Source organism: Schistocerca cancellata, chromosome 5 (genome assembly GCF_023864275.1).
Source record: "Schistocerca cancellata isolate TAMUIC-IGC-003103 chromosome 5, iqSchCanc2.1, whole genome shotgun sequence".
NCBI lineage: Eukaryota > Metazoa > Arthropoda > Insecta > Orthoptera > Acrididae > Schistocerca > Schistocerca cancellata.
In genome coordinates this window covers 301,766,154-302,342,869 of record NC_064630.1, presented here as the reverse complement: position 1 = coordinate 302,342,869, position 576,716 = coordinate 301,766,154, and the positions used below count along the sequence as shown (strand labels likewise).

General features: G+C 42.9%; 2 protein-coding genes across 2 annotated transcripts; both read right to left on the bottom strand.

Annotated features, from left to right (window-relative positions):
- Nucleotides 1–22,441: 22,441 nt before the first annotated feature.
- On the bottom strand, nucleotides 22,442–65,198 carry LOC126188075 (uncharacterized). The gene is made up of 4 exons (XM_049929524.1): nucleotides 65,089–65,198; nucleotides 55,757–55,934; nucleotides 32,113–32,752; nucleotides 22,442–22,577 (listed from the first exon to the last, which is right to left on the bottom strand). Exons 1-3 carry the CDS (start codon nucleotides 65,183–65,185, stop codon nucleotides 32,116–32,118), a joined length of 912 nt encoding a protein of 303 aa, XP_049785481.1. The 5' UTR covers nucleotides 65,186–65,198; the 3' UTR covers nucleotides 22,442–22,577; nucleotides 32,113–32,115.
- Nucleotides 65,199–216,753: 151,555 nt separating this feature from the next.
- LOC126188074 (uncharacterized) lies at nucleotides 216,754–476,863 on the bottom strand. Its single transcript, XM_049929523.1, has 7 exons — nucleotides 476,730–476,863; nucleotides 279,479–279,558; nucleotides 266,781–267,120; nucleotides 254,057–254,215; nucleotides 242,174–242,842; nucleotides 234,383–234,590; nucleotides 216,754–217,998 (listed from the first exon to the last, which is right to left on the bottom strand). The coding sequence occupies exons 1-7, from the start codon at nucleotides 476,817–476,819 to the stop codon at nucleotides 217,643–217,645; spliced, it is 1,902 nt and encodes a 633-aa protein (XP_049785480.1). The 5' UTR covers nucleotides 476,820–476,863; the 3' UTR covers nucleotides 216,754–217,642.
- Nucleotides 476,864–576,716: the final 99,853 nt, after the last annotated feature.

Here is a 576,716-nt window from a genome sequence, read left to right as displayed (position 1 = left end):
AGAGAGTGTACAGAAAGGTCTCTGCAATTCGGTTGCGCTACAACCGAGGCTTTATGGATTGCCCAAAATTCATAAAGAAAATGAGCCGTTAAGACCGCTGCTAAGTGCCATTGGTTCGCCCACCTACTCGTTAGCCAGTTTTTGACTACGCTGTTCGGACTCTCATATAAAGAATTCGACACATTTCATCAGCAGATTGAATGGCATAGTGGTCCAGCCGGAGGACATATTGGTCAGCTTCGATGTGGTATCGCTGTTTACCATGGTTCCACTTAATGATGTATTGGAACAGCTGGATCGAATTTTTCCTGCCGACATTTCAGAACTGTTTAAGTGTTGTTTGACGACCACGCATTTCAAGTGGAATGAACAGTTTTATGAGCAAACAGATGGCGTGGCTATGGGAAGCCCCCTAAGTCCCGTAATTGCAAACTTCTTTATGGAGAAATTCGAAGAACAGGCCTTAGGTACTGCCAACAAAAAATCAAATGTTTGGTTCCGATACGTGTATGACACGTTTGTGCTATGGAGACATGGTAGGGAGGAACTAAGCCGGTTCCACGAACATCTGAACAGTATAAACACGAGAATTCAGTTTACAATGGAGGAGGAGGTAGACGGCAAATTACATTTCCTCGATGTGCTTGTTTTTAGAAACGAAAATGGTAGTTTGGGCCACTCAGTATACCGCAAACCCACGCACACGGACCGTTATTTGCACCGGGATTCGAACCACCACCCACAACAGAAGCGGGGTGTTATCAAGACGTTAGCGGACAGAGCTAGAAACATTTGTGAACCTGAGTTGCTCGACGCTGAGATGGAACATCTCCACAATGCACTAATGAAGAACGGATATTCGTCCGCCGAAATAAAACGTGCGTTGAGGCAGCCACGCAGAAATCATACTAACGTACAGGCTACTGCAGAATCTAAGGTTTTCCTGCCGTTTGTTAAAAATGTAACGGAAAGAATAGGGAGGATCTTGACGAAGTGGAATATTACCGTAATTTACACGCCCACCAGGAAGATACAGGAATACCTTAAGCCTGCCAAGGACGCTCGCAAACCATTGGAAAAAGCTGGAGTGTATAGGTTCCCATGCACCTGTGGTGATGTTTATGTGGGTACCACTAAAAGAACGGTTTCTAAACGTTTGGAAGAGCACAAGGGAAATTGTAGAAGAGGAGAAACGGAACGATCAGCTGTTGCGGAGCATGCTTTCCAGCCAGGGAACCACAATATTCGTTTCGAGGAGACGCAAGTACTAGCGGCCACAAGCGGACATTACGAAAGGCTCTACAGGGAGGCAATCGCAATCGCTAAACACCCAAACAATTTCAACCGAAAGGAGGAGGGCGTGAAATTAAACGGTATATGGATGCCGGTGTTAAAGAAGATGTGTACCACCCGTCCACTACTGGGTGATGGCAATGGCGATCGACGGCGACGGACAGCGGCCAATTGCACTGACGTTTTCAAAACACGTGACGTCACGCCGCGGCGTGGGAGCGCGCGGACGCGGAATTTAGCGGCAGTCAGTAGCGAGCCAGTGGGTGCGTTGGACCTTCCATCGAGCTACGGACCCCCTTGAAGATGTCTCCCGCAGTCGGAGACGAAACGTTGGGAATCGACACAGAATTCATCAACCGACCACGGCATAACAGCCTGGGTAATTATAATGGACATGATATTTCCTGCCGTAAAAGTCTACATTTTAATATCCAGACACCGTGATACGTTTCCGGTTGTTGAATACGCTGTGTTCTTTTCCTGCCACGGACCTAGCGTTGATATCAAAGTAATTTTCCTTTTACTACGCTACTGTACACTGTGCAATAATGTGTTTTTATATGACGCTCTGTGTGTGTGTGTGTGTGTGTGTGTGTGTGTGTGTGTGTGTCGTTTAGATGCATCAAATCGAGTAGAGCACTATATCAAATTCCTTAAAAGCTGTACTGTGACCTATTATTAAGAGTCTGCTCCTTACTTCCTCAAAGAAGTTGGTGCCTGATTTCCAGTCCAATGTCATTTATGATTGATTTTTGTAAAACGAAACCAAATGCTTTTGTGTCGTTATTTCTTACTATCATTGAGGCTTTGATCAAACACTTAACGATAGAAACGAAACATCAACCACAGCAATGCGTGGAAGCCAGTGATCCTTCATCAAAAAGGTGCAGGCGGTTTCATCTGTCGGAAAGGTTGTGGTCTTTTTTCTGTGAGCTACAAATTGGAATCTTCTTCTTTATTCATTGATTAATGGCAACCTTATAAAGTTTCAATACTGAGCACTCTTCAATACTAAATACACCATAAGCATACTTTGGATTAAAATAGGATTTCGAAAGAAAAAGAAAAACATTTCAACTCGGAGAATGCAGTTCCTATGAAAACTTACACCGTAAAACTGAATATACACTACTGGCCATTAAAATTGCTACACCAAGAAGAAATGCAGATGATAAACGGGTATTCATTGGACAAACATATTATACTAGAACTGACATGTGATTACATTTTCACGCAATTTGAGTGCATAGATCTTGAGAAATCAGTACCCAGAACAACCACCTCTGGCCGTAATAACGGCCTTGATACGCCTCGGCATTGAGTCAAACAGAGCTTGGATGGCGTGTACAGGTACAGCTGCCCATGCAGCTTCAACACGATACCACAGTTCATCAAGAGTAGTGACTGGCGTATTGTGACGAGCAAGTTGCTCGGCCACCATTGACCAGACGTTTTCAATTGAAGAGAGATCTGGAGAATGTGCTGGCCAGGGCAGCAGTCGAACATTTTCTGTATCCAGAAAGGCCCATACACGACCTGCAACATGCGGTCGTGCGTTATCCTCTTGAAATGTTGGGTTTCGCGGGGATCGAATGAAGGGTAGAGCCACGGGTCGTAACACATCTGCAATGTAACGTCCACTGTCCAAAGTGCCGTCAATGTGAACAAGAGGTGACCGAGACGTGTAACCAATAGCACCCCATACCATCACGCCGGTTGATACGCCAGTATGGCGATGACGAATACACACTTCCAATGTGTGTTCACCGCGATGTCACAGATCACGGATGCGACCATCATGATGCTGTAAACAGAACCTGGATTCATCCGAAAAAATGAAGTTTTGCCATTCGTGCACCCATGTTCGTCGTTGAGTACACCATCGCAGGCGCTCCTGCCTGTGATACAGCGTCAAGGGTAACCACAGCCGCTGCTCGAGTAACCGTTGTTAGTTGAGATGCGGTCATGTATCAAATAGTTTTATCTTGTGACTTCGGTTTTACATATTTTATGGACAAGAATGACCATGAGAGCAGTTGTTTTTTGATTTTTTGTGACAATGATTTTATATCAGCTGGTCTGTCTCGTGTATCGTTATTTACAAATGGTTTGCAAATGTTAATCTACATTCAGATCCGTTGATGGCACCTTTAGTGTGTTGAAACCGGTTATCCAGTAAACAGTGTTTAAGCGATCTTGGCTTCTGAATTATTTCTACAACAGAGTGATCGCCCCACTACGCACTATGTTTTCACTGCAAGACTGATAGAGCCTCAGATGGAGAAGAGCAGATAACATTAAGAGTAAATGATACATTGTTCAAAGGATGTGTGCAGTCTTCCAAAACTGTGTAACAAGTATTTCATCACAGTCACTGGAAAGATGTGATTATCGTCTTCAGTAGATGTTGTCATGGAAGATCTCGGACCAGTCATTCCAAGTATCTTCAGTGATACGAATACGACTCTCACTGCACCAGCAGTTTTACATCTTCGTGATAACTCTGCTATTCACAATACAGTACCTGGGAAAGGGTTCAATGAACCACCTTCAAGCTGTCTCTCTACCGTTCCACTCTCGAACGGCACGCGGGAAAAACGAGCACTTAAATTTTTCTGTGCCATTCCTGATTTCTCTTATTTTATCGTGATGATCGTTTCTCCGTATGTAGGTGGGTGCCAACAGAATGTTTTCGCAATCGGAGGAGAAAACTGGTGATTGAAATTTCATGAGAAGATTCCGTCGCAATGAAAAACGCCTTTGTTTTAATGATTGCCACTCCAATTCACGTATCATGTCTGTCACACTATCTCCCCTAGTTCGCGATAATACAAAACGAGCTGCCCTTCTTTGTACTTTTTTTGATGTCATTCGTCAATCCCACCTGATGCGGATCCCACACCGCACAGCAATATTCCAGAATAGGGCGGACAACCGTGGTGTAAGCAGTCTCTTTAGTACAGCTGTTGCGCCATCTAAGTGTTCTGCCAGTGAATCGCAGTCTTTGGTTTGCTCTACCCACAATATTATCTATGTGATCGTTCCAGTTTAGGTTATTTGTAATTGTAATCCCTAAGTATTTAGTTGAATTTACAGCCTTCAGATTTGTGTGACTTATCACGTAATCGAAATTTAGCGGATTTCTTTTAGTAATCATGTGAGTAACTTCACAATATTCCTTATTCAGGGTCAACTGCCACTTTTCGCACCGTACAGATATCTTATCTAAATCATTTTGCAAGTTGTTTTGATCATCTGATGACTATACAAGACGGTAAATGACAGCACCATCTGCAAACAATCTAAGACGGCTACTCAGATTGTCTCCTATGTCACTAATATAGATCAGGAACAATAGAGGGCCTGTAACACTTCCTTGGGGAACGCCGAATATCACTTCTGTTTTGCTCGATGACTTTCCGTCTATTACTACGATCTGTGACCTTTCTGAGAGGAAATCGCGAATCCAATCGCACAACTGAGGCGATATCCCAAAGAAACGCAGTTTGGTTAGAAGACGCTTGTGAGGAACGGTGTCGAAAGCCTTCTGGAAATCTAAAAGTATGGAATCAGTTTGACATCCCCTGTCGATAGCACTCCAGTCTTTAGGTACGGATATTTCTGTGAGCGAGTAGTTGTATGTAATTGCTAAATATAGAGCTATTTTATCAGAATACTCTGAGAGAAACCTGACTGGTATACACTCTGGACCGGAGGCCTTGCCTTTATTAAGTGATTTAAGCTGCTTCGTTACTCCGAGAATATCTACTTCTATGTTTCTCATCTTGGCAGTTGTTGTTGATTGGGATTCAGGAATATTTACTTCGTCTTCTTTGGTGAAGGAGTTTCGGAAAACAGTGTTAATATCTCTGCTTTAGTGGCACTGTCATCAGTGACTTCACCGTTGTTACCGCGCAGTGAAGGTATTGATTGCGTCTTGCCACTGGTGTGCTTTATGTATGACCAGAATCTCTTTGGGTTTTCTGCCAGATTTCGAGACAGAATTTCGTTGTGAAAATTATTGAAACCATCTCGCATTGAAGTACGCGTCATATTTCGAACTTCTGTAAAACTGCCAGTCTTGGGGATTTTGCGTTCTTTTAAATTTGGCTTGATTTTTTCGTTACTTCTACAACAACGATCTGACCCGTTTTGTGTACCATGGGGGATCAGTACCATCACTTATTAATTAATGTGGTATGTATCTTCTAACTGCAGTCGATTCTATCTCTTTGAAAACATTCCACGACTTTTCTACACTTACATGGTCAGATCGGAAAGAGTGAAGACTGTCTCTTAAAAAGGCGTTAAGAGCATTTTTATCAGCTTTTTTAAATAGATATATTTTGCGTTTCTGTTTGAGGGTTGTACGTGTTACGGTATTCAGCCTAGCAGAAACTGGCTTGTGGTCGCTAATCCCTGTATTCGTCACAATACTCACTATTTGTCCAGGATTATTTGTTGCCAAAAGGTCAAGTATGCTTTCGCAACCATTTACGCTTCGTGTGGGCTCATGAACTTGTGTATATCTATCAACTTTCTTCGGTAACATTACCAGATGCAAAGTTTGTTTTGTTTTCAGATGATACAAATATTGCAATTGCAAAAGAAATACAGTCTCAGAGAAATATTCATGTCCATTAATAAACGGTTCCTAGACAGTCCTCTGTCACTAAACTTTGAAAAACACACCGTATGCAGTTCAGAACTTGTAAGAGGTTTCCCGCCACTGTATGTCCAAAGTATGACAAGCAGATGCAAGAAGTTGACAATGTTAAATTTTTCAAATCATAGCTTGATAATAAATTCAACTTGCAGGATGCACCTAAACAAATCTATATTTGTAATGCAAATGTTGTCAAACATGGGTGATGTAAAAATAAAAACGCTATCATAGTTTTCTTACATTCATTCCTTGATGTCATACGAGATAATTTTTTGGGGTAACTCATTAAGTCAAGCTTAAGTTTTTCTAGTAGAAAAACGTGTAATGAGAATCAGTTGTGTAGGCTAACTAATACTTCCCAATTTTTTTGTTCCTCAATTAAACTTGTTATCAAAAATATACCAGTTTTTTTTTTTTCAAACCAACATTTGAGTTCATGGTATCAACACTAGAAACAAGAGTAATCTTCACAATGATTTGAAGTCCCTTACCTTGGTCTGGAAAAGTGTCCATTACTCAGGAACACATATTTTCAGTAGCTTGCCAGCAGCCATAAAAGTGTTACTACTAATAAAGTTCGGTTTAAGAAGAAACTAGAAGATTTGTTGATGGACAATTCCTACAACTCCAGTAATGAATTTCTTAGCAGGGTCGACTGATGTTGTTGGTAATATCAAATAATGCGAGTGTTGCGAAGAATCCGACTTTCGTACAAATTTTTTTGCAGTAATGAGATAATTGTAACAATTGCTATGAAATGACTTTTCTGTATAATCATGCATGGGTACAGTAGCCTAAGTACCCGGAAGCGCCAAAGAAACTGGTACAGACATGTGTAAACTGGCAGAATATGGCTCTGCGGTCGGCACGCTTATATAAGACAAGTGTCTGGTGCTGTTCTTAGACTGGTTACTGCTGCTACAATGGCAGGTCATCCAGATTTAAGTGAGTTTGAACGTAGTGTTACAGTTGCCGCACGACCGATGGGACACACCACAGCAAGTCATAGGGATTATCCCGTACGATTATTTCACGAGTGTACCGTGAATATCAGGAATCTGGTAAAACCTCAAATCTCCGACATCGCTGCGGCTGGACACAGATCCTGCAAGAACAGGACAACGATGACTGAAGAGAATCGTTCAGCGTGACCTAAGTGCAACCCTTCGGCAAATCTCTGCAGATTTCAGTGTTGGCTTATCAACAAATGTCAGCGTCCGAACCATTCAATGAAACATTATCGATATGAGCTTTTCGAGCCGAAGTCCCACTCGTGTACCCTTAATAACTGCACGACACAAAGATATATGCCTCGCCTGGGCCCATAAACACCGACATTGGACTGTTGATGACTGGAAACATGTTGCCTGGTCGGACGAGTCTCGATTCAAATTGTAACTGTATGGAGACAGCCTCATGATTCCATGAAAGCTGCAGGATAGCAGGGGACTGTTCAAGCTGGTAGAGGCTATGCAATGGTGTGGGGCGTGTGCAGTTGGAGTGATATGGGATCCCTGATTCGTCTATATACAACTCTGGCTGTTGACACGTACGTAAGGATCCTGTATGATCGCCTGCATTCACTTATGTCCATTGTGCGTTCCGATGGACTTCGGCGATTCTAGTGGGGCAATGCGACACCCCACACGTCCATAATTGCTACAGAGTGGTTGCAGGCACACTCTTCTGAGTTTAAACACTTCCGCTGGCCACCAAACTCCCCTGATATGAATATTATTGAACATATACGGGATGCCTTGCAACGTGCTCTTTAGAAGAGATCTCAATCCCGTCGTACTCTTACGGATTTTTGAACAGCCCTGCAAGATTCATGGTGTCAGTTTCCTCCAGTACTACTTCAGACATTAGTCGAGTTCATGCCACATCGTGTTGCGGTATTCCTGCGTGCTCGCGGGGGCTCTACACGATATTACGCAGGCGTACCAGTTTCTTTGGCTCTTCAGTGTACTGTCAAATGAAACCTGGTGTACTAGATATTTACATGTTTGTGTCAAGTTTGTTATTATCTTTTAATTGATAAAATTTTCAACCTTTTTGACTGATTACAAATTTAAGAGGACCATTTCAGTTGGGATCTGAAAAAAGTACGTTGTCATCTATCGTTTTCTTTGAAATATTTATTCTGTATTCTTATTTTTGACACATTTTACATCCTGGATGATCTCCTCACTATGGATTTACTGGAACAAATACTACATCTAATCTAATCTAATCTCATCGCATTTTTGACGGTTTCATTTCCTTTAATAACACTCTACGCGTTTCGAATGACAGAATGATGTTAAGAACGGTAAGGTAGGTTTTTGTATTGTACCCAACGTTGTTTTACCGAGGGACGTTGGACAGTAGTAAGACGCTTGACTCACATTCCAGAGGACTGCCGTTCAAATCTCTGTGTGGCCACGCAGACTTAGGTTTTATGCAATTTCCTTAAATCGCTTAAGCCAAATGGTAGAATGGACCCTTTGAAACGGAATGGCAGATTTAATTCCCCATGAATCCCCTGTCTGATTTCGTGCCCTGTCGATAATAATCTCGTCATTGTCGGACGTTAATGTTCCCCCCGTCCTTCCATTGCTTTTAATGTGTGCATAGAACAAGCAGTGTAGTCAGTGACAAAAGCTTTCGAAGAAAACAAAAAGTGTAAGTGAGCAAATAGCAATGTTAGTGTTCTTTTGCGCCGCAAACTATTATAACTGAGCAGCCAAGTAAAAGTTAAGATGTCTTCACCGGTAACGCGAGAAGGCACGGAAGGGAGAAGTGTTGAGGAATGACCATGTCCAGGACACTGAACCATGTGGTGACAATGCAGCAAAACAACGTCATATGAAAAGAGGTTCCGTGAGAGGTTCCATCAGTTTGATAACGGTACACAACTGATCAAGAATATATAAGATGGACATAATGTAACTATTCAGTACACCTGCCAGAGCGGCTGAAACGTTTAGTTGGGAAATCGCGAAGCCTTCAGCAAAGTTCACTATATGGGAAAAGCTGGCCAGGTGATGTCAATATTGTCTTACGGGCCAGGCTCGTATAAATATTGCTCGTTTCCAGCGGATATATCTCAGTCAGCTGCCAATCACCCCAAATTGAGAACCTTTGTCGGTCTGCCATTTGCTCATCTAGTTGTCTACAAGCTTCTGCGAAACGGCAAGTACCACCGTGGAGACTTCAACAATGTTAGCCACAGTGCTGTCATCTTTCCTGAGTTTGATGAGAAGAACTTAGGGCCCTTTGACCACCAGGCCGCTGGAGGGCTCCGCTACCACAGCTGCTGCCTTCAATCCTAAGGATCTCTAATTCTCGTACAGGTTTGTGCAGCTGTTCTTCTATTAACATGAGGGGCCAGCCTTCATGGCTACCTGATACCTGCTCCTGAAGGCAGACTCTGCTGCCGGCTGGTGTTTTCCCTGTGTGCAGTCTCCAGCGTGGCCCTGCCCTTCAAACCTGCTAGCCGCATTGGACAGTGCAGACAATAGTGAGATCTAGCTGCGAAGGGTCAATGGCCTTACGACATCCCAGGAGCTGTCCCACTGATGTACCTGTGAGCTATCCCTCGATCAGCACGTACCGGACGGATTCCTCCTTCAAGTCAGCCCATCGACGCATGTTACATAGGATGTCAATACTTCAAGCTGTGTATTTCATGAACAATTAATTCTTGGTGTTTATTACTGTTTTACTGGCATCCATGGGTGTTAGACCAGAGACTAGTTTGATACGCATCTCCATACTAGTCTGTCCGTTGCAAACCTCTTTAACTCTGCGTAACTACGACAAGATTTATATTCAATGTTGGCAAATTATCTTCTTCAAAAACGTCGTTTTTCCTACTGCCACTCTGCATCTTAAATCATCTCTTCTTGGGCCATAGTGATATATTTTGCTACCCAAATAGAAAAGTACCACTTTGAGGGTCTCATTTTCTGATTCCATCATTATCTGAGTTATTTCTACAACTATCCATATTTCGCTGATATTGATCTTATAATCTCGTTTCAACACATTATCCATTTCAAGTGGTTCTTCCAAGCCCTTTGTTGTCTGTGAGAGAATTTCAATGTCATCGGCAAACCTCCAGATCTTTATTTCTTCCGCCTGACATTTGATTCGTTCCCAGTGATTTTTTTTTATTCTTTAGTTCGTTTGAATACTTCTTAAAGGAGAAACTAAATAACATAGGAGATAGGTTACACTACAGCACTGCATCCCTTTCACGTCCTTCGGCTCTTACGACTTAGTCTGGTTTCTGTAAAAGTCGTAAATATCATTGTAAGGATACAGTACCGTTAAATGTACCGATTGTCGTAAGGGATGCGAGTGCAACATACGCTATAATATAAAATTCATCTCTGACGACAACAACATCTTTAATAAGGTGCAGCAAAGAAGCCATATATGCCACATCTCTGCGAACCACAGCCTGGTTACGACGTAAATTTTCAGTAACTTATCACACTTTGATAATTTCAGTCGTCCAATTGTGGCACGTAACAGGTAATAGCCAAGATATATAAATGACGTATAAAGCTGCACTCTTTATTAATAAACAGGGTGTCATTTGAATTTGTACTTTATCAACTACACCTAGTCAATGTCGGATTCAAAAGCAGATCACTAAAAAATGTAAAGAGGGCATCACTCATAGTCACTATAGAAGGTTTAAGTACAAGAGGAGGAGGTGCTCTTATAACATTTCGCTGCCTGTATTTTATATCTGCTGCCTTCAGATTTCCAGATATTCCAGTAAACAGTGTCAAAAGCTCTCTCTAAACCTAGAGATGCTATAAAAGCAGGTCTACCTTTCTGCAGCCTACCTTCCACGATCAGTCGTAGAGTCAGTTCTATCTCATATATTCCTACATTTCTTTAAAACCCAAACTTTTTCCCGAGTTTCAGCTTCAGCTAGTTTTATCCCAAGTTTTATTGACGGGTAAACCACGAAACAAAGAGTTGTAACAATTAGTAGACAAGGAATGATGCTCGAAGGAGCGCCAGTGAGCAAAATACTGTAACAGTAACCAACATTGAAGACACACCGCAGGAAAAAAGAATTAAAGCATACGGAATGAAGTTTCTTTTGATCCGATGGCAGCATATGCCGCCCGGTGGATTTTGATCCGATGGCAGCATATGCCGCCTGGTGAATAGTAGGTGTACTTGCAATGGTTTCAACGTCATCCTCCAACAGATAGTACAATGGCACAGCTACTAGAGCGCCATCTGTGTCTACCCTTTAGTAGGGAATGCTCACTGCCAGAAGGCTCAGTGTGCTGCGAACGAGTGAAGCAACAAGGCAACCATGTCACGGAGATACATACATGCTTCCTGCAACCAACTGTTGCGAGTTTGAAAGGGGTCAAACTATGGCCTTCCCAGCAGCGGGATGGTCTTTTCGGAGAATTGCCACACAAGTTGGACTTGCTTTTGATTGATTTTGGTGACAGTTGTCACTTGAACATTCTCACACCCATGGACGAGGTTTTGAACGTCCCCTCAGAACAGACTCCCTCCAGGATCATCATATTGTAAGGGCACCAGTGGCAGATGGTGCATCGACCACAACCCAGGTGAGAGGGTTTGTGAACCGAGACTGTCAGCACTAACCGTTGTGAACTGGTTAGCACCTGTGGGCAGCAGTATCCCTGGCCAGCACGATCTTCGAACTTGTCTCCACCCGAGCACGTGTGGGATATGATGGGGTGAGAAGTGACTCGTGCGACTCGTCAGCCAACAGCTCCTACAGAACTACGTGAAGAAGTCGAGCAGGCTTAGCGTAACATACCGCAGGACAGTATTCGCCATCTGTATGATCGACTTGACGCCAGAGTCAGCGCTTGGTTTGTCGCCTGTGGAGGCTACACCTCATACTAAATTGGGTGTTTCAGCAAGGGTCGATACTGCTACCTCATAATTTCATGTACTCCGTATGCCCTGTTCCATCAAGGAATCTTGAGTAAATTCGAAACTTCTAAAAGGGTGTACTTGCTTTTTAGTTTTTAGCGTAGGTACGAGGACGTGCTAAAAACAAAAACATATTATGAAGGATGTTGGTCGCAGTAGATACCAAAGAAATTAAACGGTTACCAAAAGACAGTAGATGGCGCAATAGCCGCATGAAAGTTGATACGTTGCCTGGTGCCTAGTCCATGTTTCCAGTGCCTTTACGAAGACCTGGCCAAGGGTATGACCACAGTTAATATCCACCAGCGTTGATTAGTGACTCTCGAGCGCTGCACCTCTTCAGAGGCTGTAAGCAGCAACCGTGGCCGGTGCCGGTGTCTCCAGCCGTCATGCCTGTACCGTACTGGGCAGCCGCCGCCACCGCAGCAGACGTCGCTGTGTGGCGGCCGAGGAACTCGCGGACCGCTGTCGCCGGCGGACCGTGAAATTGGAGCCGCGCACGCAGATACGGCCACGCAGAGTCCCGACGTGAGCAAATAGCTGCCGCGCTCTCCTAAAAGAACAGCGCAAACCCCAAACCGTCTGCTTCTTTTTCTCTGAAACCACCAGGAGTATATCACAGTAAGAAGAAACATACAAAACATACGTCGGTGTATTTTTGAGCGTGCCATTTCATTTATTTAATGAACAGTACTGACATGTCCTCTTTGTTTTGCAAGTTACGTCTCAGTTCCTAATGGATGACGCGTAATCGCCTACTGGTCATCGATGGTAGGAAATCCCAGCTGTGAGTTGATCTTTCATGCTGCGGTAACACATATAATGTAGAAGAAGGGTATACGTGGTTGACAGTTAGATAACATGTGATCTTGCCACGAGACACCAGTAAGCCGCACGCCCACGTTGATACCCTGCAGATATACAGGGTGAGTCACTAACTATTGACACCTATAATAACTCCGAAAGTGCGATAGTAGTTGAAAAGTTTGTGGGACAGAAGTTGCATGGGTCAACGGGGGTCATAATATGACGCTGGTTTTTTGTTGCTAGGTGGGGGTGCTTCAGAGATGGTGGTCAAGTGCGGGATGTAAGGAATGGACATCAACACTTTTTATATATGGGCAGACATGTTATGTGGTTGTAAATGGTCACAATTCATTGTCATCAAGAGGAACTAGCATTCAGGAACAGTACTGTGAGCCCAAACTTATCATATGGAGCGACGATAAAGATGAGCCATTTGCTATACCTGGTAGACGAATAATGCCTTACATCGCACCAACGCAAACACATCCGAGTAATTTCCATCCAGTTTCATCTTTAGCTTGCAAAATGGTTCAAATGGCTCTGAGCACTATGGGACTTAACTGCTGACGTCATCAGTCCCCTAGAACTTAGAACTACTTAAACCTAACTAACCTAAGGACATCACACACATCCATGCCCGAGACAGGATTCGAACCTGCGACCGTAGCGGTCGCGCGGTTCCAGAGTGAAGCGCCTAGAACCGCTCGGCCTATCGAGACGAATCCAATGATGTGTAACAGTAAGGTCAAAAGCCGGCCGATGTGGCCGAGCGGTTCTAGGCGGTTCAGTCTGGAACCGCGCGACCGCTACGGTCGCAGGTTAGAATCTTGCCTCGGGCATGGATGTGTGTGATGTCCTTAGGTTAGTTAAGTTTAAGTAGTTCTAAGTTCTAGGTTAGTTAGGTTTAAGTATTTCTAAGTTCTAGGGGACGGATGACCTCATATGTTAAGTCCCATAATGCTCAGAGCCAATTGAACTTTGAAGGTCAAAAGGTGGCATGAACGTCCGTTTACAAAAGTGTTCGAAGTGATGACCATTGGTATCAACGCAGTGCCGCAATCTTCTTATCATGGACTGAGTGGTATTCCTTATCACTTCAGCGCTTATCGAAGCACTTACGGTCGGCTGGGGTTTGGCTGTTTTGGTAGAACCTCGCATAGCGTGATGGCTTGCTTTAGGCTACTACAATGTTTCCAGAATGAGATTTTCACTCTGCAGCGGAGTGTGCGCTGATATGAAACTTCCTGGCAGTTTAAAACTGTGTGCCGGACAGAAACTCGAACTCGGGACCTTTGCCTTATGCGGGCGAGTGCTCTACCAACTGAGCTACCCAAGCACGACTCACGCCCCGTCCTCACAGCTTTACTCACAGGTAGGAGACGAGATACTGACAGAAGTAAAGCTGTGAGGAGGGGGCGTGAGTCGTGCTTGGGCAGCTCAGTTGGTAGAGCACTTGCCCGCGAAAGGCTAAGGTCCCGAGTCCGAGTCTCAGTCCGGCACACAGTTTTAATCTGCCACGAAGTTTCATACCACAATATTATTGCACCCGCGACTGAGACCTCTTTGGTCGTGATTTTAATTGTGATATTACACGAGGACACGCTAAATCAATTGATAATGTAAGCACATCTGTCTTGGAATCATTCACAATCCGATGCGTTTTCAGTAGTCTCTACTGGTTTATTGTAACATCACCTCGTTTTTCCGATAACACCGTCGGTAGTCAACTGCAACAATATTAAGGTCGGGTAGTGCGTTCGAGCCATTTTGGATGCTCACTGTATATAAATTTCGTGTGACTAGGGCCTCCCGTCGGGTATACTGTTCGCCGGGTGCAGTTCTTTCGATTTGACGGCACTTCTGCGACTTGCGCGTCGATGGGGATGAAATTATGATGATTAGGACAACACAACACCCAGTCCCTGAGCGGAGAAAATCTCCGGCCCAGCCGGGAATCGAACTCGGACCCTGAGGATTGACATTCTGTCGCGCTGACCACTCAGCTACCGGGAGGGAGGGGGGGGGGGGGGTAGGTGGACGATGATGCTCACCGTGTCCGTACTGTTGATGTTTACTTTGCGGATCGAGCCTTCATCTACTGGGGCGTTGCGACTATATCTGCCTGTGGCTTGACGAGCATCGAGCACTAGCATTTTTTTTTTTTTTTGTGGTGTTGGTCTGGATTCGCCTACGTGTGCTATCACATTTGAGTATCAGTTGTTGTTTTGACATCAAACTGATTACGATTGTACTACAGGCCATGTTTGGCCGATGCCATTATGTATCAGCATCCTGGCCACAATAATCTGGCTCAGACAAATGCTCATTTAACTGTAAGAGGGTATCGGTTGCAGGAGGCGTATGTCTTTCCTAAATTAAGGTTTTAGTGTCTGTTACCTCCTGTATTTAAGTGCCTTTTAATATTTATTTTCTTATCTGATACTACCAAACCAAGTGGAGTCAGTTGTATGTCCTCATGTTTATGTTGTATAACACAGCAAGAATTTCTACACTGTGTGTGTGTTTTGAGTAGAAGGTCGGCCAAAATCGAGTCGTTGCTGTATTTGCCTAATTTGTATGCTCCAGCCGCTTCGCTTGTCTGAGAATTCGTAGCTCAAAAAAGTGCTTGGTAAACCGCACAGCCTGCTTTACGGTCGCGTGAATATTAAATTATCTGCTTTCTATGATCAGACATATTCATGATATAGGCTGATTCATAATCGTGTGTATGAAGTTATAAATTTTTTGTCGGCGTCAGTTTTTTAAAGTCTGTCTTTCATGTAACTGATTTTTATTGATGGAACAGTCTGTCTTCACAAACATGTAAATTAACTCAAATTTCTGCTTTCCCGGATTTTCCGAACTAGTGCTTGGATTATAGCCGTGCATGTAAACCTTTTTTAGTTTTTGGTATTTACTGATGTTTCTATATATTCTGTATTCCTACTTCACAAACGTGTATATATACAGCGCGATTCAGGTGGATCTCCCTGTATATTATTTCCTGTGTCACCTGTTTGCCGATGCGTATTTTAGAATCTCTTTGAGTAAACTATGATAAATGTTTAGGGATTTCTCAGAATCTAACGATTCGTTCCCAAACTTGGTCTCTGGGACAGATCGATAGATAATTTTACTACTGATGCAAGGTGGCAGATTTAAGAACCTTACGTGACATCAAATCAGAAAGTAAATGACAAATACCACACCGACGGGTATAGCCATTAGGCAGAATAATACTAATAGTAAAACCAAGGTTTATACCGGCAAAGATTTTGAGAACTTTGCCTGTTATCATTGGGAAGTTAGTTTGCACTGACACAGGAAAGAGCTGTCTTGAGCTGTAGAACAAGCGAGGTGGCGGGCGGTTGGCCGGAGCTTCATACAGCGGCTTCTTTATTGGCAGAGTGTCACCAGTGGTCGCGGGGGCACCGGGCGAGCCTGAGACCAGACAGGTGTAAGGAGAGAGAGAGAGAACGTACATGCTACACAGACTGCTTCTTGCCGCTGCGGCTATATAACGGTAGGAACGGGACACAAATACTGCGTGTCCATGAAAGGTGGGAGAAATGCGAGGAAATTTCAAAGTCTTGCTTGGCCGAAAACGCGTAGGGATACATGTGAGAGGAACTGGAAAGTTTGGCGGCAACGAGTGGTATGAGACGAGGCTTTTTCTGGTGTGGTGCTGGGTACACACGTAGTGTCTCGTCCGCGAGTGGAGGCCTAGATGTAGTTAGGTTTGGAGATATTGTTGGCACTGCGACTTGTGATCCCTCTCCAATTCTTCAAAGTTAGTGCATACATCTCCACAAAGGCAGAATCATCTGTTGTTCTGAGAAGAAAGATTTGTACTCGATTCTGCCGATCGAATGCAACAGTCTACCAACTACTCCTGGCATTTGTGTAAGTAGATTGTCTATTGACTCGTGACGAACTCCGCAATCGAACAACTTACAGTCAGGAGTTTGCGGACGGAAATTACGTCCACGTTTTTAGATAAAGTCTAGATTTTACAGGGGAAAGACGACATCACGCCGGTGTCTGGGACGACCATCGTGATCTTCACACTGAATTACGTTATATTAGCGCAAACAGCTGGCAAAATAGGGCACTGTAATTGTAAATGCGTACGTGTTTCACTAGCTCTTTGCTTGAGCTCTCTTATTCTGTGTCCGTGTAGCTGAAGATTCAGTAGAACAACTACTTGCGTGACCAGTAGCAACCAACATAAGTTATGGAAAGGGGCGCGATAAGGAAGAGAGTTTCCGTTGTGCGAATGGTAGCGCAGTTAGTTAAAGAAGTTTATTTGATTGGTATTGTAATGTCTTAGGTTAGTAACATTGCTCAGCCTGTTTTCAACTAATAAATTTGTGATTTGATTACATACCATACTTAAATTTATTATCATTTCCGTAGGTAGTAAACCACTTATTGAGAATAAGAGTTTCTGTTATTCAAAATTGATGCAAACTGTATTGGGGGTATTATTCGCGCAGTTAAACAGAGCCCAATTCGGATAGCACTAAGTAAGTAAGGATGTTTTTTTATACATTATATCCCCATACGTTGCGCTGACATTTTATTTTTCCTTGGCTCCTTACTACTCCCAGATCGTAAATCACTATCAGTTCCGGAAACATCAGTTTTTCGACATGTTTCTTAGCGTTATGCGTGTTACATATCGTCGAATTTTCCTGCAATTAGTTCCTATGATTAAGTGTTACTCTTCAAACACGGAGACTGACCATAAAACCTGTATCCCAGATAATGACAATGACATGCAACAAGGAAGAGTATTCACCTGCTGTAACTTTCTGGAAGCCGCCAAGAGATGAGCCTCGTGGATGACGAGGAAGGATTTCCTGACATCGTGACGGCCATCTACGAATCTCACCTTGGCAGCTCAGCGGTACAGCCCCTCTGAATACTGAGTAGCCCCTCAATGTTCCAGGCTCTAAGGCTCCAGACAAATAAGTCATCTAGTTTCGTTCACTTACCAAGTACAGTAGTAGTAGAGTGTAGTGCAGAGATTGGTTGTGCATCATACTGTAGTCTAGAATTATAAATTAGAAAATAACATTGTAGCATAGTAAAGCAGAACAGCAGCATGTGTCTTCTGGATTCCAGTCGAACATATTATACCTGTGAATCAAACAGACAAAGGGTAGTATGTAGATTTTCAGAATTATTTATATTTTAAGTATATATTTTGTGTACTTTTTTTCTTAAACAGTATAATGCTTAGTTATACTAACTCATCCGAAATTATATCAAAATGTTATATGTTATATTCTTGTATACCTACTAACTCGTGCAGTATATGATCCGCTCTTGCATCTAGATAAAGGACTAAAAGAAAATCGTAAATAAATAAATGAATACATAAGTAAATCATAAAGAATCGTAGACCTGCATTTGACTTAGGTCATGCACGAAGTGAGCCCAGTTGTAAATGTGACTTTCCCACATTCCCACTTTCCGTTCTGAGGGAAAAATTCAAACTCAGAAACATAGAGAAAAGCCAGGAATGTCTTAGATGTCTTGTCTTTGTTGTCATCTTTGGCCCTAAAGACTGGCGTGATACAGCTCTTCGCGCTGCTCTATCCTGCACATGCCTCATAATCTCCAGATAACTAGTGCAGCCTGTATTCATTTGATTCTGCCTCTGTATTCACCCCTTGGTCTCGCTCTATAACTGTCAAGCGCCACATTACCCTCCACTACCACTGACGATGTCTTCAAGCCTCATGATGTTTTCTGTGAACCTATCCTTTGTTTCAGTTAAGTTGGGCCATAATTTTTCCTCAGTAGTTAATCAATCTACCCATCAATCTTCAACAATATTCCGTTGCAACCCATTTCATTACCTATTCTCTCCTTGTCTGAGCCGTTTATTGCCCACGTTTCACTTCCGAACAAGACTATACTCTACACAAATGCTTCAGTTATTTTGCTGCCCAAAATAGCAAAATTCATCTACTTTCATTTCTAATTTCTTCAGCATTACCTGATCTAATTCCACTGCTTTCGATCGTCATTGTTTTACTTTCGTTGGTGTTCATCTTATAACTTCTTTTCAATGCACTACTTATTCCATTCAACTGCTGTTCCAAGTCGTTCGCTGACGAAATTAAAATGTCATCGGCAAAACTCAGAATTTCTATTTCTTGCCATTGATTTTTAATTACGTCTCAAAACTATTTCTTAGTTTCCTTTATTGCTTGATAATGTACGAATAGAATAAGATAGGGGTCAGCTACAGTGTAGGTCAGTGAAAGTTAGGTATGTACCCACATTCAGTGTTTATGTCACATGCCTTGTTTGAATTGGACTAATGCAACAGTCAAGGAGATGCGCAAGGAACATTAACGACAAACCCGGTTAAAACAACGAATTAAATCAGCTGTAACGAAGCATTGTCTACAATACAATCATACAATAAAATAAGTAAGATTAGTATCGTGACGCAAATTCCAAGTTTCTGGGACTGTGTAATTAAAGAAGTCGAAAAACCTAATAAACTGTGATGGCTGTTTCACTTTAACCAAGCCTTGGCGTCCGGAACTCAATTTATTAAATATTCGCCGGACATCTCTTCTACCAGGACTGGAAACGCAAATGGAGCGGATTCTGACAAAAAAATAAAGAGCTTCAGAGGGCGTAGCGGGTGCTGGTCGTCGAGCTCGGCTGTACACAGAGGCGCGACGTCAACAACACATCACAGTGTGCCTGACGCCCAGGCAGCGATTACACGTAATAACGTAACTCGCGGCACCTGAGGAAGACGACTGGGTCGGTCGTCGAAATAGCGTGGATTTTAAAGTAATCGCCAACTCAAATCAATACACGAAAGTACACAAATAATCTAGAAAATCGTTCACCACGTTTTATAGACATGGAAAGAAGTATTTGTTTTCCAGAGACTACCGAAAATACTAGCGAAGTATTGTGTAATTTGCGTGTCTGAAGTATTATACTAGATTTATCAAAGTACAGGTTGTTTTACTTTACGTTAAACGCAATTATAATTTCCCACTTAACAGTTCAGATGTATCGATTTCCTGAAATATGTCAGCCAACGAATTTTAATGTAAAACAACAACGAGTCATTGTGGTACACATTGCATATTGATACAAAACCTCCCCAGATGTGTACATCAAGTGAGATAGTGCAGTGGTTACAGAACCATGAGAATCGACATTACCAGCAGCGGTAGACGTTCCAGATGTTTTCCTTTGGACTATAACTACGGTATCCTCATGTATGAGTTGGAAGATGCAGTTTGGTTAGTCCTAGTTGTCGGTGTTGAATACAGCTTCTTAAGGAGCAGTATCATATCTTACCTTTCTTCTTCAGTTACGATCAAAAGACATGTTGCCACGCTCCTGTGCTATCAGCACTATCGCAGGAAGTAGCACAGCAAGAAAATCAAATGTCAGTTATTCAGCCTATAATTAAGACATCCGAGATTGAATATGGCTATTTGTAATTCAGCAGTACTACTGTAAAACATGACTGAGATCCATTATCGTGTTAAACAACCAGAACGACTTCTGATAGAAATAACGACTTGAAAAATTTAAAAAGTCCGTATATTGAAGTAATCCAGTCACGGAGATTTAGGTTTCCTGTGGGTTACATTTATTACTTCAGGCAATTGCGGGCTAGTTCCTCTAACAAGGCCATCAGCAAATGTCTTTATACCAGTTCTGGATAGTTACGTTTTACGTAACGTCAAAAATGCCTCCAGTTATTGCTTCCCTAGACCGCCCTCTTCCTTTAAATTTATACTCTACCTTTAATTACCCAACATTTCCGTTTTTTCCCCCTTGCGGGACTCCAGTCATTAACAGCTATATTAAGTAAATGCAAAGGCGCCACAATTGCTAACTTTTGCTGTTGGTAATTGTCAAGTGAACAGCTTACCTTACCTAGCGAACGCCATTTACATTATTAGCGAAGTATTGTGTAATTTGCGTGTCTGAAGTATTATACTAGATTTATCAAAGTACAGGTTGTTTTACTTTACGTTAAACGCAATTATAATTTCCCACTTAACAGTTCAGATGTATCGATTTCCTGAAATATGTCAGCCAACGAATTTTAATGTAAAACAACAAATTCTACGAAGCTTGGATTCCTCTTGTGGCAAAAATCTGTTTCCGTATGGTCTTGTAAATAGTACGTACAACTACTCGTCAACTTTAGTCTTCTAATTCTCCTGCAGCTCTTCTTTATTCTGAAAAATTTTCGTCTTTCTAGAGGGCATACATTTTTGAGTTTGATTCTTTTCAGTCAGATGTTTTGGCGTGGATGGAAGATTGTCTGTCTGCTCTCTGTATTTAACTCTTATAGTTTCCAGTAAATGAATAGTGGTTTGTATCAGTTTGGGTGTTGACTGACCATTGTACATTGATTTATTGGGTCCTTTGTACTACACTGTATGTCGGCAAAATTTCAGATGCCTTTTCTGTTCCGTTCCTTTAAGGAATTCAACTCAGCTTTTGCTTACCCATGCTTCGTACCTTGGACTCAAATATTTTTCACATCTGCCGTTTTATTACGATGGCACTGACATTGATTATTATTGGTGGTATCTGTACTGCCTAGAGTGCGCCTGGTAGAACAGCTGTCTCGTAGCGGCAAAGTTTGGCTTTGGTGTCAAGGAATTTATTGTTGTAGATATTCCCGGTTAAACCTTGAGTGCACAACGTAATTGTCTGCTCGATTTCTCTCTCTCTCTCTCTCTCTCTGACATTCACAGTAATTTCATCTCAATAATTTGTTTAGTCAATGCAGTATCGCCCCATCTCGTCATGAAGCATCCTAGGTCTTCCTGCTGAGAGTTCATATAAGTTTGTTTCTCCTGAGAGATTTGGAGGCACGTCTCGATAGCGATCTCATGACTCTTGTCTATGGCGTGTCTGGAAAGATCATCAACAAAACAACAGCATTTGATATTAATTAGTTTACTTTTTCCCCATATTGTTCCAGGTGTTTCTTTCTGCCACGTTCGATGATCTTGTCTAGTACGGTATTGAAATTTAGTGGAGATAGTTCATCACACTGACTTACGTTTCTCTATACTTAGAAAGATTCGTAGATGTTGCACATTAATATTAGCTTAAAATGTTATCTTTTATCAAAATCTGTTGGAACAAACCTGTTGTTGTGTTATACACACCACTTTGATGTAGTTACTACGGTGTAGTACGCTAAAGAAGATGGTTCGGTCATTCGAAATGTAAGCTTTTTTCAAATGTACAAAAGAGACCGCCGTGCGAATCGACTGGCTGTGCTGTATATAACAATGTAATGAGGTTCTAGATGCGTTCTGCAGTACTATCGGATACCAGACTGGTTCTGTCCTACCTTCCGCTCTGTCTGTTGTTATGTTCTGAAAAGCGAAGCACACGAGGACACGTTGTGATTTAAAATGCCTCCAAAACTGTTTGGGTATAACGTATAATTTTTTACCTGAACTAACATTCCGTCTAAATAACTAATGATTTTACTTGGTTTGGCAGTGAATGTTTTAAGACGAGAGAGAACAGCAAAGCTATATAAAACTGTACTTTTACATGAACTTGAATTATCTTGTACCCGATTTCGCAGGATAAACTTGAGATTGCGTAGCCTTAAGTAAACACATACATTGTACATGTCAAGTGTGTGTTTGGCATACTGTACAACTTCACATTTTAGTGTAGGAATTAGGTTCATTTCTGCGTGTAGAAGAATATCAATTATTTTTGTATGAAATAACATAAATATTTATTATACAGAAAAATAAGTGGTATAAATAATAAATATTGTCCATAGACATCATGGTGCTGCCAATCGGATCGCCTTTCTTCTGCTGACCTGCATAGCGGCATCAACCTGTAACGAAAGTATTTATTCACTTAACGAAACAGATTTTACATTAAATGCTGTGTGATGCACAGTGCGCTGCGATGCCACAATGATATACAACTACCTGCTAGTATCTGTCGCTAGTTCTTCTGACAAAAGTTCTGTTCGGTTCACTGATCGAAGTTGCATAGTGCTATTTCTAAAATAGTGTGTAAATTGTAGAAAATTTTACCAATAAATTGCACACCAGGTGAAGCCAGTCATTTCACGTCTTTTCATTCTGTTCGCTTCTGAAGATATACTAGAACAATTAGAAACGTGTAGCATTCTTTTCGCATTTATTGCGCAAGGTAAATTCAGAAATTGACGACAGTCATCATGTACCATTCGTTGAGACTTTTACGGAATCTTTGTAACATAAACGAAAAATACATATATTTCTGTATTAAGTAAAAGCTATGCTGCATAACGTCGTCTCGTACCAGAATATTTATATTCCACCTCTTGATAACACTCTGGTGAATAAGACAAAGCCTAGAACAGCTTTTAGTCAGTATTGGCTGAAGGATAATTAAATCAGTTTTCCTGGAAGTGTGACTGGATTTAAGTTGACAATAACAGTGAAGATCTATAAGCCGCATTTGGTATAGCAATCTGATCCACCATTTTAAAAACAATAAAAAAGGAGAATTATACCTTCTCTTAAGAATGCACCCATATTGCTTGGGTTACGTACAATAGATCTGACGAGGACAACAATGAAAATGCTAAAGATCACTCATTGGTCTTTGCATGTCGTGGTCTGAACGCAGCAGAAAAGCAATGGAGATTGCGTAAGTCGAACAACACACTCATAGCCGGATGCCGCAGGAAACGCGCTTCACAGGCACATACCGGTTTCAGAAGGCCAGGAGAATGGTTCGGTCGCGGACAGCATAAGGAACTTCAACAGAGCCATGATAGTGCTAGGATCGAACCTATCGTGCGCCTTGAGATGTCCGCTACCTCAGAAGAGAGCCGCAACGGGCGCGAACCGAAGATGGAGCGCCTATAGACTGATACCACCGCCAGGAATGGCCACAGAGGGCGCGGACGGCATAGGGAGCGCCACACACCGCCCAGGCATAAATGTGGGACAAGGTCAGTTCGCCAACCAGTCTCAGGGAACACCTGATGAAGACGCCGAGTTACGACGTCGAAATACCGTGTTGGGAAGACGTGGACCACCGGCAGTAGACCCGATTCTACGAGATGACAATAAATCGCCGGGAAAGTCTTAGAAATTATACAACACGCAAATTATTGACAAAGGGAGATCGGTCTTGTTATACGTTACAGGTCAAAATATATCATATACTTATGGCAGTATTATCTTATACTCTTAGGAAGCTGCATTTTGAGGCAGCGCAATGGGCCGTATTGTGAGTTACTTTACCGTTGGCGCGTCTAGCATTGCCCAGCCTCGGTATGGTAGGAGTCTACTGTTCGACTTCTTTCCATACTACAAAACTTAGATGTATAATTAAATAAAACAGCTTTTTGATGCAATAGCTATTCTTTAGTGACAAATTTAAATAAATTTCCTAGTTTTAGTCTCTTCAGTTCAACGAAAAAGTATCCTCCATGTGTTACAGCATCTTACATAAATTACTTGTCTAGAGACAATACGAGCACATATTTTGGGCTAAAGATCCTTCACAGTTTCCAAGTATTTAAAGGAAGGACACATAACCCCGAAGAAACTGCAGTGTGGCTATTTATTTACAGGTGGATTCTACTGTACTACTGTCGTCTGGTTGACGTAATGTATTCATTATGGCTTGCTAGAGGGAGCCGTCGCGATCATATTCCATGAAACGTTGTTGCCTAGCAACGAGTGCTATTGAACTGTGCTCGAGTACGCGGCATGCCCCACCACCCCAATATGAGAGTGCTGCACACAGCGTCTTAGTGTCAATGCGTATTTCTCACTTATTGTCTTTCAATCTAGTGAGCCACAAAACTGTTACCAACTGTGACTCAGGTGCTTTATTGGAGAGTGAGCAATGTATTTCTAAGTGTTCTATGTAAAGCCTGATATCATTGTCTGTCTTCTGTCAAATTAACTCACACAAGTTCAATGCATCCACCTTCTGTCCCTTTGGAGAAGACACACGCGGTGTGCTGCATCTGAGGAGACCTCAGCCTGAACATGCTGTAGTCTGAAGGCTCGGGCAACTGGCTTTCGAACGGCAGCTTTCCGAAAACTGTCAGTAGTTCTCTGCTTCGTTCACTGCACTGTGTGTGGAGCACTGCAGAAAAAATTTAATCTGGCGAGAACAATTTCGATATCCAACTATTTCAGTTTTCGTGTCTATCGCACTAGAGTCACTTGCGTATCTCTGTGGATTGTTGTTGCAAGACTGAACCTAGTTGACTTTCTATTTCCCCACATTTATTTAATCTTTCAGTGTCTTACTGTGCTATTTTCGGCATTACAGTGGCTATAGTTTATCTGTCAGAATGTAAAAAGTAAAGTGTGTTAAGTTGTAACTGGTTTCGTGGGGATTAGGAGCATAAGTTATTATAACGTATTATTTGTGTCACTGCTTACTGCCAATGGGTTGAAAAAGTGTTTCTATATAAAGGGTGAATCTTCGAAAACTCGCACCGCAGATCTTGCGGAAATGGAAATTGCTATTGATGTATGGTTTTCACTGAGTGGGGTGGTAGTCAGGGGCTCGTATTGTCAGTGGGTTGAAAAAGTGTTTCTATATACACGGTGAATCTCCGAAAACTTGCACCGCAGATATTACGAAAATGGAGAGTGCTATTGATGTATGGTTTTCACTGAGTGGGTTGGTAGTCAGGGGCTCGTATTGTTAGCCGATCAATATATTGCAATAATACGTAGAAAGATTTTTTGCGCAAACATGCGTCCTGAAATGGAACAATGCCTACTGGCATTAAAAAACTTAAAGTAAGCTATATTAGAATGTCTGTGGTGTCTGTTTCAGGATTCTCGTGCGAGACGTTACCAAATATCGTAGTTTGAAAAGTTCCCATACCGACGCTTCTACAGTACCTGTGCTAGCACACACTAAAGAATAACTCAAGTTCATCGACTGCTTATGTGAATTCTGACCAGTAATGAGGTAGTTGACCATCACAGCTTGCGTTCAAAATTACCACCGGCAGCTCCAGTACACACCTCCAGTCTGGTGGAACGACTGCTTCACACGTGCTAGCATGTCCGAGCAGGCTGCAGTAATATGTCGTTGAATATATCATCGGGTGTAGTTCGTTGGTCTTTGTAGACGCCGTCATTCAGCTTTCCCATAGAGAAAAAATTCCACAGGCGTCAAATACGGGGAATGGGTCAGCCAAGTTACAGGTCCTATGCTACAAATCCAACGATTTGCAAACAATACCTGAAGACACGCTGTAGTACTTCTTGCACCGTGGGCTGGGCAGACATCATGTTGGTACCACAGATTCCTCCTAGCCTGTAGAGGAACGTCTTCTAGCATCCACGGAAAACTGTCTTTTAGAAGACTGCAATTGAAATACTTGTGCGCGTTCAGTGTGCCGTCTACGAAAAACGAGCCTATGAGCTGATGGTTTACTATTCCATACCGCACCTTTACATTCCCTGGACTCTGACGTTCCATCTGACGAAGTCAACGGCGACAGTCAACAAACCGATAGTGCATCTTTCAGAGGTTTACCTTGCCGTGACGTAAATGGGGCTTCATCACTAAGCTAGATAAGTGATACATCTGAAGTATCCTGTCTTAGTGCCCACGTAGAGGACTTACCACAGTTCTCATAATCATTTTCATGTAGCTCTCGATGGAGAGAGATGGGACACGAATGGAACCTATGTCGAAGAAAAATGCATAGGGAACTTGCCTGACACTGCGCTGGAGCTAACGTGTGGATCAACTATAACAGCAGCAAGAACTACTGACAGTTTACGGACAGCTGCCGTTCGAAAGCCAGTTGCCCGAGCCTTCAGACTACAGCATGTTCAGGCTGAGGTCTCCTCAGATGCAGCAAACCGCGTGTGTCTTCTCCAAAGGGACAGAAGGTGGATGCATTGAACTTGTGTGAGTTAATTTCACAGAAGACAGACAATGATATTAGGCTTTACATAGAACACATAGAAATACATTGCTCACTCTCCAATAAAGCACCTGAGTCACAGTTGGTAACAGTTTTGTGGCTCACTAGATTGAAAGACAATAAGTGAGAAATACGCATTGACACTAAGACGCTGTGTGCAGCACTCTCATATTGGGGTGGTGGGGCATGCCGCGTACTCGAGCACAGTTCAATAGCACTCGTTGCTAGGCAACAACGTTTCATGGAATATGATCGCGACGGCTCCCTCTAGCAAGCCATAATGAATACATTACGTCAACCAGACGACAGTAGTACAGTAGAATCCACCTGTAAATAAATAGCCACACTGCAGTTTCTTCGGGGTTATGTGTCCTTCCTTTAAATACTTGGAAACTGTGAAGGATCTTTAGCACAAAATATGTGCTCGTATTGTCTCTAGACAAGTAATTTATGTAAGATGCTGTAACACATGGAGGACAAATGGTTCAAATGGCTCTGAGCACTATGGGGCTCAACTTCTGAGGTCATCAGTCCCCTAGAACTTAGAACTACTTAAACCTAACTAACCTAAGGACATCACACACATCCATGTCGGAGGCAGGATTCGAACCTGCGACCGTATCGGCCGCGCGACATGGAGGACACTTTTTCGTTGAACTGAAGAGACTAAAACTAGGAAATTTATTTAAATTTGTCACTAAAGAATAGCTATTGCATCAAAAAGCTGTTTTATTTAATTATACATCTAAGTTTTGTAGTATGGAAAGAAGTCGAACAGTAGACTCCTACCATACCGAGGCTGGGCAATGCTAGACGCGCCAACGGTAAAGTAACTCACAATACGGCCCATTGCGCTGCCTCAAAATGCAGCTTCCTAAGAGTATAAGATAATACTGCCATAAGTATATGATCTATTTTGACCTGTAACGTATAACAAGACTGATCTCCCTTTGTCAATAATTTGCGTGTTGTATAATTTCTAAGACTTTCCCGGCGATTTATTGTCATCTCGTAGAATCGGGTCTACTGCCGGTGGTCCGCGTCTTTCCAACACGATATGTCGACGTCGTAACTCGGCGTCTTCATCAGGTGTTCCCTGAGACTGGTTGACGAACGGATCTTGTCCCACATTTATGCCTGGGCGGTGTGTGGCGCTCCCTATGCCGTCCGCGCCCTCTTCTGTCGTCACTTGTATCCTTCCCTTGAGTTGTCTAAGTGTTACACTACCACTTTCACGTAAATGGTTGAGGAGGTTAATAAATAACTGCCTACGTGGTTGAAGTGTTTTGGGATATCTTGTCGCATACACCGTATCAGGAATAACTTCATTTTTGCTACATTCGCCATACACTATGGGCATGTCGGCTTTTCTGCATTGGTAAATCCCACCGTCCACTCACGACCTGCTGTTTGGACTTTCACGCCTTAGCTGACTAGCAAGTCAATATACTCACGGAATGCACAAACACTCTGTAAGCGAACATAACATCATACCTAGCAACTAAGCAGGTTTCAACCACGAATGAGCGTCGGTGTGGATTCTTCGCACAATACGATATCTCGTAAACGACTCGCACTAGAATTCTGCAACAAAAACCACTGGCATTCTAGTTTAACCTACTTTTAGTTTGTTGATGTTAATAGGCATTGTTACATTTAAAAAGACTGCGTTTGCACAAAATCCACTAAGTATTATTACAGTCTGTCTGTTGACTAATGGTACGATCCCCGGCCTATCAATCCATTCTGTGCAAACCACACATCAACACCACATCATTTCCTAAACATATTCGGTGGAAGTGCTAGGTGATTAACCCTGTATATACCCATATACATGAACGAATGTGTTTTTGATGTCGGCATTAATTATAGCCAGTGATTCTAATTCTTATATACAAGGTGATTATAATTAAAGTTCTAATTTCAGAAATCTGTTAAAAAGAGGTGCGCTGCTCAGAATGAAATCAAATATGAGTGGAATATTATCGAATAAGGGAGAAGCGTTGTGTTCTTGTGGTCTTCAGTCCTGAGACTGGTTTGATGCAGCTCTCCATGCTACTCTATCCTGTGCACGCTTCTTCATCTCCCAGTACCTACTGCAGCCTACATCCTTCTGAATCTGCTTAGGAAATAAAAAAAACAACAAAACAGAATACGGCTGAAAGGCGGGTTACACGACTGTTCCTCAGTTTATGTCTTAGATGCTCAGCATGACTGTCTCAATACAGGGTAGCACGCTGCTGGTAAAGCTCTTTGTAATTGTGTGCCAGTAGCTCAGCAGAATTTCTAGACAATCAGGGGTATGAAAAACGGAGTTAGTCCAAAGTCTGCCAAGGGCCTGAAGAAAATGATTACGAATTCGAAAACGTACTTTCCTTTGAAGTGCAATGGGGCAGGGAGAGGAGAAAAACTGATCCCACATCAAGAGAACAGGTGGCGACAACATTTCAGGAGGGACCGAGTGGTGGTGTACCAATATTTAGTGCACAGGGAATTCAAACATTCGACATACCTGCGAGGACGGTGCATAAAATTATACGAAACATCGTACATTGCTATCCACACAAAACTACCCATGGTTAGGAGCTGCCCTTGCTGACCTATCAGTAAGTCAAACGTTTGCTCTAGACGTTCTGGCTCGCAATTACAATGGATAGCCTTAGAACATTCTGTGGACATGCGAAGCCGATTTCCATCTCCAATGAGATTTCAATACACTAAATGCAGAATAAGGTCACCGAGAAATCCGCTCGTACATCAAGCTGTACCGCTTCATTCTGCAATGCGGGCTGTGGGCATCGATTATCGTAGAGTCATACTTTTTCTAGGAGATGGGTCCTGTGGGTCCTGTTACTTGCAGCGTCACTAGTATACGCTATGACAGTGTTTTGCAAAGGAACGTCATTCCAACCATTCAACAGCGTGTTTGAGTAGGTAGGTTCGTTTTTATGCAAAATGGAGCTCCTTCGCATATTACGCAGCCAGTGAAACAGCTGCTACAGAGATGATTCGGAAATGTTGGCATTATCAGTTGTCTCTTCGCTGCAGCATGGTTGTCCAGCTCACGCAGTCGGTGTGACTGCTGGGTGTGGGATCATCTGATAGATGCTGTGTTCAGATCTCCGATTACAAACATAGGTGTACTGAGGGCGCACATTGTGCAAAGCATTCTGAATACGACCGGCGATACAGTCCGGTCTGTTGTGGAACATGATGTTTCTCAGTTTCAACTTGTGGAAGAAGTCGGTGGAGAGCATATTGAACAAACCTTGCGCCCATCTAACGGCAGTTGAAACCTGTTTTATTGTTTCCTTTTGTGCGATTTTTGACCTCAGGACAATTAAAAAAGGATTTTACCCATGCGTTGTATGATCTGGCCAGGGTTGATGGGCTTACCTAAGCAACAGAGCTACAACTGTTGAACGGCAACGGTTATTTTAATGTGGAAATCACACCATAGCCGTCGTATTGCGATTCATACGTCATTTGTAGCCGAATCTATTGACGTTATTCTGCTTACAGGGCAATTTAGTGGGAAGATTTTCTTTAATTTGTTTTCCAGAACGTTTCCCTCTTCTTCTATAATGTTCTGTACAAATATGACGACATTCTGAGCAGTGGTTCCTTCTCTACTGGGTTGTGAAATCGGAACCTTTCCTGATACAGAGGCCAACCCGTCCTCCAGATCTCTCAAACATAGTAAACGTTTACTTATGGGTCACGGAAATATGGGACGCCAACACTTGCCAGCCACTATGGTTGATAAACTCTGACGTAGAAGCAGCACGGAATGACGCTCTCCTATCTGTCATACAGTACCGAGCCAAGCTAGAGTTACTGTTCTTACCGAGTGTAGTAAATTCTGCACCGTGTGTATCACCAGATCAACTGGAATTTCACCACTTATTCTTCCCGCTATACTGGGTATGCACAATATGTAGTTATTTGTACCATGGGATGACACAAATCATGGAATACCTCCTAGTGTCGTGTCGGACATTCTGTTGCACTACGTAGTGCAGCAACTCGGCGTGGCATGGACTCAGCATATCATTGGAAGTTCTCCGCAGAAATATTGAGCTACGTTGGCTCTGTAGCCGTCCACAATTGCGGAAGCGTTGCCTCTGCCGGAATTTGTGCAGTTACTGTCCTCTCTATCATGTCCCATAAATGTTCGGTGGCGTTCATGTCGAACGGTCTGAGTGGCCAAATGATTCCCTCGACCTGTCGAGGATGTTATTCAAACCAGTCGCAAACAATTATTGCCCGGTGACACGCCGCATTTTCACCCATAAAAATTCCATCGATGTTTGGTTGAAAATTGTCTCAAAGTAGCAGAACATAACTGATGATCGATTCAGTGCAGCCAAAGGACCCAGTCTATTCCATGTAAACACAGCCCACACAATTTCGGAGCCACCACAAGCTTGAACACTTCCTTGTTAAAAGTTTGGGCCCATAGCCTCGGGGGGTTTGCGCCACACTCGAATTATACCATCAGCTCTTACCAAATGAAATCGGGACTCATCTTACCAGGCCACAGTTTTCGGTCGTTCAGGGTACAAGCAATATGGTCACGAGCCCAGGAGAGCCACTACAGGCAATTTCGTGCTGTTAGCAAAGGCACTCACGTCGGTCATTTTCTGCCACAGCTCATTAACGACAAATTTCGCCACACTGTCCTAACGGGGTCGTTGTCGTACGTCCCACATTGATTTCTGTGGTTATTTTTCGCAGTGTCGCTTGCCTGTTACTGCTGACAACTCTACGAAAACGCAGCTGAGTCGGTCGTTAAGTGAAGGCTGTCTGTGGTGAGAGATAATACCTGAAATCTGTTATTCTCGGCACACTCCTGACGCTGTGGATATCAGAATATTGAGTTCCCCTTCGATTATCGAAATGGAATGTCCAGTGCGTCTAGCTTTAACTACCATTCTGCGGTCAAAGTCTGTTAATTCCTGTCTTGCGACCATAATCAAATCGCAACCCTGTTCACATTAAATCATCCGAGCACAACTAACAGCTCCACCAAAGCACTATCCTTTTATGACTTGTATACGCGATACTATCGCCATCTGTGTATGTGCATATCGCTTTAATTTCCCCTGGTGTTGCAACATGACCAGCAACATGACCAGCGGTTTAGGTATTTGCTGAAAGCCTTTCCGTAAATAACTGCGAGTTGAAGTCTCTTCCTGTACCTAAGAGAAAATGATCGAATGATTGCTGGAAAGCCGGCCATTGTGGCCGAGCGGTTCTAGGCGCTTGAGTCTGGAACCGTGCGGCCGCTAGGGTGCCAGGTTCGAATCCTGTCTCGGGCATGGATGTGTGTGATGTCCTTAGGTTAGTTAGGTTTAAGTAGTTCTAAGTTCTAGGGGACTGATGACCTCAGATGTCAAGTCCCATAGTGCTCAGAGGAATTTGAACCACTTTTGAATGCTGGAGATGCGAAACCTACCTTTTAACCGTAGAACGGCCCGGGCATCGGGCGACCATAAGCGGGCCGTTGGCCGTAGACACCTCGCCCGTAGCCGTAGGCTGGGCGCCGGCGGCCGTAGGTAGGGGACCGACGGCCCCCGGAGGCGGCGGAGGCGGCGGCTGCAGAAGCCGAGGAGCCCCAGGGGCCGGATGAAGCGGAGGCGGCGGCCGCCGCGGCGGACGAGGACGCGCCGCGTCGGCCCAGCCGAGACACCTGCCGGCGGTGCCTGGAATGAGTGCCCGGCGAGTCCTTCGTGTTCTGCGCGTCCAGTTCATCTTCTGCCGATACGGGCTCGTCCGCCTGCTGGTCACCGACCTCACCTCCTTGGTGCTGCATAACGAGCTGGGCCGCTTCCCCGAGACGCGGCGGCAGAGATGTCGTATATCTGGAGGCAGACGCATCGCTTTCAGGGATGGCCGTTTCGTCCCTGGTGGGATTGTGAGTTGGCGGACGTTCTTGAGGCTGCTCCTGGGCAGACCTGCACGCCGTCCCAACTGGAACGCTCACAGCTGCATCCCCTGGACGAACTTCCCACCTGCATCTGTAGCCCATCCTGAGGTCGATAGGAGCTCTCTGAGTCGGAATTTCTCTTCTTTTGACGGCCGGTTTCCAGTTTGTCCTGCCAAAGTAAACATCAGTTATCCCGATGGATGAGAAATCGTGAATTAATCGTCATGTGCATTAGTCATGGACAATCACGTGAATGAACTAGTAACAACACATTAACGCGATTGCATTAGGCATAAGTTCGTAACGTTTTTGCCTTTTTCGTGTTGGTATTCCGGTTGGTATTGGTTTATTTACCAATTGCCTTATATATCTGTAGTTCGCTGTTGCTATTCGAGTTTACAGACTGGCATTTTGTCATTTGGAATAATTAGCGTGACTGTGGACTCTAGAAAATTGATTGCCAAAAGGAGAAATCGGAACATTTCCGCCATATTCTTCTGTTTGAGTTCAAAAGAGGGGTGACAGCAGCGAAGACAGCCTGAAACATTTTTACCGTTAGCAGGGATAATGCCGCTCGACAGATCACGGCAAGAATTTTTTTTTTTCGTTTCGAGGACGTTCGTTTGACATCAGGAAGACCTTCAGTGTTTGAAGAAGATCGTTTAGACGCAGTAATCCACGATGGGCCACGTCGATGTACTGGAGAAGCACCGCCATCGTGCGACATTCGCATGCATTGTGCAACGTTAAAAAATCGGGTATATGGGTACTATACTCCAAAATTACCAACATCAGTGGCAGTCTCTGCTACTTGTCATGAATTGGTTCGTGAACAACACTGACCATTCCTAGCCTGCTACACCAACCGTCTAGCACTTGCCGACGCCATGGACATGAGGCACATGAGTGCTCAGGGTGTCGATGGGTGTCATCTATCGTAACGGTATATCCGTTTATTGACCCTACTCCAGATATTTTATAGAATCTGTCCCTCCCTAATTAATGCGTAATGTACTTTAGGTATAAATGTTGCTAAGCAGAAATCAATCATGTGGCTACGAAGTCTTTCGTGACGTATTTCCTGAGTAAAAATTTCTCGGTGTACATGCCGCTTCAGATCAGGATAAATCTCCAAGCTTTCGACCACTACCTCCATGGTCGTCGTCAGGGCTAAAACTGACGGTCGTGAACTACTTTTTTTTTTTTTCCTTTATTGTGTTTCAATTCCCCATCGGGGCGGGCTGGCAGCAGCATAGGCGCTGCTCTTCAGCCGAAAGACAGTACAAAACAATAGAAGACATTAAAAAACAGCAAAGGAGAGAATAAGGTGAACATAGATATAAAAAAGGGGGAACAGCATGGAAGACAAAACAAAACAAAACGGGGTGACTGTAAAATGGAGATAACAAAAAACTGTTTAAAAGTAGCACATATAAAAAGCCACACATGGCGACGGTTGGAAGAACACAAGGCACAGTATGACTGGAGCATAAAAGTAGCGACGGATGGCATAGCACATAATGTAACACTGACGGCGAACCTCAAGGCAGGACACAATTAAAATCACATTTCTTGACGCACACGAGTAACAGCACTAAACACAACACTGATGTGGCACACTGATGATGAGCAATACAGAGGATCTGCCAGGCGCTAGGAGATAAGGGAGACCTGAAGAAGGGAGGGGGTGGAAGAGATGGGGGAGGTGAGCAGGGGGCGCACGGGAGAGGGCCAGGTAGGGTGGGAAGGAGAGAGGCAGGTATGGGGTGCAGGGTCTCAGGGGAGGGGGGACGGAGGGAAATCCGCTCTGGGAGAAGAAGGAAAGAGGAAAGGGGGCCCTGGGGAGGTGGGGGGGAACAAGGCCAGGTTATAGTTGGAAGGAAGGGTAGATGTCACGGCGAAGTTCGTCATCCGGGAGGGGGAGGCGTTGGAAATTGCCCTGATGAAGGAGATGGAGGGTGTGGAGGTGGAGAGAGGGAGGGATACAGCGATAGAGGCGCGGCAACGGGCGGGGGGTGGAGAGGAAGGAGGAAACCAGAGGGTGGGGGGGATCAAGTCTGCGGACAATGTACAGGATGCGGAGATGTTGGAGGAACAGTAGGAGGTGGGGGAAGGGGATCAGTTCATACAGGAGCCGTGTGGGGGAAGGAAGGCGGATACGGAAGGCAAGGCGGAGCGCATGGCGTTCAAGGATTTGGAGGGCCGTGTAAAAGCGGGTGGGGGCGGAAATCCAGGCAACGCTGGCATAACAGAGGATAGGACGGATGAGGGATTTGTAGGTGTGGAGGATGGTAGAAGGATGCAATCCCCAGGTCCGGCCAGACTGGAGTTTCAGAAGGCGGAGGCGGGAATGGGCTTTCTGCTGGATGGTCAGGAGATGAGGGGTCCAGGTGAGGTGTCGGTCAAGGGTGAGGCCAAGGTATTTCAGGGTGGGGGTGAGTTGGATAGGACGACCATAAAGGGTGAGGTACAAATCATGGAGGCGAAAGGAGCGAGTGGTGCGGCCTATGATGATTGCCTGGGTTTTGGAGGGGTTGAGACGGAGGAACCACTGCTTACACCAAGTGGTGAACTGGTTAAGGTGGGTTTGGAGGGTACGTTGAGACCGTTGAAGGGTAGGATAGAGAGCAAGGAAGGCGGTGTCATCAGCATACTGGAGAAGGTGGACTGGTGGGGGTGGCTTGGGCATATCAGCTGTATACAAGAGATAAAGGAGAGGGGAGAGGACTGAACCCTGGGGGACGCCAGCCGTGGGATAAAAGATACGGGAATTGGTGTAGTGGAGGGTGACATAGGAAGGATGGTGCGAGAGGAAGGAAGCGACCAGACGGACAAAATTGATAGGCAGGGCGTAGGTTTGGAGTTTAAAGAGGAGACTGGGATGCCATACACGGTCATAGGCAATTTGGAGGTCAAGGGAAACAAAAATGGCGGAGCGGCGGGAGTTGAGCTGGAGGGACAGAAGGTGAACAAGGTTGAGGAGTTGGTCGTCAGCAGAGAAGGAGGGTCGGAAGCCACACTGGGTAAGGGGGAGGAGGTGGTGTTGAGAAAGGTGCTGATGGATACGGCGGGAGAGGATGGATTCAAGGACCTTACTGAAGACGGAGGTGAGGCAGATGGGACGATATGCCGTGAACTAGCGGGGTTCCCACTTTTATATGCAAATGACGGCTTCTTATTGGCTGGAATACGTCAGCGATATGGCGCGTAGCGAAGTGGTGCCCTCTACTTCCATAGATGTAGTTGCTATCCCGCGTTGCTTGCAGCGCCATCCCTTAAATCAGGAGGTAAAGTGCGAGAAGTTTTTCTCTGCGATTTTTCTTTATCCAGTGCACTCTTCCAAGTGTTGCTAAGTGCATAGCCGTTGTCTCTATTAAAGTTATTATCGCTAAGTCTAATTTCGACTGCTTCCCGGATCACAGAGTCCCAGTAATTCGATGTGTGGGCTATTATTCTGGTTTCTTCAAATAAAATCTTATGCTTGTTAAGCAGGCTATGTTCAGCCACCGCTGATTTTTCCAAATACCTGTATTTCAGGTGGCGTTGGTGCTCGATGCAGCGGTCGGCAACGGTTCTTACAGACTGGCCCACGTAATTCTTGCCGCATTCGCAAGGAATAGTATAAATTCCCGGCACTCTTAAGCCGAGACTATCTTCGACTGGTCTCAACATTTCCTTAATTTTCTTAGGTGGTCGGAAAACTGATTTTATTCCTTGCCTCTTCAGGACTCTGGCTATCTTGCTCGTTGTAGCACCGCAAAAAGGAAGCCGCGCTATGTGTTGGTCCTCTTCTTGTATGTGGCCGGCATCGTGTCTTACTTTCTTGAACAATACTGATTTAATTTCACCGGCAGAATAACCATTCCTCTTGAAAACAGTCGTCAAATGGTTGATCTCGGGACCGAGGTGGTCCTTGTCGGAAATAGTCCTGGCTCTGTGTACTAAAGTATTCAGCATAGCTCTCTTCTGAGACGGATGATGGAAGCTATGGCTATGCAGATATAAGTCTGTATGGGTTGGCTTCCTGTACACAGAATGGCCCAGTCGTCCATCCGGCTTTCGCTCTACCAACACATCTAAAAAAGGTAACTTCCCTTCCTTCTCTAACTCCAATGTAAATTTTATGTTTGGATGTACACCATTCAGATGTTCGACGAACTGCTGCAGCGTGTCGCTGCCGTGTGGCCAGATTAAAAAAGTATCGTCGACGTATCTGTAGAAGCATGATGGGCGGAGGTGAGCACTGCTCAGGGCTCGTTCTTCAAAGTCCTCCATGAAAAAATTCGCTATTGCTGGTGACAGTGGCGAACCCATGGCTGTTCCATCCGTCATTTCATAATAATTTCCACTGTATAAAAAATAAGTGGTCGTCAAGGTATGCCGGAACAACTTCAAAATTTCTGAGGAGAAATGAGCAGACAACAATTGTAATGTGTCATCCACAGGTACTTTGGTGAACAGAGAAACCACGTCGAGGCTGACCATGATATCACTTGGGCCTATCTTCATCTGTTTTATGATATCAACAAACATTTTTGAATTTTTAATATGATGTGGGCAGTGACCACCTATAGGCGCCAACAATTTAGTTAAGTGCTTTGCAAGCTTGTACGTAGGAGAGCCAATAGCGCTAACAATCGGTCTCAACGGGACGTTCTCCTTATGAACCTTTGGCAAACCGTACAGTCTTGGTGGCCTAGGTGCTCTCGGCCGTAAGTTCTTCACCAGTTCGTCGGAGAGGCCAGAGTTTTTTAGTAGCTCCCTTGTCTTCCTGCTGAGCGCCGATGAGGGATCCCGTCTGAGAACCCGGTATGTGCTGTCCTCCAGTAATAATCCAACTTTCTTATGGTAATCTGTAGCATTGAGGATTACCGTGGCGTTCCCCTTGTCAGCAGGTAAAACTACTAGATCTTCATCCTTCTGCAACAATTTCAGTCCTTATCTCTCCTCTCTGCTGATGTTTGACGTAGGTGGCTTGGATGTCGCTAAAATCCGGCTAGTAGCAAGCCTTACGTCATCCGCTGCTTCTTGAGGAAGATGACGAACTGCTTGTTCCACTCCACTAATGATCTCAACCACCGGTAACTTACTTGGAGCTGGGGCAAAGTTCAATCCTTTACTGAGAGCCGAGATGGTAGCTTCATCAAGTTCCTTGTCAGAGAAGTTGATAACAGTGCGGTGAATGCCGTTGGACCCAGTAGTTCCTTGATCACGGTTAAGCCGCTCAAATTTATCGGCCTGTTTCGCCGTAGTCCTGCTTAAATTGGCTCTTTGGTGTGCCGCCAAAGTCATATCCACCCATTCCATGATGAGAGGACTTCGGCCAGAAATAAATGGCAACTAAATAACAGGCGAGCGTTCATGTCTAGTTCATACCTGGTATGACGTATCCTCTCCTTCACAATAGCATGGCTGGTCTTACGTAAAATTCTGTTTACTGCAGCGCTTCTGATGTGGTGTTTGACGACTGCAAACTTCGGTACTACCTCCTTGTCACGACAGCGTTGTAAAAAAGCCAGATTGCTCAGCAACTAAGACTGTTTCACGCGCAGCTTCTCCAGGTGACGAACGCTGCGCGCTGTGTCCTCCCCGTGGAGGAAACTAATGTGGCTACGAAGTCTTTCGCGACGTATTTCCTGAGTTCAGCGGTGGCTGAACATAGCCTGCTTAACAAGCATAAGATTTTATTTGAAGAAACCAGAGTAATAGCCCACACATCGAATTACTGGGACTCTGTGATCCGGGAAGCAGTCGAAATTAGACTTAGCGATAATAACTTTAATAGAGACAACGGCTATGCACTTAGAAAAATCGCAGAGAAAAACTTCTCGCACTTTACCTCCTGATTTAAGGGATGGCGCTGCAAGCAACGCGGGATAGCAACTACATCTATGGAAGTAGAGGGCACCACTTCGCTACGCGCCATATAGCTGACGTATTCCAGCCAATAAGAAGCCGTCATTTGCATATAAAAGTGGGAACCTCGCTAGTTCACGACAGTCAGTTTTAGCCCTGACGACGACCATGGAGGTAGTAGTCGAAAGCTTGGAGATTTATCCTGATTTGACGCGGCATGTACACCGAGAAATTTTTACTCAGGAAATACGTCGCGAAAGACTTCGTAGCCACATTAGTTTCCTCTACGGGGAGGACACAGCGCGCAGCGTTCGTCACCTGGAGAAGCTGCGCGTGAAACAGTCTCAGTTGCTGAGCAATCTGGCTTTTTTACAACGCTGTCGTGACAAGGAGGTAGTACCGAAGTTTGCAGTCGTCAAACACCACATAAAAAGCGCTGCAGTAAACAGAATTTTACGAAAGACCAGCCATGCTATTGTGAAGGAGAGGATACGTCATACCAGGTATGAACTAGACATGAACGCTCGCCTGTTATTTAGTTGCCATTTATTTCTGGCCGAAGTCCTCTCACCATTGGACTGGGAATGGGTGGATATGACTTTGGCGGCACACCAAAGAGCCAATTTAAGCAGGACTACGGCGAAACAGGCCGATAAATTTGAGCGGCTTAACCGTGATCAAGGAACTACTGGGTCCAACGGCATTCACCGCACTGTTATCAACTTCTCTGACAAGGAACTTGATGAAGCTACCATCTCGGCTCTCAGTAAAGGATTGAACTTTGCCCCAGCTCCAAGTAAGTTACCGGTGGTTGAGATCATTAGTGGAGTGGAACAAGCAGTTCGTCATCTTCCTCAAGAAGCAGCGGATGACGTAAGGCTTGCTACTAGCCGGATTTTAGCGACATCCAAGCCGCCTAAGTCAAACATCAGCAGAGAGGAGAGACAAGGACTGAAATTGTTGCAGAAGGATGAAGATCTAGTAGTTTTACCTGCTGACAAGGGGAACGCCACGGTAATCCTCAATGCTACAGATTACCATAAGAAAGTTGGATTATTACTGGAGGACAGCACATACCGGGTTCTCAGACGGGATCCCTCATCGGCGCTCAGCAGGAAGACAAGGGAGCTACTAAAAAACTCTGGCCTCTCCGACGAACTGGTGAAGAACTTACGGCCGAGAGCACCTAGGCTACCAAGACTGTACGGTTTGCCAAAGGTTCATAAGGAGAACGTCCCGTTGAGACCGATTGTTAGCGCTATTGGCTCTCCTACGTACAAGCTTGCAAAGCACTTAACTAAATTGTTGGCGCCTATAGTTGGTCACTGCCCACATCATATTAAAAATTCAAAAATGTTTGTTGATATCATAAAACAGATGAAGATAGGCCCAAGTGATATCATGGTCAGCCTCGACGTGGTTTCTCTGTTCACCAAAGTACCTGTGGATGACACATTACAATTGTTGTCTGCTCATTTCTCCTCAGAAATTTTGAAGTTGTTCCGGCATACCTTGACGACCACTTATTTTTTATACAGTGGAAATTATTATGAAATGACGGATGGAACAGCCATGGGTTCGCCACTGTCACCAGCAATAGCGAATTTTTTCATGGAGGACTTTGAAGAACGAGCCCTGAGCAGTGCTCACCTCCGCCCATCATGCTTCTACAGATACGTCGACGATACTTTTTTAATCTGGCCACACGGCAGCGACACGCTGCAGCAGTTCGTCGAACATCTGAATGGTGTACATCCAAACATAAAATTTACATTGGAGTTAGAGAAGGAAGGGAAGTTACCTTTTTTAGATGTGTTGGTAGAGCGAAAGCCGGATGGACGACTGGGCCATTCTGTGTACAGGAAGCCAACCCATACAGACTTATATCTGCATAGCCATAGCTTCCATCATCCGTCTCAGAAGAGAGCTATGCTGAATACTTTAGTACACAGAGCCAGGACTATTTCCGACAAGGACCACCTCGGTCCCGAGATCAACCATTTGACGACTGTTTTCAAGAGGAATGGTTATTCTGCCGGTGAAATTAAATCAGTATTGTCCAAGAAAGTAAGACACGATGCCGGCCACATACAAGAAGAGGACCAACACATAGCGCGGCTTCCTTTTTGCGGTGCTACAACGAGCAAGATAGCCAGAGTCCTGAAGAGGCAAGGAATAAAATCAGTTTTCCGACCACCTAAGAAAATTAAGGAAATGTTGAGACCAGTCAAAGATAGTCTCGGCTTAAGAGTGCCGGGAATTTATACTATTCCTTGCGAATGCGGCAAGAATTACGTGGGCCAGTCTGTAAGAACCGTTGCCGACCGCTGCATCGAGCACCAACGCCACCTGAAATACAGGTATTTGGAAAAATCAGCGGTGGCTGAACATAGCCTGCTTAACAAGCATAAGATTTTATTTGAAGAAACCAGAGTAATAGCCCACACATCGAATTACTGGGACTCTGTGATTCGGGAAGCAGTCGAAATTAGACTTAGCGATAATAACTTTAATAGAGACAACAGCTATGCACTTAGCAACACTTGGAAGAGTGCACTGGATAAAGAAAAATCGCAGAGAAAAACTTCTCGCACTTTACCTCCTGATTTAAGGGATGGCGCTGCAAGCAACGCGGGATAGCAACTACATCTATGGAAGTAGAGGGCACCACTTCGCTACGCGCCATGTCGCTGACGTATTCCAGCCAATAAGAAGCCGTCATTTGCATATAAAAGTGGGAACCTCGCTAGTTCACGACCTTTCCCCCCTTTTTTGTTTTCCCATCTCCTGTCCAGTTTCCCCCCACCTGCTCTCGACTGTGGTGTCACCTTTGCCGACTTTTTCGTGCTGTGTTCTAGTGACTATTCAGTGTTGTGTTGCGAACAGAAACCATGCTGTCGCTGGGTGTGAATTTTATATACTTTGCGAACAGAATCCAGACTGTCGCCGTGTTTTTTTTTTTTTAATTGTCTATTGTTTTCCCAGTCTGCTCCGTATGTATTTTTATTCGCTTCATCATCCCTCTGTTGCTTGTTTTAATTTCCCCGTTTTCTTTTCACCTTGTTACTCACTAAGTCCCCGATTTTATCGCCTGTTTTTTATTATTATTTATTCTCCTGTTCTTTGTCAGAAAATCTGTAGGCTGCAGAGCGGCGTCCTAAGCTGCTGCCAGCCCGCCCCTTTCGGGGGGAATTGAAATTCAATAAAGGAAAAAAAAAAGTAGTTCACGACAGTCAGTTTTAGCCCTGACGACGACCATGGAGGTAGTGGTCGAAAGCTTGGAGATTTATCCTGATTTGACGCGGCATGTACACCGAGAAATTTTTACTCAGAAATCAATCATGACGCAAAAAGCAGTTGAATCTATTTAGAGGTAGTCAGCAGGTCGTGATCTTGTGTAGAGCGTTCCTGAATCTCGGTCACGGGTTCGATTCTCGTCCGAGAGAGGGATTTTCTGCTCGGAACTGGATGTAAGTATCGTTTTAATTATCATCGACGTGCAAGTCGCCAAAGTTGCATCAAATAAAATTTGCTCCAGGCAGCCAACTCTCCAGTAACGAACTCCTAGTCAATAAAAGCTATACGCATGTCTTTCAGTTTGGCTAAAGGCTAAACAGATGGTCGAACTATCGGAGAAGAATGCCACGCTAGCCGGCCGCGGTGGTCTAGCAGTTCTGGCGCTGCAGTCCGGAACCGCGGGACTGCTACGGTCGCAGGTTCGAATCCTGCCTCGGGCATGGGTGTGTGTGATGTCCTTAGGTAGTTAGGTTTAAGTAGTTCTAAGTTCTAGGGGACTTATGACCTAAGATGTTGAGTCCCATAGTGCTCAGAGCCATTTTTGAAAGCCACGCTACAAAGGCAGGGGGAGATTTCATCAGCTGATAATGCGCGTAGGTAGGGTGAACTAGCTACGATAGTAGAGGCAAATGCTTCATTAATGTACCTGTTCCTCCTGTGGACTCATTTGAAGCTAGTATAGTGGTACCTTTTTCTTATAAAGAGATTGAGGATGTGTCAGCATTTATTGACAGTCTAGAAGCTACTGCTAGTCTGGATCGTTTGTTGAACGAAGTGACTTTGACACAACAAAGTTAAGATTGTGGGCGAAACGTCATGAATATTGTGCGGTTGGACAAGGTGCTCACATTTCAGTAACTCAAGAAAGGACTCTATCAGAGCTACTGCATGCAGATTAGTGTAAGATTCTTCAGGCAATAACTCAATGGGCTGTCTCAGAAACGAAAGGAGTCGGTCGAAACGTTATTAGATGTGATTAGGAAAATTAATATGAAAACGTATGAGTTAACACAGAATGAGGAGTCTCATAAAATTATTCAGCACGAGGTAAAGAACAGAGCGGTAGATGTATTTTTAAGAAAAATTCCGCCTCACGTGTCCGGGAAGGTATGAATGGAGACTCTAAAGGATCTGGCTGCTATTAGTGCGGTTGCTACGCAACTGTAGCAAGCGGACATGATGACTCGGTTGCCGGATAAACAGAGTATCTTTTCTGAGCATCGAAGTGCTATAGGTATGAATACGTGTGCCACATTCGGAAACAATATAGTCCACAACAATGCTGTGGGTATGGGGCAGTAGAACGTCGGGTGCAGGATGGGAAGCAGTGGGTGACGTCGGAGTAAGGGTCCGTTAAAAACCAACGGAAATTCCTCATCTGACAGACGGCGTTACCAGTAAGGCATAAGTCAGAGGTGGAGTGTTTCTCGGTGGGCATGGTGAAGGGAATGGGACATGAGTTTTTAGTGGACGTAGGGACTCAAATGTCTGTATTCATTCTGTACTTCGTGGATACGAAGAAACAAATTACGTGGAGTATACGACCATGATGTGGTATCATTGGAATCAAGATTGCTCTGTTTATGTATTGGAGCAAAGAATTTTCGGGAATATATGGAAGTATTTCCCCACGTAACTGAGCGCTACCGCGCAATTCTAGGGCTGGATTTTCTGAAAAAGCATCACGCAATACTCAGTCTTTCTCAGTACACTACCAAACTCAGTGCGGGAGCGTTACACCTGGGTACGACTGTCACAAATGACACTTCGTCGCAAGGTCCGTCGATCATGAAGGTGTAACTGAACGAACTGCGTACACCCACATAAAACTCAATTTGCGTGGTATGGAACTGAGAGGTAATGGGAAAATTACTCTCGTTCAGTATGCGTATTGGCCCACTGAACGATATGTAGTGTGTTATAGAGCCGTTGGAACGCACTGACGATTTGATGATTTGCATTCTTCTTACTAGAAAGTTCATAGAAGCGTCACACGCATGCAGGAAGTGAATGGAGAATACTTGGTTATAGAGAATGTGAACTGGACAAAGACGATGTGAAGTGGAGACCCTTCCCGCAGCCAACGCATCAATGCATCAGCAATACGTGGAAAAGTACAGTGCCTAACACGCAAAGATAGGACAGCTATTGAAACTCTTTTAGTATGATTCACTGATATGATCAGTCCTGGTGGTTCAATCTCAGAATAAAATCGGATATTCATACTGTCTACAAGAAACCACATAGAATACGTCGGCATTTTCAACCAATAATAGAGGAACTCAACAATCAACAGTCGATAGATAATATTTTGAAGAGAGCGATACTGCATGGGTAGCAGCCATACTCCAGAGATTAGTAAATGGAGTACTAAGGGCACTAAAACCTTCAGTCGCTCGCAGCTGCGTGTGGAGCTGGAGACTGCATTGTCTTCCCAGTATAAAGAAAAATTTCACTCTGTAAGTCTGGGAGAAGCAATCAAAGGAAAGCTTTCAAACTATTTCGTTTAATTGCCAACCTTTCTGCAACAAGTCCTTTAGTTTAAACGAGTCCTTCTTGTCTGCAACATGTAAAAATTTATTTCAGGAACAGTATAGCCCAGGATCGCTTATCAGCTCTTGGTTGTACTTCAATAGAAAAATCAGTACTGCGAATACTGGAAAGCCGAGACATATTGTACGAAGATGTCATCGAAAGATGTGGGAAGAAGAAGATCCGTCGAGTTAACTTGTTTTACAAGTAACAACGCTCACACACCCATCCTACCAGTTTGTTTGTATATAAAAGTGAGTATCAGTATTATTATTATTAGTAGTAATAGTACTCGTAGGAGTAGTAGTAATAGTAGTAGTAGTAGTAGTAGTAGTCGTCGTCTTAGTAGTAGTAGTAGTAATAGATGTTGTTGTTGTTGTAGTTGTTGTTGTTGATGATGATGATGATGATGATAATGATGATGATGATGTGGTGGTGGTGGTCGTCGTCGTCATCGTCATTATTTTTGAACGCTAGGTACGCATGCATTACAAGGGAAGGAAAGGGAATTTTCCAATATGTTTCCTGGTCTTCCCAGAGTTTAGGCCCATGATCCGCCACTGCAAATGCAAGAGACAGCAGAAGCGGTTGACTTCGGGCTGATCAGTTCAAAAATGGTTCAAATGGCTCTGATCACTATGGTACTTAACATCTGAGGTCATCAGTCCCCTAGAACTTAGAACTAATTGTACCTAACTAACCTAAGGACATCACACACATCCATGCCCGAGGCAGGATTCGAACCTGAGACCGTAGAGGTAACGCGGTTCCAGACCGAAGTGCCTAGAACCGCTCGGCCACAACGGCCGGCGCTGATCAGCTGAAGAGACATCAAGGACTACCTTACGATATGGAAAGTACTGCCAGAAGATGCCGAGCAGTTATCACATTGCCCACCACAACTGAGGGAGAAGGGGCATAACCGCATTGACGTAGCAGAAAGGCAGAGTGACTAGGGCGTTGGTGGTCTGATTGCTTCACCTCAAAGCTGTGATTACGATACGGCTTATTTGATTGATACTGATACTTCAGCAAAACAAGGACTGACCAAGCCTATATAAACATTCCTGTTTGATAGTAGTACTGCAGTCTGCCAGCCACCAATTCCTCGTAGCTATAATTATATGATGGCTTACGTGATAGAAACTGTGGTTTTCGCAAACCAAGGACTGGCCTAGCCCGTACAAACACTGATCGTTTCTAATAGTATTGTAGTCTGCAAGGCACCAACTCCGAGTGGGGACCTGCAATGGTGTATGTGTCTACGTAGGTCAACTAGTCTCCACCTCTGGATTCTACTGAATCTAGCTGGGGAGCTGCTGCTCGCGCTGAAACCAAAGCTGTGGGGCTGCTTCTCTCCAACCGACGGGCCACCTGGTGGCCTGCAGTCGGAACCTAGGTCAATGCAGCCCTTCAGCCACTTTCGCTTGTGCAGGCAAATCCTTCCTGCATGCTCCTTCCCATGTGAATTGATGCTACTGCTGCTGTTGCTGCTGCTGTGAGCTGTCTCAGCCACGCTGGGTCCACGGCGTGATTATGTGTGCCTCAGCGCGCCCCCTCCTATGTAGCTGGGAAGCCTCTAGTCAGCACTGCGCGCTGCTGTGGTCATCAGCCTCGGTGAGTCGCTGCCATCACCACTCCACCATCCAAACGACGCTACAACGCTGCACACCACTGGATCGCTCCTCCGAGTTATCTCCTTGATTGTGTAGTTGAACAAGAAGTGAATGTTGTAACGGTGATGTTTTCATGACGATATCTGTCGTAGCAGCAGGCATTACCGCTCAAGTTTAGAGGCAGCTGTCCTGTCTCTACAGCACCAAAAAAAGAAACTACACTCCTGGAAATTGAAATAAGAACGCCGTGAATTCATTGTCCCAGGAAGGGGAAACTTTATTGACACATTCCTGGGGTCAGATACATCACATGATCACACTGACAGAACCACAGGCACATAGACACAGGCAACAGAGCATGCACAATGTAGGCACTAGTACAGTGTATATCCACCTTTCGCAGCAATGCAGGCTGCTATTCTCCCATGGAGACGATCGTAGAGATGCTAGATGTAGTCCTGTGGAACGGCTTGCCATGCCATTTCCACCTGGCGCCTCAGTTGGACCAGCGCTCGTGCTGGACGTGCAGACCGCGTGAGACGACGCTTCATCCAGTCCCAAACATGCTCAATGGGGGACAGATCCGGAGATCTTGCTGGCCAGGGTAGTTGACTTACACCTTCTAGAGCACGTTGGGTGGCACGGGATACATGCAGACGTGCATTGTCCTGTTGGGACAGCAAGTTCCCTTGCCGGTCTAGGAATGGTAGAACGATGGGTTCGATGACGGTTTGGATGTACCGTGCACTATTCAGTGTCCCCTCGACGATCACCAGTGGTGTACGGCCAGTGTAGGAGATCGCTCCCCACACCATGATGCCGGGTGTTGGCCCTGTGTGCCTCGGTCGTATGCAGTCCTGATTGTGGCGCTCACCTGCACGGCGCCAAACACGCATACGACCATCATTGGCACCAAGGCAGAAGCGACTCTCATCGCTGAAGACGACACGTCTCCATTCGTCCCTCCATTCACGCCTGTCGCGACACCACTGGAGGCGGGCTGCACGATGTTGGGGCGTGAGCGGAAGATGGCCTAACGGTGTGCGGGACCGTAGCCCAGCTTCATGGAGACGGTTGCGAATGGTCCTCGCCGATACCCCAGGAGCAACAGTGTCCCTATTTCGCTGGGAAGTGGCGGTGCGGTCCCCTACGGCACTGCGTAGGATCCTACGGTCTTGGCGTGCATCCGTGCGTCGCCGCGGTCCGGTCCCAGGTCGACGGGCACGTGCACCTTCCGCCGACCACTGGCGACAACATCGATGTACTGTGGAGACCTCACGCCCCACGTGTCGAGCAATTCGGCGGTACGTCCACCCGGCCTCCCGCATGCCCACTATACGCCCTCGCTCAAAGTCCGTCAACTGCACATACGGTTCACGTCCACGCTGTCGCGGCATGCTACCAGTGTTCAAGACTGCGATGGAGCTCCGTATGCCACGGCAAACTGGCTGACATTGACGGCGGCGGTGCACAAATGCTGCGCATTTGACGGCCAACACCGCGGTTCCTGGTGTGTCCGCTGTGCCGTGCGTGTGATCATTGCTTGCCCTCTCGCAGTGTCCGGAGCAAATATGGTGGGTCTGACACACCGGTGTCAATGTGTTCTTTTTTCCATTTCCAGGAGTGTATATATATATATATATATATATATATAGGGGCTGGGGCAAGATTAGTTTCCACTGATAGCCTGCTGGTTCCACGATGGTGCACTTCTCATCTATGGTTATCTGAAAACTTCTGCTCGAGTTCAGGTTCCCCGCTGTCCTCTCTTCTGACATTATAAGGTGTTTCCTCGACCTTGTGTATTCAGAGCTCATTCGACGTGAATAAGATGTTGGCATGACACTGCTTACAATTTTAAATCACATTTGTAGAAGACTTATGTGGGCTACGAAGTACAAGCTTCTTCCAGGTTTCAACGAGTAATGTCGTCAGAGTGTTCATAGAAGTGTAGAATCACATGGCATTTATACAGGAGTACTTATTATGCTTGGAATATTGTCCCATTCGAATTTCTCTGATGGTTTCTTCTGTTTGATATGTATCGAGGTTATCCATGTCTCAAAATATACTTCAATAAATGTAATACATACTTTCACAGACCAGCAATACAGTTTCAGATCCCCCAACAACTCGGAAATAGAATCCATCAACCTGAAATAACTTATAAGATGCAGTAAGGCGAGATGCAGGGTAAAGCAAACGAAACAGCAAAGTTGTCAGAGCAATAGCTGGTAAGCAAAAGGAGTGTTCAAAGCAGATTGAGTTAGTTTCGAACTACTTCAATACTAAAGACTAAACGTCTGAACTACTGAAAACAATATCAAATACAGATAAAATTTATGCGTAACTCAGCCCGACCGCTACTACTGATTTTCGTTAGATAAAACCAGCTGTTACTGAGGAATGATGTCATTCAAAACCATACCCCGCTACATTTCTAACACTCGCAAGGAGACCAGAGTCTCATGTTGGCAAATAGAGACGACATACTTTGCGCGTTAAACCATCAAAAGTTGTCCCGGACGCTCTCTCTCCTAAACGACAAATACAGAACACGTGGTTCGCTCGTCGAAACTAGATCGTTCCTGGTTGCAAACCACTCACTTAAAAAAGCCTATCTCAACAGACATAGTCAGTTACTCAACATACTACATGAGTATACTGCAGAGACTTAACGGATTTGAATTGTAATGCCATATCAGAAGTAAGTGTTAATTCACTATTTTAGATATACACTGAAGCCCCAAATAAACTAGTATAGGCATGCATATTCAAATACAGAATACGTAAAGAGGCAGAATACGGCGCTGCGGTCGGCAGGGCCTGTATGAGACAACAAGAGTCTGGCGCAGTCGTTAGAGTGGTTTCTGCCGCTACAACGGCGGGTCATCAAGTTGCACGTGAGTTTGAACGTGATGTTATAGTCGGCATACGAGCGATGGGACACAGCACCTCTGAGGTAGCGATAAATCGAGGATTTTCCTGTACGACCATTTCACGAGTGTACAGTGAATACCAGGAATCCGGTAAAAAATAAAATGTCCGACGTCGCTGCGGCCGGAAAATGATCCTGCAAGCACAGGACCAACGACGACTGAAGAGAATCGTTCAGCGTGACAGAAGAGCAACCTTTCCACAAATTGCTACAGATTTCAGTGCTGGACAATCAACAAGTGTCAGCGTGGGCGAACCATTCAACAAAACATCATCGATATGGGCTTTCGAAGCCGAACGCTCACTGGTATACCCTTGATGACTGCATGGCACAAAGATTTATGCCTCGCCTGGGACCGTCAACACCGACATTAGAAAGTTGATGACTGGAAACGTATTGCCTAGTCGGACGAGTTTCGTTTCAAATTGTATCCGGCGTACGAACATGTAAGGGTATGGAGCAAAACTGATAAATCCATGGACGCGGTATGTTATCAAGAGACTATTCAAGCTGGTGGAGGCTCTATAATAGTGTGAGGTGGGTGCAGTTGGAGTGATATGGAACCCCTGATACGTCTAGATACTACTCTGACAGGTGACACGTACATAAACATCCTGTCTGATCACAAGCATCCATTTATGTCGATTGTGCATTCCCATGAACTTGGGCAATTCCAGCAGGACAATGCGATACCCTACATGTCCAGAATTGGGGCTCCAGGAGCACTCTTCTGAATTTAAACACTTCCGGTGGCCACCAAAGTCCCCAGACATGAACATTATTGAGCATATCTGGGATGCCCTGCAACGTGCTGTTGAAAAAACATCTCCACTTCCATCGCACTCTTACGGATTTATGGACAGCCCTGCAGGATTCACGGTGTAAGGTCCCTCCAGCACTACTTCAGACACCATTCGAGACAATGTCCCTTCGTGTTGTGGCACTTCTGCGTGCTCACAGGGACCCTACAACATATTAGGCAGGTGTACCAGTTTCTTTGGCTCATCATTGTATTTTAGATAGAACTGAAACACCATACTACAAATAGAATCACCTATGGCCCAAAATACTGATGTCTTCTTATATGCTGTTCGTATAGTTCTAACAGACAAGTGGAGCACAATACGTCCTTATTATTGTAAAAAAAAATTAAAAGAAAACTGCTTTTATAAATGATACATCAGTTGAGAATGACTGATATGACGTATAAATTGCATAAAAAATAAAGGACTACAAAACAATTAGCATTTTAATAAGAGGTTCCCTTTTGTGAAAGACACCAGATGTTGAAATCCTGGAAAGAACACCTTAGTATTCGAAGATACTGGATAGAGGAACACAGTGATCGGAAAGCAGCGATAGTAGATGTGCTTAGATCCCTGTCCAGTTGTGTTTCGTTAAAAGATACCACTCCTTTATTCGAGCTGCAATCCCACAAAAGACGATTTAATAGAAGAGCATTTAGCTCTGCCGATATGACTACAGAGGAAGCAATGATTTTAGATGCTACGACACTGGTACGCTAGCTGATACTGAATATCTAAATAAGTAAAATAATAAACGGAAGACAAGAAAGCAGAAAGTGTTGAAAACCTATTGGAATTCGTTAAACTCTGCCGAATTATTGTTGAATATAACACAGCGTGTCTACAGATCTTACAGTAATTACGTGGTAGCCGGCCGGGGTGGCCGAACGGTTCTAGGCGCTACAGTCACGCACCGCGCGACAGCTACGGTCTCAGGTTCGAATCCTGCCTCGGGCATGGATGTGTGTGTTGTCCTTAGGTTAGTTAGGTTTAAGTAGTTCTAAGTTCTAGGGACTGATGACCTCAGAAGTTAAGTCCCATAGTGCTCAGAGCCATTTAAACCAATTACGTGATAAATGTGGATTTAGGAAGCTACTATAGGTAAAGCATTGCTCTTTATAAATTGTAGTACGTTCTGTCAGCTATTAAAGAAAGAATTGAAACAGCAACTAAAAGTTAGGACAAAAACTTTGTCAACTAGAGAAATACGCAATTATGAGAATCTGTAACCAACATTGCTTGGAAGCTAAACCTGGCAGAATATGAGGTGTCATTTCATAGAATTCTAATGATCTGACAGTTAATTAAATGATGTAATGTTAAACACCAAAGGTAAGCAGGGGCGGTTGTATAACTAAAATTTCAGTGTCGTTCACTATGTAATTCGCTGAAAAATTATAGTTTCCAGGCCATTACGATTGCAGCTTACTCAATAAATAACGTAGAAGGATATCATAATAGAATGCTTTGGTAGAGCGCTGGAACGTTGGAAATATTTTGTCGATATCGGACAGCACAAATGCGGCGGAAACATTATCCCCCATGGCTACGGTCATCCGTTCCAGTAACGTTATACTTTCTATTTTTACGACCTTTCAAGGTCCAGTGATTAAAAACGACAGAATTGTAAAATGTATTTATATTCTGTGTTCACTGGGGTTTGACTCCATAAACGGACACATAAAACTCAACTGTTATTGACAGCAATTTTCAAATACAATGTCAGACCTTTCTGGAAGCAAATAATGCTAGTCAAATCAGATCTGCGTTGTGCATCCTTCGTTCCAAAACTGTGTAACGTAGACAGTGTAGTTAAATTAATACAATTATCGAAACATTGTAAACATCTGGACGAAGTTGAAGAGTAAGAGATGAATGATCGTTATCTGTTCGTACAAACAGAACTCGTTACGGAACCTGTGATTCATTCAAGGGGGTGTATGTTTATCCTGATATTGCACGCTGGTCCTAGGCTCGTCTGAAACAAGGCCTTGGTGCCCCTCATGTCTGCAGTACTGGTGTTGTTGGGTGCGCTACTGTTGTGATGCCTCCTTCTACAGCTACGTCAAGTGAAGCGGCAACTATTGTCTCCCTATTGCTCTCCGGTGCTCCTGTCGCGCTGTTCTTGTTGACACATGTCTTGCTACAAACAAACCAGTTTTGTGAGTCGACGCAACTGACGTGGCTGCGCTATCGTACACAGCCGATAGAGCAGTATGTCCCCTCGGGCGCTAGTTGTGTGGGGCTGTTAAGATCCCAAATGGTTCTTTAAGACCCGTCGATTATATTTTCTCATAAAGTCTTCGGGTTGCGATAAACGCAAGAAACAATATTGCGCAGCTATAAGCAGCAGCTACGATTGGGAACAATCATACTGTCGTCATATTCTGATAAGTGTTGACTGATGTCTCTCCTACTTACAAGAAACATAACATGATCTTCTTACAAACAATAAACATCCACATGTTATTTCTGAATCAGAGTGCGTTAATCCTACCTACGTTCTGCGGTTGCGCTGAAATATTAATAATTTGCATGTATAAGCATGTAGTACACTTCAAACCAATGTGATTTTTGTTGTTTTTATCCTTCAACGCGTTGCAGCTTTATGAGCGTGATGATGACTATTACTACACGTTTTGCCGCGCGGGCTTAGCCGAGCGGTCAAGGGCGCTGCAGTCATGGAGGTTAGAGTCCTCCCTCGGGCATGGGTGTGTGTGTTTGTCCTTAGGATAATTTAGGTTAAGTAATGTGTAAGCTAAGGGACTGATGACCTTAGCAGTTATGTCCCATAAGGTTTCACACACATTTGAACTACATATTTTGAAAGAAATAGCTGTTCCCTTCATGCAAGGATTTTCAGGGAAGAGATAAAGCATGGCTAGCCACGCAGTTTTACTCATAGGCCCTTACGTCCTCCTTCATTTATCCCTGCTGAATCTAAAGTTGACAGTATCGATATACAGAGATTTGACGGACTGGCAAGGGTTGTTCAATGCTCAGGCGATATCAGTCGCCACTTGAGGCGCGAGGAGGAGAGCGACTCCAGAGGTGCCACAGTTGAAAGGTTTTCGTGAAAGACGCGTAACAGTAGCGGCCGCTTGGGGAGTCAAGTTGAGAGAGGGTACAAATGGTTCAAATGGCTTTGAGCACTATGGGACTTAACTTCTGAGGTCATCAGTCCCCTAGAACTTAGAACTACTTAAACCTAAATAACCTAAGGACATCACACACATCCATGCCCGAGGCAGGATTCGAACCTGCGACCTAGCGGTCGCGCGGTTCCAGACTGTAGCGCCTAGAACCGCTCGACCACTCCGGCCGGCTGAGAGGCTGCCCACGTGTATACAGTGCATAACATGAACTAACGCGGGCAACAACCTGAGAGGGAAAAGTGGGGAGGGGGTGACACCACTCGTATGGAAAAGTTATCTACAGCTGGCCCCGTCAACTGGACATTTTCGATCATTGGCACAAGACTGAAGTGAAAAAATCGTTCTCAGCGACTTGCCCGCACATAGCACATTTATGGGCTAACAATTGGAGATCAACAATATCTAAGTCACCATTGTCAGTAAAACTTGATCCAACCGAGCACATAATAGGAAGCTCTGCGTCGGTTCCCACCTAGCGTTTATCGAGTAGAATGCTGACATAAGCGAGGAAAGCACATACCATACCTGAAAAGCGTACCCGGCCTATTTTCTACCTGAAATGTTATTTGATTTGATGCATTTTCATGGTTTTCTTGTATGTGTGCCAGACTGTAGCCCCAAGCATATATGTACATATAATGTTCAGAAAGTGAGTGTATTGTAACCACAACAGGCTGCGGTTTTTTGTTTTTGAGGGTTGGTAACACTGACTGGTAGAGGGAGTGGCGGGGGGGACCCTGGCCAGAGCTAGCATCGCAGCAACACGGTGGTACGAGTGTCTAGTTGCATGTAAGATGGTATGAAATCCCGCCAAGTGAGAGCCACTTGCTGAGATCCGGTTCCTTCTCGCGGAATGAATAAAACCTGAAGAAATTTTTTCGCGAATCAGAAAGATTTACGACTTAGGTGCTATGAAAAGAACTAATGTGTCTGAGTTGTGTAGGAAGTTTAGTGAAGGCAGAACAAACGATCAGGACGAATATAAGAGCAGAAGGCCTTCCATTTTGACTGTTGATGCAAAAAATTGAGGAAAGTGATCCTGAACATCGCCGATTGGAAGTGGATCAACCTCCTTTGATGTGTTCACGACACTGCCAAACTCTCTTATGGCAGACACTCACAAAAACACTGGCTTAACAGAAGCTGTGCGCAAGATTGATCCGAAAACAACTGACAGAGCAGCACAAGAAAAGTCGGGTCAACAGTACCCGCTAGTTTATTGAGCGACTTGAATTGGAAAGTAAAGATTTTCTAGGCTCTGTTGTGCCTGGAGATGCAACGTGGCGATTCGTTACACGCCTGAGACGAAAAGAGAGTCGTCACAGTGGCGTCACACCAATTCCCTTATCTACAAAAACAACTGAAAAAATTTCGTGCAAAAAATTATGACCTCGGTGTTTTTGCTTGAATTTCTGCCGCATGGGAAGATCACCAGTCAACAACGATATTGTGAGAACCTGAAGAAGATCAGAAGCAGCGTTAGAAACAAAAGGAGCGGAATGCTTACAAAAGGTGGGTGTTTGTTTCACAACCCCTCCCTCTCTCGGTCTTAGCCACCAAGGCGCTATTGGTCTCTTTTGCGTGGGATGTTCTAAACCACTCCCCGTATTCCTCTGACTTGGCGCCTGCAGATTATTATCTTTCCACTTCCGTGAAGACACACATGAGTGGATGTGGGGGAAGGAGCTGATGGGAGAGTTCTTCCAGGAGAGCACAAAGAATCTTGTTGGCACGGCTCGGGACATGCACTGAACGGGATGGCGATTTTTGGAAAAATAGTCAACAATTCTATCAACAGTATACTGTAATTTTTTCATACACACTGTTTCTAAAAAATATAAAAATCTAGTACACTTACTTTTTGATTAGGGTGTAAAAAAGCTGCTTGCAAAACTGTCACACGTTCTTCAGTAGAGATTCGTGAAGATTTAGACACTCTAAAACTTTACATACATAATTTTTTTACACCCTGTATACATACACATTTTCTTGATACTTTAAGCTCTACGCATATGCACTGCCTTAAGGATGGTCGTGCTATGTTATGAAACAATCAAGTTTCGAATGACAAATTGCTGACTACCATTTTTTACTTCCATTTATTTTTTCTTTGTTCTGGAAGAACAGAAGGAGGAAAGAAAAAAGGAAACAAAGAGTTAAGATTTGTCTATCGTTTCGGGTAGTAGGATTGACAATACAGATTATTGTTCTTTGTGTAAACCTAACGAGAAGGAAAGAAAAGCTACAGTTACCGCAAAATATAAACATTGGTTTACTTATTAAGGTGAGTAAATTGGTAACCCTTCTCAGTCAACAAGGTAGTTTAGTACTACGTCGAATGCTTGCAATAACAACTACAAATATTTTGAAACGAAATGGTATTATCCTCATGCCTCTAGAAAAGAGGCTGCCAAAGTGATTTACAATATGAGGAGTAATCTCTTATAATAAACCGTAGTTTCTCTTGTTCATTACAAACAGAATAAAACACACTGTAGAAGTAAGATAGCACACAAAAATTAATATAATAAGAATCTTAGTGAGATAAATTTGATTCTGCACCATAACCACTTCTCAAGAACAGGAAAAGATGAAACAAAGAGAGTCCCATTCGCTTCTGCAATATACCTATCAGGTACGATTACCATAAGCCCTGAGGTAGCGTCCGCTTGTGTCGCAACAGATAAAAAATTTTCATGATATTTATTAAAAGGAAAGTGTACTTCAAAGCTCAAGAAGTGGAAAAACTGTAATTCCTAATTAATCTCCTATAATTGTGAGGCATATAAGAGAAATTCGTCTATAACATAATATATCGTGAATTAATATTTAGAAGTACCTCAGCTGCTTGTTAGTATGGACGGAAAAAAGAAAAAAAGTAGTACCTTCCAAAACCAGGAAGATTCGCCGTAGCCCTGTAGTCGTACATTAATTTCCCACAATCCATTCCCCAGAACGGTCTTCATACGATACCTGAAAGTATTCGTTGACCGCCAGGGAGCTAGTTCTGCGCCGTTCCAGAGTCCGTTCAAAGGCCAGAAGCTATGCAGAGGTTCTCCAAAGCTGTCGTACATTGTGGTGTACACTCCATTCTGGAAAGTCCCAGCACCAGCGTACGCCAACGCCGGCATCTCCTCTCCAACTGCTACACCTGGAACACCAGGTCAGTCTTTCCCGTGACGAGTTCCAATATACTGAGCTTGACGATTTACTTACCTCACTTAAATATGCTGTAGAATTCCATTATAAGTAATTCTGAATAGCAGGTAAAAAATTAAAATCTGCTTGGTGAAGATATTTGCTTCCAGAAATTCCAGAAATAAAATATAACAGCGGAGCACTTCTGCATTCGTGGCTAGTAACTGAAGAGAGAATAATAAATATTCAGATATATTCATAGTACTTATGATTCTTCGTTCAGCCACACTACAGTAGAATGTGATACCTTGAAAATCCTGATACTATCACAAAGTTCAAAATCAGTCGAGTTATTTGCAACACCTACCAAAAGCTACTGAGAGTAACATACGTGGAAGAACATGAAAGACAAAATCGTATTGTGGAGAGTGTAGAGCATGTTTACAGATAATCTCAGGTAAGTTTGGACTGCATGTCGAAAAGGAGCGATGAAAGCGAAGAAATAATTCGTACGAGGAATAAAACTGCGTGGGTCATGGATAGTAATGCTAACGATAGCAGACGATATAGCACGAAAGTAAATGAGACTCAAAACACCTCTTTAAAGAATCGCATAGCTTACTCAGTACATTATGTGTAAAGAACAAGCAGTGATAACACGCTTGGAGCATAGGGACTGGCTTAACAGGACAGAAAAGACATAGCAATACAAAAAGTGTAGTAGGAATACTGTACAAATGGCATAAGAAAATTCGTACTACCGTTAAATGCAAGAAACAGCTCGACCACACTGCTGCCAACAACGATGGAAAATTGTGTTAGGAACATAACGCAGAAAGATGCACAACTATGAAACTACGAGCTGCTGAAGATCGGTATAGGTTTTAAGAGAAGAATCATCGATAAGAAACAAATCACAAAGGCGTGGATATGGTCACAGCTCAAAGTTCATTCCTCCACCAGTACCTTAACCAGATTAGCGCCATGAATACCAGCGTATATATAAAAAGCGGACGAATTTTGAAAAGACCAAGTAGAAGATGTTTCAGATGCTGACAGTGTTCTATTGCATGCAATCTATCGACCTTTTTCACAGGAAACTGTCCATCGGTATCGTATCAGTGCACTTGTCATATCGTGTAACAGGGTTATACAAACAACTGGGTATGTTACACGAAATATGCTTATACGCCCGATTGATCGATTTCCAGCGTCGACATGTGATGACAGGCACACTTTCTTGGAACTCTTCCTCTCCGGTCTAAGGAACGAAAGACGAAAGGTTAGTGGTTAGTTCCCGGTGGATGCTGACAGTATTAAATAATAACAGGCCTTCTCTCATTTGAGGAAGAGCGGGAGAGGAATATTGTGTATCAGGCTCTTCAAAGAAATCATTCTGCTTTTCCCCGAGGTGGCATGTTTAAACGGTGGGACTACGTAATGTTGAAATGCACACTGATTTCTCCGCATTAGAAAAAAAGAATAAAATAAAATAAGTAAACTGAAGAAAAAGTTAGATAAGAAAGAAATTTATCGCGACATCCTCGTATACAGTGATTCAGTTACAGTGGAAATTCGATGTTTTATTCTAATTTGATGCAGCAAGGTTACCGAGAACACTTTTTAGAAGGGGGGGTCAGAGTTTAGTATCCTCTAGATGCTGGAGTCATAAGAGCCGGGATTCTAGCTCCAGCCATTGACTTTTTGAAACATCCATCCCAGACTTTGCCTTGTGTGATTTACGTAAATCACAGAACATAAAATACGAATAATCAGGGGCGACTTCGGATCTCCTTCCTTCTGGATGTGATTGTCTAATTTATTTACAAACACGATACAGACTATGGAGTAAAATGGTCTCGTTATAATGGATGTTGCACTGTTTTGCTAATCAGAACTTAACGCAACATTATTTGTCTCCAATTTAACATGTGATCAATTTTAATTTCTCTCTGTAATTCCAAGAAGTCCACATTCTTGTTAAGGCTAATCCTTAGCAACACACACGTCACGGTGTCTTCTTCAGCAGGTTTCAGAAGAGACAAGGTACGACCTAAACGACTCATAATGATTCTTATGGTTGTGTTTTGTGGACCAGTTGTCATTAACTGGTTTGCATATCAAGCTCTTTTCGCTGCTCTACCGTATTTTACTTTATCGTAAATAATCCACAACATTGAAAGCTAACCTTCGAGATTATTTTAACAAATCAGTGAAATAACCACACCAGATTACGGTCCATATGCGCTACTGCTGCGAGTACCGACTGCAAAAGGCAGCGAAAGAGGAAAACATTTTACTACCGCACACACGCACGCTTGAATTCGAAGTAACGTTAGCTACATGCAACTCATTGTAATGAAATGTGAGAGCGACGCTGTTACCGATGGCACTGTTTTCTTTGATATCATTCTAGCGTTCCGGCTTTACAGTTCAGTGAAAGGCAGCCATAAACAGGAAACAGAAAATGTATGCTTCGGTTTCAAACGAGTGCCTTTGGTTACTCTTCAGTTTCTCTCTGCGTAATTAGTGACAAAATAATTCACTCGCACATAGCTGCCTCTACGGCTCCAAAGGGAGGCTTTCACCGATCAACCACGTTGACATAATCACGTCCGCTGTTGAACTGGCTCCCTATGGGCGATAACGCAGCTTTTACCTCTTTCCCCCATCCCTGTTGCTCGCCGCTTCGCCTGAGCTTCGAGTCTTATGACGCATTCCGGAGACATACGGGCAGTTACTTCGTCTACCGAGGAAGACAGTTCGTTGTTGTTATGTAGTAGCTCCTTCTTATGCGGTGTACCTCACTGAGATTGTAAGCGCAGTTGTTCAGCCGTTCCCCAACGCGCATCTCACCAGATTCGTTAATGACACAGTCCCAATAGGAGACTGTGCCTAAAATTTTGTACAGTTCTAATGCGTCCCGTGTTTTCAGGTAAGGTGCTCTGCGACAGTAAACTCGTTTTGCAGCATTAGTCGAGCGGTCACGGAAGCGACATTCAATTGTACGAATATTCTGCCGTATATTTTTAAATTCGTGTTGGCAAAGGATTTCATAGACGTAAGGTTTACACAGTCAGAGGTCTCCCTTGATACTAATTAGCAGATCTTGTGTTTCAGAAAGCGTCCTGTTTTCCTGGATAGTGCGCCGTCGAATGGGGTATCTACAGCCTTCTCCAGGTCTTGTTTACATCTGTGGTATTTTTTCAGTGAAGTGTGCAGTGTTCGCTGTTCTTACGGAAAAGAGCCTTCAAATAATTCACTTCTTCGGCGAGACTTTCCACATCAGGATGTGAACCCTGTATGGTGCTATAAAGCTATGTTTTGAGCATTTCATTCCTCTGCGAAGCAAGGTAATAACTGCCAGGGTGCAAACCTTGGGTTCCTATTGTCGCATACGCCCACGCTTGTCCCGATGTAATCATAGTTACACTTCGTTAAACATGTTACTGCCGCAAAAAAACACTGTCAAGGACAAGGTCATTTTATTAACAAGTGATGCGAGAAATTCAGACCAAATGAAACACACATATTTCAGTAAAGCGTGCCTTAACAGTCGTATCAGTACATCAGTACACAGACGAAGTTTCATATACCCAGTACAACCAACTGGAATCTCCACAAAATCATTATAGCAAGACGAATATCCAGGAGTCTTTATCAGAGGAGAACTATACCCCGAGGCTCCGACCTAGACTGGCGACTGCGGTAAACGGTAAACTGACGTAATACGGGCATGGCAAGGTGGGGTTACGCAAAACTTACAAGTGTGATTGTTGTGGAACACCAAAAGCGGAACACCTTCTAAGATGTCCATTAGTGGGGGCAACCAGAGTGTGCACTCAAGAGGACCAACTGAATTATACCGAGACGGCTGCAACCAACACCAAGCAAAATACATCTTATGCTTTGCATTTTACTTGTATGTTTTCATAGAAACATACCTATTTTGCATTTTAAATTATGTATTTGGATTTTTTAGTAGCTATTTATTTTATGATGTATTTCGTACACGAATAAATAAAAAATTTCAGATACGTATCACTTAGCGACAGATTGATAATCTTGTGGCCAGGGCAGCTACACATCACCAAGAGCATGTTGCGTCGCAGTAGCTATATGTGGACGTGCATTGCCCCGCTCAAAAGCACATCACCTCCTGCTGAAGAAAGAGTAACAACCCGTTCAAGGTAGAGGGCACAGGTTACTTTACCCTGCAGAAACACCAAATGCAACCGTGTGTTGTAACTGACGGCCTCCCGCATTAGAAAACTGGAATGGGGACTGTTGTCGTGGGGGAGAGCAGTCGCGAATAGGGATCACACCAGGTCTAGGACATACACGTGCATGTTCATCGCTCGCTTATAGGCAGAACCTACTCTCATCAGTTGAGAGATCAGAGTGCCTCTCCACTCTCCAGTTAACACCTCGACTACACCAGCGTAGCCACTCTTAGCTCTGTTACGTTGCCGATTGTTGCCTAACCAGAGACGTATGTGAACTTAATTCTCCTACAAGTATACGATTCCCAATAAGCCTTGATGACACAGCAGGTCCAAGATGTGCCCGGATTTCGTCCCTGGACGATGTTCGATGGGTCACCGTTGCTTGCACCATTCGTCGATTTTGACGTGTATCTGTGCTACGTCGACGTCCAGAATCTTGTCTACAGATGTGGGAATAATCCATAGACGACTGTTGAAAACAACGGCACAGAACCGATACACTATGACCATCATGTGTAGCAATCCGTCAACATGTCCACCCAGCTTCCGGTAAGCCAACAATGCGACACTGTTCAAATGACTGAAGCTGTTCAACAGTAGTATGTTCTTCTTGATGGAGCATGATTATTTGCAACCACTGTTCACCTCTTAACTCAGAAAGCTACTGATTGAGGAGCCAAATGAATGGTATATAGTCAGGCCTCCAGAGCAGCATCTGAACCACTTAAAGCCTAACGATAACTAAAAAGGTGTATAATTGTGAAATGAGTAACATGTGTTTCAAAGTGTTTAAGTTCTTGAGATATTCTGCAAGCGAGTCAACAGTAGTATAGAGGATTTATGAGCTATAAATGACTAACTAATGTGGCTTTTTACTAAATTATAGTACGAAATGATTAATTATTAAACAGTATTTTTGTGAAACCCATCCAACTGTTTTACGTGTCTTTTCTCATTGATAAAGGATTGCGCCCTTACAATTATATGTCGGTAATTGCGATCCAATTTGACAAAGTCGACGATTTTGAGTAAATTGTAAATATTAGTCTCACATGGATATTTCCTTTTATACCTTTATAATTTTATTTTAATTTTATGTGTGTTGTGAACGCAATTATGCCACCGAAGTGAAGATACGTAATTCATTGGAAAGGAAGATAAATAAAAGTAAATTAAAAGAATGACACCTTTATAAGCTTGTATCAGTAAGAAATATCATGCAAGGAGAAGACGGTTTAACAAATAAATGTAGTGCATATCTTTTTGTTACTTAATATCAAAGTCTAGAGCAAAATAGGAAAGGAGTAAAGGAAATAATTCCCCTGTCTAGGAAATTAAGTTTAACATTAGCAGATTGGCGTAGGCGAAAAAAGTTTTCTTCAGTGAAAAGGCTGTAATTGTACGAAATTTGGAGATGAAAATATACTTCATGAAGGTGTGCGTCTTCAGTGCACCATTGTACGAAAGTGAAACTTGGACCATTGGAGTTAAGGATATGGAGAAACTAAGTTTTTGAAATAAGGGGCTGTCGTAGAATTTTAGTAATTAAATGGATACATAGAGTACAAAATGAAGAAGTACCAAAAAGATTATGTGAGGAAACAAATCTATCCAAGACTTTACGAGAAGAAGAGGGACGTTGATGGTATATCTGAGTGTGACAAGTTGGTGGTACACCTGATATGGCGTACAAGAATGGTTAAGTTAGTGATGTCACAAGCAGTAAAACGTGTAAATAATAGGAACAAATAATACGAACAGGTGAAGAATATGCAAAACAAACAGTAGATTATAGAGGATTTTGAATATCGTAGTTACATGAAGATGAAAAGATTAGTGCAAGATGAAGCTCAGCTCGCTCTGTTTGTCCACGAGACAGAAAGCAGTCGTTAGCGACACTCAAGCTGAAGACTTGTTTGTTGACTTCCGGAAGCTGTTTCATCCAGTTCCTCACAGTCATCAATTAAACAACATAGGTGAGTGCGGAATAACAGACCAACTTTGTGACTGGACTGAACAATTCCTAGGAAGCAGAAAACGGTACGTCGTTGTCAACAGAAAGAAATCTTCCGATGCAACATTAACTTCGGGAGTACACCAAGGCACTGTTAAAGGACCAGGACTATTCACTGGTTGTTGCATCTAATGTGGTCGCAAGGCCATAAAGTTGTAACGAAATGCAAGGAGACTTGCAGAAGATCGATCTTCGGTGCACGGATTAGCAGTAGGCAGTGCAACAGGTTGCGTTTGAACAGGAGGAAAAACGCATTATTATATAATAACACGATTGTCAAAAAAGCGCTGCAAGCACTCACATATTCAAAATATCTAGGAATGGGCACATGTAATGTGTAAAGTGTAACGACCGCATAGAATTAATTACAGAGAGGACGCAAGACAGATTCACTGGAAGAATGCTCAGGAATTTATAACAACGTAATAGTATTTTTTTCCTGTGCCAATGAAATTATTTTTTCTCTAAATATAATGACCTAATTGTGCACTGTGCTACTGATGATTAAGACAAAAGTCTTATATGTAAAACAAGAATCCATAGTGTTTTAAAATTTAGAAGGATAAGTCGAAATTACGAAGTATTTTTGAAGCAACCTCTCTCATTTGTCTGATATTCATCTTTTTTTTACTAACTTCATTACCTTTGCTCCTCCCGTCCTTGGTCTGTATGATTGTAAACTCATGTAAGTGACAATATTTACTCATTTTTGTTCAAGTATTGACTTATGTCTTACTATTTAATACCAATAATCTCTTTAATATGTTATTATCAGCCGGCCGGAGTGGCCGAGCGGTTTAGGCCCTACAGTCTGGAACCGCACGACCGCTATGGTCGTAGGTTCGAGTCCAGCCTCGGGCATGGATGTGTATGATGTCCTTAGGTTAGTTAGGTTTAAGTATTTCTAAGTTCTAGGGGACTAATGACCTCAGAAGCTAAGTCCCGTAGTGCTCAGAGCCATTTGAACCATTTGATTTGTTATTGACAGTTTCTCAAGCGGAAATGTGGGTGAGTCGTATTGTATGGATGCGAATAACTAGCTTGGCCGATACTCGTTCAGCGGCCACTGCAACCATCTCACAGAGATAACTACAAATTGTAGTAATTGATTAGAATCTGCGCATCATTTAATTAAAAAATCCGACTGCCCAGTGCGAATCAAATCTGAGCCTGAAATATTCCAAACTTTCACGGTCACGAAAACACGAAGTCAATCCAGTTATTCCGAGAGAATGATGTTTTGGATCCAACAAAATATTAGTCTGTAGAATTTTTGAAAATACAACTTGCAACTCTCGTCCTACCGATACTTAAACACACATTTCGGCAAACTGGGACCTTAGATCCGATTGAGAGAGGAAATACCCACGCGATTCGTCTCAGTTTCTTTTAGTAATGGCAAAAGCATCAAGAAGATGTTCATCCTTCTGCAGTGTAGACGCTACGAGAGTAGTGTTCTCCAGCACTGCAAAACTTCAGAGAGCGTACGGTTCTAGACGAGTCAGCCAACACATTGCTTCCATCTACGTACACCTCGTGGAAAGACCATAAAGGTAAAATTTGAGAGATTCGAGCTCACATGAAGTCTTACCAAAAATTATTCTTGACTGTAACAGGGAAGCTGGGAAGTGACGGTGGTATATAAAGATCGCATCGCCAGGTGGCTTGCGAATTAGATTTAAATGTAAAACTACTGTGAAACTGTCGTATCGTATGAATGCGAATAACTAGCTTGGGCGATACCCGTTCAGCCGCCACTGCAACCATCTCACCGAGGTAACTACGAATTGTAGTAATTGCTTAGAACCTGTATATAATTTAATTAAAAAATCCGACTGCCCAGTGCGAATCTAACAAAATAGCGTCAAAAAAGATCAAGTGAAAGTCCAAGTTCATGTAGGCAAAGAACTGCTTGAACAAATTTACCTATCTGGGCAGTAATATTACCAGGGATGGAATGTGTAGTAATTCGTGGCCAAGGAATAGATGTGATATGCCGATGATATAGCTGTCCTAGGTGAAAGTGAAGAAGATCTTGTAGTCCTACTGAATAGAATGGATAAACTTATGGGGGAAGAATATAATATGAGAATTAATAAAGCACAAACAAAAGTAATCGCATGCGACAAAAAAGATTAAGTGAAAGTCCAAGTTCATGTAGGCAATGAACTGCTTGAACAAGTTGATAAATTTATTTATCTGGGCAGTAATATTACCAGGGATGGAAGGAGCAAGGCAGAAGTAGAATTGCTCAAGCAAAGGCTGCTTTTAACAAGAAGAAAAACACCTTAACATCTAAGAGCATCAGCCTTGAAATTAGGAAAAGATTTTTGAAATCATATGTGTGGAGTGTGGCATGCTATGGGTGTGAAACATGGACTCTCGGGACAGAGGAAGACCAGAAGCTAAATCCTTTTGAAATGTGGTGCTATAGACGCATGCTCAAAATAAAATGTATCGACAAGGTCACAAACGAAGCGGTTCTGGAAAGAGCAGGTGAGAAGAGAAGCTTCTGGAGTTTCATTGTTAGAAGAAGATTGCAATTTACAGGCCATCTATTAAGACATAAAGGACTCCAGAACACAACCACAGAGGGATATGTCGAGGGAAGAAGACCAAGAGGAAGACCACGGCTGAGGTACATGGATCAAATCGTGAAAGATGTGAGATGTAACACCTATAAAGAAATAAAGAGAAAAGCTGAAAGACGCACAGAATCGAGACAAGCTGCAATTGTAGCTGTTGCAAACCAATCCTTGGATTGACCACTACAGAAGAACTGTGAAACTGAGAAACCCTGTATAAAACCAATATCGTCTAAGATATTTAAAATTGTTTTTTTGAGCCACAAGAAGCCAGCGCAGAAACTAAAGCGTTCGTAGGCGCGTTCAGCGGTGGGGAATCGTATCCCTCCGGTGGAGGCTCACCAGTGCTGAGGTAGGCCGGCGCCGGCAGCCCCGAAGCCCCGCGCAGTGCAGATGCGGCGGCCGCTGCCAACAGTCTCAGCGTCCAGAGGCACCTCATGTCGCTCTGCCTGTCTGCTGGCTGACGCCCCCTGTCGTGGGCGGTCCCTTTATATTGTATCGGGAGGCGGGCGCACTATCTGCAGACAGCGGACTGCGGCACTTCCGGCGAGAGGGCCGGCGCTCAGGTGCACTTCCGGCGCTTACGCACCCCGGCGCTGACTCAGTCTGGCCGAGCACAAGACTGCACTCTCCGCCTTCAGGTGACTCCGCATGGGAAGCCCGCACTACACGTTGCTCCATACTGAGCTGTCTGCGAGGCACAGAAGGAGCCTACTGCGTCACTGTCAGTTACGCAGAAACAGTAGTGTGGTTAATCCTTCGATACTTCTGGTTTGCAGTCCTGAGTCTGACTAACAGAATCAATTGCTTGAACTACGCTTTTCATCTACACTTATCTTCCCATAAACGTCCTCCATATAGTCCATTAATCCACTTAACAGTTCCGTGGCAGGGTTAACAGTTCGTTACTACCTCGCTCCTCCTCCTCCCCAAAATAACCTTTAGTACCACTTTTAAAGTGTCACAAACGAATATCATTTTAAAAGTAATAAACTGAATTTAGTTCTGTTTGACTTTTTTTGCGAGTAGTGTACCAGTTCTATTGTATGAGTTACAGACTTGAACGACGATTGAAGCATCAGAGATGGTTACAGACTCGTCAGTCGGATAAATATAGTGAAATCAGAAATAAACCGGATGTCAAAAGCACACTTTAGAAAATAGAGCAGTATAGAGAAAATGAACACATTGTAAGGATATCAAATGAACGAATTCCTAAACTGATATATATACACTTCAATGGAAAGGAAATTTTGGGCGTCCTAAGAAGAAATGGAAAGAGGAGCTGCAGTCTACTTGAAATTGCAACAGGCAAACATGACTAAACAAAAATGAATATTACGACGATCAGTCTCTACTTGCAATGCCAGTCAATGCTCACGTTGGTGTTCAACATGCTCGTATAGCTTAACGCATAGCGAATTAGCTTGCGTGATGAGGAGGTGAGTCAGCACGAAACGAATCTGCACGGCGGATTAACGACCGTGGATGGTGTACCGGTCACCCTGTTCTGATTTTTAAACGTTTTTCCATTCCTTTGGGCAATGCTCTCAGGAAGTAATATAAAAAAATTTTATATACTTTCATTAACATTACGAAATTAACAAAATTCAGATACATAGGGAGCAATGGAGCTACTTCCCTCAGGTAACACGACGGCGGTGACAGGTAGGTCATCATGCGGCAATGTTAAAGACAGAAATCAAAAAAAGTTTTGCATCTCCTCTGTTCCGAGTGTTCCGGAGCTGTAATTGGAATAGAGAGCAACATAAACATCATTTCCGCCCTTTTTATTGCTCATTAAAACCACATATTGCTTGTTGAACCACCATACAGCGAGACTTTCAGAGGTGGTGGTCCAGACTGCTGTACACACCGGTAACTCTAATGCCCAGTAGCACGTCCTCTTGCATTGATGCATGCCTGTATTCGTCGTGGCATACTACCCACAAATTCAGCAAGGCACAGTTCGTCCAGATTGTCCCACTCCTCAACTGCGATGCGGCGTAGATCCCTCAGAGTGGTTGGTGGATTACGTTGTCCGTAAACAACCCTTTTCAATCTATCCCAGGCATGTTCGACAGGGCTCATGTCTGGAGAACATGCTGGCCACTCTAGTCAAGCGATGTCGTTGTCCTGAAGGGAGTCAATCACAAGATGTGCACGATGGGGGCGCGAATTGTCGTCCATGAAGGCGAATGCCTCGCCAATACGCTGCCGATACGGTTCCACTATTGATCGGAGGATGCATTCATGTATCGTACAGCCGTTACGGCGCCTTCTATGACCACTAGCGGCGTACGTCGGCCCCACATAATGCCACCCCAAAACAGCAGGGAACCTCCACCTTGCTGCACTCACTGGTCACTGTGTATAAGGTGTTCAGCCTGATCAGGTTGCTTCCAAACACGTCTCCGACGATTGTCTGGTTGAAGGCATATGCGACACTCATCGGTGAAGGGAACGTGATGCCAATCCTGAGCGGTCCATTCGGCGTGTTGCTGGGCTCATTTCTACCGCGCTCCACGTTGTCGTGGTTGTAAACACGGACCTCACCATGGACGTCAGGAGTGAAGTTGTGCATCATGCAGTCTACTGCGCACAGTTTGAGTCGTAACACGCCGTCCTGCGGCTGCACGAAAAGCATTATTCAACATGGTGGCGTTGCTGTCAGGGTTCCTCCAAGCCATAATCCGTAGGTAGCTGTTATCCACTTCGCTAGTAGCCCTTGGGCGGCCTGATCGAGGCATGTCATCGACAGTTCCGATCTCTCTGTATCTCCCCATGTCCGAACACAATCGCTGTGGTTCACTCCGAGACGCCTGGACACTTCCCATGTTGAGAGCCCTTCCTGGCACAAAGTAACAATGTGGAAGCTATCGAACCGTGGTATTGACCGTCTAGGCATGGCTGAGCTAAAGACAACACGAGCCGTGTACCTCCTTTCTGGTGGAATGACTGTAACTGATCGGTTGTCGGATCCCCTCAGTCTAATAGGCGCTGCATATGCATGGTTGTTTATATCTTTGGGCGGTTTTAGTGCCATCTCTGAACAGTCAAAGGCACTGTGTCTGTGATACAATATCCACAGTCAACGCCTATCTTCAGGAGTTCTGGGAACCGATGTAATGCAAAACTTATTTTGATGTGTGTATATTTGCCAAATCCTTGAATACGGCGACGCCCTTAGTTGTCGGGATTGGTGCTAACGAATACAAGAATAAAATTACTTTTATTATTCTCCGGCAGTGTGACCTGCCCTACACTGTACTATTGTACATGTCGGACGATGCGATGCTAACTTTACTCATATCTTAATACCGGGTGGCTGTCCAGTGTGGGACGTAATAATCGTATGGCAGCGAAGTTTGGTAGATACATAACGCTTTAATGCGGAATCACTTTACGCTGGAAAACAAATTAGTTCCAGCTGTGGCTACCAGCTGCAAATCTAGCATTGTGCACTTTTTGTTTGACGGTATGACATCCACATTGAACCGAGCGGGGTGGCGCAGTGGTTAGACACTGGACTCGCATTCGGGAGGACGACGGTTCAATCCCGCGTCCGGCCATCCTGATTTAGGTTTTCCGTGATTTCCCTAAATCACTCCAGGCAAATGCCGGGATGGTTCCTCTGAAAGGGCACGGCCGACTTCCTTCCCAATCTTTCCCTAATCCGATGAGACCGATGACCACGCTGTCTGGTCTCCTTCCCCAAACCAACCAACCAACCAACCATCCACACTGTCATTTGATAAGCCGTAAGAAGAGTCAACAGTACGGCTATCGAGAACAGATGCCGTGTGCTGTTAGTGGAAGGCAGCAATTGCAGTGCTGTACTGAGAGATTGTAGCCGAATGAAAGGTCTCCACAAAGGCCTGATGTTGTTAAATGGTTTCAAGACGATGACAACAAAATTCTGAAATAGGGGTGATGGTTCAAACGGCTCTGAGCACTATAGGACTTATCATCTGAGGTCATCAGTCCTCTAGATCTTAGAGCTACTTAAACCTAACTAACCTAAGGACATCACACACATCCATGCCCGAGGCAGGATTCGAGCCTCCGACCGTAGCAGCAGCGCGGTTCCATACTGAAGCGCCTAGAACCGCTCGGCCACAGCGGCCGGCACGTTTCCCGTGCAGTGCTAGTGCTCGTGTTGTGTCACGAGAATCGTCCAGCTCATGGGTAATACTACGGCAGTTTTGCCGCCTACTTTACACTGGTACCAGCACAAGGTCCAGACAACGCAGCAACTGAAATCTTATGATCCGCAGCAACGTTCTGAATTTGCTCTTTGGTTTCTCGTGCGGATCGAAGCTGATGGAATGTGTCTGGGCGATATTCTATGGTGTGAGGAGGCACATTGTAAGTTACAGAGTGCAATGAGTTCCCAGAACTGGCGAGTTTGGGGTACTATTAAAAAACGTTTTACGCACGAGGAGCCACTGAACTAGCCGTATTTGTCTGTGTGGTGTAGATTCAGAAACACCTTTATTCTCGATCCGTTTTTTGAAAATAGATCTAGAGAGTCTGTCAATTGTAGTGTGACGTCTGCACGTTATCGAGACCTCCTTGTGAAGCATGTGTATCCCCGTCGGAGGTTCGAGTCCTCCCTCTCGCTTCGCTATGTGTGTTATCCTTAGCGTAAGTAGGTTTAAGTTAGATTAAATAATGTGTAAGCCTAGGGACCGATGTACTCCGCAGTTTTATTCCATAGGAACTTACCACAAACTTCCAGTTTTGTAGCATGTGAATTCTGCTTTGCAATAGTACAGCTTTGTGGAACCCAGCGCTCTTATGCAACATAGGGCAATACCTCACGTCATTCGCCCAGTGAAACATCTGCTTAATGCAACCTTCCACGAACGAGCTATCTCCAGAGGTTTTCCAGAGGCGTGGCTTTACGGGTATCTAAAAGAACGAGTTTACCATCGACATGTTCGGTTTCTTCCTGATCTGAAGGCCACTGTTAGGGAATGCGTCGCTCAGATTCCATCGGAACTGCTGCGAGCAACAGTTTATCACGTCGTTTTATGGATGCAGCATCTCGTCGAGGTCTCTGGTCCATATTATGAGCTAACGGTCTAAGCGGTGGTTGATAATAAAATCAACATTTTGCCTTTCTCGCTTTTTTGACCTTTTCTGCCCACGTCCCGTTCGTAATTTACTATAAATGGAAATACGTCTATAAATCGTTCATGCATTCACGCCAGGTTTGCAGTTGGTGACCAAAATTTGAAGCTATTTTGTTTCGGGCGTAAACCGGTTCCGCATTAACGGATAGGAAATCTACCAAATTTAGTTGCCATATGATATTTACAGCCCACAGCTGATCTCTACGAGTAGCTGCGCTCTAATTACAACTACCCACTTAAAATTACTTCTGTTTTTTTCATATAGATATGTTTCTCAACATTTCAAGTTCAATTTTTTTGTGAATATATTCATTGTTAGGATTTATTGTTTACAAGATGCATGTTTTCCAGAATTGTATCTCATTTCTCCTCTCCTGACATATGTGAAGGTAGTTATTATGGACCAAATCGTTAGTTTTACAGCAGCTTGTGATCACCGACTGGAATTGAAGAAACAAATTCTGTACCTCTAGGTTCACTATCCTTATCAGTAATAAACTAATTAAAATGAAATTTATCAAACGTTTTACTATAATAATAATAATTTTCGACATCAGTGCTCAGTACAACGTCAGCCTAACTTCAAGAAACTGGAATTCACACAGATACATTTCTGAAGCATTCGACCAAAATATCCAAGTTGGTCCATTGTTTTCTTGTCAGGGCAATGTATTTAGCAGGTACACCAACAAAGAACTTGTGCAAGCGATCCAGATTCTTGCAACAGGTGTGAAGGAACAGTGTGTTACGCCCCATACTGCACCATGATAGCCATTACTTATCGTCAATCCATGAAAAACTCCATATCACACATAATATGAAATTATGTCCGGTTGTAATCAGGTGTAAGTCGCTAACCCAGAAAATCACTGAAATATTTTCCTTTCCCCCAGGTGTTACAATGGTGCTGTAAGTTGATCGATGTGGTGCCACTGTATACTCAATAATTTACTCCCTGGTTTAAATAATATTCTACGTGCAGCGCTGTCGACCAGTATCACACTTCAGCTAATTTATAAAGACCACACCGGATGTTTTGTATTTCCGACCGAACAGTCGTAAAAGTGACGATGCCGTTCACAGTGCATAGCACACTTCAGCGACACTCTCTCGCAGAGGGCACATCCATTCTACGGAAAACTTAACAATGCATGTCAGTGTTCACAAGTATAGCTGCGTGTAAGACTAGACTACTGATACACTGGAGCCAAACAGCTCCACGGTTTGACCTCCTACGTAGCGCTAATCCACGATCCGCCTGGTTCAAACATCATCGTCAAGTGCCAGTTCCGCAGTGTAATCTGTTTTCTGAGAATTGTGCGTCACCTCTCTTTTTGGCAGGCTACAAGTAATTTATTACTATTTTGTTGCATCACCAACACGCTTTCGTAACCGTCTGAATTTTACATATCAAGCAACACCAATACCCTCTATGTTCAACGATAATGAGAATGTGTGCTAAATTCTACACAAATTAATAAACTGTTTTTCGTTTCTTAAATCTTCCTCATAGCGAAAAGGACACAGTGAATCGGTTCAGTGATGAAATTGTATGTGAAGCAGCCCAAAAACGCCTTCTTGTCCATTCTGATTAACATTCTTGCATTATTTAGCTAAAATGCTTCAAACGAACTAATATTTGAAACTAATTTATGATTAGTTTTGCAGCACGTCCATGATCAACTTCTTGTTCGGTCCTGCTAGTCGCACTAATAGCTTCATGTCTGCATTAGGTGCTAAATCCTTATAAACAGAATAAAACTTTCTGTGGTAGCAAGGCACGCAAAACCACAAAAAGCTTAATTAGCGCCCCAGTCTAAAACTAAAAACAAAATGCTTCTGTTAAAAGGCGCAGCAGCATGTACAATGATCTGTGGCGAGTGCTTTATTATTCTTAGACCCTTGGCTGTCATGCTCAATCCGCATGAAAATACTCAAGGTCTTTCATGGAAGATTGCAGTGCATTACCTCCAGTTAAGGCTTTTTAAGCATGTATTCAGTATCCATACGCCTTGATAAGCTGTTTACAAAATTTCCGAGGTTCTTCAAAGAGACTGACAGTAAACTTCCAAGGAAACTGAGTTTAGTTCTGTTTATTTACATATTTATTTCCTTATTTACACCCAACATTTTCTCGAACACTGACTGTTGCAGGCACGTTTTTCCTAACAGAAAATTAGCATATTATTATAACTAAACACCGTATTAGTATCCTTAAAGGAAAACCGCGTATATTCAGAGCGTTGGACGTCAATCTCATTAAAACAGGTGCAGATTAGTGCGGCAAGCAAAATAAATGCGGATTTCTCATCGAACCATGAGATTCCGCTACGTAATAATCCAAACGATTTGAGGTGGAAGTAAGAGAACATACGGGGCACACCGCTTCCTTCAAGTGCACTCCATCAAATCGTGAGGAGTCCAATGCACTGACCAGAGAGTTCTGCTGAACTGTGTATTGTGTGGCTAAGAGTACAAAGGGAAATAATACTTTTGTGCAGTTTCATCTACCACGGCAAGAGAAAGTCCATTCTTTTTCTAACTACATTACAGAGATTCTTGCGCATAGTAAGACACAGTTCTGGCCAAAGGCCATTTTCTTATGTATTTTGCTTCCATTCCGTGGACTGTGCTTACACAAAACGAAAATTTGTGGCATTCGATTTCTATAAAATTACTGCAAGAGACGGAGGTGGAATGAAGTACACTCGTGTGAAATACTGTCTTCTCTCAAAATAATTTGGCTTCGGAGGTAGAGCAAAAGAAATTACATGCTCATAAGGCTCCTACTGACACTTTTCTACATAAAGTGTGATACCCTGAAGTGCGAGTACTAACATGGTCCCTGACGCCTTCGCCAAAATTATTGAGATATTTTTGTATTAATTATTGTTGAACATTGTTAATAATAATGTTAATGTTCACAGGGGACATTAAATTAAATATCATGATGAAAGTGTTCCTACTACATTAGTCGTTTACGTATGCTGCTGTGACCGTCAATCTAAAGACTGATTTGAGGCACGTCTCAACGCTGGTATATTTTGTGCAGTCCCCTTCGTCTCAGTATAACTGTTGCAACAGACAGGCATAAATATCAGGTACGCCAAGATCGGTTTTAAATCTTTTATTGATTACCAGTTTCCACAGATCTGTACTGTCATCATCGTATCTTCAAACATGACAGAAGTTCATGTCCTTTACGAATTTGCAATTCACATAATAATGCTGCTTCGCTACGTGACTTGCAAATTTGTGAATATTATGAATTCTGTTAATATGTTACAAGATCCGATGAAGACAGCACAGATTTATGGAAATCAGTATTCAATAAATGATTTACAAGCGATCTTGGCATACCTGATACTTCAGAATTATTGACTACAGAGTTGTTGACATAATGTCAAACATATAATCTTAAAACCCTCTTCGCTACGATATCTGTGTCGAGACGAAGGTACTGTGCAAAAGATCTGAGGACACCCGTCAGAAAAATGTAGAAGACGCAACTCGCGGATAGGCAAGAAAATAGTGCGTGCCTTTAAAATTTATTTCCGTACAAACATGAATTTGACATCAGTGGGAACAGTTTAAGAGCTAAGAGGCATTAAAGTAAGACGCAAATAAGAAAAATTAATTCGTTAATTCTAGCGATGCTTGCTAAAATCAGGCTGATTCGTGGACTTAAGCTTCTCAGTCTCATGGAAGTTTAATATACTCGAACTGAGAATATGCTCCAGAATTCTGGGGCAAACAGAAGATAGGGATATTGGTCAATAATTTTGCAGGTCCGTTCTTTTCCCATTCGCTTGGAACTGTGTGCTGGACGAGAGATTCACGATAAATGCAAGCGAGGTAAGGGACAACGCCGCAGAATACTCTTTGTAAAACCGAATTGGGATTCCAGCCGGATCTGGTGATTCACTTGCTCCAAATCTTTCAGTTGTTTCTCTACGCCACGGATGCTTATTACTATGTCGTCCATACGAGAGTCTGTCCGATTGTCAAATGGGGGTACGTTTGCGAGATTCTCCTGTGTGAACGATTTCTTGAAAGTGAAATTTACAACTTTCCCTTTCGTTTTGCTGCCTTCAACTGCCGCACCAGACAGTTCAATAAAAGACTGAATGGAAACCTTAGATCCGCTTAGCGATATTACATAGGACCAGAATTTTCTCGGGTTCTCTGCATCTCTTGCTAAGGCGTGACGGTAGTAGTCGTCGTATGCTTCGCAGCGTAGATCTTTTCATACACTACGTGATCAGAAGTAGCCGGACACCTGGCTGAAAATGACGTACAAGTTCGTGGCGCCCTCCATCGGTAATTCTGGAATTCAGTATGGTGTTGACTCATTTTTAGCGTTGATAACAGCTTCCACTCTCGCACGCATACGTTCAATCAGGTGCTGGATGGTTTCTTGGGGAATGGCAACCCATTCTTCACGGAGTGCTGCACTGAGGAGAGGTATCGATGTCGGTGGGTCCTTTCCAAAACATCCAAAAGGTGTTCTATAGGTTTCAGGTCAGGGCTTTGTGCAGGCCAGACCATTACAGGGATTTTATTGTCGTGTAATCACTCCTCCACAGGCCATGCATTATGAACAGGTACTCGATCGTGTTGAAAGTTGCAATCGCCATCCCCGAATTGCTCTTGAACAATGGAAAGCAAGAACGTTTTAATAGTGTTTTTTTTATTATTATTGTGTTTTGAAAGTATTTTATTTTATATTATTCTGGTTTTATAATGTTTGAACTTAAATACAAGTCTGAATCAAGAGAAATTACTTACTTGAAAAATCATGTAAAAATATTTCTTAAACATTGAAATTGGAATTTAATTACCACCATCACGGTCCATTGTTTTTGTAGCTAGGCTTCTCTACCGGGATTGACTGCTAGCGAATATAATTTTGGGACGTGATTTAGGCCTAAAAGCTATCGGACTTCGTTTTGTGAAAAGTGAAACTTTAAATGCAGGTTCTATTCTGAAAGCAAATCAAACGTACTGCACTGATTGGTGCCGTTAATACGCAATCATTCACTAACAGATATCCCCACACAAAGTAAGCCACATTTACTTATCAAATTAATGAAAAGAGCGTGGGAAAAAAAGTATGATCAGTCGTGATAACAAACACAATGAAATTAAATAGTTATTATTAGGCAAAATGAGCACAAACAACAAAATCTCTACGTAACATAAACCACGTAATATTTTTATGACCGTAACAGACAATGGCTGACCAGAAAAAGAGAGAACAAAGAGTTTCGGGCCCCTGTTAGCTTAAAATTACATAAATAATACAATTACAGATATATTAATTTCATTGTAATCACAGTATCTATCAAGCAGCGATAAAATCGTCTCAGTGCTACTGCTCGAAAACACATAGTCATCAAATCCGCTAACACTTGGGGGAATATTACACAGCCCCCTACACTTTTAAAAGTTTCTCAAGTCTTTGTACAAATTTTTAAAAATTTACATCGCTTCATTACGTTTTAGTCTTTAGAGTGTCCTTTTTTTACATCATTTTATTCGTTTGAGCTGGAGCCTCCTGGAGCCATGTAAATTATGAAATTCTGCTAGACATGCTCAAGTACTGTGGCATGAGTGGGACAGTGCACAAATGGTTTAATTCGTACCTAACTGGAAGAGTGCAGAAAGTTGAAATAAGTAGTTCCCATAATATGCAAAGATCAGCACATTCCTCAAACTGGGAAACTATCAAGAATGGGGTTCCACAAGGGTCAGTCTTGGGTCCTTTGCTGTTCTTAATATATATTAATGACTTGTCATTCTATATTCATGAAGAGGCAAAGTTAGTTCTCTTTGCTGATGATACAAGTATAGTAATCACACGTGACAAACAAGACTTAACTGATGAAATTGTCAATACTGTCTTTCAGAAAATTACTAAGTGGTTCCTTGTAAACGGACTCTCACTGAATTTTGATAAGACACAGTACATACAGTTCCGTACAGTGAATGGTATGACACCATTAATAAATATAGACCTTAATCAGAAGCATATAGCTAAGGTAGAATATTCCAAATTTTTAGGTGTGTCCATTGATGAGAGATTAAATTGGAAGAAACACATTGATGATCTGCTGAAACGTTTGAGTTCAGCTACTTATGCAATAAGGGTCATTGCAAATTTTGGTGATAAACATCTTAGTAAATTAGCTTACTACGCCTATTTTCACTCGTTGCTTTCATATGGCATCATATTTTGGGGTAATTCATCACTGAGGAATAAAGTATTTATTGCACAAAAGCGTGTAATCAGAATAATAGCTGGAGTCCACCCAAGATCATCCTGCAGACATTTATTTAAGGATCTAGGGATATTCACAGTAGCTTCTCAGTATATATACTCTCTTATGAAATTTGTTATTAACAACCAAACACAATTCAAAAGTAATAGCAGTGTGCATAACTACAATACTAGGAGAAAGGATGATCTTCACTATTCAAGATTAAATCTAACTTTGGCACAGAAAGGGGTGAATTATACTGGCACAAAAGTCTTTGGTCACTTACCAAATAGTATCAAAAGCCTGACAGATAACCAACAAGTATTTAAGAAGCAATTAAAAGAATTTCTGAATGACAACTCCTTCTACTCCATAGAGGAATTTTTAGATATAAATTTAAAAATATATTAATAAAAAAAATAAAAAATAAAAAAAAATAAAAATAAAAAACAAAAAATGAAAAAGTTGTTATATTAACTTAAGTATGTTGTCAAATTAACTTAATTATGTCTTGTATTGGAAAATTTGACTCGTTCCACATCATTACGAAATATCGTATTCATGATCCATGGAACTAGTATTAATCTAATCTAATCTAATCTAATCTTAGCTTTGCCAGGAATGTAATTTGCCTTCCCATTCGGGTGCGCTCCTGCCGGAACCTGGCGAAACTACAGGAAAGGCATAGGCATCCGGTTCCTTTTTTCGCTTGTATCAGATAGATTATATAATGGTAAGACAGAGATTTAGGAACCAGGTTTTAAATTGTAAGACATTTCCTGGGGCAGATGTAGATTCTGACCACAATCTATTGGTTATGAACTGCAGATTGAAACTGAAGAAACTGCAAAAAGGTGGGAATTTAAGGAGATGGGACCTGGATAAACTGAAAGAACCAGAGGTTGTAGAGAGTTTCAGGGAGAGCATTAGGGAACAATTGACAGGAATGGGGGAAAGAAATACAGTAGAAGAAGAATGGGTAGCTCTGAGGGATGAAGTGGTGAAGGCAGCAGACGATCAAGTAGGTAAAAAGACGCGGGCTAATAGAAATCCTTGGGTAACAGAAGAAATATTGAATTTAATTGATGAAAGGAGAAAATATAAAAATGCAGTAAATGAAGCAGGCAAAAAGGAATACAAACGTCTCAAAAATGAAATCGACAGGAAGTGCAAAATGGCCAAGCAGGGATGGCTAGAGGACAAATGTAAGGATGTAGAGGCTTGTCTCACTAGGGGTAAGATAGATACTGCCTACAGGAAAATTAAAGAGACCTTTGGAGAGAAGAGAACCACTTGTATGAACATCAAGAGCTCAGATGGCAACCCAGTTCTAAGCAAAGAAGGGAAAGCAGAAAGGTGGAAGGAGTATATAGAGGGTTTATACAAGGGCGATGTACTTGGGGACAATATTATGGAAATGGAAGAAGATGTAGATGAAGATGAAATGGGAGATAAGATACTGCGTGAAGAGTTTGACAGAGCACTGAAAGACCTGAGTCAAAACAAGGCCCCGGGAGTAGACAACATTCCATTAGAACTACTGATGGCCTCAGGAGAGCCAGTCATGACAAAACTCTACCATCTGCTGAGCACGATGTATGAGACAGGCGAAATACCCTCAGACTTTAAGAAGAATATAATAATTCCAATCCCAAAGAAAGCAGGTGTTGACAGATGTGAAAGTTACCGAACTATCAGTTTAATAAGTCACAGCTGCAAAATACTAACGCGAATTCTTTACAGACGAATGGAAAAACTGGTAGAAGCCGACCTCGGGGAAGATCAGTTTGGATTCCGTAGAAATGTTGGAACACGTGAGGCAATACTGACCTTACGACTTATCTTGGAAGAAAGATTAAGAAAAGGCAAACCTACGTTTCTAGCATTTGTAGACTTAGAGAAAGCTTTTGACAATGTTGACTGGAATACTCTCTTTCAAATTCTGAAGGTGGCAGGGGTAAAATACAGGGAGCGAAAGGCTATTTACAATTTGTACAGAAACCAGATGGCAGTTATAAGAGTCGAGGGGCATGAAAGGGAAGCAGTGATTGGGAAAGGAGTGAGACAGGGTTGTAGCCTCTCCCCGATGTTATTCAATCTGTATATTGAGCAAGCAGTAAAGGAAACAAAAGAAAAATTCGGAGTAGGTATTAAAATTCATGGAGAAGAAATAAAAACTTTGAGGTTCGCTGATGACATTGTAATTCTGTCAGAGACAGCAAAGGACTTGGAAGAGCAGTTGAACGGAATGGACAGTGTCTTGAAAGGAGGATATAAGATGAACATCAACAAAAGCAAAACGAGGATAATGGAATGTAGTCAAATTAAGTCGGGTGATGCTGAGGGAATTAGATTAGGAAATGAGACACTTAAAGTAGTAAAGGAGTTTTGCTATTTAGGGAGTAAAATAACCGATGATGGTCGAAGTAGAGAGGATATAAAATGTAGACTGGCAATGGCAAGGAAAGCGTTTCTCAAGAAGAGAAATTTGTTAACATCGAATATAGATTTAGGTGTCAGGAAGTCGTTTCTGAAAGTATTTGTATGGAGTGTAGCCATGTATGGAAGTGAGACATGGACGATAACTAGTTTGGACAAGAAGAGAATAGAAGCTTTCGAAATGTGGTGCTACAGAAGAATGCTGAAGATTAGATGGGTAGATCACGTAACTAATGAGGAGGTATTGAATAGGATTGGGGAGAAGAGAAGTTTGTGGCACAACTTGACTAGAAGAAGGGATCGGTTGGTAGGACATGTTCTGAGGCATCGAGGGATCACAAATTTAGCATTGGAGGGCAGCGTGGAGGGTAAAAATCGTAGAGGGAGACCAAGAGATCAATACACTAAGCAGATTCAGAAGGATGTAGGTTGCAGTAGGTACTGGGAGATGAAGAAGCTTGCACAGGATAGAGTAGCATGGAGAGCTGCATCAAACCAGTCTCAGGACTGAAGACCACAACAACAACTTTCTCATTACACATTGACAAAATCAGATCATTTAGTACACTTAACGAGGATAAACAAAGTACATCGTTAGAAAATAAAAACATTAAGGTAGGAAATTAGCTCTTTTGACAGTTATTTGTCCTTGTGATTTTAGTTTGAGTTTTGAAATATTCATATTAAACACTTAGGAATCAACGTATGGGTTTCGTTACATAAATACGTGTGATTTTTGAAACAGTTTACAATAAACACTCAGCTGAACATTGTTCATTCTTGCTCGACGGTTGTAAAAGCGACGCATTGCAGGCTAGGTCAGTCGTGCTGCAGCATTCGCCGTTGTTGTTGTGTAGAGCGGTCAGGGTGGCGTGCTCGCTATGTTGACAAATCTGTGTAAGCCAGGACGATCTGCGATGGAGCAAGAAGATTTCGGAGTTCTGGACCGGTTGTGCCCGACGGGATACAATCAGCTCAGGATACAGGGATTACATGAAACATTCGTAGATTGGGGCCAGTAACACGATTTTTAATACACGTTCCCTAAAAAGAATTTTGATTAGTAGGTAGTTGTAATCACTTGCAACAGTAATTTACATCAGTTTGTTTGGTGGTAGCTATGGGTTACATAGTGTACATGTTTGCGTTGTGATACAAAAAGGCCTAATGTATGGTTTTTGTTCATGCTCATTACTGTCAGTTGACATCAACACCGTTACTGCACAAATACGTTCATGTTATTTTCGATTTCCACACATTCATTAGTGTCCTCAGAATACCGTACATTACACATGTTTGCAAAATGTTTATCAAAGTTTTCATTTCTTAACCGCTTTGCTTCGCGTCGGCGTGTAATAGTCACACGTGACGTCACATTCATCAAGTTCCAGCACGACAGTTTGTTCCACAGTTTATGCACGATATGCACCATCTGAGTTTCAAGTAACAACACTTCACTGTGTTCCACTTCAGCGGATCATCACATCACGTAAGTGCTGTCGTCTGGGTGAGTACACAAATTAAGTTCACTTGCCACTAAGAGTACTCTCCATATTCGACATTAGTGCAAAGTGTTAGTATTTATTTCACCAGGCGAAATGGTATTATCACGCGTTTAACGTCTCTTGATAACACATATTTCTCGTTGCTCTTGTATAAAGAGTCCTCCTGCGAAATGCAAATTTTCGTGCACTACTTCACCTCTGACAGTTCTGTTTGCCATCGACAAACTTACGATTCAGTCTCTGTCAACTAATACATACTCCCTTTGATTTATTTCCAAACGCAGCAATGATCCTACAACTGTGTACCAGCAGCGTATATGGTGTCTGATGTTCACAAATCGTATTATAGAATTCTAAAGCGATACAATTTGTAGCCGTGCCCTGGTCAACAGTAACTGTGGTTGGTGTTCCACCTACTACTGCGTGAAATGCAAATTGGATTGTTTCCTTTTCGGTTAAGTTACATAAATGATTTTCTTCGCAAAGTTTATCACTCATTTTTGCCCTGATTATATCTTATGAAATATACGCTCTCACGACATTTGCTCCCTGTTTCTTCCGCGACCGTATTATGAGGGCTGTAGGAGGTCGCATTTAGTGTAACGCCTCTGAAGTGCTGGACGTAGTGTTGCCCACCACTTCTGTAATTCTTACTGGTGGCGGTTGCCTCCAGTTTTGTCCAGAACTATTGTGTTCAGCGGCACTGTTCTGTTCGGTGATACCTGTATTAAGAGGCCAATTACTCTTTGACTGCTGTGGTAGTGGTTGCCAGCGGTTTTGTTCATTATTATTATAACTATTGTAATTACTGTACCTTGGATGATATCTGTTGTCTTGCCTACGCCTCTTATTAAAAGTAGGAGAATTTCTTCCAACCCTTTGTCCTAGGTTATTATTACCATTGTAAGATTGAGGCGAACTATTCCTATTTTGCCGGCCGGAGTGGCCGAGCGGTTCTAGACGCTTCATCTGGAGCCGCAAGGCCGCTACGGTCCCAGGTTGGAATCCTGCCTCGGGCATTGATGTGTGTTTCATCCTTAGGTTAGTTAGGTTTAAGTAGTTCTAAGTTCTGGGGGACTGATGACCTCAGCTGTTGAGTCCCATAGTGCTCAGAGCCATTTCAACCATTTATTCCCATTTTTGTTACCATCACCGTTTTTATTGTGATATTGGAAATAGTTATTACTGTTGTTTGATACTTTAGCATTACTGCCCCATTCAGTTCCGCTTCTTCATGCAACAAGTCCATAGAATCAAGCGTTGACATGAAAAGTTCTACGCCTGAACCAAGTACATGAAGTAGTATTTCTTTTATTGAGACTGGTAATTTTGATTTTAAAAGCCATATGACTTCTTGTTTGAGCATTAGTTCATCCAAATATTTCGTGTTATTTATATACTTCTCAAAATATTTACGCGATGTACCTGCTTTACTATTGTACATCTCGGGATTATACACCTCACGCCTTAAACGTCCTTGTGTTTTTGCTGACCAATATCTATTTAGAAAAGCTTTCTCGAATTCCTCATAAGTATGGCAATAATCTATTACGTCACTTGCCCATAAGGCTCCATCACCTTGAATATGGGTAGTGACAAACTGTATTTTCTGTTTATCATTCCATGGTTTTGGTAGTATGCCACGGAAACTTTTGATAAAAATAACAGAGTGTGGTAGTTTGCGATCCAGTGTAAAACTTTGGAATTGTCTGTATTTTAGTAGACTCTCTTCCACAAGTATGTTAGAAAGAGCACTGGCCGCCCCCTGTTCACAAGCTACGTGAAGGGGTTGCGGACTGGGCATTGTCGGCAAACAGCTGATTGATGTCGTCGCCCGAGATGTCACAGTCTGCGTCTCTGGCAACTTATTGACACGTAAATCAGACTCATCTGCTGCGTTTTTTATCGCTTCCAGCTCCTATTTTAACGTGTCTACTTCTTGTGTAAGTGTCTGTTTCCATTCAGAAACCTGCTCGGTGTTTTCACCTAACAAGTTTGCTGCAGACAAAGCTTCGTGTGTCGCTCTCTTTACGGTTACAGGCCGTTCGTTCCGTAAACTTTCTTGAAATTGGTTATCTTTAATATTCAACCAGTTAACAAAGTCAAGAGTAAACTGATTGCCTTTCTCTACAAACTTCGGTTTTACGGATTTCTCTTGTTCGATAGCGAGTGCTTGTACCTGTGTAGCTATTTGCTGCACAGAATTCTCTGATGTACTTTGTGCTGCATTAACTTGCGTGACCTGTTTGGTTACATCATTGGCAGCTTCGGGCAAGTGCTTGTATATTTTTCGCGTTTCGTTAAATTCAGTACTAATATTTTTGAAGTTAATTTCAATTTTACTGAATTTTCTATCAAGGTCGTCACGAATTTGTGTGGCAACATTTTCTTGAATCTGATTGGCTAATGGCGTTCAAATTTACGTTTACTAATGTGGTTATATTGTTTTGAATTTCAGTGGCCGCAGTTTGAAATTTTCTATTTAAACTGTCAGTCTGATTTTGAAGTTTTGCGTCTAAAATGTCAATCACATTTTGTAGTTTTGCATCTAAGCTGTTACTTTTTTTTATGAACTTCTATAAAGTGCGCATTTTGTTCATGAACAGCACGATGCAAACCTTGCATCTGTTCTTTGAAAAATGTGAACAGTTCCGCGATATTAGTAGGAACTGATTCACCCTGAGTGGGTTCTTCAGTATGCTTGGCCGTAGGTGCATTTTCACCCACCGATAATTCCTTATTTTGAGTTTCGTGACTAGCCATATTTTGCTCGTCACTACGTCTGACTCTACTCCGGGAGGTGTAGCCATTTATATGTCTCTACCAACTTTTCCCATGAATTTAAAAACGTACACCTCTCTGAATTTAATAAAATTGATCGTTAATTCTCCTCAAGTTACACATGGCAAATGTTATTTAATAAGAATTACTGTTAATGTAAAGCGATTTATGATAAAACAATCTAGCAACGATTCTCAGTCGTTCTAGAAAGCGGCCATCTTGCCTGCATTACGTTTTGTAAAATTCATCAAAAAATTTGCAAGCTATTGTGAGAAACGAATTTTTTAATTTAACACTCCCTACATGACTTTTACACGCCAAGGCAAAGGAAAACGGTAATGTCCTTACCTCCTTTCTTACTGCGCTTCAGCAATGTCTTGAGTCAAGGTTTGTCCTTTTAAGGATCATGCTTCACATCTCGTATTACCCAGCGTGTTGAAATTGTCTCATATCTCGTTACAGTGCATTTTCATGTAACGGAAATATACAAATATTTTAGATACCAAAATCACAATAATACAGATACATACATATGTACATACATAAATAGGTCCTGTCATAGTCGCCATTTTTAATGGTAGCTCTTTTATTATTTATTGAGTTTTGCATTTTGAAATTATGTAATTTTATATTATTCTGGCTTGAATATGTTTGAACTCAAATGCAAGTCTGAATCAAGAAAAATTATGTACTTGAAAAATCATGTAAAATATTTTTTAAACATTGAAATTGGAATTTTATTACCATCATCGTGGTCCATATTTTTTAAGTAGGCTCCTCAACCGGGACTGACTGCTGGCGAATATAATTTTGAGTTATTATTTACGCCTAAAAGCTATCGGACTTCGTTTTGTGAAAAGTGAAACTTCAGATGCAGGTTCTATTCTGAAAGCAAACCAAACATATTGCACTGACTGGTACCGTTAATACCCGACCATTCACTAACAGACATTCCTACACAAAGTAAGCCAAATTTAACTATCACATACATGAAAAATCTGAAAGAAGGTAAGATTAGTCGTAATAAAAAACACAATGAAATTAAATAGATATTATTAAGCAAAATGAGAACAAATAACAAAATCTCTACGTAACATAAACCACGTAATATTTTCATGACCGTAACAGACAATGGCTGACCAGAAAAAGAGAGAACTAAGAGTTTCGGGCCATTGTTAGCTTAAAATTACATAGATAATACAATTACAGATATATTAATTTCATTGTAATCACAGTGTCTATCAAGCAACGATAAAATCGTCTCAGTGCTACTGCTCGGAAACAGTCATGAAATCCGCTAACACTTGGGGGAACATTAGAAGGTGCTGAAAACATCACTGTAGGTCTTGCTGCGATAGTGAAAAAAACAAAGGGGTACAAGCCCACTTCATGAAAAACACGTCCACACCATCAAACGACCCCTTCCGAATTTTACTGTAGGCACTACGCTGGCAGATGACATATTACGACCCTCTTCAACTGTCGGCGGTCTCTGTCAGTCAACAGACGAGGTCGGCCTGTACGCTCTTGTGCTGTACGTGTCCCTTCACGTTTCCACTTCACTGTCACATCGGAAACAATGGACCTAGGGATATTTAGGTGTGTGGAAATCTCACGTACAAATGTCTGACACAAGAGACACCCAATCACCTGACCACGTTCGAAGTTCGTGAGTTCCGTGGAGCGCCCCATTCTGCTCTCTCACGATGTATAATGACTACTGAGGTCGCTGCTATCGAGTACATGGCAGTTGGTGGCAGCGCAATGCACCTAATATGTTTTTGGAGGGTCTGGATACTTTTGATCACATAGTGTAGATGCACGAATCTACGCTTGTCGTCACTTGTGCTTTCTCTTTTGAACTGAGAGTGCACCAGCCTCTGCATCCTCAGCATCTTAGTAATGTCGGTATTAAATCATGGTGGATCTTTCCATTCTTTATTCACTTACTAGGCACATAGCTCTCCAGACCATCATTTACAATGTGCATAAACTTTGCCCATAATTCCTTTACATCCATCTCATTAGAACTAAGTTATGTCAATTCACTGTTTAAGTGAGATGCTAACAACTGCTTATCTGCTCTATCTAGCAAAAACACTCTGCTAGTCTTCTTGATTGACTTATTAACTTTCGTAATCACAGTTGTTATAATGACATCATGATCGCCGATTCCCGTGTCTATACGGACGCTATCGATAAACTGCAGCCTATTTGTAGCTACAAAGTCAGAGACATTTCCATTGCATGTGGGCTACCGAGCCAGCTGCACCCCCAGCAGTGAACCCATAGACATCTCAGTCTATACTCAACATGTTAAAGTCGCCTCCACCGGGTATTGCATGATCTAGATATTTAAGTGCTACTCACCATTGTATCCGCAGACTGTCCTTCAGTTACGCTAGAATGGTCAGAGCACAATTGGGTGGCTGGTAGAAACATCCAACAATTAACTTGGTTTCACCTGCACCTGTTGTATGCGGCCTGATATCTTCACTGTTACACTTAATTTTGACCTCAATACAGACAAAATTTTTCTCAGCTACAATGAATATTTCTGCTCCTATGGCCTCCAGTCTATCTTTCTGATATACGTTCAACGAGTTGCTAAACATCTCAGAGCTTATCACCTCGGGTTTCAACTAGCTCTCGGCCGCATGAATAATTTGAGGGCGAGAACTTTTCTGGGAGTGCAGTAAATTCGAGAACTTTATTACGAATACTTCGACAGTTTACTGATAAAACTTTGACAGCCGGAATGTCTTCATACTAAACGCCAACTGACTTCCCTTGCTGTGTATTGACTGCCGAGTGTTCGTTAGAGAACCTCAGACTACCGTCTAGCCTAAAAAGCCGTCAATTGCACTGAAATAGTAATCTACTACCAGAGTAGCTGCTTCTTTTGCGTAGTGCACCCCTGACTTATAAGGAGAGCCCTACAAATCTCCACACGATAATACAGGTCTAGAAATCTACAGCCAGGACCGTTACAGAATTAGCAAAGCCTTTGGTTGAGACCCTCCACTCGGCTCCGAACCAAAGGACCCTGATCAGTACTGGGAACAATGCTGCGAATCGCGGGCACTGCTTGCACCCCACGCGCGTGGCTAGCAGTCTTCACCACCTCCATCAGCCGCCTGTGTGGTGTGAGGATGCATCAGAACTCATGCGAAAGGCGTCGTTGGTGCTGACATGAGCCACAATGTGCAGACGACTGCACACTGCACGCACGACAGCCTCAAGCAAGGTCGTTCTCCCCATCTCGGATGAGTGCACATTGGCTTTCTTTCCATTCCTGAAAGCTATCTGCCTAAGGGTCTCCCTAACGTGGCTAACGATGGATCTCCCGATAACTAGTAAGCCCCTCCGCCCGTGTGTCTGCTTGGATCCTGCTGAAGAAGCAGCCACCTATCCACCCACATGATGAATGGGCGAGGACATGAGGCCAGTCTTGACATTGGCCCTCCGCTTCGAGCCACGCGAAAGCGTTTCCTAGTCACTCACCTTGCTGTGAGGACAGATGCAATGCGTCGAGTGCACTAGGAGGTGCCTCAGAAGCAGAGCACCTGGGCAAAGTAAGCGACACCTGAGGTTTCCCATGCGACGTGCCAGATTCTCACCAACGCTACACCCCGAGGTAACAGCCTGAAGGCGATGACCATAACCAAAAGCGCATTTAGTTATTCGCGAAGTGCTACCAGCACCTCCGGCATCAACACACAGCCTGCACACATCCTAACCATCCTAGCAAGACTAACTGAAGAAGTAATCTATAAAAGCAAACAGAATCCCAGATATGCAACTTGCTACCCTCCTGATATCTCACCAGTGGACGCTGATGCGTTTGCGCTGCCGAATGAATGAACTCACACCTACAAAATCTCGAGATTTAAAGTCTTAAATAGGAAAACGTGAAAGAGATTTAATTAATATAGTACGAGGAAAACAAATAAGACGAAGACAATTTGCCGCTCTGTAGACTTATATCAGTCGTGAGCTGGATCTGACTTGAGACGATTGCCAGTGACCATTAATGGCTCAGTCGTGATGAATTCTGGATTTTTGTATGCGATCCTGAGACAAAGCGCTGAAGTGAGGAGTGGCGCACTTAGACATCTCCTCGACTGAAGAAATCTCGAATGAGCAAATCAGAGCAAGATCGGCTTTTTTGACAGTATGGATATCATGCGTAAATAATTTGTTCCTCCAGAAAAAGCTGACCAACTGCTGCTCAGGAAAAGGGTGAGACCAGACATTGCAGACAAGTGGATGCTGCGTCATGACAACGCCCCATGTCACACGGCCTCATCAGTCATGGAATTTTTGATCTCAAAAGGCATTCCTCTTGTTCCGCAGCCCCCATATTCATCTGACATGAGTCCTTGTTACCTTTTTCTCTTTCTGAAATTGAAAAATGTCTTAAAATGACGTCATCTTCAGATTCTGGAGAACATTCAAAAGCATGTGACCTCTCAGTTTAAGCGTTTCTGCGCTGCTACAAAGACTGGGGACAACGACTCCGCCGGAGTATAGCTGTCGAAGTGAACAGTATTGTTGTCTGTAAAAGAAAACTTTGGTAAATAAAAGAGTCATTCTCATTACTTTTCGCACACAACTCGTACTCTCGAAGCAGAGAAGCTTGCCAGAAGATAAGTGTTAGTCCGGTAATGTCCCCAGGGACTGCTCACCGAATTTGGAAGTAATGGTTTCCTGACTTCAATCCCTTACGTGTAGCTGAAACGGTGTCTTAGACCTCAAGTGCCCACCTGAGATACGGCAAGTATCAGGTCACATGGGGATCAACGAGAACTCTGCCTCTGTATCATCGCAACAGAATTTCTGTGTGCTCGATCTGTGTATTGCTTGCCCTACTGGACACTGTGTATGCTACATAAACGAATAGTAAAAGACCATTCTTACTCGGTACCAACCTTCTTGTTTTTGTATATTTGTATACCATGTCAGGGATGTCCGCCCCTGGTAGCTGAATGGTAAGCGCTACGGAATGTCATACTTAACGGCCCGGGTTCGATTCCCGACTGGGTCGGAGATTTTCTCCGCTCAGGGACTAGGTGTTGTGCTGTCATCATCATTTCATCCCGATCGAGACGCAAGTCGCCGAAGTGGCGTCAACTCGAAAGACTTGCACCAGGCGAACGGTCTACCCTTCGGGGGGCCCTAGCCGCACGGCATTTCCATGTCAGGGATATTTTTGCAACTGTCCTCCCTATTTCATGCTTTGAGGCATGTTCACGTTCAGCACAATGGCTACAAGCGTGCTGTCTTCCCTTCAACATACGAGTTTTTTGTTTGTAGTTTGGATTGACAAAACAGAACATTGTATTCTTGTCATTCGCTTTCTGCCTGTCGTACTGGCTGTGCCTTTTTGGAGATTTGTCACTTTTTGCCAGTAGCGTGAGGTCTTAGTTTCACATTGCAGAGTCCCCTAGAACTTAGAACTACTCAAACCTAACTAACCTAAGGACATCACACACATCCATGCCCGAGGCAGTATTCGAACCTGCGACTGTAGCAGCAGCACGGTTCCAGACTGAAGAACCTAGAACCGCTCGGCCACAATGGCCCGCTGAAAATTCGAGTTCTGCAGATAAGGAACTCTGATTTTGTTTTACTTCCAGTCTTCCTAACGGCATAAATTAGAGTCCCATGTAACTAGTTTTAATTTTTCAAGTTAGCTTCTGCGTAAGAATAACTTTGCAGTAAGATTCATGTTGTGGGTTCTTTAAACTCAGATAAATGTTTGATAATTATGAAATCGACTTTCGGTTATTACCGTCTTTCCTATAACTTCTCTCATTACTACGCAATTCCTTTTTAACAAATATGATCAGAAATACAACAATTTTAGGATGATGCTCTTACCGTTGTGCGCAGTGCCCACATTATGATTGGAATGCTGCGTAATATGCAAAGCTGTTTACTTTAGTGATTGGTGGGTAGTGGTCGCGAGGCTTTATTTCAGTGTTCAGACCAGTTACTAATGCAGATTTGTTTCGTGGGGATCCTGCAGGGTACTTTGCTCTGATTCCCTCTGTGTCCTGCAGTCAGAACATTACACTGAGACACATATTAGGGTACAGAAATTGCAGCAACCGATTCTTATTCTTTGATTTGGTTGCGCATTTACCACGGCTGCCGCGGTCATTGCTATCACTGAGTAATAAGTGGTTTATTTCGCTTATTATATTTTCTTCATTTGTTTATTTTGTGGGAATAAGTTTTATATTTGGGCTATGTCTGAAATTTTATTTAGTGTTCGTCTTTCTTGATTAAAATTTTTTTACTGCAGTTACACTTCTCCATTATGTGTAATCGAGTTTTTCTACTTTTGCAATGGAAAGGACTACATTGTGAATTAACGGGAGACTGTGTCAGATTTTTCCTATGGAGAAGCGTCGATGTCCATCACATTGCCTTGCACCCGAGAAACAGCGATAATTTTGCAGCAAAGGAAGCTACTTTGGACTAAACAGATTATGGAAAGGGCAGAGCCAAGAGAGAGAAGACAGGAGCTCAGAGAGCAGGGACTTACAGAGAGGAAGGACAGGAGAAAAAGACAGAAAAACGTATTTAAGTAGAAAGAATACAGAGATTGAAAGAACGCAGTTAATGTTAGATATGGAAGGGCTGCAACAAAGCTTCGATTGAACGTTAAATGCATTCAATGAAAAAGTGGACGACGTGACCAAACCTGCTAAGAACATGTCTAGGCTGAATGTAATATTGACATACCGGAAGAGAACGCAGATAACCGTTCAGAGGTAACTGGAACAGTTCACTTCCCTGAATCCGAGGGGTTTGTTACGCTTCGACGAGTCACTGATGAACAACAACAGGAAAGCCAGGTACCACAAATTACGGTGCCAACAGTTTCGGATACAGGGTAAATATCATAGGGACGCAATGAGCAAACAGTTGATACAGTTTCGCCAGTCCGAGACAGGCCTATATTGAGATAGGCAGGTGTTGCATCAAAGTCGATGTCTATCGCTGGACAAGATTTCGACGACAATCACGTAGACTCTTCATGCAATACTCTCGCCTAAACAGTGGGCGAGTATCTGCACATAAATACGTCTGTCGGTACATTCAGAGATAGTTTACCGTATTCTTGAATGATTCAGAGTAATCTCGAATTAATAGCAGGCACGCGAGTGGCGAAGTGATCGTGTGGGCTCTGCCAGTAATCAGAGCCTCCAGAACGTTCGTGGACATTGTGAAATTTCCCAGGTCAACTGTGGAACGAAACAGGCCGCATATACAGGGTTATTACAAATGATTGAAGCGATTTCACAGCTCTACAATAACTTTATTATTTGAGATATTTTCAAAATGCTTTGCACACACATACAAAAACTCAAAAAGTTTTTTTAGGCATTCACAAATGTTCGATATGTGCCCCTTTAGTGATTCGGCAGACATCAAGCCGATAATCAAGTTCCTCCCACACTCGGCGCAGCATGTCCCCATCAATGAGTTCGAAAGCATCGTTGATGCGAGCTCGCAGTTCTGGCACGATTCTTGGTAGAGGAGGTTTAAACACTGAATCTTTCACATAACCCCACAGAAAGAAATCGCATGGGGTTAAGTCGGGAGAGCGTGGAGGCCATGACATGAATTGCTGATCATGATCTCCACCACGACCGATACATCGGTTTTCCAATCTCCTGTTTAAGAAATGCCGAACATCATGATGGAAGTGCGGTGGAGCAACATCCTGTTGAAAGATGAAGTCGGCGCTGTCGGTCTCCAGTTGTGGCATGAGCCAATTTTCCGCGGGCTACGCGTGAAACTTGCCCGCACGCGTTCAACCGTTTCTTCGCTCACTGCAGGCCGACCCGTTGATTTCCCCTTACAGAGGCATCCAGAAGCTTTAAACTGCGCATACCATCGCCGAATGGAGTTAGCAGTTGGTGGATCTTTGTTGAACTTCGTCCTGAAGTGTCGTTGCACTGTTATGACTGACTGACGTGAGTACATTTCAAGCAAGACATACGCTTTCTCGGCTCCTGTCGCCATTTTGTTTCACTGTGCTCTCGAGCGCTCTGACGACAGAAACCTGAAGTGCGCCTTCAGCCGAACAAAACTTTATGAGTTTTTCTACGTATCTGTAGTGTGTCGTGACCATATGTCAATGAATGGAGCTACAGTGAATTTATGAAATCGCTTCAATCATTTGTAATAGCCCTGTAGGTGTTATCAAAACGCTGCAACTGTCAACTAAATTCATAACGCACTTGGGGCACTTTGATGAGATTACAAGTGGAAATCAGAACCTATACATCGCAAAATACCATCTGCAAGCAAACCCCACAGGAAGAATTATACGTATTCACTACAATAAGCAGCAAAACACCTGGGATGTGTTTATTTAGGTCTTTGCGTTGGTACTGAATCAGCTTTAATAAATATAATCAGGACTACACTAAGATGTTATTTCAATGTGAAGGTGTTGCCATTACACACAGTGGCCAAATCATGAGTGGAATATTGCATAATTTTCAAAGTTGTTTATTGTAGTGATTAGTGGGTAGTGCTCACAGGGCTTTATTTAAGTGCTAAAAACCAGTTACTATATTTTAATGTTTTTTAATTTCATTATTAATTAGGTGAAGCGCTGGAAATTAAAATTTTTTGTGGTACCGCTGAAAGTTATTAGTTACGCAACCTACAACTGTTCAAAAAAATGGTTCAAATGGCTCTAAGCAGTATGGGACTTAGCATCTGAGGTCATCAGTCTCCTAGGCTTACAACTACTTAAACCTAACTGACCTAAGGACATCATACACATCCATACCCGAGGCAGGATTAGAACTTGCGACCGTAGCAGCAGCGCGGTTTCGGACTGAAGCTCCTAGAACCACTCGGTCACAGCGGCCGGCCCCTACAACTGTACTTGGCGGCCATGTTCCGAGTTAGCCGTTTAGTATTACATATATGTGTTATGTTCCATGTTGCAGAAATAAATTTACAACATTTCAAATTCAATTACATACATCATATCTGGGATTTTCAACTTCACGTGTTACATCTTCTTTCACTTAGGACATATACACATTAATCACATATTCTCTGCTAGCTAAATTTGACTAGATACGTCACATATTTTTATGTTATAATGATTTCCATAACAACATTGTTTGTAGATTTAATATATTGAAACACTTTACTAATATTTTTCATCTGAAATTTTCGTCGTTTCTTTTTCGTTTCTTTCCGTCGGGCGGCAAGGGCCACTCGTCCTTGAGGACTCTGGGCCAGTGCCCTCGTTGCCCCTACGTAGCTACACCGCTGTCTCCCACCTACTGCTTTAGGCACCAGCAGCGTTGAATGAGTTCCCTCTGAGCCCTTACTTCTACTGCTGCTCTTACAGTACCAGAAACGAAAGGATTATGATCTGAGTTGTTTTGGTTCAGAGCTTCCTGGAAGAATATCGAGGTATTATTCCTGTTCATTCAGCTGAGAAAGCAACAAGCTTTAGATGAGCTTATGTTCCAGACGAGAATGACTGGGACAAACGGAATCTTCTACAATGGCGACAAAATCAGTTTTTTCGTCTTATCACAAAACATATGTTTTCAAACTGTGCAAAATTCTGTACTTTATAATCAAAAACTTTCATCCTAAACGTAATTTGTAACAAGTAACTCAAGATTGTTTGAACATGCATGTGAAAGGTATATCGTTGTGAACTGTATTTCTTTAATTTAAATTCTGAAGTTCTACGCGTAAGTTACAATCCACCTAAAGTCTCTACGCCCTACCTTCATTTGTGCAGATGTTTTCAGTCTTGTGAAATCGGATGAATCTCTTCGTTTCATCACGTGTTATTTCTGGAATCCTGCTCTTAGTCACATAACAACCGTACATTTTTGTCTGTCGCTTGTCAAGTATCTTTGTGTTTTCTCGGCCTCACACGACTTCTCCAAATACATGCAAGAGACATGTCTGATATGTTAGGGAAGAAATCGAAGTAACATGTGGGAAGTTACATTTTATTAGAAATCTACATTCGAAGACGATTCCCCCGACAAGGAATAAGGATAGACAAGACAATACGAGGATTAACATTACAATGTTATATTTTGTATCTTAAGATTTCTGTCCAACGTTCTGAATAGCGATGTTACACAAAACTACCTATAATCAAATGACTTGAACAGTGTACCAATGATGTAAATCGTAGATGATGAGGTAGGGCGAGTGAAAGGTCCAATGTACACTGGTACATACGATCTGTGCGAAAAAAGTTATGAGATCAAAAAGTTTTTGATGTTGCCGAGCAACAGTCATACTATAATTTTTCTCACTCAGAGTTTCAGCCTCTACTGCCATCACGTGATTTTTTTTTGAGAGCGCCATAAGTAACTTTGTGTTTCCGTTGTGTGTTGCGAAAATAGAACAGCTGAACTTAGAGCAATGTTATGCAATCAGGTGTTGTGTTAAGCTAGGGAAATCCGCGAGTGAAGCTTTGAAAAGTTGAAAAAGTCTATTGGGAATCAAGAGAACAAGTTTTTCGCATTCACTAATCATTTTGGAAGGCCAAGAGCACGATGGAGATGAACTTCGCTCAGGGAGTTCTTCAACTTAAAAAAACCGCGAAAACGTCGAACGCTCACGTGTTCTTGCGAGATCAGACCGACGTCTAACAATAAGAATGATGTACGACCGTACATCATATTTTGATCAAAGATTTGCATATGCGAAAAGTTTGTGCCAAAATGGTGCCGAAACACTTTACAACTGAGGAGAAGGACAGTCGAAGAAACGTCTGCGGTGACCTTCAGAGGATTTCCAATGACCACTAATAATTCAGTTGTGTGATCACAGGTGAAGAATTCTGGATTTTTGAGTATGATCCTGAGACAAAGCGAAAATAGTGAGGAGTGGCACGCTGAGAGATCTCCTCGACTGAGCCACGCGGGATTAGCCGAGCTGTCTAGGCACTACAGTCATGGACTGTGCTGCTGGTCCCGGCGGAGGTTCGAGTCTTCCCTCGGGCATGGATGTGTGTGTGTGTGTGTTTGTCCTTAGGTAATTTAGGTTAAGTAGTGTGTAAGCTTAGGGACTAATGACCTTAGCAGGTAAGTCCCCTAAGATTTCACACACATTAGAACATTTTTGATCCTCGACTGAAAAAAGCTCGGATGACCAAATCAAAGATGAAAACAACGGAGATTAGCTTGTTTGACAGTAAGGTTATCGTGAATAAAGACTTTGTTCCTTCAGGACAAACTGCGCGAGTCAGGAAAAGGGTGAAACCAGATATCGCAGCCAAGTGGATGGTGCGTTATGAGAACGCCCATGTCACAGGACCACTTCCATCAAGGAATTTTGGACCCCAAAAGAAGTTCCTGTTGTTAGATAGCCACCGTATTTACTTGATCTGAGTTGTTGTGACATATTGTAACAAGTTCCTTTTCCCGAAATTGAAAAATGCCTTAAGAGGACGTCATTCTGGGACTGGAGAACATTCAAAAGAATGTGACTAACATGTTAAAGGCAGGACCAGTTGAAGCCTTTCGGCGTTGGTATCAACCTGGGACCAACATCTTCATCGCTGTATGGTTACCGAATGGAACTACTTTGGGCCGGCCGGTGTGGCCAAGCGGTTCTAGGCGCTTCAGTCCGGAACCGCGCGACTGTTACGGTCGCAGGTTCGAATCCTGCCCCCGGCATGGCTGTGTGTGATGTCCGTAGGTTAGTTAGGTATAAGTAGTTCTAAGTTCTAGGGAACTGATGACCCCAGATGTTAAGTCCCATAGTACTCAGAGCCATTTGAACCATTTGAATTACTTTCAAGGAGACGACATTGTCATCTGAAAAATATGAAAACTGTGATGGATAAAAAATAAGTCACAATAGTTTTCTCACACACCTCATATTTATTCAGCAGTAATATAATACATTATCAAAGTGGTTAGGCTATTCATACTCTCGCACTAAAAGGGAAGTATGATTTGTTCTTATAGACTATCCAGTCATATTATTCAGACCACCAGTCAAAAGCCCGAAGAACCAATTTTTGCAACACAGACTGCTACGGGACATGCTGGAAGAGTCTGTGTTCTGGAAGGTGCCGACAGGAATGTGGAGTCATGTGGACGCCAGTGCTGTGGCCAGCTGCGCTAGGTTTCTCGGTTGAGGATACATGGCACGAGCGTCTAGATCTAGGATGTCCCACAGATTGTCGACTGCATATATATTAGTAAACTGTGGTGGCCAGGAGAGTTCAAATGGCTCTGAGCACTATGGGACTTAACTTCTGAGGTCATCAGTCCCCTAGAACTTAGAACTACTTAAACCTAAGTAACCTAAGGACATCACACACACCCATGCCCGAGGCAGGATTCGAACCGGCGATCGTAGCGGTCGCGCGGTTCCAGACTGTAGCGCCTAGAACCGCTCGGTTACCCCGACTGGCTGGTGGCCAGGGAAGAACGGTAACTCAACCTGGTGCTCGTCGAACCACGCAAGTGCACTGTGAGCTGTGTGCCACGTTGCATTGTCCTACTGGTAGATGCCATCGTGCCGAGGAGGCACAGACTGCATGTAGGGGTGGACTTGGTCCTGAAGAATAGAGGCATATTTGTGTTGAATCATTGTATCTGCCATAATGACCATATCAATTAGGGAATGCTATGGAAACATTCCCAACACCGTAAGGTTCCCTCCTCCAGCCGGAACCCTTCTAGGATTGTCGGAGAGTGTTTGCTTTAAGACGTTCCAAGTCGATGAAGCATGAAACTTAATTTGTCTGAAAAGGCCACCCGTCAGCACTCAGTTAACGTCCAGTAGCGGTGCTGGTGCAAATTCCTGCCGATGAACGGCAGTCAGCGTGGGTGTATGACTAGGCACCCGCTGTGCGGGCCCAGAAGCTGCAACGTTCGCTGAACGGTCGTTGAGGAGACACTGTTGGTAGCCCTGTGATCTATTTGGGCCATCAGATGCTCAACAGTTGCCCGCCTATTCGTCGAAAAACATCTCCGCAGCTGTCGTTGACCCCTGTCATCTACAGCCCGTTGTGCGCTACAGTTGCCCCGGAGCCATTTTTCGATACCACCATTTTGTCTTGCACGGTATACTTTCATCACGGTGGCACGCGATCAGTTTACATAATTAGCTGTTTCGGAAATGCTTTCACCGTTGGCCTGGGAGTCAACTACCATGCTCTTTTGGACGTCAGATAAATCGCTCCGTTTCTACATTATGACAACGACTGCTCTGTTTTCAAGTTCTCCGGACATGCTTTATATACCCTTCACTGCTATAGCTGCCCCCTGCCGTCTATAAGCTGTTCCGAACGATGTTGTCGATTACAGGCGCGGGTCACATCAATGTGACCGGACCGTGTAAAATTGACATTTTTCTGCACAACACACGAGCTACTAGGGTGGCGGAAAACTAATTTTCAAAGTGTCGTTTGATAGCGCGAATGGAGTTGCTTTGTGGTCCTAAAGATAGTGGGATTTTGTTCCCCACAACCCCTACTCTCCTAATATTCTTTAGCTGGTAATATAAAGGTGTTCGATGGTGTGAGAACACGTTGTGCCTAAAAAGTACAAAAAATTTAATTATTTTGATGCCTACTCATTCACAGAGCATTTTACATTGGTACAAGAACAATGTTTAAAGGGATGTTTACAATGAACCTTATAATTGCTTTTTGTTATTACTTTTCCTGTGGTTTTAATACCGTCGCGCTGTGTTTGAGCAGTTGATCCCTTAAACAGATAGTATCATAGCTATGGGCTGAATTTGCATAAGAAGAACCTGTGCTCACCTCTTCTAACGGAAACTCAGATTGTACTCTTTATGTTCGGCATCTCCTCATTAGTTACTAATTGATTTTAAACATCCCTGGGAGGTTCATGAGCTTTTAGTACAAAGATAACAAGTGTTTTATCTGTAATTACTATATTGCTTTCATCCTGATAGTTTTCCCCATGCCTCTATTTGGTATGTCATTAACGTGTTTCAGGAACAATAATGATCCTACAGTCTTACCTTCAAGAACTCTTGTATTAATGTGTTTTGACTCAGATGACTATTTTACTAATAATCTGTACCCACTGCACCTTTTTTATAGATATGATCGAAGTTATTCCTTTACGTATCTCTTTGCAACAGTAATAAATAAAACCCCTGCTCTCATAATAGATGAGCTAACTCTCCGCGGAAGAATTAAAAAGAAAGTGTGCTTCTTAGAAGTTCAGAAAAATACAACCGTCAGTCTGATGTGCTGTGAGTAATAATGATAAACTACGTAGGGAATCTGCGAAAGAAAAAGTCTCAAACAAAGTTTGGAACCACGGAAATGAGACCAACGACTGGACGGAATCCATGAAGCAGAAAGGGTACTCTTTAAACGAAAACATTAAGCTCTGAACTTTTAGCTGACGCGGTAACTTCTCTCTCATTCTGCGCATTCGCTACTAAAGAACGTGCCGGCCACGAATACTTTTTTTTCGATTCAGTCCACACATAACAATGACTGCACTGTGCTCCTTACATTAAAGGGAAATGAAAAACTGAACAAGACACCGAAGCAGATCGGTGCCAAGATTGCACTAACAATAAAGCCTTCATTGCTCGTAGGCAAGCTTAACAGTTCACGACCTTGCTCGGAGATGGCGTTTATATCAACGCAAATGTTGCTCAATACATCAAGTGGCAGTTTTATCTGAAGGATAGTCTAGCTTGTCTAACTTTTTAAGGTATTTGTGTCTAGTGTGTTATGGCTGATAAATTGGAATATCGTGACGTAGAAAAATTCTGTAAGCTATCTTCATTCAAAGTTGCCTGAAAATTTTAAGTTTTCTATTTTTTAATGGAGGAAAATGTTATTCAGTAAGCCAACTGCCAGTTTTATCTGCAGAATAGTTTTGTTTATACAGGTTTTTCAAATAGTGTTGACGATGTTTCGGTTGATTAACTGGAATATCATGCTGTAGTAAAATTTCTACACCAAAGTTTATCGCCATCCCGAGTTGACGGAGGGATTTAAGATGCCTGCTCATTTATTAGTTGAAATAGAAGACGAACATGCTTCTGAATTCATCACTTTAAGGTCGTCCCGAACCTGCGGCCAGAGATGAAAACATCTAAAAGGTGCTTTAAATGCGATACATCGTAATGAAGATCAACGGTAGAAATATCAGAAGAAAGATTACATAAAATTTTACAAGAAAAATAAACTATGGGAAAAGTGTTGTGTAGGGTAGGTACTTCATTTGTTCTACGCTAATTATGAGCGAAAACTAAATTCTCAGAACTGGTTGGACGATTCGGAAAAAAATGTAATTAATTTTGTGTTTCATTTCCTTTCTTTTGATGATACGTAGGAGAAAACGAAACAGTTATCAAAGCTGTGGGTGGAAAGCATTCTCCCTGTACCAAAGCAGGTGAAAGTGATTCCACCTGCCGCAAAGTTTAGGTATGACCATTTCTGCGATGTAAATCGGAACCGTACTGACTGCTTAGCAAAGAATAAAATAATCTGCCCAAGAATTAGGGAGTAACATTGCAGCGTTTTGAACCAAATAAAGAGATGATGACATCGTAAATGGTCATTTTACAGGCGTATCATTGTGACGAAAGATTGAATCTGCTCACTGTAGAGCACAAATTGTACTACGGGGTTCGACCTAAAAGTTCATTATGTATTAAAATAAACACTGCTTTGACTAGGAAATACATTCTTTTATTGTCAGATTGGATTCCTTCACAGCAAATTCTCTGACTCACAAAATTAAGAACACTACAGAGCAGCAGATGTAGACAAAATAAGTGGAGCAGAAATATAACTGCCAAAATGTTACTATATGCGAATAATTATTAAAGCAAAACATATCAAGCAAATGTGGGAATCAGTGCCTAATAACAGAACGGTGATATTCACCCTGTGAAAACTTAATATTTAATTCATCATAGAAAAACTGGTCAATCTGAATAAAAAAATGTATATCTGATGTTGAAATATGAAGGAGTGTATCAGCTGTTAACACACTGTGCCAGAAACTGTGCAACTGTTAAATAATCCAACATACATCTATAACAACATCATGTACACTTGTCAGAGGAGTAATAGATTTTGACATGAGCTAAAGCTTAGTATAAGTAACGCGTAATTTTTGGTGTTTTATCGTTACACAACTGCCATTTGTATGACATCATGTAAGTGGCATTTTATACAGCTTCTTATGTTTTGCATAAAACGGTTGATAAGTTTACATGGCAAAATTTTCAGTGGTGCAAGTAAATAACTTTTACATTATTTTTACATTCAGTTCTGAAAACAGCATTGAGATCACAATCACAACAGTGACTTTGTAAGTTAGAACTGAACACTCTTGTGAATTAAACACGGAACCACAAGAATGTTCTTTTAGAACATATATTAATATCTCTTACAGCTCTGCTGTGTGATACTTTATGAATAAGAATTGACAATTTATGTGTTCAGTATTTCTACTAGGCACGCACAGTCCGTATCACAATTTTAGAAATCAACTGTGTCCATGTTGTTTATTCCTCTGCCACAGATCATGCACATAGTACTGCTGTTGAGAAAGGTTCACCAGCACTGATGGTCGAGAATTTAACGTCAGGTACATGTTCTAGGATTCCAGAGAATCAACACCGCCACTTCAGATATGGGGTTCATGTGTCCCTCGCTCACTGTTCGACGGTGTTGTCCCTTCTCTGATGCCGATAATCTTCCAGTTCACATTGTCTATGCTCAGAGGTTCCGTAACATGGAATCAGAAGAGTTCCTGCTTTCTTGTATTACAGCAAGTAATTGACAAGTAAAGAACATAGGCTCTACTTGTAGTATATAGTGTATACATGCCAAAAGAAGGAAGCATTCAAAATGAAGAAAGCGTTGAACAATGGCAACAGAAATGATGATGGCGACGGCATTGATGGTGCAGCAACAATGACAAGCTACTGGTAGTGAGTCTTCAGTTTGTATAACACACAACAATAGAGAGGCAACAAGTTCAAACAGACAAAAAATGCGAATGGTAAGGATTAGTCAGCAAGTCCTATGTTGTTGATGCAAGCTTCATTTTTCGGTTTCGCAAGAAACATGAGCTCAGAGGAAGGCAAGATTCGAGATGTAACCAAAGAAAATCAGTCTTGAATCTGGGTACTACATATCAAACAACAGGAAACAGATATACATATTCTTGGTAATCAGGTGTCTCTGTATATCTCTATGTTGCGACTGACCACAATTTCGAGCTAAAAAAAGCATTAAATAACTGCTCTTTAAGGCGCGCGTGATAATCCAAACAGGCGCGTCCCACATTCAGAAACAAACGTGAGCAGCCGCCAGCCATCTTTGAGACAAGATAAACATCCCTGTTTCTGAATCACACATTCTGCAGGTGTCTATTTAACTAATGGAATGTTTTCATTACACAGTTACAGCTGAGTCTTTTGCTTAATTTTTGACAACCATTGTAAGAGTCAAGCAATAATCAAAGCTCCTGTTGAGAGATATTTCATTATGATGCGCATTATTGCCCTCCGCTTTCGAAGATAGCAAGGAAACTAATCTCTCTACCAATCAATTTGAATTATTTTCAACTGCAAACGTCGACTACATTTTCGTTCTCTTTCCCCCTCTTGGTAACATAGGCAACAGACGAAATTGCATCGTACGTTGACATTGTTGCCACGTTACAGCAAAACCATGGGACATGCTCGAAATAAATGAAGACACCGTAACAGCTCTGAAGTACGTGAATGTTATTGCGTGGCACCTGCAACCCTTAATGTTTCTCGCAACCTGAAGTCGAAACAAACACACACACCCCAGCAGAATAACGGTTCATGACGCAAGACCAGTGTTGTAATAGTGATCGCACGTTGATGTCTTGGCCACCAAATTCGCCTGCTATTAACCCGATCGAACACATCTAGAATCTAGACCGCTATCGGACGCCATCTTAGCACCTACAAAAGCACAGATCCATAATTTCCGTCAACTGCGTGACCCGTGCTTAGAATTCTGGTGCCTTATACCTCTGTCAAACTACTAGGGACTTGTCGAATTCACACCTTGCAGAATTGCTGCTTTATTGCGTTTCAAAGTTGGACAACCTCATTATGATGCAAGTCATCATGATGTTTTGGCTCATCAGTGCAAGTAAAATGATTCTTATGAAAATCGATGCGTGATCTTGTGCTGGCGTAAGCTGTCGCCAGCACACCAGTCGGAAAAGATGAAGCGCGCCTATCACGAGAAAGGTCAGAGACACACCCACAAACAGCATGCCGCCAACACCCTCTCAACAGCACATTCGAGCATTTAGACCGCTGCCACTGACCGGAGGCCTCACTAAGTCATCCAGTTTGGCGTCTATACTTTACTAGCAGAGCGGGTTTAGTTCGTCACACGATACGACGGTGCAGATTACAAACTATAGCGGTACTAGTTACCTCAACCATAACTGTACTTTACATCAGTCTGCAAGAGGACTATTACTGAAGAGCCTGTACACCAAAACATGGACTCTATTCAAGTTAAGTAAATGTTTCCAGTTCTTGTAAATAAATAAACGTGTTAACCTACGTGTGCATTTGCGCTGCAGAAAGAGGATACCGGCCACCCATAACGACGTCCTCTCGCTTGCTTCCTTGCGGTACAAGACTCTACAGATTTGATGTTGTAGTCGAAGATGTTTGTCATTTTACATCATAACCATATTCCATCGCGTGAAAAAGGTGGTAAAGGAACGAAAAGCTTTCAGTCAGCAGCAGTTTATAAGATGTCAACTGAGTTCTTGCAAAAAGTCTTTAATTGATAAAAGAAAGGCGAATTATAAAGAATTAAATCACAGAGTGATGCAAGTGTGTGAACAAACGAATGTGTCATATGCAGCGACGAGAGGTTAGGAAAGCACACTGCTTGATCGGAGCATGGGATGAGGGTCATCTTACTCTAACGAACTGAACAGTAGGGGGTGGGAAAAACTTATCGGTATTTCAGTTTTCAATAATCAGAATTTTTCGGTTTTAATTTGGACTCGATTATGATGGAGTTTCTTTTGTAATAACTATGTAAAAATATCAATATGCGACAGCAGCTGAGCTCAAATCTTTGATTTAAACAAAACCTTTTTAAAAAAAACAGTGACGTTTATTTGTAAATTTTGTAACACTGGATAATAACAGAAACTGGGAAAACTGACAAGCACTATTTTAACAGCGATGACTACAGTTAGGAAGTGACAACAAGCGCATGACACAAGAATCGGTTCGACATTGCAGAGAGAATAACGTTCCTGTTGCCTTCTGACATATAGGGTTGCCAGGTCCAAAAACATAAAAGCTGGGCTGGGCGTTATATTTAGCCGGATTTTAACTTAAGCTCCGTCCGAAAAGACCACGGAAGGCTTAACGGTACTGACCGACCGCCGCGTCATCCTCACAGCCTATTGGCATCACTGGATTCGCATATGGAGGGGCATGTGGCCAGCTCGCCACTCTCCCGGTCGTTGTCAGCTGTTGTGATCGGAGCCGCTACTTCTCAGTCAAGTAGCTCCTCCATTTGCCTAACAAGGGCTGAGTGCACCCCGCTTGCCAACACCCTCAGCAGACCGGATGGTAAGCCATCCAAGTTATAGCCAAGCCAACCATCGCTTGACTTCGGTGAGCTGAGGGCTTCAGACAGGCGACAGGCGACATTAAATAGAAGTAATCAGTTGGACATTTTCCTTCGTTTATTATCATTGGGTACAGTCAGTTTTTTGCGACATCAGCCATAAACTTGCTTAAACTAAAAGACAATCATTAAACATCCGTATGATTTGCTACTTATGGTGGCAACTAAGTGGTCATTCTTCTTAACTGCTGGCTCCTTCCTTTAACGGCAAAATAAATCAAAAGCTCTTCACTGAATAAAGTGAATAAGTATACGTCCTTCTGGGACAGAAAGTGAAAAAAAAAATGCCCGCTGGTGTGGCCGAGCGGTTCTAGGCGCTTCAGTCCGGAGCCGCGCTGCTGCTACGGTCGCAGGTTCGAATCCTTCCTCGGGCATAGATGTGTGTGATGTCGTTAGGTTAGTTAGGTTTAAGTAGTTCTAAGTTCTAGGGGGCTGATGATCTCAGATGTTAAGTCCCATAGTGCTCAGAGCCATTTGAACCATTTTTTGAAAAAATATTCTGTAACTGTTATTTCAATTAGACTAGTAAACAAATAACAAAAAATTGTTCAAATGGCTCTAAGCACTATGGGACTTTACATCTGGGGTCATCATTCCCCTAGACTTATAACTACTTACGGGGATACGGAATCGGATTTTGGGCTAAAAAATCGATTTTAGTTTTATTGACTATTATATTCCGCCAAGTTTTCTCTTTAAAATGACGTATCATACATAGCTCTACTAGAATTAAAACTATTTTATTTTTATAGATTTGGGAGATCGGGTATTGCGCTTTAGTTGTACACGTTTCTCATGGCTGATCATAAACTTTTTGGCAGTACGTTTATGTGACATGAATTCAAATATCCCGCTTTCCAGCTTTCCCGCTTTCCAGCGACTCTTCATACACTATTTGTCTGAAAATGTTTCCGTCTGGTTTCCTCAAGTTACTCTTTGACTTTGTGACGGGATTGCTTGTAACATGTGTGCTATATGAAAGTTGTTGTTGTCGAGTTATTTCGTACTTAGTGCTTCATTTTTCGCAGGGAAAATGCCTAGAGCTAGAGAAAAAGTATTTAAAAAGTGTGTGAACTGGTAAAAAAAGAAGAAATAATGATTCATTAGCAAAGCAAAGTAGTTCTTCATCATCACTGTTGGAAAATGTGAGTCCACTTACTACTGATTTGCCGAACGAACATACACCAAATGAAAACAGTGCTTCTCATAAAAAACTAAGAAGTCTCGAAGAGAAATATAATTTACTTGTTAATAGGAAAGAACTTTTTGAACTCATTTATAAGAGTTTATTGTGCGAAGCTCTTGAAAACAGTGTGTCTGCAAAAAAAGTCTAGGAAACTTTTATCTGAAAGTAGAATCCCATGTTGGCCTGGCTGCCCCGTTTAATTTAATATGCAGTGTTTGTAAGTACAGCTGTAAGTTTCCAAGTTCTGTTTCAGTAACTGTAAATAATGGATACAAGAAAACTGCACTTTATAGTGTAAATATTAGGTTAGTTTATGGATTGCGAGCAATTGGTAAGGGCAAAGCAGCTGGTGATATGCTGTGTGGTGTTCTAAATCTTCCAAGTGTACCTTCAAAGTCTGATGCCTACAACTATGTACTAGGATCTGCAGTCGAAGATGTAGCACAGAAGTCAATGCAGGTAGCTGTGGAAGAAGCAGTGAACGAAAATGATGGCCGTCGTGACCTCACAGTAGCTTTTGATGGCACGTGGCAAAAAATGGGGCACACGAAGTTTCCGATGATCATGTCAGAATTAGTATACTTCAATATGCCGACGATCTGTGGCTTCTGATACTGATGATTTCTTGGAGAGTGTTAAAAATACCTTGAGCGAAACAATACCCATCTTCGGATACTGGCTACAGCTAAACGGATGTACGGTTCACCAACTAAGTTAGCAGTCAGCACATAATCGCTACACAGTTTCAGAACTGCTGTAAGACTAAGTGGTTTCCAGATTTTCTTTAAATGATTTTTGAAATAGCTAGGCCTCTAATAAGAAAATGATCTTCGGTGGTCGCGCCGTATAGTCCATATCGAAGCTAAATTTGAAAGTACTCTGAATATTCTTCGTACCACAACGGGAAACACATGAATTGTCGACCTCGTAATAGCTTATAGAAAAGAAACCTGTTTGATGAACAGTTTCTCTTTAGATAAGATAAAGGCCTCAAAGAGGCAGTTCTCCCGTTCCGTTTGCTAGTGGAAGGAAGAGCGCAGAAAAATGAAGACCCGTTCATAGGATTTGTTGGCCAGAAAAAATGTCCGACAATATAAAATAGTGTTGGCAGTTCCGAGAAAAACAGCGGTAAGCTATAACGAAAGACGGGTAATACGCAGTATGTACAAACAGGAAGCAAGAGATAAGAACAGCATTGGAAGACCAAGAACTAAGTATTCCGATTATAAACGGTGTAAAACAGGGGTGTAGTTTATCGGGAGAGAGGTAGCTCTGACGTAGCGATTGATCATAGAAGAGACAATGGAAAAAAATCAAGACAAGTTCGTAGAATTTGCTAACCTGGAAAAAGCGTTCGACAATGTCAAATGGTGCAAGATGTTCGAAAACCTGAGAAAAATACAGATAATCTATAGAGAAAAAGTGTAATACACCATCTGTACAAGAACCAAGTGGGAACAGCAAGAGTGGAAGACCAGGAAGGAAGTACTCGGATTAATTGGGTGTAAGACAGGAATATAGTTTTTGGCCCTACTCTTCAATCTGTAAATCAAAGAAGCAATGACCGATAGAAAAAGAAAGGCTCAAGAATGGAATTAAAATTCAAGGTGAAAGTATGTCAGTGATAAGATTCACTGATGACATGAAAGTGGACAACTACAACATCTGCTGAATGGAATGAACAGTCCAACGAATACAGAATATGGACTCAGAGAAAAACGGAGTGAGAAAACATCAGGCTTGGGGATCACGAAGTGTCGGCTGCCACGCGGCTCCTCTCAGCTTGTACAGCCATCGTCGCTCCTGTCATTTAAATTTTTTTAAAATTATATTGGACGTGAATGGTGGGGAGTGGCTACAGGGAATGTTCAACGTTACCATGTTATAAATAGCGTATATTGCCAGAGGATGCACCGATAAGTGGTGCGAAACCGGTCTCAGATTTAATGAAAATCATATTACAGCCAGTGTGGAATTTTCTTTGGAAAAATGAACACGAAGTAGATGACGTTAAGAAATTCTGCTTCCTTGACAGCAAAATAGCCCACGGCGGACGGGGCAAAAAAAAAGGAAAAAGTAGACTAGCTCTGGCAAAATGGGCATTCGTGGCCAAGAGAAGCACGCTAATATCAATCATAGGTCTCAATTTGAGGAAGAAATTTCTGGGAATGTACGTTTGGAGCACAGCATTGTATGGTAGTGAAACATGGACTGTGGAAAAACAGGAACAGAAAGAATGTAGTGCTACAGGAGAATGACGAATGTTAAGCGAACTGATGAGGTACGCAATGAAAAGGTTCTCTGCAGAACTGGAGAGGAAATGAATGTATGTAAAACAGTGTCAAGAATAAGGGGATATCTGTTAACACGTCAGAGAATAACCTTCATGGTACAGAGGAAGCTGTAGAGGGTAAAAGCTTGAGAGGAAAACAGAGATTGGAATATAAAATGGTTCAAATGGCTCTGAGAACTATGGGACTTAACGTCTAAGGTCATCAGTCCCCTAGAACTTAGAACTACTTAAACCTAACTAACCTAAGGACAACACACACATCCATGGCCGAGACAGGATTCGAACCTTCGACCGTAGCGGTTGCGCGGTTCCAGACTGTAGCGTCTACAACCGCTCGGTCACCTGGCCGGCGATTGGAATACATCCAGCAAATAATTGACGACAGAGGTTGCAAGTGCTACACTGAGATCAAGAGCTTCGCGCAGGAGAGGAATTAACGGACGATCGTATGAAACAAAACAGTCTAGTAAACATGGCCTCTAAAATGCATACGCTAAGAGCTTGGGCACTTACTCATCTTCGATATTGTGAACAGAACCCCTTTTACAGCAAATGTTTTGCTTTCCTTATTTTGGAAGAAGGTAGCATGGACCAAAACACGAAAAATTCTATATTAAACTTGTGCTCTAAAATATGTATCTTAAGAGTTATGAGCACTTCTTCAGACGCAGAAGCGATATGTTTCATTTGCGAAAATGAACAAGTGCTCAGAGTCCTTAAATTATTTGTGTTTGCTAGACGTTTTTGCATACGCGTGAATACGACTTTGCCTTACGGGCCAAGGCTACTGAATCACCACTGTATACTTTGTCCTGTTGACGAGACTTTTGTCTATTGCGCGCTACCTCACATTGATTACGCTTGCATGTTGTGCGGCTCATCCTTCAGGCTGCTGCTGCAGACCCTCGACAGGTAACAATACAAAGCACTACGATTATGCATAGGAGCTGCAGGTTCTGCTCAGGCGAGCGCTCTGTTAGTCGATACAATGGAAGCACCCTCACTACACAGAAGCAGTTTACGTGACTGACCCCTTAGCCTTTGAAAGGGCACTATGATAAGGCATGACCAAAGCAGCTAACGATGTAATACTCACGAACTCGCTCTCTGTGGTGCAAACACTGACATCAGTTCCTAAAGACTAAGGGAGCTGTTAACTATAATTCCGAGTTGCTGCTGCTGTATCAGAGCTGCACAGAACCGGCACAGAAATATCATTTGTATGGAGCGAGAGCCACCCTTGGATTCCGGGGAGTAAGAAAGCTGACCAAGCTGGCTAAGGACGCAGCAATTAATGGCATAGAAGATTTATGCGTTCCAGTGGATGATGTCATTGCTGTAGTTAGAGAAACAGCACAAAAAGCAAATGTTAGAAGACGTGGGAGACCGAAGATTTGCACAAGGGCATCAGGTACAAACAAATCCACCCGCATTTGTCGAAGGTTGAGTGGTATGTTGAAAAGTGAACTTTGAAATGGAAATCATCTGTCATACAACCAGAGAGAGAGTTTCAAATTCAACTACGGCAGCCGCGCGGGATTAGCCGAGTCAGTCAAGGACTGTTAAAAGTTTAGGGACTGATGACCTTAGCAGTTAAGTCCCATAAGATTTCACAAACATTTGAATTTTTGAACAATTACGGCTGTTACAACTCTACTGACTCCATTATCATACCATCGCTAAACTGCAGTTGTTGGGAGATCCAGAAAGTCAGTAATATTTATTTTGGGTGCCCTGGATGCAGAAGAGAAACAGACTGGCTCCTTCAGGTGCTTGTCCATATGAAGTTCGTTTTAAATTTCTCAGACGTTATCGCAACGGCAGATTGATGCCTTTAGAGGATGTTGTTGTTGTGTTCTTCAGTCCTGAGACTGGTTTGATGCAGCTCTCCATGCTACTCTATCCTGTGCAAGCTTCTTCATCTCCCAGTACCTACTGCAACCTACATCCTTCTGAATCTGCTTAGTGTATTCATCTCTTGGTCTCCCCCTACGATTTTTACCCTCCACGCTGCCCTCCTCTTGTTCGAATCCTGCCTCGGGCATGGGTGTGTGTGATGTCCTTAGGTTAGTTAGGTTTAAGTAGTTCTAAGTTCTAGGGGACTTATGACCTAAGATGTTGAGTCCCATAGTGCTCAGAGCCATTTGAACCATTTGCTGCCCTCCAATATTAAATTGGTGATCCCTTGATGCCTCAGAACATGTCCTACCAACCGATCCCTTCTTCTGGTGAAGTTGTGCCACAAACTTCTCTTCTCCCCAATCCTATTCAATACCTCCTCAGCCGGCCAGAGTGGCCGAGCGGTTAAAGGCGCTACAGTCTGGAACCGCACGACCGCTACGGTCGCAGGTTCGAATCCGGCCTCGGGCATGGATGTGTGTGATGTCCTTAGGTTAGTTAGGTTTAAGTAGTTCTAAGTTCTAGGGGACTGATGACCACAGCAGTTGAGTCCCATAGTGCTCAGAGCCATTTGTAATACCTCCTCATTAGTTATGTGATCTACCCATCTAATCTTCAGCATTCTTCTGTAGCACCACATTTCGAAAGCTTCTATTCTCTTCTTCTCCAAACTATTTACCGTCCATGTTTCACTTCCATACATGGCTACACTCCATACAAATACTTTCAGAAATGACTTCCTGACACTTAAATCAATACTCGATGTTAACAAATTTCTCTTCTTCAGAAACGCTTTCCTTGCCATTGCCAGTCTACATTTTATATCCTCTCTACTTCGACCATCATCAGTTATTTTGCTCCCCAAATAGCAAAACTCCTTTACTACTTTAAGTGTCTCATTTCCTAATCTAATTCCCTCAGCATCACCCGACTTAATTCGACTACATTCCATTATCCTCGTTTTGCTTTTCTTGATGTTCATCTTATATCCTCCTTTCAAGACACTGTCCATTCCGTTCAACTGCTCTTCCAGGTCCTTTGCTGTCTCTGACAGAATTACAATGTCATCGGCAAACCTCAAGGTTTTTATTTCTTCTCCATGGATTTTAATACCTACTCCGAATTTTTCTTTTGTTTTCTTTACTGCTTGCTCAATATACAGATAGAATAACATCGGGGAGAGGCTACAACCCTGTCTCACTCCCTTCCCAACCACTGCTTCCCTTTCATGTCCCTCGACTCTTATAACTGCCATCTGGTTTCTGTACAAATTGTAAATAGCCTGTCGCTCCCTGTATTTTACCCCTGCCACCTTTAGAATTTGAAAGAGAGTATTCTAGTCAACATTGTCAAAAGCTTTCTCTAAGTCTACAAATGCTAGAAACGTAGATTTGCCTTTCCTTGTCTTTCTTCTAAGATAAGTCGTAACGTCAGTATTGCCTCACGTGTTCCAGTATTTCTACGGAATCCAAACTGATCTTCCCTGAGGTCGGCTTCTACTAGTTTCTCCATTCGTCTGTAAAGAATTCGTGTTAGTATTTTGCAGCTGTGGCTTATTAAACTGATTGTTCGGTAATTTTCACATCTGTCAACACCTGCTTTCTATGGGATTGGAATTATTATACTCTTCTTGAAGTCTGAGGGTATTTCGCCTGTTTCATACATCTTGCTCACCAGATGGTAGAGTTTTGTCAGGACTGGCTCTCCCAAGGCCGTCAGTAGTTCCAATGGAATGTTGTCTACTCCGGGGGCCTTGTTTCGACTCAGGTCTTTCAGTGCTCTGTCAAACTCTTCACGCAGTATCGTATCTCCAATTTCATCTTCATCTACATCCTCTTCCATTTCCATAATATTGTCCTCAAGTACATCGCCCTTGTATAGACCCTCTATATACTCCTTCCACCTTTCTGCTTTCCCTTCTCTGCTTAGAACTGGGTTTCCATCTGAGCTCTTGATGTTCATACAAGTGGTTCTCTTATCTCCAAAGGTCTCTTTAATTTTCCTGTAGGCAGTATCTATCTTACCCCTAGTGAGATAAGCCTCTACATCCTTACATTCGTCCTCTAGCCATCCCTGCTTAGCCATTTTGCACTTCCTGTCGATCTCATTTTTGAGACGTTTGTATTCCTTTTTGCCTGATTCATTAACTGCATTTTTATATTTTCTCCTTTCATCAATTAAATTCAATATTTCTTCTGTTATCCAAGGATTTCTAAGAGCCCTGGTCTTTTTACCTACTTGATCCTCTGCTGCCTTCACTACTTCATCCCTCAAAGCTACCCATTCTTCTTCTACTGTATTTCTTTCCCACATTCCTGTCAATTGTTCCCTTATGCTCTCCCTAAAACTCTGTACAACCTCTGGTTCTTTCAGTATATCCAGGTCCCATCTCCTTAAATTCCCACCTTTTTGCAGTTTCTTCAGTTTTAATCTACAGGTCATAACCAATAGATTGTGGTCAGAGTCCACATCTGCCCCTGGAAATGTCTTACAATTTAAAACCTGGTTCCTAAATCTCTGTCTTACCATTATATAATCTGATATATTTTAGTATCTCCAGGGTTCTTCCATGTATACAACCTTCTATCATGATTCTTAAACCAAGTGTTAGCTATAATTAAGTTGTGCTCTGTGCAAAATTCTACCAGGCGGCTTCCTCTTTCATTTCTTAGCCCCAATCCATATTCACCTACTACGTTTCCTTCTCTCCCTTTTCCTACACTCGATTCCAGTCACCCATGACTATTAAATTTTCGTCTCCCTTCACTATCTGAATAATTTCTTTTATATCATCATACATTTCTTCAATTTCTTCGTCATCTGCAGAGCTAGTTGGCATATAAACTTGTACGACTGTAGTAGGCGTGGGCTTCGTGTCTATCTTGGCCACAATAATGCGTTCACTATGCTGTTTGTAGTAGCTTACCAGAATTCCTATTTTCCTATTCATTATTAAACCTACTCCTGCATTACCCCTATTTGACTTTGTGTTTATAACCCTGTAGTCACCTGACCAGAAGTCTTGTTCCTCCTGCCACCGAACTTCACTAATTCCCACTATATCTAACTTTAACCTATCCATTTCCCTTTTTAAATTTTCTAACCTACCTGCCCGATTAAGGGATCTGACATTCCACGCTCCGATCTGTAGAACGTCAGTTTTCTTTCTCCTGATAACGACGTCCTCTTGAGTAGTCCCCTCCCGGATATCCGAATGGGGGACTATTTTACCTCCGGAATATTTTACCCAAGAGGACGCCATCGTCATTTAATCATACAGTAAAGCTGCATGCCCTCGGGAAAAATTACGGCCGTAGTTTCCCCTTGCTTTCAGCCATTCGCAGTACCAGCACAGCAATGCCGTTTTGGTTATTGTTACAAGGCCAGATCAGTCAATCATCCAGACCGTTGCCCTTGCAACTACTGAAAAGGCTGCTGCCCCTCTTCAGGAACCACACGTTTGTCTGGCCTCTCAACAGATACCCCTCCGTTGTGGTTGTACCTACGGTACGGCCATCTGTATCGCTGAGGCACGCAAGCCTCCCCACCAAAGGCAAGGTCCATGGTTCATAGGGGGCTTAAGAGGATAGACAACACTGTAAGATTAGACTGGCTGTGTTTCTGCACCCCAAGGACAACAAATAAATAAATAAGGAAGTAAATGAAAGAAATCGAATCACTGTTACGTGTCTGCTGGTAAACCTTACGCGATGTGAGGTCGTGGTCCAAGAAACTCTTCTGTTCCTGACGTTTTGTCCAGCACAGTACTGGCCGAATGTCCAGAACAGAAGAGTTTCTTGGCCCACGACCTCACACCCCAGCAGCTATGCTATCCTGTCGTGAAAGCCTTCATACTGTTACGTCTGCCTGAAAACAACATCGAATTGTCGACCAAGACATGTTCACTCATTGCAGTGCTTCATTGTTGACTCATTCATTGTTGACTCAAATGCTGTTGACTGCGCAGTGGGGTTGGCGGTTATCGCTGAAATAACCGGTTTTCGGCTACACCGGTTCTTTTCATCTAGTGCTTAACCTGACGGAAAACCGCTCACAATAACCGGTTTCTGGAATAATTTTTTGTTGATAACACTTTTGGTAACAAACGTAGTCTTCGAAGGATGGTGGAAATTCTAATGAAGATAAAGTAGTAGATTACGGCAGATATGAGGTTGAGGCTGCTGCAGAAATCGGTCTGATTGTCTCCAGCAAAGATTACGAAGGTGAAGGAGATGGGAGCGGCGGCAGCGTCAGCGTCAGCGAAAGGTTAGAGGTTGATGACTTTCCTGCATCCTCAGTTTTGGATGGTATGAATTTTTCACCCCGAAGCAACCACAGAAGTAAGGCCTCAATTATTATCCCAATTTTATAAATTATTATCCCAATTTTATACCATGTCAGTAAAATTACAGGTATAGCTATCGAATTTACCCTCTTTTCCAGGAACGTAGTGGATGTTTTCACCTCGATCACGTATGTCCAATCTTTTAGCTTACCTGGGCCACATCGGAAGAAGACGAGTATTTTTAGGCCACACGTGATATACTTAAGACAACTGACAATAGCTTCTGAGGAAGAAAAGATGGATGGACCAAACAGGATAGCATCCTGTGGCGGGAGTTTCAGTTTGAAACTATTCAGTTTATCATAATATTGCTATACAAGACGAAGGTTAGATGCTATTTCAGCAGAACTTTACCAGTTACATCTGAAGGTTGCAAGGTATCTTTCTCCTGTATCATGGGACTGGGTTGATGGAGTGACTTCGGCCAAGTTCGAGTGGATCCACAATGATGCTAATTGTCGGCAGATATCAAAATTTGATCGACTGTTGCCACAGAAGCCGTCGCCAGAAGGGATAATGGTACGACGTTCCGTTGTCAATCTCATGGAGCAGAATTTGGACGACGCTACGCTGTCTGTATTAATCAAGGGACTCAATTTTGCACCTACACCTACAGCACCGCCATTAATAAGTATTTTGAGTGGTGTTGAAGAAGCTATACGACGTCTTCCTTTGGATGCCGCAGACGAAATAAGATGGGAAACTTGCCGTGCTCTGTTGAAGGCTCCTACTCAACGCAATAATTTCTCTGCAGAAAGGGCTGCATTACGAAATCTGAGAGAGGACCCTGACGTAGTGGTATTGAAAGCTGACAAAGGTAATGCAACTGTTTTGTTACCTCGTGGTGTGTATAAAGATAAGATGTATGGTCTGCTAAGTGACTCTACCTATAGGAGGAGTGATTACGATCCTACAGAACGTGTGCAACGAAAAACTTCAGCACTATTAAATTCCTCCTCCTTACCGCAAGAGACCATCAAGAGGTTAAAACCACATGGTTGTGTACCTCCAAGACTGTGTGGCCTTCCAAAGATTCATAAAGAGGGTCTTCCTCTGCGTCCAATAGTGAGCAACTTTGGAGCACCTACATATGATTTAGCTAAACATCTCGCTTCCTTACTGAGACCTTTCGTAGGCAATTGCTCACATCACATACGAAACTCAGCTGATTTTATGAATAGACTGGGGTCTCTTTGTCTTAGCAGTGTGGACCTTCTAGTAAGTTTTGATGTGGTCTCACTTTTTACAAAAGTTCCTCTTGCAGATTCTTTGACACTGATTGGTAACATGTTTCCTGTTGATATCACTGCTTTGTTCAGGCACGCACTTTCCTCAACTTATTTTCTGTTTAATCAAGAATATTTTGAACAGACTGACGTTGTCGCCATGGGTAGCCCCTGTCTCCTTTGGTCGCCAACCTTTTTATGGAGGATTCTGAAGAGAGAGCGCTTGAATCAGCTGCCCTGAAGCCAACCGTTTTTTGGCGGTATATAGATGACACTTTCATAGTGTGGCCTCATGGAGAAGATAAATTAATGGAGTTTCTACATCACCTCAACTCCATTCATAGCAACATCCTGTTCACCAAGGAAATAGAGAAAGATGGTTGTTTGCCTTTCTTGGATGTCCTGGTTCAAAGGAAGAATGATGGTTCTCTAGGGCATTTAGTTTACCGGAAATCCACTCATACTGATTTGTACCTGCAAGCATCGAGTTGCCATCACCTATCGCAAACCATGAGTTTGCTTAAAACACTTGTTCATAGAGCTCATACTGTCTCGGATCTAGATAGCTTATCTCAAGAACTCGCCCATCTAAAGACAGTATTCAGCGAAAATGGGTATTCCATCCGGCAGATTAACAGGGCACTAACAGTTAAAACTAAGAAGCTGGAAGTGAATAAAGAGGAGTACATGCCGGAACAATCTTTAGCTTTTCTTCCTTTAGTTGGCAACACTTCGTTTAAAATAGCAAGAATCCTTCAAAAATTTCAGGTAAAAGTGGTTTTCCGCCCACCATCGAAGATTGCGGACCTTGTGGGATCAGTTAAGGACAATCTGTTACTACGAAAGGCCAGAATTTACAAGAAACCGTGCCAATGTGGTATGGCTTATATAGGTCAAACCACACGCACCGTGAAAGAACGCTGCACTGAACATCATCGTTACACCCGCCTTTTGCAGCCAAGCAAGTCCGCTATTGCTGAACATTGTATTTCTACTGAACATTCAATGGAGTATGAAAAAACAATGATTTTGTCCACAGCAACGTCTTTCTGGGACTCCATTATTAAAGAATCCGTAGAAATACGACTGGCGGAAAATCTGTTAAACCGTGACAGCGGCTACCAGCTGGACAGTGCATGGAATCCCATCATCTCCACGATTTGCTCAAATCGAAGACGACAGAGTGCGTCGATGGCCGTGGCAAACAGCAACGCAGAGGGCGACTGAGTTCCGCTATTCCACCAGCGAGGGCGCTGCCGGCGGGCAGTGTTGGTTCAACTATCAAGTTTTCGACGCATGCGCAGAATAGTTACAGTACGCTATATATTGCGGAGCGGAGGACGTTATCGCCAGTCTGCAACGGCTCACCTAAAGATGACTGGCAGGTGCCCAATTGAAATATCGTGCGAAGTATTGAACGACGACCGGCTGCAAGCCCGAAATTTGTTTGAAGAGTCTTGCAACTGCACGTACGATCTACCATCTATTAGGCCATGTCACTAGGATTGCCGATTGTCCTGTATTTCACGGTCCCATACAGCCACATGTGCACGGATTCTATTAGGCTCTTTAGAGATGAGGTAGAGAACGGACATCTATGGCCCGTTCCCATTAAAGGACGTAAGCACGAATAATAACAGTTGAAACGTCCCCTTAGAACAATTATACAAGACTGTGCTTAAACTGACACACAATATTTTTTTAGCGCAACGCAATCTGACTTTCAAAAATCCCTACAAAAAAATGGCCCTGACTAACATTAACCTATACATTTCACAAATCGCTTACCTCACAAAAATCTTGGTTACTCGAACTACTGCAATACAGCGAGCGCCACTACTGCCAGCTAAATAAAAGATTCAAACTACGGAAGGCACTAACTACTAATAGGGATAGTTAGCAAATGAAAGATTTTAATAGAGAACAAACAATGTATTTACCTTAATATCATCAAAAGTCATAATATATGTAATTTCAAAACTCCGCCATTTCTCTCCCCACATCCACCACTGCTGGTGGCTCACCTCCAACTGCGCAACGCTACGCGCTGTTCACGTCCAGCTGCCCAACACTACAATGGCAGACAACAATGCAAACTAGCCACAGACTGCACACAGCACAGCCAATGATTTTCATACAGAGAGCGCTACGTGGCGGCGGCGCTATCAATATAAGAACCTAAACAGCCTACTTACATAGCCACCATGCTCCCAAAAAATATTTTACAAATTGTTTTGGGCACTGGGCAATACATATTTGTTAAAATTTTTCATAATCGTACTTACAATAACAAAGAAATCAAATTCACACACTTATTGATACAATGTTGGTCAAAAGCTAAAATTTGTCACAGTCCATAAAGATAGTCCTGACCATTCATCATAATAGTAATTACAGTTTTTTTTCACAAAGTCTCATTAGTAAAAGAAATTGCACACAGAAGTAGTGGATTTCCATGCAGTCTTGAAGAAGTAGTGTTGTCCTTCCAACGGAAAGACAGTGCTGACTCTTGACATGCTGACAGGTAATGAGCCACAACAGAGCAAACCCACAGCAGAGTCATTCGACGTTTTGAAGAATATTGGTAGGTACATCATCACAGAGTAGACCCACTGTAGTCCTGGTAGAGATTACGGTATTGGTGGGCCACCAGAGGTACAGACCCACTGCAGTCCTTGTAGAAATAATGGTACTGGTGGGTCATCAAAGACGCAGACCCACTGTAGTCCTTGTAGAGATAATGGTACTGGTGAGTCAGCAAAGGTGTAGACCTACTGTAGTCCGTGTAGAGATGACCAGCAGCCATCTGTTGCGACTGTGCAGGTGCACAATCACCATCGAAGTCTTGCGCCATATGAAACGTCCCCTTAGAACAATTATACAAGACTGTGCTTAAACTGACACACAATATTTTTTTAGCGCAACGCAATCTGACTTTCAAAAATCCCTACAAAAAAATGGCCCTGACTAACATTAACCTATACGTTTCACAAATCGCTTACCTCACAAAAATCTTGGTTACTCGAACTACTGCAATACAGCGAGCGCCACTACTGCCAGCTAAATAAAAGATTCAATCTACGGAAGGCACTAACTACTAATAGGGATAGTTAGCAAATGAAAGATTTTAATAGAGAACAAACAATGTATTTACCTTAATATCATCAAAAGTCATAATATATGTAATTTCAAAACTCCGCCATTTCTCTCCCCACATCCACCTCTGCTGGTGGCTCACCTCCAACTGCGCAACGCTACGCGCTGTTCACGTCCAGCTGCCCAACACTACAATGGCAGACAACAATGCAAACTAGCCACAGACTGCACACAGCACAGCCAGTGATTTTCATACAGAGAGCGCTACGTGGCGGCGGCGTTACCAATATAAGAACCTAAACAGCCTACTTACACAGTGAGAAGAAATGAGAGGAGATATACCATAAGGATATTTAGATATTTAGATATACCAACAAGTACTTTTATTATGCCTGTGTCCTATGTTTTTCTTCGTAGATCAAACGAACCTAAAACACAGTATGTGAACGTTGCTAGACGCAGATTGTATGACGTACCGCGACACGAACTAGGGATTTTGCCTTTCGCGGGCAAGTGTTATACCATTTGAGCTACCCAAACACTGCTCATGACCCGTCCTCACAATTTTACTGCTATTACCTTCCAGACTTCACAGAAGCCCTGCTGTGAAACTTGCAAGACTAGTACTCCTGGAAGAAAGGATATTGCGGAGACATGGCTTAACCACAGCCTGGAGGATGTTTCCAGAATGAAACTTTCCCTCTGCAGCGAAATGTGCCAGATCGCGACTCCACTTCCTCTTGGGCAAATGGAATCACAATTTCGGCATTCACATGCTGCTGCAATAGCTCAGCACGTCATTTTTAGAACTTTATTTGACAGGACAGCAGAGAGAGGCGCATTAAAGTTGTGCGCCAGTGACGAGATTGGTCACAGCAGTGACGTCCAATCATCTTTTTCAGACAAATCCCTGTTCAATTTATGGATGCGTTGGGGAGGATTTGTCAGATTACATTCCTCAACGTGGTATGGGCCCAGCATCTGACGCGATACAGGGGCGATCAATAAGTAACGCAGCACATTTATTTTTCTCGGCCAATTTCGGTTGGAAAAACGCGCAGAACTTCTTGTTGGACATCATCGAATATTCCCCCTTCAGGCCCTATAGTTTCATGAAGTTTTGATGGTGGCGACGCTTTACGAGCTTTCAAAAATGACGTCTGTAACGAAGGTGCTTTCCATGCAGAGAGCTGTATGGTGTTTCTTTTGACGGAAAATCAGAGCATCGTAGTTATTCATAGGCCCTTGCAGAATGTCTACGGGAACCTGGCAGTGAAGAAAAGAATAGTGAGTCGTTGGGTGAGGCGTCTGTCATCATTGCAACAAGGTCGCTCAAACCTGTCCAATCTCCCGGGTGCTGGCCGGCTGCACGCAGCTGTAACTCCTGTAATACACTCCTGGAAATTGAAATAAGAACACCGTGAATTCATTGTCCCAGGAAGGGGAAACTTTATTGACACATTCCTGGGGTCAGATACATCACATGATCACACTGACAGAACCACAGCACATAGACACAGGCAACAGAGCATTCACAATGTCGGCACTAGTACAGTGTATATCCACCTTTCGCAGCAATGCAGGCTGCTATTCTCCCATGGAGACGATCGTAGAGATGCTGGATGTAGTCCTGTAGAACGGCTTGCCATGCCATTTCCACCTGGCGCCTCAGTTGGACCAGCGTTCGTGCTGGACGTGCAGACCGCGTGAGACGACGCTTCATCCAGTCCCAAACATGCTCAATGGGGGACAGATCCAGAGATCTTGCTGGCCAGGGTAGTTGACTTACACCTTCTAGAGCACGTTGGGTGGCACGGGATACATGCGGACGTGCATTGTCCTGTTGGAACAGCAAGTTCCCTTGCCGGTCTAGGAATGGTAGAACGATGGGTTCGATGACGGTTTGGATGTACCGTGCACTATTCAGTGTCCCCTCGACGATCACCAGTGGTGTACGGCCAGTGTAGGAGATCGCTCCCCACACCATGATGCCGGGTGTTGGCCCTGTGTGCCTCGGTCGTATGCAGTCCTGATTGTGGCGCTCACCTGCACGGCGCCAAACACGCATACGACCATCATTGGCACCAAGGCAGAAGCGACTCTCATCGCTGAACACGACACGTCTCCATTCGTCCCTCCATTCACGCCTGTCGCGACACCACTGGAGGCGGGCTGCACGATGTTGGGGCGTGAGCGGAAGACGGCGTAACGGTGTGCGGGACCGTAGCCCAGCTTCATGGAGACGGTTGCGAATGGTCCTCGCCGATACCCCAGGAGCAACAGTGTCCCTAATTTGCTGGGAAGTGGCGGTGCGGTCCCCTACGGCACTGCGTAGGATCCTACGGTCTTGGCGTGCATCCGTGCGTCGCTGCGGTCCGGTCCCAGGTCGACGGGCACGTGCACCTTCCGCCGACCACTGGCTACAACATCGATGTACTGTGGAGACCTCAAGCCCAACGTGTTGAGCAATTCGGCGGTACGTCCACCCGGCCTCCCGCATGGCCACTATACGCCCTCGCTCAAAGTCCGTCAACTGCACATACGGTTCACGTCCACGCTGTCGCGGCATGCTACCAGTGTTAAAGACTGCGATGGAGCTCCGTATGCCACGGCAAACTGGCTGACACTGACGGCGGCGGTGCACAAATGCTGCGCAGCTAGCGCCATTCGACGGCCAACACCGCGGTTCCTGGTGTGTCCGCTGTGCCGTGCGTGTGATCATTGCTTGTACAGCCCTCTCGCAGTGTCCGGAGCAAGTATGGTGGGTCTGACACACCGGTGTCAATGTGTTCTTTTTTCCATTTCCAGGAGTGTATTAGAACGTGCGGACACTCCCATTCGAGGTGATCGACGGACCACAAGCAAACACCTCTCTGCTCAACTGGACGTATCTGTTGGTATTGCTTACATACTCGTCCAACATCTCGGGTACTCGAAGGTGTGTCCCATCTGGGTTCCTCGCCGCCTAAAAAAATACCAAAAACAGCGGCAAAGGACAATCAGTGCGGAATTTCTTGCGCGTTACGAGGCTGTTAACAATTTTTTGTCGAACATCGTCACAGGCGATGAAACACGCGTCCATCACTTCGAACCGGAACAAATCGGCAATCCATAGAGTAGTGGCGCAACACCAACTCTCCTCCAAAGAAGAAGTCGGAAACCTCAGCCTCAGCCAGTGAAGTCATGGCGACGGTCTTCTGGATTTCTGAAGGAAGTCCTCCCTCCTGGTGCAACGATCGACTCGGAAGTGTATTGTGCTACCCTCAGAAAACCGATGAAATGACTTCAGCGTGTTCGTCGGCACAAAAATATAAATAAACTTTTCCTTCTCCATGACACAAGTCTGCACACCGAGAAGAGATCTCAAAATTTCATTGGACTAGTCTTCCTCATCCACCTTACATCCTGGATTTCGCACCTTCCGACTTCCGTCTGTTTGGCACAACGAAGGATGCACTCCACGGGAAGCAGTACATGGATGACGGGGAGGTATTTGATGCAGCAAGACGGTTGCTCCACTGCTGACCAGTTGAGTGATACCACGAGGGCATACAGGCCTCTCAGTAAGGTAGCGTAAGGTCGTCTTATTGAACGGACATTACGTTGAGAAACAAGGTTTTGTAGCCAAAAGAGTGGGCAAGTGTATACTATATTAGAATCCTGAATAAAAACAACACGCTTTCAGGAAAAAGTGCGTTCGTTACTCAGTGAACGACGTAACATTATAGGTTGGCGTGGGTTAAGTAACGCGATCACGTCTGATTCGCACAGATTGTAACTTGGGCTGCAAACACTATACAGGGTGGTCCATTGCTACTGACCAGGTAAAATATCTCACGAAATAAGAATCAAACGAAGAAACTACAAAGAACGAAACTCGTCTAGTTTGAAGGGGGAAACCAGATGGCGCTATGGTTGGCCCGCTAGATGGCGCTGCCATAGGTCAAACGGATATCAACTGCGTTTTTTTTAAATAGGAACCCCCGTTTTTATTACATATTCGTGTAATACGCAAAGAAATATTAATGTTTTAGTTGGACCACTTTTTTCACCTTGTGATAGATGGCGCTGTAATAGTCACAAACGTATAAGTACGTGGTATCACGTAACATTCCGCCAGTTCTGACGGTAATTGCTTCGTGATACATTACCCGTGTTAAAATTGACCGTTTACCAACTGTGGAAAGGGTCGATATCGTGTTGATGTATGGCTATTGTGATCAAAATACCCAACGGGCGTGTGCTCTATATACTGCTCGGTATCCTGGACGACATCATCCAAGTGTCCGGACCGTTTGCCGGATAGTTAAGTTATTTAAGGAAACAGGAAGTGGCCAGCCGCATGTGAAACGTCAACCACGACCCACAACAAATGATGATGCCCAAGTAGGTGTTTTAGCTGCTGTCGCGGCTAATCCGCACATCGGTAGCAGACAAACTGCGCGAAAATCGGGAATCTCAAAAACGTCGGTGTTGAAAATGCTACATCAACATCGATTGCACCCGTACCATATTTCTATGCACCAGGAATTGCATGGCGACGACTCTGAACGTCGTGTAGAGTTCTGTCGCTGGGCACAAGAGAAATTATTGGACGATGACAGATTTTTTGCACGCGTTCTATCTAGCGACGAAGTATCATTCACCAACAGCGGTAACGTAAACCGGCATAATATCCACTATCGAGCAACGGAAAATCCACTATGTCTGCGACAAGTGGAACATCAGCGACCATGGCGGGTTAATGTATGGTGCGGCATTGTGGGAGGAAGGATATTTGGCCCCCATTTTATCGATGGCAATCTAAATGGTGCAATGTATGCTGATTTCCTACGTAATGTTCTACCGATGTTACTACAAGATGTTTCACTGCATGACAGAACAGCAATGTACTTCCAACGTGATGATTGTCTGGCACATAGCTACCGTGCGCTTGAAGCGGTATTCAATAGCATATTTCATGACTGGTGGATTGGTCGTCGAAGCACCATACCATGGCCCGCACGTTCACCGAATCTGACATCCCCGGATTTCTTTCTGTGGGGAAAGTTGAAGGATATTTATATCGTGATCCACCGACAACGCCTGACAACATGCGTCAGAGCATTGTCAATGCACGTGGGAACATAACGGAAGGCGAACTACTCGCTGTTGAGAGGAATGTCGTTACACATATTGCCAAATGCATTGAGGTTGACAGACATCATTTTGGGCATTTATTGCATGGATGTGGTATTTACAGTTAATCGCGCTGAAACAGCATGCGTTCTCAGAGACGATAAGTTCACACAGGTTCATGTATCACATTGGAACAACTGAAATAAAATGTTCAAACGTACCTACGTTCTGAATTTTAATTTAAAAAAACCTACATGTTACCAACTGTTCGTCTAAAACTGTGAGCCATATGTTTGTGACTATTACAGCGCCATCTATCACAAAGCGAAAAAAGTGGTCCAACTAAAACGTTCATATTTCTTTACGAACTACACGAATATGTAATAAAAATGGGGGTTCCTATTTTTAAAAAAATGCAGTTGATATCCTTTTGACCTACGGCAGTGCCATCTAGGGGGCCAACCGAAGTGCCATCTGGTTTCCCCCTTCAGGCTAGACGAGCTTCGTTCTTCGTAGTTTTTTCGTTTTACGCTTATTTCGTGAGATATTTGGCCCGGTCACGATCAATGGACCACTCTGTATACGTGTTGTGTAAAGGACGGAGTCTGTACCGTATCTTAAAAAATGGTTCAAATGGCTCTGACCACTATGGGACTTAACATCTGAGGTCATCAGTCCCCTAGAACTTAGAACTACTTAAACCTAACTAACCTAAGGATATCACATCTCCGGCGGTACTCCGAAAGGATCCCGCCCTTCAATTGTGCCATACCAGCACTAACCGAAGCGCTAGGTTTTCAGGTGCCAGCCAGCCGAGCAGCAGCGGTCCAGCCGAGCAGCAGCAGCAGCAGCAGCAGCAGCGGTCCCGGCCAGCAGCAGCGGTCCAGCCGGCAGCAGCCAGTCAGCCCTCCAGCAGCAGCGGTCCAGCCATCCAGCCCTCCAGCAGCAGCAGCAGCAGCAGCAGCAGCGGCAGGCCAGCCAACCAGCCAGCCCTCCAGCAGCAGCAGCAGCAGCAGCAGCGGTCCCGGCCAGCAGCAGCGGTCCAGCCGGCAGCAGCCAGTCAGCCCTCCAGCAGCAGCGGTCCAGCCATCCAGCCCTCCAGCAGCAGCAGCAGCAGCAGCAGCAGCGGCAGGCCAGCCAACCAGCCAGCCCTCCAGCAGCAGCAGCAGCAGCAGCAGCTGCGGCATTCCTGCCAGCCCTTGTCAGCATCAGCGCCAGCGCCAGCAATGTGGGACTCTGGCCTTCGTCCGTCTTCGTCTTCATCCGTCTACGTCTTCATCCGTCTTCGTCTTTGTCTGTCCCCAGTTTTTTTTTACTTTCCTTTTCGTCCTGTGCATTTTTGTTTATCCCTGTCGTCATGTCAGCCCCCACCACCACTACCACCACAGCCATAGTTTATACTTACCCCTCCGCCGCCACCACCACCATTACATGGTGTGCACAGTCACACCCCCCTCTTTCCATCCCTCCTCTTCTCACTCTCCCTTCGCCCTCGCTCTTTGTCGCCCCCTATCCAGCTTCTTCCTCCCGCTCCTCCCCACTCCCCCAGCCTGTCACTGCAGCTCCAGCTAGGGTGGTGGCCCGTCGGGCCACTGCCCATGCCCAACTTCCCCCATCGCCTTCGCCATCACCGCCACCGCCGTCGCCGTCGCCGTCGCCTTCACCGTCACCATTTCCGGTGCCGACTGCTGCGTCCACACCGGGACCTGCCCCTTCCCGCCACCTCCCTATAGCTCCCGTCCCTCATATCACCACCCACCCTTCTGCCGCCGTTAAACGCCCTAGTGGCACCACCACCTCCTCCGCTCCCAAAAAGGCCCCACCCCGTCCTCCTTCCCCCCCACAGGATGCCATGGATGTCTCCCCTCCTGGCCCTGCTCCCTCCGCCTCCCCCTCCTCCTCCTCCCCCCCTCTTTATACAAATACCTCCTCTCCCGTCCCGATCCTTTCCTTCTCGAGGCCCGGAATCTCTCCCTCCTCCTCCGGAAATACTTTCCTGGTGCCCCCATCTCACTCCCAGACGGGATTCTGTTCTCATGTCCTCCCCTAGCCCCACCCTCCATAATGACATCCTCTCCCGCCTCCCCATCACCCGTTTTGGCCCCAACGCCTCCCTCACCCCTGCTCCTTCTCCATCTCCTACCCGCCAACCCCAACCCCCACATCGCCTGCCGACCCTCACCGCCGTGATCACTCAATTCAGTCCGACGATCACGGAGGAGGCGGAGCTCAAGGCGCATCCCACACTGGAGGTGCAGGCGGTCCGCCACATTTTCAACTCGGCCTGCCCCACGTGCCTTATGCGGGTTTTCTCTTAGAACGCCCCCTCCATTGACCGTCTCCTGAAGGAGGGTGCCCTCCTCTTCAACCTGCACTATAAAGTCGACCCCTCCCGTTCCCCTCCTCAATCTCTGAGCTGCCAGAGGTGTCTGCGCTATAATGCACACCCAACAGCCGAGTGCCGCGAGGCCCCCACCAGCCCGCATTGTAGGCAAGCGCACTTCCTCCGGCAGTGCCCTAACCTTCATTCCACTCCCTCATGTAATACCTGCAATCTCCCGCACCCCACCTACTCCCAGAAGTGTAAAGCCTGACCCCCTCTGACCACTCCTGACCTCACCGTTCCTGTCCGTCCTCTGGACGCCCCCACCCCTCCTGAAAATTCCCTTCGTCCCCCCCCCCACCGCTGAGGACATCATCAGGTTCCTCACCATTGTCCTACAAAACGTCCACCCTTTCCAGTGCCCACACAACCTCCAACAGGTCTCCCTCACTGCGCGTTCAGTTTTCCACTTAAAAATGTATGCCACCAACTCCAACAACCAGGCCCATTTCACCTTCTCCCGTCTTGACACCCTTGTCTAAATCCCTGTCATGGCGCGACAGCAACGTATCCTTTTCAACAACATCCACTCCCTTCCCGCCAACAAGAACCTCTTCCTGCACACCCTTGCCACCCACCACATGGATGCCTTCCTCCTCAATGAAACCTTCTTCCAACCCCACCACACCGTCCACACGTCGCCCTACCTCTTTCACCGCTCCAATAATCCTCTCCCGATTGCGCGTGGCGGAGTTGCCATTGTTCACCATCGCCAGATCGCAGTTCGGCTCCAACGTCTCCTTCCCAACCCCACCAAACACCTGATCCTCAGTCTCTTCTTCCCCAGCCTTACCGTCACCTGCGCCACCATCTATCTCCGCCCTAATGCCCCTATTCCCTTCGACTTCCTCTCCCACATTGACCGTACCTTCTCCTCCTATGTGATCGCCGCCGACCTCAACATCCATAGTCGTTCCGCCGCCAAGTAACAGCGGTGGCATTGGTTCCTCTCCTCCCTTCAAGGCGAGCTCATCCCCATCCCCCAGCACACCCATCCCGAATCCAACTCCACTCCCGATGTTATCTTTCCCCCCCAACCTCCTTGGCTGCATAACGGTGGATGACCTGGAGCCTATTGGTAGCGACCATCTCCCTGTCCTCCTCACCGTTTCAGATGGTCGTCGCCCCCCCCCCCCCGACCCTCATACTGACGCTCCCCCAAAGTACGTCCATGACTATTCCCGTGCCAACTGGAATGACTACCGGGATACCCTCTCCACCCAGGTCGATAGCCACCCCTTCACCTACCGCCACCCTGACGATGTAACCCATGCTGCCTCCTTTATCCAGCAGACCTTGTCTGAGGCCGTCAAGGCCCATGTCCCTACTGCCGCCGTCCACCCCCACCGTCCTACCTTACCCCACAGGCCGTCCTCCTCCTCCGTGAATCCTGCCATCTCACCGTGCCTTCCTCCACACGTGTGACCCAGACACACTACAACGCCACCGGCAACTCCAGCGTCACATACGTAATTTGCTCACGGCTAAGAAACACCAGGACTGGCGACAGACATGCACCCGTTTAAATTCTACCCTACCTATAAACTCGTCCAAGTTCTGATCAGCCTTCCATCGCCATACCAGAACTAGACCCTCCCCCTACTATCCTCTTCTCCATAATTATCATCCCTTGCCTGACACCCTTAGTAAGGCCAATCACTTTGCCTCTTACCTCTTCGATGTCTTTCCCATCCCCGATGATCCCCAGTTCGATTACTCCCTCTTCCCAGATGTCCGCGATCGCTGACACCTCTGTCCCTCCCCTCGCACCTGGTTTCCAGTACTTGGAGAACATGGCACACACGGAACTCAATGCCCCCATCACTACACACGATCTCATTGCTACACTCCGCACGAAACGCAACACCGCTCCTGGTCACGATCGAGTCACTTACCGTCACCTTCGTGAAGCTCCTGTCTCTTTCCTCTCCACCCTGACCAGGCTCTACAATGTAGTCCTGTCCACCGGTTACTACCCCGACCTGTGGAAAACCTCCTGTATCCTGATGTTCCTTAAACCTGGTAAACCGCCGTCCGCCATCTCCTCCTACCGTCCCATCAGCCTTACCTCAGTCTTTAGCAAGGTCCTGGAATCTATCCTCACCTGCCGCATCCATCAGCATCTCCACCCAGCACCGCCTCCTTCCCGTTACCCAGTGTGGCTTTCGGCCGTCCTTCTCTTCCAACGACCTTCTCCTTCACCTCACTCATCTCCTTTCCGAACAGCTTAATTCCCGTCACTCTGCAATCTTCCTCTCCCTGGACCTCGAACGTGCTTATGACTGAGTATGGCATTCTGGTCTCCTCTTCAAGCTACAAACCTTCGCCCTTCCCATTAATTACGTCCATCTGATCGGCTCCTTTCTCTCCCACCATCCTTCCTACGTCACCATCCATAACACGGATTCCTACACCTTTTTTCCCTCCGCCGGTGTGCCCCAAGGCTCCGTCCTCTCCCCCCTTCTGTACCTTTTATATACGGCGGACATGCCGCCGCCGTCAGCCCCCATCCACCTTCTCCAGTTTGCCAATGACGCCGCCTTCCTTGCCCTTGCCCCTACCCTGCAGCGCTCCCAACACCTTCTCCAATCCCATCTTGACTGGTTCACTGCTTGGTGCAACCAGTGGCTGCTCAAGGACAATCCCTCCAAAAACCAGGCCATCATTGTAGACAAAACCACCCCTTCCTTCCGCCTCCTTGATTTCTATCCCACCATCTAGGGCCGTCCTATCGCCCTCACCCCCACCCTTAAGTACCTTGGCGTCACCCTCGACCGTCGACTCTCCTGGACCCCCCATCTCTGGACAATCCAAGCCAAGGCATGCTCCCGACTCCATCTCCTCAAGCTCCTTTCCGGCAATAAGTGGGGTCTGGACCCCTCCACAATACTCCACACCTATAAATCCCTCATCCGCCCAATCCTTTGTTACGCCCATCCGGCCTGGATCTCCGCCCCCCCCCCCCTACCTTTTATAAATCCCTTCAAATCCTTGAACACCATGCTGTCTGCCTCGCCTATCGCATCCGTCTCCCCTCCCCCACGCGGATCCTGTACGATCTCATTCCGTTCCCCCACCTCCTCCTTTTCCTTGAAAGGATACGGACCCTGTTCACCTCCCGCAAGCTCGATCCTCCTCACCCGCTTGTCTCGCCCATCCTCTCCCACCCCTGCCCACTGCCGCACCTGTATTCCCACGTCCCACCAGATCTCCATCTCTCCACCCTCCTTACCCTCTCCCAAGGTGGCTTCCGCCAGCTCCCTCTCCCTAATGATGCCCTCCTCCTCTCCATCTACCCCTCCTACCAACTTTGATCCTCCCACCCTCTTCCTGTGTTTGCTCCTTTGGGCACCCTCCCTCCCTTCTCTCCCTCTTCCCTCCCTCCTCCACTTCTCCCCACTCCTCCCCTGGGCTTACCCTCTCCTGTCCCTCTCCTCCTCCCCCCCATCTCCTCAGCCATTGGCATCCTTGTTCTCCCCTCTCCCCCACCTCACCCTTATTCCCCTCTTGGCAGGTCCCCGGACTCGCACATGCTAAGTGGACATTCGCGCGCCGGAGATCATCGCCATCAGTGTCTCGTGTGTGCCATCGTGTTTAGTGTTCAGTGTTCACCGTCACACTCCATCGTTCACCAGTGCCATCGACATCTTCAGTGTTTGTGCTTCGTGTCAACAGTTTGTAGTGTGGTTTGTAATCGAGTGTGAACGGCTTCATGTTTTTTTATGTTGATGTGTCTACTGTTTTTTCCCCGCCGTTTTGTTCCAACTCATGTGTCTTCTCTGTTTTTATCATTGTACTATCTTTGGCTGAAGAGCGGCGTATTGTGCTGCTGCCAGCCTACCTGTTCTACGGGTTTTAAAATCACAATAAAGAAAAAAAAGGACATCACGCACATCCATGCCCGAGGCAGGATTCGAACCTACGACTGTAGCGGTCGCGCGGTTCCAAACTTCAGTGCCTAAAACCTCTCGGCCACTCCGGCCGGCACCATATCTTAGTGGCCTCCGCTACGTTATCTAAAAACAATCTAACGCGACGCTACATTTCATATCGATGCAGAGAGTGTTCAAAAGTTGCCCTAGTCACCGTATTCTCCAAATTTCTCATCCACGGAAAACACCTCGGCATGGGTTACCGAGAGCTTGACACACCACCAGTGGTCACTAAGTAATATGTAATTAAGTATCCGTATCTGTAATTCAAACTCAGTTCGACTTGATGGCCAGCCACGTTATATTCATTACTACTGCCAGAGTCTGCAGCACAGTCGAGGAGAACGTTCGGAGAACCATAACCCGGTTTCGCAGAAGAAGGCTCAAAATAGGCGTATATGTGGCTTGGCTTATCCGTACATACCCGAGCGTTTCTCAAAAAGCAGCAGTCAATTATTTCGACGAACTTTAAGAGTCTTTTAGTACACCTTAGTTGAAAATGTGGTACCCTCGCTAGCATCACGATCTCCAACTTTTACGCCCCGTTTTAGAAACCCTATAATTGTTTTTATTTGTTTTATTTTTTTCATTTATCTACCTATGTCGGTTACTATACGAATGTTTCTTTTCAAGTTAGGGGATACAAGGGTGTTCAACAAAATGTTAAATTACAGCTGGGTTTCACAATGTCATACAATAATTACGTAATATATGTGTGTATGGTATTTGCAGGGGTTACAATCTTTTTAAATTCTTATATTATTATATCTATTCTTATATTAGTTCTCGTATAATATTCATATGTTTATTTTTCAGGAAGATTTGACGTGTTCCGTTGGATAATATCTACCGTAAAAACATTCTAAACGAAGAAATTCAGAGTACCACGAGGCGGGTTTGCCATAATGACATTTCTTAATATCTCACACGGGAAAGAAAAGTCGTTAACACTGCTGAAGATTTCACACGTTGGAAATGGTTTGGCGGCAGAGAGCGCATAACGGATCATTAGCCCTTGCAACTGATTACAAATCAAAATACACTGTAGGACTTTCACCGAAAACAATTTTAAATAACTTTCTCATTCACCTTTATTGGTTTTTAAATTTTTCTTTTTATTCATTCACTAGGCGTACAGTAAGTAGAATAAAAAAAACGATATTTCAACATACATTGGAAAACATTTGTGTATTAATGATCTGCTGATGTGGGAAAATAAGTGAACACCTAAATAAAAATAATAACTGGGTTTCTAACACGGGATGCGAACGTGTGAAGCCATGGCACTAGACAATGTACAACCGCTTCTGTTGTACTATTTACTCGCTAAAAGGCATATGAAGTACCTCGAAAACTTTGATCGTCGTCTTCTCTGAACCGATAGGGTATATACGGATAGTCCTCGACACGTGTTCGCTTATTTTGACAACTCTTCTATCGAGCGAAGTCTCTTGGGATATCAGGATATGCAATTGTCCGTGTTCCCCTCGTGTGTATTGACTTTCATTTACTATACGTCCACAGATCACCTACAAATTTAATCACAACAAGTAAAATATCGCTATTTGCTATCAGGAATTTGCTATTTTAATTTGAATGTTGATCAATGCATATAGTTGGACATAACATTATTAAAATGCTACCTCTATTCCGAAATAATACCGAGGACAAATTTCGCAGTAAGTATTAGGTTGGTGCATAAATTCGTAGCGGGTTTATTATTTTATCACTTGTTTCTTTTTTTTTGTTTTTTTCTTAGTTCACTGTTGCTATTTGAGTTTACAAACTGTTATTTCGTCAAATGTAGATAATGATTGGAGCTCTGGACGCTAGAAAATACACTACTGGCCATTAATATTGCTACACCAAGAAGAAATGCAGATGATAAACGGGTATCCATTGTACAAACATATTATACTAGAATTGACATGTGATTACATTTTCACGCAGTTTGGGTGCATAGATCCTGAGAAATCAGTACCCAGAACAACCACCTCTGGCCGTAACAACGGCCTTGATACGCCTGGGCATCGAGTGAAACAGAGCTTGGATGGCGTGTACAGGTACAGCTGCCCATGCAGCTTCAACACGATACCACAGTTCATGAAGAGTAGTGACTGGCGTATTGTGACGAGCCATTTGCTCGGCCACCATTGACCAGACGTATTCAATTGGTGACAGATCTGGAGAATCTGCTGGCCAGGGCAGCAGTCGCACATTTTCTGTATCCAGAAAGGCCGGTAGAGGACCTGAAACATGCGATCGTGCATTATCCTGCTGAAATGTAGGGTTTCGCAGGGATCGAATGAAGGGTAGTACCACGGGTCGTAACACATCTGAAATGTAACGTCCACTGTTCAAAGTGCCGTCAATGTGAACAAGAGGTGACTGAGACGTGTAACCAATGGCACCCCATACCATCACGCCGGGTGATACGCCAGTATTGTGATGACGAATACACGCTTCCAATGTGCGTTCACCGCGATGTCGAAAACACAGATGCGATCATCATGATTCTGTAAACAGAACCTGGATTCATCCGAAAAAAAATGGTTCAAATGGCTCTGAGCACTATGGGACTTAACATCTATGCTCATCAGTCCCCTAGAACTTAGAACTACTTAAACCTAACTAACCTAAGGACAGCACACAACACCCAGTCATCACGAGGCAGAGAAAATCCCTGACCCCGCCGGGAATCGAACCCGGGAACCCGGGCGTGGGAAGCAAGAACGCTACCGCACGACCACGAGATGCGGACAATTCATCCGAAAAAAATGACGTTTCGCCATTCGTGCACCCAGGTTCGTCGTTGAGTACACCATCCCGAGCGGAGCGGATAGTCCATGCTGATGCGAACTTCGTCAAACTGTTCGTGCAGTTGGTTGTTGTCTTGCAAACGTCCACATCTGTTGACTCGGGGATCGAGACGTGGCTGCACGATCCGTTACAGCCATGCGGATAAGATGCCTGTCATCTCGACTGCTAGTGATACGAGGAAGTTGGGATCCAGCACGGCGTTCCGTATTATCCCCCTGAACCCATCGATTCCATATTCTGCTAACAGTCATTGGATCTCGACCAACGCGAGCAGCAATGTCGCGATACTATAATCCGCAATCGCGATAAGCTACAATACGACCTTTATCAAAGACGGAAACGTGATGGTACGCATTTCTCCTCCTTACACGATGCATCACAACAACGTTCCACCAGGCAACGCCGGTCAACTGCTGTTTGTGTATGAGAAAGCGGTGGGAAACTTTTCTCATGTCAGCACGTTGTAGGTGTCGCCACCGGCGTCAACCCTGTGTGAATGCTCTGAAAAGCTCCGTACAAAGGCTACTCGCATCCACAAAAGATAATGTTGTGCAGCTGATGGAACAACGACGGTTGGTGTATTGCGAATTGCTTCCGCTAGGTGTAACCATCACTGCTGACATGTTTTGTCAACAACTGAGACGTCTTGTAGATGCAATCTAAGAACAACGACCAGAAAGTTGCCTGAAGTGATGCTACACCACGATAAAGTCCGCCTGCATTCTGCTACACACAAAAATGCTATACAGGAACTGGTTTAGCATGTCATTCCGCTTCCACCTTATTCTCACGGTCTTACTCCTTCATACTTTCACTTTTCCATCCTCTATCGAACATCCTTCAAGGAGCTTCCTTTCCAGGTGGAAATGCGAGATCTTTGACTCAAAAACCACTTGATTATAATAGTTGCGGAATCGACAAGTTACCCCAGTGTTGTCAGGTGTAATGCAATAAAATAAAAATTATTTGTGACTCTTTTTCTTTGCTACCAGTGTAATGTAATAGAATGAATATGAGCCGTGACATATATACAAAAGGAACACACATTAATGCAATGGCTCAGCATAAAAGAGAAATAACTAATCTACATTAGTTATGTAGGGCCGGCCGATGTGGCCGTGCGGTTCTAAGCGCGTCAGTTTGGAACCGTGTGACCGCTACGGTCGCAGGTTCGAATCCTGCCTCGGGCATGGATTAGGTTAGTTAGGTTTAAGCAGTTCTAAGTTCTAGGGGACTGATGACCTCAGTAGTTAAGACCCATAGTGCTCAGAGCCATTTGAACCATTTTTAACTAATGTAGGAATATTATTAACAGTGTAATAAGTTTTTTAATTTAGCCCGACGTGTATAAGCACTCAGTAAACTAGCTCAGTTCTCAGGGTAGTGACGTAATCGTCGCTAATTAATTGTCCTTTCCTTATCTACCCAACACTACAGATATTATTCGAGGCTCGTGAGAAATAATGTGCTTGTTGCACCAGAGAAAATTTGCCAAGTCTGTTCGATGTACACTACTGCAATAAGTAACTTAAAATCTTGGTTTCGTCTCGATTCCCCAGTATAAGATAACAAGAGTAGCATCTACAAATGAAATCCTATAATGTTTCAAATGGCTCTGAGCACTATGGGACTTAACATCTTAGGTCATCAGTCCCCTAGAACTTAGAACTACTTAAACGTAACTAACCTAAGGACGTCACACACATCCATGCCCGAGGCAGGACTCGAACCTGCGACCGTAGCGGTCGCTCGGTTCCAGACTGTAGCGCCTAGAACCGCTCGGCTACTCCGGCCTCCACCCAGGAGAAACAGTACACAGACTGTTGTACAAGTGAGGGGAAATCTATTATAGACGACTAAATGATGTGTATTTTCTTTGTTTATTATGGAAAAACGCTACGAAGCTATGCATCAACGTAAGTTTTCTAGTCGGAGATGGTTGACACGTCTGGTCGGGGTAAACCGATGTAAATAGAGCCAGGTTGCGACTAGGCTGTTACAAGGTGGCAGCGAAAATTTGGGTACCGGTGTAGTCTTCCGCGCGTCCTGTCAACAGAGGCGGTGTTTCCTCAAGATATTCCGCCGTGTTTACCAGGTTCAGCCCCGCGACGCGGCGGCGCAGCGCGCGCTCCCCAGGCGGCGGCTGGCAGCGCCGCGCCGCTGCCGCCACGTGGCTGCGGAGCCGAGTGAAGCCTGGCGCGCGCTGTTTGCGCAGCGACCACCGCGGGGAATTCCTCAGGGCAGCTGCGCCGTTGCTCATCTCGTCTCCGTCTCCCGGCAATAGCTCTCTCAAATACGAGCCACCAGTTTGCTGGGACACACCGCCTATTTCCGCCATATATCAGCGACTCAGCTTTCGGGTAAAGGATCTTGGAAGTTTTTGCTTCGCTGAGGAAGCAGACACCACAAAAAAGAATTCTTGTTCTTTCTTTCTCTGTCATTTACAGCAGGGCTTAGCAGCTCGCGCCTGCTTACGCTCTCGCTCGCGGTCGGAGCAGTCGCGACGCGGTTGGGAGTAGAGGAACTGTGCGCGCGTCATGTTTTCCAGGAAACACGGAACGCCTGAGTATAAGAAGGGTAGAAGGACGGATCATCAAAATTACAGACCAATATCCTTAGTATCGGTTTGTTGCAGGATTCTCGAACATATTATCAGTTCGAATATAATGAATTTCCTTGAGACAGAGAAGTTGCTGTCCATGCATCAGCACGGCTGTAGAAAGCATCGCTCCTGCGAAACGCAACTCGCCCTTTTTTCACATGGTATCTTGCGAACCATGGATGAAGAGTATCAGACGAATGCCATATTCCTTGACTTCCAGAAAACGTTTGACTCGGTGCCCCACTGCAGACTAAGGTACGAGCATATGGGATTGGTTCCCAAGTATGTGAATGGCTCTAAGACTTCTTAAGTAATAGAACTCAGTACGTTGTCCTCGATGGTGAGTGTTCATCGGAGGTGAGGGTATCATCTGGAGTGCCCCAGGGAAGTGTGGTAGGTCCGCTGTTGTTTTCTATCTACATAAATGATCTTTTCGATAGGGTGGATAGCAATGTGCGGCTGTTTGCTGTTGATGCTGTGGTGTACGGGAAGGTGTCGTCGTTGAGTGACTGTAGGAGGATACAAGATGACTTGGACAGGATTTGTGATTGGTGTAAAGAATTGGAGCTAACTCTAAATTTAGATAAATGTAAATTAATGCAGATGAATAGGAAAAAGAATCCTGTAATGTTTGAATACTCCATTAGTAGTGTAGCGCTTGACACAGTCACGTCAATTAAATATTTGGGCGAAACATTGCAGAGCGATATGAAGGGGAAGGCGGATAGTCGTCTTCGGTTCATTGGTAGAATTTTGGGAAGATGTGGTTCATCTGTAAAGGAGACCGCTTATTAAACACTAATACTACCTATTCTTGTGTACTGCTCGAGCGTTTGGAATCCCTATCAGGTCGAATCGACGGCGGACATAGAAGCAATTCAGAGGCGGGCTGCTAGATTTGTTACTGGTAGGTTTGATCATCACGAGAGTGTTACGGAAATGCTTCAGGAACTCAAATGGGAGTCTCTAAAGGAAAGGAGGCGTTCTTTTCGTGAATCGCTACTGAGGAAATTTAGAGAACCAGCATTTGAGGCTGACTGCAGTACATTTTCACTGGCGCCAACTTACATTTCGCGGAAAGATCACAAAGATAAGATAAGAGAGATTACGGCTCGTACGGAGGCATATAGGCAGTCATTTTTCCCTCGTTCTGTTTGGGAGTGGAACAGGGAGAGAAGATGCTAGTTGTGTTACGAGGTACCTTCCGCCACGCACCGTATGGTGGATTGCGGAGTATGTATGTAGATGTAGATGTAAAAGGGCCAACTGTCAAATAGGAGAGAGGCGTTCCATCTGCACTGTCCAGACACATTGATTGTACCACCTACCAAAAACCTAAATAAATGCTATTTGCAGCGCGGACTGCTGCAAGCCGTGCGGGAAGAGAGACAGTGATGTTCCGGAAGGTACCTATAGAGATGTGGTTCCACGACGATTTCAGTGCCGTGACCAACTGCGATAGGTTTCTCGGATGAGTGTCCACAGAGCGAACAGCCGGATCGAAGCGGTTCCACAGATTCTCGACTGGGTTTTAATACAGAGAGTTTCGGGGCCAGGGGAATACAGTAAACTCATCTTGGTGCTCTTGGAACCAAGCACGTACACGTTGCATTGTCCTGCTGATAGGTGCCATCGTCCCGAGGAAAAACAGACAGGGGTGGATATGCATACTTGTGTTGATCTACTGTGCCTTCCACAATAATTAGATCACCCACGGAATTAAGACCATAATGCTCAATCCTGCCTGGACCTTTGTGACGATCCAGCAGCCATCTGTCCGATGGATCATAAAACGTGATTCATCTACACTCATGCTCATAAATTAAGGATAATGCTGATACATGGTGAAACAACGCTTTGGAGGGCGGTTTGCGGGTTTAAATCACCTCGGGGTATGACCATGCGGTGCATTTGACCCGCGGTCTTCGCACGGCGGCGTTGGCAGTCCACAAACGCAGACGTGTGTTGGAGCACGTCACATTACGGTGCAGCGAGTATGTGTGCAGACGTTTTCAGACGTGCTGATTGCGATTGTGTGTTGAAAATGGCTCAAAGAACACATGTTGTTGACGTTATGAGGGGTAGAATACTAGGGCGACTGGAGGCTGGTGAAGCACAGCAGGTCTTAGCACGGACCCTCCGTGTGCCACACAGTGTGATCTCGAGATTATGGCAACGATTCTAGCAGACAGGAAACGTGTCCAGGCGCTACAGTACGGGACGTCCACAGTGTACAACACCACAAGAAGACCGATATCTCACCATCAGTGCCCGCAGACGGCCACGAAGTACTGCAGGTATCCTTGCTCGGTATCTTACCGCAGCCACTGGAACAGTTGTCTCCAGACACACAGTCTACAGACGACTGAACAGACATGGTTTATTCGCTAGGAGACCTGCAAGATGCATTCCACTGACCCCTGGTCACAGGAGAGCCCGTAAAGCCTGGTGTCAAGAACACAGTACATGGTCATTGGAGCAGTGATCCCAGGTTATGTTCACGGACGAGTCCAGGTATAGTCTGAACAGTGATTCTCGCCGTGTTTTCATCTGGCGTGAACCAAGAACCAGATACAAACACCTTGATGTCCTTGAAAGGGACCTGTATGGGGGTCGTGGTTTGATGGTGTGGGGTGGGATTATTATTGGTGCACATACACCCCTGCATGTCTTTGACAGAGAAACTGTAATAGGCCAGGTATATCGGGAAGTCATTTTACACCAGTATGTCCACCTTTTCATGGTTGCAGTGGATCCCACCTTTCTCGTGATGGATGATAACGCACGGCCCCACCGAGCTGCAATCGTGGAGTAGTACCTCGAAACAGAAGATATCAGGTAAATGGAGTGTTCTGCCTGTTCTCCAGACCTAAACCCCATCGAGCACGTCTGGGATGCTCTCGGTCGACGTATCGCTGCACGTCTTCACACCCCTAGGACACTTCAGGAGCTCCGACAGGCACTGGTGCGAGAATGGGAGGCAATACCCCAGCAGCTGCTCGACCACCTGATCCAGAGTATGCCAACATGTTGTGCGGCTTGTGTACGTGTGCATGGCGATCATATCCCATACTGATGTCGGGGTACATGAGCAGGAAACAGTGGCGTTTTGTAGTACATGTGTTTCGGGACGGTTTTCTCAACTTACCACCAATACCGTGGACTTACAGATCTGTGTCGTGTTTGTTACCTATGTGCCTATGCTATTACCGCCAGTTTTGTGTAGTGGCACGTTGTATGGCACCACTTTCTGCAATTATCCTTAATTTATGAGCATGAGTGTAGAAGGTCAACTGACACCACTTAGTGCACGTCTGGTTGCGGTATTGGTGTGTAAATTCCAGCCTTCGTCACCAGTGAACAGCAGTCAGCATGGGTGAATGAACCAGGCGCCTGCTGCGGAGGCCCGTACGTAACAACGGTCACTAAACGGTTATAGAGGACTCATTGTCGGCAGGCGCTTGGTTCATGTGGGCGGTCATTTGCTCAGTAGTTGGACGTCTGTTCACCTGTGTACATACCCGCAGTCGTCGTTCACTCCTGACATCTATGTGGTGCACCAAAGTTGTCCCGGCGCTGGTTTTGGACAGCAACATTTTCTCATGACCGCTATACATCAACCGAGGCAGCACGCAAAACGTTGGCGTGGTGCCGTTAACAAACAGGATAATCATGCGTCCCACACTGGTTATGGCACACGACATTCAGAATCAGCTTGCAAGATCTTTGTAAAGGGTGCGTTGCATATTCTTCAGCACCCAATAAAATTGTAGATATAGAAGACACACAGCTGGATGTGGCACTTTTAGCATCGTTAAAAGGAATGTAGAAAATATAGGTTTGTTAGTAAATTTACTAGTTTATGTGTCTACATACAGAGCGCCAGTCATATTGGGAATAAAATAATAAAAAAATAAAATAAACACCATTCGTTGAGCATCTGAATGAGGAAATAAATATTTCCAGTACTCAAATCGCAGTAATTTGCAGCTTGAAGTAGCTGATCTGTAATACGACAGGAAATATAAGGCCAATATACACTTCTTCCAGCATTCCGTCGGGATCGATTTCCTCGCTTATACAAGTCTCCACACTCCTCCGTACCCTGTTCACTGCGACGATAGAGGGAGTACCGAACTCGTTGCTCGGCATTTGGCCCCTCACCTACTTTGTATTTATCGTGAATCTCTCGCCCAGCACAAAGTCGAAAGCGCCCCCCCCCCCCCCCCCCCCCTCCGAAAAATTACAGACCTATATCTCTAGCTTTCATTTGCTGCAGAATTCTTGACATATCCTCAGTTCGAATATAATAAACTTTCTTGAGACTGAGAACCTTATGTGCACGAATCACGATGGTTTTAGAAAGCATCTCTCATGCGAAGCTCAGCTTGTCCTTTTCTGACATGATATGCTGAGAATTATGGATGAAGGGCAACAGGCAGATTCCATATTTTTAGATTTCCGGAACGCATTTGACGCGGTGCTCCATTGCAGGCTGTTAACGAATGTACGAGCATATGGAGTAAGTTCCCAGATTCGTTAGTGGTTTGAAGACTTCTTAAACAACAGAATCCAGTATGTTCTACTCGATGGCGAGTGTTCATCAAAAACAAGGGTATCGACCCAAGTGTCTCAGGGAAGTGTGATAGGACCGCCGTTGTTCTCTACATACATAAATGATTTTTTTTATACGATAGGCAGCAATTTGCTGATTGCTGATGATGCCGTGTTGTAAGATAATGTGTCGAAGTTGAGTGACTGTAGAAGATACAAGACGACTTAGACAAAATTTCTGGTTGATGTGATGTGATTGTGGAAAATGTAAGTTAATGCGGCTAAGTAGGAAGATTAAACCTGTACTGTTCGGATATAGTACTAGTGTCCTGCTTGACGTAGTCAAAGTGTTTAAATATCTGGGAGTAGAGTTGCAAAGCGATATGAGGTGGAATGAACATGTGAGAACTGTGATAGGGAAATTGAATGGTCGACTTGGGTTTATTTTGAGAATTTTAGGAAAGAGTGGTTCACCAGTAAAGTAGAACACTTATAGGACGCTAGTGCGACCTATTCTTGAGTGCTGATTGAGTGTTGGGATCCATGCCTGGTTGGATTGAGGGAAAACATCGAAGCAGTTCGGAGGCCGGCTGCTAGATTCGTTACCGGTAGGTTCGAATTAAGTATAGTTAAGTGTTACTGAGGTGCTTCGGCAACTCGAATGGCAACCCCCGGAGGAAAGGCGACGTTCTTTTCGAGAAATGCTATTGAGAAAATCTAGAGAATCGGTATTTCAAGCTGACTGCCGAGCGATTCTACTGCCACCATCGAACATTGCGCGTAAGGACCTCGAATAGGTCTTACAGGGTACCCTCGCCCACGCACCGTACGGTGGCTTGGGGAGTATCTATGTAGATGTAGACACTGTGTTGTACAGGGTATGAAATGGAACAACAACGTAAAGTCGGGCGGACTGAAGGCGAATTGTCTACTTCGGTTTACAGGGAGCAATTTAGGAGAGTGAAGCCCATCTATAAAGGAGAGTGTTACCAACAGAATATTATTATCTAGTTTGGTGTAGCTCATAAACATGCCAGTAAACATCGCTATATACGAAATATGCAGAAGCCGGCCTCTGCGGACGAGCGCTTCTAGGCGCTTCAGTCTGGAACCGCGCAGCTGCTACGGTCACAGGTTCGAATCCTGCCTCGGGCATGGATGTGTGTGATGTCCTTAGATTAGTTAGTTTTAAGTAGTTCTAAGTCTAGGGGACTGATGACCTCAGATGTTAAGTCCCATAGTGCTTAGAGCCATTTAAAATTAAAAAAAAAAAAACATGCAGACAGGTAAAGGTTTGCTCACGACGTCCATCTTGTGATGTATTGGAGTTGAAGACACCGGACGACATGTGGCAGCCACAAATGTGAGAGCTAAGACATATGTGCGATAATAGTATCCGTTATATGGAAATCAGACCGCTCACTCTCAATTAAAAGCCAGATAAGAATTCATACGTCTGTCTGAAGCCCCAAGTGGACCACAAGCATTTCAGAGATTAACGTTTTAGAAGACCACGTGATACGAACTCTCAGGAAGTGCCGTCCCATTCAAAAGTCTCCCAATAGGATTTGAAAGCATGAATCATACTACAGTTTTTAAATATATTTAAATCTAAAGTTTGGGGAACCAAAACAGACAATACGTGTGACAGATTATGATCGCAGAGAAGAAAGAACGAACGACAGAATTGCCCTTGGTGTCATGTTATAATTCTGTTAGCAACATTTTGACTTGCTGGTATCGCTAATGGAGTTCTACGACAGTAAACAATAAGATGACTCACGTTTTTGGCAGCAAAGATAGACAACTGATAGTTCTGCACATATCTAGTTTGAAGCTGCTGATCTCGGCAGTAATATCTGTATAATGATATGATAGTTTCGATGTATATAAATATTTTTTTGTTCTAAAAGGGAGTTTTGGATTGGCCTCACAATGTAGACTACACCAAATGAAATGTTCTAAACATTTAAAAGAGCAAAAATACAATTTTTAATTTAATTAGGGAAAGGTGGTGTTAATGTTTGGATTTGTGTGGTAAAAGAAGCCAGGTATTGTTGTCGTACTCCTTTGCTATCTGCTGTATATATCATGCAGACAGAACCATGGTTCGTAAATGGTACAGCAGACGACGGAAATTATAGCGCATGGTTACTGTGGTGCAGTAAACGGTGGGAGTGGAAACTGTCTGGGGGTTGCGTGGGTGTAAAGCCTTAACAAGCTTTCAATCAGAATATCCACGGGTGTACTACCGCTTTTGTCCTCCGAATAAAACTCGTGCACTGGTGGGGAGCGCCAAAGATGACCTCGGTTTGAGGAAGGCCGACGTGTACCATATTCAGTGTCAAGGTGGCAAGTCGTATATTGGTCAAACGATGCGTAACGTCAAGGATCGATGCCGTGTACACCAGAGGCACGCTTGACTGATGTATCCGAGCAAGTCGGCGGTCGCTGAACATTGTTTGTCGGAAAATCACGCTACGGAGTATGAACGCACGAGAATTCTGGTACAGACGTCGAGATACTGGGACAGCGTTGTTAGAGAGGCCGTCGAAATTCGTACCAATGACGACCTCATAAACCGTGACTGTGGCTATAATCTTAGCAAGGCTTGGGAAACAGCGATTGGGTTAATCAAGAGTAAATCGAGCAAACGTTTAGTTGTGACGACCACGGCGGACAGAGCCATCACACCGACGTCATCTCAGACGCCGTCGCAATCTGTTCCACCGCGCGACCGTGGCGCGGGGCGCGGACGGCGGAAGGAACGCGCCGCGGGCGGAGGGTATTTAAATCGGCCACCGCCGCTACCGAATCCAGTTCCCTCTGAGCATCCATAGCGTACGGATCTCCGTGCCGGCACGTTCACACTAGCTCAGTCCGTCAGTTCACCTGATGATGGCGACATGTATGATCGCCTAAATATTGAGCCCGTTGGATACTGTAGACCGGCAATACACCCGCGGATATTTTGATTATCAAATGCGCCAGGAGAAACTCAAGAATCACAAGCTATCAATACTTTCATTAACAAATCAGAGACCACGAATAAGGTCATATATAAGTAAACTAGGCGGTTCTCGTTTCATAAGTATGCCAAAATTAATATCTAGTACAAGCCAACAAACAGTAAAATTTTCTGCCCGTCAGAAAACCTTTAGCTTTATGATTAAGACGAGCACACAAAACAATATACATTATGTGATTAGAAGTATCTGCACAGCCCCGAAAACATACGTTTTTCATGTTAGGTGCATTTTGCTGCCACTTACTGCCAGGTATTCAATATCAGCGACCTCAGTGGTCATTAGACATCGTGAGAGAGCAGAATTGGGCGCTCCGCGGAGCTCACGGACTTGGAACGTGGTCAGGCGATCGGGTGTCACTTATGTCATACGTCTATATGCGAAATTTCCACACTCCCAAACATCCCTATCTCCACTGTTTCCGAAGTGATAGTGAGGTGGAAACGTGAAGGGACACGTACAGCACAAAAGCGTACAGGCCGACCTCGTCTGTTGACTGACAAGAGACCGCCGGCAGTTGCAGAGGTCGTAATGTTAATAGGCAGACATCTATCCAGACTATCATACAGGAATTCCAAGCTGCATTAGGATCCACTGCAAGTACTATGAGAGTTAGGCGGGAGTTGAGAAAACTTGGATTTCATGGTTGAGCGGCTGCTCACAAGCCACACATCACGCCGGTAAATGTCAAACGAGGCCTCGCTTGGTGCAAGGAGCGTAAACATTGGACGACTGAACAGTGTTAAAACCTTGTGTGGAGTGACGTATCACGGTACACAGTGTGGCGATCCGATGGCAGGGTGTGAGTTTGGCGAATACCCTGTGAACGTCATCTGCCAGTGTGTGTAGTGCCAACAGTAAAATTCGGAGGCGATGGTGTTGTGGTGTGGTCGTCTTTTTCATGGAGGGGCCTGCACCCCTTGTTGTTTTGCGTGGAACTGCCACAGCACAGGCCTACATTGAGGTTTTAAGCATCTTCTTGCTTCCCACTGTTGAAGAGCAATTTTGGGAGGGCGATTGCATCTTTCAACACGTTCGAGCACCTGTTCATAATGCAATACCTGTGGCTGAGTGGCTACACGACAATTAAATCCCTGTAATGGACTGGCCTGCAAAGAGTCCTGACCTGAAACCTGCCATTCCTCAAGAAACCTTCCAGCGTCTGATTGAACGTTTGCCTCCAAGAGTGGAAGCTGTCATCAAGGTTAAGGGTGGGCCAACACCGTATTGAATTTCAGCATTACCGATGGAGCGCCACGAACTTGTAATGTAAGTTATTTTCAGCCAGGTGTCCGGATACTTTTTATTACATAGTGTAGAAGCGTTCCATAAACAATCACACAATGTGCAAAGGAATAACAAGAAAGAAATGCAGTAATCCAGTACTAGCTCAGCACAAATTAACCAAAGAATACTCCAGCAGATGCCCACACACCAAAGATCCATATTAATAACAATTCAATCAGTTAATAACAGCAACAATGAAGTAGATAATTAAAACACACTGAACTGAGTAACCCACAGCTGACGACAGGCTACCATAAATAAGATCACTAATTCAACGAAGACCAGTAGTAAAAGAACAGAAAGTTCGGTGAGTACGTTTGACAACAAAATACAGATCTACACGCCTTGCAGTGCCGCCGCCTTTGTGGTGATAACCGATCCAGACACAGGCGTCTGCGAAATTAAAGTGTGGCACGGAACACAACCGGCACATCTTCTTGTAGCACCTTCGTGGCCGAGAACACACCACACCTAATACCAGCTTGGATCTTGTGAGCACCGCCTTCCATGGATCCACGGAGAGTTTGCCCAGAACAGGACTCGATGCCCCTGCGCCGACAGCAAGACGCTACAAGCCCAGAACCCTGACTCCACCGAGCTGTGCCCACTGCTTTGCCGCGCCATCTCCCTGCTCCGCCTCGTCCAGGTGCTTGCCTCATCAGATACTCCCTTCCTGTAGTGCCTTGTCGCTGGCAGTTTTCTAACCGTTTTGTCTCATTATGCTGTTGTTGTGTACGTAAACTGGCTTATTATTCTTTAACTTTCGTGTGGTCTGTGTTCCATGTGAGCCTGATCAACGCAAATTTGGTGAGTACACAAACACTGTCCGATAAAATGAGTCGCCAAATCCTTCTTTACCAAAATTATTGAAAATGTTAAAACTGTATACTAAATAATCTATCTTGTGAATTCTGTATTCTGCAGTGCAGTGAAGAATGCTATTATGCAGCATAGCAACAAACCAGCTAAAGGAAGAAACCTTACCCAAGTGAAATGCAAGAAAAGGCAACTATGATAGTGTGAGGTTACAATTAAAATGCAGTTACTCACGGAGCTCCGGTGTGGACTGTAATTATCGTATGTCAGCGAAATTTGGTGGCTATGCTCATCCTTCAATGTAGGACTGATTTACACTGGAAAAAAATATTTTCAATTTTGGCTACCAGGTACAAATCTGACGCTGTATAGCATCTCTGGTGCTCAAATTGAACAAATTGTGTAAACCGCCATTTACGCAATTTGTTCAATGTGAACATCAGAGCATCCGAGTAGGAAAATCAGCATTATGCCTTTTTCATTTGTCTGACCTTTTCAGTCCACGTCCCTTTCTCAATCCATTACATATGGAAACATTTCTGTACACCTTTCTTGTACTCACAGTGCCAGATTTGCATCTGGTGCCCAGAACTGGAACTACTTTTTTCTTTTTTTAGTGTAAATCGGCTCCGCATTAACGCCTTAGAATATCTACGAAGTTTCGCAGCCACACGATAATTACATACCATACTGGAGTTGTATAAATAATTACACTTTAATTGTAAACACCCGGTACATTAAGCCTAAGCAGCCGTGTTCCGCTAAGTGCAATGCGGCAACACACAATTATAGAACAAAAACTTCGCGGAGAGACGATGGAAGAAACCAAATTTACTCAATGTCTGAAGATAGACTACCATTCATAATGGTATTATGAAGCTCATTCCTTAATAATTTTAACCACCTTTACAAAATTCACTTCTTATAAAAAATATGTCTCTGCCATAAAATTAGGTAATGAAAGAATAACGGAGTAATGAATCTATAGCTGTGAGACAAAATTATGCGCGAGCAAGCAGTGCAGGGATAACATTACCTGAATATCTCCATCAAATCAATCTTTGCAAAATCGTATTTCCAAAAAGTGAATTCCTCTGCGTTTACATCCCTGTTTTCTGCTAGATATTTCCAGAGCGCTCAGCGGCGTGATCAACGTCCGACTCTCTCATTCACTTCTCACTGAATGCTACACTGGTAACGACAATTCTATAAGCAAGCGAAGATCATATTGCTTGAACTCAGAACCTCTGCGGCCTAAGACATCGACTATTAAGACTTTGGGAAATATCCAGTGTATAGATGTGAAGTATGACACAGTGAACGGCAAGAAATGACTTTTATTGAATGCCAAAAATAAGCCAGTAACCTTACAGATTTCATACTTCTAGCTATCCGCCGAGTCTCCACGCCATCCCCAAGATAAGAGTCTTCGCCCCCATCTCCAACCATAAGAGGCCTCATTAAGAAGGCCAGCATCCAAGGGCCACCTGTCCTGCCAGACGGTGCCGCTCGCCCGCCAACGCCCTGAGACAGCCAAGCCATGACATGACACGAGACATGTGCCACCCACGGCCTGTTGCACGTGCTAGTTCTTGGCCTGCAGCTGCCACGATCCTCGGCACTGGACCTGGCTCGATATCGCTGCCCAGCGTCACTACCGACGTCCCTCCGCATCACCCACAGCCGCTCCTAACCTCAGTGTGAAGCTGCTTTCCGGCACTTTTGCAGACGCGGGCACCCACCGCTGCGGCAGGAACGCAACACCACTGCCGGTGCCAACTGCCAGACAAGGCGGGACATCAACTGTGCTATGAACCGCTAATTCACAATACAGCATTAATAGAGCACATGGTAATAATCATCTCCGCAGAAGTACGTTCAGTTAAATATGAAGGAGTCCCTTGAGTGGTTCACAGCAGTTTGGTAAGTTATATTTTCTTCTGAAAGTATCATCGTGACTACTGACGGATTCAGAAAATATCGTTCTTGTGCAACACAGCTAGCTCTTTATTCCCATGAAGTAATGAGCGCTATCGACAAGGGATCACAGATTGATTCCATATTCCTAGATTTCCAGAAGGCTTTTGATACCGTTCCTGGCAAAAGACTATTAATGAAATTGCGTGTATATGGAGTACAGTCTCAGTTGTGTGACTGGATTCGTGATTTCCTCTCATAGAGGTCACAGTTCGTTGTGATAGACGGTAAATCATCGTGTAGAACAGAAGTGATATCTGGCGTTCCGCAAGGTAGTGTCATAGCCCCTCTGCTGTTCCTGATTTACATAAATTTTGTGTGTATGATAAATCGCACAAATCTAAGGGCTGTCAATTCGACCAAATACCTAGGAATTACAATTACGAGCAACTTAAATTGGAAAAACAACATAGATAATACTGTGGGGAAGGTGAAACAAAGACTGCGCTTTGTTAGCAGAACACTTAGAAGATGCGACAACTCCACTAAAGAGACAGCCTACATTTCTCTTGTCCGTCCTCTGCTGGAATATTGCCGCGTGGTGTAGGATCCTTACCAGGTGGGATTGACGGAGGACATCGAAAAAGTGCAAAGATGGGTAGCTCGTTTCATGTTACCGCGCAGTATGGGTGAGAGTGTCATTGATATGATACGCGAGTTTTCACTGAAACAGAGGCAGCTTTTTTTTTTTTTTGCGGCGAGATCTATTTACTAAATTTCAATCATCAACTTTCTCTTCCGAATGCGAAAATGGTTCAAGTGGCTCTGAGCACTATGGGACTTAACTTCTGAGGTCATCAGTCCCCTAGAACTTAGAACTACTTAAACCTAACTAACCTAAGGACATCACACACATCCAGGCCCGAGGCAGGATTCGAACCTCCGACCGTAGGGGTCGCGCGGTTCCAGACTGTTGCGCGAAAATATTTTTTTTTTTTTGCACCCACCTACGTAGGGAGAAATGATCATCATAATAAAATAAGAGAAATCAGAGCTCGAACGGAAAGATTTAGGTGTTCCTTCTTCCCACGCACCGTTCGAGAGTGGAATGGTAGAGAAGTAGTATGAAAGTGGTTCGATGAACCCTCTGCCAGGTATTTAAGTGTGAATTACAGAGTAACAATGTAGATATAGATGCAGACTAAAAGGTGAAGCCCTCAGGCATAGCCAAATGATTCGGTCCACATTTTAGAGGTCGCTTGTGCACAATCTAAAACAAAAGATTCTAAGATATTTTGGCTCAATACCCATCTGTTTTTCAGAAAACCTCCCCTGAAGTTCATGACATACAGTCGAACTGAAAAATGAACTTCTTTTCATCATATACGTTGTCCTAAAGCACATACACTCGAAGACAAAAAAAAAAAAATACGACGAACCACGAACGAATTACCCGACTGGGACAGAAATCGGTAGGTTGGATGCACATGCACATGCCAATCAATGATTATAATTTCAGAAAAATTGAATGACTTGTTCAAGAGAAAGAGCTTCACAAATTTAGCAAGTCAGTAATGAATCGGTCCATCTTGGTCCTTATGCACGCAGTTTCTCGGCTTGGCACTGTTGGATGTCCTCCTGAGTGATATCATACCAAATGCTGTCCAATTGGGGCGTTAGATCGTCAAAGTCACAAGTTGATGGTGATCCTACGATACGGGTCAATTGGATTTTATCACATTTTTATTATGTTCTTAACAACTTGGCTGTGCGCGTCTTTGTTTACAGTTCTTTTATCTTTTACTACTGTAGGGAGACAAACGTATCTGGTACTTCATAGATCGGAATCGGTCATAAAATAAAGAAAAAAATCTGCTGTCAAAGACTGCATTCAGTTTCACAGATTTTGAACGTTGCGTCACTGTTTCTTCAGTGTAATTATGTGACATTTCATCAGCATCTTACAATAAAACCTTACAATAAAATCTTACTATCTTACAATAAAAGGGCCGGAAAATGAGGAAGAGAATATTCAGTTAGGAGATTAAAAATCTTAGCAACCACATGATCAGCACCAAGTAAATCCATCCTACGATCACTTGCTACAAAATACTTTCCGTTCAGCTTTGTGATCTGGTGTAAAGCAGCATGCGAAAGAGATTGCAGGTGGGCGTCTACCTCCACAGGATTGCTACCTAGTTTCAGATTTTAGGTGCGGAATAGTAAAACAGGTAGTATGGTTGTCTTTCCGCAATCAATATCGTTAACCGGTGCGTTAAAGGACAGTACGTTACGCCAGTTGTGGACCATGACTGTCTTCTGTGCAGTTTTTTTTAATGGGTCTAACTGATTGACGTTTTGGAGCATGAAAGTATTTTCCTAAAATACTCAGATGCAATATTAATTATTAGTTAGATGCACTTGATCATTCAATGTTAATCATTTACATTTAAAAGATCAGCATTAGTCAGATGTGCTTGGGTGTTCAATTGTAATCATTTACATAAAAATGACAGTTCTGGATAGTACTCAATTTTCGAAACTACTCTTCTTTATCTTAGTACCTGAAATTAAATAATCTCGTCAATTTCAATATTTTACTATCTTCCACTGTTGCTATTCTCGGACTCAATAATAGTTTAGGGTACCACCCTGTTAGGCAAATGACTGAGATAATTTCATTTACACTGTATAACGCTTGCTGCACTAAACACTCAGCTATTCAGTTAGAAAACCTACTACGCTGACTAGCCGTGTACAAGCTAAAGATGAAACTGGTCGGATATTACTCTGATGTGTTTGTGTTGTTGCGATGTAAGGCATTATTCGTCTACCAGGTATAGCAAAAGGCTCATCTTTATCGTCGCACCATATAATAAACTTGGACCCACAGTACTCTTCCTGAATACTAGTTCCTATTGATGACAATGTACTGTGCCCATTTACAACCACATAATACGTCTGGCCATGTTTTAGTAGTCTTAATGTTCATTCCTTACATCCCGCACTTGATCACTTGTCACCAGCAACTCCCTCGACTACCTCTCCACGACACCGCGCTTACGCACGCTGTGACAGTGATCCTTAATTCAATCGCTTCCTTTGGCTCTATACAATAGCAAGTTTTCCTCTCTAGGACAGCGTTTTTACTGAATCTTAATTACAATATACTTTTTTAATTAAATGGTTTGGATTAATTTTTTGACGCTGAATTCTATGACAATATCAGTAAAATAATACTAGTTACATACGACAGGAATTACATCACAGTTACATTATGGTTACGGAATTAATTATACAGAAAAATTATTAGGTATTGCGTTCCTGGTTTCATACTGTTGCCGGAATGTGATAAGTACTAATTTACTTGCTCGCGTTCACAGGCCAAAGCTTTGCTTTTCTGACCGTCACTAACAACACTCCCTTGTCTTTGTTTTTCTTGGTATTAGCAGCTCTCGCTTGTGCCATACTCGTCTAATTTTAACACGTGCGACCATGATGACATTCCTTCACGGCATGCTTCGTGTAATAGGGCATCTAAAATTCCGTTCAGTTTGTCTGCAGCTCAGGTTCTCGCGCCCATTTCACGTCGACTTTGGTGTTGTCCCCCTTCCACGTTCGCAGCTGCCACTTCCACGGAAGTTTTGCTTGCACTCGTGTGCAGAACTGCATGTCATTGTGTCTCCGGCTTTCATCGGAATTCCAGCACTGTAGGGGTTCTCTATATTGGAAATACCCACTGTCTGCTCTTCAAAGTCCTACGTTGGTCCCCTCGGTTTGTAGTTTCTTCTGTGGTCTCTTCTCCTCTCAACTTCAATAGCTTCTGCAGCAAATTTTGTATTATGTATAGGATTTGGCTCTAACGCCGTGAAACTAGTTGGATCATAAATAAATATCTATCACACAGCTGAAACGGTCTTTTACATCATGATAATAATGGTTCCTACTTGGGGGCTGTAGAGAAAAAAAATTCATCATCCTCCCTCTATACCAGCACAATTTCTTCTCATACAGATCGCGGAAGATTTGTGTACTTGTATATCGAGGTGTACCACCTTTTACGGCTTCGTTTAGATACAGGGGGTGGACTAAAACATAAGAACGCCACAAACATAACACATTACCATGTTTAATAGGTGTAGGAAAACTGTTGGCATTTAAAATAGTTTCCAGTCATCTCGGAATGCGTAAATACAGTTCCTGTTCTTACACTATTTTTCCTGAGAAATAGTGGCAAGTTCAGGTAATAATGACGGGAGTCACGCGCCTCTTCAAAAGAGACCACAAGAGATCGATAATACTGAGTCCCTGGTGACTGTGGTGACCAGGGGATGTGCGACAGTTCATCTTCGTGCTCACAAAGCGAGTCCTGGACGACGGATCGTGTCGTCTTGGAACACAGCACTACTACTGGAAACAAATATTGTACAGTGGGATGGACCTGATTAGCCAAAATGGTCACATCTTCCTTTGCAGTAATGCCATTTTGGAGAGAAAGCGTGAAACCCATGGAATACCATGATGTGGCTGCCCAAATTATCACCTTTCACTGTTGGGACGTAAACTAGGCCAGATGTTGGGAACAGTGTGAAAGAAGACTTACGCTACCAAACGACTTTCTCATGAGGTTTCGGCACCACGTTTTCCTGTTACTGGAACTTGCATCACTGATGTGTGGTTTAGAAATTCTAGCTTGCCCTGCGTTTCTCAGCTTATGGCGCTCCATTCTTGTTGTTTTGTCCCTTATGGGGTCCGCGAGTACATTCAGCCCTGCAATGACTTTTGCAATTATCACCCTTTTCTTTTTCGTCACAATCCTCTTCAATTACGCTCAGCACACACTTTCATCCGCGCTATGACTTTAAGGATTATGTTTTTCCGCTTTGCTTCCTTGCGGTATGAATCTTCGATACGGTGCCTCTTGAAACACAAAACACACTTGCGACGCTTTGAGGGCTTTTCGCAGGTGCCGTTCGTGGTCAAATACAACAGGGCCATGTATAGGTCCAGCTATCACTTATGTTGACTAACGCATTTCTCGCGGTTTTTCCATATTTTTTTCGAACTTCTGCATAAGTGGAAGAAAGATATTTCTCTGCTTCGCACAGGCGTAGCGCTGGCACCAGTGAAACTTTGTTTATGTTACATTGTGACATTACAACATAAGTCCGCCTCGCCGCTTCCCAAGAAGCGCACATGAGCGCCCGCTTGTGTCAAATAAGAATCTATTTATATTTCTACGGAATATTCGTTCCATCATTACGTCAAAAAGTCTGGTGCATTACATTTTTCTAACAATGATTTTCTTTAAAGCCTGTATAATTTTACTTGCAGATTAACCTCTCAGAGAATATTCGGAGAGTACGAGAGACTATACAGCCTTACGTACAGCAGAATTGTATCCCGGAATCTGATCTGTGACACGATCATCATGAGAGAACGTAGCAGTTTCTTCAAAGTGTCTACAGACGTTAAAATCCGCATGAATTTGACCGGCTTCTTCTTCTTTTGAAAGGCACCTTGATACAGAACTCGTTTGCGTCGACTGGCCCCTAGACAGGATGGGAAACATTTGAGAACCGAAAAACGCTGTCTTATTTCTGTAGCCCGGAAGGTAGAAATTGCCTGTTGCTTGTCTCACCATTTGGCAGGACACTTATCTTTTAAGGCCGGAGGCTTATTAAGTACCAGTCACTCCGAAGTCATAAGACTCCGGGATAGGGCCGTCTCAGCTCCATTGTCCTTGTACGTACATCATTGATTGCACGTTCGGAGGACGCCGAAGGCTTTAGGACGGTCCAAATCAGCGTCGGACCAAACAGTTTTGGATTTTTCGTGATTTCCGCAAATCACTCCAGGGAAATGCCGGAATTACTGCTTTGAAAGGGTGCGGCCGATTTAGTTCTCTATCCCTGAAACGGTTCGAGCTTCCTTCCTTCCGGCCGGCCGGTGTGGCCGAGCGGTTCTAGGCGCTTCAGTCTGGAATCGCGCGACAGCTACGGTCGCAGGTTCGAATCCTGCCTCGGGGATGGATGTGTGTGATGTCCTTCGGCTAGTTAGGTTTAAGTAGTTCTAAGTTCTAGGGGACTGTTGACCTCAGAAGTTAAGTCCCATAGTACTCAGAGCCAAAGAGTGAATAACCGGAGAAAGAGTAATATTCTACGAGTAAGATAGTGGAATGTCATAAAATTAAACGTGGTAGGGAATCTAGAAAATCTGAAAATGGGAATGCAAAGCTCAGTCTAGATATGGTGAGGCTGAGTGAAGTGTAATGAAAAGAAGATAAGGATTTCGGGTCAGACGAGTACAGCGCAACATCAACAGGAGCAGAAAATGGTACAAATGGAGTACGACTCGTTATGAGTAGGGTTGTTCTCATCAGAATTGACAACAAACCAAATGAATGACAATAGTCAGGTGCGATTCGAGAACATTTTCCCACACAAACGACGTATCGCTTGAGTAATCTGACCTCAGTCCTCTAGATTGTTCTGTCTGGAGTCATCTCTGAAGCGATACAGTTCAAGAAATGGCGTGGCGAATTGCACAGGTTGTCAAGGTTACGAGATAATCCATGTATGTTTGAAAACATTCGTAACTCATCGTAGAGACTAGTAAAGTATTGGCTCCAGATGTGAGGACGATACGTGGAACGACTCCTTCAGCAAGTAATAGTGTGCAGTAAACTGGAACATGTAGTGTTCAAATGTGTGTGAAATCTTATGGGACTTAGCTGCTAAGGCCATCAGTCCCTAAGCTTACACACTACTTAACCTAAATTATCCTAAGGACAAACTCACACACCCATGCCCGAGGGAGGGCTCGAACCTTCGCGGGGACCAGCCGCACAGTCCATGACTGCAGCACCTTAGACTTCTCGGGTACTTCTGTAATACCATTTCGGGTACGTACCGTTCTCCTCTTTTCAAATTTCCCACAGTCCATGATTCACTACAGTGCAATGCTGCAGTCAAAATGTACTTTCTGAGAAATTTCTTTCTCAAATGAAGCCCAATGTTTAATGCTAGTAGAAGTCTTTTCACCAGGAGTGCTCGCTTCGCCTATGCGGGTCTACTCTTTAACTTCGTCTACTTCGTGATCCCTAGTTCCAAGGTTTTCTCGCTGTTCTCATTCCTTCTACATTTCGATACTATCGGTTTCCTTAGGTTTATTCCCTGTCCATATTCTGAACGCTGTAGAATATGCATTCGGTTTAACAGGTCCTGTAATTCTTCTTCACCGTTACTGAAGTCAGAAATGTCATCAGACATCTGATCACTGATATTCTCTCACCCTGAATTTTAATTTCGCTCCTAAACCTTCCTTTTTATATCAGCCACAGGTTCTTCAATGAACAGACTGAACTCTAGGGTTTTAAACCTTTCTAATCCGAGCACTTCTTTCTTAGTTTTCCATACTTATTGTTCCAACTTTTGCTACAGCTTATTTTACTGAACATTTCGAAGGCTTCATACCATTTTGCAATGTCGAACGCATTTTCGACTGCTTTTTCTAGGTCTACAGATACTATGATGGTCTCTTGATTTCTTTTAATGTTTTTTATTATTATTATTTTTTTTACATCATGTTTCCATTATTAAGTGCAACGTCGGAACTCGCTCTCTGAGAATTTTACTTCCATAAAGCCAAACAGATAATCATTTAATAGAACCGTAACTTTGATGCATCAACTGTTAAGGTAATTGTACGATAGTTTTTCCCACTTACTTCACATTTTGTCTTCGGGTTTGTGTAGACAATTTTGTTCTGAAATTCTGTTAATGTAGCTCCACGCTCATAGATTCAACAAACCAACTTAAATGGTCGTTTGGTTGACTAATTATTTAAGAAATTCCGAAGGAATGTTATATATTTCTTCCATCTTAGTTTATCTCAACTCTTCCGAAGTTTTGTTAAATTCTAATACTGGCTCCTCTACATCTTTCATACTGACTACCATTTTCTCCTCTACTGTGTCGTCTGACAAGTCCTCCCACTCATAGCGGCTTTCACTGTACCCCTTGCATACATCGGGCCTTTCCGTTGCGTGGAGGTCTTCTTGCACTCGTAATATTGAAGCCTTACCTTCCAATTTCAACGAAGGTTGCTTCGACTTTTCTGTAGGCCGAATCTGACTTCCGGCGACCATTTACTTCTCGATTTCTTCACATCTTTCCTCTAAATACTTCGCATTAGCTCCCATTGAATTTCTATTTATTTCATTCCTAAATGACTTGTTTTTCTGTATTCGTATCTTTCGCCGAATATTTTTATACTTGCTTCTTTCGTCGATCAGTTCAACTATTTCTTTTTCGGACTTACTGTGGTGTCACCGCCAGACACCACACTTGCTAAGTGGTAGCTTTTAAATCGGCCGCGGTCCGCTAGTATACGACGGACCCGCGTGTCGCCACTGCCAGTAACTGCAGACCGAGCGCCACTACACGGCAGGTCTATAGAGACGTCCTGGCACTCGCCCCAGTTGTACAGCCGACGTTGATAGCCATGGTTCACTGACAACTACGCTCTCATTTGCCGAGACGATAGTTAGCATAGCCTTCAGCTACATTTGCTACGACCTAGCAAGGCGCCATATTCAAGTGATATTGAGATTCTATTAATGTATCATCAAGAGCGATGTTCTACAAATGTGGATTAAAGTTAAGTATTCCAGAAGCTACGTACTTTTCTTTATAGCATTCATTACGTATCCTGTTTCAGACCACACGCCAGCCTGCGTGAGTTTAAGCGCGTGCCTTTCGGCTTCCTCTCATTGTGTCTAGGCTGTCTTGTCTAGACACAACACTTACCTTCCTTGCATCTGTATTTTCGTGTTTAACTTCTGTGACTAACTTTTCTAGGTATGTCCGTTCATCTACAAATGAACCACCTTCTGCTAATTCATGATCGCTGTATCATCAGCCTTAGAGTTTAACAACACCATCATTCCTCAGTAGTATCCGACGTTTTCGACATTGGTTCCTTCGAACTTAAACTTCAGCCAACTTTTCGTCATAACTGAATCTATATCTCCCCCTGGGTACGCTTTATAATCCAGTGTCTGATTTCGGAATCTCTGTGTGACTATGATGTAATCCTGCTACCTCTATAAAAAAATGTTAAAAAATTATCAACGAGTTTATTAAGAGAGATACAACAGTATTTTTTGCAGCACTTATATACTTAATAGCATTTACGTACATAACCTGAGAAGCAATTAAAAGGCAACACAACTCTCTTCCTAAACTAGGGAACAGAACATAAGAAACTTGCATCTACGAAGGCACCGTCAAAACATGCAACAAACAGTGCCTTGCTCTAGGCACTGTGCCTAAGTTCTGTAAAACTAAAATCTTAATATATTACACTCCTGGAAATTGAAATAAGAACACCGTGAATTCATTGTCCCAGGAAGGGAAAACTTTATTGACACATTCCTGGGGTCAGATACATCACATGATCACACTAACAGAACCACAGGCACATAGACACAGGCAACAGAGCATGCACAATGTCGGCACTAGTACAGTGTATATCCACCTTTCGCAGCAATGCAGGCTGCTATTCTCCCATGGAGACGATCGTAGAGATGCTGGATGTAGTCCTGTGGAACAGCTTGCCATGCCATTTCCACCTGGCGCCTCAATTGGACCAGCGTTCGTGCTGGACGTGCAGACCGCGTGAGACGACGCTTCATCCAGTCCCAAACATGCTCAATGGGGGACAGATCCGGAGATCTTGCTGGCCAGGGTAGTTGACTTACACCTTCTAGAGCACGTTAGGTGGCACGGGATACATGTGGACGTGCATTGTCCTGTTGGAACAGCAAGTTCCCTTGCCAGTCTAGGAATGGTAGAACGATGGGTTCGATGACGGTTTGGATGTACCGTGCACTATTCAGTGTCGCCTCGACGATCACCAGTGGTGTACGGCCAGTGTAGGAGATCGCTCCCCACTCCATGATGCCGGGTGTTGGCCCTGTGTGCCTCGGTCGTATGCAGTTCTGATTGTGGCGCTCACCTGCACGGCGCCAAACACGCATACGACCATCATTGGCACCAAGGCAGAAGCGACTCTCATCGCTGAAGACGACACGTCTCCATTCGTCCCTCCATTCACGCCTGTCGCGACACCACTGGAGGCGGGCTGCACGATGTTGGGGCGTGAGCGGAAGACGGCCTAACGGTGTGCGGGACCGTAGCCCAGCTTCATGGAGACGGTTGCGAATGGTCCTCGCCGATACCCCAGGAGCAACAGTGTCCCTAATTTGCTGGGAAGTGGCGGTGCAGTCCCCTACGGCACTGCGTAGGATCCTATGGTCTTGGCGTGCATCCGTGCGTCGCTGCGGTCCAGTCCCAGGTCGACGGGCACGTGCACCTTCCGCCGACCACTGGCGACAACATCGATGTACTGTGGAGACCTCACGCCCCACGTGTTGAGAAATTCGGCGGTACGTCCACCCGGCCTCCCGCATGCCCACTATACGCCCTCGCTCAAAGTCCGTCAACTGCACATACGGTTCACGTCCACGCTGTTGCGGCATGCTACCAGTGTTAAAGACTGCGATGGAGCTCCGTATGCCACGGCAAACTGGCTGACACTGACGGCGGCGGTGCACAAATGCTGCGCAGCTAGCGCCATTCGACGGCCAACACCGCGGTTCCTGGTGTGTCCGCTGTGCTGTGCGTGTGATCATTGCTTGTACAGCCCTCTCGCAGTGTCCGGAGCAAGTATGGTGGGTCTGACACACCGGTGTCAATGTGTTCTTTTTTCCATTTCCAGGAGTGTATAAAATAAATAAACATTCCGCCATTCTGCAAATGGTTAAAGCGAAAAGCGAGTTATTATGACTTAAAACTCAATTAGGTGAATTTTTATGCATAAAGACAGTCCGTTAAACCGAGCGAGGTGGCGCAGTGGTTAGACACTGGACTTGCATTCGGGAGGACGACGGTTCAATCCCGCGTCCGGCCATCCTGATTTAGGTTTTCCGTGATTTCCCTAAATCACTTCAGGCAAATGCCGGGATGGTTCCTCTGAAAGGGCACGGCCGACTTCCTTCCCTAATCCGATGAGACCGATGACCACGCTGTCTGGTCTCCTTCCCCAAAACAACCAACAGTCTGTTAAAGTAAGAAGCGTATTAGCTGCATTTCCCGTTAAGCAGTGAGGTTTCCACTACATATTTCCATTTCACACGCAAAGAAAAGTGTGATATAATTAGGGAAGTTAAAAAGTTTTATTATGTTTTTACATCTTCGGACGGTGCGTATCTAGGCTACAGGTTTTTCACGTTTTTTGTTTACTGGTTTAGAAAGACAGGTACGTTGCGTTTTAGCTGCTTCTCAGATCACGTACTCAAATGCTACTGCCAATACTGTTGTATGCTATCGCAATGTCTGCACATTATTTTTTGTCTTTTCTAAACGCATCTGATGATGATCACCTAGATCCAAACAGGCCATGAAAAAATTGCGGTCACCGTTTCGAATCCTACAGATTTTTAAGTTGCATTTTCTTCTAAAGTATTTTTATCAGATCTACATAAAGCAGAATCATAACGTCGGTTAAATAGGAGAAATAATTGTGTGATGTTGGAGAGAAGAAAAGACAGAGACAGTAGAAGCAATACCGAAGATAAGGTGTGTTCAGTAAATCATAAAAACGCGTCGCATAGGACGTGCAGGGCTATTTTAAAGTAATTACCGCAGTCTAAGGCGGACCCTGCCACGTGGGAATATTTATGCGCGAACAAACAGCTCAATAAATCCTCCGCTGATGTATTTATTCATTTCATATTCGCACACCTTTTGTCTTTGTGAGTAACTGTGGAAGGGCAATTCGTTCCGCAGTTACTCCTCGCTAATAAATTTTAAAGAGGACCTGTTCCTCGGTCCCGAGAGCTGCTGTCGGCTTTTTCGCTTTCTGCGTATTGCGTTTAAAGTGTGGCTCTCACCTCTGCGCACCCCTGGTCACACGAGTGCTGTTCAATGAAATGGCTTTCACTCGGAAACGGAGCGTGCACGGAATTCAGCCTGTAGTGGCAAATTAAAAGTCGTGTGCCGGATTGGGCATCGATCGCAATTTCTGGCAGGGGTGCGGGCTCCATTCAAACCCCAAGGCATTTTCCCTCTTTTATTTCTTTTAAACAACTATAACTGCCTAAGTGAAGTCAACAGCATAACGGTTTTCAAAGTAGTTACGCTCCTGCTGGCTCTAAAAACTATGGTTTTAACTAGTATTTACCTTGGAATAGGAGTTCAAAATGGTTCAAATGGCTCTGAGCACTATGCGACTTAATTTCTAAGGTCATCAGTCGCCTAGAACGTAGAACTAATTAAACCTAACTAACCTAAGGACATCACACACATCCATGCCCAAGGCAGGATTCGAAGCTGCGACCGTAGCGGTCGCTCGGCTCCAGACTGTAGCGCCTAGAACCGCACGGCCACTCCGGCCGGCGGAATAGGAGTAATAGTGATATTACGTAGGCTACATCACGCATTTCTGGCCGTATACTAAATGCTACACTTATACCTACGTGACTAATATGCAATTCACATTTAAGTGCCTGGCAGAGGGAACTTCCAACCTATTTTAGATTATTTCTCCCGTTCCACTACCTAGCAGCGCAAGTAAAAAATGAAAACTTAAATCTTTCTGTACGAGCTCCTACCTTATTGAGGGGAAGATTGTCACTTTTCGCAGCAAACGCATACAGATATTGTCTAAGTCATTTTGCAGTTGTTTTTGAACTTTTGATGACTGCTTCTGTTTTAACTCTTGTCCGCAAAAATTCACAATCCACTCCCTAAAAAATTTTACAACTTAACTGCTGAAAACATGAAGATAGTACAATAGGATTTTACCATGTTGTACAAAATCCATTAATAAAAGCTCAATGGTACAGGTAAAAGAAAGATTCAGGAAAGGAATTAAAAATCAGGATGAAAGTATATCAGTGATGAGATTCGCTAATGACTTCACTATCTTCAGTGAAACTGAGGAAGGACTAAAGAACATATTGAAGTGAAAGAACTGCCTAATGAGCACACACTATGGATTGAGAGTACACTAAAAAAAGACGAAAGTAATGAGGGCTAGCACAAATGAGATTAGCGATAAAATTAACATCATAATTATGGATCGCGAAGTAGATGAAGTGAAAAATTCTGCTACCTTGGAAGAAAAATAACACATGATAGACGAAGCGAGGTAGACGCAAAGGGCAGACTAGCACAGGCAAAGAAGACATTCCTGGCCAAAAAATCTACTAGAATTAAATATCGGCCTTAATTCAAGGAAGAAACTTCTGAGAATACTAAGAGCACAACATTGTATGGTGGTGAATTATGGTCAGGGGGGAACCGTAACACAAGAGAATCGAAGAGTTTCGGATGCGGTAAAAGCCAAGTGGACCGGTAAGATAAGGATTGAAGAGGTCCCCTTCAGAACGAGTGAAGAAAGAAACATACAGAAAACACTAACAAAAATGAAGGGACGGAACGATGGGTTAAGGCATCGAGAAATAGCCACTAGAGTGTAAAACTGTAGGGAAAGGTAGAGACCGGAATACATTCAACACATAACTGAGAACGTTAGGTGCAACTGCTGTTCGGAATTCAACAGCTTGACATAGGAGAGGAATTCGTGGCGGACGACGTCAAATCACTCAGAACACTCACAGCACTTATAGCATCCTGCAAACGACGAATTGTTTAAACCGTTATTTGTACTTTTTATAAAATAACACTTTTTCAGTTTGTGTCACGTTTATTTTCCAGCGTATATTGGTACTACAGATTAGACACTATTCTGCCATCATCAAGTGCTTAATTTTACATCTATCCAATTATAATAAAAGTATTTAGTGATTGTTTGTCCCATTTAAATAAAAAATCTATAATAACATGTGATTAATACTAAATAAGGTAATAAATTTTGAATAATCACACTGTCTATCTTGTGCCATCAGATAAATATACGTGTACAAAAGAAAGACTGCATTTGTATGGTGTGCATCATCCAAGCTGTAAGTGTGTTACCTCAACAGTTGATGATTTTTTGGCGTGTAAACAACTGTCTGAGAAAGTGGGAAGCGATTATCCATTGAGAGCTACGGAGCAGTGTGTCCTCATTCGTTTATTGCATTTTGTAGGATGTTCGTAGCAGCAGTAGTAGAAATGTGTTTCAAAGAATCGAAGATGAACATGTGCTCATAGTTGTTAAGGTATGCATTTTAGTGTCCATGTTTATTGCCTTATTTACTTGCTTTCGTCCCTACTACCACCTCTCAAATATGGAATGCTTCTTTTTTTAGTACTCTGCGTATTCAGGGTGTTACAGAATAACGCTTCAAAAATTACAGAGATTTTAGAGAATGAAATTCCTGACATTACACATTCAGGAACCTATACCCGCAAATGTGAAATAAAATTTCTACAGCAGTAGGAGGTTCCATGATCAACCAGTTCCAGCTATGAAACAGCCTTATTTTCAACTACATTGACAGTAGTTTCTATGTCAATTTGATGCTGTCCCCAATTTTACTGACCAGTCAACTTGTGATCGTTCTCCACTGTTTTGTAAATAAAAGTATTCCAAATTGCAGTATTGTCGTGTTTAACACAGCCTACGGAATGCGTAGACTGTGCTTAGTGCTGTAGAAACTACTTCACATTTCCGGCCATGACTTCCTTAATGCCAAATGTTACGAATTTCATCTTTTATAATCTCCCAGATTCTTAAAACGCCGTTCTGTAACACATGTCTACCAAAAATATGGATCACCCAGAAGACGTGGTCAGGTGTCAGTTTTACTTCTGTTGAGTCGTTTTGTTATACGCTATGTGATCAAAAGTATCCGGACACCCCCAAAAACATACGTTTTTCATATTAGGTGCATTGTGCTGCCAGGTACTCCATATCAGAGACCCCAGCAGTCATTAGACATCGTGAGAGAGCAGAATGGGGCGCTCCGCGGAACTCAACGGACCTCGCACGTGGTCAGGTGATTGGGTGTCACTTGCGTCATAGTCTGTACGCGAGATTTCCACACCCCTAAACATCCCTAGATCCACTGTTTCCGATGTGATAGTGAAATGGAAACGTGAAGGGACACGTATAGCGCAAAAGCGTACAGGCCGACTTCGTCTAGTTAAACGCCCTACAAACAAAACATCATCATCATCATCATCCGACCTCGTCTGTTGACTGACAGAGACCGCAGACAGTTGAAGAGGGTCGTAATGTGTAACAGGCAGACATCTTTTCAGACCATCACACAGGAACATCAAACTGCATCAGGATCCACTGCAAGTTCATTCACAGTTAGGCGAGAGGTGAGAAAACAGGGATTTCAAGGTCGAGCGGCTGCTCATAAGCCACACATCACGCCGGTAAATGTCAAACGAGGCCTCGCTTGGTGCAAGGAGCGTAAACATTGGACGACTGAACAGTGTTAAAACCTTGTGTGGAGTGACGTATCACGGTACACAGTGTGGCGATCCGATGGCAGGGTGTGAGTTTGGCGAATACCCTGTGAACGTCATCTGTCAGTGTGTGTAGTGCCAACAGTAAAATTCGGAGGCGGTGGTGTTATGGTGTGGTCGTCTTTTTCATGGAGGGGCCTGCACCCCTTGTTTTGCGTGGAACTGCTACAGCACAGGCCTACATTGAGGTTTTAAGCATCTTCTTGCTTCCCACTGTTGAAGAGCAATTTGGGGAGGGCGATTGCATCTTTCAACACGTTCGAGCACCTATTTATAATGTAATACCTGTGGCTGAGTGGCTACACGACAATTACATCCCTGTAATGGACTGGCCTGCACAGAGTCATGACCTGAAACCTACAGAACACTTTTGGGTTGTTTTGGAACGCCGACATCGTGCCAGGCCTCACCGACCGACATCGATACCTCCCCTCAGTGCAGCACTCCGTGAAGAATGGGTTGCCATTCCTCAAGAAACCTTCCAGCATCTGATTGAACTTTTGCCTCCGAGAGTGGAAGCTGTCATCAAGGCTAAGGGTGGGCCAACACCGTATTGAATTTCAGCATTACCGATGGAGCGCCACGACCTTGTAAGTTATTTTCAGCCAGGTGTCCGGATACTTTTGATCACATAGTGTACGTCTACTTGACGCCTGAGAGTTACTTGCACAGCTCACTGAAATTTAAGCTTTTACTAATTATCAGTTTATTACAATTTAACTGTATTGTAGTGCTTCTTAGTTAACTGTAAGAATGGCGTCGTGATGACAAATGTGGATGTTGTCGCAGGTTAACTGGTTTATGGTTCACAGAGGAGAATGCAGCGGGGAAACCAAAGATGTGATAGCTGATGCTCTTCCATGAAATTGTAGATCGTGTTGTCGAGACAATAAAATCGTAGAACAGGGAAGAAAGCTTTCTGCCATCCAGGCAGAATTACAGACGGCATATTTTGAATTGGATAGGTTGAAGGGAGGAAGGGGGGTGGGAGAGACAATGGGAGATTGGAAAAGGTGCCAGGTAATAGGCAAAAGGAGAAAACCTCAGAAATCATTCTTCAAATTCTGGTTAGCAGTCAGGTTGTCATGTTGGAGAAGAAGAAGAGCCTCAACCAGTTTTTGAGCTATCTAGACTGCAGCAGACTCGTAGAACGGCTTTAAGACCAGGTTGATAGAAAAGTTATAGAAATAAAACAGTCTTGTAGCTAGGGACAAGTCACGGGAGACCTGTAAACCCCCTGCTACAGGAAAAGCTGGGTGTCACAAGAATCGTGAAACCGAGCGCCTTACTTAGCGAGGCGACAAAGAACACAATGGGGTCTTGTGCAGAGATTTTGATGGAGAGAATAAAGTACTTATAGAAGCAGGAGCATGAAACAGCCTGCCTAGTAACTTAGAATATGGTATTAAGAGTACCCTGCAGGAAGTAGGAGCAGGAACAGCACGCCCTTGTATGGAGTTTGTGGAGGTTTTGCAGCAACATGACCAGCCCTGCCTTAACAAGGCTGTTAGCCTTGTGAACAAAGAGCTGAGCAAATTGCTTTTGGCTCGAGCAGAGTCTCTCCTATCTGTGCTGTGCCTGTTAGTGTGGTTGGAAAATGAGGATACACAAATGATTGGAAGAGGAGGAACGATCAGCTGAGCGTCTTGCAGAAAGTGTTTGGGGGGGGGGGGAGGAGGAGGGGGTACAGGGACACAAGAAGTCCCTGTGATTACTGTGGTCAATGCGGCACATTTTTTAGGTTACTCTCAAGAAAAGAAGCGTAACATACGCGTTAGTTTCCTGAAAAAATTTCTTTCTTTCACCAGAACACTGGAAAGTTTAAAAACGGGATGGATGATCTTCCTGCATACCCAGAAGATATGGAAACTTCCGAGTGAGAGATCCTCTATGCCTCTTTGAAAACTACAAAATCACAGAGACTGAGAACTTAAACGTCAGGAATTATTGACTCGCATATTTCCGTGTAGATCTAACACTGAACACGGCGTTCAGCGTATGTAAAAGTTGGACACAACGTCAAAAATATTGAAACAAATGGTTTTTGTGTTGATCGGAACCAAGAAGCATGTGCTTGTGAGTTGTTATTAGAGAATACTTCTCTGATAATTGTAAAATTATGTAGATCCTCAGCAGGAAACTTTTTCTTGTATATGAGAAATCCGGATGCATTATTGAGCTCCCTGTCAGACAAGGAGAAACAGTTAGTAGCTTGTAGAGAATGCAATGCAGATTTCGTAAAAATGTGAACAAGAAAAATGAACTAGAATCATTATTTGGTTGTTTCAATCCCATTTAAGTAGTCAATTTCCTAACCCGTGTTCAGCAAGGTCGTAGGACACTGATTAAATACATTTTTTAGAGAGTGTTCATGCTGAAATAGTTAATATGTACCATGATGCTAACGGACTATCTGGTCACGATGCTCAGTTAATGAAAATAAAAAACAACATGGCGCCATGCAGCCTTCAACAACAATGCAGTGAGCCGTATTAATGAGAACAAGATTCACTGTTTTAATAATAAGTGAAAAGGGGTGGTATGGGTTGAACACATAGAAATATATGGTGACATCCGATTTAATTTATACCATGCTAAATATGAGTCAATATTTGAAAGTTGCTTTCTTAAAAAATATTCAGAGCTCCAGTAAAACAACAAGTGAGCCTTGAATAACTGTGGGAATTAAAATCTCATGTAGCAGAAAGAGAGAAATTTATATAAGGACCAGAGAAAGTCAGTATCCGATATTACTTGGATGCTACAAAAGATAGAGTAGTGTGTTAAGAAAGATCATTAAAATGACCAGAAGTATGCATGTCCTGATGTAAATAGATAATGTAAATAATAAGATTAAAAGGCATGCAGCACTGCCAGCCAGTGTGCAAGATATCATAACAGTTAAATAAAATTACAATGTCGTTAACTGATAATTTACAAGTGGAAAGTACTTTTAACAATCACTTTCTAAATGCAGCAACGAAAATAGGATTAAATGGTTCAGTTGAAAAAGCAAGGCAATATATTAAAAATGCCATCCCACAAAAATTTAAGCAATTAGAAATAGCACCAGCAACGCTCGCTGATATTAATAGCATTATAAAAAATCTCAAAAGCAAAAGCTCAAGTGATGCTGATGGAATTTCAAACAGAGTTCTGAAAAGTTGCTCCAAGTCAATAAGTAATGTCCTTGCAATGCATCACTGCCACGGTTAATTTTTCCAGCCAAGTTAAAATATGCAATTGTTGAAGTTCTTTATAAAATAAACCACAAGACAGACTTAGACAACTGTTGTTCAGTTTCCTCACCGACATATTTCCTAAAATATTCGAAAATGTACTCAGAAGCAGTCTCACACTTAAGTGGAAACAATTCACTTAGAGTATCAGATTTTGTAAATTCATTCAGTCTCTAGCGCAGTAATTTCTCATTCGTTTTGATTTGAAAGAAACCGTCCGTTCGTTTAGTAAACCAGTCTAGCTCTCAGTTGATACACGTCTGCAGAGCGGTAGGTTAAGTGTGTGTCTTTTTCTGTGTTGTCCACTTAGCATATTTATTAAATTTCGTGCATGTTTCTCTGTTTAATCTCGCGTTTCTGTAAGTGAAAATTTATTCAATCTGTAGCGCAATAGTTGCTCACTAAACAGCAGTCTACGTAGCGCAATAACGCATCAGCTTCCATTGGTGACATATGAGGGCAGCAAGTTTTATATCTAGGATTGTCTGCTTTTATACTTTACTTCTTTAGTTAGTCTTCGTATGATGGGTAGGATGTGTGCATGCTGTATACGGACGCACGAAGAACTGGCCGCAGTTCGCAAACAGTTGAATATGCTTTCGGCTATGCTCAAACACCATCAAGCTACTGCCCCGGGATGTAGCGGTGGTGGAGAATCTAACCAATCGCATGGTACACCTCAGGTGTCCGTTGTATTGTCCACGAGCTCTGCTTCCAAGGAACCTCCTAGAGCACCCGACGCGGTGAAGCTGCCCTCACAGCAGGGTGAGGAGCGGATGGTAACACGTTCGCTTCGCTCGACGCGGAGGGCAAAAGTGAAGACTGGTCGCCTGGCTTCGCTTATTCTCCCTATGAGTGGACAGGCGTCCGCTCATTCAGAAGGGACTGAGGAGGTACACGGGGGAAGGGGTTTACCAGTTATTGGGAGTCCCATTGTTAGGCGCATTGTAGTGTACCTTAGGTAGACAGCATTCAAGGATGGAAAGAAAGCCAATGTGCACGCGGGAAGTCTGCTGGGGGGCCTCATGCAAGATGTGGAGGCGGCCTTGTCTGTGGCTTCTGAGCGTGCAGGATGCAGTTCAAATGGCTCTGAGCACTACGGGACTTCTGAGGTCACCAGTCTCCTAGACTTAGAACTACTTAAACCTAACTAACCTAAGGACATCACACACAACCATGCCCGAGGCAGGATTCGAACCTGCGACCGTAGCAGCAGCGCGGTTCCGTACTGAAGAGCCTAGAACCACAGGGTGTAGTCGTCTGCATGCTGTGGCTCACTTAGATACCAACGATGCCCGTTGCATGGGTCCTGAGGCGATCCTCAGTTCGTACAGGCGGGTGGCGGAGGTGTTAAAGACCATTGCACTCGCAATTTGCAGTATCGTTCCCAGAGTTGATGGGGTACTTTTGTTTGGAGCCGAATGGAGGGTCTCAACCAAACACTTCGTCGATTCTGGGACAGTTTGACTGCAGATCTCTAAACCTGCGTTATTGTGTGGGGATTTGTAAGACTCCCATGGAAAGGTCAGGGATACACTATTTTGTGATAGCAGAAGAGCCAACACCTTGTTAAGAGTGGAGGCCGAAACGCACGCGTTTTAGCTCACGCAGGCTGGCGTGAGGAGGGAAGAACTATACTGACGTGAGGTCTGGAACATGACAAGGAATGAGAATTCAGAAAGCGGACGTAATTAGTTTGATACTTAACTTTAATCCATTAATGATGAACGTCGCTCTTGACGGTACTTGATTCACAATATTATCTGTTCAGAATACATTCTTGAAGATAGTATTTATAGTAACTGAATATGGCGCCTTACTAGGTCGTAGAAAATGACGTAGCCGAAGGCTATGCTAAACTGTAGTCTCTGCAAATGACAGCGTATGTATACAGTGAACCATCACTAGCAAAGTCGGCTGTACAACTGGTGCGAGTGCTAGGGAGTCTCTCTAAATTAGACCTGCTGTGTGGCGGCGCTCGGTCTGCAATCACTGACAGTGGCGACACGTGCGTCCGGCGTATACTAACGGACCGCGGCCAATTTAAAGGCTACCACCTAGCAAGTGTGGTGTCTGGCGGTGACACCACACACTACACAAAGGAAACAGCTACTCGGGGAGCAGAGTACTTGTGGAGTGCACATAAGGATTTTTTAGGCTAGGCAGTGGTTTGAGGTGATCTTATGAACCCTCGCCAGTCGATACGCAGCAAAGGAAGTCAAACGGCGTTCAGAATAAAGACACTTTGGCTGTTACAGTTATATCAGTATATTCTCGAAGTATTCGTAATAAAGTTCCCGAATTTACTGCTCTCCAGGAAAGTTCTCCTCCTCATTCTTAGACCCGAGAGCTGACTGAAACCCGAAGTGGAAAGCTCTGAGATATTTAGCGAGTCGTGAAACGTATATCGTAAAGACAGATTACAGGCCATAGGAAGGGGATTGTCTCTATTACGGCCAAAGATGCGTGTGGCTGTGAAGTCATCTTGTCGTGCGTAACAGGTGTAGGCGAAACCAAATTAATAACTGGATGTTTTTCCCGGCCACTGGATTCTGCTGTGACAGTTCTAGAGTCATTCAAAGAAAGTCTACAGTCAATAGCGCTTAAATACTCAGATCATGAAATATTGGTTGGAGGCGACCTCAACCTTCCGAGTGCAAACTGTGAGTCTATGTATTCAATGTGGCGGAGGGGGGTGGGAGGGCTGGGGGACGGGGGGGGGGGGGGGGGATCAGACACTCATGCGAAATACTTTTGACTCGTTTTCTGAAAATTGTCTTGAGTAGCTAGCTCGGCAGCTCACACGCAATGGAAATACAGTAGCTTGTAACTACAAATAAGCCGGACTTTAACGACAGTGTCAGTATAGAATGGGGTATTCGCGATCACGATGTTAGTATAGCACCTATGATTACGAACGTTAATAAATCAGTCGAGAAGGCTAGGAGAGTGTTTCTGCTAATAGAGCAGATATGCAGAGCCAGGGACAGAGACTCTTGTGACATTATCCTGACTGCCTTGTCCGAGAGTTACTTCGAGCAGATAGTTAGAGAACCAACTCGTGAAGCTAACGTTTTAGACCTCATAGCAACAAATAGACCGGAACTTTTCGACTCCGTGAATGTAGAAGAGGGTATCAGTGATCATAAGTCAGTGGTTGCATCAATGACTACAAGTGTAATAAGAAATGCCAAGAAAGGAAGGAAAATATATTTGCTTAACAAGAGTGATAGGGCACAAATCGCAGAATATCTGAGTGACCACCATCAAACGTTCATTTCTGAGGAAGAGGATGTGGAACAAAAATGGAAAAAATTCAGAAACATCGTCCAGTACGCCTTAGATAAGTTCGTACCGACTAAGGTCCAAAGCGAGGGGAAAGATCCACCGTGGTATAACAATCATGTACGAAAGGTACTACGGAAACAAAGAAAGCTTCATCATAGGTTTAAGAGTAGTCGAATCATAGCTGATAAGGAAAAGCTGAACGAAGCGAAAAAGAGCGTAAAGAGAGCAATGAGAGAAGCATTCAACGAATTCGAACATAAAACATTGGCAAACAATCTAAACAAGAACCCTAAAAAGTTTTGGTCATATGTAAAATCGGTAAGCGGATCTAAATCCCCTATTCAGTCACTCGTTGACCACGATGGCACCGAAACAGAGGACGACCGAAGAAAGGCAGAAATACTGAATTCAGTGTTCCGAAACTGTTTCACTGCGGAAAATCGTAACACGGTCCCTGACTTCAGCCGTCGCACGGACGCCAAAATGGAAAATATTGAAATAAACGATATCGGAATTGAAAAACAACTGCTATCACTTAGTAGCGGAAAAGCATCCGGACCAGACGAGATACCCTTAAGATTCTACAGTGATTATGCTAAAGAACTTGCCCCCTTTCTATCAGCAATTTATCGTAGATCGCTGGAAGAACGTAAAGTACCTAGCGACTGGAAGAAAGCGCAGGTCGTTCCCATTTTCAAGAAGGGTCATAAATCAGATGCGAATAATTATAGGCCTATTTCGCTTACGTCAATCTGTTGTAGAATAATGGAACATGTTTTGTGTTCTCGTATTATGACGTTCTTAGATAATACAAATCTCCTTCATCATAACCAACATGGATTCCGCAAACAGAGATCATGTGAAACTCAGCTCGCCCTATTTGCCCAAGAAATTCACAGTGCCGTAGACACTGGCGAGCAGATTGATGCCGTATTCCTGGACTTCAGGAAGGCATTTGATACGGTTCCGCACTTACGTTTAATGAAAAAAATACGAGCTTACGGAATATCGGACCAGGTTTGTGATTGGATTCAGGATTTCCTAGAAGAAAGAACTCAACATGTCATTCTTAACGGTTCAAAATCTGCAGATGTAGAGGTAATTTCGGGAGTACCGCAAGGAAGCGTGATAGGACCTTTATTGTTTACAATATACATAAATGACTTAGTTGACAACATCGGTAGCTCCGTGAGGCTATTTGCAGATGACACGGTTGTCTACAAGAAAGTAGCAACATCAGAAGACTCGTACGTACTCCAGGAAGACCTGCAGAGGATTAATGCATGGTGCGACAGCTGGCAGCTTTCCCTAAACGTAGATAAATGTAATATAATGCGCATACATAGGGGCAGAAATCCATTCCAGTACGATTATGCCATAGGTGGTAAATCATTGGAAGCGGTAACGACCGTAAAATACTTAGGAGTTACTATCCGGAGCGATCTGAAGTGGAATGATCACATAAAACAAATAGTGGGAAAAGCAGGCGCCAGGTTGAGATTCATAGGAAGAATTCTAAGAAAATGTGACTCATCGACGAAAGAAGTAGCTTGCAAAACGCTTGTTCGTCCGATTCTTGAGTATTGCTCATCAGTATGGGACCCTTACCAGGTTGGATTAATAGAAGAGATAGACATGATCCAGCGAAAAGCAGCGCGATTCGTCATGGGGACATTTAGTCAGCGCGAGAGCGTTACGGAGATGCTGAACAAGCTCCAGTGGCGGACACTTCAAGAAAGGCGTTACGCAATACGGAGAGGTTTATTATCGAAATTACGAGAGAGCACATTCCGGGAAGAGATGGGCAACATATTACTACCGCCCACATATATCTCGCGTAATGATCACAACGAAAAGATCCGAGAAATTAGAGCAAATACGGAGACTTACAAGCAGTCGTTCTTCCCACGCACAATTCGTGAATGGAACAGGGAAGGGGGGATCAGATAGTGGTACAATAAGTACCCTCCGCCACACACCGTAAGGTGGCTCGCGGAGTATAGATGTAGATGTAGATGTAGATGTAATATATCACTTAGACAGTGAACTAGCATCACTTACTTCCAGTAAGATGGATGTAGAGGAATTATGGGCCAAGATTAAGCAGATTGTAAATCGTGGTCTGGAGAGTTATGTGTCTGGTAAGTGAATAAAAAATGGAAATGACCGACCATGGTTTAATAACGAAATTCGGCGGATGCTGAGGAAGCAGAGTCTGTTGCAACCTCGGTTCAAAAGGGAACGCATAAATAGCGACTAGCGAAGGTCAGTAGAGATTGGTTCGTCTGTGAAAACATCTATGCGCGAAGCATACAACAACTACCACCGTCACACCTTAGCAAAAGGTTTCGCAGACAACCCGAGAAAATTTTGGTGGTATGTAAAATCAGTAAGCGGGTCTAAGATTGCCTTCAATCCCTTGTTCACCAGTCTAGTGTGGCAGCTGATGATAGCAAAACGAAAGCTGAGGCTTTATTTTCACTTTCAAGAAATCGTTCCCACAGGAGAACCTTACAAAACTACCGTCATTCGACTGTCGGATAGACTCCGGTGCGGATGACACAGTAACAAACATACCTGCCATAGAGAAACAACTGAAAGATTTGAAAGCAAATGAATCACCAGGTCCTGACGGAATCCCTTTACGAATTTCCAAAGAGTACTCTTCGGCATTGGCCCCTTACCCAGCTTGCATTTATCTCGAATCTCTCACCAAGCTCAAAGTCCCAAACGACTGGAAAAAAGCGCAGGTGACTCCAGTATATGATAAAGGTAAAAGAACGGACCCGCAAAATGACAGGCCAATATCCATAACTTCTGTTTGCTGCAGACTAACTTGAACATATTCTCAGTTCGATTCTATTAAACATTCATGAGACTGAGAAACTTACGACCAGGAGTCAGCATGGTTTTTAGAAAGCATCGTGCGAAGTTCATCTTGCCCTTTTCTCACACTATATACTGCGAACGATGGATGAAGGGCAACAGGAAGATTCCAAATTTCTAGATTTCCAGAAAGCATTTGACACTGTGCCCCACTGCAGTCTCTAACGAAGATATGAGCCCATGGAATAAGTTCACAGATATGTGAGTGGCTCGATGATTTCTTAAATAATAGAACCCAGTGTGTTGTCCAGGGAGATGAAAATCTGATAGTCATCGGGAACTGGAATGAAGTAGTAGGGGAAGGAATAGAAGAACAGGTTATATGAGAATACGAGCTTGGGACAAGGAATGAGAGATGAGAAAGACTGATTCAGTTCTGTAATAAATTTCAACTAGTAATAACGAATACTTTGTTCAAGAATCACAAGAGGCCGATGTACACTTGTAAAAGACCGGGTGATACGGGAAGATTTCAATTAGATTACATCATGGTCAGACAGATTCCGAAATCATATTGTAAGGCATACCCAGGAGCAGATACAGACTCAGGTCACAATATAGTAGTGATGAAGAGTGGGCTGTAGTTTAAGATATTAGCCAGGAGGAATCAACATACAAAAAAGTGAGATACGGAAGTACTAAGGAGTGACGAGATACGCTTGAACTTCTCTAGAGCTACTGATAAAGCAATAAGGAATACCTCAGTAGGCAGTTCTGTTGAAGAGGAATGGATATCTCTAAAAACGGCAAACACAGAAATTGGAAAGAAATACATAGGTACAAAGAAGGTAACTGCAAAGAAACGATGGGAACACAAGAAACATTTCAGTTGAACGATGAAAGAAGAAAATATAAAAAAGATCAGGGAAATTCAGGAATGCAGAAATACAAGTCACTGAGGAACGAGATAAGTAGGAAATGCAGAGAAGCTAGGATGAAATGGCTGCATGAAAAATGTGAAGAAATCTAAAAAGAAATGATTGTCGGAAGGTTTGAGACAATATAACCTTCAATGAAATTAATGGCAAGGGTTGAAACATTAAAAGTGTAACGGGCTTTCCGCTGTTAAATGCAGAGGAGAGAGTAGATAAGCGGAAAGAGTACATTGAGGGCCTCTATGACGGGGAAGATTTGTCTGATGTGATATAAGAAGAAATAGGAGTCGATTTTGAAGAGGTGGGGGATCCAGTATTAGAATCAGAATTTAAGAGAGTTTGGAGGACTTAAGATCAAATAAGGTAGAAGGGATAGATAACATACCATCAGAATTTCTAAAATCGTTGTGGAAAGTGGCAACAAAACGACTATTCACGTTGGTGTGTAGAATATTTGAGTCTGGCGACATAATTTTGACTTTCGGAAAAATATCATGAACACAGGTCCGACGACTGCAAGAGCTGACAAGTGCGAGAATTATCGCACAATCAGCTTGAAAGCTCATGCATCCGACTTGCTGACAAGAATAATACACAGAAAAATGAAAAATAAAATTGAAAATGCGTTAGAAGACCATCAGTTTGGCTTTAGGAAAGGTAAGGGCATCTGAGAGGCAGTTCTGATGATGCTGTTGACAATGAAAACAAGACTAAAGAAAAATCAGGACATGTTCATAGGTTTTGTCGAACTGTGAAAAGCGTTCGACAGTGTCAAACGGTACATGATGTTCGAAATTCGAAGAAAAATAGGGGTAAGCTACCGGGACAGACGGGTAATATACAATATGTAAAAGAGCCAAGAGGGAGTAACAAGAGTGGACGACGAAGAACGAAGTGCTCGGACTAAAATAGGTGTAAGACAGGGATGTAGACTTTCGCCCCTATCGTTCAATATGTACATCGAAGAAGCAATGATGGAAATCAAAGAAAGGTTCAGGAGTGGAGTTAAAATTCATAGTGAAAAGATATCAATGATACGATTCGCTGATGACATTGCTATCCTGAGTGTAAGTGAAGAAGAGTTACATAATATGTTGAATGGAATGAACAGTCTAATGAGTACAGAATATGGATCGATAGTAAATCGAAGAAAGACGAAAGTAATGAGAACGAGCAGATACGAGAACAGCTATAAAATTAATATTAGGATGGATGTCCACGAAGTAGATAAAGTTAAGTAATTCTGCTATATAGGCATCAAAATAACCAATGACGGACGGGGCAAGGACAACATCAAAAGTAGACTAGCACTGGCATATACGGCATTCCTGGCCAAGAGAAGCCAACTAGTATAAAACATTGACCTTACTTTGAGGAAGAAATGTCTGAGAATGTACGTTTGTACCACAGCATGGTATGGTAATGAAACATGGGGGCTGTGGGACAATCAGAACAGAAGAGTTTTGAAGCATTTGAAATGCAGTGCTACAGACGAATGTCGAAAATTAGGTGGACTGATAAGGTGAGGAATGAGGAGGGTCTGTGCAGAAACCGATAGAAAAGAAACATGCAGAAAACACTGAGGAAGAGAAGGGACAAGATGATAGGATGTCTGTTAGGACATCAGGGAATGACTTCCATGGTACCAGAGGGAACTGCAGAGGGCAAAAACTGTATAGGAAGACAGAGACTGGATTACATCCAGAAAATAATTGAGGACGTAGGTTGCAAGTACTAGTCTGGGATGAGGAGACTAGCACAGGAGAGGGATTTGCAGCGGGCTCCATTGAACCAGTCATAAGACTAAGGATTCGAAAAAAAAAGAAAAAACATTGTTGTCCTCGATGGCGAGTCTTCATCAGAGGCAAGGGTATCGTCAGGATTGCCCCAGGAAAATTTAATAGGACCACTGTTGTTCTCTGTACACACAAACGATTTTTATGATAGGATAGGCAGCAATCTGTGGTTGTTTGCTGATGACGCCGTGGTGTACAGTAAGGATTCGAAGTTGAGTGACTGTAAGAAGATAAAAGACAACTTAGACAAAATATCCAGTTCGTGTGATGAATGGAAGCTAGCCCTATATGTGGAAAAATGTAAGTTAATGCGGATGAGTAGAAAGATCACAACCGTTTTGTTCAGGTACCGTATTACCAACGCCCTGCTTGAAGCAGTCAAATTGTTTAAATAACTAGGCATAACGTTGCAAAGCGATATGAAGTGGAACGAGTATGTGAGAACTTGGTTGAGAAGACGAATTATCGACTTCGCTTTATTGCGAGAATTTTAGGAAAGAGTGGTTCACTTGTAAAGGAGACCGCATATAGGACACTGGTGCGACGTACACTACAGGCCATTAAAATTGCTACACCAAGAAGAAATGCAGATAATAAACGGGTATTCATTGGACAAATGTATTATACTAGAACCGACATGTGATTACATTTTCAGGAAATTTGGCTGCATAGATCCTGAGAAATCAGTACCCAGAACAACCAGCTCTGGCCGCAAAAACGGCAGGAAGATGAAGTGCTACAGACGCGAAATTTAACCGGAAGGAAGAAGATGCTGTGATATGCAAATTATTATCTTTTCAGAGCATTCACACAAGGTTGGCACCAGTGGCGACACCTACAACGTGCTGACATGAGGAAAGTTTCCAACCGTTTTCTCATACACAAACAGCAGTTGACCGGCGTTGCCAGGTGAAACGTTGTTGTGATGCCCCGTGTAAGGAGGAGAATGTGTACCATCACGTTTCCGACTTTAATAAAGGTCGGATTGTAGCCTATCGCGATTGCGGTTTATCGCATCGCGACATTGCTGCTCGCGTTGGTAGAGATCCAATAACTGTTAGCAGAATATGGAATCAGTGCGTTCAGGAGAGTAATACGGAACGCCTTGCTGGATCCCAACGGCCTCGTATCACTAGCAGTCGAGATGACAGGCATCTTATCCGCATGGCTGTAACGGAACTTGCAGCCACGTCTCGATCCCTGAGTCAACAGATGGGGACGTTTGCAAGACAACCATGTGCACGAACAGTTCGACGACGTTTGCAGCAGCATGGGCTATCAGCTCGGAGACCATGGCTGCGGTTACCCTTGACGCTGCATCACAGACACGAGCGCCTGCGATGGTGTACTCAACGATGAACCTGGGTGCACGAATGGCAAAACGTCATTTTTTCGGATGAATCCAGGTTCTGTTTACAGCATCATAATGGTCGCATCCGTGTTTGGCGACATCGCAGTGAACGCACATTGGAAGCGTGTATTCGTCATCGCCATACTGGCGTATGGCCCGGCGTGATGGTATGGGGTGCCATTGGTTACACGTCTCTCTTGTTCGCATGACGGCACTTTGAACAGTGGACGTTACATTTCAAATGTGTTACGACTCGTGGCTCTACCCTTCATTCGATCCCTGCGAAACCCTACATTTCAGCAGGATAATGCACGACCGCATGTTGCAGGTCCTGCACGGGCCTTTCTGGACAGAATATGTTCGACTGCTGCCCTGGCCAGCACATTCTCCAGATCTCTCACCAACTGGAACGTCTAATCAATGGTGGCGAGCAACTGGCTCGTCACAATACGCCAGTCACTACTCTTGATGAACTGTGGTATCGTGTTGAAGCTGCATGGGCAACTGTACCTGTACACGCCATCCAAGCTCTGTTTGACTCAATGGTATATGTATAACGTATTTTCTCCTTTCTGTTCTTTTAAATGTCTTCTGTTGTATAATTACTGTCTTTCAGCTGAAGAGCAGTGCATATCCTGCTGCCAGCCGGCCCCAAGTGGGGCACTGAAATACGATAAAGGAAAAAAGAAAGGTGCACTAAAGCAGATCTTCCCAGGTTTTTATTCACTCTCTAGTGTGCCACGTTACTGTTGTGTTCGGTGACGTTATCTAGTGTCATCAAGTGATGCTGTTTTAATTGTGTGCTGGACCTGTATATAGTCCATGATTGCTCCTTGCTATGCCATCCGACATGTGGCTGTTTTAATCGTTCTGCGACTTTTTATGCTCTGGCCATACTTCGCCTGGTGCCTTTTATTCCTTACAGAGCGTGTTTTTTTGTGTGAAATACATTTTGAGATTTTTACCTCCTTCTTACAGTCTACGTTTGTATGCTTTCTTCTCTTATGTTCCGCCTTTTTTTTTCTATGTCCTGCCATGTTATCTTCTTTATATTTGTTTTAAGGGAAAAAAGGTGCAGTATAGGCAATCATCATAGGCCGCACCACCTGCTCCTTTCTACCTCACCAGTTATGGTCGTCCCATCCAGCTCACCCTCACCCTGAGATACTTTGGCCCCATCCTCAACTGTCACCTCGTCTGGACCCCTCCAAATCCTAGAATGCCATGCACTCCACCTTGCCTTCCATCTCTGCCTTCCTTGCGCCACATGACTCGTGTATGACCTCATTACCTTCCCCACCCCCTCCTTTTCCTCCAACATATCCACATCTTTTAAACTGTCTGGAGGATTTCCCTCCTCCCCCTCCAAGTCTCTGCACACCCTCCTCGACTGTTTCCCTCCCATGTCCTTCCCTCCCCAGCTCGCCCACTGCCTCTCTCCCTCACTCTACCCCTCTTCCCTCTTTCTTCCCTCCTCCCTTCTCTCCACCCCCCTGGCTGATCCACTACGTATGTTCATTGTCATTGTGTCCTAAGTCAGTGTAGATTTTGGTGCTATTCTCCTGTGATGTCAAGAGCTGTGATTTTAATTGTGTGCAGGACTTGTATGTACTTTTACTGTCAATGATTGTTGTGTGCTACGCCGCCCATCACTACTTTTATGCTCCGGCCGTACTTTGCCTTTTGTTTCTTTTAATCATCACAGTGTGTGGCTTTTTGTATGCAGATTTTAGCTTTTTATCACCATTTTACAGTCACCCCCTTTTTACGTTATCTTCCCCTTTTATATGTCTGTTTCGCTGTATTTCCTCCTTTATGTTGTTTTTTAAATGTCTCTATGTTCTGTACTTACTGTCTGTCTCTTGGCTGAAGAGTGGCGCCTAGGCTGCTGCCAGTCCGCCCTTTGTGGGGCATTGAAATACAATAAAAGAAAGTGCAGTGCCATCTCGAGGATTGGATTCCCTCACTTCCAAGTCGAAAGATTACAGTGCCTGGGCTACACTCAGGGTGCAATTGATGTTTTGGAAGAGCTTGTTGCTATCTATCTGTCTGTCTGCCAGCTGGCCACTGTCATCTGTCTGTCCATCTGTCTGTACACTCACCGTCACTGCCACCTGCCGCTGCTCAGTGCCCACCGCTGCCCAGTGCTCGCCATCACCGCAGTCTGCCGTCTGCCTGCCTGTCAGCTGCTGCCGACGCTGCTTGGTGCTGACCTTCACCACTGCCTGCTGTCCATCTGTCGCTGGCCACTGTCACGTGCCTTCCCACCTCGATTGTCATCTATATGTTCCCCTCCTAACTGTCGCTTTCTTGAGTGTCGCCCCTGGCCTCCCCCCCTTACACCCCGACTCCCCTCCGCCCACTCACCCATTCCCCATCTCCTCCCCTGCTGGTTACCCACCACTCAGGTGGTTGACCTCCCATCACTCACCCCCTGTCACTTCACCCTCTGCCTCCCCTGCCCGCATAGTGTCACGCCAGGCCACAATTGCCACCACAGAACTGACCGCATCTCCCAGCACCTCCACCATGCCTACAGGATCTGCTGCCTGCCACCTCCCTCTTCTCCCTGTCCCTCTCCCTTCCTCTCATGCTACCCGCTCTGAAAGACCTCAGAAGTATGTCAATGCTGACTCTGTTCCCGTCACTTCCAGCACAGTCAACACCCCCTCCACTTCCTGCCATCATCTCCATAGATACCACCCCTCCTCCTGTCACCCACACCCTAGCCCCCACCCTCCACACCTTCGTTCTGTCAACCCCAGACCCCAAGTTCCTCGATGCCTGTACCCTCACCATGGAGATACAAAAGTATCTCCCAGGTGCTCCCATCTGCCGACTGATTCCGCAAAGGGCTCAGTCCTCATCATATCCTCCTCCCCCTCGTTTCATACACACCTCCTCCATAAACTCATGCACATCATGTTTGGCCCCCATGCATCCTTGACACCCTTCCTCTCCTCGCCTGGTCCAGCCTCCCCATCACCCCAAACCTACACAGCCATTATCACCAAGTTCAGCCCAGTGATCATGGAGGCTGAGGTGCTGGCTGAACTTATCTCTCACCTCTCTGCCCACCATATCCACAATGCCTCTGGTTGGACTTATGTGGGTCTTTTCAGAGTCTGCCTTCTCCATCGACCACCTCCTCACCCAGGGTTCCCTGATTTTTCACCCCCACCACCTTGTTGAATCCTCCAAATCCCCTCCCCAGTCCTACCTCTGCCAGTGCTGACTCATATATAATAATCACCTGACCCCTGATTGTAACACCGCCCACCTGTCCCCACTGCAGGCCCTCCCATTTTCTTAAAAACTTCCCCAACCTCCACACCCCTCCTTCCTGTAACACCTGCAATGGTCCCCATCCTAACTACTCCCACAAGTATAAGGCTTATCCCTCTCCTGCAACCCCTGAGCTTACTGTCCCCATTCGTCCCATTAAACCCCCTCGTCCAGCCCAATAATTCCCCCATCCACCCTCATTGCTGAAGATATCATCCATTTCTTAAACATAGCCCTACGAAATATTCACCCTTTCCAATGCCTCTACACCCTCCAACAGATCTCCTTTGCCACCCACTCCATCTTGCACCTCAACACCTTCGCCACTTGCTCCCACAACCAAGCCCACATCACCTTCACCTGCCCCAACACCTATGTTTAAGCCTCTCCTCTTCCCTCCCTTCACCCGCTCTCTTCACATCATGGCATGACACAAGTGCCGCATCCTCTTCTAGAACACCTGCTCCTTCTGCACCAACAAATATCTCCTCATGAACACCCTCTCCCACCACCAGGTTGACACCTTCCTCCTGAATGAAACCTTTCTCCAGCCCCACCATACTGTCTGCACTTCTCCCTATATCCTCCATTAAACTGATGCTCCATGTCCCCGAGTGCAGGGTGGAGTCGCCATCGGCCATCTTAAGCACATCCCCATCCACCCACAACCCCTCCTCAGTAACCCCACCGAACACATCCTCAGCATCTTCTTCCCCTCTCTCACCATCACTTGTACCACCATCTATGTCTGCTCCACTGCTCCCATTCCCTATGACTTCATCTCCCACATTTTCTGCACCTTCTCCATCTATGCGATTGATGCCGACATGAACATCCATAGCTACTCCCCTGCTGCCCTTTGGTGGTAGCATCAGTTCCTCCCCACGATCCAAGGTGACCTTGTTCCTCTTCCCCAGCAAACCTGTCCCAAAAGCAACACCACCCCTGATATTGTCATTGCCTCTGCAAACTTCCTTGGGTGCTTCGCCATCAACATTCTTGACCCCACAGGTAGTGACCACCTCCTCGTCCTTCTCATCATAATGTCTGCTAACCACCACCCTTTGGCTCCCTACTTTGCACCCCTCCCAAGGTAGTCTACGACTACTATCACACCAGTTGGGATGCCTATTGGCAATCCATCACTACCCAGGTCGAAAGCCATCCTCTTTCCTATCACCATCCTGATGACATCATCAGAAGGCCATTACTGCCGCCATGGAGGCCCATGTTCTTACTAAAACCATTCAGCCCCACTATCCCACTCTCCCTTCATGGGCTGTCCTCTGCGAACCTGGCCGCCTCTATCGCACCTTCCCACACACTTGTGACAGGGATACACTCCAACGCCACCAGCAAATACAGTGACACATTCAGAATCTCTTTACAGCAAAGAAACGCCTGTACTGGCGACAGACCTGTACACAACTCATCGCCACCCTCTCTATAAGCTCCTCCAAGTACTGGTCTGCCTTCCATTGCCCTACTGGTTCCCATTCCACACCCCATCACCCCCTCCTTCATCATGTATGCCCCCTTCCGAATAACCTCAGTAAGGCCAACCACTTCACTTCCCACCTTTCAAGGTATTCTCCATCACTGATTATTCCCTTTTCCCCGCCATCATGGAATGCGCAGATACCTCAGTCACTCCACTTGCTCCCAGTCTCCAGTACTTGGGCAATTACCCGCTTCTGACATCAGCACTCCAGTCACTGCACAAGACATTAAACTTATCCTCTGGTAAAAATGTAACACGACCCTTGGTCACGACTGTGTCAACTACCACCACCTCAGAGAATGGCCCTTCTCCTGACTGTCCTTGTCGATTTCTACAATGTCATCCTCTCCACCAGCTTCTACCCTGCATCCTCTTATTCCTCAAACCGAAAAAAACCCTTCCATCACCTCTTCCTATCATCCCATCTGCCTCACCTCCATCTTCAGTAAGGTCAAATCCATTCTCTTCCATCATATCCGTCACCACCAGAGTAACTTCCGACCCTCCTTCTCTGCTTAAGACCAACTCCTTAACCTTGCCCACCTTCTCTTCCTACAACTTAACTCCTGTCACTGCGCCATTTTTGTTTCCCTTGACCTCCAAAATGTGTATGACTGCTTATGGCATCCCTACACCCTGCCTATCAATTTTGTCTGTCTGGTTCTTCCTTCCTCTCACGCCATCCTACCTTTGTCACCCTCCAATATACCATCTCTTGAATCTTTTATCCCACTGCTGGCATCCCCCAGGGGTCTGTCCTCTCCCCTCTCCTCTACATCCTGTACACTGCCAATATGCCCAAGCCACCTCCACCTATACACCTCCAATATGCTGATGACACTGCCTTTCTGGCTCTCTATCCTACCCATCGACATTCCCAATGCACCCTCCACACCCACCTGGACCAGTTCACCACTTGGTGCAACCAGTGATTCCTCTTTATTAACCCCTCCAAGACCAAGGCAATCATCATAGGCCACACACCTGCTCCTTCCATAATTCTACCTAACCATTTATGGTCGTCCCATCCAGTTCACTCCCACCCTGAGATACCTTGACCTCACCCTCGACCATCACCTCATCTGGACCCCCTATCTCTGACCATCCAGCCTATTCCTGCCTCTGCCTCCTGTCTGGCTGGACGTAAGGATTGCATCCTTTCACCATCCTCCACACCTACATATCCCTCATCTGTTCTATCCTCTATTACGTCGGCATTGCCTGAATCCTCTAACGCCATGCACTTTGCCTTGCCTTCCATATCCACCATTCTTTCCCCCACATGATTCCTGTATGACCTCATCCTGTTTCCCCACATCCTCCTTCGCCTCCAACATATCCACATACTTACACTCTCTGCAGGGTTGATCCCACCCCCCTCACCCTGGTGTCATCCTTCCTCTTCACCCCCCCCCCCCCAGCTGTTGCCATGCCTCTAACACTGTATCCCTCCTCTCTCCACCTCCACACCCTCCATGTCCTTCATCAGGGCAATTTCCAGCACCTCCTCCTCCCAGATGATGAACTTCGACGTGAAATCTACCCCTCCTACCAACTGTAGCCTGGCCTTGTTCCCATCCTCTCCACTCCTTCCCCAGAGTGGTTTTTCCTCTGCCCTCCCCTGAGTCTCTGCCCTCCTCCTCAGCTATTTCCATTTCCCATTATTCCCTCTCTGGCCCCTTCGTCGCGCCCCCCCACCCATCTCCCCTTCACTCACCTCCCTCTAGCAGCGCCTGTCCCACCTTTCTTCCCTTCTCCCTCGTCTCCGCAACCCTGGCAGACCATCTCAGCTTGTTCCCCATCGTCAATGTGCTACATCAGTGTTGTGTTCGGTGCTGTTCCACAGTGACGTCAAGTTTGGTGATTTTATGTGTGTGCTGGACTCGTACATAGTGTTGCTGGACCATGCAACTTTTATGTTGTTGCCGTACTTTGCCTTGGGTTCTCTTAGTTGTCACAGAGTGTGGTTTCTTGTGTACCCTTTTAAATGTCTATCTTCATTTTTACAGTCACCCCCTTTTGTTGTTTGCTATCTCCCATTATGCTCCCCCATTTTTTAGATGTCTGTTTCGCGGTATTTTCTTCTTTATGTTGTTTTAAATGTCTCCCTGATGTGTACTCTTAGTCCGGATGGGGCACTGAAACTCAATAAAGAAGAAAAAAGTTCAGTTATCTTCAAGAGTGCAATCCAGATCCATATTTTGGAAGTACTTGCGGCAGATTGTACGACCCAGGTAGAACAGTATTACTTCCAACGTAAACTATTCGCAGAGCTTTAACTCCTTCGTCTGGCGGAACAAGATACTACAAATTTCAATGTGTTTAGTGCTACTGCAGCGGTCTTCTTCGATATTTGAAGCCATGTGTTAAGGTATGGAGGGAAAAAATAATTCGGAAACTGGATGAACTAGCGTTGATACCCAGTTGTTATGTGAAACTTACAGCTAATTTTTTGACAGACAAAAAGATCACTCCTCTGATAGCCGACTGGAGCAGGCGGGGCTGCCTCCACGATCCATTTTATCCCACTACTATTTAATCTCTATGTAAATGACACGCCAACTGTCACAGTGATAAAAATTGCACAGTTTGCCAATGATACAGCTTTTTTCACCAGCGGAAGACATATACACACCAACATTCAACGCCTTCAGTATCAACTTGATGCCACAGCCGCTTGGTGTAAGGCCAGAAAAAGTGCAACTATATCCTCCAAGACGACAGCCTTCAACTTCAGCAAGAAACACCCCTTGTAGCCTACCAACTTGAGACTACATGGGCGGGATATCCCCTGGGGGACAACGGTGACTTACCTGGGGGTCACTGTGTACAAATATTTATTTCTCCATAAACATATTGACCCTCTCAGGAACAAAAGTTTTCGTATGGCTGAAAAAGTACTCACCTCAGAAATGCAGCGTAGCTTCGATTTTATAAGGCGACGATTCTCTCTAAGATACTGCATAGCAGCTTCGCCTGGAGCCTTGCCAGCCCAGCACAAATTTTAGGTCAACAAGATTTATAAATTATGGTACTCAGATGGATACTTTGTGCAAGCCGATACACTCATATCGTTGACTTGCACGCTGACCTCCATGTGGATACAGTACTTGAAGCAGTTCGCTAACACACGACGACTCTCCATCGCAAAATAGTCACTTAGCGTAACTCGGTTTACCACTTACGAGCTCTGGGTAGGACAGTACCCCTTCCATGGCATCAGTATAAGGTACCACATTTCTTGGTACTGTGACATCCTGACCCATTCCACCAACTGGCGGTATCTTACAGACCGAAACAGAGGCTGTAAGAACTCGACTCCAACAGTTTATTCATAATAAAGTGACCCAAGAACCTACTTATCTTCCACTATAAAGTCTGAATCGTCATCGACGATGCAACTTCGATTTACAGCATATGAAAAAAAGGTGGAGTGGGACATGGGTTTTTGTTCTAATATTATTATTAACCATCGTTATATTCCTCCCTGCAGCAGCTATTCGCTTGAAGATCGGAAGGTTGCTACTCCCCCATACTTCAGTGAGAGGATGTTGTATAATTATTTACCATATAGGACTCTAACTAAACTGGCTGGAGCAGCTCTCTAGTGCTAGAATAATAGAGAAAATATCCTCTCCACAACCAGCAGGTATTCACTTGCAAATCGGCAGGAGACTACTTCCCATACTTCCCAGTACTTCAGTACCAGCCTATTGTTATTATTACCACACATCCTACCCATACAGGGTTATTGGCTAGACTGGCTGGAGGAGCTCTCCAGTGCTAGATTAATAGCGAAAATATCCTCTCCACATCTAGCCATTACTGACAAACCTGGATGAAGCTACTGTCTAGTGAACAGCACAGACTGAAGCTCCCTCACAAGTGGTGGAGGGAAGGGGTGAGGGAACAGATTCAAAAATGGTTCAAATGGCTCTGAGCGCTATGCGACTTAACATCTATAGTCATCAGTCCCCTAGAACTTAGAACTACTTGAACCTAACTAACCTAAGGACATCACACAACACCCAGTCATCACGAGGCAGAGAAAATCCCTGACCGGGAATCGAATCCGGGAACCCGGGCGCGGGAAGCGAGAACGCTACCGCACGACTACGGGCTGCGGACGAGGGAACATTGGGAAGGCAGACAGTGCCTTCTGGTGATGGTGTTGTGAACTAGGTCTGTTGGCCTCCGAACCTCATGATGAACACAGGAAATTTGATATTCCCGCCAAAAAATTTGAATTTCCTGCCATCTTGGACTACTTCACAGGAGGGGTGGGAGAGGGAAGGGGAGGACATGAGGCTGCAAGTTCCCTGAGGGGGGCCCACTTGCTGGTTGTGGAAAACCCATGTCGTCATGAGGGGGTAGGGTTAATTAATTGATCAATTAATTAATTTAGATAATTAATTTAATATCAATGTGATATCAAAAGTGGGCCAGATCCTCCTTTATCCCATTACTATCTATTGTGCCTTCCAGGATGACAAGATCACCCAAGGAATGCTACAAAATCATTCCACAATCTACAACGCTCCCTCCTGTTTGCTTTAAGACGATTCGTGCCATACACGCCAACAGCCATGTATCTGATGGAGCAGAAAAAGTGATTCATCTGAAAAGGCCACTTATGGCTAGTAAGTTGTGGTACTGCGATGCAGATTCCAGCTTTCGGCGCTAACGAACGCTGTTAGCATGGGTTGGTAAACCAGTCGCCTGCTGTTGAGACCCATAAGCAGCAACATTTGTTGATCGGTCGCTTGAGGAGACACTGTTGGTGGCCCCTTGGTTCATATGGACGGTCAATTATTCACAGTTGCACGTGTGTTTGTCCATACACATCTCGTTCACCCCTGTCATCTACAGCCATGGTGCACCACAGTTGCCCCATCACCAGTTTTGGAGAGCGCGTTTCTGTCATGCACGGTAGGTATACTTCATCCACAGTAGCACATGAACAGTTTATAAAGTTAGCCGTTTCGGAAATGCTTCCACCCTTGTGCCAAAACACAATGATCTCTAACCATTTGGACACCGGATAAATCACTCGGTTTCCACAAAACCGCTGCACTTCCTTCGGACAGTACACTATGTCATTAAAAGTATCTAGATACCCCCAAAAACACACGTTTTTCATATTAGGTGCATTGTGCTGCCATCTGCAGCCAGGTACTCCATATCAGCGACCTCAGTAATCATTAGACACTGTGAGAGAGCAGAATGGAGCACTCCGCGGAACTCACGGACTTCGAACGTGGTGAGGTGATTAGGTGTCACTTTTGTCACACGTCTGTTGTACGTGAGATTTCCACACTCCTAAACATCCCTAGATCCACTGTTTCCGATGTGGTAGTGGAACGGAAACGTGAAGGGACACGTACAGCACAAATGCGTACAGGCCGACCTCGTCTGTTGACTGACAGAGGCCCCCGACAGTTGAAGAGGGTCGTATGTGTAATAGGCAGACATCTATCAAGAGCATCACACAGGAATTCCAAACTGCATCAGGATCCACTGCAACTACTATGACAGTTAGGCGGGAGGTGAGAAAACTTGTATTTTATGGTCGAGCGGCTGCTCATAAGCCACACATCACGCCAGTAAATACCAAACGACGCCTCGCTTGGTGTAAGGAGCGTAAATATTGAACTATTGGACAGTGGAAAAAAGTTGTGTGGAGTGACGAATCACGGTACACAATGTGGCGATCCGATGGCAAGGTGTGCGTATGGTGAATGCCCGTTGAAATTCATCTGAGAGCGTGTGTAGTGCCAACAGTAAAATTCGGAGTTAGTGGTGTTATGGTGTGGTGGTGTTTTTCATGGTGGGGACTTGCATCCATTGTTGTTTTGCGTGGCACTATCACAGCACAGGCCTACATTGATGTCTTAAGCATCTTCTTGCTTCCCACTGTTGAAGAGCAATTTGGGGATGGCGATTACATTTTTCAACACGATCAAGCAACTGTTCATAACGCACGGCGTGTGACGGAGTGGTTACACGACGATAACATCCCTGTAATGGACTGACCTGCACAGATTCCTGACCTGAATCCTATAGAACACCTTAGGGTTGTTTTGGAACGCCGACTTCGTGCCGGGCCTCACCGATAGACAACGATACCTCTCCTCAGTGCAGCACTCCGTGACGAATGGGCTGCCATTTCCCAAGAAATCTTCCAGCACTGATTGGATGTGTGCCTGCGAGAGTGGAATCTGTCATCAAGGCGAAGGGTGAGCCAACACCATATTGAATTCTAGCATTATGGATGGAGAGCGCCATTAACTGGTAAGTCATTTTCAGCCAGGTGTTCAAATGGTTCAAATGGCTCTACGCACTATGAGACTTAACATCTGAGGTCATCATTCCCCTAGACTTAGATCTATGTAAACCTAACTAACGTAAGGACATCACACACATCCATGCCCGAGGCAGGATTCGAACTTACGACCGTAGCAGCCGCGTGGTTCCTGACTGAAGCGCCTAGAATCGCTCTGTCATAGCGGCCGGCTCAGTCAGGCGTCTGGATACTTTTGATTACATAGTGTATATGTATGTATAAAGGGGGATTTCCGGAAAATTTGTTACTCCAAGCACTTCTACAATGATTGCAACACTCGGCTTTCGTCTCTTCATAAATTACTACAGTGGTAAAAAGATAAAATTCAAATACACCCGATTATCACGGGGAAGTTAGTACAGAATGAGAGAACAAGGGACTTAGAGTGCATGGAAATAATGCAGTTTGAGCACATTTCCCCGTCATTGCACTCTCAAAAGAATGCTTGCCATTGAATTGGTAGGTGATTTTGTGATGGAACAACATTCCTGCCATTTATACCTGATAAGTCTGAAAATGGTTTATGACCAAAACTAGCAACACTGTGCAAAATAAAAGACATATTTTCTCCATGAATTTCAATGATTTTGTGGGTTTGGATCGTAAAACGCAACTTTCCATTCTTACATATGTATGTTATTAGCCTTACAAAAATTATACGCTGTTGAAATTAAGTCTGTGAAAGGAAAGCAAACAATAAAAGAAAAACAGAAGTGAAATGCAGAAACTTGTTCCGACCTGAATGTACGTTTGTACTACGGAGGACACTTGACCGGCTGGCCGGCCCATTGTTTGGAAAAGCGGTTTCCTGCAAACGGTTCGCCGACAACAGCGGGCAGCGACCTCGGCCTTGCCACTGTGTGTCCAGCGGCGGCCCTTCCGGAGTCGATATCCGCCGCCTTCCGCCGCTGCCGTGCTGACTAAGCTGATAGCGCGGCCAAGGACAGTTGCCGCGACGACCGCCGCCGCCTCGCTTCTGTGCGTGCGGCACGACAAATGGAGCCGCGCCTTCTCACCTGAGGTTCTCTACAGTACCGTGGCAACAAATGGAAGAAAATCCAAAAACTTTGTATAGTACGTCTTTAGAGCGCTGAGCAAGAATCTGTGAACCCAGAAAATGCCTGCCACGATTCAATAGCGTTGTGAGAAAGATGCTGCGAAATCAGTGAGAATTTCACAAATTGAAGCGAAGTCCAAGCCGATTTGAAAAACAAAAGCTTAACGAAATCAGAATGAGCATAAGGGGAGAATCCGAGAAGAGCTTCGCGAAACTGGAACAAAAATTTTGCCAATCGATGGAATTACAAATACTGAGGAGTTCTGGTCTTATAAGGGACGATAAAAAAGTTTCCGTTCGAAGGCTGTACAGTCCACAATCGGTATGCCAATCAGGCAAAATCGCCATGAGCACCAGGTTGAAGATACACGTTTGATAGAACACCGTATCCTTCTGCGTGGAGAAATCCGTAACTGCATGCTGCCCGTACTCGTCCGACAGGATTCGTCGACCCTTCTAGGCGTTTCTTGGCGTAACCTTTGCTGGCCTCACAGATCGAGAAAGACAACCTGTGGCGCATACGTCACAGTAAGTGGCACCGCATGTCTTCCGAGCGCCAGCAACCGTCTCCGACGGGGATCGAGTCACTGTATCAGACGAGTTTAATAATTGCTAACTGCTTGTTTGCTAGTTCTCGACAGCACAAGACAAAATTAAGATCTTTAGTGAGTACCTTTTCAATTAAATATTGATTTCCCGTGAGCATTGCACGGAGCCATACGTTCGCGAAGTGTGGTGGGCAAGCCAATTCGTGCAACGCCACAGGTTCGTTGCAAGGCCCGTATACTTCGTTGGTCCCGACCGGCATATTGTGACATCACTATCAGCATTGAACTTGACACACCATCCCTCAACGGTTTTCGGCGGACATGCAGACATGTAGCATTAACTCTTACACTCTGCAATTTGCCGAAGGAGTGCAGGATTCCATGCATAATTTAAGCAAAACCCCGTGTATCTATTTACCTACTTCTACATCTACATCTATACTTCGCAAGTCACCTTACGGCGTGTGACAAAGTGTACTGTGTGTACTGGTCTCACTTTCCTCTTTTCCTATTTCAGTCGCGAATGGTTTGCGGGATGAACGATTGCTTGTAAGCCTCTGTGTGGGATTATATCTCTCTCGTTTAATTTTCATGGTCTTTTCGGGAGATACGAGTAGGAGAAAGTAGTACATAGGTCGACTTTTGTAGGAACGTACCTTCTCGGAACTGTAAACTGTAAACAGTTAAAGTCTCTCTTCCAGCGTTTACCACTGTAATTGGCAATAAAACTCCGTGACACTTTCGCTCTCACTAAATGTACATGTAAGAAAATGTGTTGCTCTTCTTTGTATCTGCTGTATTTCCTCTATCAAACGTATCCGGTACGGATTTCAGACTGAAGAGCAATGTTCAAGTAATGATCAAACAAGGGGTTTGTAAGCCACCTCCTTTGTTAATGAACAACATTTCCGATGAATCTCAGTCTGGCATTTGCCTTTCCTGTGATTACTTTTATGTGAATCGATTTGCTTCGGATCGCTCCGTGCGCATACTCATAAGTATTTTATGGAAGTAACTTGTTCCAGTGATTGTTCTAAGGACGAGTAATCATGTAGTAATGGGTATTTGCGTCTACGTATAATCAGTGCGTTATATTTTGTAAGACGTACGTCGTTTTCGTACCTCTTTCACCGATTCAACAATCGATTAATTTAATTTGGTAGCATAACATGTTTTTGCCTCCAGAATGAGATTTTCACTCTGCAGCGGAGTGTGCGCTGATATGAAACTTCCTGGTAGATTAAAACTGTCTTCCTGGACTTCTTAGGGGCCAACTGCGATGCATATTCTGCTTTACCAATGCGAACCTTGTCCATCCGTTCAAGTTCTCTGATGCAGGTTGCTACAAGATTAATTCACATGTGCTGTAGCACTTTCACCCTACCAACGTTGCCATCATTAAAAGCAATAACAGCATCCTTGACCCCCACTTTAGTGTCTTCATTCCAACAAAAATGTTTTTGGGCAAACGAGTCCGTATAAGATTATTGAAAGACTGATTGGGATTTTGAGTCTGACCATGTAGACACTTCAGTAATTCAGGATTTGCCAGGTCTCTGTAAATAGATTTTATGATATCCATGGCTGCTGCTGCAATGGAATGTTTATAGCTGCACGAGCTGTTTGAGTACTGGGCATTACGGTAATTGCACCGTGAATGAGGTCCAGGAGGGCAAAGGTAGTGTACCGGCTTCTCATCAACTGACAGTTTGTGCAAGTAGGTAGCTCATACTGTCTGCTTTATTTTCAACAAATCCTCAGTATTATTTCTAATAGCAATCCCATAATACTGCTGTAGTTTATCAATCATTTTGTCTGTCAGACTGCCTCTTATGGTTTTACCATCAGAAAGTTCTTGTCTCTCAAACTTTGTTTCAACTTCCTCAACCTGGTGCCCATCCTCTTCTGGACATGACCAACACATTCCAGTTTTGTGATAATCTTCTCGCCATAAGGCTCGGCGGCTACTACAGTGTTATATGTTTTTGGGTCTCCATTACCTAAGAACTTAGTGTGACACATTCCCCTTTCGTTCACAAATCGACTAAAAATTTCAATAGCTGCAGAGGCCTCCATACCAGCACTTGATCCTTCATCATTTCTGTCTCAATTGGTTCAAATGGCTCTGAGCACTATGGGACTTAACTGCTAAGGTCATCAGTCCCCAAGAACTTAGAACTACTTAAACCTAATTAACCTAAGGACATCACAAACATCCATGCCCGAGGCAGGATTCGAACCTGCGACCGTAGCAGTCGCGCGGTTCCAGACTGTAGCGCCTAGAACCGCTCGGCCACTCCGGCCGGCAATTTCTGTCTCAGTTACGCCATTCTTGATTCCCTGATTTATGCTTATAACAATGTTTGGTTAAAATCTGGAAATTTATTACCTTTCCAGTATCCACACTGTTCACCGTAGCAATAGAATTCTTAGAACTGTAGCCGCACTTCTACCAAGTGCCATCAAAAGTTACTGGTATGTCAGTGATACCACCATTTATTTCAACAGCTTCGTTTCCAGCACCCTTCATAGACTCACATGCAACAGATTCCACAGCAGCTCCAATAAATCCTGCATACTTGTCCAGTTTACAAGGTGGGCGTGGCATATTCATCACAGCACACATTGTTTCTGGTGCAGTGTGTCCTTTGCCAATAGCTCTCAATCATAAAGCCACCTAACATTTTCTTCAAAATAATTATCTTTACATTTATCAGAATCCCAGAATGAATTGTTATATTTCAACTGGCACAATTAATGATAAGTTCCCTGGCCAGTCCATTTGATACCTCATTGTCTTCATGTAAACTAACTGGCGCTCCACATATTTCACAACACACACATTCACCTAACACCCTTGTTAGGATGTGTAAATCTATCAGAATGGAACCTAACCTACCATTTACTCGTACATCACTTCTGTTTTGAGAAAACGGTGTATCACAACGTTTTATTTTAATCGTTGGAGCACTAATGGGTGTTTCTCTAGATACTGATGAGTTTGCAGCATGTATTTCACTGTCTGTAACTTCACACGCCACATGTTGAACACAATGTTTCCCTTTATTCTAAAATCTATTACCATGAAACCCAGTTTTTAAAAACACTTCGTTTTGGCGTCATACTTTACTTTTTGAGAGATTTACCACTCTATTCGTCACTTTTCCTCGGAAAAACATTAATACTTAGACATACAACGCGTGTTTATAATATGAAACGATACGATACTGTTTCTGACAGTACTACCAATACAAACACGTAATTAGGCCTTTATAACACAGCAATCCACAGCCTTCTATATAAAAAAAATTACAAATTTTATTAGATACTGAAGTAATGCACGTAAAATTTTTAACGTTTTCAACCACTGTAGATTATATTTAAAAAAATAAAATACTTCCCAAGTAAGTTTATAAATGATAAGTATATCATTATATTCGGAAAATAGAAAATTTTATTAGACAAAAATCCGAAAATGTGGAGAAATTTTTTTCTGTTCTGACTCCCGTTAATTGTTTTAACTTAAAAATTTTAAAAAGGCGAATACTGTTAAAGTCTTATTTCTTGAATTTGTTTGAGGTTATTATTATTGTAATTCAACAGCTGCCTCGTTCACCATTTTGAACGCCTTAATGTCTCTGATGGCAAATTAACATCAATTCCCTAACTGTTTTTTGAAGGGAACCTGTTGTTATCAAAAAATTAATAAAAATAAATGCTGTTCTCCAAGGATAAATAATGTTAGATAAAGGGGCCTAGTCCTTCCACGTCATTTACCTGATCCTGATAATTCTCGATTTTATCAGTATTTCATCTTTACTTTTTTGAAGAATAGTTAAAGAATGGGACAATTTAGAATCACCGTTTCAGTTCGTGTGTGTGTCCTGTTTGTTCTCCCAAAAAGCATTGGTTCCGAAATAATCGATCCCGTTATTAACTACCTAAGTTTTAACTAGCGGAGGTCTAGCTTGCCTCACTCAGTTTGTTTGTTTCGTACATGCTCTGTCGCTTTCTTTCCTAAATTATCAGTGTTCACGTTTACATCCCTTAGTTTTCTTTAATGGAGCATGTTTCGTGTTTGCTTAATTAACATCCCCTACAATGTAGTATCCGTTTCCTCAAGGCACAGAGTTCGCCCCATACTAATCTTTCTTCGAATTAATTGAGACACATTTTCGAATGCATAATGGACAATGAGATACAATTTACCATTCTTTTGTTATCAAATGACACCTAAAATGGTCAAGAGATTGTTAATAAATATTGTAGTTTGCAGTGCTTCTCTAAAATGCACCAGCTTCGCCGTCTCACTTAGCTGTAATCGGTAGTACTCAGAAAGGCATTAATTGTATGCTGAGATCTAGTAATGGTTAGCGTTATCTGGCAAAGGGTTCGATTAAGATCTCTCTCTTAAAGTCTGGCTTTAATTGATTTAGTTTTCGCTGGATGGAATACGGTACGGCCATTGCACTTGCGGTCGACAAACGATTCGAAATTATAACAGAAAAGATTGGGATGTCGAGTCAGGAAAGACACTGATTTACTCATATAGGCCAGGAACGATCAGTTGTTAACTATTCACTACTTTTGTAAATTATAACCACCGGACAAATCCAACGATTTGCACAAGCATCTATCTAATAGGTCAGCATTGAGAGTCAACTGTCAATCCTTGCACCTAGCACCTATTCTCTGCAAGCCTTTCTGCATTTCGCTAAAATTTTCTAGCATCACCCGCGAAAAACCTCATGAAACTTCTAACGTTATCCACTAGTAATTTCCATATATACAGTGAAACATAATGGTCCTACATATCCTTAGGCTACAACCGAAGTTACTTTCACGACCGAAAATATCTCTCCGTTGAGAATGACTTGCTATGTTCTGTTTGCTAGAAACTCTTCAATCCAATCACGCGGTTGGTCCCATAATCCGGACGCCCGTATTTTGTTGATTAGGCTATACTGTGTAATTGTACCGAACGCCTTCTGGAAGTCACGCGACACGGCATCAACATGGGCTCCGGTATCTGTTGCTTTCTGGGTCTCGTGGACAAACAGAGCGGGCTGGCTTTCATACGATCTTCGTTTTCGGAGCTCCTGTTGATTACTGTAGGGCCGGCCGCGGTGTTCGTGCGGTTCTAGGCGCTCCAGTGCGGAGCCGCGCTGCTGCTACGGTCACAGGTTCGAATCCTGCCTCGGGCATGGATGTGTGTGATGTCCTTAGGTTAGTTAGGTTTAATTAGTTCTAAGTTCTAGGGGACTGATGACCACAACAGTTGAGTCCCATAGTGCTCAGAGCCATTTGAACCATTTGATTACTGTAGAGATTTTTTCAAAATGTTTCAAATGGCTCTGAGCACTATGGGACTTAACATCTGAGGTCATCAGTCCCCTTGAACTTAGAACTACTAAAACCTAACTAACTTACGGACGTCATACACATCCATGCCCGAGGCAGGATTTGAACCTGCGACCGTAGCAGTCGTGCGGTTCCGGACTGAAGCGGCTAGAACCGCTCGGCCACAACGGCCAGCGTAGAGATTTTTTGTCTCCAGAAATGTCATAATACGCGAGCATAAAACATGTTCCAAATTTCTAGAGCAGACTAATGTCAGAGATACAAGGTTGCAGTTTCGTGCATCTATTGGTTTTTGAAGATGGGAGCGACCTGCCATTTATCGTATTGTTACGATACAGATTTCAATGGTATTGACTCCAGGGCACACTCCTTGGAAACTTACACAAACATTTCGGGGTAATAGGTTCCCCATAGCAACTCCAGCTATCTTTCCAGAGAACTGGGCTCTGAAAAACTATGAGCAGAACATGTCGGAATAGATTAGGTAATTCAACATCATACCTAGCCTCGCTTAACCGTAACGAATTGGAGAAACTCAAGCTAAACCGAGTACTTTGAAACAAGTGGCTAATGGCTGGAAACTATTTTTTACCCTTTTACTGACATAAAAAACATACATGTTATAGCAATCACGAAGTTTGTAACAAGTGTTCAGTCGACAGTCTCAGTAATGGACGATCCGTTTTCGAAACTGAACGGTGGGTTCAAAATCAAGCGATCGTGCGATTGGAGCATTTGTTAGTGCGATTGGAGCATTTGTTAGTGCGAGTGCTTCTAGCAGCACGAGCGGAAAACTTTATGAATGGGAGGCCGAGAAGTCAACAGTAAGTCAGGGCATGTGTTGGGGATGGCGTCATAAAATAAATATAAGCCTAATTTATGGTGGCTTCCAAAATGTAAAATGTGGCTAGTCACATTTCAGGTCTCCTGCTATAAATAAAGGCATAGACTTTCAAAATAGTAACCATGTCTTTTTTAATTTAAGGGAATACTATGGGAGAAAATTTCGGGCAGGTGTTTAAGAGAAATTACTGTTAATTAACAGCCTTATGCTGTTATAATCAAAGTACATTACGTAAATGTGTTGTTGTAATAGTGCAGTATGAGAATGTTGCATGTATAACGTTAACAAGCGTCATGTTTAGTACCTCATTTTTTTACTTTTTTTTCAGATAGGCTATAACAGAAAGGTGACCCAAGGTGAATGTGAGTGTGAAACATGCGAATCGGAACGCTGTAAAAATACTGCTGCATTGTGCTGCTTTGTTGATAGTTCTAGACACCTCTCTAAAGTAACCGTTTTGCAACAATCGGAAAATCCAAGTCGTTCTCGTTTCCGCTTGTACTAAAAAGACGAAACGGTTGAAGAAATGCTTCACGCAAGAAGTTTCACAGCCTGTAAATTTGCATCAACTGAACAACATTCTCTTAACGAACAAGAGATGTTTGCAAAATTAGGTTGAGTGTGCATTTTCTCATATGTCACGTGAAGAATGAGAAAGTGGAACTAAGGCTATATCCAGCTCAATTGAGGAATAGTTGGTAATCGACACCGTTGAACACTTTGGGTCACGTGCAATTTTGGTACATATTGTGTTGTCACGTTTTCTTATGAGCACCCCATTGATGAAATGACGACTACAAACGCGAGAATGTTTTGCAGGCGTCCATACCTTACCATCAGCTGTCTTCCTCTTCAGTGCAGTGATCCAAGCTTCCCGTCTAGTGGCGTTTTGCTTTTCCTATTGCGAGAGGAAATGAAGCAGGCAAAAAGGAATACAAACGTCTCAAAAATGATATCGACAGGAAGTGCAAAATGGCTAAGCAGGGATGGCTAGAGGACAAATGTAAGGATGTAGAGGCTTGTCTCACTAGGGGTAAGATAGATAGTGCCTACGGGAAAATTAAAGAGACCTTTGGAGAGAAGAGAACCACTTGTATGAATATCAAGAGCTCAGATGGCAACCCAGTTCTAAGCAAAGAAGGGAAGGCAGAAAGGTGGAAGGAGTATATAGAGGGTTTATACAAGGGCGATGTACTTGAGGACAATATTATGGAAATGGAAGAGGATGTAGATGAAGACGAAATGGGAGATAAGATACTGCGTGAAGAGTTTGACAGAGCACTGAAAGACCTGAGTCGAAACAAGGCCCCGGGAGTAGACAACATTCCATTTGAACTACTGATGGCCTCGGGGGAGACAGTCATGACAAAACTCTACCATCTGGTGAGCACGATGTATGAGACAGGCGAAATACCCTCAGACTTCAAGAAGAATATAATAATTCCAATCCAAAAGAAAGCAGGTGTTGACAGATGTGAAAATTACCGAACTATCAGTTTAATAAGCCACAGCTGCAAAATACTAACGCGAATTCTTTATAGACGAATGGAAAAACTGGTAGAAGCCGACCTCGGGGAAGATCAGTTTGGATTCCGTAGAAATGTTGGAACACGTGAGGCAATACTGACCTTACGACTTATCTTAGAAGAAAGATTAAGAAAAGGCAAACCTACGTTTCTAGCATTTGTAGACTTAGAGAAAGCTTTTGACAATGTTAACTGGAATACTCTCTTTCAAATTCTGAAGGTGGCAGGGGTAAAATACAGGGAGCGAAAGGCTATTTACAGTTTGTACAGAAACCAGATGGCAGTTATAAGAATCGAGGGGCATGAAAGGGAAGCAGTGGTTGGGAAAGGAGTCAGACAGGGTTGTAGCCTCTCCCCGATGTTATTCAATCTGTATATTGAGCAAGCAGTAAAGGAAACAAAAGAAAAATTCGGAGTAGGTATTAAAATTCATGGAGAAGAAATAAAAACTTTGAGGTTCGCCGATGACATTGTAATTCTGTCAGAGACAGCAAAGGACTTGGAAGAGCAGTTGAACGGAATGGACCGTGTCTTGAAAGGAGGATATAAGATGAACTTCAACAATGGAATGTAGTCAAATTAAGTCGGGTGATGCTGAGGGAATTAGATTAGGAAATGAGACACTTAAAGTAGTAAAGGAGTTTTGCTATTTAGGGAGTAAAATAACCGATGATGGTCGAACTAGAGAGGATATAAAATGTAGACTGGCAATGGCAAGGAAAGCGTTTCTCAAGAAGAGGAATTTGTTAACATCGAGTATAGATTTAAGTGTCAGGAAGTCGTTTCTGAAAGTACTTGTATGGAGTGTAGCCATGTATGGAAGTGAAACATGGACGATAACTAGTTTGGACAAGAAGAGAATAGAAGCTTTCGAAATGTGGTGCTACAGAAAAATGCTGAAGATAAGGTGGGTAGATCACGTAACTAATGAGGAGGTATTGAATAGGATTGGGGAGAAGAGAAGTTTGTGGCCCAACTTGACTAGAAGAAGGGATCGGTTGGTAGGACATGCTTTGAGGCATCAAGGGATCACAAATTTAGCATTGGAGGGCAGTGTGGAGGGTAAAAATCGTAGAGGGAGACCAGGAGATGAATACACTAAGCAGATTCAGAAGGATGTAGGTTGCAGTAGATACTGGGAGATGAAGAAGCTTGCACAGGATAGAGTAGCATGGAGAGCTGCATCAAACCAGTCTCAGGACTGAAGACCACAACAACAACAACATCGCGAGAGGAAATTAATGGGACTGCGTTAGTAGAGATGGTTCTGTGTCAGTGCGCTCCTTGCCGGTCTTCCTCGGAAGGATAGTGGTGACCTGTAGTCGTCTACAGGCGCAGTGAAAAAATATTCCGGATTTGTTAATTATTTGCGTAAACATACAGGTAGCGTCTTGACTCGTGCTTGTCATCGTCTGTCAATGCCAGCTGAGGAATCGCGTCGTAAGCGGCCTTCAGCTCGCCCCCAGCAGCCGACACCACACACTTCGATCCAGTGGGCTCCTGCACTGGGCGGCTCGCCACTTCGCCACTTACGGTAGCGCCGGCACAGGCTGTATCGCAACACCACGGCAGTGGGTAATTGCGGCAAGTTTACTGAACTGACACACGCCGACATTGGAGGTGCTCTGTCGCCTCCCGCTCACCACACTTCTTTGTCAACCGTCGTGCCGCGATTACGGTTGCCATGTAGCCGTCAAGTTCGACGATATTGGTCTGCCGTCCAGGTAGGCTTATTCAGTACGCCGGAAAGTCAGGAACGTAGGTGTCCTGGTCCCGGTGGAAAGGAAAGATCTCCAGTCTGCGTCAGAGGCAACTGTGGTGTTCAACTCTGCTACTGGTGATTATGGCGAGATAGCTACCTCTCCCAGTGGTGGCTGTAGTTTCCGTAACGTGCAGGAAATCGACAACAGACTTGCGCCAGATGTCACTTCGCTGCACTCAGGGAATCGAGTGCGAACTTCATGCTCGCCATCGATCCGTCTGACCAGCTCCGTATGAGCTAAGCTTCTGGGGTATTTATGAAGTGAAGGAGTGGCTAATGTTTACCCAACGTCATTCATCACAACCGTATAGGGCTTGCTATTACGAGGGTATCAGCTGTTTCCCATCTGCCGTGCTTGCTTAACGAGTTTGTTATAGTACAGAAATAGTTCGTAAAAGCTCTTGATGCCGTTTGTTGCACTCGTCCTAGCCTTTCTTTCGTCACATAACAAAAGTGATGTGGCCCTGTTTGACTGCTCTGACCCACTACATTATACTGAAGTCTGCTGCCTGGCTCGCCAGAAAAGCCGATGCTGTGTTTTGCCCTCACCCAGTCTCGGTGGCGATATGTTTTCACTGGGGCCACCTCGTGTTGACATTGCCGTAATGTAGCGAGATAGCATCTCTCTGCGACTTTGAAAATTTTACCGGTTTACCGCCCTATACATGGTTGACATGCAACCATATGGAAAGAAGGACGTTTCAGGTGGAGAATTTCCGCATGTGAAGTTACACCCAACGACAGAAGAATTACGGTTCCTCTTTCTAGAAACTGAAGCTCTAAATTCAGAAATCTTAACACTTTCGCTCTCCTTTACGCCTAACCATTTCCTCTCCCAAGGTTGTTGCAAACCTATTCGCTGCAGCACAGCACTTACAATTCGCTTGATCCCCAGTTCTGCCAGCAACTTTATGGCGAGAACCCTGACCTGCTCTCTTTCGCTCGAGCGACCGTATTGCTCTCAGGTTTTCTTCCACAGTGATAAATTTCATCCACTTAGGATGACGCCTGCTGTGAAACTTCCCTCTGTACATACGATCTGCTTCGACAAACAAATCTGAACTCTAAACACTGCTGAACTCCACTGAGCACGCACCAAAGGTGACTGTGTATTGTTTTTCAAAGTAGGGACACCAGGAGCAATTCGGTAGACTTCTGATTGCTACGAAACATTAGCAGTTTTGCAGACACGTGTCTCACTCGCCTTGCTTATTCAAGACCACATACCACTCGAAATATTAATTTCCGACTACTGGATTTCAAAGCAGTTTAAAATTCTCCACTGTGAATACAATATTCCGCCAAATGTTACGGACACCCATTCAACATTATAGAGTGTATTATTTATTGCGTCTATTGGACCGAAAATACAGGACTTAATTCGTATTGAATTCGAACATAGTGTACTGTCTTTACGTAACACACCACAACATCTGGACCACCAAAACGATCAGGTTCGACAATCTTCCTAGGTGTATTAAGTGTTCGTAGCTAGCGCCACATGAGGGTGCGTTCAGCATTGATGTATTTTCAAATAATTTCTCGTAGACTCTCGTTGACTCGTATTTCGACCCCTCATGGAGATATCTTTCTCTCTCTCATATATATATATATATATATATATATATTATTTGCAATAACACAGAAGTTACTTCTCAGTGGTAGATCCTAACATAATCAACAAATACAATGGAGGTCCTGCGACTCCTTTCTCTTGTCTTCTCCCCTTTCTCGATCATTTGATTCATTACCAAAACGTCACTGATGCCGGATGTATTTACCTAGAATTCACTCCGACCTTCAAGTGGGGTATCCTGGATGAGTAGTTTCAGTCGAGTGGTCAGTACCCTTTGGTAGTAAGTGTACAGCCAGGGCTCACATCGCTGATAGCTCCGTAGATACTGATGTTACTTCTGTTGTTCGTAAGTCTGTTCCTTCTTATATTACCAATCTTTAGAATTTTCTGATGCTGTCAGACATCTCATTATATGTGGTGCTAATTTTGCATCATATTTATTTTCTACAACCAGCATCCTTAATAAGGTCATATAATTGTAATGCAACTTTTCCTTTCTATTGCTCCACCAACATCATGGGTGTTGGGGCATATGGACGTGCTCCAGTAACTTTCCACAACGCATCCCTGACACGCACAATGAGAGTTAAGTCGGGGGAACGAGCAGGCTTTTCCATTCGCCAAATATTCTCTCGCTCAAAGAGGACCTCTATCTTCTCTGTTCGAGGAGTTCGCGCATTCGCATCCATAAAAATGAAGTGAAGGCCAAATGCAGCCCAGCTAAGACACACATGGGGAAGGAGTGCAGTGTCGCAATAACGTCGATCGATAACTGAATCGCTTTCAAAGATCTGCATGGCAGTACGCGCAGGCAACTTTATGCCTCCACACACCACAACACCTGGACAATCAAAACGATCACGTTCGACACTGTTCCTAGGTTCATTGCGTGTTCGTAAATCTCGGCACATGAAGGTGCGTCCAGCATTAACGTATTTTCAAAGCTCCGTAAATACTGATGTTACTTCTGTTCCGTTTCTTCGTCTGGGAACTACTGTAGATTATCGTTGATTCATTCGGGGTTTGCTTGCTTCCGGCTAGTTTAAGTTTGTTTCTTAAAACTTGTATTAAAGTAATTCCATCTCATTGTTAAAGGTTTCAGGAGGCTTACTGTTGAGTCTTTAGCACTTTTTTCGTTTCTTCGTTTTCAGTGCAACAGACATTACGTCTCTCTGGTAGTAAAAATTTTACTTCGTTCTGTTAATGTACGCTGGGTGTCCCAAACCTTCAGAGTGCAGTTATACAGAGGGACGCGAACCTAAATAAGTCGATGGAAGTCCCCTGCAGAAATACTGAGCTGACCATAATTTCGAAAGTGTTGCCGGTGCAGGATGTTGTACACGATCTGACTCCTAGATTATGTCCCACAAATATTTGATGGGATTCATGTCGGATGATCTGGTTCTCTAAATCATTCACTCTAATTGTCCAGACTGTTCTTCAAACCGATTGCGAACAATTGTGGCCCTGTGACATGACATCCTTGTCTAGGAACATGAAGTCCATGAGTGGCTGCAACTGGTCTCCAAGTAGCCGAACATAACCATTTCTAATCAATTATCGGTTTAGTCGGACCAGCGGACACAGTCCATTCAATGTAAACACAGACCGCACCAGTATGGAGCCACCACCAGCTTGCACAGTGCCTTATTGTAAACTTAGGTCGTGGCTTCGTGGCAGCTGCGCCACTCTCGAACCTTACCATCCGCTGTTATCAACCGAAATTGGAACTCATCTAACGAGGCCACGGTTTTTCAGTCGTCAAGGCGCGGACTGATATGGTTACGAGCTCATGGAGACGCTGCTGGTGATGTTGTGCTGTTAGCAAAGCCTCTCGCTTCGGTCGTCTGCTGCCATAGCGGAGTAACTCCAAATTTCGCCGCATTGTCCCATCGTATGCTTTCGATTTACGTCCCACATTGATTTCTACGGCTATTTTACGCAGTGCTGCTTGTCTTTTAGCACTGAAACTCCACTCGAAGGCCGATGCTCTTGGTCGTTAAGTGAAGGCCATCGGCCTCTGTGTTGTCTGTGGTTGAGGGGTATTAGCATGAAATTTGGTATTCTCCGCTCACTCTTGTCACTGTGGATCTCGGAATATTGAATTCACTAACGATTTCCTCAATGTATGTCCCATGCGTCTAGATCCAACTACCATTACGCGTTCAAAGTCTTTTGATTCCCGTCGCGCGCCCGTATTCATGTCGGAAGCTTTTTCACATGAATCACCTGAGTACAAATGACAGCTCCGGCAATGCACTGCCCTGTTACACCTTGTTTACTTGATATTACTGACATCTGTGTATGTGCACATTGCTGTACCATGAGTTTTGTCACATCAGGGTATGAAGAACGTGTTTTAAATACAGCTTTTTGCAAAACACTAAGTTTTCCTTTTTTGTTATTGTTTAGCCGTATGTGTTTAGACACCTTTGAGTGTCTCGTTTTTATTTCTATAAAATATGATATGGAATTTTAAGTAAAAAACTGTGTGTTTCCGTTGTGATCGATCAACCTCAAGCTGCACCATTTAAAGCACGGCCTGCAGCTATACATTTTAAAACCTAGCAGCATATTGTCTGAAAAGTAGTTGGGAAAAGTATTTTTCTTTGATGAACATGTAACCGTTTTATCTAAATTTTATTTCCGTGAATAATTGTGATGAATCGCTGCTCTCTGTGATAAACGATCAGTAGTGGCTTGAACGGTTGGTTGGGTGGAGGGGACCAAACAGCGAGGAAATCGATCATATCGGATTAGGATACGATGAGGAGGGAGTCGGCCGTACCCTTTCAAAGGAACCATCCTGGCATTTGCCTGAAGCAGTTTCGGGCAATTATAGAAAATCTAAGTCAGGATGGCCGGACGCGCGTTTGAATCGTCGTCCTGCCAAATGCAAGAACAGTGTGGGAACGACTGCGCCACCTCGCTCAGTATTAGTGGCTTGAACGGAGAAGGTGACCCATCCGTCTCGCAGAATCGCAGAATACAGAATATCACAGCAGCAGTCGCCAGTGCTCTTCACACAGTGAATTCTCATTATTGAACCGTGGGTTCCATAGCGGGCGACCCCTACGTGTTCTCCTGCTGACCCAACGATTCCTTCAGTTACGATCGCAGTGGGCACGGGATCATCGAGACCGGACCATGGATCAACGGTAACGTCTCATCCAGCAGAATTAATCACTTTTCTAGTTACACCAGGTCGTTGGTCCTGCACGGATACGACATCATCTAGGTGAACGACTGCACGAAACATGCACCGTACCATCAACGTCAGCTGCTGGAGGCAGTATTTTGCTATGGGGAATATTCACGTTAGCTTCCATGGGCATGTGATCGAAATCTAAGACATCGTGATACCTATGTCAACGTTATTTCGGACCACCCTCATCTATTCACGCTTCATGTCTTCCCCGATGCCGATGGCATCATACAGCAGGAAAACTGCCAGAATCGTACTACAGTGGTTTGAGGACTATATTTAACTCATGTTGATGTCGTGGCTATCAGATTCACCTGATGTAAACACGATGAAACACATCAGTGGCGGTATGAGGCGCCAACTCAGCGCCCACAAACCACCCACCCGTAATTTACGAGAATTGTGTGAACTGAGCGTAGACATCTGGTACCATACGTCTCCGAAACCTACTAGAAACCCCTCGAACCCATGTTTCGCAGAATCACTGTTGTACTGAGTTGCAATGGGGCATCGGGGCGCTGTTAGTCAGGTGGTCAAGACGTTTTAGCTCACCAGTGAATATATTGATAATTTATGGGTAAACAATGAGAAAAAGAACATTGTGTATTTTTCGGAAGACAAAGTTATTTTAAAACTAAATTCTGTTTCACTAACTCAGACAAACGGCAACACGAACTTCTAACATCATGAAGTTTTTCTTTCGTATGGCATCTTAGTTTGCATCAGTACGCCAGAACTCATTGCAAAATCGTTGTCAACCAACTGGATCGACAGAAATGAGATATAGAATTGCTTTTTCCTCATTACTGTTTCACTATAGGTTGTGGATAGTTTTCGTGTGAACTTCATATTGAATGTTTAATACAAGACCATTGCAAGGCTCTCTAAGTTTGTTATTGACAAATGTGTTACCTGTTTCTTGTTACGGTACGTTGCTATTCTCCAGTTCTCTTATACTAGAGATATTCATTTTCTTTACATATGTTTTTGGACGGAATCCGCTCTTTATCAAAACACGACTTTGTTTTTTATAACAAAAACATGTTTCAATGCAGTTGCAGCATCTTCAGTGGGCTTTTATTTTGTGGCTGTTAAAGATAAATTATGTTCTTTACTGTTTGTATACGTGTATTTTAGTTATTAAAATCGTAATTACAGATTTTTGAAGAAACACATAAAATCTCTGACCCAGATGGGAATCGAACCCAGGCCCTTAAAATTGACATTCCTCGTGCTGACCACTCAGCTACTGGGGGCAGACGTCACTGTCATTGTTTACCAGCTTTAAAAACGATATGGCGGACAGTGGAACACTTGTAGGTGAAAAACCAAGATGTCTGACAGTGGAACAGTTGAAGGTGTTCCTGGCGGTTGTTCTGAATCTTTTATAGGTGTCTGTGCATTATGTGTGTGTGTGTGTGTGTGTGTGTGTGTGTGTGTGTGTGTGTGTGTGTGTGAAGAGTGAGAGAGAGAGAGAGAGAGAGAGAGAGAGAGAGAGAGAGTAGGTATGAGGATTTTTCATTTCTTTCCACTACGGCTTCTTGTATTTGATAGTTTTCTTTAATTATTAGTTTTTGTGGTGGGGGTGGGGCTGTTGCTGCATTTGAGAATCTTCAAGTCAGTATTGATGTCTGTTGGGTTACGTTTCTTGTCATAAGGTGTTCAGCAAATGTGGAATGACAGCTACTACTTTTTAATGCTCTCCTGTGTTCAGTGTATCTGGTATTAAAGTATCTGATTGTCTGTCCATATAAACTGATTTGCAGCCCTGACGTGTTAGATGGTAAATACCAAATGTGTTGTGTTTGTCTGTGCTTGTGTTGGTTGTCCTTAGTTTTCTCTGTGTTGAGTTGTCTGTCCTGTAGGCTGTTTTTACCCCTCGATTTTTGAGTAATTTGCCTATTCTGTGGGCTGCTTTGTTGTTGTACGTGAGAATGAACTAATTGCTTGTTGTTGTGGGTGTTTCTTGTTCATGTGTGCTCATATGGGTGTTATTTGTGTTTGTAAGTTGGTGAGAAGATTTTTGTTTTTGTGATTTGGATGTCCTTTTTAATATTGTTTTAATTGTGTGGTTAAGTTAATCTATAGTATTTGTGTCGTATCCATTCTCTACAGCTATTTGTCTGATTGTCTGGAATTCATTATTAAAGTTGTTTTCAGTGGTGTGGAGTTTTGTTCAGTCTGTGTAGCATATATCTGAAGCCCGCTAGTTTGTGCGCAATCGGATGATCAGAATGTTTGTGGATGGCTGTGCTGGTGGTGGTCACTTTCCTGAATATGGAGTTTTGATGTTGGTTGTCACGTCTGTATATTGTGAGGTCAAGGAAATTTAAGGTTTGGTCGTGGTCTGTTTCTATTGTGAATTTTATTTTTGGGTTTACTTTGTCCATATCACTGTGCAGTTGTTGGATGTGACTGAGTGTTTCATATAGAAGGCATATGATGTCATCTACATAACGATACCAATATATTACACGGTATTGTTTGGGCCTTACTATTGTTTCAAATATTTTATTTTCAGTGTAACTGAGAAAAATGTTCGCTAGGAGTCCACTGACTGGTGACCCCATTGGAAGCCCGTCTTCTGGTGAGTAGAACTGATGCCAAATGAGAAATAGTTTTGCTCTGTTATTAGTTTTAGAATGCTAGCTATTTCTTTTATATGGGAATTTCTGCTTGTTCTTCTAATTGTTGTTTGATGATGTTGATGGTTTTTGTAGTGGGGAGCTGGCCGGTGTGACTGAGCGGTTCTAGGTACTTCAGTCTGGAACCGCGCGACCGCTACAGCCGCAGGTTCGAATCCTGCCGCAGGCATGGATGTGTGTGATGTCCTTAGGTTAGTTAGGTTTAAGTAGTTCTAAGTTCTAGGGGACTGATGACCTCAGATGTTACGTTCCATAGTACTCAGAGCCATTTTGTAGTGGGGATGTTGGTGTACTTGGATGTAATGTCAAGTGATGTGAATGTGGCTGTTGTGGGTATGTTAATTTTTTGTATCTGCTCTTCCATGTTTTGTATGGTTCTGTTATTTGTGTACATGTAATGTTTCTGTAGGTATGTGTGCATTTCTCTGGCTAAGTGGTATGTGCGCTCACTTCTGAAATTGTCAGTGGGGTGTCTCAGAATGCCCTTCTTGTGAGCCTTAGTAGGCTGCTCAGTGTGGGTGCTTGGGGATTCTTTTGTTTCAGCCATTTCGCTTTCTGATTTGTAAATATGTCCGAGATATTTTTTTTAGAAGTGCTAGGTTTCTGGTATCTTTATGTTTGGTGGCTGGTTAGCTTTGTTATGTTGTGGTCTTCTAGAAATTTTAAGGTTTCATCCTTGTATTCATCCTGTTTTATTATCATCATTTTGCTGCCCTTGTCTGACCTCGTAATGAGTTCCTCATTGTTTTTAAGTTTGTTCTTTATTTTTGTGGAGGATTTTTCTTCTTCAGTTTATGTTCCTGTCAACATGTTGTTTTTGTTTTTCTTTATTATGCCTCTTATTTCTTCTGCAACTAATTCTCTTGTGAGACCTGCATTGAACTTTGGGTTACTGCTTCTTTCTTGTTGTTTTATGATGTATTCACTTTCTGTTATAAGATTCTCCACTGTTTTGTGTGTAATGTGTGTGTTGACTGTATTTTCCGCCTTTCCCTAGAAAATTTACTTCTTGGTTAGTTAGTTGTATGTCAGTAAGGTTGACCAGATGTTTGTAGAATGTGTGGTTTGTTTGCTTTCTATTTTTATGTATAATGATTTTATTTTGTTTTAAAAGTGTGTTTAGTGTTTGTGTCAGGACTGCTAATCAGTTTATATAGTACAGACAAGCAGATACTTTAGTACCATGTACACTGAACACAGGAGAGCATTAAAAAGTAGTAGCTTTTATTCCACATTTGCTGAACACCTTATAACAAGAAACATATCCTAACAGACATCAATATTAACTTGAAAATTCTAAAATGCAGCAACAACCCCACACAGAAATGTAATAATTGAAGAAAACTATCGAATACAAAAAGCTACAGTGGAAGGAAAACAAGTAATAATGAACACACAGCTCTTTGCAATGGAATTCTGTTCTCTGCCCTCAAAGAATTACTACATAACACCAACCTTTGCCCCCCCTCACCGCCACCCACAAAACAAAAAAATAATAACAATGAAAAATCCCTCTCTCTCTCTCTCTCTCTCTCTCACTCTCTCTCTCTCTCTCTCTCTCTCTCTCCCCCTCCCTCTCCCTTTCCACACACACACACACACACACACACACACACACACACACACACACATTCACAAAGCACAGACACCTCTGAAAGATTCAAAACAACTGCCAGGAACATCTTCAACTGTTTCACTGTCGGCCATCTTTTTTTACGCCTTCAAATGTTCCACTGTCCGCCATCTTGTTTTTACAGCTGGTAAACAGTGAAACTGAAAGTGACAGCTCAATATATTTTGCCTCACAGTGAAGAAGATGAGAAAAAAGGAAAATGTAAGTGATACATGATGTAAATAGACACACACACACACACACACACACAAACATAACCTTCCACATAGAATTAAGTAATTTCAGGCATAGCCATAACTATTTTCAAATCGTAATTTTTGCTTAAATAATTTGTCTACTTTCAGGAGTATATGGTTGAAGATGACAAAGTGTGAAAGTCACTGTAAAAACATAATACATCAGGAAAAACACACCATGTTGTAAAAAGCTATAATTTCATATTTTTATGTGTTTCTTCAAAAATCTGTAATTACGATTTTAAAAACTAATATTTACATGTATTCAAACAGTAAAAAAAGTTCTTTATCTTTAACAGCCATAAAATAAAAGCCCGCTGAAGATGCTGCAACTGCAGTGAAACATGTCTGAGATAAAAAAACAAAATCGTGTTTTCCTAATGAGTGGACCCCATCCAAAAACATATGTATTGTTAAAGCAAACCCAGAGGAAAGAGCTTCAACCGCAAGATCGTTATATTCATTTTCTCTTGAGATATTCCTGAACTACTTTTGATTACTTAATGCCTACTGTCCACGAGAATACTTTAGAAATTTTTATGGTCTACACGTACTTGTCTACCTTAACGAAGCAGTTACGTTGTCATTCAGATTTCCCACATCAAACCGCTACAATACATCTTCACTCTTAATCTGCATAAAAAAGGCAATGTGTACTAATTTAAATTGATTACGTGTCACTGGATACTTTCTCGAGTGGAGACCGATCTATGCTTCGTCGATGGAGTCCGTTCCTTTATGCGTGACGAAAAGTGGTCTGCGACTGTTGTCTTACGCGTTGTCCTCCTTATCACAGTTGATGTCATCTTGATCGCCTCTGAAGACGTGTATCGCCATCTCATGTAACTAAAACAGGCACTACGGTTGTGTGCTACCAGACTAGGCAGCTCCACGCGGATTCTCTAAGGAGCTACCATTCCTGTACCATCCCTGATCAAGCTCATGATAGGCAGTGCCTGAAATCCCATACAACGCTACATCTTGTGGAAATGCGGATTAAAAAACTTGAGAATGGTATAAATATTGCACTCATTGCGTTGAATCGTATCAAGTAGCACATGACAACCAATGAAAGTATTTTCACAAGTGTGATAAAGTCAAAAGTGAAAGAGTAAATAGCTTTTTCAAAGAATAAATATTTTTCCCTAAATCGCGTAATATTCTTCAAATGGTTCAAATATATCTAAGCACTATGGGACTTAACATCTGAGGTCATCAGTCCCCTAGACTTCGAACTACTTAAAAATAACTAACCTAAGGACATCACACACATGCATGCCCGAGGCAAGATTCGAACCTGCGACCGTAGCAGCAGCGCGGTTCCGGACTGAAGCTCCTAGAACCATTCGACCACAGCAACCGGCAACGTTCTTCAAATCAACGAAATTACAGCAAAGAAAACTTACTTTAAAGCGCAGAAATAATAACGCGCTTCTTATGTTTATAGCGAATTTTTGATTCAATACACTCTACATTTTCTAATTTGGTGATTTGCTGAACGAATGTCAGTCCATTGTCTTTGTAAACATTTCATTTCCCACTCCAACAACAAACTTCTTCTTTCGTCAGAAAATTTAAAATCAATAAATTGTTTAAGTTCATAAATTTTTCCCATACATCATCAGCATCTCTCGTTTTTGACTAAGGTGTAAAGGTATCATGTTTCGTATTTATATGTAAAGTGAGTGAATTTATCGACGTTGCAAGGTGTAAAGTAACGAGTACAACAGCTCCTAACAGTGAGGCCATAATGATAAAGCATCATCTGGAGATCATTTACATTAATTTCGTGTTCTGAGTGTGAGTTTCGGATCATTCTCGAAGAAGAAACGTTGCCGTGTTGTCGTACACGAAGGTAAAGTTTCACTTGATTGAAAAAAATTATTTTTTATTTTTCAATAAAAAATATTTGTAATTATATGTTTTATTCCTTTCTTTAATATTTTTAATAAGAAATATTTGTCTTTAAAAGTTTAATATTGAGGGTTGCTGAATATCATGAGAAAGATTACTAACGATTTATGTAACTTTAACTTGACCGTACTGTGGTTAGTTATTTAGTGGGCATCGGTGTAAACATGCCAAACTAGAAGCTGATAATTTCCGTGATGACAGAGAACACAATAATAGGCTGCAAATTATATTTCCACCCACGCACTCAAGAACTGATCAACGCTCAGTTACAGTCTATACTTTCTTCTATATTGCTGGCTTCATTAACGTTCTTTATGTAACTGCTAGCAAATTCAGACGCTGATACACGGAATTATCGGTTGTTCTTTTGATACATTTCTTAAGTAAGTTAAGATTTTGATAACCATAGATATTAGTAATAGATATTATTTTTGTTAGAGACGCACATTCCCAAGTACTTGCACCCAAACTCATTTTGTGCCTTTCATTAATAAGCCACATTATATATTCGATTCGTAATGAGGCAATTTCACAAAACAACATAAAAAATGGGAATTTACTGTCGAAATATTTTGTTATGTATTGCGGAGAATACGTTTAAGACGGCCGGAGTGGCCGAGCGGTTAAAGGCGCTACAGTCTGGAACCGCACGACCGCTACGGTCGCAGGTTCGAATCCTGCCTCGGGCATGGATGTGAGTGATGTCCTTAGGTTAGTTAGGTTTAAGTAGTTCTAAGTTATAGGGGACTTATGACCACAGCAGTTGAGTCCCATAGAGCTCAGAGCCATTAGAACCATTTTTGAATACGTTTAACTATGTTGCTGCTTGTTAATAACAATAATTACAGATAGTGTGTAACAACCGCAACCTCGCTTCCGGTAGGATTAGTAAAATTAAGGGAATAGAAACAAGACAATTAGGGTAATGTGTCCGAAAACTGATATAACCAAAACTTTCTAAAACGTGATGCACCTAGTCTATTCATAAGACCATACCTATCACAAATGTTTCTTGACGTTCTTACGCAGCCATTTTTAGTGATAATTGGTGATAATCTGTTTTTCTATTAGAAACTTCACTTTGGAGGTAAAAAATAATTTTGACAAACAACAATAGCAGACTGAAAATAAATCAGCCCAAAGCAATAGAACATTTGCCATACTTAAGCAAGCATTTGCTGTGCATTGACTAAATTTGTGTTACATACACAGCAAACTATGACATATCTGCTGAATTATTCATTATTTTCACATTTATCGTAGGAAGATTATTATGAGGGCAATATAAGCAATAAGTATGATATGCTCAATTCCAAAATATGATACTGTTGATTCCCAAACGCGACACAGTGTCGCCTACGACGCAGTCAACACATACACAGTGGTGTATTGCGTGTTGCCGCCATTCCCAGGCGTCAGCCACGCCAACGACGGAGACCACATCCCCAGCGGTAAACTCATTTCTGAAAAATAAAGCCCTCCAAACCAATACTGGGTAGGCCAGAAGCAGGAGGACCAGAAAGCTATGCCTGTTACCAAAGCTGCGCAAGTACACATAAAAAAGAAAGGAACTGAGGAGACTGACACTGATTCCGACACCTCTTTGAGGAGTGACGACAGCGTGGAAGATGTTTGGAGAATCAACACTTGGCCCTATTGTAGTGAAAGATCCAGTACATGTAGATAGAAAAGATCACATGCTGGCTAAATTTATATGAGGGAAGGAGAATTCGTACAGCGACAGATATGTCTGCACCACACAAAAAATACTGGAAAATGGCGACGTAAAGCCTCTAATGTCTGTGCACAAGGACAAAATAGATTTTTAGTTCAGTGGAAACGATATCTGTCTTATTAATAGGAGTTATGTGATAGGAAAATTTCAAATTCATGTTGGTACTGGAGTGGGGAGTGGGAAATACTCTCTCTCTCTCTCTCTCTCCGTCTCTCTCTCTCTCTCTCTCTCTCTCTCTCTCTCTCTGTCACACACACACCACACACACACACGCACACATACACACACACACACACTTTTTTTTGTGCTCCACTATCGGCGAGACACGAAAACGCCTGTGAATGAGTCTCTTAGTTTTGAGTACACTTACGAAAGAAATATAAAAACAAGTATGAGAGTTAATGATTTATGATGCTTAGTTTGCAGTCAATTCTGAGTATTATTAGTAACTACGCTCCAGTCCCTAAACCTAGTTACAGAAATGCAGAAATGCGAATCAGTCGCATTACGTATTCCAGGCCGTAGCAGCTGCGACACCAGCTGCGACACCAGCTGTGGTCACTTCCCAGCCCGCTGTAGGATCACATCGGTTCGTCTTCTTCCTGCTGGTACTGTAACTGAGATTTGGCAACAAGGCAACATATGTTTGGCAACTCTGTGATCGACGAGTTACTTCCTTGTGTGCACGGAATTAAGCCTCAAAGTTCACTTGATTTTACCTGTCATTTCCATTGAATAATCACAGTTATTATCGCTTGAGGTGTAACAAAAGATTGTAAACTTACGGTTTTCAGCCCAGGAAAGTCGTTACAGGTGGGAATCGCAACTAATCTCGTCCTTTAAATTGCGGTTTATGAGTTCTAGCCACTATTGGCCTCGTAAGAGGGAACTAAGACACATAGCTGTTCGCCAGCTCTGTGGTAAAGTGCTGACCTGTGAAAAAGCTTCTGTTGTGATTCGCAGTTCCAGTCTCCCTGACTTCAACGTTTTTACCCCCTTCTGTGAAAGAGCTACAAGCAGTCAGATCAAACATCAATAAGGAAATCGCAAGAAAATACTTTCGGCTCATAGTGCAATGGTGAAAAACTTACAATGCTGCACAACAGGTAACGCCTCTTTCCGCTGCTGACAAGCAAATTTTGGGTTTATAGAAATACATAACTATATTTATGAAATGCCACATTTGCATACCTCTTTAGTATGACACAGCATACTAATTAAACACAGAGCCAATCAAAATCTAAGTGAGTAGTATTTTACTAATTCGTGTCGATAGAGGCATGCTTGTGTACTGATACTCAGTTTTATCAAAGCAGACTTTCGTCGTAAGGTTATCGTGGGTAGTTTTATTTCGTTTCTTATAATACAGTGCACAATTTTTGTAAGGTTTTCTTTAGTGTTGTTGAAACAATAGTATACGTGAGAGCTAAATTAATCATCAACGATATATGCGAATTCTCTGATGTTATCTATAACAGTCTGACGATGCACATGCAGTTTATTGATTACATGCATGTAGAAAACTTGTTCTGAGTTAAAGCTGTCAAACAATGTTTGAAGAAGAATAAAATGCCACTACCAGACGACAGCTAATGCATAAAATACTTTCCTGACGTATTTGGGCACGATGCGCTCTCCCCATACATAATACAAAAGCTTCGAGATGCATCTGCTGCCTGGCTGTCTATTAAACCTGAAAAGAACAAAATGTCACAGAATTTAGCCCTTTTTCCACATGCGACTATTTTGGGTTGAGAAGTGAAGGGAATTATGTTCAAACTTCCATTAGATTGGTAACTTCAGCAGACGGCAGAATTGCGTTTAAAAAAAAAATTGGCAGTAAATGTACTCGAACTCGCGACATCTTATCTAAGATGCACGACACTTACCACTACACTACTGCCTGACCCATTGCGACAACACCTCCAGAGCTGAACAACAATTCCTCCAGAACTTCTGCATACCACAGCGCTGCGAGATAATAGCTTTTCTTTTGCGCTGCACGACGTTATTTTAAAAACAGATAGCGCAATAGAATGGCTCAAGTGGAAAGGAACACTTCCTATTTAAATTTCTGCATCCTACACTGTTGGCAGTTGTGTGTAGGTGGCAGTTACGTGATTTTATTTCGGTGATTACAAAATAGAGTTGAATGTATGCACTGGCTAGCCGAGGCAGCTAGTTCATGGTGATTCGGTCAACCAAGTAAATGAATTTACTGAACATGCTGCAATTTACTACAGGGAGCCTGTCTGTCAGAATTCTCGTCCAGTGTGGCGCAACGGCGTTACCATAGAAAAATAAGTTATAGATGGAAAGAGAGTGTGGTGGTCTGTTGGACTGATGGTAGCTTCTTATATCCATGGTCTGGGTTCGATTCCCACTTCTGTCAATGATTTTAGATTGGGAGAGAAAGATTCCATTCTCTTCTGACGACACCAAGCGAAGAAGATATAATGTCTGTGTGGTCTGAAATTCACATTAAAGATGATATTCCTTCTCTGCCAACCACAATAAAGTCTGGAATGGCGACATGTAGAAACTCACCAGTAACCTTTCTTATACTAGTTATTTATTTCTAGTGACGAAACAAACACTATGTAGGGTCACAGGACACTTATTCCACCTTTTATCTGAGCTTCTGTATGTCGATAAAATTGGTTCTGAACCTAGAATGCAACTAAGACCGCCCTTAACGCGGAATTTGATCCCTTCGTGATAATACAGCTCGACTACAATTTGTTGTTTGTTCAAAACTGCAGATTCCTCAACATCTCCACATATTACGTGTGAATGCGTTCGAATCCTGGCCCGGCACTAAATATTTCATTATGTATTATCAAGCTCTAGCATGAGAACACATACCATCTGGTGGATAATAATTTTTGATTTTTAATGTTTTTTCATTCGTTGTCAACACTAACGATATCTGACGTTTTTGACTCCCAGTGGGACACAGAACTATTTGCGAGATCTCTGTAAGTTCAAGATGTTATTCCGAGCTGCTGGTAGAGAAAATTTCGGTAGCTGACGTTCTTTGCGTGTAGTCAACAACGATATGTGTGGGACTCTATTTCCAGTGAGCACTGAACTCTTCGTCATATATTTCTAGTTCAAAGATGCTCACATGTTGCTGCTGGTGCAACAAAGCCATTTTTAACGTTCGTTTTCTCTAGAATATGACAGCGATAGGTGCCGGGCTGGAGTCCTGGGAAGGAAAAAATTAATGTTTCGTCTCGTCATTTCAGTTAAAACATCTAGCTGTTGCCAAGGAAATCCGATATGTTACCGTTGGTTGCGCTTCGATATCATTCCGATTAGCTTCTGGGTTCGAATCCCTGTCCAACACAAAGGTTTACCTCACGGCATTTCAAGTACGTTACTTGTGAAGAAGCAATATTTGACATCTCTTGCAGTTCGTTAACAGGGACAAGAGATGCTCGGGAGGAATTATCGTCCGTTAAAAATGTTTGCGTTATGTAATTTAAAGTTGATATTTGCTAACTGATACTGTCTAAAATGGAAGCATATCACTCTCTGTGTGCCTAATCAGGAGTGACTGTTAGTTTGCTTCAGTCACGAAATCTTTGCTTAGTCTGCCTGACCTGGGTTTGAATCCATATGCAGAACGAGACGGTTCGTCGTGTCATTTGAAGTTCATACATATTCTCAACTAGCTGCTCGTGGATAACTTAAATTTTTAATGTCATTTTGTGTTAAATAATAAGTACTGTATGTTAGTTTGAAGAGGAAATCATGAATACGATGAACTTACTAAGTGCATTACATATCTGACGTAATAATAAGTGTGGTAGCGTTTTAGGTGTGTCATTTATTGTAATACAAGTGAGCTTACAAGCCTTAAGGACAGTCTTATCTGTGATAAGGTGTTCCCTGATATTCGTAGCATCGTGGTATTACTTTACATCTTGAGTTACTGCGATACAGAGCAGTGTTTTCTAGTGGTGACATGTTGGAACCATTTTCAATAGTCATACCACTGTACCAAGGGGCGATTAGAGAACCTGCTAGACAGCCGCGCTATGCCGGTTGCATGCGAATCAGGCGAAATGCAGTTCAGGTCGTTCGGATACTTTTGAGCAAGACTGTACAATTAGTGGTAATACAATTGGTTTCACATTTCTAAACCTCGTAAGTTCTGAAATATGTGGCTTGTAAAGGATACCAACGGCGTCACGGTTGCCTACATAATCCATCGCATGTAGTACTGTGCTCAGAACAGGGATTGCCAGCACTGGCGTCTGTATCCTTCCGTAAACGTACCAATATTACCACGGCACGCTCTACCTTCAATGTACAAGTGTCTGCTAATCTGGTCTGCTGAACTGCTCCCATGCTGTAACGTAATTCAGTAAAGTAGTTCACATACGTTACCACATTAAAACTGCTGTCTTGTGGCTTATTACATTTGCCGTCATCTAGTCGATATGCCGGCTTTCAGTAATGAAGAAAAACTAGATAGTATTTTAATTTATGGCGAATGTCACAGAAATGTAACCGCAGCTGTGACACTGTATGCTGAACGCTACCCAGATCGACGGTGTCCGTCACGTCGAACCATTGGCAACATCTGCAAGACACTCACGGAAACAGGAAGCTGGGCTCCCACACAACGTCGACGTACAACGCCAGCGACTGGCAGTGGAAACGAAATTGCTGTTCTGGTTACTGGTAGCGCACAATACTCAGGTGGGTGTACGAGAAATTGCACGAGGTGTAGAAATATGTCACAATAATGTGTGCAGAATCTTGCATCGGCATCGGTTTCATCCGTTCCATTTCTCACTGCACCAAGAACTGTTCGGGAATGACTTTGAATTCCCTTTTTGCATTCTGTCGTTTCGCACTTCAGCAGTTGCAAGGTAATCCAGTATCCCTAAGCAATACGTTGTTTACGGACGAGGCTTCATTTATAAAACAGGGTAATGTGAATCTGCGGAACATGTACTACTCGTCCGTGCAAAATCCCCACTGGATTCGCCAAGTTGCTCATCAATGACAGTGGTGTGTCAATATTTGGTGCAGTATCATTGCTAACTGTATTGTAGGTCCCTATTTCTACCATGGAACATTGAATGGACAGCGATATGCATCATTTCTTCAACACATATTAGCGCTCCTCATGAAGGATCTAGGATCGGAACCTCTTCTATCAATGTGGTTCCAACATGATGGATGTCCCGCACACAATGCAAAAGTTGCCAGAGACGTTCTAGATGCGACGTTTCCTAATAGGTGGATGGTGCTGGGACGTACTGTGCGATGGCCAGCACGGTCCCCCGGCTTGACGCCATCAGACTTCTTTCTCTGGGTCGCAGTGAGAGACACAGTGTATCAAGAACCCCCAACGACGGTAGAGGATATGCAATATCGTATTACTGCGGCGTATGCGGCAATATCTGTAGAAACTCTACAATCTGTGCAACACTCTCTCGTTACCCGTCTGCAAACGTATATTGATGCAAATGGAGGGCACTTCGAACATAGCCGGCCGAGGTTGCCGAGCGGTTCTAGGCGCTACAGTCTGGAACCGCGCGACCGCTACGGTCGTAGGTTCGAATCCTGCCTCGGACATGGATGTGTGTGATGTACTTAGGTTAGTTAGGTTTAAGTAGTTCTAAGTTCTAGGCGACTGATGACCTCGGAAGTTAAGTCCCATAGGGCTCAGAGCCATTTGAACTTCGAACATATGTTGACGTGATACAGTTTCATTGGTCAAGATGTGGGTGTATTTTCTGTGCACAATAATACAGTTTCTGTGGGCGACAGGTCACTAGTAAATGTGTTTAGCAAAGTGAATTCAAATGTTTATCTCTAATTGTAGCTCTAGTTCTCATTTCGCTGGAGTAAACATGCATTTACAATTTGAAAAACGTAACTTTGCATTGGACATTTTATTTATTTTTGTGGATCGTACATACCTTCCTATTGTGTGAGCCCTTGACACAGGCAGCGCGAGGTGCACGTTCGAGTCTCAGGACGTGCGCTAGCCGTAAACTTCATTTATTTCAAGCGTCAACTTTGCTTCGCAGTTTCTCGGGCTTAACTGACGTATTGCGATGAAGCCAACGACATTATTTTAGTGATTTTTCATGCTATTGATTTCGTACGAAGTGATAGGGGGTATCCATTTATAATACACAAGTTTGTGTTGAAAATAGTGTTTGTTTACGTTTTAAAATTTCGCGTAGTATTTGGTTTCCTAAGTCCCTGCCGTACGTCCATACTGGTGAAAACCAGTTTAGAGCATTTATTGTTCTTCCAGAGATATTTGAGGTTGCAGAGTTATGTGAGACACTCGGTCACTATTGTGAAGTAATGTAACGATTTTATTACCTCATAAATGTAGTAATACACAGTACACATACTCAAAAATAGTCACCAAAACTGTTGGCACATTTATCCCATTGCGTCACTAGCCGGTCGATTCCATCTTTGAAGAAGCTAGTAGGCTGCTGTGGGATCCAGGCCTGGACCCAGTCACACACTTCGTCGTACGTTTCCCACGCTAATACACAGTAACCGATGGATCTCGTGCACGATGATTCTGCGGTTGTCCAAGACTTAAGCAATCACTTCCGCAACCATTTCCGATGTGATGACACATCGTACACACCGTACACAGCCTTCAACCGTCGATACATTTCTCTGCCTCCAACTCCCTCCGTCGCCAAAAATCGAATCACTCCTCGTCATTCCTGCTTTCTCGCCTGCATGTAGTGGACGATAACTTGTGTGACCACCTTGCCTTCGGCGTGAAACCACACTGGCGCTATGCAACTTCAAACGGTGCTCACGCGTCAATATCTCTACCAATAAATGGCGCCACCATACTCGCAGTTACATGGTGCCACGTTACTTGTTAGGCAAAGGTAGACGCACTAACCAGGTTTCATTTGACTGAACCTCATATATCCATATAAGACCGGAAACTCCTACCTTTAATTTTTAATTTACATAACAATACGATACGTGTCTTACATTTTGGACGAGCCGTATCATATTTAAGGATTTCAGTCCAAAAAATTAGACATTTTTTTTTATTTTTTCCTAATCTACATTTGCAACTTTAAAGAATTAAATACATGCAGTGTCATTTTAAAGCAGCTTAAACCCTCCAACATCTACAATTTTTGATGACAGTCTATCTTCTTCTTTGAAAAATGTGGACTAAAGTTGTGCTTTTGTATCATCTTTAGGTACCTTACCCTACATCGGTGTTCTTGTGCTAAATCAAGACAACTAACGACAATTTCATATGGCTTCCATATATATCGTTATAAAATGTTATCTCTGAAGAAAGAGTCACCATCGGGAGCTTTTTGATTCCTTGTATGAATCCAACAATAAATTCATAAACATTATAAAGAATTTTAAGTACATTCACAAAATTAGAGAACTCTCTACATAGTGACTGTCTGAGACCTTTTCAGTATCGGTCTGACCTTCCAGAGGTTCTACATTCAAGACTAAGTGAAGCTTTTATCATGATAAAAGTACTGTTTCAAAACACAAAGTATTAAGCGCTGTCGCTCAGACAGATAACCTTCGACTGAATAAAACTCTGTAAATTTAGCAACAGTTTTATTGTTCATTGAAATTTACATACTTTGTCTACACAAAGACTTGTACATATGACTTAGTTCGATCATTTACATGTATGTGGAAAATAAAATGTACCAGTTTTGTAATTTTTCCCTAACAGTACATTATAATACAAGGTCTCCATTATTACATGATATAACCTATTTCAGAATCAAATAATAACAAAGCAAAATTTACATTTTTCAGTTACAGTACGAGCAGTATTGCTTCTTAAATTTATAATAAATTTCCAGTCATCTGAATTTCACTACGTTTGGTGAACTATCCCCACGAACGATTGCCTCGGATGAGGCGCATTAATAAAATGACGGAATTAGAATCGCGATTTGTTTCCGTGCCTTCTGTTGAACAGTTTTGAAACCGCGTGCCATTTATCGAGGGTGGAGCTGATAACACTTAGAATGCCCTTGTATATCAACGTGTAATAACCACATAAAATATAAGATTAACTGGACTCCAGTCACAGATTTCTCAAATGCTCCATCGTTTACTTTCATCCCATCGAATTAATTCTAAGCACCACCCAGAGCAATTTAAAAATTTGGAACTGCGTAACAAACATGACATACAAGACAGCTGCATAACTTGGGTTAATTTAAATCTGAACCTGCCATTTCTGCTTTTTTTACATGTCTTTAATGACATGCTAATTTGAGGGCCCTTACTCTTGCAGTACCAGCAGGAATTTCCCCTCTGTCACTGTTGTCAATCTGATGTTATAACTTTGCTGCTCAGAGAGTAAGTCTTTTCATATTTAATATACAATAGATGTCTGCAAATATTATGTGCGAGTTTCATCTCATACCTGGAGTTTATCCACAATGGAAGAATGATGATTCTTCAAGTCGAACTTTCTAACTGGTGTCTGTTAGTATCGAGATACTTGGATTTTCTTTGCTGGCAGACACGTCGATGGGTATGCCACTACTGTTACTATTTATATGATGCTGAGATAACCTCGAGATACCATTGGCCACGTTGTCAGGGCTTCCCTTCTTTGTCGGTCCGGTCGCTTCGTTGCTACTTGCAGCGTCTGCAGCATGGCTTCCCTGGTCGGCGGGCGCGGACGAGTCGGTTTTGAGGTTTTCATTGTCAGCGCCGGCAGTTTTGCCTGGAAGCCCCGCTGCTCCTGGAACGATTGTCTGGGCGACCCTTCCATCAGGCCGCTTATTTTTGTCACTGTCTTCCAGCATATTATTTATTCTGTTATCTGCAGAAAGAAAAGGAAGAAAAATCGCTTTGAGACATATTCCTAGAAAATTCACGTTTTTTACCCTATTATAACTGCTTATTTGCTTATGTTTTATTTCTAAGAGGATATCAAAGATCTGTAAAACAATTTTTCGCTTTTATTCTGTCGCATGACAGCCATATTTCAGTATCAAAAACACCTTAAAGAAGCAAGGCAGGTAGCGTATAATTGAAACCAACCAATCGTTATAAAACTGTTCCACCAGGTACGCAAGAGATATGAGACAGACTTCAGGAATTATATAACATTCCTAGTTTCAAACAAGGCATGCGTTGACGGATGAAAATATTGCTAAACCATCAGTAAAATACAGTATGTCATGGTTGTAAAATACACGTATTGTTTGCAAGAGAATGGAAAAACTGGTAGAACCCGTCTCAATAAATAGCACTTTACGTTCCGGAGAAAAGTAGAAACACGTGGGAAAATAGTCACCCCTATGGATTATTTGAGAATTACACTACTGGCCATTAAAATTGCTACACCAAGAAGAAATGCAGCTGATAAACGGGTATTCATTGGACAAATATACAAGAACTGACATGTTATTACATTTTCACACAGTTTGGGTGCATAGGTCCTTAGAAATCAGTACCCAGATCAACCAACTCTGACCGTAATAACGGCCTTGATACGCCTGGGCATTGAGTCAAACAGATCTTGGATGGCGTGAACAGGTATAGCTGCCCGGGCCGCTTCAACACGATACCACAGTTCATCAAGAGTGGTGACTGGCGAATTGTGACGAGCCAGTTGGTCGGCCACCATTGACCAGACGTTTTTAATTGGTGAGAGATCTGGAGAATGTGCTGGTCAGGGCACCAGTCGAACATTTTCTGTATCCAGAAAAGACCCGTACAGGACCTGCAACATGCGGTCGTGCATTATCCTGCTGAAATGTAGGGTTTCGCAGGGATCGCATGAAGGGTAGAGCCACGGGTCGTAACACATCTGAAATGTAACGTCCACTGTTCAAAGTGCCGTCAATCCGAACAACAGATGACCGAGACGTGTAACCAATGGCACCCCATACCATCATGCCGGGCCATACGCCAGTATGGCGATGACGAATACACACTTCCAATGTGCATTCACTGCGATGTCACCAAACACGGATGCGACCATTATGATGCTGTAAACAGAACCTGGATTCATCCGAAAAAATGACGTTTTGCCATTCGTGCACCCAGGTTCGTCGTTGAGTACACCATCGCAGGGGCTCCTGTCTGTGATGCAGCGTCAAGGGTAACTGCAGCCATGGTCTCCGAGCTGATAGTCCATGCTGCTGCAAACGTCGTCGAACTGTTCGTGCAGATGGTTGTTGTCTTGCAAACGTCCCCATCTGTTGACTCAGGGATCGAGACGTGGCTGCAAGATCCGTTACCGCCATGCGGATAAGATGCCTGTCATCTCGACTGCTAGTGATACGAGGCCATTGGGATCCAGCACGGCGTTCCGTATTAACCTCCTGAACGCACTGATTCCATATTCTGCTAACAGTCATTGGATCTCGACCAACGCGATCAGCAATGTCGCGATACGATAAACCGCAAACGCGATAGGCTACCATTCGACCTTTATCAAAGTCGGAAACGTGATGGTACGCATTTCTCCTCCTTACACGAGGCATCACAACAACGTTTCACCTGGCAAGGCCGGTCAACTGCTGTTTGTGTATGAGAAATCGGTTAGAAACTTTCCTCATGTCAGCACGTTGTAGGTGAGGCCACCGTTGCCTACCTTGTGTGAATGCTCTGAAAAGCTAATCATTTGCATATCACAGCACTTTCTTCCTGTCGGTTAAATTTCGCGTCTGTAGCACGTCATCTTCGTGGTGTAGCAAATTTAATGGCCAGAAGTGTACAGTGAAGAAAGAAAAAGCTACCTTTACAGTGTTTTTATATCTAGACAGAGTTTGTGACAGTGTTGATTACAACACACTCTTTGAAATTCTGAATGTAGAAGGGGTAAAAAACAGGGAGCTAAAGTTAATTTACAACTTGTACAGAAACCCAGCTGCAGTTATGACAGTCGGGGAACGTGGTATAAAAGTAGTAGTTGGGAAAACAGGAAACAACCTTGTAGCCCATCCCCACTGTTGTTCAATCTGTACTTAGAGAAGAAACAAAAGCTGAGGCGCTAATGAAGAAGCTGTGTTATGCAATAGAACACTGTAAGTATCGGTCGATTTTTGCTACTTGCCCAGTAAATGACTGACGATGGCAGAGGTAAAGAGGATATAAAATACAGACGAGCAATAGCAGGAAAAGCGTTTACGAAAACTAGAAATATTTTAACATCGAAACAAACAATAAGCACAGTGGGGTGCAAATCTAGCTCGCGTCCGCAGTAAAATACTACAGGTGCATCATGGGTAACGCTAAATGAGCTAGAGCGTCTGGCTACAAGCACGCAGGCTAAGGTAACCAAACACTAGCAAAAGGTGCTCCTCAGAACCAAATGACTAGAAAACTGGGACCTTCAGTCCTTGTTTGCCAACTAAGTATAGAAGGAATTAGCCGATCTAAAAGTGATCCATTGTCAACAGTTCTTTTAGGTAATAATACTGACGTGGGTTTAATCTGGGAAGCCCATGCATCAAACTAAGAAGATCTTCGAAAATGAGAAAGGATATGTGCGTATGACCTTATTGGCACAACGTACCACAACATTTATGGTGTTGCTACTTACGTTAGAACTGACTTTGTTCATGCACACCTAAACAAAGCAAATACATCTGATGAAATTCATAATGTATCAACAAAGCTTGAAGAGCTCATTATCCATATCATGTGTAAACCACCTAATGTAGATTGGCGCCAAATGTTCTACCGATTACTGTCCATCTATCAATATACGCTGGTGGTTTTAACAGCGGATCGACGACTATAGTAATGCACTTGTTGGGTGGGCTGAAAATAGTAACCCTTACCAAATTTTTGACGCCAAGGATTTGGATGCCTTTAGACCATTTGCATGGCAAAAAGACTATAACCCAGACTCTCTGTTTCGTCTCGTTTGACTGTAAAGATCACGCTATTTTTGCATTGAGAAAAGTATTTCCAAACTTCCCACGTAGTCAACACAGACCTGTTTGTCTCAATAGTGGCTTATCCATCCCACTGGTTAAGTCAGTGCCACGACCTAGATCGAATCTTGAAAAGGCAAACTGGCAAGATTTCTAGGACTACCCGGAAAAAAACTTCTTTGATTCCACCAGAATCCCAGACATACAACCGTTTTGTTGGAGCTGTTTTTGGATTTGCTTAGAAACATATTCCTAGTGTATATAAAGGAGAATATAACCCGAGATGGAATGAGACAAGAACAATTTAACATAAGCGGAGAGAGTGACATTGCAGATGAACGTCGTCATAGTTTTGATGATGCAAGGAAAGTGCGCTTGTCTCTGATGGTAGGAAACTTGAATTTCACAGGTTCAAGTGCGAAGGCTTGGTCCTTGCTCCGTAAATTGGACGGCTCCTTTAATAAATCTGATCAGAAGCCTGGTATTTCACTTAATCATACTGTTGAACATACAGTAAAAATGTTCAGATTGTCCAGGGGCAAATAGCATACATCAAGGATTGAAAAAGAGCCTACAAATCTAAAAGTTCAGTCTACAAGCGATTCAAAATTCTCTTCCTCATTCACCGTAGATGAAATTTCGATTTATCACAGGTTAAAAGTGGTAAGGCTCCGGGGTTTGATTATTCTTGGGGGAAATGCCAAACACTGGCTGACTCTGTCCTTCTCTGTTATTTTAAAACAGGGACACTTCCCATGGAACTAAAAAAATACAGAAATTATGACGATCTTGAAACCTAACAAATCACCAGATCTCCTCCAGAAATTTCCGACAATTTCCCTGCTTAGTTGCACGTAAAACCTCTTAGAGTGACATATTTACAAAAGAATTAGTGGGTGATTTTTAGAACACATTCCAATAGAACAAGCGGGATTTAGGCCTCACCGAAGCTGCAACGATCATACTAGTCCTAACAAATTTCATGGAGGCCAGTTTCCAGGAGACAGCATATGATACCGTCTGGAGGGAAGGTGTGATTGACAAATTATTAAATTAATTAAATGCCGGACAACAGCATTTCTTATTAATAACATGATAAGTGATCGATACTTTCAGGCTTGCTTGCGCCAAAATAGAAGCTCAGTAAGGAAACTAAATAACGGCCGGCCACAAGGCTCGGTTCTCGTACCTCTCCTGTTCAGCCATTATGACCTTCCAAACACATCTTCAAGGAAATTCTGCTATACAGAAGACAACGCTTTGGCTTGTCAATCGAAAGAGCTTGGTCAGTCAGAGGAACACTAACAGAGGAGTTAGCGGTCTTTAACTCATATTTAAGAAATGGAGCCCCAGTACCAGTAAGAGCGAGGTTTGTGCGCTTTACCTTGATAACAAAGAAACTAACACTAAGCTCAAGGTCCAATTATATAGCAACAGTCTCCGTCACAACAAATAGCCCTAGTACCTTGGCACTCGACCACATTCCGTTTTACAAAAAAGCATCTGGGAAACATATCAGCCAATATTAAAACTCGCAACAACATCATTCAGAGGCTTTGTGGCACAACTTGGGTGAGGGGGGGAGGGGGGGGACTTCAATCGAGACTTCGCCTACATCAGTTCTTCCACTGTTTTTTTTCGGCCACAGAGTATTGTTGTTCGGTACGGTGTAATAGTTGTCACACTAGGCTCATCAATGCGCAGCTCACGATGTGCATGATTATTGATGCAATCAGCCTAACTCCTGTCTACTGGCTTCCTCTGCTAAGCACAGATTCTCGGAACTGAGATCCTGCTTAGAGACTACCACAATATACAAAACAATAAGGAACTATTCCTTCATTACGACACACCCGTCTTACGAAGAAATAGGCTTCGTTCGAGACACCCGCCACTCCTATACGCTGAACAGCTAGCTACAAGTAACACCAAAGTAAGAGGTTTCTGGAAGAAGAACTGCCAAGGCATGGGAAATTACCAAGAACGGGAATGGATCCAGAAATACGACGACGATACTGTGGTGTCGAGATTACAGGGAACTGGAGACTGTGGGACAAATTAAACAGAATCCACACTGCATGTGGTCGGTGCTCTGGCTCACTCCGAGTATCCGAGTTTTGACTGTGAAGCACTAAAACGATGTATCAGACATACCAAAAATGGGTGCTTCTTACGACGCTATAAGGGCACATGGAAAGTTTTTATAAATGGCAATGCCACAGCGGTTAAATGGATTAGAAACCTAGATATTAATATTTAGTTGATTTATTTTTGTTTTATTGAATGACATTCATTATTTATTGTAGATGTACTGCATTGTGTGAGATATGAATGATGATGATGAGTAAGCAGGGTCAAGTGGACGTATAGGGAGAGACAAAAGAGTCTTTTACAGGATAGGCTAGCGAAGAAAGCAGCATCGTAAAAGTCTTCGAACTCAAGACCACAATAACAACAATTTAAACTGTTTGTTCTTTAAAAGCTGACGTAAAAGGACAGTGAAAAAGCAAAGAAAAAGGAAATTGTATGCAGCTCGACTTTTTATCTCGTTGGGACTTCGTCTACAAGCGATGGGCTTCATTGCCGCCTTTATAACTTTTAGGAAGTATTTCTCAGTGACGAAGCAAACTCTCTCAAGGCAGTGGATTTGTACGCTTACTCAAATCATCCCCAACTGCACCTTTTAGTTTCAGCATGACGATTCTGGTTACTACTATAATTGTAGACAAAATGTACCAAAACTAGGTATTCCATCTGTGATAAATGTTTTCCACATTTGGGGCAGTATTACGTTTTGTAATTCCCATGGTTAGTTAGAACTACATCGTATCACACGAAAAAATGGTCATGTTTTTCGTTAACGAGGGTGCGGGCGCGCGCGCGCGTGTGTGTGTGTGTCTGTGTGTGTGTGTGTGTGTGTGTGTGTGTGTTTGTGTGTGTGTGTGTGTGTGTGTATTAACTGAAAATTACAGTGTTAATTAATATTGCTTTGCGATATCACACGAATAATAACATGAATATGGAACATAGTAGTAAACTCACAAATTATGCTGCGTATTCTATCACGCTAATCATGCACCTTTAAAATTTATTTAATCTTACAACTTAATGTTTTACAAAATGCATTTACCTGACTAGTGTAAGTATTTAAGACGTATCAATAATTAAGATGTAGGCTATACATATATTTACTTGAAACTGATGCAAAGATATATGATGTCACTTATTCCCTCGGAAATTGTTCATTATCGGAATACCTACAGTCCTATTATGTTTTTACTGCTAGTCAGCCCTCTCCTATTCCATGTTTTAGAGAAAGGCACGAAGATTTTGTTAGAATTTTTCATTCTTAGAACGGGCACCATGGTGGACATTGAGGTGTGGACATCACAGTGCTAGTGAGGTCCTGTCTGTCGGGGCACGGACAGCATATAAAGATGCCCAGAACAACAGTCTCCTGTCAGGTGTGATATGTATGCTTTCATCCGATTTGTTCATGCTGATGGTTTCTTCCCGATTTCTAACAGCCCATATAAGGTAATTGTCGTGCGTGAAACCAAACTGCGAAAATTATGCCGGAACTTTTGAAGCAGGACGTACACGTTCACGGAAGGAAGCAAGTGTCAGCTGATAATCTTGTTCAGCGAGTGGATCAACGATTCGGGAAAATCGTCCACGAAGGGCAACTCAGGGCAAGCGAAGATGAATTTTGTCATCAGGTATTGTCCTTATTCATGACAGTATTCGGCCACACACTGCAGCTGAAACAAAGACGCTCTTGCAGCGTTTTGGATGGGAAGTGTTTAATCACCCATCATACAGCCCTCTGATTTTCATCCCTCTGCTCACATGAACCGCTGTCTACGACGACAGCATTTTGGCACAGATGAAGAGCTGTATACCAGCGTAGAGAATTGGTGGAAAGCGCAGCCGGCTGTCTTTATGACGAGGCACTGGAAAGTTGGTACAACGCTAGGACAAATGTCTAGTCAGCTCTATGACGATGTAGAGACGTAAGTGAATGGTGAAGCAAAATGTTGAAAATAAAACGTTATTGAGAGTATTTTCGTTCCGTCGTTGCAACTACAAGAAAATGTGAGGGTTTTGTTTTTCATTAGACGCGTTTCGCTTTATTGAGGTAAAGCATCATCAGCGGCCTGTAATTAAAGATATCTTAATTTACAGACCACTGATAATGCTTTACCTCAATAACGCTAAATGCGTCTGGTGAAAAAACACGCGTTCTCTTGTAGTTGTAACAACGGAAAGAAAATACCCTCAGGAAGTGTAAAGCAACTACGGGTCATATGGCCGCACAAATGAAGAATTCAAAACATTCTTGATTTTCACTGTGGTTTTCATTTCGCAACCGATCGGATCTTTTAAAAAAATAGCTCTCATAAATAATATTCTTATCTATTATAAACGCTGAAGATGCCTACCATGAATAGGCGAAACGTCTTTCGGATAACGATAAAGGATTACTGTCACGGTTTATGCTCTGTACGAGAATTAATTACTTTATTGACCATTGACGGTGCGATGTTAATCAGACAGAAGAAAAACGTAGATATGAGAGAACTAGCACTGCCTATTTTATGTTAAGGAAATAAAATCATACTAACTTTAACGGATAGTGGAGTCTCCACCTATAAGGGACCCCCATGCTTGCAAATTACAAAAATCTACCAATTTCCGTAAGTTTATCATCGTTTGAGCACTGTCTGCAACACTTCTGTGTACTCGTATAAGATATCTCCACCAAAGTCTGCTCTGTGCTATCCGATATCATTTTCTAACAATAAATGTTTCATGTTAAAATATAATATTTATTAAATGAGCCTGCAGAGACAGAGAATTTTGCTGTTGAACTCCTTCTGCAGACTTAATTTTATAAGGACCTACCCGTCAATGGTCACTATTTAATTTGTACATACGTAAAAATTCACTCTCTGGACGCGATGAATTACAGTCTTTCACTTAGCTCCACTGGATATATGGACAAGAACAATGGTTTCAGCGCGAGGTGTCAGTAGCATTTTACAATAAAATAAAATTACCATTCCGTACAACAGTAACCTTTTTTATACCGTAGCATACATTTTAACGCTAAGTAAATACATGTCACATTTGCTGTAAGTCATGCAGTGCCAGCTGTTGCTTAACCCCTTAAGTGGGCATAACGGATACACCCGAACATTGTCTACATGTTTTCAGTGTATTCGTCGTGGCATTCTGTGGCTTGTAGTTAATGGGAATGACGAGTTTCAGACCGGCTAATGTTACAACGCTATTAGTTAATGATTACTGCTCTAGATGGTACCTCTCGTCAGGCAATATAATGTATTCTCGCCCAGTTATAACATTTTTCCATTGTTTACACGGGCAAGGACATAAATTATGGCAGTCATTGTCCCGACGAGAAAATAACTTTTCTAATTATTTTGGAGCTTGATCATAATTAGCTCGGAAAGAGTTATTGTATATACCTCGGCAGTTGGTACACTAGTCCAGATTTTGTTGACAAACAAAGGAGCAAGAACACCGAAGTTGTCCTTACAATGCGTCAAAATGGAAAGTAGTTCCGTGACTTAATGAAGAGTGAAAAACTTTAGATGGACTATGACGTAGCATCGTACAGGAACAAGCACATACTGATGAGATGAAAGGTCAAGAAAGACGTTGTGTTGGTCAGCTTGTTCCATGACGACAAGAAATAAATCCAAAGAATGACATCGAGAAAAATCCAGGTGTTGTCACGGATTGCAACAAGGATATGGGAGGCGTGGCTAGGATCTAGTCCCAGTTGTGAAACTACCAAATGACAAGGACCAGACTAAAAAAACACTATCAAAGGACATTTCTGCGGTTTATTAGACTTTGCGAGTTCGATGCAAACATATGTGCATATGTGAAAACAGTATATTGGAATTCGTGATTACTCTCGGACACGGGCATATCCTCTCCACATAAAGTGTCACAAACTGGACGCCCAACTCGAACACCAAAAGCGACTCATCATATATCAAGACATTACGCAGAATTTTGGCAAGCAGAACGAAGGAAATACCAACAAAGAGGCGTGGAGCACGCACGAAAAGAAGCCGTCGAAAAAAAGTAGTTCCTCTGAGTGGAGCATCACGTTTTCAAATATTTCATACATAAAATGAACTATTTCAAGATAAAATTTCGTTCCTCTTCTTTGAAACGTCCGAATCCACTTTAGCCTTGGCCTATAAACCAAAATCTACATAGAAATGTTTTAACGAGTGAGCAAAGCACGAAGCAACTGCGCCAGCGGCAACTAGCGGCTCTGAGGCAGAGGAATGCGCACCATAAATAATCATTCATTGGGTTAAAATACACTAATAGAAGACGATGCGCAGAAGCTTTTATATTTGCTCAGCATAACCTGGTCAAGGAGCTACTTAGAATTCGTCTATTAATAATGACCGCAATTCCTCATCAAAAACTGCGGTACGAAAATCCGAGAACGTTGAGAGTGATTTGGAGTGAAGGGAATATTATTTATCGGGTCTGCCCATTGTGAGATTCCACTGTCTGTGAAATTCGCATTATTTATGTTGCAAGGAACCATTCATGTTAGCGAAAAATCATCTTTTAAGAAATCAGGATGGAAATTCAAGTATATAATTTGCCTATGAATTGTCTCTTTTTACTTAGCTGCTTATCCATTACACACTTGAAACTAGAAAAAAATGGAATCAAACGCCGATGAAAGCACGTATCCTTTCAAAAACCTAGATTTTTTAATCCTTGCATTTATGTGCGCTACGTTATTTTTATTCCTTAAGAGATAATAATTATAGATATATAGTAATACGCGTCCGGAAGTACTTTTCTTAGCATTCCTTCAAGAATTCCGGCCCCGACTGTTCCGTACAGTGGCTTTAACGCCTGGACGGGAGGCAACGGCACTAGCTTTCCTGCGTTCAAGGTTTCCTACGCATCAGAGACGTAACGACTGTGGCCCGGTTTTGCGTTAGAACGGGTTCCGTAGACCTACGAATATTATGAGCCGAACAACAGCCTTCCTGTGGGTCTTAAAAGATGTCAAGCCATTTCTTCAGTCTTAACAAGTCACAGCGTAAGTCCTAACTTAATAATCGTGCCAAACACTATTGAATCTGCCAAGTTGCAAAATTCACCAATAGAGAACGCGCGCTCTGTGCTTCACTGCACACAGTCCTTTCTTCTTAGTCTCTAGAACGCATATTCAGTTCAACAGATGAGTCGAATATACTTGCATTCCAGCGCTAGATAGTTTTTATCCAACGTATTTGCCATGTTTTTTAATAATCCGTAGTACAGGAAACTCATAGATTGTACACGCAGACGAAAATGTTCAACATTCGTGTACTTTGGAGTGGGTGCTAGGTCCTCTATTTTGTGCTCTGCCATCCTTGAAAGCATCTGTGTAAACCTTATTTTCTGTTCCGCCTGTCTTTCATGGCTTTAGATGCTTTTGACTAGCTAGGTCGCCTTTTCCTGTTTCTGTCTGTCCCTGTCACTGTTTCCGGTTGGTGTTCGGCAAGCTTCTCTTGCGGTGTTCTTTGCTGAACTTCCTCGTTTTTGCTGTGGACTTCTGGCGTAGTAACTTACTTTGAAGTTACCTTCTGATGGCAGTTCTCACATATAAAGCTACAAACGAATTTTGAGACTGCAGCTTGCATTTTGTACCTTAGCGCAGTATTTGCTTGCAACATTTTCAGATCTTTAACGTGCCGTTAGCCATGTTCAAACTTAAATTTCGTTGGTCAGCGAGGTAGTTATCTGTCGATGCCCATCGCACAGTATCGGCTTTTCATTAATCCATCTGCACATTAAGCATGTTCTAATACGTTATATTTTCTAACGTATCTGGAATCATTATTCAGTTCTTCCTTAAGTGGTTTTTGTATACCACGTGGTCCAGTAAGGACAATTATACTGTTTCTTGTTTCGCTGATTATGGACCGACTTGTAGTAATCATGCATTTACGTGAAGCTTTTTCTATTTATTTCCAATCTCATATCGCTGATGAAAATATGTTTAAAGACAAGAAGCTCTACGTGGCTTGGTCTGCACTTTTTTAGTCTGCACTTATTTTCTAGTACGATCTCTAACCCACACGCTGCCTTAAACTGGAATGTTAGTCTCTGCGAGGGATAGACGCTATCAGCGTGTTTTTTTTTTTTTCAGCACTGCTCAAAATGGCTCTGAGCACTATGCGACTAAACTTCTGAGGTCATCAGTCGCCTAGAACTTAAAACTAATTAAACCTAACTAACCCAAGGACATCACATACATCCATGCCCGAGGCAGGATTTGAACCTGCGACCGTAGCGGTCGCTCGGCTCCAGACTGTAGCGCCTGGAACCTCGCGGCCACTCCGGCCGGCACAGCATTGCAATCAGCAAAAATCTTTTTCTGTTCTTTGCATGCTTCACAGTTTGGAAGGTAAGCGATGGTACGGAGGTTCCAAAACTGTCTACTGCATGTCATATTATGTTTCACGTGGTTGCTGTGCATCTCTATATTTCACGATTTGTGTGAAAAGGTGTTAGGTTACTAGATGGAGCCACGCATGTTCACTGCTCATGATTTACCTACAAGGTGGACCATTTACATGTTCCTCAAATGAGATGATGAAACTGCTATAAGTATTTGTGATTCTAAAATCCATTGAAGTATTCATTTACGCCCCCAATTCCCTCCTTTGCGCAAACCAAGCACTGCCTACTCTTGACTGTGTGTTTGAAATATAGTCATACTGCGTTATACGTCATTGCTCAGCAGAACTATACGTTAAAAGGAATACACATCCAGGGCATTTTTTCTGGAGACGTATTTTAATGTACTCAGGACATTACAAAACAAAGTGGGTGGCTTACAAACTAAAGAGTATTTCCTACATAGACCCATTATCGAGGTTTCCTATGCGATTCACAGTTTTTGGATGATGGGAACTCTCATATAGATCTGTAGATTTTGAGAATAGGGCCCACTTTTCAAACAGGTTTCAAGCATATACTGAATAGTGTCATTAATCTCAGTTTTTGTTTTAGCAGCGATGTCGACCAGAGTGCATAGAGATACAGTTAGAGGCTTTTATACTTTGTACACTTCGTGCTGCATTAGTGACACGGAAGTTTGTAGTTAGCACGTAGCGAAAATTCAAAATTTGTGCCAGTCCGGAACTCGAAAGCGGGTTTCCTGCATATATCGAGCGGTTCCTTCAACCACTATGCTACCTGATCTCGCCTCTAGGTCGGACTTAAATATTAACTGTCACTGGAATTTCCACTTTTGATTTCCGAACACTAGCACCAGAGGTATATGCGGATATGCGGAAGTACTGTCCCTGGAAAAACGATGCCTGTGGATGACAGTAGCGTGTCCCTCAACCATGGATATTAATGAAAAGAGTCGAATGCATTGAAGGTTTGGCATATCTCAGTAAGTCACACAAATACAATTTGATGTCACTGCGTTTACATTGATTTTATTCGCCTCGATCTATTAATAACATTTAAGAGCACTTAATTCGGTGTAGTTGGTTGTGTATAGCAGAGAACGTAGAGTTACAGTTTGAGAAGTGTCAGTGATATTTCATTTCATTGCCCACGCTCTTTACCGACCGTAATATTACGTAATAAAGTAAGTTCACTTAACTGAATATGCAGTGGGAAATTCCAGTTCATTGCGGCAATCCATCTATAAATCGAACCTGTGGTTTGCTTTATATGGAGTTTTGAAGACAGCGAAGCAGCAGAATTCAAAGATGAACGCGGTAGCCATGTTTGCTGATTTCCTGTGAGCGCGAGGGAAAACAAACAGGCGAACAGCAGCGACGATGGCGTGGGCGGAAGCTGTTTGCAGTAGAAGTTCCAACGTGTCTTCTCGAACCTTCTACTACACATTTCCGATGAAAGAAAAAATAGGACGCAATTTGAGTGCAATGGATCCTGAGGAATGGACTCGTCCATGTCTCTCAAGTGAGGCAAAGAATAGTGAGTCAATAATTATATTGCTTAGAAGATAAATGTGCGTAGCAAAATTCTCGTCGTGGTTGCTCTGAATGATTACGAGCGTTCGTCGCCGCCTGTGCTAACGCCAGTATTTTGGTTACGTTACCTAAGGAAATTAATGTATCTGACGCCAGAGACGGGGAAGAGTTTGCTGATAAAGACAGCTGTCCATTATTTTGAGGAGATCATGCTGAGTGCTGGCTTAGCAAGGACTATGTTGCCTGCAGCGGTTGAACCTCAGTGGCGAAATAATTAATTTATATTGCCAAGGGAAATATGCAAAGCCGTATAGGAAGTGACTTTTCAATGGTGAAAAAATGTTTGGTTTGTAATATGACAAACTTTCAGTCTTAAACGTAGTTAGAGAATGGCGAACAATGCTTACGGCGGACCATTGCGTCACTGCGTGCTGCTGTTTTTGTAAGTAGCGCTGTGGTATATTGTCAGTGCTGTTTAGATCGTCGCTGACAGCCTCATGGTCGGTATCGTATAAACATGGTAGATACGGATCTTTGACTGATTGGTGCCAAGCATAATTTCAGTATTGTGCAATTTAAAAAGTCCCGCATGCAGAAATATCTGAATGGGACGGAAATCGATAGATGTGATGTGTACATGTGCAAACAAATGATTACAATTTCAGAAAAGTTTGATGATTTCAAAACAAAGGACTTCTCAAAATGAGTTCACAAAATGAAGAAGTCAGTGACGCGTTGGTCAGTTCCGTCCCGTATGCAAGCAGGTGTATGATGTCCTCGTGAGAGTTACCGTGCCACATACTGTCCAGTTGTCGCGCTATGTCGTTAAAATCCCGAACTGGTTGGAATATTATTTGCTAGCCACCACTAATGAAAGCCCTTTTAGAAACAGACGTTGTGTATGTACTCTCACACAACCTGTAGAAACCATGGAAAAATTTGTAAAAAGATAGAACGATATAAATCAATGGAATCTGCATTTTGTATAGTTCGTTACCTAACTCCAGCGTTACAGGTTTCTTGATAGGTCTTTTTAAGTACAGAAGCCCTTTAGTTCGTCGTATGTTCCATTGTATGTGCTTAGAACTAATAGTGACTGTGACTGTTGCGTTCAGACGATAGCTGAGTTGGTTTCTATCCTATTAAGAATAAGACTCTCAAAGAGAGAAAAAGTATCAGCGTGCACTCTGTATCTTCCACAGCGGGAGTCATCCTAGTGAACGGGACGCAACCTGTTGCAGCTGAAGGACCACGTCGGTGCCACTGATGTGCATAATTTCGGATCGGATTAAATTGTTTCTCGTTTCCAGCAGCTAAGATTACCAGACTTTCGGAATGGAAAAGGCGGAGCTCACCAACTGCAGCGACATTGGACTATCGACGTCTGGCACAAAACCGATTACAGAGTCTTTGCCAAAAACTGAGACGTTTCTGTGGCATTGTGGTATTCGGATATCTTGACTTACTTTATATGGTGGATACATCTCGTGCACCTCTAAGAATGAATTCAATAAATATTGATGGCATCTACACGGGCGGCGGAGGCTGTATGGAGCAGACTGGACTGTTTTTTTAAGTTGGAGGATATCGGAAAACTTGAAACAGTTGTATAGTTTGAAAGGAGGCCGGCTCAACGTAGGATACGGAGAGACCAAGGAAACCTCTACTGTCAGACAACCATCGCAGCAATAGTAGAAAACATTAAAAAACAAAACAAACGATGTTCTTGTCTACTTGCTAATCTAATGCCTGTTTTATCTCTTTCCTCATTAGCAATCCTTACTACCACGTTCTGTCTTGCGTTAAGTATAAGGTCCCAGATTGGGATTAAAATTCAGGGTGAAAGCATATCAATGATAGGATTCGCTGATGACATTGCTGTCCTCAGATTATGGACTGAGAGTAAATGAAAGAAATCCAAAAGTAATGAGAAGTAGCCAAAATGAGATCATCGAGGAACTTAACATCAGAACTGCGGATCACGAAGCAAAGGAATTCTGCTACTTAGGCAGGAAAATAAGCTATGGTGGACGAAGCAAGAACATTCGAAGCAGGCTAGCACTGGAAAAAAGGACATTTCTGGCCGAGAGAAGTCTGCTGGTATCAAATCCAAGAGAATTATACTAGTATCAAACACGGGCCTTAATTTGAAGAAGAAATTTCTGATAATGTATGTTTGGAGCGCAGCACTGTATGATAGTGAAGCAGAGACTGTGGGGAAACCAGAACAGAAAAGAATCGAAGCATTTGAGATGTGGTGCTGGAAGAGTATGTTGAAAATTAGGTGGACTGATAAGGTAAGGAATGAAGAGATTGTCCGTAGAATCGGCGAGGAAAGGAAAGGAGAACAATGACAAGAAGGGACACGATGATAGAATATTTGTTAAGACATCAGGGAATAACTTCCATGGTATTAAATGTAGAGGGTAAAAACTGTAGGGAAACACAGTGATTGGAATACACCCAGAAAATATTAGACGACGCAGGTTGCAATTGCTACTCTTAGATGAAAAGGTTTGCACAGGGCAACAATTCGTGACGGGCCGCATCAAACAAGTCAGAAAGTTGATGAGTATTCTGTCATTCCATCATATACCAACATCTCGTAAAGCTTTAATAAGGATAACAAATTGAGCGTATGGTTATATGATTTACAAGTGACGTCACCATTATGGCATACAGCACGCCTCACTACCTAGCGTCTCGTTACCTGAGAGTTATAGTATGACGATATTAGGGATGATCATGTAATATGTGAAGCACGTGTTTCTTATGTAGCTGTCAGTGCGTTTGGGTGACTTTATTTTTGTGTTGGCAACACTGATTTTGGCCATGTTGATTTTTCAGTCGACGTCGTTGTAAGCACCTGGTGTATTGATAAAAATAACACTATCTCAAGTTGATGATTCATTTACTTGTTGGTCATACTAACAAAACAAAACTTAAAGCCTTTTCCCATTGAAAGGCGAGATGTGTGGCCCCTGTGGCGTTTGATATAAACGCAGAGTAGGTGTATACCGCTGCTCATCAGTCCCCTCATTCAGTGTCTGTGGATCTATGCTAGCCTCTGCAATGTGCGTTGAAAAGAGGTGCTCGTTAGGAAAGGCGAAGTCTGAACCCAATTACGGAAAGATAGTCATTCCTACATGTATCGTTAATCTGTAGCCTTCACCACACAAGTTTCTGCTTAGGGGTTTCCCCACTTAGTGGACGCTACGCTCTCGTAGTGAGTCACGTCACCACCGCCAGGGAAACTCAGCCTGCTTGCCTGAGCCTCCGCTTTCCAGCCTGCTGCGGAACTCACCCGCAGAGCCGTTGTCATCGTCGTCGCCGTCGGCGGCCTGCGTCTGTTCCAGCAGGTCCGAGATGGCGGCCTCCAGCTCGCTGAGCGACGGCGTCATGGAGGAGCGCCTACTGGAGCCTGCTGTTGCTGGAGAGCCCTCTGACAGGCTGGCCGGCACGCCCAGCTGCCGCAGCACCGCCTCTGCCTCCACCTCCGGGTTCCGCAGCGCCTGCGCACCAACAAGGGACGTGTCACGGCAACAGCTGACTCCACTCCACCGGCAACACCACTGCCCGTCTTGAAAGCTTACTGTCGCTTGTTAAAAGGCATTTCGAATTTACGCCACCTCGGCTATTTTTCACAAGTATTCATTTTATTAAATCTTACACGACTGGCTAATTTCGTCACTACAGGCCATTTTTAAGCACAGTAGGTATCGATGTGCTTTACAGTTATAGTATACAACAGTTGTAATGTACAACACGTCGAAACTTACTGCACTTTTAAGCGACCAGTCGTGCAAGCTGTAACAAAGTGAATACTTGTCAAAAATATCCGAAGTGGAATAACTTTTAATAAATATATGGCTTGGAATAGGAATTAAAGTCCAAGGAGAGTAAATAAAACCTTTGAGATTTTCCGATGATGGTGTAATTACGACACAGACAGCAAAGGACTTTCAACAGCAGTTGAATGGACTGGGCAGCGTCTTCAAAGGAGTGTAGAAGATGAACATCAACAGAAGCGAAACAATCATAATGGAGCGTATCAAAAATTTTATTTTAGTGGGGGCCCACAGCCTTAAAGTATTCTGAGAATGAAAACATGGTCCAGGTAGGTTGTACTTTTTTATTGTCTATGCAATTGGTCAACTTCATCCTCTGGTCATTTTCAAGTAAGTATCTTAAGCTTACAGCATCATTTTCCAGTTCACATGTACCAGCCATATATTATAATGTAATATGAATTGGTAGCTGAAGATATGTGTTTGAGAATGACAAAAAGTTGAAATTGGTTAATCGCATAGATAATCAAAAGAATGCAGCCTACCAAGAGCATGTTTTCATTATGAAAGTAATGCAATGTTGTTGAATTAAATGAGATGATGCTGAGGGAATTAGATAAGGAAACGAGACACATAAAGTATTAGAGGAGTTATGATATTTGGGCATCAAAATAACTGATGATGGCCGAAGTAGAGAGGATATAATATGTGACCTGGCAATGGCATGAAAAGCGTTTCTGAAGAAGAGAGACCTGTCGACATCTAAGATAGTTTAAGTGTCAGGAAGTATTTTCTGAGAGGAAGTATGGAACCGAAACTTGGAAGATAAAGAGTTTAGACAAGAAGAGAACAGAGTCTTTGAAATATGGTGCTACAGAAGAATGCTGAAGGTTAGATGGGTAGATCACGTAACTGATAAGGAGGTATTGACTAGAATTCGAAAGAAAATTAATTTGTGGCACAACCTGACTAGAAGATGCGATAGGTTGACAGAACACATTCTGACCCATCAAGGGATTACAAATTTAGTACTGGTGGTAAGTGTCAGAGGTAAAAATAATAGAGGGAAACCAAGAGATGAATACAGGAAGCACATTCAAAAGGATGTAAAATTGCAGTAGTTATTCAGAAATGAAGAGGCTTGCACAGGACTGAGCAGCATGGAGAACAGCATCAGAACAATCTTGGGGCTGAAGACCACACCATCAACACTACTGCTGTACCCCAATGAAGAAAATGACTATCGTTTATTTAATTTAACTATGCACTTTGCCAGGCAAATAAAGTTAGGCACCCAGAAGACATGGATTTCAATGTAACTTCTTACATTTACAAACCTTCGGTTGGCCTTACAGCTGTCACACTATGTTAGGGGTAGAACGGCCACCAGAGTGCATTAGTGTTACTCCTGTTTAGTGTCGTTACCACGTCCAGCAGGGTAAATGAGAGGCGTGAAAATCTTAAGGCATTTAGTGAACACTGTGAAGAAAACAGAGATACCACGTACTCGTTTCAAATTCAAATAGCTCTAAGCACTATGGGACTTAACATCTGAGGTCCTCAGCCCCTAGATTTAGAACTAGTTAAACCTAACTAACCTAAGGACATCACACATCCATGCCAGAAGCAGGATTCGAACCTGCAACCGTAGAAGCCGCGTGGTTCCGGACTGAAGCGCCTATAACCGCTCGGCCACAGCAGCCGGCCGTACTCGTTTGAGGCCGCGCTGTCAGCACCTTCCAGAGATTGAAGAAGCATCGCCGTGGGTTTCTATTTGGCTGGCTGGTGAAATCGTGCAGTGTCTTAGCTCTGTGACAGTGTCCAGACTTGGACAGCCTGGGAACGTGAGGCAAGCATCCTCGTCGTCAAGGTTCTTGCCTTAACACCTTAATGGAGGATCACTGTATTGTGCACCAAGCAAGTTCCATCCCCGTTTGTATCTGCATCTACCATCCGAAAACGTATAGTGATCTTCTTGGAACGTTTGTATCATTCTGTACCATAGGACGGTGACTAGAAACCACCGGACAAGTTAATTACTGCCCCACGCGTTAGGTGCCGTTAACAGCACAACACAAACGGCTTCGTCTGGATTATTGCCGCGACGGGGAAGCTTGGAATGCTGGTGAATGACGGCCCTTTGTGGTCAGCAATGAATCACGGTTCTGCACTACCTCGTACGGTCGTTGTCAGCTAGTATGGAGGTGGCCTGGGAAGATGTCCTATTCTTCCAGAGTTTTGGACAGACGCAGCGATGTTAATCTTCGCGCTACTGTGTTGGAAGCCACACGAGTTCAGGTCGCGGCTAGTACTGACTTAGGGAACTTTGACGGCATAACGCTATGTCACGAACATCCTGCATTCTCGTGTATTACCTGTCATGGTATTATCGTGGTACCATTTTTCTACAATACAATGCTCGTCGACATATCGCACGCGGCTCTATGTACTGTCTGCGCGATGCTGAGCTAGATCCCCAGATCTTCCCCCGACAGAACATGTGTACAATCATCTTGGGCATCGACTCCATCCCAGTGCCAGTACCCAAGATACCAAGGACAATTTACAACAGCTCTACGCCAGCTCACCGCATGAGAGGATACAACTTCTTGTTTTTCAGACCATCCCCAAACGAATCAGTGCATTCTTCCAGGTCAGATGGGGTGCAACGTCGTACTGGTAAGAGGACTCATACCGCCAAGTTCATTGTAAATTTGCCTCGATACCGTAATTACTGAAATGACATCACATACCTCCCAACTCGTGAAATTTCATTTCGTTTCCGTCTCCTTTTCTGGGTGCTTCATCCTTTTATCAGACAGTGTACTTCAAATTCGTTGCAGCATCTGACTTTAAAATATGAGAGTTGGTAACTTTCACAATAAGAAAAGCAACATATCACATCGCCTACTAATTATCAAATTGAATTTCAATTAATCATAACCGAGCGTTGTCGCGCAGTGGACTCCCATATGGGAGGATGAGTTTCAAACCCGCGTCCGGCTATCCTAATCTAGTTTTTCCGTGAGTTCCCTAAATCGCTTAAGCCAAATGCCGTGACGGTTCCTTTGAAACGACACGACCGGTTTCCTTCCCCATCCTTCCCTAATCCGATGGGATCGATAACCTCGCTGTTTGGTCCGCTCTCCCGAATCAACCAACCAACCAATTAATCATACGCACAATGGTTCTTAGACCCTGGACTGAACGGATAAAATACGGCTGTTAACTTTAAAGTAATTGGATTTGTCCTTATAGAACTCATCCATTCATTGCACTTGTGAGTGCAGTCTGTATAAATTGTAAATCTACAAACATCCTCTGAAAAGTATGCTGTAAGACGAAACTTCTGTTAATACACAACAAAATTTCATAACAGGCTGTCAGATTATTATTCAGACAATTGCGCTATACGTGGTCGCTGAATATTCCGCACGTCTGACTTATCTTACGAGACTGGAAATAACATGTTACCAAAGAATCAGGGACCCAATTGCCAGTACAAATCTCTTATAGAGGAGATCATAGTTAAAATGGGTCAGGAGCTTAGTATTTCCTGTTACAGGCTATTGTAAAAATTGGATACATGGCGAGGGTAAACAAAGGAAATCTCGGAATACAGCAGTTACATTTCAACAAGAGCTATTTAACATTCTATACATATATAAATTAATGTCCTCCGCTACGTTTCTCTGTATGTGAGGACTAATCTCAGAAGCTACAGTAGAGATTTTGATATTGTTTTCGCAAGAGCCTGTTTCCCGGGGAAGGTTTGTGTGCATAATCTGTAACCGCTATGCCACACAAGCTGTCTGTCATTAGACAGTGATATTGCGTGGTATTACTTTAGCAGTGCAGTGAAATGAGGCGAAACAGCGGCCCGGTTTCAAACTCACCACGTAATATACCTGTATCGACATCTATATCTATATTCCGCAAGCCACCTTAAGGGGTGTGCCGGACGGTACTTCTAGTAACGGTATCATTTGTAGCATTTCCTCTCCCGACCTCAAATGGTATTAGGTAAGGACTCCCGACAGTAAACCTCCGCATGGGTTAAAATGTCTCTGATTTCCTCGTCGTCTTTATGTAGCAAAATCTATGATAGGAAGTAATGTTGTACGTGACTCTCTAATTCAGTCACAGTTGCGATTTAATACAGGCAATTACCAATTTCAGTATTGAGGTTTGTTTCAGGCTCCATAAATCTGCAGCTGAAAACCACCGCATGTTAAGGAAGGCTTTTGGGGAGCAATCTTTGAGTCAGGCAAGCACATTTGACTGGTTAAAGCGAATTAAATATGGCCGGAATGCATGGAAGATAACGAAAATTCGAGCCAAACATCGTCAAGCACAATTCTGAAATTTTAGGCAGACAATCCATGATGTTTGTGGAAATAGTAGAATTTCGAAGGGATGTGTCAGTGAGTTACAGCTGATGAACTGAACATGAGGAATTATAGCTATGTTCACTCCTCGGCGTTTGAACACCGACCAGAGCAACCATAGCGTGTAGGCGCGCATGGAACTGCAGACAACAGTTCGAGATGATCCAGATTTTCTATCAAAGATCATAACTGTCATGGAAGAAGCCTAGAGATACTGACAGGTTTCAGATATATTATGTAATGGTAAGAAAGAGACTTAGGAAACAGGTTGTAAATTGTAAGACATTTCCAGGGGCAGATGTGGACTCTGACCACAATATATTAGTTATGAACTGTAGATTAAAACTGAAGAAACTGCAAAAAGGTGGGAATTTAAGGAGATGGGACCTGGATAAACTGACTAAACCACAGGTTGTGCAGAGTTTCAGGGAGAGCATAAGGGAACAATTGACAGGAATGGGGGAAAGAAATACAGTAGAAGTAGAATGGGTAGCTTTGAGGGATGAAGTAGTGAAAGCAGCAGAGGATCAAATAGGTAAAAAGACGAGGGCTTGTAGAAATCCTTGGGTAACAGAAGAAATATTGAGTTTAATTGACGAAAGGATAAAATATAAAAATGCAGTAAATGAAGCAGGCAAAAAGGAATACAAACGTCTCAAATATGAGATCGACAGGGAGTGCAAAATGGCTAAGCAGACATGGCTAGAGGACAAATGTAAGGATGTAGAGGCTGATCTCACCGGGGGTAAGATAGATACTGCCTACAGGAAAATTAAAGAGACCTTTGGAGAAAAGAGAACCACTTGTATGAATATCAAGAACTCATATGTAAACCCAGTTCTAAGCAAAGAAGGGAAAGCAGAAAGGTGGGAAGAGTATATAGAGGGTCTATACAAGCGCGATGTAGTTGAGGGCAATATTATGGAAATGGAAGAGGATGTATATGAAGATGAAATGGGAGATGTGATGATGCGTTAAGAGTTTGACAGAGCACTGAAATACCTGAGTCGAAACAAGGCCCAAGGAGTAGACAACATTCCCTTAGAACTACTGACAGCCTTTGGAGAGCCAGTCCTGACAAAACTCTACCATCTGGTGAGCAAGATGTATGACACAGGTGATATACCCTCAGACTTCAGGAAGAATGTAACAATTCCAATGCAAAAGAAAGCAGGTGTTGACAGATGTGAAAATTACTTAACTATCAGTTTAATAAGTCACTGCTGCAAAATACTAACACGGATTCTTTACAGACGAATGGAAAAACTAGTAGAAGCCGACCTCCGGGAAGATCAATTTGGATTCCGTAAAAATATTGGAACACGTGACGCAATACTGACCCTACGACTTGTCTTAGAAGCTAGATTAAGGAAAGGCAAACATACGTTTCTAGCATTTGTAGACTTAGAGAAAGCTTTTGACAATGTTGACCGGTATACTCTCTTTCAAATTCTGAAGGTGGCAGGGGTAAAATACAGGGAGCGAAAGGCTATTTACAATTTGTACAGAAACCAGATGGCAGTTATAAGAGTCGAGGGACATGAAAGAGAAGCAGTGGTTGGAAAGAGAGCGAGACAGGGTTGTAGCCTCTCCCCGATGTTATTCAATCTGTAAATTGAGCAAGCAGTGATGGAAACGAAAGAAAAGTTCGGAGTAGGTATTAAAATCCATGGAGAAGAAATAAAACTTTAAAGTTCGCCGATGACATTGTAGTTCTGCCAGAGACAGCAAAAGACTTGGAAGAGCAGTTGCACGGAATGGATACTGTCTTGAAAGGAGGATATAAGATGAACATCAACAAAAGCAAAACGAGGATAATGAATTGTAGTCGGATTAAGTCGGGTGATGCTGATGGAATTAGATTAGGAAATGAGACACTTAAAGTAGTAAAGGAGTTTTGCTATTTTGGGAGCAAAATAACTGATGATGGTCGAAGTAGAGAGGATATCAAATGTAAACTGGCAATGGCAAGGAAAGCGTTTCTGAAGAAGAAAAATTTGTTAACATCGAGTGTAGATTTAAGTGTCAGGAAGTCGTTTCTGAAAGTATTTGTATGGAGTGTAGCCATGTATGGAAGTGAAACGTGGACGATAAATAGCTTAGACAAGAAGAGAATAGAAGCTTTCGAAATGTGGTGCTACAGAAGAATGCTGAAGATTAGATGGGTAGATCATATAACTAATGAGGAGGTATTGAATAGGATTGGGGAGAAGAGAAGTTTGTGGCACAACTTGACAAAAAGAAGGGATCGGTTGTTACGACATGTCTGAGGCATCAAGGGATCACCAATTTAGTATTGGAGGGCAGCGTGGAGGGTAAAAATCGTAGAGGGGGACCAAGAGATGAATACCCCAAGCAGATTCAGAAGTATGTAGGTTGCAGTGGTTACTGGAAGATGAAGAAGCTTGCACAGGATAGAGTAGCATGGAGAGCTGCATCAAACTAGTCTCAGGACTGAAAACCACAACAACAACAACTGTCAATGGATTTCCAGAAAAGAAAGCAGCCGACTTCTCAGTGGAAGACACCATCGTCTCCGCCGGCCGAAAAAGCGCCCTAAGTTCGCAATTACATTCAGCAAATCTCAATTTTTTTATTCCTTTTTTAGATTTAGAAACTGTCCATATCTTCCATGTCACAGAGAAGATCTACTGCTACATTGTAAGAAGAATGAAGGAAAATTTTATACGCAAACTGCCTGTGGGATGGGAAAAAAAGACTGTCTGCTGCATCTTGACAATGTACCTTCATACACTTCCGGCACTGTAAGGAAGCTGCTGGCAAAAATCAACGTAACTGTTCTCATCAACTCTATCCTTTTGATCAAGCACTTCGCGATTGCTCTTCTCGAAAATAGAGGCCGTTGTGATTAAGGCGTATCATTAAATAACGCACTAAACTAATCTACCATTCACTTACCGTGGCTGAGGCGATGACCTTGTCGTAGCCGTTCAGTATCTTTGAGACGACGTCAGTGCGAGTGTTGACCTCGCCATTCTTGATAGGCTCCTCTTCGTGGTCGGTCAGCTCTGGCGACGGGGGCGGGGTGATGCTCTTGATCGATATCTTCTTCTTGCGCTCCTGAGTGATGGGCTTGGTGGGCAATATCTCCAGGTCGGTCCTGGACTTGCTCTCCTTGCTGCCGTACACGTTGAAGTCGTAGACGATGGACTGCAGCTCCTTCCTGACCTCCCGCAAGCCAGACTCGGTATCGGACTCCTCGGGGCGGCGGTCGTTGTCCGCGAAGAAGGCGGACGGCGAGTCGGAGGCCTCCCTCGGCTCGCGCTGGCTGTGGAACCACGGCTGCTCCTCGGACGGCAGGGAGCCCCGGGGCAGCGCCACGCCCAGCCGGCGCCGCTTGCCGCTGAGCCGGTGCGTCGGCGACAGCGGCGGGCCCTCGCCCGGCCTCACCGGGTTGTCGACGCCGCCCATCTCCCACGAGTCGTCGCTGTCCTCGTCCGACGACGACGCCGGCGAGTGCGACGGCGAGTGCGAGCGGCTCCGCGCCGCCAGCTGCTCCACCAGCTCCTCCGCGTTCACCGAGCCGAAGCTGCGGCACCGGCGCAGGTACGTTTCCAGACGCTCCACCTGCAGGGTGCAGAGTCCTTAAGAGCACTGTCACCGTCTGTATTACACAAACTACGTACCACAACGGAGATGCATATTTGTCAAAAATTGGTATTCAAAATTCTAAACCTTAGCAACCGTAGTTTGAATGCGTGGCACTGCAGCACAGTTTCTCCGCGCAGTTGGCAAGGATGGTAAACGGGGGACATGTTACCAGAGGATTAAAAGCTTCGCATATTTTATTCTGTGCATTCGGCTGGGCAGTGCCTATGCATCGCAGACAGGTGCACGAATAATATGCGTGGATGTCAGCATTTGAGAGAGGATGCATAGTTGTGCTCAAAGAAGCGATTCGCTCGACATTTGAATGGGAGCGAAGCCTCTATTGGACCATGTCTCCAGGTATTGGTGAAACATGGCCGAAGACAGTTTCAGGAAGGAAGCGGTCAGCCTAGAGAGACGACAGAATGTGACCACCGAGAAATCCTCAGAGAGGTACTCACAGCCCCGGATTCATCACTATCATCGTTCTCGTGTTTCAGCGGCAACAGGGACAATTAATAGCCGCCTCGCAGAAAGGGGGTTGAGCTCACGACGCCCCTTGCGCCAACTGCCATTAACCTCTCTACACCAACAAGCTCGTTTGTCCTGTGCCAGACATATACGGCCTGGAACGTCATGGGCTTGAGTAGAACTGTCTTTAGTGATGAGTCCCGCTTCGAACTGAGCCCCGATGACCAGCGAAGACTTGTCTGGGGACGCTCCCGACAGCAGTGAGATGCCAACCTGGCGCCCGCCTGCCATACGGCTCGATAAATAGGAGTGATGTGCTGGAATGTCATTTCTTGTCATAATAGGAGTCCTTTGGTCGTCATTCGCGGCATCGTTATCAGCGCAGTGGTACGGCTGGATATCCTATACTCCGTTTTGTTGCCTTCCGTAGCTTAAATTTCAGCAAGATAATGCCCGCTGTACATGGTGAGAGTTTCTGCTGCTTGTCTTTATGCTTACCAAACCCTACCTTGGCCATCAACTGAGAAGGATTGGAGTATGATTGGCAGGGCCCTCCTAAGACATCGCGATTTTGATTTCCTAACGTACCAGTTCGACATAATTTGGCACGATATCTCCCAGAAGGACATCCATCAACTCTATCAATCAGTGCCAAGCCGAACAGCTGTTTGCATAAGGACCGGGGGTGGACCAACGCGTTACTGACTTGTTCACTTTGTAAAGCTTTTTTTCTTCAATAAATTTTCCATTTTTTTCTGATGTAATCATTTGTTTACTCGCACATGTATATCACATCTACGATTTCTCTTCCATTCTTCCGTGGCGTCTCGTTTTCTTTTCTTTTGTTTTAAAGTGTACTAAGGCAAATGATCGTTTGCAGTTTTTTTGCGAATAAAGCCGTCTAGATTACTTACAGACGGAGAAATTATTTATAACGACATTCCGTCAAGTGCCACCACCATATCAAACCCATGACTCGTAAAACAAAGCTCAGCATCAGTTACAGTAAAACATTTGCTAAGAGGGGCGTCAATAAAAACTCCATATCAAGCGCACAGGTAATCACACGTATCGTAACGAAGTTATATTTTGGCTTGAATTTGGCACACTACAGAAGAGGTTTGTGAGACCGCTTTTCCTAACGACAGTGTTTCCTTGTTTCACTTTGATCCAGTTCCACACACGTTAAGTGGTAGTAGGCTTACTTTGATATGAAAAGTTTGAACTGAGAGAAGAAATGTAACGTATTACCCCGATCCCACCAGGAGACTGATGTAAAGGAATAAAAAGATAGTGTTACTCAAACGGCACGGGTAGCTGCTACGTAGTTTTCTGACATCAAGAATCTAGACTAAACGTCGATCTATTATTCGCTGGAACGTCTTTCGCATGCAGCTGATAAGGGCAACACTACGCCGCGCGGAGTGGCCGCGCGACTAGAGCCGCCATGTCACTAATCGTGTGGTCCCTCCCGCCCGAGGTTCGAGTCCTCCCTCGGGCATGGGTGTGAGTGTTGTCCTTAGCGTTAAGTTAGTTTAAGTAGTGTGTAAGTATAGGGACCGATGACCTCAGCAGTTTGGTCCCTTAGGAATTCACACACAAGCAAGCTAGGCAACACGACGATAACACCTACATACTTAGGTAGAACGGCTGAAAGCAAGGGGAAACTACAGCCGTAATTTTTCCCGAGGGCATGCAGCTTTACTGTATGATTAAATGATGATGGCGTCCTCTTGGGTAAAATATTCCGGAGGTAAAATAGTCCCCCACTCGGATCTCTGGGCGGGGACTACTCAAGAGGACGTTGTTATCAGGAGAAAGAAAACTGGCGTTCTACGGATCGGAGCGTGGAATGTCAGATCCCTTAATCGGGCAGGTAGGTTAGAAAATTTAAAAAGGGAAATGGATAGGTTAAAGTTAGATAAAGTGGGAATTAGTGAAGTTCGGTGGCAGGAGGAACAAGACTTCTGGTCAGGTGAGTACAGGGTTATAAATACAAAATCATATAGGGGTAATGCAGGAGTAGGTTTAATAATGAATAAAAAATAGGTGTACGGGTAAGCTACTACAAACAGCATAGTGAACGCATTATTGTGGCCAAGATAGACACGAAGCCCACGCCTACTACAGTAGTACAAGTTTATATGCCAACTAGCTCAGCAGATGACGAAGAAATTGATGAAATATAAGATGAGATAAAAGAAATTATTCAGGTAGTGAAGGGAGACGAAAATTTAATAGACATGGGTGACTGGAATTCGGTAGTAGGAAAAGGGAGAGAAGGAAACATAGTAGGTGAATATGGATTGGGGGAGAGAAATGAAAGAGGAAGCCGTCTGGTAGAATTTTGCGCAGAGCATAACTTAATCATAGCTAATACTTGGTTTAAGAAACATGAAAGAATATGTATACATGGAAGAACACTGGAGACACTAAAATGTATCAGATAGATTATATAATGGTAAGACAGAGATTTAGGAACCAGGTTTTAAATTGTAAGACATTTCCAGGGGCAGATGTGGACTCTGACCACAATCTATTGGTTATGAACTGTAGATTAAAACTGAAGAAACTGCAAAAAGGTGGGAGTTTAAGGAGATGGGACCTGGATAAACTGAAAGAACCAGAGCTTGTACAGAGTTTCAGTGATAGCATAAGGGAACAATTGACAGGAATGGCGGAAAGAAATACAGTAGAAGAAGAATGGGTAGCTTTGAGGGATGAAATAGTGAAGGCAGCAGAGGATCAAATAGGTAAAATGACGAGGGCCACTACAAAACCTTGGGTTGTTGTTGTTGTTGTGGTCTTCAGTCCTGAGACTGGTTTGATGCAGCTCTCCATGCTACTCTATCCTGTGCAAGCTTCTTCATCTCCCAGTACCTACTGCAACCTACATCCTTCTGAATCTGCTTAGTGTATTCATCTCGTGGTCTCCCCCTACGATTTTTACCCTCCACGCTGCCCTCCAATACTAAATTGGTGATCCCTTGATGCCTCAGAACATGTCCTACCAACCGATCCCTTCTTCTGGTCAAGTTGTGCCACAAACTTCTCCTCTCCCCAATCCTATTCAATACTTCCTCGTTAGTTATGTGATCTACCCATCTAATCATCAGCATTCTTCTGTAGCACCACATTTCGAAAGCTTCTATTCTCTTCTTGTCCAAACTATTTACCGTCCATGTTTCACTTCCATACATGGCTACACTCCATACAAATACTTTCAGCAATGACTTCCTGACACTTAAATCTATACTCGATGTTAACAAATTTCTCTTCTTCAGAAACGCTTTCCTTGCCATTGCCAGTCTACATTTTATATCCTCTCTACTTCGACCATCATCAGTTATTTTGCTCCCCAAATAGCAAAACTCCTTTACTACTTTAAGTGTCTCATTTCCTAATCTAATACCCTCAACATTACCCGACTTAATTCGACTACATTCCATTATCCTCGTTTTGGTTTTGTTGATGTTCATCTTATATCCTCCCTTCAAGACACCATCCATTCCGTTCAACTGCTCTTCCAAGTCCTTTGCTGTCTCTGACAGAATTACAATGTCATCGGCGAACCTCAACGTTTTTATTTCTTCTCCATGGATTTTAATACCTACTCCAAATTTTTCTTTTGTTTCTTTTACTGCTTGCTCAGTATACAGATTGAATAACATCAGGGAGAGGCTACAACCCTGTCTTACTCCCTTCCCAACCACTGCTTCCCTTTCATGTCCCTCGACTCTTATAACTGCCATCTGGTTTCTGTACAAATTGTAAATAGCCTTTCGCTCCCTGTATTTTACCCCTGCCACCTTCAGAATTTGAAAGAGAGTATTCCAGTCAACATTGTCAAAAGCTTTCTCTAAGTCTACAAATGCTAGATACGTAGGTTTGCCTTTCCTTAATCTTTCTTCTAAGATAAGTCGTAAGGTCAGTATTGCGTCACGTGTTCCAATATTTTTACGGAATCCAAACTGATCTTCCCCGAGGTCGGCTTCTACTAGTTTTTCCATTCGTCTGTAAAGAATTCGTGTTAGTATTTTGCAGCTGTGGCTTATTAAACTGATTGTTCGGTAGTTTTCACATCTGTCAACACCAGCTTTCTTTGGGATTGGAATTATTATATTCTTCTTAAAGTCTGAGGGTATTTCGCCTGTTTCATACATCTTGCTCACCAGATGGTAGAGTCTTGTCAGGACTGGCTCTCCCAAGGCCGTCACTAGTTCCAATGGAATGTTGTCTACTCCGGGGGCCTTGTTTCGACTCAGGGCTTTCAGTGCTCTGTCAAACTCTTCAGCAGTATCGTATCTCCCACTTCATCTTCATCTACATCCTCTTCCATTTCCATAATATTGTCCTCAAGTGCATCGCCCTTGTATAGACCCTCTATATACTCCTTCCACCTTTCTGCTTTCCCTTCTTTGCTTAGAACTGGGTTTCCATCTGAGCTCTCGATGTTCATACAAGTGGTTCTCTTATCTCCAAAAGTCTCTTTAATTTTCCTGTAGGCAGAGATACGCCTCTACATCCTTACATTTGTCCTCTAGCCATCCCTGCTTAGCCATTTTGAACTTCCTGTCGATCTCACTTTTGAGACGTTTGTATTCCTTTTTGCCTGCTTCATTTACTGCATTTTTATATTTTCTCTTTTCATCAATTAAATTCAATATTTCTTCTGTTACCCAAGGATTTCTACTAGCCCTCGTCTTTTTACCTACTTGATCCTCTGCTGCCTTCACTACTTCATCCCTCAAAGCTACCCATTCTTCTTCTACTGTATTTCTTTCCCCCATTCCTGTCAATTGTTCCCTTATGCTCTCCCTGAAACTCTGTACAACCTCTGTTTCTTTCAGTTTATCCAGGTCCCATCTCCTTAAATTCCCACCTTTTTGCAGTTTCTTCAGTTTTAATCTACAGGTCATAACCAATAGATTGTGGTCAGAGTCCACATCTGCCCCTGGATATGTCTTACAATTTAAAACCTGGTTCCTAAATCCCTGTCTTACCATTATACACTCCTGGAAATTGAAATAAGAACACCGTGAATTCATTGTCCCAGGAAGGGGAAACTTTACTGACACATTCCTGGGGTCAGATACATCACATGATCACACTGACAGAACCACAGGCACATAGACACAGGCAACAGAGCATGCACAATGTCGGCACTAGTACAGTGTATATCCACCTTTCGCAGCAATGCAGGCTGCTATTCTCCCATGGAGACGATCGTAGAGATGCTGGATGTAGTCCTGTGGAACGGCTTGCCATGCCATTTCCACCTGGCGCCTCAGTTGGACCAGCGTTCGTGCTGGACGTGCAGACCGCGTGAGACGACGCTTCATCCAGTCCAAAACATGCTCAATGGGGGACAGATCCGGAGATCTTGCTGGCCAGGGTAGTTGACTTACACCTTCTAGAGCACGTTGGGTGGCACGGGATACATGCGGACGTGCATTGTCCTGTTGGAACAGCAAGTTCCCTTGCCGGTCTAGGAATGGTAGAACGATGGGTTCGATGACGGTTTGGATGTACCGTGCACTATTCAGTGTCCCCTCGACGATCACCAGTGGTGTACGGCCAGTGTAGGAGATCGCTCCCCACACCATGATGCCGGGTGTTGGCCCTGTGTGCCTCGGTCGTATGCAGTCCTGATTGTGGCGCTCACCTGCACGGCGCCTAACACGAATACGACCATCATTGGCACCAAGGCAGAAGCGACTCTCATCGCTGAAGACGACACGTCTCCATTCGTCCCTCCATTCACGCCTGTCGCGACACCACTGGAGGCGGGCTGCACGATGTTGGGGCGTGAGCGGAAGACGGCCTAACGGTGTGCGGGACCGTAGCCCAGCTTCATGGAGACGGTTGCGAATGGTCCTCGCCGATACCCCAGGAGCAACAGTGTCCCTAATTTGCTGGGAAGTGGCGGTGCGGTCCCCTACGGCACTGCGTAGGATCCTGCGGTCTTGGCGTGCATCCGTGCGTCGCTGCGGTCCGGTCCCAGGTCGACGGGCACGTGCACCTTCCGCCGACCACTGGCGACAACATCGATGTACTGTGGAGACCTCACGCCCCACGTGTTGAGCAATTCGGCGGTACGTCCACCCGGCCTCCCGCATGCCCACTATACGCCCTCGCTCAAAGTCCTTCAACTGCACATACGGTTCACGTCCACGCTGTCGCGGCATGCTACCAGTGTTAAAGACTGCGATGGAGCTCCGTATGCCACGGCAAACTGGCTGACACTGACGGCGGCGGTGCACAAATGCTGCGCAGCTAGCGCCATTCGACGGCCAACACCGCGGTTCCTGGTGTGTCCGCTGTGCCGTGCGTGTCATCATTGCTTGTACAGCCCTCTCGCAGTGTCCGGAGCAAGTATGGTGGGTCTAACACACCGGTGTCAATGTGTTCTTTTTTCCATCTCCAGGAGTGTATAATCTATCTGATACCTTTTAGTGTCTCCAGGGTTCTTCCATATATACAACCTTCTATCATGATTCTTAAACCAAGTGTTAGCTATGATTAAGTTGTGCTCTGTACAAAATTCTACCAGGCGGCTTCCTCTTTCATTTCTTAGCCCCAATCCATATTCACCTACTACGTTTCCTTCTCTCCCTTTTCCTACACTCGAATTCCAGTCACCAATGACTATTAAATTTTCATCTCCCTTCACTGTCTGAATACTTTCTTTTATTTCATCATACATTTCTTCAATTTCTTCGTCATCTGCAGAGCTAGTTGGCATATAAACTTGTAGTACTGTAGTAGGTGTGGGCTTCGTATCTATCTTGGCCACAATAATGCGTTCACTATGCTGTTTGTAGTAGCTTACCGGCATTCCTATTTCCCTATTCATTATTAAACCTACTCCTGCATTACCCCTATTTGACTTTGTGTTTATAACCCTGTAGTCACCTGACCAGAAGTGTTGTTCCTCCTGCCACCGAACTTCACTAATTCCCACTATATCTAACTTTAACCTATCCAGGAGGTATTGAATACAATTGGGGAGAAGAGGGGCTTGTGGCACAACTTGACTAGAAGAAGTGATCGGTTGGTAGGACATGTTCTGAGACATCGAGGGATCACCAATTTAGTATTGGAGGGCAGCGTGTAGGGTAAAAATCGTAGAGGGAGACCAAGAGATGAATACACTAAGCAGATTCAGAAGGATGTAGGCTGCAGTAGGTACTGGGAGATGAAGAAGCTTGCACAGGATAGAGTAGCATGGAGGGCTGCATCAAACCAGTCTCAGGACTGAAGACTACAACAAGAACAACAACTTAGGTAGAGATTTTACTCCAACTGTCACCGAACTGTGTTTTACGATATCCACGTTTTGGTCTGCGATGGCAGCAGCAGAAACGTCGTTATAAACAAAATAATGTATTATACAGTCCATCCGGTTTTATTTGTAAAAATCAGGCAGCGACCAATAATAATCTAATAGTTTAGGGTGCAGTTTCATAGTTTGCAGTGAAAGAATCACAAAGTCAGATTGAAAAACGTTATTACCTTCTCTTGTAGCTGGCGGTACTTTTTTAATAAAAGCCATAGCAAATGCTGGAATTTTAAATCGTGCAAAGCGTCTTAATGTTTCCGAGATGATGCCTATAACAAAGAGAAAGAACTCGATAGTATTCGGTTACAGGATTGGTTATGAATTTCTTCAGCACGTCACACCATATAATTAAGCCATATAAAATTGGGTCATGCGTCAAATTATCAGCGAAGGAGAATATAAGAATATCATTAAATTTCTTACAAGAAATCTGAGAAAATGACTGCATTTGTAAAAGAAAGAGCATACAAGAAGCTGGTGCGACCAATGGTACGGTGAAATATCAATACTCTGATAAAATACAGGAAGAAAAAGATTGCCTAAAGGTTTTATAGAAACCACACTGTAACTGTAAAAGTAGGACACGAAAAAACAGTGGAGGGAGACAGTCATATATCCTGTCCCTGATATTACTCAAACTGCACATACAGAATTCTGTAAAGGAACCCAATGGAAAATTTGAAAAGGGAACTAACGATAATAGAGAAAAAAAAATTTTTGCAGTTCGCCGATGGCATTCTAATAGTCAGAGACGGCAACGGACTTAAAAGATTACTTGAATGAAATGGATAGTGCCTTGAAGAGAGATTGCCAGATAAACATGAACAGAAGTGAAATAAGCGTAATGTAATGAAGATGAACTAAATTAGGTTATGCTGAGGAAACTAGATTAGGTACTAAGATATTAGAAGTATTAGATGAGTTTTGGTGTTTAGGCAGCAATTTCACTGACGATGGCCAAAGTAGAGGAGATGTAAAATGCAGACTGGTAACAGTAAAAAGAAATTGTTAGCAAAATTATTAGGCAAAAGAAATTATTAGCTTCTGATACAAATTTAAATAAGTCCTTCCTTAAGGTATTTGGAAACTTGGAAATTTGTGGTAAGTTCCTGTGGGACCAATCTGCTGAGGGCATCGGTCCCTAGGCTTACACACTACTTAATCTAACTTCAGCTAACGTACGCTGAGGACAGAACACATACCCATGCCCGAGGGAGGACTCAAACCTCCGACGGGGGGAGCCACCCGGGCCGTGACGAAGACGCCTCTGAGCGTGCGGCTACCCCGCGCGGATAAGGTATTTGTTCCGAACGTTACCTTATATGAATGTGAAACTTCAACGATAAGCAGTTCAGACAAGACACGCTTACAAGCGATTGAATAGTGACGCTAAGGACGAATGTCGAAAATTATAAACAACAAAATCAAACTGCAAAAAAACGTATATAACACAACTTAACTGTTACTAAAAGAAGAGAAAGGTGACAGGACACATTCTGAGCCACTGAGGAATCGTCAATCTGGCAGTGCAGAAGAGAGTAAGCAGGCACACATACGCTACCTGACAAAAACACTGATTAACGCAGAAGACAAGGTCATATGTCAATGTAACTTCGTACACGTACAGACCTTAGGCTGGTATATAAATGGTGAAGAGTCACAATTCTCTGTGACAGGTAGAATTGCCCTCAGAGTGCATGAGTGTTGTACGTATTCAGTGTTGTCACCAGGCCTATTAACGTACATAAGGGGCTTGAATTTCGTCGGATGTTGAGTGATCATAGAGAATGCCATAGATATGTACCATACTCGTGTGAGACAGCGTTATCAACACTTGACAGCGTTTGAAAATGGCCTTGTTATGAGTCTTCACTTGACCAGTTGGTAGAATCAGCAACAACGAAATTTTTAGTGCATTCGGATGTCACAGTGGCCCAGTGCTAGATTACACGAGAAGTTGAAGGCAGGCATACTAGTAATCAAAATTCTGGTCGAACTCGTCTGACCACAACAATAGAGGATAGCCGTATTCCAACACCTTCACATCAGCGCGTGCCATCCGAGAACAAGTAATTGAATCCTTGCAACCATTCTGTGTCATCCCACACCATCGGTCAGAGGACACGAGCTACAAGATTAGTAAATAAACGTCCCATTCATAGCCTGCCGTTAATACAACGCAAAAAAGCCTGCGTTTGGAATGATGAAGTGACCGTGAAACACCAAACTGCATTCAGCGATAAATCACGGTTCCGCTTTGTCTCAGATGTCAATCGTCGGTGAGTATGGTGGCGACCTCGGGAAAGGCCCCAATCATCCAACGATTTTGAGACGGACAGCGCTGTTACACCTGGTGTCAAGAGGTGGGGAGTCATAAGGTACGGCTTCAGGTCATGGCTGATAGTGATGACACAACGGCACGTCACGGACATCCTGCGTCATGTGTTGCCTCTCATGCGACAGTATCGTGGTGTCGTTTTCCAACAGGAAAATGCCCGTCTCTATGAACTTTCTGCGTAATGCTTACTCCAGTGCCAGCAGGATCCTCAGATCTGTCCCCGACAGAACATGTGTGGGACCATTTCTGCCGTGTCAGTACCAGTATGAGGGATATTCAGTAAGTAATGCAACACATTTACTCCTCTGGCAATTACGGAGGAAAAATTGCCGAATTTGTTGTGGAACATCATGGAATAATCCTGCTTCATCTCCTATAGTTTCATGAAATTCCAATAGGTGGCGGTGCTACACGTAGCCTTCAAAATGGCGTCTGTAACAGAGGTCCGTTCCCAGCAGAGCGCTGTCATAGAGTTTCTGTTGGCGGAAAACCAGAGAACCGCAGACAGCGATAGGCACTTGCAGAATGTCTACAAAGACCTGACAGTGAACAAAAGCACTGTCAGTCATTGGATGAGGCATCTGTCATCATCGCAACAAGGTCGTGCAGATCTGTGAGATCTCCCGCGTGCCGGCCTTCGGCACACAGCAATGTGTTGGAACGTGCGCACACTCTCTTTCTAGGTAACCGACGAATGACAACACCTCGCTGCCCGGCTGGACGTCCCTGTTGGTAATGCTGATATACATGTCCACCAATCCAACGTCGACTAGCAGAGTTGTATCATGTGTGCATACAGGCCCTCCCAGTAAGGTGGCGTAAGGCCGTCGCACTGAAAAATACACTGTTGTAGCCAAAAGAGCTGGGAATAATACGGTGTATTGGAACACTGAATAAAACCAACCTGCTTTTAGAAAAATAATGTGTTGCATTACTTACTGAACGCTCCTAGTGAACATACCTTTTGTCAAAGCTGTGCAGCATAAAACACAGAAGACTTCTGTAGATAAACTGAAATTCTGTTTGAAGAATAAAGACTGACCGTGGCCTCTGAGATGGAGCTGAGACTGCTGGCCACGCCGCTGCCGGTCCCCGGGCTCAGGTGGTTCCTGTCTACTGCCTTGAGTTTCGCCTGGTCCAGCTGCTGGTAGTCCGGCAGCGATACCGTGGACAGCTTCTGGACGCGGATGTCGCCGTCATCCTGCAACACGGTGAGGCAAGTCCGCCAGCGTTATGCACCGGGACATAATCTAGCACGACAAAGCACGTGGTAGGACCGTATGAGCCAAAAGGCCAAAACTGCATTCGGGTGAAAAAGTTAATATGCAAAACTGGTGAAACTATTTTACATCGACTTTTGAAATACCTTTCTGTAGTTTTATAAATACAAAACCGAAAAGCTTTATGTAGTATCTGTAATCTGTGAATAATACTCATTCAGCGGTATTAGATCCGCAGGAAGTTCATGTGTGTTAATTCTTACCTACCTGCAAGCGGAATAATAAAGATCATAGCAGTAGATATGCGGATCATACATCATATGCCTAATTCTGACATTCTGGTTAATTTAATATTCTGGAAACTGTTTGAACGCTTTGTACAAGACTTGTATTCACATACCATATGTGATTTCCTACTTTTTTATTTTGTTTTTAGTGCTACAGTACTGTTCACATCCTTTAAAAGAAATTTTTAGTTATTGACGCTCAACTAATAACTGTAAGTATAACTGCAACTGTGTTCCAGTACATTCGTCTACCAGTATAGCTGTACGTAGTTTTTCTGACAGGGTTTTCATTTGGTGGATAAATTGAAGACGGTCTTAAAATTAGCCAAAAACAATTCTTAGAAAGCACTAAGAATAGCTACGTAATCATACTATGAAGTCTCTTAAACATCTTTTCAATCACCGCCTACACACAAAACATTACTTTCTAAAAAACCTGGACATGTTATGTCCGTTTTTCTTTTGCTCCACAATGGAATAGTGTTCAGGTTTAAAAGTATTTTTCGTAAGTTATAAGGCTACGTAATTATTTTCTTATTCTTTCTTATTTTCAAAAAAAATGGTTCAAATGGCTCTGAGCACTATGGCACTTAACATCTATGGTCACCAGTCCCCTAGAACTTAGAACTACTTAAACCTAACTAACCTAAGGACAGCACACCACACCCAGTCATCACGAGGCAGAGAAATTCTTATTTTCCTTCTCAGTGAGAGCCTTAGACTAGATCTTTATTAACATATATCTGACTCCGCAATTGACAAACATATAGTCCCTGCATATTAAAAAGCGCGCAAAATTCTCTGAACTCAGGTTCGTAAAATAAAGTCACGGCGAAGTAGGTAGGGCGCAGCATTCTTTCCCTGCCAGATTTCGTAACAAGGCATGAATATTTTTTAGAATTACATAGAAAAGCTGTACAAATAAAGGCGTAAATATCCACAAAAATCACGGTTTAGTAATAATGGTGAAATAAAGCAAGACAAATTTATATTAAGACGCCGTGGTTTCAAATCTCGCAATTCTTGCTGTCTTCAGTGCCTCTGAAATATTGAAGATAGACAGCGAAAGTTTCTCAGAAAGACAAAAGTTTTCTGACGACTTAAGGGCCTCCGGAATGGTTCAACAGCATGAAGTGTTCAATTTTTACTTTTATGCATTTTTAAAAATCTACAGACGTTCCCCTTTCAATTGATATGTAATTTATTCATTTCAGAGGACTACAACTATTTTACAGATTTTTTGAAATATGTTCTGCGTGGGCTTCACCCAATGTGGCGCAGTTAAACTGCTGTCAAATGATGTACTCATGAATCTACATTCTCATCATGTACTTTTTAGTGATGTGAGAGAAAATAAGTGTTACAAAATAAGTCTTGCGTCTAAGCTCTGATAGTTAGATATCCGTCGCTCGCTCGATTGTCATGTGTTTCATGTATATTTACTCTTTTGTAGTCCTGAAAATATTCAATTCTGTTCATTGAAGTCTTTTTGGTTGAAGGATAATTATGGGCAAACGAAAAGTGATCAGAAATCCCCTAAGACCTTTAAGTAAAGAAGAATTGTTGGAAAGCTAAAGGTAGGTGTTATTACCATGAACAGTAAAGACGATAACCAATTGTGTACATCCGCCCCTTGCAATGAAAGTCAGAAAGAAAGTAATTCGCAGCGGAAGCTTGGTTCCGTTAGTGAAAAGTATGAATGTTTCATGGGCGAATTGGATGTGAATGAAATATTTGATATGTCAATTTTCAGCAGAATTTTTGCAACTGTGTAAGAATCATTCAGTGTAGTGAGTCGGACTGGAACTTTGTATAAAAAATCACTTAGTACCTGCCAGTAAAATGGATCTAAAGTGTGGTAAGTGTTCCACATGACCACCATTTGCAACAGTGTTGCAGTAACTATAAATTAAGAAAATGGTAGCAAAATCTATGAACACAACATTAGATTTGCTTACGCCTTGCGTACCATTGGTAAGGGTGCTTTTGCAGATGCAGTTTTCTGTGGCATGACGAATCTTCCAAATCCTCCAACCAAGTTTACGAATTATAAAAGATTTATAGTGCCTAAAGTAGAATATGTCTGTAAAAGAATCTACGAAGAAACCTGTGGAAGAGGCAGTAATGGAAATCAGTGGTAGCATATACTTGACTGCAGCACTCGTTGGTGCCTGACATAAACGGGGACACGCATCTCTTCATGGTGTATTATCTACCACCAGTATAAATACAGGGAAAGTTTTAGATGTAGCAGTAACATCCAAATATTATAGGTGTCCACAAAAAATAACGGTATCCACGAAAATATTTCACAACTAACTATAGAGGCAGTAATGGAGGAATGGAAGTGACTGGTGTTGCTAGTATATTTCAGCGTTCTGTTGCGTGTGGTGAAGCACGATATGTGAATTCCCTTGGTGAGGGTGATTCTAAAAAGTTTCAAACATATTAAAGATCTGTAGCCCTATGGCGATGATGTTGTAGTGTAGAACACACACAGATTTGATGAGATGAAGAAGACTGTTTGGGCTCTTTTTCATACTTTTTCAACCAGTGAAATTCCCCATCATTTCTTGTGTCCCAAAGAAGAAAACATTTGGTGTACGAACAACAAGGGATTGCTAATTGATGAATTACACAGATAAACATAGTCTGCCTGATGCGGTAATGGACGTATAAGACCTATTTTCAGAGACTTAGCAGCAACTGTTGAAAAAGTGTGTTCATGGAAAAACTCTAAACCTCAAAGAAAATGTAATTAGTGTTATATGGTCAAGAATCCACAAGACTGTGTTTGTTAGAACAGAAATACTTCACTTTGGTGTGTATGATGCTGTTGCTACTTTCAATGATGCCAACGTTGAAGGTGCAAAGTATTTCGGAATATGGGAATGAAGATAGGTTTCAACAAGGTACGAACGATGCCTGCTTTAGACAAAGAATATCTTCGGGCTGCTGACAGGGCTGCAAATAGTCTAGAAACAGAAGCAAGAGTAAACAGGAGGAGGACAATGAGGAAGTTGGAGGAGGAGTTTGCAGAAGATGGAGATAATCCATTTTATGAACCTGTACTGCACTAAAAAGGCAATACAAACATTGTCGCTCGATTCCCTAAAGTTATACGCACACAAATTACATGTTTTCTTCAGCGTCTACCAAAGCAATTAAACCAATTTGCTTCAAATTTTCAGTAAATGTTACAGTCTCTTCTGCTTAACTTAACACAGCCTTTCATCAAAAATCTGTATACTGTTGAATCTATAAACAAAAAATGCCACAAACAGTGAATTTTCATTACAATAGAAAAAATTAATCTCTAACAACTGAAGTCAAATTTGTAAAAATCAGCGTGATAAATTACAGCCAACACTCTAATAAATAACCTGTAAAAATTTCAACTTCCTAACTCAAATACTTCCTGAAAAAGCATGGAAGATAGAGCTTTTTGGAGCCGCTTAACTCATCTGAGGGTAAACAGGTAAGACTGAGGAGGAATGAACTGTACAGAGTACAAATTACGGAGTTCTGTTTTAAGAAAAATTAAGGAAATACAAGAGTAATCAAGGATTTTACGAACGATAGCATCAACATATTATCAAATTTTGAAAAGCCTAAGTAAAGAAGGAGGAATTTAGCTCCACAGGGAACTATATTATTCTAAACGCCTTAGTCAATTAAGTTGGAAGACGATGACTGGTGCCGACGAAAGAGCCTTTCATCACCAAAAGAGGAGCGCTTCTATCAAATATTCACACAGAATCGAAGAAGGTTTTATGGAACTCTGCTTCATGAACACAGAATTGAAGGCGCGAGAAGATCTGCGAAGAAACAATTTGATTCATTGAGTTACAAAACAGTTTTAATAATTACACAGTATAAAATATACGAAGAAGTCTAACGAAGACCATTACCAGAAGGGAGAGGTTAATTTTACCTTTAATAACGCATCCAGGAGTACTTCACGCCAGACAAGAAATTGAAGGGAAAGACAGTAGTTATATTTATGTCAAGTAGTCTGCGGTCTTGGGTCTAATGGGGCAGTAGAGATGAAAACATTAATTCCGAAGCACTTTTTTCTCCATCTCTTACGGAGCTCCTTTAAATAGATTTTAAATAATATTGGGACCATAGAGCATCACCGTCACAGTCTTTGAGCGTCACAGTCTTTGAAGACTCGTAGTGGCCGGGAAACTAATTTTTCTACTGTAACCCTATGACAGTGGCACGTAAAGTGCCCTCCGCCACACACCGTTGGGTGGCTTGCGGAGTATAAATGTAGATGTAGATGTAGTACAGCCTTCACAACTTGCATGTGTGCGATGCGCCAGCATTTACCATTCTGCTCCAGTCCATTTCGTGGTTCAGTCTTTTGGAGTTCCACAAATATTAAATAATTCTATGTGTTATTACTTAGTAGTTTCTCCACAAAATTCTGTAAATACCGCATCTAAAATATCCCATAAGAAACCATCCCAAGTGCAAATCTGTTATAATCTTCTAATTATTGAAGTCACAAAGACTTCTCGATAGTTGTTACAGTCCTGTCTGTCAATCTGTTTTTATAAACAGAACTGATTATAACTTCATTCTATGCGTCTGTAACTGAATGTCCTTAGTAAAAGTTTTAGATTCTCGTCAAGACCTCACATAGCACCACCACTGCTTCATTTACTAGTTCGAAATAAAGGGTGCAACAGATATAAGTTCAGATATTTCTACTGGTAATAAGGACGGTGTACTGGACAACATTACGGCCGTTTTTATGTCATTTGCAGACTAATAATCATAGATATTACAGATCATACGGTTTTAGGTCGGTTTGTAACTGCAAGTACATGTGGCAAGAGCAAGTGATTAATGCTTATTTTCACCTGCGCCGTAGCTGAAGTGTGGGCGCGTGGAAGCAAAACAGTTTGTATGTACTGACAGGCGTAGCGTACTTAGCGGTGCAGTACGACCGTGCAGAAAACATCAAGTCAAGTAATTTGTGACGTGTTTGTGGGAAGATTGTTTCGACGCAGAGAAAAGCAATCAGAACATTGATGTGTGTACATATTAACGTACCACATATAAAAATAGCTGCACTTGTACCCGTAACACACTTTTAAGGGTTATTTGTAAGTACCTATTACAAGTCAGACATTTTAGACACATATCAGTGGGTAGAACATATCCCCAATTTTTTACTTATATCACATGTGCTCAGTGTGGACGCTCTTTGTGATTTGGGAAACATCAACATGTGTGTGCAATTCATTAAAGTCGCTTACACGAATTGCCTGGGAAGACGCGATAACAGCCCTCTTTGTCCATAGGGAAACGAAATAGATGCGATAATACAGAACTGTCCCCATCTTCTAAAATGCTTGTCCCCTAGTGCAACTACGCCACGGCAGTTATTACGTAAAGAAATTTAGAGAGATATTCTGTCCGCTAATTTGTGTCATTTTTTGGTGAATTTGTAGTTTTTGAAACCTCAGAAACACGTCAATAATGCTATCTATATATACAAGGCGAGCTCAATAAATAATGCTACGCATTTTTCCCTTGGCCAGTTTTGGTTGAAAAAATGCAGCATTCAGCCCCTACAGTTTCGTAAAGTCCCGATTGGTGGTGGGGCTATACGTAGCCTTCAAAATGGCGTCTGTAACGGAATTGCATTCCAAGCAGAGAGCTGGCATTGAGATTCCTTTGAAGGAAAACCAGCGCGTCATAGATATTCATAGGCGCTTGCAGAACGTCTACGGAGACCTGTCAATGAAGAGAAGCACATTGAGTCGTTGAGCGAGGCACCTGTCATCATCGCAACAACGTCACGCAAACCTGCCCGATCACCAGCGAGCCGGACATGACTCCTGCAATTTAGGCGAGCCGTGCCGGTTCACATCCATCACTCGATCGCTACATGTGAGTAAAGGGATACGATCTTCGGTAGCTCTCCGTGCGAGGAGCTTTGGCTGGCACGAAGATAGACAGAATTTGCGGACCGAAGTGGAACGAGCACTTGCTGGGCGCGAGGCCGGTGTACCTTCGCTATCTGGAGCCGATAGTAAACAGCTTTTGCAGAGCACAGACCTCATCCTGCCAAGACGGTGTTTTTGGTTGGCTGTGGTGGCGATGGGACTCTGCAAATTTGCCTGTGCCTAGCGTGCGGAAATTTTGAGTGCCACTTTGCTACCCATTCATCAAATATTTTGGTGAGACTCTTTCCGTGGCTTACGAGTCATGTTTGTTAAAATCGTAACACTGTGACTAGTTTCTCCTTCCCGGATGGTCTACTGTGTTTACTGCTGGTGGGGGCCAGAAGTGCTACCTTAATGGAAGCAGTTGTGTTTCATTACAGACGTTAGACGCAATTGTTTGTGAAATATATGGATGTTGCGTGGCCTATGTTACAGAGCTAGTGGGGTTAAATTAATCAGAACGGCCTTCTTAAATTGGTCATATTTCAAGGGGCTGACCGTGGACCATGTTGAGGGCTGAACTATGCGTTGTTCTACCTTTTAAATACAGTGAAGTTTAATTTAATCAGAGAGCATTTTAACTGTAATTACTTTAGTAAAGCATTTGCAAAACATCTTAGTTTGGTTAGTCTAATTTAATAGGAGTGCCTCTCACTGTAATCATATTGTTTAAGCATTTGTAAAACATTTTGGTGGGGCTGTTAGTCGACCCACCCTGAGAATTTCCATGGTAAATTCTGCTAAAACTAGAACGTGCTTTTTTCTTTTTAGTTGTTACGGCCAGCCTGGTAAACAAAGTTTGACATATGGGATTCATTTGCTGAACTATTTGAAGTAGTGGATTTTACGTTAGTAAGAGCTGCCGGATACGTTACTTATGGCTAGTGTCTTACTGCAAAGCATGTTAAAAGTCAGCAAATTTGATTTTTATTCCATTTTAAAATAGTTATAAGCACAGTTCCTGCTGCGTAATTAGCACAAGTAACTGTTTGTCGAATAATTTTTGGGGCACGTAAGCTTTATGGAATGAACGCACCACCATTTGACTGTATAGTTGTTTATTTAATTACGATCCAGGTTTCAGCCTTTTACGCCTTTTTCAAGTGATTGAGTTTATGTCATTAACGTATATTGCAGGACATCAATTTTAATCACATGAATTGAATCACTTGAAAATAGCGTGAAAGGCCGAAACATGGAGTCGAAATTAAATAAACAACAATGCAGTCAAATGACCGTGTGTTCATTTAAAAATTATTGTGTGACTGTTGCTCAGCAACATTAAAAACTGCTTAAGCTCTAATTGGTTTCTCATTCCTGTAATAGCAGTGCTACCCAGCTGTTAAGTGCTTAATTGCTTAATTGCTGAAACGTATCTGTACAACTTCTCCTGGTTCTGAGCTTACGTCACCAACGGACGTGATGCATCGCTTGGGTGGCTCCTGTTGCTGCCAAGTCTGCAGCAATCATTTCAGATTTTATGTTTAAAAGCTAATTGAAAAATGTTGTGAATGTTAATGTTTGATTATTAATATGCAGGTTGGCTGACTTCATATACCTGTTAATATTTGACAAATTGCTTAGTTTCTTAATTGTTTAAAAGATCATTTGCTAACGTCAATTGCTAATCTCATTTTCTCATTACTATTCGATACGTTTTTAATTTATTACTTGTTTTTAAAAGCTATTTAAACACGTCACAAGGTTGTTGATTTTTTATTTAAATAAAAGAATACGCATGTTGTCAACTGTAAATGCTGCTTTCGTGCCTTCTGGTCCAGCCCTACCGCTCAACAGCGTATTAGGCTAACTATATCCAGTTCAGTTGGAACGTGCAGATAATCTCTTTCTATGTCCTCGACGGTTCACAATCACACACGTCGTTGCTGAACTGGACGTCTCTGTTGATAGTGATGAGACTCGTCCACCAGCTGGGGTACTCAGAGATGTGTATGTGTGCCCGCTGCATTCCTCGTCACCTGACAGAAGACACCTTCGAGGAATTGCTTGCACGTTACAGGGCTGATCATGATATTTTCTGTGGAACGTCCACAAAGGCGATGAAGCCCGGGTTTATCACTTCGAATCAGAAACAAGACGAAATCCATGGTGCCACACTAACTCTCCTCCAAAGAAAAAGTTCAGAGTCACACCCTCAGCCGCTAAAGACATGGCGGCAGTCTTCTGGGAGTTTCAAGGGGTTATTCTGTTTCATTGACACCCTCATGGTGCAAGGATCAACTCTGATTTTTACTGTGCTGCCCTCAAGAAATTGAAGAAACAACCTAAGGTTTTTCGTCGCCACAAAAATGCAGCCGGCCGAAGTGGCCGAGCGGTTGTAGGCGCTACAGTCTGGAACCGCGCGACCGCTACGGTCGCAGGTCCGAATCCTGCCTCGGGCATGGATGTGTGTGACGTCCTTAGGTTCGTTAGGTTCATGTAGTTCTAAGTGTAGGGAACTGATGCCCTCAGAAGTTAAGTCCCAAGCTCAGAGCCATTTGAACCATTTTTAGAACAAAAATGCAAACAAACTTCTACTTTGACAACGAAAGGCCTCACACAAGTCTGCACACAAAACTTCTTTGGACTGTTCTTCCTCATCCGTCCTACAGTCCGGATCTCGCACCATCTGACTTCCATCTGTTTAGGCCAATGGAGGATGAACTCCGCGGGAGGCAGTACGTGGGTGAAGGGGAAGGTAGGGACGCAGCAAGGCGTTGGCTGTCGCGTCGACCAGCAGAGAGGTACCATGCGAGGTACCATGCTTTCATACAGGCTCTTCCAATAAGGTGACATGAGGCCGTAGCACTTCACGGAGATAATCTTGAAAAATAGGGTTTTGTAGAGAAAAGCGTGGGGAATAATATGACGTATTGTAATCCTAAATAAAACCAACCTGCTTTCAGAAAAGAATGTGTTATGTTACTTATTGAACACCACACGTGTTACCTGCGCCTGGTACTTTACTATTCTTCGTATACATCAAGTTTTTACTCATTCGATCAGGTGTTATTGGTGGGATGCTCTGCTTTCTCCAGTCTTAATGCACTGCTGATTATAGAAAAAAAGACACGTTCTCTCTTTTGTAAAAAACCAACAGTGGTGCTTTGTGCATTCTTAAATACTGATCGGTCTAATCGCAGTGTTGTCTATATTTTGCATTCTCGCTGTATTGAAGACATTCCACTCTTCGTTTGCACAGGAATTTTCCATGTTCTTATTTGTTCTCTCCCCACTATAGAACAATTAACCCTTTCGCGTATATGGGACACATTTGTCCCACACATAAATCACCTTACTAATTGGACTGCAATCACAGTTGATGTGCTGCAGATGCTCTACTTGAAGCAGAGATATTTGTTTTCTTTAATATCGTACATCTTTGGTGGCAACAATTACTATAACTACCATTAGTCGCCGGTTATTGTTGGTGGTTCTCACTTCGAGCAGACACACAAATTTATTCACTTATTGTGTTCTCTGCCTTACTGTCAAAGCTTGAAAGTATATTCAAGTAAGTTTCTCTTTTACTTTAGACCATTCATTTAGAAAATAACTGTATTTCATCAGTGGAAATCTTTATTTTCATTCTTTGGGACATAGTTGTCCCAATGTACCCCAATGGTAATTTGTGTACTTGTTTAGGAATGTCATTAAATCGTTACTATTACGTAAAAAAACGAGCAGAATGATATTTAAAATTCAGTTAAAAATATATTATCTTTCATTTTATTAAATAAGTGGAAAAAATTTGTACTGGTATAATTTCAAATCTGCTTTTAGGTCATGTGCTCCAGAAAAAGAGAATTTTTCATCACTGATGAAAGTGTTATGCAGATTTTGGAGGCTTGCAGTAGTGATGACGAAGATAATCTGTTACTGGATGAAGAAGATAAAATTTTTCTTGAAGGAGATATGGAAGACGAAAGAGAACATGTTATTATAGAAGATCCTGAAAAAGAAATACGTAGACCACCTAGCAAAAGAAGGCATCCAGACGAAATATCAGAACCAAATGCTGAGGTACCTGATTCCCTTCCAGATTTACCAGAATTTAAATGGTCCAGAACTTACCAACCAAGACAGTTCAGTGATAACATGAATCATGAATTTGGGAAAGTGCTTTTGTTTAGTGTCAGTGAAAATCGTGAAATGCCACAGCCATTTGAAATTTTTTCTTCCACTATTGGCCTAAAAGATTTGGTGCATGATATATTAATTCCTGAAAGTATTCGGTATGCAGAACAATCAGGCAACGCATTCAGCACAAATGAAGATGAAATCAAGGCATTTCTTGGTATGAACCTGGTAATGGGGTACCATATTTTGCCTACATTTAGAAGCTACTGGGCAACTGAACCCGATTTAGGTGTTGTTTATATAGCTCAGATTATGCTACTACATCGGTTTGAAGAGATTCGAAAGTACTTACATTTTTCCAACAATGCAGATCAGTCAATAAAGGAAGACTGCACATACAAAGTGAGGCGTATAATTACCCATTTGAACAAAACCTTCCAGGAATATTTTAGTGCAGTAGATGAGCATATGATCAGATTCAAAGAACATTATATTATGTGAGAGTATGTCAAAAATAAGCCAGTCAAATGGGGTTTCAAAATGTGGTGCAGATGTGATTCGGAAACTGGCTACCTATTTGAGTGTGATTTATACACTGGCAAAAAAAACTCTGGTCCTGAAGTAGGGCTTGGTGAGTCAGTAGTTCTGCAACTGACAAAATCACTATCCAGACTGGGATGTGATATTTACATATATAACGTTTTTAACTCTCCAGCTTTGCAGTATTACCTTGGTTTCCAAAATATTAGATCATGTGTGGGACAGTACGCACCAATCGTAAAAACATCCCAAAGACATTCCCTCCAGACAAGGAAATGAAAAGAGGTGATTCATACAGTCTCAGTAGCAATGGTCTGACAATCCTCAAATGGATGGATAACAAGCCAGTTTTTCTAGTGACTGATTTTATTTCCCAATACCATGAACGACAGTGAAGAGCCGTCAGTCTGGTTTTCTGAAAAGATCAATGTTCAGTGTCCTCATATGATAAGAAAGTACAACAAGTGGGTGGGAGGGGTGGACCTTAGGGACCAGAAGAAAGTGACTTATGAGATCGACAGGAAGGCAAAGATTAAGTATTACCTGAGAATTTTCTTTTATCTTCTTCACATTGGTATAAACAATGCGTATGTAATATATTCAAAATTGGCAGAATAATCAGAATTCAAATCAACGCTATCACCCCTAGAGTTCGGACAATGCATTGCGAGAAATCTAATACGAAATTATTCAAGTCGACAAAGGAATTTATCAGCAGTAGTGAAAACATCAAGAAGGTTGCAGACCAGTTGCAATCCAATGAGTCCAGAGCACCGAATGATAAAATCAGACGTGAGGAAGAGATGTGTTGATTGTGCTTCAAAGTGTGTAGCAAATCGGACTTACAATATTTGTGAACAGTGTGGTGTTAATTTAGGCTTTACTTCAAGCAGAAACTGTTTTGCAGAATTTCACATCAAATAGGCAACATATACACAGCCTCTGTAATTTTTCGAAGTATTAAGTGTAATGTGTTCTGTAACTGTCCTTTAAGGAGCACAGGGACAAATACGTCCCACCTTTTTTTTTAGCAGTACAAATAAAATGTTTGAAATAATAACATATTTTGTGTATAAAAGCTCCAGTTACCACAGAGATACAAAAATTTTAATCACTAGCACTTTAGTTTTCTTATGTACCTGAAGGGGTTAAGAGGATGTCCCTTATTTTGGGGCACGTTGATAGATGATCGAAGCTCTGAAGAAAGACATGGTTCAATTTTTTCCGTCCAGGATGATATTAAGTGTTGATAGGAGCGCTCCTTTTCAGCTGATTCTTTGGGGACAGTGGTAGGATGTGGAGTGTTCGAGGATATGGCTCAGGAAATCTGTTTGTGGACTATGTCTGGGGGGTAATGCCTGTCTGTGAAGGCCTTCGTGACACCTACAGCGTACTGCGAAAAGGAATTCTCGACACTGCACGACGTCGTCCGCAAGCTGTCAGGCAGTATTTGAGGGATGTTGGCTGTAAGATCTTACGTTTTTAGTGTCATAGAAGGTCGTGAGTGAGAACCGAATGTCCCAATGACGTCATTTTCTCTGTGATGGCGACATTCAGTTGTCTCCTGACGATGATATAACATTGTTGTCATTTTCTGTTAAACACCGATGGAAAATTCGGTTAGAGTTACAATATATTTTCTAACGCGCTAATTTCCGAATGAGGAGGTTACTGACCGTCCGTATGGTTGGTGGCACGATGGTGGAGACGCTGCGCTGCTGCAGGCGCTGGGCCTTGGGCGGCCCCGCCACCCCGGCAGCCGCCGCCGCCGCCGCCTCCGCCTGCGCAGCCGCGACGCGCGCCGCCGCCCCCGCCGTGGCCGCACTGGAGCGCGCGCGCCGCTTCTTGCGCGGGGGCGGCACCGGTGTGGGACCGATAGACTCGCAGTCCTCCGAAGTGGTGTCCTGCTGGCGTTGGGCCGGCACCTCCAGGTCGGCCGACTGCCAGCCGGAGGCGGTCACGGCGCCGCCCCCATTCAACCTCCGAGGCGTGTGCACCGCCGGCAGCGGCACCGACCTGAGGACAGGGCCAGCACAGCTCGAGTAAGCGACGTACGTTTTAACACAATTCTATGCATGATAGCTGAGGGCATCGTGACCCCTTTTAATAAAATTATGAAAGACAAGGCTGTTTGCGTTACTTTTTTATCTTTATCCTCCTGGTGATGTTCAGGTCCAAATCTAATGATTGCGATCCGTATTGCGTCGTCAGGACAAGGCTCATTTTTAACTGAAGATGACTTGTGGCAGGGCTCGGAAGCGCCAATAGGAAAAATAATAAATGTGACGCAGTCCGTGTCTGTCTTTCCAAATAAACAGTAGCAGCTCCACTACCGACTGCTATCGTTTTACACAAGTTACACCTGTTAAGTTATTTACTGTTTGTTTGAACCCATAGTCCTGCAATAGTCTGTGTCTATTTCACCTATTCACCACGATCGTGATTCAGACTTACGTCATTTTCAAGCGATAGATCATTATGAAGTGCGTCAATGTATCGAACTTACTAACTCCTGTCCTTGAGCCAACAATGTTTATATATTCCATGTGTATAATAAGACATTGGACAAATTTCACAAATTATGGACCCATAGTGGATGCGCAGACGATATGGATACCACAGCCACTATTACGTTCTCTCGTATTACTGGCCAAGACTCTACGCAATAGATAAACATAGTTCGCACGAGGATACTGTCATCTTAAGAGGAACAATGTTCAAACTGTGTTGGACACCACTGATAATGGTTCTGTTCAGCTACCGTGATCGAACTTAATACAAATCGACAACGCGTATCGAGAATAAGCTCTCATCATCAGTCTGTCTCTCGAAAGGCGTTGTTGAATTGCGTTAAATGAGAGTAAAGTGTTTCAATGCTAGTAGTTATTTCAAATAAAAAATTACCACAGATACCTGAAAGCCGAAAACTGATTATGTTACACTATTTTAGCCATGATTCTGAATGACGAAGCATAACTGAATTGTTTACTTTACTCCAGAGGTACTAGTTCAGAGGGGTAAACAGAACACCTTCTGATGAATTTGACGGAGACCAAAGTAGACACAGTTAGACTAAACCCCTGAATCGGGGCCGGCCGGAGTGGCCGTGCGGTTCTAGGCGCTACAGTCTGGAACCGAGCGACCACTACGGTCGCAGGTTCGAATCGTGCCTCGGGCATGGATGTGTGTGATGTCCTTAGGTTAGTTAGGTTTAATTAGTTCTAAGTTCTAGGCGACTGATGACCTCAGAAGTTAAGTCGCATAGTGCTCAGAGCCATTTGAACCCTGAATCGGGTTCCAACACGTCCCCTCCCCATTCGCCTCCTCTCTCCCTCCAATGCACAAAACTTCCGACCCCTGTTTATATATATAAGCTTGACTTCTTGACTTACTTCAACTCTGGCTATTCGCGATTTACGACCTAGGTTGTTATCAAAGAGAATTCACTCGCCAGCAGCATATTTTCTGACCGTATACCTTCCACGTAATCCTCTTATTGCAACTATTATTTAGATTAAAAGTAATGAATACATGAGCTGAAATAAAACCATCTGTACCTACTATAGGCATTATTGTTGAGCAAAAATACAAATATTCTCCCTACTGTACGTAAAGTTCACACACACTGACAGTAATGGCCATTCACTAATAGGTTTCCTACAGAGTTAGCCATTTCTTAGTTTTCTACCCTGAAATGCTGCATTTAAATTATATTTAAAACGTTGTTGATCAGATTCACGTTAACAAACAAACAAGCGAATCGTGTAAAGACTTGGTTAGGGCAAGAAGGCTGCTCCCCATAGCGGTGTGCCACAAGGCAATAAACTCTACAGCTTGCATTTACTAAGCTGAATCGATCAGTCCGTAACTCACAGCGGCCCACCTAAAACAGATCTTCTCCGTTTTATTGCCAGCGAAAGGCCTTCTACTGTAGCCTTCAGATTAGTTAATGGCTTATTAATCGTTTTCTCCGTGCCACAAAGAATAGTTGATTCTCTGTTAACAATGTGCGGGTTTGCGCAAACACCCCAACATTACGTGTTGACAGGGACATTAAGGGTAACATTCGACATCACGATCAATATCTATACGACTGAAATGGGCTGAGACGAGTTAGTAACTGACAACCATATGCCCGAATATAGAGTTCAAACCTAGCACATAAGTTTTATTACAGCAGATACTCCGCTGCAGAATGTAAATTATAGACGATCACGAAGTTTTGTTGGATATGGTATAAGCACTTCGTTTTCACAACTTGATTCTTACCATACATTGATGATTAAAAATGGTTCAAATGGCTCTGAGCACTATGGGACTTAACATCTGAGGTCATCAGTCCTATAGAACTTAAACCTAACTAACCTAAGGACATCACGCACACCCATGCCCGAGGCAGGATTCGAACCTGCGACCGTAGCAGTCACTGAAGCGCCTAGAACCGCACGGCCACCGAGGCCGGCCATTGATGATCCGTGACTACCACCCATCGGTAAATTTAATACCGCCTGGTGGCGTTACGGCAACGTATGAGGTAAGGTAAGGACACTGTGCAACACATTTGAAAGGTCATTGCGATTGAGGACTTTAAGATTTGCTTCAAAGGTGCCTACAACCTTCCTCTGTAATGGTGCAAAAACGTGGCGCTCTGCAATGTCACCCTGGTGCTCGGCGATGCTTCAAACTGGAAAGTGCCGACACGTGCGAGAAAAACGCCAGAGCTCAGAAATTCATGTCAAGGGTAACGTGGATTGATGGTGTCATCACATTGGCACTAAATTTCGCCACAATTCTGACCAATGGCACCGTGGATGTGTCACACGACGAAACGATCGTCTTGCATGCATTTGAGACCTTCTTTTGATGACTTTGCGTTAGAGACCAGAACCGCGACGCCCACCGATTTCTTTCAGTGGCCGAAGAAAAACATTTCACACACACAGACGCTCAGAATCGACACGAAAAGACCTCAGTGTTGGCTTAGAGGGCGCCAGTCAAACAACCCCGTTTCTTCGGGCGTTGAATCCCACGCATTTCCGGATCGTAAACGACAAATCGCAGTGCGATCTACATCTACATGCGTACGCCGCAAGCCACCTGACGGTATGTGGCGGAGGGTACCTTGAGTACCTCTATCGGTTCTCCCTTCTATTCCAGTCTCGTATTGTTCATGGAAAGAAAGATTGTCGGTATGCCTCTGTGTGGGCTTTAATCTCTCTGATTTTATCCTCATGGTCTCTTCGCGAGATATACTTAGGAGGGAGCAATATACTGCTTGACTCCTCGGTGAAGGTATGTTATCGAAACTTCAACAAAAGCCCGTACCGAGCTACAGAGTGTCTCTCCTGCAGAGTCTTCCACTGGAGTTTATCTATCATCTCCGTAACGTTTTCGCGATTACTAAATGATCCCGTAACGAAGCGCGCTGCTCTCTATCTTCTCTATCTCTTCTATCAACCCTATCTGGTACGGATCCCACACTACTGAGCAGTATTCAAGCAGTGTGTGAACAAGTGTACTGTAACCTACTTCCTTTGTTTTCGGATTGCATTTCCTTAGGATTCTTCCAATGAATCTGCTTTACCGACGATCAACTTTATATGATCATTCAATTTTAAATCACTCCTAATGCCTATTCCAAGATAATTTATGGAATTAACTCATTCCAGTTGCTGACCTGCTATATTGTAACTAAATGATGACACTTGTCTACATTGAGATTCAATTGCCATTCCCTGCACCATGCGTCAATTCGCTGCAGACCTTCCTGCATTTCAGTACAATTTTCCATTGTTACAACCTCCCGATATACCACAGCATCATCCGCAAAAAGCGTCAGTGAATTTCCGATGTTATCCACAAGGTCATTTATGTATATTGTGAATAGCAACGACACTCCCCTGCGGTACACATGAAATCACTCTTACTTCAGAAGACTTCGCTCCATTGAGAATGACATGCTGCGTTCTGTTATCTAGGAACTCTTCAATACAATCTGATAGTCCATATGCTCTTACTTTGTTCATTAAACGACTGTGGGGAACTGTATCGAACGCCTTGCGGAAGTCAAGAAACACGGCATCTACCTGGGAACCCGTGTCTATGGCCCTCTGAGTCTCGTGGACGAATAGCGCGAGCTGGGTTTCACACGATCGTCTTTTTCGAAACCTATGCTCTATTCCTACACAGTAGATTTCTAGTCTCCAGAAAAGCCATTATACCTGAGCGGCAGGACAACCTTCCTGATAATCTTTAACACTGCTGACACCATCCATATTATTTAACCTATCCTTAAGGACAGAGTGGGTTTGCAGCCGCACTGAGCTCTCTAGCACCCCTTTCGAGTGCTATGCGATTGCAGTTTTTGCCCTGTTGTACAGGGTAGAGTCACAAAGGACCGTTTAAAACCATTCGACAAAATTTGAATGTGATCTTGAAACAACAAAAGGAAGCTAATGCTTTTTTAGCCTTCCTATTTCGTTCTCTCCGAAGGCGGGACCACGGGGGAAAGGGGGGAGGGCGATACTGTTACATGCATGAATAAAACGGCCACGAGTCCCTCTAAGATCTCGCTGGTCGGCAACACGCTCGCTGCCACCCCAACTCCTTTGTTGAGCACTTTGTAAACGTAGAATGAAGGCTTTCACGACCGGTTGACATGGCTGTTGATGTACTTTCCGGGATGTGAGGTCGTAGTCCAAGAACTTTTCTGCTCCTTACGTTTCGTCCAGGACTGCGCTGGACTTCCTCAGAGGCGCTGCTCCGCTGAGTCTTGCCGACTGACTGGTCGGGTGTCTGAGAGCGACTTATATATTGTGAGAAGGGGGGCGTGGTTCAGGTGACACGTGATGAGCAGTGATAATCCATAGCAAAGATAAGGTTGACTATCGATTGACTATCGATTGTCAAAGATAAAAATTGTTAGCAGTTTTGAAGAGCCACTGTCCATATATCGCTAAGTTTCATAGCCTCCTCTTTCCTATTAAAATTATCGTTATGTTTATAAATTTCGATAGCTTATCTATAAAGCCGTGGATAGTAATTTAACGTTGTAGATAAAACTTCGGTATCCGAAAACTTCACTTGGTGGTTGCCTGGTTGAAGAGCATGTTCCGCTACAGCTGACTTTTCTATTTTTCCAAGTCGACAAAGACTTTTATGCTCTTTCAGTCGCGTGTTTACGCTTCTTTTGGTAGTACCAATGTAAACTTTACCACAGGTACATGGAATTTTACACACCACATGTCGACAGGGGAGGGCGTTTATCCTTCACAGATCGTAGTACTTGACTTATTTTCTTAGTTGGTTTAAAGATCGGTTTCATGTCATGTTTTCGTAAAATCTTACCGATCCGATCTGTTACTTTTTTAATAAAAGGGAGAACTACTGTATTTTTCTGTTGTTGTGGTTCTTTCTTATCTTTTGGGTTTCTGTTCCTTGGACGCAAAATTCTATCTATCTCTTTTCTTGAGTAGCCGTTTTTTTTTTTGTTTTTTTTTTTTTTTTTTTTTTCAAAAGCCTGCTTCAGATGTTTCACTTCAGCATCCAAATGTTCAGGTGTACATATCCGTTCCGCTCGATCGACAAGACTTTTTATGACACCTCTTTTTTGTTGAGGATGATGATTAGAACTTTTATTTATTTATTTATTTATACGGACAGATATTTACATAAAGGGCATAAAAAAGACTGAAAGGGCATAAAAGTCTTTGTCGACTTGGAAAAATAGAAAAGTCAGCTGTAGCGGAACATGCTCTTCAACCAGGCAACCACCAAGTGAAGTTTTCGGATACCGAAGTTTTATCTACAACGTTAAATTACTATCCACGGCTTTATAGAGAAGCTATCGAAATTTATAAACATAACGATAATTTTAATAGGAAAGAGGAGGCTATGAAACTTAGCGATATATGGACAGTGGCTCTACAAAACTGCTAACAATTTTTATCTTTGACAATCGACAGTCAATCGATAGTCAACCTTATCTTTGCTATGGATTATCACTGCTCATCACGTGTCACCTGAACCACGCCCCCCTTTCTCACAATATATAAGTCGCTCTCAGACACCCGACCAGTCAGTCGGCAAGACTCAGCGGAGCAGCGCCTCTGAGGAAGTCCAGCGCAGTCCTGGACGAAACGTAAGGAGCAGAAAAGTTCTTGGACCACGACCTCACATCCCGGAAAGTATATCAACAGCCACTTTGTAAACGTACCTGTACAAAGACAACAAGTGTTGGGGTCTTAGGTTCCTAAAGGCATGATACGCTGCTGCTCTAACCACGACAACAGACTTAAGGCTATATGTAATGTAGTAAACGAGAGACAGAACAACCAACCAGGGATAAAGACAACTTTTTTACTGAACTGAATGGAAGGGCTATAAATGATGAATGACAGGTAGCAAATGCATTCAACGATCATTTCTTAAATATAGTAGAAAGCATAGCGTCAAACGGTTCACGGGCAGAATCACAACAGTATGTTGAAAATGTAACTTTCATAAAATTCAGTCATACGAATGTATCTGTTTGAAATTAAGAAAACAATGCATCCTCTCAAAAATGAAAGCTCATCTGGTTTTGACGATGTTTTAAATAGAGTATTCAAAATTTGCTCCCATGTAATAGGCCAAGTCTTGTCTGAAATATGTAAAGCATCAGTAACTCAAGGCATTTTTCCAGAGAGACTTAAATATGACATTTGTACACCCCTCTTTAAGAAAGATGATAAGAGAGATGTCAATAACTACCGACCTATTTCATTGCTGACATTATTTTTCAAAATTTTTTATAAGGTGATTTATTCTAGAATAGTATCTCACCTTAGAAAAAATAGTACGCTTAGCAAATCAAGCCAGCCGGTGTGGCCGAGCGGTTCTAGGCGCTTCAGTCTCGAACCGAGCGACCGCTACGGTCGCAGGTTCGAATCCTGCCTCGGGCATGGATGTGTGTGACGTCCTTAGGTTAGTTAGGTTTAAGTAGTTCTAAGTTCTAGGGGACTGATGACCTCAGATGTTAAGTCCCATAGTGCTCAGAGCCATTTGAACCATTTTAGCAAATCACAGTTTGGGTTTCAGAAGCGTTGTTCTACTGAGAATGCCACGTTCGCTCACCAGATTTTACAACGGTTGAATAATAAAACAGCGCCGCTTGTTATATTCTGCGACTTCTCTAAGCAACTGACTGTGTGAGTCACAGCATTCTCCCAGATAAATTGACGTTTTATGGGCTTGATTATATAGCCAACCAATGGATAAAGTCATATCTAACAAAAAGAATGCAGGAAGTAATTCAAGCTATATGGTCCAGGAACAGAATTTTGACTGGGCAGAAATCACGTAAGGGGCTCCCCAAGCTAGAATCTTAGGTCGACTACTGTTCCTCATATATGTAAATCCTCTACCGGCTAGTATACAACAAGCAGAATTATTCTTTTTCCAGACGATACTATTGTTGTAATCAATCCAACCTTACGTACAGAAACAGATGAAACGATAAACAAAGTTCTTAAAAGTATAATTGGCTGGTTTTCTGCAAATGGACTCACCCTCAATTTTGAAAAGATCTAACATATCCAGTTCTTCACATCTAGAGGTACTACACCAATGATAAGTATAACACATAGTGATGAAATAATAAATGGGAGCCGGCCGAAGTGGCCGTGCGGTTAAAGGCGCTGCAGTCTGGAACCGCAAGACCGCTACGGTCGCAGGTTCGAATCCTGCCTCGGGCATGGATGTTTGTGATGTCCTTAGGTTAGTTAGGTTTAACTAGTTCTAAGTTCTAGGGGACTAATGACCTCAGCAGTTGAGTCCCATAGTGCTCAGAGCCATTTGAACCATTTTTTTTAATAAATGGGACGGAAACTTCAAAATTCTTAGGGGTCGATATTCATAAGAATTTAAATTGGGAAAAGGACACTTTGGAACTTCTAATACAACTTAGTTGAGCCACGTTTGCTCTTAGAATCATAGCAAATTTTGCCAATAGACAAATCAGTAAGTTCACATATTTTGCATATTATTGAATAATGTCATATGGAATGATGTTCTGGGTTAACTCATCTTTAAGAAAGAAAGTATTCATTGCGCAAAAACATGTTGTAAGAATAATATATGGTGCTCATCCACTATCATCCTGTAGACATCTGTTTAAGGAGCTGGGCTTTCTGACTATGGCTTCACAGTATATTTATTCAATCATGAAATTTGTTAAAAATAACCCACTACAGTTCAAAAGGAGCGATCAGGTACATAATTACAATACCGGAAGGAAAAATGATATTCATTACTCCACATGAAGGTTGTCTTTAGCACAAAAAGAGTTGCACAATGCTGCAACAAAAATTTTTCATCACTTACCCAGTGATGTAAAATGTCTGACAGACAGCAAAGTAAAATTTGATAACAAACCGAGAAAGTTTATCCTTGACAACTCTGTATATCTTCTTTCTTATTAAAAAAAAAAGAAAAAAAGAAATACAGACTCAGAGGGGTGTTAGGGGTTTCCTGCCTGCAGACGCCTAGGAATCCGTTTGTCTCCACAGAGTTACATTTTTAGAGTGCACAACAAACGTGGGCAGGTGTCACCGAGAGCGTTGGGAAACTGGGTGGTCTTAAAGGGATCCTTTACCATATTATTCACACAAGCGTCAATGTCACACCCTCCTCCCCGTGATACTGCCCCAAGAGGAAACGAAATAGAAGAGCTGAAATAGCATAAGCACCCTTTACTGTTTCGGGATCACATTCAAATTCCGTCGAATAACTCTGAACTGTATCTAGTGGTTCCATCCTGTATACTAGAGCAACAAATGCAGTCGCACTTCACTCCAGAGGGCTGCGATCACGTTCAGTGTGGTTGCAGGCCCACAATTTCCTCAGAGAGAACGGTTGAATCGTCCGGGGCCGGGGGGTGTCGGCAGTGCCAAGATTGTGAAGAACGTCGTCCTGTTGTTGAGTATCATGAGAACCACCGTCTTCGACCGCGAAAAACGTGGGATTCAACGCTCGAAGCAGAGAGGTGCTTTCATTGACGTCCTTTGCGCTGCTCCCTAAGGTCTTTATACCCCATACTCTGCCACCCATAAGAAACCCATGCGGTTTCAACGCTGGGCGTCGCGGTCCTGACCTCAAACGGAGAGAGGTCAAAGGAAGGGATGAAACGTGGGTAACAGGGAGTGTGATGACCTTCTCATCGTGTGACACGTCCACGGTGGCGTTGGGCAGAATTGTGCTCAAATTTAATGCCAACGTGGCATCGTTAAGCTATCTTACACTTCACGTGACGTTCTGAGCTCTGGCTTTCTTGTCTCATGTGTGGACACCTTGACGTGTGAAGCCCAAGTGTGCGTTGGAGGGCGCCATGGTTTTGCACCATTACAGAAAGGTTGTAGGCACCTTTCATCTAATGGTGAACTTCTACGGCGCAATGGAGACGATTACAAGGGTTTCGGAAGAGTGACCCTTTAATTATGTCGGGCAGTATATATAAGTGGGCCAAAGGCCTTGCCGCAGTGGTAACACCGGTTCGCGTCAGATCACCGAAGTTAAGCGCTGTCGGGCTGGGATAGCACTTGGATGGGTAACCATCTGGTCTGCCGAACGCTGATGGCAAGCGGGATGCACTCAGCCCTTGTGAGGCAAACTGAGGAGCTACTTGATTGAGAAGCAGAGGCTCCGGTCTCGTGAACTGACATACGGCCGGGAGAGCGGTGTGCTGACCACATGTCTGCCCCTCCATATCCACATCCAATGACGCCTGAAGGCTGAGGCTGACACGGCGGCCCGTTGGTACCGTTGGGCCTTCATGGCCTGTTCAGACCGAGTTTAGTTTTTAGTATATATAAGTGGAGCAGAGAAGAATAGGGAATCGTTCTAGCTGTGGTACGAGCAGTAGATGAGGAAATCCCCCGACATGTTAGTCTGACGAAACGCAGACTGTTGTCGCCGGTGTCTGGAAATGAGCATCTCGGGAACGGCGAACTGGACGGCGGTCGGCGTGCTAGTGTTGTGAGCATTTGTGCAAAGTGGTTGGAGGATGGTGAAACCACGAGTACGCGGTAACATGATGGACGTCCGCGCCTCATCACGTGGAGGTTGGAAGTTTGACTGCTCTGTAAAGCAGTACAGGCGGCGACATGTGACAGATCCGGCGGTAGAGTATAATGCTCGTACAGGCACAAGTGTTTCGGAGCACACTGTTCAGTGCACAGTGTTGAACACGGGGCTCCACAGTACATAACTCCTGCGTACTCCCATGTTAACCCAACGTCAGTTACCATTACAGTGGTCAGATGAATCATGCCAAGGTTGGTCGATGATCGCCTCCGGATCCTCCGTCGTCCTGCAAGATAAGTGTCCGTGTTACAAGGCCAGAATCGTGTCACAGAGCCTTGACGATCACTTAGTGAACTCATGTTGGTCTCATGGCCATCAAATTCGCTTGATCTTTAGCCGATGGAATACCTATGGGACGCTGTCCGGCGCCATCTTCGCGCACACGAACCTCAGGCTTACGATTCAACCTGACCTGTGCTTGGACATCTTGTGCGACGTACCTCTCGAAACTTCGCAAGGACTTCTCAAATGCAGCTGTGAGGAACATCTTCAACGACAGGGAGAGCGGAGAAAACTACATTTCATTGTGGAGAAAGGTGGTTTCACCATTTAAATAAATAATTTATTATTATGTATTTTATCACGACTTCTAAATTATACATTGCTCTTGTTTCCAGGAGTGGGGGAAGGGGGGGGGGTGGAAGATGTAGAGAGTTTCCTCCGCAGCGAAATGAAGTGACTGGTTCCTCCAAGAAGTTCTTTCGACTACTGCACAATGACGCTGAATATCGTAGTAAGTGAGGTTATTGCATCTTTCTAAAACTCTATATACTAGAGGACTTCAAAAAGTAAGTTACACAAATTGTTTCGCGCTAAGACCATTGAGCTACAAAAGTAACGCTTTGTCAGAAGAGAGTACATGTTCTCGATTTCCTGCAGACAGTCTTCTGCTTCCGTATGCAGAACAGGTGTATCACAGTACGGGCGTGAAATCATGCGGCAAGTGGAAACGTAGTCCAAAGCTGAAATACACGGTACAGTATGATTCATGGGGACAAAACACGTACACTGCACACGCGTTAACCGTGAAATTCTGGCGATATATGGACCAAATGCAGTGGCGTCCAGCCATAAAGAAACAGTGCCAGCAGCTTGACGAATGCCACACAGACGTGCGTGATGCTAATCAGGATAAAAGGTCACCTACATCGACCGCAGACGAGTGTCCAGGCACTAGGAACTAATTCAGTGCAATTCCAGATTTTCCAACGATGAGGACTTTCACATAGCGGTTCTTAAATGGCTCCGTGAACGCGAAGCGGATTTCTTTTGACTGGTTGAACGTTCCGTCCATTCCTTACCGACATGTGGTGACTATGCTGAAAAGTAGTGTAATGTATCTGTGTCATTATGAAGTGTAATGTAGTACAGTATACAATAAAGGTTACCTGACCTGCCAAAAATAATGTGTAACTTACTTTTTGAAGTACGTTTGTAGTATTAGATCATCATCGCCATTAAATCTACGCCTTGGTTTGGTATAATACCTTTCTACGGGATTATCAGTGCGCATCTGTAGCCAGTTGACATGATTGCAGAAATACTGTACGTCGCCTCCACGTCAGTTTGCTCTTTGCGTTGACGAGATATTAAATCTGGAGAGGAATTCCGCGTTATGAAAGACATTGTTTTACAGTCTTGCTTTACCCAGACACGTTTCAGCACATTATATGCTATCTTCAGTGGACTATTTTGTTTATTTTCTTTCTGCGAAATTATTGTTATATGTTTACCTCTTGTGTTGGTTATATTAATTTTATCTCAGAAGTACCTACAATTTGCAAAAGGAGTGGTCATTGGGTGCCCAATATTTTACAGCTACATCCAAAAGATACTAAACCTTTCACTAATAATCAAAAACGCACTGAACAGCGAACAAAATTTATATTATACTGTTTCCAAATATATATATATATATTTATCTTCGTTTTCAGTTAAATCATCCACATTCGCAGTATGGCAGAACTGCAACAAAATACTAATATTTACATGAACAGTGGATATCTGTGTCAATAATTAATTTAATGTTTCAATTTCTCTCGGTTCACTCTGACAGTGACTGCTAATTTGGAGTTTATTATGCCACCAAACAGAAATTCCCAATAGTAGAAATGACTCATTGTGCTTTATTTTACGTGGTTTCCTATCAGTCGCACAGAGTTCAGCATCTGTCTCCTGCGCGCTGTTTCGCAGTATGCGCTGTCACCGGTATCAGCATGAACAATCATCTTTTGGATCGGTACTCGACACTCACGTGATATTGTACGTCCTCTGGCAGTGCTCGCCGTCAAGGGGGATCACTGCTGCCGTGGGCGACTTGGGCTGTGGGTACACCTGCAACAAGGAAAATACCTTAAGAATCACGTAAGCACTAGTCTGACCTACAGTTACTAGCGGGAACACAGAGTACTAACATGATTACTATAACTCATTCCGTCATGTTTCATTTGTACAACACAAATCATGTATCATCAGTTACGTTACTAATTAGAAATTTGAGCGTATTTGACAATTTCATCTACGGTATTGAATCTAGATTGTAACCAGTTACTACAAGGCACGTTAATAAAAAACAAGTGCTACAAATATAGTCAGAGAACGGTTTCCTTTGCGAAACAGTCTTTTCTTCATTTAAAATGGCTTCTTTACATTTTATTTTCAATGTATCCAGAAATTTACCATACACAGATAACATACATTTACTAGCACAAAACAGTATGAGACGAGGCTGACAAATGACTTCCGAGAAAAATGTGTTGTAGGTATTTGTAGTCTATATTATCTAAAGCTATCACAGTTTTATTTCATGAACGATTCAAAATACTGAAACGTCGCGATTTTGTTGTCTGACTAACACATTCAATCTTAGGTCACTCTTAATGTCCGCCTTTGTTACAAATACACTCCTGGAAATTGAAATAAGAACACCGTGAATTCATTGTCCCAGGAAGGGGAAACTTTATTGACACATTGCTGGGGTCAGATACATCACACTGACAGAACCACAGGCACATAGACACAGGCAACAGAGCATGCACAATGTCGGCACGACTACAGTGTATATCCACCTTTCGCAGCAATGCAGGCTGCTATTCTCCCATGGAGACGATCGTAGAGATGCTGGATGTAGTCCTGTGGAACGGCTTGCCATGCCATTTCCACCTGGCGCCTCAGTTGGACCAGCGTTCGTGCTGGACGTGCAGACCGCGTGAGACGACGCTTCATCCAGTCCCAAACATGCTCAATGGGGGACAGATCCGGAGATCTTGCTGGCCAGGGTAGTTGACTTACACCTCCTAGAGCACGTTGGGTGGCACGGGATACATGCAGACGTGCATTGTCCTGTTGGAACAGCAAGTTCCCTTGCCGGTCTAGGAATGGTAGAACGATGGGTTCGATGACGGTTTGGATGTACCGTGCACTATTCAGTGTCCCCTCGACGATCACCAGTGGTGTACGGCCAGTGTAGGAGATCGCTCCCCACACCATGATGCCGGGTGTTGGCCCTGTGTGCCTCGGTCATATGCAGTCCTGATTGTGGCGCTCACCTGCACGGCGCCAAACACGCATACGACCATCATTGGCACCAAGGCAGAAGCGACTCTCATCGCTGAAGACGACACGTCTCCATTCGTCCCTCCATTCACGCCTGTCGCGACACCACTGGAGGCGGGCTGCACGATGTTGGGGCGTGAGCGGAAGACGGCCTAACGGTGTGCGGGACCGTAGCCCAGCTTCATGGAGACGGTTGCGAATGGTCCTCGCCGATACCCCAGGAGCAACAGTGTCCCTAATTTGCTGGGAAGTGGCGGTGCGGTCCCCTACGGCACTGCGTAGGATCCTACGGTCTTGGCGTGCATCCGTGCGTCGCTGCGGTCCGATCCCAGGTCGACGGGCACGTGCACCTTCCGCCGACCACTGGCGAACCCATCGATGTACTGTGGAGACCTCACGCCCCACGTGTTGAGCAATTCGGCGGTACGTCCACCCGGCCTCCCTCATGCCCACTATACGCCCCCGCTCAAAGTCCGTCAACTGCACATACGGTTCACGTCCACGCTGTCGCGGCATGCTAACAGTGTTAAAGACTGCGATGGAGCTCCGTATGCCACGGCAAACTGGCTGACACTGAGGCGGCGGTGCACAAATGCTGCGCAGCTAGCGCCATTCGACGGCCAACACCGCGGTTCCTGGCATGTCCGCTGTGCCGTGCGTGTGATCATTGCTTGTACAGCCCTCTCGCAGTGTCCGGAGCAAGTATGGTGGGTCTGACACACCAGTGTCAATGTGTTCTTTTTCCATTTCCAGGAGTGTATATATAAACGATTTTCCGTCTAATATACAACAAGCAGAAAAAGTTCTATTTCCGGATGACATCAGTATTGTAATCAAGGCAAATATGCACACGACAGCAGAATAAATGGCAAACAATGTTCCTAACGGTGTCATTGACTGGTTTCTTCTGAACGGCCTCACTCTCAATTTTAAGGAGACACAATACATAATTTTTTTTTACATACAGAGGTACTACACCAATGATACGTCTAAAACAAGGTGAGGAAATAATAATATGGTGGAAGCTGCAAAATTTTTAGATAATCATATTAATGAGAATTTAAACTCGAAAAATGATATTTTAGATCTCCCAAAACAACTGACTTCACCAACATTTTCGTTTAGAATCACGGCAGATCTTGCGGAGAGATAAATCAATAAATTGACACATTTTGCATATTTTAATTCAATGTCACATGGAAATAATGTTCCGGGATAAGTTATAGTCTGACAGACAGCCAAGCAAAATTAGAAAACAAACAGAAAAATTTTCTCTCTGTTAACTCCATCTACTTCATAGAACCATTTCTATTATTGTAATGTGTAAGAGGTGGTGGACAGGAATTACTAACTCACATCTGTGGGTTTAATAGTAACAATAATAATACGACAAAAAGAAAAAAAAAACAAAGAAAACAACATTTCAGCATGATGCCGTATTTACATATTAATTTGCGATAGTATATTTAAAGTTACTCGTTCCACATCATTTCGATTTATCGTGAAAATGATCCACGAACCTTGAAACTAATTTAACGCTTGCATGAAAAGAGATACTGAAGCAAGTACTGTTTCCCTCTGATGGTAAGAAGTACTTTTCAATAGCTTTCTAAAGTTCTTGAAAACACGAGTACAGTGATATAACACCTGCTGGTCTTGGCATTTGAACTAATGGCGAAAATATGACAATTGTGCAAAAATTCAATGGCAAGGCTGCTGGTATTGTCTACTGGGAGTAAACATCGCCAAAGTGGCTGTCCTGACAGATTCCATCGTCATATCAACCCTTTCGACTGTTAACTAGTTTCCATAAAATCTTTTCACTTAATGCATCCACATTTTTAAAGCTTTCTAAGTCCTTCTCATACGCTAGAAGAAAGCACATCTATTTATTTACAACATCTACGCTTGATTTTTTAGTACCTACGTCGTATAAAGTAGAGCCAAGAGGAAATTAATTTTACATTGGTAGCGTAGACTTATTTTCTCGCTGCAAATAACAACTGAGCCTAGCATGAGAGTCCTACTTATACCGCAATAGCATATTCCTGAGGACTTGCTTTTCAGCTTGAACAGACTCCTCAGAGACTTAAGTGAAAAGTTTCAACAGCAGTATCAACATGGGTTATATCACTGCGCTCATCTCTTCAGAGGCCTTCGAACACCCTTCAAAGAAAAGTACATCGTTCCATTTAAAAACTACACTATCCACAATATCTAGATTGATACAAGCGTTAATACTATTCCCGATATAACGTACACACATCAACAAAAGTGTTGCATCATCGCGATATGTCGTGCAGACGTGTAGCTATTGTGAACGTTCCTGCACCGATCCGAAGCTCACCACCGACGTTGTTTGTAAACACACACAGAGTTACCATGACCGCTACCTATGGATAGAGCGCCACGCTCAAATGGAATGCAGCATTTAAGTCGAAAGTAAAGCACCAATAGAGACGCATTAGAGAGGTCTGTGAAATAGTAGAGTGAACATTCTTCATGCCACGAAAGACAATCGCGACACATGATTTGGTCCGCGTCATCATGTTACGGGCAGAAGGCTTGCCAACCAGGGAAGTAACTCGACGTATACACCGGAGTCAAAGTGACGTAGTGCAGACATGATTTTTGTTCCAATTGACAGGTAGCGCTGAGGACTTACACAGCGCACGCCGTTCATATTCTACAGATACAAAGGATAATTGATAACTACGACTTTTGAGTCAAAGGGACCGTGCGCTCAGTGTTCCAGAATGAATCCGGCGTTCTAGAGGTCACAGGGCTTCAAGTACCACATCAAACTGTTAGCAGACGGTTGCATGATGCGAATATTCGTTCCTGAAGATTGTGTCGAGCACCACGTAATATACCACAACACAATGAACTCCGTTACAAAACGGGAAGAAATCAGGTAGAATTGACATCCCAGGATTGGTGTCGCGTGTTTTTACGGATGAAACTCTGATCCGTTTATACCCGTTAGTCACGGACAAAAGAGTATGGAGACAATCCTGTAATACTGAACGCCTCCAACATTGGATCCCACATAAGGAACAAGTCGGTGGTGGAGTGGTATTCTGGGGTGGTATCACACGGGTAGCCGTATACCTCTTGTGCATTTTGAGGACAGTCTCTACGGTACAGGGAAGAAGTTCTGCGACTGTATCGCCAATAGTTTGGTGACAATTTTATCACGATGGACGATAACTCGCGTGCTCTCCGTGCTGCTCTCGTGAACACGTTCCTTCAACATACTACGATCACCAGATTGAATCGGTTCGTCGATCCCTGATCGACGGACATGAATCCAATAGAGCAGACGTGGAATCGAATGAAATGAACTCGTTTTGGACGTCGATAACGACTGTGTACCCTGCGCGACTTACGAAGAATTGCAATTGAAGAGTGGGACGTATCGGAGAAAGACGATATGGCAATGCCTGTATTGTTCGTAAGAACGATGCAATGTTCCTTCGGACATGCATGCAAATTTTCATTGTCATTCCATCTCACAGCTGATGGCTTTCAATATTCTCAACTGTCGCTGTAGACTCCCTCCGCTGGGGAAGAGACGATTTTCTCGTTACCCAACTGTCTGTTTTTGATGATCTGAACGCATAGTAAACGAATAACTATGCCTGCCTCAGAGCATGTTTTGGATGCCACAAGGTCCCAAACACTGGGTCGCTGAATTATTCAATGTTAACATGTCACGCTTCATCTTCCTACATCGCTCAACAGGACATCGGATATCGACATAATCAACGATGTCTCAGGTAATTTTTCTTCAGCCCACTTGATTTTTGCACCTTGCATTTAGCACAGCCTAACATACACACTGCAATATAGAAATAATCAGCAGCCGGCTGCATACAAGAAATTTTATTTCCTTAACTGGAAATAAAATAAGTGCCCTTCTTCAGAAGGGTATAACTATCGTATTATTTGCGTCAGCAATAAGATGCGTGCAGAATATTGATGTAGTCATGTACCTGAACGAAAACAGTACAAAGACGCCAAATGACAAGTGCAGAGATCATGCCAGAACCATTCTTTTAAAGGCACTATGAACCACACGACCACAGAATTATGCTGCTTACATCTTATTGTTGACACTCGCAAATAACGTGACAATTATAACCGTCTGAAGAAAGGCACTGTTTGCCTAAAACCGGTTAAGGAAATAACTTTTATGTAACTGGTTGCTAATTATTTCGATATATACAACTACAGCTGCTTAATTAGAATAAAATACTATGTATACAGAGGTGACGTTCACTCCTTGGAAGTTGCTACCGTCTGACAACTGAACACACAATAGAGCCCCTAGTGGCAAGAAAGCACTTCGTCAGTTAACCACATATGTGCCAGTAGATTAATGTTTACTTTCAATTCTTTTTCTAGTTAGTCTGTGGGAAAGTTATTATATTTTTGTGTCCTAAGCGTTATTAAAATATTAAGCGGCATGAATAATCGTTCAATAAATGTAAACATAGCCGAAACTCAAGACGAAATGACCTGAGCTACAATGTTTCCACAATAAACACTGTCGAAATTGCATATAATAGCAGCTTACCCCACAAAAGCGAGAGAATACAAACGCAGTATTTTATCCACAAGAGGCATTTATTCCGGTTGCTGATTGTTCTTATAATTGGCACTGCAAAGGTTTTGCTATAGTTACGCTTCACCTGACTTTCCAGATCACGAATATTTGTTTAACGTAATTACTTCTGCTTCAAAACACTATTGTTTTGACGAATATTGACGACTGTGGATCTGCCGCAGCAACAAATTGAGAAATTGGTTTCCTCTGAATCGGAAAAGTGTTTTATTGCTTCTGTTGTTTTATTATCATGCCTATAGGTATTTTTTTCTTCAGCTCCAGTTATGGCAACTTGTCTGGTACTCTAAATGTTATAACTACTACTTTTCATACGAGTTTCTTATTGTACGCATTCCTATTCAAGTTTGTTTCCAAGTGCACCTAGCGAACAAAACGTCACGTTATTACGCAGGTTTACGACGTCTTCCTGGAAACCGCCATGTCTTCTGCTCCTTTCATTCTGACCCTTGTTCTTAAAAATAAATGTCCATAAGTTACACAAAAATTGTAACTATGCAGTCAGATAATGTGCTGTTTCATTCGTCTTGTGGTGCTTAGGAAATATGTAGGGTGACGTATTTGGGGTCTTCCTTTTCTTATCGTTACAATTCATCGCGCTACGTACGCTCCATTTTGCACAAACCATGTTACAAATCAATGTAAAGGATGCTATTTCGCGTTCGTCGGATACAGTATTCCACAGTGTACCTTATTTTCCGCTTGGGGCGCTGCTGTCCCTCGGTATAACAAATATGAGCTGGAGTTTCTTGATTGTATATGTTACACCGAGCATTTAGTTCTCCCCACAGGTCGCCTTACACAATAGGCAGTCTAATCTATCGGGAAAGCTGTTACTATCGATAAATTTTCAGTTGACGTCCGCTTTCTGATACTAGCAATTTTCATTATTAATTCATTCACTCGATTCCTTTTTACCCAATATTTACAAGAATAAGACAGTCATTTCAACGCAGCAAATGTTGAAGATTTGGTTCCGATACTGAAGTAGCAATTGCATATCTCCACAGCTATAATTAAACGTATAAAAATTATTGCTACAAAAATAACATCTGTGATTGGAAAAATCTCTGATAGTTTCTGGGACTGACGAAGAAAGTCAATGTTATTTGAGTCGTTGCCGATCATCAGCGGTATAAACTACAATTTTGACAAAGCGACAACTGGGAAAGACGATACCAGTTCCCAGCCACGCTGGAATCTTTGAAAAAATTAACAACCTAGTAGTCATCATAAGCACCACATACTTACGTTGGTAATGCAACGAGGACGTTACATCACAGCCGTGAGCATGTGCTTGATGGTCACCACCGGCTGGTCGAAACATTAATGCACCATGAAATACTTTCATGATTGTTGCAATAAGAAAATTAGAAAAGTTGCATCAATATGAAATCTTTATACAGTACTAATCTGGGTTACACAATGACAACGGAATTACTAATATTCTGTTTGGGAGAAATGGAAGTTGGGGTGACACAGCCTGTGAAGCTCTTGCTAGCGTCGCCAAGAGTATTGTCATGTGCAATCGAACGTGCAGCTACCGACTTGCAAATCTAGTAATGATCGCAACAGAAAAATTACAAAAATCTGTGCTCGTTCAAAGGATTATACGAAGCTGTTCTTCGTGTGAGCCAATTCAGAGCGGTACAGCAGGGAACTAACAATAGTAGTACACAAATCGCATGAAAAATGTAGAGGTAGGTGCAACACTGTATATATTTCAGTTGTCTTATTTATATTTTCATGCAGCATTCCACCATTTTGTACCGTGTCATAACTGATCTCCTCTTTATTTCATCTTCATTTTCTTGATAGTAAACAAAGAGGAAGGAAAGGAGGAAAACAACAGAAGCGCGTCTTGTTGTCCAACACCTCATAACGAATATTAATGCTATTATCCGTAGTTGGTTTACTCGTACTTTGGGGTAGCATCTTTAATTAGTAATCAAAACATCTCGAGTCCCGCCTTCGAACACTGCCACAGCTTAAATTTTGAACAAAAGTCGTCAGCAACTGCGGACAATGACTTTTCCTGTAAATAATCATCTTCGTCCTGCCAACGGTCTTGTCGAAGAGGGTGGAGGAGTGGACAAAGTTTAAGTAGCCTCTTACCCTTCAGGTGTGAAACTATGCCTATCAATGGAAATCAATGAATTAAAGACATAGATGTATCCACAGGTCATACAGCTTGTAATTAAACGAGTCACATTATGACGTCTCCATTGGTAAAAGATTCTGGGCAAGTCACCCATTCAGATCTCTCTGGTAACTACCAGAGAAAGATTGAATGACAAACGAAAAGTTAACATTCATCTAGTCACGTTCACTTCATTTGCAACCTAAAAAACGCTTTCCACAATGTAAAATGGTGCAAGATTTTTGAAAGTCTTAGAAAAGTAAGAGTGACCTGTTGGGAAATACCTGTAATATTTACAAGAACCAAGAGAGAGCAATAAAGAATAGAAAACAAAGAACAGAGTGCTCAGATTAAAAATGGTATAAGATAGGGATGCAGTCTTTTGCCCCTACTATTCAGTATATGCGTCTAAGAAATAATGACAAAAAAAAGAAAGATTCAGAAGTAGAATTCAGGGTGAAAGGACATCAATGATAAGGTTCGCTGATGACATTGCTATCCTCAGTAAAGATGGAGGAGAATTAAAGGATGTACTGAATGGCATGAATAGTATTATGTGTGCAGGATATGAACTGAGATTAAAACGAAGAAAGACAAAAGTGATGAGGAATAGCAGGAATGAGATTACCAATAAAGAGATTAGCAATAAAATTATCATAAACATTGGAGAACACGAAATAAACGAAATTAAGCAAAATAATAGATGGCGACCGAAGCAAGATTAAATAAAATGCAGATTAGCACAGGCAAATACAGCATTCCTGCGTAAAAGGCGCCTACTATTCTCAAACTTGGGCCTTAATTTCAGGAAGAAACTGTATATTCAGGAAGAAGACTGTATGTTTGGAGCCCAGCATTGCATAGTAGTGAGTCGTGGACTGTGAGAACATCGTATAAGAATAGAAGCAAAGCGTCTGAGATGTGTTGCTATGGAAGGATAGTGAAAGTTAAGTGGACTGACAAGGGATGAGGAGGTTGTCCGCAAAGCTGTTAAAAGAAAGGAGGCCCCCAATTTTTTTTTTTTTTTTTTTACAGCCCAGTGCTAGCCAGGCCGCTAAACGATACAGTCGTGCGGGTAGCCTTCATCTTCGGCGATCGCAGTACGTGCTGTGTAATTGCTTTTTCTTATCCTGAGGTTCAGATCAGGTATAAAAATGTTTCAAACCACATCGGTGATTTCTTTATTCTATGAAACAACGTGCTTCTGATGGCACAAATGCAGTGCGCGCTTGCATGTGCAAGTAACACTGCATGTAAATTCAAGTTCTTCCATGTTATTAGAAACAGTATTGGCTTCGATGGTAGTTGTTGTTGCCGAGCGGTCTAAGGTGCTGCAGTCATGGACTGTGTGGTTGATCACGGCGGAGTCCTCCCTCGGGCATGGGTGTGTGTGTTTGTCCTTAGGATAATTTAGGTTAAGTAGTGTGTAAGCTTAGGGACTGATGACCTTAGCAGTTAAGTCCCATAAGATTTCAAACACATTTGGACATTTTTGATAGTTGTTATTGCACGTGAGCAAGATGTGAACTGTTCAGCTGTCAGTTAACTCTCTAAAGTAACACAGAATTTGCTCCATCACTGATTAGTAAATTAGAAAGAGGTTGAAGACAGAACGTAACACAGTTCACAGTTGTTAGCGCTTAACAGGAAGATCAGAACCGATATCTACATGTAAGGTCTCCATAGCGTAATGTACTGGGAATAATGATCATGCTATGTGATAAACCACACAGTCTTGCAAATGTTACATCCCATTTAGCAACACCTTAGCGTTACAAAAATTAGCATTAGCAAACAGGGCGTAAATAGATGTAAATCTCCGATGACGTTTGGCTACACAGGTGATTTTCCGTCACATATGCTAAGTATGTAGGGGTCCTTTAGTAACCATGTGTAAGGCGGAAGCCAGAACGGGATTTATTGGAAGATTTCCTAGAACATATGATTCAAAATAGTAAGAAATAGCTTTCAAAAGTCATTATGCAATTATAATCTTTCGTAGGCCTGAAATTTCGACCGGTTATTAACGAAGAGTTGCACGCTGCATCACTGATGTGGGAACGCCACGAAAATTCTCAACAAACTCCAGCTGGAGAAAACGAGAGAACGTGCAAGACCTTGCAGTTAAAAATTTCGATAACCCCAGTATTTCCTGAAAAATACGTCACGCCTAATGACAAAAATGGAAGATTTTAGTAATTCTGGCGTGTTTAGTACTGTAACAAAAATTGTTCTTATAATGCGCAAATAACAGATTGACAAGGAGTGTGTGGGGGGGGGGGGGGAGATGATTTGTTGCTCCATGTGCTGTAAGACACACCCACAAGTTTCTTGAAGGAAACAATTTTCTGCGTAGGATTTTTTTTTTATTTTCTTTATTTGCGATTAGCTAATTATATCCGCTTGGACATTATCAGGCTACATCACACGACTATTTTTTTTAAATTTAAATAAACGCAGACTTCCATTGTTAGCGATTAGCTAATTTCGTCCTCGTGGGTATCATCAAGTTATATCACTTTTTTTTTAATCTGAAATAAACGCGCTCTTTGTTTCTGGATAGCGCCTGGGCATTATAAAGTTAGACGTAGTATAGTGTAATGTTGCAAAACGTGTCGTATTGGACGTCACAAAGTGTCGTCTCAGCTCATTACGGAATGGCTGTTGATATACTTTCCGGGATGTGAGGTCGTGGTCCAAGAACTTTTCTGCTCCTTACGTAAGGAGCAGAAAAGTTCTTGGACCACGACCTCACATCCCGGAAAGTATATCAACAGCCATGTTACCCGGTCGTGAAAGCCTTCATTCTACAATCATTACGGAATAATCTGCAGCCGAATATATGTCTAAAATATGATAGTTCTGAGTTAATTAGTATGTTTTGTAAGTCGTTGTGAGGTAAGTTGTTGTAGATAGAGGGAGGGGGAGGGTATGGCAGAGAACCTGCAGCTGCGGACAATTGTGTGGCGGACGTTTCCAGTCAGCAGCCTACCGGGCGGCAAAGATCGTACATCGCGCCGCAGTTGACCGCATAACGGCTATTGAATACAACGAAACCATTGTCAAAAAGTGGTGGTAGCGCTGTTCGTTTTATTCATTTTAATAGCCCCTAAAATATTTCAAGGTGGCTTTCAGTAATGGTACCGTTTTCGTTAGAATCTAGAACGGTTATATGACAGTGGATCTTTATCGTTCCAGACGTAATCGGTATTGATGGTACGAGGTTGGGTACATCAACGTAAATGTTTGACTACCAGTGGACATCGTGATTCAATTGCTAGTATCACCGATATTCAGAAAGTGTTAGTTGAGGTCCCACGGTATACTTTGTGAGTTCGTGTTAAACTCCCATAAAGTATTGAACACAATTTGGGATCTCGTTCAGTACTAAGGTACTGACTGGGACGTAATAGGTTGTTATAAACCCGTACGTGTTTTAAACAGTTGCTGTGAATTTTCAGATCTACAGTTATTTGAGGGAGTAGTTGAGGTGTAGGTTATTGGGAATCGATTCTGGCCCCAATTTTGTTCCACTTACTGGCACTAGTGGTCATGCAAAGAAGGCTCGCGTGAGGAAGAGTGGTTCTGATTGAGGTTGATGTATGCTTTAGTAATGAATTAGTGGGGTGAATCAAGGGCAGATATTGTTTTGCAGGCCCTAGGTAATTTCTTCTGGAACTCGTGACTTGAAGTACAACCATTGTAGTCGTAAAGTTGACAAGATATCCAAGTGATTTATGGATTTGTTTTGTGCACGATGGAACTATTTATTTGAAACACGTTCAGCGTTATTTCGCACTTCTGGAAAACATCTGGCGATTGGCCAATTCTTCTGAAACCATTTGGGGAATTACTAGTTTAGATGCGAACTACATAAGAGGAAGAGCGTTTGTTTTCTCTTTAAGGATAGGGTCAAACTGTCGGTGGTAGTAGTTTTTTTTTTTTAAGGGTACATTTCTTGCAGCATCGAGGCCTCATTGGGCTCATACACAGCAGAGTAGCATTTATTACAATTATTGTCATTATTTTCGTGTCCAGAGAATACCACTGTATTCGTGTGAGATGAAAAAAAAAATACAATGGTTGTTTAAATGATGCAACTTGTATCTGACTTCACCAATTTTGTTGCCCTTGGTGACATAGTCCCAGTACCTTATGATTAAAGCAAAAGTAAAAAAAATCGGAAAAAGAAGTTAACTATTGACCTAAAACATTTTCAAAAGAAATTTTAAGGGAGCTCATAAAAAGAAACACTAATGTTGTAGTGCTTAAAGAGTTGCTTTCCTAAGAAACGCACATCAAAGATGACTTTTAAAGTTCAAAGGCAAATAATGTCATCTTTCTCAGTTGTGGATAAAATGCAATCGAAATAGAAAAATGTCGTGAGGGTAGGACGGAACCTATCCTATTAACAGAAAAATAAGTCTAAAACAATTGTCCTTTATCTAACTAGAGAAAAGAAAGAAAATAGAAATATATGTTTATTTGTCATAATACATGCTTTTAAAGAAACAGGAGTGATATAACGCTGACTTTAGATTAAGTAGATCTTTGCTTATGTGATGCAAATTTTACAGAACAGAAGACAGGGGGAATAGTTTAATTTAGTAAACGGAGATGAGTAAGTACATTTGTATGACATTAATTTTGCTTTAACAGACTATAATAATTTTGACAGTTTTGTTACCAGTATGTGAGAGGCGAATTAATTTGCTTAGGTAAAGTATATACTGGCTATGCGAAAACTTAAGTCTTTAAGCTGATGCACTACGCTTTCGAAAATCCAACACCCATAAATTATTCAATTTTTATGTATGAAGTTGGTATTTGCTTGAAGGTAGAGTGCATCTGAGGAGTAAAGCTTTCGACCTTAGATAACTCCTCTAAATAAACTATAAAATAGCACTCATGATGCTGACGTACCAAGAATGTGATAGTTATGCTTGAAACGTTATTAATTATTAATAATAGAAAAACAACTGGTTTCAATAGAAGAACGTTATTTATTACTGAATTCGCAAATGTATCAAATCTAATTTTGTGAGATTTTATGTTTATATGGTGCAGCGCCGTTAACTGAAGTTCTAAATAACATATTTCACGGGATTACTTACTTAACCAGATACTACCAGTTTGATATATTCCTCTGAATATGAGTATATGAGCTAGCAGAACGTGCTGAAGATCTTATTAGAAACCAAGTGCTTGGAATCTTTTCTCAATTTTACTGTAATCAGATATCATTTACAGTAATAAGATACGTGTATGTTAGCGAACTACATTGTTAGTAAGTGCGGTTATTAAGTTCTGTATGGGGAAGAAAGGATCAGATGTTGCTACATTGACAAGGCTTATACTGGCAAAATTTCTCTTCGACGTGTTTACAATACCAATACTCAAAAAAGACTACCGACGTACTGTACAGTATCTCGTGGAGCACAGATATATAGAAATAGTGCACATATGTACGAGTAAATGATCAATGCAGACTTCAGCCAAGGTACTTGAACAATAGGTATTTTCCATTGTTATGAGTGAAAAATCTGTAACCTTCATTATCATGGCGACTTTAGAAGTTTCGGCAATATTTATTGCTCACAGCTCAGTTTTCACTGTTCGGTGTAGTGTATGTTGTCGTGCAGCTTCGTGACAGATTATTACTTCCATTGGAGATACTGTGCGGAGTTTGGAAAGTGCAGAAAGGATACAGTCGGAGTGAAGAGTTACGTCTGGTTTCTAGACCCCGACTTAACACTCAGAGTTAACGTGTTGTCCGCAGAAGCAAGGATCAGCTTCCGAAACCATTTTTAACGTCCAAAAATTTTCGAAACTGTATATTCATTGTCCTGAACTCATGACAGACTGAAAATATATGCTGTGTCTCACACTCAGTGTTCCAGTTCAGCCAACTAAGTACGAACAGTCTCACAATCCGAAGCTGCGTCCATGACCCGCCACTCTGTCGAATTTAAAAGCAGAAGTTGGCCATCCGCGAGGTATCCTGTCCCTCATGTAGAGGCTGTATGACACAAGACAGAACGTTCCAAGTGCCATAACAGAACCGATTGGGTCTAAGCGCCAACAAGAAAACTTATGTTCCAAATGATGCAATACGCTTTATTTGTCATCAAACGTGTACATAAACACAGCGTAAGATTTAACTAGTAGAATTTTAGTGAAGAAAAACCATTCCACGCGTCTTCTACATTTTGTAACACGAGAGGGAAGCACAGCTTGGCACAAAGACCGATATCATACAGTATCTCACCAAACATTGTGAGCTGTGTTTCAAATGTTTCTTTTAACCATTCTATTCATTGTAGTACTTATCTGCTTCGAGTTCATAGTCATGATGAGATTTTCTCGAGCTTTCGTCCGAGTGGCTGCGTCGAAATTCCACAACGTTTCGATGAGCGTCACTTTCGTCATCTTCTATCGAAAATGATGAAAGTGCGAGTCATCGAAACGTCGCGGAATTTTGACACAGCTACTTGAATGGAAGACCGAGAAGATTTCATCATAAATACAGGCCGGGGAAAATATCACTCATTGTGTTTGTATTAAATATGAGGAGAACGTGTAAAATATTCTTATACTTTACATCGGAAATTGTTTGCGGAAGTTTCTTGAGTGAACTGGTATCGCTAACGGTAAGTTAGCTTGTTCAGATTATTATACCTTTCTCTTGTTTAGGTTGTTGTATCTTTGTACCACTAGGCTGTAAACTGAACCGATACGCTTTATACCGTCAGATCGCAAAATAACTTGGGTACTAGTCTTTTCATAGAAGAGCTGTAACTTTCAAAAATCAAAGCAGCGAATGATGGTTTGATATCTGTAAGACAGAACAGCAGGAATCTCTACGTGCTTAATTTTATCTGGATCACAGCTTATTAAATATAGTGTGATTTATCTCGCTACTGTATACAATTATTTACATTTCACTCAGTGTCATTTTTTGACTTTATCCCATTACCGATTAGGTCATAAGATTTCCGAAACACCTTCAACTGGAGTAACTAATTTCCTGGGTTGACAAAATGCAAGCTCTCTTCTACACTGAAGAGCCAAAGAAACTGGTACACCTGCCTAATATCGTGTAGGGTCCCACGAGCACGCAACACGACGTGAATGTCTGAAGTATGCTGGAGGGAACTGACAGCAAGAATCGTGCAGGGCTGTCCATAAATCCGTAAGAGTACGATTGGGTGGGAATCTTTTCTGAATAGCACGTTGCAAGACATACCAGATATGCTCAATAATGTTCTGTCTGGGGAGTTTGGTGGCCAGCGGAAGTGTTTAAACTCAGGAAAGTGTTCACGGAACCACACTGTAGCAATTCTGGAAGTCATAACAGTCCAATGCCGGTGTTGTCGGGCACAGGCGAGGCGAAAATCTTTGTGTCGTGCAGTCATCAAGGGTACACTAGTGGGCCTTCAACCCCGCAAGCCCATATCGATGTTTCGTTGAATGGTTTGCACGCTGACACTTGTTGATGTAGCAGCATTGAAATCTGCATCAATTTGTGTTAGGGTTGCACTTCTGTCAAATTAAACAATTCTCTTGAATCGTCGTCGGTCCCGTTCTTGCAGGATCTTCTTCCGGCCGCAGCGATGTCGGGGATTTGATGTTTAACCAGATTCCTGATATTCACGGTACAGTCGTGAAGTGGTCGTACGGGAAAATCCCCACTTCATCGCTACCTCAGAGATGCTGTGTCCGACCGATCGTGCGCCGACTGTAACACCACGTTCAAACTCAAATCTTGTTAATCTTCAGTAACCGATCTCACAACTGCGCCAGACACTTTTCGTCTCATATAGGCGTTGTCGATCGCAGCGCTGTATTCTGCCTGTTACATATCTCTATCTTTGAATAGGCATGTTTATACCTGTGTCTTTGGCGCTTCATGTATGAAAAGCGGGCCATTACAGCCGCAACAGCTAAAAAGTGGATTGCAGAAAAACGTGAAAATCGCATGAAGTGTACCATATGCTCGAACATGTAAATAATCAGTACCTCACTGAACCGCACAAAGGAAGTAAGAAAAGAGCCATCTACAGGGGGTGGATAAAAATATGGAAAAACAAAAAACATAACACATTACCATGACTAATACGGCGAAGGAAAACCGTTGGCAGTCGTCTGCGAATGGATAAATACAGGTCCTGCATGGTTTTCAATGGAATCTTATGTTTATTCCTGCGAAATAGTCGCAAAAGCAAGCAACGATGACGGAGTTGGATAGCGATCACACGCCTTTCTCCAAAAAAGCTCAATAATATTGAGATCTAGAGACTGTGGCGGTTTGGATAGATGCACCTCAAGGACCTGTACCGCCAAGACTTTATAGACTCCCTAAAGTCCACAAAGAAGGGATGCCGTTACGTCAAATTGTCAGCAAAATTAGGGCACCTGCGTATTTTCTGGCCAAATACCTGGCAGAATTACTAATCCCTTATGTGGGTAAATGCCCTCATCACGTTCGTAATTCTGTGGATTTCGCAAAACGTCTCGACAACTTCAAACTGAAAGACTCAGATATCCTGGTGAGTTTTGACGTTGCCTCTTCGAGAGTCAGTTAACTTATTGCACAGAAATTTAACGAGAAGTTGACCTACCTTTTCAAGCACTTTCTGACCTCCACGTATTTTCTCTTTAATGGATAATACTATGAACAAACAGAAGGAGTCACAATGGGGAGCCCACTCTCGCCTGTGTGCGAATTTCTACATGGAGTACTTCGAGGAGGAAACTTTGGCGTCATCCAAATGAAAACCTACTTGTTTTCTGCGTTATGTGGATGACACGTTCGTGATCTGGCCCCATGGAAGGGACAAGCTCCTAGACTTCCTTACACACCTGAACTCCATACGTCCGAACATCAAATTCACCATGGAGACCGAAGCAGAAATAAGATTACCATTGCTGGATATCATGGTCAAAAGAAGAGTGGATGGCACCCTGGGCCACAGGGTATACAGGAAGAAAACGCAGACCGACCAGTATTTGCATGCGGATAGCTGCCACCACCCTGCGCAGAAGAATGGGGTGCTAAAAACACTGGTGCACAGGGCACGCACCATCTCTGACGCAGAGAGTCCGCCCCAAGAGCTGGAACACCTCAAAACTGTATTCCGGAAAAACGGATACTCGGAATGGCATATCAGACGCGCTCTCCGCCCCACCTCTGCAGTACAGCGTATGGAGACGGAAGAAGTCACGGAGAAAGAGAAAGCCATTGCCTATATACCGTATACTGGCGCACTATCGGGGAAAATAGGACGAATATTGAGGAAACACCGAGAAGGAACTGTCTTTTGCCCACCAAATAAAACAAGAGCATTATTGGGAAGTGTCAAAGACGATCTCGGTTTGCGGAAGGCCGGCATATACCAGATTCCGTGTCGGTGTGGGAAGACTTATACTGGACAGACAGTGCGCACCATTGAAGATCGTTGCCGAGAACATCAGAGGCACACACGACTAGGGTACCCCAACCAGTCACCGGTCGCAGAGCACTGTTTGTCCGAAAATCACGAAATGGACTACCAACATACCAGGGTCTTGGCACAGACATCTACATACTGGGACAGCGTTATTAGAGAGGCTATTGAAATTCGTATCAGGCACGGACTCATCAACTGAGATTGCGGCTACAACCTCAGCAGGACACGGGAACCAGCACTGAATCTAATTAAAAAGACGCTCAGCAAAGGAAACTAACGGGCGACTAGGGCGGACGAGGCAATTACACCGACACCATCACAGACGCCGACGCCAGCGTCTCAGCGACCGCTGACGCGCGGACCGCGGAGAGAACGCCTCGAGAGGGAAGGTGATTTAATACGGCTGCCCACCCTCAGGAGCTCAGTTCGTCAGCGCACCAGGCGATGGCGACATGTCTGATAGCCGAAATATTGTACCCCTTGGACACTATGGACCGGCAGAACACCCGTAGACTGTTCGAGCAAGAAATACGCCGGTAGAAACTGAAGAATCATAAATGTTCATAATTTCAGAAAAGTTGGATGATTTATTCAAGAAAAAGATCTTCACAATTTGAGCAAGTCAATCACGCGATTGTCCACCTCTAGACGTTATGAAAGCAGTTATTCGGCTCGGCATTGATTGACAGTTGTTAGATGCCCTCCTGAGGGACGTCGTGCCAAAACTCTGGCCAATAGATCGTCAAAATCCAGAGCTGGTTGGAGGGCCCTGCCCATAATGCTCCAAACGTTCTGGACTGGGGAGAGACCCGGCGACCTTGTTGGCCAAGGCACGGTTTGGTACGCACCAATGCGAGCAGTAGTAACTGTCATCGTGTGTGAACGGGCATTATCTTGCTGAAATATTAGTCCAAGTTAGCTTGCCATGAATGGCAACAAAACAGAGCGTCGAATATCATCGACGTACCACTGTCCGGTGACAGTGCCGCAGACGACAACCAAAGGTGTCCTTTTGTGTAAAGAAATGGCACCCTAGAACATTACTCCTGGCTGTCGGGCCGTATGGAAGGCGACAGTCAGGTTTGTATCCCACCGCTGTTCTTGGCGTCTCCAGACACGTCTTCGCTGGCCATCAGGGCTCATTTCGCAGCAGGATTCGCCACTGAAAATTCCACTTCAGTCAATGAGATTCCAGCCGAAGACGTTTCTACTGCTAGCTGTCCAAACTCTACCTTAGCTAGCAAAGTCGCGGGATCTCTGCCCAACTGAAAACGTTTGGAGCATTATGGACGGGTTCCTTTAACCATCTCGGGATACTGACCATTTGACGCTTCAGTTGGACAGAATTTGGCACAATATTCCTCAGAAGAATATCCAACAATTCTGTGAATCAATGCCAAGCCGAATAACTGCTTGTACGGACCAACACGTTACTGGCTTTTTAAATTGTGAAAGACTTTCTTTTGAATAAATCAACCAATTTTTCTGAAATTGTTATCATTTGTTTGTCTACACATGTACATGACACCTACCAATTTCGGTCCGATTCGGATTACTCCTTAGTGGCATGTCTTTTTCTTTTATCTCAGAGTGTATAATCAAGAATATGTGTTCTCTATACTATACCGTATACGAACAATAAGTCAAATTTCGTTATTTGATATTTCCTTATCTACATTTTTAATAACTAGCAGTGTATATTCAGTTGGCGTCTCATCACTTTAAAAACTGCGTTAACAGAGAATATCAATCAACTGCATTATCGTTTGTTTATGTTTTTCTTAACTTTTGTGGTTCATTCGTTCCAAAAACAACAATTTCAGCGTGCCGAAAAAAAAATGTCTTATTCGAAGGATGAATGTTCCCTGTGCTTGTTTAACCTGTTATTTAGCCTACTCTATGAATGAACTTTTAACTGAGACTTCGAAACATGTTTCATCTCACGCAACGGCAACGTCTCGATCGCAGCTATTACCCTCCAGGTACAACGTTTGCTGAAGTTTATGTTCCATGAATTAAAAAGTGTCCCCCCCCCCCACTCTCTCTCTCCCCCTCTCTCTTCCTCTCTTCTATATTTGAATGAATGTGTATGCCAATTTTCGGTGAGTGAAGGCACTGCTGAAAGTTGTAGCTTATTTTGTAAATGCTTCATAACAAATAATATATTGAATACAGTATATGTACGTGTAAGAAGGTTCAACCGGCTTTTTCTCTTAAGTATATATTCGTAGACTTTTATATATATATAGTCCGCAGCTCGTGGTCTCGCGGTAGCGTTCTAGCTTCCCGAGCACGGGGTTCCGGGCTCGATTCCCGGTGGGTTCAGGGATTTTTCACCTGCCCAAAGATGAATGGGTGTTGTTTTGTCGTTCATTCATCCTCATTACGGTCGGAGGAAGGCAACGGGCCGGCCGGGGTGGCCAAGCGGTTCTAGGCGCTACAGTCTGGAACCGCGCGACCGCTACGGTCGCAGGTTCGAATCCTGCCTCGGGCATGGATGTGTTTGATGTCCTTAGGTTAGTTAGGTTTAAGTAGTTATAAGTTCTAGGGGACTGATGACCTCAGAAGTTAAGTCCCATAGTGCTCAGAGCCATTTGAACCATTTTTGAAGGCAACGACAAACCCCCTCTATTAGGACCTTGCCTAGTACGGCGGTACTCTATCAAGAAGTTTGTTAATAACAAAACATTCAAAAACAAACTATTCAAAAAAACAATGACTAAAACATTTGAGAATTACGCAACAGTGCCACTGGGCTACAAACTGAAATTAAGAAAAAACACACGACAGCTTTTGTGTTGCGCTTCCACAGTCGGTATTTTTGAATATACAGGGTATCCCAGAAATCTTGCGACAACTTCAAGAGGTTTTAACGGCGTCTTGAGGAACAAATCGAGGACAGGAACCTATGTGCGGAAACGTCAGCCAGCGGTGCCACAGAGCGTGGAAGTTACAGGCGTCTGCCCTTCAGCAGCAAACGAGACTCTGCACACTGATGGACCCTAGGCGGAACGTCTCACATGTTGTTTGTTATTTAGTTTAATGTTTTACAAGACGAATGGCGACTTGTAAGTAGCTGCAAAAAATTGCAGCTCCGACTATGTTAAAAACTTGAGTGAAAGTGACTTATAACTCATTTCTTTGAAATAAAACACCTGACTACATGAAGTTTTTTCCTTTCCCCGAACTAAGCGGCAGGGGGGATGGGGAGGGGCCCAACCACCCTTTGTCCTTGTATATGGGCGCCATTGGGTAGGAGAACTCGAGTACTTCTTTCTGTTAATTGTTAAACCGTCTCTCTCTCTCTTTGTTTTCCTTTTTCTTGATTTGTTTTTGCGGTTCCTCTTCTCTGCCTGTGCCCTTGACGAAGCACTATCTAGCTACCTCCTCGGTTGCTCCTACACATTTATTACCGATCGCATGCGTCCAAGCATGGAACTAACTCGTAAGGCGGTCTTTGCTAAGAAAAGTATCTGACGACATGTAAACATAGCGTTTATCAACGCGGTAAGAAACTCAACAGTTGCCTCGAAAACCTAGGTCAAAAATTTTCCACGTACAAAAAATGACACTGGCCACCAATCCATCAACACAGTGCCTAACGATTCTTTCAATAGACTCGTCTCATTAGCGTCCGCAGGTTGTTACATAATAGCGCCAGGTTTCGACACTCGCTTCGTCGTCGCCACTAGAGACTGTCGCCGACTGTTTACCGGAAAAGTTAGCGATGAGAGGTGGGCATGCTCAGGTGGTGGGGATATTGGAAAGGGGGGCAGGTTGTGTGCTGGGGAGGGGAGAGGTGAGACGACTCGCACGCGGCTCCTCAGCTCCTGCGCGGCGTTTGCTCTCGCGTTATGCGGCATTAGCGCCAAGGACGGCCTATTTGCGCGTCGCCAGAAGGCGGCAGTCCGTAACGCAGGCAGCGTGCTGGTCACACTGCAGGACTCAGCAACGTGCACTGAACATTGCCGGCATAAACAACTCTTTTGACACGTGCACCGCTCTGAAAAATATGTTTGCTAGCGTCATTTCTAAATTTAAGCGTATCGGACGTCCCCTGGTAAGACATCATCTTTTACCTCTTTCGCCGTAACTAAAAACGGGGGGGGGGGGGGGGGGGGGGAATATATATTGGGCAGACCATACGAACATTTAAAGCTACTTCAATGATCGTACTCTTACGGAAGTGAAACTGCACAAGGTTCACATCTATGAACACATAAACATAAAACTGCTTTATAGACAGTAAAACGAGATTTGGCATGAGCTAACAAGAGGTGGTATTTTTATGTGCTTGAAGAACAGGACGAGAATCTTAACCAGCAACATTAATTCAGTTGCAGCACTAGGAATGAATAATTTGAAGTTAATAAGAATTCTGTTGACAGCTGGTAAAATTGTTTCATTGATACAAAGTCGGTTCCGCGGCCTGAAGCCACATCGACAGGTACATTGTTTCATTAAAAAAATGGCTCTGAGCACTATGGGACTCAACTGCTGTGGTCATAAATCCCCTAGAACTTAGAACTACTTAAACCTAACTAACCTAAGGACATCACACACATCCATGCCCGAGGCAGGATTCGAACCTGCGACCGTAGCGGTCGTGCGGTTCCAGACTGTAGCGCCTTTAACCGCTCGGCCACTCCGGTCGGCATTGTTTCATTAGATGATGCGGTTTCATGCTGCGGAACCGTTTGCGTATCAATAAAACTACAATTTTACCAGATGTCAGTGGGATCCTTTTTACCATCATGCCCTCCAACAGCTGCGACTGCCAAAAATATTAAGTGCTTTGTGAGGTATGAATAACTTCATGTTATCTGTAGTACCATTGACGGTATCGTTTATAACGTTACGATTATGTAACTTTTTTATATTCTTGTAGCTCTTTTTTCTTCATACCAGCTTAGATCTAAAGATTATTTACCAGTCGGATCGAAACCGGTCATCATTAATTCAAAAAATAGTCATTCAGACGGTGTTTCCATCATTACACCAGTGGAGATTCCTGTTTCTTGAGACATGCCGTCTATTATGAAACACTGCATAGTTGCACAGGTCACATCAAACACAAGAGAGGAAACAGAAGTAATCCGCTGAATTATACACCTACATCACTGGCATCTATTTGTAGTAGATTTCGAAACATGTACCTGTGTTCCAACATTACGAAATACCTCGAAGAAAACTATCTATAAACAAATGCCGGGAGGGATTCAGAGAATATCGTTCTTGTGAAACTCAACTGGCTCTTTATTCACACAAAGTTATGAGTGCTGCCGACAAAGGATCTTGATTCCACATAGATTTCCGGAAAGTTTCAGACACTGTTCCTCATGTGCGTATTCTAAGCAAATTGCGTTCCTATACGGTGTTGTCTCTTCTATAGGACTGCATTTAATTGTAATTACGGAAGGTGAACTATAATTTTGCAGCCATTCACAGAAAGAGGAGGGATAAGAATAGGCCATTAGAATCCAGAATCCTTTGGAAAAGTAACAAAAAGGTTTCCAAGCTGAACGTCACCTTTACACGGTGGTATCACTATCACAGCAATTTTTCTTGTCCTTTACTACATACTACAGTGAGATGTCGAATTTAGCCCACGATACAGCATATATTTACTGATTAATACGTCGCTCCTTCTTTTTACTCATAGTGAAATTTTAGGGCATGAATCGAATCGCGATCTACGATGACCGTAGCAACTATGAGGCTGCTAGTTCCAGTTAAGACAATACGAGTTCTAAAACTTATACGCCTTGCATATGGAACAGCGGTTCATAAACTTATTTGTTTCAGCTGTGCCTGTCGGTAGAAGTGAAAAAAATAAGATGATAAGAGAATATCGCTTTACTAAGAATGCTAACTACGTAACAAAGGACTCTGTACCCTGACTTAAAAGTGTTGGTATTTCACTGTTTTCGACAAAGTGTTGTGCCTATCGGTTCTCAAGAAGGAAACTTTCCAGGGCGCGAAAATATCGTCGAATTCAAGAACAACGTAATTTCAGCCCCAATTAAAATGAATAACAGATTTCTGACATATTTACACACTCTATAGAAACCAATACTAAAATTAAGCTTAAAAATTTTTACCTGATTTTCGTAGGAAGCTGGATGGTACGTTGAGACATGCCATTTATAGGATGTCTGTTCACACCGACTTGTACTTGCTGGCCGACAGTTGTAACCATCCGGCTCAACATGAAGGGGTACTTCGTGTCTTGGTTCACAGGGCCCATGTCATCTCGAACCTAGAGAGTTGTTCAGCTGTGTCAGTCCATCTCGAAGTCACTTTCGTCAGAATGGTTATAGTGACAGACAGATCAGGTGCGCGTTGCGCAATCGACCACCTGTGCGCTGAGTGAGTGATGATAATATCAATGTGTACCAAAGTCAACTGTGCTTTTACCTTACGCAGGATGCATTTCGAACTGGATTTGTCATATTTTGCGGAAATATGATGTGAAGTGTGTTTTTCGACCACCATCTAAGGTGTCAGGATCAAAAAAATGGTTCAAATGGCTCTGAGCACTATGGGACTTAACTGCTACGGTCATCAGTCCCCTAGAACTTAGAACTACTTAAACCTAACTAACCTAAGGACAGCACACAACACCCAGCCATCACGAGGCAGAGAAAATCCCTGACCCCGCCGGGAATCGAACCCGGGAACCCGGGCGTGGGAAGCGAGAACGCTACCGCACGACCACGAGATGCGGGCTAGTGTCAGGATCCTTTTAGGTTCCGTAAAGAATGATCTTGGTTTGCGTAAGATGGGTATCTATCATATTTCTCGCAGTTATGACAGCTCACATATTGCTGAAGCTATCAGGACTGTGGATAACCGGTGTATTGCGCATAAGAGGCACACACATTTGAAGCCGAGCAAATAGGTCACTCCAGAACATTGTCTTGGCACCGGTCATTCTATGGAATATAACAACATGGAGATTCTGGCATGTACTTACAACTATGGGGATAGTGCTATTCACTAAGTTATTGAGATTAAAAAGTTACCTTACAGACAGAGATGATGCTTTTTGTTTAAATTCTGTATGGAATACTGCTCTGCCACTTGCCAAAAAACAGAGGGAGAGAGTTTATGCTACCTCACCCGTACGTCGATCTTTGGTTTGTGATACTGCCAGTGTTTACAGTGTGTGTGTGTGTGTGTTTTTTTGTCTTACCGGACTTTCTCTGAAAACCGAGATGCCAGATTCGCTTGCACAGCGCTTACTTACTGCAACTGAAAATGTCGAAATATCGGCAGTTACAGACCGTTATTTAGTCCATTATCTTGTTTCATAAATATATTGACGTGCTCTTTGTTTGTATTTTTCTAATTTTTAGATCTGCTGATTGCTACAATGTTGAAACCATTCATTAAATTTTATAAACAAGTATATGCCCGAGATACTGATCTCTCTAATTGAATACGTTACAAAAGTCACCGGCCTCCTTTGTAGGGCCAGGCCACCTCATTCCGCGAGTAGGAGTACATCACATCGATGTCTTTGGGACACTGAGCCGCTATAATGAGGCACAAAACACTGAACATCGGCCTCATGATGGTAGCCGACGGTGAATCTCTCCCGCTGAGGACCACTACCTCAAAATTATGCTTCGAGGAGAACGCCACCAAACTACGCTCTACATTTTTGGAGACAGCTCAAAGGTCTTTGTCGGCACAGACAGTACGCAACAGCGTCCACGACATCGGTTTGGCCTCTGTAAGTCCACTGGGAGCAACAGTACAAACCTAAGGCAAAGTAACACCTAAAATGACACAAGGGCCAATGATGTGGCATTCCCTCCTCTCCATGAATCTAATCTCACACATGTTCGTAGATATGCTGATGGTCAAGATTTTTTTCCAATAGGTTATATTATATAAGGTGCGGAAGGTTAAAGATTTTTAAATCACAACCTAGTGGGTTCACATATTTGTGTAGGCAGTAATTACTTCCACAGCAGTTGTTGTTTTTTCTTCCCATTTTGGATTATCACTGTCGCAAGCTCTTTTTAAACGTTTGAGATTTTGACAGCAACTGCTTCATTATTATTTAAAAGTTCCCGCTTTCTGTCTTCCGGTGTTATTAGAGAGTAACATATTACTCGAAGAAAATATCGCGAAACAACGACAGTGCAGATTTTAATCTACATTTATACCTACATCTACGACTATACTCCGCAGACCTCTGTATAGTGCATGGCAGAGGGTACGTCTCATTGTACCAGTTATTAGGACTTTTTCCCATTTCATTCACAGATGACGCGAGAAAAGAATGATAGCTTAAATGCCTCCGTGCGTGCTGTGATTAGTCTAATCTTGTCTGTGTAATTCCTACGGGAGTGATACGTAGGGGACTGTAACACATTCCTAGATTTGTCGCTTGAAATTGGTTTTAGAAACTTCATAAGTATGTTTCCCCGGTTTAGTTTGTGTCTATCCTCAAGTGTGCCGCTGGAGTCCTTTCAGCTTATACGTGACGTTGTCCCATAGGTCAGATAAACCTGTGACCATTTGTACCCGTTCCTCATCCGCTGTCAGTCCTACTTGGTACAGGTCCCAAACACGTGAGAAATATTCTAGGATGCGTCGCACCGGTGTGTAGCGGTACCGTTCTCGTATTACCTCACAGTCTGTGTCGTTTCGCTTTCTTTCTTTTTTTCTACTGATTTAGCTTTTCCTCTATTTCTATCAATCTCTTTAGCCAAAGTTCGTGAATAAAGGTACCTTTAATGTTCTCCTCTGCCCCAGTTCATGTGAATTACATTCTACATCCAGTATGAGACTGCTACCAAATTCCCTTTGATTACTCTTTTTGCTTCATTGTTATCTAGATAAGTTCCCTTTTATCGATGCGTATCTCGTTTACGGCTGATAAGTAAAAGCTCGTATCTAAGAAAAGTTACGCCTGGTTTACTCACTTATCATGGTTGCCTAACAATAAACCTGATCTTTTTTCTTCACTAGAGCGTAGCACATATGTCATTACCCGAGTTTTTTACCTAATAATACAATAAAAACTGTTTTGATTTGTTTAGGTACTAGGTTCTCATTATAAGGCGTGGTTATGTATTGTTATCACTCTAGACACAACCATTGTAGCTGTAACAATATTTTTTGTGAAAAAAGAATCAGCTACAATAATCGACATTTTATTAAATTTCCGTCAGTTAATGAAAAGATAAAAATAAAATAAGTTGTTCAATACGTGAAAACAACAACATAATCGACAGAATAAAAAAAATGACAAAAAGCTTACAAATGACTGCTTACAAACGATCAAAGAGCTTTGGTGACAAAATGAGAGAAGTAAATGTCGGAAACAGGGTAACTGAGCCGAAAAAAGTGCGAAACACAGCTAGTTATTTTAAGCAAAAGTGTAATTCACCTCACCACAAAGGGAATCGATGCGATGTGCATACAACAGTATTAGTTCAGTGAAAGTAAATTTGTATTTGACATTGAAATAGATTGGAAAAGCCTGTAGAACGCAGAACGCTTAACACAAAAGCTTTGCCAACCTTTACTGCATACATGACCCTTTCAGCGTCACCGCTCGATCGTCCTGCAGAGCGAACGGTCTCCATTTTTTTACACCACCAAAAAGCTGCTTTTAAATCAAAACTTACTTTGCTGCAACTCGTTACGACTTTTCGAAATCATCTGACATACTTTACAGTCTTAAGTGACACAAACCATGTCTCCATTATTACAATGTATGTTTTCAAACTACAGAAAAGGGCCACAGGAATAATGACCAAAAATAGTAATGGACCTCATTATGAAGATCTGTTAAGAAAATTGGGAACAATAAACATAAAACTCAAAGCAGTGTTTTCTAAAACTAAACTCCGTGCGAACAGGCCATGGAAGGTCCAACGGCGCCGACCGGCCGCCGTGTCATCCTCAGACCATGGGCGTCACTGGATGCGGATATGGAGGGGCATGTCACCAGCACACCGCTCTCCCGGCGGTATGTCAGCTTTCCCTAAAATATTACTGTACATTATAAATAAACAGAATGAGGTACACTTGTTTTTAACAGACAGGCCTTATATCCTGGAGGGTGGAGGTTCCAATCTTCATCAAGCCATTCTGATTTACGCTTTTCGTGCTTTCATAAAGTACTTAAAGCAAATGCCGTGATGGTTCCTACTATAAGAACACGGGCGATTACCCGTTCCATTCTTGTCAAACTTGACGAGAAAGTATGTTAATATCTGTGTTAATCAATAACGTTGTTTCTGTTTCCGAAATACCAAGACGCGTCCATATCCCTGTAAAAGTGATCTACTGATGAATAAAATTACTACTACTACCACTACTACTACTACTACTACTACTACTACTTTTAAACATACGAGTACATGTAGAGTAAATATTGCAATGCTGGACGAATGGATTTTTTTCTTTTGTTTACTGTAAGCTGCAAAATCTGACAAATGTTGCCGAAAAGTTAAAACCAGAGACAGAGAAATGCTTCTCTAACGGAAATTTCAAGTACTACGTATAAAAAATATTTTTATTGAAGATTAAATGCTCAAAGGTCTAACGGTCTGCGCTTTAACAGCCTGGGGAACTGCAAGTTGTAGTTTGAGTTGCCAATTAGGGATCGCAGTATAGCAAAGTTAGCGACTGCCATCTGGTCAGTACCGTGATGGTTTAGAGAAAATTTTATCTGTTTTCAAATCGCTTTCATAGCGTCTGCAATGTCTTTCCTATTCGTCAAAAATATGTAGTTCATCCTTAACAGTTTTCTTTGTATCAGATGAATTCGACAACTGTAACCTAAAAGCACAGCATTTCCTATCCTCGTTCGGATAAGTTTCCAACATTTTTATTCGAATTATGCATCCCAACGCTTTTTCCCAAACATCAATATCGACCGCCTGCTCTCTGCGTTTATTGTGCATCTCACACGCAACGCCTCACCGTTGAAGCTGTTTTCTGCGCGAGCTCGCCTTCAAAACAGACTTTTCCTTTATTTCTCAAATATTTGAGAGCACTCTATATAATGAACGTAAAAGCAAGGAAGTCAAAGGCTTTGCAAGTGAGCAAGCAACGAGTGTGCCGCGTTCAGAGCCGCTAGTAACGTTTCTCCTGTCAGCTCAACTCGTACACAAAAGGATGCTCTTCATACGGCCGTGTCATATACGCTCTGTTTCCCAAGGATAAAAAAATAACTCCTGGCGACACATGTGGCGCATTCTCTCTTGTTTTTAACTTGGGACTACGTCAGGTAAGAGGCGAACTGATAGGTACAAGCTGCCACTGATGAAACCACAAGTACTTTCTGTGCTCGCGACTTGCCGTCCTATTTAGCAGAGTGTGGAATTCGGTGGTAAGCGGAACGTGGTGAAAAGACACTGCTGCCTGCACACAAGGAGCAATACATCCCATGTAACATACGCTGTAGAAATGACACCACTGGTCAGAATGACGCCAGATTGCAACGGAATACTATCGCAGAAGGCGGGAAACGTATGGCAGAAGAAAAAATATATTGTAAAAATTGATCACCAGATGGCGCTGTATGTGTCAGAATACGTAAATGGAAACATGCGCACGACCCATTGAAATTGGTATAAACACGCCAGGTATGCGGCTTTTTCTCGTTTCGCGTCTGCGACTTTCGCCATGACTCTCTCAATGCAGGATCGTGCTCTGCTTGTAAAGCTGTATAACAAGAATGCCGAAAAGACGGGGTCTTTTGATGTGTAACCTGGTAGAGGGAGGAAACGAATTGATTAGACGTCAGTGGAAGCAGTGGCCACAGCAATGCAGGAGGAGACGACTGGTGGTGTGCAAACGTGTAGCACACGGAGAACTGCCCGGATATTTGACATATCCGACAGCACGGTGCATAAAATCCTACTAAACATCCTTCTTTGCTATCCATTCAAAATTACCCATGTGCATGAGTTGCTTCGACCTGCCAGCCAGAGAGACCTTTACTTAGAATTTCTTGCTCGCATGGAAGTGGACAATGATTGGCCTTGGAAGATTTTGTGGACAGACGATGCCCACTTCCATTTGACAGGATATGTCAATACACAGAATTATCGAATATGAGCAACGGAAAATCAACACGTAAATCAACCAGTACCACTTCATCCTGAAAAGGTCACTGTGTGTGTGGATTTAAGGCATCATTTATCATAGGGTCATATATTTTCGAAGCGAAAGCTGATTCCGGTCCTGTTACCTGTACCGTCACTGGTAAGCGCTATGGGCGTCTTTTGCGTAACCACGTCATTCCGGCTCTCCAACAGATGGATGTGTGGATGGGATCATTTTTATACAAGATGGCGCACCTTCGAATTTTTCAAATCCATTGAAGAGCAGCTGCTGCAACACCATTTCGGAAATGCTAGAACTATCAGCCGCCATTTCCCTACAGCCTGGCGGTCCCGATCACCTGATCTTAATCCGTGTGACTTCTGACTGTGGGACCATCTGAAAAATGTTTTGTTCAGTGTTCCGATTTGCTAACTTAACTACATTGAAGGCACGCATTGCGCAACACATTCTCAACGCGACCGCGGAAAATCTTCCATCAGTTGAGGAACATGCTATTTATCGATTTCAACTTGTTTCAGAAAACGGTGGACAGCACAATGAACATGTTTTGCGCCAGTCACACGGAAATTAATAATGCGATTTGATTTCCCCTGATGATTTTTTACGGTTTTTGGCCTCAGGAAAATTAGACACCGGTTTTCCCATCCGATGTAATAATGCCTTGCTGTAGTGGATAGGCTTACGTAACTAACAGTATGACAACTGTACACCCAAGCACAACGTCAAACGTACGTCTTAGGCAATGTTGTATGTTTCATTTGTCATTTGTAGTCGATGTAGTAGTAAGTTATGATGCTTACAGCGCCAACAATTGCTACACTTTGTAACTATTTATTTTTCTTCAGCTACAAGTTTTCCCCCTTCTCCGAGAATATTCCGCTGCAATTTGACGTCATTCTGACCCGTCGTGTTATTTCTACAGCGGTTCGAAAGTTTCATTATAACCACCCTGTACTTTGCTAGACGTATAACAGTCTCAATCTAAAAGAACAGAGATATAAGATAAAATGTTTACAAGAAAGCAGATACACGTCCATTCACGTAACACCCTACAATGCCTCCTTTGAGAACAGAAGTAACTTGTTATATGATCAGAGGCCCACCCTGATTAACTATTAAATGTGAAACTGACGCATCATGTCCACGCCTATCACGCACCCATTAATCGTTCAGCGTTTCAGATACCTGAAAAACAGTACTTTTGTAGTCAGCAAAAAGAAGCAAACAGTGCCTTTAATGATTTCCCTGCACACCGCTACATAATGATTAATTATAGAAGTTACATCAGCAATATATCAATCGAACATCAATCTTCGCGTATACTCACAGCTTGGCGGAAAAAATTAGATCTAAATGTTAAAGATAATCTCCCAGAGATAAATGTGTATTGACTAACCGTTCCAGTCTACCGTACCCTACGCGTAATTTACTGTCCAAAATAAAGTTTGGATGCGAAATTAGAGGGTCAGTTATTGAACGTTAGAGAGAAGTCGCCGTTTATCTGTTCGCAGTTTGTTTGCACTCGTGTCAGTTCTAGTTAAAGTCTCAAGATCCACATTGCGATAAGCAACAAATGATCTAAGTGCTTTTTAGTTCCCCATAATCACTTAATCTTTACCACTTACCCTTGTTTATTCTCTCTTGCTACTCCTGGGAAATCCTTGCGCCCACATTGATTCGCACATGTAATATAATACTACTCCATAATGCATTCATTCAACTTCACTTTACAGGTACGTAACTTCCGATTAACACTTCTGTCATATCTTCCGCTTCAGTTGTCCGAGTCACGATTTGACACTACGTAATTCATTGCCGCCTGCTTACTGGCCCGTTGCCCAACGCCGTAACGATGTGCTAACATAAATGACGTTTACTCATGCACACAACTGCATTAGAAATCAATTTTCTAAAACTTAGAGGAAAGCAAAGATCGCAATTGGACTCTAAAGGCATAGTAAGTCTCAAAAAATGGCTCTGAGCACTATGGCACTCAACTGCTGAGGTCATTAGTCCCCTAGAACTTAGAACTAGTTAAACCTAACTAACCTAAGGACATCACACACATCCATGCCCGAGGCAGGATTTGAACCTGCGACCGTAGCGGTCTCGCGGTTCCAGACTGCAGCGCCAGAACCGCTCGGCCACTTCGGCCGGGCATAGTAAGTCTCCAACGTTTATAAAGGAGAGACACAAAACCAGTGTCTATTCATTAACATTTTCACCGTTTTGTTTACTCAGCTGAAACAGCGTTCCTGAGATCAGATAAAGACCACACGACAAAAGATTGCATTTGAAAACAAGATATGTAAGAATAACTCTAGAAGAATCCATTAATTAAGTAGAAGACCATACAACGAAAGATGACTCTAGAAAACAGAATATTAAAAAATAACTATAATCGAACTATTAAGTAGGCCCATGTATCAAGACACACACAAACGTTTCCCCAAGTGTGGCTCATGGATAAGTGCACAATACTAAAAGTCTAATGGAGACTCAAGCAACAAAAGGGATGTATTCTTTCCAGACAGTGATAATCGTCAGAACCCATAGTTTTGCATGCTCTACTTTTTATTTTTATATAGTGTGATTATTAAACGATAATGAACGTTCTGTGAGTGTATGCTTTTCCTATGAATCGCATACACTGTAACTATTTTGTCTTTGGTGATATAGAATCGTGCAGCTGCGACTACACACGCACACACACACACACACACACACACAAAGGAGCAAAGAAGAGTAATAAAAGATCAACTCTCCCTATTTGTCCCATTCCAAATTTATCATCTTAGCCGTAGTTGGAAGCATACTGCAAGTCCTTAAGCCATTGAACTCCAATCATGGTGAATGCTGGAATGGTCCCTCCCCAATCTGAGCATGTGCTCCATCTCTAATGACATCGACGTCGGCATAATGTTAAACCTTCATCTTCCTTCTTCCAGTACCATATTTCACCGGGACTCAATCTATCGAGCAATCTATAGTTCAGCGTTCCTGGAATTCTACTAACTGACGGGAGATTAACTGTTTTTTTCGAGTGGGATAAACGACAAAACAGCGAACGTGAACCAGAATGTGACTCATGGAACCGGCTGATGCTTATGCCTTCTGTGTGTTGTATGCATGAAGATCTGTTGATGTATACCGCCTGAGAGTGAGTGACGACACTTTAAACATCTGTCGATGAAGAACATTAACACAATATAAACCTTCTTTGGTTGTTCTGCACAGTTCTGAAATAAGACGTTTTTTCACATACTTCCCAAACGCTGCAGTAGAAGTTTCTTTTTTGCACCTAGTTTCGAAATTATCGCCATCCTTTCTCGCCAGACTCCGAAGTTCAAACTGGTATACACCAGGTATCTAAAATTACAAAGTATGTTAAATACACAGCGCTGAGTATATGTTTAACATGCATTTTAATTATGGATATATGCTATCAGCCGAAAAGTTTTCTCCAGAGCACAGTAAAAATATGTATCAAGCAGACGTTGTTCAGTTACCATGGGGCACCATGCAGCTTGATTACCCTTCTTGTAACTTTGTTCGTTACGAAGAAGTGAACACCAGTACGCCTTTTTTCTCAAATAACGCCTCATATTTTAACTACCTCTTCTCAAGACCTGTTCATGTGTACAGTGTACTCACACTAATCTTAAAAAGAAGTTGGTTGGCCGGCCGGAGTGGCCGAGCGGTTAAAGGCGCTACAGTCTGAAACCGCACGACCGCTACGATCGCAGGTTCGAATCCTGCCTCGGGCATGGATGTGTGTGATGTCCTTAGGTTAGTTAGGTTTAAGTAGTTCTAAGTTCTAGGGGACTTATGATCACAGCAGTTGAGTCCCATAGTGCTCAGAGCCATTTGAACCATTTTTGAAGTTGGTTGTTTGACTTTGCGTTGTACATTTTCCTTGTGTTGCCATTTGTTTACTGCCAGTTCCAGCAAGTGAACGGTTGCTTTACCCAGGTACCTGCACTGTGTGAGCCAAAATCAGTTTTGTCTTATGTTTTTAATAGCGTCATGTTTTCGTAAATGGTACAGTGTGACCCGTTTCTTATTAGGTCTTAAGAAGAGGAAGTGAGTCAGCGAATAAAAATGTGGGGTACATTTTAAAAAAGACATGCTGCTGATCAAACCTACGCAAGGAAATAAATTACAGGAAAGGCAATCATGCTGGTTAATACGCCCTTGATAGCTAAACGTTAGTTTCATACATTTTTTACTTTACTTCTGGACAAGACGTTACTTGGGTTGTCGAGATAAATTAAGAACACTATATCCTACGAGGGACATTCAATAAGCAACACAACACTTTTTTTCTCGACTAGTTTTGGCTGAAGAATTGCAGAATTTGTTTTGGGAAAGCATGGAATATTCCAGCTTCAGTCTCTATAGTTTCATGAACTTCCGATAGGTGACAGCGTTATACGTGGCCTTCAAAATGGCGTCTGTTACGGAGGCGCGTTCCTAGCAGAGAACTGTCATTGAGCTTCTTTTGGCGGAAAACAAGAGCATCGCAGATATTCTTAGGCGCTTGCAGAATGTCTGTGGAGACCGGACAGTGAATAATAACACGATGAGTCGTTGGGCGACGCGTCTATCAACAGCGCAACAATGTAGCGCAAACCTGTTCAACATGGCACGCTCCGGCCTGCCGCATACAGCTGTGACTCCGATGTTGAAACGTGCGGCCACTATTATTCGAGATGGTCGACGAATCTCAATGAAACATCTCGATTCTCAACTGGATGTCTCTGTTGGTAGTGCTGACACACTCGTCCACCAGTTGGGGTACTCAAAGCGGTCTGGCCTATAGGTTCCTCGCCTCCTAACAGGAGATCATAAAAACCAATGAAGGATCATCTGTGCGGAATCGCTTGCTCGTGACAATTTTTTGTCGTACATCTTCACAGGCGAACATGGGTTCATCATTTCGGACAGAAAACGTAATTACGATCCATGCAGTGTACTTCCATCTACTTGGCCCAGTGAAGGTCGTGCACCACGGGGAGCAGTACGTAAATGGTGAGAGGTTACTAATGCAGCAAGACGTTGGCCTCGACGTCGACCAATAGAGAGGTAAGATGCGTTCAAACTCCCCCCCCCTCCCCGCCAGGAAGGTGGCTTAAGGCAGTCGCATTACACGGAGATTATGTTCAAGAAAGGTTTTTGCAGCCAAAAGAGTGGGGAATGATATATTATACTGAAATCCTGAATAAAAAAAACCAGCTTTCAGGAAAAAAGTGTTGCATTTCTTATTGAATGCCCCTCGTATATTGATAATATATGTCTGCCAGTTGACGAAAGAGCGTAAACTTGTTGCGGCAAAATAAAGCTCTATAGAGGCTTTGTGTGTTAGGCCTACGTATACAAAAAAAAAAAAAAAATTGAAATCAAGATGATGATGATTATCTAGGAGTTTCCGGTGTTGAAGAGAAATTCGCTGGGTTGTTGGTGAATATTTTCGGAGAACGACTCCATTCCTGCGATACAACGAGAAATAGTCATAGTGATTGATAAATGGTAATGCGGAATCTTCAAGATGAGTACGGCCACAAATTGTGGTGACACTCAGACAAAGTGAAAATTACTGGAGAACTTTCTAGATACACAATTATCAAGATTTTCGATTGGTCCACAGTCAATGATTTTTTTAAAACTAATGTTCTCTCTGTATCGAAAATATATGTTTTTCAGTTTTGGCTCAAATGGTTTTGATCACTATGGGACTTAAAATCTGAGGTCATCAGTTCCCTAGAACTTAGAACTACTTAAACCTAACTAACCAAAGGACATCACACATATCCATGCCCGAGACAGGATTCGAACCTGAGACCGTAGCGGTCATGCGGTTCCAGACTGAAGCGTCTAGAACCGCTCGGCGACATCGGCCGGCTTTTCAATTTTTCAAGTTTCGTCTATCTCCATTCATTTTGATTCTGATGATGGCGGTAGTCGAAACTAGTAAAACTGAAAAACTGTACGAAATAAATGTGGAGTGAACGTTGCTTATAAGTACTGAAATGATCGTTGTCTCTACCTGCAATTTTTACACTGCACTATAACAGTCAATTTTTGTAAACACCTGTCTGTCAGAAAGAAATGTTTCTGATGGATTGCATGTTATCTAAACGCAGAAAGGCTTGAGAGTAAGAGTGAAGTCTGGTCGTTATAAAATGACTAAATGAAGAATAACTCGCAGGATAGAAGTATACCGCAGAGATAAATTATTTGTTTTTGTTTTTTTTTTTTTTTTCGGGGAAAATGCACGTGGCAGTTGTGGACTTCAATGATAGGATATTTAATTTCTTATAATGTAAGTAAACTCTTCTTGATGTATTGCAGCATCAAAGTTGTCAACACATAAGGTTAAAACTTGATCTGTTGTTTCATCGTGTTAATGAAAAGCGAATTTGCGGTTCCTTGCACCTATTTAGTCGTGAAATAGAAATCTTCCTATTGTAGCCCCCTTGTCATATTTCACCTTGATGCCTATAAAATCTGCAACGTTCGCGGATGTAACATATAAACTGTATTATTTTTCCAAGTGATTACCCAAGATGTACAGGTACTCAGGAATAGTACTTTAAACAATTTAAAGGTTGACTGAATTAAGTATGTTTTGAATAACATACTAACAACTTTGGTAATATCTCTGATACTTACGTAAGAGTGAAAAATGTATTATTTCATTCGCTGTAATCTTAAGATCTGTATAGCATCTTGTCTGCAACATATTCCAAGTAAGTGTACTGAGTATATCTCAAACCTTCTCGTCCTAATAAAATGAGGGTATATCAAAGGTTTTCGTCCCGTCTTCAAAGATTCCTTGTAAGACGGATCGTTATAATTAACAAGTCCTTCTTTAAGTATCTTCATCTCCTCAATCACACTGTCTTTGCAAGGACATCCAACAGCCGACTAATGATAATGAAGCAGAAGAACGAGAGTGTTCACCTTCTAAAATTTGCATATCCACAGAATTTTCCAACTCATCTGCATTCTAACTCTAGGACAGTACTTTGTAATGATACACGCGGTCGTTCCATTTCAAAACGCTTCGAATGACCACTTCCATACTATTGACCAACGACTCTACTCATTCACCATGTAGTCACAGTCTACAGAAGAAACGGTCATTACGTTTCCTGTGTCTGACAGTATGTTGGATCAATTTGATTTCGTAAGTAGAGCATGAGGAAGAACACGAAACGTCTGACAAGTGCCCCTCTGTCGTTCACCACCACCCTACCGCAAACTTACCTATTAATTTAACCTCTGGGCATAAATCTCACGCTTCAGTTCAAGCAAAATTAAGTGTTCGTTCTCTTACACATGCGATTTGCATCATCCGCATACTGTAAACTCAGTTGTAGCCCTAAAAACAGAAGTATGCTTTCGCATTTTCAAGTACGTATACCATCGCCGCAGATGTGTTCTTTCAATTGTTGTGTATGGAAAATTTTTGTCGTTCGAGTCTACTACGACAGCAGTTATGTATTAAATTTAAATCACTTACTCACTCATTCTCTCTCCGCCCGAACGGGCCCCGGAACGCCCAACGGTACCGACCGACTGCCGTGTCATCCGACAGGCTTCACTGGATGCGGGTATGGAGGGGCATGTTGTCCTCACACCGCTCTCCAGACCGTTGCCAGCTTTTGTGACTGGAGCTACAAGGCCAAAGTGCACTCCATTTGCCAACAGCGCTCAGCGGATCCGAACGATCACCCCTCCAAGTGATAGCCAAGCCCGACATGACTTAACTTCGTTGATCTGACGGGAACTGGTGTTACCACTGCGGCAAAGCCGTTGGCATATACATGATAGACGTATATATAATAAGTACGCACTTGAAATTGTTACATCGCCGTAATTAGCTGACAGTTTGAAGTAAATGACTGCGATCGTTCTACAGTCAAGGTGAAACCGTTAATAAAACATATTCTGGGGGATACCAAGTTATATAAGTGATTTGCTTCTTTTATGAGGATATGAAGGCGCGAATTCCTTCCTATAGTAATCTCAAAATAATATATTCTCTCGTTTAAGCGCTTTTCGTTCTTTAAGGCTAATTCTGAACGAGATGACAATACGCAGCGATGTTTTTCCTCGTTAAACATTTGATTTTATCCTCTGGCATGCTCATTTCCTAATAAGCTGACTTTTCCATTATTTGCTGTGATCTTGTAGTAAACGTTCTGTTACGTTAAGCCGAGAACGTAGGATCTCCTCCACGTTTGACATGGTGGAAAGTTACCCTCTAGATAAATTACAGTGTAGCATATAGAATACTTGAGATTGTAACGTCACGTGTCGAATCTGGCTTTATGAATGAAAATACAAATGTAAAATTAAAACTTTAGCAGCCACATCATTATATAGTGACATTTAACACACAATACCGTTTCAACGTAGTGCCGGTCACTGAAAAGTCGTGACTCTGAAGAGACAAAATACGTTTAAATGGAACATAAACAAGAAATTTTGGATGCTACCTTATTGCTTCTCAAAAGAAGTTTCAAAATATTAAGTAACGAAATACGCTCGTTGGTGCCCCCGTGCGAAGAATTTGTACTTCGAGAACCCCTATGCTAACTCACAACACGATATAATTCTAAAGCCTTATTGGCTTATCTGACACACTATATTTGATCGAAATTCGCCGTTAAATATTTCAAAATATAAAAATTCGCCGTATAATACTTCAAAATATCGAAATTCACCATATCAAACTTCAATAACTTTTCATACACAGGGTGTTTCAGAAAGACTAAATCTTAAACATCGATGAAGCCATAACACTGAGTGGATTTTAACTTAAGCATCATAACAAAGAGTTTACCAAGGCGCCATTTGTAAGTTCCTGGTTCGTGTGGTTGCCGATAAGGGGTTCCACAGTGCAGTTAGACGCTAGAGTAGCCACTTGGAGAGAACAGAGAGCAGAAACAAAGAATTGCGTTGCCTGGAGGACCGACCTCAGCTACCCAGTAAATCAGAAGACAACTCGGACACAAAAACTCAAGTGTATTTGTACTTATTTATTTAGCTGAGAATAATACATCTTTTGTTGTAACTGAAATTACACTACTGGTCATTAAAATTACTACACCACGAAGATGACGTGCTACAGACGTGACATTAAACCGACAGGAAGAAGATGCTGTGATATGCAAATGATTAAATTTTCAGAGCATTCACACAAGCTTGGCGCCGGTGGCGACACCTACAACGTGCTGACATGAGGAAAATTTCCAACCGATTTCTCATACACAAACAGCAGTTGACCGACGTTGCCTGGTGAAACGTTGTTGTGATGCCTCGTGTTAGGAGGAGAAATGCGTACCATCACGTTTCCAACTTTGATAAAGGTCGGATTGTAGCCTATAGCAATTGCGGTTTATCGTATCGCGACATTACTGCTCGCGTTGGTCGAGATCCAATGAATGTTAGCAGAATATGGAATCGGTGGGTTCAGGAGAGTAATACGGAACGCAGTGCTGGATCCCAACGGCCTCGTATCACTAGCAGACGAGATGACAGGCATCTTATCCGCATGGCTGTAACGGATCGTACAGCCACATCTCGATCCCTGAGTCAACAAATGGGGACGTTTGCAAGACAACAACCATCTGGACGAACAGTTCGACGACGTTTGCAGCAGCGTGAACTATCAGCTCGGAGACCATGTCTGCGGTTGCCCTTGACGCTGCATCACAGACAGGAGCGCCTGCGATGGTGTACTCAACGACGAACCTGGGAGCACGAATAACAAAACGTCATTTTTTCGGATGAATCCAGGTTCTGTTTACAGCATCGTGATGGTCGCATCCTTGTTTGGCGACATGGTGGTGAAAGCACATTGGAAGCGTGTATTCGTCATCGCCATATTGGCGTATCACCCAGCGTGATGGTATGGGGTGCCACTGGTTACACGTCTCGGTCACCTCTTGTCCGCATAGTCGGCTATCTGAACAGTGGACGTTACATTTCAGATGTGTTACGACGCATGGCTCTACCCTTCATTCGATCCCTGCGAAACCCTACATTTCAGCAGGATAATGCACGACCGCATATTGCAGGTCCTGTACGGCCTTTCTGGATACAGAAATATTCGACTGCTGCCCTGGCTAGCACATTCTGCAGATCTCTCACCAATTGTAAACGTCTGGTCAATGGTGGCCGAGCAACTGGCTCGTCACAATACGCCAGTCACTACTCTTCATGAACTGTGATATCGTGTTGAAGCTGCATGGGCAGATCTATCTGTACACGCTATCGAAGCTCTGTTTGACTCAATGCCCTGGCATATCAAGGCTGTTACTACCGCCAGAGGTGGTTGTTCTGGGTACTGATTTCTCAGGATCTATGCACCCAAATTGCGTGAAAATGTAATCACTAGTCAGTACTAGTATAATATATTTGTGCAATGAATACCCGTTTATCATCTGCATTTCTTCCTTAATGGTCAGTAGTGTAACTTAAATTTTGGACATAGATAAGCATAGTGTGTACATACCACTTTTAAAACAATTATACAGCTTTTGCTATAATTGCAGTAAATATTGTACATAGATAATAGTGAAAAGCAACAGTTGTCGTTGATATCTATAAACTATTGTTGGTTGTACGATTAAGATACCAAAAGCCAATAAAAAATAAAAGAAAAATGTCGTGCAACTATCTATATTGCTTACTCGCTCATTATGCAGTTACGACAGTGTCCCGAAAATTACTTTTTTCAGCAGTATTGAAAACCGCTTACTATTACTACGAGAGCGTGCTGAAAAGTAATGATTCCAACATTTTTACGTGAAAACTCTTAAAACTTTTTAAATATGACAAATTTCATTAACATTCAACATTTTTATTCTTCATGTCTACGTATTTGTAGCCCTCTGCCTCTAGAGGGCTACGAACTGTAGCGTGTAACATGGCGGTCAGTAATGTACTATGTCGGTGCGCGAGAAACATGGTGCTGTATTCTATTTCGAATTCGAAGAGTTCGTCCACACAGGGAGCACCCTCTTCTTCAGCAAGACAAAGCCAGACTGCACACGAGCGCTGCGACATCTGCGATGCCTTGGGTTCACTGCCATCGACCATCCTCCATGGTCCCGACTTCGACCCATACTATTTCCAAGTTTCCAAAACTTAATGAACACCATCGAGGACTTCAGTTTGATAGTGATGAAGCAATGCAAACAGTGGTTAGGTTATAATTTCGTGAACAAAGTCTAACATTCTACAGTGACGATGTCAACAAAATGCTCTCTCGTTGGGAGAAATGTGTTCGTCGCAACAGTGATTAAAATGGGAAATAAATATGTAGACATGAAGAATAAAGATGTAAAATGTTAGTAACGTTTGTTTTGTTTAAAAAGCTGTAACAGCTCTTACACAAAATATTCGGAGGCATTACTTTTCAGCTCGCCATTGTATTAGTATTTCTATAATGAGTTGACGTACGGATCTCACACTGCAGCACTGGTCTCAAATGCAGCTTGATCTCAAGGTATCATCCGTACATCTACTTCCTGTGCAGGATACACTCGCCATTTGTAAAGGTAAATGAAAAGTTCGATCTTAAACGTATTTGTACAGTTTACTCCAAGGCTGTATGTGCATGCATCTTAAGAATATTTGCTTGTAAAGTGTTATGGTCCTTTTGAAAACAGAAACTTTGTAATCCCTGGCTTAAGTTAAAATTCAGCCCAAACGTTTATCGTCACTTGCTTTTCTTCTTTTTTTTCTGTGAGACCAAACTGCTGAGGTCATTGGTCCCTAGACTTATAAACTACTTAATCAAACTTAAACTGACCTACGCTACGGGCAACGCACACACCCATGCCCGAGGGAGGACCCGAACCTCCGGCGGGGGAAGCCTCGCGAACCGTGACAAGACGCCCTAGACGTAGATGATACAGTTTTGTGAAATAGGATTAATATTTTTGAAACGCCTTGAGCAGCACCAGATTACACGTAGTACCACGTGATAACTCACACAGATATATGGCAACCTGTTGCAACTGGCATTAGTCTCAACTTAATCCACAACTGCAGCGTCCAAAGACGTCTTTAGTGGGCGACATAAAATTCACGCGTCTTTCATCGATGGTGTGTCGTACACGTCAAACAAAACGACATGTAAACAGAAAAACGACACAGAATCCGGTGAGGAGAGGTGAACAAGCGCCGGTGAGCGGTACAAAGGCCGGGAACTGGCAGAGTCCTTGCTAAGGCTACAGTAATTGCAACGCCTTGCGAAACGCCGGCAGGCGGTGGGAGGGGGAAGCTGCCACAGCAAGTGGAAGTCGAGGCGTGCTCACCCACAGCAAGTACGGGACGGCGACGGCAGCGTACAAGCATTCGCCGTGTCGCTGTAGCGGCTGCGACAGGTTCTCGTTCTTGCAAATGACCTATACCAGGTGCTATCCAAAATTTGGAAGAGTATCCCCGTAAAAATCAGAAAACTAACCGTACCTCTTAATTTCCACAGGCACCTTCGTAGTAGTCGCCTCACGCTTTTATGAAACACTTCCTGTGATTTTCCCACTGCTGGAAGCACTGTTGGTAATCTACTGGGAGTGACGTGCTGTGTGCGAGCCAGCTTTGGTCACGATGGCCATTAGTATTTGTTGCGAGGTCTGTTGACAAGGCAATTCTCCGACGTTATTCCGGAGCGTGCATTACTGTAAGTGATGTTGGTCCTGTAGGATCCTCGACCGCCAAAATTTATTTCATTCGTACGTTTAAGCCATTTTCCTATAATTTGGCGATTCAGTTTGTATGAACTAATGTATGATGAGTCTGGTGTTTCGGAGAACCTGACTCACTGGGTGCTTTGGCCTTTGGATTATGTGATTACCGAGTTGTCCGTCGGCCCTGTGAACTTGGAGCTGGTTAAGCACGCCAGAGAGGAGAAAGTGATATAGGTGGTGTCTGGGTTTGTTTCCTGCTCGGGTATCTTGACTCCCGGTTCTGGACAGACTCAAGGGGCTGCAATGCCAGACATGTGGTTCTAGTAATCGTATTGTTGGTTCTTATGCTCAACAGTACATCTGACAGAGTAAAAATATTTAAAATTGTGTAAATAACTGGTGACTCATCGTGCGAAGAACTCTCGACTATCGCGGTGATTTTGCCTGCTAACGGAATCCTTTCCTTACTGAACACCCGATTACGACAGAGCGTGAAAGGGGCTACTGGTGTCACCACTTAGACGCTCCCTTAGATTGTTCCAGTTTTACGTCTGTTGTGACACACGCAGAGAACACTTAACCTGTTGGCCCCACAGTTCTCTCGTAGATCAGTCACCTGCGTGCATCGACGCCGACATCGTCTTCGCCGAACATGCCGCATTTTGCATCATCTCACGCCGCAATAACTGCGATATTTTCGTTTTATTTTCTTTTTTTTTAAAAGAAATACTATCCTATTTCGTGTTCTGATTAAAGTGATTTTAATAGTTTCACTCTGTTGGGTTAATTTTTGGCAGGGCCGCGGGCGACCATTGCCCATGTTATTAAAATTTCCTTAAATTTTATTACCTGTCACTGGCCATGTTTAAATTTTTTAATAGCCACGATTGACCGTTTCTTAAGTTGCCAATTTTTTTTAAGATTTTATTATCTGACACTGGCCAAGTTCTCTTAATGAAGGGAGGTTTTAGCCGGCCGGGGAGGCCAAGCCGTTAAAGGCGCTACAGTCTGGAACCGCGCGACCGCTACGGTCACAGGTTCGAATGCTGCCTCGGGCATGGATGTGTGTGATGTCCTTAGGTTAGTTAGGTTTAAGTAGTTCTAAGTTCCAGGGGACTGATGACCACAGAAGTTAAGACCCATAGTGCTCAGAGCCATTTTGAAGGGGGGTTTTAGATGTTGTTGTTGTTGTTGTTGTCGTCTTCAGCCCTGAGCCGGCCGAAGTGGCCGTGCGGTTAAAGGCGCTGCAGTCTGGAACCGCAAGACCGCTACGGTCAAAGTTTCGAATCCTGCATCGGGCATGGATGTTTGTGATGTCCTTAGGTTAGTTAGGTTTAACTAGTTCTAAGTTCTAGGGGACTAATGACCTCAGCAGTCGATTCCCATAGTGCTCAGAGCCTGTCTGTCTGTCTGTCTTCAGTCCTGAGACTGGTCTGATGCAGCTCTCCATGCCAATCTATCCTGTGCAAGCTCCTTCATCTCCCAGTACCTACTGCAACCTACATCCTTCTGAATCTGCTTAGTGTATTCATCTCTTGGTCTTCCTCTACGATTTTTACCCTCGACGCTTACCTCCAATGCTAAATTTCTGATCCCTTGATGCCTCAGGACATGTCCTATCAACCGATCCCTTCTTCTAGTCGTGCCACAAACTTCTCTTCTCCCCAATCCTATTCCATACCTCCTCATTAGTTACGTGATCTACCCACTTAATCTTCAATATTCTTCTGTAGCACCACATTTCGAAATCTTCTATTCTCTTCTTGTCCAAACTATTTATTGTCCATGCTTCAATTCCATACATGGCTACACTCCATACAAATACTTTCAGAAACGACTTCCTGACACTTAAATCTATACTCGATGTTAACAAATTTCTCTTCTTCAGAAACGCTTTCCTTGCCATTGCCAGTCTCCTTTTTATATCCTCTCTACTTCGACCATCATCAGTTATTTAGCTCCCCGAACAGCAAAAGTCCTTTATTACTTTAAGTGTCTCATTTCCTAATCTAATTCCCTCAGCATCACACGACTTAATTCGACTACATTCTATTATCCTCGTTTTGCTTTTGTTGATGTTCATCTTATATCCTCCTTTCAAGACAATGTCCACTCCGTTCAACTGCTCTTCCAAGTCCTTTGCTGTCTCTGATAGAATTACAATGTCATCGGCGAACCTCAAAGTTTTTTATTTCTTCTCCATGGATTTTAATACCTACTCCGAATTTTTCTTTTGTTTCCTTTACTGCTTGCTCAATATACAGATTGAATAACATCAGAGATAGGCTACAATCCTGTCTTACTCCCTTTCCAACCGCTGCTTCCCTTTCATGTCCCTCGACTCTTATAACTGCCATCTGGTTTCTGTACAAATTGTAAATAGCCTTTCGCTCCCTGTATTTTACCCCTGCCACCTTTAGAATTTGAAAGAGAGTATTCCATTCAACATTGTCAAAAGCTTTCTCTAAGTCTACAAATGCTAGAAACGTAGGTTTGACTTTCCTTAATCTTTCTTCTAAGATAAGTCGTAAGGTCAGTATTGCTTCACGTGTTCCAACATTTCTACGGAATCCAAACTGATCTTCCGCGAGGTCGGCTTCTACCAGTTTTTCCATTCGTCTGTAAATAATTCGCGTTAGTTTTTTGCAGCTGTGGCTTATTAAACTGATAGTGCGGTAATTTTCACATCTGTCAACACCTGCTTTCTTTGGGATTGGAATTATTATATTCTTCTTGAAGTCTGAGGGTATTTCGCCTGTCTCGTACATCTTGCTCACCAGATGGTAGAGTTTTGTCAGGACTGGCTCTCCCAAGGCCGTCATAGTTCTAATGGAATGTTGTCTACTCCCGGGGCCTTGTTTCGACTCAGGTCTTTCAGAGCTCTGTCAAACTCTTCACGCAGTATCGTATCTCCCATTTCATCTTCATCTACATCCTCTTCCATTTCCATAATATTGTCCTCAAGTACATCGCCCTTGTATAGATCCTCTATATACTCCTTCCACCTTTCTGCTTTCCCCTCTTTGCTTAGAACTGGGTTTCCATCTGAGCTCTTGATATTCATACAAGTGGCTCTCTTTTCTACAAAGGTCTCTTTAATTTTCCTGTAGGCTGTATCTATCTTACCCCTAGTGAGATAAGCCTCCACATCCTTACATTTGTCCTCTAAATTCAATACTTCTTCTGTTACCCAAGGATTTCTACTAGCCCTCGTCTTTTTACCTACTTGATCCTCTGCTGCCTTCACTACTTCATCCCTCAGAGCTACCCATTCGTCTTCTACTGAATTACTTTCCCCCATTCCTGTCAATTGTTCCCTTATGCTGTCCCTGAAACTCTGTACAACCTCTGGTTTAGTCAGTTTATCCAGGTCCCATCTCCTTAAATTCCCACCTTTTTGCAGTTTCTTCAGTTTTAATCTACAGTTCATAACCAATAGATTGTGGTCAGAGTCCACATCTGCCCCTGGAAATGTCTTACAATTTAAAACCTGGTTCCTAAATCTCTGTATTACCATTATATAATCTATCTGATACCTTTTAGTATCTCCAAGATTCTTCCATGTATACAACCTTCTTTTATGATTCTTAAACCAGGAATTAGCTATGATTAAGTTATGCTCTGTGCAAAATTCTAACAGACGGCTTCCTCTTTCATTTCTTAGCCATAATCCATATTCACCTACTATGTTTCCTTCTCTCCCTTTTCCTACTGTCGAATTCCAGTCACCCATGACTATTAAATTTTCGTCTCCCTTCACTACCTTAGTAATTTCTTTTATCTCATCATACATTTCTTCAATTTCTTCGTCATCTGCAGAGTTAGTTGGCATATAAACTTGTACTACTGTAGTAGGCATGGGCTTCGTGTCTATCTTGGCCACTATAATACGTTCACTATGCTGTTTGTAGCAGCTTACCCGCACTCCTATTTTTTATTCATTATTAAACCTACTCCTGCATTACCCCTATTTGATTTTGTATTTATAATCCTGTATTCACCTGACCAGATGTCTTGTTCCTCCTGCCACCGAACTACACTAATTCCCACTATATCTAACTTTAACCTATCCATTTTCCTTTTTAAATTTTCTAACCTACTTGCCCGATTAAGGGATCTGACATTCCACGCTCCGATCCGTAGAATGCCAGTTTTCTTTCTCCTGATATCGACGTCCTCCTGAGTAGTCCCCGCCCGGAGATCCGAATGGGGGACTATTTTACCTCCGGAATATTTTACCCAAGAGGACGCCATCATCATTTAACCATACAGTAAAGCTGCATGCCGTCGGGAAAAATTACGGCTGTAGTTTCCCCTTGCTTTCAGCCGTTCGCAGTACCACAACAGCAAGGCCGTTTTGGTTAATGTTACAAGGCCAGATCAGTCAATAATCCAGACTGTTGCCCCTGCAACTACTGAAAAGGCTGCTGCCCCTCTTCAGGAACCACACGTTTGTCTGGCCTCTCATCAGATACCCCTCCGTTGTGGTTGCACCTACGGTACGGCTATCTGTATCGTTGAGGCACATAAGCATCCCCACCAACGGCAAGGTCCATGGTTCATGGGGGGGGGGGGGTTAGATATAAAGACAATATCCTAATGGGACCCTTTCATAACTGACTGTCCTTATCACCTACCATGTTCAACGTATCATATTAGACGGGATCCTGTTTGTAGATTTGAATTGTGGTATAAGATTCTAGAAGGTCAGCTCGTCCTCTTTATCAGAATAGTCACGCCGCATGTTGACGCTGAAACCTTTTTCCATTTTTGCCTAAATATGTAAACTCAAAATGAGAGCGAATTCCGTTATTTTTTGTTCAAGTTTTATTTAAATGCGCTATGGGCTTGTTCTTAAATTTTCCAAGATTTGTTTTATTTTTTTATTCAGTCTATTTTAAATTTATTAAGTGACAGTAGCTTTTGGTTATATTCAGATAGTTTCCCTGTGGTAAAAATTGGATGTTTGCTCTGTATAATTTTTTGTAATAAAAGTTTTACAAGTCGTGAATGATGGTTACTCGAACCCCGGTCCTTCCACGTAATTTATCCTGAAAGCCAGGGCGCCATTTGACTAGTCATTTCCTTTCCTAATCCATTTGTGAATGGAGCAAGGAAAGAAAGACTATCTATACGATTCCGCAACAATCCTAATTTCTCTTGTGTGAAGAAAACCGCAGCGAACTAGACAATCCTGCCAAATCTAGACACTCCCCTCCTGTTTTCCACACGAAAGCAAGACAATCATACGAGCGAAATTATGTCTCTTCCTTTGCGGGAATCATACGATTTTTATGTGAACATCGTGGAACGTAGACTATAGGACATATGGAAGTTTGGGTCGGTCCTGGTGACATGCTCGAATGGCCGAGGCGGTTAAGAAGACCGCCCGCGTAAGGCGGAATTCGATTCCCTGCCCGGCACAAATTTTCATATGTTAGTAGTAAGTCGTATGGTCGTTGTACAACCGTACTCGCAAATTGTGAATAAATTTAGTAATTTAATACGGCTCTCAATCGTCATCAGTGTCTTCTCCTTTGGACGTGTAAGCATGTCAGAAGGAACACTGCATCGAGTTATACACTGAGGTGATAGTCATCGGATAGCGATATACACACATACAGGTAACTTTAGTACTGCGTACACAAGGTGTAAATGAGCAATGCATTGTCGGAGCTGTGATTTGTACTCAGATGTGAAAAGGTGTGCGATGTGATTATGGCCACACGACGGGAATTAACGGACGCGGAATGGTAGTTGGAGCTAGACGCATAGAACAATCCGTTACGGAAATTGTTATGGAATTCAATATTCTGAGGTACACAGTATCAACAGTTTGCCGATAGTACCAAGTTTCAGGCGTTGGCTCGTATCACGGACAACACAGTGGCAGACGACACTCACTTAACGACCGAGAGTAGTGAAGTTGGCGTAGAGTTGTCATTGCTAAGAGGTAAGCAATTCTGCGTGAAATAACTGCAGAAATGAATGTGGGGCGTACAAAGAAGATATCCGTTAGGACAGTGTGTCGAAATACGGCGTTAATGGGCTACGGCAGCAGGCAACAGACGACCGACGCGAGTACCTTTGCTAACAGCACGACATCACCTGCAACACCTCTCCTGGGCTCGTGACCATATCGGTTCTACCCTAGACGACTGGAAAACGGTGGTCTGATGTCAGGTGATCCGGATTTTTGTGAGCTGATTGTATGGTTCGAGTGTGATGCAAGCCCCACGGAGCCATGGACCCTAGTCCTCAACATGGCACTGTGCGAGCTGCTGATGTCTCCATAATGGTTTGGGCTGTGTTTACATGGGATGTACTGGTTCCTTTGGCCCAACTGTGTAGTAGGCTGTTTAGGTTTTTATGTTGGTAACGTCACGTAGCGCTCTGTATGAAAATCACTGACTGTACTGTGTGCAGTCTCTGGCTGGTTGGCAGTGTTCGAATATTCGCTATTGTAGTGTTGGGCAGTTGGATGTGAACAGCGCGTAGCGTTGCGCAGTTGGAGATGAGCCGCCAGCAGTGCTGGATGTGGGGAGAGAGATGGCAGAATTTTAAGAGCGGACGATCTGGACGTGTGCGCATCAGAGAGAGTAAATTTGTAATATTGGATATCATGGAAATGATGACTTTTGAACATTATTAAGGTAAATACATTGTTCGTTCTCTACCAAAATCTTTCATTTGCTTACTATGCCTGTCAGTAGTTAGTGCCCTCAGTAGCTAGAATCTTTTATTTAGCTGGCAGTATTGGCGCTCGCTGTATTGCAGTAGTTCGAGTAACGAAGATATAGGTTATTGTTAGTCAGGGCCATTCTTTTGTAGGGATTGCGTTGCGTTAAAGATATTGTGTGTCAGTTTAGTGATGATAAGTATAAGTAAAGAGAGAAATGTCTGCGTACGTTCAGTTTTGCTCAGCTGTTTGAAAATCAAATAACGTAAGAGGTTTACCGGCACAGTAATTTATAAATTTTTCTCAGGGGAGGTTTGAACTGAACCGATCATTGACTGGAAATGATTATGTTTATTTCGGCTACTTGGAGACCATTTGCAACCATTCATGGGCTTAATGTTCCCAAACAACAATGGAATTTTTATGAATGACAATGCACCGTGTCACCGAGCCACAATTGTTCGCGATTGGTATGAAGAACATTCTGCACAGTTCGAACGAATAGTTTGGCCATCCACATCTTCCGACATGGGACATGATCGAGAGTCGGTTAGTACAATAAATCCTGCCCTGGCAACATCTTCGCAGTTATGGACGGCTGCAGAGGCGGCATGGCTCAGTACTTCTGCAAGGGACTTCCACCGACTTCTTGAGTCCATGCCAAGTCGAGTTGCTGCACTACACAGGGCAAAAGGAGGCCGGAGACGAAATTACGAGGATCCCACCACTTTTTCCACCTTAGTGAACACATACCTACTATGGTCTTAACATGTTTCATATGGCGCTTCAATGTTACTCATAGATGCTTCATAGACACGTCTTTCTGAAGCAACACACTACTGACACTGCATTCAAGCATTACGGGACTATTTTTCCTACTCATACGCAGTAAATTACATTTTTCTACATTTCGAGCAAGCTGACATTCATCACACCAAATAGAAATTCCGTCTAAGTTACACTATATCTTACTCCAGTTAGCCAACGACGACTCTTTCCCGGACACTACAGCGTCGTTAGCAAATAGTGGCAAACTGTTGCTTACCATATCCGTCAGAACACTTGTTTTTATAGGGAACAAGCAAGAGCAGTCCTACCACACTTCTCTGGGATACTCCTGAAGATACACTTGTCTCTAATGAACACCCGCCATCGACCACAACGTACTGGGTTGTGTTACTTAAAAAATATACATTCCTTGTGCTCAGACTCCCGTTACCAGTCTGCACGGGGGCACGATGTGAAACGGCGGAAACGTAGTAATGTACAACCTGACAGTTGCCTTTCATCTGTGCTTCACAGGATACCGTGCAAGAAAGGAACGAGCTGAGTTCGGCACGAGTCACGCTTCCTGTATCCTTGCTGATTTGTCGACAGAAGCTTTTCTGTGTCAAAAGAAATTTATTATATAAGACTAAAAACAGCCGACCAGTTGCAATGGATAAAGAAATCTTTACCTAGGTTTCAACAGATTTAAATCTGTCTTCTTCAGAAGGCGGCAATTTTACATTAATATGGACTGATGTATCATCGTCGTTTTTACAAATATCTGCATAGATCCATTTGTCCAAATTAAAATATAGCCCTGAAAATAGGGTTTGTCATGTAAATAAAAATTAGTACATGGATGTTGCAGAGCTCAGAAGCGACTCATTTTAACTTAGACTATGCTCAAGAATCCTGCAGCAAACCGACATTAACGACAATGACATGTAATTTTGCGGCTCGTTCTTTTATCCTGATTTCATACAGGAGTCACCTCCGCGGTGGCCGAGCGATTCTAGACTCGAAGTCCGGAACCGCGTGACTGCTACGGTCGCAGGTTCGAATGCTGCCTCGGGCATTGATGTGTGTGATGTCCTTAGGTTAGTTAGGTTTAAGAAGTTCTAAGTTCTAGGGGACTGATGACGTCAGAAGTTAAGTCCCATAGTGCTCAGAGCCATTTGAACCATACATTCCACGGCCATTTCTCATCAATGCAACAGCTTTAGGAAATAAATTTGCTACCATCTCTGTATAACTATTAGTGGCTGTTGAATAGGCGCGTTAACAACACTTCCTCGTGACGAGCTGTCTTGCCCTGATTCCTTCCCCCCCCCCCCCCCCACATCCTTCTCTCCTCCTTCCCTTACTCGCTCTGAGTCGTGCGGGGTAGCCGTGCGGTCTAGGGCGCCTTGTGGCTCTCCCCGTCGGAGGTTCAAGTCCTGCCTCGGGCATAGGTGTGTGTGTGTTGTCCTTAATGTAAATTAGTTTAAGTTAGACTAGATAATACTTAAGCCTAGGGACCGATGACCTGAGCAGTTTGGTCCCATAGTCCTTACAACAAATTTCCAACGTTACTCTCTCTGAGCGGGCCGGCTGCTCACTGCTGAGGCGTGAGCGCAAAGCAGCTCCCACGAGCAGATCGGTAAACAGGCCTGAGAGTACTCCCTGTAAAACTTAATTGGGACTCTATCCGGGTTTGGCGACTTATTTGTTTGCAACTCTTTCAGTTGCTTCTATACGCCAGGGATGCCTATTATTATGCTCTTCATACGGGACTCTGTACGTCAGTCAAACAATGGTATGTCTGTACGATCCTCGTGCGGGAATGATTTTTTAAACGCGAAATTTAAAACTTTCCCTTTCCTTTTGGTGTCCTCTACCGCCATACCAGAACGGTAGGTGAAAGACTGGATTGAAACTTTCGACCCAATTAGTAATTTTACGCAGGACCAGAATTTTCTCTGGTTCTCGGCAAGATCCTTGTCTAAGGTATGGCGCTGGAAATTAGTGTATGCTTTATGCATGATTTTTTACTAACTCTTGGCTATAGAAATTTCTGCATTTTTTGTGTAACCTCAATGTAGGTTTGTACACGTGCACACGATCGGCAGAATGTGAATGATGAGAGTTACAATTTCCTGTGACGGATAGAACGGCCACCAGAGTGCGTTAAATTCGTTTGTAATTAGTGCTGTTGCAAGGCATGATAGGATGTACTGGGTGTCCCATAGAAACACCGACAAACTTTAGGAGCAGGTTCCTTGTAAAGAAATAAGTAAAAAATATCTTGTAAACACGGCCCTAAAATGCATACCCTAAGAGGCGTGAGAACTTGTTCATCTTCGATGTTATGAAACAGGTCTTTCTAGTATTACATCAGGTCTTAAGATTTTGTATACGCAACACGTTCTTAATATCTTGGAACAGCTGGAAATCTTTCGGGCATTAACAAAAATCTTCAAACCGTACACTTAATTCTCAAATTGAATTGAGGCATAAGGTCATTTTGGCAACCTTTGATTACATAAATGAATAGCCTGGTTCATCCGCCCTCCCACCCCTTACCTCCTTTTCCTTGGTGCCTATACTAGCGCTATTATCCTTTTCGAAAACTTTGAAAATATTTTTAACTTTTTTATTTTTTTTTTAATTGTATGATTTTTTATGACTTTTTTTAAGTTCAGAAAGTTATGTTTATAAATGGCCCACAATAGGCTCTAGGCTGTTACCTCTACGTTTACGAGATATTCAAATGGTTCAAATGGCTCTGCGCACTATGGGACTTAACTGCTGTGGTCATCAGTCCCCTAGAACTTATAACTACTTAAACCTAACTAACCTAAGGACATGCCACGCATCCATGCCCGAGGCAGGATTCGAACTTGCTACCGTAGCGGTCGCGCGGTTCCAGATTTTAGCGCCTAGAACCGCTCGGCCACTCCGGCCGGCTACGAGTTATTCATTTGACGTTTGCTGTCTTTATTAATATATTTATTTTCGTACGCTGGATTGTCAGCCGTTTCCTTAAAGTTTATGGGTTGTTATTTACGCTTTTGTGCATGCGTCGCTTCCCTTGGGGCCTAGGTTTTAATAACCTGTCACTTCGAGGAAGGCAGTAGCTGCGATCCATTCCAGCTTCAGCTCAGGTACTGTTTGCTCTATACTTTGTCTTTCCTTCGCCCTTCCATCTCCCTTTCCCGGGTTCGATTCCCGGCGGGGTCAGGGATTTTCTCTGCCTCGTGATGACTGGGTGTTGTGTGATGTCCATAGGTTAGTTAGGTTTAAGTGGTTCTATGTTCTAGGAGACTGATGACCACAGATGTTAAGTCTCATAGTGCTCAGAGCCATTTGAACCATTTCTCCCTTTCCGGTGCTTTTTATAATCTTTTTTCTCGTCCCGTTTGTTCGATAGTCTCTGTAAGTCCATTGGTGGAAGGACATCGGTTGTTCAATATAAAATGTCGAATCAAAACATCTTCAGCCGTCAGTTGTTATTTTATTTGGACAACCAGTTTCAGCGCCATATTACGCCATCTTTCTTTTTCATTTGTTCTTAAATTCCAGTGTCACTGCCGCTTTTTTATCCATGAGTATCGCCTTTTTTTGAAAATTCCCAGATTTTAAAGAAAGCATCGGACTCGGACTGTAAAAGTGGATTGACCACTATAATTTAAGTATTCAGTCTTCTGGACACTTTTTATCACTGTGACATGATGTTTGCGTAGTATTGTTCACAGCCTCTTTCTTCTTTTAATTCAGATTTGCACCTGATGCTGTGATTCAAATTATGAAACAAGTTTTGCCTTTAATTAAGGGTTTACAACAGTTGCAGCGGCTTTTATTCATCATGCGTTCTGCGTGACTCGAAGTCACTGACGTAAGCTGGAAACGAGACGCGGCCAGTAGTACCGTAAAGTAGGTTGTCCAGACGGGGAGGTTCAGATATAGGTAGGAGGCGGAGATGAAGAGATGGGCGCGCAGCTGCAGCTGCGAAGCCGGCAGAACCGGTTCTCGGCAGCACGGCGGCTGGCCGTCCGGAACGAGGAAGTGCCGCCAGCGGCCGGCGGTCAGCTGGGACCAGCGCCGCGGCCGCCTCACCTCTCCTCGGAGGGCGTGGACCGCTGCCAGCCCGGCCAAGCCCCTCCAAGCCAGCTGCGAGGGCAGCAAAGTAATGCCCGTGAGGCTGAAAGCCGCTTCATACAGCAGCTTGTTGTTCTGTTCTTGTTTAAAAGGCATTTTCCGGTATGGTACAGGAGAATTTCTCATAAAGTACACGTACTGATCAAGGGACCCGATCTGGGAGTGTTGGGAGTGGGAAGGAGGCGGTCACTGTTACTGGCTCTACTCTCCCATAACCCCCCCACCCACCCACATCACTACCAACCCCCCCAAAAAAGTAATTTTCTGTCACCCTCATTTTTAACATGTTCAAGAAAGGAAATGTGAGTAATCCACCGAACTACAGATCCATATCACTAATACATAGATTTGCAGTAGGATTTTGGACTGTATATTGTTTTCGAATATTATGATTTACCTCCAGGACAACGGTCTGTTGACAAATAGTCAGCATGGATTCAGAAAAAAAGTTGTTTATGTGTAACGCAGCTATTGTCTATTGTATCAAGTAGATTACTTCAGGATGATATTGACTAGATACTAGCCGGCCGGGGTAGCCGAGCGGTTCTAGGCGCTACAGCCTGGAACCGCGCAACCGCTACGGTCGCAGGTTCGAATCCTGCCTCGGGCATGGATGTGTGTGCTGTCCTTAGGTTAGTTAGGTTTAAGTAGTTCTAAGTTCTGGGGGACTGATGATCTCAGAAGTTAAGTCCCATAGTGCTCAGAGCCATTTGAACCATTTGAACAGATACTGCGACACACATACACGAATTATTTAGAAATTATTAAACCTCTATCATGGTAAATACTTTATAAACAATTATTGTCCACAACGGAGTACAGTTGTCAACAACTCGATATGAAGTTATGAATAAGTGCTCCAGTCGCACGCAGCCAGACCTGTGCTATGATGATGTTATGTTATGTTAACCAGGGACCTAGAAACGACGGAGAGGCTCCGTCCCCGCCGCAGCCACAGTGGTCCACAACCCCACGACGACTACCGCAGTCCACTTCACCCCTCCGCCACCCCACACCGAACCCGGGGTTATTGTGCGGTTCGGCCCCCGGTGGACCCCCCCCCCCCCCTCCCCAGGGAACGTCTCACACCAGACGAGTGTAACCACTATGCTTGCGTGTTAGAGTAATGGTGGTGTACGCGTACGTGGAGGATTTGTTTGCCCAGCAATCGCAGACATAGTGTAGCTGAGGCAGAATAAGGGGAACCAGCCCGCATTCACCGAATCAGATGGAAAACCGCCTAAAAACCATCCACAGACTGGCCGGCTCACCGGACCTCGACACAAGTCCGCCGCGCGGATTCGTGCCGGAGACCAGATCGCTCGGCTAACCGAGCGGGCTGCTATGATGATACTGTCGTCAACTTCGCGGTTGCGGCGACGTAAGGAAACATTTGGGGGCGCGTTTACGCCCCCGTCTCCGAGTAGTTGCCGCTTATGGAAGCGACTGTCTTTACTTGTAGTCTCGTCGTCAGATAACAATTTTTACATGAGATCTCGTTCTGCGAACGACACCACAGCAACTCGCTCTTTATTTTCGTGCATTAACGAAGCTATCGACAGGGAATCTCAAACTGATTTCATATTTCTAGATTTCCAGAAAGGTTTTCATACCGTTGCACACAAAAGGATTCTAATCAAACTGGTGCCTACGGAGCATCGTCTCACTCGTGCGACCGGACTCGTGATGTCTTATCAGAAAGGTCACAGTTTATAGTATATTTAACTTTCCCCACTGAATTCAATCAATGTCCGGTCGCAGCCAAGGTCTGTAATTCCTTTGTGTCTTAAGAGTTTGTAGTAATTGACGGAAAGTAATCGTTCCCCTAGGAATTGTTTGAGGCCTTCTGTTGCTCCTAATCTATATAAGTGGTTTAGTAGACAATCTGAGCAGCCATCGTAGATCTTTTGGAGATGATGCTGTCATCTAGCGACTAGTAAAGCCACCAGAAGAACAAAACCAATTGCAAAATAATTTAGACAAAATATCTTTAAGGTGCGAAAAGTGGCAGTTGACCCCAGATAATGAAAAGTGTAAGGTCATCTCCATGGGTATTAAAACAAATCCGTTAAACTTCAGTTCACCATAAATCACACAAATATAAGGGCTGTCGATTCTACTAAATACCTAGGAATTACAATTACGAACAAATTAGTTTGGGAAGATCATACAGAAAATGTTCCGCGAAGGTGAACGAAAGATTGCTCTTACTGGCAGAACACCTAGAAGATGTAACGGATCTACGAGGAAGACTTACTTCATTCCCGTGTTCATCTTCTTCTGGAGGACTGCAACGCGATATGGGAGCCTTACCAGATACGACTGAATGGAGACATAGATCTTGTATTATAGCGAAACAGGGGAGAGGGTGTCAGTGATTGATACGCGAGTTCAGGTAGCAATCATTAAAATAATGGCGTTTTTTGTTGTTGCGAGAGCTTTTCAAAACTTTCAATCTATAACTTCCTCTCCAAACGCGAAAATATTTTTTCGATGCCCACCTACTTAGGGATAAATAATCATCATCATAAAATAAGAGAATTCAGAACTCGCGTGGAAAGATTTAGGTGGAACGGTAAAGAAATAGTGTGAATTGCAAACTAGTCATGTAGATGTAGATGACACACATGTGTATGTTTTTCATACGAGTAATACGAGAAAAAATGCAATTGCTTGCGTTGTTCCGATTAATTAGCATTGAAGTTAGGAAATTATGCTGCTGCGTGCGCAAATTCAATTGGCCGACCACTTACAATTAGAGTTCGTAATTTTCATAGCGTAGGTGGTAGCGCACGAGATTGCTCAGCGCTTGGTTCGGGTTCGATCCCATGTCTAATTCTTATTTCGCTCTCTCGTTCGGTTTGAGGAAACCGAACCAACAACAAGTTTGGCGACACCGTCTGTGGCTGGCAGCTTGAATTTGCGAGCACAACAGCCTGGTTGGTTAACTTCAACGGTGATACACTTGGAAACGGCGCAAAGTATCGAATTTTTTTTCTTAACAATCATTTAAAAGCACAACCTACCCTGCAACAGCTGCTTACAGCTGTCAAATAATTTCTCTATTATAACTAAAAGAACCAGGAATGGTCGGAGAACCACTATGAAAACTTTCTTCAAAGTGGGAGGTTCAACGAAAAGAAAAAAAAGTACACTTACTGATCAATATTATTCAGGGACTCATTAGTGGACATTAATATCTGGTGTGTCCCCTCTTCGCCTTTATGACGGGTTGAACGTTGCTGGGGACAGTTTCAACGAGGTGCCTGAAGGTCAGTGGATGAATGGCAGACAATTCTTCAAGGTCGAAAACCAAGGATGGTAGTTAGACGCTGGAGCCTGTAGCGAAGTCGGCGTTCTAACTCATCCCAAAGGTCTTCAGTTGGGTACAGGTTCAGATTCAGGGCTCGGCAGTCCATTTCGGAAAAGTTATTGTACGCAAATCATTACTTCACAGATGATGTTTTGCGATAGGGTGCTTTCTCATGCCGATACAAACAAATAATCATCTCCGATGTGTTCCTCTCGTGTATTCAAAACACAGCGCTGAAAAATGTGTTCACATCCTTTCGCATCCAGTGTTTTCTTAAGCGCTATAAGAAGACGAGACCCTAACGAAGAAAAACATCCCCATACTGCAACAACATTGAGTCGTGCGAGCGCCGCATCCTTGAGACTCAGTAACCTATTATACTTGTCGGGTGTGTATCCATTGCTGGGATATCGGACGACGCCGACTTGCGGGAGGACGCGTAAGCAGCGGCAGACAGCGATAAAGGGAATGGAAGTACTTGCTGGCAGCGGTGTGGATAGTTCGAGGACGTGGTTTATCGAGAACGTGTGAGCGCTCTGTTGGGTCGAACGTAGCTGGGAGGCAGTAGCCTGGACTGTGAAGTTTTATAGGCGCCATCACACCAGTTGGAGTTTAACTATCAGCTGCTCGACCGTTGGAAAGAGCAAGCCTCCTCGAGAAGCCGTTATTTCCCCACATTGTATGCTGTATGGTTAGACCTTTTTTAACTCGCAGTTAATTTTGTTCTTAACTGACGTGTGAGCCACTGCATCCTGGTTCCTTTAGAGTTTATTTGGTATTTTGGTCGTTCCTCCAATCTCCCGAGGAATTCCGCTTTAAAGTATTACTGTCCGTACGGGCGAGATGACTTTTTGTGTTGGAGTGAAGGAGATGGCTATCCCGGCGGTAGCGTAACTACTGGCAGGATCTCCTATGCCGGAGAGGCCTCTTGCAAAGGATCCAGACAAAGAGTCTCTCACAACGTCCCACTTTTTCCTTTATCCAGGCCTGAATTTTCCTTTCTTTAAATGGTAACATAGCTCTTGGCCACAGCGAAGGTAGCCTCCCTATGCAAGTAAACCCTGAGGAAAAACCCACGTCCTCGGAATCTGGACGAATCAAAAGGCATCGACTCTGGTTAAGAACAAGGACTCCGATTTGTGTGACATGGAATGTGCAGGGGTTACAATGAAAAATTGAGAATATATTTAAAGAAATGGAAGTTCTGAAAATGGCTATCCCAGTAGTGACAGAAACGAAAAAGAAAGGATATGAACAAGAAGTAACTAGGGACTGTTTTCTGTTTTAGAGTTAAGTGGAGTAAACCTAAAGAGCAAAACCAAGAGTAGCTGTTTTTAAAAAAGAAAAGGGAAATAAGGATTAATTAATTGGAAAGAAGTGAATGAAACGATAATCAGTATAACAATACAAATTCATGGAATAAAACTGGTATTAATTAAGGTGTATGTTCCTACCGCAGATGGACCTGACGAGAAGAAGTGGGATTTCTTCGATGACTTACAAGAAGTGGTTGACGAATGTTCAGATGGACGTGTGTTACAAATAGTGGGAGATTTAAATGGACGAACTTAGAAAAAAAGATTAAATGATGATGTTGAAGGATCTTCGGGAGAGCATGCAGAAAACGATAAAGGAAAGAGGGTGACAAACTTCTTTAAGTTTCATAAGTGTATTCTTAGGAATGGCCGATTCCAGCGTAAATAAATACATAAGTACACCTGACTCAATCCATCAAGGAACCTAAAATTAATTATAGACTATGTAATAGAGCGGAGACAGCGAATAATTATGGTGCAAGATGTAAGGGTATGAAGAGGAACAGAGTGTGGCTCCGATCATTTTATGTTCACTTCAGAATCTGCTTTTCCGGTTAAGACCAAGGTGAAGCTGGAGGAGAAAGAGGAGGATGCTAGAAGTAGAACATAGGAGGATCCAAAATATAAGAAACATCGGCTACAAGTATAAGGTGTGAAAAATTCGTATTAGCAAAGATTAAATCCAGGATTGGACGCAGTGGAGGCCGACTGGAATGCAAATGAGCTACACGGTTTCTTGAAACAGTCAATTAAGGAAGCAGCGGAGGAAGATGGAGGAAGACAAAGGGAGAAAAGAGTAACAATTGAACAGATGATCACGGTGTTGTTGAAGGTAGTTGATGAGAAGAAGAAACTATATCACATTTGGGAGTGTAGAGGACTTGAAAGATACAAGGTATATAAAAAATGGCTAAGAAACGAACAACAAAATGCAACGAAGAGGAATCGGAAAGAGGGAAATAGAGCATTCGCTTGTATATAGGTGGTCGATTGAGGCATAGAGGATGATAAGGAAGATGAAAATGGCTATCAATACCGCACCCACAATACAGCCTATTTCTGTTGGATAAAGGAAAAAGGGCTTTGAAGAACATCTAGTAGAAAAAAAAGACAATACCAAAGATAGAAGTCCACAACAAAAACAGTACATTAGGTAATATAGAACCCGTGTTAGAGATAAAAGAGATGCTAAAAAGGGCAAGAAATGAAAAGGCAAGTGAATCGGGGGAAGCTGTGATGGAATTGTGGAAATATGGGCCCCCTCAAATTGTGAGACTTATATGTTAACAGTTCAATCAGGTAATGGAGAAAGGGAAAATACCGAGAGATTGATGTGTCATGCATATCTGCTATCTATAAAAAAGGAAACAAGAAGAACACAAATAATTATAGGGGAATTAGTTTTATGGCTTCTATCAGTAGACCTTATAGCGCTGTACTGAGAAACAGGCTAGAGAATGAGATTGAAGGAAAGATGCGAGAGAAACAGGCAGGTTTTACAGTTGGACGATCTTGTGTGGATTATATTCTTAGCCTTTGAGAAGGTCCATGTTAATGATCAGCAAGTACACCTAATATTTGTGGATTTAGAAAAAAGCGTATGATTCTATACCCGTCAGCGGACTATGGGAAGCGATAGCGAACATAGGTGGAGCAGCACAACAGATATCCCTAATTCAAAGAATATGCCACTAGTGGTACGCAGTAATCAAACTAGGAAGAGTGAAATATTGCAAACATCGAAAGGACTCAGACAGTGCTGCAGTATGTCAACGACCGTGTTTAAAATATACGGAGTATACATTGGAACAGTGGAATCAGTCATGTGCAGCTAAGAGATTTCCTTTCCAGCATAATACCATCTATTTATTACTATTTGCCAATGGTAAGGTACTGACAGGACGAAGCAGAAAGGATATCAAATTTACCACAAAGAAGTTAATGGAAGCATTTGAACGAGGTGGGCTTAGAATAAATATGAGCAAAACAGAATTACTAGTAATACGAGGAGATGGAAGGGTTATAGTACTGTCACAAAGAACTATTAAAGCTGTAAATCAGTTTCAGTACTTTGGTTCGGTTGTTTATTCCTCGGGAAACTGTTAGGCAGATGTGGATCGCAGGATCGAACAGGCAAGAGGAGCAATCAAAATGCTAAATGGAGTTCTGTGGAGCGAGAAATATCAAAAGAAACAAAGAAGAGGATTTTGCAAATCGTAGTGGAAAGAATACTAATATACGGTGCAGCATAATGGACCAGGAGGGAGCGGCAGAGAAATAGAATATAGGCAGTAGAGGAGGATGGAATAAAGAGGGCAGCTAGGATATCCAGAACAAAGCAGAGAATAAATGAGGAAATTAGGGAGCTAACGGATATGGATCAACCAGCTACCCCTAATTCGTGCAAAGATTTGAGAATAGAGCTCTTCAACGGCCTATGTAACAACTATCTTGGTGATTTGTTTGTTTCTCGTTTCTGGCTGGTGAGCTTAGCTGATTCCTTCTGTCTATTTGGTCGGCTAATGCCGTTGTTTGCTTTTCTGCAACCCCCGACATTAAGCGTTTGGCTTGCTTTGGTGTTCTGTATTTCAGTTGTAAATGGTACCAATAAGGGAATCTTCATATGTATTATTAATTTCCGTTATTAATTGATGCAACTGATTTCCTCTAAATCACACTTACGTAAATCTAAGCGACACCGTTAAGAGAAAGACTCTTGTATAAGTTCAGGCTAGTGTCATGATACCTTGTATCACTGTGTTTATAAGCCTGATAAACTGCCTGCCCGTGGAGGCATGTTTAGACGTAAGCTTAATATCTCTCAAAATGGTTGCTAGTAGATTTTTTTGTATTTTAACCTAATTTCATGTAAGCACCTTCATCAGTTGTAAAGTTTGTTTGCATGACCACCTGCGGTTAATTTAGTTATTCTGTATTTGTCTTAAATGCTATTTAAGTTCCGTATAGTGTCTTCGTAAGGTTGGCTAGTGTTGCAGTAAACTGGTCATTACAGCCGAGGCATAGTGTTCCTTAATGAAATTTGCATACAATACGTGAGTACTTTAAATTATCTCGGTTTCGCCGTTGTAGACATTTATCATTGGTCTTTAAGCCGTTTATGCAGTTTCTAATGTAATTATTTACTTGATCAGCTGATTTTCTTAACTTGTAGTTGCCGTGCAGCAGTTAATTATGTTACTGCAGCTGCTCAGTGCTTAACTTATTTTCACACTGGCCCATCAACGTGGGGCAATCTTTCTTGTTGTCCTTTCTTTTTTGTTATTTTCGTCCTGCTCCCATGCGTTTCAAGTATTGTGTTTACTGATGTGGAGAGTCTTGACTTTAAATTCCTAGTCATCAATGCTCGCACTATTGAATTGTATATTTCCGCCTTTGTAACGGGCTTTAATTCTTTGTAACAATGAAGTACTGATTAAGTATATTTCTACATCTTCATCTACATACATACTCCGCAATCCACCATACGGTGCGTGGCGGAGGGTACCTCGTACCATAACTAGCATCTTCTCTCCCTGTTCCACTCCCAAACAGAACGAGCGAAAGATGACTGCCTATATGCCTCTGTACGAGCCCTATTCTCTCTTATTTTATCTTTGTGGTCTTTCCGCGAAATATAAGTTGGCGGCAGTAAAATTGTACTGCAGTCAGCCTAAAATGCTGGTTCTCTAAATTTCCTCAGTAGCGATTCACGAAAAGAACGCCTCCTTTCCTCCAGAGACTCCCACCCGAGTTCCTGAAGCATTTCCGTAACACTCGCGTGATGATCAAACCTACCAGTAACAAATCTAGCAGCCCGCCTCTGAATTGCTTCTATGTCCTCCGTCAATCCGACCTGATAGGGATCCCAAACGCTCGAGCAGTACTCAAGCATACGTCGTATTAGTATTTTATAAGCGGTCTCCTTTACAGATGAACCACATCTTCCCAAAATTCTACCAAAGACCGAAGACGACTATCCGCCTTCCCCAAAACTGCCATTACATGCTTGTCCCACTTCATAACGCTCTGCAATGTTACGCCCAAATATTTAATCGACGTGACTGTGTCAAGCGCTACACTACTAATGGAGTATTCAAACATTACAGGATTCTTTTTCCTATTCATCTGCATTAATATATATTTCTCTATATTTAGAGTTAGCTGCCATTCTTTACACCAATCACAAATCCTGTCCAAGTCAACTTGTATCCTCCTACGGTCACTCAACGACGACACCTTTCCGTACACCACAGCATCATCAGCAAACAGCCGTACATTGCTTTCCACCCTATCCAAAAGATCATTTATGTAGATAGAAAACAATAGCGGACCTACCACACTTCCCTGGGGCACTCCAGATGATACCCTCACCTCCGATGAACACTCACCATCGAGGACAACGTACTCGGTTCTATTACTTAAGAAGTCCTAGTACCTTACCACTCAGCAAACAGCTCCCTACCGCTTCAAACACCTCGTCTGTATCTTACTGTTGGCACTACATATGAAGGCCAGTAACGTTCCGCAGTCTTCCTTCAAACCGAGAACTTTCCATCGGATTGCTGCAGGTTATTCATTACTCCAAATTACTCGTTTGCAGCCGCACGGAGTGGCCGCGCGGTTAGAAGCGCCATGTCACTGACTGCGCGGTCCCTCCCGCCAGAGGTTCGAGTCTTCCCTCAGGCACGGGTGTGTGTTGTTCTTAGCATGAGTTATTTTAAGTTAGTTTAAGTAGTGTGTAAGTCTAGGGACCGATGATCTCTGCAGTTTGGTCCCTTAAGAACTCACACACATTTGAACACTTGAACTCGTTTCCAGTCATCCACTGTCCAGTGTCGCCGAACTTTGCACCACTGCTTGGAGCACTTCGGTATTTGCGAGTGATTCCTTCCGATAATCTTTTGTGATCTTTCACAACAGCCCTCCGCAATGCTCGACGGACACTGTCCACCAGTACATGAGGCATGAGTGGTTCTCGTTTAGCTGTGGCTGTTCCTTCGCGGACCACTTCGTGATCGTGGCCGGCTTCAGAAGAGACAGAGCTGTTACTCAGGTGATCACCAATGACTAGGCAGTGTTCGAAGTCACTGAGATCTGCCGGTCTACTCATTCTATTGTTACTGCTTCTCTGCTGGCAGCACAATACTCACCTTCGTCTTTTTTACTTGAGGGCCCATCTCTCGTGCATCTTGTCATCCGTTTCGCATTAAATATGGGTGCATAACATTTCTGATCAGATATTGTATATGATGGTAAAACAAGTGACAGGGCCAACAACAATTCGCGAGAACTCTAGCAACTAGTAGTACCTCCATGTCTGCAGAAATTCTCTTCCGTTAGGAAAAGGCACTGAATTGCTTCGAAGTTTAAGTATCGGTGAGACAAGTTGTATGGTAACTCTGCATCCACAGCAGCAATTGCGCACACTCCACCTGACACGCCTCGATATGCGACGCTTCCGGCCTGCGACGGAAGCCCCCCGCTCGCTACCTGTGCCCTGACAGCGGCCTTCACATTTAAAGCAACCGGGCACCGCCAACGGCTCCGGCTTCCCCGCTACTGTCTGCTCTGCCGTGACGTCTGAAGGCGTAGTCTCACAGTGTGTCAGCCTGACACTGTACTCGCGTTTCGACATCAAGGTTTTGAAAAGACATAACTTTCATCAAACAACTGCCATCTCTACTTTTCAGTACTCGACATAGAGATACACGGTCCGGTCACATTCATATGACCACTACCTGTGTTAAACGTCAACGTGCTACAATCATTCACAGACACCACGTGGGAGCCCTAGCAGTGGAGGAAATATAAAGCGTTTCTGGGAGAAGAGGGGAGGGTGGGGACGGAAAAAAGTGCATCGTTGTCGTAATAAGGAAATGAAGCCAATTATCTAACGTACAAAAGGTCACGATCATTGGCTTTCGGGCCAAGAGCAGAAACATTTCCGAAACAGCTAAGTTTGTAAAGTATTCGTGTGACGCCGCTGTTGAAGTATACTTCTGGCCATTAAATTTGCTACACCAAGAATATGACGTGCAAAAGCTGCGAAATTTAACCGACAGGAAGAAGATGCTGTGATATGTAAATGATTAGCTTTTCAGAGCATTCATACAAGGTTGGCGCCGGTGGCAACACCTACAACGTGCTGACATGAGGAAAGTTTCTAACCGATTTCTCATACACGAAGAGCAGTTGACCGACGTTGCCTGGTGAAACGTTGTTGTGATGCCTCTTGTAAGGAGGAGAAATGCGTACCATCACGTTTCCGACTTTGATAAAGGTCGGATTGTAGCCTAGCGCGATATCGGTTTATCGTATCGCGACATTGCTGCTCGCGTTGGTCGAGATCCAATGACTGTTAGCAGAATACGGAACGCCGTGCTGGATCCAAATGGCGTCGTATCACTATCAGTCGAGATGACAGGCATCTTATCCGCATGGCTGTAACGGATCGTGCAGCCACGTCTCGATCCCTGAGTCAACAGATGGGGTCGTTTGCAAGACAACAACCATCTGCATGAACAGTTCGACGACGTTTGTAGCAGCATGGACTATCAGCTCGCAGACCATGGCTGCGGTTACCCTTGACGCTGCGTCACAGACAGGAGCACCTGCGATGGTGTACTCAACGACGAACCTAGGTTCACGAATGGCAAAACGTCATTTTTTCGGATGAATCCAGGTTCTGTTTACAACATCTTGATGGTCGCATCCGTGTTTGGCGACATCGTGGTGAACGCAAATTGGAAGCGTGTATTCGTCATCGCCATACTGGCGTATCACCCGGCATGATGGTATGGGGTGCTACTGGTTACACGTCTCGGTCATCTCTTGTTCGCACTGGCTGCACTTTGAACAGCGGACGTTACATTTCAGATGTGTTACGACCCGTGGCTCTACCCTTCATTCGATCCCTGCGAAACCCTACATTTCAGCAGGATAATGGACGACCGCATGTTGCAGGTCCTGTACGGGCCTTTCTCGACACAGAAAATGTTCGACTGCTGCCCTGGCCAGCACATTCTCCAGATCTCTCACCAATTGAAAACGTCTGGTGGATGGTGGCCGAGCAACTGGCTCGTCACAATACGCCAGTCACTACTCTTGATGAACTGTGGTATCGTGTTGAAGTTGCATGGGCAGCTGTACCTGTACACGCCATCAAAAATGGCTCTAAGCACTATGAGACTTAACATCTGAGGTCATCAGTCCCCTAGAACTGAGAAATAGTTAAACCAACTAACCTAAGGACATCACACACATCCATGCTCAAGGCAGGATTCGAACCTGCGAACGTAGCGGTCGCGCGGTTCCAGACTGAAGGGCTTAGTACCGCTCGGCCACACCGGCCGGCTACACGCCATCCAAGCTCTGTTTGACTCAATGCCCAGGCGTATCAAGGCCGCTATTACGGCCAGAGGTGGTTGTTCTGTGTACTAATTTCTCAGGATCTATGCACCCAAATTGCGTGAAAATGTAACCACATGTCAGTTCTAGTATAATATATTTGTCCAATGAATACCCGTTATCATCTGCATTTCTTCTTTGTGTAGCGATTTTAATGGCCAGTAGTGTATATCGTGCGTGACAAAATAAAGCTACCCAAATCGGCGCCGAGGCAACTGTGGTGAGCCATTGGTCTTAGAGGTGAACGAGAGCTGTTGAGATGTGTGCCGGAAAATAAACGTGCCAGTGTTGAGGAACTGACCACCAAGATGAACCAAGTGGCTATCAACAGTGCCTCCTCAACGACCATCAGCGAACTTTTCTGCGTATGGGCCTCCGCAGCAGGGACCAGGTACATGCACCGATGCTGACACTTCTTCTTCGGCGACGAAGGCTGGAATTTGCACGCCAATTATCGACGGAAGGGTCCACGCCGCAGGAGAAAGCGTTATAGTCTTCGGAATGTTTTCGTGCATTCTCTAGGTGATCTCGTCATTCTGTAAGACACAATGGATCAACTAAGTATGCAGCTATCCTTAGGGCCGCGTCCACCACTATATGCAGCTTGTTTTACTCTGCGGAGGGTCTATATGATGAATGGAGGTGGGTAAACTATAATACGATACAGCAAAAACGGATTGTTGTAAATTTTCTGCGATACTTAACATTGACCAGAGACATGAACGATCTGATCAAACTATGTAATGCGGAATTGACGAACTATATGTCCCGCTAGTATAAAAAGGAGGCAGGGTTTTTTTTGTGGTTAGTCAAGAAGCAATAGCAGGAGAACGGGTCGGTCAGGAGCGTCGAGTCACTTTGGACGTGGACAAGACGATGGATGTTACCTGAGTAGCAAATCCATCAGAGAATTCCAATACACTGAAATTTTCACTCTGCAGCGGAGTGTGCGTTGAAATGAAAATTACTGGCACGCTATAATTGTGTGCCAGATCAAGACTCGAATTCGGGACCTCGGAAGAGCACTTGCCCGCTAAAATTAAAGGTCCCGAGTCCCAGTCCGGCTTACAGTTTTAATTAGCCAGTAAGTTTCACTTCTAGAAATGTCCATGCCGCTATCGGGGACGTGATTGTGAAGCAGAGGCGCGAAAAAACAACGACAGCTAAATCAAGAGCAGGCAGAGTTCTCGTACTTGAGGGCAGGGACCGTCCACCATTGCGGAGGTTGGTTGTAAAAAACAACATGAAATGAGCGGAAGGAATCACACGTGAGCTCCAAAGCGCTATGAGCAGTCCAGCTAGCACAGTGACTGTGTGTAGGGAGTTAAGAGAAATATGTTACAGCTCCAGCTAAGGCACACATCTCTGCAGTAATAGCTAAGCCACGCTTGAGATGGTGTAGAGAGGAACGGCACTGGCAACGAGTGATTTGAGTGATGAACACCCTGTGGCAGCCTGATGGAATGGTGTGGATTTGGCGAAAGCCTGGGGAACGTTACCTGAAGTACAGTGGAGGTGTTATCACGATATGGGGATGTGCTCCATATATTGCACTTAACGAAAATCCTAAATGCGGAAGGATGTGAACGCATTTTACAGCATACGCATTTTACTGTGTGCAGTAACAGCAATGAAATGCACTCTGTCACAACTCGGCCTCTGCAAACAATAGTTTGTGGGCGATAACATTGCTGAAATGGACTGGTCTGCCTAGAGATCTGACCTGAACCCAATGGAATACGTCTGAGATGAACTAGAACATCAACTTCACTTCAGACCCCAGCATCTGACATCACTGTGTTCTCTGGTTTCGGCTCATGAGGAATTCCGAAAAGCTTTCGACACGGTGCCCTACTGCAGGTTGTTGACGAAGGTACGATCATATGGAATAAGTTCACAGATATGTGAGTGGCTCGAAGACTTCTTAAGCAATATGTTGTCGACAAAGGCATCGTCAGGAGTGCCCCAGAGAAGTGGTATAGGGCCTTCGTTGTTCTCTATATACATAAATGATTTGGCGGACAGTTTTTTTGCTGATAATGAGATGGTGTACGGTAAGGTGTTGAAGTTGAGTGACTGTAGGAAGATGCAAGACGACTTAGACAAAACTTCCTGTTGGTGGGATGAATGACAGCTAGCCCCAAATGTGGAAAAATGGAAGTTAATGCAGACGAGTAGGAAGAATAAACGTGTAATGTTCGGATATAGTATTATTAGTGTCCTGCTTGACACAATCAAGTCGTTTAAATATCTGAGCATTAGGTTGCAAAGCGGTATGAGATGGAACGAGCATGTGAGAACTGTGGTAGGGAAGGCGTCTGTTCGACTTCGGTTATTGGGAGAATTTTAGGAAAGAGTTGTTCATCGGAGACCGCATGTAGGACGCTGGTGCTATCTATTCTTGAATACTGCTCAAGTGTTTGGAATCCGTACCAGGTCGGGTTGAAGGAAGACATCGAAGTAATTCAGAGGCTAGCTGCTAGAAGTGTTACCGGTAGGTCTGAACAACACGTAAGTGGTACTGAGATGCTTCGGGATCTCAAATGGGAATCTCTGGAGGGAAGGCGACGTTCATTTCGAGAAACACTGGTGAAAAAGTTTAGAGAACCGGTACTTGAAGCTGACAACCGAACGAATCTACTGCAGTCAACATACATTGTGCGCAAGGGCCACGAAGATAGGAGAAATTACGGCTCATACAGAGGCAAGCAGACAGTCGTTTTTCCCCCGCTCTATTCGCGAGTGGAACAGGATAGGAAGCGAGTGGTAGTGGTGCAGGGTAACCTCCGCCACGCACCGTAAGGTGGCTTGCAGAGTATCTATGTAGATGTAGATGTAGAAGGTGCTGCCATAAGTTAGCGTATACTTTCGAACATTAGTGTATAATAGAAAATGTTAAATAACCGAAACGTTACATTACTGTAGAGACCATTCAGTAATTTTATCGTATCCCTTATAAGCCTTACTTTGCAAAAGAGTAGGCCCCCTATTACTCGTGTGCAGCACGAAAGTGTACTCAAGAGATAAGCAAAATGGCTAAAGAAACAGAAAGCTGGCTGCGGATAATTCACGGATATGCTCTCTTCAACAATCCGTCAGAAGGAGTAAGAAACGGAGACACTGCGACACTTCACGTTTGTTGACGTAGTGTTCGGGAGTATTCACATCCACCAAGAAAGGTCGTGACGTACAACATCTGAATATTAGACCCGTGAATTGATTCCCAATACTTTTCATAATTTGTTGTTTGTCGAAATTATAACAAACTGTTGATGGTGTCTAATAACTCGGATGGGGAGGTTAACACGCATGTCTATATAGCGACAATGTGTATTCATGTTGCGGTGAGATAGGAACGAGGAAACGATAAGTCAAGTTCATAAAAGACTTACGCGTTCACTCGGTACTGAGCGAGTTACATAACGTCTAATCATCGAGTTTCAGGGTTCTTGCCGCTCTTCTGTTACGTCTCCGCCTAAAAAAGTTCTCATGTAACGCACATTGCCTTTAAAAATACCATCGATGGACGATTCAAGTACCTCGATTGAATAAGTACCTGACTGTAGACCATGTTCATGTAACAACCCAGGCTGTAGTGAAGGGCCGAATTTTCTCCAGAGCGAGGAGGAACTGAAGCACATCGTGATTTCATTCATCTGGGAGCTGATGCTGAAACTATACAGAGTGTGCCAGGGATGAATGGTCAGTATTCAGGAATATGAAAGGCACGATCATTCGAAGCAAATAGTTCTAGTAAATATGATCTCTAAAGAACGTGTCATATGAGCTATGAGCTCTTGTTCAGTAGAAGAGATGTTTTTCACAGTAGCGAAAATATACAAAGCTTGTAGATCTTAAGGTATGCACTAGAGCCCATGTTTACTGGACATTGTGTTCTTGGTTTGGTCCCTATTATCACTTCTCGAAATCTGGATTTCAGAAGAGTTGTTACACTCAAAAAGCCATTTACATTTCACTCACCATATTTTACAAGCTTTAAGTAATAAAATAGCTCCGGTTGGAATTTTCTGTGCCTTATCCAAGGCATTTAACTGTGTGAATCACAATATTTTCCTAGATAAATTGAAGTTCTGTGGGACTGATGGCATGAACAGCCATAGGATAATGTCATATGTAACCAAAAGAATGGAGAAAGTTGTGGTTACTAATTAAATCAATGTAGTCCTGGGACTTTATGCTGATTGACGAGAAAACATGTACTGAGCTCCTCAAGGCTCAGTGTTATGTCCACTATTGTTTCTCATATGTATGGAAACGATCTTCCATATGACATAAAACAAGAAGAATTAGTTCTTTTTTATATGACACTAGTATTGTCATCAATCCCACCATACACAGATACAGAAGAACCGGTAAACATGTTCTTAAAATTATCATTGACTAGTTTTCTATGAATGGTTTCATCCTCAGTTTTAAAATGACACAACATATTCATTTCTGCACATCTAGGAGTACTACACTAATGATAAGTGTAACACGTGGTGGGGAAACAATAAATAAGATGGAAACTTCAAAATTCTTAGTTATTCATATTGATGAGAATTTAAGCTAGAAAAAACACATTTTGTAACTCATAAAACAACTTAGTTCAGTCACATTTGCACTTAGAATTATGAAAATCTTGGGGAGAGACAAATCGATAAATTGACATATTTTGCACATTTTCGTTAAGAAATAAAGTCTCCATTGCTCAAAAACGTGCCGTAAGATTAATACATGGTGCACACCTACAGTCATCATATCACAGTGTATTTACTCCACCACGAAATTTGTTGCAAATAATATACTAAAGTTCAAAAGGAACAATTATGTCCATAATTACAGTATCAGAAGTAAAAATGACATTCATTACTCCACATTAAGGCTGTCTTTAGCACAAAAAGGCGTGCACAATGCTGCGACAAAAATTTTTGATAACTTACACAGGGATATAGCAAAGTAAAATTTGAATATAAACTAAAAAATTTTCTTGTTGACAACTCTTTCTGTTCTGTAAAAGAACTTCTATTATTGTAATGTGTGAAAGGTGGTGGTAGAAAGTACTAACTGACGTCTGTAGATATTTTGAAAAAGTAAGTTAAAAGATAAAATTAAAAAAAGTGTTCAGCATGTAACAACATTTAAAAATCAAGTCGTGACATGTATCTAATATGACTTGTTACTCATCATTATAAATTATCGTGCTGATGATCCATGGAACATGAAGCTATCTACCTAACTATGGAAAGCAAAGACCTTGTAGTAACGGATATTTATTTCACGGTATCGAAGATGAACCCTATGTTTACTAGAAGTTTTATTTCAAATGGTTGCTACTGTAATATCCCTGAATATTTTCCTTTCCTCCTGGGTCATCCATTATACATGCAGTGAAGTGCAGCTGACTGTGTACCAACGAGTACCACAGAACTTATGTTTCAATGTGGTAGCGGAAATCCCCAATTCTTTCAAGGCATACTCACAGTGTGATTGTAGAAGACAGTATTACTCCTTGACAATGACGATATTATTAAAGAGAAAACAAAAGAGATCCTACAATGTGTGCTAAAATATTTCATATTTGTATGTAAGGTCTAATCTGCAAAAGTACCAGAAGGAATAATGTGAAATTACTCAGATAATTTAAAATTTGTATCACTCTTTCATCGAAAAAAAAAAACACTTCCAAACAAAGATTGACATCAATTAAAAGACTTAAACACTCAGATAATATTAAGTAAGTAATAAACAGGTAGCTATGCTTTTCGATTATGGTAGTTGGTTGGTTGATTTGGGGGACTAAACAGCGAGGTCATCGGTCTCAGCGGGTTAGGGAAGGATGGAGAAGGAAGTCGGCCATGCGTTTCCAAGAAACCATCTCGGCATTTGACTGAAGTGATTTAGGGAAATTACAGAAAAGCTAAATCAACAGATGGTGATACGATAAGAATATGTGAACAGAATCACAGTAAAACATATGAAATTAGGCCTTTTACGCGATATGAAACTCATAACAAAAAGATCACTACAAAAACTGAATTTACATGCTGATCTGTGGCAGAAAATCTTTCTAACTAGCCCAGAAAATTCACGGAAAATATTTAGTCATACAAGTGAGTACAAGTATACCCACACATGAAATAATGAAACGTATTTCTGATACGCAGATAAGGCTGCATCGTAACTGAAAGCAAAGGCAAGTAGTTTACCGTTTCTTTTGGCAAGATGTAATTATAGAAGGAGCGCAACTTCAGTTGCACAATGATACACGATACAGAATGATTGGCGTTGTTGAAGGGATCACCGTCACGTCAGCCTTAAGTGACTCAGAGAATCACGAAAACCTAGAGCGAGATAACCAGATGGAGACATGAACCCTGTTCTTCCAAAACAGGAATGAAGTGTCGTAAGTTCATTGGCACTTCAGAAGATAAGGCAGCGATATGGAAAGCAAACGAGATTAAAATGATAGAAAAACGAGGATGAAACATGAGATAAATTATTAATCAAAGAGAAAGAAAAACATACGTAGGTTAAGAGGAATGCAGGAATAAGGAGTACTGAAAAGGCTGTCGGACCACTTCTTCAGTCGTCGAAGGAGACCGTAGATGTTGTATGTTATTCACTGTATGACATTAACACCTAGCGCACGTATGTGAGACTTCCAGAATCAAATCAAATATGTCACACATCACTGACATGAAAAGTTATTCAAAGTTCTCTTTTGATCGAACTTCACGCTACGTTAGTGGTTGATGATTCGGTTAGTGACTGAAATGCATATCAAAATGCTTTCAAAGGCACGCGTCGAATTCACAAGCGCCGCCCGAGGGAAGGCACCACACGAGGAGCGGCATACAGCAGACAGCAGTCCTTGACCGACCGCCAGACCCCACTGCATTTACGAGGCGCGTCTGCATTCCAGCCTCAAAGGTCTCCGATCGAGTCCCGTTACTGACACGGTTCTGAGCGAGACAAACCGCGCCGCGACAACGCTTACTAGGAAACGGGATTAACTCCATTACGTCACTAACCTCTGAGCTGACACAGGTTCCCTTAAAAGATGAGGTGGCACTAGAGACGTGTCGGCATTACGTAATGTTCCGTAAACTGCAGCTGTGCTCATGGTATGGCTGCAAATACTTACCAGTATATTTCAGTAAACGCGAACTCGGAGTAACGTCGCTCTCTCGAAAACTGGAAACGGTGAATCAACACGGAAGACGGGAGGGAGGTTGACAAAAGTAACGAGTATTCCGTTCCTGAGGATAGTGCTTCTACCACCTCATGAGTCAGCTGATCAAACATCATCTCTGTGGAAGCGTCTGATAAAAAAGAGGGCTTTTTTTCGTAAATGCAATTTCAAATGCTCGCTGATTTTTTACTTCGGACAGTTGCCCAAAATCGTTTCTTGTGACAGACATGATGTTATGGGTAAAAGAAAAACCAAGAAATAATCGAGCCAGTGAAAGCCTGTTTGAGCAACAAGACCGAAAAACAGACGAGAGCGTAACGCCTCACATTAAGTGCATTTAGGAATTACAGTATAGTTCGTTGATTATCACTTATTTTCAAGCAACAACGTACGCGGTACCGGTACCGATTTGGTGGCAGAGGAATAATTTTGTCATGACTGGCTCTCCCAAGAGTTTCAATCTTCAAAGGGAATGCGGTCTGTTTGAGGGACCATCTCTCAATTTATATCTTCCAGTGATCTGTCAAACTGTTGTGGCAGTATCATATCTACCAACATGCATAAGCTCTACTGCCTGGCTGGAATATCGCCACTATGGGTATGCAGAACAGTGGCTGCCAACAAGGAGAGACTGAAAGTGGAACAGGACAGTGCCCATCCACTGCACGGACATAATCCACCACAGCAACGGCTGAGATCGCGAAAGAGCTTCCTGAGAACATCCGACAAGCTCACCATTTCACCAGAGAAGGCAAGGCTGCAGTTATGGAAGAAGTCGACGCCTCACCTGCAGACGCCAGAAGCTGAAGAACTACCACCTGGACACAACGAGAGCTGGCTGGTGTGGAAATCTTTAAACAGATTACGATCAGGAGTTGGACGATCCAGAGACAACCTCAAGAGATGGGGCTTCATAACAGAAGATACGTCCTGTGATTGTGGACAAGAACAAACCACAAGCCACATGCTCCAATGCCTTTTGTGCCCTACATCCTGCACGAAGATTGATCTCCTGCAAGCCACTCCAAGCGCCTTGGAGGTTGCAAAGTACTGGGCACATGTAGTATAAATACAATTTATATATATATATATATATATATATATATATACTCCTGGAAATTGAAATAAGAACACCGTGAATTCATTGTCCCAGGAAGGGGAAACTTTATTGACACATTCCTGGGATCAGATACATCACATGATCACAATGACAGAACCACAGGCACATAGACACAGGCAACAGAGCATGCACAATGTCGGCACTAGTACAGTGTATATCCACCTTTCGCAGCAATGCAGGCTGCTATTCTCCCATGGAGACGATCGTAGAGATGCTGGATGTAGTCCTGTGGAACGGCTTGCCATGCCATTTCCACCTGGCGCCTCAGTTGGACCAGCGTTCGTGCTGGACGTGCACACCGCGTGAGACGACGCTTCATCCAGTCCCAAACGTGCTCAATGGGGGACAGATCCGGAGATCTTGCTGGCCAGGGTAGTTGACTTACACCTTCTAGAGCACGTTGGGTGGCACGGGATACATGCGGACGTGCATTGTCCTGTTGGAACAGCAAGTTCCCTTGCCGGTCTAGGAATGGTAGAACGATGGGTTCGATGACGGTTTGGATGTACCGTGCACTATTCAGTGTCCCCTCGACGATCACCAGTGGTGTACGGCCAGTGTAGGAGATCGCTCCCCACACCATGATGCCGGGTGTTGGCCCTGTGTGCCTCGGTCGTATGCAGTCCTGATTGTGGTGCTCACCTGCACGGCGCCAAACACGCATACGACCATCATTGGCACCAAGGCAGAAGCGACTCTCATCGCTGAAGACGACACGTCTCTATTCGTCCCTCCATTCACGCCTGTCGCGACACCACTGGAGGCGGGCTGCACGATGTTGGGGCGTGAGCGGAAGACGGCCTAACGGTGTGCGGGACCGTAGCCCAGCTTCATGGAGACGGTTGCGAATGGTCCTCGCCGATACCCCAGGAGCAACAGTGTCCCTAATTTGCTGGGAAGTGGCGGTGCGGTCCCCTACGGCACTGCGTAGGATCCTACGGTCTTGTCGTGCATCCGTGCGTCGCTGCGGTCCGGTCCCATGTCGACGGGCACGTGCACCTTCCGCCGACCACTGGCGACAACATCGATGTACTGTGGAGACCTCACGCCCCACGTGTTGAGCAATTCGGCGGTACGTCCACCCGGCCTCCCGCATGCCCACTATACGCCCTCGCTCAAAGTCCGTCAACTGCACATACGGTTCACGTCCACGCTGTCGCGGCATGCTACCAGTGTTAAAGACTGCGATGGAGCTCCGTATGCCACGGCAAACTGGCTGACACTGACGGCGGCGGTGCACAAACGCTGCGCAGCTAGCGCCATTCGACGGCCAACACCGCGGTTCCTGGTGTGTCCGCTGTGCCGTGCGTGTGATCATTGCTTGTACAGCCCTCTCGCAGTGTCCGGAGCAAGTATGGTGGGTCTGACACACCGGTGTCAATGTGTTCTTTTTTCCATTTCCAGGAGTGTGTGTGTATATATATATATATATATATATATATATATATATATATATATATATACACACATCACTGCTTTGGTTTTCAATAGCGCTTCATCTGTTTAGTCAAAAGACAAAATGAATAATGTCAGCTACATCCGAAGACGCCAGTATGATCAGTGAGATTTGACATAGACAAGTGAAGAATCTACTGGGCATATATTTCTAAAAATTAGGAGAACAACATAATTAATCAGAACTGCGACGATGCTTTCCTCAACAAAATGCTTGTATATTTCTGAGTGTGTCTGACTTATGAATCCTGTGCTACACGCTTCCGCGCTGACATTTTAAACTTTCGAGCGGTGTTCTGCTTCTCAGCAGCGGACACACAACGAGACAGGACAGAGGCCGGCGGTGCCTGCATACCGGGAGAGTAGCGGTCACGCAGCAAGTTGCAAGGTGTACGCAGCGGATAACACAACAGGCCAAGCAAGGTCGCTCCACGGCCGACGCAGCTCCGTCGTCCGCCCCAGCAATGCTGGAGATAGCTACCACAACCTTGAGAGAGACATACAGTCATTGCACTACTTCTGTTGCTTATTTTCGCTGTAGCTTTAAGCTTGCCACCTCTGCAAGAGAATAGCTTCTCAGTACGTTAGAAGTTCACTGAAAGTTCAGAGTACCACTACTTGTGCGGAAAAAGTGAAAGCTAGACTATGTCTACAGAAAATGCACATGACGGACTAAACTCATTGGAAGTATTCTACGAAAATGTTATTCACGCACGAATTAAGTGGCCCACAAAACCTAATTGAAGCTAACAAGTAATGCTCGTGAGATGGGGGCCACTAGAGGTAGTACACTACTGGCCATTAATATTGATACACCACGAAGATGACGTGCTACAGACGCGAAATTTAACCGACAGGAAGAAGTTGCTTTGATATGCAAATGATTAGCTTTTCTGAGCATTCACACAAGGTTGGCGCCGGTGGCGACACCTACAACGTGCTGACATGAGGAAAGTTTCCAACCGATTTCTCATACACAAGCAGCAGTTGACTAGCGTTGGCTGGTGAAACTTCGTTGTGATGCCTCGTGTAAGGAGGAGAAATGCGTACCATCACATTTCCGATTTTGATAAAGGTCGGATTGTAGCCTATAGCAATTGCGGTTTATCGTATCGCGACGTTACTGCTCGCGTTGGTCGAGATCCAATGACTGTTAGCAGAATATGGAATCGGTGGGTTCAGGAGGTTAATACGAAACGCCGTGCTGGATCCCAACGGCCTCGTATCACTAGCAGTCGAGATGACAGGCATCTTATCCGCATGGCTGTAACGGATCGTGCAGCTACGTCTCGATCCCTGAGTCAATAGATAGGGACGTTTGCAAGACAACAACCATCTGCACGAACAGTTCGACGAAGTTTGCAGCAGCATAGACTATCAGCTCGGAGACCATGGCTGCGGTTACCCTTGACGCTGCATCACAGACAGGAGCGCCTGCGATGGTGTACTCAACGACGAACCTGGGTGCACGAATGGCAAAACGTCATTTCTTCCGATGAATCCAGGTTCTGTTTACAGCATAATGATGGTCGCATGCGTGTTTGGCGACATCGCGGTGAACGCACATTGGAAGCGTGTATTCGTCATCGCCATACTGGCGTATGGCCCGGCGTGATGGTATGCGGTGCCGATGGTTATACGTCTCGGTCACCTCTTGTTCGCATTGACGTCACTTTGAACAGTGGACGCTACATTTCACATGTGTGATGACCCGTGGCTTTACCCTTCATTCGATCCCTGCGAAACCCTACATTTCAGCAGGATAATGCACCGCATGTTGCAGGTCCTGTACGGGCCTTTCTGGATACAGAAAATGTTCGACTGCTGACCTGGCCAGCACATTCTCCAGATCTCTCACCAACTGAAAACGTCTAGTCAATGGTGGCCGAGCAACTGGCTCGTCACAATACGCCAGTCTTCTTGATGAACTGTGGTATCGTGTTGAAGCTGCATGGGCAGCTGTACCTGTACACGCCATCCACGCTCTGTTTGACTCAATGCTCAGGCGTATCAAGGCCGTTTCTACGACCAGAGGTGGTTGTTCTGGGTACTGATTTCTCAGGATCTATGTACCCAAATTGCGTGAAAACATAATCACATGTCAGTTCTAGTATAATATATTTGTCCAATGAATACCCGTTTAACATCTGCATTTCTTTTTGGTGTAACAATTTTAATGGACAGTAGTGTAATGTAGGAGATAGAGATCATCCCATAAAGAGCACCACGTTTCGTCACGGTCTCATTTAGTGAGGGCGAGAACATCACGGAAATTCTCATCAACTCCATTGTTGGAAGCTACAAGAGAGCCGTCATGCCTCACGGAAAGAATTACAGCGAAAATTCTGATGTCGTACGTTCCAATAAATTATGCATCACTTTACCTCTTCTCTTATACGTAATAAGAAGTGACCGCGACAACCGTGGAAGATCGAGCAGATACAGAGTCTTGCGGAAATCTTTCTTCCCTCTCGCGAATGAAAACGAAATCGGAGCGTATGACAGACATATCCGAAATTTTCTCCAAAAGCCCTAAAGTGCTTTGAACAGTGAGGATGCAGGTGCAGCTGGGCTAAGTCCCGGGCCAGAAAGGAAAAACAGAAAATACGACATGCATCGATGTATGTTCACAAATGTGCATAGCATGTCGACGGTCGAAAGCGGCGTCACTGAACTAGTCCTTTCAGTGCGAGTTAAACAGATATCAAGCGTTTACATAGATACTCCCGGATTTAGGGGATACATTAGATTATTAAGTGAATTTACAAGTGCTGAATTTTATTAAAGCGAATCATTATAATCACATATAATTTTCGAGTATAAAAAAGGTACCGAAGTGCAGCGAAAAAACACGTAGAAAAGATGCAGAGGCGCGGACAAGTTGGTACTGGTTATCAGAATGGCTGTCTCAACCATCAGAACAGGAAGAGTAAAAGATTAGCATTGTTACGTCAACAAGTAAGATTTACTTTTAACGTTACCCAGTTACAAATGTTAAGACATAACTGATCTTCTCGTAATGTATTTTACAGAATTTATCTACTTCAGTTAAATTTCGTTGCCCTAATCCGTGGTATATATGAAAGTAATCTTACGACACCTTTGCGGTACTCTGTGTTTAAACTGTACTATGAGTTTATATAAACATGACGTCGTAGTACGTACGTTATGCAGTCTGTTTGTTGAACAGTGGACAAGGTTCTGTGTATTATAGTAAACGTGAGGACATTGGCTCGATTCTCACACTGGGAGTTTCACTTGCAATCACTACATAGCATTCCAAATCGGATATCAATTTAAGTAATGTGTTTAAGAACAATGTACTATTAACTATCATCATCTGAAAAAATCAGAATGACAGTGTAATCTGTTGATACAAAGTACGTTTATCAGTGGTACTCTAATGATTAAGCTCTGGTTTCAAAAAACGCAAGCGTGTGTACGTATCCAATGTTGGACTGTTTCCTCCAGCGTCTATAGCACCTATTCTATGTCTATGTCACTAATTCTTTCTAACTTTAGCTAACTAACTGTGTGTGTGTGTGTGTGTGTGCGTGTGTGTGTGTGTTTGTGAGAGAGAGAGAGAGAGAGAGAGAGAAAAGGGGAAGGGAGGGAGGAAGAACACCAACTTCTTCCCTTAAGGTGTAAATGTTGAAACTGCTAGACCCCCATTAAATGTAAAACACATTCTACCTTCTAAACGTTGAGCGTCTCTTCTTGAAACAAAAAAGAACGGTTTTATGGATTGATAATATCTTCAGTAACAGTAAAAAAGCAAGAAACACTGATTTTTCTAAATTTACAGATCGATTTGCAGCTATGAAAAAGGAAGTAAGACAAAACCGTAGGTCACTAACCAAGAATGTTTCTTTAATAGTGTACATTTTAACATGGATATTCATATTAAAGCCATATTGACTGTTAATCGATGGTGGGTGTTTCAAAATTAATATGAAAAAGTTTATGAGATACCACTACCATTCACAGATTTATGAACATGTGTACTTACATTTTTATTTCAAATTAATTTTGTCGTTGCGGTTTTCTCTTAAAATTCTGCCTCAGATATTATTTTACTTTTTATATCAATCCCTCCTGTAATTAATAATGCTTCGGTGATTTTAGTCTGAACGCAAGAAGGTTGCATTACTAGTTAAAATAAGTTTCTTGAAAAAACTGTACTTCTTCCAAAAAAGTTGATTCTTGTTTGTTTCACTTTTTTTCCGAAGTGTGAGAAGGGCGAACAGTGGGGTGAAGTTGTGTGTGTTTGTGTGTGTGTGTGTGTGTGTGTGTGTGTGTGTGCGCGCGCGTGGAGGTAGTGGTTGTGAGAGAAGTGGTTTGGCTTAGGGTGAGGGGACAATCTTGTGGAGGGGAGGGGGAAGGAAGAGGAGTGGACCCCACGTTGGGTATAGACCCCAAGGATCTGATGTGTGGATGTAGATATGTAGATTTAAAAGAAAGTGTTTACCAGTTACCTATTTTTTTCTTATTTGTCGGTCTTTTTTCCACATTTTTTGTGCCTGTGTTGTTTTCTTTTCGATTGAATTATTTATCAAAATGTGAAGGAACGTGAGACTTCATTGTGCTTCTGATTGTTTAGGTGTTAACAACACTTTCGCTTTTACCATGTAACAGTCAGTTTCATATTTAGATCTCGGGAACGAACTAACATCCATCGTTTTTAATTAATGCCTTTTACGCTGAATGCATTAATTAATGATTGATTTCCTTCCTCTCATAGGCCGAGCCCGCATAATATCAATGTACTTTCTTGTGATTCGTACTGGTCTATCAACCTATCACCGTTGTTACGTATAGTGTCACTTCCATATCTACCTAATACGTCGTATCGGTTCGTTTTTCTTCCCTGCATTTATGTCTTCTAATGCCAAAATTACCTTCCTTCTATTTACATTGATTAGACAGCCTTCAGCTTACCGAACTATTAATCTTCGTTGCAAATACGGGAACCATCTATTGGTTCATAAATTAAAACTAGGATCATTTCTAGACTGTCGACAGAGCCTGATTAAGATTTAAAGTTAGCTGTGGCTTAAAAACAAGTTCGTTTTTGTCGTCCAGCTTGTTAAAAATTAATGTTTAAGAAGTTTTTAAGAACTGGAAAGGAAATGTGAAAATATTTGTGTGTGCACACTCCTGTTCACCGACTGTCAATTTTAAAAGCTTCCAATCTTGACGTTAATGGGTATATTGTAGACATAGAATATACTGTTATTAAAGAATGTAAGCTCTATACAAGAAGACAGAGAGAATAAGGGAGACCTACAAAACAGACTAATGTAACGAATAAAATATGTCCTATTCCTCAAACTGCTTTGGTCCACCAACGAAATACGATACTTCGATCTTTATAGAATTGTTATACGGCCAGTTATTACTTATGGAGCACAGTGTAGCGATTGAACAGCGACAAAAGATAAATAACCATAATATCTGGAAATGAACCACCTTAAAAGGGCATGTCACGTTTCAAGACTGGAAATAATTAGCAATACAGAAACTGTAAGCATACCAAAGAAAGTATTTCAAAGATTAGAAAAGAAGACAACTACAGCGGTACGGCTAAATTCAATGGAAGAAAACGTGAGGCCAGAAAGGTTCTCTAACACAGGTTCCAACATGAGGAAGTAGAAGACAAAGGTCACCAAAATCTTGATAAAGAAGAAAGAGAGCCTCACACTCATAAATTTAAAGTATAGCTGTCGAAAGACTAAGGAGGAGGAGATAATTAACGCCAAGGAATTTAAATCGCCTTTTGTTGTCAAGTAATACGAGAAAGGTATGTGGCTATGTCGAGTTTAAGAAGGGTCTAAGGAAAACTTGTAAATGATGCGATCATCATTAAATCCCCTGTTAAAATCGGAACCAAATTTCTGAAGAATGGGTAAGAAGCAAAAGATTTCTGAAAGTCTGCTGTCTGACTGCAAACGTGATCAGGATGTGTATTCTGTACACCAACAGAGAATGATCCAAAATGTAACCAGATGGGAATAAAGAATGATCATTCGTACCCCCATGCCCCGTCTTTTGCAGATGATAGGACGTTAACTGTCACTAACAATAGCAAAGTGAAAGTTAGATGAAAAGCAAAGAGTGTGAGATTTTGAGTACAATGCTTGAGGAGACAAAAAGTTGATATTCAATGTTTTATGATAGAATCAGGATGTTGACAGCGATTTGATAATAAGAATATATAATCAGCGACCTTTAAAGACAGGATAAAAAGCTGGTTTTAAGACGAAACATGCAGTGATTGAAATACACAAACTGGATAAAATTTGTTTGTCGAAATTGTATTCAAAAGAAAGAGATACCAAAACACTACAGTGAGAAATTTCTTGTGTTACTCTTTTTATGTAGGTGGGTTATAAGAAACTAGAAAACGAACTACAGACTTTATCAAAGGGTTTCTTAAAATGAAACTACAGTATGTCTAGTGAATGAAATAATAGTAAAGAGGAGGTATTGTTGAAGAATTCATTGATAAAACATAGGTACTGACAACTCAGGAGAACAAAGGGCGTAAGAGGTTATTAAAAAGGTAGCACTCTTACGAAAAAAATAAATTAAATCAAGAGGGAAATTTGTACTTGTTTTATGAGCAATGGACTGTGAGATATTCAGAGATCCCTGATGCAGTGGTTGTCGGAAACCCTGAAAGCGACAGCACGACCAATAAAAGATCATAATATAATAGAGAACTGTACAGTATGAAAGATTAAATTCATTTTTAATCTGAGGGCTTATACACGAGTATACATCTCAATATCATCATAGATTTTTAATTGTTTTCTTTGGTTTTTAAATTATTTTGGATCCATCACATTAAAGTATTAGTTGCTCCGTATCAGCTTATTTGTTAACAGATTTTCCAAATTAAATATTATATATAATTATCAACAAATATGTTTTCTTTGCGTCATCTTTATTTTGTTAAAAAATTGGGCTAAGAAGCTGGCAACGAAACTGTGACGAGAATACGTCTTAAAAAATTAAAAAATAAATGTGTACTTTCTTCAGAAATTTCAGTCAATAAACCTCTGCTTAGTACACGATAGTAATTTGGATTCTCAGCTCAGCCCAAGTATCGACATGGAAGAAAGGCCAGAGATATTAGAGCTTCAAACCTTGGCCGCAGCTTGCTCCCGCAGACAGCGCGCCATCGTGGGAGTGTCACGTGGGCCCACTCACTGACACGACAGTGCCTCTAAGTAAAGCCGCCTCGCACTTGCTCGGTAGTTCTCCCTATTCTCGATACGTGCTCTTTATACGAAAGGTGTTCAAAAGTAATGCAACACTTTTTTTCTCGCTCAATTTCGGTTGAAAAACTGAGGAATTTTATGTTGGAGATCGTGGAATATTCCCGCTTCAGCCCCTGCAGTTTCACAAAGTACCGATAGGTGGTGGCACTCTACGTAGTCTTCAGAATACCGTCTGTAACGGAAGTGCGTTCCAAACAGACAGCTGTCATTAAGTTTCTTTTAGCAGAAAACCAGAGCATCGAGAGATATTCATAGGCGCTTGCAGAATGTCTACGGAGACGTAGAAGTGAACAAAAGCACGGTTAGCCGTTTGGAAAGGCATATGTCATCATCGCAAAAAGGTCACCCAAACCTGTCCGATCTCCCGCGTGCAGGCCGGCCAACACTGCTGTGATTCTTGCAATGTTGGAATGTGCGGGCGCTTTCATTCGAGGTGATCAGTGGATCACAATCAAACAGGTCACTGCTCAACTGGACATTGGTAGTGCTGACATACTCGGCTACCAGTCGAGGTACTCAAAGATATGCGCCCTTTGGGTTCCTCTCGACCTAGCAGGAGACCATACAGAGTAACGAAGCACCGTCTGTGCAGAATTTTTTGCAGGTTACAACGCTGACCCTGACAATTTTTCGTCGAATATTTTCACAGGCGATGAGAAGTGGGTTGATCACTTCGAATCAGAAACAAAAAGATAATCGGCGGAGTAGCGCCACACTATGTCTCCTCCGTGAAAAGATTCAAAGTCGTACCCTCAGCCGGTAAAGCTATGGCAACGGTCTCCTGGGTTGTCCTCTTAGATTTCCTACGGTCAACTGCGAAACGTATTGCGCTACCCTCAGGAAACTGAAGAAACAGCTTAAGAGTGTTCGTCCCCACGAATATGCAAACGAACTTCTCCTGCAAGGCCTCACACAAGTCAGCGCATTTATTGGACTGTTCCTCGTCACCCATCCTACAGCTCGGATCTCGCACCTTCCGACTTACATCTGTTTGGGCCAATGTAGGCTGCACTCCGCGGAAGGCAGTACGTGGATTATGGGAGGTTACTGCTGCAGCAAAGTGTTGGCTCCGACGTCGACCAGTAGAGTGTTACCATGTGAGCACGCAGACTCTCCCAGTAAGGCTGTCGCACTGAGCGAAGATTACGTTGAAACATGGGGCTTTTTGACCGAAAGTGTGGGGTGTAATACGGTGTATTGGAGTCCCAAATAAAATCAACCTACTTTCAGAAAAAAATTTTTGCTTTACTTACTAAACGTCCACCGTTGTTGAGTGACTGAGCTTACTTGTGTTTACTTTTTCCGAATCTGATTACTCCCTAAGCTGTTTCCGCACGTTTACGACGAATTTCGCTGCGCCCTGGACTTTCCCTCTGGCTCCCTGTTCACTTCGTGAATACCGCCGTTATGGACCATAGGGACCATCTGTTTGTTCCCGCGGTGTGTACGCCACCGTCAGTGCGAGTGATCATAAACGGTGTTCCACCTACGCTGAGTAGGACAGAAAACTTTGACTGATACCCTGCACGTTACACTCTATAAAACCGCGAAAGAGTCGGAGCCCTGGCCAGTCGTGCAACGCTGTCTGACAGCGTTCCTCGCACAACGGGCCGCTCTCTGTGTGCGCGGCTGTGTAAACTCTAGCGACGCCTACCTGCCCCGCAGTGAGGAGCCGCCTGACCTGTGTAGATGTCCGGAAGCTTTTCAAAACATTTACTTTGGGCGGCCAATAACCGTAACTCGATTCCCTGCAGAATATAACGCTCGCGTTCCCTACGGCTTCTGAGAAAATCAACAGCTAATAAAAACCTCCTGTACGCACAATATTTACTCAATCAATGCACAATTCGATTCTTCCTCTCCCCCCACTCTACTTCTCTCTCTCTCTCTCTCTCTCTCTCTCTCTCTCTCTCTGGCTATTTCCCCGTTTATCCCTCCCTCTTGCATTTTCAAACAAACGCAGTTCTGCCTCGTGCACTCACAACGGCTATCCGTGATGCCTACAACAATTTTCAGTCAGATTTCGAAAATAGCTACATTTCTTGGGAATTGATAAACCGCATAAGCTGCATTTAGTCCTTTATTATTGGAGCACTAACTGTTTCGTGTCACTAAAGGCCACATCTTCAGGTTAACATATAAGATGCTTTTAGTGGCACGAAAACGTTAGAGATCCAACAATAAAGCGGAAGCGCTTTATTAATACCCAAGGCGACTACTCATAGCTGTGCTTACCCTACCGACAAGGTTGTCTGCAACTACATTTCTGTCGCACTGAAGACTCCCGTCACTGTTTCATCCGCCAGAAAAGTACACATCCCGCTGCCGAGTGGAAAATTTATTCTAGAAACAAAGTAGGCTGTATCTATGTTATTTATCCCGCAATATTAGTTTCGACAGGAGTGCTAGCTCCGCAAGAATTGCACCAGAACTTCTTGCGAACTTGGGGATGTAGGAAAAGAGGTACTGGCTGAAGTAAAGCCGTAAGGATGGGTCGTGAGTCGTGCTTCAATAGTTCAGTCGGCAGAGGATTTGCCCGCGAAAGGCAAAGGTCGCAGACTGGAGTCCCAGTATTCAGTTTCATCAAGTTACTGGCTATGGTCGTCATCGACCATCTAAGACTAGGGCAAACTCTGACGCGATGTGGTTCTCTCGCTGGTTGGAGTGAACTTCTGAATCCATCTTATGAACTGAATATGACCGATGATTGGCGAAACCAGTAATTTCTCATCAAAATTGTGTGTTATTGTGGAATAAAATATACTATTTTCAAAACATCTGTTATGACAGCAGTGAAATATTTCTTGAGAAAATCTTAGGAAGTCCATGTACTACGTAAAGTCAATGAACGGTTCCATACTTCCATCTCCTCGCTTGTAGAAATTGAACAGAAAAATGAAATTTTACATTTCAGTCTTTAGAAATGCATTCAGACAAGAGGATTATACTGCTTTACTGCCGCAAATAACCCAAAAATTGGTGGTACTGAAATAGGCATTACCAGTTTTACTGCCGTTTCCAATAGCACTTTCTTTCGCGGTATGAGACTTGTGCATCCGTTAAGCGTGAGGGACCGTAATGGGTGTTTGAATAGCGTGGTGTCACGTCCGCGTTGTACAACGATGAGACAACGGAGACCGTTAAACCTGGAACCGATACGTAACATACTCCTCTCGAATAGCACAAAGGAACCGACCGAATTTGTACCCACATGACGAAAGTTCGTCATCAACAATGTCACAAACACTCTCTCCACGAGACGCTACGAAGAAGTCAAGGACATTCTTGTTGATTTTGCTGATCAGAAATTTTACGCAACCACCTCATGTCCCCTTCTCGGCCACACACTGATGGTGAAAATTTCTTCCACCATTATGATTCGAAAAGGCTGTATCCGAGTCGGACGCCGCCACACGAATATATCGGCAACAATTCGCCTTAGATTTAATTTCTAAATTGCTTCGGAGTCCTCACCGTTTCAAGATCATATTTCTCGAGAGTCTCCACAACAAAGACTACTTCAGTATGTCTGGAAAATAGTCACTTCCTTCTTTAAAAGATGTAACAGAACGGAGCGCACAATTACTGAACATTTGTTGCTGGATCCTGAAGTACAGTCTAGCCTTGAACATTGCTACATTCACAAAGGAAAAGGATATTCCCTTTTTTTCGTACGGTTAGTCGAACTTTGTGATCAAACAGTGCTACATTTATCCTTCTCTGACAATTAGTGAAGCTCAAGAACGAGATTATGCAGATGGTGTTCCTTCATATGAGAACAATAACCAAATAGGGGATGGTAAAAACATCAACGGCAAATGTTAGTCTCCTCTCAAATAATGACGCTGATAACCTAGCCGTTGACCGCCCATAAGCTCCTTCTAATAATGAAAGGCTAAATATACAACCGGTGGCCCTCGAAACGATTTCGTGCTGCCTGCAGGCCTATCATCATTTTGTTCATAATACTCGCAATAAAACGACAAGAAATTTTATGTATTTTTCGTACGAGAAATTATAAATTTCAAAACTAGCAGTTGAAAACTGGAACCGATAGTTCCAATGTGGTTAGGATGTCAATGTTACGGATTGAGCACATTTTATCTAGTCGATAGCTGCACAGCGTACGAACGTGAGTTTCGTCGTCCCTAGCCTAATGACGATAAAAGATCGGCTCTAACTTTGTTCGGCGTTTGTCATGCAGCACAAAGAGTTCGACGCAAAGGAAGCTCTAGCAGCGTTTATTCTTCGGGTGGCCGTGTCTTTCCACCAACTCTTTTGTAGTCGTTAAAAACACTACGTGAATCTTAATTATTACTTTCTTTGTTTACTATAATTATTATTTTTGAAACGTTGCCATCAACAGTGACTGCATCAGTTAGTTTAAGTATTCGTTACAAGTTCTGCATAATAACGTGGACTAATCTAACACGATAGCGAGTGGTCGTGTTTTTAATGAAGAATGAACAGAAAAATGCTGTTTTGTACAGCATGCTAATAACCCGCTTTAAGTTGAAGGGACATAACGATTGTCTTGTATGTGAGTAAGTATTCTTTTCATAGACGTCATCCCCGTCAGAGCAAACATTAGTGTTAAGCTCGGATCTGATTCACAATAAAAATGTGTTTATAAAGAAAGCAAAAGACAACATTGCTGCTTTGCAAGCCAGTTACCGTTTTGCGAAGTAACAAAAAAAGGTCATACACTGTCGGAGAGACTGTAAAAACCTGTATAAGGCCATTCAAAAATGTCGCTTTTACTGCAGTTCACTGATGAGAATGTTTTTTTTTCTTTTTCCCTTCCTGAATAAAGTTGTGCATTAATAACATTTATTATGCTTCTATCACTATTTCAGCTTAAATTAACCTATACAAAAAAGTAAAAGTATTGCTCTTTATTCAATAACTTTCAAATAATAAGCTGGAATTATGTTTGACCCACCAAGATATTAAGTTTTTGAAAATCCGGTCCCCGCTTTCTAGAAGTTACTTATCCTGATTTACACTAAACGAGGTGGAAAGCACGATTACAGTGCCCTGACAGCTAACCCGTTAACCACAATAAATGTGATTTAGTTTCCAGTTTTAACTATACGCCATCGAGGTCTTAGGTGAACTGAGTAACCGAGATGATAAGCATCGTTACCTGAGCCTGTTACAAAAATGCTCTCGTAGTGAGCTCCATCTTAGATGAATTCCTTTTTCAACTGCATTCCCCAAAGTAATGCGATACACTAACTTTCGAAACAGCGTATGCTACGTAGAGCATTTCGTCTTGGTTTTTACGCTTTTTTAAATTATTAATTAACTGTCAGCACGTTGGTTTTTCTGATGCTGGAATTCTGAGGCGCATTTGTCAGTTTGAAATAACTGTTTCAGGCTTTATTTTTCTTTTCTTTCTTCGAGGTAATACGTCATTTTGCGAAATACACTCTAAGACAAAAAAACGCACCACAAAGAAATTATCGGAATAGGGCGGAAATCGGCAGGTATGTACACCCACAGACAAAAAAATGATTACCACTACAGAAAAATTGGATGGTTTACTCAAGAGAAAGAGTTTCTTTCACAAACAGAGCGAGGCAATAAACACTGGTTTACCTCTGGGCCTTATTCGGCTTGACATTGACTGATAGTTGTTGGATGTCCTCCTGAGGGATATCGCGCCAAATTCAGTCCACCTGTCATGTTAGATCGTCAAAATCCCGATACAGTTGGAGGGGCCTGCTCGTAATGCTCCAGACGTTCTCAGCTGGAGAAAGAACAGGCGACCTTGCTGGCCAAGTTTGGGTTTTGCGCGCACGAAGACAAGCATTACAAACTCTCCCCGCGTGCGACCGGGTGTTACCTCGCTGAAATGTAAGCCCAGAATGGCTTGCCACGAAAGGCCTCAAAACGAGGCATGGAATATCTTCGACTTACCATTGTGCTGAGGGTGCAGCGGATGACAACCAAAGGGGTCATGGTACGAAAAGAAAACTCACCTCAGACTAACTCTCGTGGTTGCCGGGACGCATGGTGGGCGACAGTCAGGTTGGTATCCCACCGCTGTCTGGGGCGTCTCTAGACACGTCTTCGGCCTCGTAATCTCATTGACTGGAGTAGAATTGTCTTCAGTGATGAGTCCCGCTTCGAACTGAGCCTCACTGACCAGCGAAGACGTATCTGGAGACAGCGATGGGATGCCAAGCCGACCTTCCCCTGCCATAAGCTCCGACAACCAGGAGTTACCTATCAAAGCATCTAGGCTAACATGTAAAACTGATAACAAACACACTTTTAACGTAAGGTACTGAAAACGGCGGGAGGACCGAGCCGGTTTGACTCAACAAACGAGGGTCAGTCAATAAATAAGTTGCAAACTGGGATACAGACATCACAGCCGCATGTGTCAGCCTGAAATTATTTTCCTTGTGAAAATACCCCACTTGTAAACTTAAACACTTATCCCATCGCTCGACAAAGCGTTAAAAGCCTGCAGCATAGAATTCTTGTGGCGGCGTTCGCGTCTAAGGACTGACATCTCGGAATATAACACCTTTATTTGATTCCTTAAACTGCTGTAACCCACAAGACCGATGCGCCGGAGGGGTAGTGAAGTACTTCTAAACGCGGTAACATGTGCCATCATTGGATAACTCGAGCGGCCAGGACGCTTATTGGGTGTGATTTTTTGTCGTTTGCTTAGTTCCTGTATCCAAGTGAATAAAAATTTCCATGAAATACAGTTCTAACCTTAAATGGGACGAATTTCGCTATGGACGTGTTCTGAGGACAGTTCCTCAGCTCACAAACATCGGGTTGTTCTAGTCGGGTACACATTCATAGCACACCTGCCATCATGATCTGCCTGCAAATCATTACTAATTGTACGCGGAATACTGTTTATGGTCTACCTTTCGCGCGACATGTGCTGTTGCCTTCTACATACTAGGGCTGTGTACGAACAGACTCGAACGGTTTACAGGACAGTTCGGGGAACCTCGGGTTCTGTTCGATCTTTTTATCGGCCTACGATCTAGTGACCTTTGATGGTACCATCACAATGACCTGTCTCAGCGCTTTTAAACCACTACGGATTTTAACAATAAAAATAACTGTAAAACACGCAATGAAGTATCTTCTAGGGCGCAGATAACGCGTAACAACTGAAACTAATAAAAAAATAAAAGATTGCAATCATGATTTTGTGTAATTTTCGAGCTTCCGATCGTCCTGCTATCGGCCAAGGTCTGATGGCACCATCTCCAACACGGGTCATCAGCAGTAATTTATTTTGTCAGTAAAAATTACAGTCAGTTCATTATGATACAGTTCGTTTGATCGGCATATAATTCTTGATTAGCTGTCTTCACTGTTTCATCTGAACGTTGGCGTCTTGTTCTCAAACTGATTAAAATCTGGTAAAGTTTTTATCTGTCATTAAAATATGTGAACAGTGATGGAATTGCTCGTTTGCAACCTACTAGGTAAATCATTACTGCCTCTTACAAACAAATAAAATATTATACTGTGTTCAGTGAAGCAATATTTACTGAAGGACAACATTTTCGTCTTTCATTTAAAAATCGGCATAAATCTTTCTTATATCCATACATACTGTATGAGAGCGAGTATCGTAACGGTGTTCAAACACAATAGGAGTGTGTGCAATGGTAGGATTTAATGCTGTGTATTCCGCTGTTTCACGAAACTGTGAAATATATGCAGAGCCATAGCTTATTGTTGTGTCTAGTTCGTAGTTTCTTGCATATCCCTTGAACTCGAGCCTCGCGAATCAAACGTCACGTGATCGTTCGAACAAGCTCGATACTATATCGAACGCAGCGGCGCGGGAAATCTCGATCCCGTTCGAATGCGAGTGTCGTTTGCCAACCCTCCTAGATACGAGTAGGCGCAAAATTTAAAGCTATATGCCGTATTCCGGCATTTGCGACTCTTTATTGACTCGCCACCGAACGTGGAAGTTTGTCACACGTTGCAGTTGAGAGCGTTTTGACACAGAAACTGTGTTCGTGATGGTAGCTTTATAGAAACCATATGACTCAGAGATGGTTCCCCAATTGTGACTATTGTGTAGTCTGTAGTTTATCGTTTAATACTGTGTTGCAACTATTAGTGCAGATGTATCACACATACCACAGAAAAAGTCAGTAACTGCCATCAGATGCCAAGTCAGGAACTTTGGATTAGTAAGAAGTGTTACTTCTTCGCGATGATACTGAAGCTTGCGGTGTAAACAGAATAAGTTAAGTTCATACATAAATCTCAATGGTGTTTACAGAATATCTTCGAAAGTATATGCAGTAACTCATTTTCAGCTTTTAAAGAATATCTTTCACGAGAAAGGCTTGTAAGTAACAACTTTTACTTTGCAGAATTAATATCTCACTGTCTTTGAAGATATTTAAGTAATAAAATATGCAAATTAATAAATACACAGTTGAAATTTATCTTTGAGATTTCTTATTTCTACGCCAAGAGGGAATAAGCTCAATCCGTCAATACTATTGAAAACGATGTTCTATACGTTCTCTGCATACAGTTCATTCTGCATTGTAGGTTGATGCAGGACCAGAGTTGGTGACGATAACTGCTTTAGCATCTAAGTTATCAGTCGTCAGTATGCCTTGTCGCATAGGAACTGCTAAAATTTACTAAATGTGAATAGGTAGTTATATTTTAGTAGCTCAGTCTAACAGTCAGTATCCAGCAACGAGGTTATCTTCCGTGAATGTTGCCTTCCTCAGTGAAGTGAGAGTTACTGTGAAAGCTCTCCCTCTCAGCTCTTCAGAAAACGACGACTTCGAGACGAATGGGAAAGCATCAGGAGACAGGCAGCAACGAGCGGCGTGTCCGAAGCTGGCACGGGAAGAACCGCGCTAGGGGCGACCCTGATGTAGGTCATCTGGTCGCTCCCGTTATTCAGGCACAAGAACGACGTCCAGCAACACAACGAAACGTTGGCATTCATGATCGGCACTAAAACAGCAATGCAATACAAAATTCCTTTCGCCCGATATTTCCAATGCCTATTTCACGATTTTTAGGTTAATTTTTAAGTTTTTCATTCCCACAAGAACAGATGAATCATCGATTACTACAAACATACCTACATCTTCATTTCTATCTTTGGTTTACGGCAAAGCTTGGATTGCTCTATACCACCCATGTGCAGACGAAATTTCAGAGGTAATAAGACATCTGTCTTTCCGAAGCTACACTGGGCCAGCTATTTCACAATTCAGTGAATCACGATACAATGAAAATACAAGACAGGTGTAGGAAGACGATAGAAACTCCCGAGGCAGTAACTAATCTAAGTGTGCTGGCGTGGATCCATCTTTCACTGTGACAAACCTTTATTTTCCTTTTCTTCAACCAGGTAGAAACCAAGCCAGACTTTCCGATGGATCGTATCCAACAATACATTAATATTGTAAAAGAAATTACTTACATTTTTATGGAATTCACTTAGCGTACTTTATACCATTACGAAGATACGTACTTGTCAGTAACCAATGGTTATGTGAGAGCGATATCAAGGACACCATGGCGGATCCTGTTCGAAACGCTAAAGTCGTAGGAATATATTAGTAGCATAGCGGAAGAGAGAACAGTATATGGCAGAATACAGAGACTTCGACTGCATACGGAGCAAGAGACAAATGCAGTTCATTAATTTCCACCTTGTACTATGAAACTAAGAGCGCAGTGTTTATTGCAATGTCATCCAAAGAGAACGGTTAAGTAGTCTATTATTGCTTTTCTATTTTATGTTGAGCCCATTGGAGAAAAAAAGACGGTGGGCCTTGATTCAGTCATTAATTCTGGTCTTCTAGTTGTTTAATCTCACCTTTCCAAATGAAACGTTTCTATCCATGTGATAGTCGTAGCTTTTGAATGATCCTTCTACGGTTTGTTAATAAGTGTGTAGAAAGCGAGAGTGCGGCGTTAGGTGTAGTTAGTGACGTTCAAGCTGTATAATCAGAGTCAAATCATTTTCACTTTTTAGTAAGAAAATCAACACCTTCAGGAAAGTATTTAGATATTCGTTTGGTGTGTTCCGAAGAAAGAGCAGATACTAAATCAACCTATTGAGGTATAAATCCCTCGAACTGCGTTCAGATAAACTTTATAATATTTCACTTCACGTAATGCGATTACTTCTTGGTTATCATAAACCTGTTTAAGCGTATAAAGACTGCTAGTGTTCTAAGCAATTTCTTAGAAAGCTTTCCAACGTTTAGACTGTTTGCGGTCAATTTGGTTGGTTTAGATATAGAATTTTGGCGACCAGCAACCTTTTTGTTACTTTCACATCACTTTGTAGCAACCTTCCGACTCAAAGGCTACCCTCCCTCTCTCTCTCTCTCTCTCTTGCTCTCTCTGTTTCTTTCTTTCTCTTAACAATGTCTTCCCACGAAATAAAAAGTTTATTTTACTTATCACGGGTCTCCCCTGCCACACGTCTAGCACGGCAAACGAACCTTTGTATAAGAAGAAAGTGAACAGGGCACGTAATTAACTTCTGTAGGACGCTTGACACCTGTTAGCCTTATGTTGTAACTGAAAACGTTTTTTTGCACCTGAAACGCATGAAGAACAGACAGAGTAAACGAGCGACCAGAGCCCGTAAATGCATACCATATCTGGCATGTAGGTTATCCACCAGGAACGTAGATGATGAATAGTTCCTTCGTCATGTATTCAGGCTTCTTGATATACTTCTATATCTTTAAAATGCAGGCGTCATTGGACATTCGTTTGCATCATTTCAGGCTACAAACTGAATGCCGACTGTCTTTTATTTATGTAGAGCTACGTAGTATTGTCCTTTTAAATGAAACGAAACGTAAGATACGTATTTCGTATCTGTACACCACTAATAAACATTTCATTTGATTGAATGTAAGAATATACTTCTATCACCTATTATTTGACAAAGACCTGTTATTAGGTTCTAAATCACACTTATCTATTTTGCATCTACTTACATACTATGCAAATGACTGTGATGTGCATGGGAGTTTATACTTAGCATGTTAGGGTTTCTGCCCGTTTCAATCTCGTACGGAGCACCATGAGAATGGCTGTTTAAATGCCTCTGTGTTTGCTGTAATCAATCTAATTTTGTCTCCAGTCTCCACAGGAACGATTCCTATGGGGCTGAGAAACATATCTAGATGCTACACCTAATACTGGTTCTTGAAAGATTCTAAGTAGGCCTCCCAAGATAATTTGCGTGCATATTGAAGAGTCTGCCATTTTTGGCTCTTTAATATTTTCATGCTCCTCCCCCTGAGTCAGATGACTGTTGATATCGCCCTTCATTGTATACATTTGATACCCCGTCTCAGTCATATTTGGTATGGGTCCTACTGCTTGAGCAATATCCTCTGATGGTACACAAAAGTGTTATGTAAGCAGTCTCCTTTGTAGACTCCATTTTCTCAGTATCCTGTCAATGAGCCGAAGACCGCAATCTGCTTTACCTAAGACTGAGACTATGTGATCATTTCATATCCCCACAAACTGTTGCACACAGGTATTTGTACTAGCTGACTGATACTACTGTCACATTTTGCTGTACAATATTGTTTCATTCTCTCCCACTATTCCATGGTTATTATTTTGTGAGCACTAGATCTAAACAGCGAGACAGTGAACTGCCGATGTGGTCGCATGCTCCTGTCGTCGGCAGAAGATAGTGAGTGGATCTCCTTGGAGGAGACAGGCCTCCCCAGGGAGACGGCCAGTTCTCGCAAAAGTGAGGCTGATGCCTCCTTTGTGCTATTATCGACAGAACTAGCACCCTGGCCTAGTTGGGGGGGGGGGGGATGCCACCACAGCCGTCCCTAGACAATATCCGAGTTCGACATTTTTGTCTTTTCTGCACAGACATCAAAGGCCGGGACAGTGTGGCACCACACAGCCAGTATGAGAAAGACAGTTGCTTTTGCCCTAACTTTCGTTCGTCCAGTCTTTGTGCAAAGGATCCTACCAGCCGCGGAAACACTACTCCAGGCTGGTACTAGCCTTGTGTTTGTTAATGTGCATTTTGTACACCAAAGGGTGGAAAGTTTCCACTGTATTCCCCTGTTTTTCGCGGAATGGGCGATATTCTGCGTGCTAGCTCATATTAATCTGAGAACATATAACCGTCGCAGACTGCGATAGCACGACCTACATTGTAAGTAGCTTGTTATTTGCTTACTCTGTCATGCAACTTGGGTTGCTCAATCTGATCATAATTTGTGGCACCTTGTAATATCATTAACTTTGGTTTTACTAGCTGCCCAGATGAGCAGATCTTGTTGCACTTTCTCCATACACTCTTCCTCCTTACAGTGCTGTTCACGTTGTAATTTGATATGAGTTTAGAGAACTTTGCTCTCTGATAATTCTACTGTGATTTATGTCAATCATTACACTGTTAATCTCAGTCTTGATTTAGATCTCAAGATCCCTCATTGTCTGTGTTTCTCCCATTGTTAGACAACCCACAAATAACAAGTGTACTTTGCAGTACACCAATTTCTTGTTCTCAGTGTGGTAGTGCTTTGATAGTGTACGGTGACCAAACTCGGCTATCCGTTGCAATAAGAATTCTGAGAAAAGAGCATTGAGTTCACTCGTGTCGTATGAGCAAAGATTTATTTGATAAGGAGAACTGCACTTGTGCTCCTCGAGTCAGGAAGGGGTCACACCAGACTCAACTTTCACAACGTTTCTTCGTTTTGTGAAGTGCATAATTTTACATTTCTCTGTATTTCAAACAAAATCCTTACACCACATTGAAATCTTATCCAGATATGACTGAATATTTCTGCAGGTTTTTTTTTCGAGATATTACCCCATCATAATTTACTGCATCATTTGCGGAAAGACTGAGTTCATTATTAATACTGTATGCCTTGTCATTATTACATGACATGAACAAGTAATCCCAGCGCATATCCTTGGAGCACACTTGAAGTTACTGCTACATTATCGGTGACTCTTCATCCAACACAGCAAACAGCGTCCTCCCTACCACGAAATCCTGAATCCAGTCAATTTTTTTTCCTCATGTAATCGACCTATTGTTAATAATCTCTTGTGTGGTACAGAGTCAAATGCTTTCTGGAAGCCAGGAAATACTGTATCTGCTGACTGCTGTGAGTTGTGGCTTTCAGTATCTCAAGCGAGAAAAGCGCAAGTTGGATTCTTCGGTGTCCATGCTGGCTGACTTAGAGGAGGTCATTATATTCGAGATACTTCATTATGCATGAGCTCGGAATGTGATCTAGGATTCTAGACCACATGGATATCATTGTCGTACGAGGATCACTTCTCCCGTTGTTCTTGTAGACGAGTGTGACTTGTGCTCTCTTCTATACATACTGATTCGACGTTCTCCGTGTTTTGGCGTCAACTGCTGCTGTAATCTACAGTTTTTTTTTCGAATTATCTTAGATCATCTAAACATGAAGCGCATGTTAAGCAGAGATTAGTAATTTGGAAGAACCCCTTTCGAGTAGACTCACGAAAATAAATTCGTCGCTGATATTAAGTAATATGAGAATGGAAAACACCACCATTCCAAAAATTGCCAGTAACAAATTTAATCAGTATTAGCCAGTGGACATAACGTAAAACACATTTTGGTGGCGTGACGCGAGCTTCGATCGGCAGATCAGGTGAGTATTTACGTGGGTGGCTTCATATGCGGAGTTCGTTATCCCCTGGGCACCCGCAGTTTCAACGTTGCATTGAAGTGGCCTCTATTTACCGTGAACTGCAACGCCTGAAAAGCAGTGCTACAAACACCACTCCCATTTGCAGAGCTGTCCAATTTGCAGCTAGGACAGAAAGACTTGCCGTTTCATTGCGGAAAGCACACAAAATCAGTGACTAACACTAGTAGTTGTGGCATTTAATTTGTTTTGCAGCTGCGGCTTCAGCATACATAAAACTAAAGCGTCGTAATAGGTTTGTCATTTACAGAAATCTATAGGATATGTGCTGTTATAATTTGAATGGGGTTACAAACCTTGCGTCTTGTTTGTTTAGTGTACGACCAGACGCGAATTACCCCAGAATCATTCATATGTGTTCTTTGCACGGATTTGCGGACACAATGCAGTTCATATTTTTCTCATGTAAGAAGTATGCCCTAACGGTGTTGTTAAGCGATACATTGTTCATTAGTAAACTTGCATTTTACAGAAAAAAGTTAGCCACAGTGACGGCTCCGCAATTTACGAGTACGTCAGTGTTCACTGTTTCAAGACGCGTCCTTACTACTGTAAACAACGGGATACTGCCCTACTAGTTGTCTGTTTGACTAAACATCTACCATGCATTCAGTGTGACGAATTATCAGTAATATTCCACATGGATGATCGGTGTGTGCAATGCAGCGTGTTGAGGCTACTCTTTGTTGGTAGGTTGTTTCCTCTAAAAGAAAGCCAATTTGATCTTGTCAGTTTCAAGTTGTGAGAGTGATTTACTCTGTATCTGTCATAGAGAAAGTTATTTTGTTATTGTTTCACTGTAAGCGTAATTGACTTTGCATGTCCCATTGAAAAGAAAATTGTAATTGTGAATTTTGGGTAGATAATATTGTAGCGAGTTCATAGTACCGTTGTTTTGGTGAGTAATTGGTGCTGGGTGAGCGCGGACATCTAGAATTAGTTGAGTGCTAATGTTAGTAATCCCTAATCAAGCCAAAAAGTTGTCTCCTGACATTTTGCTTGTTCCAGTTCTTATTTGTGGAACGTATTTTTATTTTCCATTTTGGCGCCTGTGGACAGGGGCCAAATATTGTGAAGTATTATTGCTGTTTGACTAATTTTTATTACTGAGTCGAAGTCTTGTGATGAAGGAATTTTATCTTAACCTTTTATCTCAAGCCCTGCTTTAAAAAACTGCAACTGAGCCGAAAATTAAGTGCAGTTTATTACTTACTGTCAGATGTTCAGTAAATAGTTTGTTAAACTGAGTACACACCCCCAGTCCGAACCACACTCCATCCAAATCCTACGTTATGAGCGTCTCCTTTAGTGCGAACAGACGGTTGACAATCGTAGTTCAGAAGAGCGCCAATATCAGTAGGCAGCTGCTTCTGAACACATATTTATAGGATTTTAATAATCAGGCTTTCGACTGGTTTGATGCAGCCCGCTATGAATTCCTCTCTTGAGTCAACCTCTTCATTTCAGAGTAGGACTTGCACACGACGTCGTTATTTGCTAGATGTATTCCAATTTTTTTCTTGCTCCACAGTTTTTAACCTCTACATTTCGCTCTATCACTATGGAAGTTATTCCCTAATCTCTTAACAGATGTCGTATTATAACGTCCCTTCATCTCGTCGGTGTTTCCATACATTCCTTTTTTTACCGTTTCTACGGAGAACCCCTTCATTCCTTATTTTATAAGTCCACCTGATTTCGAACATTCTTCTGTGTAACCACATCCCACACGCTTAGATTCTCGTCTGTTCCTGTCATCCCACTGTTCACGATTCACTATCAAAAATAACGTGCTCCAAACGTACATTCTCAGAAATTTCTTCCTCAAACTAAGACCTATGTTTCATACCATACACTCTCCTTGCCCAAGAAAGCCCTGTATGTCTGTGCTAGACTGCTTTTTATGTCCTCCTTGCTTCGCCCATTATGGGTTATTTTGCTCCAAAGGTCTACCTCGTGATCACCAATCGTGATGTCAAGTTTCTCGCTGTTTTCGTTTCTGCTACTTCCATCACTTTTTGTCTTTTTTGGTTTATTTTCAACTCATATTCTACACTCATTACAGTGCTAATTCGCTTCAGCACATTCACCCTGAGCATTAACCCCAGTCTTGAACCTTTCTGTTATTTCCGTCATTGCTTCGTCAGTGTATACATTGAACAGTAGGAGCGAATGACCGTCTTACACTCTTTGTAATCCGAGCACTTCCTTCTTGGTCTTAAAATCTTGGTTCTTATACATGCTGTATACCACCCGTTTTTTTCCCTGTAGCCTACTCCTGTTTCTCTCAGAATTTCAGAATTTCAGAATTTCACACTGTTGAACGTTTTTTCTAGATTTGCGAATCCTATGAACGTATCTTTCTATTTCTCCCGTCTTGCTTCCATTATCAAGCGCAACATCTCAATTGGCTCTTTGGTGCCTTTACCTTTCCTAAAGCCAGCAAACCCATCCCAAAGTATCTTTTACATTCTTCTGTACTTTGTTCTTGTCAGTACCTTGGATGCATGAGATATTACGCTGATTGCTCGATATTTTAAGCACCTATCTGAACATATCTTCACAATTTTGAGGACGATATTTTCTGAAAGTCTAATGGTGCGTCGCTAGCTTTATAGTTCAGCTGCTGTTTCTCGTAATAACCTTAGAAATTCCAATGGTATGTTACCCATCCATTCCGCTTTACCAACTTCTGCATGCCCTATGTCTTGTTTCTCAACTCCAGTTTGTTCATCTATCGAGTCATCATACAAAGTCACCTTCTCATGGAGGCTTTCAGTGTACTCTTTCCACCTATACAAGTTTCCATCGAGTGAAATGTTACATTTGAGCTAAGTCGAGGCAACACAAAAAATCCTCGCACAACTATTCTCCTTCATGTTTGGGTTGGTGTATAAATTCGTAGCGTTTTTCTGTAAGTTTAATAAATACAACAGTTAGACATAACAAAGATTTTAGTTATCAGTAATATAGTCTCTTTCATTATTCATAATAGTATGCTAACGCTGGGGAAACAAGTCGTTTCTGCGACTGTAGAAGTTACGTGGTTATGAGGAGAAGTCGTGCAGCCATGTTCGGAGCGCATTTCATCTGGAAGGGAAGTTTCTTGAAGGTTGTGTGACACAGAGCGGAAAAGTTGAAAATATGAGGGAGCAAGATCAGGTGAATAAGGCGGCTGCGGAATGACTTCCCGACCCAACTCCAGTATAGAGCTTTCTGTCAGAGTCGCAGAGTGCGGACGGGCGTTGTCGTGGACTGGCATCACTTCCCGCAGTCTTCCTGGTCGTTGTACTTGTATTGCGTCTACAAGACGTCTCAGTTGTTAGCACTGGGGCTACACCACGGGTAAGCAATTCGTAATACACCACACCGTTGCTGCTCCACCAGATGCATAACATTATCTTTTGCGGATACCCGCAGATCTTCGTACGGGGAGTTGCTGCATTCTTTGGGCTCAATCATTCCATTCTTTTCCTTATGTTAGCATAAAGACGCCATTTCTCGTCACCAGAATCGATGCAGGATAGAAACTGTCGTTGTCGTTTACGAGCCAACTGATGAGGAGCAAGCAGAGTTGCACCAGTGGCCACCCGTTGATTTTTGTGATTTTGGCTTAAAGCATACCGTAACCATACACCCGATTTTTCAATCTCCCCCATTGTATGCAAGTGTCATATGATGGTGGAATGGTCACAGTTAATCACATTTTCCAGTTCCAGAGTATAATGACTTGGATCATTGCAGGCTAATGAGTTCATACGATCTTCAACAAACCCCAAAGGTCTTCCTGAACGTGGAGTGTCATCAATGGCAAAACGATCCTCCTTTAAAGGAGAAAACTACTTTCTTACCGTGTTTTGTCCAATGGCATTATCCCCATACATGGCGCAAATGTTTACGGCTGCCACTGCTGCTATAACCTCTCTACTGAACTCAATCAGAAGAATACGTCGGAAATGTTCCGATTGCTCCACTTGACGCTCCATTTTTTAGTGTCCATAGTTCCACTCATTACCTCCATCTGACAAAATGAAAACACGTAAACTCAAGTAGCGCAGGCAACTACAATAAAAATGACAGTCGATAAAAATACTCAAAGCACCCGGAATGCCAACGTGCTAAAAAGAAACGCTACGAACTTATGCACCACTCCAGATGGCAAATGTTTTGTAACCGTTCCTGTAGAGGATTTTGAACTTCACAAAAGCTGCGCACACGCTCGCAGACTCACAAATGAAGACGACAAGATTGGACATTCAGACACATGTCGTTACTACTGCCCCATGGGCTAGTTCAGCAATCAACAGCACGTAATGTATTCGCTGTTACGAATACGAACAATCATCAGCTGTATAAGGGAATTATGACAGTGAAAATTTGTGCTGGACTAGGACTCAAAACCAGGTTTCCCACTTTACGGTTTAATGTTTTGGCTGTCCGCACACGACCCACAGCCAGATCGAAAGTTCCATGTGTCATCGTCCCAGCGTCACACAAACTGTACCTGTACACACATTATGTAATTCCCGTACAGGGGAGGAAATGTATATGCATGTCCGAAGAAACACTGCGTCCTTCTTCTTACCAACACAGGCACTGCAACATCGTAAAAGGAAATAACCCATCACAACATTATTATCAGGTTTCATCCGGTACAGACGTAAAGATAATTAACGATCGGGTGCAGCGCCCTGGGAATAAGTCAGCTGGCGTCCCATGTGTAAACTGTACCGTACAGAGCAAATACGCAGCACTTTCACGGGTAGTGCCGAGTAAGTGCTGGCGGCAGCCAGAACTGGAGGCGGAGCGAGACGTAATCACGCGGCCGGAATGAGCTCCGGCAGCGTCCATTGTCTCCAACAGCAGGTAGCCGCCTCTCCCCCACCCCAGCGGTATCGCGTTTCCCATCTGCCGCGCAGGAGGGTCCTCTGAGGCCAGCTTTCATTACACTACCAGATGTCGCATCTACCGCACGCCTACTTGCTGCAAGTAAAGTCAGTTACCAGAATACGTGGGCACATCAACTGTGTCGCTAGCATGAAATACAGGCAACAGCAGACTTCTTGACGGATTCTGTCGATTGCATATTTTGCAACCAAGGAGCACCGGTATTAATAACTAGTTGAGCAATACTTGACGCAACAATCGTGAGCGCACATAGTACGGAAGGATGCAAAAAACAGTTTCATGACGACAGATAAGCACAGCGGACAAAAGCACCCCAGGAGACATCGAGCTAATACCGTACAACACGACCTCTAGCCTTTATGCGGAGAGCTGACAAATTTCTTCAGCTATTCCATACCCAAATGAAGCAACTCATTCACGATTAGAACCTGTAGAGCTACCTAAATGTGAGAATGTTGATTGTTACCTTTCACTGCCAAGAATTATTGTTGACAGTGACTTCAATATGCCCTTGAAATGTTGGCAGAAATACTGTTTAAAGTTGGGCGTGGGCATAAAACACCGTCCGAAACTGTACTACATGATTTCTCAGAAAATTATTTTGAGCAGTTAGTTAGGAAGCCCACTCAAAGTGTAAATGGTTGCGATAACACCCTTGATACCTTATCAAATACAGAGCATTTTAACGATTACTGGGATTAGTGACCACAAGGTCGTTGTACCAAGACTGAGTAAGGTAGCATCCAAATCCAACAAAAACAAACACAAAATATTTGTTTACTTTTGTTCTTTGGGGCCCGCAGTGCAAAATACGTCTTTTGATGATATGATTATTTATGAATAACAGCCAGTTACACTGCTATGTAAGTTGTTTATATTTTATCTCATTCACAATGAGCCCATTTCGGCAAACTGGCATCGTCGGGTGCTCTGTAAATTAAAACGTAAAGTAAAACTAAAAGTAACTTTAGGCAAAGACACAATTAGAAACAAATCTATATGAAATAATAATAATAAACACCTGAATTTCACACGTCACTTATTTATAATGGAAACTATGTAAACATGTGACATCGCTGATTCACTGTCATCCAACTGTCAGAAAAGTAGCATATATGGAAAACAAGTAACATCCGATATACATTTCCACTCTACACCTGGGAGAAAGTAATAATTCCAAAACAGACAGGACATAATAACAATGATGTTACGTGTAAGGTAAAACACCTAACGACATATTATAAATTTTCAGATCATAGTTACAAAACTATTATATTAAGACCATCGCTTATGTATGTATTTACAGAGCACCTGATGATGGCAGTTTGCCGAAGTGGGCTCATTGTAAATTAGATCAAATACAAACAACGAACATAGCAGTGTAGCCGGCTATTATTCATAAATAATCATGTCATTAAAAGCAAAATATTTGTACTTAAAAAAGCAGATGAAAATTTGCTTGTCGACTTCCTAACAGACTGTCTCCCCTCCTTCCACACTACGTAATTGTAGACCAGATGTGGCTTAATTTCAAAGAAATAATATCTACAGCAGTTGAGAGATATACTGATAAGCGATGGCACTGATCTCACATGGTACGCAAATGGTTCAAATGGCTCTGAGCACTATGGAACTTAACATCTGAGGTCATCAGTCTCACATGGTACACAAAACAAGTCAGAACACTATTGCAGAAGTCACAAAAAAACCATGCCAAATTTAAAAGAATGCAAAGTTTCCCAAATTGGTGACGTTTTACTGAATCTCGAAATTTAGCATGGATCTCAATGCGAGATTCTTTTAATAGTTTCAGCAACGAATATGTCTAGTAACATAGCAAAAAAGCCAAAGAGGCTGTCAATTTTGTCAAGTCAACTAAATAACTAGGGATTACAATTATAAAGAGCTTATTTTGGGGCGATCACATAGATAATGTTGTGGAGAAGGCGGACCAAAGACTAAGTTTTATTGGCAGAACACTTAGAAGATGCAACAGTTCTACTAAAGAAACTATTTTCACTACACTTGTCCGTCCTCCTCTAGAGTAGAGAAGCGCGGTATTAGATCCTTACCAGGTAGAATTGACGGAAGACATGGAAAGCGTTGAAAGAAAGCCTTATCGCGAAATACACGAGAATGTGTCAGGGCTACGATACGCGAGTTGCGGTGGCAATCATTGAAACAATGACGTTTTTCTTTGCGGCGAAATCTTTTTACTAAATTTTAATTTCCGATGTGCTCCTGCGAAAGCGAAAATATTTTGTTGACATGCATGCACATAGGGAGAAATGATCATTGTAATAAAATAAGGTAAATCAGAGGTCGCACTGAAACTTTCTGACAATTTTTTATTTTTTCCACGGAGGGGAGGCATGGAAGGGAGGGCGAAGAGGGCAGAGTCGTCACCCAACACCTGGCCGTAGTGTCCCCGTGGTCCGTCAAGGTATCAGGGATAGTGAGAGGAAATCAATTGTGGGAATTTTTTTATTTTCTTTATTTTTATGTATTTATTTCTTATATTTCCTTTATACCACACGGAAAATAAATGTACCTAGCAGCGCATCGTGCTTTGGGTAAAAACACAAATATCTCGGTACTTTCCTACACTGAAGTAATATACATGGGGAAACGAAAAATGTGTTTCGTACACGATGTAGATGGGTGTTCCGCTACTCTCCTTACGCTTCATCATCCAGGTTCGTCTTCACGCATGTCGTATGCTATTCCACCGATAATCGGACATGTTCTTGTCAGCTCGGTCAATGGGTATCTTCTCCTACCTGTAGATAATGCAGCTGCGTTGAGGGTCACTTAGGGCACTCCCTAAGTAATTAGAAAAGTGTTGTCCATATTTTGGGTTCCGTACAATCTTGCAGTGAAGTTCTTGTAGACAGTTCAAAAAGTCCAATAGATCTTTAGGTCCGTCGCGAAATAAGTATTGTACCGCATGCCCACGGACCCCCGTGACTGCGTTTGTTTTGGTGCGCGGGAAATATTGTTCATCCGGAAATAGCAGAAGCCGAGGTGTAATGTGCTCCGGAGTCAGTCGTAGAAAATATGAGAAAATTTGGCGCACCAAGCGCCATACGTCTTCTGCCCCGCTATATGTGAGACGGTGCTCGTCCGTGTCCGGTACTCCGCAGTCTGCACATAGAGGCGAGTCCGCCATATTTATCTTGTGAAGGTGTGATCGGGTGATTTGTTCACCGTTGACTGTGATGGAAATGCCGTGTGGCTACGGCCTCCCGTCGGGTAGACCGTTCGCCTGGTGCAAGTCTTTTGAGTTGACCCCACTTCGGCGACTTGCGTGTCGATGGGGATGAAATGATAATGACAAAGACAACACAACACCCAGTCCCTAAGCGGAGAAAATCTCCGACCCAGCTGGGAATCGAACGCGGGCCGTTAGGTATGACATTCCATCGCGCTGATCACTCAGCTACCAGTGGCGGACCGTTGACTGTGATGTACCATGTGGATCGCACGTCTGTGTCCAGCGTAACCGCATGTATCGTCCGGCACACCGCCTTCCAACTAACCTGAGGGTTTTTGGCCTTCACGATGTTTGGTGGGCGCCTCTGCTGTAGGAGGCGATATATAATCCGCGCCGACGCCTGTTTCGTCGGTTAGTACGGATCTGAAGATTACAGCAGCAAACCTGTCAAACTTTCCGAGTGGTGGCGCCACAGCTTGATGTGCGAGCTGACAAACAGGGCCACCGCTCTGTCGTGGACATGGACTAGGCCAAGACCTCCTCTTTCTGGGGGAAGGATCAGCGACTCATAACTGACTTTCAAGAGCATGCCTGTACTGACGTAGTCTCCGAATGCCGCTAACAGACATCGAGCCATCAGCAACGGTATTGTAGGGACACGCGCTGTGTGTGTGGAGGGCGCGATGCGAGGTAAACATTGACGAAGTGTATCCTTTTACGAATGTCGAAGGTCCGCAGACGAAGGTTGGAGATCTGGACCCAAATCTGTTGTAATAAGCGGCAGTAGTTAAGGGCCGCAGTGCGTCGTATGTCGTCGTGAAACTCTATTCCGAGACATCTGATAGTGCCACGAAGCTGTAGGGGGTCGACACACGCTGTGGTCAACCCGTCTCCTATGGCCATGGCGACCGATTTGGTGACGTTGAGGCATTAAATCTGTGTGCCGGACCGAGACTCGAACTCAGGAACTTTGCCTTTCGCGAGCAAGTGCTCTACCGACTAAGCCACCAAGCACGATTCACGATCCGTCCTTGCACCTTGAATTGTCACAGTACCTCATCTCCTACCTTCCAAAACATCACATAAGCTCCTCTCTGAACCTTACAGAACTAGCAGTCCTGCAAGAAATGATATTGCAGAGACATGGCTTAGCCACAGCCCGCGGGATGTTTCCAAAATGAGATTTTCCACTCTGCACTAAGCCATGTCTCCGCAATATCCTTTCTTCCAGAAGTACTAGTTTTGTAAGATTCGCAGTAGAGCTTCTGTGAAGTTTGGAAGATAGGAGACGAGATACTTGCAGAACTGAAGCTAAGAGGAGGCGTCGTGAGTTGTGCTTGGGTAGCTTTGTCGGTAGAGCACTTGCCCACGAAGGTAAAGCCCACGAGTTCGAGTCTCGGTCCGGCACACAATTTTAATCTGCCAGGAAGTTTCATATCAGCGCACACTCCGCTGCAGAGTGAAAATCTCATTCCAGAGCACGCACTGTTCGAGAGTGGAACGGTAGAGACAAAAGACTGATGGTGGTTTGATGAAACCTCTGCCAAGTACATGTAGACACAGAGAGCGATCGAAGTGCTCTTTTCTCATGCATCACTAATGTTTTGTCTGGCGAACTTATAATATCTGTAGAGAAAGGAAACATTGTAGGAAAATTATTTATATCTCTTAGCTACAGTTGCTATTTAATGTAGCTGATTACCGATTGTCAGGTCTTGTCAGCTTAGTAACAGTGTAACGATTAATGCGAGAATTACAAGGCCTCCACAGTATGTATTTCGTTATGACAACTGACGACCCGCTGAAGTCTTCACTACCACTTAACGCTACCGTCTGAAGATGAAAGGCAGATGTCGTTGAAAAACTATGAAGTTTTAGCGACGTCAGCAAATGGCATGTCGAAGAGACCTGACCCTCGGTGACAACATAAAAGCTGCATATCAGCTTTATCAACGTAGCTGTCTCGAGCCTAATATTGTAATGTGCTGTCTTATAGCATTTTTTAGAATCTCACAAAAATGCATGTCGAGATATCCTAGAAAACAATATGATTTCGCAACTGTTATTTTCCGACGAAGATGACTGTGTTAAGGTGCAGATCATCGCTCCAACGACTAGTTCAGCAAGTTGCCCACTCACCTATATGGGAACCTGAGATTCAGCGTGGAAGCAGAACTGGGGCTGGTGGGAAATTCGACATTTCCTGGAATAAAAAGACGTGCGAGCAAACATCTACTAAAGAAACACCATATTTAATGAAGAGCAATCTTCAGACGTAATAGTAGCTTCGGTCGTTCACCTAGTAAGTGTTACAGGATCGTTATTGTTAGCAATATTTGTAAATGATGTAGTGGATAACGTATCCCATTAAACCTACCGCGGATCCTATTGTTGTACTTATACATAAACTCGCAACGCTAGAAGACTGTAGCTACATTCAGAAAGACCTGCAGAGTATCTACGATTAGTCCAAGGACTGGCAGTCGACGCTCAGAATACAAGAAAGTAGCGTTGTGTGCGTAAATTAGGGGAAAATTCTTTAACTGTGGTTACACGATTGCCGAAAAATCACTGAAATAATTACTTGAGTTAAATAGTTAGGAGTAATGCGGACTGAGCGACTTTAAGTGAAATGGCCACAAAAATATTTATCGTAGAAGAAGGAGAAGCCAGAATAAGATTCATTGGAGGGATGTTCAGGAAATATAGGCTTCCTCTTCCCACGAAGAAGGTGGCATATAAAACACTCGTTCGACCAATATTTGAATATCACTTAAAAGTATGAGACCCGTACCAGATAGGATTGATAGAGGAAACAGAGACGCTCCAGAGAAGGGCAGCTGCGGCTGGTCCCGGCGGAGGTTCGAGTCCTCCCTCGGGCATGGGTGTGTGCGCTGTGTACTGTTAGAATTGCGTGAGCATAAGTTCCTAGAAGAGCCAACAATCGTTCTTCCAGTGCGCCAATCGTGACTAGATCACGGAAAGAAAAGGGGGAAGTAGTGTCAGCGATGCACAAAGTCCCCTGCCCCACAAACTATGAGGTGGAGTGTGTGGTATAGATGTAGAGTCGCATCAGTAGCAATGTTACGCCGCAATCCGTACTACTCTTTTGACATGCCAGTTCATTACTAACCACGAACTCTTTTGTTCATCTGAGAAAAAAGCTTTAATATGTGTAGTTCTCCTACCTACTACAAGAGAGAATAAGCTAAAAGAAACAAGAATTATTTTGAAAACATCGATAATGAAGTAATAAAAACAGTACTACCTAAAGATGTGAAGAAGTCTTTAAAATACACTGACAGAATTAAAATAACTGCAACCACGATTAGTTACGGCTTTTCTGTATAACCTTTTGTATACCACTTTTCTTTATTCTGAAACGTAAGAATAAGTTAAATGTTCTTAGTGACGTGTAATTCAACAACAGTTGGTTCTGTAAAAGTGTACCGTCTCTGTTATTACTTTCTATCAATTGTTTTGAAAGCGTTTAGGCAATAATTTATATTATTGAGAACTTTTCGAAAAGCCCATGGTGCAAAATAACGTTCCTCCATAGGTAATTTTGGTCAATATTGCCGGCCGGGGTGGCCGAGCGGTTCTAGGCGCTACAGTCTGAAACCGCGCGACCGCTACGGTCGCAGGTTCGAATCCTGTCTCGGGCATGGATGTGTGTGATGTCCTTAGGTTAGTTTTGTTTAAGTAGTTCTAAGTTCTAGAGGACTGATGACCTCAAATGCTAAGTCCCATAGTGCTCAGAGCCATTTTTTTTTTTTTTTTGTCAATATTCAATTAACAATGACCGCCGTTGGATTCATACTACAGTTTAAAAGTATTTTTTTCGTATTTCACATTTTAACCAGTGTTATACGCTGCCACTATGTCGTTGTAACAACATTGACAGTATACTATGTTAGTTTCCTTTCCATCGAGCGAGATATCATGGTTCGGTGATTTCGGCTGGATTAGAGTGCAAATTCCATTACGGCCATCCTGATACAGGTTCCGCTCGGTTTCCTTAACGATGGCAAATACTGGTCTGCATTCTCTGTAAAGGCGGAAGCAGATTTCGTCCTCCTTGATCGATACCGTTGGGCCTTCTGCATCTACATCTACATCTACATCCATACTCCGCAAGCCACCTGACGGTGTGTGGCGGAGGGTACCCTGAGTACCTCTATCGGTTCTCCCTTGTATTCCAGTCTCGTATTGTTCGTGGAAAGAAGGATTGTCGGTATGCTTCTGTGTGGGCTCTAATCTCTCTGATTTTATCCTCATGGTCTCTTCGCGAGATATATGGAGGAGGGAGCAATATACTGCTTGACTCTTCGGTGAAGGTATGTTCTCGAAACTTTAACAAAAGTCCGTACCGAGCTACTGAGCGTCTCTCCTGCAGAGTCTTCCACTGGAGTTTATCTATCATCTCCGTAACGCTTTCGCGATTACTAAATGATCCTGTAACGAAGCGCGCTGCTCTCCGTTGGATCTTCTCTATCTCTTCTATCAACCCTATCTCGTACGGATCCCACACTGGTGAGCAGTATTCAAGCAGTGGGCGAACAAGCGTACTGTAACCTACTTCCTTTGTTTTCGGATTGCATTTCCTTAGGATTCTTCCAATGAATCTCAGTCTGGCATCTGCTTTACTGACGATCAACTTTATATGATCATTCCATTTTAAATCACTCCTAATGCGTACTCCCATATAATTTATGGAATTAACTGCTTCTAGTTGCTCACCTGCTATTTTGTAGCTAAATGATAAGGGATCTATCTTTCTATGTATTCGCAGCACATTACACTTGTCTACATTGAGATTCAATTGCCATTCCCTGCACCATACGCCAATTCGCTGCAGATCCTCCTGCATTTCAGTACAATTTTCTATTGTTACAACCTCTCGATACACCACAGCATCATCTGCAAAAAGCCTCAGTGAACTTCCGATGTCATCCACAAGGTCATTTATGTATATCGTGAATAGCAACGGTCCTATGATACTCCCCTGCGGCACACCTGAAATCACTCTTACTTCGGAAGACTTCTCTCCATTGAGAATGACATGCTGCGTTCTGTTATCTAGGAACTCCTCAATTCTATCACACAATTGGTCTGATAGTCCATATGCTCTTACTTTGTTCATTAAACGACTGTGGGGAACTGTATCGAACGCCTTGCGGAAGACAAGAAACACGGCATCTACCTGTGAACCCCTGTCTATGACCCTCTGAGTCTCGTGGACGAATAGCGCGAGCTGGGTTTCACACGACCGCCTTTTCGAAACCCATGCTGATTCCTACAGAGTAGATTTCTAGTCTCCAGAAAAGTCATTATACTCGAACATAATACGTGTTTTCGAAAATTCTACAACTGGTCGACGTTAGAGATATAGGTCTATAGTTCTGCACATCTGTTCGACGTCCCTTCTTGAAAACGGGGATGACCTGTGCCCTTTTCCAATCCTTTGGAACGCTACGCTCTTCTAGAGACCTACGGTACACCGCTGCAAGAAGGGGGGCAAGTTCCTTCGCGTACTCTGTGTAAAATCGAACTGGTATCCCATCAGGTCCAGAGGCCTTTCCTCTTTTGAGCGATTTTAATTGTTTCTCTATCCCTCTGTCGTTTATTTCGATATCTACCATTTTGTCATATGTACGACAATCTAGAGAAGGAACTACAGAGCAGTCTTCCTCTGTGAAACAGCTTTGGAAAATTTAGTATTTCGGCCTTTAGTCTGTCATTCTCTGTTTCAGTACCATTTTGGTCACAGAGTGTCTGGACATTTTGTTTTGATCCACCTACCACTTTGACATAAGACCAAAATTTCTTAGGATGTTCTGCCAAGTCAGTACATTGAACTTTACTTTCGAATTCATTGAACGCCTCTCGCATAGCCCTCCTCACACTACATTTCGCTTCGCGTAATTTTTGTTTGTCTACAAGGCTTTGGCTATGTTTATGTTTGCCGTGAAGTTCCCTTTGCTTCCGCAGCAGTTTTCTAGCTCGGTTGTTGTACTACGGTGGCTCTTTTCCATCTCTTACGATCTTGCTTGGCACATACTCATCTAACACATATTGTACGATGGTTTTGAACTTTGTCCACTGATCCTCAACACTATCTGTACTTGACACAAAACTTTTGTGTTGTGCCGTCAGGTACTCTGTAATCTGCTTTTTGACACTTTTGCTAAACAGAAAAATCTTCCTACCTTTTTTAATATTCCTATTTACGGCTGAAATCATCGATGCCGTAACCGCTTTATGATACCTGATTCCCTGTTCTGCGTTAACTGTTTCAAATAGTTCGGGTCTGTTTGTCACCAGAAGGTCTAAAAAAATGGTTCAAATGGCTCTGAGCACTATGCGACTTAACTTCTGAGGTCATCAGTCGCCTAGAACTTAGAACTAATTAAACCTAACTAACCTAAGGACATCACACACATCCATGCCCGAGGCAGGATTCGAACCTGCGACCGTAGCGGTCGCTCGGCTCCAGACTGTAGCGTCTAGAACCGCACGGTCACTCCGGCCGGCCAGAAGGTCTAATATGTTATCGCCACGAGTCAGTTCTCTGTTTAACTGCTCAAGGTAGTTTTCAGATAAAGCACTTAAAAAAATTTCACTGGATTCTTTGTCCCTGCCACCCGTTATGAACGTTTGAGTCTCCCAGTCTATATCCGGCAAATTAAAATCTCCACCCAGAACTATACATGGTGGGGAAATCTACTCGAAATATTTTCCAAATTATCCTTCAGGTGCTCAGCCACAGCAGCTGCTGAGCCAGGGGGGCCTATAGAGACAGCCAATTACCATGTCTGAGCCTGCATTAACCGTGACCTTCACCCAAATCATTTCACATTTCGGATCTTCAAGCCCTGCTCGGACGATGTTTGTTTGTTTTGTCTTCCTTTGTTTTCGGTATCTGTCTGAACGTTTTGTTACAGGTTGCAGAGAACTGCCGTAAGCAGTGCTCCCAGCGAGTAAATTCATCTTGCACGATAACAACGTTCATTTTGTATATTTGTACGGGCTGTATGCGTGCACTTGAATGCCAACAACTAAAAATAAAAAATGGAAATATCTAACATTGGTTGTTTGGTCAGGAGTATAAAAGTCTTTCCTGACCTCCACAATCGACAAAGTTGTACTTTATCGTACAACTAAATGACGAAACCGTCAAGACCTGGATATTCATTTCGTCAATTTTCTGTTAGAAACTAAAACCAAAAGTGAGCTGTGTTTTTAGTGTAATTGTTGTTGTTGTGGTCTTCAGTCCTGAGACTGGTTTGATGCAGCTCTCCATGCTACTCTATCCTGTGCCAGCTTCTTCATCTCCAAATACGTACTGCAGCCTACATCCTTCTGAATCTGTTTAGTGTATTCATCTCTTGGTCTCCCTCTACGATTTTTACCCTCCACGCTGCCCTCCAATACTAAATTGGTGATCCCTTGATGCCTCAGAACATGTCCTACCAACCGATCCCTTCTTCAAGTTGTGCCACAAACTCCTCTTCTCCCCAATCCTATTCAATACTTCCTCATTAGTTACGTGATCTACCCATCTAATCTTCAGCATTCTTCTGTAGCACTACATTTCAAAGGCTTCTATTCTCTTCTTGTCCAAACAATTTATCGTCCATGTTTCACTTCCATACATGGCTACACTCCATACAAATACTTTCAGAAATGACTTCCTGACACTTAAATCTATACTCGATGTTAACAAATTTCTCTTCTTCAGAAACGCTTTCCTTGCCATTGCCAGTCTACAGTTTCTATCATCTCTACTTCGACCATCATCACTTACTTTGCTCCCCAAATAGCAAAACTCCTTTACTACTTTAAGTGTCTCATTTCCTAATCTAATTCCCTCAGCATCGCCCGACTTAATTCGACTACATTTCATTATCCTTGTTTTGCCTTTGTTGATGTTCATCTTATATCCTCCCTTCAAAACACTGACCATTCCGTTCAACTGCTCTTCCAAGTCCTTTGCTGTCTCTGACAGAATTACAATGTCATCGGCGAACCTTAAAGTTTTTATTTCTTCTCCATGGATTTTAATACCTACTCCGAATTTTTCTTTTGTTTCCTTTACTGCTTGCCCAATATAGAGATTTAATAACATCGGGGAGAGGCTACAACCCTGTCTCACTCCCTTCCCAACCACTGCTTCCCTTTCATGTCCCTCGACTCTTATAACAGCCATCTGGTTTCTGTACAAATTGTAAATAGCCTTTCGCTCCCTGTATTTTACCCCTGCCACCTTCAGAATCTGAAAGAGATTATTCCAGTCAACATTGTCAAAAAACTTTCTCCAAGTCTACAAATGCTAGAAACGTAAGTTCGCCTTTTCTTAATCTAGCTTCTAAGATGAGTCGTAGGGTCAGTATTACCTCACGTGTTTCCATATTTCTACGGAATCCAAACTGATCTTCCCCGATGTCGGCTTCTACCAGTTTTTCCATTCGTCTGTACAGAATTCGCGTTAGTATTTTGCAGCCGTGACCTATTAAACTGATAGTTCGGTAATTTTCACATCTGTCAACGCCTGCTTTCTTTGGGATTGGAATTCTTGAAGTCTGAGGGTATTTCGCCTGTCTCATACATTTTGCTCACCAGATGGTAGAGTTTTGTCAGGACTGTCTCTACATCTACATCTACATTTATACTCCGCAAGCCACCCAACGGTGTGTGGCGGAGGGCACTTTACGTGCCACTGTCATTACCTCCCTTTCCTGTTCCAGTCGCGTATGGTTCGCGGGAAGAACGACTGTCTGAAAGCCTCTGTGCGCGGTCTAATCTCTCTAATTTTACATTCGTGATCTCCTCGGGAGGTATAAGTAGGGGGAAGCAATATATTCGATACCTCATCCAGAAACGCACCCTCTCTAAACCTGGCGAGCAAGCTACACCGCGATGCAGAGCGCCTCTCTTGCAGAGTCTGCCACTTGAGTTTGTTAAACATCTCCGTAACGCTATCACGGTTACCAAATAACCCTGTGACGAAACGCGCCGCTCTTCTTTGGATCTTCTCTATCTCCTCCGTCAACCCGATCTGGTACGGATCCCACACTGATGAGCAATACTCAAGTATAGGTCGAACGAGTGTTTTGTAAGCCACCTCCTTTGTTGATGGACTACATTTTCTAAGGACTCTCCCAATGAATCTCAACCTGGTACCCGCCTTACCAACAATTAATTTTATATGATCATTCCACTTCAAATCGTTCCGCACGCATACTCCCAGATATTTTACAGAAGTAACTGCTACCAGTGTTTGTTCCGCTATCATATAATCATACAATAAAGGATCCTTCTTTCTATGTATTCGCAATACATTACATTTGTCTATGTTAAGGGTCAGTTGCCACTCCCTGCACCAAGTGCCTATCCGCTGCAGATCTTCCTGCATTTCGCTACAATTTTCTAATGCTGCAACTTCTCTGTATACTACAGCATCATTCGCTAAAAGCCGCATGGAACTTCCGACACTATCTACTAGGTCATTTATATACACTCCTGGAAACTGAAATAAGAACACCGTGAATTCATTGTCCCAGGAAGGGGAAACTTTATTGACACATTCCTGGGGTCAGATACATCACATGATCACACTGACAGAACCACAGGCACATAGACACAGGCAACAGAGCATGCACAACGTCGGCACTAGTACAGTTTATATCCACCTTTCGCAGCAATGCAGGCTGCTATTCTCCCATGGAGACGATCGTAGAGATGCTGGATGTAGTCCTGTGGAACGGCTTGCCATGCCATTTCCACCTGGCGTCTCAGTTGGACCAGCGTTCGTGCTGGACGTGCAGACCGCGTGAGACGACGCTTCATCCAGTCCCAAACATGCTCAATGGGGGACAGATCCGGAGATCTTGCTGGCCAGGGTAGTTGACTTACACCTTCTAGAGCACGTTGGGTGGCACGGGATACATGCGGACGTGCATTGTCCTGTTGGAACAGCAAGTTCCCTTGCCGGTCTAGGAATGGTAGAACGATGGGCTCGATGACGGTTTGGATGTACCGTGCACTATTCAGTGTCCCCTCGACGATCACCAGTGGTGTACGGCCAGTGTAGGAGATCGCTCCCCACACCATGATGCCGGGTGTTGGCCCTGTGTGCCTCGGTCGTATGCAGTCCTGATTGTGGCGCTCACCTGCACGGCGCCAAACACGCATACGACCATCATTGGCACCAAGGCAGAAGCGACTCTCATCGCTGAAGACGACACGTCTCCATTCGTCCCTCCATTCACGCCTGTCGCGACACCACTGGAGGCGGGCTGCACGATGTTGGGGCGTGAGCGGAAGACGGCCTAACGGTGTGCGGGACCGTAGCCCAGCTTCATGGAGACGGTTGCGAATGGTCCTCGCCGATACCCCAGGAGCAACAGTGTCCCTAATTTGCTGGGAAGTGGCGGTGCGGTCCCCCACGGCACTGCGTAGGATCCTACGGTCTTGGCGTGCATCCGTGCGTCGCTGCGGTCCGGTCCCAGGTCGACGGGCACGTGTACCTTCCGCCGACCACTGGCGACAACATCGATGTACTGTGGAGACCTCACGCCCCACGTGTTGAGCAATTCGGCGGTACGTCCACCCGGCCTCCCGCATGCCCACTATACGCCCTCGCTCAAAGTCCGTCAACTGCACATACGGTTCACGTCCACGCTGTCGCGGCATGCTACCAGTGTTAAAGACTGCGATGGAGCTCCGTGTGCCACGGCAAACTGGCTGACACTGACGGCGGCGGTGCACAAATGCTGCGCAGCTAGCGCCATTCGACGGCCAACACCGCGGTTCCTGGTGTGTCCGCTGTGCCGTGCGTGTGATCATTGCTTGTACAGCCCTCTCGCAGTGTCCGGAGCAAGTATGGTGGGTCTGACACACCGGTGTCAATGCGTTCTTTTTTCCATTTCCAGGAGTGTATATTGTGAAAAGCAATGGTCCCATAACACTCCCCTGTGGCACGCCAGAGGTTATTTTAACGTCTGTAGACGTCTCTCCGTTGATAACAACATGCTGTGTTCTGTTTGCTAAAAACTCTTCAATCCAGCCACACAGCTGGTCTGATATTCCGTAGGCTCTTACTTTGTTTATCAGGCGACAGTGCGGAACTGTATCGAACGCCTTCAGGAAGTCAATAAAAATAGCATCTACCTGGGAGCCTGTATATAATATTTTCTGGGTCTCATGAACAAATAAAGCGAGTTGGGTCTCACACGATCGCCGTTTCCGGAATCCATGTTGATTCCTACATAGTAGATTCTGAGTTTCCAAAAACGACATGATACTCGAGCAAAAAACATGTTCTAAAATTCTACAACAGATCGACGTCAGAGATATAGGTCTATAGTTTTGCGCATCCCAAGGCTGTCCTTCCACCTTTCTGCTTTCCCTTCTTTGCTTAGAACTGGGTTTCCATCTGAGCCCTTGATATTCATACAAGTGGTTCTCTTTTCTCCAAAGGTCTCTTTAATTTTCATGTAGGCAGTATCTATCTTACCCCTAGTGTCCTCTAGCCATCCCTGCTTAGCCATTTTGCACTTCTTGTCGATCTCATTTTTGAGATGTTTGTATTCCTTTTTGCCTGCTTCATTTACTGCATTTTTATATTTTCTTCTTTCATCTATTAAATTCAGTATTTCTTCTGTCACCCAAGGATTTCTAATAGCCCTCGTCTTTTTACCTATTTGATCCTCTGCTGCCTTCACCACTTCGTCCCTCAAACCTATCCATTCTTCTTCTACTGTATTTCTTTTAGTGTAATATTGAAAAAATTCTTTGAAATTATGGTCTTATGTCAAAGCGGTAGGTGGATCAAAACAAAATGTCCAGCTGCTTCAGGTGTTTACAACTCTATTTTTTAAATGTCTTTTCAAATGGTTCTAATGGCTCTAAGCAGTATGGGCCTTAACATCTGAGGTCATCAGTTCCCTGCGCTTAGAATTACTTAAACCTAACTAACCTAAGGACATCACACACATCCATGCCCGAGGCAGGATTCGAACCTGCGACCGTAGCAGCAGCGCGGTTCCGGACTGAAGGGCCTAGAACCGCTCGGCCATAGCTGCCGGCTTAAATGTCTCAATGGCAACGGTTCTTTATAGCTCTGTGGAAGGTATCGTTTTCGCCTAGAGCTCTAACAACCTGTAAAAAGCAATGTAAAGTGGCAGAGATTTCCTTGAGATGATTAGTCTGTAGGAGTGCCTTAGTAGTAAAGGATAAATGAATTAAAACTTCACGCACGTAGCGGCAGTTTTTCAAGTATCTCACTGTTTATGACATCATATATCTTGATCTACATGTCACACAGTGATTTTATATGTAGGTACATTCAGCGGCATATGTCGATACTGTCTGCGAAATTTATTGCAAACAGAGTTAGTAGCATAGCCGTAATAAATTTAAACGTCATACATGATGCAGCAGTTTTTCACGCAGCTCGTCTTTTATAACGTCATATCTCCTGAACTATGATAGGTAGCTGGTTCTTACCCTCACAGCGACGGTTGCCTGCCAGTAAGGGATTTGTGTGCTAAGACTGACTGAAATTAGTCCAGTGGTTTTAGGAGGAGATGTGGAATATACACACATACATACATCAATTTTTGTAATCCGTACAGATTGCTGCCCATATAGGAGAGACAATTAGTTCTTCAAGGATGTTGTATGCGTAAGGCTCTCAACAGCGTACTTATCGGCAGGACTTATATACCCTCCAATTCCCCTATAGGAAATGGCTCTAAGCACTATGGGACTTAACAGCTGAGGTCATCAGTCCCCTAGACTTAGAACTTCTTAAACCTAATCAACCTAAGGACATCACACACATCCATGCCCGAGCCCGTGTAGGAAGCAGAATGATTTTCTTGCAATGAATGGTATCAGATCCATTTGACCACCACTCAGGATTTACATGCTTCGTCCACAGGAGAATTCAAGGTGGTATCACGCCAGAAGTATTCTTACACTAGGTGGGTGTTTTCGTATTCCTTCCGTCGACCTGTGCACTGGTCGTCTCTGAAAAGCTGCTAAATGAATTTACGTCCATATGCTAAGCATTTCCTGTCAAATGGACAGAAATGGTTGCAAAACATGTTCTCTAGATACACCCGACAATATGTTCATTTCTGACGACGTTTTCCAATATGTTGAACCGTATGTTTTTACTCCCTGACGTTCCGTAACAACCATGTCTATTATTTTGCGGCAAGTTTAAGCATAATACTTTTCCGAGCTTTTCCAGTATGCTGAACCATTTGTTGTTACTCCCTGATTTTCAATAAGAATATGCGTCTTTCTTTTCACATTTTGTGGTATTATGCTGCCACGAATCTGTTGTACAGTTGTACAGTGAATCTGACGAAATACTGTGTGTTGACATCATTTTAATGTGATTCTGATGAGGTCCTAAGCCGAAAATCCGTTAGCTGTACAGCAAAAAGAAATACGATCGAGTCGGAAAGCAGGAAGCACAATTTGCCTACGGTCGCTGCCTAAAGTCCTATGTTCCTGTTATGTGTAATGAACGGGCTGTATGTATCATGCAAAATGCTGACCTTAGATTCCCCCTCTTCTCAAGAAAGGCTTATTCTAACGCCAGATTATTCTCTAGGTCTTCAACAGAATATTGACAGCGATTTCCGTCTCGGGATATCACACCCTTGTTTTGTTGTTCTTAACAATCCTATTACATTGTTTTTCAGTGGCAGGGACGGCAAGTACAATGGAAGCTAATTCTGTTGCACATTAAACACAGAACACAAGAGGAAAAGCGTCGGTTCCACAGCCCTTGCTGTTATCAGCCGATCTTAACTGCTTTTCGATACCGCTAATGCTACTTTCACCACTCTCCACTCCCGGAGCCATGCGACAGAGCAATAGATGCAGTTGATATTCTGCTTTCTTCCGGGAACGAATTTCGGGAAACAATGCTCGTAGAATCGGGCTTCCTTTCATCTTATCCACTATCATTCCTGAATACAAGATTTGAATTCATAAATAGATGTTATTAAAAACTTTATGATCACTGGCACTTACACATAAAACTCTTTTTACACCGATACGGAAACAGCTGATCGACTGTCCACAAACCCGTGGCTTCTTCTGAATGAGTGGCTTATTTTGAGCCTTCAGTAGCCTCCTAGAGTTCTCTTTAAGACGTGGACAGTGCCTTGATGCTACCTTAAGCTGCCGTAGAGCAAGTGTGCGATCTTTAAGAGACTGGCAGTTGACTGTAGTCACTGTTTATATCTGTTATCGTGACTTTTATCTCCTTTGCCAATGTACACTTGTTGCCAAACATTTACCGATAGTTAAGTCCCACGTCAGCTGCACATACTATAGTCAATATGTGAATGCCTCGTGTCTGTTCTTTCGAACATGTCCGAAAGAACAGAGAACACACGCTCATATAATTGATAGGCATAGCTGGGTAATGGATCCATCTTCTTCAGTGCGGATGCACAAATGCGTCCGCTGGCCTCTGTGACCGAGCTGTTCTAGGTGCTTCAGTCTGGAACCGCGCGGCCGCTACGGTCGCAGGTTCGAATCCTGCCTCGGTCATGGATGTGTGTGATGTCCTTAGGTTAGCTAGATTTAAGTAGTTCTAAGTTCTAGGGGACTGATGACCGCAGATGTTAAGTCCCATAGTGCTCAGAGCCATTTGAACCATTTTTGAACAAATGAGTCCAACCTCATGCGGGAATCTCAGAGTAGCGAACATGTAGTCAATGAACAGGGACTGTGGATAGGTGGCGTTTGTTGGTAGTGTCGATCGGCCTTGCGCTTCGAGATAGTCCGCGCAATTATGATACTGCTGTGTCTCAGATGGCGCAGTCGTTAACGCAACGGCCTAGTAAGCAGCAGATCCCGGGTTCGAATCTCGGGCTGGAACAAATTTTCACTCGTCGCCGCCGATTCCGCTTAATGTTCCTCTGCAGCTGACAGCAGTGATCCCCTTCAGTATGACCACACGCTGATGCGATCACCATGGTTTGATCCACGCGCAATCCGTTCAAAATTTTTGATCATTTACGGAAAATTTTGTCAGTTTTTATGCTGTCTTTTGTTTTTGAAGCCTCTCTTTCGTGGTCGTAGTTTTGCAAGTAATATGAGAGCTCTGCTGTCGTTTGTGACTGTATAAACTCTTATTTTGAACACATGCGGTTCGCTTTATTTAACGCATCTTCAGTGGTAAGATTTTATGGTTCCTACATTACTTACATGTGTTCTTACGCATAAAGGCGTTCGGCTTTTAACACACCGCACATGGAAACCAGAAAATATTGTGTGTCTGTGGGATGTTTTGGTTTAAAAACCGAACGTCGGTATATCAAAGAGCGCGTTGAGATAACGTAGAAGCAAAAATCACCGCTGAAGATGCTTTAAAAAAGTGAAACGCTTGTTGTCTAAATGAGACTTTGCTCAGTCGCAGAAGACGGCGTAACTCCCATATTATTTGTCAGTTTCCTTACCGCATCGGGCTTAAGTGAGAAGTCACTCCGTCAACAACTTCCCCCATCGTAGCTGTCAAGCGCTAGTTGTCTTAATTGGCAAAGCGCTTTCCTCCGAAGAGTGCTGTTTCGTTTTACTTTGGTTCACAAATATTATCTGGACTGCAGTAAAATTTGTGAAATGACTGACAAAATCTCAAGAGCCTTTTCTATCCAGCAGCTCCTAATTTATTTATCAAGTATTTCGAAAACAGCGATTTAAATTCGACTCCTCGTCTTCTTTCCTCTGCTTTTCTTAGCGTCATCTGAACGGTTTCTGACGAGGAATATCTGGATTGAGACCTTCAGCACCTAAAAAGTGTCTTGCTGTGGTGAACGAGACATTAAACTGGCGCCCTCTTCGAAACGAAATTACGAAGATGTTCATCTATTAAATCAGCTGTTGCTGTTCTACATTTAGCAAAAGAGACAGCATCTTAGACAGACAAAGCAACCAGGCTGCTCTCCGTCCACCCAAGAAAGAAGAGACGTTACGACCGTAAAAGACAGCCTGAGGTTTAGGGTTACTGGGATTTATAGCGTTCCTTAAAAGTGTGGCATCAATTATGCTGGTCATGTTACACTTACTGTGACAAAAAGTTATGCACAGCGATGAAACGTCAATAAAATCGAGATATCTGCAAATCAGCGTCCCTACACAGCATACAATTATTGTTCCTTGTATCGGCCTACAGGGATTCTTTCATCGAGGAACCCTTTGAGACCAGAAATTATATCAGTAACTTCTGCTATATTCATTAAGTTTCAAGATTACAGCCGGATTACGTCACTGCTTGCCACGATATTTCGGTTGACAACCATTCAGCCGTCTTCAGGTGAGTGTTTTGCACTGTAGATTGCTAGTTTTCATCGCTAACTAGCGTGCGCAAAGGCAGCCGCTACATGAGCGACCTCTGTCGAGTTTCGCGCCCTCTTCGAATATTGCTCGTCTATAGCACGAAGGCGCATGCGTAATAGCGACACTACATGCGCCCTCTCTTCCGGAATGCGCGCTCGCAGAGTTCAAATTCAGATGTCAAAATTAATAAAATTAGTTGTCTCTAGACGTATCATTTTATTTTCAATGAATTTCTGATGTGAAAACTCTTAGAGCGTTTAAAAAAAACAATAGTTATTAAAAGAAATGTGTGTGAATTCCTAAGGGACCAAACTGCTGAGGTCATCGCTCCCTAGACTTACACACTAAGTTATGCTAACAACAACACACAAACCCATGCCCGAGGGAGGACTCGAACCTCCGTCGGGAGGGACCGCACAATCCGCGACGTGGCGCCTCAAACCGGGCGGCACGGAAACTCGTCTGCAATCCATGCGCCAAAATTTAGTGCACATGTGCGAAGTTTCAAATGGTGCAGATGGGTCTGAGCACTATGGGACTTAACTTCTGAGGTCATCAGTCCCCTAGAACTTAGAAGTACTTAAACCTAACTAACCTAAGGACATCACACACATCCATGCCCGAGGCAGGATTCGAACCTGCGACCGTAGCGGTCGCTCGGTTCCAGACTGTAGCGCCTAGAACCGTTCGGCCACTCCGGCCGGCTGTGCGAAGTTTGCCTTATTGAAACCGAGTAACAGCTGTGTCTGAAGCCAAAGACAAACGGATACGATTTGATTATTTTATTTACTGTGCATTTTAGCTGCTGGGTTTACTTGCAAGTAAACAGTTGCTTGATGTACTGTTAAAGTTAGAAATAATAATGCACAATAGTAAGAGAAAAGACTGCGTAAGGAAGTAATGACATGTTCCCACGAAGCAGCTGGTAACAGTACAGAAAAAAATGAGTTTTCCGAATTTCTTTCTTTAAACAATAATAGCTCGTTAAACTAAAAAATAGTACGTCAACACCTGGTGTTAGGATTTTTTGTTAGAGGTTCTCCTTTTTCCTTAAAAAATTAAAAATTATTTGTTGTGCATTTGTGTGTTTTCTTCACTCCTTTATGCAGTACCTCTCATTCGAGTGTGAGGAAAGTAATAGGGGCACAAAATTGATTTCTTTCATATCTTATAATCTGAAATCACAGATCGATAATGAAGTGATGATTAATATCCCGGTACTCTGAAAGTAACATATGAAAGGCTGAAGTTAAAAATATGATCGTTGGCTATTATTTTACGTTTAGGTCGTTTTAGGTGATACACTGCTGTGTACTAAATGTAGGTAAAGTATCAAAATTCTTTTTAAAGTTGGAAGGAAAGACAAATCTCGTTACAATACAGAGAAAATAGAAGTTAAGGACGGCGCTGCGTGAAAGTGGTCTGCAGCGCAGTCACAAAAAATTAGTACAAGTAGACGCACGTTTTTCAAATTAGTGATCGCGATTTGTTGTTGTACTTACTGCTGCAAGAAAATAATGAAGAAGACATTCCAGACCAACAGCTAAGTAATGGAAAACTGAAACACGTCTCATATTTGGACAGAGCTTGACCAAAGTTTCTTTGCGACACTTATGAAACGTCATTTATTACACGAGTATTACTCATTATTACATAATATGTTAGCGTGAACTTATGCGTCTGGTCCTAATTCAAAACCCTTCAATAAATGAAATTTTAATGCAGCCTACTGCCTTCATACAAATAATATCTGCGTGTTAATTTCAGATTGAAAACGTAAATGAAAATTCCAGTACTGATACAAACACAGCTATTTCTGTTGGAAGGTAAATCGACTTATCGTCTCAAAGCCACAGAAAAGAAAAATTAGGGAGTAAAATAAAACAGCTGCAAGCAAGAAAAAAAAACAATATTTACAAAACAAAGTAGCTTCACCCACATGAATCTAAAAGCTGTGGCAGCTTGCATATGTGAACAGTAATGAGTTTAAAAGCCTGTGTGATATGTTTTTGACTAAAGATTTATTACAAATTATTTCCTTAGCATTTCTTCTCGTAAATGTTTTAATTTAGTCGGTTTGATTACTTATATTTCGTAAGAATGTCCATTTCGAGCCATAGTAGTAAACAGCTGTCGTTTCGCCTTTACTCGGTTTCAACATAGCACCGTGCGCAATGCTTGACTTCATACAAATCAAATGAGCCGCCCTCTGTTTTCCTTTCTGTGCACTGTCTGTTCTGTGATAGTACTATACCGATTCTTGTGTCATGTTTTTAATGATAGTTTCTAACTGTCGGCGTTGTTATTAAATAAGCACTGACCTCTTCTTCCACTTTTTACAGTAAAACAAACTTTGACACCCATGGAAATTTTGCGAATAAACGTTCCTCGTTTTCAAAAAAAGTTTTATTTAAAATCCTTAAGTTTTAGCACTGCTGTGGCAGATCGACATGCCGGTTTTTTATCCGGTTATCAGCAAAAAATGGGACAATCTGTTATAACTGACATCGAACAAATACCGAAAACCATCAGTTATACAGAACTAAAATACCGGTACCGGTTATAAAAGGTCTGTTTCCCCATTCCTTTTGAAGTGTAGGTCTCTACCCGCTAGACCACCACAATCACTTTTCTGTGCCAATAATTTCCAATAAGTACTTCCACAGTGAAACAGGAAAATACTTAGTATTTAATATTTCGTCATTCTTAGAAAGTTATTTAAGATAAACTGAAGTCAAGTGTTCGAAACTGGCCAGAGAGAAACTATGGGACAACGTCATTGTTCCAACCATCGTCCGCATTGTACGAGTGCCTTTTCGTAGCTAATAGAGCGTAACTGGCGATATTACTGACTCTAGGGTGCGCCTGCCGCCCTGAATACAGTGGAAGCATTCATCAACGACGTTTCGGTGGAAACAATTGACGGGTACCCTCATTACTGCTTCGCGGGAACGGAAGGCCACAGTTCGATGTATGCTCCATCGCCAACAGGACGACAAGTGTCCTTTTGTTCCTGTTGACCTGCAACAATAGTCAGAGTTTCGCGTCGCTCCAGTGAATATCACGAGTAAATTTCCCGATAACGTGATATTAATAGGTGCCGATTTCAACTTGCCAGCAGTCTTCTTCAAGTACGGATCGGTTAGAGCTATCAGACTCCTTTCCTTCACATTCACGTCTACTGGATTCTTTTTTTTTTTTTATTCACAGTTTGTAAAGTGTTCAATAGAGAAGATTTCCGATTCGTATCAGTGAGGATGGAACTCAGATGTTTCTGTGAAATTATTTTCTGTCACCCAGTTTAACGATATCTTTCTTTCTCCGACATAGTTCCGCGATGAAATGACAGCAAATAAAGCACGTGTTTATTGGACGTGTAGCAAACTGTGGGACAGGAGTGATCAGTTTCTATGGGAACTTAACCACAGAACCACCAAGCGCGAGCAAAAATTTCCCGTACATTTTCCTTTTATAAAGAAATCGTAACAGATATATTTGTATGCTTATGGACCTTTTCCCTATTTGAGTTTCACCTTATAAAAATACTGTACTGAACATTTGTGTGGTTAAAATTTTAAAATTTTGAAATGTGGTCAAGTGTATATTTTGCCCTTGGTTGTTATTACCAGAGACCATAATTCAAATTCTGTTTAAATTTCATTTGGCATCCTTGACATGCAGTAACTGCAATAATTCGTTCAGAAAATTGCTGTTTCTTCAAGTAAATTTATTGGATAACAGATATTAGAACCGCCACCTTGATATCTGCTAGGATATCCTTTGATCCCCAGACACCATACTTCATTGCGTGTTAGTGGTAGAGCAGTTTAATTCAGGTAGATCCAACTTGTTGGGTGCACTATACGCAGAACCACGGTTTTGTACAGGTTTGTAGTGCATGAAGCAAAAATGCACCGACACTGTTGACATTAATACCTTGCACTTACGTACAGTTTTAATGTGACACTTAGGTAACAATGATCGATTTCTATTTGGCCTAATGTATCTACACTCCTGGAAATTGAAATAAGAACACCGTGAATTCATTGTCCCAGGAAGGGGAAACTTTATTGACACATTCCTGGGGTCAGATACATCACATGATCACACTGACAGAACCACAGGCACATAGATACAGGCAACAGAGCATGCACAATGTCGGCACTAGTACAGTGTATATCCACCTTTCGCAGCAATGCAGGCTGCTATTCTCCCATGGAGACGATCGTAGAGATGCTGGATGTAGTCCTGTGGAACGGCTTGCCATGTCATTTCCACCTGGCGCCTCAGTTGGACCAGCGTTCGTGCTGGACGTGCAGACCGCGTGAGACGACGCTTCATCCAGTCCCAAACATGCTCAATGGGGGACAGATCTGGAGATCTTGCTGGCCAGGGTAGTTGACTTACACCTTCTAGAGCACGTTGGGTGGCACGGGATACATGCGGACGTGCATTGTCCTGTTGGAACAGCAAGTTCCCTTGCCGGTCTAGGAATGGTAGAACGATGGGTTCGATGACGGTTTGGATGTACCGTGCACTATTCAGTGTCCCCTCGACGATCACCAGTGGTGTACGGCCAGTGTAGGAGATCGCTCCCCACACCATGATGCCGGGTGTTGGCCCTGTGTGCCTCGGTCGTATGCAGTCCTGATTGTGGCGCTCACCTGCACGGCGCCAAACACGCATACGACCATCACTGGCACCAAGGCAGAAGCGACTCTCATCGCTGAAGACGACACGTCTCCATTCGTCCCTCCATTCACGCCTGTCGCGACACCACTGGAGGCGGGCTGCACGATGTTGGGGCGTGAGCGGAAGACGGCCTAACGGTGTGCGGGACCGTAGCCCAGCTTCATGGAGACGGTTGCAAATGGTCCTCGCCGATACCCCAGGAGCAACAGTGTCCCTAATTTGCTGGGAAGTGGCGGTGCGGTTCCCTACGGCACTGCGTAGGATCCTACGGTCTTGGCGTGCATCCGTGCGTCGCAGCGGTCCGGTCCCAGGTCGACGGGCACGTGCACCTTCCGCCGACCACTGGCGACAACATCGATGTACTGTGGAGACCTCACGCCGCACGTGTTGAGCAATTCGACGGTACGTCCACCCGGCCTCCCGCATGCCCACTATACGCCCTCGCTCAAAGTCCGTCAACTGCACATACGGTTCACGTCCACGCTGTCGCGGCATGCTACCAGTGTTAAAGACTGCGATGGAGCTCCGTATGCCACGGCAAACTGGCTGACACTGACGGCGGCGGTGCACAAATGCTGCGCAGCTAGCGCCATTCGACGGCCAACACCGCGGTTCCTGGTGTGTCCGCTGTGCCGTGCGTGTGATCATTGCTTGTACAGCCCTCTCGCAGTGTCCGGAGCAAGTATGGTGGGTCTGACACACCGGTGTCAATGTGTTCTTTTTTACATTTCCAGGAGTGTATATGCAATAGACCAGTCTGGACTTCATAGTCACCTACTATCTAAGCGTCTAATTCTTTTTCTTCATCATCTTCTTCTTCCCGTTTTCCTGCATATACTTGTCTTCTGTATGCCAAGTACGTAGATACTCTCTGTAAGTTGTTTTAGAAATTTCGTTTACTAATCTGTTTAGATGCTCTCATTGATCGACTTTCGTAATAACTTCTTACATTTGCCGTTCATTGGTTATGTTGTGTATCTCTGATGTGTCTCTGACGTTTCTATAAACCTCGGAGAACAGGGCTGTGTGTTCCGGGATTCCCAGTTCCCCACATGTGCAATTTTGTGTCTGATTTAGACCACGCAGTTGAAGTGCGTGGGAAAAGGTCCGTGACCAGTTAAAAAGAACACCATTCCGCGGCGAATCATGGATGCATTATAATGTCTTTGATGCCAAGCTGTGTTTTCTATAACAAAATTATAGCCGTTATCATGATTGTGAGTGGTCACACCAGTGACGCGAGTGAAACTGATAAGACCGCAGCAGACAAAAAACGTCATCGCAATACTGTTTGATGATTGTTGGATGAAGTACATTATGCACAATGGATTGAGAAATCACTATTCATTTATTCTATCTATTGTCGAAAGGTTTATTGAATTACAGTAACAAAATTAGGGCACGAGATTCGAATAAAACTCCAACTTTCCCGAATGCTTTAGTCTGGGATGATATTTCTTACCTGATCCCACACGCGACGGTGAAATTCAGTGCACTACCTTACCTTCTTTCTAATATTTCCTCCGTCAGAGTGGTCTTGCACGACCATATCAATGGAATCCACTTTAACGACTGCCCCTCCCCGCTGGCGCGCGCTCAGAAACAAACAACCGTAAAACTTATTGTTGAGCCCACAGAGAGTTAACTGAGCATTGTTGCACCTCACAGACATCGTATTTGTTTTCGTATCGATCAAAATGCGGCAACGGTGACCTCACATGTTAGGGGAAACTGTTTAGATGGATTAACAGTACAAGGGATGAGGCGTCCTCATACGAATCAACGAGAAAAAATATTGCTAAGAAATATCGTAACGAATCTGAATGATTGGACACGTATTATGATGTTTGTAACTTAAACTGAGATGATGGGGGAAGGAAAGTATCGCAGGGGCAGATTCAAATATGAGTATACAAACCTGAAGACGTTGAAAAAATCAGCCAGCCATTTGCAAAGCAAATGTTTATTAGCCCTTGACCTAGGTTTCGATATTTCTAAAAATATCCTCTTCAGAAGGAGTAGTCCTTGTTACATGGCTATGGTACATTCGAATAGCTGAAGCCGAGCGCTCTTCTCATAAATAAAATTAACAAAAACAAGAATAATCCCAAGCCATGCTTTCAGATAGCACCCAGATTACATTTAGCGTACTTGATAATGAATTCCCACCGGTAAATGCCCACAGGCAGAGGCTCTTGTCACCATAAAATTATAACAGGAATCACAGGATAAAATATTTGCACTCTTAAGTGTACATCATGCCAGAGACAGAGGCCAACAGTCAGTTTTATATATGACAGGAGCCGCTCGGCTTCAGCTATTCTAATGTACCATCATGTGATGTAACAATGCCCACTCCATCTGAAGAAGATATTTTTAGACATATCGAAACCTGCCTCAAGAGCTAATAAACCTTTTTTTTTTTTGCAACTCTTCACTAATTTTTTCAATGTCTTCATATTACACAGTTGCTGATTCGCAGCAATGTTTAAGATTTTGAGTGCTATACAAACCGTATGGTCATCGATTCGAGATGCATCAGCTATGCTGAAATGTGGAAGTTTGGGGTGGAGAACACCATCGAACAACCTTATGGTTGATAACCGAAACAACAACAAGACGTAAACACCTGAAAATACGAACTAAATTCTGAAACGTGTAGGGTAAATAAATATTGATATGAATCACAATGCTTTCAGTCAAAACAACACAATAACAAGCACTGTAAAAAATAAAGCCTGATGTAGACGAAATTCACAAAACTCTGACAACGTTTCTTCCGAGACCGAAATAACAGCATGATGCCAATACTAATGCACATATAGCACAGAATACTTAACAAATGTTTATTTTAGGATACATAAAAGAAGAGGGCACACAGTATTACAAATCTGGTGTCGTTTACTTTCATTTGGCTCTGATAAAAATTAATTAAGCATTTTATGCTTAATCTCTATGTACAAAAGGCAATGCCTGACTGACTGACTAACTGGTCATCGCCCAGCCCAAACCGCTAAGGATAGAAACCTGAAATTTGGAGAAGATATGGGTCTTATACTGTAGGCATCGTTTAAGAGCGGATTGTTCTAAATTCTCACCCTAAGGGTGTGAAATAGGAGATAAATGTCGCTATTAAGGCAATTTTGAAGCCAGACCTACGAAAATTTGTATTTTGTTTCTTGGTCACAAATAAAGAAATATGTGTTCAGAATTTTTGGGAATTTAGCCCTATGGCGGTGAAATAGTGGGTGAAAACATTTTTGAAAATGTATTATTATTAAAAACCTACTAAAATATTTTTAAAGTTACCCCATAATAGGGTGAAATAGGGGATAAGACTTTTTATGAAAATATTTTATTATGAAAGCATTTTTAAAGCTAAATGTATCAAAATTTAAATTTGAATCTAAGTAATAAATAAAAGAATTTATGATTCAGTGTTTCTGGAAGTTCAACCCGTATAGGGGTGGAACTGGCTATGAAAGTTTTTGTGGAAATATTTAATTGTGCAAGCATTTTTGAAGCTACGTCTACGACAATTTGTATTTTGCTTCTCTGTTAGAAATAAAACATATGCATGTCACTGTTCTTGTAAATTCAATCCTTAAGGGGGTGGATCGTTTTATGAAAATATTTCATTGGGAAAACATTTTTAAAGCTAAACCTTTGGAAATTGGTGTTTGCTTTCTCAGTTAAAGATGAAAAAAATACGTATTTCACTGTTTTTGAAAATTCAGTTCCTAAGGGGGTGAATAGGGTCAGACTGATTCACTGACTCATCATCGTCCAGCCCAAACCGTGGAGGATAGAAACTTGAAGTTTGGGGAGGGTGTGAATCATCTATTTTAGGCATCTTTTAAGAAGTGATTATCCGAAATCCCATTCCTGAGAGGGTGAAATAGAGGATAAAAGGCTTTTTGAATGTAGTCGCTGTTAAGAGGAATTTAAAGCTAGAACAATGAAAAATGGTATTTGTCTTCTCACTCAGAAAATAAAAAAAACGGGTTTCATAATTTTGTAGAAATTCAACAAATAAGGAGGTAAAATAGTGGATGAATTTTTTTTAATAAATAATTAATAAAGAACTACTAAAGGATTTTTAAGACTACATCTACGCCAACTGGTATTTGACTCGGCTAGAAACAAAAAAAATACGTGTTTCAGTGTTTCTGGAAATTCAAACCGTAAGCGAGTGCAATAGCAGATGAAAATTTTTAAGAAAATATGTCGTTACATTAAAACATTTTAAAGCTTAATTTATGAAAATTGGTATTTCATTTCTCGGTTAGATATCAACAAATATTTGTTAGGGGATGGAAGTTGCTATGGAAATACATCCACAGAAGCAAACGGCATGATCAGCAAAAACTTTGGACTCCAGCTACCAGAACCGCTTTTTGGTCGGAAGTACATACGCAAAAGACCATTCGTGAAAAGCTTGTTGCAGTTTGTGAATCAGTTTGTGAACAACATGAAAATTCAATTAAATAAAAACAAAAAAAAATCTCTACATGTCATTCGGTCTACGAGAGCGAAGCAGCGGCCACTAAAAATAAAAGGGGCGATCAAAAAGTGTTTATGAAACACAGCGCGACTCCGACGAGGGCATACAAGCACCGACATGTAGGCAAGGGATTAGGGAGGTATTCGTGTCTTTCTGACATGCATGCGGTAAACGCAAGGACCTGAACCTTGGCGACGTCATTACCAAATGCGTCCTAATGGGATCAACGTGCTGTTATTCTTTCCTTGGCGACCGAAGAACAAACGCCAGTAGACGTCCACCGGAGAACGAAGAATGAGTACGGGGCGCCATGTGTGTCGAGACCACCGTTGTTGAAAACTGCGACAAGGGATGTTGCTGTTTCATGATGACGCACGCCCTCATATCGCAAACGTCGTAACGTAGAAGCTCCGCCAACTCAAGCTGGGGACACTCGAGCACCAGCCCTACAGTCCTGATCTCTCCTCAAGCGATTACCACGCCTTCGGTCCCTTAGAAAACGACTTGAACGCCTTGAAGGGTCCACGATTCCTGTCGGACGAGAATGTGCAGCAGGCAGTTACGCGGTTCTTCCAGCAGAAGCACCGGGCGTATTACAAAACGGTTAGCTTCAACGTAGTGTGTTGATGAGAGGATTGCCTCAATGCTCAGGGCAATTTTACCTGACTGAACTGCACAGCCTTCGAACGGAAACTTTATGATCGCCTCCTTATACAGGGTGGTCAGACACAGTCTGGAAAGCTAGTAAAGTTGTTGCAGCGTAGGTCGTGCGGAGAAATAATTGTTAAGGAAAAAATTAGTTATGTCGCGTCGTATCAGAGTCCCGTCAACATTGTCACGGACGCTATCGTTTTGGCTTCATGCCGTAAGACCTTTGCTGTCGCCTCATGTGTCGAGGCGGCCGGCGTGCTCAATTAAATGTGTGAACCAGGCCCGCAGGTCACCAAATGTTGCTAATGCTCCGTCTAGATGACAGCGAAGAGACTGCTCAGGCTTTGGCTCGGGTTCGATCCTTACTACCGTTCCATGTCCAATGTTCGTATCGCTCTCTTGCTCGTTTCTAGGAAACCAAGCGTAGAACTAGTTTGGTGATACTGTCTCTGGCGGACCGCTTGATTTTGCGCACGCAACGGCTTGATTGGCTAACTTCAGTGTTAATCAAATCGGAAACGGGTCAGTGCACTGAAATTTGTTCTTAAAAATTATCTCTCCGCACAACCTACCCTGCAACACCCTTGCAAACTTTTCAGACTGTTTCTGAGCACCCTATATATTTCATGCAGAAAATAAAGAGAACAATTTTTGCCATCTAGGAAATGTGGCCGGCCGAAGTGGCCGAGCGGTTCTAGGCGCTACAGTCTGGAACCGCGCGACAGCTACGGTCGCAGGTTAGAATCCTGCCTCGGGCATGGATGTGTGTGATGTCTTTAGGTTAGTTAGGTTTAAGTAGTTATAAGTTCTAGGGGACTGATGATCTTAGAAGTTAAGTGAATCCAAACTGGATGCTCCCTGATACAGAGCAGGAAGAGGTGCAGCGGCGCCTGCTTGTTCCAGTTCCTTGGTGCTGGGCCGGACCCGATGGGCAGGTTGGCTGAGTACCGGAGGCACAGATTAAAGGCCGGACGACGCGCGCACGCCCTACGCGAGGCTTTCACCACATTGCAGCGCCAGCAAGTGTTACAAAACTCTGAACGCTGCGTAAACATGGAGGTCCTTGCCTATGCGGAATAAGCCATGAACTTTAACGTACTCGCCTGTACGTGAGTAGGAAGGTTACTCAGAACAAATGTGGAATTTCACGAGGTAGGAGGTACTGTGGCATGCTGCCAGAAGGACTGGTTGTCCCAAATTTCAGTTCTCAGTGGCTGCTGCGCCTGCTGCTCTTCCTGCGATCTAAACTCAAACACCAGCAAGGTCGCAAAATTCTGAGTAGAGTGTTTGCAGCTTCTAGGGCCTGGTGCCAGTTTTCAGAAAAAAATTTTCAGCTGGAAACTTTCAGTTTGATATGATTTGTTCGCATTATTCACTCTGTACTCGAGGAAGCCTACATCACAACCATTTGCTATAATTTTGTAACAGTTGCACAATATTATTTCGAATCAACATTGATTTCAGGTTCAAGGTCTGTTTCGTCTGAATGTTTGAGTTGGCTGTCTCAAAAATTTCGGAAACGGATGTCACATCTGACAAACTACATTGGCAGCTGCTTTCACTTAAAAAATCATGAGAAATCATGGGCAAGGCAAACCGAGGATAAGTTGCTCCGTACATCATACTTGCAGTAGCGAGGAAGGCAGAAAAGGAGACATCATCGTCTCGTTAAGTTGCAGCTGATCATCAAACAGCTTATCACACTTTTACAAAAACCATAGCTCCCATCTCAGCACATAAGGATTTAATTTCATAGATCCAGTACAGTCATCAAGCTACCATTCTCCTGATGTACACATAAGCTACAGCATCTTCACTGCAGTCTCTCTGGGCCGTTCAAGACGTTTTACAACTGTGACTCAAAAATGGTTCAAATGGCTCTGAGCACTATGGGACTTAACTGCTGTGGTCATCAGTCCCCTAGAACTTAGAACTACTGAAACCTAACTAACCTAAGTGCATCACACACATCCATGCCCGAGGCAGGATTCGAACCTGCGAACGTAGCGGTCGCGCGGTTCCAGGCTGTAGCGCCCAGAACCGCTCGGCCACTCCGGCCGGCCAACTGTGACTGCTGGATGATTAACAAGCCAGGGAAGTGGATGAAATTATTTACGATGTCCGTTAACACGTTTCTCGTGAATATCCCCCTGCAATGATTCCATCTAATATTTTTTCAGGATTCCAGGGAATGTATCCATTAAATTGCGACATAATCACAGATACGGATTTAGTAGCTAGCCATGTGACCGGAAGATAGTTGTTTGCGAACGAGCTTTCCAGAAAAGCTTACAAAGCAACTTTCTTGTTCTGTCAAATCAACAGCTTCCATATACGTTTACAAAATAATTCAAACGACCCTCAACCCGAGCCTAGAATCGTTCACAAGTCACCTCTTTTAGTAAGACATTTACCAAAGTAAACTACAGAGATAAATAACTCCCGAATAAGAGATACAGCAATTTTAAAAGATTTATCAGTTAAAAGAAAGGTTGAAGAATTAGCCGAAAACACAAATAAAAAATGCAATGAAATGTGTATTTAGAAAAGCAAATGAATATAATGAGATTGCAAGAAATAAGAAAAGGAGAAAAACCTAAAAATCTCAGTTAGTGTATAAGAGAATGATGGTGATAACCGTTTCTGATTAGTTTGGTTTGAATCATTTCTAACACTAAAGCTGTGAGATAAACAGATCCACTCTAGAGAATGTAAGAACTGGGCTCATGAATTACGTACCCCTGGGCCAAATAACTTTTATACGTGTAAAAATAGTGAGAGTGCGCTCGAATGTGACTAGGCGAACGCAGTACATTTTTAAATATATACTTAAATTACTGTTTTAGAGTCTAAATTAGTCTTAAAGACGAATTATTGCTTTTACTGTTTTATTCCTCATACAACTTTTTTGAATAAATAATTTCTTTTCTCCCATTTCAACACGCCTGACAACCAACCCGGAGTAAGAGTGGGTCGTCACAAAAATTTACTCTGACAGTTTTTTTTTTCCTGAAAATCCAAATGCTTTTACAGCCTGAAAGTTGTGGGAAAACTTAGTCCAGGATACATAAGACGAAATAGGACAGAAAGGGCAGCTATAAACACTGCTTCTTTAAAAATCAAAACTCGTAAGTAGCGATCACCTGCCCTGGTCTCTCCTACACTCGGTTTGTCGCAGTCTGCACCGTCTAAGTTTGATGTAACGTAATGCGAATGCACATTTAAGCAAGGAGAAGAACTTACAGTTTTAAATACGCATAAAATATATTTCTTAATGACACCCGTCCAGCGCTGCAGTTTTCCTCTTGCACATGAAATACTGCTGCAGTATAAGCCAAATTTAACTAATTGTCGCCGGCCGCGGTGGTCTAGCGGTTTTGGCGCTGCAGTCCGGAACCGCGGGACTGCTACGGTCGCAGGTTCGAATCCTGCCTCGGGCATGGGTGTGTGTGTTGTCCCTAGGTTAGTTAGGTTTAAGTAGTTCTAAGTTCTAGGGGACTTATGACCTAAGATGTTGAGTCCCATAGTGCTCGGAGCCATAAATCATTGTGTTCCCGGAGCGAAGTTCTCTCACCGCTGTTTAAATCAGAAAAGCACTCCCGCTGGTTGTGTAAGCGTTAAGAAATTGCAATATTTTTTTAAAAAAGCTCAAATACTGCAAACAAAATTAACAAAGAATTATTTGAGTCGCATGCCTCAGATGTTTTCTTCCATCGCAGGCAATTTCCTACTCGTATTAACCAGCCGAAGCGTTAAAAAGCCGCTAAAATCCGTAGAATTCAACATCGGTGATCTGTGGTGGACAAAGTGGAGCGCCGATAGTTTGACTATTCATTGACCCACTCCTGACCCCGTCCAAAGACCTCGTGGGTTCGAACTTCCGTCCTGACTATGGAAAGGTCTCAACAGGATTCGAACATCACGTGTAGTTTGAAGGACCTTCTATGCAAATGAGACAAATCCCCAAGTCCTCAGTGTGACTGCGGTACCATGCGCCATACAATGGACAATATTGTGAGTGATTACAACATCAGGGCGTACACGGGACCAAAAACAGACTTGTATGAACTGAAGGATGCTGCAGGTGTCTGATTGGATTGCTTAGATATTAACGTTAAAGAATTATTCTCTCTGTCCATCTTACTTAATCAACTGTCAGATTTAGTGTAAATTTATGTTTCATTTTATGGTTCTTTTTATTGCTTACTTTATTATTCATTTCAGTGTTCTTTTTCTTCTTGATTTTAATGTTCGTTTAGCTGCTAATCTTACCCTTCACTTTATTGTTCCTTTTTATTGGCTCCTCTTACAGCTTATTTTTACTGGTCATTTTACAGTCCATTTCATTGTACATTATGCTTTTCATTTTACTTCACATTTTACTGCTAATAAGCGTAAAACTTGATGTAAGTTACTTTTCTCAGCTCTTCACTGGAGTAATTTAAATAACCACTGTACCATACATACCAAACGATAAATAAATAAATAGGAGACATTCCGTTGTCTGAACTCCCGACATCACAGACGAAATCAGCAGCAGTATCAATGTATCTTTCGAAAAAATATTAAAAACGAAAGTTACTTGTTTTTTGCACTCAGCTAGGGCTATTGCCTGTCCATTCTACCACGTGCGTTACTCATATGTATAGTTCATGCAATTTGTCGTGGTTGTAGTCCTACCTGTCTCAAGACTGGCAAATATTTTTCTTATACTTTTTGCTTGCAACTGTGGAAGCATATGTGTTCTACGTATTGGAATGTGCGACAAAATGGTTACAGTCTACTGTTCAGTGGATGTTGAGGTCACTCTTGGCAGATACTGTATCTCACATGGCTGTAAGTTGGCTGAAGCATTCATTCTCTTTCTCAGACTTACTGTTCATTCGATGTAGACACTACACCAGCTTGTCAACAAAACTAATTGACGGCCATGGAAAGAGTAACATAAAAATAATAGTAGATTAAAACGCTACTTGATGAACATCGGTTAGGTTCAGAAAAGATGAAGGTACAAGATAATCAATTCAGACCTCGTACGTAAGCTCCTAGTAGCCCCAGCTGGCGAGAGAATAATGGAAACATTCACTATACTTGTGTAATTACAGAAGGTGGTACAAAAAGTAAGTACAATGGAATGCTGCAATCTTGATAGTATTGTCAGGTGAAAACACAATGGAGCAAAAGAGAGTTTCAGATCCGGGTGGATACTAGCTGTAAAGTGTTGAGATAGATCGTCAAAAGCAATTCTGAATCGACTGGAAGCTCTATATTACACAGAATTTTGGTTAAGAATAAACAGAGCTAAGGTAACTCCGGTGACAAGTGAAAGTAAAAAACCAGCTACCTGGCAAATATCGGAACTGCGAAAGATATAGTAGTAAGATAAATGAAAGTATTACTGTCCTCAGCAAGGAACGGGAAATCTGATGGACTCCGGAGAAGATAATAGTTTTCAATACAGCTCTACTGGTACCAGAAACTAGCCTTCAGTTGAGAAAGACGGTTTCGGGACTGCACGTCCAGAACATAGGAGTGAAATGTAGATCTTGGTTATACTGGGAAGGAGGAAGTAGATGTAAGAGCGCGTACTGGAAACTAATTTCTCCGCATTTTTGATGTAAAAATTCTTAGAGAGTTTTAAATGAAACAATAGTTATTAACGTTCTATATCTTTACTCTTCACGTCTCTGCAGTCTTCTGAAGCTAGACGTCTCCGAATTTTAGCGTGTAATGTAGCGGCGTTTAACGTAACTACATCGGTGTGTGAGAAATCCTCAGAAAACCGAAGGCATGAATTTGAAGAGTTCGTCCACACACGGAGCATCCTCTCATCCAGCATGACAACGCCACACCACTCACGAGCACTGTGACATCTGCAATAATCCGACGCCTTGAATTCACTGTCATGGATCATCTTCCATACAGTTCCGACATGGCCTCATCCGATTTTCATCCGTATTCAAACGTTACAAAACACCTTCGAAGACTTCATTTTGATAGTGATGAAGCTTGGAAGCACAGCTGAGGTTATGGCTCCATTAACAAAGTCAAACCTCCTACAGTAACGGGTATCAACAAACTGATTTCTCTTTGGAAGAAATGTGTTCGTCACCAGGGTGACTATGTTGAGAAATAAATATCTACACATGAAGAATAAAGATGTGGAATGTTAGTAACGTTCATTTTATTCAAAAAGCATTAAGAATTTTTTTAAACTTGTGTTTGACATATGGGGAAGTTAAAAATTAAAGCGATGGATGAAGTACTAAATGGAGAAGGGTTTACTAGGAATAGGGAAGGATGACGTCAGTGTACACTACTGGCCATTATAATTGCAGCACTAGGGAAGCAGAAAGCAACGCAAGTAAAATCGGTATGTAAGGTAGTGCGTGTTTGGATATGCAAGAGATTAGCGTTACAGTGCAACCGCTTATAGTAGAAGTAAGGCAATCTAGCTACGTTACAGGTTACATACTGGGTTTATCAGCGAGAAGTCGCATTTGAGTTCTGGTTGTTTGTGAGAAGATCGCGTTATGTTTCGTGTAAGAAGAGTAGACATTTACCAGCACGTGACGGAATTCGATAGCGGCAGGATTGTAATCTACAGTGTTCTATCGCTCAGAGGTATTGCTGCTCCCGTTGGCGTAGATCCCACGACTACCATGTAAATACAAAATTATTGGTTTTAGAACTCCGCACTCAGTGAAGCCCCACGGAACCAGAACCCAATACGACAGTCATTTTGATTGTGAGGCAGCGAAAATCCTACAGCTTAGTCACGTACCTTGAGTCAGGAAACTGACTTCTTTGCAGCACGACCAGTATTCACCGCGAAATACGAGCCCCACAAAACTTGTGACTTCACAGCAGTCGCGTTGCCGCCACGATTCGTGAACGCTCGCTCCTTGCAGAGCCCACGGGAAATCAATATGTTCTTGAAAAGATATCCACTAAACGGTCTTAACTTTGTCCTGCGCTATCGAGAGCTTATATACATTTAAAGGCCCAATCAAGAATTATTAAACTCATCTCTGTCCGCCGCGACGGCTGCTGACTCTCTTCATACCCGCATTCGCTGTGACATACGCGCCAAGTCCTATCTTTCTCGTGAGCCTGGACATGGATAGTATGAAGATGTCTGGAGCACCGTGTCAGCACGGTGATTATTATTGCGTTTTCTTTTAAGGCGGCAGCAGGGATGCGCGCCGACAGTGATACATCCAACGTCAACAATGGACACAAGTGATGCATTATGTCATCTCAGCGGAATCCCACTTCTGCGTTACTACTGGCGGATCCGAGGCACCGAGGAGAACGAACGTTACCAGACTGCGCTCATCATCGTCTTGCGGGCACAGCACCTAGCGTGATGGTACGATACATCAGTCATCAACCAGAATATTGTTTTGAACACACTGAACTTCGCTAGGCACGGTCTTGATGTTGGTGATGTCCCGTTTCCTTCTTCCGACCTCTGAACTGACTTACCCAGCCAGTACTTGGAATGCATACAGTTAATCGTGGACGCAGAACCACAGTGCAAGTCGGCATTTTTCACATCAACAAACATTTCCAAAGGTGAAAGGAGTGACAAGTGACAGATAAGAATCCTAGAGTTGACCGAGTGTCGAACCTGAGGCCTTTGTATTTGGGACCTGGTGCTTTACTACTGAGCCACCGCGTCATGTAATGGTTTTGGGTGCCAGTGGTTGCTCAACGCGATCACCTATGGTTCGCATAGCTGGTAATTTGGACAGGCGCTCTTACATATCTGATGTACTGAAGCCGATGGCTAGCTGTGCTGTACCTTCGAGGTCTTTGTGATATTTTCTACAAGATGCTATCCTGTCATACATCGATAACGGGTGCGTTCGACTGTTGTTGTGACCAGGAACATTTCCAGATCTCTAACCCATTGAAAACATCTGGTGCTGAGTTGCTGAATGTCACGCTACGACTCACCAGCGTCTAAGACGAACTCGGACAGAGAGCTTCAGCAACACAGAATGAAACATTAGTATCTGTCAATCAAACTCCGTACGACTCGATGCCGAGCCGGTCCGGATTTGATGCACTGTTGCTGGCACAGGGGGCAGTCCCGAGTAATAAATTTCTCGCTCTTTATACCCCCAAATCACTTACAAATTTAATCATTTATTCTTCCTACTACACTGTATACATACAACAAGTACAATTTAGTTCTTGCTATGCTTCTGATGTTGCAGTTTTAATGGTCAGCTGTGTATGTAGGTAGGTGTATGAGGCAAGCAAAAAGTTCTGTGCACGGTGCGAGACGCGCGTCAAGTCGGTCCCACAGTGCGTCAGAGGGACACTTATCCTTTGGAGGTTTTGCATGCAGCGAGCACCGGCAGGTACAGGTAGAGGCAGTTAGTTTCCTCGTGACGCAAACGCAGGCCGGGTCCGTGTTGCCGCAACCCGGCGTCGCGCCTTCCCACTCCCAACCGTGGCCTCTGGCAGCGTGGTTAGCGTGTGCCACACCGACCAGCGAACGCTGCCGACATACTTTGTTGAGCTCCTGTAGCAACACCCTCAAGAGATCCCTACGATCGCAAAACTTGTCGTATCCGACACCAGTCCCTGGATTTGTTATAGCTGTAACACTCTTCTGGTTCTCAGAATTTGTTTACTCCCTATTTGTTTGTGTATGTGCCCCTATATAGAGTGAAGAAAACAAACTTGATAATGAAGTAAGAGCAGAGTAGGTGTCATGGAATCGCGTGAAATTTTCCGGATAACCATAGGTCGGAAATATGCCTATGCGATGCTACAGACATAAAAACAGGCATAATCCGGGCAGTCGCGACCGCGCGGAAATGTGTGCATTTAAGCTTACTTCCTCCAATTAATACCTGCCACTGCGAGAGTATAGTTACTATTCATATAATAAGAAAATTATGTAAATTGAACGAGGAGATGGGAAAGAAAGGAAGGAAAGGGAAGGAGCTACTGATGTCAGCTGCATCGACGAGTGAAAATGTGTGCCTCATTGGGATTCGAACGCGGGATCTCCTGCTTACTAGACAGAGACGTTAAACACTGCGCTAGCCGGACACGCGTTTATCGCAACTTCGGAGACTCTCTCGGCACGCCCACGTAGCGCATCCTATACACAGACCCCAGTCCATATCGCCCACATCTCGTGGTCGTGCGGTAGCGTTCTCCCTTCCCACGCCCGGGTTCCCGGGTTCGATTCCCGGCGGGGTCAGGGATTTTCTCTGCCTCGTGATGGCTGGTTGTTGTGTGCTGTCGTTAGGTTAGTTAGGTTTAAGTAGTTCTAAGTTCTAGGGGACTGATGACCATAGATGTTAAGTCCCATAGTGCTCAGAGCCATTTGAACCATTTGAACCCCAGTCCATATCCTCCTTGTTCGCTACTTTGAGATTCCTGCAGGAGGTCGAACGTAATTGTGCATCCACGCTGAAGGTGGTGGATTCATTGTCCTTCGAGACAAATGAATTATATGAATACGTGATGTCTGTTCTTCCGGACATGTCGCAAAGGGCAGACACCACACACCGGTTCCCGTCAGATCACCGAAGTTAAGTGTTGTCGGACTGGGCTAGCACTTGGACAGGTAACCATCCGGTCTGCCAAGCGCTGTTGGCAAGCGAGGTGCACTCAGCCCTTGTGAGGCAAAGAAGGGCTACGTAATTGAGAAGTAGCGGCTCCGGTCTCGTAAACTGACGTACGGCCGGGATGGCAGTGTGCTCCATATCAACATCTAGTGACGCCTGTGGGCTGAGTATGAAACGGCGGCCGGTAGCTACCGTTAGGTCTTTATGGCCTCTTCGGGCGGGATCTTTTTGAAAACAGGAGTTTCACTGGAATTTTTTAACATTTTGCCGCTTCAGCCGTTCAGCAATAGAATTCCGGCATTTCCATTGACCGTTTCTTGCTAACGCTGGTTGCACTTGCTGTAAGGTGATAGTTCCTACCAAGACCTTGAGAAGTTCATTTCTTAATAGGTGCTGGGAAAATCACTCAACCTTGACCCAGCCCCATAGTCCTTCTCTGTAGCCGGCCAGAGTGGCCTAGCGGTTCTAGGCGCTACAGTCTGGAACCGCGCGACCGCTACGGTCGCAGGTTCGAATCCTGCCTCGGGCATGGATGTGTGTGATGTCCTTAGGTTAGTTAGGTTTAAATAGTTCTAAGTTCTAGGGCACTTATGACCTCAGAAGTTAAGTCCCATAGTGCTCAGAGCCATTTTGAACCTTCTCTGTAACATTACTGTTACATATCACTATGTGATATTGTTTCATTATGTGTTACTACTTCATCCTTATTATATTGTGAGTATGGACCTGTCTGCTTCAGACAAAAGCTTTTCGATTTTCACCCAGGAACAGCGCACTACCGGTTTGGTCTCACGGTCCTTTTGTCAGTGACTCTCATTAAGACATATGCGCCTTCCCAGGGAAATGGTCAGCTTCAAGGGGGGGGGGGGGGGGGGGCTGCCTCCTTGGTACTACTGTGGACAGGGCCAGAACAACGCACTTGCTGTGGGCAGCAAGCACCCTGTTGCCACTGAGGTATCCAGAGGATAACTGAATTTTCGAAGTGGTACATAAATGGGTGCAAAGACTGGCTTTAAATGTTCAGAAATATAAAACTTACCACTTCACAAAAGGCAGAAACGTAATATCCTGGGACTTCAGCATTAATGAGTCACAACCGGAATCAGCCAGTTGTTATAAATACCCAGCTGTATCAATTTGTGGGAATCTGAAATAGAAGGATGACGTAAACTCAGTCGACTCGCTGATGGGATACAGGAAAAATGCAACGAGTTTACAAAGAAGACTGCTTACAAAATACTCGTTCAACTCGTTCTAGAATATTACTCAAGTGAATGGAACCCATACCAAACAGGACATTAGTGATTTTGAAGATACACAGCGATACGTCACGGAGATGAAGAAAGACCCGAACTGTCAAACGCTTAAAGGTTGTTTCAGGGATCATATTAAGTGGCGGATCCAATAATAAATTACAACCACCAACCTATCGCTCCAGATTTGACCGCAAAGACGAAGTTAGACTAATTATAGTGCCAACAGAAACATTCTTCAAGAAAATGGAATAGGAATAAACCCAAGAATGTCGTACAGTGGGAATACCTCGGCTATCCATCTCATAACAGTCTACTGCGCGGAATTTTTTGTGTTTAAGATGGATTAACTTGTAATTAGATGAGTGCTCGTTACTTTATCTCATCAGTGTACTTCACCTGTTACGGCAGTTTCGTTTTCCTCGGCGCGATGGCATCTACCAGCAGGACAATGCAGCGTATCACAACTCGCAGAGTACGTGAGTAGTTCGAAGAGCAGAATGACGAGTTTACCATGCTCCCCTGGCCACCAAACTCTCTGGATATAGACCCAATCGAGACTCAGTGGGACCATCTCGATCGAAGTGCTTTCACCGTACATCCTCAACAGAGAAAACTGGAGTCGACATGGCTCCACGGCCCTGTCGGTACACCCCAGATCCTCGACTCCACGTCTCCTTGCGGTCCGTACTGCAAAAGGCTGTTACGTCTCGCGTGAGTTTCGAATTCTAAGTGTTCGTCCACACATGAGCACCCTCTCTTTCACTATGAGAATGCCAGACCACACGCTGCGACGTCTGAAACAATCATCGACCATCTCCCTTACAGTTCCCACTTGGCTACATCCGATTTTAGTTCATTTCTAAGCCTTGAGGAACACCTTCGAAGATTTCACTTTGATAGTGATGAAGCGCCACAAACAGAGGAAAGGTTGTGGCTCCGTTAACAGAGTCAAAGATTCTGTGACTGTATTGAGAAATAGATGTGTATATATGAAGAATAAAGATTTAGGATGTTAATATTGTTTTATTTAATGAGCTTTAAGAGTTTTCACAGAAAATAATTCGAAGACATTACTTTTCAGTACTCCCTCGTTTATCTTACACTCTTCATAAGTCACAAAGGCAGTTCCAACTAGGTACAACTCGCTCACCCGAAGAAGACGATTACCAGCACACCAGCCAAACATACTACAGTAACTGCTGCTACTTCAAGTGAATACTGCATCCTGTTTTCTTTTGGTATAAATTATTTTCCGAAGACGAAAGTGATGGGACAGATACCGTTGAAGTTTAATAAATTACGCATACGTGTAGTGCTGGCGTTTGCTCAGTGAATGAAGAAATATAATTCACAAGTTAAATTATCTTTTTCTGTATTTATTTTCCTGCTTGCCGTTTGTGTTGTGGTGATTATTTGGACAACTATTTTTAATTTTTGCATCAACAACCAAAAATTATATTTAGTCTGCTCCTTCTGCATAGTTACATATCCTGTCAATCACAAATTACTGTATTCTACAACTACATTCTGCGTGTTACTGCATAATGCTGTGTAAAGAGAACTTATTGTACGATATTTATGGTTTCATCTGTTACCATTAATGAATGTACACTACTGGCCATTAAAATTGCTGCACCAAGGAGAAATGAAGATGATAAACGGGTATTCATTGGACAAATATGTTATACTAGAGATGACATGTGATTACATTTTCACGCAATTTGGGTACATATATCCTGAGAAATCAGTACCCCGAACAACCACCTCTGGCTGTTAATAACGGCCTTGGTACGCCTGGGCATTGAGTCAAACAGAGCTTCGATGGCGTGTACAGGTACTGTTGCCCACGCAGCTTCAACACGATACCACAGTTCATCAAGAGTAGTGACTGGCGTATTGTGACGAGCCAGTTGCGCGGCCACCATTGACGAGACGTTTTCAGTTGGTGAGAGATCTGGAGAATGTGCTGGCCAGGACAGCAGTCGAACATTTTCTGTATCCAGAAAGGCCCGTACAGAACCTGCAACATGCAGTCGTGCATTATCCTGCTGAAATGTAGGGTTTCGCAGGGATCGAATGAAGGATAGAGCCACGGGTCGTAACACATTTGAAATGTAACGTCCACTGTTCAAAGTGACGTCAATGCGAACAAGAGGTGACCGAGACGTGTAACCAGTGGCACCCCATACCATCACGCCGGGTGATACGCCAGTATGGCGATAACGAATACACGCTCCCAATGTGTGTTCACAGCGATGTCGCCAAACACGGATGCGACCATCATGATGCTGTACACAGAACCTAGATTCATCCGAAAAGATGACGTTGTGCCATTCGTGCACCCAGGTTCGTCGTTGAGTACACCATCGCAGGCGCTCCTGTCTGTGATGCAGCGTCAAGGGCAACCGCAGCCATGGTCTCCGGGCTGATAGTCCATGCTGCTGCAAACGTCGTCGAACTGTTCGTGCAGATGGTTGTCTTGCAAACGTCCCCATCTGTTGACTCAGGGATCTAGACGTGGCTGCACGATCCGTTACAGCCATGCGGATAACATGCCTGTCATCTCGACTGCTAGTGATACGAGGCCGTTGGTATCCAGCACTGCGTTCCGTATTACCCTCCTGAACCCACCGATTCCATTTTCTGCTAACAGTCATTGGATCTCGACCAAGGCGAGCAGCAATGTCGCGATACGATAAACCGCAATCGCGATAGGCTACAATCCGATCTATATCAAAGTTGGAAACGTGATGGTACGCATTTATCCTCCTTACACGAGGCATCACAACAACGTTTCACCAGGCAACGCCGGTCAACTGCTGTTTGTGTATGAGAAATCGGTTGGTAACTTTCCTCATGTCAGCACGTTGTAGGTGTCGCCACCGGCGACAACCTTGCGTGAATGCTCTGAAAAGCTAATCATTTGCATATCACAACATATTCTTTCTGTCGGTTAAATTTCGCGTCTGTAGCACGTCATCTTCGTGGTGTAGCAATTTTAATGGCCAGTAGTGTATTATTACTGTGCTAGCTTACGCTAATTTCAGTTTCACGGGCTCTAAGTTATTCGTAGGTAGCTGCATAATAACACATTTACATCTTGAAAACGGTTTCCTGGCATTTTAAAGGTGTTTTTTTGTGATCTGACGACAACATTCTTTGAGTTTATTGCATCTCATGAAGCATGAAACCCTGAATGCCGTTCGTAATCTCCCAGTCCCGAGTTTGTCCAATTTGATATTGATCTCAAACACTTTTCTATTACATCCCCAATGGTAGTAGTGTACCTTATTCAGCTACCTTCATCAAAAGACTTACATATGAGCGTTCCACTTCCCCTTCAATATTTTAATATTCATGAGTTCTTGCAGGACATGACTGACGCCAATTTTTATTTCATCTTTTAGCCAGGGCTTAGAGCATGTCCATGTTTCGTGAAGTGAAAAAGTTTATATAACGCCTATATATTAAGCTCTAGTTCTGTCAAGTCGATATAACGGTAAAATCTGACTGCATATTGATACTTCCTGACAGATTAAAACTGTACGATGGACCGGAATTCGAACCTGAGACCTTTGCCTTTCGCTGACCAAAGCTCTATCGACAGAGCTCTCCAACCACCACTCATGACACTCCCTCATAGCTTTATTTCCACCAGTACCTCATCTCGACAGTTTTTCCGCGAAAGGCAAAAGTCTCCCGCTGGAGTCCCAATCCGGCACACCGTTTTAAGCTGTCAGGAACAACAAAAGAGACTGCGTTCTACGTATGAAAAAATTTTTGATACAGTTGAAAACTTCACTAGTTACTTTCCGCAGAATATTTTTATATTCAACGGCACTTTACCTAATGTGTTACGAGACGACACCAGTTGGTGACCTCTGTTAATGTTTTTTAAGATATGTTGCGCAGGGCATGATAGCTGATTTACGTGCGATCTGTTTTCTAAATTCTTGCCCCTTGAGTTGGAGAAGATTGTATTCTTTCAGGTAGGTCGCTATGTCAGATCTTGGAATACGATCAGCAAATGGATGTAAGGTTTACTGGATCGTAGTGTCGTGATTTCTATTGGCAGTCACTCGACTAAACAACTTGGCTGTCACCGACGATTTGTATGAGTGAGTCTGTGTGTGTGTGTGTGTGTGTGTGTGTGTGTGTGTGTGTGTGTGCGTGTGTGTGTGTGGAGAGAGAGAGAGAGAGAGAGAGAGAGAGAGAGAGAGAGAGAGAGGAGGAGGAGGATCTCCACATACTTTTACGACAACCATTAACGACTGCTGGATCGCTAAACGAAACAAACATGCAGCGAAGTACAGTTCCAATTTACTTCCGGAGGTGAGAGCAGCATTTCATGAAGAAATGTGTGTGCAAGGGATATATTTAGAAACGCCTATATTCTCCTGCCTGTAATGTTTTTCAACACTAAAAATATCACTGTTTCAGTTGGTGTACTCCTATAGAATGTGGAGCATCATTCTAGCTAAAGTATCAATATTTATGTACTGCATTTCTTCGTGGTGAACTCGTAGCAGATGTATACCATTCTTATCAAGAAGTACTGAGCTTGCACAGTGATGAAGCGAAGAACCAGTGGCAGTTCAACAACGGTAATAAAAGGAGTTCGCTGTGGTCGATTGCAACCACAAAAATTTATCTTTAGGCATTAGGAAACGTATATGATTACATGATGCAATTACGTCATGGTATTTCGCAGTCTACCTGTACCGAATATATTTTCATACGTATCGTAGAAAAAATTGAAATTTGAAATTTGTGGAAAAGACTATGGGACCAAACTGCCGAAATTATACATCGACATAAATGCATAAATATACAAATAGTAAAACAATTACAATATACAAAGAGACAGAAATGTCATATCTTGAGGTAACAAAGCAAGGAAAAAAAATAGTACAATAGATGGAAATAGGAGGATATGCATTTCCGGCGTTACACGTGCCCCACATTGTCTGAGGATGTTCGTGTAACGTAAACAGACTCAGAAAATGTCCCAAAAAAGAAACAGCGGAAATGCATATGCTCAAAACATCAAACAAATTTAGCATTCGTCTAATTAACCATAACCCAATTTTTTAGACAATAATAATTGAGTGGAGACACTCCTAATCTTATTCCACTCTGTCATCTTGCACAAAACAAAACAGGTTGACAACATATCACAATTCATAGAAAACATAGAAAATGGTTTAGCTATTCCAAAATCATTAAAATTCGTAACACTATAAGAAATGGAATACTATTTGCAAAATTGATCAGAGTACATGGTCATAAAAAACAGGTATATCAAAATACGCAAACTAATAATTAATTACATACTACTTAATAGAACTTAAAGTAACTAATGCTAAGAACAACACACACACCAATGCCCGAGGGAGGACTCGTATCTCCGACGGGGGGAGCGGCGCGAACCGTGACAAGACACCCCAGACCGCATGGCTGCCCCGTGCGGCCATATCGAAGAAGATCGAAGGACTCTCCGATACACGAATACACGATTTATGAAAGGAAAAGTGAACCATCTAATATTTTCGACTTTCAGCAACAGTTGCAAGTCTTGCACACATTTCTATCTTTGCATGACACACAACTTATATTAAGAATAGTGTTTACTAATTTTTATGAGCAAACTACATCCTTTAGTGAATTACTAGTGTTTTGTACTGTAACGATGTGTTATTTAGGTATGAAACAACTACTGCAAGCTGTCCTTTAATGCAGTGCTGTCAAGTACGAATCTTTGTTCCCGTCTGTGTATTTGTAAACTGGGATATTCGGAATTTTTTAACTTATTCTTTGGTTTGGTTCACACTGAGTATCGATAGTTATGCAGAAACTTCCGGTTAAGCTGTATTTAGCAGTAAAAATAAGCTTTACCTGCTCACCGTGGTTTATGAATTATCGTTGTTCGTGCTGCGCGCGCTGACCGTAATATTTGAATCAGTCGCAGTAGGTGAGCAGCGTTCTTCAGGTACAGTTACGATGAGGTGTGTGTGTCTCGATCTAACCGGAATGAAACTACACTCAGGTCGAATCAATTCATTATGTTTCACGGCATAAATCAAAATACAGCTTTAAGTGGGATTTGGAGACGCAAGAATTGCAGTACCTATGTGTGGCAAAAATTTGTTCAAAGTGTTAACGCCGATTACAGTTTTATCATTAATATGTACGCTACCTAGTATAGTTTTTATAGACTAACGACATAATAACACTGTGTTATTCTTGATTTAATCACCTGACGATAAATATATTTCGCATAACATGATGTCGTGATTACTTTTATGAACCTGATGATGGTCAGACGACTGAAAATGGTTGTGTAGATAAAGAATTTTATCAGCAGCTCAAGGCGGTAACATGACATTTTTTCCAATTTTTCAAAGTATTAAACATCGTGTATCCGTCATTAATTGTTGCGCCTTAAAAACCCTTATAGCCAGTTGTCCGTATGCCACTGAAGGAATAAGTTTGTTCGGCCGATTGTCGCCCGTATCAACGTAGCAGTGTTATAGCTTGCTGTGGGTAAGCCTGTGCTGATGATATGCATGTAGGCTCTTGTGCAACAAGCGTCACGGAAGCATCAGGCGCTGTTGTTACGAAATTATTACCACCGATATCCGATGCAGAGACTCCTTGTTCTGCTAGTTCCCTGACGCGTTTCAAATTCGGAGAAAGGCCTTACAGTGGCTTACAGACTGGAGCCTCTCGGTGCAGTAAACACGGCATTTTGTTTCACAACAGGTGGAATCTCTGTTGTATATTGTGTTAAGGCTTATAATTTTTTATACTGTATCGATGATTACCTTAGGTGACTTTGCCACTTATGACAAACAATGATATTCAAGTAAACTCGCCTCCCAGACACCAATAAAACTCAGACACACCTTCAGCGATGTGCACCTGTCGCGGTATTGACACAGCGGAGAAATGGTCAGTACATATTATATAAAATATAATTTGAACTCTATCCCACATGTACAGATTCCTCTCTTTGAAGCATGTCAGGTCAGTAGCAAATATCACAATATACATTTCACTCACTAACACTAGCTTAAAATCTTCACAAATCTGTAAGTTTTTGTAATTACTTACACAAGTTTTGCAGTTACTTACACACTATTTGATTCTGCGCCGCGTAATGGAATCCTCCACCCCTACTTAGCTGCCATGTTTTGCGTTGGCGAAAGCTGGCTACCTACACGCCTACACGATTCTCCCTAAGGGTGCATTGCTTCGACAATGCCGCTTGAGGCAACGGTTTAGACGACTCGAGTTTCAGATGGTGGCAGGAGGACCACTGAGAAAAATTCAGGTTTCAGACGGGCGCCATTACGTCGAGTATCTGATTCCCTTGTGTAGGTAGAATTTTCTTTTCGCCGATCAGCGTGCTGTCTTATAACAGTGGCCGACGCAAATAAAGGAAAGCGGTTGTGACTCTAAGTCTACCTTATAAAACGATAAGTATAAGCAACTTTAATGACATTGGCTTTCGGATCATATGTCATATTTTAGCTGTAATTTGTAATTATCAGAAAAATACGTATTTTTCCTCCTTCGCAATTCGCCTGATCTAAAACTGAAATTATCAAATAGGTCACATGATTCTTTTCTTAGTATTTTGTGCAATTACCAATTAAAACGCATTACATATAAAGCTGCTAAATTAAGTCTGTTGTACGAGTATATCCCACGAATAATGAAGTCGGAATACCACCAGCGCCTTCTCTTAGGTTAATGTAGAATTACAGTCACTGACAAACGCAAAAAACTGGAAGTAATCTCTATAAGAATCTCGGACACCCAGACAACCTTAAAAAAACACGAACAAGAAACCGGCATCCATATTTACATTTTAACTAACATAAAAATGGTAAAGAGAAACGCGATGTATTTCTATTGCATCGCAACATCATACTTTATTCAATCGAATGTTATCCAGTATTTTATAACCACATTGTAATTATTCACAAGATAAAGCAACCCTTTATTTCCCTAAAAATCTGTGTGTTATTTCGTTCTTTGATAAATTTCATTTTAAATTGCCGTCACATAAGGGAATTTTGTATAGGGTTAACGGAAGGTATGAATATAAAATTCTATAGCTGTAGCTATGTTATTTGGAGTATTTCAATGAAAAATCTTTTTTCGCAGCTTTAGATGTTCCTGTGCTGATTAAAAGTGCCATATGTCCGATTCCAACAACGTTATGTCACTCACAGCACTACGCAGCTACCAGTTAACCAACATTCAAACTGAGTGTGGCAAATAGTTCAAAATGGGACAGCACTTGAAAAATAAAGTTAGTGCTACTTAAATACTGCTAAAAGCGATTACGCATAATGCAGTATGCGCATCACTGAGACAGATGAATACAAAGAATATTCTTTCACATGTATTAGGAAATGTTCGATTTGCACTGCTTCATTTTAGACTTACGGATTAAGTCCGCTGTTCGTTTCACTCTTCGCTAATCTGTGACTGGTTTATCAAAGTACAAATGTATGCATACAGTTGCAGATTTCGTGAAATGATTCATTGTATTTGCTTTCTTCACTGTGTGTTTCAAACGGCTTCAAAATTTGTTTGACTCGAGAGAACAATGATTGCTGCTTTATTAAAATTAAGAACGTGGCATGTCAGACAGCAATGTGAAACTAAGCTAGTTTACGTGGAACTTGCTAAAGCCGAATAGTAGTGCTCATGGTGATTCTCTGGAGACATACATCGATTAGTCTGCTACTGCAGTGGAAAATCGCTGTGAGTGCTCCATTAACTATTATCAAGCCCTTTCCCTCTTGCTAATCCTGATGTGGATTATCTATCCACGACAGCAGATGGTTCTGTACACATGGACAGTTCATCGTCACAAGTTACACTGAGCTTGCTATAAACACGATGTACTGGAACCTGGAAGATCCTTTTGTAATACTTCTTCTCAGTGCCTCTTCCCTACGACCAATAAGAAATATTTTGAATGACATCATATTCACCATCGCCTGTACAGTTTATTACAATTTCCACGATAATAATTTGGATCTTAGGTCATTTTCAAGTGGTTAAAGGAGCTGAAAATACAGCAGTTGCCAACATTTTTTATCCCACCCGTTGCATACCGATGGTGTAAGTGAAGAATTCTGACATGAGCCACAGAAGCTCACATCTGTTTTGTCAATTTTATTAAAGTCGAAAATTGCTGTATTTTTAGCACCTTTAATCACTTTAAAATGACTCAAGGTCGAAATTTCAGTCGTGCAAATTGTAGTAAATAATACACTCTGTGGTGAATATGGTGTCTTTTAAAAAATTCAATGAGGCTGTGATCCCACAAAAAATTCACCTACGTATGAAATATTATATTTCGTGCAAAGTGAAATCACGTAGGGCTTACGATAATAGTGATCAGGCCTGGTGTGAAGTGCAATGCTTACACCATAAACAAATGACACGAATGGGATAAGTGCTGCACACCATGTTTCTTGCTTTGGTGAATCAATATCTAACCAGGATTCTAACTGTTAAAATTCATAAAGAGCACTGTAACTACATACAGAAAAGCACAGTGACTGCGGGTGGTCAAAAAATTATTCTTGAAGACGATTAAAAAAAGAAAGGAAAAGAAACACCTACACATATATGGGAATAAAGTGTTTGTACTGCCGTCGCTGAAAGGATACATTTCTCATCCTGTAGTGTCATCTACCTAGCTAGAAACGATTGTGATTGCTAATTGCTTGCCATTTGAGTCATGTTCTGGGATGCACTTCATTTTTAATATATTTAGTAGCATAAAGTTAAAACTGATTGCATACTAGGTTCAAGCCTAAGTGTATATTGCTTGTAATATGGTTTATAGACTGGTTGACATATGAGTGCCCTAGAAGTCCTGAAAGATAAAGTATGGTCAATAAAAATTTGGGAACCTTAGACATTAGCTCCCCGTCGATAACGAGGCCATTAAAGACTGAGCATAGCGTCGGGCGTAAAAAGGCTGAGGAAAGAAATAAGCTCTCTCGGTTTCAGAGGTATCAACATGACATTTGCCTCAGTTGGTTTAGGAAAACCACAGATTTACATCTAGATAGGCCGCGTGTATATGAAATCCGCTCCTTCCGCATGGAAAGCCAATGCCTTTTTCATAGCTCTATCTCGTTTGCTGCATTCTCATTTAATTGGCGACACTGGTTCATGATACCGTACAGCAGGAAGGCACTTGTAACGTCAAACTATAAATTAATTAAAACGTTCTTCTATGTCCAGAGACTCGCGTGCAAAGATAAGTAACAGTTAGTACGTTTCTACACACCCTCTGGACGAATAAATTACGCTTCTCAGTGACTTTATTTGGTATTCACTTATTCACTGTCTTCTTCTTCTGGTGAACACAAGAATCCATCACTGCTCTACATTATTATTATTATTTTACTGGCGAATTTATCGGAGCTTAAGTGCTATATTGATATGCCAGGAACACAGGCACTGATATACCGATATATTATTGAATGCAGTTATGAAGAGATAGTGTGAAATTCAAGATAAAAAGTTATTTCTGTTACGTGTTATTACTTAACCATCCTAAAAATGCACTCGTAACTTTACATACTTTTAATCTGTTTAACAAAAAGTGTATAAATTTTGTGGCTGTCCGCTTATATTTTTGGAGGTGTACGCTTCAATCAAGGTATTCTATTGTATAAACAAATACGCACCTCTGACGCTATGTTATTAGTCGTTATTGAAACAACAGAGCCAGCAAGCAGTCCTAGGTGATGTAACTATAAACGTTTAGCTGCTTGAGTGAAATTAACATTTGCAGTGAATATTTATTACTAAAGAAAGGTCTCTCGTCGTTTTTACCTACATGAACATATTCTCATTATCTTCATTTACATAAATTATTTTTAAAAATTCTTTTTTACTACGCGGACGCTACTCAGCGTTCGAGTTTGCTAACGTCGTTCAACTTGGGACATCAAGAATGATGCCATATGGACGCCTTGTGCAGTGTCATTAAATACGACGGTGCGCCCGAGTGTGGCACTGCCCTGGAAACAGCTCTCCCTTGTCCATGGATATACCACCGCATGTGATTCGTGAAGGCAAGAATTCATGCGACTAGGAACTTATACATCACACCAAAGCAGCAAATTGATCGAATCTCAACCAGAAAGGTTGGATTAATTTTTATTATTGCAGTTTGTAATCTTCCATTGTTCTATCGCTGTACCTCATAAATTTATTCATTCATTCCAGCCTGTTACATACATTGTATGAAGGACAAAAAAGCTCCTGATTCTTTAATGAATCGAACTCTCGCATGTATGAAACAGCTTCAAACGTCTGATTACTTTACAAATGAGTCAATGTGTTAAATTTTTAACTGTGAGAACGGAAGCAAGAAGAAAATTAGGAAATGTGTGAAATTATTCTTCAAGTTTGTTGGAAGTCGCTTAGTGTTCTCATTATGAAACAGTGGATGAATACAGTCTCGGTAACTTGTGATCTATTTAAGCAAAAGTTATTTTTCCACGCATTTCAATGTTTGTAACGACATAGAGTCGTAATTTAGGAATTACGTGCCGTAGACTGACGTAAATTTGCAGGTACATTCAGTCGTATGTGTGGATACTGCCTACGAACTGTGTTAAGGAGCCCATAGTTTAGAAGTAATACACTCCTGGAAATTGAAATAAGAACACCGTGAATCCATTGTCCTAGGAAGGGGAAACTTTATTGACACATTCCTGGGTCAGATACATCACATGATCACACTGACAGAACCACAGGCACATAGACACAGGCAACAGAGCATGCACAATGTCGCCACTAGTACAGTGTATATCCACCTTTCCCAGCAATGCAGGCTGCTATTCTCCCATGGAGACGATCGTAGAGATGCTGGATGTAGTCCTGTGGAACGGCTTGCCATGCCATTTCCACCTGGTGCCTCAGTTGGACCAGCGTTCGTGCTGGACGTGCAGACCGCGTGAGACGACGCTTCATCCAGTCCCAAACATGCTCAATGGGGGACAGATCCGGAGATCTTGCTGGCCAGGGTAGTTGACTTACACCTTCTAGAGCACGTTGGGTGGCACGGGATACATGCGGACGTGCATTGTCCTGTTGGAACAGCAAGTTCCCTTGCCGGTCTAGGAATGGTAGAACGATGTGTTCGATGACGGTTTGGATGTACCGTGCACTATTCAGTGTCCCCTCGACGATCACCAGTGGTGTACGGCCAGTGTAGGAGATTGCTCCCCACACCATGATGCCGGGTGTTGGCCCTGTGTGCCTCGGTCGTATGCAGTCCTGATTGTGGTGCTCACCTGCACGGCGCCAAACACGCATACGACCATCATTGGCACCAAGGCAGAAGCGACTCTCATCGCTGAAGACGACACGTCTCCATTCGTCCTTCCATTCACGCCTGTCGCGACACCACTGGAGGCGGGCTGCACGATGTTGGGGCGTGAGCGGAAGACGGCCTAACGGTTTGCGGGACCGTAGCCCAGCTTCATGGAGACGGTTGCGAATGGTCCTCGCCGATACCCCAGGAGCAACAGTGTCCCTAATTTGCTGGGAAGTGGCGGTGCGGTCCCCTACGGCACTGCGTAGGATCCTACGGTCTTGGCGTGCATCCGTGTGTCGCTGTGGTCCAGTCCCAGGTCGACGGGCATGTGCACCTTCCGCCGACCACTGGCGACAACATCGATGTACTGTGGAGACCTCACGCTCCACGTGTTGAGCAATTCGGCGGTACGTCCACCCGGCCTCCCGCATGCCCACTATACGCCCTCGCTCAAAGTCCGTCAACTGCACATACGGTTCACGTCCACGCTGTCGCGGCATGCTACCAGTGTTAAAGACTGCGATGGAGCTCCGTATGCCACGGCAAACTGGCTGACACTGACGGCGGCGGTGCACAAATGCTGCGCAGCTAGCGCCATTCGACAGCCAACACCGCGGTTCCTGGTGTGTCCGCTGTGCCGTGCGTGTGATCATTGCTTGTACAGCCCTCTCGCAGTGTCCGGAGCAAGTATGGTGGGTCTGACACACCGGTGTCAATGTGTTCTTTTTTCCATTTCCAGGAGTGTAGATTACGAGTAAAACTCATATCTGACGCTGAAGTTTGCGTTCATGAAGAGTGACAATGTAGTAAGCGAAAGGCTTCTTTCCTTTCATCTTTTTTAGGTCTGTCATCGAAAAAATGTCCGGTAAAGTTTTGTTATTATGTATAGAGTTTGTTAGAAGCCGCTAAGCGCTCTTATTTGCAAATACTGGATGAAAACAGTCCGCGTATTTGTGCCGTCGGTTACCATGCCGCAAATGAAACACGCACTTTCTACCAGTAACACTTGTTTATTGCGTTAAACTTTTAACATGAGATTACACTTCTTAAAGAGCAGATTATAACATCATTTTAAACATCTACACCTTTCAAACTGTACTGTCGTAGCACTTCTTTCTTCCTACATATTAAGTGCATTGTGCTCTAATCGTGATCGTATTCAGTTCTTCCTCACGCAGTAGGAACATTCGTTCTGAGCTAGAGAGGGAAGGTGGCTCCTAGCACCCCATACGGGTAAATGCTGAATGTTTTTTGCCCGTAGCTAACGGTGGCAGTATGAAGCAACACGTAGGTGCTACACTCAGAATGATTCCGGTTTGTGCGGGGTGTCATCACGTTGATATCTATTCAAAATAATAAACAGATTCTATGGTAGAATAAATGACACAACAAAACCCAAATATTTTAATTCTCGGCGGAACTAGGTGAGTCTTATTATTTTTATAGCAGACAGATGCACCATTTGAATAAACAGAAATCTTCAGTGGGAGCCCTTGGCAATAGACCAAAGAAGCATGTGACGAAGCCTAATGTTGAGCCGTGACACAGAAACACAGACTGCAGTCAGATGCTAATCATTTGCTTAAATGTAGAGGACGTCGTCCTCCACCGAGTGGCCTTCTGGCGGGAGGTGATATTATCTGAGGTAAACAACTACAAAACCTACCAGCAAAAGGGAGTATGACGGAACAGACAAGCGGAACTGAAAGGGCTCAAAAATAAACTCGGCATTTAGTTCATAGCGTGAAACACTCTTGCCCATCGCTCTATCTCGGAATAAGTGTGATTGTAATAACTCGGCGGACAGGCAGTAAACAGGGATAAAATAACGCCGAGTCAGTAAATCGGCTGAAGCCATCAGACAAAAGAATAAAGGAAAAAATAACAAAACGTCATTACGAAATGGAGGTTGAGGACGGTACACCTACGACGGTTGCATAGTCCTACTTTCACATTTTCTATGGGATGATCGCTCTAGTGTTCAGTTCTTCACCACTCATAAGATGGACGTGTTTTATAAATGAAGCTGTATTAAATAGACTGTCTCACTTGTTCGAAAAGCGTGTTACCTTTAGTGTACTTGACTTCCATATGGTCAAAATCACCAGAAGCCAATGTAAGAAGGATCGTAGTGTGTTAGCGTTACCTGATAATAAACGAGGAATTTGGCAACTACTTTCACCTAGAGTTACTAAGACTCGAGTGACCATTAATGTACTACACACGTGGCGCAATGATATCCATCACAGAAAAAAATGTTGACTGCCCATGTATCCTAACAATAATCCGTACCACAAGTTACTGATTTTGCATCAAGTTTTGGCCGGCCGGTGTGGCCGTGCGGTTAAAGGCGCTTAAGTCTGGAACCGCGTGACCGCTACGGTCGCAGGTTCGAATCCTGCCGCGGGCATGGATGTGTGTGAAGTCCTTAGGTTAGTTAGGTTTAATTAGTTCTAAGTTCTAGGCGACTGATGACCTCAGAAGTTAAGTCGCATAGTGCTCAGAGCCATTTGAACCATTTTTTTGCATCAAGTTTCGTGCTTATTTATGGCGATATTCCGATTTATTTTGTGGGTGTGCTCACGGGGGTCTTAGTTTATGTTAAATTTGGCGCTTGTGTCTATGTCTGATGGCACAATGCACGACCAAAAGAAGAATGACAGAATCAACATTTTTATGTAAACTATGCTAAATTTGGTATGTATTCATGTTTTAAATATTTTTCTGTTGTGTTAATTAGGCAGAGTAAGGGAAAGAGGGAGAGACTTGACTAAAATGGTGCGTAATCATACCCGTGGCTGGCTCATGTATCCGAATCAATCTAGCACTATGAACGAGAAACGGGACTGCATATTCCGCAGCATATCATCGTTGTAAAAGGTACAGTAAAATATTTATACACCGTTACCATGAAGTAGACGATTATTCACTGGACTGCTGCATGTACAGGCACATATCTGTGACTCTGCCTTCGATAATGGACAACTGGCATAAGTTTACGGCATCCTTGAAGGCTGAGGTTGTAACATTTTGCTCGGTGGGTCACTTGACGTAACATCACTGAGTAGAGTGTTGAATGGAAGATGCTAGTGGACTTCGTTGGTGGCGAACTTTCGAGCAAGCCAGACGAAAGTGTGCAGTATGCAGTTACTCGTACTCCGTACTGATGGTCGACATTAATGAAACCTTAAAGCAGTTCAATTCGTACTTCAGCAGTTTGATTCTGATTTACTCATTTAAAATTCGATTCTGATTTACTCATTTAAAATTCGATTCTGATTTACTCATTTAAAATTCTTACCGTTTCATTGAAAGTATACTTCATTTGTGTCGGTTTCGTTAACCCTCTATTCCGGGCGATACATTACGCCTGGCTAATAAGGTTTGATGTTAAGCTATCGCCCAAACCATCTTGCGTGTTTCGTGACTGCTTCCATTCATAACACCTGTTGAGATTGTAACCATCTGCCCTGCAAGCACATGTGATGCCAAAAGCTTTGCCTCATCAGCCATTGTATAGTTCTATGTATAACAATTTTCTTATATAATCGAAAAACTAAGTTACCTATCACCTCATGTAATTCTCTATTCAGGTCGCTGCACTCAAGGATGTCTGATTCGTGCACTTCGTCAGCTACTGACTAAGCGGTCTTCTAATGTTTATAGCTCTGGAAACAAGCAAATATCTTTCCCATAATCCTGACTTAATATTACATGACGAAAAACAGCTCAACAAGTCACCTAAACTACACCTAATACTCGCAGTTTTCCAGTGCCTCCCTCACAGTGGTCCTTTCTATTCCTTCTTTCTCCTGTATGTACATTTTTATTTCGATTGCCTATACACACCATACATTATTTTGTTACAGTTGTTAATTCTATCTCACTCTTTTTCCTGTACCACTTTCCATATCTAACACCACTTCAAGTTAACTTCATTTATTTCAACTTTCAATTTTATTTAAATTGTTAAATAGGCACTGTTTCTCGAGTTTGCTTCCCTCATATTTATTTATTGTTCAAATTTTTACCTTTTTAATTGCATTACCACTGCATTGTCTAAGATGACAGTTGTTATGCGTCATTCTTCAGTCTAGATGAGTGATATCTTTTCCAATCTTGTTTGCAAAGAGTGTAACTTCTCTCACAGTGATAGCAAAGGTCTGATATGGCCTTGTAAGTCGAAAAACACTTAACTACACAAATTAATCTATTAGAACGTACACAGCATAGAGCTTTTTATTTATATTACTGTTCATTTCGTTCTATACATCCTGTACTTCTTTCTCACTTCCACTGAGGACAGCAATATCATCAGGGAATATTATCGGTGATATTCTCTCACACTGAATTTTCGCCCCATTCTTAAACCTACCTTCTATCTGTCATTGTTTCTTAAATGCGCGTTTTGAACAGTAGAGGAAAAAGACTGCATCCTTGTCTTTACTTTTTCTAATCCTAGCACCCCGTTCTTGGTCTCCAACTCTTTTTGTTCATTCTCGGTTCTTATACGTATTGTATATTACCCTTCTTTTCCTATAGTCTACAACTATTTTCCTCAGAATTCCGAACATCTTGCACCATTTTACACAGTCAAATTCTTTTTCTAGATCGACAGATCCTGTGAAGATGGCTTTATTTTTCTTGCTTCCGTTATCAAGCGCAACCTCCAAACTGCCTTTACGGCTCCTAAAGCCAAACATCGTCATCTAATAGATCCTCAATTTCATTTTCCATTTTTCTGTATATTACTGTTGGCAGCAACTTTGATGCAATAGCTGTTAAACTTATCATGCGATATTTTGCGTACTTATTCGCCTTGCTATCTTCAGGACTGTGTGGATTATTTTTTTTCGAAAGTCGCATGGTGTGTCTCCAGTCTCATATATTCTACACACCAGCTTAGATTGCCACTTGGTTGCCACTTCCCCAAATTACACTGCCGGAAAAAAGTTAATACACCCTTTCAGAGGTTTCCAGTTCATTCAAGATCTATTGTTGCAACACTGCATATGGAGTACATGATACGATTACATTTATAGATCAATAGCAAAAGTGGTTCTGAGGTATCAGGTTTCTACCCATGCTCAAACACCCATAACATGGTGTTCAAATGGTACAAATGGCTCTGAGCACTATAGGACTTAACATCTGAGATCATCAGTCCCCTGGAACTCAGAACTACTTAAACCTAACTAACCTAAGGACATCACACACATCCATTCGCGAGGCAGGATTCGATTGTTAGACCCCTTCTTTTGTTGTTCTTACAACACGAAGATGGTGTGTTTTTCCAAGAGGACAATGCTCGCCTCCACAGTGCCCGTGAAACTCAACGTGCTCTGCAAGACCTGCAGCAACTTCCCTGGCCAGCACCGTAGCGGTCGCGGGGTTCCAGACTAAAGCGCCTAGAACCGCTCGGCCACACCGGCCAGCTAACATGGTGTAGCCTCCACAGGCGGCAATGGAAGCGCAGACTCTGGCCTCGAATCGATCGTACAGATGGCGAATAATGTCATGTGCATATGTAATACCCACGCCAGCTCCACCTGTTCACGTGGAAAAGTTGTTGGTTGACGAGTCGCGTGAGTCACTGCTCGACCCTCTTGTCCCACAGGTGTTCGATTGGAGACAAGCACGGAGGTCGTGCTGACATTGTCCTCTTGGAAAAACACACCATCTTCGTGTTGTAAGAACAACGAAAGAACGAGTCTAACAACATTCTGCATCTCCAGAAACACCAAAGGTGAAGGAGAGTTGTAGCGTATCGCTCCTCAGACGATAAGGCATGGAATGAGGCGAGTGTGTCTTGGACGAATGCTCTGTACAAGACAGCGCTCACCAAGTCTACACTAGACATGCGAACAACCATCGCTTGCGTGCAGGCAGACTCTGCAAAATCTGCTTTCTTCGCTGAAGACCATGGTGCGCCATTTCACCTTCCAAGTGATCCTCTGACGGCGCCAATCGAGCCGTGCATATCGTTGCTGTGGCGTGAGTTGAAGATAGGTTAGAGGTGTGCCTACCCGTAGTCCTATTGCTAATAACAGGTTCGCAACAGTACTTGTTGACGCGTCTGGATTTGTAAGTCCTGCTATGCTATGCTAGATGTACGATCTGCCATTGCTGCCATTACGAGGATCGTGACGGACGTCTGTGCATCTGTGCTGCGTGGACGTCCAGAACCTCGCCAACAGTTGAGAGGATGTTTATACGTGACCACTGATACTGGCATCAATGCACAACTGAGGCAGCGCGTCCAGCTCGTGTGGCAATTCTCCGAAAGGACCATTCCGCCACTCAGAATGCCACAATTTGAGCCCTGTCAAACCTTCATCAGTCGGCTGTAGGAAGCACGAGTGTGTCTCTGTGGCATGGACGCATGCTTGCTCCACACGTCTGCACCACACTGAGCCTTCAGTCCCTATTAAAGGGTAGACATAGATGGCGCTCTGGTAACTATGCAAGTATGTTGGTGGACGACGTTGAAACCATTATCAGCACATCTAGTACTCTCCAGGCGACATAAACTCTCATCAGATCAAAATCGACGTCGTCTTTCCGTGTACACAGATTTTTTTTTTCCCGGCAGTGTATTTAAGAGTTTCCAAAGCACTGTTATCTACACTACTGGCCATTAAAATTGCTACACCACGAAGATAACGTGCTACAGACACGAAATTTAACTGACAGGAAGAAGATGATGTAATGAGCAAATGATTAGCTCTTCAGAGCATTCACACAAGTTTGGCGCCGGTGGTGACACCTACAACGTGCTGACATGAGGTAAGTTTCCAACCAATTTCTCATACACAAACAGCAGTTGACTGGCGCTGCCTGGTGAAACGTTGTTGTGATGCCTCGTGTAAGGAGGAGAAATGCGTACCATCACGTTTCCGACTTTGATAAGGTCGGATTGTAACCTATCGCGATTGCGGTTTATCGTATCGCGACATTGCTGCTCGCCTTGGTCGAGATCCAATGATTGTTTGCAGAATATGGAATCGGTGGGTTCAGGAGGGTAATACGGAAAGCCGTGTTGGATCCCAACAGCCTCGTATCACAAGCAGTCGAGATGACAGGCACCTTATCTGAATGACTGTAACGGATCGTGCAGCCACCTCTCGATCCCTGAGTCAACAGATGGGGACGTTTGCAAGACCACAACCATCTGCACGAACAGTTCGACGACGTTTGCAGCAGCATGGACTATCAGCTCGGAGACCATGGCTGCGGTTACCCTTGGCGCTGCGTCACAGACAGGAGCGCTTGCCATGGTGTACTCAACGACGAACATGGGTGCACGAATTTTTTCGGATGAATCCAGGTTCTGTTTACAGCATCATGACGGTCGCATCCGTGTTTGGAGACACCGCGGTGAACACACATTGGGAGCGTGTATTCGTCATTACCATACTGGCGTATCACTCGGCGTGATCGTATGGGGTGCCATTGGTTATACGTCTCGGTCATCTCTTGTTCGCATTGACGGCACTCTGAACAGTGGACGTTACATTTCAGATGTGTTACGACGCGTGGCTATATCCTGCATTCGATCCCTGCGAAACCCTACATTTCAGCAGGATAATGCACGACCGCATGTTGCAGGTCCTGTACGGGCCTTTCTGGATACAGAAAATGTTCGACTACTGCCCTGGCCAGCACATTCTCCAGATCTCTCACCAATTGAAAACGTCTGGCCAATGGTGGCCGAGCAACTCGCTCGTCACAATACGCCAGTCACTACTCTAGATGAACTATGGTATCGTGTTGAATCTGCATGGGCAGCTGTACCTGAACACGCCATCCAAGCTCTGACTCAATTCCCAGGCGTATCAAGGCCGTTATTACGGCCAGCGATGGTTGTTCTGGGTATTGATTTCTCAGGATCTATGCACCCAAATTGCGTGAAAATGTGATCACATGTCAGTTCTGGTGTAATATATTTGTGCAATGAATACCCGTTTATCATCTGCATTTCTCCTTGGTGTAGCAATTTTAATGGCCAGTAGTGCATTCCTTCCCTCTTATTTTACCGCAAGTCTTTTAAAGTTCTTTTAAACTCTGACTGTAATATTGGATCACCCATGTCATCCATATCGCCTCCCAGTTCCAACAATATCTCCGAAATTCAATTAAGTCTAAAGTTTTCCCACAATCAACTACAAGACTGATGCGTGTGTGTGTTCGCCTTCAGGTGGACTTTTTACGGGTGAAGAGCCACCGGTGGCTGTGTGTAGCAGCTGGCACCTGGCAAGTGCGGCGGCGGTACGTGAGCCATGACGGCGGCGGCGTCGGGGGAGAAGCCCGTTGGACCGTCCTTGACAGCCGACCCGACCGCAGTGGAAAGCCCGCAAGGCGCTCACGTAACACGCGATGCTCCGACAACAAGAGTCGTCCTGTGGGAACTGCGAGGCATAATCACCAGCTGCAATCGCCTCCGGTATCTGCGTCACGTTATCAAATGCACGTCCACGGAGAATGAGACTGAATTACTTTTCTCCACCTGCTGTGTACCTTGACCGACCGCCACCAAGCTGATACTCCAGTATATCGAAGCCTGTGGTTATGCTGACTAGAATTTCATCCTTAGGTGAGCTTATCTTCATTATTTTCTGCACAGAGGAAAGGTCATTTCTACAAATGAAGAATGTCGTGTGTAATTGATAGCTGTTAAGTGTGTCTAACATTACCGGAATTTTTCAGCTGGAGATCGCAACACAACTTTTCCAGAAGATGTGCACATGTAGCTCATCGCCATCTTTCGGACATTGAGAATTATGGAGCCATTGGCGTGTGGGACATGGGAACATCCTACCAAGAGATCGCAGAGATAGTTGGACGTATGACAAGGATTGCAGAAAGAGTGGTGGAGAGGCAGACTCAGGACAACAAACAGACAAGAAGAATACGCTCACGTTCTTCTAGAACAGCCATTGCCTACCTTTCTGAGAATATTACCCGTCAGTTAGATAATAGCTGGTACCCACACCGCCTCCTTCTCCAGTCACTGTCAACATTAGCACATAAATAAGCTTTACAGTGAGAAAGTGTTTTCTTTGAACACTTATATTTTCATCATGACGAAAGATGAGTGGTATTTAGTTTTTGGACCCTATTAAACAAAAAGATAACTTCTATAGCTTCTTAATAGCCACTTTATTTATGGAATGATGAAGGAATTGGTTCAAATGGCTCTGAGCACTATGGGACTCAACATCTTAGGTCATAAGTCCCCTACTTAAACCTAAATAACCTAAGGACATCACACACACCCATGCCCGAGGCAGGATTCGAACCTGCGACCGTCGCAGTCCCGCAGTTCCGGACTGCAGCGCCAGAACCGCTAGACCACCGCGGCCGGCGATGAAGGAATTCTCAGTGCCTTGCGATGGCTACAACTCCTTGGAAATGAAACCTAACTATCCACAGTGAGGATTGACTTCTGTTTCAAAATTTGCTACCTCTCGCTAGCGACACTTGCTTCACCCGCTTCCTGCTCACACATTTAAAACCAAGTGAAAGTGAGTGCACTATACTTTGTAAATCACGTGATTGCACGACTCCTTACTTCTGAACCGATAGAAATTGGGAAATTTAAGTTTCCAGTGGTTTGTGTCTGACCACTTTCATTAACAATAATACAATGTAGGCCCTCCAACAATGTAGTTGCTGTTAAATTGTTGCTGCAGTGTTGGGCTGTCAAATAATTCGTTTATGCCTTGCGAAGTGAATATTGAAGCAATTTCTGGCCAGTTTGAACTAGCCATTTTCATGAGGTATTTAAGCATACATGATGCATATGCTTCAGAGTGGCCCAGTGGCAAGGCACATTCTTCTCCATAAAAATTCCATGGTTGTGTGGGATCATGACGTCCATGAATGGTTCCAGATGGTCTCCAAGGAGCCAAACGTAACCATTTCCAGTCATTGATTGGTTCACTTGGATCAGAGGACCAATGGCGCAGTTGTTAGCACACTGGACTCGCATTCCGGAGGAAGACGATTCAAACCCGCGTCCTGTCAGCCAGGTTTATGTTTTCCGTGATTTTTTGAACCGCTCCAGGCAAATGCCGGGCACGGCCGATTTCCTTCCCCATCATTGACACAATCCGAGCTTGTGATCTATCTCTAATGTCGATGGGTCGTTAAACCCAATCTTCCCTCTTTCCCAGAGGACCAATGGCTGCAGATGGTCTCTAAGTAGCCAAACAACCATTTCAGTCATTGATCACTTGGACCAGAGTACCCAGTCCATCTGCGCCACACTCGAACCCATTCATCAGCTCCTAATAACTGAAATCTGGACTCATCTAACTAGGTCGCGGTTTTTCAGTCGTCTATGGTCTAACCTATACGGTCACGACACCATAAGAGGCGCTGCAGGCGATGTCGTGCTGTTAGCAAAGGCACTTGCGTAAGTCGTCTGTTGCCATAGCCCATTAACGCCCAGTTTCGCCCCACTGTCCAAACGGATGCGTTCAAAAAATGTTCAAAGGTGTGTGAAATCTCATGGGACTTAACTGCTAAGGTCATCAGTCCCTAAGCTAACACACTACTTAACCTAAACCATCGTAAGGACAAACAGACCCACCCATGCCCGAGGGAGGACTCGAAACTCCGCCGGGACCAGCCGCACAGTCCATGACTGCAGCTCCACAGACCGCTCGGCTAATCCCGCGCGGCCGGATACGTTCGCCGTACGTCCCACACTGATTTCTATGGTTGTTTCACGCAGTGTTGCTTGTCTGTTAGCACTGACAACTCTACATAAACGCCGCTGCTCTCAGTCGTTAAGTGAAGGCCGCCGGCCACTGTGTCGTCTGTGGTGACAGGTAATGCCTGAAATTTAGTATTCTTGGCTTGCTCTGACACTGTGGATCTCAAAATATTGAATTCCCTAACGATTCCTGAAATAGAATGTCGCATGTGTCTAGCTCCAACTACTATTCCGCATCCCGTCGTGCGGCCATAATTACGTCTGAAACCTTTTCACATTAATCACCTGAGTACAAATGATAGCTCCGCCGACGCACTGCCATTTTCTACCTTGCATATGCGATGCTACCGCCGTCTGGATGAGAACATATCGCTATCCCATGTCGCGCGGGGTAGCCGAGCGATGTGAAGCGCCTTGTCAAGGTCCGCGAGGCTTCCCCTGTCGGAGGTTCGAGTCCTCCCTCGGGCATAGGTGTGTGTGTTCTCCTTATTGTAAGCTAGTTTAAGTTAGATTAAGTCGTGCGTAAGTTTAGGGACCGATGACTTCAGTAGTTTGGTCCTATAAGATCTTACGACAAATTTCCGAAATTTCCGCTATCTCACGACTGTCACCTCACTATATGTCATCGGTACTACAGTCTTACGAAATAATGAAACACTATCGAACTGTTTTGAATTTTACGCCCCCCCCCCCCATAAAATTTAATTTTACTCCTCAGATGGTAATTACCTCCAGGTCGGAACACCACAAGAACATGTTACGATTTTTCGAATGGCTCAGAAGAATAGACGAATGACAGCAGCTGAAGTCTAAGCAGAGACCGTCATATAAACCGTCTGGAACAGATTACTAGCAGCTGGGTTAAGATCTCGAGATGCCTCGTGTTGTTTACCGCTGCGACCTTACCGCAAACAACAAACAACCTGCATAGTGTACAGATAAACTAGAATACCGACGGGTATTCTGTGGTCTGCAACGACGAGTCTACCTTTTTTCTCGGGGGTCAGATGGACGCTTGCATCCCTGTAGACGAGCTCGTGAAAGATCGCAGGAAGCAGCGATTCTCTAGATCGATATCCCTCCAACTCCTGGTATCATCGTATGGAGCTCTAGATAATTAAAGTTACGTAATTATTTTTTTGCTTATTTGCAGGTTCTCATTGAAATCCCCGCCCCACAGTACCCTAGCACGGCACTAGAGGCGCCACAATAAAATGCTGCCGACCATCTCCACTTTGTCATACGAGATACGCCGTTTTGTTTTGGTTCCTCTGGATCAAGGTTCCCTAACTTTTCCTTGAACGCAGTTTATTCAATAAAAAGCGTCAGAAATGGATTAACAGTAATTGACAATGATAAGCTAACGCCTTGGCCAGTCTGGACAAGGTATCTGGAATGTGATTCAATACGAATAAACAATTATATTCGTGACAATCATACCATCATTGCTGAAGGGTTAGTATCTAAAGACAGAAAGTACTACAGAAGGGCCGCGCAGTGTAGCCGCGCGGTCTGCGGCCCTTCCCATCGAAGGTTCAAGTTCTTCCTCAGGCATGTGTGTGTGTGTGTGTGTGTGTGTGTGTGTGTGTGTGTGTGTGTTGTCCTTAGCGTAAGTTAGTTTAAGTTAGATTAAGTAGTGCGTCAGCGTAGGGATCAATGACCCCAGCAGCTTGGTCCCACAGTAACTTACCATAAATTTCCAAATACTACAGAAGGGTGTGTGCTTGCATCTATGGCCGAAGTTGAAGGCATATTGAAGCTTTAACTTCAAATAAATCTTCAGAAAGAACACTTAAACTATTTAATCTCTGTAAAAATCACTTGGCTTTCCTTGCAGTTCGTCTCGCTGTTGCGGCTTGATCTGACCATATAAATCTGCAGGTGGCGGCTGAAGTGGCTGCGAAATGAGTCATTGGCTCTGTATCAACAACCTCTAAGTTCCAGTTAGCCAGAAAATTGAAGCCTGCCAGTGAAGTTACCTGCTCCCAAGTCTCCTATGAAGACACCTGGCTGTAGGATAACTTTCTGCCATTTGCCTCCTGCGAGGAAGACTGCTCTACAAGTTTTTCTGGTGTCACGAAACTTCGACTGGTTGTACACAAAATGTCACGAGAACCGACCTGTGAGAGGTTTTTTTTTACAAGACGCTGGTCTCTGTTACGGTGTAAAGTCAAGCACTGGCACGCCAGCCGGGAACGGTAGAGAAGAGATGGCTGTGAGAAGAGGTCAACCAATCGCACGCTGACCGACCCCTCTCCAGGACGATAACGCGACAGTAATGGCCCCTAACTGATGAGGACATAAGAGCCGCGACCGACTGGCGACGCCCAGTCGAATAGTAGCTTCAAGACTAGCGACTCGGATAGAAGCGTCAACGCTCATTACTCAGCTTGTACAGTCTATGTAACACTGATTTGGGAACTGTTATACTGAAGAGATTGCTTGTTTTGTATGTTGCCCTTTTGCGACACATCTATGTAGTTATCAAAGTTAAGTACTGTCATTTACTTCTTTATAATGAAACCCATTAATATGATTTGTTTGAATTCTTTCTCTAGCGAACCGAGTAAGAAGGATTCCTAGACTCCACATATTTGACAACGAGCATAGAGACATAATAGTCTCCTTCTCTCATTCTCATTTCAGGTAGTTAACCAGTAATAAGGTTCGTAACACTCGGCGCTGCAAAACTATCCTATTCTCTTTTTCTCTGTCTACACGGGTGTCGGACAATGAGGATGGACAGCTGTGTTTCTCTTTCCCATCCACAAATTATTTACGTTACCCAAAAGTACCTGTTTTCACATTTTGTTGAACATTTACTTATGTGACTAGATCACGGTGATGGTGTCCCATGATATTCAAGGGTGTTTTCATCTTTTCTGTCTCTCACTCCACTCTCAAATGTTATCCTTGGTGGTCTGTGTATTTCGACGAAACTGATTTTCTACCGTTCCGTCCACAAAAGCTTTTCCAGGACGCTGCCAAAAGGGCGCGCGCACACACACACACACACACACACTCTCTCTCTCTCTCTCTCTCTCTCTCTCTCTCTTCCACACACAGCTCGTTAAAAACAGACCCCGTTGTCCAGGCATAACGCCGAGATACATTTTGTATTGTGACTTTAGTGTCCGGCGCCTCAAAGCGCTGCCCACCGTGACCACACGGCGCTGTCCCTTGCAGGTGTCCGAGGGTCTTCCGCGAATTCTCCATCAGCGGCCTCCCAGCCGGCTTTTATGACGAATGGCGCACTCGCTCGCTTACAGCTCAGTGCAATATGATTTCGTTGAAGTTACTCATTTAGTTGAACATCCAGTTCAATAAAGGAAGTTGTAATCTACGTTAGATGAGTACTGGAAATCATCGGTACTGATACATTTATCGGCGGCGTTTAATTATTCCTATTTGATTTCTCTTTTTGTTCCGGGTTTTATATTAGTTTTATGGAAACCGGTTGTGTAACAACCTACACCACGAAATGGGGCATTAAAAATTGATAATTATCCAATATATCCAGGGAAATGGTCCCTGTAATGATTCCCTAAGCCTGCAAAATCAGGTCACACACAAGTCGTTTGGAAAAAGTCGTTCGATCTCAGTGACCGTGCAAGCTTCCTCGTGTTCCAATACACCAACTCAGGTAAATGCAAGGTCGCCTCTTCAGCAATGAAAATACCGCTGCACTAGGCGTTATAGGCTGAAATTTGTGTGTCAGTTACCGTTTGTCCGAAATCCCCGGTAATCACTTTCACAGAATCTTCCTTACTTCCAACAGCTTTAGAGAGCCTACCGCATCCTGGTTCGACGGGATTTCTGTCACAGTTGATATTTGTAACTAAAATTGTCGACCAGCTCTTTTGACTGTTGTCTTCCGATTCGCCGCGCAGGGTAGCCGAGCGGTCTTAGGCATCTTGCCACGGTCCGGGCGGCTGCCCCCCGTCGGAGGTTCGAGTCCTCCCTCGGGCATGGGTGTTTGTGTCGTCCATAGCATAAGTTAGTTTAAGTTAGATTAAGTAGTGTGTAGGCTTAGGAACCGATGAGCTCAGCAGTTTGGTCCCATAAGACCTTACCACAAATTTCCAAATTTTTCTGCCGATTCCGTAACAAACATAAACGAATTTGGTCCCTCCACATACACTTTGCTTCCTAATTCGTCCGTTTTCTTCATGACTGATGCATTATCTTTCGTAAAATTGTTAGTACCATCTTGAGCCTGACGTCACGTGAGGAGCATTCTTAAATGACAATGAACTACAGAAACTCTGCATCTTCGAGTGTATTCGCAGACACACCAGCTATGATCGGACTGCAACGCTGCCATGTTTTCCAACGACGTCGACTTACACTTTTCATACTAAACTGTGTATTCGACAAAATGCCTTCGGAAATTTGAGCTTGCCTCATTGATATGGCGATAAGACCACTCGTTTTCAGTGCTGACGAACAGAAAGCTTTATTAAATACTCGAATAATTTTTAAGCATCCTGAATGGCAATCATTTCATATTCATGACGACTTTTCGTTTTAAGAATGTGCTATGGATTTTCTGAAGACAAAGATGCAGAAAACATCGTCAGGAAATAGTGTTTTAACCATTTTTGGAAGATCTCTGATGTATCTTAACCAAGAACATTGTGTGCCTTGCAATGAGTGAAGCGCTGCTCTGTGACGTATTTTGTAACAGCGCATTATTATTATTTTCGAAAAAGTAATACAAACGTGTCAAATGGGAAGGTCCTTTGTTTACGCTGCACCGCCGTAGGAGATCGCTGTCTTTTCAGACACGTAGTTTGCTCGGCAGGACTTCAAAAATGGTAAATTGGAGATTCTAAAATGTTTTGTACAAATGTCTTGCTGCAACATGAGAGATGCTTCTAAGTGTCAGTGAATAATGCGTCCCAGTGCACGGGAAGTTGCAGCTACCCCGTGAACGGGTTAGTAAACAATCAGAACGCCACGAGCTGACTTCACCGCCGTCTTGCTTATCAGTGGAATGCAGATAACGGGAGCAGTAAATGAGTTCCACGGCCAAGTGGCTCAGGACTAGAATTTATGGCCACGGGCACTGTGCGCACTAAACAGCTACCTGGCTCTTTTATCCTGGAAACGTAACGAGGGAAGTAACGAGGTCTCGCGACGTGCAAATGAGAAACCAGACATTTCGTTTCAATAGGTTCAGCTACTTTTAATCCAGAGGATTTGGTGACGAGTTGAATTTCGTGGTCCTGAAGAGACCCGCTGCAAAGACGGTCGAAACATCAGTTTATAGTTGTTTCCTGATACGTAATAACGCGGCCTAGTAGCCAAAATTATTTTATTCAGTTTCAAACTATTTACGACTTCGCTATCACTATTGAACAGCTAAGAAACAAGTAGCCCTTATTATAGACGTTTCTTTGTGGACTGTATTTTTCAAGTGAAAAGAACGCTAACATCTGGGGACTAGGTCCGTGGTATCAAAGGTTCGTTGATGAATAACAGTAGGGCTTATAATGATTTCTAAACAGATTTGAAATGTATTTGGAACGAAAGGAAACATTCTACAATGAGTCTTTCATTATCAGTTCAATCGCACATTTAGAAAAATCTTATGTTTATATTATGCTGCGTCTTGTTACCATCTACTGCAGAAGCATTATTATTTTCAACATCGTAGAAGGGAATGAGCTGTTTTGTTTTACTTTCTGACATGAGTGGATCGCAGTTAATACATGAGGACAAGGAAGTAACGAACAAGCTCCCGCGTAAACGAGTATGTTTAAAATATGAGAAGTTCCTTTCAAGGTCTCCGGTAAATTCTAAAAAAAAAAAAAGAAAACACAACATTTTCAAATATTTTATGCTCAATCTCAGGTCTAATGACTTTTTGAAGCTTGTACTGTCACAAAAATTTAAGTGAATGAAATGCCAATCATCTGATCCGAATGATGTATGTTTTACATACTACCAGGAGATACTGTTCACAATTCGTATTTTATACAAGATAGGAAGGAATTTCTCAGACTTTAAGCAACGTTAAATGGGTTTGCTCACGGAACAACTGACTCTTTTTTCTGCATTGCCATGTCGTAAATCAGAGCTACAATGAGACTTTTGTAAACAACTGAAATCGATTTCTATGTTCAGTCATTACCAACTGTCTGAAATAGTAGTCGCTTGTGGTACAGAAGCAGACGATGACCTGCATATTCTGTAGTTGTCTTATTCACCATGGATAAATTGTCTTTCATACTTTCACTGGCAGTTTCATCTCTGTTCGCACGTTAAAATCAGTATCGAGTTAATCCGACGTCTTATGAATTGAAAAACAATGCATTTCCTGCCTTTTCTTTTTAAAAAAATTTCGAAATGAACACACTTGACGTAAGAATTCTATATATCATGTACAGTTAATTTTTGAGCAAGGTGGTATTCTTAATGCAGTTGCCAAACAAGTAACAGGGACAGCCTCATCGCATGATTATCCCTCTAGGGCCCATGGCAGATGCAACCAGGCGTGACGCAACGATATGTGAAACTTTCTCTGGCTTGAATATGAGCTGCATCAGGGTTAATCATATTCTGCATAATGACGACCCATACAACGGGTGTTTAACGCCGAGCACAAGCTTAACTTTCAACATCCGTATACGGGTCATTGTCCTTCCCATTAAAAACATCTAAGTGTTAGAAATCAGAACCGGCTGTCAAAAATACTGATACGGTATACTAAATCGTGTACCTTCAGACTATTCGCACAGGAGGTCTACGCCCAATATATTAATGGCTGAGCATTCCCTTTGACACTACTTCAGTTTGCTAAATTACAAGAATCATTTGTTGTACAAACATTATCAAAGATATCATCGGAACATCAGAATCAACCTCGGTGCATAGTATTGTGCCCAATGGGAAGTCTACTAGCATAAATATTATTATAGTTTCCACATGACACGATACTTTGTGTTAAGTTTGTTTCTGATAGTCCGATGATGAGCACTACCGAAATGCGCCGATGAAGTTTTCATGGCAAGTGGTTTGGTTTGTTATTGTTTAGCGAGGTGAAGCGGTGTTACGGATGTGCCCATTTTCGTTACGAATGTGTGTACGTTTGTGTGTGAGAGAGACAGAGACTAACAAACAGGAAGATGGAGAAAGAACAGCGGGTCATCGCAAAGAGATTCTCCTGCTTTACTTACAGTGTAAAATGTTTACCAATAGACATCTAAATATTCACTTCATATTCCACATAGTTGTCGCCGTGTGTAGCGCCTGAGCGGCAAGTTTAGCTTGTTGCTGTATTATTTTCATTTCCTGTTTCCCACGATTCACTCCCCACGGCACCTCCAAAGTGTCACCGCCGTTCGATTTAAGTTCAAATGGCTCTGAGCACTATGGGACTTAACTTCTGAGGTCATCAGTCCCCTAGAACTTAGAACTACTTAAACCCAACTAACCTAAGGACATCACACACACCCATGCCCGAGGCAGGATTCGAACCTGCGACCGTAACGGTCGCGCGGTTCCAGACTGTAGCGCCTAGAACCGCTCGGCCACCATAGCCGACTTCGATTTACAGTGGAGTACGTTTATTTCTACATTTATAATCCGCAAGTCATCATATGATGTGTGGTAAGAGTTCTTTGTTTACCACAGCGATTTCCGCACTTCCCTGTTCCAGTGGCGAATGGCGCGCGGGAAGAAAGATTTTTGGTAGGCCGTGTAAGTCCGAACCTCTCTAATTTTGCCTTAATTATGTTTTCGCGAGCTGTAGGAAACGTAGGAGCAAGAAATATGTTCGACAAATATCCTAGGAAACAACGGTCTCGGAATATTAACAGTAAACCACACCGTGATACAAACTGCCTCTGTTTTGGAGTTGAATGAGGATTTCCGTGACGCTTTTTCAATTAATAAGCAAACCTGTGGCGAAAGGCGGTGATCTTGGGATCTCCTCTACTTCCTCTGTCAATCCTATCTGCTAAAGGTCTCATAGGGGCGAGCAGTACTCAAGTAATGGTCGAACGATAATTTTGTAGGCCGCTACTGCGTTTTGCGTCTCTCAGCCGCCGAACGGTGAAAGACTTGATTCCCCCTTTCGATAAGTTCGCCAAACAATAACATCCGTGTTGAATCCGCTAACTTTCGGCTGGCGGCGCTTCGCTACTTCATTCCACCGCCGCGCAGGCTGGTCGGTACACTGAGTGTGAGCGATAGTGGTTGACTTCGACACGTGGAAAGGACAAGAAACTGTTGGTCATAGACAGTTACATATTCTGTCTCCATGAGTGTCTCGTCGACAGCATTGACAGATACAAGAGTACGAGGAGAACATGTTTCATGAAATTAAAGTCTTTAAATTGTAATGCCGATTCGCAATTTGACCATAATCATCAAAAGGTTACTCTGTTATATTAAATCGGCAGAGAGTCAGTAATATTGTGAAAAGATGAGCTGAAGAAAATTTGTGTGAGCGCCCCTCCAAACTTATACACCTCTAGTTAGCTAATGGCGATATTGATACTCTCACAACTCAGGATTTTGTTCGAATAAGGAAAAATATCAGTGCCACTCGATTATGCAAACTTTCTAAGTTTCCCGTCTTACCATAATAACATGAAGCACTGGCAAGAGATTTTTTTCCACACAAACAGGGGAGAATTTTTTTTCCTTTTTTTTGTGTATGGCTCTGAAAACAATATAGTGGGTTTCTTATGCCAAAGCCAGTTGAATTTTATCGAGAATTTTATTTATAGATGGGATCTTCACGAGCTGCCCTAAGCTGTTCCACCAAATATTTGTAATTCATGGAGTCAATGAAAAAAATTATTTCACTATTTTTTCCCAAAACAAAAAGAAAATTTAAACTCAGAAGGAATCTTTGCACATAGCAGCCATCCATACATAAAATACGTTGACTTGAAGACGGCAGTTCACCGCAATTTCTTACGTTTGGCCCAAAAATAAAGGGCTGCAGATTTCATCTCGAGCAGACAAGGTGTAGAAAGATTCAGCCATAGGAATTATCAAATGATTTTAAATCAAAGGATCTGAAATCGGAAGATTTCTGAAAACTTTATTTGGACTGCCTCTCCTGCCCCCTGGCGAAACTGAAGATTGCTTATTGAAGACGTAATGTCCCGCCAACCTGGCAGTGGTTATCTGGATGACTTTTCTGATTATCTACTTCACACCTGTATTTTTGCAGATAACGATTTTCCACCCATTACACAGCTCTACAAAATAATTTTTTTTTTTTCGTTGCCAGGGAAGTTTGAACGAAAATGGGATATTGTTATGATACTCATGCCAAGTATATTTGTACTTTTTCCAAATTGGCTCTGGTTTTTGAGATATAGGTTATTTGTGGAAATGAGAGTTTCATGTGGATAATATCGACTGCAGGGTCCATATATGGTGTAATGTATTTGCTACCTGTTTTTTAATTAGTGATATTGTACTATCTTTATTAAACAATTGTGCTCAGGGAGTGCATCTGTGTGGTTGAGGATTACATCATGCAAACATCACACTGTCAGCATGTGTTCAGTCCTGCTGTGCAGTGCGTGTGTTGAAGATATTGAGGGTTGTGCAGATTTGAATTCGGCGGTACTCGACATTCATTTGTTGGCCGAGGTAATCCCCGCAACAGCCGATAGGTAGCGTTCAGTGTAAACAAGAAAAATGGCGATGGTCGAAAGTCACACACATGTGCAGTGCAGCTTCAAGGAGATAGAACCTTTTCATCGTGACACAGCAAATAAGAGGTGAGTATTCATTTCACACAAAACAATTAATGATGTTTGTTGGATGTGATTGACATGCAAATACAAGAAAGTTCTGCATAATATGTAGTATTTGTGCAATTTTGTTTTAGGAAAACATGAGTTCTTCACGCCGTCTTTGCGTGAACCATCCAGATGAGTTCTGCTACATTTGTGGTGAATACGTTCTTCAAAAGAACAGGAAGAATATCACTCCTTTTGTGAAGGAAGCGTATCTGGCATATTTCGGAATTAAACTTGGAGATCAAGACAAGGCGTGGGCACCCCATAAGGTTTGTAAATGCTGTGTGGAGTGCTTACGGCAGTGGACAAAACGAAAAAGGAAAAGCTTAAACTTCGGAGTGCCTATGGTATGGTGAGAGCAGAAGAACCATACAGATGATTGCTATTTTTGCATTGTTAATGTGAAAGGTTTTAATAGGTTCAAAAAACGAAAGTGGGAATATCCCGATTTGGAGTCAGCAAGAAGACCGGTGGTGCACAGCAACGATGTTCCTGTACCAACCTTCACAACATTACCCACGCTAACATCATCAGATGACGAGGTGCACGGCGAGGAATGTACAAGTAGTGGTTCGGAATACGAAGGACGTGAGACACAACCCCAGCAGTTCGACCAGAAGGAGCTCAGTGACTTGATACGAGAACTCAATCTTTCAAAGCAAGCATCAGAACTCTTAGCATCCAGGCTTAAGGAAAAGAACTGTCTTCATCCAAGTGTTAAAATAACAGCTTACCGGACGAGAGAAGAAAACCTTCTTCCATACTTCAACCAAGAAGAGGTTATAGTGTATTGCAGCAATATACCAGGACTTTTACTTGAATTGGGGCTGCCAGAATATAGACCAGAGGACTGGCGTCTCTTCATAGACAGTTCCACTAGAAGTTTAAAATGTGTTCTCCTACACAATGGCAATCGTTACGCATCTATTCCAATTGCCCACTCAACAAAACATTGTGAAGCATATGCTAACATCAAGATGGTTCTGCAGAAAATTCAGTATATGCAGCACCAGTGGTTGATTTGTGTTGATTTGAAAATGGTGAACTTCTTGCTTGGACAACAAAGTGGATACACAAAGCACCCATGTTTTATCTGCATGTGGGATAGTAGGGCAAAGCACGAACATTGGAAGCAGAAAACATGGCCTCCAAGGGAACATATGGCTGTTGGTGAAGCAAACATCATTAATGAACCTCTGGTTAGTAGGGACAAGATTGTTCTTCCACCATTACATATTAAGTTAGGACTAATGAAGCAATTCACCGAAGCTTTAGACAGAAATGGTAATTGCTTCACATACATCTGCAATACGTTCCCTGGACTCAGTAGTGAAAAACTTAAAGCAGGAATATTTGATGGTCCTCAAATTCGCAGGCTCATCAACGATACCAATTTTACAAGTGTCATGACTGTCACTGAAGCATCGGCCTGGAACAGTTTTGTCGCTGTTGTAAAATGTTTTTTGGGCAATCATAAAGCTCCCAATTACGAGGAACTGGTCAAAAACATGCTCACTAACTTTCAAAACTTAGGAGCTAACATGAGCATAAAATTGCACTTCCTTCACAGCCACTTGGATCGATTTCCTCGTAATCTAGGTGATTTCAGTGAGGAACAAGGAGAGCGGTTCCATCAAGATATGAAAGGAATAGAGGAAAGATATAAAGGAAGATGGGACAGGCATATGATGGCAGATTATTGCTGGAATCTGCAACGTGACTGTTCTGAAGAGACCTATAAAAGGAAAGCGTGCAGGAAGCGGTTCGTCATGGACGGAAAATGATATAGAGAAACTTTTCAATTATGTTTTATACGTGGACAAATGCCTATCAGGTTTTCATAGAAGCTATTTATAAAGATTATTTTCTTTTTTCATTGTAGTTTGTAGCGCTCGAGTTCAGTATTAGCAATTTTTTCTAATTTTTTGAATAAATCATGCATTATCTCAAAAACTAGAGCCAAACTGCATAAATGGTTGCTATATTCGTCCTCAGCACCACTAACCCATCCTAAAGCCACTCAAATATCCTTGGCAAGAAAATGAGTGTTGACCAGTGTTATATGGGCAGATTTTAGTAGTAGTTGGACTGTAACTGGTGTGAGACATTCCACTCTTCAATTGAACGCTTCATTTTACTCTTCCTGTTGTAACACATTCCATCTGTTAAGAGACGCTAAAGGGTGTTCAAACTGAAACTTATGCTAAAATGAGGAGCGGGAAGGAAACTACTCCAAAAATAAAAACATACGGGACAAACAAGAAGTAAAGAACAGATAAGACAGCTGTCTAATTCAATCATTTTCCGGTATGAGTATCTTCAAAACAATTGCTGCATGTTTCTCCCACCTACATAATTTTATTACTTACAAGGGAACCTCCCCATCGCACCCCTCTCAGATTTAGTTAAAGTTGGCACAGTGGATAGGACTTGAAAAACTGAACACAGATCAATCGAGAAAACAGGCAGAAGTTGTGTGGAACTATGAAAAAAATAAGCAAAATATACAAACTGAGTGTCCATGTACAAGATATGCAACATCAAGGACAACGTGAGCTCAGGAGCGCCGTGGTCCTGTAGATAGCGTGAGCAGCTGCGGAATGAGAGGTCCTTGGTTCAAGTCATCCCTCAAATGAGAAGTTTAATATTTTATTTTCAGATAATTATCAAAGTTCAGGCACTCACACATAATCAACTTCGTTCTCCAAACTTCCAGGACATGTTCAGATTTGCTTTCCGGTCTACACATGGAAAAATTTGAAAACGTTAAAAACATATGTTTTGAAAGGGCACAGGGAAAACTGTGCGACTGTGAAACTTGCATTCATTTGTTGCAGTTTATGTGACAAAATCTTATGTTTTCATCATTTTTTTGGGAGAGATTATCACATCCACAAGAAAACCTAAATCGGGCAAGGTAGAAGAGTCTTTTTGCCATTCGCCAAGTGTACAAGTTAGGTGGGTCGACAAGATATTCCTGTCATGTGACGCACATGCCGTCACCAGTGTCGTATAGAATATATCAGACGTGTTTTCCTGTGGAGGAATCGGTTGACCTATGACCTTGCGATCAAATGTTTTCGGTTCCTATTGGAGAGGTACGTCATTTCGTCTACTAATCGCACGGTCTTGCGGTGCGGTCGCAAAACACAGACACTAAACTTATTACAATGAACAGAGACGTTAATGAACGAACGGACAGATCATTACCTTACGAAAACAAAGAAAGTAAACTTTTCAGTTGAGGGAAGACTTGAACCAAGGACCTCCCGTTCCGCAGCTGCTCACGCTAACCACGTGACCACGGCGCTCCTGAACTCGCTCTATCCATGATGTTGCTTATCTTGCGCATGGACTACTCGGTTTGTATATTTTGCTTTTTTTTCTTAGTTCCACACAACTTCTTCCTGTTTTCTCGATTGATCTGTGTTCAGTTTTTCAAGGCCTCTCGACTGTGCCAACTTATAACTAAATCTGAGGGGGGTGCGATGGGAACGTTCCCTTGTTAGGCTTCACAATTGCAATTTTGCTTGTACTGTACTTATATCATGGGAATATCAAAAAGCCAGACATCTTCAACCATACCTACTGTGTGTAGACGGTTCCATGTGTAAAATGAGAAGGGAAATAAGGGAAATGTTATGGCACTGTTGATAGCATACGGGAATCAGCATGTACGCTATGGAAAAATGAGATGACAACTAACGGGGATCAGTACAATTTGGGGTAGCATTGTGGGCTACCTCTTTCGTGGCTCGATTACACTTCCTGAAGATTATTCCAATCAACCCAACTTTGGCATTTCCTTTCTCCAAGATTAGTTTTGATGTGTTGGCAGAAGAGCCAACACAGTATAGCTAGAGGAGGCCGAAATGCACGAGTTTACGTTCACGCAGACTGGCATGAGGTCTGGAACAGGTCAGAGAAATAAGACTAGCAAACAGTAGGTAACTGGTAGAATACTTAACTTTATTCCATAATTGGAGAACATAGGTCTAACGGTACAGGCTTTATAATATAACCAGCAAAAGATAAATGGCGCCTTGCTAGGTCGTAGCAATTGACGTAGCTGAAGGCTATGCTAACTATCGTCTCGGCAAATGAGAGCGTAATTCCCAGTGAACCATGGCTAGCAACGTCGGCTGTACAACTGGGGCGAATGCTAGTAAGTGTCTCTAGACCTGCCGTGTGGCGGCGCTCGGTCTGCAATCACTGATAGTGGCGATACGCGGGTCCGACGTATACTAGCGGACCGCGGCCGATTTCAAAGCTACCACCTAGCAAGTGTGGTGTCTGGCGGTGACACCACAAGTTTATGTGGCCATTCCATATTTAGTGGATGAGATTGGATCAGGGGATTGGTCGCCAATCGTGTAATCACACAATAACGGTAATTTCCGTCTATGAGTATTCCGTTCCATTTGTTTATGTTGAGGATCAACTGCTAGTTCCTGTGCCAAGCACTGAACATTTGCAGGTCTTCTTGCATTTCGCTACAATTTTCTAGCGTCGGAACTTCTCTTCATACAAAGTACTATCCACGAACTGCCTCACGGAGCTTCAGACGTTATCGTCTGGGTCATTTATATATTTTGACACTAATGTAAAAGCAACACTGACACCTATGAACACCGCGCGGCCTAGGGCGCCTTGCCACGGTTGGCGCGCGGCTCCCCCCACCCCCCTACACCCCCGCCCCCCACCCCTCCCCCCGTCGGAGGTTCGAGTCCTGCCTCGACTTGAGCATGGGTGTGTGTGTTGTCCTTAGCGATAGTTAGATTAAGTAGTGTGTAATCCTAGGGACCAATGACCTCAACAGTTTGGCCCCATAGCAAGTCATCAATATCACACCTATGAACCTCCAGCATGAGGCAGGAATAATGGTTAGTAATTTGTTTTTATTAAATCTAGTATTTGTATTTCTGTTGAAATCGCAATCATAAATGTCATTTATTGCCGGTGGCCAGCTTCGGACACGACGTCCATTATCAAACCATGGCCTTAGTCGTAAATACTGAAACATAATACAATCAGTACATTTCCAAATAGCCGCAATGGACAATCATGGGTAATATTTCCTGGTGCTGCGTGGCAGGAAGCAATAACAATATATTGGAGATGATGCAGCTATTACTCATGATATCCAAGTGTGGCTGTTAGCAAATGTGCTGGTTGCCATGTATTCTAGCTTTAAGATGACGGGAGTGGTCTGATAACGGACATCGTGTCCGAAACCGGTTAAGAACTGAAGGATATTCCTCAATAGAGCTTCGACAAAATTACAATGTTAGTTTTTAGACTTACACATTACTGATTTCATGATGTAATAGAAGGCTTGAGTAGACTTCTAGTTTACACGATTCCTACAGCAGCAACGTCAAGAATGAGAAACGAATGGAAGCATAGTTTTGTAGAACAGTTTATTATAGGTCCATAGCTGGCAACAATATTTCAGGAAATAAATCCTCAGCGGGCAGAGGCGACTTGGATTTGCAATTACCCTAGCACAGCCAGTTTCGAGCCTAAGATCTCGCTATCAAATTCATTCACAGCACTAACAAGTTTGTACGTTAAATGTATTCGCAAATGCTAATAACGAGAACTATCAGCTGTAAATTGGAATGACGACGATGAAAATTTCTGCCGTAGCGGGCCTCGAACCCGGATTTCCCGCTTATAACGAGCGGTCGTCTTTGCATTTTTTTCTTTATCATTTTTTTTTAGATCTCATTTTGTTCTATATTGTTCGTTGAATTTGTTCGTGGCGGACGTCCGATGACACTCGTTCAGGTGATCGTTAATCCGCTCACTCAGTTTTTTAATTACAGAGGGTAGCTAAACCCTCTCACCGAACACGCTGAGGTACCGTGCCGGCTAGCATTTGGCTATCGGCGCCCGACTCACGGCCACACCAAAACTCACATATATCTTCAACCACACGTCTACGACCTGTACTCGTACATACATAAGGTATATTCCCGCACAGGTCAGACGTTGTGCATGAAAGTCACTTGCCCGTTATCGGCAGCTAAATACGATATTGCAGGCACTGAAATATCGTAAAAAAATTTTAGTCTCTTTTCAATTGCTAGGGCTGTGTGACGATGATAAGCATTTCAAGTTTTACCTACAAAATAGATAATGGCAAATAAATAAACAAAAAAAGTCAGTTTTAGACCTTGCAGATTTAGTTCCAGAAAAAAATTGTTGATGTTGTGTAATCTCAAACAGAAATAAGGGTGAAAGGCGCTTAATGTACACAAGATTCGGTTTCATATTCAGAATTCAAATAGTTTTCATCGGTTAGATATATATGACAAATCTCGAACTGTAGATAATTGGGAGGGAAAGTTTGCAAATAAAAAACAGTTCTTTGAATCAAACTGTGAGTCATCAGCTTTAGTTAAAGCCTAATCATAACATTCCATTTTCAGTCCTTTTAGAATGAAAAGTCAAAAAAGCAAATTCTACCTTAGCGTCCCGTCGACGATTAGGGCATTAGAAGCGGTGTACAAGATTGAAATTTGGAAGGATTAAGAAGGAAATCTGCCTTTTCCGTTATCACAGGATGAATTGCGGCATTCGCCTTAAGGAAGCAACCAACTTAAACCGTGATGGCATGACGGGCGTTCCAACCGCCAGCCTACGTAATGCGCGTCCAGTGCCTTGCAATTGAGATAACTGACACTCTTGGTTTAGGGGGTATGTGTTGTAAGCTACTTCCTTTGTTGGTGAACTACATTTCCTGAGAATTCTTTTAATCAATCTCAGTCTGGTCTCAGGGGGAGTAACTTACGTCATACAGGGCATCATTCGTGGAGATCATTTGAACTGACGCATTTATTCACTTCTAAAGGTTCGAGATATGACTGCAATCAAAATAACACTCTATAAAATAGAAAACAATAAAGAGGTATTCAGAGTTAACTTCCTTTCTTCCATAAGCTTTTCAGTGTCAGTGCCATCCGCAGCAGTTATTCTCTCATGTTAACATGTTAAGGTATGGCTCATTTTAAAAATAGCTGCATCTCACGTTGACTAATGAACGAAATGTTTGTGTTCGGAATATCAGACCACCTGCGTTACTACGTAGATTGAGGAGTAGCTAGTATATCTACATCCACACCCCACAACCCACCTTGCGGTGTGCAGTAGAGGGTACTTCGTGTTCCATTGTCATTCCCCTCCTCTCCTTTTCCAGTCGAGAATGGTTCGCGGGAAGAACGACTGCCGGCAAGCCCCCCTGCGGGCTCGAATCTCTCTGATTTTACCTTCACGGTCTTTTTTGCGACATATACGTAGGGCGAAACAATATATTTGTTGACTCTTCTTGGAACGTCAGCTCTCGGAATTTTAAAAGTAAACCAAAATGTGATGCAGACCGCCTCTCTTCCAGCGTTTGCCACTGGAGTTGGCTGATGATGCTTTTGTGCTTATTAAATGAACTTACTACGAAACGCGCTACTTTTCTTTGAAACAACTCTATTTCCTCTAACAGTCTTATGTGTCCCATGCTGACAATTGAGTATGTTGTAAGCTATTTCCTTTGTTGGTGAACTGCATTTCCTGAGAATTTTTTCAATGAATCTCAGTCTGGCATCCCCCTGCCATACTCGCGATTATTTCTACGGGGGTCATTCAATAATTAACGAGACAAATTAGTCTGGAAAAAAAAGGGTTAGTAGGGCAAGTTTGGTACTTTTATAGCTTTAAGTTGGCATCATTGGATGAGCCCTCATCAACTGACGTATCAATATTGTTTTGTTCATAATCTCAAAAATATATTTCAAGATGGCGAGTCCGCCTGAAACGTCCACATTAGTTGAACAATCGTTTTTTACTTCCTGAAGGCGAGAAACCAATGAATATATACTGTAGAATGTCTAAAACTTATCGTGAAGGTTGTATGAATCGTGAAAGTTTTTACAAGTGGGTAGACTAGTTCAAAAATGGTCGCGACTCAGTGACTGACGAGCACCGTTCTGGTCGACCAGTTGCGGTTTCAACTCCCTCACTTGAAAGTCGAATTGATGGCATTATTCGCGCCGACTGCCGTGTGACTGTGGAAATAATAGTTGATAAGGTTCAAGTTAGTACTGGTACAGTTCGTAACGTTATCTGTAACAAGCTTAAGTACCGCAAAACATGTGCAACAGGCGTCCCAAAGGAGTTGACGCGGCGACACAAGGAAACAAGATTGAGAATGTGCACAGAGCTAAATGAACGTTATGAAACAGAAGGTGAGCACTTCCTCAACAAAATTTTAACTTGCGATGAAACTTGGGTTCACTATTATGAGCCAGAATCAAAAAGACAAAGCATGGAGTGGAAGCACACCAACTCACCTATAAAAAAAAAATTCAAAACCCAAGGATCAGCAGGAAAAGTCATGTTGACGATGTTTTGAGATGCTGAAGGTCCAGTTTTTTGTGAATATCTCGAAAAGCAGGGTACAATGAACAGCCAGTACTACTCGGATTTGCTTTCAAACAAGGTGAAGCAAACCATGAGAGGGAGACGTCGTTGATCTCAGAGGGAAAGTGTGATTCTCCAGCAAGACAACGCAGGTCCTCATATTCCTCAACTAACCCGTGAAATCATCGACAAGATGGGGTGATAAGTATTGCCTCATCCCCCTCACAGACCGGATTTAGCACCGAGTGATTTCCATTTGTTTGGTGAAATGATGGAGGCATTACGTGGGAAGAGGTTCCAGGACAACGAGAACGTAAAATGTTTGTGGGAAATTGGTTCAAACATCAACATAAAGAGTTCATTGCAGCCGGAATAAAAAAAGCTTGTAGCCCGTTGGAACAAGTGCATAAATGTTCAAGGGGATTATGTTGAAAAGTAGAAAAAGTATTGTTTTGTAAAAATAAACCCTTTTTTCTCCTTAATTATTGAATGATCTTCACATACGCCGTTCCTCTTCAAATCGCTCAGTACGCATACTCCTAGATATTTTACGGATGTAACTGCTTCCAGTGATAGTTTCAGCAATTGTGCAATCATGCAATGTAGGGTCTTTCTGCTTACGTATTCGCAGTACGTTACATTTGTTTGTGTTGAGGGTCAATTACCACGCCTCGCAGCAAGCGTCAGTTATCTGCAGGTCTTCATGGATTTCGGTACAATTTTCTAGATCCAACAGCATCGTTCGCTAAAAGCTCAGGGAACTACCGACGTTATCTACTAGGTCACTTATATATACTGTGGAAATCAATGGTCCTGTAACAATCCCCGTAAGCACTTCTGGAGATTTCTCTCAGTTCAGAATGACATTCGCACTCTCTTTGCTACAACACACAACTGTCTACTTTATAGATTTTAGTTCATGAAAAGACTGTATGCTTAATGTGGAGACGTTTTATTTTTAAATGCGAGAGGCCCAGTATATTATTTTATTTATTGTTTTCAATAAAATTATTGTGTGGTCAATTTATCGACCGTAATTTGAATTTTAGAGCAACAGTTCCAGTCCGTTACATTTTATGTTATTTTTTAATTTATAGAAGTTAACTGTAGCTCTAATGTGACAAGTGCAATTGCATTTAACACCACGTAATGGCCACGGATTGCTGTTTAAGGTAGTTCGCTCAGTAAACAGCACTAATCATGGTTCAGCTGTGAATGTGAATTGACAAGATAAGTGTATCGAGACTTTAAACGTGGTATGTCTTCGTTCTCTTATATACGATCTGTTATTGTATTTTTAGTAAAAATATTACCTCTCGTTTATTCTGACGTCGCTTTGGCTGAAACGAGTTAAATTTTATGTATATTATTCGCGGCACATCCTTCGAGGGATGTGGGAAGCCTCTTTCAAGTGATGGTTTGTAGATGTCTCCGTAAATTGTACAGAGAAACGTAATTACTCGATAAAGAGACACGGGAGGCTGTGGGTTTCTTACACCAAGACACTCAGGAAATCTCTGTGAACTATCCCTGGGCGTTTCTGGTCCCATTCATTCTAAGTCTGTACAAACTAATTACAGTTCTTTTAGATTCGAGAAAATCGGGAACAGCTGAGGCAGTTACTGTTAACAATAGCCTATGTAGTCGTAAATATAGCGCAGACACGGCAATGAGATTTTTTATTAATACACTCCGAATGCCGCTCGTTTACTGACTACGCAAAATATGATTCCCCAAACAAAGAGTGTGTCTTTTCTTTTGTGATCCTTTAAGTACTATTTAATGGTCTTAGTCCTTATTGAGAAGAGTAAGGCCGTCTGTAAAAGGCATTTACGGTGCAACGAACACAGTATTGAAGCACTACCAGTGAAGACAGACAAAAACAGTGGAACCTGCACGGATTTTATTTCACCTACTGCCACATGCGTCATTACAGCTTCAGAAACAACTATTCTAAAGATTTTCAGACCTTCCACACCTCCATAAAAGATTTACGACAGGATCGTAAACACAGGCATTTGGTTTCTGAGGCAACTGGCATCACCTCCCGTTTTCCACTCGTGCCTAGCCCCACAGGCTACACCATAAATGGCATCCTTTTCTTATCGTCATTCTTCTGACTGGTTCGGTATAGCCCTCCAGAAATTGCTCTCCCGGTGTCATACTCTTCTCAGTAACTTGAATGCGTGGTACGATAAGCCGACTGTCCGATAGTTGTCACACTTACCTGCCCATGCTACCTTTGGGTTTGTGCCGATGACACTATTCTGGAAGTCTCATGGTAGGTCTCAAGACTCATACAGTCTACAAATCAACTTTAATAGTCGTTTAGTTCCTACCTTCCCCCAATAATTTTAGTAATCCCGAAGGAATGTTATCTGTCCATTACGCCTTATTCAGTCGCGAGTCTTCCAAAGCTCCGTTAGACTCTGACTCTCATACTGTATCCCCTGTGTCTCATTTTTTTTATCACGTCATCCGACGGCCCTCCTCTTTGTACAAGTCTTATATCTCTTTCTACCTAACTCCCTCCACTTGGTCCAAAAAGTGTAAGTAGGAAAAACGTTTCTGAAAAATTTGTTATTTTTCAAACTGTAGTTAGATTTTCAAAAGCAAAACATTTTTTCGATATATCAATACCCGAAACAAAAATCCATCCTTAAATTGTTTCCCTACCAAGCACTACTCACTATAGAAGATTAATTCGATCATAATAGAAAAACAAACATTTTTATTAGAAATCATTGTTTTACCAGTAGGAAAACATTTCCACTTTCACAACTACGTTTTGAGTACCAACATGCTCCGGAACTTGCGAAAATTCAACGGATGTGGCATTTTCTGTTTTTATTTATTTTTTTTTTACTTTAAATTTCCTTTTTAATTTTTCCTTATCTTTTTTCATTTGTTTAGCGCATTTAGTGGTTCCTTCCCCTGTACCCCGAGGAATAGCTCCAGTCGGTGCAGTCTACTTACGCCCTTGATTTATGGAAACATGACTAATTACTAATCGAAAACAGTGTTGGGAAATGTCATTTGCATGCGGGACTGCTGTTTTATTACTATAAACTGTGAAGTGTTCTCAGCTGGACTTTAAAACAATAAGATGCATACTCAGTAAGCGTAAGTTCGACACTGAATCACAATGCGTTAACGTAAATCAAACATTCCTGAAAACTTCAGTAATACGTTCTGCCATTTAATACTTAATCGAGTGTGTAATGCTTCCTGTTAAGTTTGCTTGCGGCTCTACTTCTCCAAGTACTCGTACACGTCAGACATAAACTTCGCAGCTGCAGAGCGCGCCCCTGTACCCGAGAGAAACTGGGCTCTCTGGAACAAGACGGCTGTTTGTCACTCGTGAAGTCCCATTTAGACCGCAGTCTTCTGGTGACGGGAAAATAGTTTGCCAGCCTGTTACACACCAAGTGCGAATCATCAGCGCACACTTGTCAGCGTGAAGTCGAGCCAAGTGCAACAGCACTGCAGACAATGGGCGGCACCTTCGACGTTTGTTCTGCAAAACGTATTTGACTGTAGACATGACAGAGAAGAAATGGAAAAGCAGTAGAGGACAAGGGCTGTGAGCCATAGTGTTAGGGAGCATGTAACGATTAGCCACCCCATTTCAGACACCGATAACTTGTTGAAATATCCCACTGTCTCGGTGAAACATAAGAACAAATAAAATCCAGGAAACTCTCGTTAGTCGATATTCGTTTACATGTGAGGATGCAAGTGAGCCTCACCGCAGGCAAGGAATAACTGGAAAGAACTCACTTTTTGGCATGAAACCTTCAAAATAATCTTATGTCAACAGTAAATTCCTTAAAAAGAGCACCGCTTTCTACACTGTGCAACAAAATTGAAGGATTTCTTTTTTTGTAATTGTGTCCCAGTCCGACGCATAAGGTTGAAATTTGGCTCAAAGATGCCAAAACCTTCGTCTGTAAGGGCAAAAGCGTGGCGCCCTGCGACGTCACCCTCGAGCTCACTGGCACCAGATTTCATCGAAATTCTGCCCAAACCCGACAGGCACGTTTCGCACATCGTCACACACTCTCTTGCCCGCATTTCACCCCTTCTTTTGAGGCCTCAGCCATGGGGGACACAACCGCTACAACGAGAGTTGATGGCTGAGGTATATATTTCAGACACATCGTCGGTCAAAATCGACACGAGAACGTGTCAGTCGATGGCATAAAGGGTGTCAATGAAACCACCCCTTCGCTTAGGACGGTCGAAAATGGTTCAAATGACTCTGAGCACTATGGGACTTAACATCTGAGGTCATCAGTCCCCTAGAACTTAGAACTACTTAAATCCAACTAACCTAAGGACATCATACACATTCATGCCCGAGGCAGGATTCGAACCTGCGATCGTAGCAGCAGCGCGGTTCCGGACTGAAGCGCCTAGAACCGCTCGGCCACAGCGGCCGGCACGGTCGAAAACCAGAGTTCGTAGAGCTATGAGCAATGGGTGGACGTTCTTTACAACGTTCGAGCCTGCTGTCACCCCCTGGGCGTTTAAACCCCCCTACAAGTACTTCATGGGGCTGCTACCCCACTGAACGTGGTCGTTCGACCAATACCTGAATATAGCTCGCCCTTACGTGATCGGTACCAGGTAGGACTGATGGAGGAAGTAGAGAAGATCCAAAGAAGAGCAGTGCGTTTCTTTAGAGGTTCTTTTAGAAAGCACAAAAGCGACATGAAGACGACCAACCAACTCCAGGTGCAGACGCAGCAGGAGAGAAATTACGACAGCGTATGTGCATAGAAGAGATAACAAATATATTGCTTTCTCTTGTGTACAGGGTGATTATAACTAAAATTAAACTTTCAAAGCGCTCAGAATGACGTCAAATTGCAATTATCGGAGAAGAGGGAAAACATATGGCAGAAGAAAAAAATAATGTGGAAATTGATCAATGGAATGCGCTGTATGTGTTACAATACGTAAAGGAAAACACCTTTAATGCGCACGACCCATGAAGTTGGTATAAGCAATCCGGGTAAACGCCCTTTCCCCCTTTCGCGTCTGCGACGTTCAATGTTCAAATGTGGGTGAAATCTTATAGGACTTAACTGCTAAGGTCATCAGTCCCGAAGCTTACACACTACTTAACCTAAATTATCCTAAGGACAAACACACACACCAATGTCCGAGGGAGGACTCGAACCTCCGCCGGGACCAGCTGCGACGTTCGCCATGACTCTCTCAATGCAGGATCGCGCTCTGCTTGTAAAGCTGTATTACAAGAATGATGACTGTGCACAAGTCGCCCTGCAGAAGTTCCGGACACTGAAGGGTTTGAAAAAAAGGCGTTGGTCCGATTACTGCCGTGGGTCTGCAGAAAATGATACGGAAATTCCAACAGATGGGTTCTTTTGGTGTGCAACCTGGTAGAGGGAGGAAACGAATTGATTCGACCTCAGTGGAAGCAGTGGCCACAGCAGTGAAGGAGGAGACGAATGATGGTGTGCAAACATGCAGTGTACGGAGAATTGCCCAAACGTTGGACGTAACCGTGAGCACGGTGCGTAAAATCCTACGAAACGTCCTTCTTTGCTATCCGTTCAAAATTACTCATGTCCTCGAGTTGCTTCCTTTTGACCTGCCAGCAAGAGAGACCTTTGGTATAGAATTTCTTGCTCACATGGAAGTGAACAATGACTGGTTGCGGAAAATTTTGTGGACAGACGAAGCCCACTTCCATCTGACAGGATATGTCAATAAACAGAATTGCTGAAAATGGGCAACGGAAAATCCACACGCAGATTAACTAGTACCACTTCATCCTGAAAAGGTGCTGGTTTACAGCATCATTTATCATAGAGCCATATGTTTTCGAAGAGACAGGTGCTTTCGGTCCTGTTACCTGTACGGTCATTGGTAAACGCAACGAGTGTCTTTTACGCAACCACGTCACTCCAGTTCTCCAACAGCGTGGAGTCCCACGTGAAACAAGTGTCACAGCAGTGTATTATCATAAATTCATGCTCAATCTGTCCAGAAAAATGCACACAACCCAACCTCAGCTGCTCGAGGTTTGACCACTCATTCTCCACGACAATACTCGCATGCATATTGGCAATATTGTAGCCGAAAAACTAGGTGAATACTGATAGAAAATGTTGCCGCATCCTACCTACAGCCCGAACACGAGTCCACGAGACTGACTTTTTCACGAAATGGAAGTCGTTATCTTTCTCTGGAAGAGCTTTCTACCACCGTTGCCGGAGCCATTCGACAGATGAACAAAAGTGGTTTCCTGGTTGAAATAATAAATCTTCCGAGAAGTTGGGATTCAGTCAGAGAAGCAGGGAGATTATACTGAAGAATTGTAAAGAGATACTGAAAAAATTGTAAGTAAAAAGAAATTAGTGTGCATTATTTATGAAATAACCCAGGTACAATGAATGCGCAGTGGAATTACCTGCTTGCCTATCGCATATTTATCGAGAATCTCTTGCGCAGCGAAGAGTTTCAACTAACTGTGAAAAAGCTCTTGTAACTCTTGCGTACAAAAAAGCGAAAATATCGGACGCACATAATTACACTGCAATACTGCTGACATTCGAGTGCTGTAAGATTCTAGAGCATGTCCCAACCTCAGACATTATGACATCACTGCAGGAAATAAAGCTTCTCTCATAAAATCAACTCATGCGAAACACAGCTGGAATTCATACAGCACATCTTGCAAACAACATTTGCAGGGGAACAGGTAGATCCCGTCTTCGTAGATTTACTACAGCATCAACTACTAACTTCGGAAATTTGTGACTGGCTCGACTACTAACTTCGGACATATATGACTGACTGGACAAACATTTCACTCATAGAACCCATCGTGTTATACCTGGCGAATGAAAGTAGCAGTGGGTGTCCCGAAGGAAGCGTAATAATACCTCAAATGTTCTCAGTGTACACGAACTGTTTGTTGGATAGGATCGGCAGCACTAAGAGATTGTTCACTGACAGTGCTGTTGTCTAGAGGAAAGTATCGTAGTTGCACGATCTCAAGGAAATGTTGAAAGACTTCGTCAAAATCTCCGTTTGATGCAATGGATAAATTTAGATCATGCACACAGAAATACAATCCGGTAGTAGCCGATTACTGGATGGGTGTTGAACATCTTGAGGGCGTTGCATCGTAAAAGTATTTAACAGTAATACTGAGAAGCGATATAAAATGGGACGATGACGCAAATTGATATTAGGGAACAGAAATGACAGATTACTTGAAGTCGGCATGACAACAGACAACTAACCAGTTCAGAGGTGCTCTTTTAGGACCGAAACAGGTTGATATAATGAAAGTGCATTAGAAAGGCTCGGTGGACCTTAAATAGTAATCATCGGAAGAGACACAACTTAGTTCTCGTAGCTTTAGAGAACCCGTATACGAAAAAGACTATGCAACCTTTCTACTGTCAAACTTAGTATACAAAGTAAAATCTTCCCTGGGCCACTACGTAAAAATGCCACGTTCCCTAAATCATTTTCTGTATCATGGACTAGACGTCAAAATGGACTCTTCCTTAAAATATCAGAGAAATTAAATTCCTCTGAAACTTCAAAAGACAGTTAATGACGCATGTTACGTTACCACAGCTATCTCCTCTACAGGGCGAGTCACCAGCTATTGCCACCATGAATAACTCCGAAAGCATGGTAGGAGCTGAAAAGTTTGTGGAAAAAAAGTTGCATGGGACAACAGGGTCCATAATATGATTGTTTTTTGTTGCTAGGAGGGATCGCTTCAGAGATATGAATGTGAAGTTTGCTTTTTTAAATGGGGTGCTATAATTTGGTACTTATTTTCTGATAGCGGATATCGAGACGAATCCAGTGATGTGTAACAGTAAGGTCTTCCAAGGTCAACGAAGGTCAAAGAGGTGACATGAACGTCCATTTACAGCAGGTGTTCGAACTGATGACCGTTGGTATCAGTACAGTGCTACAATTTTCTTATCATGGATTAAGTGGTATTCCTCATGACATCGGCACTTATCGAAGCACATACTCTGACAATTCTGTCTCGCATATCTTCAGATGTAGTTGGAACGTCTTTATAAACAATGTCTTTTACGAATCCCCACAAGAAAAAATCCAGAGGCGTCAAGACTGGTGAACGAGTCGGCCACGTCACATGTCCTCCGCGTCCAGTCCAACGATTTGGAAATTGTCTCTGCAACTCATTTCTAGCCATCAGCGAAAAATGTGCCGGACACCCATCATGTTGATACCATATTCTGTTCCTTGTTCCTAAAGGTATTTCTTCCGATAACAGACCTAAACTGCAGGAATGTGGTGCTCTTCCTACCATTACGATTTCCTCCGATGAAATAGGGGCCTATAATTCTGTCCTCCAGAATCCCACACCATACATTCACCGCCTACGGTTTTTGATGTGCAACTTGCCGCAGCCAACATGGATTTTCAGTTGCCCAATAATGCACGTTATGCAAATTAACATTTCCATGGTTCGTGAATGTAGCCCCGTCAGTAAATAAAATCAAATTAATAAATGTGCCATCCCTCTGAATCTGAAGTTGAGCCCATCGGCAGAATTCAATGCGACGCATACAATCCGTGCCAGTTAATTCTTGGTGGAGACTGATATGGTAAGAATAATATTTATGGTGATGCAGAACACGAACAACACTACTCTGGCTCATGCCAGAGTCCCTTGCAATTTAACGCGAGTAACACAAGGATCTGAAAACACAGTGGCAAGAGTACCAATTTGCATTTCCTCGAAAGTAACTTTCCTTTGCCAGATATGTTTCCGATGCGTTGAAGATCCAGTTGTTCTTAAATTATCATACACATAATTAAATGTACGACGTGTAGGGTGAGTACGCTGAGGACATCTTTCAGCGTATAAGTCTCTAGCTCTCACTGAGTTTCGTTGGCGTTCTCCGTAAATGAGAAGCATATCGACTTGTTCTTCGAAGGAATACATCATTCACATTCGCTTGATTCGACGATACTAGTGTTACTGTTCCTATTAGTGTTGTATTGCGAAACTGTCGAATGGTGTTTACATGTCAATGGCATGTCCGATGGACACGCCGTATTCGGTGAATATGTACTATTTGAACGATATACGAGAGAGAATTGTCAGAGCATGTTCTTCGATAAGTACCTAAGTGATAAGGAATACCACTCAATCTGTGATAAGAAGCTTGTAGCATTGCACAGATACCAATAGTCATCACTTCGTACACCTTCTGTAAATGGACGTTCATGCCACCTTTTTGACCTTCTTGACCTTCAAAGACCCTACTACTACAAATCATTGGATTCGTCTCGAGCCGGCCGGAGTGGCCGTGTGGTTCTAGGCGCTACAGTCTGGAGCCGAGCGACCGCTACGGTCGCAGGTTCGAATCCTGCCTCGGGCATGGATGTGTGTGATGTCCTTAGGTTGGCTAGGTTTAATTAGTTCTACGTTCTAGCCGACTGATGACCTCAGAAGTAAAGTCGCATAGTGCTCAGAGCCATTTGAACCATTTGAACCATTCGTCTCGACAGCCGCCTTCAGAAAATAAGTAGGCTACCAAACTACAGCATCATATTTAAAAACACAATCTTGACCTGCATATCTCTGAAGCGACCCCACCTAGCAACAAAAAACCAACATCATATTATGGCCCTCACTGTCCCATGCAACTTTTGTTCCACAAAATTTTCCGCTCCTATCAAACTTTCAGTGTTATTCTTGGTGGCAACAGTTAGTGACTCACCCTGTATATACTTGTCTGCAGCTCGCTTTCGCCAAACCCCTTTCCGCAAAACTTTCCCAACCCCCTAGTCTACAGAGTTCTCAAGTTAAATTCTGCTCTTTCTTAACAGCCACCGTCACTGACATTCAATCTTCTCCTCTTTCACTATCCCTTCCTCCACTGGTAATGTTAAACACAGCCTCGAATTGCCTAAACTAACCAATGTCATTCTTAATGCTCTTTAATGCTATTGGTGTCAGTTATTATTATTGTAATTACTGTGAATGTTTTGTAGTACAATTGGTATGCGCTGTTACTCGTCAGATATAAGAGAGGGCTAAATAAGCAATAAATAAATAAATATATCTTGTGTAGGGACCATGAGCATAAAATGAGAGGTATCAGAGCACAAACAAACGCGCTTTTCCCTCGCTCAATACGTAAGTGGAACAGTGCAGAAAATCGACAATATTGGTACGAAGTACCCATCTCCTGCGGAGTATAAATGTAGATGTAGAATCACAATGTTTGGGTTCATCGACGACAGATCGGGAAGACTACCTCGTAGCTAGAGAGCAACTCTAGTCATGTTGATTGGTCCTTGCGGCAAGCACCCCTGCCCGCCGGCTCAGCGGCTGTGATGGACCAACACGTGGTGGGCCGGCGTGCGGCATTCCTTCCCGTGGCGCTGTGACGCGCTCCACTTTCCCTTGGCGACCTTGACGGAACCGTAGCCGCCCAGGAATTCTTTCGTTCTCACAGCGCAACACACTTCCGTCTTCTTACCGAGAACACTTGTCGGTCGGACGGCATGTCATTACAAGCTTTAGTGCACTGTGTTCACAACAAATGTGGCGTATTCACATCAGGTGTAATGCCTGTATTTACAAGAAATAGTGGCTACACTAAGAGAACGGAAAATAATGGATCACATCCGCGCACACTGTCCACTGTATAGTATCTTTTACGACTTTCTCCCTTTCTCCCTCTGCCTCTCTTGTTACGACACAGACGTACTCTGAAGTAGTGAAGTTTATTCGTGAAGAAAGTATTAAAGCGATGTCTCACTTTGGGAAAATTAAACATCACCACATATGGAGGCCACTTTTTCTTGCGCGTGTGGTACTCCACAGCATGAAAATACTAAAACATTTCATGTTACCGTACAGATATTGACACAATCTGCCCAAACGACAGTAATACCTAATTTCTACTTTGTTTCCGAACTGGTAATGGATATATTCCCATTCTCAGGGCCTTCGTGTATATATATATACTGTTATTTAAGCACATACCAAAGATTTTCTCGTGCTAAGCCAGCAATAAAATAATAGAAACTTGTACAGCCTATTAAGCAGCTTATTTCAACGTGTAATGTAACGTAACATAAATCCCCGTTTCCCTTATACGATAAAATTAAGCTGCAGATGAGTCCTAGATTAGACCTAACACAACATATCAATGTTATTAGAAATGTTTATTACTGAAGCGAAATTTTTCAATTATTTGCTTTCATCGAGTGATTTGGTTTAAGTTCAGTATTATATTATGGAACAATCACGTTAACTATTGCGATTCTCTGTTAGTTGTCGGTACTTCTTATAAGAACCGCTCTCATTCAATAAGGAGTAGAAGGAACCCAAGTGCCGACAGCTCTCTTTTTTCTGGTCGAGAGTAGCAGGTAGCAGACTATGTACAGGTACTTGGTTTGACTATCCTCTTTCGCGTCCTTCCATCTATGACAACACAAACCACAACAGTGCCTCGTCATAATCATCCTTATCATACATATCCACGCTTGACACTTAGTAAAATTCAAAGCGCGCGAGAGTTCGTGTGTGTGTGTGTGTATGTGTGTGTGTGTGTGTGTGTGTGTGTGTGTGTGTGTGTGTATAGGAAGCATCCAGCTCGTCGTGACAGAGTTTTCGCCCTTTACTTCAGTGCACGATTATAAACACCACAGCCGGCCGCTGTGGACGAGCGGTTCTAGGCGCCACAGTCAGGAACCGCACTGTTCGCAGGTTCGAATCCAGCCTCGGGCATGGGTGTATGTGATGTCCTTAGGTTGGTTAGGTTTAAGTAGTTCTACATCCAGGGGACTGATGACCTCAGATGTTAAGTCCCTTAGTGCTTAGAGCCATTTTAACCATAAACACCACATAAAACTGACGTCCCCATGTTCACCTGATACCCTAACAATACACACTGTTCCCTCCTTCCTTCTAACGCAGTCTCGCATCTTCTAGAGACGTATTAAAAGCTACCTCAAACGGCCTGAAACGAGTTCTAACCACCCCTTAATTCTTTGTAGTAATAATATTACCTACAATGTGAGAAACAGCCACGTCCTCTGACAGAATCAACTTCAAGAACCAACGCCTTGCGGGCGAGTTTGTGGTTGCAACCGCAAAATAGCATGAGAGTGGGAGCCCGAGATTACTGAGTAACCACCGTCTCCGTCACAGGTTTACGACAAGCGAACCGTAGCAGCGGCCGCAGGCAGGAGGTAATCTTCTCACGGAACAGTCGAAAGCTGCCTTACTTCGCTTCAGAAGAAAGTGCTAGCGGTTCGCACGACTTACACAGTTTCCACCTTTCTTTTGAATTTGTTCTTAGCTTCCAGTACGTTTTTCTCTGTAACACAGTTCCCAGTTCCAAAAAATCTGTTTACGTCTGTACTACTTCAAACGACAAGCAAAATTTCTGCAACTTTAGCCCGGTTCCTCAAACTCCTCAAAATGCCGCCACATATGTCCCATACTAGGAATGGATTGGAACTTATTTCTGAATATCCATTACCAATACCAATGCCAGTAGCCTTGCGTCAGCTACTCGATTAAGTGAAATATGCAGCGATGGATAATACCCAGTCGCTCTCTCGTGAAACGGTATGCGTATGTAACACAACAGTGACAGTACTGAATCTCTAAAAATTTACTTATAAAGCTTCAGCTGTATAGACTTTGAAGATCACAAGCTTTATTCTTTTCTAGATTTTCCTTCTTTACTATAATTGAAGAAAATCGAAGCATTTGAGATGTGGCGTTTCAGAAACCTCCTGAAAATACAAGAGAAACAAATGTGGAGGCTGTCGATAGAATCAGCGAGGAAATCAATATGTGGAAAAAATTTACTAAAGCAAAGGACTTAAGATATCAGGGAATAACTTCGGAGACCTGTAGAGGACAAAAACTGTAAGGGTTGATATAGTTTAGAATATGTAGATCAGTAACTGAGGACGCTGGATGTAGATGCTACTCTGAGATGAAGAGATTGGCGCAAGAGAGAAATCGTGGCAAGCACCATCAAACCAATCGGAAGCTTGCCGACGAAATGTAAAAAAGCGGGTTTACTCGTGTGTCACTTCGTGCAACTATCTGTTGTAACGTATGAAGGACGGGAATTGAGAAGTGGCTGAGAGAGGATGTGTTATCTGGCAAGAACAATATTAGAGCTTCGTCCACACAAGGATTTCGTTTTGTGTGATTTCCCGAATATTTGGCCCGAGTGCTGGATGGTCCTTTCGGCGAATCCATAACCGAATTCCTCTTATACATTTATAGTGCTCAGTTCTTCATGGTCGCAACGAAGAAGACATGTTAAAAAGTGAACCGACCTTTCTTCCTCACTTGTACAGAGCTTTATAAGATGTGTAGTTAGCCATCGAATTCAGGTAATACACATCACAGCTGCAATAGTACAGTGAGCTATTTATGCCGTTAGGGACAAATTTCTTACATCCTTCACTCATTTTTAGTATTATACTGTCACCGTCCTGGCGAGTATTAACATCGCTTTCTGCACTTGTACGCATTCTGTAAACAACACAGTGGAAGATAACTTTCTCTCCTTTCCAATCCAGCAGCGGATTAACCGACTGTTGTCGGGAACATTGCCGTGGTTTATCAGGCATGAATCTATTGGAGGTGTTACGTCCTTACGTTCCTCCTAAGAACCAGCTCAAACCAGCCAGTTATCGGGAGCGAACAGCTTGCACTGAGCTACAGTGAAGCTTGAGATTTTGTAGATACTTGAATAGCCGTTTCATTCAACAACAAAAACGTTCTAGAACAGGCACACGATCTAGATGGAATCTTTAGATTTGAATACAACAAACGGAGAGTTTATAGTTACAAAATACGTCCCGCAGCGTTTTGTGGGCGACATACTTCCATCAAGCACTTTCCTAACAACAATGGTTCAGACAGTTGGGCAGACTGCGATGCTCCACCAAAACCCGTGGGGAAGGAAATCCACGTAGCCGTCCAGAGATAACCCCCAGGTTCCACCTGCGGGACGAGCGGCTCTGGGACCTCACCTTGTCGACGCAGGAGACGATGACGCGGTCCAGCGGCGACTTGGAGTCGTGCGCATGCGCGGCGCGCTCCCTGCACCAGGCTGCGCCCATCGCTGAGCAGACGCTGTCGGCTGTCGGCTGTCGCACTCCCGCCGGCTGCGCGCAGACTGGAAGGCTGTGGGCCAGCGCCAGCCTCCCCACCCCACGGCGTGCCGCGGAGCAGCCGGCAGCCGCGGGCTCACGTGTCTCGGCCGGCCGGCACCGGGCACCGCGCCTCCACGCCGCCAAGGTCGCCGCTGCTCGCGCGCTGCGCACTATTTGCATACAGCGTAATAATTGTATTAGGTGACCCCCGGGAACCGGCACCGAGAAAACATTGACAGTGCACATCCGACAACTTCAGCCGAGAGACTCCCTTCTCTCTCCCAAACTAATGACAACGCTCTTTTTTCTCTTTTTTTTCCCCCTAGGTGAACAATAATTTCCGGCTTCCTTTATTTCCGTAGTATGTTCTACGCAAACACGTGATTGTCTTCTTCTTCTCTTCAGGTAATAGCAGAAACTGCCTATTACGGCACCCATCGTTGTCGGGGTCTTCCTCTCTCTCGCCTCTTCCTTGGCATTTAATACTTTCTAGTTTTTAAGGAGTATCTGTCACTCTCCCTTCTTTCTAGGGGTTTGTTATATTTTTCCCTATCCTCTACAATTATATCAGTAAGGCTAAAAATTTTTGGTTCTTCTCTAATGTCTTGATGTCCGCAGCTCGTGGTCTCGCGGTAGCGTTCTCGGTTGCCGAGCACGGGGTCCCGGGTTCGATTCCCGGCGGGGTCAGGGATTTTCACCTGCCTCGAGGCGACTGGGTGTTGTTGGGTCGTCATCATTCATCTCCATTACGGTCGGAGGAAGGCAATGGCAAACCACCTCCGCTAGGACCTTGCCTAGTACGGTGGTGCGGGTCTCCTACGCTCTGTTACGGAGTATGGGACTTCATCAGCATCATCAATGTCTTGATTCCTTAGTCTGTCTTCTATTGTGGAACCTTCAATTTCCTGTGCCTGAATGCAGTTTTCTTGCTTTTTGCTAAGCACCCAGGTCTCGCTTCCATACAGGAGCGTGGAGGCTGCAACTGTTTAGCAGAATTCGAGTTCTTTCCTAGTTTTGATTATAAATTTTCTGTTAATTGCTCCACAAACCCAACTAAATCTACTTAGCTTAAATTCCATATCTTTGCTGTAACCGTATCCCACCTCACGTCCCAGATACCTGAAGTGCTTCATTTGCACTCAAATGTTTTACTCCGCCCACAAAGGCCATTGTCTCAAATTTTTCTGTTGAGACCTCCATGTCAAATTTCGCGCTTATTTGTTTCAGTAAGTAAATTGCTTTCTGAAGGTCCTCTTCTTTATCTGGCGGATCATTCCGTCGTCAGCATATAGCAAGTAATTTAAAAGAGTTTGTTTAAAAGAGTCCTCCTATCTTCGTATACACTTTTCTGAAGTTCTGTTTTCCAATATGGATGTATGTAAATGTTAAAGTTGTGAAGATACAGCAGCCTTGTCGTACTCCTTTGTTGGTTGACGTCTCATTAGTTATTTCTTCGTTGAGATCTAGAGTGATAGTCGCGTTCAGACTCAAACTTTTTATCGCATTTATTAGATGTTTGGGGTACCCGCGATTCGTCACTCTCCTCCAGAGTTTCTGCCTATTGATATTATCAAAAGGTTTTTGTTAAAAAACAATAAAAGCAACGTGTGTTTCTTTATTACATTCTCTGAGTTTTTTTAATAGCTCTTGTAAAATAAAAACTCCATCTATCGTCGAGCAGCCTTTCCTGAAACTCATTTCTTCCTCATGTTTTACTACTTCCGTTATGTTTTTAAGTCACGTGTTTAAGACCTTAGCATATATCTTGTATGTTGAGTCTAATAAACTTATTCCTCTGTAGTTACTGCGCAAGATTTTGTCTCCTTTTAAAAAAAAATAGATATCACTCTAGCAATCTTCCGATCTTTGGAGATACGTGTGATTGTCTCGGCGAATATTTGACTAACACACTACTCTGCAAAACGATATACACTCCTGGAAATTGAAATAAGAACACCGTGAATTCATTGTCCCAGGAAGGGGAAACTTTATTGACACATTCCTGGGGTCAGATACATTACATGATCACACTGACAGAACCACAGGCACATAGACACAGGCAACAGAGCATTCACAATGTCGGCACTAGTACAGTGTATATCCACCTTTCGCAGCAATGCAGGCTGCTATTCTCCCATGGAGACGATCGTAGACATGCTGGATGTAGTCCTGTGGAACGGCTTGCCATGACATTTCCACCTGGCGCCTCAGTTGGACCAGCGTTCGTGCTGGACGTGCAGACCGCGTGAGACGACGCTTCATCCAGTCCCAAACATGCTCAATGGGGGACAGATCCGGAGATCTTGCTGGCCAGGGTAGTTGACTTACACCTTCTAGAGCACGTTGGGTGGCACGGGATACATGCGGACGTGCATTGTCCTGTTGGAACAGCAAGTTCCCTTGCCGGTCTAGGAATGGTAGGACGATGGGTTCGATGACGGTTTGGATGTACCGTGCACTATTCAGTGTCCCCTCGACGATCACCAGTGGTGTACGGCCAGTGTAGGAGATCGCTCCCCACACCATGATGCCGGGTGTTGGCCCTGTGTGCCTCGGTCGTATGCAGTCCTGATTGTGGCGCTCACCTGCACGGCGCCAAACACGCATACGACCATCATTGGCACCAAGGCAGAAGCGACTCTCATCGCTGAAGACGACACGTCTCCATTCGTCCCTCCATTCACGCCTGTCGCGACACCACTGGAGGCGGGCTGCACGATGTTGGGGCGTGAGCGGAAGACGGCCTAACGGTGTGCGGGACCGTAGCCCAGCTTCATGGGGACGGTTGTGAATGGTCCTCGCCGATACCCCAGCAGCAACAGTGTCCCTAATTTGCTGGGAAGTGGCGGTGCGGTCCCCTACGGCACTGCGTAGGATCCTACGGTCTTGGCGTGCATCCGTGCGTCGCTGCGGTCCGGTCCCAGGTCGACGGGCACGTGCACCTTCCGCCGACCACTGGCGACAACATCGATGTACTGTGGAGACCTCACGCCCCACGTGTTGAGCAATTCGGCGGTACGTCCACCCGGCCTCCCGCATTCCCACTATACGCCCTCGCTCAAAGTCCGTCAACTGCACATACGGTTCACGTCCACGCTGTCGCGGCATGCTACCAGTGTTAAAGACTGCGATGGAGCTCCGTATGCCACGGCAAACTGGCTGACACTAACGGCGGCGGTGCACAAATGCTGCGCAGCTAGCGCCATTCGACGGCCAACACCGCGGTTCCTGGTGTGTCCGCTGTGCCGTGCGTGTGATCATTGCTTGTACAGCCCTCTCGCAGTGTCCGGAGCAAGTATGGTGGGTCTGACACACCGGTGTCAATGTGTTCTTTTTTCCATTTCCAGGAGTGTATAATCTCTCTGATGACATTGTTTTTTATAAAACGTATATTGATGATGTTTTCATGATTGTGAAGGGCACTTACGACAAGGTTGTGTCCGTTTTTAGTTTATTCAGTGAGCAGCAAAGTATAAGTTGAAAGTTGAAGTGGATAGGAAATTGGGTTTTCTGGATTTTGGCTTCTCAATTTTTCGAAAGCCACGCAGTCTGACGCCATAGCAGGCAATTATTCCAATCATCTCACTACAAATGAGGTAGCCTACTTTCGTATTATGATAGCACGACTATTGAGTTTGCCTCTATATGAGGACGAAGTTAAGAGTTACACATTTTGAAGCAGGCTGCGGGGGCAAATGCCTATAAGCAGTCGCTGGTCTCCAGTTCGTACAAGAAGCATAGGCAGGTGAAACCACCACGGACAGATGATGTAAATAAGTGTCTAATGTTGCAATACAGGGGACCAATCTCCGAAAAGATGACTCGCTCCTTTCCAAAGTGATTTAGGGTAGGTTTCTGTACAAGGGGCAACAAAGATATAAGCTGAAACATAGGCTTTGCGAGGGGGGAGGGGGTTAGGTGAGTGGTAAATATAATCCATACAGTATATGTAAATTGCAATGCGGGTCCTGTGAATCATTTTATATTGGACAAACGGGTAGAAGTTTTGTCACCCGCTTTAAAGAACATGCTGGTCCTTCTAATACGACTGCATGTGGATAGCACTTAAAAAATGAGGGTCATCGGGTTGGTACTGTACACAGTACACTTAAGCTTTTGCATCACGCATCGAAAGGCGTGCAGTTGGATATTCTGGACGAACTTGAGATTTTTAAGAGCAAAATAAAGGAGCCAGATAAAGTGTTGAACGAACAAGTCGGCTCTTTGCTCTGTTCCAAAATGATTCATAGTTTATTCTCTCTATCCCTAGCACCAACCCAGTTCTTACTTCCACCAACCTCTGGACCTTCACCCCATCCAGCTTCCTCTCTCGTTTCATAAAAATACATAGCATATTTTACAGTATGTGATTCGGTTCTTCAGTCGTTATTATATTCTATTGCTGATACACTAAGGAGTACAGCTCTTGTTTTAAGTATGCACTGTTGTCTGTGGTGCCTAAAGGCTGCTGCTGGTTTCTGTGTTTGTTGTGCCTGTACGCTGCTTGGGGTATGATGTATACGGCATATTATGAGGCTCAGTTACTGGTTGATTATGTGGTTTTCACCATTGAATTATTTTAAAGGTTGTTTGCGTTCCTTTCTGTTAGCATATTTTATCTGTAGGATTACTGATGAGTAGCATGGCAGTGGGTTAATAGTGCATACTCGATTCTGGTCCAATTTTCAGTAACTTTCTCTTATTACTTCTGATAATATATTTACATTCTTGGCGTGCTGTCCACTTAACCTCCTCTTTTTTCGGCTCATTCATCTTCATGCCCCTCCCCCTCCCCTTCAGCCCTCCATCCTCCACCCTTCCCCCTCCCCCGTCCCCATACAACCACACTCCCACTCTACACGCCCATGGGTATCGTTATGTTTTGTCTTCCTCTGGACGGGAAGTATATTTTTGGCGCTTTGAAAAAAGACAACTTGTAGTTTAATGTTTGTTTTTATGTGGGACATATTATGAAAAAATTGTTTTATCTGTCCGGAGTTTGTAATCTTTGGTGTGATAAAAAATTTTATGCCTGTAAACGACAGGAAGTGGTGAGGATTTTTAAACTTTTAATTTCTCTTACTACTACTGTTGCTGTTCATTTTTAGAGATTTTTACGTGCCTGCATGGCATACAACGCGCCGTTAATGATGCTGCTTTGTTTGACTGTTCAGTTGTGTTAAATAGAAGAGTGTTTTGTGTAATGGATTTTAAAAGTAATAAATTTATTGCTGACTTATACAGCTTCACGCTTAATGATTTTTACGTGCCAACATGGCGTATAATTTTTCAATACGCGCCGTATGTGGCGCAGATTTTTATTACCGGGCAGTAATTTTATGTATCTGAGTCTCTTTGGTAAAGATTTTAAAATTCCCCCTATTTCTTTGATTTCTTTTAATACTATTGTTGCTGTTCACAGTTAATGATATTTACGTGCCAACATGACATACTACTTTGTAATACTGAGGCGTAGCGCCGTATAACGATCCTGCCTTGGAGGCGGTTAAGTGGGAGAGGTGTCTCAGAGCAGGATAGTGACAGATGGTGACACGAGACTGGACGCGCATGTAGTTTATGTATCAGCCGACAGAGGACAATATTGGATAGAGGGACTGTGATTTTAGTTTCTATTGTGCCCACTAGAGAGCTCTAAAGTAACAGAATGTTATTCATAAACTGTTCTAGTATTTTCATAAAGTGTTATTATGTCCTTTTGTGTATGTAAAATGTTATAAATGTGTTTTAGCATTATGAATTATGCGTGAGTGTGGTTTAAGGTTAGTATGAAGATAATTGTTTAACGAGTTGTGTAGTAGGATTTAGTGTGGGAACATTTCGAAGAAGTATGGATGTGGACAAAGGGGATTTTTGTAGAATAGATTTGTAAAGTAAGTTTATGGTAAAGGGAATGTTAATTCAGATATAAATAACAATAGTAAATAACTTTATGCATAAGCAAAACTTCAGCATATTAGAAAATTACGTCGGTAAAAAGTGCAGTCGTTAGGTTTACTATTTTGCGATTGGTTATTGATGAAAAGCGCGGATTGACGCGGGAGAATGTTGTTTTGCTATTGGCTGTTGAGTAAACTCAGCGCCGGCTTTAGGGTGGGGCGACCCGGGCGGTCGCCCAGGGCGCCGGGGCCCAAGGGGCGCTACATACTAAACGCATGTAAAAAAAAAAATTACAATTTACAATCACCCATTTCGCGAAACTAAAATATTATTCAGTCTCATTCAACATACGTCGCTAATCTCACGAATGCGCCATGAATTCGGGGTAGCAGAAGAGAAATCATGCTGAATGCAATCTTCGTATTGTCTGCAACCATCCATGTTTGACGCGGGCTAGCACGGGCTCTACCAAAGCGCCTCTTTTATTTGTTTCAAGAACTGCAACAAGGAAGAGCCCATGCAGCCGCACCATCTCTTGTTCACAACAGAAACTACCGGCCGCTCCAAATAAAAGAAAATACAGACTGTGAAATATACATTACATTATGATTTAATTAATACGGATGTATTTATATCGAATATTTGTGACTTAATGACTCATGTACATTAATTAATAGATCATGCAATGCGTGCGCTGCATTCATAGAGAATTCTCCCCTAACGTACTGAAATAATACAGCGCCACACAATGTTTGTTAGACTGCATATGTTGGCAGCGCTACGATTTGCACCCGCATGTCAGTAATTGTCAGTAAGAGTCGGAGGCAGCGGTCATGTTTTCGTGGCGGAATAATTGTGAGTGAAACGAGTGTCGTGACTGTGTCAACATTTTAATTTTCTGGTAAGTGCGAAAAACATTTTTATCTTTCAGTTCAGGTTTTTTTCTAGTTACGTCTACTGATAGGTGAATTTCTTTATTTGCTATAGATCGAATATTGTGGTCGCAAAATAGAGCAGTGTCCAAGCAATAATTTGTCAACTTATTAAATCATGCCAGAAGAGAAGGAAATGATTAAAAAAAAGCTTTCTGGTTCAGAAAATCGGAAAAGAAAAGCTGAAAAAGAAAAAGTTCTTGAAGAAACTAAAAAGCACATGAATATTTATAAGTACCTTAAAGGAAATTCTAAGGCAAATACTTCAGATATTGAATCAAAAGTCCATGTATCAGCAAATATTTCTTCAGACTGTGAACAATTATACACAAAAAATATACAATCACCTATTGAAGGTGATCAAATTGACCAGCGCAGTACATCTTTGCATGAATCCTCTGATATTTCTCCAAAGTCAAAACCAACACATGACATCTGTGGTCGATGAAAGTATCAACGTTCTTGCAATAAAAGAATACAATGTTTCTGATGTAGGTACGTGGCCAAAAGTACTTAATGCTAGAGATATAGATCGCATTATAATATGTGGACCCTCACAAGTATGTCTAAATAACTTTCCAAAAGATGAAAATGGGCGTCATTTCTCTTCAACTCATTACACAAGAAAACTATCAAACGAAGAAACTATCAGACGACGGTGGCTAGTTTATTCTGTATCAAACGACAGTGTCTTTTGCTTTTGTTGTCGACTGTTTGATTTAAAGTCAACTACTAATTTGACTACCACTGTGGGTTTCAGAAATTGGAAACATTTAAGTGAAGCTCTGAAACTGCATGAAAATAGTCCTAACCACAAAAAAGCATTTACTCAATGGACTGAAGCTGAAATCAGGTTTAAAGCTGGATTAACTATTGACAAGGAAGAACAAAAGCTAATTTCTAAAGAAAGTTTACGATGGAGCAATGTGCTTCAAAGATTGATGCACATTACTTTGTATTTGGCTGAAAATAATATGGCATTCAGAGGGTTATCAGATAAATTATTTACCCCAAATAATGGAAAATTCTTAGGTCTTGTACAGTTATTGGCAAAGTTTGATCCAATCATGGAAGAGCACGTCAGACTGGCATTGAATGGTGATTTGGCTGACCATTATTGCGGCAAAAATATACAAAATGAATTAATAGAACTCATGGCATCACACGTTAAGTCTACAATCATATTCCGCATAAAGGGTTCAAAGTATTATGCAATCATAGCTGACTGTACTCCAGATATAAGCCACAAAGAACAACTTTCGATAACTTTAAGATGCGCCGACATAACAGAGGATGGCGTAAGTGTAAAAGAACATTTCATCTCATTTCTGCAAATAGATGATACAACCGGTGAACGTCTCACAGAAAGCATTTTAAAAACATTGAGTGATCTTGACCTTAACATTAATGACTGCAGAGGACAGGGCTACGATAACGGCGCGAACATGAAGGGGAAAAATAAAGGCGTCCAGAACAGAATTAAGAAGTTAAATCCACTAGCTTTTTTTGTGCCATGTGGATGCCATAGTTATAATTTGGTATTGTGTGATGCGGCAAAATCATCAGTAAAACCCGTGACACTGTTCGGAATGTTACAAAAAATCTTTAATCTATTTGCTGGATCGGTAAATAGATGGAAAATTTTGACCGACCATTTGAAGATATACACCCTGAAAAATGTGACACACGCTGGGAAGCTCGAATTGATAGCGTCAAAGCGGTTCGTCATCAATTATGCGAAATGCATGACGCTTTGGTTTCCTTGGCCGATGCTACTGAACAAAGCGATGCTGCGGTGTCACACGAAGCGACAACACTAGGAGGACAATTAAAAGACTTCAGCTTCATTGTTTCTCTCGTGACATGGTATGATGTTCTGTTTCAAATTAACGTTGTGAGTAAAGCAAGTCAGTCACCCACAATCAACTTTGTCGAGTTTATGGGAATCCTTGACAAATGTTGCTCTTATTTGGAAACATATAGACAAACAGGTTTCGAACAAGCTATTGTAACAGCAACTGAACTGGCTTCGATCTTGATACGCAGCCATTATTTAAACCACAAATGCGATTAAGACGTATTAAACGCAGGCCGGGTGAAGACGCTGTTGATGATCAAATAACTGACCCAAAAAAGAAGTTTAAAGTAGTGTTTTTCAATGCACTGTTGGACACCGTGCACATATCCATGAAAGAAAGATTTGAACAGATGCAAGAATTTTCTGCGACGTGGAGTATCTCGTTTGACATTAAAAAAAATCAGAATAAAGAAGAACTAATACAATGCTGTTCTAAATTACAAGAAAAGTTAACTGTCAACATGAAGTCAGATATTGATGGAAATTTGCTGTGCGGCGAAATTTTAGGCCTGCAACACTATCTCGAAGACAGCCAGGCAACAACTATTGAAGCCTTAAACTTCATAAAAAAGCATAATCTTCAAGAGTTATATCCCAACATCTGGATAACGTTACATATTTTGCTAACAATACCAGTGACTGTCGCAAGCGGCGAACGCAGTTTTTCCAAACTGAAGTTGATAAAAACGTACTTGCGGTCTACAATGTCTCAAACAAGACTAACCAGTTTGGCCTCACTGTCCATTGAAAATGAAGTTGCAGAAAACCTGGACTTTGCTAATCTGATCAGAGACTTTGCCGACAGAAAAGCGAGAAAAGTAAAATTTTAGTTGTTTATAATTGTTTTTCATTAGGCGTAATATGTTTTGTGTTCAGATGACTGACAGAAAATATAGGTTTATGGCTTACAGTTATATTAAATTCAATAAAAATATGGTACCCAATTCAAAATTAGTGTTTTTTCGTTATACATATTACCTCCTATATATAAAAATCAATTGTTGTGTGTTAGTCTCACCAAAACAAAGAAATGGCTTGACCAATTTGAATAATTTTTGTTTTGTTTTGTTCGCTTTAGTACAGGGGTGCTTCAGAAAAGAAAAGAAATATTTGGGTTATACGAGCCTGTTTCAACCACATTTTACGCATCTTTTCTTTGTTTGGAACACGCAAAAACAATTTTCTGGAGTTTTTGTAGATGTACAGTGCAGTACTACGCAATATTTTTAGACAATTTCCCAAAACGTGAATGCCCAAACAATATATCACTGCTATACTGACTGTTACGGCAGCGACAGCAGCATGCTGGACTGACGTCACAGGCTACACACTCACATGGAGCGTCTTAGCGGGCTTTCAGATTATTTGGATTTCATTTCCATTTAAAAAAATAAAATACTCAAATTTACGATGGAAAAAACCATGTTATGATCATAAGATGACGCCATTAACCACTTAAGACGATTTCTAGAAAACAGTCAAATACCGTGTTGCAAAGCACTGCCAGGTTCGCTATTTATACAATAAAGGGCGCCAACTGGACGACTCGCCCGGGTCACCTGGATGGCTAAGGCCGGCCCTGAGTAAACTGACCAATGGTAAAGCAATATTCTTCGCGCGCCTTTCTCTGCTGGTAGAGAAGACTTTGAGTATTCCAGAGAAGTGTCGGAGCCTAGCCATGAAACAGTTCGGACGTGTGTAGTAGTAGTGCCGATGGAAATGTTAAGTTGCCGGATCTAGCAGTGTTTCATTCATCAAAAGTGTGGTAAAGTGACGGCATAATTATTCCGATGGGTGTGTAGAAATTTCGGAATTTTTAAGTGAATTTTGTGACGGGAAAAGACATATATTCCGCGTGGCGTATTGTGCAGGTCGATGGCTAAAAACTGTGACTGCATTTGGTACCGACAGACTTAATATTTGGCGAGCATTATCAATCAAAAACAATCAGCATTTTTGCAGCTATTACGTTTTCGGGAAATGCAACACCATAAACTTGCTAACGTGAGTGAAAGGGATTATGAGTGACTGTGTTAAGGCTAGCACGGGCTTGGCAGTGATACTTGTTCACCTAAGTTTCAGAATATATTAATTGAGTACAAAATTTTCAACCTCCCATTTGTGTGAAAACTTTCTCCCAAAACGTAGATTAGTGACTTAAACTGCAGCCTGGTTCCCGTCGAAGTACAGTAGGTTTCACTCGGCTTTCCTACTGATGATCTGCTGAGACAATGTTCACAGGTAGGTGCAGGTTCGTCGTGAAGGGACGGAAAAAACCGCGCCGCCGCAGTACGTCCCGTATGTCACGCTACTGTGTATTACTGGTCAGTGGTTTTAAGTATTTGACTCTTTTTGGTAAAGATTTTAAAAGTATTAATTTTATTGTGGACTTGTATGGTTATTGTATGAATTGTTGTATTCTTGATGGTTGGAGAGAAACTATAATAAATCTGAATGTTTCCTATATCCTGATAGGACGCCCCCTTCCCGAGGTTTCCTTACGACAGAGGAAGCAGTAAACTGCCAGTTACCTATATACACTGTAAATGTACATTACACGTTTTTGACATGTTCGGAAATGCCATTTTCTACTTTATTATGTAAGTTTATGACAATATGTTCCGTATCTTTGGCATATGCTTAAGAATTTGGTAATAACTGTTTTATGCGTGAGTGTAAATTTGGTTTTCTGCCGTATAGGTTGATATAAAAATGGGTTTTTGGCCCGAAATTAGTCATCGAATGAAAAATAAAATATTTGCAACTTGGACTGGTTTTTCATTCTACCGTTTTTCATTGTACTTAAGCCAAGTGTTAGCGATGATTAAATTATGTTCTGTGCAAAATTGTTTTAGGCGCCTTCCTCTTTCATTCCTTTCCTCTGTCTATATTCATCTGTTGGTTTTCCTTCTCTTTCTTTTTCTGCTATCGAATTCCAGTCCCCAGTCACAAATCAGTTTTATCTCCCTTAACTATCTGAATAATTTCTTTTATCTCATCACACGTTTCTTCAATCTCTTCATCATCTGAGGTGTCAGTTGGCATGTAAACTTGTGCTGCTGTGGTGGGAGTAAGCTTCTTGTTTAATTTGGCTACGAATATGCGTTCACTGTGCGTTCATGGTAGCTTTCTGCATTCTTATTTTCTTATTCATTATTAAACCTACTTTAGTATTACCCAGATTTGATTTGATTTCTATAACCATTTATTCATCTGACCAGAAGTACTGTTCCTTCTGCTACCAAACTCCGCTAATTCCCACTACATTAACTTCAACCTATCCATTTTTACATTTCTATCCTACCAGCTGGCTTAATGGATCAAACAGTCTACAGTCAGATCCATACAGTTCCATTGTTTCTCCTTATGACATCATCATCCTGCATAGATCCCGCCCGGGTCCACCGCGCGTGGTCTCGCGGTAGCGTACTCGCTTCCCGAGCACGGGGTCCCGGGTTCGATTCCCGGCGGGGTCAGGGATTTTCACCTGCCTCGAGATGACTGGGTGTTTGTGTTGTCCTCATCATTTCATCATCATCCAGGAAAGTGGCGAAATTGGACTGAGCAAAGGTTGGGAAATTGTACGGGCGCTGATAACCACGCAGTTGAGCGCCCCACAAACCAAACATCATCATCATCATCATAGATCCCGCCCGAAGACCCGAATGGGTAACTATTTTACCTGTGGAATGTTTTACCAAGAGTATTCCATCATCATTGAATCATACAATACAGCCGCATGTCCTCGAGAAAAATTACATCCTTTTTCTACATCTACATCTACGTAGATACACTGCAAGCCACCGTACGATGCATGGCGGAGAGTACCATGTATCACAACTGGTCGTTTCCCTTCCTGTTCCACTCGCAAATAGAGTGATGGAGAAGCGACTGCCTATATGCCTCCGTATGAGTCCTAATTTCTCGTATTTGTCTTCGTGGTCCCTACGCCAAATGTATGTTGGCGGCAGTAGGGTAGCTCTACAGTCAGCTTCAAATGACGGTTCTTTAAACTTTCTCACTAGTGTTCTTAGAAATGAATGTTTTTTTCACGCCAGGGATTTCTACTTGAGCTTCTGAAGCATATCCGTAACACTTTCTCACTAATTGGACCTACCGTAATGGACCTTGTAACAACAACGACTCTGTACTATTGTACATATAAGTAATTCTTTTCATCTGATTTTAAGATAAACTTGTGTAATTGATGTTCTGATTTCATTTCTTTTTGTTTCATGCCATTATGTTAAGAAGACCGTAAATAAGTTTCAATGTGAATATTAATGTTTACGTCAAATGTCAAGTAACATTGTAATAGAATTGAAATGCAACAAATGTTGAAACTGTTGTAAGATGTTTAAAATTGTAACTGTGCGTCTGGTCCATACGTAGGCAATGTGTTAGGATATGTAGAATGCAAAACCTCGGGTGAATACCCGGTCTGTCAGGGAGCGGTAAAAGGTGGATGGGAGGCGAGCGCGGGAAAATGCGCGCGGGCACTGCACGGCACAACGGGCACAGTAGTAGTTGGAGTTTGGCACTGGTTTGAGCAACACCTTCTGGAGCGAGGAGGCCCTCCTGGAAGACATAGATTCCAACGCCCACTCACCATGGCAAAATTCCATAGGCACTAAACGGAAAAGTATTGTGACGCTAAGAAGAATTAAAGTGCCGATACATCAGGAGTCATAGCTGTGCTTGTATGTGTGCTCTGTGCCTCGCCATCTTGCCGCCCGACAACCGCCGCATCGATACTAGCAGGCTGAAACTTTTAGTACTGTATTCGTATGGATCAGAGAGTGAACTGTGTTTGTTTGGTGCAATAATATCCTAAATTTTACCAGAACTTTTACATCATTTAATTATCCTCACAACTAACCTAGACAGGGTCCTTTCCAAACGTTGTGCAATCCGAGTGTCCCGAAATGAAAATTAAAAATTGTGTTAATAATAATTATTTGCAGAATTAGCTATATTAGAATGGTGTTTAAAGAAATGTTTTGTTAATGAACCAGTAAATGAATAGCGAAGGACTAACGAAGTCGAAAGATAACTTTAGTATTGATATAGTAATGAAGTTTATTATTTCGAGACAGATTTGAAGGCATTTAAATGATGAGCAGTAAATAAGATGAAAAGAATAGTAACTTATATACTGGATATCTTGAATGAATAATAAATTCAGTAATCATTTTTTTTAAGTAAAACGATCATAAGTTTCAGGGTCGCCCCCCCCCCCCCACCCTCATTCATTTGAATTCTGAAGTGTTCTAAATTGGTTTGACCAGCAAAGGTTAAAGTCAATATAAAAGTCAAAATTTATCAGTGTTTTATCTTTATCAAAATTGACATTTTGTGTGTGGCATGAAAGTACAATTTCTAGGGTAACCTATGCCCGATTTTAATCAGATTAATAGACAGTACAAAGTTTTGAAGTAAACATTATAGTGTAGTGTTATGTATTCATGATTTTCCATATCAGTACAGAAAGTGAAACTATCAGTACAATAGATTTTCTGGTTCTAAAATTCTACTTTATTATGCAGTGTTACAACTTGTTGTTTTGCATGAATATATACCAACTTGTACAGGGAAGAAACTCACTTAATGCCTAATTAGGCTGGCGACCGTATTATTGTCACATTGGTAGCATCTTCTGGTTTGCTTTCGATCCATCCTGACGTGTAATTGCATTTCGAACTTACTTGACGGATCGTTGTTATTATACAGTGGATGTAAGTCTGATTTGTCACCATTCAGGTACACGCGGTCGATATCTATGCGAAAATCCTCTCTCATAAGGTGAATCCCGCTCACGTACCATAGCACAGGCTTTAACGAGTACTGTGTCAGGGATTACACCCTAGCAGCCCCCCTCTGAACTGCTTCGATTTCTTCCTTCAATCCGACCTGGTACTGATTCCAAACACTAGAGCAGCACCCAAGAATAGGTCGCACTAGCGTTCTATACGCGGTCTCCTTTACAGATGAACTACACTTTCCTAGAATTCTCCCAATAAACCGAAGTTACATCTCACATCGCGTCCCAGCATTACGACCAGATATTTACACGACGTGACTGTGTCGAACAGGACACTACTAATGCTGTACCCGAACATTATCGGTTTGTTTATCCAAGTCATTCGCATTACCTTACATTTTTCTACATTAAGAGCCAGTTGTCATTGGTCACAACAACCAGAAATTTTGTCTAGGTCTTCTTGTATCAGCATACAGTCACTTATTTTCGACACCTTCCCGGTCACCACGCCATCATCAGCGAACAACCGCAGATTGCTGCCCATCCTGTCTGCCAGATCAATTGTGTATATAGAAAATAAATGCAACGACCCTATCACATTTCCCTGGGGCACTTCTGATGTTACACACGTCTCCGATGAACACTGGCCGTGAAGGACAACATACTGGGTTCTCTTACTTAAGAAGTCTTCGAGACACATATATCTGGGAGCCTATTCCGTATGCTCGTAACCATCGTTAACAGTCTGCAGTGGAGTACCTTGTCGAATACTTGACGGAAATATAGAAATGTGGAATCTGTTTGTTGCCCTTCATCCATATTTCACAGCATATCATGTGAGAAAAGAGCAAGATGTGTTTCGTATGAGCTTTTCGGTCTCTAAGAAATTTATTGTATTTGAACTCAGAATATGATCTACAATTCTGTAGCAAGTCGATATTAAGGATATTGTTCTGTAGTTTTGCGTGTCCGTTCTTTTACCCTTCTTATATACCGGAGTCACAAGCGCTTTTTTCCAGTCTCGTGGCACTTTGCGCTGGTCGAGGGATTCGCGATAAATGTGAACTAAGTAAGGGGCCAATGATGCAGAGTACTCTTTGTAAAACCGAATTGGGATTCCATCCGAAACCTGGCGACTCTCTGAGTTGTTTCTCTACACCAGATATGCTTTTTACTACGTCATCCATACGGGAGGCTATGCGATGGTCAAACGACGGTACATCCATACCATTCTCCTGCGTGAACGATTTCTTAAACTTGGAATTTAAAACTTCGGCCTTCCGTTCGCTATCTTCTACTGTCAAACCAGACTTGTCAAAGAGTGACAGGGTGGAAGCCTTAGACCCGCTTAGCGATTTCACACAGGGCCAGATTTTTTTTTTTTTGGGGGGGGGGGGGGGGGTTTCTCCGTCAGATCTTTATCCAAGGTAAGACGGTGCTAGCTGTTGTATGCTTCTCGCACAGATCTTTTCACAGATGCACGAATCTATAATAATCTTTGCCCGTCGTCATTTGTGCATCCTCTTTTGAACCGAGGGTGCAACAGTATTTTCTTGCTCAGCATTTCCCGAATTTCGTTATTGAACTACGGTGAGTCTTTTCCGTCCTTAATCCACTCACTCGGCACACATTTGTCCAGAGCACAACTTACAACTTTCTAGCAGAAAGACTCTCCTTATTGACTTCTCAGGGGACACTGAAGGTGCGCAGATACTGATGGTGCCTTTCGATTGAATAGCCCAAATGCAGACAAGAAAAAAGGCGATCAGTTTGTATCAGATGTATTTAATAGGAATGTTGAGAAGAGGGAAAAGTAAATTTCCGTTCCCTGCCCCACAGTCTGATTGAAATGGAGTACCAAAGGAAAGCGAAAGGAATATCAGAGGTTTTCGACTCGTCGACTTTGTGGTTATTAAAGTGGAAAGCAGAATAGCATCTGGGGGAATGGTGAGGAGCTATCATGTGTGTATATGTCTGGTTCTTGTTGTCTTCATAGGATCGAAAGATTTCTGTGCCAGTGCGCGGAGACAAGTTCCTGCACGAAAATTGCCACTGCGCACGAGATAGACAAATAACCTTCAGTACCTCGCAAATCCTGGTTGTAACAATAAAAGCCATGATGAAGAAAGGCAAGTTAATGTTACAGATGAAACATGAGGTTGCAGCTTATTTTGTGTTGGAATGATAGAAATGACTGATAATTTTAGAATAGGAAAAAAAGTAAGGATAACATATTCGAGTACTTGCTTCCACTGACAACAGACGTCTTACGATAAAATGTATTTCAGACTACTTTGGATTACTACAAATTGGCTTAATAGGACCAGATGTGAGTCAAGGATAAGTGAGGTTGAAATTGTGAATAGCCACATATTAAAATTGGGAGTTCTGCCGTCTAGGAATCAACGAAAGCATCAGTAGGAAATTGGCATTTTGTTATTCCCGCTGGGTAAAAAGTGTTATAGCAGAAATGTGATTTGAAATCCGTAGACATTATGTCAACATCGATTAATATAGTTCATAACCAAACTACAATAGTTCTCAACGCAGTTTTCGTGTCTGATTTTCATTTTCCAATGGTTTTCACTCACACATTGTTGACTTTGATAACAAAAAGCAGTTCCTATCTCATACTGAGCTTGGTAGACGGCCATTGGTAACAAGGAAACTACTTTGTGTCTTAGAAACAATGCTCTTTCTAATGTTTAGTCTATCGATGAAAGAGTCGTGAGAGCTTCCGACTTAAAACATTTCAAGAAACGAATCTTCGCTTTGCTGAAAGTAGTAGCAGCAACAGGATGACACGCGTAAAGCTGAAATACTAAACACCTTATTCCAAAGCTGTTTCACAGAGGAAGACCGCACTGCAGTTCCTTCTCTAAATCCTCGCACAAACGAAAAAATGGCTGACATCGAAATAAGTGTCCAAGGAATAGAAAAGCAACTGGAATCACTCAACAGAGGAAAGTCCACTGGACCTGACGGGATACCAATTCGATTCTACACAGAGTACGCGAAAGAACTTGTCCCCCTTCTAACAGCCGTGTAACGCAATTCTCTAGAGGAACGGAAGGTTCCAAATGATTGGAAAAGAGCACAGGTAGTCCCAGTCTTCAAGAAGGGTCGTCGAGCAGATGCGCTAAACTACAGACCTATATCTCTGACGTCGATCTGTTGTAGAATTTTAGAACAAGTTTTTTGCTCGAGTATCATGTCGTTTTTGGAAACCCAAAATCTACTCTGTAGGAATCAACATGGATTCCGGAAACAGCGATCGTGTGAGACCCAACTCACTTTATTTGTTCATGAGACCCAGAAAATATTAGATACAGGCTCCCAGGTAGATGCTATTTTTCTTGACTTCCGGAAGGCGTTCGATACAGTTCCGCACTGTGTCCTGATAAACAAAGTAAGAGCCTACGGAATATCAGACCAGCTGTGTGACTGGATTGAAGAGTTTTTAGCAAACAGAACACAGAATGTTGTTATCAATGGAGAGACGTCTACAGACGTTAAAGTAACCTCTGGCGTGCCACAGGGGAGTATTATGGGACCATTGCTTTTCACAATATATATAAATGACCTAGTAGATAGTGTCGGAAGTTCCATGCGGCTTTTCGCGGATGATGCTGTAGTATACAGAGAAGTTGCAGCATTAGAAAATTGTAGCGAAATGCAGGAAGATCTGCAGCGGATAGGCACTTGGTGCAGGGAGTGGCAACTGACCCTTAACATAGACAAATGTAATGTATTGCGAATACATAGAAAGAAGGATCCTTTATTGTATGATTATATGATAGCGGAACAAACACTGGTAGCAGTTACTTCTGTAAAATATCTGGGAGTATGCGTGCGGAACGATTTGAAGTGGAATGATCATATAAAATTAATTGTTGGTAAGACGGGTACCAGGTTGAGATTCAATGGGAGAGTCCTTAGAAAATGTAGTCCATCAACAAAGGAGGTGGCTTACAAAACACTCGTTCGACCTATACTTGAGTATTGCTCATCAGTGTGGGATCCGTACCAGATCGGGTTGACGGAGGAGATAGAGAAGATCCAAAGAAGAGCGGCGCGTTTCGTCACAGGGTTATTTGGTAACCGTGATAGCGTTACGGAGATGTTTAACAAACTCAAATGGCAGACTCTGCAAGAGAGGCGCTCTGCATCGCGGTGTAGCTTGCTCGCCAGGTTTCGAGAGGGTGCGTTTCTGGATGAGGTATCGAATATATTGCTTCCCCCTACTTATACCTCCCGAGCAGATCACGAATGTAAAATTAGAGAGATTAGAGCGCGCACGGAGGCTTTCAGACAATCGTTCTTCCCGCGAACCATACGCGACTGGAACAGGAAAGGGAGGTAATGACAGTGGCACGTAAAGTGCCCTCCGCCACACACCGTTGGGTGGCTTGCGGAGTATAAATGTAGATGTATATGTAGATGAACTGTTTATCCATATTCACCAGGTGTCGTCCAGACGTCGCCGAAGATTGCTTATCGATACGCAATAGCTCTCAAAGTAAGTTCAGTGTGTACATTGTTTCGTCAGGCGCATAACTTATGTAATTTCAGTCCATTTTTGCTAAAGTTCTTCTCAGGTCTATCAATCTTTATGGCATCTAGATACGTTCTTCGGTAGTAGTGGTTGGAGAAAATCAGTATTTGTTCGATTTATAACACTATTACGCACAATGTTTGTGGGATAACTATGTAATGAGAAAATCAAAACTTTTTGTAAATCGTTATTCTTTGACGAAGCGTCTTTTTGTGTCCTAAAAATTTGTTTTATTGTATTCCTACATGACGTTTACGCCTACTCCTGCCGGTTCATTTACAACTTTTAGTTTATTGAATGGTTCAAGGACATTGACGAAATCTTTATTGTATAATACTGCGAAGCACTTGTCTTAAGAAACCCAACTCTGAAATCAAATCGTGTAAAAATTGAAAGTTGGATGTTCATATCATTTTTTTATTTTATTTTTACTATCGCGAGTGGTAGCGAGCGAACAGTTGTTGGTAGTAGTCGTATGCAGGGTGGCGTGGAGGAAAACCGCATCAGGAGAAGTCGCAGCCTGCCCTGACGGTGCTACTAGCGCCAGAAGAGACTTTGGTATTAATAGGGGATTTTCCGTAATTTGCCTTTATTGCTGCACGTAGTTGTTGGTTGCTTGCGAACTGGAGGGATTTTATCAGGTTTGTGTATGCATACACTGAAAGTACTATTCATATCTTTGTTTTGCCCCTGATACGTGATGAAGTTTCACTAGATTGCTTTGCACATTTTAGAGAAAAAGTATAGATAACGATAAGTAGTCAGAGATACAGCTTTACGCCATTCCGTACGTCTTTCTCGAGGCTAATAACATTACAATTTTTGATAAAACTTTCAAAATAGTCTTGTTGTAATACAAAAAAGCCATTAGACACCATTATTAACGATTTCGGGGATTTTTATCGACTCCTACTTTAATCATCTTAATATTTTCAGCTGATAGTTGTGCCTCATGATTCAGCGTATCGATCATTTTCATTTTTATTTCAGAATACAAATTACGATCAAAGAATGCAAAGGCAGCAGATTCAGGTGATAGTTACCATAACCGACTTCTCATTTCTTGTATAGACACACGAAAGTGGTACCACTGTCAGAAAACCGATATTTATAACGCTTTGAATGATGTTCAAATCTGTACACTGTGTTTTGACTGACGGAGAGGCAGAGAACCGCATGTCAACACTTACAACGACAAGAAAAATAAAAACATTATCACAAATTGCAGTCTCTTCTTATGGAAATAACTCAAATTCACCACGGAACGCAAACATTTTCAAGCAATATATGGCTTTCGCCAGCCATTTTGCTCGAAGGATAGCTTCTGAAGCATGTCAGGATACTCCATGAGATACTGATTCGCCAACAAACATCTAAAGTATCTCTCTAGGATACTGTTCTCTCGAAGTATCTCGAACAAAATCGAGTACTCGTGACACATCGATTTGATCAAACGTTACTTGACTTTTCCATATCAAATTTTCTAACGTCCATTCCACAGCAGAAGTTTTGAATTTTTTTATTGATTGCTATAGTCGTATCTGCGCCTCTACAGTCCATTTTTTCTTTGAAAACACTTTTGTGAATAATTTTGTGTATTTTATGCTGAAAGGTAAATGCAAGAAAAAATGGTTCAAATGGCTCTGAGCACTATGGGACTTAACTTCTGAGGTCATCAGTCCCCTAGAACTTAGAACTATTTAAACCTAACTAACCTAAGGACAACACACACATCCATGCCCGAGGCAGGATTCGAACCTGCGACCGTAGCGGTCGCGCGGTTCCAGACTGAAGTGCCTAGAACCACTCGGCCACACCGGCCAACTCTCCGATAAACGAACTGTAGACCTCGCTACGGTTACTACGTTGAAAGGATAGTGAAAGACTGCTAAGATGGTCGAAGTTGAGTCGTAAGAAGGAGCAGCTCGATCTTCCCACTCTCTACCTTACATGGGATCACTGACCTGCCGCATCATTCAACCAATGTGGCCTATAACAGTTATGGAGACTGAGGTACGGAAGTGCCTACATTGGGTAATCAAAGCATTTGTCATGTAGAAGTTTTATATTTTCAAAGTTGATGGTTTTCATTTTTATTGCTTTTCTGATTTTGAACGCCCAGTGGCGCCCTTCCTCTTTACGCTACTAAGCCCAAATTACACACAAATAATTTTTACATAGAACTGCACCAAACTGGGGATATCTCAACAAAAAATTTAAAAAAATTAAGAAAATTAAAAAGTGAGAAATAGGAGCCATCCTAATGGAACTAATTAAGTAGGCTGTGCTGTCCAATAAAGCCTTTTCTGTTAGTTCCAGTGTACACTTGAAAGAACGTGCAAATTATTTCAGGTGGTATGAAGCTAGAGGTTGGACGCTAAGGTTCTGGTACCGAAATGAAACAATGCGGTACACAATACACATTTATTAAGCAAACTCGATATCTTGACAAATTACAGAAGTCCGTGATTAAATAGTTTAGGACGACAAACGACTCGCAGCCAATCAGAGTTTAACAAAATTTAATTACATTTAATACTCAAAGGTCATCAAGCAAAGATTATTCCAACTTCAAAGATCAACTGTAGTGACTGCTTTAAACTTTGCACCAAGACAGCAATTCAGTTAAATTCAAACAAGATGAAACAATTTGTCAAGTAAATGAAAGAATTATTAAGCGAAATTAAACAAAGGACAGAAAATTAAAAAGGATTCAGAAGTATACACCTGATGACTGCTCCAAAATTTACATCGTAACCAATAGCAAAAGACTTGCTAGTTGAAAAAAAAACGGCACAATCAATATTGAAATGTTCTATACAAGTAAATTTTGGCAGCAACAGCTGCTTGAGGCCCAACAGCTCACAACAAGATCTCATACCAATTAACCCTCATCCGCCGTCTGTGCACTTTCAAACGGCTGTGCAACACGACAGCCGCCTATGCCAGTATCTGCCGTCTCCTACGACCTTGCTCGGCCGGCATCAGCAGCGCTGCGCCCTGCGCAACACACTACAACGCTCCTCCACACTGTCTCCAGACGTAAACAAAGCTTCCCTCTGCTCATGCTGCGTGAGCTTCTATATCCGCATTTTCGGCAGCTCACGGCCTTCTAAACTAGGCAAATTCCCAGACCAAAATCAGGAAACAGCACTCACCCGATCGACCACTGGCGCCTTGCGTGCACGGCACAGGATTCAACGCATTAGTACCGTGAAAATCCCAGTGATGCCTCTCACAGCAGAAAATTGCAACGTGAATCTGTAGGTCGAGGAAGTGCAAAAATCTCCACACAGACCCAGGTTGGCCCATCGGTACCGGACGACCGCCATGCTCTTCTCTCCCAATGGCGTCGTTACATGCAGTATGTAGGTGAGTGGTACTAGCGTATCGCTCTCTCAGCCGTTGTCACTTTTCGTGACCTGGAGGTGCTACTATTCGGTCAAGCGGCTCCTCAATTGGCATCACACGGCTGAATGCATACTGTTCTCCTCCCATCAAGGAAAGATCCCTAGCTGTAATGAGAATGCTATCCGGATCCTCCATATGGCAGTCAGCTGTACTGATCACTCTGCTATGGAGGCGGAGTAAGGAAGTACAAAGGTCATTAAATATTCTCAGTTGGTGCTCCTCTTTTCCATTATAAGCTCACCTGGCATTTGGCTGAAAAATCCCTAAGTCTAGTTGAGGTTAAGAATAGATCTACCTCTGAATCCAAAATGATCAGTTTCTTTTTACTGTGTCATGATCGATTCCAGAGCTACCAGCTCCGTCCTCAGATGTGTATGGTACAGGATGAACCAAAACTCCATCGACAAACTTCCAATCGTGGAAGTATGAACCAAAATAATAAAAAAGTGTCTAGTGAACATAGTCTGTAAAATGCATACGCTAACAGGTATGATCAGTTTTTCATCTTCTTTCCTATGAGACACATCTCTTTTACTGTAATCTCTTTGCTTTCCATGTTTTGAGATGTCACAGTGTGGACCAAAACAAGAAAAAAGGTACAGCGAACGAGGCCTCTAAGGTGCATACCGTAAAAGCTACATGCATTTTAGTGTCCATGCTTACTAGATTTTTTCTTATTTTGCTCCATAATACCATCTCTGAAAGTTTGTTGGTGGCGTTCTGGTTCACCTTGTGTGTATCTAATAGATATGAGGTACGTGTTTCCTAGGAACACAGCTTGCTGTCATCCACTCTATTTGTGTCATCAATCGACCAGCCCTTTACGCATAGGGTTTAACGCATTTTTTTTTTAAGTTATGAAAGCCTGCAGTGTATTCAAACTATGTGTATTTCATCCCCAAACATGAAACTGGCATGACAAGCAGCTATAGAAAAATCCATTACTACAAGGTTAGAAATGTGTGAAGTGTGTAATTACAGAAAGGTGTGAAGTATTAGGTGACAAGATGAATTCTGAAATGAACGAGAGAAGAAAGATCAAAGTTTGATTACCAGTAAGTGGCATGGTCATTAGAAATGGGTTGAAGAAGACTGCGGAAGGAAATCGAATACGTTATTTAGCAGGAATCATCCTTACATTTGCCCTTTATGAAAATGGCTCTGAGCACTATGACTGAGGTCATCAGTCCCCTACAAGTTAGAACTACTTAAACCTAACTAAACAAAGGACATCACAAGCATCCATGCCCGAGGCAGGATTCGAACCAGACTGAACCGCCTAGAAACGCTCGGCCACATCGGCCGGCGCCCTGTATGATTTAAAGTAACTACGAGAGACATAAATCTCGATGCCCGACTCGGAGTTGAGTTGCGGTACTTCCAAAGGCTGGTCCAATGTTTTACCAGTGCGTCACCTCGCTAAATTTTTAATTGAAGATGTACTAGAATGAATAGTATCGGAAAAGAGTCCAGGAAAACCCTTTGCCAGAGGAAGAGATGGGGTGGTAGGACATGTACTAATACATAGAGGATTAGTTAACTTGGCGCTAAAGGAGAGTGGAGAAGACGGAAAAAGAATACGTATAGCAGATTGTCGATAATGCTGGGTGAAGAAGGAAGCAGAGATGAAAATACTAGGTGAAAGTATATGTTGACTACAACTATGATATCGTTCAGAGATTGCTGTGCCACTCCGAAGTCGGCAATGCGAATTGTTACCACAGACATTAGCGAGGGCTCGCTGTAGTCCACAACAACAAATGGGAGACAATCCAGAAGACACGCCGTCGCTGTTGGCGTAGCACCACACCCACATTGACGTCAGTGTAGTGTGGGGCACGCAAGAACTCAGCCCAGTTTTTGACCTCATTTGACGTTCAACATCGTAGTGTAGGACCAACGAATTGTTCAAGTTTCTGAAGAACTTGTACTTTAGTAAATGTTGAACATTGTATCTCAAGGGAACAGTTTGTTAATTAGTTCAACAAGAGATGCTTTGCTACTCCAGTTGTAAATAGTACAGTACCACTGTGGCAATGAAGTGTGCCAAAATTAAGTAAATCTTTTGTTCATTAACGTAACAAAGTGAACTAATATTTCATGAGTTACAGTTATTACCGGACGAAAGTAGTTTCGCAACAATAACAGCATCAGTTAAGTTTAAAGAATCACGCACACTGCTGCCCATTAATGCGGCTTTCAATAAAAGTCAATTATCATTCGTGGACAAGTAAATGATTTTCAGTCCAACCACACCAAGTCGGCTGGGGACACAATATCTACATTCTTTATGAAAGCAGAGGTTAGGCAGCGGGTTTCGCATCAAGAAATGGAATTTGAGTGCTAGTCGTTGGTGAGAAGATTCTGGTAAGCCTCATGGAAGGATGAGATACTAGCTGCACGTTTCGGAATTCGATAGCGGCAGCACCGTGCCCTAGGGAGATTGCCAGTTATCGTTCCGCGATATTGCATCTCGTGTTGATCGGGATACGAAAATGGAATCGGTGCATGCCTAGCACCAGAGAGAACATACTGTTCACTATCATTCACGGCTATACATCCACGTCGCATATCTTGAGTCAGGAACCGATTTGTTTACACCACGAGAAGTATGTACCCCTACAGTGTGATGACGTCCGAAGCACTTGGTTTGCCCGACAACAGTGGACATAAGGAGTGTCACCACACCGTCTTTTCACACGAGTCCCAGTTCTGGAAAGAGTGTGACTGCGGACTTATCTGTGAGTTGAGGCTCTGAGGAGGTCAAGCGCTGCAAGATTCATTCCTCATCGTCACAGTCTCCAAACCTGTGGTTGCGGTATGGAGTGCCACTGGATTTACGTCACTATCCTCTCTGTTTCTCATTGCCAGTAATTTTGACAGCAGTCGGACGTGATAATACTTGTGGCTATGCTCTCTCTTGGAGATCGCTGTGACTTTATCTTTCAACAAGATATTACTAGATCACATGTTGCTCCTCCTCTCCGGATCACCTTCATACATAGAGTGTTCGACTGTTTCCCTTGCTAGCAAGTCTTCCAGATCTCTCACCCACTGAAAACGTATTTTCACGGGTTGCTGATAGACTGCCATTGATGATCTCTGGCGTAGAGGTCAAGCAGCGTTCTGTCATCCAAGCTCAATGCAACTACATAGCCAGCGGGCTTAGAGCCATTATCGCTGCAGGAGGTAGCGGCACTCTCTGCTAAATTACACAAACCGTGTACTCAAATAACACATGGAAATATAATCAAGCATTCTTCCTACTACACTGTAGAAGCAAAATAAATTTTATTACTTGCTGTCCTTTTTCTGACTGGCAATTTTAACGACCAAAAGAGTATTTATTAAGTAATTTCGTCGCAGAAATATCCTCTAAAACTAGCCACACACTACTGTAGCTCAGTGCTCGTGAACGAAGGGCTACTATTAACATAAATCTGTGTCAGAGAGAGAACAGAACAGAAGGCGTACTGCAGTTGCAGCTGCAGCTGGGGCAGCCGAGAGCCCACGCCATGAATATGGTGCTCGGAGGAGCGTGCTGCGGCCATCAGGGGTTAGGTAACGGTCCCGAGCCGCTAGCAGCTAGCTGGCCACCGACCGGACAGTTGAGTGCAGCTGCTAGCCGTTGCGTGGGAGGGACCAGGTGGTCGCCCCCGCCCGCGCCGCGCCCTCTGTGGGCGACAGCGAAAGTCCGACAGCCGGCCGCCGCTCGCGTTTCGCCCACTGCCGACCGGTAACAGCTCACCAGGGACACGTCAGGCGGTTCACTCCAGACTCGTACTGCTCGTGTTTCTGCTTTTATGCCCCTTTACGGTCCTTCAGAACAACAGGAGTTGGCGAGGGTAGAGGGTTGTGTAAGGGGGAGGGGGAATCGTTAGTAGGCGGTTTATAAAGTATTATTGATTGGCGACTCCATGTTGTCTTGTGCACTACGACCAGGTAACAGCTATACTTGAAAAAAGAGACAGCATTGGTCGTATATATATTTTTTTTTTTTTTTTTTACTATTGCAAAATCGATTTTCTGTCACTGAGTGACCATCTTCAGTACTGTATTGTATAACTTAAATTGGGATGCACTGTTGTCACTAAGCTTACGGCAATCACATAGAGTCTATGTGATTGCCGTAAGCTTAGTGACAACAGTGCATCCCAATTTAAGTTATACAATATAGTACTGAAGATGGTCACTCAGTGACAGAAAATCGATTTTGCAATAGTAAAAAAAAAAATATATATATACGACCAATGCTGTCTCTTTTTTCAAGTATACCGGTTTATAAAGGTTGTTCTGAAATTCCTGTTAAAAACTTCCGGAACTTGTAGAGGGGAGTGAATATTTTGAATAGGAACCCAAGTTCGGAAGCTTGCCGTTTGCGTTCTGCGCCGTTTCAGTTCAGATGTGTAACGCCGAGGAAAAAAGAAAAGTCTCGGAGGTGCTTGTCCTGTAATTCAATTTTGTCCTCGCATGCAGTGTAGACAGGATGCCGCGTACCAAGTCTGACTACTTGTTGTGGCGTCGTATGCAAGTTTTAATTTACGAGGCTCCTGTAGAGACAGAGGGAAGTCTGCTGGCACGAGTTCTGGGCGCTGCACTAAAAACTGAAGAGGCACCAGGTGAGACGGAGAGTATGTACCAGAACATGCTTCGTAGGTACAATCTGTAAGAACGTTGGTGGTCGCCACATCGAGCGGCTGTTGTAATGCATGAGTACTGTTCTTTACATACAGTATGCTGGGCTCTTCTTTACTCTGGAATAATGTAAGCACGTTAAGCATTAACACAAACTAATCTGCCTAAGTGATAAATAGATTGTTCGTTGCGTTTCCTTCCGAATTGTTAAGTAATAACTGTGCTGCGCCACATCTAATTCAATTTCTCAGGCAGAAGTGGATGATTTAAACCTCTGAATTGAAGCCGTCGCAGAACGGAAACGGTACGTTTCCGGATATGGCTTCCGATTCAGAATATTATGTACTCACTCCCCTCTATAAGTCTAAGAAGTTTGTAAAGGGAATATCAGAACACCCTGCACAGATATAACTAGCGACCCACCCTGTCTAGGCACGCGTAGCACTGTGTATCTATGATTGGACTGACGCAGCGGTAACAAATTATATACACAAACTTACCTCTGAATCGATCTATTAGTGAAAATTATATCAAAATAGTCCGCAGCTCGTGGCCTTGCGGTAGTGTTATCGCTTCCCGCGCACTGAGTCCTGGGTTCGATTCTCGAAGAGGATTTTCCATGCCTCGAGATGACTGCGAGTTGTTGTGTCGTCTTCATCATCGTCATTCATCCTCATTACGGTCGGAGGAACGCAATGGCAAACTACCTCCTCCGCTAGGACCTTGCGGTCGGCGGTGCGGGTGTCCCGCATCGTCCCCTACGCTCCTCGGAGTATGGGACCTCATCATCATCATCATCATATCAAAATACCTACAGTAATTTCTGGCATACAGACAGAATAAGGCGGGGGGTTTGGGGCACCTTATACTTTATATAGACATGTACATATTCTGGTCGAGCTTCGTTGCTCTGTGTAGTTAAGGCGGCTGTTTACCTCACCGCTTTTCCCGCCATATACCGTCTCCTTAGAAGCTGACCGGCTCACAGCTCTCATCATTGTCATGAGATGGCATTCTAAGCACCATTTAAATAGGGAACAGATAACGATAGGTATATTACTCATCCATGATTACTAGAAGTGAAAACTGTATATGTTATTGTGATCAGCGAAAGCTTATTATAAACTGAAACAAACACGTCCACTAGTGAAGGTGTACCATCACTGGGCCCGGTTAGTGGATGTGTACAACAGCAGAATAGGGAAGAGACATGAGATCCTGTATTAGATTAAGAATTTAAAAGAGCATTGGAAGACTAAACATCAATTAAGACAGAAGGAATACATACCATTCCATCAGAATTTATAAAATCAACGGGGGAAGTAGGAACTAAGCTAATATTCACGTTGGTGTGTAGCATGTATGAGTCTGACGATACACCACCCAATTTCGGAAAAACATCATCCATACAGTTCCGAATACTGCAAATGCTGATAGTCATTCGCATAATCAGCTTAACAGCTCACGCATCCATTTTGCTGACAAAAATAGCCTACAGAAGAATGGAAAAGAAAATCGAGGGTCTGTTAGATGACGATCAGTTTGCCTTCAGGAAACGTAAAGGCATCGGAGAGGCAGTTCTGACGTTATGTTTGATAATGGAAGCAAGACTAAAGAAAAATCAAGACACTTTCGAAGGATTTGTCGACCAGAAAAAGCGTTCGACAATGTAAAATGGTGCAAGATGTTCGAAATTCTGAGGAAAACAGGGGTAAGCTATAGGGAAAGACTGGTAAAATGCAGCATGTACAAGACCAAAGAGTGAAAAATAAGAGTGACGACGAAGAACGAAGTGACCAGATTAAAAAGATCGTAAGACAGGGATGTAGTCTTTCGCCCCTACTTTTCAATCTATGCATCGAAGAAGCAATGATGGAAATAAAAGAAAGGTTCAAGCTGAAAGGATATCAATGGTAAGATTCCCTGATGACATTGCTATCCTGAGTGAAAGTGAAGAAGAATTACAAGATCTGCTAAATGGGATGAACAATCTACTGAGTACAGAATATAGATTGAGAGTAAATTGAATAAATACGAAACTAATGAGAAGTAGCAGAAATGAGAACAGCGAGAGACTTACCATTAGGATTGATGGACATGAAGTGGATGACGTTAAGGAATTCTGCTGCGTAGGCAGTAAATAACCCATGACAGACAGAGCAAGGAGGACATCAAGAGCAGACTAACTCTGGAAATAGGGGCATTTCTGGCGAAGAGAAGCCTACTAGTATCAAACATACCCTAAATTTTAGGAAGAAATTTCTGAGAATGTATGTTTGGAACACAGAGTTGTATGGTAGTCAAACATGGGACAGTGGGAAAACAGGAACAGAAGATGATCGAAGCATTTGAGATGTGGTGCTACCGACGAATGTTAAAAATTAGTGAACTAATAAGATAAGAAATGAGGAGGTCTTGTGCAAAATCGGAGAAGAAAGGAATATTTGGAAAACTGTGACAAGAAGAAGAGACAGGATGATAGGACATCTGTTAAGACATCAGGGAAGAACTTCGATGATACTAGAGAGAGCTCTAGAAGATAAAAACTGAAAAGGAAGACAGAGATTGGAATACCGAGGACATAGATTGCAAGAGCAACTCTGAGATGAAGAGGAATGGAGAGGAAGATGAAGAGGAATTCGTAGTGGGCCGCATCAAACCCGTCAGCAGACTGGTGACTCAAAAAAAAAAAAAAAATGGCAGATTATTAACGGCGCGTCCAACAATGGTACCAGGCATCGCCTGGAATGTAACAATCGTCAGTTGGTTATGATTACGTAGGCTTTCCCGGCGTAATAAGTCTTGAAAGTCTCTTCGGGTTTGCTACCGGATCCTAAAATCAACTTGACTCGATCCTAAAATCAACTTGACTCTCAGCGGGACTCATCAGCAGAAGCAGCATTTTCCTGAAGATGGCGAACAGTTGGATGGTCGAAATATCGAGTCAAGTTGATTTTAGGATCCGGCAGCAAACCCGAAGAGACTTTAAAGTCAGTTGGTTATTGCTATGATATAAAACAGTGCACCTATAGCTGAATCCGTGAAGTTCTGCCAACATCTTAGAATGGAACGCAGAAACCCAATTTATAATTGTGTCTGCATGGACAGAGAAAAGTGCGAGTCACTTACTAGCAAAGTTAAATGACTAAAATCTGGACAAAGGAGGGACAGCAACGACTACAAGATTACAAAGAGATATGAAATGCTCGGGGTGAATGGAATAACGAAATTAATACGACCTGTTACTGAAGAAGACAAGATTAAGTACTGCGTTTATGATCAAGAACTTTATGATATTCTGCGTGATGCTCATGTAACGACTTGCCACTGTGGACGCGACCGAATGATAAAATGCTGAAAATAAAGTAGCAGAACATACATTATGTGATCAAAAGTATCCGGACACCAAGCTGAAAATGACTTACAAGTTCATGGCGCCCTTCATCGGTAATGCTGGAAATCAGTATGGTGTTGGCTCACCCTTACCCTTGATGACAGCTTCCACTCTCGCAGCCATACTTTCAGTCAGGTGCTGGAAGGTTTCTTGGGGAATAACAGCCCATTCTTCTTCAAAAATGTTCAAATGTGTGTGAAATCTTATGGGACTTAACTGCTAAGGTCATCAGTCCCTAAGCTTACACACTACTTAATCTAAATTATGCTAAGGTCAAACACACACACCCATGCCCGAGGGAGGACTCGAACCTCCGCCGGGATCAACCGCACAGTCCATGACTGCAGCGCCTGAGACCGCTCGGCTAATCCCGCGCGGCAGCCCAGTCTTCACGGAGTGCTGCACTGAGCAGAGGTATCTACGTCGGTCGGTGAGGCCTGGCACACATCCTAAAGGTGTTCTACAGGATTGAAGTCAGGACTCTGAGAGGGTCAGTGCGTTACAGGGATATCATTGTCGTGTAACCACTCCGCCACAGACCGTGCATTATGAACAGATGCTCGATCGTGTTGAAAGATGCAGCCGACATTCCCGAATTGCAAGAATCAAGAAGGTGCTTAATATATCAATGTAGGCCTGTGCTGTGATAGTACCACTCTAAACAAGAAGGCGTGCAAGCCCCCTCCATGGGAAAAACGACCACACCATAACACCATCTCCTCTGAATTTTAGTGTTGGCACTACACACGCTGGCAGATGACATTCACCGAGCATTCGACATACCCACACCCTGCCATCGGATCGCCACATTGTGTACCGTGATTCGTCACTCCACACAACCTTTTTCCACTGTTCAACTGTCCAATGTCTGCGCTCCATACATCAAGCGAGGCGTCGTTTGGCATTTACTGGCGTGTTGTGTGGCTTATGAGCAGCGGCTCGACCATGAAATTCAAGTTTTCTCACCTGGCGCCTAACTGTCATAGTACTTGCAGTGGATCCTGATGCAGTTTAGAATTCCTTTGTGATGGTTTGGATAGATGTCTGGCTATTACCCATTACGATCCTCTTCAACTGTCAGCGGTCTTTTTTGTACTGTACGTGTACTTTCACGTTTCCACTTCACTATCACATCAGAAACAGCGTACCTAGGGATGTTTAGAAGTGTGTAAATCTCGCGTACAGACGCATGACACAAGTGACACGCAGTCACCTGATCACGTTTGAAGTACGTGAGTTCCGCGGAGCGCCCAACCCCGCTCTCTCCCGATGTCTAATGACTACTGAGGTCGCTGATATGGAACACCTGGCAGTAGGTGGCAGCAAAATGCACCTAATATGAAAAACATGTGTTTTTGGGGGTGTCCGGAAACTTTTGATCACATAGTGTAGCATACAGAGATCTCCATATTTATCAAAAATGGTTCAAATGGCTCTGAGCACTATAGGAACTTAACATCTGTGGTCATCAGTCCCCTAGAACTTAGAACTACTTAAACCTAACTAACCTAAGGACATCACACACATCCATGCCCGAGGCAGGATTCGAACCTGCGACCGTAGTGGTCACGCGGTTCCAGACTGAAGCGCCTAGAACCGCACGGCCACACAGGCCGGCCCAGATTTACCTTGGCCTTGTTTAGAAAAACAAAAAGATCAGAAGAAAGGAAGAGTACTGAAGCCCATGCTGTTCATATTCCTCAATTCCAGATGTCAAACTAACCTCATCGACTTCCAATCAGAACTAGATGGAGACTATAAATTCTTAATGGTTTGTCCGGACTATCGTATTAAAGTGTTCTGAGGCCAGTGATGACCAAAGCAGTTCAGGAGGTATGTGATAACATTATTGACATTTTTACTTTCTTAGGCACTCCCTCAGTCTTCCAATGGCCGACAGTTTGTTAGTAAAATAATGATTAGTTTATTTGAACTATGGCTCAGTTTTAAGACTGTTCACGGTAAACCTATATACAGCCAAAGCCAAGGCAACGTAGAGCGTGTAAATGAAGACAAAGAAAATATGCTCATTACGTTGATACAGGATCACAACACCACGAACTGGAGCCGAGTACTAAGGTTTGAGCAATTAATGAACAACAGCGCTTTACTTTTTGAAATTAAAAGTTCCCTATAGGAAACGATGTTTGGATGCCCTCCTAAAAGTGGTTTCTCTTCATCAACTTTAACTCGCGAAGCATTGGGAAACTTTCACTCTGAGGACGACCTTGAAAAAATAATTAATCGAGTGATTGTTAGCAGTGAGAAAGAGACTGAAACGTTGCATGATAATTATGATAGCGAATCTCTAGTGCAAGAGGATACCATACGAACGAGGACAGAGGTTGAGAACACAGAGAAAAAATGGGTTCCAGACAATAATGGATACATCCTGACTGATTTAGACGAGTCAAATCGTGCTGTTAAAAATACAGAACTGAGGCGTGCAAGTGCCTAGTAGAACAAGAACAAACCATGCAGCAGTGCTCACATTGTCGTTTGCCATTAGTGGAAAAAGGATGTGCAGTGACAGTTCCAGTTCCCGACTTCGATCGAGAAAAAGGAGATGCAAAACTCGAGACAACGGATTATGGCTTCTACAGAATCGGGACGAGAGATGGTGTGCTGAGCCAGCTTTATGCAAGATAATAAACTGATTGTTTTTAAATGTTTCGGGAAGAGACGATAGGTATGCGATGCGGCTACGACTGCGACAACATTTTACTCCAAGTCCCGGTTCCATACTGCCCTCTCTGAATAATCTCAGAGGATGAAGTTCCAGCAGAGAAAACTGTTGCCCAGAGGACAGATCCGACGTCTCTGTCGACGGGAAATGGTGACGGATATTTCAAATGCAACTGCTACACAAAGGTCAGACTCTGAGATGATTTTGAAAAACGAAAAACATGTTGAGCAAATCTACTATGGTAAACGTCCTTGGTGCTATAAATGAATTTTATATAATTTCTATGTTTTCAAACTGCAGCCCATAAAATGCAACTTTCGAAATATGCCTTTGTTTTCGTACTGCAACCATAGGTCACATTTCTTACCTCTTGGCAGTGAAGGTATACCTTCACTAGCGATGGTGCACTAGCCCTAGTGAATGTGTATTGTTTGGGAAAAACTGGAATCAATAATCCAGTTTCACTAAAGGAGGCAGTGAAAGTGCACTGTCACTAGTGATGATACCTTTCCCGAAACTTCCACTTCCACTGCCACTTATACACAAACCTTTCTCGTGAATAAGTCTATTTGATAGCTATCTGTTGGCGAAAATCGCATAAATTACATACAACAGTTTCTGAGGGCTGCTTTCCCACGTACACAGACAGCCCAAGCCAAGCAACCAGTTGCTTTCTGAATTTAATTTGATTTGTTGCACTACTAACTAGTATTCGAGCAGCTACAGGAGCATTACATTCCGCTGACCCACTACGAATACAATGAATCCTTGTTAGTTCGTGGTGAATGGCCAGATAGTTGTCACATTTCACAACAAACGGCTCTGGGCACTGTTGCCTCGTCAAGATCTGATACTGAAATGATACTTCAAAACCACGAAAAAGGCAAATGAAATAACACAAGCAATTTTTTTATGTCGGCCGACTTTCTCAATAGGTTTTTCATTTTGTCTGCGAATATTTTCGATCTGTATATCAACTTCAAGTAGATCAGGACACAACACTTCGATACTACAAAACCACGAACAACTTTTTTTATTTACGCCGAGCTCCTGGAACAGGTTTCTTATTTTGCCTACGAATATTTTCGATCTGCACACCAATTTCAAGTATTTAAGTGCATAACACATCGAGTCTCTCCTGTGCAGAGTAGAATTTCGATCCACACGCCGTAAGACTTCAAGCATTTATGAATAAGTTATTACATGTACACAAAATTACATTGCTTTGTGCCATGCGTAAGGAATGAGCTGCAGAATACGTCGGAAAGAAGTCAGCCATACGTATTGTTTCCATGCGTCGCTCATTATTGTTAGAGTCGAGCAATACAGCTCAAGTAGAAGAACAAGGCTGTATTCACTTTTAAATATCGACGGGAGGCCAAAGTCACACGACATTTACATTTCACTTTTACATATACATACATACTCTATAAACCACTGCGAAAGGTCAGTACTCATCTGTTAGCGGAATCAGTCGAGCCTAACATTACCCAGTGACGCAGTGTTTGCACGAGATGGTGACAGACCCAACGATCAAGCCTGCCCGCTAGTTCAGTGCAGTACGGTTGGGTTATTTGATCTTGGAGGTACAGAGAACGAATGAAGAGGCTTATCTCGTTCAAGTTGTATGATCTGCCCGTGATCTACTCGTCTGTCTGGAGGTAATACAGCGTCCATTACGCTGATCTATTCAGAAACAGTCTGCAAGTCTGTTCATTATTCATTAAAAAAATAAAGGTCTGCAGAGAAAAATTCTATCTTACTCGAGACTCTGTTGTCAGCGAAATTACTAATCTGAGTTTCTTTTCTACTTCTCATCACCTTTTGTAAATTCATAGCCGTGCATTATGAAAACTGTAATTTGTATCTGTCAGTGCCAACTAAAATCCTAATAACAACTTACTACGTATCCGCAGCAGTGTTCATGCGCCACATAATAATTTCTCATTCCCTATGACATACTAGACAAGCCCTTTAAACCTTTGAGGACACCAGGACCTCAACTTTTCCAACAGCGCCATACAGAGTGGTGTTCAAGCCAATCTTTGGGTTGATGAAAACTTCAGCATTTTATTACTGTTCACACTACATGAAAGTGAAGCGCCGAGAAGAGACGGCCTGATGTCAGTGTAACTTAGTACACGTGCACAACATCGGCGGCCATGTACACTTGACAGCACAAAAAATGGCCTGGCTGAAATTAGAATTACCCGCCATGTTACGCAGGACCCAGTCACATTATAGGGTGTACAGATCGGCCCATAAAAGTCAAGACCACTTCTAACTGTGAGTGTAGTAGAAGGATCAACATCTCTTTGACACCTATAAAATATCGCAAGAAAACTGGGCGGCGTCACTCGTGCAGACCTAATAAAGGCATCTTCAACTTTTATAGTCCTGTCTTCTTCAGTTGCGTGTAATATTATGGTATATTAAGAATTTTTACTTATGGACCGTCTGACAGCAACTGAATAAAACACAATTTTAGTGCCATACGCGTTTCGCCTTTATTTTCTGCAAGGCATCATCAGTGGCCTGGAATATGTACATATGTTAGCTATTTTATATACATTTTTGTCATTGTGCCTATAGGTTATACGCACACACACACACACACACACACACACACACACACACACACACACACACACACAATGCACACACGAACAGACCACAGATACTTCAAGAGTTACACTCATAAGTTTGGCAATAACATTCGATCTTTGGCAAAAACGTTTGACAGTCGGTAACAGAAACCAAAACATTGCTTTAAAACAAGCGTTCAGTGCACAGCGTTGTGGAATGGGGGAAAAAACCGCAAATTGGCGTTCATAAGAAGAAGAACAACACCAAAAATGCAACAGGAGCGTAATATGTAGGAAATTGTCCACGCAACCTGTAAGTACAGTTCAAAACATTACTACTTAATAGGAAATACCAACCACCAGAACTGTTTATAACCTATAGGCACAATGACAAAAATGTAAATAAAATAGCTAACATATGTACATATTCCAGGCCACTGATGATGCCTTGCAGAAAATAAAGGCGAAACGCGTATGGTACTAAAATTGTGTTTTATTCAGTTGCTGTCAGACGGTCCATAAGTAAAAATTATTAATGTACCGTAATATTACACGCAACTGAGGAAGACAGGACTATAAAAGTTGAAGATGTCAATACAGCTATGTCAAGCATTCCCTGTCAACGTGTACAACAGGTTCAAGAAAATACATCTGAGACTCCATAAGACGATACAGCATATAAAATTCAACAAAACATGCAAAAAGAACGATTTAATTCCAAGTTACATTAATGCAAAGGTTAAAAACAGTTCTACAGTGGCACAAAAGTCGAAATCATTTGCAGAACGATATTGTTTACTACATGAAATTAAGATGCTCTATTCGAAAAAACAGCACCTAAACATGATGCTCTATGAGACTCATCTAGAATTGGCAAAAAACGTAGGAAACGCCGCAGTTTTCATGGCACTAGTAGAAAAAACTGAACACAACACATACACAGCAATGAAACATTTACAAACCAAACATAAACAGAAGATAATGAAACTAACAGTAAAAAAGACGCAAAAACACATTTACATTTTAAATGTGAAACCACATGAACACCAACACACGTTCCATCCGCGCTTAGTTAAGCTAACAGAGACAGAACTACACGAAAATGAAAAAATGCTCTTGGAAAAAGGTTTGAAACACTGCACCAATAGCAAAGTGAACAATCAATACATAGAAAATCTCATAGTAGAAACCGAACACATCCTTATACGTGAAGAACAACAAAATAATTGTGAAATAAACATAGGACTGACAAGAGAACTAGTAAAAGAAGAAATAAAAGGCATAATAAAACAAACACAGCAGACACACAATAATAACAACTAAACAGAAGCAGCTACTATGAAAAGGTTAAAACAAAAGTTAACAGACAATAACGTATTAATAACAAGAGCAGACAAGGGAAATGTAACAGTACTCATGGATAAAGAGCAATACATCACAAAAACCAAGGAATACATAAACACCAACGCCATACAAAAACTGAAGTCAGATCCAACTACACGATTCCAGGCAAATGTGAAACGAACACTGAAAAACATTGAACACACACTCACAGACAAACAGAAATACTACTTAACACAGAAAAACCCACAAGCACCAACACTTCACAGTCAACCGAAAGTACATAAAGACGGAATGCCAATGAGAGCTGTTATCAACTTCAAGAAAGCCCCAACATACCGCATAGCCAAACACCTTCAAAAGTTAGTTACAAAACACCATAAAGTAGAAAACAACAGAACAGTGATAAACACAGAAAACCTAATAGAAAACATACAGAACATACAGGTACCACACACACAGCATCACTCATTTCATTCAATATAGAAAATATGTATACCTCCATCCCTATCACAGAAACAATAGAAATCATAGAACAAAATCTCTCATCCCACAGCAACCTCACCACAGACGCAATAAAAGAAATAACAGATATGCTCAGACTGACAACTGAACAAAACTACTTTCAGTTTGAAAAAGAATATTATCTACAAACTGATGGACTGCCCATGGGATCCCCAATATCAGGAACACTAGCAAACATTTTCATCAGTCACCTAGAAAATCAGATATTTGATAAGATAACCACAAATGAAAGGTTCAAAATCACATATTGGTACAGATATGTGGATGACATTATTTGTCTGGTAGATGAGCTCCATTCAGAAATAAACAAAGCTCATCAGAACATAAAATTCACACTTGAAAAAGAAACAGAAAATCAAATAAATTTTCTTGACATTACAATTAAAAAAGAAAATGGTAAACATACATTTAACATCTTTAGAAAACCAACAGCCACAGACACAATAATACATTCCACATCCAACCACCCCCACAGCCAGAAACTTGCAGCACTAAGACACATGTTACATAGATTAAACAGAATCCCACTCAGCAAGAGGAACTATGAACAAGAAATGAGTACAATCATACAAATAGCTAGGAACAACAGGTATGACACACATGTGGTACACAAGCTCAATCAAAAAATAAAATCACAAATAAAAAACAAACACAACAGTTCCACAATACAAAAGAACTCACAAGCTGAAAACTTACAAACACACTCAACAAACACACACAATGACAACACCACACAGAAAAGAACCAGATGGTACACCATGACATACACACATAAACTAACACACAGAGTTGCAAACATCCTAAAGAGACAGGGCTTCAAAATAGCATATAAGCCTGGGCAAACCCTTCAATCACACATAAGCCAGCCAGCTACCAAGAGAGACAAATTCCAACAATCAAGAATATATAAACTTGAATGTCAAAGTTGTGATGAAGTATACATAGGCATGACATGCAGGAATTTTCAAACAAGATACAAAGAACATATCAGATGTTGGAAATATGAAACAAACCATTCCACATTTGCAGAGTATTTAAAACACTACAACCATCATCCTACAAACATGGAACAAGAAATGAAAATAATGAGAATTGCATTTGTATAAGATGTTTGTCATGGTTGCTTATTCTCATTATTTTCATTTCTTGTTCCATGTTTGTAGGATGATGGTTGTAGTGTTTTAAATGCTCTGCAAATGTGGAATGGTTTGTTTCATACTTCCAACATCTGATATGTTCTTTGTATCTTTTTGAAAATTCCTGCATGTCATGCCTATGTATACTGCATCACAACTTTGACATTCAAGTTTATATATTCCTGATTGTTGGAATTTGTCTCTCTTGGTAGCTGGCTGGCTTACGTGTGATTGAAGGGTTTGCCCAGGCTTATATGCTATTTTGAAGCCCTGTCTCTTTAGGATGTTTGCAACTCTGTGTGTTAGTTTATGTGTGTAGGTCATGGTGTACCATCTGGTTCTTTTCTGTGTGGTGTTGTCATTGTGTGTGTTTGTTGAGTGTGTTTGTAAGTTTTCAGCTTGTGAGTTCTTTTGTATTGTGGAACTGTTGTGTTTGTTTTTTATTTGTGATTTTATTTTTTGATTGAGCTTGTGTACCACATGTGTGTCATACCTGTTGTTCCTAGCTATTTGTATGATTGTACTCATTTCTTGTTCATAGTTCCTCTTGCTGAGTGGGATTCTGTTTAATCTATGTAACATGTGTCTTAGTGCTGCAAGTTTCTGGCTGTGGGGTGGTTGGATGTGGAATGTATTATTGTGTCTGTGGCTGTTGGTTTTCTAAAGATGTTAAATGTATGTTTACCATTTTCTTTTTTAATTGTAATGTCAAGAAAATTTATTTGATTTTCTGTTTCTTTTTCAAGTGTGAATTTTATGTTCTGATGAGCTTTGTTTATTTCTGAATGGAGTTCATCTATTTTTTCACTTGGCTCATCTACCAGACAAATAATGTCATCCACGTATCTGTACCAATATATGATTTTGAACCTTTCATTTGTGGTTATCTTATCAAATATCTGATTTTCTAGGTGACTGATGAAAATGTTTGCTAGTGTTCCTGATATTGGGGATCCCATGGGCAGTCCATCAGTTTGTAGATAATATTCTTTCTCAAACTGAAAGTAGTTTTGTTCAGTTGTCAGTCTGAGCATATCTGTTATTTTTTTTATTGCGTCTGTGGTGAAGTTGCTGTGGGATGAGAGATTTTGTTCTATGATTTCTATTGTTTCTGTGATAGGGATGGAGGTAAACTTGAATGTCAAAGTTGTGATGCAGTATACATAGGCATGACATGCAGGAATTTTCAAACAAGATACAAAGAACATATCAGATGTTGGAAGTATGAAACAAACCATTCCACATTTACAGAGCATTTAAAACACTACAACCATCATCCTACAAACATGGAACAAGAAATGAAAATAATGAGAATAAGCAACCATGACAAACTTCTTATACAAATGCAAGAAAACTTCCACATCCAGAAAGCCATAGCAGAAAACAAACATGTGATAAATGAACAAACACACATCAGCACAGGCTCCCTACTACACTTAGTAAAGGAAATGATAACATAAAACAAAAAAAAGAAATAAATAAAAAAAAAACCAACTCTTCCCCACATCATCTGGAGACACACACACACACACACACACACACAAATGCATACACGAACAGACCACAGATACTTCAATAGTTATACTCACAAGTTTGGCAATAACATTCGATCTTTGGCAAAAACGTTTGACAGTCGGTAACAGAAACCAAAACATTGCTTTAAAACAAGCGTTCCGTGCATAGCGTTGTGGAATGGGGGAAAAAACCGCAAATTGGCGTTCATAAGAAGAAGAACAACACCAAAAATGCAACAGGAGCGTAATATGTAGGAAATTGTCCACGCAACCTGTAAGTACAGTTCAAAACATTACTACTTAATAGGAAATACCAACCACCAGAACTGTTTATAACCTATAGGCACAATGACAAAAATGTAAATAAAATAGCTAACATATGTACATATTCCAGGCCACTGATGATGCCTTGCAGAAAATAAAGGCGAAACGCGTATGGCACTAAAATTGTGTTTTATTCAGTTGCTGCCAGACGGTCCATAAGTAAAAATTATTAATATACCCTAATAAAGGCAATTCATTTCGTGATGTGGAATCGAGAGAGGTAAGATCTAAATGCCGGCAGCTGTTGCACAATGCATTCGTAGGTTAGTGGCATAGTCGGCGATCTAAAAGGATTGGTTCGCATGTGGATTAGAGAAATTTTAGCGTTATTTCATTAATTTGTTTAATCTGTGGAAATGATGTTTGTTATTAAGATATTTTCAGGGCTCAAAAGGGAACAATGCGCGGCTTTTTCACTACTTAATATCCGTCCAAGAGACTCCAACTTCAATGACTTTCTGCAGTCTGTGCGAAAGGAGCCTATGAGGTGGGCAATATATCTTTCATTTTCTGCCACCTTCTCCCAGGGAGCTAGGATGACATTCCAAAGGCCATAACGTTTTCTTGGCACGCGATCGGGCTTGTTTTCTCGCATGGTCAGTTTCGTCTCTGCCCATCCGGCTTCAGTAGGGTTTAGGTCTAGTTCAGAAGAAGACCAGTCGAGAGGAGAAGTCCCATTCTGTTCTGAAAACCACTGCTACGCTGTCACTGACATGTGCAAGAGAGTGGTGCTGCTGGAAACAGGTTACTCCCTAAGGACGCAGTTGCGTTGACGGAACCATAGTATTATTCATAGTAAGGGTTTACAGGGCAGCAACAAGTTAATTAGATATCCTGTGAAGCATTCGAAGTCCACGGGAACACATCCAGGCCCACACTTACACAGACACACGGCCACTGCGAGATTACTCGCCGGCCGGAGTGGTCAAGCGGTTCTAGGCGCTACAGTCTGGAACCGCGCGACCGCTACGGTCTCGGGTTCGAATCCTGCCTCAGGCATGGATGTGTGTGATGTCCTTAGGTTAGTTATGTTTAAGCAGTTCTAAGTTCTAGGGGACTGATGACCTCAAAAGTTAAGTCCCATAGTGCTCAGAGCCATATGAACCATTTTTGACATTACTCACCGACTCATGGATGTATTTGGGTTCGAAGTGTGCTCTTTGCGGCCTGTATACTCGCACTGCATCATCATTCGATGAGAACAAAACCGATTCGTCGGAAAATAGCACGTTCTCCCCAGTCACGACTGATGCAGTCTACGACAAACACTAATCGGTAGAGTCAATGATGATCAGGAACCTCCTCCTTGAAGAGCGCACGTTTGATAAGTAGTCTGACCTCCAAAGTCGGCGCCGAACCGTATTGACTGAGCAGGGAAATACGTACTGAACCCAGTTTAATGACGTGTTCTATACAGGACTGGTGTTGTTACACGCCTGCTGGATTCTCTAGTACCTCGGCAACGTTTTATTCTTCGTCGCGCAGTGTCATACTTTGCCCTGACTTCCGACTCCGTGAATTCCCTACGTCCACAAGAGCAATGAAGCAGTCACGACCAGACTATGAGATGTGGTGCATGAATAGTATTATTTAACTGAAAGCGATGTGGTGCAGGTATTTGATCTTACTCGTGTACTATCATTGCCTATTACAGGACGAATGGTGCACTTGCAGACCTAACTGATCACGACAGACTGCATCCTGTTACCTTGTAATATCAATGAAACTGAGTAAATAATTCTTCCGTACTATGGCAAATAGCAAGCTTAAGTTTTCGACACGAGGGAGGGAATTCTTCTCCAGTGGTGACTCTCATTCACATACATGGTGAGTTATTTGTTCCATATTTATTTGGCGTTTGGGTTAACATCTCGTGGCATCGATGGGAGCTACTAGCTGATCAGGGGCAGAAAAAGGCGGCATTTGTCGACAAAGGCAGTAAACAGCCAGACAAGTTGTCCGACCGAGGCAGATCGCTGCCATATATTCGCATAGCATAGAAGTACACTCCTGGAAATTGAAATAAGAACACCGTGAATTCATTGTCCCAGGAAGGGGAAACTTTATTGACACATTCCTGGGGTCAGATACATCACATGACCACACTGACAGAACCACAGGCACATAGACACAGGCAACAGAGCAAGCACAATGTCGGCACTAGTACAGTGTATATCCACCTTTCGCAGCAATGCAGGCTGCTATTCTCCCATGGAGACGATCGTACAGATGCTGGATGTAGTCCTGTGGAACGGCTTGCCATGCCATTTCCACCTGGCGCCTCAGTTGGACCAGCGTTCGTGCTGGACGTGCAGACCGCGTGAGATGACGCTTCGTCCAGTCCCAAACATGCTCAATGGGGGACAGATCCGGAGATCTTGCTGGCCAGGGTAGTTGACTTACACCTTCTAGAGCACGTTGGGTGGCACGGGATACATGCGGACGTGCATTGTCCTGTTGGAACAGCAAGTTCCCTTGCCGGTCTAGGAATGGTAGAACGATGGGTTCGATGACGGTTTGGATGTACCGTGCACTATTCAGTGTCCCCTCGACGATCACCAGTGGTGTACGGCCAGTGTAGGAGATCGCTCCCCACACCATGATGCCGGGTGTTGGCCCTGTGTGCCTCGGTCGTATGCAGTCCTGATTGTAGCGCTCACCTGCACGGCGCCAAACACGCATACGACCATCATTGGCACCAAGGCAGAAGCGACTCTCATCGCTGAAGACGACACGTCTCCATTCGTCCCTCCATTCACGCCTGTCGCGACACCACTGGAGGCGGGCTACACGATGTTGGGGCGTGAGCGGAAGACGGCCTAACGGTGTGCGGGACCGTAGCCCAGCTTCATGGAGACGGTTGCGAATGGTCCTCGCCGATATCCCAGGAGCAACAGTGTCCCTAATTTGCTGGGAAGTGGCGGTGCGGTCCCCTACGGCACTGCGTAGGATCCTACGGTCTTGGCGTGCATCCGTGCGTCGCTGCGGTCCGGTCCCAGGTCGACGGGCACGTGCACCTTCCGCCGACCACTGGCGACAACATCGATGTACTGTGGAGACCTCACGCCCCACGTGTTGAGCAATTCGGCGGTACGTCCACCCGGCCTCCCGCATGCCCACTATACGCCCTCGCTCAAAGTCCGTCAACTGCACATACGGTTCACGTCCACGCTGTCGCGGCATGCTACCAGTGTTAAAGACTGCGATGGAGCTCCGTATGCCACGGCAAACTGGCTGACACTGACGGCGGCGGTGCACAAATGCTGCGCAGCTAGCGCCATTCGACGGCCAACACCGCGGTTCCTGGTGTGTCCGCTGTGCCGTGTGTGTGATCATTGCTTGTACAGCCCTCTCGCAGTGTCCGGAGCAAGTATGGTGGGTCTGACACACCGGTGTCAATGTGTTCTTTTTTCCATTTCCAGGAGTGTAAATAGAGACGCGTTCGGGCCACGCGATGCATGTCAGACCCATTTCACACAGAAATGGTGTGGGGCGGATTCCAAGCGGCGGTGAGGCAGGGACGTGGCGCAAACGGAACGTGAGCAATTCACACTCAAGTGGCACTGTCAGAGATATGCGGGACGGTTGTGCTACGAATAGATCAAAACACGTCCTCTTCATCAGACGAAGATATTGATGCACAGGATCTTTTGTAACTCGTAAACGCTGAGTAAGGGAGAAGATATCGTATGAATCCGTTATGGTTGAAAAAAGGGAAGAAATATAGCAAATTAGAAAGGACTGAACATGAATCCCGAACGATTCCAGCATTTTCACAGAATGTCTCAATACCGTTTCTACACTACAGTAGACAAAGTGAAGAAAAGCATTCACAGAAAAGTACCAAAACTGGAATGTTTTGATCAGAATTCCAATTTTTCATATGCTCTTCATTTGAACGTAAGCCTTAACATTGTCAATTTTGTAATAGATGTTCAAAATATTACGACACTTTTCCAAAATCTGATCATCGGTAAATATTTCACTGCTGCGGACCAGAAATTCCTCGTTGCAGGCCACAGCTTTTTACTATGTGACAAGGATTTTGTTCTTATAAAGAGGAACAAAATATCCTTTCACCCAAAGAAACGGATTACAGTCATTTCCTAAGCCGAGGACAATACATTCCTTCTGTGAAAAATAGAACCAGAGGATTTCAGGGATCTTAGCGCACTAGACCACGGTTTCCATAGAGACTCCTTCAAAACAACTGATCATGTTTGGCTATACATTTCATATGACAACCCTACTATATTAAAGGAAAAGACATAACATCTGGCAACCGTGGATTTTTCGAAGTATTGCGAAGATGCCGAGGGCTGCTGGGAAGCCTGCCGATGGATATCAAATGGTTCAAATGGCTCTGAGCACTATGGGACTTAACTTCTGAGGTCATCAGTCTCCTAGAACTTGGAGCTACTTAAACCTAACTAACCTAAGGACATCACACACATCCATGCCCGAGGCAGGATTCGAACCTGCGACCGTAGCGGTCGCGCGGTTCCAGACTGTAGCGCCTAGAACCGCTCGGACACTATGGCCGGCCCTATGGATATCATTATTTTTCCATATGTTGTGTGGTGGAAGTCTGTCAGTAAAAAGTGCAAAGACGGAAACTTACTTCATGTGTGACAATACATCACAGTTTTTAATCGGTATTCCTACGAGTAAGTACCAAGTGAACAGTGGAATTTCACGTCTGTCTGGCAAAACCATCTAGCCGAGGACAGAAAAGGTAAAGATGAATATTCATGTTTAGTGTAATTACACCAGGAGTAGTGTTCAATTTTTCCGTATCTTCTGCTGCTGCTTGCACTAAACATTACGTATTTTGATCTGTGTTGTTATACTTTCTCAAAATATGGTTTCTTTTTCTGCAATAACAACACAGAAAAATAAGAGTGTTTCAGCAGAACAACGTTGCAGCTGCACAGATTCAACATTGTTCGTAAAGGAAAATAAAAAAATAGTGCTATTTTTTCAAAGATAACATAAGCAGTTGTGTAATAACTGTTACAAAAATATGCAAAATTGCGTTTTGGCTCATATACATTATCTGCACCAAGAAACCCCAAATTTGTAAGCATAAAACAGGTAAGAAAATAGGTAACATACACTGCTGGCCATTAAAATTGCTACACCACGAAGATGTCGTGCTACAGACGCGAAATTTAACCGACAGGAAGAAGATGCTGTGATATGCAAATGATTAGCTTTACAGAGCATTCACACAAGGTTGGCGCCGGTGGCGACACCTACAACGTGTTGACATGAGAAAAGTTTCCAACCAATTTCTCATACACAAACAGCAGTTGACCGGCGTTGCCTGGTGAAACGTTGTTGTGGTGCCTCGTGTAAGGAGGAGAAAACCGTACCATCACGTTTCCGACTTTGATAAAGGCCGGATTGTAGCCTATCGCGATTGTGGTTTATCGTATCACGACATTGGTCGAGATCCAATGATTGTTAGCAGAATGTGGAAACGGTGGGTTCATGAAAGTAATACGGAACGCCGTGCTGGATCCCAGCGGCCTCGTATCACTAGCAGTCGAGATGACAGGCATCTTATTCCGCATGGCTGTAACAGATCGTGCAGCCACGTCTCGATCCCTGAGTCAACAGATGCACTATCAGCTCGGAGACCATGGCTGCGGTTACCCTCGATCACAGACAGAAGCGCCTGCGATGGTGTACTCAACGACGAACATGGGTGCACGAATGGCAAAACGTCATTTTTGCGGATGAAGCCAGGTTCTGTTTACAGCATCATGATGGTCGCATCCGTGTTTGGGGAGATCGCAGTGAATTCACATTGGAAGCATGTATTCGTCATCGCCATACTGGCGTGTCACCCGGCGTAATGGTATGGGGTGCCATTGGTTACACGTCTCGGTCACCTCTTGTTCGCATTGACGGAACTTTGAACAGTAGACGTTACATTTCAGATGTGTTACGACCCGTGGTTCTATCCTTCATTCGATCCCTGCGAAACCCTACATTTCAGCAGGATAATGCACTGCCGCATTTTGCAGGTTCTGTACGGGCCTTTCTGGATACAGAAAATGTTCGACTGCTGCCCTGGCCAGCACATTCTCCAGATCTCTCACCAATTGAAAACGTCTGGTCAATGGTGGCCGAGCAACTGGCTCGTCTCAATACGCCAATCACTACTCTTGATGAACCGTAGTATCGTGTGCAAGCTGCATGGGCGACTGTACCTGTACGCGCCTTCCAAGCTCTGTTTGACTCAATGCCCAGTCGTATTACCCTGTTTTCTCAGGTTCTATGCACCCAAATTGCGTGAAAATGTAATCACATGTCACTTCTAGTATAATATATTTGTCCAATGAATACCCGTTTATCATCTGCATTTCTTCTTGGTGTAATAATTTTAATGGCCAGTAGCGTAGAACATCCTGAACACAGGATACTTTATTTTTCTCAGTAGCAAAATCCCATTTCTCATTCATTACTCGCTGTAACACACACCATTTATTTGACAGTATATGAACGAAAATACTTATGGAATGTTTCGTGAATGCAACTGTTGGTTCAGCATAAAATTTACGTATAAGTATATTTGTACTAAACACAGCACAGCAAATACCGGCAATAACGAAAATAATACCAGTTCATCACGAAGTAATGACGTCAGACTGTAAAACGATTTTTTTCTCTTCGAATAGTTTACTGTAAACCGAACGAATACTTTTCGAATAGTTTACTGTAAACCGAACGAATTAGACTGCAATCCCAAAACGTGGTTCTTAGTTTCTTACGCGAAAAGTAAGAGTTTTACTGCGAAACTATTTACAGAGATGGATGTTGCTTTCCTTCATCTACATAAAACTTATGTTTTGAGTCACATCGGGTGACTTCATATTATTGAAAACAGCCGCACTCCACTTGGACGCCTCCGCCACACGTGTAATTAGGTGCGCCACTCGTGACAACAAAAGGACATGGCGCGGACCACGAAGTAACGTATCCACGCCACACCATCTCTGTGTGAATTGCTTCATTTTAACATGGAGGTGGCGCAAAAAAGCGCCGCATCCCCGCAAGACGTCCAAGCCACGCCATTTCTACGTCTACGTCTACGTGATGACTCTGCTATTCACAACTAAACTCCTGTCAGAGGGTTCAATGAACCACCTTCAAGCTGTTTCTCTCTATCGTTCCACTCTCGAAAGGAGCGCAGGAAAAGCGAGCACTTAAATTTTTCTGTGCGAGCCCTGATTTCTCTTATTTTATTGGGATGATCATTTCTCCTTAGGGTGGGTGCCAACAGAATGTTTTCGCATTCAGAGGAGAAAACTGGTGGTTGAACTTTCATGAGAAGATCCCGTCGCAACGAAAATAGCCTTTGTTTTGATGACTGCCACTCCAATTCATCTATCATGTCTGTGGCACTATTTCCCATATTTCGCGATAGTACATTTCTGTGTGAATTGAGCCTCAAGCTTCCGCCTCCCTCCGGGTATTTGCATTTACAGAGGTGCTGGTCGCTCCACGAAACTCCTATCGCACTCCGATTTGCCTAAAAAAAACTTGTTTATGCCGATGAAGCAAATCTAAATCCGTCTCTCTAATTTCTCAGTTAAAGTTTGGCTTGTCACTTAAAAAAACTAAAAACCACTGCTTTAGTATTAGCGTTCTCCGCTACGTAGTTTTTTTTCATTCGAATTTGAGAATACTATTTGATAAAAAAAAATTTTCCGCATCTTATAGCCACACATCACAGATCGATAATGAACTTGTTTTCTTTTAGTTATTGCCAGTAGTTATTGTGACACTTCAAAACAAAGTACAACACCACCGCAAATTTTGAAAAGTTGGTAGTGAAAAATGGTGCTTTCTATGCGACACAATACTGCGTACAAAATGCAACCAACAAACCGAAACTATTCTTAACGTTGGAAGGAGAGTCAGGCCCCTTTCCATTCTCGAGAAAATACGTGAGATATACTAGAGATCGTCCGCCACAAAGTTGACTCCTACGCGTCACTCTCTCGTGGCTATTACCGCCTGCTAAGCGGAGTGCGGATCTGTCTCGTGATTCTCTTCTTCATATGCTATTGATACAAAACTCAGATGGAGGTGAAAGGAAAATTTTTTCCTCTCCTGCGCCGGCCTCTTCATTTCAGAGTAGCTCTTGCACCCTGTGTCCTCAATTATCTGCTAGCGTATTTAAACTTCTGTCTTCCTCTACAGTTTTTACCCTCTATAGTTCCGCCTGGAACCTTGTATATTATTCCCTATGCCTTAACACACGTCCAGTCACCCTGACCCTTCTTCTTGACGGTGTTTTCCATACGTTTCTCCTTCGCCGATACTGCAGGAGGACCACATCAATCTTTATTTTATCTGTCCACCTGATTTTCAACATTCTTCTGCAACACCACATCTCCAACGCTTCGATTCTCTTCTTTTCCGCTTTTCCACTTTACATGATTTACTGCCATACAACGCAGTGCTCCAAGCGCCCACTCTCAGAAGTTTCACCGGCCGCGGTGACCGAGCGGTTCTAAGCGTATCAGTCCGGAACCGCACGACTGCTACGGTCGCAGGTTCGAATCCTGCCTCGGGCATGGATGTGTGTGATGTCCTTCGGTTAGTTAGGTTTAAGTAGTTCTAAGTTCTTGGGGGCTGATGAGCTCCGTTGTTAAGTCCCATAGTGCTCAGAGCCATTTGAACCATTTCAGAAGTTTATTTCTCAAAGTAAGAGCAATGTTTAATACCAGCAGATTGCCCTTGGCCATAAGTGCCCTCTTTGCCCGTGCTAATCTGCTCTTTATGTCCTCCTTGCTTCGTCCTTCACTGAGTGCAAAAAGGGTTCAAATGGCTCTGAGCACTATGGGACTTAACTTCTGAGGTCATCAGTCCCCTAAAACGTAGAACTACTTAAACCTTATTAACCTAAGGACATCACACACATCCATTCCCGAGGCATGATTCGAACCTGCGACCGTTGCGGTTGCGCGGTTCCAGACTGTAGCGCCTAGAACCGCTCGGCCACTCCGGCCGGCCTTCATTGAAATATTATGCTTCCAAGGTAGCAGAATACCTTAACTCTGTCTACTTCGTGTTCATCCATTCTGATGTTAAGTTCCTCGCTCTTCTCATTCCAGCTACGTCTCATTAGTTTTGTCTTTCTTCGACTTACAATCAGTCCATATTCTCTACGCATTAGACTATTCCATCCAGCAGATCCTGTAACTTTTCTTCTCTTTCACGTAGGACAGCAATGGCATCAATGAATCTGATCATTGATATCCTTTCACTGTGAATTTTAATCGCACTGTTGACTCCTTCTTTTGTTTCCGTCATCGCTTCTTCAATGTATAGATTGAAAAGTAGGGGAGAAATATTGCCTCCCTTTCTGACATATTTTTTAACCCTTACACTTCGTTCTTTGCCGTCCAGTCATATGGTTCCTTCTTGGTTCTTGTACATTTTATATACTACGCTTCTTGCCCTGTAACTTACTCCTATTTTCCTCAGAATTTCGCACTGTCGAACGATTTTTCTGTGTCGACCAATGCTATGAGCGTGTCTTGATTCTCCTTCTATGTTGCTTCCATTATCAACTGCAGCTTCAGAATTGCTTCCCTGGTGCCTTTACCTTTCCTAAAGCCGAACTAATCGTCATCTAACATTTCCTCAGTTTCCATTTAAATTCTTACGTATGTTATTCCAGTCTGCTGCTTGAATGCATGAGCTTGTTAAGCTGATTGTACGATAGTTTTATCAGTTATCTTCCTTTGCTGTCTTCGGAACTGTGCTAATGATATTTTTCCGCAAGTCTGATGGTACATCGCCAGTCTCGTAGATTTTACACACGAACTTGAATATTCGTTTGGTTACCAATTCCCCCACCGATTTTTAGATAATACGATGTAATGTTATCTATCCCTTCTGCCTTACTTGTTCACAAGTCTTCCAGAGCACTTTCAAATTCTGACGCTAATATTGTATCCCGTATGTCATCCCCGTTTCTTCATCCAACACGTCGTCAGGTCTTCCCCCTTATAGAGGCCTCCAGAGCACTCTTCTACCTATCTGCTCCCTCTTCTGCGTGGAATTCTCATTGCGCTCTTAATGTTTCATCAGTACTTCAATATTCCACTTTCTTCCGCATTGACTCTTCCATACGATTTTCTTAACCTTCGTTCTACTCCTCATCATTACTAAATTATGATGCGAGTCCATATCTGCTCTTGAGTACGCCTTACATTCCAACAGCTGATTCGGATTTTCTGTCTGCCCATTATTTAATCCATCTGGAATCTTACCGTATTTCCCGGTCTATTCCGAGTGCACCTTCTTCTATTGTGATTCTTGGACAGAGCATTCGCTGTACTATCTGCAATGTTTGGAGATTCAGCTAGTTTTTCTCTTCTCTCAATAAAACGTTAAGTAAATGTATGTTTTATGTTTTTCAGTCTATGCTACCTGGTTTCAGGAACCAATGTTACCTACATTATTTTGTTCACGAAGTTTGAAAGGTGGCTACACTGAGCCACAGCGCCAGAGATCGCGCCAGAGAGTATTGTTCCGCCGCCTCCACTGGCAGTGATTATTGAGACATAGCGGCAAGCAGTGCTTGCCGAGAAGTTGTGGTGGACACTGCTTGTCGTGAAGTCAGAGTGAGATGTGGTAGTGGAGAGTGTTGTTCCATGTTTTATGCAGTGGTTTGATGGGAGAGATAGCAGATGTTGTTCTAATGGAGATATTGTAATGGTCAGAGTGCATTTCGTCAATATATATGGAGGTAATAAACACTATTTTCTTTTATTCTTTTAGTGTCCTGAAAAGTGTGTCATTACAGGTTCAGTCAACAAAGCATCTGGCGTGTGTTCTTGTATTAGAGTGTAATTTTGGTTTTCTTGCACAATTATAGTATTTCTAATTTTCTTTTATCACGTCAGTATAAATGGTATTTAAAATTTCTTGTCTTGTTGAAGAAGAACCGTGCCAGATGTGTACGTTGAGTCATACTTCCACACACAGAACAGCTACACTTGTGCTATGTTGGCTTCGTAGATTTTATAGTTGCTGGGGACTTAATTAAATAACTGTGTTAACGAAAATTTTCTTTCATTGTTTGTTGTTATTCTATGCAGTCAGATTGCGTACTAAAAATAGTCAGGGCCAGCCGTTTACGAGACTTGCGTAATCGGACATACAGCTACAAAACAAATATTTGCATTCCATAAATATAAAAGAAAGCCCCCATGCACGTGGCGACCGCTGCTTCGGATCGTCCCTTGGAATCTTCTGATTGTAAAAATAGTATACAGTAGTATTGTAGTAGTAATTTGTAGTTTAGTAATTGTAGTCTATTTTGCATGTGTAGATTTGGTAATTGTCATTCTTCTAATGGTATTTTCTTTTTTTAGAATTTGATTTGTTGTCTTGTATACGCGTTTGATGATTTAGTGCAATTATTTCAATTGTTCGTCAATCGTGTTTGAGGGAAACATTTCGAGTGAATGGTATTGCTGGACATAAGGAGGCATTGTGTGTAATTTTCGTACAGTGACGAGTTTTGTATGTTTTGTAAATGATTACGCGATCAATGAAAAAGGCAAAAATGATTAATAGTGAGAAGGACGAAATTGTTAACATGGCGAACTCGCCAACACAGGAGAACAGTGTGATGAATAATGATGTGGAAAACAATGTAATAAGTCGGGAAAATAGTCCGGAACCATTTCAAAATTTTTGTCATTCAGAAAATTCACAGAATACGAGATTAACGATAGAAGATTCTGGAATAGTATCGAACACAGATAGCTTTACAGCTATGACGAAGGAAGCTAGTTTTGCGGGAAATGTTAGGGGCGAAAAGAATTTCGAACCGGCTAATATGGAGCAGTTAATGGGTGTAATATTAAATTTGGGATCTGAATTAAAAACAGAGATAGGGACAATTAAAACACAGATGGGAACAATGGAAACACGGTTAGACTCACTGGGATCACAAATGGGAACAATGGAAACACGGTTAGATTCGTGAATAGGGACATGTTTCAAAAATATGAAAGAGGAATTAAAGAAAGAAATCAGAGAAGAAGTACAACCGATTTTGAATGCTCACAATAATAGATTAGTTGCAGTAGAGATTAGACAAAGGGAACAGGATAGAGAACAGGAAGAAAGAGATCGCGTGATAGTACAGAAATTTTCAGAGTTAAATTTACAACGTGCAAAGGATAAGGAAGAAATATTTGAGAGAATCGAGGAATCCGTACCAAATGACAGATTAAATAACCTAACACAACAGTATGAACAGTTAACTACTAAATGTGTTAATACCGAAACCCGAGTCGCGAAACTTACGGAAGACGTAAATAAACAGAGAGAAAAAATAGGTGATTTAGCGGAAAGAGTTGAGGAGATATCAGATAAATTGACAAATCTTAATTTACATGGGGACAAAGATTCAGATGATACAGCACCATTGCCATTTGCAGAAACCGAAGAGTACCAGAACATAAATAAGCATGTTGAAAATCAGGGAAAATTTAATGAACGCGTGAAAAGGGAATTTGAGGCATTAAAAAAGCAAGTCAAACAGATTGAAGGCGAAATCGTAGGAAAAGACGGCACAAGAAATTTAGAATCACAGATACCAGAGGGGTTTGAAGAAAATAATTTGTTTCATTTACGGGATGCAACAAGAGAGCGCCAGGCGCGTGAATTTAACAATAATCGACATTCGGACTGGGACAGACGCGATAGGTCTTTGTCGCCACGAGGAGAAAACTTTGACTATAGACACTTCTTAACTGTTCGGAAATTTAAGATCTTCCGCAATTCTAAGAATGACATACATCCATGTGCATGGTTAGACCAATTTACGTACGCACTTCCGCCAAATTTGCCACTAAGTCACAAACTGAAATTTGTGTGCAGCTATTAATGTCCTCAGGGGATTCACTACTCTAAGTGAATATGTGCCGTAGCGAGCATAGGGCCCCGAGCTGTAGTGGTGCTATTTCTCTTTTAGTTTTCTGTACCGCTGCCTACTCTTTTACTATTCTTTGCATCTATCGAAACAAATCTTCAACTATCAATCTATCTAGTGAGTAAGTAAACAATAACCGGATATGACTGTTTTACCCAAAAGTGACTTCAGAAATTACCGTTTGGACTTTACCTTCAACAGCATTCATTCGTAGTTTAAATGAAATTTTACCTGTTTATCTTCGTGACAATATTACTTCATATGTTGACGACATTCTTATTGCTAAAAATTCTTGGAGTGAGCACAACAAAATTTTGGATTCATTATTACGTATTTTTGCAAGAGTTGGCATTACAGTGAACTTAGAAAAATCTGAATTTGGTCGTTCTCAGGTGAAATTTCTCGGTCACATTATTTCTACAGAAGGTATTCTTCCTGATCCAGAAAAATTAGACGCTATTCGTAATTATGCTGTTCCTACTACAAAACGTGATGTTCGTAGTTTTCTTGGTGTCTGTAATTTTATTAGACGCTTTGTTAAATTGGACAATTTGGCCTCACCTCGTTTATGTGAACTATCTGGAAAGTTCTTTTTAAACGAAAATCGGTCGACAACTCTGTTTGGTTAGTTTGTATTCCTGATGAGTGGGTCAATAAATTGATTTGGTACACACATTTCAGTTATGCACACTTTGGTCCCAGAAAATGCTTTCATAAATTACGAGAAAATTGCTACTTCAGTCATATGGAAAAACGTATTCGATCTGTTCTTGCCAAATGCAAATTATGTCAAAAGGCTAAGCCGCCGACTATTTCTCACAGAGCACCGTTGTTTCCTATCATTCCAGCGAAATTAAAGAACATGGCTGCAGTTGATTTGTTCAGTCCAGTGGTTCGATCTACTAATGGTTTTGCGTACATTTTCGTAGCAGTGGAACTGACATCAAAATATGTGTGTTTTACACCTTTACGCAAAGTAACAGCTCGTTCAGTATCTAACGCTTTCATCAAACATTTTCTTAAATAATGGATCACAGTTTCGTTCTAAAATTTGGCTTCGTACTCTACGGCATCGTAAGATTAAACCAATTTTCATTTCACTTTTTCACCCTCAATCTAACGCTTCAGAGAGATGGATGAAGGAAATCAATAAATTGTGTCGTCTTTATTGTCATCAGAATCACAGAACTTGGGATCAGTATCTTCATATTTTTCAAAACATTCTGAATGAACTTCCTAATGACTCAACTTCTTTACCACCTATACTGATATTAAAAAATAAAGCACCGAAAAAACGCATTTCTGAAATCGTTCCTTTTCCGCCTTCACGGAAACTGCGGCATTCTGAAGTTGTGAATCTGGCTCTACAAAATATTGCATCTGCAGTTGCTAGAAGAGAGAAATCAGCTAAGCGTCCTGGTCGTTTAAAAATCTTGTCAGTTGGTCAGAAGGTGTTAATTAAGTCTCATTGTTTGTCTCACAAAGGAAAAGGCTTGTATCGCAAATTTTTTCTGCTTTATAACGGTCCATATAGCATTCGCAAAATTATTCATGATAACACTGTTGAAGTAGAAACTCTTAAATCACGACGCTCTAAGGGAATACATCATATATCAAACGTTAAAATCTTTGTGGAATGACATACTTGTGAGAAACTAACAGCTAGATGTAAACATGCGGAGAGTACAAAGGATACCGCGCTGTGTTTTGGCGGCGGCATATACTCAAAGCAACAGTGAAGTCTGCGCGCCGCACAAGGCAGTCGTTGACCGCAAACAATTACTTTCTACGTCACGCGCCTACAGCTGATCGAGCGCTCGGTGCGAATGCACTGACAGCCGTAAACAAATACACAGTCTTTCTCCGAATAAAATCAGTATAAAGCTATAGTGACTTGATGAATTATGTTATTAACATTCAGTATTTTTCAGGATACGGTTCTATAAGATATTTAAGAACTTCAGGTAAATTCTGTGCGTGTCCGACGTTAAGACGACTTGCTATCGAGAAATTTTCAGGAAGAATGTAATTTCCAAAAAGAAACTAATAAACTAAAAAAGGTAACTATTAATTGAGTTTATTTTTCAGGTAACGTATTTCCACTTAGGTACGTACTTTAGACGTAATTTGCTGCTCGCGATTACGTGATTCATACTTTGTACTAAATTTCATGTTCTATGAATTTACTTGTGAAGCGACGTGCTTGCGTATGTTAACTGATTTTGACAATGATTATTAATGAACTGGGTTGTAACTTGTGTATATTATGCATCGCTTGACTGCACTGCTTTTTCACTGATGTCATATTTTTTTATTATGTGCCTGCTGTGCTTATTTATTTAAATTATAATTGTCACCTGATTAATTGTGCTGATGTGGTTAGGTATGTAAGTTATACTTTGTGATTTATCTGCTTGCACCTTCATCTTTACTTATTAAGATTACATATGAACATTTATTTGCTTACGCTGATACGATGCCAATGACCTGTTTAGTACGTAAGATATATGTTTACTGCTATGCGTATGGATTGCACATTTACACATTTCTGCTTGTTGTCATAACTATACTTTAATTTGGTATATAGAAATGCTGATATACTGTGTATGAACATAGAGTTTAGGTCACACTATTGTATTAATTACAGATTGTTCGCTTGGCAGAGCCTCGTTGTAAGAATTGTGCTGCATCCACTTGTTGACATTCTGTTCACTACTGGTATATTTACTCGCTATTGCTTGTTTTGCTTACGCTCAGTGCTTTATATTTTTAAGATAAGAAAATGAACTGCTATAATTCGACGAATGACATTAGTACAAGAAACTTCATAGAAGTCACATGAGCTGGAGGTTTTATGAAAGCTGTATAAATGTATGCCAATAGGAAGGAAGCTAACGACATGACATACCAACACAGTTATTACACTGCATTTTTCGTGAGCAATTGAAATAGGAAGTGACACTTGACACAAGAAATACTCCACATGTTTGCTTCTGTTTGCCATAATTCTTGAAGTGGTGTACACACTGTGAAATATTAGGATCATTCACACTCCGTAATCGTACTTAATTGCTGAGAGTTATTCGAACTAAGTCTGTTAGAGGTCATGTATGCATTCTTTGTTTATAATTCATAATGACTAGAAGATTTTGGTCAGGTGGATTACACAGAGGTTGTGTGTTGACAGTGTGTCTTCGGATTGTATGGGATGAGGAGGTTTGCATTAGGATTTTATCTGTACTTGTTCGAGGAGACTGACTAGAGGAAAGAGTTGTTATGGAAGTGAAATGATACTGGCAATAAGGTTTATAGGTATCGACGTATTGAAGAGGTATTATTGAGGTATTGAGATTATATGAAGTTGATTGGAGTTTTGGTGTATAAGAGGTAAAATAAGTGAGGTGCATATCTTTTTTTTTTTTTTTTTGTTGGTCTATATGGAACAAGGAGGATGAAGATAGCAGACTAGAACACTAAAATGGAAGGAAGATTGTCTACACACACTTTGTTAAATCACTAAGCCGCTGCAGTCCGGAACCGCAGGACTGCTACGGTCGCAGGTTCGAATCCTGCCTCGGGCATGGGTGTGTGTGATGTCCTTAAAGTTAGTTAGGTTTAAGTAGTTCTAAGTTCTAGGGGACTTATGACCTAAGATGTTGAGTCCTATAGTGCTCAGAGCCTTTTTTTTTAAATCACTAAGCAGTATGTACTTTTTTTTTTTTTTTTGGAGAGAGGAAGTTGCATATCTTGGCACACTGACAGTTGTTCAGCAACCGTACATTTTGATCTGGCTTGGCAAACATTGGTCTTGACATGATGACTATGACGTTGACTTAACTATTATTGACTGTTATACATTGCTGTCACTACTACTTGATACACATGATGAACATGAAATTTTGACAGAAGTGCATTTACACAGTTAACACTATTCAATTACACAGTAGTACTTAATGTGGATGAAAGATGAGTGAGTGTGTTTTGTGTGTTTTCCTTTCCTAATCCTACCCACCTATCTCCTAAATATTATTTTATTTGTTTGTAGTGGCTTGCACTGACACCCATAAATATTATAGGTTTGCTGATGTTTGTGATAGTTAATATGACAATTACCTGACATCATTTGTGTGTTTATTAGAATTTGTATGTTTAGTGTAAGAGCATTGTAAAAGCATTTGTATGTGTATTCAAACTATTGTTCATGCTTGAACTGTCTGAGTAGTGATGGTGAATATTATGAACTGTTACCTGCACTTTTCAACATGATGTGTGACACTTAGAAATGTTTAATTTCTGCTGATGAACTGTGTGATCAGTGATAGTAAATATTATGGACTGTTACTTGTACTTTTTCTACATGATTGGTGCCACTAGGACATGTTCAATTTCTGCTGATGAACAGTGTGATCAGTGATAGAGAATATTATGGACTGTTACTTGTACTTTTTCTACATGATTGGTGCCACTAGGACATGTTTAATTTCTGCTGATGAACAGTGTGATCAGTGATAGAGAATATTATGGACTGTTACTTGTACTTTTTCTACATGATTGGTGCCACTAGGACATGTTTAATTTCTGCTGAGGAACAGTGTGATCAGTGATAGTTGTTTAATTTCTGCTGATGAACTGTGTGATCAGTGATAGTAAATATTATGGACTGTTACTTGTACTTTTTCTACATGATTGGTGCCACTAGGACATGTTTAATTTCTGCTGATGAACAGTGTGATCAGTGATAGTGAATATTATGGACAGCTGTCTGCACCTACTCAACATTGCTGGGTGCCACTGATGGACTGCTTCTACTGAAATGATGTCACCTGATGGTGTCTGCACCTACTCAACATTGCTGGGTGCCACTGATGGACTGCTTCTACTGAAATGATGTCACCTGTTGGTGTCTGCACCTACTCAACATTGCTGGGTGCCACTGATGGACTGCTTCTACTGAAATGATGTCACCTGTTGGAGTCTGCACCTACTCAACATTGCTGGGTGCCACTGATGGACTGCTTCTACTGAAATGATGTCACCTGTTGGAGTCTGCACCTGTTCCACAATGCTGGGTGCTACTGCTGGAACTGTCAACTACTTGTTATGAAAACATTTTATGTGAATATTTGTATAAACTGATTTTTTGTGTATTACTGTTTGTGAAAAGTTATAAGACTCTTACCTGCTCATATTCGTCATTGCTGACGCTATCGATTGAATTGTTTAACCACATGATATTTGTGTAAACTATTATGTAAAGTCATATGTATGAAAGAATTTGTATTCCTTACTGTATTTTATATATTAGGCTATTGTAAGGTCAGTGCAAAGCCAAAATTTTATCTAGTTATATGATATTTACGTATTAATATTATCTTTTATTTTTGTCTGTATTTTTTTTTGACGAATTTGGTGGTATTTTCACCATCAATGCTGGCAAAAATACCATCAAATTCTAGCCCGTGGAGGAGGGGCATATGAAAGGTGGCTACACTGAGCCACAGCGCCAGAGATCGCGCCAGAGAGTATTGTTCCGCTGCCTCCACTGGCAGTGATTATTGAGACGTAGCGGCAAGCAGTGCTTGCCGAGAAGTTGTGGTGGACACTGCTTGTCGTGAAGTCAGAGTGAGATGTGGTAGTGGAGAGTGTTGTTCCATGTTTTATGCAGTGGTTTGATGGGAGAGATAGCAGATGTTGTTCTAATGGAGATATTGTAATGGTCAGAGTGCATTTCGTCAATATATATGGAGGTAATAAACACTATTTTCTTTTATTCTTTTAGTGTCCTGAAAAGTGTGTCATTACAGGTTCAGTCAACAAAGCATCTGGCGTGTGTTCTTGTATTAGAGTGTAATTTTGGTTTTCTTGCACAATTATAGTATTTCTAATTTTCTTTTATCACGTCAGTATAAATGGTATTTAAAATTTCTTGTCTTGTTGGAGAAGAACCGTGCCAGATGTGTACGTTGAGTCATACTTCCACACACAGAACAGCTACACTTGTGCTATGTTGGCTTCGTAGATTTTATAGTTGCTGGGGACTTAATTAATTAACTGTGTTAACGAAAATTTTCTTTCATTGTTTGTTGTTATTCTATGCAGTCAGATTGCGTACTAAAACTAGTCAGGGCCAGCCGTTTACGAGACTTGCGTAATCGGACAAACAGCTACAAAACAAATATTTGCATTCCATAAATATAAAAGAAAGCCCCATGCAAGTTACCCACTTCATTATATGTATTCGCTCATGTACATAATTAACTTGAAAACAAATCTGAAGCAAACCTGACAGAAAAGTGAGATGAGGCAGTGAGTAAACAAGCAGACACAAGAAAACAGCACTGAGACTAGTGCTACGCTAGGAGCGGTAGTTACCCATGGGGTGGGGCTGGCTGGGGGTGGGCTGGGGAGGAGCGTTGGAGCAGAGCCCACCGGTCCTTCGCCATGGGAAAGACTGCTCTACTTGCATCTGTGTTCTATGTATATACTCGTTCGACGGTTTAAAGCAATAGCTAAAGTGCGATCTTCGTCAGCGAAACAGTTTTGTAGAAAGACGTTTAGTATTTCGACCTTCTCTGTGTCATCCTACGATTCCCTGCTATTATTTTCACAAAATGTCCGAACAGATGGTTTGATCCGTTTACTGATTTAAGATAAATCCAAAACTTCTTAGGATACTGTGTCAGGTAGGTGAATAGAATTCTGCTTTCGGATTCGTTGAAAGCTTCACGCATAGCCCTCCTAACACTCATTTTGGCATCGTTTAGTTTCTGTTTGCATCTGAGGCTATGGCTGCATTTAAATTTGCAGTAAAGTTTCCTCACTATTGCAGTCACTCGATATTATTGGGTCTTATGGAGCGGGAGAAGGTACATAAATGCTAGAATTACCCATTTTGCACTGCTACCACTCATTTCATATTAATTTTATGTTATAATTTAACGCACTGCAGCGTGTTTTCAGCTCGTGTTGCCCATAATCATTCGTTTTTCCATACAAAATAAAGATCACTTTCCTAATATATAACCAGATATGAAATAAAGCAGTACGAACACAGTTGCTTGTAGATTAGTTGAAGCATCATTATTGTAGTACAGCATGTGTTACGAAACATATTTGACTTCAGAGTAATTAAGTAATCCTTACTCTCATATAACGTTATGCTTTACGTGTACAGGCTAAATGATGAGCATATGTTGCTCAAGATGTTCTGTAATATATAAAACTTGAACTTAATATAACATGAAAACTTTTATCAGTGCAATACAAACGTTATTTCTTTATTTCATCCCTAAAAGGATAATAATCAGGTACCTCAGGACAATCGTCGTATGACCGAAGCTATGGAGTGATACATAGTGAAGAAAATTCAAATCCTAACAGCTCTGGATTTATATTAATCTCTACCTACACCTGAGTCGAAACAAGGCCCTGGGAGTAGACAACATTCCTTTGGAACTACTGACGGCCTTGGGAGAGCCAGTCCTGACAAAACGCTACCATCTGGTGAGCAAGATGTATGAGACAGGCGAAATGCCCTCAGACTTCAAGAAGAATATAATAATTCCAATCCCAAAGAAAGCAGGTGTTGACAGGTGTGAAAATTACCGAATATCAGTTTAATAAGTCACAGCTGTAAAATACTAACGCGAATTCTTTACAGACGAATGGAAAAACTGGTAGAAGCTGACCTCGGGGAAGATCAGTTTGGATTCCGTAGAAATGTTGGAACACGTGAGGCAATACTGACCTTACGACTTATCTTAGAAGATAGATTAAGGAAAGGCAAACCTACGTTCCTAGCATTTGTAGACGTAGAGAAAGCTTTTGACAATGTTGACTGGAATACTCTCTTTCAGATTCTGCAGGTGGCAGGGGTAAAATACAGGGAGCGAAATGCTATTCACAATTTGTACAGAAACCAGATGGCAGTTATAAGAGTCGAGGGACATCAAAGGGAAGCAGTGGTTGGGAAGGGAGTGAGACAGGGTTGTAGCCTCTCCCCGATGTTGTTCAATCTGTATATTGAGCAAGCAGTAAAGGAAACAAAAGAAAAATTCGGAGTAGGTATTAAAATCCAGGGAGAGGAAATAAAAACATTGAGGTTCGCTGATGACATTGTAATTCTATCAGAAAGCAAAGGACTTGGAAGAGCAGTTGAACGGAATGGATAGTGTCTTGAAAGGAGGATATAAGATGAACATCAACAAAAGCAAAACAAGGATAATAGAATGTAGTCGAATTAAGTCGGGTGATGCCGAGGGAATTAGATTAGGAAATGAGACACTTAAAGTAGTAAATGAGTTTTGCTATTTGGGGTCCAAATAACTGACGATGTTCGAAGTTGAGAGGATATAAAATGTAGACTGGCAATGGCAAGGAAAGAGTTTCTGAAAAAGAGAAATTTGTTAACATCGAGCATGGATTTAAGTGTCAGGAAGTCGTTTCTGAAAGTATTTGTATGGAGTGTAGCCATGTATGGAAGTGAAACATGGACGATAAATAGTGGTCCGCAGCTCGTGGTCGTGCGGTAGCATTCTCGCTTCCCACGCCCGGGTTCCCGGGTTCCATTCCCGGCGGGGTCAGGGATTTTCTCTGCCTCGTGATGACTGGGTGTTGTGTGCTGTCCTTAGGTTAGTTAGGTTTAAGTAGTTCTAAGTTCTAGGGGACTGATGACCATAGATGTTAAGTCCCATAGTGCTCAGAGCTATTTGAACCATTTGATAAATAGTGTGGACAAGAAGAGAATAGAAGCTTTCGAAATGTGTTGCTACAGAAGAATGCTGAAGATTAGATGGGTAGATCACATAACTAATGAGGAGGTATTGAATAGAATTGGGGAGAAGATGAGTTTGTGGCACAACTTGACAAAAAGAAGGGACCGGTTGGTAGGACATGTTCTGAGGCATCAATGGAACACAAATTTAGCATTGGAGGGCAGCATGGAGGGTAAAAATCGTAGAGGGAGACCAAGAGATGAATACACTAAGCAGATTCAGGACTACGTAGGTTGCAGTAAGTACTGGGAGATGAAGAAGCTTGCACAGGATAGAGTAGCATGGAGAGCTGCATCAAACCAGTCTCAGGACTGAAGATCACAATAAAAACAACCTACACGAAATCTAGTTAAACCCCTTATCAGTAAAGAATCCACAAATCATGTTGAGATAGTTCCGTATCCTCTTCACTCCCCGTATCCCACGTTTATACTATGCAAGTGGCAAACATATATTTGCATTGGTACTTTGCAAATAGTAAGGTTTTTACTTACACTCAGCATTGCCCAGCTTCATCGGTGGAAGCTTCTCAAGGGCTTGCTTCTAATGTCGCCCCTTTCTCGCTAAGCAGAGAGCGTATGCGACTGCTTCTTCGAGTGTGAGGGATCGAATTCCATGAGGGCCGAGGACCTTTTGATACTAAGAGGGGAGAAGCGGTATCCATTCCGTACCATATCAAAATTCAGAATTTACTTGACCGAGTAGTAGAATTTCCATTTATGGCAGTCGGTATTAATGGCTAAGAGAGTACCTTGTTAAGAACATGTCACGTAGTGCTGTGTACGGATGATAATCATTACAAAGGATGAAGCAGAAATTTTCCTGGAGCACGTCGGTGATAGTCTTAACACTTGAAGTATCGCTTTATTAGTTTCTTGAGTTCGTTCTCACCAGCTTCTGTTTCCTCGTTGTTTAACACTCTTAAAAATACGGAAGTAAGTGAAAGGTAAGAATGTGCCAGCGAAAGTTATCTTGCAGCTTTTACTTCCCCCGGCCTTTATTACTTCCTCCGTGTCCGCTTGTCAACAAGTCCATTGTGCCCTCTGAAGTGGTTCCCCGACCTGTGGAACCTCGTGGCGGCTTCCGGCCTTCTTGCTACGGCTGCTCTGCATCCAGATTCTGCCCGTGCCCATCACGATCTGTCCTAGGTGTCTGGTTCGTTTGATGTTCGTGTTTCAAGTATGACAAGTATACTGCAGACAACAATGAACTATACACCGAGTACTTAAATTCTGTCACCGTTATAACTCTAGTTTAGAAAGAAAAACTAAGTTATCAAGAAAGAAAATGAAGTAGTGATGATCACATTAGTGATAGTTTGTATAGTAGATTACTAAGGTAGCCTGTAGCTCTCACAAGGTGGCTGAAACCCACATTTCGTGCTTTGAAGTGGTTTGACCGCGTTTCTCCCTTGCACTGATACGGCACGGTCTTGGAAGTGTTGTTTAAAATGGACAACTGTGCATTTCTAGATTGTTTAAAACAGCCTTCAAACTCATTTTATTTCTCCTATAATAATAATGATACGGACTGCAAAGATTTATATTCATTGTTCCAGTTTTTATTTGTTGTGAATACTTATTTAGACCTATCTGTTTCTCTCCTAAGTACAACACAGGCATACACTTCGGTTGATCAGGCTATAGGAAAATATTACAATTCCCTACCATGTTCGTATTCTGCCTAAATGATCACTTCCCGGATACACAGCAATAAAGAAACGTGCGCAGTACCAGCATCTGATTATGAATGACGAGAATAAGCAAAACACTTAGGGATCAAGGTACTCATTTCACAAATCGCTCCAAGCAAATTCCAGGATGATTCCTTTGAAGGAGCACTGCCGATTTTCTCCACCATCCTTGAAACAATCCGAGATTGTGCTCCGTCTCTAATGACCTCGTAGTCGATGGAACAAATTTTAATTCATTACTTCAGCTTCTGTCCTTATTGACGACTCAGAGGTATTACGAAAATCGTACTCTGAATAGCCAAATGTGTACATGAATACCATTCCTCCCAAGCACGAGGCCATTCCTTTAACCCTGTGCCACTTCGCTCAGTCGGTTTAGCTGAACACAAGATGATTTTTCTATTAGTCCTTAGCCTTTTGATTTATCTGATGTTGCCCTTCTCAGATGTTCGTCAAAGTTCTCTATAATCTCAAATACTTATTCCAATATTTGTCATTTCTCCCATCTGCTACCCGTCCTTCTGTCAAGCTAATTGTACGTTACTACACGTTCCACAACTTTGTCTGTCCTTCCAGTAAGTATTTTTTCACATACATCTTCCCTCGATTGTTGTCCCGTCTGTCTCTTTAAGTAGTACCTCATGTGTCCACTTGTTTTTTATAATAGTTCAATACTATCATATTTCAAATTCTTCGTTTCCTCTTCTTCCCTGATTTACGTTAACTTTAGCTATCTTGTATCATCACATTTGCTACATACCGCAATTCTTTCTTCTTTTTTAACTGAGTTTTAGCAATTTCGATATTGAATAAAAAAACGAGTTCCTCACCCAGGTTGTGAAGGCCTAAGGGAAGTCGACCGACCGCTGAGTCATTTTCTGCCTTGTGGCATCATGCGAATGCAGCTGTATGCTGCGGCATGCGGTCTTCCGACCGTTTTACAGACTGCGGAGCAGCTACTGTTCAGTCAAGTACCTCCTCTGTTGGTATTACGACGCTGAGTGAATCCCATACCAATCCTACCACCAAGGAAAAATCCTTGGCAGTGCCGCGAATCGAACGCGGGTCCTCTGCCATTCACGATGGCCGCTCAGCTGCGGAAGCGGATTCGGTGTTTAATAAGTCGTTATACTCCTCCCAACCACTCACCGTCACATGCATCATTATTGATGACGTAGATTTATCTTAAGCAATTATTTCATTCCATGTAACATTTCTTCCAAATCTTCTTTACTTTGAGTAAAAGAGCGAAGTTAATTGACAGCCTTGGTTTAGGTTTTCATTTCCTCTGCAATTTTGCTTTTGTTCTCAACTTCTGTTTCATTTAGTTTACTGTACGTTCGACTCACAAGTTAAACAACAGTGGTATTAAACTGCAGCTCTGCTCTTAAATCCTTTGTTAAAACTGCGTCGTCTGTCTCGATTTTCTAACTCTGCCACTTCCACTTTCTCCTTGCATTTCTTAGTATACGCCAGCATCTTACTTTTCTTTGTTTTCTGCGTTCTTTAATTCGAGACACAGTATGAGATACCAGAGACATTGTCCAGTTGTTGTTTACTATTATTTTTCTGTGTCTTTCAGTATTGTAATAATAATATTTTTCTGAAAATTGAAGTAGCTCAACTGTCTGATTTAATTGGGGGTCAGGTAATCTAACATTCTAGCTCCTAAATCATTCTTTGGTTGTAGTTACTCTAAAGCTATCTTTCTGAGTCCTGACGGCTTATTTAAAATCGTTCAATGGTGTCAAACTCTGCCCGCATTACTTCCTCTTCTAGCTTTTACGATGTATGCACTATGTATCTACTTCTCCCATCTGCTTGTATTTCTCCATGCTCTAAACTTCAGCTTTTCTTCTTTTCATGCGCTTATTCTACTCTATACCTTGTTCTTTATAGTTCGTCTTGATCTTATTTCTACTGAACCAGATAAAGTTGACTACTACTTTGCCTTTTCGCATAAACTACAGAAATTCATCGGATATTGCTATTTTGATTTTGTCTTAGTTAAGTGGCCTCTGAGACCCAGTTTTCTTGTTTTATGACGCTATTAAATTCTTTATACTAATTAAAATGAATGAGACTTTTCTTCTTTGGAACGTAAATCTGCACATAAGTTAAATGTCAACCATAGAGATCGTGCGGTATTGACCTTGTATTACATTGCCCATCGGAGAAACGAATGTCAGATCAAAGCATCTGATTAACTGGGTTAACTGTAGAGTTAATTGAGTTACAGCTCGACGGATAATTTTAATTCACAGCATCAGATACCACAGCTTAATAAATTCATTTGGTGATGATATTTTTCCCCTTTGTCTCTATTGGCAAGACTGTTAAATGTTAAAAACTATCCTTATTATACGAGAATAGAGAACGTAATTTCCGCTTGTTCCAGTATTTTTTTTAATGAAGTAGTCCTGTACAAATAGTTTTATTTTATCCCTGTCATCTGACTTTCTGCATCTCCGTAAGATATCCGTCATTCCTTAATCTAATATGAATTACGTTATTCATAACATCCGCTCTCGTTTTGTTTTACTCATTGCAATGAACGCTGTTTACAGAGAACTGTTAAAAAGGTAATCATCATCGAAATACGGGCAGAGTAGCGCTGAATATGGTGGCCGACAGATGCACAATCGGAAGGGCATGCATGGGTAAAGCGGTAGTGGGCGGGGGGGGGGGGGGGGTGAGGGAGGGGGGGCTTGGGCAGACGCTATAGGTAAAATGCCGATTGCTACAGGGGATGTGCCATTCTAAACTGAAGCCTATCCTCGCATTTTTTGAAAACATTAAGTGGAGCCCCTCCACTCCTACACTTTTATGGTAACCATTCAAATAGATCCTCTACTTTGGTTAGTATCTAAAATTAATTCCGCTGAAAATGCAACGAAAGCAGAATATTATTTTCGCCTGGCTCGTTACACCTTTGTAACTTTCAGGGAAGCGTCATAACTGCTGACTTTGCAGTGAATCCTACATTTCTCTTGTTTCCTGTTGAAATATTCTTCTTTTGCCAAAACACACCAGACTTTACACTGTGTAATTTTACTAACATTTTGCGCAACCAGAATTGTGAGAGAATTCTGAAACAGTCGTTTATCACGTTTATTCAGTGAGGAACTCAGGAAAAGTAAGGTCAATAACTTATGAAATAGCACACTTTCTACAAAAATAAACGTGTAATTTCGTCATTTGTGTTTTTCCAAATCTCACAGCATTTTTACCAGCTACCGATGACCCTTAAAATTCCATTGTTTCGCCATAAAAGTCTTCAGTTAGTGGAATAACAAGGTAGGTAATGAAATTTGGCATAATGACCATACAGCAAAATACTTTCATCTTTGCGTGCTGTCACTTGTGAAAATCTCATTTCGATATCTCATACCTGGCTTTATCGCTGGCGTGCGCGATCGCAAACGAGTAGCTACATCGGATCAGTTTTCTCGAGATTGGTGAGGAACCCACCCGTCTCTAAATAAAAATTCTAAGAGCTTAATTTCATACGCTACAACGTATTACGTAGTATGCACCAAACGAAAAATCATAGCGACACCTATTATTCATTGCAAACTCTTTCGAATTTCGGGCAGTGTCTTACCTAAATGCAAATATCACAAACCATGATCATTAATGAAATAATGGGCATGCCATCTTGAAGCTGACATATAAAGCTATAAGTAACGCAGAAATGTTCTTTTTTTATCTAATAGTTTTTGTAAAATCATTTTAGAAAGACTGCAAGAAGTGCGCCTGTATTCTGTCATCGCCGACCGCGGTTAAGCGAGCAACGTCGGCCTCCCCTTTCGAACAAACGAGTGAACTCCCCCAGCGCTTCGGACGAAAATTCGTCACTGAGCATCGGCTACCGCATCCTGTGCGGACTCTACTACAGGCGCTCCCTAAGAAAACACGGAGAGCTGGATGATGCGAGCACCTAAACACACAAAACTACACTAACATCAACCAGTACTGATTGCTTTCTGCTTGCTGCAAACTTTAGCTGGCAGGTAACACTGTTAAGTGGGTCTAGATCTAAAAAACCACAAGTGACACACAGAATTGACGATTATGTTACGTGTAATGGTTCAAATGGCTCTGAGCACTATCGAACTTAACATCTGAGGTCATCAGTCCCCTAGAACTTAGAACTACTTAAACCTAACTAACCTAAGGACATCACACACATCCATGCCCAAGGCAGGATTCGAACCTGTGATCGTAGCGGTCGCGCTGTTCCGGACTGAAGCGCCTAGAATCGCTCGGCCACACCGGTCGGCTGTTATGTGTAACTGACTTTAAAATAATACTACACAGGGGAACCAGAACTCCTCTGTCAACTTTCAGACGTTTATCAGAGATACCTTCTGAGTATTTCCAGCTGCCCGATACAGAGTTATTGTATTTCGTATGGTTTCTTGCCCCAATTAGCTTCGTATATGTACCGCACTGAAAACAGTGCAAATGTCGACGAGTTGGCTGTGTATCTTGTTTCTATTCACTGACGACACCTGCTACTGTCAACGGCAGTTCCCTGCTTACGTCGTTGCCCCCCAAGATCGCATTCAGTACTGCTCGGTTCTGTCCAGGGTTTTGTTAGTTGTGCGTTAACAGTGATACGCAGCAGCGTTATGAATAGATTTACTTATGAAGAGTGGGCCGATAGGCTCCTCGTGTACGGGTTCCTCGCAGCGCATGAGCGGCACAACGACTCAATGCTGCGCTGTTCCCGCAGCGGCGGCAACCACGTCACAGTACTTTTTCACGTAGGGCCGTTTGCTGCTCCTTATCTATATAAATGATTTGGGGGACAATCTGAGCAGCCGTCTTAAGTTGTTCGCAGATGGCGTTGTCTTTTATCGACTAGAAAAGTCATCAGAAGATCAAATCAAATTCCAAAACTATTTAGAAAAGATATCTGTACGGTGCAAAATTGGCAATTGACCCTAAACAACGAAAACTGTGAGGTTATCCTTATGAGTACTAAAAGCAATGCGATAAACTTCGCCTACACGATAAATCAGTCAAATGTAAAGGCCGTACGCCCCCGGGTTCGTTTCCCGGCGGTGTCATGGATTTTCTCTGTCTCGTGATGACTGGGTGTTGTGTGATGTCCTTAGGTTAGTTAGGTTTAAGTAGTTCTAAGTTCTAGGGGACTGATGACCATAGATGTTAAGTCCCACAGTGCTCAGAGCCATTTTTTTTTGTAAAGGCTGCAAATTCAACTAAATATCTAGGATTTACAGTTACGAACAACTTCAACTGGAAGGAACACACAGAAAATGTTGTGGGACGGGCTAACCAAAGACTGTGTTTTATTGGCAGGACACTTAGAAAATGTAACAAATCCACTAAGGGGCCTGCCTACTCTACACTTGTCCGTTCTGTTTTAGAATACTGCTGAGCGGTGTGGGATCCCTACTAGACAGGACTGACGAAGTACATCGAAAAAGTTCAAAGAAGTGCAGCACGTTCTGTATTATTGTGAAATAGGAAAGAGGGTGTCACTGAAATGATACAGGATTTGAAGTGGACATCATTAAAAGAAATGTATTTTTCAATTCGGCGAAATCTTCTCACGAAATTTCAATCACCAACTTTCTCCTACGAATGCGAAAGTATTTTGTTGACACCGACCTACATAGGAAGAAACGATCACCATGATAAAATAAGGGACGTCAGAGCTCGTACGGAAACATATAGGTATTCGTTCTTTCTGCACGAGAATGGAATAATAGAGAATTGTGAAGTTGATTCAGCCGGCCACTGTGGCCGGGCGGTTCTAGGCGCTTCAATCTCGAACCGCGCGATCGCTACGGTCGCAGGTTCAAATCCTCCCTCGGGCATTGATGTGTGTGATGTCCTTAGGTTAGTTAGGTTTAAGTAGTTCTAAGTTCTAGGGGACTGGTGACTTCAGATGTTAAGTCAGAGCCATTTGAACCATTTTCTTCAAATGTTCAAATCTGTGTGAAATCTTATGGGACTTAACTGCTAAGGTCCTCAGTCCCTAAGCTTACACACTACTTAACCTAAATTATCCTAAGGACAAACACACACACCCATGCCCGAGGGAGGACTCGAACCTCCGCCGGGATCAGCCGCACAGTCCATGACTGCAGCGCCTCAGACCACTCCGCTAATTCCGCGCGGCGAACTATTTTGAAGGTGGTTCGATGAACCCTCCGCCAGGCACTTAAATGCGATTTGAAGAATATCGATGTAGATGTAGTTGTAAATGAAGGATTGTTGCATTAATCTGTGTTTTGCGTTACTCGATTTTGCGATTGCATATTACAGGTTTTTTCGCTGTTGTGAAAGTATGATCACAGACGCAAAGGTAACTGAGATAATATACCTAATGAGTCATAATTGTTAAAAACCATTCAGAAACGAATATCACACAAAATATTTTTTATTCATGACACCTGGTTTCAACAGTCTTAGCTGTATCTTCAGGTATTAAACAATTTTTTATCCACTTGACATCTTGTGCATGAGGTCAGCGTCAAATGAACATGTTTTACTACAAAAAATGTTTAAGACCTGAAGATGACAGCTAAGACTGTTCAAACTGGTTGCCTTCAATTAAAAATGTTGTGTGCGATATTGGCTTTTGAATGGTTTTTAACAATTAGATCGCTCCCCAATACTCTCATAATGAGAAAATTCAATATAATAAATCGTAGTTACAATATTACTATGTTACGAGCTTCCATAGACTACGTTCCTCATACTAAATTACTTCGAGGGTCAGCTGAAAGTTTGTCGTTGGAGTTCTGGTTCGCCCTGTATATTATTTGAGACGCGCTAAACAAAACGTCTTCTGCTAATTAAATGTGAATAGCTGTCAAAGCGTGTCGATTTTTAACGATTCAGCTACTAATAGTCATATCACCGAGTGTGTTATTTATTAGAGCGTGCACAAAATACTTCCAACAGCGCCGCCAATTTAAGGTGGTCATAAAGCTGCAAGTGGAACCTAGTCTTCAAAGCATTAACGCGGCTGTGCTTTAGCTGTACACAAATCGTGCTCTTGTTGCTAGTAATGTTGAAGTCTTGCCTTAAGTAATTTACTACATGCAAGGATCATTTCGAAATGGCATTATCTATTTTTTCAAATTTGTGATTGCAGTCTTTCCTTTATAGATACAATTTCTTATTACATCTAACAGTTAAACCGATGTTTTTCGGTATGTTATAAAATTCCTTTCCTTGAAAGGTATCTGTTACCACGCATCATAGCAGACGGAAATAGTGATTCAAGCATTAACTAGTTCCGGTCTGAAGCCGATAAGCGAAACAAGAAATCACATATACTTGGTGACTTGTGATGATTGGAAGAGAACTGCAGGAACCTCGAGCTCATTAAGTCAGGAAGTCTAAAGTAATTGTCGGCTGAAATTGGATAACACTCCTTCTCTAACAATAAAATATCACCAGTCGAGTGTTAGGATCATCACAGAATAAGAAGCATCCTGTACTGTTATAACATTGAACAATGCATTTTTGTTGTATCAGTTAGTCCATTTTAGTTTCACGACGGATGAGAATAGTCAATAAAATCAGTATATTTTGTTGCGTTAAGAATATATGTTGCAAAACATTTGTTCATTACGTCGAAAATTTCCAGACATGACCAAGTTCTGAGGAGAGCCGAAAATGTAATTAAGAGTCAAATTTAAAACTACTAATACCAGAAGTCTGGTAGGCATGATATCAGCAACTATTCTCGTTAACCAAATTATGCAACAAAATGCAGAGAACCGTCAAACTTACAATGTTAATTCCCTTGATTACTTGAAGACTAGTTTGGAGTCAAAGCTCATTTTAAATCAGCCTGAAAAACAATAACCAAATATTACATGCTTCATGCGTAACAGAACTGTGCCACAGTAAAAAGATAAATGATGACAATTGGCACATACCAGTAAGCTGAGCAGAAACGTACAATTGATAGTAAAAGAAGTGGTATACTGCTGCATGCAACCAACGTTACGTAGCTGTCTCCCAGGTCATTTAAATGCTGCAACCCTATAGGGTACAGTCGTTTGACTATACGCAATGGTTACCGGAAAGGACCACTAGAGAACACTGCTCATTGTGGCTGTCAGTCCAGATGTAAACTAATACTGCGATACAACAAATATTAGGAACCACGTTATTAGAGATGGTATAGTCCATAAAGCTTTTAAATTAAATTTCATTACAACATCACACAATCGCGACTATAGACGTAACGCCCATCAGCACTGTAGTGGTTCTAATGTTGATTTGGTCAATCTACAACTGTTTTAAACGAAAACCAGTGCACCACTCAGATTCACCTGTGCAGCAAATACCCGATGATTAATTTATAAATAAAGCTCAGACGCAGTAAGCAAATGATGTGTAAATTAATAGAGGAACCTGCAAGTGTATGAATAATTGTGTTACCGTGTAAGAAATGATTTTAGAAATTCTGATGGAACGTTATCTATACCTTCTGCCTTATCTGATCTGAACTTCTCCAAAGCTTTCTTAAATTTTGATTCAAATACTGGATTTCCCATCTCTTCTAAATCTATTGCTGTTTCTTCTTCTATCACATCAGGCCTTCAATGTACTCTTTCCACCTATCCGATCTCTGCTCTGCATTTAACAGTGGAATTCCCGTTGCACTCTCAATGTTGCCACCCTTGCTTTTAATTTCACCGATGGTTGGTTCAAATGGCTCTGAGCGCTATGGGACTTAACTGCTGTGGTCATCAGTCCCCTAGAACTTAGAACTACTTAAACCTAACTAACCTAAGGACGTCACATACATCCATGCCCAAGACAGGATTCGAACCTGCGACCGTAGCGGTCACGCGGTTCCAGACTGTAGCGTCTAGAACCGCACGGCCACTCCGGCCCGCGACTCAGTGTATAGAAAGTCAAAACAACCATCGGTGAGGCCGGCCGTAGTTCTAAGTTCTAGGGGACTGATGACCTCAGAAGTTAAGTCCCATAGTGCTCAGAGCCATTTGAACCATTTATACTGAGTCAGTCCTCCCGACAATCATTTCTTTTTCCATTTCTTCACATTTTTCATGCAGCCATTTCGTCTTAGCTTCACTGCACTTCCTATGTATTTCGTTCCTGAGCAACTTGTATTTTTGTATTCCTGAATTACCTTGAACATTTTTGTATTTCCTGCTTTCATTGATCAACTGAAGTACTTCTTCTGTTTCCCATGTTTCTTCGTAGTTACCTTCTTTATACATAGGTTTTTATTTCAACGTCTGTGATTTCCCTTTTCAGGGATGTCCATACCTCTTCAGTTGTATTGTCTATTGAGCTATTCCTTATTGCTGTATCTATAGCCTTAGAGATCCTCAAGCGTATCTTGTCATTCCTTAGTAGCTTCTGTATCCCATTTCTTTGCGTACTGATTCTTCCTTACTAATCTCTTAAACCTCAGCCTACTCTTCATCACTACCTGCCCGTGGGTACCCCTTACAATTCAGTATCTGATTTCGGAATCTCTGTCTGACCATGATGTAATTTAACTGAAATCTTCCCGTACCACCCGGCCTTTTCCAATTATACCTCATCCTCTTGTGATTCTTAAACACAGTATTCATATACTTTCTCTATCTCTTCATCTTAAGCTTGCGATGTCGGCATGTATACCTGAAGTATTGTTGCCAGTATTAGTTTGCTGTCGATTCGGATAAGAATAATCCTATTACTGAACTGTTCACAGTAATACATTCTCTGCCCTACCTCCCTATTCATAACGAATCCTGCTCCGTTACACCATTTTCTGCTGCTGTTGGTATTACCCTATAATCATCTGACTAGAAATCCTTTCCTTGTTTCCATTTCACTTCAGTGACACCTATTATATCTAGACTGAGCCTTTGCATTTCCTTTTTAAAATTTCATAACTCCGTACCACTTTCAAGCTTGTGACATTACACTCCCTGACTCATAGAACGTTATCCTTTCGCTGGTCATTCAGTCTTTTTCTCATAGTCACCTCCACCTTGGCAGTCCCCTCTCGCAGGTCCGAATAGGGACTATTCCGGAATCTTTTGCCAATGGAGAGATCGTCATGACATATTTTCAATTACAGGCCGCATTTCCTGTGGATACACGTTAAGTGTCTTTAGTACACTGGTGCCCATTGCCTTCTGCATCCACATGCCGTTGATCATTGTTGATTCTTCCGCCCTTAGGGCAGTTTCTCACCCAAAGGACAAGAGAGTGCCCTGAACCGCTGCCGCTCCTCTGTACTCTTTGACAAGGCCGTTGGCTAATGAGGTTGACTACTTTTGCCGGATTTTTTCCGCCGGCAATTCTTATTATTAATCAAAATTTGAGTGGTGGCACGTTTCGAACCCGGGACTGAGGACTTTTTGATTACTAATCGTAGACGCTACTTCCCCTTTTTTAACCCATTTTGTTCTTTGTATTTGTTCGGAGCGGATGTCCCATGACAACAGTTCAAGTTCATCGTTGATCCGTCGACTCAGTTTTTTTATTACAGAGGGTAGCTAACCCTCTGACCTAATACGCTGAGGTACCATGCCGGCATGCCTAGACCACGAGACCTCCTTCACTGATGAAAACTGTTGTGACGGCTATCCCATAATAACAATGCACAGTCCATGTCAAACTAGCGGCGTGTCGTGTGAGCGCAGAGTTGTGTACCAGCCATGAGAATTGAGCAGACCGACTCTGTAGTCTGGGAGGGCGCTATGCTCAATGTGCTTAAGAGATGTTAAAGGGTTTCCCATATTACATTATCGATTAATTAAGTGAACTAAATACAAATTGGCTGAAATTAACTTAATCCACGAGCTATTAACATGTCATTTTCAAATACTTACAAAAATTTTGTGATAACGAAGATGAATGAATGTTATAATAAAAAATCGTAAGCCTTATTCTATGTAAATACTTATTCGCTGTTATAACATTATTGGTAATTTTTATACGGAGATGAGCCAGAAGGTGCAACCAAAAATGTTGCGAAACCAATGGTGCGAGTTGGTAATTTTTATACGGAGATGCGCCAGAAGGTAAAACCAAAAATGTTGCGAAACCAATGGTACGAGTCTACAAGGACTTCAATAAATTCAGCTATAGTAGACTAACGAGGTTTAAATCAGCTATATGTTCATCAGTTTTATTCATTTTAACATCTGGATTTACTGTCTGAAAGTTGTGCAAACTATGTATAAGTATTTTGGCTGTGGCTGCCCTTGGTTTAAAATTAGCTGCTAAATGCTTTTAGTAAAATAGTTTCTTTGACAGTGGTGGATGTGTTTTCATGGCCTATCTCCTTTGGAGTCGCACCTGGTGGCATAGTTGACCCACCATTGGATAATCTGCCGCAGGAAACCTCATTTTCGCTTCTGAAGAGGTGCTCCAACTCTCTACTTTTCCGGTAATACAGTGCGAACTGTATAAATTTCAACTACTTCAATCAGTCGTAACATTCGAACCAATAATGGGATACATTTGCAATTCTGGGAAATGATAATACATAATAGATATATTGCATACATATACAGAAAATCCTCGCAGCAAATGTTGGAAGAGCCCTCCATCAGCATCGATGCACAACAGTACTAATTTCACCAGATTCCGCGACGTTCTGTGAAGTGTATCCTCGCCGATGTTGCTTATTTCGTGTGTAATGGCCTCATGAAGTTTTACAGTTGTTCGTGGCCTATTCTTGCACGTTTATCTTTTAATATACCCCCACGAGAAAAAACCCGTTAGTGGGGGATTAGGGCAGGTGATCTGAGGGACCACAATTTTTTTGAGATTATTAGGTCACCAAAGAAACTGTTTACAAGTTGCATGGAAGTGTAAGATTGTAACACGTAGCTCCATCTTTTTGGAAATAACATTCTATAAGTTTCTCCACAAACGTATTGAAGATTCCTATGTTGTCTGTAGTGTGTGTGTATGGTCGCACAGAAAAAAAAAAAACGGGGCCAACAAACCTGGAAGCTGAACTTTGCTCCATTTGCTCCACTCTCCAGCCTTTTCATCATGCAGTGGTGTTTCTTGGATGATACGGGGTCCACACCAGCCTAGTATCTGCTGTTTCGCGTTTTATGTAACCTAACTGATGAAACCAAGTGTCATCTGTAAACCAAGTAATATAGAGAACGTCTGAACGTTGAATAAAGAACCCCTGAAACCATCAACAGTAACGCACTCCGTATGGCCGTAATGCCGATTTCTCCGCAGCTCTCTTACATTTGCCATGTGAAGTGCTTATCTGCTGGCTCAGTCGACGCAACGATTATCTTGCAGAGTTTGTCTTCGAATTTTGTCAGTACCCTCTGCACTCAGTGATGCTTTATTTTTGCCACTGTCACTTCAAAAAATAGTTCAAATGGCTGTGAGCACTATGGGACTTAACATCTGAGTTCAACAGTCCCGTAGACTTAGAGCTACTTAAACCTAAGGACATCACACACGTCCATGCCCGAGGCAGGATTCGAACCTGCGACCGTAGCAGCAGCGCAGTTCCATACTGAAGCGCCTAGAACCGCTCGGCCACAGCGGCCAGCCCACTGTCACTACTAAGTGCACCAGTTGTCTCCGTCTTCCTTACAATCGATAAAATTGTTGCCTTTGTTCGAACATGGCGCACATTGAATTCTCTCCGGAAGCCCGTTGTGTTGGGCCAATGAGTCCACTTTCCAATATGTTTTCATAACAAAAACCCGCTCTCGAAATGTGTGATGCATGTTTCTTCCAGATAAAGACGGCGAACGAATCACTAAGTTGCTCGTTATTGTCACGTGACCGGTATGAAACGTCCCCTTATGAAAAATTTATACAAGACTGTGCTTAAACTGACACACAATATTTTTTTTAGCGCAACGCAATCTGACTTTCAAAAATCCCTACAAAAGAATGGCCCTGACTAACATTAAACTATACCTTTCACAAATAACTTACCTCACAAAAATCTTCATTACTCGAACTACTGCAATACAGCGAGCGCCACTATTGCCAGCTAAATAAAAGATTCAAACCACAGAAGGCACTAACTACTGATAGGGATGGTTAGCAAATGAAAGATATTAATAGAGAACAAACAATGTATTTACCTTAATAGTCATAATATATATAGCAGTTCATGACAAATTACAAAACTCCGCCATCTCTCTCCCCACATCCACCACTGCTGGCGGCTCACCTCCAACTGCCCAATGCTACGCGCTGTTCACATCCAGCTGCCGCTGCCCAACACTACAATGGCAGACAACAATGGAAACTAGCCACAGACTGCACACAGCACAGCCAGTGATTTTCGTACAGAGCGCTACGTAACGTTGCCAATAAGAAAACATAAACAGCCTACTTACACCGGAAGTACACACTCAAAGATGTCACAAACCGGAGCCAACGAGGCTAATCACGAACTAACACGAACCGAGCAAAGGACCTCATGCGCAGAAAAAGCAATCAGTTTGCCAACAACGGGCGGTACTTACGGTTCTCCCAGAGCTACTGAGATCATTAAAACAACTTCCCCACTTTCACGAGCTTTCGGAGGGAAATTATGACCCATTGAGGTAGGGTTTATATGGATCGTCCTGTACAAATTTTATGAGCAGCCCTCGTATTCGCACTCGTCGGAAAACATTCGTTCGGGCCACAGTTTCCAGCTTTGCGGCAGAAACTACTCCAAAAAGGACAATTGACGTTTTAAAATGCCCACCATTCCAGAAGAGTTAAAAGAAATATGAAAATAAACGAATATAGGATAATTCCTACACATTGTCCTCATGAGAAGCTGTAGCTGGTACGCATCGTGGCATTGTCCTCCAGCTTCGGCCCGGGTACAGCGTTGGCCGAATGGCGGCACCGCGATTTCTTCTGCTCGACGGTGCGCGGCCTCCTGGCGTTCGGATGGGGGAGGCGGCTGAGGGAAGCGTTGTGTTCGGCGGAAACAGCAGCAGCAGCGTCTGCGGCGGCGAGAATCGGCTGACGGGTGCCTGCCGCCGGCCGCTGGCGGATTAACTGGCTAACGCGGCGCAGAGCCGCCTGTTTCGCCTGATGGAAAATCCCTAACGAGCGCCTGTACAGTTGGTCTCCTGTCCGCTCCCGAAGCACCGCGGCAGAGGCAATAAGCTTTAATGCGGCGTTTCCCTCCCTCTCGGCAAGATGGCGGAACGGCGAGCGACGTGCCAAGCGTTAGTTAGCAACGAGGCCCGCCAGATCACCGGTTTCCGAGCGCAGTACCGGGCTTAATGCCGCTTCCGAAGAGAGACTGATGCAACGGAATGGCAGCCACATCTTTTCCCTGCGGTAATTCCACGAACGATTCTCATTTAAACACTGTAAGCTAACGAAACTTTAACTTCGGTCGCAAGACTTATCTGAAGTATATATCTTCGCCGTTTTGCGCTTCTTCGAGAGGCCGATACTCAAATGGAGACTGGGATTATTTGGATTCGGTCAAATCCTGATGTCTAATTGCAATGTACTGGGGTATAATGTGTATGAAACATCCTCACTTCTTTACTGCTATTCGACTTCTGCTATGTTTAACTGCGCGAATAATACCCTCAATACCGTTTGCATCACTTTTGAATAATAATTTCTGTTAATGGAAATAGCGTTTGGCGCCATTGGCCGGGAGGCCCCTTGCGGGGCAGGTCCGGCCGCCTTGGTGCAGGTCTTATTACATTCGACGCCACATTGGGCGACCTGCGCTCCGGATGGAGATGAAATGATGATGAAGACGGCACAACACCCAGTCCCTGAGCGGAGAAAATCCCCGACCCAGCCGGGAATCGAACCCGGGCTCGTAAGGCGGCAATCTGTCACGCTGACCACTCAAAAAAAAATGGCTCTGAGCACTATGGGACTTAACATCTATGGTCATCAGTCCCCTAGAACTTAGAACTACTTAAACCTAACTAACCTAAGGACATCACACAACACCCAGTCATCACGAGGCAGAGAAAATCCCTGACCTCCGCGGGAATCGAACCCGGGCGCGGGCTGTGGACGCTGACCACCCAGTTATCGGGGCTGACATTTCTGTTAATAAAACTCTTATTCTCAAAAAGTATTTTACTACCTAAGGAAATGACAATAAAATTAACTGTGGTATGTAATCAAATCACAAATTTATTAATTAAAACAGGATGAGAAATGTTACTAAGACATTACAACACCAATCAAATTAACTCCTTAAACCTACTACCCTACCATTGGCACAATAGAAACTCCATTCCTCATCGCGCCCCCTTCCCTACTTACGTTGGTTGATACTGGTCAGGCAAGTCTTTGTTCTACTGAAGCTCCACCTAGACGGACACAGAATCAGAGAGCTCAAGCAAAGAGCTAGTGGAAGACGTTCTCATTTACAAATATAGTGCCCTACTTTGTTAGCTGTTTGCGCTAATATCACCGTAATTCAGTGTGAAGATTGCGACGGTCGTCCCAGGCACCGGCGTGATGTCATCTTCCCCCTGTGAAAGCTCGACTTTATCTAAAAACGTGACTTCCATTCGAAAACTCCTGACCGTAAGTTTCTCAATTGCGGAGTCCGTCACGAGTGGATACACGATCTACTTGCATAAATTCCAGTAGTTGTTAGACTCAAGTGCGCGGCAGCAAAGGAACACTTGATGTTGCATTCGAACGCCACAAGTCACCAGTCAGCACAAATCTGTTTTCTCTTCTCAGAGAAACAGATGATTCTGCTTTTGTTGAGATGTGTGCACTAACTCTGAAAAATTGGTGAGGGATCACTGGTCACAATGCCAGCAATATCTCCAAACCTATGCCTAGGCCTCCACTCGCATACCAGACCCTCCGTGTCTGACCAGCACCACGAAGGACACCAGAGTCCTCTACCCCTTTTCGCCGCCAAACTTTGCAGTTTCTCTCACGTGTATCTCTACGCGTTTTAGTCCAATCAGGGCTCTGAAGTTCCGGGCGGTTCTCCCACCTTTCATGGGCGCGCCGTAGTTGTGTCCCGTTCCAACCGTTGTGTAGCCGCAACGGCAAGAAGCAGTATCTCTCTGTCTCGCATGCACGCGCTCTCTCTCTCTCTCCTTACACCTCTGTGGTCTCACAAGGGAAAGGCCTCAGACACGGTCAACCGAATCGGCTCAAATTTGTCAGGTCGCTTGAGAACAACCTACTCAAAATTTAGATATTTATAAATAGAGCATTTTCCGTCATCAGGTGTGGCGTCCACAAATGCATACTTTTCCAGAAATCGAGGAAATAAATCTTTTACAACTGCCCACATGGTAAATGCTTTTCGCCGAGAGCCCCGATAGCGCAACGGCCAAGGTAACACCGGCACGGTAGCTCAACGTGTTCGGTCAGAGGATTAGTTCCCCTCTGTAATAATAATAATAATAAAATAATAATAATAATAAAACTGAGTGAATGGATCTACAACGAACTTCAGGGGGTGTCATAGGACGTCAGCCACGAACAAATGCGACGAAACATAACGAACAAAACGAGATTTAAAAAAATGTAACTGGCTGAGAAGCGGAGAACCTGGGTTCGAATCTCGAGAAAATCTAGCGGTTGTTATTCTATTCGTTCGTATTTTGCCATATCTCAGTTGATAGGGATAGGAGGGTTAATAATGTAATTAAATCAATAAGGAATGATAAAAAGATAGGCATATAAATTTCTCAAACCTCTTGGGATAGTAAAAAAACTGAAATATTACTCCTGGTCACTTTAAAATAGCAATTCCAGTCACTGTCATGTGTCCTCACTTTTCTTCGAACAACTAGATGGATGGTACTTGTCACACAAACATTCGAAATAAATGTACTCGCGGCACCAAGAACATCTAAGGAATGTAGTCTTTCGACAGCTACACTGTTCCTTCCGAAGAGTCGGCGGAAAACAAACTTATTTTAAAATATGCCTTTTCCGGGAATTAATTTTGATGCGTACCACGCATAAGTAATCATTGCCTCAAAAATCAGAGCTGAAAGTTGGTTAGGAATTATGCTGTGAATAGCTATTTCATCCATGCGGTTGTGCAATTCCCTCTGGGTTTCCAGAAGCACACTGCAATTCTGAAGCCTCGAAATAAAGTTTTTAACCTGGCGATAGAAATAAACATCACAGGGCTGGCACGCAGGTGTGCAGTTTGGCGGTATTACTTTTGCCGTTCTCGTCTTTTGACCGTCGTCATCGATAAACGTTAGAGTAATAGTTTAGAGCCAAAATATCTTAGAGTCCTTCATTTTAGTTTTACACAAGCGACCTTCCAAATTTGAGCCGAATCGGCTGGCCGTGTCTCAGGCCTTCCCCTGGTCAGGTTCGCCCAGTGCCCCCTGCGGCCACTGGTGACACTGTCAATGCAGCAGCAGCCGTGTGAAGTTCCGGCCAGCCGCCGGCCACCTCGCATGTTCTACAGCTCAAAACAGCTCTTTCCTGTGTCCGTCCAAACCACCTTCCCAATGATAGTATAAAAAGTTTTCAAAATATTACGTACCAGTATGAACCTTGGTTTTGTTATTAATATTATTGTGCCTAACGTTCTATTTGTCATTTACTGTCTGAATCAATGTCATGTAAGGTGCTGAAATCTGCCACCTTACATAATCTATTCTGATTTGTTTAAGGTAATCTATAGCGTACAGTACTAGTTCTGAACCACAACCACATCTTCATTTTCATCATCATCATCTGTCCTCCTCAGTGCATACTGGACACCAAGGAGGTTGGAACAGTTCCATGGTGTGACATTTTCGAGGAGTGACACTTGCACAGAGTCTGGAATTCTTGCTGGGCTAACCGGATTTTCACAGGTCAGCACAACTGCTCGCGTGAGCTGGCTCGCGCTCATGCCACAGCACTGAGCAATCACGTATCGTTTCAGCAAATGTATTTTTAAGACTGTTGTATTAATAAGAACTGACAGTGAAAATGAGCATAATGAGAAGACACAATAAAATTCAACCCGTCTTTTAATATTTTGATGATGCAAAGAATGAGGGCAGCTAAGTAATAAATATGGTATTTCATACGACTGTTGCAGCCTTATGATGACTGCTGCTTTAGGACGAATATTTCGTTACCATTTTATTTAAACGTTAAACAAAAAATGGTTCAAATGGCTCTGAGCACTATGCGACTCAGCCCGCATCTCGTGGTCGTGCGGTAGCGTTCTCGCTTCCCACGCCCGGGTTCCCGGGTTCGATTCCCGGCGGGGTCAGGGATTTTCTCTGCCTCGTGATGGCTGGGTGTTGTGTGCTGTCCTTAGGTTAGTTAGGTTTAAGTAGTTCTAATTTCTAGGGGACTTATGACCATAGATGTTAAGTCCCATAGTGCTCAGAGCCATTTGAACCAACTATGCGACTCAACTTCTGAGGTCATCAGTCGCCTAGAACTTAGAACTAATTAAACCTAACTAACCTAAGGACATCACACACATCCTTGCCCGAGGCAGAATTCGAACCTGCGACCGTAGCGGTCGCTCGGTTCCAGACTGTAGTGCCTAGAACCGCTCGGCCACTCCGGCCGGCAAACGTTAAACATAAACTCAGAATGTCAGGGATATTACTGATTTTCCTTTTCACTAAATGTTCAATGTCTCGTGCCACTTTTTGAGTATTGCTAATTCGAAGGTAAGCTTTTAAGCTGGAGTCTGCCAGTGAGCTTCTGCGAATAGATGTCGTTCTCTTCACTGCGTAAAAAGCCAACTTGTACATGCATGCCCTTTGTAAACCAGTAATGGCTTTCCTTTGGCGGTCTCGGTGAGCTCATTTATCTCAGCACTAAAAGGATGCGGGGACAGGGAACTCTGTGCAGGAAATAGGCTGTGGCCTTCCCCAGAATACGTCGCACGCCGGTATATCCTACTGTCCCACAGTACCTACAGTGTCCTCGGCTCCGTACAAATGTCAAAACATTGCCTCGCCTGCCTGATCACTGCATCCCTTCATGTCCATCGCTCCGCGAGAGTGTTACAAATTCACTTCCATCTCTTTCGGCACACGTTCTATCATCTCTGCAGTTTTATCTGAGGACCTCTACAAGTTTTTCATGATGAATATGTCAGCGCCAGGTAACTGACAAATACTTCATTTGGATAAAATCGTACACACAATCCGGATTACAGAATGTAAATCCCATCTTCAGACTCTACAAAAAACAAAGAAAGCTAAGAGAGATTCTTCAAAAAATTAATGAACAGTAAAAGGACCCATACAAAGTGAACACCAGATTATATCTTAATTGTGTACGAGAAAGTCGTACGAGTCATGTAAAAAATCCAGCCAATTTATCAAATACCATGCGATATCCCGTGCTTGGTGAGGCGTGAAAAGGTTCTGCAGGAGGAAACGTGAGGGTGCGGCCGTGTTTTTAGCTACAATTTGTACAGTGTTCCATCCCGTCCTCGGTGTAAGTTGGGGTGGAGGCCACTTTCTGACGTATGTACACGAAGGAGTCGCATTGCTGGTCACGTGGCAATCTGTTGACCATTCTTGCTGCGCTTCCAAGATACTCAGCGGTCTGGGTACTTACACTGAAGAGCCAAGGAAACTGGTACACCTGCCTAATATCGTGTAGGGCCCCGCGAGAACGCTGAAGTGGAAGGTAACAAGGGAGTGGATATCTCCTCTGAACAGCACGTTCCAAGGCATCCCTGATATGCTCAGTAATGTGAATGTCTAGGGAGTTTGGTGATCAGCGGAAGTGTTTAAACTCAAAAATGGAGCCACTCTACAGCAATTCTGGACACGTGGGTTGTCTTATTGTCCTGCTAGAATCGCCCAAGTCCGTCAGAATGCACGATGGACATGAATGGATGCAGTGATCAGGCAGGATTCTTACGTACATGGCACCTGTCAGAGTCATATCTAGACTTATCAGGATCCCATATCACTCCAACTGCACACGCCCCACACCATTACAGAGTTTCCACCAGCTTGAACAGACCCCTGTTGACATGCAGGGTCCATGGACTCATGAAGTTGTCTCTATACCCGTACACGCCATCCGCTCGATACAATTTGAAACGAGACTCGACCGACCATCCTACCAGGCAACATGTTTCCAGTCATCAACAGTCCAATGTCGGTGTTGATGGGCCAAGGCGAGGCGTTAAGCTTTGTGTCGTGCAGTCATCAAGTGTGCACGAGTGGGTCTTCGGCTCCACAAGCCCATATCGATGATGTTTCGTTTAATGGTTCGCACGTTGACACTTGTTGATGGCTCAGCATTGAAATCTGCAGCAATTTGCGGAAGGGTTGCACTTCTGTCACGTTGAACGATTCTCTTCAGTCGTCGTTGTTCCCGTTCTTGCAGGATCTTTTTCCGGTCGCAGAGGTGTCGGAGACTTGATGTTCTACCGGATTCATGATATTCACGGTACGCTCATGAAACGGTCGTAGGGGAAAATCACTTCATCGCTTCCTCGGAGACGCTGTGTCCCATCGCTCGTACGCAGAGTATAACACCACGCTGAAACACGTTTAAATCTTGATAACCCGCCAGTGTAGCAGCAGAACCGATTTAACAACTGCACCAGACACTTGTTGTCTTACATAGGCGTTGCCGACCATAGCGTCATATTCTGTCTGCTTACATATCTCTGTACTTGAATACGTATGCGTATAACAGTTTAATCGGCGCTTCAGTGTGTATAGTAAGCGACTTTTGAGCTTCACAAATTGTCATTCTACGGCTTTTATCCCTTCAGCTTTATGAAGCTCATGCCACATGTCTAGTCGTTCGAAGTTGGTTCTTAGGTTACACTAGGCTGGCAATGTGTGTTTCTTTGTTGTTACATTCATGTTTTTCGGTTAGGACCTCTATTTCCGGTGTGGTACTGGTTGTCTCAGAGAACACATTTTCATGTCTCACCCGCACTGGATCTCCCATGCCACTTGATAAATTGGCTGGATTTTTTACATGACTGATTCGACTTCCTCGTACGGAATCAACCGTATGGGTTCGTTTGATATTTATTAATTTTACGAAAAATCCCTCTTATTTTTCCACGTTTTTTGTAGCATCTAAAATGATATTTACATCCTGAAATCCTGGTCGTGTGCACGACTTTACCCAAATAAATTATTTGTCAGGTACAGCTGGAGCGGATTTATTCAATAGGAAAAATCTTCGCAACAGTTGTGAATTTCCCGCAGAGAGTATGTTATCTTCTACAAGTGCCTTTTTGCACGTACAGTTTTTCCGTTCAGTTGAAGTGGTATACAACGTAGAGTGCAGCTTACGTTCCAGGATTTAGGAACAAACAGGATGTGTACATCATGCTGAATTTGGTGTTCTGCTAGAGTGAGCTCCGTAATACAGTCATCGTACGAGATTTTTTTGAAGCAACATTCCTGTAAAACGTGTCTCTGTTTTGTTAGCCCTCATTCACAGAAGTTGTGTAATGTAGCGTGACAAGCACCCGCACAAGCGCAAAATCTTAGTTTTCTCAAGCAGTGCCGTCTGGTCAAAAAATATTTCACAGAAACTTTTTTAATCCCGATGAGTCACCTTTCGAGAATGCTGTGCGAGGGGAAATCAGTAACAGATGAAGATTTGCGCATTAGCTGTGAGCTTCATTGCGGACAGGAATTCTTTTTTCTTTGTAAAGCTTTGTGTGAGATGAAAGCCCTCCCCTCTTGTCAAATAAGTTGTAAGATGGCTCCTCATTGGTTAATATTCTTAGAAAAATAACGCAAAAGAGAAAGCCAGAACGCCAGTTTTCGAAAAATGTGGGCGTGCAGACGAACCTTGACTAAAGAACTAGTTGTTTAAGAACTGCATACGAGGGAGTGAAATGACTGGTCAATGTGGTAAAACTTTTGCTAGAAGGGGAAAAGGTTGTCTTGTTGGCCAACATGTCACTGGGCAGCATTTTGCAGCGCCATTTTCGTTCGCGAACAGGAATTCCACGGATTTGTACGGACGAGAAAATGTTCGAATATGTGTGAAATCTTATGGGACTTAACTGCGAAGGTCGTCAGTCCCTAAGCTTACACACTACTTAACCTAAATTATTATAAGGACAAACACATGCATCCATGCCAGAGGGAGGACTCGAACCTCCGCCGGGACCAGCCGCACAGTCCATGACTGTAGCGCCCCAGACTGCTCTGCTAATCCTGCGCGGCACGGACGAGAAAGAACTCGGTGCTGATAAAGGACACTTTTCGTCTGGGAATCGCGATGAGAACACCTTTGGCAAGAGACACGGAACGAGCCACTTGATCTGGCGACACGGGAGAGAGGAAATCGTCTGCAGATGCAGAAAGGGGCAGTTCTAGCAACTGGCAGCTAATGTGTTGCAAGCTGCAGCAGATCACGGCTCTTCCAACTCTTCACTCTACTGAGTATGAATATGGCAAGAAAGTGCAGCTTGGGTGAGCAGGGTACGAGAAATACCGAGCATTAGGCCCATTACTAGTATCAAGAATATTCTGCGTATCTTATGCTTTTCTCAAATGAATGAAGGCTCATTCATGACTCAGTTAGTAACTGTATTTGCATGTGGTAGTTTTCCATTCTTCTGGTGGATTCAGGTAAACACTATGTATCTACCAGGGATTCGTCTTTCTGTAACTTATTCGTAAGTTACAGTTTTATCTCATTCACTTAAACTATCCAGTCTTTACCGGGACATTAAGTATTAGATTAGTACGGCCACATGCCAATAATTCTCAGTTTTCGTATTCTCTGTGTTTCTTAAGACCGAAAGAAATCCTTAATATCTTCTTATTCATGCATACAGGTGTCTCAAACCCTTTGGGTCAAATAGAAACGGGTGATAGTGGGCGCACAACCTATTAAATTGTCGTGGTGAACCAATGGTCGGGAATGCGCATTCATTGTATTATGGACATAGAGTACGCTGCATAACAATAATGTAGCTCATAGTAACTGTTCAAAGTGACGACTGCCAGCCTCAATGCTTGCATGGCAATAGCACATGATGTTTGCCACACTGTCTCAAAGATCCCGGGAGTCTGTTGTACACTGAAACAGGCAGCTTGTGATAAACAGCGTTCACCCCTGACCACCGGATGTACTGTACACAACTGAGCTCACAACACGTGTGTTACATGATGACCGCATGCATCGCACCAGGACATTAACCTGTGCCACACACACACACACACGCCACTATCCCTGGTGCCAGTTGTCCAGTGCATCAGTCAGCTTGTGATGTCCCAATGGTGTGGTGTGGTACTGTGTACAGTGTATGATGTGAAATCAAAAACGAAACGTTACTTGTCACGAGAGTTGGAAAAGAACCATTAATGTACGGTGCAGCAGGATGTAGTGCAAGTAAAGTAGCACGCTTTCCCAACAGGTGTCGTCTTAACTGAAAGAAGTTTGTCACGATGGATACCAACTTACCAGAGACCCCAAATGGGGTTATTCACGCCACAGGAATCCGGCCAAGTTTCCCGAGAAAAACATGTCTGAATACAAAACTTTCAGGATATGGTGACGGATCATGTGGCCGACCACCCAGCAATAAGCACATGTCAAGTGGACCGTGAAACGCGCATTTCGAAGAAATAAATGTGTAGAGTACTGGTGGAACAGAACGTGTGCAAGCGCTGGGACCAACGGAGTTCGAGCTCCGCATTCATTTCTGTCAACTGCAGTGCTGAACTTCGTACAGTTTGTATAATACACGAATGAGGCCTCGTTCATCCGTGATGGTGTTTTCAACAGCCGCAACAGCCGTGTCTGGACTGGCCAACCACATCGGTGGCAACCAGCAACGGTTCTCTGCCAACCTATTGACAGGCATTGTCCAAGACCACCTATCAGGTCCTTGTTTGCTGCCTCCCCGTTTTAATGGTCCACGTTACCTGGTGTTCCTGAGAGAAGTGCTGCCACAGTTCTTGGGGACTGTACCCTTGTTGTCCGCGAAAGGATGTGGTTTCAAACACGACGGTGCACCAGCCTACTTCCATTTTAATGGCCACAAGCACCTGAACGTCGTATACCCTCATCATTGGATTGGAATGGGAGGTCCTGTCCAACGGCTAGCGCAATCGCCAATCTCACGCCTCGTGACTCTTTCGTCAAGACGTTGGTGCGTTGATGAAGACCTATTTGCTAGAGTCCAAGCTGCCTGTTTCCTGCACAACAGACACCGGGGAACTTTGAGAGATTGCCGCAGAACTTCATCTGCTGCTGCCATACATGCGTTGAGACTGGCAGTCGTCACTTTGAACAATTACTGTGAGCTACGTTGTTGTTATGCAGTGTGTGTGTCCATAACACAATAAATATGCTTTTCCGACCATTGGTTTCCTATCTCAATATAATCGGTTGTGGACACACTATCACATGTTTAAATTTGACCCAAAAGGTTTGAGACAGCCCGTTTATTAGAAGGGAACTTTGTAATAAACAGTGGTTTACGTGGGCTGTTGTTTTATGTCGTACTCAGATAATCACCCTGTTTGTTATCTTTTATGAGGTGCAAGATTCACGTTTCACGTTTGCTAGAGCCACTTTTGCCCTAATAGTTATCCGTTGTGCGACACCTTTTATTACATGCATGTGGGCCCATGGGGAGCGATCTATCGGCCAGTCCAACCGACGCGGATCATTCTGACATCCAGAGGGGTATATCGAGAGCTCGGCTGTATAAAGTTGCACGAAAACAACCGACCAGGCTCGTCGTTTGCGAGGTGCTCGTTCCCAGAGGCCGTGCCACAACAAACTAGCTTTTGTAGAAGTCGCTTACGTCAATAGCTATGCCCATTTGCTGTCCATGTCATCACTTCAATGATTCCCCATTCACCTTTGCTCTAATTTCCTTAGTGCTTCACAAACCCACAGCGCCTCCCGGTGGTACTCATTTCTGAGGTAGACAGTGGTCGTAATGTCCAGGTTCATCAGTGAAAACTCGAGACAGATTTTTGTATAATGGCTTGTTACTAATATCTTACATAGGCTTGTATTTAGCGCATATTTAATATTAAATCTCTGCAATTGTTACTATGGTGCAAATTTAAATCCAGCCAAAGCCGCACAGCCAAACAAAAACTAATCGAAGCTAAAATTGGCATAAGGAGGGCTGTGCGAGAAGCGTCCAACGAATTCGAAAGTAAATCTCCATCAACCGACTTGAAGGATAATCTTAAGAAGTTTCGGTCTTAAGTTAAATCAGTAAACGGATCGAAGCCACCTCTCCAGACCGTCTGTGACCATAATGGTACTGAAACAGAGGATGATACAGAGAAAATTCCGAAATACTAAACTTTTCCAAAACTGTTTCACTGAGGAAGTTCGCCCTGTAGTTCCTCTTTTAAATCGTCGCACGAACGACTGATATAGAAATAACTGACAATGGGTTAGAAAATCAGCTGATGTCGTTCAACGGAGGAAAGGTCACTGAACACGGCGGGATACCAATTAGATTCTACGGAGAGTATGCGGAAGAGCTCTTCTAGCAGCAGTGAACCGCAGGTCTCTAGAAGAGCGAAGCGTTCGTAAGAGTTGGAAGAAGTACAGGCATTCCCATTTTCAAGAATTCTGGAACGCTCATGTATTATGACATCTCTGGGGACTGAAAATCTCCTCTGTAGGAACAAACATGGGTTCCAAAACCAACGATTGTGTGCTACCCAGCTCGGTCAGTTCGTGCACGAGACTCAGAAAGCAGTAGATACTGGCGACCAGATAGGTGCCGTGGACCTTGACTTCCGGAAGGCGTTCGATACAGTTCCGCACTGTCGCATAATGAACAAAATACGAGCGTACGGAATGTCAGACGAACTGTGTGACTGGACTGAACAGTTTCTAACACAACACAGCACATCATCCTGAACGTAGAGTAGTTTTCAGTTTAAAAGTAACTTCTGGCGTGCTCCAAGGAAATGTTATACAATCGTTACTTTTCATAATATATGTATATAAATGACCAACGAGGCAACATTGTAAGTTCCATGACGCTTTTCGCAGCCAAGTGTTGCATATAGAAAAGTCGCAACGTAGAAAATTGCAGCGAAATGCCGGAAGAGCTGCAAAGGATCAACGCTTCGTGCAGGGAGTGGCAATTGATCCTCAACACAAACAAACGTGACGTTCTGCGAATAAATACGCATCAAGACCCTTTATTGAGTTATTACGCAGTTGCAGAATAATCATTAGAAGCAGTTACTTCCTTAAAATGCCTGGGAGTATGCGGGTACGCTGTGATTTGAAGTGGAACGACTACATAAAATTAATCTACATCTACATCTACATGATTACTCTGCGATTCACATTTAAATGCTTGGCAGATGGTTCATCGAACCACAATCATACAATCTCCCTACCATTCCACTCCCGAACAGCCCGCGGGAAAAACGAACATCTAAACCTTTCTGTTCGAGCTCTGATTTCTCTTATTTTATTTTGATGATCATTCCAACCTATGTAGGTTGGGCTCAACAAAATATTTTCGCATTCGGAAGAGAAAGTTGGTGAATGAAATTTCGTAAATAGATCTCGCCGCGACGAAAAACGTCTTTGCTTTAATGACTTCCATCCCAACTCGCGTATCGTATCTGGCACACTCTCTCCCCTATTACGTGATAATACAAAACGAGCTGCCCTTTTTTGCACCCTTTCGATGTCCTCCGTCAATCCCACCTGGTAAGGATCCCACACCGCGCAGCAATATTCTAACAGAGGACGAAGGAGTGTAGTGTAAGCTGTCTCTTTAGTGGACTTGTTGCATCTTCTAAGTGTCCTGCCAATGAAACGCAACCTTTGGCTCGCCTTCCCCACAATATTATCTATGTGGTCTTTCCAACTGAAGTTGTTCGTAATTTTAACACCCAGGTACTTAGTTGAATTGACAGCCTTGAGAATTGTACTATTTATCGAGTAATGGAATTCCAACGGATTTCTTTTGGAACTGATGTGGATTACCTCACACTTTTCGTTATTTAGCGTCAACTGACACCTGCCACACCATACAGCAATCTTTTCTAAATCGCTTTGCAACTGATATTGGTCTTCGGATGACCTTACTAGACGGTAAATTACAGCATCATCTGCGAACAACCTAAGAGAACTGCTCAGATTGTCATCCAGGTCATTTATATAGACCTGGAATAGCAGAGGTCCCAGGACGCTTGCCTGGGGTAAGGCTTCCATGGGTAAGGTAGAGGCCAGACTAAAGTTCATTGGAAGAAACCTCAGGAAATGTAACCCGTCAACAAAGAAGGTAATTTATAAAACATTCGTTCGACCAGTACTTGAATACTGCTCGTCAGTCCGGGATCCATAGCAAAAAGGATTGACATAGGAAACCGAGAAGATCCAAAGAAGAGCAGAACGTTTGTTACAAGCGCATTTAAGAAGCGCAGAAGTGTCACGGAGATGCTCAGTCTACATCACTGACAGAGGCTGCAAAAGTCGCGTTCTGCATCACGGTTTGATTCACTGCTAATATTCCGATTACAGGAGAGTCAACCGGTATATTGCCTACTCCTATGTATATCTCGCGAAAAGACCCAGAAAATAGAGATATCCGAGCCCATACGAAGGCCTACCAGAAATCGTCCTTCCCGCGAAGAAAGAATGGGGGGGGAGGGGAGGGGGGAGGGAAGGAGCGCGACAGTGGTACCCTCTGTCACACAGCGTAAGGTGGCTTGTTGAGTATAGACGTAGATGTAGACGTAGTTCTCACAGTACCAAGATGGTGGTGAGGAATCATTTACTTGATCACCACATCACCACCGAAAAGCTGATACACTGAAGAGGATGGACCTTGTGGAAATGAAGTTCCTACTAGATAAGTGATAGGAACTCATGGAAATGATGGCATATACCGTTACATTGGTAGATTGCGGAAACTAAATTACTGAAGTCCAAAAATATAACCAAGCCAATAAATCATCCGTCGTCCATCACAATGAATCTGTCCAATAAAATCTTCAGATTTCAGCCTCTGCACGCAATTATGCTGCCAGCTTTCTTTCCTTACCCATTCCATCCCACGGAGGTTCCAAGACTCACCTCAGTCACAATCCCATCCAAAATCTAATTTCAACATCACTTCCACTGAATCCTTTCCCTACACACATTTACATCCGCTTTCACTAAACATTTGCATAAATTGTATTCAAGGCAAAATTCCTTTCACATATTACCAGGAGCCCTCACATAATCATCCTCATACACTGAGAAATAATGGACATCATCAAAATATTATCAATTTTAACTTTTAAAAAGAAAAAAATTATCTTATCAATTTTTAAGATCTATGGCGTCGAGCACAATGTTTGAGAGTATGACTTAACAGTAAACGAAAGAAAATGGAGGATGAGTTGTGTCTTCTTAGTTGTTCTTCGTTGTTAGGGACATTACGTGAAGAGCAATAGTCCGCTGTGACGTTGACACTTTATGGTAATCAGAGTTCACTTTTGTAGATCGTGTTACTTAGTCAAACGAACGAATGTCTTCATTAAATGATTGTGAGCGCAGGCAGAGAAGTATTGGAAGACTTTTTTTCTTTTTTGGTAAACAAAAGACAAAATCTTAAAACTTCGAGGAGGTGCTACAAGACTAAATTCAACAAGAACTTACTTAACATGGACTCATACTACAAAGATGTCGCTTGTCGAATAAGGGTTACGTCAGCCGCATATCACCAAACGTCCCACATATGGCCGACAACTTGCAATAATCGCCTCTAAGAAAGGTAAAATGTGCAATAATATCGATTTCCTAATAACACTGTACTACAATGACACATGCGTCTCCGGAGTGAATGAGGGCCAGGACCCCATATTACACAAGGTGCTTTATGCAAAAACTTGAGGAATCCTATTCTCTGGCGTCCTTGATAAACTATGGTGGGCCACCGGTTGGAACTGCCACGAGTAGTCTTTCACTTCATCCCATTACTCTTCCAACTGAAAAGTGAGAAACAACTCCCCAGAGGGGCCTGGCCGGATACGAAGTCAGTGGCCTGGGTCTCTACGCCAGACCTGGCTCATCAGCGAGCCAATTAAACTACAGACAATACTACATGCAAACCAGCAACTAGGAAAGAGGAAGAACTGATATGAAAGTAGACATCTCACTCCCAACAACCACTGACGTTTTTTTATTACAAGTATTAAATATTTTTTAAGTAATACGAATAGTATTCAGATAGTAATAACTTCTAATCAATTATGATTAACACATGAGATGTGCCAGCGCAGCAAAAGTCTGATACTCATCATCATGAGTGCCTATGGAAAGTGTTTGAACGACGGTGAAACCATGAGTAGGAGACAAGATGCTGAAAATCCACGCCTCATGACAGACCGTGGAGGTCAGAGGCTTGCCCACTCGGTCCAGTAGGATAAGTGGCAATATATTACTACCAGAGGAAACTACAATCATACGAATGCGTGACAGACACCATGCGGAATCCGAAACTGTGATATATTATATGTAAATTGAAGGTGGAGAGATGGCGGTGGTGAAAGGAAAGGAAAAGAAATGGAAGGGATTTCGCCTATATGGGATATGACCCATCTTCTTGAGAGTGGTTGCACAAACATATCCAACTTCCTGTGGGAATCTCAAAGTACCGAGCCTGGAGGAAAAGGACAGGGACTGCGAATGGGTGGCGTTTGGTGGGAATGTGGATCAGGGGAAGAGGTGTGCCGAGACAGTATGCTCAATAGCGATAAACACTGTCTTCCTGGTCGCGCAGTGGTTCAGTACTTGCCTAGTAAGTACGAGAGCCCTGGTTCGAATCCCGGTCCGGCACATATTTTCACTCATCGCTGCTGATTCTGAATAATATCCAGATGCAGCTGACATCAGTAATCCTTTCCTTTTCCTTTCATTTCTCCCCCCCCCCCCCCCCCACCTTCAAGTTACATATAGTTTACACTGAAATTATAATCGTCCAGCCATAACTGTGGTTTCGTTGACTGCTCCAGGAGATGGCTCATCTGAACTAAAACATATGAAATATTAGTTCACTGTACTACACGAATGAATAAACATATTTGCTTAATTTGATGCAGTCCTTTGCCACAAAAGTGATAATTTACAACTGCCATTGACCGTTGAAGCACAACTTGAGGAATACAATTATAACCCTTCTCTTGAAGTACAATAGTCATCATTTACAAAAGTACATCTGTTACTTGAATAACTCTTTTGTCCTGCTTGATAATGCTGACAGCTTCATCTGAAGTCACGAACTGGCGTAGATCACCTCCATGCTCAGCTCTATACTGACCTTGGTGCGAGGACGCTGTTATGCTGAGAGAGTGGGTGTGTGTCCTTCGGCGTCTCCCATTCGTCGTTGCAGATTATATTGAGACATCGCTAATGTCTGAGGTATCGACGTGCCTTGCCGACTTTGATGAACCACCGTGATCTCTGGACTATACCACAAATCATGTAGCAAATCTGACGACAAGGTACAATGCTGGCGCAAGCACAGTGTTTTTGTGCACAATATTTCCAGGGCACATTGTTGAGGATCCCAATCCCTTGTCGCAAAGAAATCGTCAGTTACGACTGGAGTAGGCACAAGATCATTGAGATATGACCGTGCAGCAATGAAATGTGTCGCCTGGTCAAGTAACTGCGTTTCTTTTTACACCAGATCAGTAATCCTGTCGGATAAGCCATCATCCAGGTAAACAGCTGAGACAGTTAGTCGAAACATGCAGCGCACCACGGACGCAAAACATGAACATCGGGGAGGGGGAGTGCAGTATTATGCTAACATTCATCTGGGATGCATGAATGAAAACCACCTGCATCCCTTCATGATTGATGTGTGTGTGTGTGTGTGTGTGTGTGTGTGTGTGTGTGTGTGTGTGTGTCACAAGTCCAGAATCGTGCTACAGTGGTTTTAAGAGCATGACAGTGAACTCACGTTGATGTCTTGACCACCAAATTCACATGATCTGAACCTCGTGGAATACATGTGGGACGCTATCAGCTCCGCGCTCAAGACCACCAGTTCGTAATTTTCGCGAACTGTATGACCTGTGCGTAGGTATCAGGCGCCACATACCCTCTAAAAACTACCAAGGACTTTTCGAATCCATTAAGCAGGTGGTAATAATGTTTTGGCTCAGCAGAGTATGTTTCGTGATAGAGAGGGGCAGCTATGTAACACGTTGAGAAAAAGAGTCTCGTTGGTGTCAGATTCTGTGAGAGGTGGCTGCTGCCAAACCCAAAAATTCGTCGTTACGGCAGTCTACCAGCACGAACGGAAGTTGGCTTTCTCTGAAGATATGAACGTTTTTGATGCTGAGAGGCTTGCCACTCTACCATGCGAGAGCTGATGGGGAGAAGCATCAGCCATCCTTCAAGAGAAATTTCTGTTGCTTTTCGTGCTGTATCGACGTTCCCCAAATCAACGTTCAAAATGTTTTAGGATTTCTGCCAGTATAGTGACATCGTGCATTACGTATCTGCTGTAGTTCATACTATGTGCAGTGGTAGGTCTAAACGAATCAACCGAGCTTTTAAACTACAGATACGTCTACTATCTCTTCTCCTTCCAAAAATCAAATCCTAACTACGTGATTTAAAATGTTATGAAATATTGTTGTGGCCTCCAGTCCAAAGACTGGTTTGATCCAGCTCTCCATTCTATTCTATCCTGTGTAAGTTCCTTCATCACCGAGTAACAACTGCAACCTACATCGTTCTGAATACGCTTACTATAGTCATCTCTTGGTCTCCGTCTACGATTTTTACCCCTCCTCTTCCCCCCCCCCCCCCCCCCATGTTTCCCTCCAGTTCTAAATTTGTGATCCCTTGATGCCTCAGAATGTGTCCTATCAACCGATCTCTTCTTCTAGTCAAGTTTTACCACAAATTTATCTTCTCACCAATTTTGCTCAGTACCTGCTCATTACTTACGTGATCTACCCGTCAAATCTTCAGTATTATTCTGTAACACCACATTTCAAAAGCCTCTAATTTCTTGCCAGCCTTTGTGGCCAAGCGGTTCCAGGTAATTCATTTTCTAATTTCTTCTTGTCGAAACCGTTTATCGTCCATGTTTCACTTCCATAAATGGCTACTTTCCAAACAAATACTTTCAGAAAGGACTTTCTGACACTTAAATCTATACTAGATATTGACAAATTTCTCTTCTTAATTCTCACTATGTCTAACATTAATCTATACGTTTTCCTTTTTAAATTTTCTAACCTACCTGCCGATTAAGGGATCTGACAATCCACGCTCCGATCCGTAGAACGTCAGTTTTGTTTCTCCTGATATCGACGTCCTCCTGAGTAGTCCCCGCCAGAAGATCAGAATGGGGGGACTCTTTTGCCTCCAGAATATTTTACCCAGGAGGACGTCATCACCATTTAACCATACGGTAGAGTTACAAGCCCTCGGGAAAAATTATGGCTGTAGTTTTCCCTTGCTTTCAGCCGTTCGCAGTACCTGCACAGCAAGGCCGTTTTGGTCAATGTTACAAGGCCAGATCGGTCAGTCAATCAAACTGTTGACCCTGCAACTACTGAAAGGCTGCTGCCCCTCTTTAGGACCCACACGTCTGTCTGGCCTCGCAGCGGATACCCTCTATTGTGGTTGCATCTACGGTACGTATATCTGTATCGCCGAAACACCCAAGCCTCCCCACCAACGGCAAGGCCATGGTTCATGAGAGGGATCGACAAACATAGGTCAAATAAATCACAACCACTAAAATTATGATTTTAAATTGTCACAATTATAATCTCCGTTGTGATTACTATGTACATTTATGAAAGGAGATAACACAGTGAGAAGACAAGCTCCATCTCTATCTTTCCCGTCTCAGAAAGAAATTAGTTATTGACAAAGATATTAATCCTTGTGGAAAAAATCAAAACTCAGTAAATTAATAACAATTGTTGTCAGTAGTTTTTTTTTGTCATCCGTTAGGCCTTGCTCAGTGTGATGCAGGTACATTTGGTCGTTCTCTTTTTTTTCTGATCTTCCAACGCATCTTTTACCTTACAGTATATATTGCCAAAAATGTAGTAATAATAAAATGTAGCTGGGCGGGATTAGCCGAGCGGTCTAGGGCGCTGCAGTCATGGACTGTGCGGCAGGTCCCGGCGGAGGTTCGAGTCCTCGCTCGGGCATGGGTGTGTGTGTGTTTATCATTAGGATAATTTAGGTTAAGTAGTGTGTAAGCTTAGGGACTGATGACCTTAGCAGTTAAGTCCCATATGATTTGACACACATTTGAACATTTGAATAAAATGTAGTGGTAATCTTGACTCCATCTCGAAAAGATGTGATATCTATTTTTGTCTGTTTCCTCAACTTTCTCATTTATATTAAAAGTTTTCAGTTCCTTCCAAATATCTACATTTCTTTTATAATCTAGCCTTTTTGTGTCGTGTTATGTTCATGAAAAATTTCATTTCATTGGCCTGTACTTTTTTATTTATTACCAAAGATTCATCCCAATACAGTAGTGCTGATTCTAACAACTTTATTATCATTTTATGAATAACAGCCACATTACTTATTGTCTCAACGGCTATATTCAAAACAACAAATTGTAATCTTCATCTACGCTCTTACCGAGTAGAGGAGCTGCGATTTAAAATGACACGTATGTATCTTTGGCTTAATAAGCGTACACGGTCTTATTAGAAATGTATTTTTTCCTGTGAAATATTCTTCTCATAGTAACAGTCCGCACGGATAGAGACATCAGAGAGCTCCATCAAGGAAATTTTCATAATTTGTACGTCCGACACAACGCCCGTCGACGACTGCCACTCGACGGAATCGCTCCAAAGGCAGAGGACCTGCTTAGATCGCTCCACTTCCCTTACACATAGACTCCGATAGGGACCATTTATCGGTACCTTTGATCATAGCTACATTTGGGCGTAAGGTATCGCGCTCCATCATAAGCGGAACAATAAACATAAGAAATCATTAGGGTCACGCAAAACGTATCCAGAACGAGTAAATACACTGACCTAAAAAAAAATTGCAAAACCAAGAGGGAGTCGTACGACATAAACGAAATCTGGTGTTACTACAACTTAAAGATGATGTCTACTCAAATTTCACGCCATTCGCATAAGAGTGACGCTGGTAGCAGTAGTCTGCTTCATACAGGCTGTAATGGTAGTGAGCGTTAGTTACCTTTGACATTGGACGTGTTGAGCTGTTGGTAATCAAGAATACTTTAAAGGCGACCAAGACGTTACTATTAGCACCACACCGAGATTGAACGAGGTCGTATAACAGGGCTACGAGAAGCTGGATGTTCCTACAGTGATATTGCAGAGAGACTTGACAGTCATGTAGCCACCGTACTTGAATGCTGGCAGCAGTGGTGACGAGAATGTACGGTCGCAAGAAGACATGGCTCCTGACGGCCACTTAGCATTCCTGAGAGGAGCGACCATCAGGTGTTCGGCGTATGGCTCCGTCGCATCGTACTGCACCTGCAGCTTTAATTTCAGCAGCAGTTGGCCCCACAGTGACACAACGAACTGCTACTAACCGATTATTTCAAAGCCAGCTCCGAGCCAGACGCCACGTACCGTGCATTCCACTGACTCCAAATGTCACCATTTGTGACTTCAGTGATGTCAGTCGAGAGGTCAGTGGAGGGCAGGGTAGAGGTCTGTTGTGTTTTCTGGTAAATGCTGATTCTGTCTCGGTGCTAGTGACGGCCTTGTGTTGGTTGGAAGGACGGCAGTTAAGGGCCTGCAACCAACCTGCCTGCGTGCTAGACACACTGGTCCTACACCTGGAGTTATGGTCTGAGATGCAATTTCGTACGACGGCACTCTCTTTGTTACCCCACGCCTCGAGACTGCAAATCTGTATATCAGTCCGGTGACTCGACTTTTGTGCTCCAATTCAACAACAGCAGTCCAGGGGTTGTTTTCTAACAGGATAACGCTCGCCCACATACCGCTGTTGTAACCCAACATGCTCTACACAGTGCTGACAAGTTGCCTTTGTCTGCTCGATCACCATATCTGTCTCTGACCGAGCACATACGGGACATCACCGGACGGCAACTGCAGCGTCATCCACAAACATTAACCGTCCCTGTACTGACCAACCAAGTGCAACAGGCATGGAACTCCATCCCACAAACTGACATCCAGCCCCTGTACACCACAATGTATGCACGTTTCCATGCTTGAATTCAACATACTGATGGTTATACCGGTTGTTAATATACCTACATTTCACATGTGTAATTTGTTTATCTCGTACTTATAATTTGTTGTGATATTGCAATGTCGATCACCTAAACAAGTGTATTCCCGGAATTTCATTACTCTACATTAATTATTTTTTGGTGTTGAGGTTTTATTCCGTCAGTGTACATCGATTTGCGATTTTTGTTGACTTACAACGGGAAATGTGGCAAATTTTATGACATACGGAAGTAATTTAAGGCATTTTTAGATGCGAAATTTTTTTCATTTTTTATGGACCCAGACTGCTGACCACTAATTGCAACACCATGCGAGCGGCTTGCAGGAAATGTCAGATTAGGGGGAAATATACTTACCTGCTTGGATATGAAAATGATTAGCATTACTGCGCAATCGCACAGATTAGGTAGGCGTAACGCTATCTACATTCTGTATATAATGAAAAATTTTTCAGAGAACTTCTCATTCAGAAATCGCATTTGGGCTTTGCTTGCTTGTGACAAGACTGACTTATGCTTCTTGTATGAAGGAGAAATATCTACGAGCACTTCTTAGAATCAGAATTAGAATTAGACCGCAACAGAATCGTTGGTGTATCGTTCCGTAATATTACTGCTCGTGTTAATCGGGCCGGCCGCGGTGGTCTAGTGGTTCTAAGCGCTCAGTCCGGAACCGCGCGACTGCTACGGTCGCAGGTTCGAATCCTGCCTCGGGCATGGATGTTT

What these genes read in the sequence shown, in the direction of transcription:
- LOC126188074 (XM_049929523.1), bottom strand. Translation starts at nt 476,819, where the DNA reads ATGGGCGCAGCCTGGTGCAGGGAGCGCGCCGCGCATGCGCACGACTCC. An exon ending in TCGTCTCCTGCGTCGACAAG is followed by an intron (nt 279,559 to 476,729) that starts GTGAGGTCCCAG and finishes TCCTTGTTGCAG; the next exon opens with GTGTACCCACAGCCCAAGTC. An exon ending in CGATGACAACGGCTCTGCGG is followed by an intron (nt 217,999 to 234,382) that starts GTGAGTTCCGCA and finishes TTCTTTCTGCAG; the next exon opens with ATAACAGAATAAATAATATG.
- LOC126188075 (XM_049929524.1), bottom strand. Translation starts at nt 65,185, where the DNA reads ATGAGGTGCCTCTGGACGCTGAGACTGTTGGCAGCGGCCGCCGCATCT. An exon ending in GCCGGCCTACCTCAGCACTG is followed by an intron (nt 55,935 to 65,088) that starts GTGAGCCTCCAC and finishes CTGGTGTTCCAG; the next exon opens with GTGTAGCAGTTGGAGAGGAG. An exon ending in CGGTCAACGAATACTTTCAG is followed by an intron (nt 32,753 to 55,756) that starts GTATCGTATGAA and finishes TTACTTTGGCAG; the next exon opens with GACAAACTGGAAACCGGCCG.